A 576,716-nucleotide genomic window follows, 5' to 3' on the forward strand; every position below is an offset into this window, starting at 1 on the left:
GTGTTGATGTCTTACTCACCTGTATAAAGGATCATGAGACCAACTTCAAGATACAGACACTGACTGAAAATTGTCTGAGGACTGAGCAGAGTAAATCAAAGGTCTCAATTTAACACTCAGACCTTGTACCAACTCTCACCTGTGGGCACGACTGAACAAAGGTTGTGATCAAGGATTCAAGGTGATGAGATGAAGGCACAGTGTGGCCGGGTGAGAGGCTCTCAGATGGTGCAGCTCAAACCACTGATCGGGACAAAATCATGACCAAAACTCTGTCAGGTGTCAGACTCCTCATCTATGCTGCTTCACATATTGACCACCTCAAATCTGCACTGAAAGAAAGCTGGCCAAACATCATCAGGAACAGCTGTATAATCTTTATTTTTTATTATTTTATTAAAAAAGTATTAACATGTCATCTAATATATATTAAAGGATTGGCAGAAAAGAAATATACACCATTTTCTGATTAATTATCCTACATTATCTGTTTTAAAATCAAATTTGAGTTATAGCGAAAACTTGCAGTTTCCAAGGAAAAGCAGTGATTCATACTGTGGAAAAAATCATTTATAGCCACAAGAAAACATGAAACCCTGGATTACATGTCCCAGCAGGTCAGCCGAGGGGTGCAGCTCAATAAAATGACAGTTAGGCTGCTCTGCTTGCCACTTGAAGCCACTGTGAGCTTAACCAGAAGCAAGCGAGACAAAAAGGATGGATGACAATTCAAAGCCTCAGGACACTGCTGGAAAAAAGAGCTACATGCTGAGTCACTTATATGACTACGATAAACAGATTCTCAAGAATAAACTGATAAAAACAAATTTGTTGTAATGAAAAGAAAACTACAGTCTCTGATGTTTGTTTGTTCATAGTTTGCACCATCATTTCTATCAGTTATGATGACATTGTACTCATCTAAATAATTCCTGAGATCTCAGAATGCAGTAAAATCGCTAAAAAATTTTGTCAAACAAAAAAACACAAGCAGACAGACAGCCTAACAATGCTACTAATAATTGGAAAGGCAAATAGTTAATGCATTCAACTACGGCAAGTAGGGTAAGTCAAAGTTGAACCAGGAACTGTTTGTTAACTGTGATCGGTGTCTACAAGAGACAGTTTGGATCATAATTTAGCTGTTTGCATTCATTTTCTCTTCCAAACAAATTGTCAAATCTTGTTTAAAACCTGCCTGCCTTGGCTGCTTGTGTCTGTCTGATTTTTATCAATTTTTTAGTGTTTGAAGATCTCAGCAATTATACTTTGGCAGGTAAAATGTTATGACAAAGTCAGTAAATGACCCAAGCCATGAAAGTTAGAAGGTGCTATATGTAAGTTTTTACTACTGCTACATAGCCAATGTTAGCATAGCATTAACAGTTGTTTACTAACTAAGAGCTTCAGCCATCACTGCATTTGCAAGAGGTTAGAATACACCCTCTGGACAGCCCTACTTCTTCATCCTTTCATGTTGGACTGAGGGCAGACTGGATGCTACAGTGACTCACTATCACAAAGGTGTTTTATGAGATGGGATGGCTCAGGGCTACCTGGTTAGCATGCTGACCTCAGTAAAAGAAAAGAAGTGATTAAAATAGAAGAAAAACAAGAGTTAACATTGAGGCTGCTTTCCACCGCTGGAGACAGCTCCTGATAAGTAAAAGAATGAAGTTTGATGCTGAACGTTTCCTCTAGACTGGTATGTAAACAGCTGTTAATGCTAATGTTGGCTATGTAGCAATAGCAAAAATGTACATATAGCATCTTTAAAGTTGTAATAAAAAGTTGTCTTCTTTTACAGATAACTGTACAAAATTGTATGCATCATATGGATGTGATGCATGTATCACATGAATTTCTTTTTCAAATTACACATTCACTCTCCAAACTAAATACTAGACAGTAAATGTTATTCAAGAGGTTCTGACACATTGCAATGCCTGCAAGACAACACGTGTGGATTTGCAGTGCAGTTTTACTGACACAGGCATCAGCATCAGCATTTGGCCCATTCCCTACCTCCTCTGGATAACTATCTCAATATATAGCTATAATAATCACATAAGACATCAAATTGAACTTTTTTCTTTAAGTATGGGAGAGCCTGTATAACCTGACATCTACGTTTAGCCTCAAGGCACCTTCTGTCTCTGTGCCTGCTGCAGTGCTGCCTGTTATCTAGTTAGAGACCGAACACTATTATTTAATAGTATCATTAACACAGTTGTTCAAATGACAATAGCTCTGACTTTGAAGGTGCCAATTTCTGATATAACCAGTTTAGGGCAGTAGTTATGACTTAACAAAAGACTCCTATACAAGACATTAAATTGAGAGCACAGAAAGAAATGATGAGCATAATTAATCTCAAAGTCATCATTTCTAAACCTTGAGATGTAGTTGAAAAAGCTCTGGGCTATTCAAGTGGTTCAGATGCCCAAAACAGCCTTGAGTATATCATGATAAAAGTCTAACCTGGTATATTAATGGTGAAAAGGACTAATGACAACAATTACTATGCATGCTTTAGGATAACTGCAGCATGAGGAAGGTCGTGGTCTTTTAAAATGTGATCATACATGATCAAACAGAGTACCTGAGGATATTGTACCTTTGGCTGGAAAATAAAAAGCTGCAGCTGATTTGAAAAAAAAAAAAAAAGAATTTAAGGTGAAGATGAAATCCAATTTGCACTTTGCATTGCTCATTTCTACATAAAGATGAGCAGAATACTAGATGGTCACAGATCACATACACATTTATAAGTTTAAATAATTTGCAATATAACTCCATAAATTAAGGTCACATCATCTTAATAATAACGTTTACATCAATACAATTTATTACTGCTATTACAATATGAGGTGGTACAAATCTTTCTGTACACTTGAACCCAAATAGAAAAAAGGGTTAGTCTTGAGCCCCCCTGGAATGTCTCAGTTAATTTTTACAGTGTGATCTATTTACAGTAGCAGCTTTAATGTTTTCCTTGTTTATTTCTGTGGCATACATACTGTATATCAATAGCGAAAGTTGCCTATGAAGAGTACCATTTTAGCTTTACAGAATCTCAAAAGATGATTTTTGTTAGCTCTACGAGTAGCTCCCCAGCATATGCAAGCCAAAAAAACCAATTTACGGTGCCAGTGAGTACCTTTCTCTCTCAGCCACTGACCGGACATGCATGGCATATGTGAAACAAATCATTTTCCTTTTTTTCTGCACAGAAAACCTGCCAGCAACACACCAGTGGTATACGCAGTCAGGTAGAAGGTAGAAGCAATTGGATTCTTCCTCACCAGTAGCTCCAGGAGCTATCAGCTCCCATCCAGGCCTATGAAGGCAGAGGAGGATTGAGTTTGAAAGATGATAATAGACTCCTGAGGAAACTAATCTATTTCTTAAGAAGAAAGGAGTATGAATTCTCCTGCTCACCCCCTGCCCCCCTCTCCCAAACCTCCTCCTCCCTACCCCTCTCCTTCCACCGTGTCTCTCAGCAGTAGCATTATAGGTCAATTTTGCAATTGAAATATACCAATTAAACAGGCTCGGGGCAGCATGGTAGCTATTAACAGTGAAGAGAAGCAGGTGTCTTTTTTTCTTCCTACAATGTTGGAAAATGCACAAGAACATACAGTGCATATTTGATAGCTTACTGTAGGTTTTCTATAATGATTTGAAGCACAATCTGAAGCAAAGTTTGTATAAAAATGAGACTGTAAAAAAGTTAGATTTGTAGTCAGAAGGCATTCCTAGGATGGTATAGGAATAGGAGGCCAATTTAATTTGAGCTTGCACAAATATTGCAAATGCAGGAGATTTTTTTCAATTTCAAATCCAAAACCAAAGTTAACCTTTTAGGTTATTTGACTCTTTTCAGAGCAGTTGTAAAACAACCTGTACTGTAGAGTGCATTAAAGTGTGATATGCAGAAGCAAATTAATGCTTATATGTATCTACAGATCATATATATTATATGAAGATATACAATTAAATTAATACAAAACTTTTCCATGTTGTATATGCTGTAGTTATTTTTTTTAATCAGCTACGTAAGTTATTATTAGAGTTAATGAATGCCAGGTAACTGACTAAAAATAATCAGTTAATATTTGCAAAGCTGAACCATATATTGTCCTACAGAGGCACAGCACACAGTGTCATGTCATTTCCATTCAATTAATTCACTCCTACCGTGTTCTTCAGTGGGTGGAAGTGGTGCTCCATTACATACCGGAGCATGTTACATCCACTGGCCCTTTCATTTCTGGATAAATAAGCTTGAAATCAAGTCTTGAAAGTTTCATGCTGCAAAAAAGGCAGCTGTTACAAGGCCAGGAGCATATGTAAACAAGGCAATATCAAGACCCAGATGGCTCCTGTCAGTCTGAGGCCCCTGGATCTGCCCTCCATTTCTGAGTCCTCGACAGGTGGATGATGATGATAATGATGATGATGTTTGTGATCACCACTCACATCTGGACTCACTACGGAGAGAGCAGAAACCAACATGCCAGTCAGGAGGATGCTCGTTATCAATATAACATCATGGAAGATGTATAACTGTTATGTTAACATAAAAGGACAAGGCTGGTTTATTGTATGTTTTTCTTACTGTCCACAAATGTGTTGAACAAAAAAACAAAAATCAACAACAAAGGGTTAGCCCATCACTCAAAACATTCAGACTTCACTCTCCTGTCTGTGGCACTCAGCTCTATGCTGATTTGATCCTACTGAAGAGGCAGATCTGCAAAAATGGGTCACATATACCGTATACTGTGCAGTTTCATTTTTAAAGTAGTTAAAGAAATTTCCTTCAATGGCTGGGCACTGTAGTTTTTAGCCAACATTACTTAAACAGTGCATTTGGGACTATTTTCAGCAGTGGATTAACACACATTTTGTGCACTACTAAGTATTTATGGCAGCATATTGACTTAAACTACAGGGTCCATGGTTACTGTAATGAAGTTTTTCAGTTTTAATACTTTTAACAGTTTTGGACAACAATGGAGATCTATAGCACTGAGGATTAAGTGGGATCAATGCATTATGGGCATTGGTCTTTTATGGACTTTTTTGACAATAGAAAAATACAGAATATCGTAGGTAAATTTGAAAATGTTGACTGTTTTATATCATTATCATCATCTCTAAATTGAAAGATCATCCTATCATCAACCCCCAAATCTATGCACAGACATTTATTTATGTACCAACAGGTATCACAGAGTCTCGTTAAAGGCAGGATCATTTAACTCAAATATAAGTCATGCTTACAAACCGAATGGAAGCTAAAAGCCATTCTATCAGTTCCAAGTGCCTTAAAGATTTACACCATTCTCCAATCATTCTGAACTAACTAATATGTTTTTGGGTTTGTTAATAACTATAGCTGTATTGCCTCACACATCTTTCACAGCTGCAATACATTAGTGCACCCACTAAACCATTAAGGGAATTTGTTAATTTTCCACTACCCTATTTATAGTGAGCTGATTCAACTGTGGAGCACCTTCAGCGTCCATCTCTTCCCCCTGAGGTGTAGCGCAGAGCAGCTTGGGTGCTCCTTTGTGTCAACAACCATCAGGGTGTTTGTGTCGAGGTGTTAAAGCTGAATGCATGCACGGTCATTACAAACAATGACTGTAAAAATAGCACTAATTAACAGATGAATTTCTTTACAGGGAATATAATGTCCCATAGGTTTTTTATTTGCCACAAATTGTACTGTGCATTTTGCACATTTTGGCTTTGTTAAGGTCCCTACTTTGTTGTACAGTTAAATTTAAACAATTATGCTTAAGTGACATAATGATCATTTTGACTGTGCAGAAATCAAATCATGCTCTTCTTTATTACCATGTTGTGCTGACAATATAACTCTCTATAAATCTTAAAAGTGCATCCTTAAACTCAGTCAAACTGCTTACAAGTGCCCTTACAGGTAACATCCTTGCTGTCAGTCCATCACAGCTGGACACATTCTTTGACACACAAGATAAAGTTTGGATGAGGGTGAGGATGTATATTAAGATGACTCTTCAGGGAGGTCATTTGTTAATAATGTTTTTGCCTTCAACAGAACTTGCACTGGAGAGTGCAAGTGTAAGTGACAGCATTTAACCAAGACAAGAGACTCACCATACAGTATATGAAACAATGACTAAAAAACAGTCTATGTTTTTTTTTTTTTTTTTTTTATCTCTGACCTTCATATTATGTACATCAAACCTCCTGGTCTTGAACTGAAACACCCCCCGTTTGTCCACACCTTTGAAATTACACCTTAACAGCAACGAATATCAATTCAGCCAACTGCACCACACCAGCTGCCAACATCAATCTTGCTGTTTACATCTCTTTGGAGGCCTCAAGTGTTGAGGGGGGAAATTCAGTGTCTCTTCCTGAGTGAAATACAGCGTCCTCTTTAGCCCTGCTGATGTTACCTCAGGACACCTCAGACTCCATCCTACTTCATCCCCATAGGGAAGGAGGGAGGCTGGACCCCAATAGATGACCAGCTGCTCCAGGACCTTCCTGTTTTTCACTTAGGCTTCAGGGTCATAAGTCTGTCGTGGGCAGGATTACTCTAACCCAGACCCTTTCAGAGTATATAAAGGTTCTGTTATCAAACTTTATCTTACTAGCAGAAAAATAAGACCAGCTGCAGAGGTCATTTGTACTCTGGACTTCAATTCCACTTTTTATGGTGCAGTAGAAATAGCCTGTAATTCCTTTCCCCATAGCAGGAACTCAACAATTGCTTGTTGCTGTACTGACTAAATTTCTCTACAAGGATAATTAAAATGTAAACTAAAGTAATCTAACATAACATTATGTAAAATAATGTGAAGTGGTGTTACATCTAAGCTCATGAATGGACGCTTTTTTATAATCTTAAAGATTTTGCCAAATTTGCATCGCAAGTCTTCACAGAAATAGACGTGTTTATTACTGATTTATTCTGCCACATGTAAGGGCACATTTATGAGCTACCGTGAGAATACATGTGGCCTGAAATTAGCTATATATTGATTCTCTGCAGAGGTGTCCCCAGGACAGCTATTTGGAGGTCTACAGCTCACAGATAGTCAGTGAGTTTTGTACCCAAGAGCACTGAACTTCAGCAACTCAATCAATTCCTCTTACTGAAACCTCAAGGTTTCAAATGTCTTTCTGATGAATACATTTTGCAACACTGAAAGCACTTTTTAGCTGAAAATGCAGATGAAACAACAAGCAACTTGTTTTGACATAAAACCTCAAACAAACATTTAATTTAATCAACATCTCCATGAGTGTCACCAAAAATTGAACATTACAGGCAAAGCAGACATTATGGCAGAACAGTTGGAATGCATATAAAGTGGCCACTGACTGTGTTTACTATTATGTGATAAAAATGAGATGTAGTCTAATGTTGCATTACCAGCCTCTGCTCTTTATGTTTTTTTCATAAACTAATCACAGGTTGCTGTGTGTGGCCAACAATGCTGAGCATGATGGTCAGAAGGAATAGAGGAAGGAATGCAGCCACAGTTACAGTGCACAGTTTTGTATTAGGACACTATGAGGTTTCACATGCATGCACAGTCAGATCACTGAAGGTTGAGACTGAAGAAGAAAAAATAGGATGCAGAATTTGACAGGGCTCCACTTGCACGGATATGCATTAAAAGCAGTCTTTTAAGAATTGAAATAAATTCTAGCATGTAAGTAATAGAGGTCTCTTCATTTGGCACACGCATACTTAATTACAAGCACAGACAAATACATGTTATTTAATATCTCACATACACACACACAGTATTGACTCTGACTGTATTGGAGCTATTAATAACCATCATCACTGCTGAATCTTCTGGCTATAAGTGGGTTCTTTTTATGGATGATAATGAAGGTCCAAATGAAGGAGCATATTATCTCTCTAAAAGCATAGCAACTATATCCTCAATATAACAACCCAACAGAGCATACATCTTTCTTCTGCAACTGAAGTGTATGAGGCCGTAGCAAATTTAGTCTCCAAGAGCTAATGGCTGAAAAGAGCTATAATGGTCTGTCCTTTTTTTGGATCCACGCACAACCTATTTTGTAAATTTTCTTGAAAAGTGCTGCAGTAATGATATGTTTTAGTAAACCCTCAGCAGAGAGGTTAGGATGTTCCAAAAGGTGCTTGGTCTGGAGAGAGACATAGGTCAGAAAGAGAGGCTTACAACTGAAGTGAAATCAATACAAGCTGATTCCTGAGGACCTGGACCAACAATGATCAATACCACACTAACTGCACCAGGAAAAAACACCTAACAACTGCAGTGATGGAAAGAGCCTTTTGTGTGATTATAAGAGGGTCAGCCTTCAGAGCTTTAGAGCTTGAGTCCAAATCTTTGGGTTGTCTGTTTGAGTAAAAGGTTTATTACAAAAGTTTGTCAAACTTCATTACAGGCCCCATTTATGGCTTGCTCCAGTTTAGCAGTTTTATTACTTTAGGGAGGTATCTTACATGAAAATTGTCTTTGCCTGTCACTTTCTGGTGATTCCAGCTTGGCACTGAAAACATTGTGTTAAGTTGTAAGATTTTACAGTTAAAATTAAAACTGTACAGAGGCTGACATGACATGAGCATGATGAGAATATGAGCTGCTATTGTCTGCTCTTTTTGAAATGCTGCAAAGAAATAGTGTTAGAAGTCAGCGGTTTTAGAAGTGAAATATATCCAAGTATCAAAGTAAAAATAATCATTACAAAGAGTAGTAGGAGCTTTAATTGAATTTCTTCATGTCTTTACTGTACCTGTAAACAATATTTTACTGTAGCAAGTCCAGGTAGCACTAAATCTAAGTACAACTTTAATATACATTTCCAAAACTTAAATGATAGCTCCTTTAAAGACACTCATTTCAAGATATTGATCTCTCAGTACCACAGTTTATACAGTTAGATGTGTTGGGAAAGGCTCTGAAGAAGATAACTGATCCCCAACATATTATGGTGTACAATAAAAGCTTTCTGTAAACATACTTTAACATTAAATCTAAGTCAACATTGTCAAAGCTTTAGTGAGGAATATTTTGGGATAGTGGCAGGGGCTGAATCAATAAGCTGTATTGCATGAGGGAATCAACAAAGTAGTTCTGAGAACCAACAGCCCATTTAGCATACTTATTTGAAAGTGATTGGGTGTTACTCGTCATCTGGTAGTCAAGCAGGTGATGCATAAATAGGCCAGTAATACTGTGCATGAATGAAATGGCTGATGCCAATCAGCCAATGTGAGCACCACTTCAGTGCTCTGCCTTAACACATGTTCTGATCATATTTAATAGGCCACATAATCAAGCTGAAACAGGGCTGCTGACAATTTGGCAATACAAGATTTTTTTTTTATTTTTTATCTAGAGCGAGGGGTTGGTGACATGCGACAGAAGTTTGCATATTGTGGTTACCTGGTAAACGCCTCAACAAATCAATCATCAGGATTTCCCAATATAAGGCTTTTAACTGACAATGTTTTATTTATTTATTAGCTTGGTTCATGTTGAATGTGAAATTGCTATCTGCTTATCTAGTTAACATACAGTACCAAATGTAGCAGAGAAAAACATAAGATATTTATCTTTGAAAAATGCCATCCTGAAGGTATGGAATCGGTAGTTTACTGGGAGTATTTGGATTATAATTGCGTAAATGTACTTTATTGGAAGTTTATTTGTTGGACAATGCATTTGTAACTTTTGACAGTGTTGTTCTCATTTCTCATCAGGTCAGTCTTTCTCTGAATAAAAAAAGTGGATTCATGCCAGTTTATGTTAAAAAGAAATATCAGACAAATAGGCTTCCATTGGGGTTATTTTTGTTTTCAGAACTAATTAATCACATTGTGAAAGAGCTGGGTCCCTTCAGCTTCACTGTTGACTTCAGCCTGGGGTAGGTAGCTTCACCACCATTTAACCACATTGATTTCTGTGTTATTTGACAGTGTTATTAGACTGCTTGCTGCCAGAAATCAACCTGAGAATTGAACCTAAAAAGTCGCAGAATCTTCTTTTCAGCCTGCTGTGAAAAAGTAAGAGATTACACCAGTATTACATTAAAAGGAAGCAAAAACCGGTGGTTCAGTTTTCTAATCCTTCTTTTACTAAATGCTTCTATATATTTTGATGGTAAGAGGGTGGATAAATAATAGTCTATAATAGTCTCCAGACTGTAGTAACAAGATTTTTGAGTATATTTTAATCCTAAATAAGAATCCAATATTAATACTAGGATGGATGATAGCTTTTATCTGAAGCAAAAGTTCCTGTGGCACTGAAAGAAATCATCCCATTGTAATCTGTCTAAGGGAGTGTGAAAATGTGTGTGTGTTTGTGTGTGTAATTGCAAATGCATGTGTGAAGTGTTGCTCAAAAGCCTCCTTAGCATCATCACCAACAGCGTTGTTTGATTACACAACTGCTAAACTGTATGCAGTGGTTCATCATGGGATCGTACAAAATAAAAAACACTGCTTTTTTCATGTGCAAAAGCACATGATGCTATTCTGTCAATACAAAATTAAAACAGATGACAGAAAAAAGTGGGAAGAAAGTGTGAATGCTACAGCCTGGGGATTTATTAACATTTGGAAATTGAAATTGAACTGAAACATGTTACCAATCACAAATCACGATAAATATTGTATTGTATTCTACAAGCATCTGCTGTTGATAATAATACAGGATGCTAATCAAGCCGGTCTGGTTGCTATTGTCATTTTGTAAGTTGTTTTTAAAGCAATGAAAAAGAACAGGTTTTGAAAAAAATACTTTTTTTGTTGTGTGGACCCATAGTATATCAATACTGTATACCAACAGTGCTCAAACTCTTTCATCAAAGGTCCACTTATAAATTTTCTACATGGTCGAGGTCTGGAATGATGCCAGCACACACACACAGGAAATAAAAGTCAAGAAGTTGTTGAGCATGTAATACAAACTTCTATTTTTCAACAGCCAACCATATAAGTTAACTTAAACTACATACAGTGAACAAGACTTGGTGATTTGACTTGTATTTTGGCATGGCATCAGTTTTGGTACAGCTGCAAAATCCAGGAAAACTCTTGTGTGTTGTGTATACCAGAGAAGCACACATGAACGTATTTCTAACATTCATATCTGCTTTTGAATCTACATTTTCACTCATCTTGTCATGACTAACAAACTCATATAAAGGCCTACAAGGGAGGTGTGACAGCACGTGTGTAGTCAGCATTTATTGCATTTCCCTCACATTTTAACTGGTCCTTATTGTGGAGCTTTTAGGAGTTAGCCTGACACAGACTCCAGAATGTTGTTGTCCTCTCCGGTATCTCCATTAATCTTGTTGGTTGGGGCTCCTGAGCAGGGAGTTTATTTCTGGAACTTGTGTCTATCATTTGACACAAATAGAATTTTTTTTTTTTTGTCAAAACAGATGCTTCAGTCCCCTATCCTGTCCATCAAATCAGACAGCATAAGACAGGTGTATGCTGTTGTCATGTATCTGTAGATGTTTATGTCTTGTTTTAGCTGCCTGTGTGGTTGCAGATGATTTCCCCTGAACAAGTGCTACATCATCAGTCGCACTGAACGCTAACCGATATCTTTTTCCTGCACCATCGCTTCAGATGGCAATAAGAGCAACAGGACCCAGCAGCTCTGCTAGAAACCCTTCACTTTACAGCCCCGCAGGTGATAATGCAGAAAGCCCTGGGAAAAGGAAGGGTAAAATTATCCCTGTCACACTTTGAAACCCACATGCATGCAGACACAACACACACATTCTCACTTACGCTGACTGCACACGTATGCTGGTGCAGTGCAAGCAGCTAAGCTTCTTAAAATGAATTTTAATAATCGGCGTATATCCTAATCTACATATGGGATATAAAGCATGGCAAGTTGGATAAGTATAAATAAAAAAAAAAAGACACATGCACATTTCTGAGCCAGTTGTTTTCTCCCAGAATTGTTTTGTTTACACATAAACAAGATCAACTGAGGAGAGAAGCTAAATGAAGAGAAACCACCTGAGACCTCTTGGAGAGAAGGCTGAGTGCTCCCATTCTCAAACAGAACAATTGAATATAGCTCTGTGTTGCAGACGGCATCCCCTTTCAATTAGTTTCAGACGCCCAGAGAAAACGGAATAAATTAACTCTTTATCCACAGAAATCATATCATTTTGCACAATTTCATTCATTTACGTCGTCTGTACAATTACAGTGTTTAATGAATAGCCATTTTATGATGATTGATCCACCGTGAATGCTACTTTCTTGTCTTCTCTCTGCCTCTTTCTTGACATAATCAAGATGTGACACATCAGAATTTTTCCGCTGCCAGGTGTGTTTACTGTATAGCAGTGCCAGAGGAGGCCATAATAGTGTGCAACACTTGATTCAATGCAAGTGGATTCATTAACAGTCATTTACAGGCTAGATAAATGATACACACGGTCACACAAATGCATTCTTTACGGTATACGGCTGTAGTCTAAAGAGATAAGGCTGGTGTTATTCTACTTCTTTTTAGCTATGCTAGCAGAGTGTCTCTTGGGATGGCAGTGTGTTAGTAAGTCCACCATTTTGGTCTAGACTGGAACATCTTGACAACTATTTGATGAATTGCCATGAAATTTTGTACAGACATTTGTGGTCCTTAGAGGAAAAAGCCTAATGACTTTGGCAACAATGTGATTTTACCTGTAGCACAACCATTAGATTTATATTTGTTGCTTTTAGTGAAATGTCTTGACAACTCTTGAATGGATTGCCCTGAAAATTGTTACACACATTTCCATTCCCCGCAGGATGAATCTGTTAAATTCCAGTTTGTCCAGTATTTCAGTTTGTGGCCAAATACTTGCAAAACTAATGACATTCCCATCAGCCTCACCTGTTGTTTGTCTTTAGAGCTAATAAGCAAATGTTATCATGCTAACACACTAAACTAAGATCGTGACCAAGGACATCAGCGTGTTAAAACTGTCACTGTGATTATTTGGCAGGCTAACATTAGCATTTAGCTCACTGGAATGGACTCTTAGCCTTGTTTGTTCTTATCAGCAAAACCAACACTTTCCTCTCCTGTCTGTAACACCTGCAATCCTATTGGTTTCTACTAACGACATAAATCTTTCAAAATGGGTGACTTTTTAAAAAAGCTCAGTAATTTCAACTGGGTAGTAGAGTTTTTAACAAACACTTCCCAAACAGGACTAGATAGTGATTTATTGCGGGTTGTTTTAAGTAGTTGATTAAAACATGCTGGGTGCACAAGTGAGTTATTTATGATAACACATCAGCGTATAAAGTACAGTGTGTGCGTGTAAATATGTGTGCGCTCTTGGTAATGAAGGAACATGTCTCAGTGCGGCCCACTGATGTGTTTTTAATTATTTCTGGACAACAATGGAGCCCTGTGGCACAGAGGAATAAGCTACATCAGGATTTGGCAGCACAGACAATACTTGTTGGAGGATGAAGTCATGGGATTTGTTGGCAGTAAACAAAATATCAGATATCATCAAGCTTATCTTTAAAACCAGACTCATACTCTTGTTTATAAGAACATCACATCAAAAATGAATAAGAAGTCAAAAATGACTAACAAATTTCTAATTGTCTCCTAACTAACAAAGAGGGACAGCTCTGTCCAGAATCTCTGATGGTACATTTATTGCAATTCTTATATCCTTACTGAGAGGCAATCAGAGGACTGGCCAGGTTGGTAAACACAAACATACTGTGTTTACTGACAACACATCACATGATTGTTTGGGTAGTGATGATAAAACAAACAGATATCTATCTCTGCCTTCTGTGGCTGCTATCATGTGTAGTTACCTAACACAGTTAAATAACTACAGTATATTGAGCAAATAAACAGTGGTGTAATTACATAAAAAATCAGGGGTCAAAGCAAAATGATTAGTACAAGTTTTGCCAATAAGGTTTTTAAGTAACAAAAACAGAGACAGACAGTTTGCTCTCCCAGTATAAACACTGTCTGACAATCCCTTAATAGTCAGATCACCTTGAATCAGGTCAACCTGCCTTTTGTCTGATTTAATTTACCTCCTGTACTTAAAGCTAAAGTATTTCAAATGTCTGCTCTGACCCACAATAAAACCAGCATCCATCCTGTTTGTGCAATTATAGAGAAAAGCAGGATCAATGGAATCTAATTTAAGGCAGAAGCATTATTCTAAAACACAGAGCCTGGTGCATCTCTGCATGGAGCCAGCAGGATGATTAAGTGCCTTGGTTATATCCTGTATAGCTCTGCTGCACATGCCACAGTGAGAGTGTTCATGTCCTGGATCCCATCACCCCAGCCTCTATTACATCCTCAGAGCAGTCAATACTCAGCTCTGACCGCCAGTCAGTCACTCTCAGGTTGCACACACAGGCAGAATACAAATCAGCTTGGAAAACTCAAAGCTCTGCATCCGCTCTGTGTCCACACCTTTTCTTAGCAGGCTGCTGTTTGGACAGACCCTGCTGCAACTAATTTGGTATGTCACAAATTACATCAGTTAATTGTAAATAAGGCACAAATTTGACACATAAGCTGTAAATATAAGAATAGAGTCAAATATGGGCTAACACAGAAAACTTGTGATGAAATGTTCATTAATAGAGTGGTAGTGCTTCTGTTTCGGGTAATTGAAAATTGCAAGTCAGCGCTGTCTGAGAAAATGGACAACAACGGCCTTTATGCAGTCATCCGCTGAATGTGGATTTGAACTCGTCCAACACTCCCCATTCAGCTGATTTGGCACCATCAGACTACTGCTTCAGTGGTGGCCATTTTGACAGTGACGATGACGTCATCGCTGCTGCTCAGTGATGACTTGCAGTTTCTCAAATGTGATAATTTGTTGTTTTTCTTCTGCCAAAAAATCCAACAATATACACTTCACTCTCAGATATGACAATCTGAACACATCACTTTGGGCTATGGTAAATTGTAACAACCACTTTTCACTATTCTCTAATAGATTAATCAATAAGGAATATAGTCACAAACTAGAAGCTTGTGATGTATTAGTAACGCACCACAACTGTGGCAATACAATCTAATGGTAAAAACTAAATTAGAAAAAAAACTTCCTGGCAAGTGATAAAAAAGCAAGCTCAAAACAACCCCTTTAATATTGTATTACATGGAGTCAGTGAGTGTTAACAAAAGGAGGGGATGTGTTCAATTTTTCATGCACAGTTCCTTTTTTTCACAGAGGAAAACAAAACATAAGGGCCTGATCAAATTGACATGTGCTGGTAAAGGTCTCTGCAAACCTGCCCTTCTCCATCTCCCCCCTTCTTTTTTCTTTACCAGAAGCAGCTCACATCCTCAGAGTTAAGCCTCACTGAAGTCAACTTCATGCAACAGCAAGCTAAACACCTCTGGCACCACATAAACAGGACAAGGTCATTCAGCTATTTCGCATGTTGAGAAATATATATCTAACTATTAATGGAGGCATTAAAGGCCCTGAAAACCTATTTTCTGATTCACCCTCTTCTCTTGAGTGATTCAGTCCACATGAACACATAATATTTTGTCAAAGTTGCAGTTATGATTATTTTAGAAGTAAGACCTTCTGGATTTTGTGTTTCGTCTGAGCTCATCTCACTGGTTTCAAGTGGGTGGGGCTCAGTTGGACAAAGTTGATGTCCTGCATACCAATTAGGATTTAGCAACATTTGGATCATAACGTGATGACAGTTGTGTGATTGTTTCCTCATGTTGTGAGGCCACTGTGAAATCAAATCTGATCAAACCACATCCACACAGTCTTGATATGTCTTAATATCATCTTTCAGTTTTCAGGAACTTTAAGGGATGATCGCTCTTTGGGTACTGAGTATAAAAGCAGGATTTGTCCTGGTTAAAAAGCATTTCCTGTGTGATTAAAAATGTCAGTCAAATGTTCCAGAACAGCGTCATGTGATGATGAGGTGGGAATGCTTTTTTTGGCAAATGTTTCCTTTCCCATCTTGCTCTGTTTGTGGGGGTTGTTGACTGTGAATGAGAATCAGAGGGACGTACCGCACTCTGTTCCAGCCTTGCAGCTTTATGTACGGGTTAGCTGCTGAGCTCAGCATGATGTTAACTGCATCAGCAACCAATTGGAACGTACTGGTCCCAGTTTAGATTGTGTACACAATAAAGCACGCACGCACACACAGACAGAAAAGACTTGATTAAAAGAGAAGGATATTGCTAAGCCAAGCGGCTCACTGTTAATTCGACAGGTTTTAATGAAACACCTAGAAGAATTGTTTCACAGTTTGAGCAATCAGCTCATGTCGGCTTCATTAATAATGAAATCTTCTCTTCAAATTATACCTCAAAGGTGGATCTGTTTTAACCATACTAAAGACAATCTGCTAATTAGCATGACCAAATCACAACCAGATATTACTCTTTTCATAAAAACACAATTTGCATAATAAGGTTTTTGAATTTGCACTGTTCCCTCTCTTATTAACCTTCCATTAACCTTTGGATAAACAGAGGCAGCTCTGAGCATTATTCCCTGGGATCCCACACCAAAAGACTTGGCTCAAATTCATCAGACCAGCTGTGGAATCGCTTATGGGTGATTAGGCCACTGATAGCAGCTCGCCTCACTGAAGATGAAGATCTTGTGGAAGCTGCTCAGGAGCGAGGACATTACAGACAGCTAGAGCTCAAGCACAGATAATCTGAGGCATTCATTGATCAATTGGTGATAGGTAAACCAATACGAAAGGAAACATTCATGGTCACATCATTGTTTGGAATGAAGCAAAGCATGAAATGTATAATTATCCTGATTGAGGGCAGAGGAAAATCTAAAATGGTCTATACGTTTGGCTTGGCCCTTCCTTAGCAGTATTTATTTGGACATTTCAAAACTTAACTGACTGTAGACAAAAAACACAAAGAGGGAATCCTACTGGAACTTCAAGGACTGGACGCATCATGATCTGTTTTTTTTTTTAAAGAAGCCAATGATATGAACTATTTACAAATTTCAGTTTTCAGTTGAATAAAACATAGAACAACTGTTGGCTATCTTACAAACAAAGTTAATGTGTTAAAAATGAATCATCAGTAATTTTGATGCAGACACAACTGACCATGTCAAAGATGTAGAGAGCAAGTCCTCCACAGTAAATAACATAATCACCTGTTACTGCCTTCCAACATGATACAACACATTTTCTGATCTCAAGACCCTAGTAGCACTACAACATGGTTTGTCAATATAACCGCTATTAAAATTCCTTAGCCCCTTTTGGGACTGTCTCATCCACCAACAAGGTCGAGAGTCCCAACCTATATGACCCATGGGAGCATAGCATCGGTAGGCATACCGAACCTGAATCATTATGGTAAGAATAATAAACAGGAGGTTAAGGTGGTGGAACAGGCACAATTTTGTTGTGGTGCACCAAACTGTAATGGGCTCATTACCACTCCCTGAGGCCAGAGGACTGAAAATATTCCCTGGTACTTCAGGGCTGGTGAGAACAACTGTAATGGCCATAAGGGTAATGTTGAGCCTATTCCACATTCAAATACAAACTTTGAAGTGACGCAAAGGTGAGATTTACTGTATCCTTAAGCTGAAGTGTTTTTAAACAGTATTCATCAGTTTACAAAAGCTTTCGCTCCCAACAGATGAGAGTCATAATCCACATGACCACTAGAGGCTCTTGTGGCGTAAATGTAAACATGATTTTTCAAGCATTTTTTTCAAGCATATGAACCGTCTCAGTGGGGGAGTCGCATGTCTAACCCAACTACTAATGAGACAACCTGCATATGACAGAGACAGCCAAGTTGTTTGATACTTAAGCATGCAAAAATAACTTTAAAAAATAAAGAAGAGAAGAAGCCATGTTGGTTCCATGTGGGTTTCTTTTTATAGAAAACCACATTTCATGCTTGATTAAACAGTTTCTAAGCTACTATTACGGCAATTATATGCAAATCCTACATCTTTGAATACAAATAAGTATTTACTTGAATTGCATCTCTTGTCCTAGCACATACAACTGACTACTCTGGCAACAAGCTTGCAGACCCTTGATCACTGAGTGCATATACGACTTGCATGGAGTACCAACAGGGTCACTGTCGTTCAGTATAAGATATTGTGAAGCTGCAGTGAATGAAGTGTGAAGTCCCAAGGTCCATTTTGGTTGTCGGGGTCTTTAATAGAGCTTAAGAAACACACGTTTTCTCTGGTGGCACTTGAAAAAAAAGGAGGTTTAATGGAAAATGTAAAAATATAGTTTTGTTGATAGACGCAGAACGTATGTCGGTAGTGATTTTTAATTACTGCGTTCTACTTCTAATAGATTTTTTTGTCTCACACTTTTAATTAGTTAGTTGTATTAGTTGTATCCCTTATCCCTATTTATTTTTTGCATACTTCAAGCATTTTGTAACACTGGTTCTGACAAACAAACATTATTTTAATATGATTATATTATTACGAGTGTGCCATCATCTGTAAAGTTCCTATTTACATTCAGTTTGTGTGAAACTGTTGAAATTTATTCAATGGTTCAAATGGTCATTTTGGAGGATGTAGTTTGTGGTGCTGTTGAGTTTTGTCAATACTTAGTCTAGCCTCCTTTAAATAGATGGTGTGGAGTATTAGATTTAGATTTAGATTTTTTTTTTAATTATTACACTGGTTGTAGCTGCTGTGCGTGTACCTAATAAACCAGTAAATGACTGTTTGTTATTTACTGGACTTATGTAAGGAGAGGGTCTGGTTCTCTCTCTCTCTCTGTGTGTGTGTGTGTGTGTGTCTAATGGTTAAACCTATACCTCCAGTTCAGTCAGGCTCTCCCTGTGGTTGATTAACTTTGTGATCCATTAAGTGGCTTCATCCCCTCAGCAGGGACAAAGTGCCCTCCACCCTACCCTCCGAGGATTAGGGGAATCCCTTAGACATCATCAAAGGGACTCCAAGGTGAAGAGTGCTGCTGACTTTCTATGAAGTGTCAGTGAATTGAGCAGTAATTCTGCTGAATACGCTCAAATCCAAGGCTATGTCTTGTTGGGCCACTGGGGTTAACAGAAAACAGTTAACAGCAAAGGCATCGTTATGAAATGTTTAGAAATTACACATTAGTTTGTTGTCAGTGACTGAGGATCCATTTAGGATCCGTTCAGCATCTGACTTTTACGTTTTCATTTAGCTAGGAGGATTTGGTGCAATATGTTCTTTCAGAAGTCGACACCATTGTAAATGTCATCTTTGTGAACTTGCAGTTTCCCCAGATTAGCTCAGAATACACTGCCTGCATATACTGACACTAATTTTAGAAATCTGAGTTTTGAAAATCTCGAAGAACATATCCAAGAGGATATCACTTCTTGTCTGGAAACATTTGAAAGAACAAAATCTCCCATAGGAGCAGTGTGAAAAGCTTTTATGTGTGACAATTGACTTTAAAATTGCACTTGTTGGGGTCTCCTTGAATGCAGTGGCTGCTGTGAAATCAGTTTAAAAGAGTATGTTTTGCCATAGAAGTTATACAGTACAATCCTACATAAGGAGAAATGAACAAAAAAGAAAAAAGCATACTTTTTTCTTGGTGTTTTAAATGGTTCAGTTCTTCAGGATAAATTCTTCTAATTCTCATTTAGCCTATTTAGATAATCTAATTCTGCTGTCCTGAAGATAAAGGTACCATAGAAACAGATCAACAGAAACTGTAGCGGTCTGATAAATATTGGTGAAAGATTTGTACAGAGGAAAAAGTACTTTGATCTGTGTGATTATGAGAATACTGCAATTAACTGTAATTATGTTGATATGATTCAGTTCATAATCCAGATATTAATACCTCTACTGTATGAGGAAATGTGTGGAGATTTTGCAGGTGACACTTCTCTAACATCATGTTAAATTTTCACATCTGCAACCTCTGCATATACCCAGCCATCATGCAGAGTATATCCCAGCATGGTATAATATATAGAGGAAACCTTGGGGCAAAAATACATCTACAGTTTATAACAGGGGGGTAATATTTCACCACTAAGCATCAATGCAGAATTCTTTTAAAATATAAATACTTACTGAGGTATATAAACTACATATCAGATGATCTTTTATATCACTGATCATTTTGCATACCATCTCAGGTAATTTGTCATTTTATCAACAGACTGAGGCTCTAAACTAGAAATCAGCTGCAATCATCTCCCATATTTTCTTTCCTTCAGCAGAAAATTTTGACTGTGTATATGTTTCATTCCAACTCTGACATTTTTCTTGTGCACTCCCTGTAGAAGTAGAGTCAGAATTCATAGTGTTAGGACCATGATGCTCGAGCCGAACAGTGCTAGGAATTGTATGACGCTGCAAGGCCACAACTTTCATTTTAACTTTTCCTCAACAAGCCCAGACGAGGTGTGAATGTGGCATGAAATGAGGTATGGAAGCAGGGCCAATTGATATTTAATTAATGCTAGGCCTGACTGGAGGGCCTGGGCTCATCTGCTGCATGTCTCATCCAATATGCATGATTTACAAGCGGGCTTCTTGCCACAGCAAACTTTCCACGCAATAAGGAGCATCAATGTGAAGTGCTGTACACCGCCAGCACAGAGGGAAGCAAGTACTCAGGAGCAACACTCTGTAAATCTTGACAAATGCTATGAGGGCTATGCCAACATGCAGTATATTTAATGCATAAGATCCAAACATATCAAATACCTGGGAGCACTAAATGCAGTGAAATGTCAAAGGACCTTAGAACTTTTCGATCTTTGTATATCAGAATGAAGATTTGTCTTAAAAGGCCTTTGTAATTTCATTTGAAATATTTATAAGCAAAGCAAAGCATAAACACCTTTGCTGTTTTGGGAAGCACTGAGTTGCAGAGGACACCTTTTCTTTTTTAAACCCTCCTGTTTTATTAATGAGTATGCACTATAAAGATGAATCTGCTGCTGCTTGAACTCAAGTAAAATTTCTCGAATTCCAAGTTTGCAGGATAGCATGAATAAAGTGTTTATCCATAGTAACTCAACTACTGTTATTATTATGGACTATACAACGCACACTCTCTTTTTTCCAGAATAATTGGAGAGAGTCGCTTAGCTACAAATCCTGACAAAGTAATATCCACACACTTTCAGTGCAACACTCAAAATACAGCACAGAGATTGTACAGAGCTCCTATAAATAATGTCAAATGAGGCTTCAAATTATGACACAACTAAAAGGCTTGCATGTTTTATGATTGAGGAAATCGATATGCTAAACACTATTCATCCAAACCACTGCTGATTTGTTTTAAGGATAGATGATTCTGATCATTTCTAGCTGGACTTCTGTGCTATTATGGTGTCATTGTGTATTTCTCTACATGGAAGCATTATTCAGATCATTTTGGGCTGATGAAGTTTTACAGGATACACTGATATAAAACTGAATTTCATCTCAAATGCTCAGGACGAATCAGCTGATGATCAGCCTTCCATGTTATATTGGTGGGTGATGATGGTGATCTTGTTTCAACCACTGATAACTGGGTGGCATGATGATAATGGCTTACATGTGCACCAGGTCTGGTGGTTTGTCATTGGTGCATTTTTTCAATGTGAGCTTGTGTATATGAATAACTATTTGACTGAAAAATATTATCTCTGTACAGGCAGAATTTTTGGCTGAGCTGTGGTTGTGTGTTGGATTGCATCGGATCTTTTAACGGGGCCACTGTTTGTTTTTTAACAAAATAATGCAGAAACATGGCTGAACATATCTACAAATGCAGGCTTCATTAAGTAGAGGTGGTTGTGGGCAGTGGAGTCAGTGGAGACAGCTTATAATTCTACAGTGTTTACTGTGCTTCCAAAAATGTACACAAAGAAATGAAATGAGTTGACATCTTCATATACATTTATATTTTAATCCCTACAGAGCGTTTAAGGCAGTGCATTCCTTCTCAGGCTGCTGTCCTATATGAATTCAGCAGGTAGAGGAAAAACAGGACATCATTTCTCCTGCCTGGGCCATCTGTCAGCCCCCCAACATTGCCCACGTTACATTAAATAAATGCCTGGCTTTTCTCAGGAGTCCACAGCAGCGTTATTAAACTGCCTACCTGTGTTACGATGATAGATCTCTCCCAAACTTTGGACCCCCAGCAAGCCCAGGTTACCCATAAATGCAGAACATAAAGAGATTGCTTGTGCGGACAACCGGTGTAAGCAATGAAATCAGGCTGCACACAGCTGACTGGGTCTCTATTTAGATGAAGGCCAGTGAAGGGGATCGAATGATAAGCAGCCAGCAATGAAAGGTCTTTGATAGTAACATGTCAGGGAAAAGAGTAAAACAATAAATCCTAATGATAGTAAAATACTGTTAGTTAATAAGTTAAAAAATTAACATTGCCCCCAGTAGTAAATTAAGAATAGGAAGGGGAGAATACCTTTAGAGAGGACAAAGTCTATGTGTTGCACTTACATTTATCATGATCAAAGTTGTCGAAATTATAGAGCATCATTAACTGCGAGGAGTGGATCACTAACTGGGAAAAGTGGGCAACTGCCCTGGAGCCCCAGACCCCCCCCCCCCCCCCCCTTTTTTTTTCAGCAATAGCCATTAAATATATTTACATTCTGCAATTACCTTTATTTAAAGTGGTTTTCATCGTTAGTGGCGGAGCCCACCATTCCCAGAGCAGATTCAAATCACCTTCACAAGCACCAAAGATCACTGTTTACTCCTCTACAGCCATGTCACACCTAAAGCAAACTTAACATTTCCCACTGCTGCTGCTTCACTTTAGAAACACCCAACTAGCAAAACACAGGGCAGATTATGGGCAAAAGGCAGATTATTGACTGCTCCACTAAAATAATATACATTTTTTAAGTTGCACTGCACATGGATTCATTGGCTGCTTTTCTATTGTATTCCTGACAAAGTATCCACTCAAGCAGCGTTTTAAACTGGCACTTTGCCGTTACAACTTTAATCAAATTTCCAAAAACTAATTCATACAAAGATAACCTGGGGCCAGGTAGTATTACATGGGAATACGTATAATGAAGTATAATGAAGCTGTCATATATTGTGCACAAAAGGTGGGTGGAGATTCAACAGGGGCTCTACAACAAATTCTTGCCCTTGGGCCTCCTGAAAGCTTAATCCGGCCATGACCACTGCAAATCCATATGAAGTTTCAATTCATTTACAAGTGACAACCCAAGAAAAAAGAAATGTAAGGAGGAAACGTTACAAGGAACAAAAAATAAAATAAAACAGCACTTTACAGGCAAAGCTTAATCCACAGACTTAATGCATATTGTAAAACACACATATTGTAGCTGATTCAAAACAAACAAGAGGGTAGCTCACACACATAAAACAACATTCATACATATTCTAAGCTGCAACAAACCCACACAGTATGGACCATAGTCGATTAATTATGCAATAGCTTGCTGACAGAAACTAGAGAACCTAAATCTGCTTCTGCCTCACAGTCACAATCATGTCTGCTTGCCAATTTCCCACCAGGCCTTAGTGACAAGCCTGTGGATGGCGAGTGTGATAATGGATGGTTCTAATGGTCAAGCCTGGACCGCACATTAGGAATCCGGTCGATTCTCAGTATTGCACACAGGAAGTGCTGCCAGCAATCAATGCTAGGCTAATGTGCGAAAAGGAGTAAGTTGAATGTCAGTGTTGCTAATCAATATCTATTCATTTTCAGCAACCGCATTTCTACAAATAGGACACTTAATATTGTGCGATTGGATAATTACCATGCCCAATTAAGGATGCGTGACACTAAGCGACGGATGGTTGATGGAAAACATCTGCCACAAGGTGCTAATGGAGACACGCGCCAGACGCTGATCGACAGTCGGGAGATGGATCTTGATGTCTGCAAACTGTGGGATGCCAGCTCAACCTGCAGGAGTCAGATAATCCCCTCTCTCTACCTCCACGGCACCAGAGATAATGGATGTCCATCCTCTCAGATTCTGCCCTAACAGGAATACGCTGCTCCAAAGGGAAAATGACACAACCACTTTGCTACCACTACATTTGTTGCTAATCCTACACACTTTTCAGAGTTTTTAAACATTTCTCCTATTGCTGACTTTTTTCATATCAATAATAGATGTTGTTGTTATCCTCAAAAAAATACTCATATTTCTTACTATTACAGAAACAGAAACCATCATATAATTTCTTCCAGTTCCAGCACTACTGTAGCCTCCTTTGGTGACAGAGTCTGAGCTGACTCAAACACATTTGGGGCCAAAGCGACAGAAGGTCACTACAGATTATCTTGTAGTGGGATGGAGTGACATCTCAATCTCTTTCCTCCCAATCCAGCTGAATCCAACCCATTCCCTGCTGATAACGTCAACATATTTAATTTTTATGACTGCACACACACGCACACAGACAGACACACACACACACACACACACAGAAAGTCTAGTACTGTAGGGCCAGCATGGCATTCAAACATCTGAAATTACAAGCAGCACACTCCTGCCCTGCAGCAGATCTAACTTTCTGACAGTATGTGCAGTGAAATACATTACGTCTTCCTTTTTTTTAAAAAAAAAGATTTTTATCTGGTGAGCGTCATCTCTACATGCCATCTTTAAAGCTTCCTCTCACATTCACAGCCAACTTGACCAACAGCCTCTCTGCAACAATACTGCTGGCTAATAACATCATTCAGTGCACAAACTATACATGTACTGAGCTCACACTAGCACAGTAACAACTAGTGTACACTAACTGTTTCAACTTCGCAAGTTACATCATCTTTGACTTCACCAGTGAACACAGACAAGTTAAACAACAGGAAACTTGTCACCCGCTGAAATGTAACTGAGCCCGAGGAGACCCATTGCAATTATGACAAAGGCTAATGACCATTATATTGTCATTTTAGTGATTTCATCATTTTTGTAATCCAACTCCAGGTTGTTTACTCTCAGCTGAAATGCAATAACTGAATTAGATGCATGATAGGATGAGAATCTCTGTGACTCTGAGACGGGAAGCACTTTGGTGGACCATCAGTGCCTCACTCCCTGTGGAGAACGCTGTCACATATTTTAACTTATTGTATATCAGTCATTTTTTTCCGTATGAAGGATCCAGTTTTACTGTCCGTCAATAACAGAGGCAGAGGTGCAGATTAAAATAATATACTTGTTAACCTAGAATACAGATTCATGATATTTATTCACTTTGGGGCAATAAAGTCCATGAATGGTGGTACTAACTGATTTTTATTTCTTTTGATTCATCATAAGTAATTCACCTCATGACTCAAGATCCCTATTTGTAAACATAGTACAAGTGCAATGAAATGCTTTTTTCCCCCCTAATAGTCTCCAGCTGTATGTAAAAACCAAAGCAAACAGTCCAGTACTGTAGGCAAGAAATATAAAAACAGAAATAACAGAAATATATGAACTAACTATAGATGAAAAACGTAACAAAAAATGTGCAGCTGGGACAGAAATGCGCAACCAAGTAACTACCTAAAATAATGCAACATCTATCTATCCATATATCTATCTATTTATTTAATTCATAAATTGAAAACCAAATATAATTCAGCATAAGGAGAGGTCACCACAGTACAACTTTAAAACAAAGCTATTAACATAATTCATATTCATTTTTAAGTTTTTATCAAATACTTAGAAACCTTTCTTTAATAGACACTTCTTCAATCACATGGTGAGGCAGGTTATCACCAACAGCAGTATTTTAAATTTAAGATACTGTGCATATAATTTAACAGTCTTTCACTGTGAATTTGGATGTTACTTTCCAAACTTTCTGAGGCATTACTCATAGGGTCCATGGGAATTCTTCCATTCATTTACTGGCAGAAATGTGAAATGTGATGAAACCTCTTCAGTGTGTAGTGCACTGGGAGGCTGTATCCAGGAAATTCTTAATAAAAGCAATGTCAAGTCTGCTTTTTAAAGTAAAATTCAAAAAGTGATGGGAGAGATAATAGATGCTTTCAATATGAGTCTTAATGGAGAATTTAATTGCTCAAAACCCACCCACACCATTAACTTTGCCTTTATTTCACTCTCACTTTGCAAGAACGTGTTTGTGAGTAGCAATGAAATCAATTTCAGGCAAACTGTTGTGATCAGTGAGGCATTACTTTGATTACTCTACAGGCATTCTGGACTTGAGTGATGAAAAAAAAATTGTTTGGTTCCACTGTGTTGTGTTTGCTAAAGAAAACACATTTCAGCAATAAATACTCAGTTCTGACAGCCACAGATTCTGATAGTATTTTTCTTTTTTTTTTAACTCAGCCTAAATGTGAGTTAAAGACAGAAAATTAGCCTCTTGTGTTTGATGGAACAATTACTGGTGAGTAACTGTTCATCATTCTTTGGCAGCAAACAAGCTGAAACCATTAAACAGCTTGCAAAAGCTGACCCTATTAACAGGTTTTCAGTGCACATAAAAAGGACCCAAAGCATTTGTTTTATTACTGTGCTTTTTCCTCATATGGTTTTGGCAGAGGTGGACACATGTTGACTAATACAGCATTTTGTAATTCAGGTCTTTAGGAAAAAAAAAAAAGGATCTGCTGTTCCAAAAATGTTTTATTTCTCTCTCATTGTTAGGCACAGCCTCAACCCCTCTGAGTTAATTGAAAAGGAATAAAGAAAACCTACTGCAGAAAGCACAAAAAATCTCCTGTGTGCGCCAATTGCTTCAGTGTTGGCATGTGTGCCTCTTAGTGTGCAATCATTCATTCATTGGAGGCATTCAAATGAAAATATGAATTTTGGCCTAAGATGGAAAACATTTTCTCCTGCTCCAAGAGGAAGCACAAAGGACAGTTAAACTGTTTGCTTTAATATGACTCCTTCTCCGCTGGGCTTCTCAGCTCCGGGGTTTACTGTTTACCCAGTTGACAATATGGTGCAATATTTAGGCTGAAACCTACAATTATTCTTCATCAAAACCTAAACTGATAAAGTATTTCCAGCCCTTTCAGATTCCACAATCCTACTGCTTCCAAACAGGACAACGTGTACGTGACTATACTATGAATTTAATGTATCTCCAAGACATGCTGGCAGTTAAATTCTGCCTGGCTTGCTATCCAAAACATCTGGCAGCATAAAGACTTGTCATCTTTTAAAAACATTTAGGAGTCATTTTTCATACAACAAGTACCCAATCCATTAGAAAACTCTAATTCAAACTAAATCTTTTCAGAGTAGTTTGCAAAGCCAGCTCCTGTGCCACCTTCTGTTTTGTGTTGCAGCAGGAGAAGATTATGAGAACAACATTCAAACCAATTCCTCCAGTTCAAAGTTTCACTCAAATAAGTAGCGCTGTGTGGCTTGTATGTATGCCAAACTGAATAACAACTTCCACAGATACAGATTTCTTCCTGGGGCTTTGAGCAAATACTGGCAGTGTGAGAGAGACAGAGAGCAGAGCAGGCAACAATTGACTACATATGTGAGCTTTTCACACTTAGATTTGCACAAGTTTTGATTTGTTGAAAGGAACCTTCTACCACTGTATAAACATTTGGTTTATGTTGTTACAGCAAACTGAATTATGAAATTATACCAGAGTTTTTGCTTGAGCATGTCCTGTCAAAACATGACCCCTTCGATGTAATCTAGGGGAAATAGTGTGTAATAGTGTTGTGTGTTCATTTTCCCCTTCCTTTTACTGTTATATGTTATAGGCAATATATTTTATTTTGGCATTTTTCTCACTCTACAGGCTGTCATTCTGTTTTCAGAGTACTGTGTGAATTTGAATGCATCTATAAACAAGACAGATCTGTATTCCTGCTTTGCAAACTGTGACAACAGGAATGAGAGTGAAGCCCTGCATATATAATGGATGCATATATAAGTCATAAATCATCAATTAGTTCGACAAGATAAAAATGATGCTGATAAAGGATTGTGTTCTGCAATAATACTGATAAACTGTGTGTAATGCTTCATTTGTATTTACTGCTGTTGTTTACCACAGGAAAGAGTTTCCTGTGCACACACTAGTTTGGGGGAGTTTATTACTTTATTTGGAAAAGAGCAGAGGAAATATTATTTTGTTTTTTACTCAGTAATCTTAGGTCAAAACTTACTGATTAATGTGTATTTTAATTAATGTACAATCATTCATATATAATACACATAAATATGAAATCATGTCCGATCTGGGGTTAATTAAATTTGGAGGGGAGCTGAAGCCTACTGCATGGAATCAATTTTGAATCACAGTGCTTCATACACCACAAATCTAAACAGGTATTAAATATCATATGTGTGAAATAGATATATATTTCTTACATTTTCCATTGCAGTTGACATTTGACTCAACCTATTATTGCTCAGAGAGAAACTTGCAGGTGTAACTATAAGTTTTCCTGTTGAATTTGTGTGTGTGTGTGTTCTTGTACGTCTTGGCCATTAATTGACTGCGATTCGAGAGATGTGAGAGTGTTTGAGAGCTGCACAGTGTTGTGACATTCAATCACTCTGACGTGGAAAATGAGTCATTGTGGGACTTGAGGAGGCAAACTCAGGGAGAAAAAAAATGTGACTCCCAGAGGGGGATCACAGATCACTGACACATATCAGCTCTCTGATATCTGACTGATATGATCGTGCGGTTGCAATACTGTTGACACTTACATTTTCTGTTCCAGATGGTTATCACTGTCAATTGCTCAGTCGTCTCCTCAGCCTCTGCAGCTTGAGAAGCTGCATTTTGTTAGTTCAAATAATATTATCTGTCTTGTTTCTGAGAGAGAGTTTCTGCACATGAATCTATGTGGTTAGTACTCAGCATTTAATAGCACATACAGTAGACAGGGACTAAGAGGTCAGAACTGTTTGATTAATCACAAGAATAGGAAGAAAATGTGGGCAGCTGTCCCTGCTAGATTGGGCATGCTTGTGCACCAGACCATCTAGAGTTTAAAGTGACTGAAATAGTAAAGAGCAATATGCAGTCTGTAGCAATTTTGTAGGTGAAAACATCTCGTCAGTAGGAGAGGTCAAAGGAAATTGGCAGGAGTCGTTCAGGCTAACAGGAAGGGGTAAAGTACATGAATAAAAGTGGAGCACAACACAGAGGTGCAGGAGGCCGTTTCACTGCCACATCTTGTTGAACCTTGAAAACGTGTGGGTTGTAGCACCTACACACCCTACAGGGCTTCACTGCTGACAACTAATAAGAAGGAAATGAGGCTACAGAGGGCATGTATGCACCCAACCTGATGACCTTACATTTCTGTTGCAACATGTTGATGGTAGAGCAGGGATTTATTTTAAATAGCATCCTAAATCTATCCGGTCTAGGAACAAACTGGTGATGTAAGTGAAGGTCTGTGAGTTGTGTTTCTTGGCACACATTAGACCCTTTAATGCCAACTGAGCATCATTTAAATGCTACACCATTCTTAGCTGCTGACCAGGATCATCCCTTCATGGCCACAGACTACCCTTTTTCAAAAGGATACTTCCAGCAGGATAATGGACCGTGTAACAAAGTACTCATTATCTCTAGAAGCGTCCAAGAAACTGACAGTGACTTAAGTCTACTCCACAGGCCTTCACAGTCACCAGAGTTCAACCCAACAGAGCACCTTTGAGATGGGATGCAATGGGAGGTTTGAAGTGTGAATGCATTTCCACAAGGATTTGCGGGAACTGAGTGACACCATCGACTGAGTGTGAACTGCAATTCCTAACAAAACAACTTGTGAATTCAAGTCTGGAAAGTGCTTTTTTTCCCCTGTAAAGTGAACAGAATAAGAAGGCAAAATAAACGAGCTAACATATTGTCATCTATATAGTATGTTTACTGTTGAAAGGTGTTGTTTGTGTGTCATGGTATGGTCACATGACCTGTTTGCAAACAATTCATGTCATCATTCATTCATTCTGATTAAAACAAATGTTTGAAAAAATGATGAACAACAGTGTTCATCTAAATACTTTAATACAAATTTAATACAAATTTAAACAAATGTCCTTTTAATGTATGAGGACCACAGGCTGAACCAGTGGAATACTGGCTTAAACAAAAAACACTGATTACTAATGTATCATGCAACTTTTTTGTTTGTTTTTTAATCTACTTTGAGATATTTAAAATTTCTGGAATATGTTTGTCTTAATCTAACTGCAAATAGATCATCATTAAAAACAATGTAGAAGTAACAACTACTATCCAGCATATGACCAATATGTTGTTTATGTGCCCTATTGCACAGAAAAGAAATGATGTGTGAAACTGAGCAGAATGGAGAGTTTTATAATACATCCTTAACACCACAAAAAGCTATTTCTCTCTGATGCAGACCAAAGGCAATCAAAGGCAGATTATTTAACCTGAAGGATTGTGTACACATTTATTCATTATTCATTGAGAATCCATGTTTTTAGTGATAATGTAACTGCTGCTGCACAATAAATCACGACCATAATTTAACCTTAAAGCATAACGTCAAGCCTGTCCTCTTCATTCGTGACCATGACAAACATCAAGCTGCTGCGGTGATGTTTCCTGCCTGGATATCAGCCTTTTCCATTATTTCTCATCCATTATCACTGAAGGTCAACACAGAACATCAGTCTGAGTAGACTCAGACACCTTGTTCCTGTTGGGCGACTCAGATTTTCACCGGTTCACCTGATGTGTTTCTGTCAGCGAGTGTGTGTGTGTGTGTGTGTGTGTGTGTGTGTGTGTGTGTGTCCATGCATAGCTGTGTATAAATGTGTTTGTGGGTGTGCAAACTATTCAAAAAGAGGGTGAGCTGAGGGCTTTTGCAGTAGACATACAGTAGATAGTAGGTTTTTTTCTGCCTGGCAGGTCAGGCAGACTGAGAGGAGGGATGATGGGAGAGCGACGCGTGGGTCTGCCAAGGCCACTGATGCACATCTAAGGATGACCTTGGAGGTCTGAGGATGAAGGCTGAGTGAAATTTTCAGAGGACATGAAGAGGAAGGAGACAAAACCTGTCTGTCATATGTCACCATGCTGACAAGTGGTGTGGGTCATGCAAAGACCACTTTGACGTTGCAACAAGCTGCAATATACAATTATGTAGAAAAAAAAGGGCTGACAGTGGTAGATTCCAGTTGATTAAAGTGGTAATCAACTATAAATGCTTTTTCCAAAGTAAGACGACATTTCTGATCTTGCTGAATGATCTGACACAAAGGTAAATGATGATTCATGCTATTGTACATGAAGTGGATTTTAGAACAGTTACAACCACTTTCAAACCACTGTCAAACATAAAATGGTGCTGCATGGTAGCAGAATTGAATTTAGTCATCACTGAGGCTACACCACAAATGCTTTTTTCTGAGTCATTGTAACTGTGTGGCTCAGTGGAGGACAAAATCGATCGGCTGGTCAGTCGACCACTTTGGTCCATACTGAAATATCTTCACTGACTCCTGGATGGATTGTTCAGACACTGATGAGTCCACAGAGGATGAATCCTACTGACTTTGGTGATACCCTGACATTTCCATTTTTAGTTTTGAGTGAAATGTCTCTTCAACTACTACAACAGATCGCCATGTAATTTAGTACACACATTCTCCATCAGATGATTGTAGCCCTTTGGTGATGGCCTGACTTTTAAGCTAGTATGACCGCACAAAATGAAAATCAGGTTTACCCACAACATTCCAATACATACATGCAAATAACATATTAGACTTTGTTGGGGTCTTGAACTTACTTCCATTTAAATTTATCAAGACATAAGCATTCAACCTCCAACATTAACATGTTAGAAAATAAGGCTGAAAAATGAGTTAAAAATAAGTATTACAGCAGAGAAACTGTGGCCAGTCAAACCTTGAGAGCATCTGCTTGGTCGCACACAGACAGTGTAAGAGCCAGAGAGGATAGGAGTAGACATGCAGAAGGAAGAGGGTCAGAGTCGATTGCCTGTTGGTCCATCAGAGAGTTAGTTGTCTTAATGAAACGTTCAGCGTCTGTGCTTATTGATAGAGCAGACTTTTGGTAGCTGGGCTGTGTGTCTGACACCGAACTGATTATTAAAACAGTTCACACAACAATGTGTGTTTGCCCTTTTCATGGTTCATTAATACAATGAGATGTCCTTCCACATGCAAGCCGCAGCTCATTAAGCCGGCCATTAAATCATGCGAGGTATGAGAAAATGATTGAAAAACAGGAATGTGTCCATTGAAGATAATGACAACTTACTGGGGTTAAAAAAGCTTTGCCTAAAAATAAATAAATAAATAAAATAACACAAACACCTGGAAGGGAAATGATAAAGAAAATGCAAGGTTTCTATTATCTTACAATAAAAGTGTCATTATGTTTACTGTGGCAAATCAAAAAGCAATTGCATTTCATTTTGCTCCACGCATGGTTTGAGTTAGAGCGGGCACTGACGTTCAAAGCACGTACTCTGTGTGTATTTCATCTGAAACAGAATCCAATCTGAGCTGTGACCATATGTTAATACACAGCAGATATTAATCTGTATGCTTTCATCTGCCTGCTTTTACGCTTTACTTATGTGAAAGGGTATAATTTTTTTTATTCATAAACACGCAGCAGCAATTTTTTTGTGTACTTGAACAAGGACATTAAAAAAACCAGACAAAAAAAGAAACTAAAAAACCCCGAAGTATTTGGATAGTAGAAGGCAGTCTGGTCATACCTTATGTCTGTGATCTACAATCTATACTATTACTAATTGATTATTATTGTTTACTGTTTACTGTTTACTATTATCTATTGAAAAAAATATATATATAAATATAGATTCAGGCTGCCCAGGGTTCATGGGACCTTATTGTGGTTTGGCACAAACCTACATTAAGGTAAAATGTTAACATGCATTTGAATGCAGTGTTAAACAGTAACACTGCACAGCTTCAGACAGCAACTTTGTTTTGCTTACAATACCTCCCTAATTTTAGCTTGATCAAAACAACAAAGTCACTCACATCTATCATTTCTAATAGTTGAAAGCAGGCTGAGTTGGTAAAGGGTGCACGATTATCCATATGAGTTGGATAAGCCCACAGCAAACGGGGGAGGCATTCGTGATGAGTCACAAGAGACTGATTACATAAACTAATCCCACAGTGAAGCTAAAACCTTGAACAATCTGTGAGATGAGGAGGAGGCAGTGGGGTTAATATGTTGTTTAAGGTAGTTTAGTAATCTAGGGCATGTCAAGGTGACCTGAATTTAACATAGAAAGCAACATAAACATAGAACACATAACATGTAACCAAGGAAACATATATTCTGGCCTATTTATAGCTTTGAAGAACTGACCTTCATTTGGGAGGATATAAGTTGATTTTTGCTGTTCTGTATCTACAAACATGTACTTGTTAAGGGACTGAGACCAGACTCTTTTTGTTTCCTGAGTGTCTTGGTTTGAAGGTTTCACAGCTCTCCACAGCTTGTTAAGCAGTACAAATGTAATGAAATGTTTAACCTAGTCGCTGTGGACTGACACTGCAGCAGTGGAGCATGATCAACGAGGCCAGAGCAGCCTTTTTTTTTTTTTTTTTTTTTGCTACAAAATTTACCACTCAGCTTCCTGCAACAGTGCATCACAACATGTGAGCATATGTAAACATTTGGGTCTGAAACATTACACAGAAAGGAGGTCATATTGTATTTCATAAATAATAGACCACCCATTTCAATTAGGGCAACCAATTTGCATTGAGCCTAGTAGCACATTTCCACCAAAGGAACTTTCCCAGGGGACCAAGAACATTTTGAGGACATTTGTTGCTGGTTTATAATATTAAAAACAAAGTTAAGCTTTGTCATCTGTTTCCAAACTAGTTTTAAAAAAAGAATACTTCACAGTAAGATCATAGTGATTAATATCATCACCATAACAAACCAGTAATTTCTAGATGGAAAATTGTCAGTCACTGAATCAAAATACTGTCTATGGGAGAGAGTAGCTTTCCAAAATTGCTGATTTAAGACTATATACTCGTTATCGAATCATTTACTCCATAAGTTCTGGACCCCTCTAATGGCAGATGGTGTCTTTTTCTGGTAATCTCTAGCAGCCACCTCATCTGTCTGCGATGACAGGAGCCATTTTCCTAATGTACTCATGAATGCTTCGTGTTTCATACAGTGTCCTTGACGCTCACCTCAACTGTCTCCAGCTGCAGTGGAGGGTGATGGATTTTGGGTAGAATCCGCTGTATAGTGTGAGGATTTCCTGTTTCCAAATATGAAAAGCTTTGGTGTCCTTTTTTTGCTTGAATATTTGACAACCAGTAGGGCATACTAGTTTGTACTGAGGTGATACATCTACTTCTGTGCCTTGGACGCTGCTGCCTATACGCTGGGTCTGAAGTATGCCTGAGGTGTGCACATTCTCGCCACATATTCTTCTTTTATAAATATAAAAATAATTAATGAGTTGAAGATGGTGTATGCATGGTTTCTGTGCATACTCATCATTTATCCATCTGGCCCCAGGTTCCTGCAGCTGTCCTGTCTTCAGTCTGTTATTTGGCCTTCTGATAGTTCAACCCCTTCAGGTCCAATTATTCTCCCTCCATTTGCTCCCACCCAGTCACATTTTTCCACTCCAAATAGCTCTCCAGTGTCACTGCTGTAGATCCTCTTGTCATTCTGCTTGATAGCTCGCATGTAGACGAGGTGACTGGTGGTAGCCCCCCTTCATGTGCCTGTATCCAGCATTCAGGGTGATCTCACTGAAAGGGTTAAAGTCTATGTGGAAGACAAGGCTGCAGAAATCAGCACATTAGGTTGGTATGTGAACTGCAATGCCTTTGAAAGAGAGGCGTTTCTGTTATTTAGTCTACTCCCATTGATACAAACTGAATGGACAAAATAATAGAAACGTGTCAGTATAATGCAGTACAGTCCAACAGCACCGCAAATTACATCCTCCAAAATGATCACACAGTTGAATCAGCACCTCTCTAAAACAGTTGCAACAAAAAGTGAACATTATAACCTTCATGAAGGGAGAATGTATTGCCAGACTGTTGCATTAGACTGCATTAGTTTAAGATAGGTGTACCTAATAAACTTGCAAATGAGTGAATATATGCATGTGTATGTCCAAACTAAGGATAACTGTGTACCACTATGATGAGGTGCATGAGGACATTCTTCACTCTGGTTAAACACAAACTTCCTAAACTAATTTTTGTTTTTACAGTTTGCTTAAAAACATGAATTCTGGCAACAAAGTTTTATTAATATAAAATATCACCCTGTCCTAATCCCACTGGTGGAGAATAAGTACTGTGCTTAAGTACACACTTGAGATACCTGTGCTTTTGTTTTCATCCAACTTTATACTTCTACTCCACTACAAATGAAGTAGAACAAAGAATCACAGGTATATTACAACTTAAGTTTGTAGTTACTTTGCAAATTAATATTTTGCATACAAAACATATGATATAAAATATAATAATACCCAGTTGGATGTAAAACTAATCCAATCGCAGCCAACTCGAACATACTCATACACAAGTGGACTGGTAAAAAAAAACAAAAAACAAACAACTGTTAGTACAATAACAGTCTTCAGGGCCTATTTATTGCAGTACTTTGTCAAATTTTGACGACTTCTTACATACTATAAGTTATATTTTCTAGTTCTTCTGGAATGAGTTACATAAAGTTCTGCAAATTTCTTCCACCACTGTCTAATCCTAACTGTGCTCAGGTTCATCTGTTTCAACTTGATGTCTTACAGTGACAGCTCTGTTTTCACTAACTGGTGCTTTGGGCTTCTAGTGTTGTTTCCAATCCCCCACTGAGCTTTGCTCATGTATTGACACTCGCATGTCCCCTCAGCTCCAAGACTTTGATGTCTGACAGGAGTGTCCATGTTGGACAGTAGCTGGATGCTGCTATGCCCCTGTGGAGATCTTTCATGACCAGTATTGTTCTGCCTTGTGTTACACAGTCAGGGAGGGAGTCTGCTGTTAGTAAATGATTCATTTATGCTATGTCATTAATGCAGCACTCTTCAACCAGTGGGTGTGGATTATTTGAGGACCAATTTGGTTTTCTAATGGTGACTGGCTCCTGCTCTAGAAGACCGCAATGGTCTGGTTTTTGGGTCAATCAGCCACTGAGAATTAGTGTTGCCTGATGAACCCAAACATGTATTTTCATGGGTCGAGTCCCAAAGTCTGAACCAAAGTCGTATTTCAACAGTAGCTACATAACCACATAATATTCAGCAACAGCTACAGCAGCGGTTTAAGCCACAGCAGCTCCTCAATCAAAGACTGACATTTAAGACAACAGGAGCACTGCCACCCAGCCAAAACACAAAAGACAGCACCTCCAGTCTCCTGTGTTACGTGACTACTCGGCCGCAATTAAGGCAGATCATTTTTGATAATAAATAAATAATACATAATAATATTTTTGAAACAGATCTTTTCTTTTAATATTAAAAATAAATGACAATAAATTCTGCCTCATTAAAAATCTAAACCTGAAAATAATGAGCTCTAACCACAATACACAATGTGTTGTACTGAACTGATACTTTACATAAGACGGTGACAGTGTCATTTAGCTGTACCCAATTTACCTATTAAGTTACAGCCACTTGCTTTTCTGTTTGAACAATGTGTAAATACTCACAAGTACTTTGCAACTGACATACAGCATTTCAGGTGAACTACACTTTTTGTAAAGGTATAATAGCACAGTCGTCCTGACACACAAAAGTCTTTGATGAATCCCTTAGTTATTAATTAGTTCAGCAGGTTAATTAAATCGAGTGATAATCAGGCAACCAAGGAGTCCACCCAATAAAGTTTGCTGGTCAAAAGCTCATGAGCCTAACCGCTGTAAATGATTTTGATCCCATTATCACTGGCACAGAGGAGGGCAGGAGTCACAGCAGGTGACCTAATTTGATCTCACATTGTAATGAGGATAAAGATCTTTCTAATAGGCACAGCCAAGTATTACAAGGCCTGTTAGGAAAACTCCAAATGGCTCCCAGTGATGGGCCTATTACTGTATATGTCCAACAAAGTGGCCTTGATGTAATTCCCTATCTCTCAGATCTCTCATTTAGAGCTAGAACATACACACCACCATAAACTATGACAGAAAATTGTTTTTACTAAATGTGTGCTGATCCCTGTACCCTGGATCCCTGATGAATGCTGTTATGCCCATTATTACTTGACATTAGATAGTGGAAGAGTTCTACATACAACAGCTGTATTCACTACTGGACTGCGGGGGAGAAGCTCAGATAGCATCAAATACTCTCCTGCTGAGACACTGTTAATTAATAAGACTCATGCTAAAGGAGCCTCTCCCCTTCCCCTCATTGTGCTTACCTGCTAGAAATCGATTTGTGTCTCTCACGCTGCCACTGCGCCTGACAGATGCCTTTCTGCAGTACAATGCTCACGCTGCAAGCAATCACAGTGTCTACAGCTAAACCATACTGGGCCAGATAAGAGGCCTGGAGCTGCCTGTTGGGCTTGGAGCATGAGAGAACCTCTTATTTGTTCTCCACTGCAGGCATTGTGGACAGGTCAGAGAAATCTAAGATTTAGTAGGAACGGCAGATAAGTTTGTGTAAAACTTTTTTAAGCCATTGCCAGTGGGACAGCTCTAGGGATGCAATGTCAGTCAGTCAGTCCACCACTATAGTCCTGACTGAAATATCTAAAAAAAAATATAGGATAGATAGCCATAGGCAAAGGCACAAATGGTAACTGTGGTGAAGAGTTTTCTTCTAGTGCTACCAGCAGTTTCACAGTTGTGGTGCTGATTCCATGTCTCAACAAATATTGGACGGATTGCCATGAATTTAGCAAATATTAACATCCCAACACATTAAACTGTGAACATGACAAACTTCAAATTGTCATTGTGAGCATGTTTGTGTTCTGATGTTAACATTTAGCCTAAAGCAGCACTGTGTTTGAGTACAGCCTCACAAAGCCTTTAACATGGCTGTAGGCTTTTCTGTTATTATCTCACAACTGATTAATAAGCCACCGTGGCTAATATGGTAAAACTGGATTTATTATATTCAAAGATGAGCCTGGCAAGGTTTTTATGTGATTAAACCAGGTGTATAATTAGCTCATCAGCCTCAATCATAAAGCAGGGCTGCAGGAGTGAACTGTCTCATCCCAACTACTTGAGACCCATTGGCTTCACCTTATTTACCAAAATGACGTTGTGGATATCAAAGCTAAAATTTCTCCTCTCACTGTTATTTGGGTGTGTAAAGGTGTCTAATTACACTGAGCTCTGAATTTGTACAATAAGTGAATTAAGGGAGTTTAACCCCTCTACACTTACACAAAGCACACACAACCAGAGGCTAGAAGAGTACAGCTCTACAGACATACTATCATGGAGGCTGGAAGCTTTTATCTTGTGATATTGGACTTCTTTATGCCTGTGTTTGACCTGCAGGAGAACAACCAGCCTCACAGACTCAAGTACAGCAGAGAATTTCTCATTGAGTGCTGCATCACAGCAATGGAACCAGGTGCTGTTATACCACTGGTGACCCTGAAGGAAGGAAGGAACTGTTTGGGTGAGGAAGAAGGGAGGGAAGGGTGAAGTGCACCAGGGATTAAGGAGACAACAGCTCCCTCTGTTATATTCGCTAATGTGCAGTCTCCAAGGGAACTAACAGTAAGTGTGAAGTTTCTGTCAGAGCAAAGAAATGATGCATCTTTGCCCTCACTGAAACGTGGCTCAAAGAACTCAGATCTTGAAATTGAAGGCTAGGGGCAGGCCACAAGCTCGTATCGGGTCACTCAAAAGACTGGAAAACTACATGGACCAGATGTTTGTTTACACCTGCTGGTGTAAGACTATGGTCTGATATCAAGTTAACAGTTTCTCTATGCGCCTTTTATCTACCAAGAGAATTTCCACAATTATTTATCACAGTTGTTTATATCCACCCCAAAGCAAATGTGGCCTTCACTGGTGTGATGCAGCATTTGCAAAACATACTTCCCAATGCACCTAACCTTATTATGCTCAATGAATAAGTCAGTCATTTCAGTCATGTTTTTTCAATATGTTACCTGTTCTACTAGACATGGCAAGGTGCAGGACCTTTGTTATGGGACTATCACAGGAGCCTATGAATCCCACTGCAAAGCTCCTTTCAGCACCTCTAATCAGAACTCTGTTCATCTAGTCCCGGTCTACCAGCTGATTCTGAACAGGGGAAAAACGGAGCACAGGGATATAACGGTGTGGTCTGAGAGTCTATTCATGACTTAAATCGCCCTTTTGAAAGGGCGAACCGGAACATTTTCAAATAATCCTGTTCAGATTTGGATGAACTTACTGACATAGTATCATGTTAGATTAGTTTCAGTTAAAATATGGTCATCTCACCTAAAACCTGTACAAGCTTCTCTAATATTAAGCCTTATATGAATAAATCCCTTAAACAACTACTGAATCAGAGGAAACTAACCTTTTTCTGGGGGACAGCGCTCAAAAAAAGGAGATCCTAAAGTGCATTAAGAGGGAGATAAAACTAGCCAAAGTATTAACATAAAATTGAGAGCAAACAGAAATGGCAACTTATGTGCAGCTTGGAAATGCATCAAATCTATGGTTGCAGGGCAGAATAAAGAGAGAAATGTAGAGTGTTTTGATATGTCTACAAAAAGTTTTGAGGTCTGATGCACACAATTTTAATCATGAACTCTCTGAGTTCTGAGACAGGGTAGAGGGCTGTGAGATACTGACTGATGAAGCCACAGTATGTAAATATTTCAGCCTTATCAAGCAGAGGAAAAGTCCTGCTGTCCTGTTTACTCCACAGTGGGAGTAAACTCCTGAAATGCTGTGCTAGACAACTAAGTGTCATTTTTATGTATATCTCTCAGTCTTTTTTGGAACAGCAGAAGGTACCCAGTCACATTGCCATGGTCATTAAATGATTTATCGCCCTGTAGCTCTCACCTCCTGTGTAATGAAAATCTTTGAATGAATTGTTAAAAACAAGATTTTAGATATCACACAAGACAGATTGGACCCCCTCTAGTTTTCTTCTAAGCCAAGAGGCGGGTTTGAAGATGCTACTGCAACCCTGTTAAAACTTATTTTGAGGCATCTAGACAAGAACAAAAAAACATGCAAGACTGCTCCTCATTGATTTCTCCTCAGTTTTTAATTGTATACGACCCCAGATCCTTGCACAAAGGCTGCTGTTAAACTTTAACTTGGATTTTTACATTGTTTGTTGGTTAATTGATTTTTTGACGAACAGAGCAGAGAGTTTCGAGTAAATGGGTCTCTGTCTTGGACACTTACCAGGTGCCCTCAGGGCTAAGTCCTTTCCCTGCTTTTATTTGTTTTGTACACTAATGACTGTCAGACTTATAATGAAGACAGGTACATTTTTTAATATGTGGATGACATGACACAGTCATGGTCCAGTGGTAGAAAAATTTGTCCACTGGTGTGAAAGAGATCTCTTGCACTGACCGTTGTTAAAGGGGAGCCTGTGATTGCAGTAAAAATAGAGATTGTTTTTCTTAAGGAAGCTCAGAAGTTTTAATGTTGACAAGTGTCTGTGTTTTATACTCCTTCTATTGAGCTAGTTTTAACTGTTGCTATGATCTGTTGGTTTGTGAATGGGTATAAACTTAAATAATTAAGTCAGGGCCATACAGGTCATCTTATTGGGCTCCCACCACCTTTTATATTGTGAGTTTAATTTACTCCCACATGGCTTTTTAAACAAATGTGACCTGACCTGTGACTAGCTGTGGTTGTGATGCAGTGACCACTTACCTTTTCTATTTCCCATTATTTATCTGTTTATTGTAGTTAGTAGTCTACTGATCTCTGATGGTTCTGGTGACAAGTGACAAAACGGTGACACTGTTGTTTACCTGTGTATGTATATACGTTGTAAGGATAATTCCTGTTATGTCGACATATTATAATTATGATCCATACACATCACTGTGATATGGAGGTGCTAGTTCTCATTAGTGTTAAATGATCATTTCATTTAATTAATGAGGAAAAGTCAGATGTGTGTTTGCTGAGCCGTCTGGTGGGTGTTTAACAACTGCAAAAACACGGCCTGATGTGAGAAGAAAATGCATGAAAGCTCCTGGATGCAGGCTCTATCTGGCATGTCCTGGACTCCTGAGTTTTCTTTAGCCTGTGTTACCTAACGAGCTGAGAGGAATCAGCGCATGTTAAACGGGGTTTTTCACGTTTTTCACTCTGTGAATTCAATAATCCTCACACACACACTCACAAAAACAACCAAACAGAAAAAAAAACATATCAGCTGAGTTGTATTTTAACAAAAAAAGGCGAATCGGTCAGGTAGCCCAGCAATCTGTCTGGACAGTGCGGTGAATACAACCCTGCAACAACTGCTACACATTCAAAAATCCTTGAGATATTACTGAAGGATGAAATGCTTGCATTGTGGCTTCTTGTCACATACATCACATTTTCACACAACAGTAATTCTGCTTAATGAGGATAATCCCTTAAATCAGACTTGTATTGTCAGTATTGAGCTTATCCCATTTTATTTCCTTATCATGCTGATCTATCGTCAGCATGTTGTGCTGATAAACATCAAAGACACAAAGGAGAGGGATTATGGATAATTGCAGAGAAAGAAATCACATTAAATTATACATGGTGTTTAAGCTCTGTATCTGGCATTGAGATGGGAATATCACTCTACTCTATATACTTTTATAGACTTGCACACTTGCTATTAAAAGCAGCTAGAAATATATCACACAGTCCTGTACCTTCTATGCAGTCCAAGATTTAAAAACTCAGACTTTACTGTACAAACACTGTGAAAAAGATCAGAATACAAACCACAACACTACATTATTTAACACTCATCTCTCTCACTTTTCCTGTGATTCCATTCGCGTCGGATTAATTCCACAATGACAACTATGTTATAATAAGTTCTATTCAGCACCATTTGTGATCACATGTTTGGCGAGATGTTGTTAGCGCGATGGTTTATATCTCACCTTCATGGATTTTTTAAGGTGGCTCTGTAGTTGTATTTGGTTCTGGCTCTGTAGTTGTATTTAATATTGTATTTCTGCCTCTTCGGCTTTCTGTTTTGAAGCTTTGTGCGAAGACTGGAATAAAAAAAAAAAAGTTCATTAATACTGTATCTCCACCACAGTGATTTGGCCTCATGGTAGCCAATTTATCAGCTCTGTTGCTACAGTGAGTTGTAACAACTTTTTGAGACTCAACTGTACCTCTAGCAACAAATAAAACTACATTAATTTCATTTTTATCAAACATGCAGGAGAATGTTAATGTGTTGACTCTCAAGCATTTGGCGACAGCTCAGTGCAGCTGATGCTGATTTGCACTACTTGCTTGTCTGATCTGAACGAGTGTGATGATCACAGTGTATCTTAGACACAGTAAACTCTCTCCCTGCACTGAGAACCATGTACTGCAGCAAACCAATCTGTGTGCTATTTATCATGTCATCAAGCACCTTCTAATGACTTTACTCAATGCTTTGATTGTGAAATACTTTGTGATTAGTATCTGTGAAAGGTGCTGTATAAATAAACTTTGCTTTGCTTTAATTTAACTTGGAACATTTTTCAGGTTGCCTGTTCCTTAAAACAGCTATAAACAATATTTCTAGAGTAACTAAAAATGTGAAAATGTGACTATGTCAAAACAATATGACAGTGTGAAAGTCACTCGTAGAGATGAACCTACAGAGAATTATCACCTAAATCTGCAGCTCCCTCTTCTTTACAGAGCTTTATAATGAGTTTCAGCACATGGTTTAGCTGTCAGGTAACACGTTTACTGTTTTAGTTTTTAGGCTGCTGTTTTCAGAGAAAAACTACAGTTTAGTGACTGGATGGTGAACATAGTGGAGCATTTAGCAGCCTAAGAGCTAGACATTTCCCTCAGGAGTTGGTCGATACCAAAAACTGAGCTAAAAAGAGAGCAAACATTGGACTTGCATCCATCACTTGACAAGAAACATAGATGAACAATAATACGGTTTCATAACCGCTGGGTGTGTAAATAAGCAACAAATTAAGGTGACGAAATTTTCAAAGTTTTGTTTACCGTTTGTTTCTGTTGCCCCCTTGTGGCCAAAACAAACAAACAAACAATCAAACAAAAAACACTGCTGCAAGTTTAGGCAATTACTACACAGGTTTTAACAATAACTACAGGATTATTCTTCAGTTACAACAGAACAATCACAGGATTATTACAAACTCTGTAACTGATATTTGTGCCAACTTCAAGTGAGTTTTGTAGGTTTAGAACAAAACAAATTATCTGAATTCAATCTGCATGCAGCACCAACATTTAATAAAAGTTAAATGCTAACATTTCTTCTTCTAACTACATATGCAGACTGGTTATAATGTACATCGCAAAGACCAAGTGTTCATTCATCACTAACATTCTCATATGATCGGTCGAATGAGGATTTAACATTTGTTCATTAACTTGTCTCATACGTCAGTTAGTGTCGGAAAGTGCTTTATGTCGACTTGAGTTACAATGACGGCGGAGAATGATTCAACGGACAGTGGGTTGCTTGTTTATCTGTAACCTTTATTCACTCCTACAGACTGAAGAGGTGTTTTGGATTAAATCGCCTGTGTTGTACTTTCTGTTTAAATCACGCCAGCAGATAAAAACACTGACTGAACAATATTAGGTCATATATAAAAACATTATGGTGAACTGATTCAATTAAGACTGCTGTCAATTATCAGTATGATTTGAGGACATATTTGTGTTTCTATTCACAATATAAAATGGATTTACAGTAGTAAAGTATTCGCTGTGCTTCTAAGCTCCTTTATATTGTATAAGACTCTTTTTCAGTGAGGCAACAATAAAACATTATGCTTTTAGTCCTGCTGTATCCTTGGCTTGCAAATTTCACTAATCCATTTAATTCTACTACCACAATAATACCCAAAGAAAAACAGCCATACCAAACAGCCATAAAAAAGGAAAAAAAACAAACAAACAAGCCATTTTGTAGCAATAAAGGCAAAAATCTGCAGAATCCAGAATCCTGCAGGGCCTGACCAGAGGTCTGGTTCAGGTGGGGAATCCTGAGTGTTTGTGTGAGGGTCAGGCAGCAGGGGACAGATGCTCGACAAGAGGTCACAACAGACAGTGGGTCATAAATATGGGAGACAGGCTGATCTGGCCTACGACAAGGAAAGGGCGACTCTACTGTAATGGGTGATAAATGTCAGAGCCTCCCTACAGCCTCAGATGAGCGATTGTTAAGCAGCTTCCTGAGCCCATGCTGCTGAAGCCTCGAGACAGACTGACAAGCAGTAGAGGAAACATTTACACAGATAGAACGGCTTGTTTGGATGACCCCCACACCCACCCTCCCTGTCGCCATAGGCAAAATGAGAGAGGTGATTAATCAGATTGTTAGCATGTTTGATGGAGAGTAGAGGAGAGAAGAGAGATGAGGAATCAATGTGCTGAGAGGTGCAGAGAGTGTGAAAGGTAACAAAATGAAGAGGAAGGCTCTGCCACTGTGATTCATCAGGGGTTACTGATCCTCTGGGGAGCAATAATTTCAGTAATTTCTAAAGTAACGGGCCTTGATTGCAATAATGTCCCCATAGCAACTATTATCTTTAATGACTATTATTATGACTGTCATAAAATGAACACTGGAGCCAGTCTTATTAAAATATAGCATTATGCAACCGCACCTTTGAAGGCCTTCTCTGATCAAAAAGTAGTTTTCATTTTTAAATTCAGCAACTTTAAAAAAGATGAATGGGTAAAAGGCAAAAATTAACACATGCATTGAAAATTAAAAAGTATAAGAACATACAAATATATATTATTTATCATGGTATATGTCTAAGATGATATTTGTCTGCAGGCTTACACAACAACCAGAGAACCAATTTACACAAAACTTGGTGGAGGGGGGAGGCATGGGCCAGGGAAGAAGTCATTATATTTTGGTGCGGATCTGGTTAAAGGGGTGGATCCAGGACTCTTTAATCATATTCCTTAACATTGCAGCATTTTCATCAGTTTCTCGGGATATAATGTATGGATCTTAATGTAAAAAATCTGACATATTTATGGTGGTGAGACCTATGAGTTTGTATCGATCTACACAAGATATTGGCAGATATATGTGCCCTACTGAGTGCCATTACAATGTTATTCTTTTGGTCTGATCTGTGCTTTGTGAAACATGATTACTTTCCTCATATTATTGTCTAATTCACTGTAAATCTGTGTTATATGTCTTGAAAGAGAGGAGGCGCTTCATTCCAGATGTTGCAACTCTCCACTTTCTATCTCTATTCACTCAGCAGGTAAAGACAAACACTACTGCTATTATTACAGTTAATATAAATTAAAATAAAAAATACAAAAATACTAAATGCAGTCAGTCACATCCAGGCATTCATCAAAATTTAAACTGTTACACCCAATCCTGTACAATGTAAACACTCATTCTGACTCAAATGTTATATTCTTGCCATATAACCCTTCCTCCATAGGGCAAAATATGGGGTGCTTGGGTAATGACATGGTTAACCGCTTAATTCTTCAATTAAATTACAAGAGAATGAGACTTACTTTTGGAGACTCTGGAGACTTTCCTTTTAACCTCACCACCACCCGAACCAACGCAACCGTCCTCATCATCGCAGTCACCGCTGTAATGTCCCTCTGCGTCTCCACTGCCTGTTTCAATCTGATCCAATGACCCCAGTTTAGGAATGGACTTTCCCTGCAACAGCTGGTTGTGAAAAGCAAAAACAGAAAAATACACATTTTGTGTTAGTTACATAAGTAAATAGGTTAAAAGCAGTTTATTTGCCCACACAGTAAAAGTTGCTGTGTTTCCTGCTGCAAGAACCATTTTATTGACATTAAATGCATATCATATTCCACATTCAATATTCACAGCAGGATACAGTGAACAAGGTCCTCTAATGGCAAGGACAGTAGAGAATATGCTTTCAGAAAATGAGGTGGAAAAAAGAGGGAGGAAAATGCAAAGGAGCTGCTGATTATGCTGCTAATCAGCCACAGTCCTCTGGGTAATAGAAAACTAAGAGTGTACAATATGAGTGCATTGCAAATGTTATTCTTTTGTAAAAATTTCTGCCCAGATTTCTGCTCTCATCCTGATCTTTTCACACACTTTTAAGCTCTGTTTGATTTTTTTAAAAACTAAAATAGGAGGGCTACACTGTAGATTCCTAGGTTGGTGAATTAATGTTGAGACTCAACAACCATCCTGATCACCACCTTTTACAAATGACACTTTAATGAATCAATAGTATGAGTTACATGATGCTAACCCTTCTTGGCTGCAGTGGCCTGCGGGGCAGCTAAACTTTCTGCTTTATTGCTGTGCAGGAGAATCTCAATCAAAGACTTTGTGAACTCGATACCAGGGGAAATGCATACGCTAATTGGCTAATTTAAATTCATGGTGCGTCACTGGAAACAAGAGAGAATGCTTTGTGTTGATCAGAAAGGTAGTGTCTATGCTAATTAGTTACTGTTGTGGTTCAGTGCAGGCGAGCAAAAGTGTCAGGGCTGCTGCCATGGCTGAGCTGGGACAAACCTGTGCTGGTAATTAGCCTGTCTGGAGTCTCAGCTACTCAATAGTGACAGGTAAGACGATGGAGAATATTGAAGGTTTGGGCAATCTAATGTCTCCTTTCATGTGTGTAATTCGAGTGATTTTCTTTCCAATTATATCAAAAATCAGACTAAACCTTTCGTACATTATGTTGATTAATGAGTTTTTGTGGTGCAAAAGATTAGCCTGATCTGGGAGAAGCAAAGGACTGCTCATGACAAGTCCCGATCACTTATCCCTACCTTTGGATACAACCCATAGTAGCCATATCAGCGTTAGGCATACTAGACCTTCATCATCATGGCAGGAACAATAAACGCGTTTAAGGTTGTGTGAACAACAATCTGTTGTTCTACAGACCAAAGCCCTTATAATTTCCCTGACTACCACTTCCTCCTTTTCTCCTGTCATAATTACTACAGCTGCTGGGGGTAGCCTAACAATAAAACGTAACAATGGTTTATAATAACCTGCTTACACAGAAGACCTGCGGGCTCCAACATTTTTACAGGAGAACAATCTCACCGCTCAAGGGCTCAGTATGTGAAGTTCAAAGGCTGTCAACTCTGAACCTTGTTTGCAAATGAAACAGCATCTTTTAATAATCAGTCCACTTATGGAAGACAATTTGCAGTCTGAGCCTTAAGATTCACTTACTCATAGCTTACATAGAGGTGAAAGCTTAAGATGTACATATACATGAGCCTGTGTGTGAGAGCAAGTGGGTAAAGTGCTGCTTTCATTCACACATACACAGATTAACTCAATCACAAGTGGTCTCAAATCACAACTTTATTCTGCAAAAACTAACATGCATGAGAAGAATCACAGTAGAGCTGTGCAGAGCAGGGTCCAGGTTTTTTAATCAATTATTTAGCTGTTTTTTCTGTAAAATCATGGTTTATATTAATGATGCCAACCACCATCCTCACTCTCAACAAGTGCTGTCATTTCTTCAGTAGGAGTCAATGGGCTTAGGCATCACTCAGACTAAGTGTCACAGTCTGTAAGTACTGACAGACTGTAACATTTTTAGGGTGAACATTATCCATTAAATTGACTCAAATGAAAGCATCTCACAAAAAAATTGAATTATCACAAAAAAAAGCAGAGAGGAATAATGTGAGACCAAAATGGTCTCATCAGTTCTGTAGTCAAAGACTGGTTCTGTGCAAACACCACACATTTTCCAAGTTCAGCTGTAAATTGTGGCGTACAGACATCAGTAATTTATCTTTAGTTAAATTTCTTTCTTTTATAAATTCAAAAGAGGATCCAAGCATGTGTTTTGGTTTGCATGGTTACTGGCAGATGACATGATTTGCATCAAACAGTAGTAATTAAGTAATCAAGTCTTGTTAGCTAATATTTCACAGCAAAGGCGTTTGTTCCAAAGCTGAGGAAACATTATGTTTGACCAAATCTGTCAGTCAGTCAGTTCTTTTTCTCTTGTTGGCCAGGGGAGTAACTGCTGCACGTCTGATTGTATTGAACAGCTGTACACCTGTTTCTGACACACAGTGAAGTGAGCCTGAATGGCCTAACTGTGGTTTTGGCCTCACTTCTCTGTATGATGTGTTTGTCTTACACTGGCCGTGAGACAGGTGCTCTGATTAATTCAATGCATCTCCACAGGAGAAACCGCTCTGACCAGGCGCCCTTGGGCAGGCCTCTGGCTGTTACTGCAGTGTGTGGAGAGTTAGTGATGACCAAATAATACCAATTACTCTTTTCAAAAACAAAACTGCCCACATGCTAATAAACTGCTCTATAGTGCACCTTCCAGAAGACAGAGGTTGCTTGGTAATTGGTCATTTTCTTTTCTTTCAAAATTCTTGCACCAATTAAGCAGCTAACCCTATGAGATAATGATAAACAACAGCTTTTCTGCAAGTCCTATCGGTTAAAAATCCACAGTACACAAGCTCATGGTCAGGTGTTAGGTGCTAGGTGTTAATATTTAATAAAAATATAAAGATATGTGGAGGCATCCGTGTGGGAAGAAAGAAGATACACAAGATACTGTGAGATTATGAGTTCTGCACAAAGTTATACTAACCTCTATACTATACTGTACTTTCGAATACTGGGAATTATTCACCTGAACTAAAGAGAGAACTCGGCCTTCATTTGACACAGACTATTATTAGAGATAGGGATTTGTATCTGACTCCTCTTTATTAGTAGTTATATTTTACCTCCCATCTGCAGTGTTAATTCGCTGCAGCTGCTGCTTAATGCAAATTCAAACACTTTCCCTATCTGTTTGACATTAAATTACTTCTAATTGTAAGTAAGCATTCAAAGACAGACATCAGAGAGAACCTTTTAAAATGTATATTTAAATTATACATTTATATTGTGATTGTGCGCGTAGTATGACACAAGTGTTGCACAGTATCTACTGGATTGTGCAACCACAGGTTTGCAGCGATTCAGAAATGGCTCATCCACCTCTCAACTTAAAAAGTAAAATAAATGCACAGGCAAATGTCACATTGGTAACCATGGCAACCACTACGCAGTCAGCTAACATTTCATCAGCTGTCCTCTGGAGTTACTGCTTGATCAATGGCAGGAAACACACTCAGGAGAAAGACTGCTGAGTCTCTGCTGTTTGCTGTTAATAATGATGAAGATTTAAAAAAAAGTGTTACAGGAGATGAGAGAGGAACCAACTGGAGTGTAATGGAAATTAGAAAAGTGGATGAACAACAAACATTAACAAAAGCACTGTTACAAACAGTGACCATACAGCCCAGACTCCAGACCCAAACTATAGGAAACACAATTCAAAAAGCTATGTAAGTTTAATTATATTGTGGACAGTCTGCTTGTCTTTGTTTGCCTGGTATTTACTCATTAACACACTGTTCAGTTCACAGATGAAAGTAGTTTCACTGATGTGGTTTATAACACCTATAATATACATATGTTTTCTTTTAAATGTTCACGCATAAGATCCCCTGATCTTCAGTGTGAATTAGTGAATGTTCGCATGCTAACCCACTAAACTAAGATGATGGTCTTTGTGTTAATGTTAGTATTCTGACGTTAACATTTAACTCAAACTGTCTTCCTGTGCAGCTTCATGGTGGCTGCAGTCTTGGTATTACTATAAAAAAAAAAAAAAAAAAATCAATACATTTTGTTGTCAACATGTTTCTGTTTCCCGTCTCTAGTAACCTCCAATTCTCACCCACAAAACAAGCTTGGCCACCTGATATATTTCATAAATGTCTAAACTCACCACCCATCACAAACTTTTCCATAATAGCAGCTGCTTCCTCAGAAAATCACAACAAAGACTGTAGTTTGTGAGGCGTCTCAAAAGATTTGGCATGGGAACCGAGCCTTGGCTTAACTTTCATCTCTGCACCATAGAGACTGTATTCTGACAGGCTGCATCACAGTGTATGGTTTGGCAGTTTTGACTGTGCACGACTGGAAATGGTTGCAGAAACACTGTAAAGCCAGCATCAAAAATTTACTGGCAAAGACCTACTACGGCTCTATGATATCTTCATTACCCACTGCATAGGGAAAGCCCAAAGCATCATCAAGGACACCAGTCATCCAGCCCACACACTATTCTCACTCCTGCCATCTGGAAAATGCTACTGGAGCATTAAATCACGCACCGCCCGTTTTCAGAGACAGTTTCTTCCCACAGGTAGTCAGAATAATGAATAGGACCCACACACACACACACACACACACACACACACACACACTCACAGACACTAAAACTGTGCCTACAATGTGTACAGCTCTATATACTCTATTGCATGTTTTTATTTCTTCTTCAAGGTTGAGAACGCCACAGTGCAACAAATGTATTTATTTGTTAATACAGGTGAACTTGATACTGGCATATGCCTGTGGAGTAAACAAACACAGGTGTTACAGGTAAAACTAAAAGATTAGGGTGATTAAACTCTTCGTTATGTATTTTTGCCTGTAAGCGTATGTGTTTGATCTCTAGATACAGTCATTAAAAAAAATAACATTTTGGTCCAGCATCTCTAAAACAATGTCAGGGTAGAAAATCTCATCGCATTACTGTCTAATGCTTGAAAATTTTCACTCGGCTGTGAACTCCAATTTGTGACCTCAGACCATTAAGGTATGTACTTTAGCTGTGTCTACAGTAATGGACCAAGATGATGGTAATGTTACTCTGTATCTTGTAAATGTAAGGGCATTATGACGATATCCATCCTGCCTACACAACCATTCAGTCTACTTCTCCCACCACAGACAAATGTAGGTGTAGTCCCAAAAAAACTGTGACAAGTAGTAATATACATGTAATGATTAAAATGTACAGCGTGCATTATGTATGGGGCACATTTCCTAAAGAGGTGCTGGGTGTCGTGGCAAAATGAATCACACCTTCACAGATCCAAGAGATGAATCGAGCTGTGTGTGGATTTTTAAGCTCATTAGTATTCTCTTTGAACATATTCCACTATCTGTAAATAGAGGGTGGAGGAGAGATCTTACAATGATCATATTTGCCAGTCAGAGGAGAAAAGTGTCAGGATGTGTGCTGGTCCCAAGACACACACTGTCGTTTTCCATCTCCCTCACTGCAGCGGCAGCACTGACAGGGTGTTTATCCAGACCAAGTGCAGCAGCAGCAAAGAGGCGGCAGGTCAGTGAGTGAGAGGCCAGGGTAGAAATTAGAATGTAGTGTGAATTTTAGAATAATATTACCATTCAAATTACCCCTTTAACCCATGACTCAACATTTGTAGAGTTTCAGGAATAATGCTGGCGATATTCTCAATTTTTCTTGCTAGCAAATCCAATGACAAGACCAAATCTGACAGTGAAGTGATGCATCACAGATAGAGCTCGTAGACATACACACATAAACAATAGTGAGAAGAAATTAAAGTATATATTGTAAATACTTTTTTTTTCTTTTTTCTATTTTTAAAAATTTAAGTCTTCAGTGGGAACCAGTGGGCTTGGGGCTAAGAGACACAAACCAGCCTTATCCTTTAACAATTACTATCACATTTCAGAACCTAAGCCAAGTATTTTCAGTTATCTACACTTATATCATCATATCCTACCGTAGCCTCGCTTCATGTTATGTTATGAGTGGGTATGGTAGGAGAAAGAAAAGCAGTAATGACATAAAAACAACAAAATAAGTAACTGTGAAAACTGTGAATATGTGAGCATTTTCCACTGAACAAATCACATTTGGTGATATTACCATAAAATATTGGTTGTGAACATGAAGCAAATGTGTTCATGTTGATATAAATTGTGTTGGCATTACATTTCCCCTGAAGCCATTTTGCTGCCACAGAAAATAAATACACATTGATGTAATTCTTAGAAGAAAAGGTTGTTTACTTTAAAAGTATGTATTATTCAAATGCAATTTTCCTATATTTTCTAATATTGTAAAACTTGAATGTAGCAACTTATGACCAATTACACAAAGAGGATTATCCTGCTGTTGCTCAAACTGGATTTTAATCATGGATAACCACATGAAATCATTTAAGATAAAGCTGTTATCTACAGGTATGCAGCTTAGCTGGATTTGCCTTTGAATGTTTTTATTTACTGCTTTTACCTCATGGGTATAATGAACAACACAATGAATGTGGGTTAAAAAACAAATTATTATGCTGCAGGTTTTGAGGTTTGTCTCTAATTAAGAGCTGCTTGCACAGTCCTGACTTTACGGACTCCTTGCTGGATACCAACATGAATTCATCGAAGTCAGTGGATTTGGTGTGTTAAGTATCTCCAGAAAACATGACGATGGTTATAACCAAGGTTGTCTTTGCTCGTTAAGTGGACTTCTTTTATGATGGGATATGCACATTTAAGGACTCAACAAATAAAATGTGAATATATTCTCAGTGTTAATCCTTTGGTCTAAGAGGAAAGAGGGCATGAATAATTCAAAAGCAAAACTGCTGGTCAACCACCACATCAATGACTGGTAAATAATTCAGATCGCAGACTGGATGAGGAGCTGCTTGCCCCTGATTTTGATTGAGAGACACAGGGACAGGACCTACTTATAGATTCTTGATGGGTTTTACCACATCAAGAGGAGAGGACAGGCAAGGAGGAGAGGAGCCAACAAATAATTCATAGGAAAGAGCTGCTGATGAGCAAGATGATGAAATCTAGAGTTTGTACGCTCAGATTGCATGATGAATTTGTCAATAGCTGCATTGCTGTTTTGTGTTTTCCTGCAGTCTTGGCTGTGGAATAGTAATGATACATTTCCATTTAGTCCTGGGGAAACTGGGAGCTGTTTCCGCACTTCAGTTAGTCAAGGTCAGGGGGTGGATAAATGGAAATAGTAAAGAACGTTTCTGATATGTAGATGAAAAACATGAAAATCAACATTTGCATGGACACACCATTCTTATCCTCATAAAAATGCCCAGCCCTGGCCTCTTTAAGGGTAATAGAATTTCACTTTCATCCATATTCAAGTGTACACTTCCCTCTTTCTCTCCAGCCATTCAAACAGTCAACTTGCCACTCATGCACACATACACATGTACTTTAAGGTAAGTTTCATCATATTAATAAGGTGCCCCAATACTATAGTGATTTATAGAAGTAATATACTGTGTAGGGTACACCCAGCTGTGCACACAGTCACTCATGTGTACAATGGAATAGGTGTGTGCACTGGTATATGTAATTGATGTTTTTGCTGGTCATAAACTGAGTAGCCATTAACCCTCCCATACACACACACACACACACACACACACACACAGTTTCCATCTACCACACATAAATTCAACAAATTTAAATTTCAAAGAATCATCATTTAACACTGCCTACATTTTAAATCACAATGTTCTGAACATGACCCACATATCTACCTCAAGCCCCAGTTTCCATTTTAAATAGCACCATCGTCAGTGAATCATGCGAATGACTCCCTGTTGTGTCAAAACACACTGCATGCCTCATAACATATGTCATCAACACCTAAAAGACAGCAGAGGAATAAGATACGAGAGATGAAACTTGATGTTAAATGACAATTCAGGTCATACACACAAGCTGACACTCATGTCGCACTTCACCAGCTAATGAGATGCCAATCAGAACTATTTGCAAATCAGGCCCATTTGCAAATCAAGTCCCTGTGCGATGATAATGCAAACTAGGCTCAAGGACTGTGAACACACAAGCTGTTAAATGAATTGTACCAGATGTATAATATAAAGGTCTGCAATTCTTAGACACAGCCTTGTTTTTGTTAGAGTTCACCTTCTTTTTTTATTGACTTCTAGTATGAAAACACAAGTAATTTCTCTGCAGTAACAATACAGGTTATTTCAGTCTCTGCAGGAACCATTTTAGATGCCATGTTGATTAATTAGCCCTCTTGAACATTTCCTGCTTCAGAAAGCCTGGGTTCAGCAGTATGATACAATCTTCAACTCCTGTGTTGAAGTCACAACCTTCAACACCCTTTAAAGTCCCTCAGTCTAATATTATATATAATTAATTCTATTTTATCATGTATCAATCCACACTGGCTCCAAAAGACACAAGCCCTTGAATTTAACATTCATAACACTCTCATTGGGAATTTAGACTAGAAACAGTCCTGCATCAAAACAGTACAGAGGGCAGCGTTGGTGGGAAAGTGATGTTTAAAGTATCATAAAGGCAATGAAATATGATCCAGGGAGTCCAACTTGAGAAACAGATTAATGTTTGAAGGGTCTGACAGCTCTGAAAAGTTCAACACAGCAGAGACTATTTTATTTTTCATTGCAACAATCAGCCGACAAACAGTAGGAATGGAGCCTTCCTGTGACAAAATAATCTACCAGTAATGTGCACAATGCATGTATTTTGTGGAGTAGGCATGGGATGATTTGAAAATTTCATGTCACGATTATTATGGCCAAAATAATTGTGATAAATTATATTATCAGGTTAAAAATATGCTTTAAACTCCTCAAATGGCTCCAAAACACACTGGAATCACTTTTCATTACATTTTGGTAAGAAACAAACATTTTCACTGCATGACAGATAGGACACATCTATTTTAGTGAACATCCTTTTTAGTGAAAAACAATCAAACTATCTTTGGGTAACTATAAATCCTGAGGTCCCCCTTCAAAAGAAAAGGAAAATAAACAAAATAGGCTACGTCAAATGAGAAGATGGATTTTCTGTCAAAGTAAATAAATTCTAATTGATTTGAACTGTTCCTTATGGACTGTAGTTAAATTAGTTGAAAGGGAAAAACTAGTACACTGCAGTCAGTCCTCTGGAGACCGCAGCTCTGCTCCGGTCTGAGTCACCGGAGCTATTTGCTGTTTAACTACATCGTTATCTGGCTAACGTTAGCTTAATTCACCGGTGACCAAAACAACATCACAACATAACAAGCATTTAGATAAACGTCAAACGTTAGTGTAACTGAGCCAACACGTAACGGACAGTAACGTTAGTTAATTTTACCTTGAGTCCTTTGTTTTGGAATCAACAGTATTACCACACATCCGATTTAACTTTATTTTGGGGGGGAAACAAAGAGCAAACCGAGCCTTCAGCCATGGTGACATGCGTAGTCTTTTAAAAAGACTGAAGAGATGCAGGCTCCCCCTTGTGGCAATTCAGTAGAAATCAATACAGGACTGTATGCGGGCAAGCTATACAGCTTTTCTGTTGTTAACGATTATCGCCATTCACGATTATCCCGATGATGGAAATTCACTATGATCAACTTACTGTGAGTGTTTTTGTTGTTGTTGTTGTTGGTTTTTTTTTTCGCGAGGGGAGGTTAAAATCGTATATCGTCCCATACCTATAATGGTCAAAGGCAGTGTAGGGCTCAAGTTGGCCTAAACACAGCCTTCATCTATTTTCTTTACCCTGACATGCTAAGTGGAGGGCCAGCTATTAAAATCACACAAATCTGCTGCTCTCTGTATGTTGTGAACTTAACTGCTATTACTACCAGTGCATACATTTATCTGGTAGGACTTACACATGTCTTGTTAAGAAAAAAAGCACTCTTTAAATCTCTTTAAGTACTTCTACTGTAGCACTGAACATGCCTCTAGTTTATTTGTTTAAAGGGGATATATTGCTGGGGTGACATGTTGGCTGAATCGTTAGGGTGTAGACCATATGGGCGCACACCCTGAGCAGCTGGTCCTTGGTTCAACTCCCAAATGGCTCGACCCTTTGCTGTATGTCTTTCCCCTCATTGCCTCTCTCTCTCTATTGGGATACACTCCCAAATTTAGATGATTTTGAGCTCTTGCTCTTGATTAATGTGAATGGATTCATCATACATTGCTTTGGACAAAAGTGTCTATCACATGAATGCAATTCACTGTAACTGACAAGCAGTTGATTTAGAGGACAGCAACCATCCAACACTTATCAGTGTCAGTGGACAGAATGAGGGGATCATTTAGCATCTTGCATCGGGTGTGAATTAACAGCATCTCACAAATTCTAACTTTGCGAGTGAAAAAGGATGTTGGCATCTGTCCTAAATAGAGACAGAAGCCACTTTTTAAAATCTTATCTGTACAGCTCTGTCTACCTTTATTGAGACAGATTTGATAATACTTTGAGATACTGCCTGTTTCTAATTCACTGGAGTGACTGGGATAAAACATACACTGTGATAAATGATTTTGCAAATCAGTGCATTATGTAACTCATATGAGGCTTCCAAGTAGAACAACAAAGCACTTCCCTTTGATAATCACTTTGACCCAGTGATAGAGTGTAATTTGGCTTGAGTGCACTTGAGATGTTGCTACAATTAATTTATGGTTATTTGCATCTTGAATTCCCATAAAATCCAAACAAAGTCTTGGAACAGCTTATTGAACATAATATCTGGATGGTTACCATCATGACTACAAACAAAACAGACAAAGGTTCAGTATTTACCCCACTACACAGGCACAGTATCTTTATATTCATTCCATCTGCGTGTGATGGGGGCAGTGCTGGCACAGAGTGTGAGGATTTGGCAAACAGCACTTCTGCAGAAGGGCAAACGTTGAATTTAAACACAAGTAGATTTTAACTACAAAATCAAACTTTAGAGAGCCCTTCACAAAAACTGCTTTTTGAACACCGCTGAGGGGAGCTATCATACTTCAACCAATCACTTCTGGACAAGATTTTAAATTGTCTGCATTCAGACTCAACAAGAAAAGTAAACAGAAAAGGATGGCAGCAAAATCTTGAGGCTGGGCTGCAATTGTGATCTGGTTGGTAGCCTCTTCAAATTTTGTGTTGAATCATTGATGGATTTGGTGTCTCAACCAGCTTGCTGGACCTACAGATGTAAAATCCTTCTTTTTAAAAAAACATGTAAATGACATGAAACTTAAAAAGTTATTTTGTATAAAAATTTGTTCTATGACATTACACTATGTTAATTTCAGTAGCTACTGGAAAACTAGCAATGTTCTAAAAAAATTGACTGGTATTGTACACAAAAACTGACTCCTACCTTGCATTTTATTCCATTTCCACTGTCATTTCCTTAGAGAGTTGATCTGGATGCTATTTATACAACTAATTAGCACCACCTCTTTGTTGTGGTTTCTAACTGTGATTGATGAAGACTGTCAAAAGTGGTGGTGAAATAAGGAGAAACATTTGTGTTCTTAAGCTCCAAGAAACATTATACATACATATATATATATATATATATATATATATATATATATATATATATATATATATATATATATATATATATATATATATATATATATATAGATGTAATAATATAGATTTATGTTTGACAGCTCAACCCAGTCCCATCCATGTTTGAAATAAACACTCTTCAAAATCTATGAATCCTTTTAAGACCATGGATCATCTGCACTCAATTGTTCTTCCTCATCAACCAGATGTATGTCTCAGTAAACTGAATTTGAAAAACAAGAGCTGAGTTTGAATTGTGAGAAGTGAATGTGGAAATATGGAGAGCTGAATTTTCATTGAGGATCAAACTCAGCTTCAGAGCAAATGAATTCAACTTCATAATACTATATTCAGTTTCAACTTCGTTGGTATTCAGTTCCAAACTAATAAATTCAATTTTAAATCATGCAATTCAGATTCAGTTTTTCTGATGCAAGTATTCAAGTTGAGCAATTCAAATTCAAACATAAATTATTAAATTCAGTTTCTACTATTTCTGTTCTTATGAAATGACCAACTAATCAGTGCAACTGAACAACAGAGTCATACCACTGGAGTGGCTAAAAATACAGCGATCGTGTGTTTTCAGACATGGTTGCTAAAAGGGGAGAATCATGACAGAGACATGAACATAACAGGGAGAAAAACAAATCTTGTAAATCAGCTTTGGTTGAAAAAAATGTTGTTGTTGTTTTTTTTTTTCATTTCATGCTGTCTTTGCCGAGTAAATTCTGTAAATGCATTTACATTTAAGTGAATTCACAGCTGACTGATTTTTAAGGACAGCTGACAGCCTGTGAGTCGGTATTGGATGTTTGATTTTCATTCGTTTTCTATTCATGTATTAATAAACTACTTCTAGTTTATTTCCAAGTTAACTTGGGAGAAGTGTTCCTAAAAAAAACCATAGTCAGAACTTTTTGACAGAAATTGTGCATCTGCTCTGTCATTGCATTTGAATTGTTCCAGGGGCGGCTTCAAAAATTCAACACATTACAAAGACTACTGTGCAGGTGTTGAAAACAGAATATTATTCTAAAACTGAAGGCAAAAAAACACAGCTTAGACATACTGCTGCAAAGTACTGGTTTTGTACAAGCTGTGAATCTGAAAATCAAATGTCACGCTGTGAGTGTTTTTTTTCTCCGTTGCTTCTTCACTACAAGTCAGACCAACCTCTGTTAGTTTCTTTATGCACCAGAGACTCAACTCTCAGCTCTAAAACAAAGCAAAGCAAATGTAAGTGGAATATTTAAAGATAGAAATGGAAAGAAAAAAGAAAAAGAAAAAGACAAGACAAAAAATAAAGAACGAAAAGACACATAATCAGTAACATTTTGACCTTGAGAATTCAACTGACCATAGCTGACAGTGAGGTTTAGCTGCTTACCTGTTGTGTTAGAATTACTTCTGTAAAAACCTTTGGCAGTGTCAGGAAGCATTAAGAAAATTAAATGTACTTCTCATCTAATATTATTCCACATAGAATGTCAGTCTAGCTGGGAGGAACAGGCCTATATGTGGTAGTGTTTGTATTGTACCTTTAAAGTGGCCATAACCAATATTTTATATCAAGAATGGATCAGTGGCCTGGGTGTACTGTGAAGGAGCTTGATCCTTCTGAATCATCACATGACTCTATACTTCTCTCAGCTCTGTGGAGCATTTCAGCATCTTTCGTCTATGTTTTTGTTTTACTGTATTGGTTTACCCACCGCTTTTATCAAACTCCAGACACAGCAAGCGGCTGTATTCAGTGAAAAAAAACCTGAATGTCGTCTGTACAATACTTGCTCAGAACCAAATGCCAGATAAATAGAGTTAATGACTAGCTAGTGAACGCAGTGCAGCACTGAACACCTACAGAGACAGGTATTTCCAAAAGGAAGTGGTGGAGACCAAAAGCAGAGCAAATAAGCAAGTGAATTTGAAGTGAAGTGAATTCATCAGGTGGAAATAAGCACAACTCCAAATAAATCCTGATATTACTCTGTATCTGCTGGATGAGGAAATAATCAACTGCTTGTTAACAAGTTTGCCATACAAAAGGTGCTGATATGTCAATGTTGTGTTTACTGCTTTTTTTCCACTGCCCCCAAGTGGCCAAAACATATAGATACATGGAAGTAATCTGTGCAAAGAACACAAATGTGCTGTCATTAGAGACAGATGTTCATCTACACGTCTTGAAGCAGACGATAATGATGAAGTTAAATCTTCAAGTCCCCAACTGATTGAGACTATGGACTATGCAAGAACAAGAGGAACAGGCTGCAAGCTAATGACACTGATTAAAGTGGTATTATTTAAATGAGCAGTTAGCAGAGAGAAAGATGAACAGAAAATCTGGTCAAAAAGAGGAAAAGTAAAAAAAATAGAGGGTTTTAAAGTTACACTCACTGAAGTATTTGCTCGCAGCAGATTATAAATGATTACATAATCTGGGCTGAGCTGTTTCATAGTAGTTACAGTAAATCAGCAGATAAACAATTTCCGAGTATTCAAGCTCATAAAACAGCCTTTCTCCTGTAGGTAAAAATTCACAGAACCACAAGGACATTCGAGGAAGCACATTTAAGATGCAAACAGTAAAAGCACACAGAAAAAGACACATCCACACTGAATGTCAACAAGGCAGATCAGGAGCTCTCAGATGGTTATGATATAGATTTATGAGTTCTGACATCCCACAGATGGTGTGAATTAGTCAGGGAGGGGGTGCCAGCATGAGGTCAAGAGGGATGACCTGGCCTTCAGCCTGCCACTTGGGAAACCAAAGTACTAGACACACGGAGCTGCTGCTGCTGCTGCTGCACTGAAACAGCCCAGAGATGGCTGCAGCAGCTGTTACTGAAGCTACAGAAGAGAAAGTGCTCCCGTAAACTGCCCTAATCTCATCATCCTGAGAGATAAACAGCACTGAAAGGAGCCACAGCAGCACAAATGTGCATCAATGCAGACCGGGTGATAGAAAGGCTACATTGATTTTGACAAAGAGCAGAAAAAGAATTTTGTAAATATGAAGACACACAGAACAGATCAAATGGGTTTGTAAATGTGTAATGATTGATTTTGTTTCTCATTGCCTAGAGATGATTTTGCATTTGAGACTTGTTTTCTATTAACCTGTACTTACTGGTAATATGAAGGATGAAATAAATGATTTTTTTGTCGAGGATTATTCAAAGGTAAAGTGTAGAGGGCTTCAGCTTTGCAAGCAGTAATTTCCAATGTAATGTAATGTTCCAAAAACTAAGAATTAACAGACTGCATCTGGAGATATTTACCATATGAGTGACAGAATGAGGGATGGAAAAACAGAATTCAGTAAAAGAAGAGACTGTATAGCATACATAAGGTAAATATGTACAGAGAATGAGAGAGTCTCACCTGATTGATGTGTTTCAGTTTGTCAATGATTTGATTTATCACAGGATCTGCCTCCTTCACTTTAACTTCAGGGTTGGCACTCTGAGCTTTGATCCCATTGCCGACCACACGGAGGGTATAACTGTGAACAAAGTACAGAAGACAGAGTAGTCTAAGTATTTTCAGACATTCTCCTGCCACGCTGAAGCATGAGATGAGAAATACTAATGGTGGAAAGTAACTAAGTACATTTACTCAAGTACTATAAAAGGACAAATTCTTGAACTTGTACTTTACTTCATTTTATGACACTACATTTCAGAGGGCTATGGTGTACTTTTTACTCCACTACATTTAGAGGAGTAGTTACTACTTAATTTTCACATTCAGTTTATACATCTAAAACATTACGCATTGTTAGTAAATACAAAAACACCAGTGTCTAGTTGGAGCTGCTGGTTGTGTTTCACTTGTCTATTAGTTGTAGTTTAATTACAATGCTTGAGGGCCACAAAGGTAAAACCCTCCAATATTTCACAAACAGCAACAATTAGAGAACAAAAAAATTTAACACAGGTTTGTGTGGCTGAAAATAGTTTTTTCTTTCCTCCTCACACCCACTCAGATTTATCTTGTGATGCATTAAAGGGGCAATAAACTATCTAATACACTTAGTATGTATATGTAGATGCAGGTCTTTTTAATCATGGGTAAAAACCAGCTAAAAAGGCAGGATCACTCTTTTCCCATTGCCAGGAGACGAGTTTTCCTTTTGTTATATTTTTGTTTTTGTCTGATGTGTCATGTTCCATGCTACGAACAGAGTGAAAAACAGGGTTAGTAAACAGCAGAAGGCAACATGGAGGCCAGGGACTAGGTTACAGTGGTTCCTTTGTATATCTTTTCATTCTGTTCAGACTCAACATTGACTATTTGTGGCTGAGATGGTTCGCAGAAGTTACAGACTGAGGCAACAAGTCTTCATTGCCACCATGAAAACTACTGTTGATAGTAGGGTCCCCAACTGGTCATCATGCTGGAAAAGGGTGTCATGTCTCCATCACTGCCAATGGGAGCTGGAGCCGATAAATAGCCATAACTCCTGCAGAGTCAGTTGACTGAGGAATGAGTGTCGATTTTATCCTTTCACACTGAAGACAAAAGCCAGATGTTAGTGGGGTTTTTTGTCTAGTGTAAAAGGGGATTAACTTTATACAAGGTACTTATTCTGCTTATTTATGGACATGTCAGTATTCATTATCTAACAATGTTATATGTAAGAAAAAAAAATGTATTTTTACTTCTGATACTTTAAATGCATTTTGTTTGTGATGGAATCTACATTATAGTGATAGTACTTTTACTTATGTAAAGAAATTGAGTACTTTTTCCACTACTGCAGGCAATGTGTCAGAAAAGCAAACTCGACACTCTCACTGGCTAAAAATCCAACATATTATCTCTTCTTCTCTTCAGGCACAATACTAAAAGATGATCAATATTCTGAACTCACACAGAGGTGATGGTATAATTCATTTGTAGGCATATCCTGGGGTTAAAGTGGGATTTGTGTTGTGGAGGAAACATGATTCATCTGCACATGTGCTCTCTGCTGCAGTGCTAAGGCTGCACATTATATGAACGGTTTATCAAAACCTTCATGATATCTCCCAGAGATGAAACTATTAAACTACACAGTGAGTATAGTACACACTGCACTGTGGTATTCATTTATAATTTGTGCCTTAACATTTAAATACGCTGCATTAATCCTTCTTTTAAAGCAGTTCATTGTTGTTATAGCTTGGTAATAGGCTTCAGTTCACATCAAGGACTCCTCACTCTTTAGTTCCAGCACAGTCTGTCAGCTGTAATGACTCTGACCATGGCGGCTGGTGAATGAGCACAACTCACTCACATCTCAATCACTGGCATATCATTTAATCAAACTAGTAGATCAAGGTAAAGTCACTCATGGCTGAAAGTTCTGCTGAGTACGTGTTTGCAGCAGTTCTGACAAAGAGCAGTGCACTAAGGCGTTGACCTGATGTCACTTTAAACTTAAATTATCTGGATTGAACAATTAAAAATTAAACATAAAAAAAACAATCAGCAGCTAAAACGACTGGTGGGTGATTTGGTAGCAGCTAACACAAATTGGGTGTGCACCTCAAGCAATACAAGGTCAGAAAGAAAAAAAATATATGAATAAATAAAGTGCAGGAAGCATGGGTGCCTAATTTATTTAAAAGAAAAGGTGGGTGGCAGAATTCAAATTCAGGCCGGATGTCTGGGTCCCTGAGATGTAATTTTGATGTTAATTTCCTGCAAATTTGCACTCCTAAATGTGATTAGTTTTGGAGAAAATACAGCTGCCATTCAACCTTTTTTTACTTTTTAATCAGTGTTAGTCTGTTATCGACACAATATTTCTTATTAGGCTCTTTCTTCTCTTTTTTGTGGCCTCTGTCCTTGTCGTCTCTGCTGTGGTCAGTGTCTTTCTTCTGGCAGTCAAGTCAAATAAAATATTAAAATGAACATTTCAAATCTGTCTGCAATAGCAGCTCTTTGGTGATTTAAAGAACAGATGCTCAGACTTGTATTTATGAAAATGAATTTGTTTGGCAGATTTATAAAAAGGTTTATTGTTGGGTTCATTTGGGCTCAGATTCACTCCATCATGTGTGACTCGTGTCATTTAATTATCTTCAAAATGAATTTTAATATCAGGTGTTAAAAGAATCAATTTATTCCATGTGCCTTGATCAAAAATATGCTGGTGTGTTGACCTTTCTGCAACCAAAACTGACTAAATACGGAAATGGTTTGTTCACATGAAAGAGAGTCAGGATGTGAGAGACCAGAAAACATCATCACCGGCTGCGTGTCGGGTTTTTCAGTACCCAGCTTATGGCAGTGCCTGTCAGCAGCAAGTGATCGACCAAAATGTAAGAGTGAAAGTGAAGGCCCTGTTCGCTCGATGTGGTAAGGTGCCTGCGGCCGGAGTCTGACGAGTTGGGACTAAGCTGCACCTGAACCGTGTGTGCCAGAGCCATGATCCAGCTGCCTGCAGCTCTGTTTAATCCCTGGACACGCCTGCTGAGATTGAGATTGTATTTGTAAGAACTGAAAGTGTTGGGTCTGGCGCCACTATCAATTGTTAAGGGTCCCCCTGTTAAAAAAAAAAGGGTAAAAAATCTATAGTAAAGGGAGATTACTAGGCTCACTCGGACTTGTAGCCTTTGATAATCTCATAGGTTGCTTAAAGTTATCAGGAAATGACATCCTATGTAACAAATAGCACAAAATCCACCCCTTTGTGACCTTTACTGCAGTCTTTTTCCTCCTTTCTGTACAGTGTGATTAATAGCAGATTGAAGAGATTACATCAGAGCCATCTGTGCCCAGTTCCACCCAATGAAAATGGTTACAGCCGCACATCTGTATAAAAAAACTGCATGTATCACAGAAAAGTGTTTTATATTGTGAAGACCACTGACGTGCATGAATTTAGATGCAGTTTAATGTGAGGAACATATAAAATATCATTGGTATCCATGCACACTCACTCACTCACACACACACACATATGTGTACAAAGCTCTTCTTGCATTCAGTAAGCAATGTATTACATTATGCCACTGGGATCCATAACCTGAAACACATACAATCTCTTGTAACATGCTGCAGGGCTGGCAATGCAACACAAAGACTCTCGAGGGGTTGCAACACCAGAAAATAAGGGTCTGCTCTTTAAAAAGTAGTCATAGATAAAAAACATTGATCATAGTCATCATATATTCTTCAGGGTGAGTAAAAAGCCTACAGTAGCATCAAGCACAACCTACAAGAGGATATCAAACAGCTGAGTGATTGCCTGTGTCTCTGTGGACCAGCAGCAGGATCCTATAATCCATATCCTTCTCCCCAAAGGGACGCTTGGTTTGCATCTCATCTCTGCTCACACTGCTTTTCAGCCCTAGATTGAAAATTTCAATCATTTTATTCTTGGCTCTTATCCCTATCTCACTCAGCTATATTTGTCTGTAAGTGCAAAACCTTCACGTCTGGAACAAAGAAATCTGAGGCCCTCTTTGCCTTATTCCTTGACTTCAGGACAGAGTAGGATTGGTACGTCAAAGTAATTTACTCTGATCATAGCACAGGAGGAGCATGACTCTTCTCCTCTGACATCCTCTATCCAGTCTACTGTGATGCTGTGGTCGTGCATAAAACATAGATGCGAGCTACTGTGAAGAATTTGACCCTTTCTATTTGTAATATTTTTGTCTCAAGTGCATTTTCTTATCTGCATCCATTTGATTAGGACTGTGACGATGAGGAATGTTTGAGAGCTAGGCACAAATTTGACTGTCACACATCACACTGCAACTTTAGAAAACTCATCCAAATAGGCAAAACACAATCAAATGCAGAGATGGAAAACATCCTTATAGCATAATAAGATGTACTGCAAGTACAGATCCAAAAATGCTGCAAGTTATACTGAAGTTATAAAATGAAGTTTCCAGAGGACACTAAAAACTGATTAACACACTGAAATTGCTGCTACAGTTGTGGCTCATGGAGTTACTTATTCTATTTATTTATTGCAATACAGACTATGCTAGCCTGTACACACTACATACACTTGCTATGCACAAGGTGTAAAGCAGATATATAGAATATAAGAATCCTAAAACTAAAATAAACTTAAATCTGCGATAATCGATTTTTTGCAACTTGGGAACAAGTGGTGAAAACAACACTGACATATCAGCACCATTATGATGTAGAGAACTTGTTAGCAAACAGTTGCTTACAAGATCAGAAGCTGGAGTCATGTCCACCTATCCAATACTCACTCTCTTTTTAGCTCTGTTTTTGCTTTCTACAAACTCCCTGAGGGGTTTATCTGGCTCTCTGGCAGCTAAATGCTCAGCACCACCTAGTCGCTAACTGTGTCTGTCTGTTGTTATAGGTGCTGAGCTGGTAGTGTACAGTGGGTTTTTAGAGCTCTTTGGCTGAAAACAGCTGCGTGCTGCGGCTGAAAATGACACCATGAAAGCAGTGAGAGTGAACCAAAACAGCTGAGGCCGGACAGCTAAACAATGAGCTGAAACTTGCTGTAAGGGTCAGTAAAGCAGAGGGGAGCTGCAGAGTTAGGCAGGCTCACGAGGGGCCCCTTTCACATTGTCACACACTCATTTGATGTATTGTCATTATAAAAGTAGTGATTACAGCTCACAGTGTGTTTCTGTGTTCAGTTGTGTTTCCTATTTTTGTTGGTTGTCGAACTGGTGAAGATGTTTACTATAGGTTGTTACTATAGGTGGTTCACTGATCACAATTCACAACATCAATTAACCAGCAAGTCACAGTCTGCTCATTCTGTTTTAGATCTATTACTATGTTTCTGTTGCCCTTGAGGTACCAATAATGAGTTGCAACTGAGCATGCCTGTTAGTTATCGATAGTCAAACCATCTGTCTTTCAGTTGTGGGTTCACATGAATAATTACTGTGGTGATAAATAAGAGTGTAATTTAAACGGAAACTCTTTATTTTACATTTTCTCTGCTGTACATGCTAAGCTATTTAAAAACTGCTAAAGAAGAATAAAAGCAACAACAAGGCGAGAGCCAATTACGTTCAGTCGGTCAGTTATCTAGTTGATATGCGTGTTGTTTTTTTCTTTTTTACAAAGCTCTGTGAAAATTAAAAAGAAAAGTTGGCTGTCTAAATGCAAAAATGTATTTTTCCTGAGAGCACCTTCATCATTATGGAAAGACGAGTTCAGTGGCTCAGGAGATAAAGGAGCTCGACCATGCACACTGTTCATGGATGGCTGAGTGAGAAACAAAGCAGGCCTGCGGTTAGTAGGCTAGAAGGCAATACCTGCCTTCCAGTTGTCACTGAGGAAACAAAAGTCCCTCTGGCTCATTGCCGAGCGCAGAGAGGATCTGGGAGAGTCCGCTACTTCAAAGCAGCCTGTTCACTTAAGCTCAAAAGGACAGAAAATACTTCAGGCAAGACAACAGAACATACGCAGTTTAATGTGTAAAATCAACAAGAGGGCCATGCTTCAAACAAACATCTGTTTGGTGCAATAACCCAGAGTTAATATGGTTATAAAGAAAGCAATAGACACAGTGACACAACAATGTAATTAAATAATGCATCAAGAGTTCTATACCTACTGCAGTAAATAGGTGTATGTTTATATTCCACAATATGTACAGTAAGTCCATTGTTTTCTGATATCTGCAGGGATGTCATTTTTATTTGCACACAAATTCTGAATCAGATAAATTAATTGACTGACAAAACTTTGGCAGACAGGTTGTAATAAGATATTTTCATAACAGATTATTATAATCAGGATTACAAGGTTTGCTGTTATATGTATCTAGAACTGTGTACCTTTACTGAGAGCTGTGACAAAGAGGATAATACAACAGCAGTCAACAGCGCCTGTGGCAAAGATTTAGCTCCAAACATCACTACTGCCATGTTTGTTCCAATTACTAGGAAGCCCTGAGCCTTGAAGTTGTATTGACTTGTGCCAGTGAGACACTATGGAATTAGCCAGACAGAGCTGTTTGAACAAGGTGGCAGCTGTAATTAATATGGTTTGGTAGTTGGTCAGTGGGTAACAGGCATTTTGTGTCAGGAATCTGTACTTATAGTGGGGGTGTAGGGCTTACTGTTATGCATAGAGATTCATTGACACAAAGTTTAGCAGGACTACAAAACTCTACAAGAGGAAAATAAAAGAATGTATAAGGGCACTCTGATGGTTAACCTCTATAATTTTATATTAAATGTTTGACTTTTCTTATGTTTGTGTTGTATAGCTAAGGATATTACTTGTTTGTCTTTTAGCCAAGACACATCACTCAAAACAGCAGGATTATTTAGGCTATAATGAATGAATTAATTACATTTTTATAATTGTGTCATGTGTACATGGCCTTACAAGACATGGTTAATTCATACAAGCCAGGACCAGAGTGCTTATACATTTCCAACTACAGAGAAAGTCCAAAAATGAGAAGCAACTTAAGCATCTTCAGACCATCATTGTCTACAACAGAATTCATATCACTTACATAAACCTATCTACTGTAATACTGGAGAAATCAGAGGAAATACTAATTTAATAACTCATCCTGCCTTCTTTTCCAGGATACTGAGACAAAGCTAGTAAAATTATACACATTAAAATTAGACCACCATTCCAGTTTCTGAACATATGTACACCATGTTCATTTCAGTTTTGTTGAGCCATTTCATGGAAAATCCACTCTCTTAAATTACCATAATTTATTCAGTATCAAAGAAAATGGGACCCACTTTCCATTTCACCAAGATCACACAGCTCACACAATCAGCTTTCCTCCTGAATATTTCTGAATTGACCAACATCAATGTCCAGAGGAAGAACACCACCTCTCAGCTGTGCAGCTGAAGATCTTTGGCTTATATACAAATCAGATATAATGTATGACTCATGGCCAAACTTTTTTTTAGACATGCACACAAATCCTTCATTTTGGTTTTGATAAAAACATTTTAGTAAAACTGAGTCAGGCTCAGTAAAAACTCTGATTTTTCACTTTCTTATTTATTCTTTATTATGATCAAGTGATTCCCCACTGGGATCATTTTACATTACATTGTACTGATCTTGTTACCCACCCATGTCTCCACGAACTGCTGGAATAGGAGAAAATCTGTGAATGTCTAGAGAGCATTGCATTTGAAAGCCCAGAATCTGATTACCACGAAAAATGTGGTCCTACATGAAGGGAGAAAAAAAATTGAGTTAAGTTGATTGAGATTTCTGTTGGGAAAAGGAAATGTTACATAGTAAGTTTTACAACATAATCACAACGTTAATTAATTAGTTAATTGTTCATACTAACGTCTGTAAAATGTTTACTGTCAATTTACTGTATTTTATTTGTTTTCCCTGTAAAACCCTGTAAGTTTTTCAAAATATAACCAAAACCACAATGTTTATCTGGTCTTGTTTGCTATGACAGTCTTTAAGTAACTTCAACCTACCAGCACATGGGACACATGACAGCCTCCAGTGTTGTTGTTCTATGAACATCCACTAAACCTCCTCAACCTGGTTTTATGATATGTGCTACTGGTTTTAGGGTCATGTGTGTTCTTATAGATTTGTTACACTGATTTATCTGTCTATTTATTATTTATAGTCCAAAACAAATTTCCCATGGGGACAGATAAAGTATATATTGATCTTGATTTTGAAACGTCCTGGATTAAGAAGAACACTGCCAGTGAGTCTAATGCAGGCAGAAAAAAATTATTTAAGCAATTTAAACAAATTAGTAGAATTTAAATATACTTTGTGGGAGACAGAGTTAGACTATTTGATGTCAGTGTGTCCATATTAATCAAATATGACATTTTTTCTGTTTACTGCTTTTCACTTGATTACACCTTCTTACTTTAGGTTTATGTGGCCATTCGGTCTCTTTAGCAATGACACAACAGCTTGGGGGGGGGACTTTGTGCACTTGGTGTTTGTTTGTTTAGTCATTCATGTTTTTTACAACATGCATTGCTTGGGGAAATTACAACATGCGCTCTTTAAATGGCACAGAGCCCCAAGATCCCTGCACAAGAGGAGGAGCGCAGTGTGAGCTTGTAAAACAGACAGTATGCTAAAACTACAGGGGTCAAGTCAATATATTAATTTATTTACTCACCAATTCTCTCAGTTGCAACACTTTACCCACCAGTGCACTTTGGTGTTAACAGGTGCTGATATCAAAGTCGGTGAGAAATGTCAGCAAAGCCCCTACACTTCAAATGGTGCACGTAGGGAAAAGCAAAACTAATGAATGAGCACTGACTGCTGCATGTTTAGGTTTATTGAGCCTTCTTGCTTCTGACACTGTTGTTGTTCCGGCAGCTTCAGCTTGATAGCCATAACAAAACTATTTTGTACACATCCAAAGCAAACTGTATATAAACAGCATGCCTCCGACATTTTAAACACATTTGCATAAACAACTGCCAGCATAATGCTTGGCACTTCTCAACACTGATGCCCAAAAACAATACCTACCTCACATTCACAGAAAACCATTATGCGGGTTGTAAAGAGCGTGTTATATTGTACCGATAATTTCCTGCCGTAGCTAAGTGGCTCTGTGTGAGCTACTGCATCATGCACGCTGTTAATGCCAAATAGATATCAGAGGTCCTCAAATAGCAATGGAACTTTTATAACATCTCTTAAATATTTGAGTTTTATGGGAGGTAATAAGGACAAATGGAAAAGTTGGCTATCTAGGAGGTACAATGGCCCCATAAAAGCAGATGGTCATCGAAAGAGGGAATTTTTAAAGATGTTAATGCCCCACAAGGGCAGTAATGTTCAGGATTAAACAGATGTGGTAAGAGCAGGGCAGACAATAAAAGACTCATCACAGCTTTTATGATATCAGTGATCAACATGCTTGCATTCAAAATAACGTTCCGCTGTATTTTTTTTTTACAATGCATTAAAATACTGAATCTTTTCCATCTGCCTGAAAGTTGTATGTAATTGCAGAACACAAATAAATATCCCAGCAAAATTTCACGTACTGATTTTTTGGTCTCAGCCCAATACAGATTATCAAAATCATCACTGATGACTTTCCTCTCTGGCACAAAACTTAAGAGGCTTAGTCATCTTTGCTGTCTTCATCTACTGACCGAGCTTGTCCAAATTTCAACACCTGCTTCTTAGTGATGCAACGAAAAAATCAGTGAGGGTGATTATGAATTTATGAGGAGTTCTGTAAACATGCATAAACAAATCAACAAGCCTAGAGCAACACTCTTATTCCCAGGCTATCAAATAGTCGAGGCAGCAAGGATGTCAGGTTTAAAGTAAACACTTGAGCAATGATTGGACTTCCTCTCACAATACCACTGCTTCATAACAAGGCATCTATCCAGCCCAGCAGAGGAGCCAAAGGAGTACAAATAGATTATAATAAGGCTTGAAGAAGCGTGCTGCAGCCGGATATTAACATATAATTTGTCAGTGCTATGCTCAGCAGTGCTGCAACTCTTACTGTCTGTGAATTATCAGTCCTTTACTTCCAAAAGTATGAGCAGAGGGAAGCACACAATTTCTGCAGCAATTTAAAATACATCAGGGTGAGCACTGTGTGCACTGGCTAGAAAACCAAACCATGGCTTACTGTTATCATTCTTAACAGTTATTTTAAACATACATAGCTGAGTGAAGTATTTAGCTCATTTAAACTGGCAGCACCACAATATAAAAATATTCCAATAAAAGTAAAAATCATGCAATAAAAAGTTGTTAAAATACAGACTGATTAGCAACTAAATGTGCTCAAAGATTCAAAAGTAAAAGTACTGACTATAAAGAACTGTCACACTCCAATGTTATATTATTATGCTTTGGATAATCACATTACATGGTCGCAGTAATTTCATTTGAACTGATTCATACTCTGAATATTCTATAGAAATGCATCAAACTTGTTTTGTATGTAGAATCTAATCTGCAAATTACCTAATAACTATAGTTAAATATATGTAGTGGAGTAAAATAGCACAATATCTCTGAACACTGGACTTAGATTCACCAGTTGGCACCAGGTGTAACATGACTCCTATGAGATATTGTTGTCGCATAACTGCTGGATGTGTAAATAAGTTTGCTAATTTGTTGACAACTGTTTACTGACAAGTTGTAAACAACTTAAAAGGTGATGATATGTCAGTGTTGTGGTCACAGCTTCTGTTTGAGTGGCCAAAAAAATCTGTTATCACAGGTTTAAAGACACAAAACAGCCACAGACAGCAGTGTGGATAGAAGACACATACATGGTTTTGTTTATACTTCATAGGTCTGTGTATCTGAAGGTGTTCACACATACAATCCATACAGTCTTAGATTTTGGGTTGCATGTCACAACAGACATTTTTACTTGTTAAAATTAATTTTATTAACAACAGATCCGTTAATTGTCCCAACAGGCCATGTCAGTATATGCACGTATTGTGGTTGCATGTATGTTTACATACAGTGGGGTCTAAAAGTCTGAGACCATGCTGAAAATCACTTGTATTCTCTCTTAACTTACATAATCAGAGGGTTTGGGGATTCAGAAAATTTAAAAAAAAACAAAAAAAAAACAAGAAGTTGTAAAGTGAAATAGTTTCTGCACCATTTCTTGGTCAGCAATCAAATTTTGGGGCATTGATCTGTGTAACACCTTCCTACCATAAAAGCATACCTTCAGATGACACTGGATTGATATACTCATTAGAGGCTCATTCAAGTAACTCAAATTACAGCCAGTGCCCACCTTTTATAAATAAGACTGTGCCTCAAGTTTCCAGCAGACTGTTGTTTACTAAGTAGCGTTGTGATGGTGGAAAAAACACAGCATCAGAACTAAGTGAAAGTGTCAGAAGTCAAATTGTTATTCTGAGGGGCTTTCTCAGTGTCAAATCATGGTTAGACTAAAGGTTTCTAAAGGGGCTGAGCATGGAACTCTAAAACGTTTTGCAGAAACTGGATCAGTTGTATCCGAAGCACGATCAGTCAGACCAAAAGTGACCACACAATTAGAAGATCAATACATCAAGCTCAGTTCCCTGAGAGACAGAAAAGCAGCTTCAGATACAGAATTAGCTAAATAAAGAACGCAAGACTAAAATCTGCAAAAATACTGTTAAAAGAAGGCTGTCTTGTAGTGGTCTCAGAGGACGAGAAGCTGTCTCTAAACCACTTCTCAGGAGGAGAAACAAGGCCAAACACTGAACTAGAACTACTCGAAGACCGAAGAAGACCAAAGGACTCTCTTCCACAAACTCAGACTTTTGCACAAGTTTTGCACAAACTCACTTTTGGACTCCACAAGAGATATCCCATCAACACAGCCCAGAAAGGAAACACAAAGACAGATTTTCATACGTGAAAAAAAATGCAACTTTGGAAGAGACCCACATGATTTGTCTTATTCAGACTGTTGAAGCCTCATATTGGCTTAAGATAAACTTTAGAATTCCTTTTTTTCACAGATTGAGGACTATGCGAATTCCGCCTCCATCTCTCGCTGGGAGAGGATGTCTTCACAGGCAGAATGGAGATAAGGCATGATTACAGAGACTCTAACCAACTATTTTAAGGTACATATAGTTTGCACTGATATATCTGTGCCCAGTTTAGCACATGTGTACTGTATTATAATAAACCAGAAAAAATTCAAACCTATCCTTTAAGGAGAAATAGGTAGGTACTCCTATAAATTACATCAAACATATTAGATTAATAATAATGATGAATATAAAATAAATGTTCCGCAGGACACAGTATGTGATGCTACTGATTTGACAAACAACAGACACCACTGAGGCCCAGTTTAAATTAAACTGTGCGTCTGGCTTTTGTCCTCACTTCCCTGATTATTTTACCACATCTGGCAGGAACAAGTGGCCACATCTGCAGCTGCAGACACTGAGATCCACCGCCCTGTCACTACACCTCAGAGAGAACACTGTAGCTCCGCAGCAGTAAACAACACACTGGCAAAAGGGACCAAAATACCAACAGTCTAATCACCCCTGTGAAACTGTTTGTGGATATTTGCTCTCAACCTCGTTCTTCTTCTCACTTGGTGAAACAGAGGCTGAATGGAGCAAAGGAAAAACTGCCGCTAATGGTGAAACAGCTCATAAACTTCCTGCAGGGCCTTTGAAAGCTCCAAGGTGAATGACGGCTGCAAAACACCAGTCAGACAGATTTGAGACGAATTCAAGGCTTCTTCAGATTAAGAAGTCTGTGTGTCACCAGACTTAAACGAATGACAGTCATCATTGGAAGGCAAACAAGTGCAGCTGCAGAGAAACAGACTCGCTGGAAAGTGTGGGTGGAAATGTTCTTTTGTATATTGTATGAATTTTGTATTGGTTGTTTATCAATATGCATAATACAAAATAGAAAATAGAAAAGGAGACATGTCTAATATTTCACCCATCCTGACACCAATACAACGGACAAAATGATACAAACGCTTTGCTGTGTAACACAACAGCAGTTAAATTAACAACTCATTAAAACTGAACATTATAACCAGGAGAACACATACTGCTGTTTAACCGCTTCTCAAATTCTGAAATAGCATTTACACAGCTCCCCCTGAGTACTAACAGATATACTGTTGTACATCACATCACACTGCAGGGTTTCCTGTCGTAGTTGCTTTAGCAAATTCTAAGAATGTTTGTTTTGTTCCCCGCTTGAACGTTGCATCCTCGCATGAACACAGACAACTGTACGCCTATTAACACAGAGCGACCATCAAACCACCACCCACTCCTGCATTGCTGAAATTAAAACAGTTGAAGGAGGAAAGCAGCCCAGGAGTCTGGGTACCTTAATTGTTTAATGCAAACAAAAAGTCAGCCCCACGAACAGAAACTGAAAACATACTGTGTATCTTTTAGTACAGGGACTAACATTACACAACAAACTGTGGGTTTCTCATGATGCTGACAGGTTGTTTACAGCAGTAAAATTGTCCAAATTTCCCCTGTTCTGTCAAACATTGTTTCAAACATTGATCTGTATTCATCAATAACAGTCATCATGGCCACAATAGAGTAAGAGAGGTAAGGTAGGGTTCACCCAGACCTTTATTTGCCACAATAGATTATTACCTTTGTGAAGGCAGGGTTATCTTTATCTAAGTGTAGCTAATAAACTGGAAACTGATAGATTTAGTGTTATCTGGCTACAGTGGAAGAGCTGAGGAGTGAAAGAGATAAAATAAAGTAGTATAGTTTTACATTTTCCTTCCATGTCATATCACCAATCTTTCTGAAGAGACAGTAAAACAGCTCGGTCTAAGTCAATTTTATAGTTGACTGATCACATAGCTCTCCCTTCATTCTCTGATGGGCTTATCTGTGTTTATGTTTCCACACGGTATCTCCCCGCGCTCATCTCGCTATCGCCAGTCGCAAGAGAATAATACAGCTGCAAAACTGCACCTCTTACTGCTAGTATGACTCCTAAGACTACTGCTGTACTCCCTCCAAGGTCCACCACAATTACACCTATCTCTCAATCTCTCTCTGTTTGATGCTAAATCAGTCAATATGTTTTTTCTCTCTGGCAGGGGACGCTGGTTAACTTTCTTTTGTAATTAAGGAAATGTTCAACAAACTTGCTGTGCTCACAGCTGCAGTGCATTCATTAAAAAAAAAAACTAAACAAAAAAGGTTTAAACAACACATTTACTCATTTAAAGGGGGATGAGATGTGATGTGGTTGTACAGTAAAGAAACAAGTGAAAAAAAAACCAAAAAGTTGATGCATGGGGCTTTTGTAGTAAATTCAGTATGAGCATATTCAACAAAAAATTCAACAAACTGCTGTTTTGGATGATGTGTTCCCACCATTTTAGAAAGTAAGATTAAAGTTGCATGTTTATTCATTTGAAGAGCACAAATTGGGCTGATCCTTATTAGCACAAACTATGATATGCTTCATTGTTGACTATAGATTTTAGGGTGGAGAAGTAATTCATCTTCCAGCTGCCAGCCTTGTACAAATAGGCCTACTCTGCACACTCTGTGAAGATCATCATAATTTATCTGAGGGAGATTGTGCATTATCCCCCACCACAACTTTTCAGTTACATTACATGAACAATACCTCCTGTTTATGAGCTTGAAAACACCTACCCCTTTATAAATACCACTTCATGCCCTTGGTGTGGATTGTTTGCCAGTGGTTTGATGGGTTAATCTATTTGGTGAAATTTTTAAATAACAAGCCCTGGGGCCGACCGTGAAGTTTTGTGATTATCATCTGTCCTGTTACTGTGCTTTAACAACATGCTCTCACCGCGAGGCACGGTGATTAAGATTCAGTGCTTTCTCAAAGAGACTAATTTACCGCTGCCACAAGGTTCTTTTACGACACTGTAGTGTCAGTGCAATTTAAATGTCAAAACAATGCCTCCACTGTTATTTCACATTAGAGGGCAAAATCATTTGCGCCAGAGTGATAATTAATTCTCATTCTACACACCGAACCCTGAGCATAAAATTTATTATACCACTGTTTTTACAATATTACCTGTTTTTGATTAAATAAATAGGAGAGCCACCCTCTGATGCTCCTACACTGTTAGATGTCAAGAAAGTGTTGTTGTCTAATTAGCAATTCCTTATAATTCCCACTAAAACTTTCAGTGAATCACAGACCACAAGCTTTGCAACAGAGGAGTCACAGACACATGATCAAGCTGATTAGTTATATAGTCCCAAATCTGAAGTTTACCAATTCTACTCAATTCTTAGACACACAATAAGGAAACATTAGATTAGATTACTTAAGTAAACAGATACAAATAACAAGAGGAAACAGTAGACAACATACAGTATGAAAGACATTCCACTACAACAGTGAACAACACACTCATACTCTAGGAGAAAGTGACTGTAACTCAGAGCAGCACCTACCACTGTGTTCAATAAAATACAAATCAATTCATTAATATATAAAAGGCCAACCATGAGTGATGCACCTGAAAATGAGACCAATAAAACAGGCAATACATACAAAATTAAACCATAATATGAACAAATGTAAAACTAATACTGAAACAAAACCAATTAACCGAGTAATTGTTATTTCTATTAAATGTCAGAAAACAGTCACTACACTACATTTTCCCAGAAAGGTGACATATTCAGATCGTTTAGTTCAAAACACAGAATCAGATTACAATCAAAGACGACAAAGGAAAACAAACAAGTTGCACGTCTGAGAAGCTGACAACACCGAATGCTTGGTGCTTTCGCTTGAAAAACTGAAATGATTAATCACTTATCAAAACAGTTACTGAATAATTTCCTCTTGATTGACTAATTAATTAATTAATTATCATTTCTGCATTTAACAGAACCTTAAAAATTATGTCAAAAATGCAGTCCCTATCTAAGACAAAACAAGTTCAACATGTCATTCAAAAGTTTTATAGCTGTTGGCTAAAAGACCTTTTACATCAGTCATTCTGTGGAGCATCTTTTGCATCCATAGCCACTCACTCAACAAACAAAAAAAAGCCTTTTACGTGGAAAAACTAGAATTACTGCCTCGTGGTTTTATGTCTCTGACACACAGTCAAGTGGCAGTTTACAACCATGTCTGACCAGACTCTTTAAAATGAAGGAATTTTTAGCCATAACAGTAAACAATGCTTTAAATATGGATGATGCTGCAAAGAAGCTCCAAAATCTAAAACCCAGCAGCACAGAAGATCTGTACAATCACCTGAGTCACCAAGTCAGTATCTGACTGAACATGAAATATGGTCACAATCTAACCCTCTGGTCCTGAGTTATGGTGTTGAATAATAGCCAAAAAGTGTTTTGCAGAGCATCATGATGTCACAGAGAAGTTGACCTTTGACGTTTTTGATATAAAATGTTTTTATCCTATTAGACATTTGGATGCAATTTTGTCATAATTAGCGTAGAAAGTTTTCAGTTAAGGCCAAATGTTATTTGTGAGGTCACAGTAACCTTGACCTCTGACCTTTGACCACCAGAATTTAATCATTTCATCTTCAAGTTTATGTGAGCATTTGTGCCAAATTTGAACAAATTCCCTCAAAGCGTTACTGAGCTGTTGCGGACAACATGAAAACATAATACCTCCAGCTGCAGCTGTGGCAGGCGCCGAGAAATTTCAAGAGGAATTCATGCAGCATGAATTCAAGTGTTACAGATGTGTTGTAATGAGAATTAATCTTATTTTATAACACAAAAAAACACAGCCTCCGTGCAATTCTGTAAAACGTCAGGGTGACGAATGGAGCATGCAGCGTATTTGGGTTTGCTCATTTTTGACTGAAGCAGGTTTCCAGGCTACGCGGCGAGCAGCGGCGCTAATCTTCACAACCTCTTCACACTTCTTCAGCTTGTGTCAACAGCACTGTGAGTCAGTTAGCCATTCATATGCTGCTACAGATGGTCCCATCTCTCTTCTTCAGCCCAGCTGCTGACATGATTCATGGGGCTCTGTGTCTTGATTTAGGGTCTCTTTCATATTTCTTCTCGCCCACAGCAGAGAAGCATTTCTCTAAGATACCCCTGAGGCAATGACCCTGGTCTGCCTGGCCTGCCTCTGAGAAAAAAAAAGAGCTCTGCTGGGCAAAACTGGACTCAACACAATGCATGCACACACGTACACACGTGCCACACATAATATGAACATATATGCTGATTTGAGTTTATATAGGTAAAGGCAAAGGAGTCAAAGTCTCTTTTTCTCGCTCATAAACACAAAATGTGATGCATGGTCAACAACAAAATTATAAATCAGTATTAAGCAAACAAGCTCATTTCTTGCTACAGCCAAGGACTCCGCTGACTCATTACCAAACGAGAAAATAGACCACTTCACTTACCCTTCACTTTCCACTACTGCTATAACTTCTTATTTCTATTCCCTAAATCAATGGAATGAGCACGTCACTAGAAATTAAACCAGCAGTCACTGGTGATCGTTTCCCCACTCAATTTCAGTTTGTTGAATTTGTATAATAATAACCCTGCATGTTTCCTTTCTATCTGGAGTCAAATTTTGCCTCCAGTTTAGTCTCTATGGGCCTCAGATTGCCCTGTCAGACAGGACTATAACGAAAGACTGTGCGCACCACTTCCTTATCGCTACCAGTAAATTACTTCAGGATCAGATACAGGCTGCCAACTCACAGAAACTCCACTCACCAGACACACAGAGAGAGAAAGAGTGTAGGAGATAAAAAGAGAGAGAGGGGGAAGAAGAAAAAGTGTCAAGACATGACAAGAGGAGGAGAGAAGCCCCCATGGAGACTGATGGTTTCAGCTGCTCTCAAAGGTCATCTAATGTTATCTAAAGATCATCTTCAGTCACCAGCGCTCGCCTTTTTACACTCTGCTCAACAGCTGAAGTCAAGCACCTGTCAATCACAACTTTCATAACCTGCAGCTACAACACTGTGGCTTTCTCTTCACAATGTAATCAATCTGAAAGACAATTTCTCACTCAAGTATTAACACAAGCACTAACTTGAATGACAGGCAGAATGAAGAACAAACATCACCTGCAGGAATTTGAATATGAATTTTATCTCTTCTGTTTCACAAACTACTTAATAAGAGAATGGAGCAAAAATGCACAGATGTTTATCCTATGCACTGAATTCAACAAACAAGACAATCTGTAATTTGTCACTCAGTGGCCATTAAACAGGAAAATGATCATTGTGAAGCTCAGATAACTGGTGCTGTTATCAGTTATGCAGGGCTGCAACAAACTAACAATTACCCTCACTATCAATTAATCTTCACATTATTTTCTTGCTTAATCAATGAAATTGTTCAACCAATAAAAATAGTGACGCAAGTAGTGAAAAATGCCCAACTCAATTCAACATATTCTAAAATAACTTCTTCATGATGAGTTGTTTTGTCCAACCAATGATTCAAACAGAAAACCAAAAGATATTCACCTTTGAGAAGCTGGAACTGGTGTCACCCCCCCAAAAAAAACCTACATAAATGAATTTGCTGACTGTTAAAATAGTCACTGATTGATTAACTTATCAATTAACTGTTTCAGGTCTAACTTCATGTGTAACTACGTACAGTGTTAAAATTATACTTGGTAGAACAGTTAGCCGAGTAACTGATAAGTAAAGCAAGAGAAAATTAACAATTCTGGTAATGTCATCAATTAATTGTTAAAAAATGCCACTCCCATTCCCTGCCGTTCTAAAATGTGATGATTTCCTGATTCTCTGGGTTTTACATCATTGTTAACAAGAGGGGTCATATTAGGCTCTTGCATCTCATGATGGCTATTTTTCCACTAACACTTTCTGATTCTCTACATATGTTATCAATCAATTGTAAATATAAATAACCATTACTTTCAGCTCTGTTTCACATCCAGCTTCACTCTGGTCTGTTTGTATGAAACACTGTTCTACTTATTTGACTCATATTTCTTTAAATATCTCATGTCATAAATTATTGAAAAGTTAAGTCTGCTGTTACTGCAACAACCTAATTCCCCAGTGGAGATGAGTCAACACACATAAGTACTTGAAAATATGTACACATTTTATACATTCAAAATCACAGGACATAAATCTGTAGATTAATTTCTGCTGGACCATTAGTTTCCTGCTTCTCTTCAGTGCATCTTTTTAACCCTCTATTTTAATACATAACATGTAAATAAAACCACATAATCTCTTAAGAGTACCATGTTTTGGGCAACTAACAGATGATGCTGCTCAAAAGTTATGATGTGATTTTTGTTCAGGTGACCACTGTCATATCGGACAACTCGTCCCCATTGCTCAGGTGATATAAAATAAAAGGCCTCAGAGACTAGTCACTTTAGCAGCTTGCTGTGTGAAGGTATGATTAAACTCACGGTGAGTCATCTGGATGCAGGCGGCGGTCTTTCACATGCGTCGTGGGACACGAGTACTGTGGTTCAGACGTGCCTTGACTCCTCTCTGCAGCATTGTGGGGAGCAGCTCCAGCGTGGTGGAACCGAGCAGATGGTGAACGTATGCGGCGCTCATGCATGTCATCATCACCTTCATTAGCTGAAGGTGACATATGACATCATCTGGCCCGCGTGCATTATGGGGGCCAGAAAGAGTTGTTTGCTCCTTTTTCTTCTTTTTTATTGCTGCATGGTTCAAGGTTGTTGATGGGAGGTATTGTGAGTAATCACAATTCCTATACCCCCCACCCCCTCCCACCTCTCTCTCTCTCACACACACACACACACACACACCATCACCGTCCACCAGCTACTCCTCCTCAAGCCTCCCCCATTCCCTCCACCTCCCAGCATTAAGGTAAATAAGGGCTTCCAGCAGAGAGCCAATGAGCACGGGCCACTGAGCAGAGATGCATGTTTGTGTTGCCTTCCTCCCAGGACCCTGCTCGTTTATCTTGGCTGTCAGGTAAAGGGCAGACTCAGAGAAGGTGAAACTTTTTTCTTTCTTTCTTTTTTTTTTTTTTTTAATAAGGCCGGCTTGGTTTCCATAGAAACTGCAGGACAACATTACAGGGACAATGATAAGAGAGCAAAGTCTGGTCTCAGGGCATCCTGCAGTGTGCCACATTGTTGCTGGAGACATTTGTGTTTACGTCAGAGAAATGAAAGAGCTATTTAGATTAATTCTCAGGGAGCCTCCAGACTCAGACCTTTTACTGTGGGAGGTGAGATTAATGAGAGCATATTCACACCTAGCTTTCAGCTTAGGTCAGGAGCTAAAAGGTAGGTTTCCACTTATAAAGAGGTGCTGAGTCTTCTGTGGCTACAAACTCCCTGATAAAGGCAGAAAAGACAAATGACTGTCACGAGTTTCTCGATAAGCAAATGATACTGCATCCTGAAATACTTGAGGAATATTTTAAAGATAAGGAGCAGTTTGACTGGCTCTAACATTTCTTTGTGAAATAATAAATAATATAACACCGAACAGCGTAAAGGTTGCCTTCTAAAACTGTCAATATTCCAAATGCAAGTTACCTACGCCTTCAGAATATTCTCCAGGCTAAAAGTGCATAAAGAAGAAACAAATTGCACAGGTAATGAATACTTAATGACTACTACATTTTTCACTTTGTGGCAGTAAATGGGAAGCATGTTTAGTTAACAAATGAGTGGAAAATCAAAGGAACAGAAGGTACCACACATATTGTCAAAAGCCTGCAGCGGTGAGATAAACCAAGACAATGATACAAAGATATGAGAGTCTTTGTTTCCAGCCACACTCCTGCAAGAGAGAAATTAAGTCTCTTCTGGAGCAGAACTCAACATGGATACGGTCCACGCGTAGTCATGAAGTCAATATGAAATAAGGCGCCCTTGATAAGACTGCACGCAACTCTAATTCATGTGCAGACATGCTTAGAGCTACTGCAGCAAAGTGCTGAATTCGACATTAGGCACTGAGCTTTTATTCTGTATTCATCCCAATATCGTAATTGTCACAATAACAGATAACAGAGAAAAATACTACCAGCTCTCCATACACAAAGCAAAACCAAATAAGAAATATCACGGGCTTTACTGTAGATGTCCATTACTGAAAGTACTCTATTAGTCCATTGTTTACTGGTCTGTGCAGACGTATTCCTGCTAAGAGCTGTGAGAAACAGCTTTTGTTATCAAAATAATATTACTGTGTCCTTGTGATTAAATCATAAAGCAAGACATTTTGTCTTTTATATGATGAAACAATAGATCCCATTCACACAGAGGGTTTTCTCACCAAAGATGTGCTACCTCTGCTCCCGCTTTATGAGCATTAACTTCACATTTTTTCCAACTCTTTGTTCCCCGTTTTTCAGCGGCCTCTGATTTATATCTGAGCTAAAGAGGAAGAGTGCTCCGCAGGGACTGAGTGTGTGTGCTCGACAGTAGATGGAGGCAGGTTGATATCACACAAGGGGGGGTTGAGGGTGTGTGCTCTGACAGCTCATCAGTGGACAATAAGGCCTTGGCTGTTAATGTCCTGCTACCTGGCACACTGCAGGGTCGCAATCTGCTCCAGATGCTGGAGGCAGACGTCCAACTCGTGGTGGTGGTGGTGGCAGTGGGTGGGTGGGTGGAATGGAGGGACACGATGCTTGAGAAGCAAAAGGGAGTGGACTCACTGAAAAATGAATGGGACTAGATATACACACACATACGTGCACCACCTGCAACCAGCTAACTCTGAATTTACTGTCTCCTCTGTACAGTGGTCTCACTGGCAGTTACTGTAGCAACATCAGGGATATTATCTGAACACAAATAAATGACAACTCTCTTTTCCAGCTAGATTGAAAATTTATCTGTTCAGAGCAATCTTGCATAATTTGAAAACTGTGGGGGGGGGGGGTTGCAAAAGCAGACAGAAATGCACATGCGCACACACACACACACTATGCTCACATACAAGAGGGATTTATGAACTCAATTTAGTCAGCCAGACAGACTTCTTGATTCTGTCACTTGGGATAATCGTCAGGATGTGGTACTCTGACCGAGCCCCTGCGTCTAAACCCAGGCAGGATATAAGGTCATGTTGGAGTGGAACTCTAGCCATGCAGCACCCAGACCTCAAGTGCTCCAGTGGTTTTGTGGTTATCTGCAGTAGCCAGCTGTCGCAATACTGAGGAGCTCTTCAAGAACGTCCCCTCTCCTCTTCTTCTGCCTCTCATCTTTCTCTCCTCTCTTTCTCTCTCAATCAGCCCACCCATCTCTATCCTTCTCTTTTTTTGTCTAATTTTAGGATGTGTAAATTTATGAATTACTCTTTTGTTACTATTTCGTTTAGTGCTTACCCAAAAGAATAAGACCAAGAATGAGTCAAAACAAAACTATTGCGCTTGGTGTCGGAAGCATGATTCTTAGGACAAGACACTAAATTATCCAGTTGGTTCCCAGGCAGGAAAAGAAAAAAAACCTCAGCTATATTTGAAGTCAACTTTATGAGCTGTTGGTAGCCTTTGAGGTACTGGGGATTCTATATTACATTTATTTCAGGTTGTTTTTCTCATGGGTTGGAAGGAAACAACTCTCTTACTTTCTCGCATGAGAGTGACTAAGAGGACAGCTATGCATAATATATTTGACAGTGCATGTTTAAAAGGTTATTCCTTCCCATTCAAAATTAGGTCAGTTCATCACTGCAAACGAACGCAGGAGGAGGTGGTGAGACTTGATGTTCTGCTGTGTCTGTTTATCATTTAAATTTTGTTTTCTGTCTGTCACTGTCAGGGACAACATGGATAGGAACCACCACTCCACAGCATACATCATCAAAACTGATGCAGAGAAGCAGCCGCGTGATCAGCAATCTGGCATATTTCTGGTGTATGTGTGTGAGTGTGCCTCCGTGTATGTGTATAGATCTGTGTGTGTAACCCAAAGTGCAGAGCTCCACCTGCTGGTCAAAGAGAGCTGCAGCAGCACTAAATCAAGGCTGAAGTGCAGGCATTGGGATTTACGACCGCAATGACCAAAGTCATTTTACTGAATGCAACACAGTAGCTTTGTCAGCAGGTTTATTAATGGATCAAGGAGTGGGCATTAATATGTGCACTGAACAAAGAAAGCCAGCTGTGAGGTTATGTTTATTTGATGCTGCACATCTGGAGGGCCTCCTACTATATGTACATGTAGTATGAATTTGACATAAAGTAATTATTCTTATAACCCTCATGTTTTGTTGAAATTGGCTTCACTTTCTAATTGTTTTGAGTCCCACAGACTCCTCTGCTGTATTTGTAAAAATAATGATAATTGCAAAGAGAACTTTTATTGACCTTAAATTTTCTTTTTCTTTTTTCTGACCTTATTAAAATCCAATTGCCTTAAATTGGGTTTGCACTTTAAATGAAGGAGACAAAATATAGAAATGACCGAGCAGCATTGTTTGATCACGAAATTGGGAAATATTTCATGTTTCATTCATTATATGGGCTATGTGTCAACAATTAGATTGTTGATTAGATCCCTAAGAGGAACAATTTTTATCAAGTATCAAGCCGGTAAAACAATGTTAAGTATATTTTTTGAGCTGTCAGAGAGGGGTTAATATACATGCTATATTTATATTGGCTTCACTTCCTCATTGTATGATTCCAAACATGGGGGTTGAGACCCCTGCAAAGAGCTTCAAGTTTTTTTTCAGGAGTCAAGATGATTTAACAGCAAAGAAAACTCTTTGGCTGACAGCTCACAACTAAGAGACGTACACAGCATGTGATGAGGGGTCACAAATGGTCACTGCTTGTTTTTAAATGGGACACAAGTTGAAAAGGCTGGGTACCAGTGCAATATCTTCTAATTCAACACATGATGTTCTCTACCGGGGGACAGTATGTGATATCGCAGTGAGGCGCAGACAGCCCTCAAATGAGGAAGTATACTCCCTGTGCAGGCTGGGATAACCTAAGCTCTTGATGCTTCTTCAGTGGATTCCTATTAGCAGAGCTTAAATGCTGTCATTTCAGTTAAGCCAAGGAATATCACCTGAGCCTCACGACTAGTGGGGGGGCGGGGGGTGGAAGTGAATAGCAGAGAAATGACAGAATAGGCAAATGACGAAGCAGTCGTATGAGGAGTGGAATAAAACGGAAATGAGAGAACAGAGTAGCAAGGATCTACTTTTACAAAATCAATCCCTTCCTGTTAACTGGCCACACACTGTGAAGAGGTCCGCTCTACGACTCCAAGGCTCATATTACCATGTGATTAACCTCTTCAGGATTAACCGGGCAGCAAAAGACGCAGGGACAGGTCAAAGGTCAAAGGTCAGCGCTCAGACAGCCACTCCAGCATGAGGGGTGGCCTATTAAATGAAAGACCCCACTCAGAAGCTGCCCGCCTGTCTTCAAGCATCTTTTCAATACAAACTGCGCCATTCATCAAGCAGTACTTATCCCTCTGTGTTAAATTCCAGCAGCATGCAAGGTCAGTTGCCTTATTATCGTAAAAATAAAAAAAACAGTTGTACTCAATTAGAAAAAGGCACTCAGAAAATATAAACACACCCCAAACACCTGGTGTGTGTTGGCAGCCGTGAGACAGGCTGCAGGTGGGGATGAATTAAAGCAAGTCTACACCAGAGGAGGTAATCATGAATAAAACATTACAATCGTACTTGTTGAGGCTGTAGCTTTTTAGCACAGCTATAACTCCTGGTTGTTGTCTCCCATTGGCAGGAGGAAGGCAAAAAGAAAGGATTTTTTTTTAAATAATAAAATACATTCAAAAATAGGTTTGCTCCCTTGCACATGCTCACATGTAAGTTTTAGGATCAGGTGTCAAACTGAATTAGGAAGTAAATGTGTGGCAACTGAAAAGGAATGAGCATCTCTGTAATCTCTTCCCATGACTAATGCAATTTTGTCTTTGTCAGTCAGTTACTCCAGCAGAGAAACAGAGATAAAACAGTAGCTAGGACTAGAGCGGGTTTCATTCTTCATCCAAGTCTCGACTGCCACCATAACTGCTGTGTGTATCTGTGTGTGTGTGTGTATGTGTGCTCATAGAGAGCAGGCGGCTCATGGCAACCTGCCATTCCTTTATTGTGTGTGTGTATCCATGACAGATGTGGAAAGTATGTGGGAATGTGTTAACCTTTCTGCCCAGACAGGGACAGTGTCTCCAACCAAAGAAGATCACTGTCACTTCTACAGCTCGGGGGATGTTTCACTGTTTTATATTTTTATCTCATGCTGTCCACTGATGTAAATCACAAGAACTTTTTAATCAGTCTACACTGGAGTCAATACAGTTCCTTGTTTTATGCGAAACAGTTTTGGTTCACTTTTGTTAGTACTGTTTTCAGCCACAACAAGAAGCTGTTTTCAGCAAAACAATCTCCAAAAAGTTAATGTACACAACCATCTAAGCACCAAACAGCAGACACACAAAGTTGACAACTAGCTGCTGAACAATGTGGAGCATTTAGCACCTTACAAAAAAAAAAAAAAAAAAAAACCATCAGTTATTTCCCTCAGGAGTTGGTAGAGACCAAAAACAGAGCTAAAAGAGATTGAATATTAGACTTGCATCACTCAGATGGACATAAACACATCTCCAAATGAATGTTAATGTTGCTCCATATCTGCTTAATAACTGCTGGGTGTTTTAATAGGCAACTCTTCAGCCTAAAAGCTGATAATTGTCCTGTGTTTACAGCTTTTTCCCATTGCTCCCAGGGGGCCCGAAAATTTAATTATTGCAGGTTTAATAAAAGCTGCTCAAAACTAAATTGTTTTCTGAACATGAAAAAAACAATACCAGAGCCCTGCCAAAATAAAGTCTATGCCTTAAAATTGGGCCCATTTTGCCGTAAATCAGTGAAATCTTGATTGATGAACAAGACCGCAAATCTTAAGGGGCATTCAATGACAACTTTCAGTATTAAGACACATTTCTGTTGATAGCAAAACAGTATTGATGTGTGATACCCAGTCCCATACACAAATCCTTAGAACATGTTTTGGTATCATGAAGCAAAACAGCCAAAACTGTTTGTCCTGTTTTTGTAAACTGAAAAAATATCTATTTTCTCTTATTTGGCATCATTTCGCTTTCTGCTGTGAGTGTCAATAACTCTGTGAAAGCCTGCATATAATAGGATTAATTCAGGTAGAATTAGTTGTCATAAAAGGTAAAAACACTGTTAATAAGCCAGAATACTAATCAGAAAATTTCATATCCAACCTTTTTTTTCCCTCGCAGTATGAGAGTATAAGCGAGGCACAGACCAGGAGACAAAGAGACAAACAGAGAGAAAGAATGTGTTTGCAAAATCCCCCCTGAAGCGAGACCCCATCATGTATATTCACACAGACATTGAGATGAAAGCTGCTTGTGTTCTTCCTCTATGATCTTATCTGATTGTTCTTTATCTTTTTGTTTACCAGGGACCCAGATGAGGACATGCATTAAATCTCTCTTAAATCTCAGGCTCCTGTGTCGTGTTTTTTGCTCGTCCTTTTTTTATTAAATAAGGCAAAGCTCTGGTGCAATTCACCACTTCTCTGAGACCATGAAACAGTCCATGCCAACACATGCAAGGGGCTGTTATAAAAGGCATCTGCACATGCTTACATGTACAGTTTCACACACACACACACACACACACACACACACACAGCCACTGAACCAATCGTTTAAGGTCTCTGAGGCCTCAATAAGCTTCTGTAAATCAGCCACCATCCGGCAGTGAGTTTTATTCCCCTCTCTCTCAGTGGATGTTGGGTTATGACCCGTAGGCAGGAGGTTATTTATTGCTTTTGTCTCAGCTTGTGTTGACTCCCAGCCACTCATCTATGGTTCTAGGGTAATAGAAAGCAGCACAGGGTTGTAGATCTGCAGGAAGCCTGCTAGGCTGCAGGGACCCCGTTCGATAGTCTCCTTGGAGGCTCGTCTCCTTAGATTCTTAACATCTCTCAGTTCTTCAGCTTTCTTCCTTGACTTTTTAGTAATGACTGAATCAAAATGGAAATCTGTGTGAGTCAACATGAGGTGAATGAGTTTCTGTCAATAAGCGCGTGTGTGAATGAGGAAAAGAGGAAGGAGGGTTAAAGAGCTCAGAGAGGCCTGCAGACCATAAACATTTCCCAGAGGCTGCTGGCAGGGATGATAGACAGCCTGCAGCCTGCTGGCCTGCCTCTTTCTCCAGCACATAAGAAACATCTCTATTCTCAGAGATGGCTGCCTCTTTTGAAATGGAAACTTGAAGTGCCAGTTGGAAAATAACAAAAAGATGAAAAGCTTAAACTGTTAATGTCAGAGTAAAACTTAACCTTGATGCAGTGTCTCCACAGTAATGTCATTTTTGATGAGCGACACCCAGCGCCACATTCTTAAGAAGTCGAATCTCTCAGATTGCTCAGAAGGTTGTGAAAGACCGTCTTCCCTTTTACACCCTCCTCCTTTCTTACCTACACACAGCAGCTGTGAAACAACCTCAACAAGGCTGTCATCCTTTACAATGGACCGTCTAACCTGAACCGGCAACTCCAACCTCACCATGGTTTGAAATACGGGCCCACCTGCCATTTCTACGGCACTGACAGCAGCTGACAGTTAAGAGGAACAACCACAGACTGAGAATATATGAGAGGGTCCTTGAGTGATGACAGCACGGGTAAGATGGAGAGCTGTGATGTAATGGAGACAAGGCCGCCAACTGATACTACGAGTATGAAAGAGGCCAGTTTGTCTGCTCCACTTCACAATCATTCATATCCAAGATCTATGTAGTGGGCACTAACAGCTAATAGATTGATTCTACATTGGTGTCAGTTTGACCGTGGGGGTAGTATGTATGTGAAGGGTGTTTGTGTGTGTGTGTGTGTGTGTGTGTGTGTGTGTGTGAGTGTGTTAGACCAGGGTCAGATGGTGTACAAACAGTCTGCTCATGCCAGGATCACACAATGAGATGTTTCTAGAGCTAATTAAATTGTATGTTTATCTGCCAGCAGAATATGGGGAGGTTTTCACGAAATTAGAACCAAAGAACCAAGGTTTAGTTTAACAGTAAACCAGAAATCAGATCTCTGCCACAAACAACCTTTGTTTTTACAGCAATAACTAAGAAACTAACAGATGATATGTGTAATATAAATATAAATACACAGCTTTGAATGATAATACTTTGTGTATGACATGGTGAATAAAATTTTTCTTCTTCTTCCCTCATTTAAAAATCTAGAATCTACGAATATTCAAATAATTTTTGTTTTTAAAGTTTGACTATTTGACACAAGATTTCTTCTGTGTCACCGAAAAGTTAATTCTCAGTCTTTGCAAACAGAAGGATTCACATTGAGATTTAAGGTGAGCACAGAAAAATGTTCCCCCTTCAGCACACGAGTGTGAAAACAAACACTGTACATATATCACTCTGCACAGTGAAGCTCAAGCATCCAAGAGAAGTAGCAATAAGAAAAACATACTGTACTTTTGAGTGGAGTGCACATACCTTCAATTTTAGTATAATTTGTAGTGGTGCGAAAATACGGTGTATGTATGACTGACAGAGCTCTGAAATTAATTCTGTTCCTGCAATGCTTTGTTGATATGTAAAATAAATTTCCTTAATGCTTAAAATAGTGGATGTACAGTATGCACTTATATCTCTGAATATTTGGACATGTTTGTCTGGATGTTGTCATACAGTTATGAAACAGCAGCGTGCCATAAAATTAACAGTGAAGAATATTGACATGCAAGACTAAAAAAAAGCAACAAATGGGTGACAAATTCAAGAAAAAAAACCTGCATAGATACATAAATGTAGATGCTTTCATGCAAAGCTTGAGTCACTGAATAGTTTGATGAAAATAACTCACCACATGTCAACCTAACATTACCTAAAATGGTTTTATTCTATTTGTCACCCATCTGTATTATTAACGTCTTTAAAACAAACCTTTTCACAATGTCCGTTCCATTCCAGCAGGACAGCCCATCACCAAAGACCAGTTCACTCACACACAGCTGATCTGCCAGGCCACCGTAGTAGGTACGATAGTGACGTAGACTGTTCAGAAAGTCCCTGAGAAAGCAGCCACATGCATACACAAATGATTAACTTATTTTTCAAAGCATTTTTAGGAATTAATTGCAGTTTTATGAATTAAAATCATAAGAGGACACTTTTTTTCTATGAACACATTTGGCATCTTTCACCCTCTTACCTTCTCCTGACAGCGAGCGAGTCTCCAGACACTTTGATGGGACCTTTGAGAGGGATGGATTCTCTGCTGCTGCTGCTGTGCTGGATGCTGACTGACTGTGCAGGCTTCCTGCTCACTGGGCCACACAGTTTGTGCACCTTATTACCCAAAGAGACAGACACAAATTTAGGTCTAAACACCCCAGGAGGAAATGTGCATTTTGAGACTCTGCAAATCTTGTTAAACTGTACTGGTGCATGACAAACAGGCCTTATTTTAGCTGGGGGAGTGACAGATGTTTATACTAAGGCCATTAGTGCAGCCAAGCCTATCATCTCAGATTTCTGCGTGTACAGCATGTGCAGCTTGAGAAGCAGCAGTTACACCAGTCAACCACAAGATGGAGCTGTGGCGTCTCAAATGATACAGGAAGGATGGTGCAAGTTGAGTAACAAACATCTAAGAGCAGTTTTTTCACAGCAAATAACAATCAGAGACAGAAAGTTACATGTGAAAATAAAGACTTTATGGATGATAATGATGGATAAAGACTTCCTAGTTTGGGTAAATAAGTCTAGGCCTGAGGAATAGCTGTTGTCCTCTTCTGTCTGGCGGTTTAACTACTAAGTTCCTGACCACTTTGGAGTCACACAGATATTTTTCTGGAGAGTTTTGGCCTGCTCTGCTCTGACTGGCCTGTTGTTGTGTGTGGTATGTGCAATTTCAAGCAATTTATCTTCGGTCTCCACACCACATATCTATCTGACATGGTACTAGCAGCTTGAATAGCAGTGTAATTCAATATAAAAAGAAATCCAGGACTGAAATGGTTTATCCTTTACTCCTTCTCCTCCCACAGAGACTAAGTACAGTCTCCTCAAAGACGATCTAACCTGTGCTGAAAGGCGAGGTCCATTTTTCTGAGCTTGCCCGACAGCATCATGAAGCAGCGTGTGAACTCCCAGAAGTACTTGCTCTAAATCCTGAGGCCCCTGCATCCGTACCGACAGGCCCTCCAGTGAGCGAACAAACTCCCTCCAGTGGGCGTCAATCTCGGCCATGCTCGCCAAGCAGCCCCTCATCACATTGAGGCAGTATCCCATGCAGGGCTTGGACTGTGTTAAGCCCTGTGAAGCAAATTACAGTGATTCCAGTGAAGACTTTCATTAATTCAAATCAATAAACACACTTCAGACACACGCATCCATACCTGGCAGTGAGGACAGTAGTGCATCTTGAGCAGGGCCCGCCTGCACTCGCGGCTCAGCTGTAAGTGGTCTGTAGTATTAATGACCTCGATGCCAAGGTGCAGTGCCTGAAGAAGCAGCTTCCCAGAGACCCCGGAGCGAGAAATCTGATCAGCCAGTTGGCCGGGCGCCCCACCGAAAGGTCTCACTTCACGACTCGATGACCTCACACACTCAGCGTATCCTGGTGATATGTCGCTGAGGCCCGGGTTGATGAGGTGGTTGTAGACCAGCGGGAAGAGAGCGTCAAAGAATCGCTGCACTAAGTCGTCGACGCTGAGCTCGGACCCCAGCAGGAAGAGGCCGATGTCAGTGAAGAGTTCCCGCACAGGGCCCGCAGCCTGATCAGCCATGCTGCGGTACGACTCTTGAAGGGTGGCAATGGTGTGATTCTCCGCCTGCCTCATCAGGACCTCAAAAGTCTCTGTGGGATGAACAACAGGAGAAAGAGAGGCGATCTTACTTCAGAGTTAAGTTGTCCTTGCTGCCTGCTGAGAGTCAAAGACGCAAAGAGAAATGAAAACTGAGAAGAGAAGAGAAGAGAAGAGAAGCTGCAGCTTCCATGGATTCTTACTTTCTTTTTGGAAAGTAAGAGTCCATGGGAAGCAATTTGTTCGATAATCAAAAGTTGAGCTGACAAAGAAAAACAGAAAAGAAAGAAGTTACATTGGAGTGGGAACTGCTGTGATATAATATGAAGAGAGCTACAGTATAAATAGTGTTTTAATAAACCAACCACTTGTATCAAAGCAGTGAGAGTGCAGTGAGGGAGAGGAGAGAAAGACTCCTTGAGTTCTTGGAGTGAGAACAAGAAACAAGTGGATAAAACAGAGAAGAGAGGATGGAGGAGAAACATGAGAGGAAAGAAGGTTAAGAGACTGAAATGAGGGGAAAGAAAGGTTAAGAGGGATGAGAGGATGGATAATAGGAACTTCACATATTAATTCCTCAGAGAATAAGCAATTATAATAACATTCATACCATTTGCATACGACACACATGTGCAACTGCCATTATAAAACCATGTACGCATAACAGACTCCATGCTTTAGCTTTACAGGGATAAGATGCTCACTTTGAACCTAAAGAACACAAAAAGAGAGGGAAAGTAATAACTATATAAAGATCCAAGTCTAATTTTACAGATTAAAAGAACTAAGAACTTGAGTCTCTGAAGACGGGTCAAAAAGATGGAGGGGAGGGCGGGGGTAAAGGGAGGGTGAAGTTATAATTTGGATCATAGGAGGTCTAAATGGAGGTTGGAAAAGTATTTAATGTAAATTGCAATTGGATTTCATTTGACCATTTTGACTAAGGCACAGCATGCCAGTGCTAATATGGAGTTCTCCTGAATATATATTAATTTTCTATATTATTCACACCATTTATTTCTGTACTGTGAATGTAAAATTATCCACATTAATAATTAAGATATGTGATTATCTTAATGAATAGGTGCAAATGTGTTATGCAATGTCAACACAACATTTCAGTCACTTGATTTTCATATGTAATGTCTCCTCCATAATGAATGTGTGCAAATATCAAACTAAGTCTGCTAAGCTGTGCAGGACACGAACTGAAAATACCTCTGTCTGAAGGAAACTAATGCTCAGGCCGCTGCATCAGGAGGGAAAAGCATATCATACTGTTGCTGTTTTGTCTGCCACAGCAGTGTACCCATTGCTGTAAGCAATATCTAGCTTTGCTTGTCTGTGTGTGTGTTTCTGTGTGTGTATTTTAGGAGCAGCTGTTTAGGAAAGTGTTTGGATTGTGCAACATTATGGCATAAAAAGTCACATAGGGGGAAAAAAATGTCCTGATGTGCCAAAGATACGCTTGAGGACAGAAATGAAAACTGGTTCCCACTGGGCACCTGCAAATTCTGTTTGAAATGTAAAGTGAAGCGCATTTAAAGGAAGACTCTGACATTTTAGGACACTAAAAAAATAAAACACTATTAATGGCACAGAAGTTTAATTTGAAGTGTAATAACACTGAGTGACAGTTTTATGGCGGAGTTGTAAAGCAAAAAATAACATGTTTCTTCAATAAAACTACATCTACTGTTTGAACATTCAATAACCTTTAACAATAGACTTTGACTCGAGCCCGGTTTGCTCGCCTTAGATATTGACATGAAAGCCATTTCCAAGTGAGAAACTGGTAATTATGGTAACTCCAGTGAACATGACAATAACCCCTTACAAAACCGCTCTTTTTTTGTTTTAACAGAATAATCCCACAACATATGACGTAGCTGTTTCCCCCGTTTCCACTCTTAATGCTAAGCTAAGCTTATCATCTCCTGGTTCCAACTTTATATTTAACACACAGATATGACAGTGGTATTGATCTTCTCATCGAACTCAAGATAGCAAATAAGCGGATTCTCCAAAATGTCAGACTATTCCTTCCGCTTTCAGAAAAGCGATAGCACGATCTTGTACAGGGATGGACCCAGTAAACCATGACAGTGAACGTGCACGTATGATACCAAGGTGCTGAAACTAGGGGGCGCTCTTTTTTCTTTTCTTTACATTTCAAATCCATATACTTCACTGTGTGGAACAGTTTGAGATCACTCTGTTCAGTCATCATTCTTTGTGCAAGGTAAACTGAAGATGTAACAGCCTATAGTTTTTCAATAACAGGTGAGGATGTATAGAAAAAAATATAAAGTTGCACTGTTGCCATTAATGTGATTAATCATCTGAGTGACACCTGATCCAGGTCAGTATCAGCAGAGATATCAATCCAGTACATCCTCACACATTACAGTATAATTTCCCTGAAACATGATATGAGAATAAGCAAGCTCAACATGTTTTTATAGACATGAAGGAATAACCTCAGCACAATAGAAAATGTTCCACCAGTCTAACAAGCTTGCCTTTATCCCCTTGTCTCACTTTTTTCAGTTTTTGTCTCCGCTAATACCTGAGCCATGGCCATTCCCACATCATGTGCTTGTCATGAGGTGTGAGGCAATAGTCAGGGTGAAGGTCTGGAGCTGCCTAGGGGGGCTGAGAGTCTGTTGTGTGTTGGGGGGTAACGAGTGTGATAGGGGCTTAGACGGTCAAATGCTGTATAATATGCACCGGCGCGGAAATACTGACCGAAAGCTCCCCTGGAGAGGGCGAATGTGAGGTGGTGGGGGGTCAGAGAGGTAGCTGAATCTGATCACAGGTCTTCTGTGATTTCGCACGGACGTGATAGGTCTAACAAGATGTGAAAGTCAAGGATGCGTGTTTATGTGTGGATGAGAGAGAAAGCTGTGCCTCCCACACGGCGAGCACTCTGGTCAGAGAGCAGCGCGAAAAACAGAGAGAGAGGGGATGTGTAAAGAATGACAACAAGAAGAGTGACAGCTGTGAAAGCGCAGTGTCGATGCCGCATGTGTGTGTGACTGTGTGAATGCAACAGACAGAGGGAAGAGACTCAGACAGAGAGAGACACACAGAGAGGAAGAAATATGTGCTCATCGAGTACAGTTAGAGATTACTGCAACCCTGGGGTGTATGAAGCAGAGCAGGCCGAGTTATGAAGAGTCCCACAGGGATTACAGCACGTGCTTCGGGGGGGTTTACCACATTAGACTGTGGGGTTAATGAATCCCACCTGTCAGACCACATAACAAATATCTGTGTAGTAAACAGATTTTCTCTGATTTATCACCAGTTTCTTCTTCTGCTGCTTCCTGGGACATACATTTTGTCATTGAGGCTCAGTTTTCTCCAGTAATAGGTACATAAAGGCAAACTTAAAAAGGCATGGATAATAAGCTGATCAGCGATTCTGCTGTCTAAACAAGTCTGCTCTATTAGAGGAACACCCACGCAGAAGTTGCTAGCTGTCCAGGCAGTGTTAATGGCGTTATTTTTCACAAAAAAGAGAGTGTGAAGCTGCGTCTCTCACTTGGAGACTCAGACTAGCGGCCAGGCCTCTGGGCAAGCCTGAGGACAGAAAGAAAGAGAGAAAAAAGAAAAAGTGATGTAGGAGAGTTGTAAGGAGGAGGATGAAAAGAAGGTGCATCTTTTACATTAAAGCCTACTGTATCTGACACTGATTTCATTTTGGCCAAAAACATTTCTGCAATCACTATTTTAATATCAACAATGGATCAGATGACTATGTGTGATGTGAAAGAGCTCGTTCCTTATGACAAACCCACTGTAAAATATCACCTGGTTCCACTTTCCATCAACTACACAGAGTGTTTTAGCGTCTTTCAGCTCATTGTAACTTTGCTGTTTTGGTTTACACTCACTGCTTTCATCTATAGGAGCGGCAGGCCGCTGCAGTCTACCTGCTCAGCACCAAACGACAGACAAACAAAATCAGCAACCTGGTGAACACACTGGAGAATTTAGCTGCTAATGATACAGACAGTTCCCTTACCAGTTGGTGGAGACCAAAACAGAGCTAAGACGAGAATAAATATTGGACTGGACCAGAAACAGAAACACTACTCCAAATGAATGATCGTGTTACTTTACGTCTGGTGGATTGAGTAAATAAGCACGTGTTTGCTAATGTAAATGTTGTGTTTATAGCTTGTTTCTGCAAACTGTGGAGTCCCTTGATTCAGCCACTTTTATTTACACTTCTATTTCTTCCTTATATTTACAATGAGGATGCCATGGTTGTACTGTGGAGTGACTTTTTACACTGTTAGTGAAGATCTGGTCGGCTTCAATTAAACGCAACAGCTGAAACATGGTGGGTATACACACGTGAGTGTGTGTTGGTAGTTAGGTATTCACAGACACTCTGAGTCTTGATAACATTTTCTAACTATGTAAAAAGGCCAAAAATATTATTAAATATGATACATTTACTCTGAACAGGGTCAAGGGTAAAGATATTGTTGAATATTTTTTGCACATAACATTTTACAAGAGCAAAACAGGACTGTGAAATGTGTTTTGGAATTATTTTTACTTATTTGTTTTGTTGTTTTAAGCAGGAAAAACAGCAGAGCAATGAAAAACATTACCAGCTGTGGGCCTGACTCCGTTTTAAAATGGTTTCCCAGCAAGCTTCCTGCTCTCCCACGCAGCCAGGACAAAGAGCGATAAAACAGCATAAACACAAAACAAACAAGACAAACATTCTTGATTTATGAGGGCCAGAGAACAAGTATATAAAAAGTATGGAATTCAAAAGAAGACAGAGAAATGAAAATAAAAATTAAATGTGTACAGAGACAGGTTACACAGAATTTAAACAGATGAGATAAGAGACAGAATGATAAAAGGCTCTGTTTACAGTTTGGTCACATTTTAGAAGAAAATGGATCATTATTTAAACTATAAAAGGAGGGAGCATTTCTATAGGAACAAGGGATGTTAGCATGTGAACAGAAAAGCATCTTAACCCAATCAGCCCACATTAATAAAAATGTTTATTATTATTATCATCATCATCATTATTATTATCTATTTATTGATAAATCCATTTCTGATTAATGTTAAGGAACTTCAAGTAAGAATGTATAACTTTCAATCCATCATGTGCATCATTTAGAGTCACTTAAACAAGTCAATATAACATGCAACACATCAACCTGCTCCCTCGTCTGCTGGCATGGTAAATAAATTCTGATTATATGAACAATGAATGTTTGAAAGCTCGGGTACCACTGGCCATCATTCAGACATATTGGCTATTATATACCAATCACAAAACCCCTTCAGTTAAATTCTTCAGCAGCAAAGCTTTTCTCCATGTCTAAAAGGCTTTTACATTTGATCCCATTTTCTTCCTTTCTACCATAATTGCTGCACTTCTCATTTTCTTTAATGTAGGATGATCTGGTTAACTGTGACAGGGGTAGCTAACCGACTGATGAGTTACACTTGAGGTCAGGGCTTCTGGCAACTGGCACTAGACTAGAAAAGAAGGGATTTTTATTTCACTCAATTATCATCCCTCTCTCTCTGTATCTGATTTCTCTGGGAGCTAACAGTGATATTTTGTCAGAAAGACACAAGACCGTTATTAACAGAAAGCGTGTGACACAGTAACAGCAGCCCAACAGCAGAGGTTGAAGCCACTTGAAGATGTGAGCTGATAAGAAAGTGCTGGGTGCTGCTTTCACCACCAGAGGGAGACATTTTTTTTGTTTTAATATGCACATGCAGAAAATTGGATCAGTGTGATGATGTTGAGGAGAAAACAGTACAGCCTGTTAAAACGGACTGAACATGTGCTGCATGCTCTCTCCAGAAACAGAAACAAATGTTCCAAATGTTCTTCTTTAATCTTCTACTGGTTCTTCTTCTGTACGTTTTTTGGTCGCTTACTACTTCTGAAATCATTTTAACTTTCAAAATATTCAGATTTTTCTTCTTTTCTGTTGTTGCCATTCAAATAAAGGCTTCAGCTATTGTTTTAAATCTTCAGCTTCTGAGTTTTGCTTCTGCATGGGTCTGTTTTTCCACTATTTTCTGCCATTTTTCTACATTGCTTCTTTCAGTTCTCAGCATTCACATTTTCTTCAGGGAATGCTTTTTCTATTTCTGTACTGTGTTAAAACACACACATTCCCATTTAGTCACATCACCTGTTAAGACTCTCGCTGTTACTTACCCTGATTTGATACAGGCATCAACTAAGCACCTACAAATAGCAAAATGTAACTCAAACTACAAAGCATTCAAAGATATAAACTGATATTAAGGTCAAAACAGGTCCCTGTGCTGCCAGTGAGAGTAAAATCATTTGCCCTCTGTGACTCTTCGTGAGCATCAAATACAGTGAAAACTGAGACATGGTGTTTAAAAAAACCACACTCATTTTGCTCAACTATTTACAACTGCAAAAGTTTTAAGTGGTACCACAATTTCATCACAAGACATATAAGCTGTCGAATTTCTGCAGCAGCAGGTATTATTAATGTACTGCATCTACAGCCTCTGCTTATTTATCTCTCTATTTCTCTTTCTCTTTCTCTGTGTTTGTGTGTGTGTAGGTTAAGGTTGGAGTAAGGGCCAAGGGAATTCATTATGTCCGTGAGTGTCCTCACAACTAACATGTGTGTGTGTGTTTGTATTCATAGACATGCCATTGAGAAAAAAGATCAGTCAGCTGGGTGAGAAATGAGATGAGTCTTTGTAGTCGAGGACCCTTTTAAAACAGAAAACAGTGCAAAGGCTCCTGCTCTCTCTCTCTCTCTCACACACACACACAGAATAAGCAGAGACATGGTTGATACAGTTATTGTGTTATATTGCAGTGTATCCCTAAATATCAGCAATATCAGCTACTTTGTTTGAAGGTTTCCATGTTTCCAGGTTTAGAGCGCTCAAATGCCACCAGCTGACCTCAGCTGAGCTGCTGAGCGGCGCAGCGGTGGCTTTTACTAATGTGATTCATCCTCTGTGAATGGCTGCGACCACAACAGAGGAGCCCAGTGACATCTGATAGGCTGCAGAAAAGGCCATTCTCCATCTAGAGAGGATGAGTCAGTGGCTCTGTGGGTTCAGCTCATCCCGGAGCAAAAGACACACAATGAAAGTCAATGACTTACAGGGTGGCACTGTCAGTACAGTCAACAGAAAACTATGTCTTAATTGTGGCATATTAGAGGATGAAAGAGAGCACCCGCACGCTTTGTTGCTCAAGGATGTAGTATGATGACATTGTTTTCTGCACAAATGTTTGTGGTAACTAAAAAGAAACAGAAAGGGGGGGGGCACACTCTGATTGCTTTAAAACACAAAAGGATGTAGGGTAAAGTTTGTATCTATCCAATCTTACAGTAACTTCAGTTTATTCTAAAAATTTGTGTTCATTTATTGTTCACTTATCGTTCACGTATCGTTTTCTTCATATAAGTTCAACTGTGCATCTCTCATTTTTGCATGTTCAGCTTATCTGCTGAGAGCTGCTGCTGGCAGTTAACTGGAATTAATTATCTAGCAGGGCACGATTTGAACACTGTGTCCATTTTCCCTCAAATTATCATCAAATTACAAAGTTTCTTCTATGAAATAAATCAGGAATTACGGGCACATGCACTATCCTTTAAGTGTTTTTAGCAGCCATTTTATTTGTAATGTCAAAACTTTACTTTCACTTTGCCTCCATATAAATCACAGTTGTGCACAAACTGGCTTTAGATTTAGCTGCTAATAAATCACCTCTGTTTTAATTTACTACCTGCGTTCCTCTCAGGCTGTAAACTGGAAGCTGGTCTGGTCTGACCGAGTTATCCTAACAAACTAACAGACTCTTAAGCTGCTGGATACAGAATGTAAAAATAAACCTGCCGGTAATCTCTGCAAAGAAGCAGCGGTACACGTTTGCAATGTCAAAGCACCTATTCACCAAAATCCACTGAATTCAGGACTGTCTAGGATTTGATAAGAGTTTAAAATAATCTTATTTTAGCCTTTCTGGTGTGACAAATTTTCACACAAGGATGTTAAGTTTGTGAGGAAGAGCAGGCAGCTCCGTTATCACACAACACAACACAGAGCTCTCTGGGTTTGAGCTGAGGAAAGTGTCTTGACAGACACACCTGGCTGCGTCTGCATGAGCTGGCTGCTCGGAAAGAAAATGAACGTATGAAAAGACAGAGGAGTGACAAGAAAACAGATAAGGCAAATGAATCAGATTTTGCATTGAGACAGGAACGTGGTACACACAAACAAACATGCACACATCCTGGCAGACTGTCCCGATTTAGCCTGAGATTGAGGTGAAGCACAAAGTGTTATTCAGTGTGGATGAGTGAGCTCAGTGTACCTGCCTGCTCTGATCTACAAACAAACCACCAAATAAAACTGGGTCTTTGTGTGTGTGTGTGTGTGTGTGTGTTAAGACATGTGCAGGCATGTTTGCATGAGGACGGGGGAGAAATACATAAGAAGGGAAAGATCATGTCAAACTGTCCCATTTCAAAATGCTTCTCCACAAAAGTTTCAACCGTCTGGATTGTCGATCTGCCTTCTTTTCAACCGCAAACAGCAACCGACTGACCACACTGACCTACAGACAGCAGAGAGAGAGGGTTCCAGAGAAAAGTTGAAAAGCCCTGAGATGTTTTCTTTTTCCTTCCGTCTACAGTTTCAATAAAGGGGGCATTGTTTCAAAACTGAAAACAGTCGCCTGCTCAGAGGTGTTACAGAAGTGTGCTGTGGCTCAGGCTCTCTCAGAGAAGGGGGGGGGTTGATTTATTTAGTTAAAACTATGTATGAGAGAAGAGAGGAGAGGAGAGGAAAGGAAAAATGGCAAGAGCAATTGAAGGGAAGGGAAAGAAAGAAAAGAATGAAAGAAGCAGTGGAGAGGAGGAAAAAGCAAGGACAGCAGTGGAAAGGAAAGGGGAAAAGTAGAGGAGAAGTGAGGAAAGTAGATGAAAGACAGAAAGAACATGAGAGCAAAGGAGAGGAGGGGAGGACAGAGGAGGAAAGGAAAGGAAAGGAAAGGAAAACACACATTAAGACCATGAGTCATTTTAATCTGTTTTGCCTGGAGTCAGGCTCAGCTTACCATCAGCCTTTATCTGTGTACTTCCTCCTCCACATCAATAAACACGCCCCTCCCTACATACATTACCCACTGACAAACACACATTTATCCAGAGCAAATTCAGCCCTCCTGTCATAAATCTCTCAACACCCACCTGAACTACAACAAAAGACACTTCCCTCTGTCTGTCTGCCTGTCTGTCTCTGCATCAGCCTTTTTCCTCTCCATCTCTCTCTCTCGTTCTCAGCTGCTGCTGCTGCTGCTGCTGCTTTCTTTTACCTCCAGAAGGCTTAAATGTCAATATTTGAGGATCTGTTGCAGCTCTTCAACACTTCAAAGCGCACAGAGCTCTGCTGTGAGCATAGCCTTTAATATGCCATTCAGGAAAAGAAGCAGAGAGGGTCAATAAAATGAGGCACAAGTGCTTCTTGTAGGGAAGTGTGTGTGTGTGTGTGTGTGTGTGTGTGTGTGGTATGTAAAGGTCAAATGTCTTTTCATACATGCTGCTCATGTAGAAACACAGGTCAGGTTTAGCACACGTTAAAGATTTTTCACTGAAAACACACACATACACACACACATCGAAACTCAGACAGTCAGAGGGGAAGAGAGGGCTGCCACAGTTTTAAGAGCCAGAGTGAAAATAATAATATCATAATAAAGCTTTCATTAGCTTTCAAAGGTGGCTCTGTGTGAGGCTGTCGAAGGTTTCCTGCCGGCTGGCCTTAGGGAGCTGTTAGATGCCAGTGAAGGAGCCAACAGGGCTGTCATAAGCCTCAATAGAAGGGCTAATGCACACAGCATGCCAGTGATTACTCTGTTGAACTGGATAATTACATTACATTAAAAAAAAAAAAAAAGATTATATGGAACATTAGGTTCAGGGGTCTGAAAGTGGTAAGCTGTGTAATTTCACCCATCGACTGGCCTTCAAAAGAGGAGCCATCATGTTATTGATAGAGTTCTTATTACAATGGCCCTTATTAACTAAAGGACATGACTTGTATAAAATAGAAGCACACCAGTATTCCTGCAACACTAACCTGTTAAAGGTAGCAGACACAGGTCACAGCTCACATGCAGGTTACGGGCAATGAGTTTAGGAAGTTTTGGAGGAGACATTTTAATTTTAACATATTATAGCGCTCTGCTTCAGATACAAAACTTAAGCATTTGAAATGTGATATTCATTCATTTGGATTTTTTAGCTATTAGATATATTTGTCTTGCTTTAGTATGTTTTGAAAAATATCAACGTTAAATATTAAGCTGTTTTCCCGTTCAGAGGAGGTTGCAGATTTTAGCTCTGACTCCTTAAAACTAAGCTTAGTTTACAGTTTAATTCTGCAATAGCAGGTGGAAGTATCTTTCTGTCATCTCCCTGTAACCATGACAATAATAATCATGAACTTTATTGAGATAGCACCTTGCAAACACCAAATGAAGTTCGATGTCTAACCCCTGGTAATATGTGCCAGAAAACAGAGCTTTGTTACCCAACATCTCTCTCAGGCTAAGACGGAGATAATATCAACCTTACGAACCTTCTTAAGCTTTAAAGTTATTTTAGATTTTCAGATTAACAAGTGCTTCATGATCACTTTTAGAGCATCATAAGAAACATCATGAGGAACCTACACTTTTATTGTTGTTGTTCATTTCTAGGTCTGTGGTCTACTTCATCATGAACACAGTCATGACTAATGTAAAATGAGTGATAGTGGTTAAATTAGAAAAAAAATATAAAAACAAACTAAGACACATGCACAAATTAATTTGCATAATTGATCTGACAGTTTCCGTCGTCATCCTCCTCCTCTCCCTCTTCATGCCTCTTATATTTTCTCCTGGCTGTAATGACACTTCCCCAAATTTTCAGGTTGCATACATTTTCTTTTCTCATTATTTATGATGTGTATGTTGTTTGCCACACACTTATAAACAGCAGGTCTGATACAGAAATAATGATGGAATGAGATTCACAGTAGAGGACATGCATATTCATGAAACGTACAGGACCCATCATTGCTTCATTTTAGGTTTAATGTGAGTTTAAGAGAAGAACATCTTGTGCCTCGAGCAGCAGTTAAATCAATCAAAGTTAACTTTCTTAAACTTCCACTCATAAATTATAAACGGCACCAAGCTGAAAGCTGCAGTCTGCTCACTGCACACTAAGCTATGTTTTAATACTGGACGACTCCAAGTATAAATCATTTCTTTGTGTTGTTTAAAACACTTGTGATTGATCTATTTTTAATATACAGTACAGCTTAATGAGTTCTGCATCATCCTCAGCACCACAGACAGCATGCGTACACACCCGCTCTGCTTTGAGAAATTTAAGAGCCTTCGTAGATATGCTCTTAGGAAACCCTCATCAGATCGATTGTTATCGGGACCTCAGGTCTTATCTTCACTGAGAAGAATGTTGGCTGTTGTGGAAAAGTATTATGAAGAGGAAAAACTGAGACATGCTTTTGTGCTTTATTCCAACTCTGTGGTTTTCTGGTTATTATATTAATATGTTGCTCCTATTACTTCTTTTTAAATATAAGCTTTTAACATGTTCTGATTCACAGTCAGATTTAGACTTCAGTGAAGATTTGAAATCAGCAATATTATTTAGGCCTCTTTATTTTGGTGTCTACTGTTGACATAAAATAGGAAAGTTATGTAACTTTTTGTCATTGATTTTAAAGCAGCAATTACTATTTTCAGCACCAATTAACTTCTTGATTGTTTTTAAATTGATCAATAAATCTTTCTATAAAATGTCTGAAAACAGTAAAAATTTCCCAGAAGCCAAGGCGATACCTTTTCCTGATTCTCCTCCAAACAATCCAAAACAACAATATTCAGCTCACTATCATATCATATATCCTGGAGGCTGGAACTAAAAAATATATGACAAGTTCACTTGATAATGGACTTGAACAAATGATTGTTTTGGTTACAAAACAGTTGTCAATTAATTTCTGCCAAATAATCGATTAATTCAGACCTATTTGATTTTAGTTTACATCTTATACTTGCATATGTTTTCAACACTAATGTCATGTGTACTTATGTATCCTGTCTATGCTTAGAACTGCATTTCTTAGAACTGTTTTCTAACACAATAAAAGGAAATAAAATCACTTTATTTTTTTACTGCAGTTTCACTGTGAATGACTGAGCCTGAGAGCAGCTTATTTAGAGTCTCAGAGATTGTGGCACACGCATGTAAAAACTATCATGTAACTATGAATGTGAAAAGATGAGCGAAGACTCTGAGCCATGGAGCAAATCAGAGGAGGATTAAAAAGTTTATATCAAACAAACTTACCACCAGTACTGAAAAAGGCCATCAGACACTAGACTCCCAGCAGTAAAAACAACACTCATTTGTCACTCATGCCAGGATACAAGTGATAAGCAGGACAATTATGCCATTATATCTGCCATGTAGGGGGAGTGAGTGGGAGCAGACAGTAGGCTTGGTGTGTTGTTGCTGTGTTAGTGTGTTTAGGATTTCATCGCCCAGACGACTGTGGCCTAATCCCTGGAGACTCCTTCCTTATACTTGGGAAATACTTCCTTCCATCAGACTGACAGAAGTAGTTATTTCTCTTCTCCAAACAACTGCAGTGAAACAGAGACGCACAATCCTAAGAAACATGCCAAGAGTCCAAGTGAGCTGGGGGGGAAAGACAAAAAAACATAAAGCTTTCATAAATACTTCAGTGCATTTAAGCTGAAAACCCTTCCATTTCCTCTTAGTATCAGTTATAGAAAGTCATTTTTCTCAGCCAAATGTTCTGATTCACCAGAGAGCAGCCCTTATTTGTGTCTGGTTAACCCCTGAGCTGGACATCTAAATTATTTGAAGAATGACTGGTTTAACTTGAGGGCTACTTCCAGAAAAAGCACCTATTATGGGCCGAACCATTCACTTAACATACCACCAAATCAAAGTAACATGGTTTGTGTGGAAAGCTGTGAGTGTGAGCTCAGTCTTTGCTGTTCACTGCTAACTGTTGTACTTTTTTTTTAGCTGTACAGTCAGCTCTCCCACACAAACATCACAGGGGAATATTACCCTGCTGGACTCCACACAGCTCAACACTATGTAAATCTGTACAAGGAAAAGAACTGTGTAAATCTGTCATAAAGATACAAGTTCCTGTTTAGCAGTATGCTTTGTCATCTAATCTAGAAAATGGCCCTAAGACAACAGCCAGCAGCCATAAATCTCCATTTCAAACGGGCACACAGGAGACAAACAATGTAAAGTGCTGACAAGTGTGTGTATTTTTAGGGTTCATCTCTATGCAGTGAGTGGCTACAGCGCAGTGTGTATACTGTGTGTGTCTGTGTTTAAAAGAGACAGAAACAAAATGTAAGACAGACTAAGTCAGGGTGAATGTGTATTCATGTTGGCAAGTGTGTGTGACTGTTGATGTCCACCTCTGGGACACACGGCAGTCATCCAAGATTTGAAGAGGTGTCAACTGAACTGGGTCAACTGCAGCAATAAACCGAGCGAGCAAGTATGCACACACGCGCACACACGCACGCACGCACGCACACACACACACACACACACATACACACACTCGCAGAATGATGGAGAGTTAACAATCAGCTTCATGTATCGCACTTTAACAGCACTCAAGGGTTTTTCCTGGAATGTCAGATGAGGATGTTGGGTATTAAAGTTATTTATGGAAAAAAAACAATATAAAACTGCAGTTTGCAAGGTTTGGGTTTCTGTGGTTCAATCTAAAAGAGAAGAACACATGCTATATGCTAAAGCACAGAAACATTTGTTTGCCAAGCAGACACTTAGCGTAGCATAAAAACTGGAAACAGGGAGGAACAGCTAGCCTTGCTCTATTCAAGTTAACAAAATCCACCTACCCACCACTGTGTCATTTATATATTACTACATTGTTTTCCACAGTTATGTTGCAGTTACAAATGTAATCTACATATCTCATCTGCCCTGACAACACCACTGGATCTGTCAGGAGGAGCTGGAAAACGCTGCTGGGGAGAGGCACATCTGGACTACCTTGCTGCCGTGACCTGACTCCAGAAAAGCAGCAGAAAATGGACAGATGGACGGATGGATGGATGACAAATGTAATCACTATGAACTTTTTCTGTATTAAACCAGACCACGACGTTTCCCCAACACTAACCAAGTGCTGTAAGTGTCAATAATGCTGAAGTCACTATTAAGTAAATAGTATTTTGGCAAAAAACATGTTGTCAGTGAACATTTTACTGAAACATTCAGTATCAACATTTAGTTTAAACATTTTCTCATTATATTCATAAAAATTTATCCAATTAGCAAAACCAGCAGACACCCCAGGAAGTCACTGCTTCTTGACAAGAAATAGCCCAGTTGAAAAACTGCAAAACTTTGGCTTCTGTGTGGATTAAACAATCAAGATATAAGGTATTAATTAGTGAGCTTTAGAGGTGCTAGTAGGAGGATTTTGTCACCTTTTAACAGAGCCAGGCTAGCAGTTTTATCCTCGTTTCCAGTCTTTAAGCTAAGCTAAGATAACCAGCTGCTGGCTATAGCTTCATACTTAACAGAGACTCTTTTCATCTAACCCTCTGCCAGAAAACAAACACGCTAATTCCCCAAAATGTCGACCTATTCCTGTGAGCACTGAGAACGATCACAAGATTGGAAAAGTGTTACGCTAACTAACATGTCTGACACAGGAGCAGAAAATAGTCCAACTACGTTGCTTCTTTGCAGCAGACCGAACGCCTGGATTGTTGAAGGGTATTGACTCTGAATAATCCTGCTTCCCTCTAAATCCTTATCCTCTGACTTCAAACGCTGTGCAAAGACTTTCAATAGAATCTGGCATCCTCCCAACTTTCTCTCCATCAGTCGCTTATTCTTCTTCTGCACATTCTTTTTCACTCTCTGTCCTCCCCTGGATCAACTGTCCAGCCTTGAATCACAAAGCCAAGCCCAAATTCTGTGGGAATCTCGAGGAGAGGCCCCTGCGTTGGCTGGCACACACACACACACACACAGCCTCATACTCCTCTTGTAAGAGTGACAACAAAGACGGTATGGCTGTAGACCCAGTGGACAAAGAGTCTGCTAAATGAAAGGTCCCACACAAAGGAGCAGAGAGCAGGTTAGAGGGGATTTGAAGGCCAGCTGTGAGAATCAACCTATGAAATCTTCAAACAAATCCAACCACCACTCACTATATTCAATTTATGCAAGTATTCACTACACATTCATCTTGCAAGGTCTGGGTGTTTTTTTTGTTTGGTTTTTTTTTTTACTATTGTACTCTACCTTCTCACCTTTCATTCCATCTTTCATTCACACTCATAGCTTCTTATGCTCGACAAAAACATCTCAGAGTATTCTTTGTGGAGGGACTGATTTGCCAGTGTTATGGAAAAACAAGACTAAGAGTCCACAGCCTTGTGAGGCTCAGACGTAGGCACAGGGGTGCAAACATCAGCATACTAACATGATCACAATAAATATTTTAACATGCTGATGTTTAGCAGGTGTGATAAACACACTGTAAAGTTGGGCTTATAGGAACATCATTCTTGTTACTGGTACTTGGACACAAAGAAAGTATTGGACACATTAAAATACTGACCTAAAGATGGCGCTAGATGAAAAGTTAAGGGATCACCAAGGGAATTTCAGTTCTTTGTGAGGTGGGGGGGTGTTAGTGAATGTCTTTCCCCAAATTCCATGACAACCCATCCAAAGCACAGCAGAGATATTTTACTCAAAACCAAAAGCATCAACCTCATGGTGGTGCTAGAGGTAAAGTCAGTCAAATCATCAACATCATTCATCATCCAGGAGCGCTAAATATCTTCACAAAACTATGTGCAAATTCATCCAGATTTTGAGATATGTTCACAGGATGGGTGAAAACTCTGACCTGCTGATGGCACCACAGGAAAAGTCACAGGATCGCCTAAGTCATTAGGATTCATCCTCTGGACTCTATGAATGTCTGTACTAAAATTCATGGTGGTCCAACTAATTGTTGTTGAGGAATTTCAGTTTGGACCAAAGTGGTGGACAAAGTGACACACAGGGATCACCATCCTTATAGTCATGCCACTGGTGTGGCTAAAGGAGCTCTACAATCTACAAATATGCCACCAAGATGGTATTTTGTGGATAACCTCCAATCTTTTTACAGAGCAAGACAAAAACTGCAATTTCACAGCAACTACCAAACTGTCTGTTTGTTACACTGCTTACTACCAAAGCGGGTATCGTTTATCCCATACTTCTTATATTTAGTATCAGGTGTTTTTTCATAACCAGCAACATTTTCTGACACAATAAAACAAAAGGCAGCTTCTATATGAGACAGCCTGGTGTTTCTTGAGGGGAATGTAACATGAGGAATGTTCATTTTCAAGACAAAAGATCCTAAAATGCAGAGTCCTATAAAAAGCAGCATATTTTCCCTGAGTGAGGCGAGCAGCCAATTTGTGACCAACATAGAAACTTTACTGGAAGGGAACACTGTGTTACTGTAGTCAGTGATGCAGTGCTGTTGAGTGCTGGTCACAGCACAATATCTGTCCTTTGGTAAGAAATTACTGTTTTGAACTTGAAATTCTTGGAGAAATGTGGATTTGCAAAGGAGCACTTAGGTAAGTGTGGTGGCTCCTCCAGCACTGGTTTTAGAGCAACTTTTCTGCACAACATCCCTTGATGAGCAGCCTGGTAATCACACTGAAATATTAAAGCAGAAGAAATGTGTTTATCCAAAGCTCAGACTCATGACACAACTAGTCATCAGTGGAAAATGAGTCAAAGGAGACAATCCAAACCATCTTTTATGTTAGAGCTTACACTACACACACTACACAAAAGAACCATTGAATTTAAAACAACACACCAGACAAGGTCAAATGAATCATCAGTAGTAATGCAGTTAGATGATACTGCCATTGTAAACCAGATGGGTGCAACTTGACAAACTTCACAAGATTACAGGGAGCATCTCCAATCATAATAATTGTGTAGCAAAAACTATTATGGTTTTCATCTTTAAATATCCCCATATACACAGGTTGTGTTGATTGTTTTTATGTTTTCCATCACAAGCAATGTCTACCAAACCACTTTTATGTGTAAGGAGTAGCATAGCCTCTGGTCAGTGCTGGATTAGTCCACTGAAAAATTTGTCTTGTGTAACTGTATTCGCGGTGACTTGGTTAAACCAAAATATATTAAAGAATATACACCATTTCAAAACAGGCCTCTCCTTCTCTCTGCATTGTTACCTATTTAAAATAGGTAACAATGCAGGGCCTGCCTTAAGGCCCAGATAAATTTGCAATTAATGAATATGGAGCCTTGGGAGCCCCCCAAGAGCCTGGGGCCCTGAGGCAGTTGCCCACTTTGCCTGATTGGTAATCCAGCCTTGCCTCTGGGGGCTAGGCTAGGCTCTTACTGGGATTTCACGACATGTGTATGGTAGAAAGAAATCCAAAGCACGTCACATGATAAACTCACATTTAAACCATCTAAATAGATTCACTAGCAGCATAAACAATGAGCCTTAAAATAACAACACAAAAACAAAAACACCTTTAATATTCAGCTGCAGGCAGCTGTCTAAGATTCATTCAGTTGTGAATGTGGAAATAAAGGAAATGTTTCTGTCCACTTATCTTGAAGTATTGTTTTATGGCCTAATAAAATTCTCCTACTTCTTGAGCTAAAACAAACTGGGCACTGGAACTAGGTGAAAAATGAACAATTACAAAACTGAAAAAAGGCTGTACAGCACAGTAATCTAACCCGGTATCCACATCCTCTCTGATATCTGCTTGTGACAAATAGTTCTGGCACAAAGTCTCCTTTCCTCTTTGCTTGTTTTAATTTAACTTGCTGACTGTTTATTGTATCATGTCTCTCGTCTTTTTTTTCAATCAAATCAAAAATATTCTTTTATAGGATTCAAACACAGGATGTTGTGGTTATATGGTATGGGCGTTAGCCAACTGAGCACTGACTTTACTGGATGTAACACAACCAGAATTTATGCACTGAAATAGAAACTCTGCAACAAAAAATACAGTAAAACATCATCCATCCATCCATCCATCCATCCATCCACCCACCTCCCACCCTCATTACTTAGACCTCCTTGGCACAGCATGTGTTGTTCTAATGTGTTGTACTAATTTGACGTCTCCTCTCAGTCAAGCTGTGGGGTCACTGCCATTCAATTATGTTCCTTTTTCAATTCAGAGAGTAAAAGATGTGCAGTGGATCCTTTAAAAGCTGGTAAACAGAAACACAATTAGCATTTATGGGTGTAAATAGCAAATCCTTCGCACAGCAGGCTAGCTTTCTACTTCAGTGATAACCATTTCTCAGTGCTCTGACTGCCTTACATTCATCAGCACAACTTGTGCTTCTGACTCAGCACAAGCTCACAATTAGAAGTACTGCAAATAATTTTAAAAAAACAAAGGCTGACTGACTGTCTGTAAGCTTCCTGTGTCTCATTTTGACTAGATTCTTTTTTTCTTCCCAGGGTACAAACCAAAATGACACATTGACTGGAAGGGGGACCACAAGCCACAGAGTTAATGGTCACAACAGCTTCAATCCACAGACATTCAAGCAACAGCAGCATAAGATTTATAACAGCCACTCTCAACTTGCTCATCAAGCGGTCATGTAATATTAGAGAAGACTTTAAGATGAATTACGAGATATTTAAAAAAAAACACATTTCACTGTCTCCTGTCTATTTTTACACTTTCGTACTTTCTGATTTCTTCATTTGTTTTCATAAAGTGCTGACTGACTCTCTGCTTTTAGGTTTGGATGAGTCTGCACCATTAGGCATTACATGTTTTAAAGGAATAGCTCAACATTTTTTGAAATACACTGATCTGTTTTCTGGTCTTAGTAGTTTTAGTTCTAGTTCTTCAAGAGCTATAAGAGATTATTGAAACCACTCTGATGTCTTCGCATGTACAGAGCTAGAGCCAGGAGATTTAGATTAACAGATATCTGCCCACCAACACCTCTAAAGTTCAGAAACCAGCCCAATGGATCTCATGTGTTTAATCCTTAAATAAACAGAAATGTGGCTGTAGCATCATATTTAACAGACAGATGTAAGACTCATGAGAGCGTGTGATGTTAGTACACAAAACAAATGTAAAGTAATTAACGTTTTATCCCCACTGAGTGTGTGTAGAAATGTATGTTTTCAAAGTTGTTTCTGAATTCAGGTTCGGTTGGACAATGACTCACTGCTGCACCATCAGGGACCAGGTTATAACAAAAACCCTTCCCTCCTTACATCACACAGGGAGCAACCCTGATTATATTTTTTAAAGACCCAGAGCATCCCTCAGATCTGCAGTCAGCACAAGCCAATACACAGCTTTTCAAATAGTTCCTCAAATGAAAGCTTGTCCCAGAGGAAGGCATTCCTCTGATCTGGTGATCTCGAACCGTTTAGCTATGATTTGAGCGGCCCTTTTCAGAGTCTCTCAGGCATCTCAACAGCTGATTCATAGTGGGTTGTGTTTGAGTTTTATTTGACTCCTGCCCTACGGGACGCTGGGATTGCGCAGGTTGGTTGCCATGGATGTAAGACAAACCTGTGCGGGATGAAAAAAGATCTCCCCTGAAGCCCCGCTCAGCAGGCTGCATATTTGTGCATTGTGTGGACGACATGCAGGAACCTCACAACCAGTGAATGAAAACATGCAGTCCTGAGAGACTTACTGACAGACCAGGGGCAGGAGGGGAGGTGAGGGGAGAAAGCGTTGTGCTGGAAAGCTCAAAGGCCGTCTGCTTGACAGTATGCCATCAACTTAGTCTTTATTCTTTTATTTCTTTTTTTCCACCCCAGTTGCCCAACTATCTTTTGGCTGTGAAATGACTTGAAAGGCAGCAGTCAGGTTCATTTCAGGGAGAGATATTGAAATGTTGTGGCACATTTCTCTGAAGAAAAGAGAAAAATGTAATGAACTATTACTGCAGGATGAGCTGTGCTTTGAAGCACTGCTCATAATTAACAGCTCCAGTGTTTGTTTTTAGTTATTTGCGTTACCCATTATGCTAAAAGTACTGAATGCTTTTTCTACATAAAGGATGTCCTTGAAGATTTTTTAACCGCAGCCCATTACAAGCACAAAAACACAAGCACCAAGTCCCCCATTTTATGGGTTCGTTTTATTTCTCGGTGTCTCCTGAGTGTTTCACACTGTTATCCATCTACATTCCTCTAATTTCTTCATTCCCCTCTCCCGTCAGATGCATCACATAAAGATGCCTAATTGAAGGCTTTGCACAAAACAAATGACCACATTAGCCTGCCCCCTTTTAACTCGTCCTTCTTCCTGTCTGTGGTTGTAATGCATTATACACTCTGCTTGTTCTCCGTTGTCTCTCAAATTACAGTGCGGGCTGCCAATCATTTAGAGACTAAATCTATGGAACTTGTTTTCCTGCACACTCACAACCCACCCACCTCCTAGGAGACAAATCTTTCCTGTCAATTTTCCTCCTCTCCTCCACAAAAGTGTTTATGGTGAGCCAGAACAGTAATAACAATAAGTGCTGGGGCTGTCAGCCGATGTAAAATTTTATTTCACTATCAAGGTGATCTGTAAAGTTGTTTACTCTTTTTCACTTCTCTTACAATCAGAAAACACACGGAACAAAACCCAGTCACAGAAGATGAATAACAAACAATTCACTCATATTAATTCAGCATAATTGAACACTCCCTGGATAGGAAAGATGGATTAAATGCTTGACTTGTGTTTCTTTTATGTCTGCACATGAGCAGTGAAACAGCTCTTTTTCCCCCCGCTCTGTTAAGATCTAAGAACCTGCCAGACATTTGTGTCCCTCTGTGGTTCCCATACATATGGTGTTTTCTCCATGTGACAAAAGCTCCTAAAACCTCCATGGCCAAACAGAACAATGCCACGTGGGTGGTTCCGTGTGTGTGTGTGTGTGTGTGTGTGTGTGTGTGTGTGTGTGTGTGTGTGTGTGTGTATGTGTGTGTGTGTGTGTGTGTGTGTGTGTGTGTAAACAGATATTTTAGGCTGTGAGTCAATAAGTCTGCATCAACATTTGAACAAGTATCAGCTTTCATCTGCACAGATTTACTTCAAAAGCAAGACAAACAAAATTAAACAGGTGCAGAGGAAGAGTTAAGATTGTAGTAAACAGTTTTTTCATGTGTAACTTGGCTGAAGTTATGATAAATAGAAATCACGCTTTAAAAAACTATGTCATATTGATTCTATATGTAATCTAACCAGTCACTTTCAGGAGAACATGAGTTTGGATTGAGCATATTGACAGTTAGTGGCAGTAATGTTGCAATGATCCAACACAGTCAGTGAAGAAGATGATTTTCAACTGTTTCCTGACATTTTGGAGACTAATTAATTATTCAATAAATCAAGAAAATAAATATATTAATAAATCATGAACATTATTCTTAGTTGCAGCCCTACTTTGGTCTGCAATTAACTAAACCACAAGAATAGCTTAAGAACATTACATAATGACTTAATAAATGTTATATTCAGGGCAGTTATACTGCTGCTGTGACTCCAATATGCAACTTTAATTGCTTAACTTCTGTTGCCACTTGTATTATGCAGTCTGGATGCTAGAAGCGGTCGCCAATGTTTGTTGACTGATGAGAGCCGATGTTGACAGGGAACTCTGTTTGGTTTGGCAGGAGCGTACACTGGCTGCCATTCCACAGATGAAACTATGTGAGCACGGCTCATTTTGTGAGTATTTTCAAACAGCTACCAGCCCCTTCCGCAGCCTTATTTGACTGCTGCCCTGTGTGGACAAACCCTCAGTCCCCAGACTGTTACGAGAACTTTAAGGGGCAGAAAGAAAACTACACCTTCAGAAATGTAAAGGAGTCTAAATGCATAAAGGATGACGATGTTCAATATTTTTCTTATTGTTCGAAATCCCTACTGACAAGTGTCATCTGTGTAGTCAAAGTGCTACTGAGCCACGGGGCTCAACTGTTAGCAAAAACTATTAAAAACACATTAGTGAGCCACACTGTTGTACTGGCTGCCATGTTCTCTCACTACAATGAATGTGGGCAGTGTAGTTTATTCTGAGTCAATCCTTCACAAAATACTCACTAGAGTACCAAATGTGTATTAATCCACAGCTGAAAATAGAGGGATTAAGTTTTATTTTGTTGATTTCGTTCTCTTCCATGATATTTCACGGCAAGAAAAATATAACAACCCCAGCACTTTAACAGCTTTCATAAGGCTAGCAATGTTTGCAACTTTGGTTTAAGTTAACAGGAGATGTCAGCAGAGATGTAACTTCAAAACCTGAGCAGACACATCAAACATCTGATGAGAAGAGGGCAATGCCCCTGCAAACCGCAACTCAAACACTGTGATCATGCGAAACTCTCCTATAAATCATTTGAGTTTAGGAGGAGGATAACAGCACGTCTTTAAACTGAGAGACATCGTTAAAGTGAATTGGCTTAATGATATGTCTGAGACTGTACATTCAAGTCATAAGCTCTGTGTTTGTTGCCCACCCTTTTCAGCCGTCATATGACAGCTATCAGCTGAAGTGGGAGAAACATGCTTCTCTGGGCAGGGACAGCGCACAGACTGAGGCAAGTTGTTGCCTGCCAGTCAACTGTTGGAGGATGGAGAGGAATGGAAAACATTGAGAGACAGAGGTGACGTGGGTGCTACTCCAGAAATCTAAATATGAGGGTTTTATTTTGTCATCAGGATCCAGTGTAGCAGGGCACCTTGCACAGGAAGGGAAGGTATTAGTAAAAGGCCCCAGTACACATCTCTGACAGACATTTACCCCTACACATGGCCTCCTGAGTCTCCTACAGGAACAGCCAACCTATCTAATCTCATGATCAGACTGCAGAGGTAGATCTGGAAGGAGGACAGACCCTACTCTGTTCACTCTGAAGTGGAGCCTCACTGCACACACACACACACACACACACTGACTCATGGACTGTTTTTATAGCACCCACACAAACCCCAACTCCTCAACATATACTCAGAAGTACACACAAACATCTACACGCATACAATTATCCACATAAACATTAGTGCTCTGATCTCAGCATTACAGCACACGTTTATGAAGTTTAACCCTTGCAACAGTGATGCCTGAACACACGAGCTGGTTAACTCTTACCTTGAAAAGCAGCCACGTTGCGTGAGATGAGAAACTTCAGGCTGGTGCTGGACATTTGGATAAGGTTCTGGATGTCTCTCCGGGCTGCCACCTGGTACTTCTCCTCCATCTTTTTGGTGCAGCAGGTCAGGTTCTTGGACATGCACACCTGAAGGTCGGAACCTAAAAGGCATTGGGAATAAATGTAATGATCTTAAAAATTTTAAGATATCATGGACAGAGGCGACAAAACTTAGAAGCAGGGTGGCTCAGTGCTTCCCTTACAATAAGAAAGATTGTTTCCACCTTTTGTCGTTTCTGTGTGAGATTTGACAGCCATAGTTTGTTCCTGTCATGTATTACTGTGACAATTGTTTCTCTGAAGAATAAAAACCCGGCAATGTTTGAAAAACCCCGGGGGTCATTTAATAACACTTACTCTGTTCTGAATCTCCAGAATCTTCAAAGACTATTCTAGCCATCTGGATGAAAAAATATTGCGTCCGCTCCGACCTGTTTCTCAAGTTGCGACTGTCGTTCTTAATCCAGTTTGTGGGAAATTACATCTGTCTTTGCTCTTTTTGTTATATACAAGAAAAATATTTTGTTATTGTTAGAAAACACAAAATAATATGAAGTCACATCAGCAAGTCAAATAGAACTGATAATGTGACTCAGCACGTATAAATTAAGCAAAGACATATGTTGTTTATGGCTGCCATCTTTGTTTGGATTAGGAAACAGATTTAAAGCTGCAACAAATAATTGTTATCAATCAGTTCATCTTAATCACCATTAATCATTTGGGCAATGTTGGGTTTCTGGGTTTTCCGAACACACGCTAGGTATTTATTTTTCAGAGGAACTAATGCTTGCCTCTGTGACTACATGAGAAGCATAAACTGGGGCATGCTCTCTTTTGGTGCTCCACTTTACACATTTCAAAGACAAGTCAGGTGGATTTGACACCTTAAACTGCCCAAAGGTATGAATAACTGAGTGTGTCTAACTATCTTGAGTATTATCTGTATAGTAGACTGTCTGGCAACCGTCCAAAATGACAAGCAGCTTTTCTTCCTTTAGCAGTAATCACCAGCAGGAGACCAGGACTAGGAGCCTGCAACCATGCTGGCAGCACTGTGAGGCTACACCTAAGCACAGTGGTGCTTTGAGCTAAATGTTAACATTAACACGCTAACATGACAGCACCACCATGTAGGTGTTAAGCCTATATAATCTGTACCATGCTGACTATCTTAGTTTATCGTATTAGCTTGCTAACCTTTGCTGATTAGCACTTAACACAAAGTACAGCTGAGGCTGATGATAAGATCATTAGATCTGTAAGTATATGGTCATATACCTACCTATATGGTCAAAATTAAGTATTAGACAAAGTTGATGGTGTTAGGTGTGAAGTTGTAACAACTCATCCTGTGGGGAACATGAGTGTCTCAACCAAATTTAGTCAAACTGTCCAATAGTTGCTGAGACATTTCAGTAAATGTTTCAGCCTGTTAGTGGTGCTATAGGAAAAGTGAGGGGATCATTAAAGTCAGTGGGCTTTATCCTCTGGGAACCATGAATGTCTATGCAAAATTTCATTACAATCTATGTTGAAATATTCCAGTCTGGTCCAAAATGGTGAACCAAACAATATTTGACATCCTTTTAAAAAGTATTAGGTCATATCAAAAGCCCATTTGTGTGAAACATCAAGTTATTTCAAAGCCATAATAGTGGTAGACCCTAAACATCAGATAAAAATCCACACAATACTTTTGTTTTTCTAGCAGTACACAAGTAAAAAAAATGCTTTAGTGGAGCAAGAAACCCAAAACTTCTAGATCCTGGGAGGAGATCTGAGTCAAGGCGCTATCGCCTCACAAAGTGATGTCTCAGATTTTCCACTACGAACAAATGTAAGCAATCTGCGCGCATACGGGGCAATCAAAACATCTTAAAAGCTACCTAAAACTCTGCAAAAGCCTCTCTGACATGCCTAGGCAGAGCGTGCAGAGCTGTTGCCAGAGACGCTATCAGCTCCCTACGAGGTTCAAGAGTGAGGAGGGAGCAGAGCAGGCGATGGCACACGTGGAGGAATTCAAACTCTTCCAGATAAGACAACATGAAAGCACCCTGGGCCTCGCTTTTCTAACCTAAACGCTTTCCAGAGCTATTTCCAATTCCAACACCACAGACAACAGGTTTTTTTTTCTGGCCGAAGTGACAGACTTCTGACTTGCTGTATCCTGACCTAAACTGAAGGCTGTTTGGCACTTCTTATCAGGCAGGCAGCGTCAAACATGGAAACAGCTCTCCGTCTCGGATTCCTGGAATTTCTGGAGGTTATTTTTCACAGGCCCACACTCAATTATAGATAACTTCTAAAATCATGCTCAAGTATTGACTCTACCTTGTGCCATCTCCCATTACACTATCTGATGTAGTTCAGCAAATTAATCTGAATCCATCAAGGAAATGATTTTCATCTTTCCAGAGTCAAGATGAATTTGGACCTTTTTAGCTGCTGCCAGAGAGGTCAGAGGAGGTGCAGCTTTGAAACAGTAGCATGTGTTTTTACAGGGTCAGTAGCTAAGAATCAGGAGCTTATCATCGCTTAAACTGCATGAGGCTCCCACAGCACACAATTTATCTCGGAAAAAGTAGTTTCCAGTCTGCAGTTCTGTAAAGAAACAGCACAGAGGTTTGAAACTGCACAGGCTCATTTAAGGGGCAGGAATGGTGATGGCATTATAAGGGTTATTTAGAGGTTTAGGAGGCATTTGAGGGTTTTCTGTCAATTGGATCTGTTTCCTCACAGCAGCAGAGGAAAGGAGTGATGAAGTTTATAGGGAGCAGTTTGTGGCAGGATGGTAGTCAACACCATTAAGATTTACTTTTCCAAAAAAGAGCATGGAGAGCAGCAGCAGCAGCAAGTTGTCCACTCAATTACAGCCCACATGAAATATCCACACCCATAATTCCCCCACATGTCTTGTACAGTGGAATTACATTATGGGTGGTGTTCAGAAAGTTAGGTGAAGCCTAGTTTACCAAACTTTATACAAAATAATTCCTGTTTAACCCAGCAAGCCACATTAGGCAGCCCAAGGAGCAAGAGTTTGGTTTCTTTTTTTCGTCACGACCAACAAGTAATCTCAGCAGCTTTATTTCCTAGTTTAACATGATTAAAAATAGCACATTTTTATATTATTCCATGCACTACTGTTAATACACTGAAATAAACAATAAGTGATATTACTTTTATTGACTGTAGACTTGTACAAACACTAGGAAAATCTATCCACACATATTCCTTTTGCAAGTGCTTTAAAATGGGTTGCAAATCACAATATTTTATATATTTCAACATATATTATGAACCAAAACTTATTGTTGAGCATGAACTAGTGTAGATGTCCCAAGGTTATGTCTTACTTTTTATTCTTGCAGTAATTTAGGACACATAAAGCACTTCATCTAAATATCTTAATTTAAAAGTTACACAGAAAGATGCAATTTAAACAGCTCTAAGCTCTCCAGTTCTGCTGTCTATATTATTATCACAACTGCACACACGCCTCTAAAATGTGCTTTAAAAGGTGTGTTTTGTAACTACAAACTTAAGATGACAGAAAATGACAGGTTGAAAGCTACAGTGCACTTAAAATGAGCTCCACAGGAAGGTAGAATAATGTGTCGAGTAACTTCTCAAGCATATTTCAGTCAGTGGTTGACATGTTGATTTAAATAAAGAAAATCAAAAAAGGAAGAAGAAATGTGACATAATTTGTGTTACTGGCTGATTCATGAGAATATTACTGCAGGACTACTAAAAAACACAAGACAGTTACACACAGTGCTGCTCAGTCTACAGGATAAACTCCAACATACCTGGTCTGGGACTTACAGGCAATAATTGGCTGGGTCCAATTTGCCTGAGTTGGAAAACTTTGCGCACTTCGTCGCATTTGTTTGGGCTTCCAAAGCCTGATCCACAGCAACACACCAGGAGGAAAATGCAGTTCGTCCACAGGGCACCCATTTTAATCAAACGCCGGGGTACTTCTCCCAAACAAGAGGCAGCCTGTTTGTAAGTTACTTCTAAACCTTTAGTAGTCCAGGTCTCAGGTGAGTCTCGTCCACATTCCAGGTTTCAGGATTCAGCGTCGACCATGTGGCGTTTGTGTTTCTGTCGAGGAAACGCCGCAGATGATCATGAACACCCGGACACTGAGAGAAAGTTGCTGCGGTGCGTCTCGTTTGAAAACGGCATGTTGTCCAACTTGGTTGGACCGACGGCAGAGGCGGTACCGTAACGTTACCTGCACTCCGCGGCTGCATGTGCAGCTGAACTGCAGCCAGACAGCGCCATCTAGTGGACAGCTCTAAACTTCAATCTAAGACTTTTTGATTTATTTTTTATGGCAGTTACATACTATGTAGGCTGAATAAATCCCCAAAACGGAAATTATGTCAAAATTGGCTCACGGGTTAGCACCGTGGATTTTAGGGGATTTATTCCCGAGATGATTCATAAAGACATTAACGATGTGGGGTTTTTTTTATCGTCTTTTATGCAAATGTCAGCAAAGTATCTTAAGTGACATCTGACTACCTACATGACTTGAAAACGATTTTTTATTTTCAATTAATTAATTTTTTATGCAAATGTAAAGATACCAAATTACATTCTTTATTGAACAACTGCTGCCATTAGTAAAGGCTATTTTAACTGAAATAAGAGGTGATGCTCACGTGTCATTTAATTTTTCAGAAAGTTACGGATGTGTTGTTTCCACGTGCTGGTCTTTAATATATAATCCATGTGTTTTCTCTATGAAGTCTTCATTAAATCAACCAACTTTAACAAATGTTTGCACTTCAAATTAATGTGAGCTTGGTTCATCTTTATAAACCTTATTTATACAATTCCGCTTATTGATTTCTAACCATAACAAATGCAAACCAAACTACAGATTTCACGTGCTATAAATGCGCATAACATAATGCGTCATTGCGTTTTTGTGGCTTGAAAGTTTTAATTTTCCTGAATTAGGACTCTCGCGTGATTTAACTGCGGTCACTCAGAGCCCTGATCTAAAATGTCTGTCTGTGGAATCACTGCAGCTTGCAACACTGCTGCTGCAAACTCCATACTGATGTTACAAGATTAGAACGTGGAGCATGTAAATCGTTAGGTGACATGATTCATTTCATTTAATGGCAAAAGTGGAAAATGTGATACCACCTTTGATTGAAGAGAGGGTTATTGACCATGTCTGAGTAAACCATGTTGTTCAGTTTTGAACTTTTCCCCAGTTTCTTACAAGATGACGTTACAAAGGGAAAAACAATTTAAATCCTATTAAAAGTTTCCACTTAAAACTCAACCTTGAGAAAAACTACAGCCCAAAATATGTAGAGTGTCAAAACACCTGTATTTCTAATTTTCAGTTCATTGTGAGATTTACAAAATAAAGCATTCACAGAAAAAAAAGGTAAGAAATTTAATATTTTAGCAGCAACATTACAGTTCATTTTCAAACATACATTTTATACAGCCCAAACATTACAGGACATGTAATTGAGCACAGCAGTTCCTCTAAATATTCGGGTCAGGATCCAGGTCAGCTCCATCTCCTCGTTCCTACACAGGCCGGGACAAGTGCAATACCTCCAGGTACACAGCATTGCTACTAATCCCCACCTGCACAGGAAGGGATATCTCCACATATCCAAAACACGGTATACATCAAAGTATGTGCAAATACCCACCATATATGCAGGAAAAAAAATCTATATTGATGAAAGGCAATCTCACTTGGCAGAGCATAGTCCATCAGCGCAGTCAGTTTTGCATGGATTTGCACAGCAAACATCAGTTAAAGCTGAATGCAAACCAGCAAAACTGACCGAGTGATGATTAACAGATGAGCCTTAAATGACTATAGACATCAGATCTTAAGAGAAGATGCAGTTAGAAGTACTTCAAGTGCTTACATTGCAGTAGATGGGAGAAAAACACTACCTGCACTATAAGCACTTTAGTACTGCTGAAACTGAGGTCAGAGGATGACAAGTGGCAATTACTCCTGGTTCCTAAACAGCATTACAAGGTGTATCAGGCAATCAGATTGTGTTTGATGTGACACCCCCAAAACCAAAAATCTAAAACAGGTGGAGAGCAAGCAGGCCACCATCAGTTTTGCATAGATTTGCACAACTCATCTATTCTTGTAGTGCAACTATGCAAAACTAGCAGAGAACTGCGAGATATTTGAGCCCAATTAGGAATTAAAAATGGTCTGGTGGCGCATATCACAGCCCCTTATGCCAGAAGGAGCACTTAGGGCAGTAGGTGCTAGTCTATTTCACTATCTGCACTAGATGCACCTTAGCACAAAGACAGTTCTTCAAATGACATGTAACATCAGAGAATCTGCACATCAGTGTCAGGGTATTGCTGTAAGTGCCTCCACTGCAGTAGGTATTACATAGTACTACCTGCACTGTAAGCACTTTGACAATACACAGACTGATTACAGCATCACTGCCCTGCAGCACCACAGGAAAGATGGTCACACTGCTCCGCGTTTAGGGTCCTGCACTTCATGGTGGATCTGAAAATACAAAAACAAACACATAGGATGGCTTATTACACACAAGAAATAGGACTTTTTGGCGTTGCAACAAGTTACATACGCAGGTAGATTTGTGTGCACGTGTACTTAGGCAAATGTACTCTAGAAACATGGACTCTGCGTGTTCCAGCACAAGGACTGTGCACTGGTTGATCGATAATTACAGCAGATTGTCGCTGTGGTACAAGATGTTATGATTTATTGCAGCAGCACGAGGTCAGTGAAAACATGAATGAGCAGCGCAGCCTGCGGCCCGCGTCCCTGCGACACGGGAGCGCCTGCGCGGGGCACGGTGTTGTTTCACCCCTCCCCCACCCGTCTTTAACATGGCGCCTCGAAGTGCGCCAACCTTAGCCTAAATCACTTTAAAACCAACCACGTTAAATGCAAACGTAGCGCTGCACACTAAAAAGTTCTACCTGCGTGTGGTTTATTCAAAAAAGGAAACACCGTGAGGTGCGGTTTCGGGGCTTTTAGAAAACAAGGCTGCCGTGTCCATGCAGGAGCGGAGGCTAGCAGCAGCAGCACACAGCAGCAGTCGTGCTGCTGCTGCTAGCCTGGTGAAAACATGGCAAACCGTGTTAACGTTACTCCAGTTTACCCCCCTAAAATCTATCACGGGAGGTGGCACAGGAGCAGCCAGGCTGTTACCAATGAAACAGCTGGCTCATTTTCGTGCCTGGTTCTGTGGGTTTTTAATAAAATAAGAGTTGGGGTTTGACGACACCGATTAGCAGCTAGCCCAACAACAAACGTGCACACGTTTGAAAATACACCAACGGTGCATCTGTCCCGCTGGATTGCCCACATTTACCTGCTCTTATCTTTAACTTACGGTGTTGCCCTCATTTATAATGTGATGTTTGTGCTTGCCCCGTAAAACTACTGTGTTAAGTTCGTGCGGCTAGGCTAAGCTAGCTAAGCTAAATCGCGCGGCCTAAAACTGCCCCATGTGCTGCTGCTTTGTTCTGGGGGGCACTTTAACTCACACACCACTGCACTCGAGTCTGAGCAGCGAATTCACCAGATTTACAAACTTACTTTACAAATATCGCACTAGAGTGTTTATTTAAACTCGGGTATTGTGGTAAAGAGGCCGGATTATTTTTTAACTAGTCGCTAAAGCGCAGCAGAGAAAGCTCCGGACAAGCTTTTCAAATCTCCCTCATTCCCTCAATGGTGGAGCTGAGGGGGCTGCCATGCGCCTCACGTTACACTGTTTTCATCGCCAACATCTCATTTATGTCTTACAGTTTGGATATCCCCCCGCTAGCGTGATATCGAGAGGCGTAAAAACAAGCGTAAAACACACCGCTAAGGATTTCATTCACCAAAACAGAGATTAGAAAATAACCCGAAACCCGACTTCCTTGCCGATAAACATGCGCTCGGCAGACACTCACCAGCCGAAATCCACCATCTTCGCTCACTTGCTTGGGCTGCCGTGTAGTCTCTCACCGACAAAAAGAAGGGGAATAAATGCATAACTATCCCGAAAACTTTTCTACCGGCGGACGAAAACGAAATACAAAGTGAAATCCGAGCCGATCGTGAGTGAATTTATAACCCAGTAACGCTGGTTAAAAATGATTGCGGGGTTGGGAAAGTGGCGCGAAGGCGACCAGTTGGTAACCATGTGGGTGAATGAAGGGCGGCTCCCACTGAACGTAAATATCTAGCTACAACCCCCAACTCTCCACATTAGCATACATAAACTACGGTACTTCCGACACAGCTCCAACCACCCTCTCCCAAGGAAGGAGAGGGAGACAGACAGGGACCACTACTGTTTTTTTTTTGTTTGTTTTTTTCCTCCCTTTCGTATAAAAAATTGTATGCATGCGTACCGGGGAGCAGCCTGCTTAGTCATATTATGTTGCATTTAAGTTTTGCATTAAACTGAAAAGATTAATAATCACAAATAAACCGTTAGAGCAGGTTTTAATCTGTAATCAAAAATAATCCAATAACTTCTCTCAACATTTGTGTGCTCGTTTAAATGCAAATATAAAACGACTAATTAACCTGTTGCTGCTCCACAGCACTTTAAAACCATGTATAAAATTAATGTAAAAATAAAAATCGACCTGTAGCTCACTAAATGTGTGTACGTTTGTTTAATTTTTGTCGGTTTCCGTACAGGGAGACAAAAGAAAACATTTTTATATGCTCTTATTTCGAAGTGAAATAAGTTTTATAAATTAATTTATGCCACCTTTAAAGATGCAGCGACAAAACGATTGGTCAGTTATTCTCATTTGTATAGCCTGGGTTTCCTGTAGAGGAAATGAACAAGTATGTGCAACACATAAACTAATATAACCAAGACATAGATATAAAACTGCAAATAAATAACATCAGTGAATTCATTAAGCACCCATCATAAACCCAGAGTCTGTGGGTTGTGAACAGTAAAATAAAGCTTTATCAAAAGTATGTTTCAGAGATAATATTTTCTTTTCTTAAGTCTTTGAAAAAAAAAGGCTAAAGTGTTGAATGAAACTTTATTCTGGTAATTAATTCATAAGAGGTGAGTGATTAAACTTGATTCACTAAATTAAACTTTAGGAAAAAAAAAAGTTTTATTTTAAAATGATTTATCGAGATACAATGATGAGTGCTGGAGGTGGAATCTAAGTCTTAGTTTTGAGTAACGCTTCAAAAAAATCCACAGATGTTGTTTATACAGTTTTACAAAAACAAGCTTCAACAACTGAATGAAAACAACATTTGTTACTGAAATATATACATTTGATAATAAATAAGGACACAATATGTGAAACAGATGAAGAAGTTTTGAGAATTAATTTAAAGAATTGTTTTCAGGTAGTAAAGTCATTTTTTAACATTACTCTGTTAGTAATATTTCTGAATTTTGCCTTCAGAATATTTTACACACCAATAGCCCAAATGATGTAAAACTACAGATAATTGGTTTCTTCCATGTAATTGAAACTTGTTTAGGATGGCTAAATGTTAAGTATCATGACTGTTTATCTGTGATTTGAGTTCCTCTCTGAAATAAACCAAAATATTTGTAGCGTTTCATGCTCACAGAGAGCTCGCAGTAATTGTGCTCATGCCTTGGTTTTGCTTTCTTCTCAGATTTAAAACAAAACGTCTGGATGTTGTGGAGACTTTATGAGCAAAGACATGAGCCAACAAACCACAACAGAGGAGCATTGGAGTACTGCAACAAATTCGAGGCCCTCAGACAGGATGTAGGGCCCAGACTCAATACTCCACGCTTTTTCTGCATCTAGTTAGAAGTAAAATCTCAGTAGATCCATTTGAATGTGTGAAATTAAACAAATTGTTCAAATACTTCAGGATGAAATACAAAGTATACAAAACATGGCATCAGATGTTTGCTGAACTCTGCAAAATAGACCTCCCTGCATTTATAAAAATTACAATAATTTCTACACAGTGGAAATTTGTGCACTGTTTTGAATGAAGGCTCCCAAACCTCACTGTTTTGTTTTTTCTGCTATGTTTACAATGGTTTGCACTGAGAAGGAGTTACAGTCATTTATTACCAGACAAAATCTCTGGTCACCTTCTTTAAATTTAAGATGAACATTACCTATATCTGAAATGCGTTGCCTCACTCACCTTTATTTCTGCACCATTTTCAGTTAAAAATAGAATAAAGCCACTACTGGTGGAGAGTAACTGCAAAAATTTACTCAAGTACTGTACTAAAGTGTAGTTTTGAGGTACTTGTGCTTCCATTTTATACCACTCCATGTTTCTACTTCACTACATTTCAGAGGGAAATATTTTTACTTTTCACCCCACTGCATTTATCTGACTGCTATAATTACTAATTACTTTTCAAATTAAGATTTTACTTAAAAACACACACACACACACATAAGAAGCTTATAAAATGTGACTCACAGCTCCCTATACAGAAAAAAACGTGACTGGGGCCTTTTAGGTGTTTCTAAGAGAGATTTTACCCCTTTGAACTTCTCACACAGTTTCATCTAAATAATTGCTCTAGGCTTGAGGAGGTAAAATTATCCAGTATTTTCATTTTTTACGTTGTTGTATTAAGGTTTAGAGAAGGTCTTCCACCACTGAAAGATACTGTGTGAGTTTCCACTGCAGCTTTAAGAGCAAGTGAAAAAATATATATATATTTTTAATAATGATATTTTTGTTTGCAACACAGACATGTAAATACAGTGAAATAAATGATAAAACAAATGTTTTTGTCAAAAACACCCCATGCATTTGCATTGGAGTTTAATGATAAAGAGACGAGAGACGATCCCCTCAACCTTGAAGGTTTCCAAATCATTTCCACCTTTCGCCTGTTAAACCAGGTGGTTTAGAGTATAATCAAGGTTTGATGAAATGCAGTGAAGGTTTTTTTTTCTTTTATCATCTGTTGAAATGTGTTGAACTGTCACAAACATGTGAGTGTGATACAGTATAGTAGCTGGCCAGCAGAGGGAACTAGCAAACTAAATACTGTATAATAATAACATGATGGGTTTTTTTTTTTTAACTGTATGAAGCAACACTAACCACAACTTCCCCATCACTGGAGTTTCTGTAGTGTGTGTGGGTTTTTTTTAAAAAGTCATCTTTATGCAACCCACTGAGAAAAGATGGAGGAATTGATGCAAAGCAGCTAATCAATAGGTCTAATGTTTCAGCTTGTTTCCTGTGAAGCCTCAATGTGATACACGCTGGTGCTTCTGTAAACTCAGAGAGACACTGCAAGATTATTTTACCAGTGCTCAGTGTTCGATCTGAGCTGTAGTTCACTCTCTAACTGTCCAGAAAACTAGAAAACTTCTCAACCTAAAACCTGAATATCTATTCTTCTCCACTTCTCAGGGCACACTGTGGGAGTGGGAGCGCTCAGTCATGACCCCCAACCCCCCACACAAAGCCAGTGGTGGGCCTAGTTCCTCTGCATATGGAAGTGAGGTGGGGGGTGGGTGGACACAGGGAGGTTGTAGACTTCACATTGTCCCACAGGGTCAGATAAAAGCTTATGCCTCTCCTTATTAGACACCCCACCTCCCCCACCCCCTTCCTCTTTAAGCTCTAAGCTCCCTGCACAAATGATAGTTAAGATTTATCAGAGCAGTTATCAGTTACAAAAGCGTTTTAAGACACTTTAATATGATGGTTCATATTATTTGTGAAAAAAAGATAAAGGAAAAACCATAAAGTGTAAGATGATTTTGTTATTTCTGCACTGTAAAACCGAGCAGAGAAACGACTTCCCAGGTGAAATGCAGAACTTAAAACAACATGCTGGTAGCACTTATGATATTCAAGCCTGTACCTGAGATCCAAAACATCCCCTCTGATGTAGCAAACACTTCTGCCCCTTTTTCTCTAAAATGGCTTACCGTGTCCAAGCTCCTCCCACGATAGGGGCCATGAGCCTGGGGGTCTCTGTTTTGTTCTCCCTATAGAAGCCCGGCCAGCATTGTCTCCGCGTGACCCCGGGGTCAACTGAACTCACCTCGTCGACCACGGCCCATTCAACTGTGAAGCTTCACATAGGACAAAAAAACATCTCACAAGAGCAGGGATCACTTCAAGCAAGGGGGTGGAAAGACACATGCACATGCACACAGACAACGAACACACTCTGCACTGCTTCAGAGTCATAGGCAAATTTGTGTTATATTGTTTTTTCACAATGTAGAAAGACACCAGGGCCATGTACAAGATCTAAATTTGAATTTCAATGAATCAAATGCAGATTGGTTTATAAGACTATATAGTTCATTGAATAGTCAGGAGAGTATGTTTCCCTATTGAAAACAGTAAGAGTGGTTTAGATTGGCTAAGACACGTCGAGTCTATTAAAGAAGTCAATTATAGAAAGGAGTAATGAAGTTATCTTTGGCACATTTCCTATTAACTCTCCCTCAGATATTTTAAATACATCTCTTGCCAGAGGGGAAATTGCATTTTGCTGCAGGATAAGAATGAGGCCGTCCACGCCTGTCATCTGCAGCTCTTTATATCAGGCTACAGCCAAAAAGAAAAGTGGTACACGGTGGAGAATATACCTAATTCACACAAAAGTTTTACTGCAAATTTTGTCAAACCATTTTATATATAAAAAAAGGTCAGCTTACTTATATTTTCTGTAAAGAAGCCGTTTCCCTGTTTGATGCACAGAGCACATGTCCTGAAGATCCCCCAGTGTGGCTCCTCGTATTCAGAGGCAACAGTGTCCCTGGTGGAGAGGAAGCTCATGGAAGCTGACAGGTTGAAAATGTGCTGCATGATGTGGCTGAAGGAGCATGAAACATGTTCACCCATGGATGCTGCGTACAGCGCCACAGGAGAGACCGCGAGACAATTAAACGCTTCTAATGTGTTTTTGTGTTAAAACAATATTTTCTTTTACCATTACAGATAATGTGAGGGCAGAGTACTGCAAAGATGACGCAGCAGCTGCAAGTGAAGTTCAGGGAAAATTGTGAGAAATAACAAAAGCCTCCTTTTTTAACTTCACAGTATGTGCAAGATTATTATTATGACAGCAAAGACTCCTATTTGGAGAGAAGTTACAAAATATTCCAGCTGCAGCTAGGGATATATCAAACTGTATTTTGCATGATGTCATTTCTTTTGTCTATTCAACCTAATAAGACAGGGTAAAAAATTCATCACGGTGCTGTTAACTGCAGAATGACAGTCACTATCCCAGGAGCACCATTAGAAGTGTAATGAAGAGACATGCTCCCGTGGGCAGTGCCTAATTTTATGCCTTCAACCTCCAAAAATCATTCAGACAATTTTTTTTAGTTTTAAAATGGCTCCATATCAACTGCAGCTGAAACGTGCACCAGTGGAAATGGCTTAAAGTCCTGTGATTTCTGAGTAGGACCTTGATGGTCTTAACAACAGCCACATGCAAATAGTGGTGTTGAAACTTATTGTTGCTTGAAGTCATCATGCACTGCCTGTGTGCATGATGACATGTGCTGCTTAGTAATTTTGTACCCATGAGGAACACTGAGGAAACTCGCTGTGATTTATCAGCATTTATTCTGACTCAAACTTTCATTTCTCCATTATATTCATTTTCTGCCTGTGTGTGACCGACACTTTTACTTTTTAACCTCATTGGTTTGGGGAAGTTGGGAGAGAGAGAACATAGACACTGAAGATGAAACTACTCACATGTTGACCAATTTTTAAAAAAAGTTAAACAAGTAACAGAAACTTTCCTGTGTTGAGAAATTAAAATTTCAAGAGGGTTTTTGTAGCCCAGAGCTCTGGCTTTAGTGCAGTATATTAATTTTAAAAAATGATTATTCATGTTTAAATTGATGTTGACACTAAATAAAACCAAATAACGGAAGCTGAATTCATCAGAAAGCTTGAGTGTGGAATCCCTTGAAACTGTTTTACTTCAAATACAAGCCACAAAATCAAAAATGATTTTCATTTCACTGAACAGCTTTCAGACAAAGTTTATGAATTGGAAAGTGGCCTCAGACTTTTGGACCCCCACAGTAGATTTAAGTGCTCCCAAATTCAGTGTGTTGAAGTGCAATATCAATCTTTTTTTCCCCCCAATTTATGAAAAAATGAAATATAATACAAATTCACTATACACCAGAAGCTGCCACATTCAGTGGCAGAGACAGAGAGAAACAACTGATTTCTCTGTAAAATAGAAATGAAACAAACGGGTGTTTGCTGCGCACATCTGGAAATATCTCACAAAACAAACTGAACATGACTACTGAAAGATATTTATGACACATCAGTTTCCTCTCTGATTGTCTCTTCACTAAGAAAACAAAGTGGTTCAACAGTTTTTTGTGCACTTGGTGCAGTGTGGCCTGAACAAGAGTAGGACTGATGCTTGTCTGTCTGTCTGTCTGTCAGTGCAACACAGCTCCCAGTTAGACTCCACATTTCTTCACACGCTACAAACTTCACAGCTGTAACCATGGGAGCATTGTGTAACAGACTGCAGCCTGAGCGTGTCCACAACGGCTGGAATTTATGATTATCAACATATTAGCAAAAGACTGGCGTTAGAGCAGCAAACATTAGACTTTGTAGTAGATGTTGGTGGGACTCTGGGGCGTTATCTCCTGCACTATGTACACAGGGGGCCCATAATCGGTGCTCACACGCTCATAGTGACGGCAGACCATGCTGTCAGAAGCCCGCAGAGGAAAGACAACATCACTGCGGTCTGAGCCCATGTTGTCGCTGCTGATGCTGTCCCGCTTTGGCACGGCCAAAGTGTTGAGGGACACAGAGGCAGACTGCTGGTTCTCCGGGACACAGTGGCGGTGATGGTACCTCCAGAGCAGGACCAGCAGGACAACAATGACCAGAAGGAGGATCACACAGCCGGAGAAAACCCAGACAAACGGCCCCGGCTTAGAGCCACCACCACTGGGGTTTGTTTGTCCTGTTTCTGAGCCTGCGTCTGTCATCAGAAACAGAGAAACTGAGATGAAATGAGTAAATCAGGACATGCAACAGAGGAGATTTAAAAAACAGTTTCACTCAGTTTATGCCCTGGTACAGCCCGATCATTATGTGTTAACATGAAAACCCCCGTCAAAGCTGGACACTGGAGAATACTGTCTAATCTTTAGTGTCACACTGGAAAACAGCCTGGTGCCTTCCTCTGACAGTGAATGGGCCAGTGAGTTATGATCACCGAGGGTTTGTAAATAAGTTAGGATATGGAGGAGGTCATAAATCCAAAAAATAAAGATTTCTTGACCCTTAGTATGTCAGTGTGGGTACAATTTCTAATTCCTTTCTAAATGTTTCTGTTTGTAGATTCACACAACACCTTAAATGTAACAGGAAGGTCAAAATATTTCACCTCCTGCAACATAACAGCAACATCTCCAAGCCTCCAAGAAATTCAGATATATCCCTCTTTAAAGGCTAGCACTAGTGTTTTTGCATCTTTGTGCCCATTTACCTCAAATTAAACTTTAAATCACTGATAGGGATTTTCCAAAACATATTTTAAAAGATTTTTAATGTATTATTCCTCAATTCCACAATTGCTAAAAATTACACAGCCCTTTCTAAAATAAAAAATAGAGTAAAAAAAACAAAACCAAATGTATAGAGTATAAATTTGGCTGAGTAACACATTGGTTTTGATTTTTTCCATGGAATACATCAACAGCAAAAACATATAGTATATTAGATAATCAACAGCTTTATCCTTAATAAATATGCTTTATAGTTAACAGGTTAAAAAAAATATAATAATGGTCCCTGAACTGTAAAGTCATGTGTGTCAAAATACCAAAGATAAACCTGTATGTATTCTCCAATAATAAAATATATTTGATGTTTCTTTTACCAGTTTTGCTTTTTGTATCGTTTTCTTCCGCAGAGGTGGCCTTGGCCTTGGATTTTGGTCGTGTGGGCGGGAATCTGGTGGGAGACTCCTGGAGTGTTGAAGGTGGATCTGAAGAGCCTGGATCATAAAGCAGGACATAAATAAAATCACAGCATATGGCTAATAGGTCCACACCTCACATCTCCTTGTCATTCCTGTGTAGGTGGGGTTATGTCACGACAAAAAATGTTCCTGTTAAAACTATAATGATGTTTGTTGAAGTATTAATGTTTTCTGTTAGTCAGTCAGAATGAAAATCAAAGAAAAGCTTCTTTCTCTCTGGACTGATTATTTTCAGTCATTCGGGTACAACGCATCACAAGAGATGTGGGGAAACCATTTTCTAACCTATGAACCACAAAAAGTTGTGTTTTAAGTCACAACTGGAACTCTCAGTTTTTCTTGAATGGAAAAACTACCAGTAACGCTCTCACTCTCTACACCTACACGTGTTCAAAACATAACATAATACAAAAAGGCACACTTTTCCTTGGGGTATTTCCAAAAGAACTTTGGAAACTGTAGGAAATCAAATATAAATTTTTACGGTTGTATAATGTATAATATAAAACATTTCCAATCTAAACTCCTCATATTGTTGGATGTTAATAACAATTCAAGGCACAAACAATTTCACAGAACAAAGCAAAATAAAAAAGTAAATAGATCTGTGAATCAAAGCCTTTGTTTTTTTCCTTCCTCTCTACTCCATTAATCATCTCACGACTCCTCAGATTTATCTTGTGACCCCTTAAAGGGGCCCAAGCCCTAAATTGGGAACCACTGGACTAAACTAGTTAACTGTATATGAAGTAGTTAAAACTATCTCCACCATGAGCAGCTTCAACAATAAACTGCTGTGTATGCATTAGCAGTAATGTAATAATGTTGTGATAACTTATCAGCCACACGGAGGAAACAAGTACTTTTACTTTGATAGTTTGAGAACATTCTGCCGTTAATACTTCTGTAGTTTTACTTATGTACTTGCAATGTAGTATTTTTACATTGCTTTAGTGGTACTTTTACTTAAATAAAGGATCTGAAAATTTCTTCCACTGCTGCTTTTTAAGTCTCTCACAAGTCCAGCAGCTTTTTAAGTGCGACACTAAACTGCTGCAGTGCCTCTTAAAGTGGAGAAAGATGGCAGTTTGTAGAAAAATAGAGAGGCAAGAACAACATTTCACAAATCACATATAACACAGGTTATTATTATCCACTGTTGCATACAGTGGATAATAATAACCTGAGCAGTTTCCCAATCTTAGTAGGCTTCAACAAAGATTTACTGCATTCTATGGCCTTTGAGTAAACTATGGATAAAATAAAAATTTCATTTAAGTTTCATTTAAGTTTTAACATTTTTTTTCACTGCATTAGCATTCATTGACCACTGCTGTTAATTTAAATTTACTCACAACACATTTACCATGTTTGTATGATTAGATATTCAGCTCTAAAGGAACAATCCGTAAGTCCAAACCATGGCGTTTAATACATAACTAGCAGCTACAATGACTCCTAGATTGACTGAAAGGCCTTTTAAAATGTGGAGACATTAACACAAGATTACAACTAAATCTGAGTTATTAATGTTTTCTGCTGTTTGTTTACACCAGCAGTGTTTGTAAACACATCAGGAAAACAGCCCCATATTTCCAGTTATGATCAGTTGAGAAACACACAAAATGCTGATTTTTCATCTCTAACTCAAACTCTTGAATAATTTATATGAATAATACTTCGCATTTCTGAGGTCAAAAAAGAAATTCCATTTTGGGGGCTTTGACAGATTTAGCTTTTAAAGTTAGAGTAAGTACACAGAAACGCGGCATCTGATGATTTCTTTGATCATGTGGAGCTCAATAGCAGACCAAAATACAGCACATGTATAAACAAGTACGCTAATAAATCCTTGTTTCTTCTAATAAATTGATTAATAACACAATTATAAAACTGCATCGATAGGTTAAGAAATGAAAAACCTCAGTATGTTCCTGTGTGAATATTGTATTACAGAGCCATTTATCCTCAGGACATTAAAGTAATGGCAATGGATATGTTCTGAATCTGCTTTGTTAAATTTTAATATATGTGATAAGAGAACAAAATGATGAAAAAGGACCATTGGCTATTCTGATGTTAATATGAAAAAAAAAAGATTATTGACTGCAACAACCAGTCCAAATGATGGCATGCAAGATAATACCGATGGCCTTAAGCTGCCAGTGGTCTGAATTAGGGATTTGCGATAATTCATGATGGCAATCTCCCTTCAAGAGAATGAATAGATGATCACGATTATCTGACCAGTTAGTAATTCCAGAGAGGAGGTGATATCATTGCGTAACGTGTAATAACCAAAATCAAACTATTGTTGCTATTGTTCCTTTAGCACAGTTTGTCAGACAGCTGTGTGTCTCTTTCATTCATACACACTCAGCTTTATCTACACACACGCACACAAACATAAAGTACTTACTTTGGCCGACTCTCAGCACCAGCTTCATGGATTTACTTCTACACACCCCTCCATTAGTGTTATCCAGACCTTGCAGAACCCCTGTGGATGTGGCTGACATACAGAGGGAGGAGAGAGGAAACATTAAATTATTGTTTAAGCTTTAAGTTTGTGTTTCATGCAATCATCCCGAAACAAGATTATAAAGCGATGCATAGTTCCAAAAATGATTTCTTTGCAGGCGGTTCCAGTTGCCGAATGTTGCATCACTTGTGCGAGAAGATGCAGATGCACATAGCAGAAACTATAAAAGTATATAGATAATTACACACATAAAAACAAACGATGGAACCAGGGCTGCACCAAATTATAATCTATTATTTTCGTTCTACAAAATGTCAGCTAAAAAAACTGCTAAAAAATACCCATCACAAGTTCCCAGAGCCCAATGAGACATCTTCATACTGCTTGTTTTGTCTGACCAACAGACCAAAAACCAAAGATATTTTGGCTTTACTAAAACATGAGTCCAAGAATAACCTCATAAAACCCTCATACTTAAGAAGTTTGAGCCAGAGAATGCTGCATTTTCCCCTCAAAAATAACTTACGTGATTAATCGATTATCAAAATAGTCAGCGATTACACTCAGTTAGCAGTTTATTAGGTACATCTAGCTAAAAATGATGCAGTCTAAAACAATGATCCTACCTTAATGTTCAATGTAAACAACACAGTTCAACTGCATCTCAAACTACATCTAAGACTCAGGATATGAACTGTATTATGTTATACAGGGAGGTGTTTATTTAGTCTACCCTCACTAAATGGAGTGGACAAAATAATAGAAACAGTCAATAGAGCACCTCAAACTACAGCCTCAAAAATAAAAACATGGTTGAATCAACACCTCTCTAAAACAGTCTCAATGAAAACGGATCATTATAACGCTCATAAAGGGAGGAGCACCTAATAAACTGCCAACTGAAAGTCAATTTCTTGTTGAATCAACTAACCGATGAATCAACTAATAATTTCAGCTCTAGATGCAAAGTTGCGAATGGACAAAATGAATAAATAATAAAAAATTTATAACCAACATTAGCGATAACTTAAACACATTCAACAACATGTAAACACACACACACACACACCAAGAACTCTCATTCACCCCTGTTGCTCCCCCCACCCATACACACACATAGACTTGTTAGCAGCATTTAGGTCAGATAACAACATCTCACAGGCTACAAGCCACGTTGCCATGAAAGCTCCCATCAAATCTGCCTGATGCTGTAAAAGCCTTGTGTGATTTGGGGCATGTAAGCCCTTGGAATCACACTGGCCTGCCAGAGCGAAGTGTGCTGTCAGAGCGTGGCGAGGCGGATGAGGCTACATGGTCAGACTTGCTCTCTATCTCATGCATCACTTGCCACTAAGATGCTGGTTTAACCAACAGCGGTCCAATAACGAGGCCACATTTTTTGATTCTCACACAAACTGACAAATTGAGAGGGAGCCAAGGATGATGGCTTCCTCTCCTCCCAGGAGGGAAAAAAGGAAACAGTTGCTAGCATTGATTCAGACACTGCTCCACCTGTAGAAACCAGCAGCTTGTGTCTCCGTTCCACTGATTTTAAGATGCTGTACGTGTTTATATGCACTGAGACAAACAGGGGCGACAGCTGTGGCAGGTATTATCTATAGACTAACTCACAAGTGATATAATAGTCCTTCCCCTTGAGGAACTCCAGACCCCACAGGTTGGGACTGAACTCCTGGAACTTGAACGTGAACTTGACATCCCGGTGAGGCTTGTCACAGTTCAGTAGGGGTGTATCCGTCTTGTCGATGGTGCAGCTCTCTATCTGACTGCGGGAGACCAGGTACACTCTGTAGAACTCCTCCTTTCCCCCCGAGGAAGCGTCTGCCCGGGGACACACAATGTCCATCTTGTCCCCTATCTGAGGATACAGGACCAGACCCTGACCCGGGGTAAATCTGTGAGCGAGGGGATGAAAGAGGGGATAAAAGAGAGAATAAATGTAAGAACAAATGGCCTTTTAAACAATACAGACTCAGACATCACTATTTAATTCGTGAGTCAGTTACTCTGCTTGAGTTTGTAAATCACATAGTGCCAAAGTTTTTAAGTTTTATGATAAATCCAAAACAAAAAATGTCTAATCGACAGTAGCGTAAGAGGGTTTCAATAGGATCTTACTGTTTTGAAAGCTCTACAACCTCCTGACAACAATTTTTTCATCTGAGGAACAGGCCCAAAGCAAAGATACTCAGTTTTAAAGATGAAAAGGTTGGTTATTCAATCAGTTCAATAGACAGACAGAATTAATCTGCAACTGCTGCAATTATTTGAGTCATTTTTTTCAAGTGAAAAGATTTATATAGTTTCAGCCTCTCTTGTGTGATAATTTGCTGCTGTCCTGTGTCTTATGTGATGATAAACTGATTATCTTTGGGGCTTGCACCGATCAGACAAAACAAGAAAGCTGAAGACAACACCTTAGGCTTTAGTTATTCACAATTTTTAATCATTTAAATGATACAGAACAGAGAATAGCAGCCTTTTTTGCTTCATAAATTAATTAATCCCATTTCAAATTTGCCGTTAACTCTTTTTTTGTAGTCTGAACGATTAATCGACTAATTAGTTGAAATGAAATATCAAAACTGTATTTCTTGATTTGCAGTAAAAGGGGTGCATCCCCTCTGTTTAACTTTCAATCAATCATTTCGGTCACACTTCTTGCACAAAGCAGCAGCAGCAGAAAAGTTGCATCCACCCAGCGTGAAACTGATTCATCCACCTACTTTGCATTGGAGCTGCTCCAGTGGATGGACTCTAGAGTGGCGGCACGACACGAGCAGACGATGGCCAGAAAGATCACGGCACTGCAGCTCCATGCGCTTCTCCCCATCACGGGCAGGTACGCGGCGGCTCGGTATCATAAAACAGAGTGGAAACGGGCTAAAACGCGTCGCCCCTGCATGTCTCCGGCGGTCCCAGGTGCGCGCAGACGACACATTCCTGAGTGAGATCCCACCAAGTTGCGAGTCTTCACCCTGCAGTTGCATGAAATTGTCCACATTGTGCGTAATTGGCTAGAAAATCATTCGTGTGACGAAATCCATGTATTGAGGACAGAGATTGTGTGGAGTATTTAGTCATCAGCTGACTGACCGGTCCGCCCATATCTACAGGCTCATGCGTGTGGGGTGAGGTGGGGGGGCACCGGGGCGCAGGGGGGATGGGGGGCTGGTTGGCGCATTTTTTCCCCTTCTCTCATGTAAATTTCTTCACATCAACTGAGATAAAAATGAAGAGCCATAAAACCCTTCAATTCTTTGGTAGGAAATGTTAGAGGTTGCTTTAATGACCCCAAAATCCTTTAAAACGCCATTATTTAAAAGAACACCTAAAATTGTTATAACTTAGGTTTTTCCAAGTTTTCCCAAAAGCACTAAGGTTTAATTTCTATCATCCATCTCTGACTTAATCATTTATCACACCAACTTTTTGTTTTAATTTGCAGGGATTTTTTTCCAGTTAAAAAGGTTTTTAAGGGGATTTCTTCATCTGAGTATCAAAGGATGAACACACTGAAAAGTCCTATGAGGCAAATGTATGATTGTGGCTTATACAAATAAAATCTACAGCTGATGATAAAAGGGGATTTTATGGGAAAACACAGCCATTTGTATACAGAATGACGTTCTTGTGTTTGTAGAAACCTGCTCTTGTTTGAAGTGGTGACTATTTCCATGATCATTTTATCATACAGTCTTTATTTTTTGTAGCTACACAGCTTTACCCGCAACAGATGTTTGGATACTCACATGGATCATCCAACCATAAAAGGTTTAAGCCCAATTTTATCAGGTCTACATACAGAACAATCCTCATCTCAGTGGTCAATGGTCTTCTCAGTAAAGTAACCATTTGGGGAAGTTCAGGACAAGAGAGTACAGATTTGATTGATCAGGCTTTTTGTGGTCTCCCCCTTTTGGCGAGAAATATTGATGGTGACGAATAGAAAGACAAGTGAAAACTGTGACTCAGCGATCACCTCAGATGAACCTAAACTCTACCCAGAATTCATGTGACCAGGACATAGAGATAACCAGCTACTGCAAAAATGTTCAACTCTTCAAATAAAGCAAAACAACAAGCAGCTGAGAAATCCTCCACTGCATCCTGAGCGTGATGTTTTATTGATATGATTCAAATTTCAATATGGATCAATACATTTAAAATCATTGTTGGGTGGATGAGTTGGGGTTTTCTTCAAAATCCTGTGTATTCTGGTATTTAAGGGGCCGAGGGCTGTAATCCCCTCATTTTCAGAAAATCTCAACTAATGACAAAGTGGTTTAAAAGATTACACGGGGCTTCTGTCACAAGACTAAAGCACCACAAATGACGGCTGGACTGTACAGAGATGTCTGCCTTTCTGTTGGGAGCTGGCTGGGCTGTATGTGTTCAAAGGGCCAGCAACATCTTTCATATTTATAATTCATTGAAACCTCGAGTTTTGTTGACATGGACTACACAGAGAAAGCAGATGCAGAGATGTTTTCTCATGTAAACACAAAATTATACAAGTCTGACTTTTGGTTTTACTAAAACAAACTTCAGATACACAAACTTCAGATGTTTAGGGTTGATTTTATTTTCTTGTTGTGACATACATTTAGAGGGCAGATTCCAAACACAACACAAGAAAGAAATCAGCCTATGAATTCACCTTTTGTCTTAAACATCTAACCAACAAAAAGGCATACAGTACAAATACAAAGTGAATCTCAAAACAAATCTAAGTTCCTTGGTTTTTGGTTCTCCTGATGATGAGAACCAATGATTTTTCACTAAATGAACTGTGATTCAGATTTTTTTTAAAAAATCTTTCTCCTTTCCCTTTTTTGTCTCTAATTGCTGCAATTTCAAACACAATTATCTCTGTTGAGCCAAAATTAAATACAACATAGGGCAGATTTAAAAATCCCCCATAACTCGACATGACTAATGTTAAAACATCTGCTCTTTGTGAGGTCCATTTTCATCTTTGTGACAATGCATTTCTCGTCACATGGTTGTCAATTATGTACTTAGTTTATGAAAAATGAAAATTTAACTTAAGCTGATAAAAGAATACATACTTTTTTTTAGTTTTCCTGGTATAAGTGATGCATATATCACATGAGTGATTTTGTTAAAGCCCTTGTCCACTGAGACAACAGCAGTATAGTGTCCCCGGTGTGCGTACACTGCTCTCTACCTTCACTGATTGTGGTGTCCTGCATCTGGCATAAACATAGGGTGTGATAGGGTGCACACAACCACCTCTCTGTTTATTTTGGGGGATCAGACCTCCTCTCAGGTTTATGGACCTCCGCTGTGAAATTGCTGAGACAATCTAATTGCATATACTCAGTGGAAACTTAAAGAAGTCAGGGGCCTGCACATGCTTGAAAAGAGATGTGATCAGCTAAAATAACTGACATTTACATAAGAATCAGAGGTGTATTAAAAGCTTTTAAGTTGGCCTTTTCACTTTGCTATGACTGCAGCATCTTGAGTCTGAACAGTCAGTCCATTACTTTCCCTTTTTGCGTATGCATCATAATCCCCAGTTGCATGATGAGTCCTTCTTCCCAGCACCAGTGGTAGCAGCAGTCTCCAGTTAGTCAGGGGTTGGTTTTTTCCTCTTGGTGAGCTCTCACAGAGTGAAGCTAATGCTAACATGTTAGGTGTCTGGTATTGAACAACCCCTATCACGATTAGCATTAACCTCAACCTGGGACCAGACTTGACGGCTGTTTTATCACTCCCATGCTTACCTCAGTGCTGCTTCTCGAGCTGTTGAGAATGTCCTGCAGGGGGTGACAAATGCTCTGATTACTGGTTTGCTTTGACAGATCATTTATAGATTTTGACTCAAGAGTTTCATTCACAAGTATTCACTCCATAAGCCAACGACTGGGCGTCGTTGTGAATTTGTGGTAACCTAGATTACAACTACAGCAGCAAAAATTTTGGAGACTGGTTTACAAGAAAACTTCTTACTTAACTGAATAAAACATGAAAAAGTCCAGTTTGCTCAGGATTAGATGCTCTGCCTATATTTTAAAAACATGTATTGAGGGGAAAACCATTTATGATTGATCAGAACTATCACTGCTCTCTTAACTCTTACTTGTGAACACAACTGCCCCATAGAATGTAAATTTCCCTTGTGGATTAATAAAGTCTCTATCTATCTAACTACCTATCTATCATTAGTTAGAAAACAAAAAATACCACACTGTATACACATTTAACCCAAATTCTCTCACTTCCTCTCACATTTTCCCTTTAACAACTTCGGTTTAAACTTTGATCAGACATCATTTAGGCCTTTTCCTAAGGCTGCTCTTTTTAGACACCATTCCCTTTAACTTCAGTCTGACATGTGCGATAGCATCAGAAATCTAAAAAACATATCTATGGGTTTAAACCATGTTTGTGACCCTCTAAAGGGTCCGAGGACTTGAAGGTAAAATCTGCTACCCAGACGGGTTTTAAAAGCCTGAAGAAGTCGAGGTGTGGGGCAGCTGGTACCGTCAATACAGTTTGGTGTCTATTATCTCCCTACAGAGACGTTACGAGCAATAACAGGATGTACCAGGTGCTGCAGTCATGATGCTAATCTAAGTTGCAATGTGGTCAGGAAGTAAGTCTGTGTGTGTATGTTATAATGGTAGTTTGGTAGGTACTGACCTGTCTTCACAACAGCACTTCCTCTTTCAGCAACTGGTGGTTCTCTCCTTCTTTGCCCAATGCTTCTCTCTCTTCTGTCTTCTCTCCACCCTCTATATTTCTCTCTCTCTCTCTCTCTCTCTCCCATTCAACAGTAAACCAAAATGTGGGTTTACGTCTTTTATATGCTTGTGTGAGTCATGCAAAATCCCCTTCTAACTGAATGACTATTAAAAAAGAAAAAGAAAATCACGCAACAAACATGAAGTAAGATGCCATTTATCTTTTATGTAAATGCTGCCTACAGAAGACAAAATATATTCATTTCTTGGATTTATACCGACTGTAATGACAGCAATAAAGGTTTGACAGCAGTTTGAGATCCTGAATTTAATTTCAATTATGTTTTCAAATATGTAACATGTCAAAGATTTGACAGGAAAATAGGTCCAATGCATGGCTGCGTTTGAGCAACCTCTCTTCATTCTCATTAAAGGGTTTTTAGTGTGATATTCAGAGAGATTTAATAAATCTGGAGATAATTTAAGCAGAATGAATGAGCCACAGTGACAGCCATTATAGTTACACATTAAATTAATCTGGTAATAATACCAAATTTGATATAAAGGCCTGGTGTCTGATAATTTGAGTTCTGCCTGTGGAGACAAACCTGGCTGTCCAAAGCTTTTCTAGTGTTTCCTTTCCTCACATTTCCTACTGCTTCAATAAAAGAGAATGGATGAATAAATAAAGAGGACTTAGACACACTCACAGTTTGTGATGCCTCACTTTCCCTTTAGAAATAAGACTGAAGCTGTGTCCCAAATCCAAACTACATTTCTAATTCTATAGTAAGTATTACAGTAGTGTTTTAGCAGATAGCAGGACAAATAGAAAATGACACAATACAAATAGAAAGCAATTATTTCCCCAAGATGTAACAGTTATGTTTTTTGTTCTCCAAAATCTTTCTGGAGGTGTTTCATTACCACCCACAAATTCTTAACATTTTTCCAGTTGTGAGCAGCCTCTCCATTTCCTTTGTGTACTGCACCATGAGAGACTAGTATTCATCTACAGATCACTCAAAAAGAAATCATATTAAACCTGCATTGGTTTAGTATACTTCATTTAGTCAGTTTTCTGGTTAGAACACACCATATACTAAAACATGCTTAAAGGACTAGTGTGTAGGATTTAGGGGGAACTGTTGTCAGAAATGGAATATAATATTCAGAATTATGTTTTTCAGCCCTGTGATAGACTGGCAGCCTGTCCAGGGTGTATCCTGCCTCTTGCCCAAGCGAGCACACCCACGCAACCCTCAAAAGGATAAGCAGTATAGTTAATGGATGGAAAATTATGTTTTCTTTAGTGTATAATCACCTGAAACAAAGAATCGTTGTGTTGTTGTAAGCTTAGAACGAGCCCTTCATATTTACCTAGGGAGTGGGTCCATCATGTTTCTACAGAAGCCAAGATTGGACAAATCAAACATTGGTTTCCAATTGAGCTAAATTATGCTAATATCAGCAAGCTAACATGCTGATGTTTAACAGGTATAATGTTTACCATGTTTGTCATCTTAGCTTAGCATGCTAACATTTACCAATTAGCATTGAACACAAGACAACTAAGGCTGATGGGAATGTCTGTGCTGGATGAAAGGTGATTACAATTCATCCTTAGGAGCACATGAATGTATGTGCTCCAAATATGATGCTATTCTGTTCAAAACCACATGTATCAATGTCAGGGGGGTACTCGAGGAAACGTCAGAAGATCACCAAAAGCATTAGCATTCATCTTCTGGGGACCATGAATGTCTGTACAGAGTTTTGTGCTTATCCATTATCCATCCAAGAGATTGGATATCAAAGGATATGTGAAAACTTTGAACTGCCGGTGGCAGTGGATCTGAACCAAGTTTCATGGCAATCTTCCCCGATGGTGGAACACGTTATCTACTTGTAGACGTGATAGGAATCTCCTGAAGACTCATCTCCTCCAGTAAACATCTCGCACTTACTGTGCACTTCTTTACCTGATCCTCTTGCACTTTGCCTTATTGAACAGATTCAGTATCTGGTGCTTACTCTAAGGATTCTGTAATGAAGGCTATCCCTCACTTCTAAGACACTTTGGATTAAAATGTCTGCCAAATGGCTAAATGCAAATATTTCCTATCTGTCCTCTTTCATTGAAGCCACAGTAATGCTGAAAACAGTCTCATATTATTTTCATATTTACACCTTTACTCACGCAGATATTATGCATCCATTTCTTATCAAACCACCTGTACAGACACTTAACAGTATGACTGTGCAGGGTGACAAAATGAATTGTATTTCTGTTTGTCAGTTATGGGAGTGTCCTCAGCGGGGATTTTGAAAGAGACCCTATTCCACTAAATGACTGTGTGATCCCTGCTTACTATCCTCGTTACATATCTCAGATGCGGCTTCACTGGCCCAGAATCTCATTGCCCGCAGTGTTTGCTTGTGGTAACTGAGTAACCAAGTCATAGCGCTCTGTTTCTGAGAACACAAGGTGCCTCCCCGTCCATTCTCACTATCTATCCCCTCCCCCCCCCTCTCTCTTCTCCAACACTGAGAGTTGCACTGTGGGACTGGCTGCTCACTTTGGCTGCATTGTCTTACATCTCACTCAGTGGACTTGTCATATACATCACATTCCTGTTAGAGTGTTGAGGAGAGAACACATGAGAAGAGACAGATCGATGATGTAGTAGTTGAAGGGAAAAGGTTGAAAGTACATGAGGAGGTGGGGGAAGAAGCTGCAAAAGGGACCCCCCCCCTTCACATACTGGAAATTCACAATGTGTAATATGCCAGCTGAGGAGAGTTCACATGCAATCTTCACTTTCTTCTGTCTGGCTTTCTGGCTCTGTCTCCTCCTCTAATAGTTTACAAATTTAGGGAGGAAGTCGCTTCATATGAGTTTCTCTTTTCTTTTTAAAAATGGTTGTATTGATGAGGAGAAAACATTGTGTCATGTGAAAAAATGTGTGCACCCATGTCGCTGCAAAGAGGAACTGACATTTTTAGGTGTTAAGGGGAAAGCAGATCCTAATCTTGTTCTGAACTTCAACTGAAGCGACAAGATATAACATTTTGTCGAGAAGACATTTCATATCACTAGCTTCACCTTCACTCATAACCTCATCTACTTTCAGTTCTTTTCTGAGTTACTACCGAGGAAACCAGAAATGAACAACAGTGTGAAAGTTTTCTAATAAGAGCTAAATGATTTTGTGTGTTGTATTTATGTCTAGTCAAAAAAGGGAAAAAGATTATTACTTTCTTTTTTTCTCTGTTTCTTCTGTGCAGATATCTGCTTCAGTGTTTCCACGTGGGCAACCGGCCTGACTTCACTCTGTTTTCCTGTCATATGTGGGATATGCATGAGAGGCCCGACAGACATACAGCTGATATGATCTGATAACATTTCCAGCTCTCTATGCCGTCATCCTGTCTCGGTCTTTGTGCCCTCAAAGTGTGACATATGTGCCACCACAGGGAAAATTTCAGACATGACATAGACAGAGTTTTCAGAACACGTGTATCTTAATTTTCAAACCACTACCAACATCTGCTACAGACCAGAAAGCAGCTACAATATTAAACAGCTAAAACCTAGATAAACATTATGAGCAACAAAGAACAAAGCACACAGTTGTCTTTCATTCCTGCTCTTTCACAGGAACATGACAAGCGCATGTTTCCCCGATCGAAACCCCTGCATCTAAAATTAGCAGGTTTAAAGGAAGTGTGGGTGAGTGTCGGGGTGGAAAGACCAGCGGTGGTAAGATTCAATTCCACAAACTAATATACACACACTTCTCAAATGTCTGGTTATTGAAAATATTTGTCCACACAAACTGGTTCCATGAAAACTGATGTTTGAGCCACTTATCATAATCATAACTTAAATACTGCTTGCACAACAAAATGCCATTTTTCTTAAATAATGTATAAAGTTGAAAATTGATCAGTAACGTACAATTTATTACATATTTCGTACATATGTTTGTATTTTATACTGGCTTCACTGTCTCCAAACGAAATGAAAGAGAAATATTTTTTCTTTCCAACATGTGACATAAAACACCAAAAATGAAAGACCAAAACTCAACCTCCATATTTCCATATTTTCAGGTGCGTCTCTTTGCTCTGTCCCAGAATCTAAGAATCTAGCCCAACGTAAGCCTCCAAAATCTATTTCGTCAAGGGTCTTACATCCTGCACTTTTGACAAGGTGTCTTTTAAAGATTCTCCCTTGAGTAAGAGCAAAGTATGCTGGGAAAAGGGAAATGGGGAACCTTCCTCACGGGAAAGTTGTGATGCCACTGAGGCAGGAATTAACAGAAGTACCTCTTGTGCTGAATTCATTAGATTATGGTCCAAAGTCCTCTCCATTATGTCCTGATTTAGACAAGACTTGCAACAGGTGTCATGGTTCTCCTGCAGACTGGACTCACATGTTCTAAATCACCTATTTAATATCTGTCCAAAGCTGCCAGCAGAAACTTCAGGCTAAGCATCTGGAGGGAGGTTTTTTTTTTTTTTTTTACTTTACATTAAATTAAAGGATATTATTGCATTTGCATCATCACTATTGGCAGGAAGAATGAGAATTTTATTAAACTGGAAATGACCAGCCAGTTTGAACTTCAAAGGTATCCCCTTGGCTTTAAGTTTATGAGTCTTGAGAAAATAAAGTTTGCACTGAGAGGCTCTGCTCACAAGTTTTATTCCACTCGGGGTCCTATGATCCAATACTTTTTATTAAGAGTCACCCAGACTGTGTGCGAAGGGATTCATTCATCTGTGTATCTATGCAGTGCCATGTATTATGATTACTTTTCAAAATTTTACTTTCTTTATTTTCTTTCAGAAACTGTATCATTGCATTTCAGTTATTATTTTTGTTCTATGTCAATAGTGACAGACATCTGTATATACAGAGGGAGGAGGTGGACGCTTGAGGAGATGAGACACAGGGACCTATTTGTTGCTGGGTTTAACAGAAAAATATGGTAATGTTCCCTCAAGTTTATCCAATACAAATATTTGGCAAAAAATATATATATATAAAATATAAAACATAGTTTGCACTAGTCTGGCATGGAAATACAAAAGAAAAAGAAAGAACGAAAGAAAGAAAAATTATTTTCTTTTTATAATGATTTTAAATGGAATAAAACTTTAAATCTGAAAATGTTTTTGAAAAAAAACACAAAAATGATGGTTAAAACTGATGACTATATTTGGAGAGTTATACAACATGAATGTACTTTGAAATTATGATGAAGTTTTGTCACTTTGGTTTCATGGCAGTTGGTTGTCATGATAACAGCTGTGGTTTTCCGGCTTAATTTGATCAATTTATGGGTCTGGGAAAGACATTAGTCCAAAAATAAATGAGGACAGTGAATTGTTTGTTTTTTCTAAATTTTGTTTGTCTGTCCTTAACCATAGCATTTTAGCTGTTAAATCAAATGAGAGGCTAGCATCGAGTGACCCTCACACTGCATCTAAATGTTTGTCTAAATGTCATAAGCAAAAAATGTCTGGGATCCTCACGTCACCATAAAACATGTATAAATCGATGGTAAATATTGAGTGGCCATCTGGCGATATGGGTTCTTTACAGACAGAGTTTTTGTTGTTGATGATGATAGTTAAAACAAAAATGAACTAATTTTACAGTAAATCTGAACACATGCATAAAGTCCTCCCCTTAATTCAGTCTGGCTCCTCCCTCACACAGTACAGTGACAAGCAGCAGTATCAGTGTCAGTATAAACTGGAAACCAATCCTGTTTGAGTTCTGAAAATTGTTCTTTATCAGCATCTTAAATCATTTTATGATTAACTGATTGATAATAATATCCCTGGATCAAAGGTGGTACCAACTGTAAAATGGATAGTAACAAATAAATATATATTAAAAAAAAAATTTTGTTTGTATTTATACAGATTGAATTAGCTTCAAAATGATGATTAATAAAATGTTCAGCATAATAACTACTTAAAATTTCCCTTTTCAGGACACAGTAGACAGATGTCTGAAAAAGATACATATCAGTACTAATTAAATGTCATCATTGTGTCAGACATGATGATAAAATCCCCCAGTGACTGAAGCAGTTGCCACATTTACTATACACACACAAATCCTTTAAAGCTACTCGTGCATTTAGGGTCATGTGTCAGTCAGTCATACAAAAAAGTAGCCTTTTAAAAAAGCATCTAAATCCTGAATTCTTAGTTTACCAAATGAGCAGCACTGCCATCTACTGGTGAAGGCTGCGTATTAAATAATCAGAGACGTCATCAGTATAAAACATTCCTAAAGGGTGCGTCTTTACGTCACAACAGAACAGTCATCAAGTATTGTCAGTGAAGCCAAAGCCACATCACTTATCCCTCTGTGCCACAGAGCTCCATTGTTGTCCAGAACTATAATAAACACTGTGAATAAACAATCTGTGAGCCACACCGTTGCCCTGGATGACATGTTCCGTCATTATCATAAACATGGGCACTGTTTATTTTGACTCAATCTTACACTCACCAAATCTGTACCTGAGAGTAATATATTTTTTAAAAATTAGATCATAAAAAATCACATTAAAGTATATATTTGTGACAAATTTTCATCTTGAGGAGAGATATGAAAAGGACAGTATTAAACTGCACTGATGGTCCTGGCTGTAGATCAGCTGTAGTTCAGGAGGAACTGTGGACTGATCTTTACAGAACTGCTTCAGCTTTTCTGAAGTTCTCTAGCAGATTTATTTCAGTGTTTAGGGTGATTTCCCTGTTTCCGCTGGTGGACAGCCATCCTGACATTATCCTGTAAGGTACCTTGATAAATTTAGGAATTTACTTTTCAGCTCAATTATGGTCAGCTGTCCAGGCACAGAGGTGGCAAAGCAGCCCCAAATCTTGATGCTCCCTCCACCCTACTTCACTGTTGGGTTCATGTTTTCATGTTCACACCAGAGAGCTGTGTGTTCTTCCTGCTCTTTAACAAAGAGGTGTTGATGCTTTTTGGAGAGCAGCTGCCATGGACCTTTTGTTGTTACTCCAAGGTTGTTCTTTACTTCACTGAGCTTTTAAAGCCATCTTAGCTGGATGCTCACTTCTATGGAGAGTATCCACAGAACTAAGTCATCTCCATTTATAGAAAATTTGTCTGGTATGAAGGGATGAATATCTAAACTTGTTGAGATGACTCTGTAATCCGGCAAATCGACAATTCTTGATCTGAAATCTTCTTGGATCTCTTTTTTGTCAGGCAAGGTTCATGGTCAAGTACATACTTCTTATGAATAGTGAACTGAAAGTGTTGTCTGATTTCATGGATTAGACTCCAGGGGCCTCATTTATCAAAGAAGTTCTTCATATTTGCAAAGAAACACGTTTAAAACAAAAAACAAAAAAAAATGGTACTTATCAAAGTCGCACATGTACAACTTCACCCAGTGAACAATGAAATCTCACCTGTTTTATATCAGTCTGCTCGTGCACAGTCAGGCTTAGTTACAAAAGCCAAACATGGATAACCACATATCTCTGAAAGTCAAGTAGCCTTGATGTGTGGAAAAAAGTAAAAAACAAGAAAAATGAGTATGAATAACATCACAGACAATGAGGTTAAAGTTTTGCAACATGTTCTACAATGTTTCCACTGCTTCGACACCTCACTGGTTGCCATACAAGTGGTTACAACCACAAGTGAGGTAGAGTGTGCAAATCCCGTCTGTACTAACCACGCTAAAACACAAAGCAATTCCAAACTATGATCTAATAATGTCTTGCACAGTAAGACTAAAATCCATTCAGCTGAAATGGTTAGACCTGCTTTTGTCAAAAGATAAATAAATAGACAGAATGGGAACAGGTGATTGACAAATGATTCACTTTACAGTGGTCACATAAAAGGTTTGCAGAACACAAAATAGATATTTGGCACAGTACCACTCTGATTTTTTTTTTTTCTTTCTCTGCTTTTATATGGTTTCACCTGTCATGTGAATAGTAAATTTTTTAATGCAGACCGTTGACAACTGAGTTATTGGCAGATCTGCCACCTTGACTCACTGGTGCACTACTACAGAAATAGAACAAAATATAGGCATCATTTACTCAAAAGAAATGATCAGCTTGTTTTCCAAATAAAAATGGAAAGGAAGGAATAGTTTAAAATACAGTATATCCATTATTACATGCTCGAAAGTAGAGTTGGGGTTTGTGCATATGTAACTTTGGAATCCATTTGCCTGTGATTATGCCTGTCTACCACTGGGAATTGTTGGCATACCTAAATGTATACACATTTTCAAGCGCAAGAAGTGATTAATAAATTGAATTCTGTGCACAGAAATGAGTGTAGGGATGGTCTAAGCACAAAACTGTGCACTTGCGTGGCTGATAAATAAGGCCTGAGGTTCATTTACTCCTAACTCCATCTACATCTTGTGGATGTTACTAGTCTAAGGGCTCACATACTTTTTCCAGCCCACATAGTGTAGATTTTAATATAAAAATAGATTTTATTTTCTTTGTAACTTAGATGAAGCTCTGACCATATTTTAAGAAAAATACACCAATGCAGATTATCAAAAGGATTCACTGTGCACTGTGCATCAGTGCACTTAAAGCCTCAGAAACCCTGAACAACCAGCCACAATTGTAAGGCCTATACAATGGTAAAGCGTAGTGATTGTGGTATCTTTAGCAACACACATGCATGTCGTCTCAGTGTGGGCTTTGACCCACAGCTATAGATTGGTTGGTGGCTGCTGTAATAGCACACACTTCTAACCAAATACCATAAACCTGTGTGAGCTGGAAAGATCTGTGAAAGCAGAGAGCTGTGTTGAATCAACCAACATTAATTATCAATACACCAGTTCAGCGCCAGCAGAATCTTTATCAGCAAGAAAGTCGGCCCCTTGATAAGGATCAGACCAAGGACCTTTAGGAGCTGTTGCTCTGTCACTTTTGACTAACTTAACCGCAGTATAGAGTGTGTCCAGCTAAAGCAGAATTTGCAGAGGTATAAACCACAGCTGTGTGCTAAACTGGACGCTACTGTGTCAAAACAAGTACAGTTTCAGTTAAAATGTGGTTAGACTGGGTGTCTAAGCAGCCCCAACGCAAGCTTGTCAGACAACCTCAACATCATGCAACACGGTGGGCACATAACCTCCCCCCTAAAAACCACAACTTGTCATTCTTACACTCTGGTTGTTCTGATTTTAAACTTTAGAGATGCTGACGGGAAGATGTTTCCCTGTTTCCACTCTTAATGCTAAGCTAAGCTAACCACCTGCTTGTCAGACAACCTCTACATCATGTAACACGCGAGAGTGGCAGTTCCACACAACATATATCCACGTGAAGAAGAGAAATGACAAACAACTGCCCAAAATATATAACTTGAAATTGATTGCATACAGTGATTAAATGCAGTGTTCAAATTATGGAAGTTATAAAAAAGGCGAAAAGTTTGACAGTGTTGCCCCCATCAATTAAGGGTTAGACCTCCTTAAGTCCTGTGGATTATTCTGCATTTTGACATAAAGGCCACCAAGCCACCTGTATTATACATGTGTCGAGAGTTAAAACTGAGATTGAAAGCACTTTTAATATTTTTTCCGGTGTTAAAACCACAGGTTTTTTCACTCTGATTACACTGTCCTCCACTCTTCATTACTTCCCACAGACTTACAATAAAGCAAAGTTCAAATAGGGAAAAAAATGAAGAGATTAGGCATGTAAAAAATAAATAAATAAAGCAACTATGGTGTGTCATGGTGGTTCAGTAGTCTTAAGATGCTGGCCATGTGATTGCAACATCATCAGTTTGAGAACGGCTGGGGGATATGCAGCATTTCTTGCATTTAATTCTCCTCTGTCCCCTCATTTCCTGCCACTGCTCATCATCTACTATCTCATTAAAGCAAAAAGTGACCAATTTGGAAACTTTTAAATTAGGTTTCTAGCTAAAAGTATGTGGGACTATTTATCCTGAGGAATAAGGAAAAAGTGAGCACAATACGTTTCTTACTGATGAGAAAATTGTAAAAACAAACAAAACAAAACAAGCCTCTTAGCTATTTCCCAGTTGATACATAGAAATTGGCTTCTCATTGAAAAATATTATGGTCGAAACTAATGTTTCTGATGTTTGCAGATATGTTCATAGGAAGCAGTGTGTGTTGCAATCACACAGGAAAGAGAGGGAGGGAGAGAGAGAGAGAGAGAGAGAGAATTGCTCTTATAACAGCCACTAGGCACACCTTCTTTCTTTATCTCCTGATCTGGCTCTTCTACACACAAGACATTTAGAGGAGGTAAGAAGAAAAGTCTTTAAATTAACAAGACACAGATTCTGTAAATCCTGTTTCCTAGACTTTTAGGCCATCGTTGATTCTAGAAATATGAAATGTATGAGCTTTTAATTACAGAACCACAACTGTTATCAGTGACTTTGGCACAGGTTAGCCCTGCTACTGGTGTGGAGACCAGAGGTGTGTTCATTAACACAGGAGTGTTTGCGTGCATGCTGTTCTCATTCCAGCAGCACACAAACAGGCCTGGTCTAGATGTGCTTTCAGGCAGGGCCCTGGGGCCACAGTGGCTGCAGGAAAAAAAAATTCCTTTCTTTGTAATCATTACTGATGATAAAACACCTGACTCGAGTACTGTGAATATATGTGTATGACTGTTTTGACATTGTGGGGACTCAACTCTAATTTGGGGAGAGAGAGCTGGTCCTTGCTTGGTTGACCATTCAATTTTCCTAAGTCAGTTAGGTAGGTTTGGGGATAAGCACACAGTAGTTAATGTTAAGGTGAAGATAAGTCTCTCTCAAAAGAATGTCACTTCTCTTCACTTTCACTCTTAAGTGAAAAAAAACACTGTGTCAGGAGATACAACACGACCACAGATTACATTGCTACACTCTAAAACATGCTGGCTAAAACAAGCTGCTTCCATTCGATCTTTTAATCTAGAGGCAGAGAGAGTTCTCAGAAAACAAAAGTATCTGTATGAAAGGAAGTCTGTGGTGACATGGTGGTATGTGTGTGGACATCAACATGTCTGTCTTTTAAGCAACTAACATGTGAAATCCATATTCACATGCAATCATGCATGTTACACACTTTCCATCTTTGTAAATGACCCAACAGATTCCTATGATCTTGTGACATTTTCTCTTTCCGGTGAAACTTCAAAACAGCCAAGAAAGGTATGCATCTGTGAGATCAAATATATGTCTGCTGTTTTTCAGCCTGTCCCCAGTTAGACATCACATCAATGGCTCATATGAATGGGACACAGTTTCCTGTCCATGCAGTGAACCAGCCTCTAACTAACCCCAACAACTCCAGCAGCTCATGGCAGACAGAAGCAGTCAGGGGTATCGAAATAACAGTTACCCTGCTCATCTTCCTGGTGAGAAATCCATCATGGCTCCAGAGCCAACCTGTGCCATGAATATTATACACTACCATTGCACACAGGGCTGGAAATATTGACAGAGAGGCTGCATAACGGTATATAATACTAGTTGGAATCACATATTGCTTATTAGGGCCACTGAATGATTTAACTTTCATAAAACTCTTCTATGTGCAACAATGTTACCTTTATAATAAATTCAATTCACAGGTGAGCATAGCCCACTATGTTGCCCTTAACATTTTTAAATAAATACTTTTTTTCTTTTTTAATTTTGGGAGATACACAGGGGCTATTTTTTGGTCAGGGGCAGTTATTTAATGGAGTCTGGCCAAGTAATAGTGGTCCACAAAAAAATCACAACTTATCATTTTTAACTTTGATTCTTCAGATTTTTAAAATGACAAATAACGTGTTAACTTGTCAGCTTCTGAGGTGCTGACAGGCAGATGTTTTTACCTATAGACAAAGCCCAGCTAGCTGTTTCCCTGTTTCCAGTGTTGCATCAGTCTTCTCATCGAGAAAGCAATTATTGCTTTAAAGTCTGTCATCTGAATCTAATTACCAGCTTGTTTTCTTGGCTCCTCAAGGTGGGCGTACCTCTGAACGGGCTGGTGGTGTGGGCACTTGGATTACGAAGTCATCGTCATCTGGTGCGCAGAGGCAGCAGTGAGGAGACACGCGCTGCCAGCAGTTTCCGTGTTTATGTCCTGAACCTGGCCATAGCTGACCTGGTGCTGGTCCTCCGCACCCCTCTGATGTTGGGCTACCTCGCTCACAAATACAGCTGGCCGTTTGGCCGTGGTTTCTGCCACCTGATCATGTTCCTGCGAGGCCTGGGGTTGTACGCCTCAGCGTTCCTCCTCTGTGCTGTGGCCCTGGAGCGATGCCTGTGTCTGCTGAGGCCTGTGTGGGCTCGACTGCGAAGGCCCTCCTGGGCTGTTCCTCTGGCCTGTGGCATCTTGTGGCTGGTGGCCACAGTCCTGTCTGCCCCCTACTTCTACACTGCAGTCCTAAGGGAAAGCAATGGGACATACCACTGCCTGGAGAGTGGGCAGTTTAACATGGGGCTGTTTCTCACAGAGACGGTAGCAGGTTTCATCTTGCCCCTGCTGGTGTTCCTGGGAAGCAACCTTGCTGTATTGCTCACCATTAAGCAAGCAGTGCCCCCAACACCCACCTCCACCACCCCTTCAGTTGCACGCAAGATGACTAGGATGTACCACGTGCTTTTTTTCACCATGCTCCTCTTCCTCACCTGCTGGGTGCCCTATTTCGTTTGTCGGTTCCTGCGGGCCTTGGCCAAGGAACAGTATAAGCCAATAGTATATGGCACGTACATCTCTCTGTACCTGGTGTACATCAAGAGTGCTCTTAACCCTGTGCTGTATGTGTTTGCTGCCCGAGGCTTAGGCCGTGCTATCAAAGCTTCGGTTGTCTCCACTGTTGAACGACTTTTCAATGATGACTCTATGGAGTCCATACGAAGGAAGTCACTTAAGAACTCACAGATGTAGCTGAGATGTTTTGAGATTTTAAGTAGTTTTGATATGTTAAAAACATAAATGCCTTTCATCTATGAAAAGTGGAGAATGTCTTAAGTATTACTTTTTATTGCTTGATTCCTCCATTTGTGCAAATTGCTCATACCCCTAAAAAGTGAGCATGGTAAATAAATTAAAGACAGGTTTCAGGAGCTGAGCTGTATAAAGGAGTGTTACTGTAAAGCACTTGCCTGAGGCCAGTGTCTTCCAAATCAATCTGAAAGATACAGCAAATGGAGAAATAGGTGGATCTCATGTCTCACATTTAGAGATGTAATCCTGTTGATTGCTTTGACTGTACCTTAAAGAGATCTTAGTTGAATCATAGTTTGATTGCACTTCCTTCTGTCATTTCACCATGTAGCAAAGACATTCTGACAGGAGATTCTCTCCACTGGAGATCACTGATGTGAAAAAGTTTGATTTAAAGTCTTGGATCGATGTTGGCTGACAAACAATGTAACATAACTCAACACCTGTGATTTGTCAGGAGCAGAAAAAGTATGGCACAACAGTGAAGTGTAGAAGGACTACTTGTTTTATCAAACAGTGAACCAGGCAAGGTTTCACTATCGTCAGCCAAGAACAAGAAGATACATGGTCAGTAAAACTAAATGACTAAAGACTCCAAAAATGCAGCTTTTGTTGCAGCATGCTGAAGGCAGGGTCATAACTGGCAGAAAAGTGAATTCATGAAGCATCTTGTCTATTAGCTCATGGGAAGGAAACATTTCCTTGGTAAATAACAAACCAAAAGCAATGCATTGCAGTGTTGCAATTTCCAGGCACCAGAGTAACCTGTGACATATGGGTTCCTGTGAAAAATAACACCATTAAGCTTGCATGTGCTGTCTCAAGAGTGGTCTAAGGAACCGATACTCTGTTCATTCGAGCATTAGATTTCCACATTAAAAAAGGTCCTATTCTTCATATCTGGTGCTACTTGTTTCTACTGGATAACCCAGTGAATGTATGTCTGTAGGCTCTGAAGTACAACATGCTGAGCAGGAAGTAAATATGTTGCAGTATCATCATTACATTGCAAATGTACCATGTCCATGACTGAACTTCATATGATGGCTTAACTATTGTTGTTTATAAATGCAAAAAAAACAAACAAAAAAACTTGGTAGCACTTTATATTTTTTCTGTCTACAATTAAACATGAAAAACAAAAGTCATTTCTCCTGTCCATGTACTTATATCTGATCATATTGTCACTTTTGACAGCTGTGCTTGTAAGAATGAATTTGCCTTTAGTTTATATCTTTTTAACAGCAATATTTCTTGAATTGAAGTTCATTATTTTGGTGTTTAGGCTCAAACGATTTTAGAACTTGGGTGTCTGAACTTTCTTTGCACCAAAAACAAATATCTGCTAAGTGACCCCTGATTTATAATGTTGATATTTATCTTCATACTGAACCAATAGCAGAAACCTGGAGAACAACACACACTGCATTTTTTTACCTACTTACACAATCTTTCTTTGCTTTTCCCAAACTTAAAGAAATCCTCATGATTGACATGGTTGCGGTCTTTAATAACACAACTACTACTGAAATTTTGGAAATTTCTAACTCAACACAAAGTGGCTGCAATTTTTTAGGCTCCATTGCTTATTGCACATGTTTTGTTTCACAGCCACAAAAAGTGGAACTGAGAAACATTAACACCAAGTACTATTTCCTCATGCACCAATGCTACAGAAAATGTGTGCACACTACTTACACATGTCCATTTTTCTTGCTTTCATAACATTTTTTCAGACCTGTGTAAGGAGAGATTTGGCTAAGTTCCCTCAGAACAAGTTGCACCAGTGGTGGGTGTGAAGCCAGGGTTGAACAGCTGATCAGCGAGTTTGTGTGCATGTAAAAGAAGCACCTGGGCATCCTGGATGGGCTTTGATTGCTGCAGAATTTCTCCCAGTTTTCGTGCAGTGGCCTCTGAGTCACTGTCTGGTATCATTTTTCTCATCCAAGTCTGAGGAGAATAAAAAATTATTTAGCACTACTGTGATTTGTAAAACGTTCTCAGAAACTGAAAAGTAAACTAATATTTGACTTGCAGTTGAAAAAAAAAAATCAACCCAGACATGTCATGTTTCCTCTGTGCCTTGTGTAAGACAGATTTCATATTTTCCTTTCACAATATTACAACGAAGTTGCACCACAGATAAAATGTTTAGACCTTCCTGTTCCATTGTAAAGGAAGAGCCGACTCGGACATTTTCACCACATCTTATTCACAAAAAACTGAATATGAAAGCCTTCAATAGTAAAAACAGCAGTTGTGCAAAAGGACAGATATTGTGAAAGAGTTTTTTGTGCACCACTCACACTCACCTCTAATGTTGTCTCGTCTTTTTGTGGAAGGTGAGGTGGAAGGTCAAGAACTGATTGTTCACTTATCTGTAAGTTCTGTGTGAACGCAGACAGGAAGAAAGAGGTATAAGTAGCAATTAATCTCTTTATCTCTCCATCTATTTGTTGAGATAAATGAAAAATGTAAGTGAAAATCTCAGATTTGATACAGTTCACATGCACTATGCGAACTGAAAACAGACATTTCCTGTACCTCCACCTCAGACTTATTTTTTCAAGAACAAACCAATTATGTCAAATCAGAGTTGCCATATTTCAGCCGAATTTCACCATGATGTTCAACTGAACCAACAAGAAGTGTCCAGACTCACTTAGGTCAGACATGTTGATATTTCTGTGAGGAAATGCAGTCTACCATTTATATTTCTGGGTGACCTCAATTCTGACGTCTACTCTAACGACATGCCCCATTTAGTCAAGTAAAATCTCACAGATACCAAACTGATTTGGTCTTTGTACATTTTCTACCACAGGACATTTCTCATCCCAGTGCATTCAAAAACATGTAGCTTTACACATAATGTCTGCATTTTTGAGTGTGGACTTTGTTATTTAAATATCCTCTTAACACTTGTGTTTCCTGTCTGAAAAAAGAGAATGAATTTAAAACAATCAGCAAAGACTTATAAATAAACACTGATCTGAGGATGGTGCAATTAAGAAAAATAACTCCACATATTTAAAATCAGGGTGCACATACATATTTTGATTTGTTTTTATTTTTGTATTCTTGCGTGAGTGTTTTGTACCTCTTTAGCTTTTTCCTCCTCCTCTTCCACCTGGTCTCTCAGTGTACTGCAGGTATTCTGTAAAGAGACGGTCTGCTCCTCTGTACTCTCCAGAGCACGAACCACTGCCCTCAAGTCTTCCTGAAAACCCAGATGACACAACAAAATGTAACACACAGACACATTTCCTTACAAATATTGAAGACTATGAATATGATTATCATTTAGTCCATATAAATATATATAAATGGCTATAAAAGGCGACAACCTAGTGAAAATGCCTATATGCAGGGTCCCAAAGACAACAGTAACAATGGATATCAAATTTATTTCTTTTTCCACCCAACAGGTAAAGGGAATAAACCAACAAATGTTTGTTTTGTCTAAGACATAAAAGTAACCAGGTGGAGCGGTGGTCATCCTGAAAATATCATAGTGAAATTATCACAGTATTGGTATACTTCTGCAGTGTTTTTCACCTCCAATGTCCCCAGAGTCTTCTCTCCAACCACCAACTTCTTGGTCTCCTCCTGGTGGCGGTGAGATGTCCGCTCCAAATCTTTTTGTTTCTGTTCTGGAACTTTGAGCTGTGCACACTGAGCAAGGAACCTAAGAGAGTTTTGAAAATATAAATCAGCAAAAACACAAAACAAAACAAAGAAAGAAAGCTACTAAGACAATTTAAGTTTTTTCCTGATTAATTCTTTGAAATAAAGGTGTTAAAATCAATAGTTAGAAGATTAAGGATTGGTGATAATTTGATATTCTGAATGGCATTGTATCATAATGATTTGATCATTTATCACATCCTTTTTTAAAAAAAAAAAATCTGTGGTCCAAATCAATAATCCGTTAATCAGTTCTGTCAATTAAAAAGCATAAGTTGGGAGTTTTGTCCAGTGCCATGCACAACAGTGGAACAAAGTTCACTTCACTGAAGAGCAACATCGTTACATGAGTTGGCACGTCTTTTCATACTGTGATATGGAGTGTGTCCAAAACCACTCCCTCTTTAATAGACACTAAATACTTTACTCAGTGGTGACAAATGATTGTGTCATACAAGGGTAGGTTTGGTAACTGTAAAATGCAGAGGATGGCATTGTGGGATTGTTAGAGGACATGGACAGACAAACACAAACACACACACACACACACACACACAGTATATGTACTGTGTAACATAACAAACCTGCTCATTATCATTAATATGTGTGTAACTGGAAGGGTTAGTAAATATATACCATTAGTCATTCATGTAATTTCTCACCAATTTCTCACTTACTGCTCACCTGTTTTTCATTATGTTCAGATGTTCCTGGCTCTCTGTCTTCTCTTTCTGTCTCAAAGCAAGAGTAGCTCTGTTAAGGAAGAAAAAAGTGTCCTTACAAAGCTGAGCTTGACTATTATTTATAAGCTGTGCCTCCCAGTTTTGTCAGGGGGAAAACTGTATACCAATCTTAAATGTGCAGATACATACTATTGTGTGCAAAAGATTGGGCATCCCTGTGCAAATTACATATTTTGTTGAAGTGAAAACAGCCCCTGCAGCAAACAGAATGAGCCTTCAAATGTTAATAAAATAAAATGTAACACTGGATTAACTGAAAAAATAGAAACCATTACATAGTTAAAAAGACATTTGCAACTATGACATTTTCTAATTCATGAAATAAAAATTAACATGTATTAACATTTAAGGAAATGCTAATTTTCATGTCTGTTGGTTGTTTTCACTTTTTCAAAGTTAACCCAACTTTTGTTTACACCTCTATCTCAGAACATATACACCAAAAGAAGTAAAGAATGCTTTTCAGAGTGACAACAAGAGGCTCACAGGGAATAAAAGTGCTCAGCTGTGAAACTCACAGTATTGCCAGGTCCATTATGTTCTCCAGAGCAGTGATAGAGGACCTCGGCATCACCTTCCAGTTTTCCTGTCCTTTAACTTTCTTGGGAGCTGAAGATGGGCCTTCAGCTGTGCAGGACACAAACAGAAGCAACACAAGCAAGAGTTTGCAATTACACAAGCAAGTATGTTGCACCATCTCTGCATTATCTAACATTTTTACACTTTACACAGAAGCGAGACATCAAGCTAAAGAAGCTGCTCTAACCTTTCCTCTTCTGTGCTGGCTTTGGGTGGGTGCTCTTGCCACTGTTAACATCACTGAGCTCCTGGTCCTAAAGTAAAAATAGTCGGTAACAAGTTAACCAGAGACTGTCAGGACAATGCAGACATGATGTCAACATTTACTTTATCTTACCCGATGCTCTATTGCTTCTTGTTTTGTTATCTCTTCTGTTTTTTTCCTCTTTTTCAAGTTAGGTGCTTTTGATGCAGCCCGGTTAGACCCTCGCACGGGTTTCATATCTGCTAGCTAGTTAACGATAACGGGTAATGTACTGCAATGAGAAGTTAATATAACGTCTGGCTAAGCTAATTAGCCAACACTAGTAAAGCAACGACAAACAAGGGTTTCCTTTGACTAAAAAGTAAGACGCTAAACAGCTAATATAACGTTAAGACACAGACGTCGTACATTAAATCGCACGATAGACATGTAGTTAATACTAGTCGTCAGCTGTCGAGCTACTTTTTCGCGCTGTTGTTTTCGAACAGTTTGGTTGACAGTACGCATGCGTTAAATCGTCAAACTTTTACCCGGAGTTACGCTTTCCAGGCAGCTATTCCGTTCAGGCTAAAACCACTTTACCAATGCTAAACGCCAGATAGGGGGGGTGCCTAGTTGAAGCGAAAATCAGTTGTATTAGTTCATGAATGTATCGACAAACAAATCAAAAGCTTCCTTCCCTTTAGTAGCAAACACTTCCCTGAATGAACACAACATCAAGTCGAAAACGCTGCCTGTGAGAAAAGAAGCAGGGCACAGAATACATTTCTCAAGTGGATTGAAGCCATTTTGAGAAACTGGGAGTTTTTCTTCAGAAAGGGACTGTTAAAAATGTACAAACTAAGAAAGAAAGTGATGTCTTTATTTTAATACAATTTATGAATACAACATAAGTGTAATATATAAAACAAAACCCAGCCATGGAAATTACCTTCTGAGGTGATTTTGACTGGCAGTCTGCTCTAACCAGATTTAGAGAAATACATATTTTTTTTGGACTGGTGAATTATTAGAAAATACTTCACAGTCACCTATTTTGTGATTTTTATTCATTAGTTTGTTGTTGCTCTTGATATAGCGAAATTTTGTGTTCACTTATCTCATATCTTTTTGCAGCTGATTAGACAAAGGCATTCAAATTCAATATTGTCACAATACTTGAGTCACCATGTGAAATTGAAATACATAATATAGTTTATTAGTTTTTTGAAGCAAAAGAAAACAGTCATTTTAACACAACATAAAATTCATTAATATGTGTTTAAAAAAAAAAAAAAGTAAGAAGATTCCAAAATATGACTAGGAGCCAAAGGATTCCAAAATGTTGGTCGCCTCTTCAAAGGTGTGGTCTGGATGGGATCATATTACACTGTACTGATTTCCATCCTTTGGGTCTGTCACACCCTTCCCGGGAGGTGGAATTTGCCCATGAAGCGTCCACCATTTTTCAGGTCAAAAGGGCTGAGAACTTTCCTGATACCCAGCATGTTGCCCCTTGCTATTTGCTTAAAGGTCCAGGGATTCTGGTTGTTCTGTTCCATATCAGCTTGCTTCTTTTGAAAGGCTGCTAGCATCTCTCTGCTCATTACCTGAAATAAATAAATAGGAATAAATTGTATAGCAAAGATGCCAAAGGGGAAAAACAGTCAGAAGCACAGTATTTAGAAATTAATAACAGTTAAAGTGATGAAATATGTTACACATAAATAATTACAGATTCAGCTTTCAGGTTATTAGGTGGCAAAAGTGCAAATTTACTACAGTTAAATTGTTGTTACACATTTGTGTCCATGCATCTCATACAGCTAGGTAAACTAATGGAAGTTATAATGTATATAACATTCAGATTAAACTGTTTTAGAAAGATGTGCCAACTGAGTGTAAATGATTTACCAAGCATGTATGATTATGGAGTCATCACTGTTAGGCACTTTTTCAGATTATATTACATTTATTAAGACAGCAACTGGCCGTGTACACACTGCCTCTGTTATCTCACCTTGGCAGGGAAGGGTAGCTTCTTTGCCACTTCAGTTAAGATATGCTCAACCTCCCCCAGCTCCACCTTTCCTCCCACCTCCACGATAAGGCGACCGTAGCGGACAGGTGTCACATAGTGGTCGATGGCTCCTTTGCCCCCACCCATGCGCTGACCCAGACCTTTACGTGTGATGGGCTTATATGGGGCGTTGATGCGCCAGCGGGCAAATGTAGTCCGGGAATCCATCTTGCGGTTGATAGTTAGACGCATCATCTCCATGTGACCCCAATGGAGGTAGCCCCCTCCCAGGGCCTGAGGATCAGGAAGAGATAGAGAAAGAGGAAAATGTCATGCTCTGAATAACAACTTTCTATTGTGTGTGATGGAAAATGTTAGTTGGAAAGATAATGCTGATAATTTCCCTAAATCATAAATGCTATCATTCTTGACACAAGAGTGAATAATATTTATAATAATATTATAATATTTATAATTTATGTTGAATTGCAGATGTCACACAGAGTCATCTCCTGTTCTGCAGAAATGTAAAACTGAACTAAAAAGTTTCAATGTTCTGTACTGGAAATAAGAATAAATGTCTAAACACTCTGTACTTGTATCCTGTAAGGACTGTGACATATGTGACAGCTGGCATTACAAGTCAAGTGGTGCACAGTTACAGACGGTTTAATGTTAAAGATGAGTTAAGAAAATACTGCAGATAATATAATTTTTAAGCAAGTATCACATATTGACAGAAAATGAATGCACTCACCACAATACCATACTGTCCTGTAGTGAAGGTATTTGCTGACACAGCTGGGCCTTGGATATCCTTCAGATTCTTCATCTCTTTCCTAGCCTTTATCACGTTAGGCACCTTGTTCAAAAACTTTAATTTGGGTTTCACTGGCAGCACCACATCTTCAGAGGTAAAAACAAGTATGAGGAATCATGAACATTAATATACAGTTTCAAGCAAACATGTCTACTTGCACAAGGATTTTTTAAAAATCCAAAGAGCTCTGTATGGGATGTTTTCCCTCCATTGTATACATGCACATGATTATGATTATGCATTATATCAAATAATATATAAACAAAAATTCAGAAATTGCTTTGAAAAAAATGCAATAAATGACAGAGAAGATGATGAATGATTACCACTGTAGTCTGGAGGGATTTCATACGTCTTCAAGCCAGCAGCTAAGACTTTCAAATGGTTGTACAAAGGACCTGTGAAATAAACAGCAGCAGCCGCATGTTTGCATGATGTTTGGCAAAAATCAGGCTGATATCACATGGTCATATGTTACTGCTAATATATCACTGCTCCATTTAAACTAGTGAATTTGAACATATCAATCTTCAAGCCAAAAGCAGAGAGAGGGAGAACGATTGTAGTGATACATTAATTTATTTATTAATCAATTAATTATAAAATAATAAGTCTTAAATGTATGTGTGTTTTTTAGTTGTTACAATTTAAGCCGTATACGGTTTTACATGTCCTCGTTAGAGACTGTCGCTCTTATTCCTCCACATATAATATGGTTCAACAGTGGTCAGCTTTATCAAAAATAAAAATCTATCACTCCTTGTTCTCCTCAGTCTCTCTCTGTACTTGTCCTGCTATCATCTTGTTTTCACCAGTATGAATCTTATCACCTGTTTTGTAAACCACAGTTCTCGGATATATTTAACAGAGTGATGTACGTTTTTACTGTGTATATATGTGTGTGTGTTGCATCTTCCCAGAGATTACAAGTAAACAAATATCCTTTCACCTAACTCTGATATGTATACATGTGTCCTGTATCTGTTAAATAAACCAGTAAAGAATCATGTACATCTCACACACAAGAAATACATTCACTGTGACGTTCACGTTACCTTGCCGGTGACCGGGGGCTCCACAGACACCGGTCAACCCGCCCACAGCAGCCTTGATGAACGATATCATGATGCTAATCTTGAAAGAGCCACTATAAATACCAAACTGTCACTTCAAATGGTCGAGATAGGGGCATTTTAGTTGGTTCACTGATTAAATTGTTATGAACACCATGCTCTGCACAAGGTCGCAGCCATTGCTGCTGCGCTGCTTCCTTCAATGTTCCGCCAAAGCAAGACACACTTCCTGTATGGACGTTTTTCATAATAAAAGCCTTTTTTTTTTTTTTTTACAAGGCTTCAACATGGCAGAAACCTCTTCTGTTTACTGGATGATTGGTGTGCCAAACCAAAAGTCAAGGCTGGATTACCAGAACCCCTGGTAGTCCTGTTAAGTCCTGGACGATCATATCTCCTGGGCTGAAACAACACGTAAAGCTACAAAAAGTAAAATGAAATTTTTGAAAGGACTGAACTATGTGCGTTAGGATTTCATCTGTTGGCCCCACTTGCACTTTCCTAACAATGTAGTAAAGATAAAGTTCTTAAAACTAGAGTTAGCCATCTTATATGCTGGACCCACCTTAACTGTTGATAGTGTATTTTGATTGTTACAAATAACAAATGGTTGAGATTGTTAGGAATATAGGGTTCTTCAGCAAACATTGTTCAGTTTGCTGTTATGATAAAAGAGGGTGTTTGATGTAAATAATGTATAATCTCTCATGGGGCCTTCTTTTATCATTTGTTGTAAGATGAAATACGGTGTGTTCTGTCCATTCTGCCCTAAAACATACACATCAGCATTACTGCCCCCTGTGTTATGTCACTTCATGACACGTGTTGCTGAACCTCCTCTGGTGAGAGATGGGTGATTGAAAGGATACAGGACGATGCTTAAGAAAGAGACTGTTCTACACCATTAGTGATCTATGGATGGTCTATCCAAAGTTCTGTTTTTCCTCTTCTCTTTCTTATCTATCACTCGTTGTCACACACACAGGACACTGACCAAATGTGATGAACTTTTGGGTCTTATGTTGACACAGCTGATACAGCACCAGCCGTGCCATTCCCTTTAAAATCCATTTAAAAATTAACCATGAATACAGAAGACTTCACAGAAATGCTTGTGTGCAACGTGTTCAAATATTGCAGCACGAGTGTCAAAGTATAAGAGCCTTACGTCATTTGCCCCTTAAAAGGAAGTTGCCAGTAACAAGCTGGTGAGTTGGCTGTATCCTTCTGGTGTTTAATGGGAGACTCAAATAGTGCAGTGATCTGTCTCCATCTCCTCCATCATGATGCTGTCATTTCAGTGGTTTCGGCTGGTCCTTGTGTTTTATCCGATGAGTCTCAGAGGCGTGGAGGCTCAGTTTCCACGTTCCTGTACAACACCAGAGGCTCTGCAGACCCGAGAGTGTTGCCCCCCCTGGAATGGGTCTCCCTGTGGGTTTAGCTCAGGGCGAGGAGTCTGTGCACCTCATCCTGCAAGAGACCTCCCAAAACCAGTGGATTACAGGGTGAACTGGCCCCGAGCCTTCTATGATTCAGTGTGCACATGCTGGGGAAACTATGATGGATCTGACTGTGGTCAGTGCCTCCCAGGCTGGAGAGGACCCCAGTGTCAGCAAAGGCACCATGTGGAAAGGAAAGAGATAACGGATCTGACTGATTCTGAGAGGGAGACCTTCCTCTCAAGCCTGCACCAGGCAAAACAGAGCCTCAGCAGCCGTTACAACATCCTCACAAGCAATGACACAACAGTGGACGGGAACTACGCATTTCAAAACACAAGTGTCTATAATCTGTATGTATGGATGCACTACTACTCAGCTAAGAGCTACGCTGGTTCTGAAAATAATGCTGCACACCGGGGCCCTGCTTTTCTTTTCTGGCACAGAGTGTTCCTACTTTTTATTGAGAGGGAGATCAGGGAGCTCACTGGGAACCAAGATTTCTACATCCCATACTGGGACTGGACCAGAACCAACCACTGCAACATCTGCACCAACAAGTATTTTGGTGGAGTCAGAGAAGACGGTCGTATAGACAGCGCTTCCCTTTTCTCAAAGTGGAAGGTGAGATATCATTCTCATCCCTCTCCAGACACATGTGCTTTCTCTTCCTCCAACTCATATTTCTTCTCTCCGTAGACCATATGTCCATTTCAGGAAAGTCTTGGTATAATCTGCATCCACTCTGATGCCTCTGATCCTGCACATCTGATCCGCAACCCTGGAAAGGATCCAATCTACAAAACACTGCCAACTGCTGCTGATGTTGAAGACACAATGGCAACACCACTTTTTGACACGCCTCCATTTGACATAACTTCTAAGAACAGCTTCAGGAGCAAGCTAGAGGGTAAATTGCCTATTAAACACCTATTATTCAAATGTCTGCCACATTTCAACATCAGTAACTGGTCAAGTAAGACTTCTCAAACATAGGAAAGATGAGCAGAAATGTTGAATCTAGTTAAAATGTATTTGCACTCTGTTCTCGAAGGATTTCAGATTCCCAGTGATTCCCGACACCTGAATGCCTCTATGCACAACCTGGTCCACAGATACTTCAATGGCACAATGTCTCTGGTCCCTACTGCAGCCAATGACCCCATCTTCATGCTACACCACAGCTTCATTGACAAGTGGGTTGGGTAATTCTAATTTGTGATTAAATTCCCATTAAAGGAAAGGTTTAGATTCTCTAATGTCTATTTGAATACCATACTGGCACGACCATGTACACTGGAAGAGTTACTGCAGGCCACAAAGAGACCCCTTCACAAGGAAGTTTAAATATGATGTGGGACAAAATCCATAGTCCTTGGTCTGTGTAAAAATGCATTGTAAAGTTCATCTGTGTTAGACAAATAAAGAGACAGAGGTTTGTCCCCCAACACTTATATTGAATACTCTTTCCAGCCATTATAGAAAAGATGAATGATTACGAGACCGAAAACTGTTTCATACACAAACTGTTTCAAGACAAATTTGAAAAAATGTGAATTTATCAAGGTTCTCAGAAAAGGTAGCCAAGAGCACAACTCTAGGGGCAGTGAACTGTGAAAGTAGTAGTAGAGTCTTTGCACAGGCAAGGTCAAAAGCACAGCCAGGATCAACACAGGTAGGCAAAGAACAGAGCACTGGAAAGCTAAGACATGTGGCATGGAGCCAACCTAGCAGAGAGTGAGCAGAAACAAATATCCTAGGGAGCTAATGAGGGAGTGTGGACAGGCAGGTCAGAGTGGCAGACATATATGCACAAACAACTAGACTGAATAAATGAAAGGATAAAACAGCAGACTGGAGCTCAAAACCATGGCAGAACCTATCCTTTAACCTTTGAAAATAAACATACAATTTGGGGGTTTTAAATAGTGTTCTCTGTGCTGTATAAAACGGTGTCAGGCTCCTCGAGAGGTGGTTGCAGGACCACAGCGAGGCGACCTACCCTGAGAGCGACCAGGTCCATCCAGCCCAGAGAGCGCAGGCCTACATGGCCCCCTTCTTCCCTCTACGCACCAACAACTACTACTTGGGCAGGGACACCAAGAGCCTGGGTTACAGCTACAAGGAACATAGCCTCTCTCGCTCTGCAGCAGGTCACATCACAGCAACACAGGCTGAAGGTAGAGGTGATTGTGAAACTAATGTAAGAAGAAGTAAGACCTCATTATAGTTTCACTTTTGTTTGGTGGTGCACATGTGAAATTTATTCTTTACTGACAGAGTTTCTAGAGGAATCTTCAGCGAGTGGAGTCCAGTGGCAGTGGCCTGTTCTGGGCGTCTTTAGTATTGTACTGCTCTGTGTTAGCGTTGGGGCTGCTATCACATGCAAAGGTGAGAATTATCATCATAAGCTTGGGATGAATGTATCCATTATGGAGAGGTGTGTATTTGTCTAATCACATCATCTCTATTTAGACAAAAGACAACAAACACAGAATGCACAAACAGAGGAGAGACAGTCAGAGGTGAGACATCATTATTTAACAATACATCTGTTTTTGGTTGTTTGCACATGTGATGTGAAAATACAAGAAAACTAACTTCTGTCTCCCTCGTCTTTGTCTTTGAATGCAGTTTGATTGCAGGTCCAACTCTCTGTATGCAGTCTGGGTTAAAGAGAGGAATGAGAGCACTGACAAATCATCGTGCTCAGTTGATGCTGCCTTCTGTGGGGAAGGTGTAGAATCAGCTGTAAATGTGGGTATGGACCTTTGGAGTCAAAGAGATGGAGAGTGAAAGAGTTGCAAAGTGCAGGTGAATCAAAGCCTGCGTAGTGAATAGACCACCAATCGATGATGGATATTCTATAACAGCATCTGACTTAGATGGGCTTGATGTTATATAATCTGGTTACAACTAAAACTTAATTCACTTTTTGTCCATCTAATAGTTCATCATTCTAAGTGATTATTTAGTCCATTTGCTCAATTAACCTAGTCTCCAGTTCTTTAGGTTCATCTAATGCAGTCTAATACAACAGCCTATCTTCACAAGCATTGTAATCTTCAGTTTTTGGTCATACTCTTACTGTTTAGAGGGGTGTTGATTCAACTGCATGAGCATTTTTACAGGATGTGGTTTGTGGTGGCACTGAATTGTATTTCATTATGCTGAGAAGTATCTCTAATACTGAGTGTTTGTGCAGTTCCATAAAACTGAAATATAGTTGAGATACATATTCCTACATGCTCGCATGATGAGGCAACCTAAGCTATTCAGACATGGTCTGCTCCTCTTTACATAGAGAAAGCGTCAATTTACATGAACTTCAAATAAAAACTTAAAAAATAAAAGTTTATTATAACAGCAAGATGTGTACACTGGGTAAAGTTACTGTATCTTTCTGCTGATATACAGCTGTTTTCCATGGGAAATATCAAAATGGCACAAGACATTTTCACAAGAAAAAAATAAAATCAACTCAATCATCAGAACTCACATCCTGTCTGTCAAACATGAACTAATGAGAAAAAAAATATGTAAAAATAAAAATGTTTCACTTTTCAATTTGACTATGGAATCAAAACCATTGCATCTTTCCATCTGCTCAGACTGTATTCCACAGAGGTTTGGACAAACAGTGTTTATGTGTACACAGGTGCACTGTGGAGTTTTCTAGTAAACAAAGCTTCTGTTTACATTCTGCACTCAGAGGGAAATCATTATGATCCTAGAGCCACACAGTGGACATGTTGAGTCTAGATTCCATGGTAGAGGAGGTCATATTTGGGAATATTTTGAGGGTCTATGGGACTCTGGACGATCATCTTCCCCCGCATGGCTCCTCTGTATATGACCTCAATCAGATCCATGAAATCTTGCTTTGTCTTAAAACTGCCGACAAATTTGGTGTGATCTGGGGAGCTAAAAGAGAAAAAGTAAAACAACAGTGTGAACATGTGTGTAACTTCTTGTTGATAAGCATCCTTATGTGTTCAATGACCACCTTAGACATATATCACAGTAAACTGAAGAAATTTGCGTTTTTAAATGTTGGTTGGACATACAAGACATCTGAAGATATCACCTTTGCCTCTGCATTGTCATTTTATTGACCAAACAATTAATAGACGGATTGAGAAAATAATCAGCAGCACACCTGATAATGAAAACCGTCACTTTCATCTTTATTTTGACTCAGAAAATCGTTCAGACAGTTAGTTCACTTACCCGTAGTCCACCTTCATGTGCTGCCCGTTGAAAAAGAAAACAGTTGAGGGGATGTAGCTGATGTCAAAGTATCTGGTGTAGATGGGAGCTTTGTCCACATCAACGATGTAGATCGACGCCATGTTACTGAGGTCATGGGCAGTTTTAGACAACTAGGAGAAGAAGAGAACAGAAATGACACATTTTAGCAAAAGCAAAGGAAAAAAAGACACACACACACCGACACCGAGCAGCCTTATTTACATTAATAATCTTCCTTACAATCTCGTCGAGCTGGAGGCAAACCGAGTCTTCGTCTCTCCCAAACCGCAAAACTACGACTTTTTCTGCTACGCCTTTGATAACTTCATCTATGTCTTTTTTGCAAGATAATTTCGGCAAAAACAAACTCATTTTAGAAGCTACCAAATGATCTCTTATTTTGTTACCAGGCGGAAATGACGTTTTTGTCGCGGTACAACATTGCAAAAAATCCAACTGGAAACTGCAACCAATTAACATGATTGTAAAAAATATTATGAATATGATCGTTATTATTTATATTCGCGATTCACGATTAATAAAAGCTATAGTAAATTTATATCGGAAAAACATTTTGTTTCGGTAAGCGGGATACATTTTTAAAACCAGAGAAGCAGTGTCAGTTCACTACGACATATTATAGTGTAACACCGTGCGGCAACGTGACCTTCCTCTTATTTTTTGACAAGCATGGACGCAGAGTCCAGGGAAGTTAATGTTGATTAAAGACATTTGACAGGGTGCCGTTATTACTTGAAATGTAATGTAGCGTGTCCGTGAAAGAGAAAAGAAGCAGTGCCTCTTCGGTAACTTCTTTAGTTCCGTTTAAATTCCTTAAGACAGTGACAGTCTGTATTTACTAGTTTTAGTACTTAGCTGCTGCGTAAAGTCATTTATCGCGATGTTAAAGCTCTTCGGCATCCTGGGTTTTCATGAACTCTACAGATGCAGTCATTTTGTGGCATCCCGTGTTACCAAGAGGCAGCTCATGAGTGTTGTCCCAGTCTGTCATCACCGAGTATCCATCCCTGCTTGCCACTTCAGTACTGGGATCCCTGTAAGGAAAGATGCCCTCCAGCCTAAAGGAGAGAAGTCCGAGGAAATAGATCTGGACAAATGGAAATCTGTAATGAGATCAAAACCTGCTTCAGAAGAGAAACTACAAGTCAATGATGACGAGGACGTAAGTGATGATGATGATGATGATGAAAACCTCAAAGTACCAGAAGGTGACTCAAACGACAGTTCTTTACTGGAGGCGACCAGGGATCTGGTTGTGATGTGGCGCCAAGCTGGGAAACTTGTACCTCAGGAGATAACTGATGAGGAGGTTCAGGCGCTGGCAGCGCTCACCACCAAGTCCTCCAGGAAGAAGTACCTGAAGTACCTGGCCATCAAGGAAAACCAGAAAAGGATCCGTAAGGAGAAGCAGCAGAAGAGGAAGGCGGAGAGGGAAGCAATAATGGAGCAGAGAAGAAAGCAGGGCGGAGATGCAGAAGAAATTAAAAACTCATTTATCCTCCAGTTCTGGAACTGCTCCCTGGACAAGCTGCTGGCCTGGAGGAGTGCCCAGGCCATGATGTTTGGTCAGCCGCTCGTGTTTGACTTGAGCTATGACTCCAACATGACCAGACGGGAGATTGAGAACACAGTGTCCCAGCTGATGGAGGTGGAAGCGTGGAACCGTCGTGCCACTGACCCCTACCACCTGCACTTTTGCAACCTGCAGCCTGGTGGGACCTACAAGAAGGAGCTGCTCAGGCGGTACGGTGCAGAGACCTGGGACCGCCTGCTCATCACCAGCACTGACCGCCAGCACGTCGACGTGTTCCCCCATGAACAGCTCGTATACCTCACTGCAGACTCCCCCAATATCCTCCGCACCTTTGACCACTCCAAGGTCTACATCATTGGGGCTCTGGTAGACCGCTCCATCCAGTCAGGCCTGTCGTTGGCCAACGCCAAGCGTCTGAAACTGGCCACAGCCCGTTTACCGCTGGACGAGTACCTCCACTGGGAGATCGGAGCCAAAAATCTGACCCTGGATCAGATGATCCGCATCATGCTCACTATCAAAGAGACAGGGAAATGGGAGGAGGCGTTGCAGTTTGTGCCTAAGAGGAAGCATGATGGCCTCCACCAACAGCCGCCACAAAAACAGATTATCAGTGACAGATTCAGAGGAGTCAGCAGTCATGCTTTGAGAGAGGCTACTGACAGGCCGCTGAAATCTGGAGAGAGACACACAGAAAGGACATTTAAAAATGTGGACCAAAGTCAAAAAGAGCCCAAGTTCACCAGCAGAGACAGAATGGATGGACTCCTCATTGACAGGGGAAATAAACCAGCTGCTACCAGAGTACGCACATCATTTAAGAGTAACATGGAGAAAAGAAAAAATACAAGTCAAAGGAAGATGTGGTGGGAGGAGTGAAATCAATAAAAAACTGTAACTGGGTTAGTAAGAATGTGTATGTTTACAAGTGCTGTCTGAGGAAATGTATAAAAACTGAGCTGTGAAAAGTGGTGAATAAACTGTTGTAATAGATGCTTTTTGACTTTTTTTTTTGACCATGCAGAGTGAACAACAAACAAAAACAAGACATTTTTTAAAAAGATAGAAACTACTTTGGTCTTTATTTTGATCTGATGTACAAATGATGGACAGTATAAATATTTTTAATGATGTGCTTTCACTGTAAATTACACCATCAACATCACTTCTCCATACAGATAAAGTAAACCAAAATATCATACAGCTTGTTTTTAGAAAACTGCAAAAAGTCATGTACAATATATTACATTTCATAGTAGTGTATTCTGAGGCAAAAACCAAGTCCCCAAATCTTTTTTTAAATAATGAATTACAAAAAAACATCACCCAAATTAATATAACATGATTAAAGGATAACAAGTCAAATAATAATAACTTTGAAAATTTCAGAAAAAAATCTGCCTCAAATTTTTCTTCCTAACGCCACAAAAGTCTTTGCAAATAACTGCATGTGTGTGTGTGTGTGTGTGTGCGTGCAGATTTGACAATATCAGGGTTTCCTTTGAATGACGCAGCACAATAACAGCCTATAGTAGTACCATTAATCCCCTTCCAAAATACTGAATGTACTGTGTATTAAAATGCTTTTACAGCACACAACATACAAAATACGCTAATACAATCTTTTGTAAAATATGATAGCACCATCATACTGAGGAACTGGGGAGGCGCTCTTATTTTTTTTTATAACACAGTCACAGTGTATGTATGAAGGTGCAGTTAGCTTTCTGGAGGGTATTTCCACTACAGGCTGACCTGTCAAATATCACGCTATTGTTTGCTCTATTGTGTGCACACTGACTGATGGATATAGGAATATTTAAATAAAATTTAAATAAAACACTAGCCTAATGGTCAAGTTTGAAGCAGATACCTTAACAGTGTCTGTTCATCGTGTAACACTGGGTCATCGTCACCTCACATCCCTGCAATAATAAATAGCACTTTTCATGGTTTAAACCAGGCATCAATGGCTCTAAAATGCAAACAACATCATGATTCCTGAACAAAAACAACTCAATTTTCTCAAAAAAAAAACCAAAAAAACAGCAGGTTAACACAATTTCAAACCATTATAAAACCCTCAGGGCTGCTACGCACTGAAATGTATAGTACAGAAAATAAAGCACAAAGCAGCAGGATCCTCCGAGTACACCCCTGTTCAGACCATTTGAAATATGCTGTGCTGGTGTCAGATGTGGATGTTTTGCCGTTCTTTGACGTCTACAGCACCAGAATGTCTCCTGTGCAGCGCTCACAGCAGTTGAAAGTAATGTTCTCATAGCGTGTATACGGGTGAAATCTGCCAATGCTCTTCTTGTTGTTGAGAAAGTTTGATGGGGTGGAGTCACTGAGTGGAGGTTCAGTCTTGTTTTCTGTACAGGAAATTGGATCTAAAATCTTCAGCACCTAAGACAGAGAAGAGACAACACATTTGTAAACTTCTGGACAAACATTAGAAAACGGTCAGATTGGTACAAGGATATGGAGTTTGCACCTTCTCAGCCATCTTCTCAGCTGGTGTACTGCAGAGCTGCTCAGCTGTTGCACTGCTGCTCTTTACCACGTTGCCGCTGCTGTTTCCGCTGTTGCTGTTGGTGTTACCAAGCAGGTGGGAGTTGATAGCATCTGCCAGCTTGTGATTGGCTGCTGCCAGCTCCCTTGTGCTGAGGGGCTGTGCACTGGGGTAGTACGTCTGCTGTCTGCCCCACTGCAGAGACACCAGGAGCTGCTCCAGAGATCTGACAACAGAAAAGCAAGCAAAATGAACATATAGACTGTGTCATCATGACTGCAGGTCCTTCACTTTTAGCTCTTCATTTGTACCCGACCACTGACACACACACACACAGTACTATTCTGAAATGGAACACTGAAGTTGTGCAAGCATCAGCAGACTGGTTGTCACCATTTCATCGACACTTCAGTATCAGTGGCTTAGCTGGGAACCTCGGAACCTTATGTGTTCAAGATGTAATGTTCATACAGCTTTCTCTCAGTCGTGTATACTAAATCTCATCTATTGTTAATCAGGATGAAAAGTTTTCACAGCAGAATCCTCACTGCTGTTCCCTAAAGAGCATCTTTGCATTAGATATATTATATAGAAAGAATATGTATAGAGCCTGCACATTCATTCCCAGTAAATGATTATTATCTTAGTATAGATATCTCTAACTGATCTTATAATGTATTAAGGTGCCATATCAAGGGTTCTATATTTCTTAATGTCTAATACTAAGTACAACTTCACTGTAAAAATACTATACACATGCACTAAGTGTGAATTTTGTGAATGCAGATAAGTAATAATGGGCTGAGTAGTAATTGCTGAAAACATAAATGTTTACCAACCTCATTTCACTCCACATGAACATTCAAGTGTTGGTCAGGTGTTCCTAAGACAAAGCTACACCAGTACGAGTTGTGCTGGTCTTGTTCACTTTCAATGATGGTTATCCATCCACAACATCAACATTTGGGGCCACGTACAGCAAGAATAAATGTGTCTTTAATCTATTTTGCACGTTTTAGTAGTCTTTTTTAACAAGTCCAATGGATTGAGGACACCTAGAGAAGATTGCTTACTTTCTTAACACATAGCAATAGATGTAATTGCTAAAAGGGGAGCTATGACTCCTTATTATTTATCTGGTAGTCAGATCAACAGATATAATGGGGAAACATTAGCCTGCAGACTAAATTTAAAGTTAAGAGTTGTGAGCTGTTATAATACAGAATGTACTCAGTTTAGTAATTATGGATCAGTGGTTATGTTACCTGTGAGTGAGCACCATGTCCCTGGAGAACTCTTCTCTCTCTAACAACAGGTCCTGAATTGCTCCTTGTGCCTCTCTGGTCTGTCTCTGTAGAGCTGCCCTGGCATTCGTCAGCTCCTCTGCCATGACTCTGAAGAGCAAACAGTGAATAAAGACTTTGTTTAGCATGATCCACATAAAACTTTTTAAAACTGAGGATGACATGACAGCAGCTGGTGTTGCTTTGACATAAAAGCCCCATCTTTTTATTTTTAGTCCCAACCTTTTCTATCTGTCCCACAATTACTTTGTCCATTTCATACCTGCTGGCCAAGAACTTGCTCCTCCAAACGTCGCACTGGATACTCATTCGCTCCAGCTGCTCTGCGGTGTGTGCCAGACTCCGGCCGAGAGCCTCGTTCTCCAGGATCAGCTGGTTCTTCTCCCGTGCCAGACGCTCAAAGTGGTACTGAAGGTCATCACCCACTGACGCCACCAATAGCTTCTTTAGCTCACGGTTCACCTGGAAGAAATTAAAGATACCAAGTTCCATTCATGGCTGAAGACAAGCTTGAGGAAATAAACAATTTCTTTACAGCGGTCCGTATTAACTACCTTGTACTGTTCTAATTACCCATACTTTCTGCATGTTCAGAGACATGGAACAGCAATAAACCTGGCTGTGTAGAGCCTAGTATGTCTAATATTTAACTAAAATACACTGAAGCTGTTTCACTGAGGGCCCCACCTCTGTCTGCACACGGAGCTGATTGGAAAGGCCTTCCTTGTCCTGCAGCAGCCTGCGCTCAGAGTTCTGCAGCTTCTCCAACTGTACCCTCCAGTCCTCCACCAGAGGCAGCGGGGGAGAGCCTTGCTCCTCAGCCTGTTGCCCCGCCTCCCCTTTCCCTTCAGCAGGTCCTGTACGGCTGCTTCGGCTAATAGCAGCACGTGGGACAACGATCCTCACAGCCTCCACCTCTGTGCAGGCCTCTCGACTCACCTTGCCCAGGTGGAGCACCCCGAGAGGCTGGGGGGCAGCAGGGGGTGGCGGATGGGTAGATTTTGGGCTGTGTTTTGGGCTAGCCACCTTCAGGAGGGGAACTGCAGATGGACCTGGTGGCAGTGTATCTGTGTTTACCTCCAGAACTGCAGGAGGTTTTTCAGTTTCCATGCCATCGCCAGCACCTCGGACAGGCACGCTGGCAGAACCTGGAAGAAGTAGATAAGGCCATGTTTACACTTTAGTCTAAGTGTGTTCAATCAGTGGTGGACTGAACATTCCTACATTTCACTGAGAATAAAATGGGATCCAGTTGTACACGTGAGGGCATGCATGTGTTATGTATTGTGTTGTGTTAATCCTGATGTGGGACACACTGCACGAGCATTTCACCACGGACAAAGACTTCAAGGTTTTGTACAGATGCCAAGAGTGGCCTCAAACCCCTAAGACAAGGCAGACGTTTTATCACCGAACAGGTAAACCTGTTTATGAAATGTAAATGCTGGAGCTTTACTGAGAACAACACATACCTCTCACAGCAGTAGTCATGGTGGGGGTGGTGGCGTTGGCTGGAAAAAGGCTGTAGTGTAGGTGAAACCCGGGCGACTCTTCTTCCTGTGAAGATAAACAAAGGAGAAAGTAATTATTTTTAATATTTGAGATACTGTTGTTGTGTTGGTAACAGCGATCAAAGACGGCCGCCAGTCAAAGGTCAGGGTTAACAGCTTCGGTGCGATAACGTTAAACGATAACGGTAGCTAGCTGATAAGCTAACTTGCTAACGTTAAAAGGAAGCTTAACAACCCAAATTACGGCAACGTTAACGCTATCCGGGTAGCTGGTGGTGACATGGTGGGATTCAGACAAACTGTAAGATTACATACCGATTAAAATGCGTCCAACTCCCTCGATTGAATTGCTGTCGGCGACAGAAAGCTGTTTGTTTTGTCACCGGACACAGTTGGCCTCTAAAAGATGTTGTCAGACGATTGCATTACCCTGAGTTCAGCCTCTCAGGCAGCACTTCCTGTCAAACTCCCCTCTCTCCTTCGCTGTTCAGTACCGCGCATGGATAAAAACTACAAATACAGTTTAAACCCCTAACTCTGACGATTTCTAACATTATTTATAACATATCTATTATATGGAAACAGCAGCTCTATATAAGAAAGCCTGACAGACTAACCAAGCGAAATAATGCCCAAATTATAAAAACTGATCTACAGTCAGTCACTACGTCGTTCCGCTATTATCCTCATACCGGCGACTAAAAGTTTACACTGATTTAAGATCAGAAAATGGATGCCGTTTGAAGCCGGTGGTGTAACAGCCGAATATGACCCGACGTGAATAAGGCGGAACCTTCGTGCGCAGTTAATATTTGCTTTACGGACAAAAATACTGTAACAATAGACGTCAAAAAAGTGCCGCTCTGATGCACCCCAGTGGTGTCTGAGTTGAGGGGACAAAATGTTCAGATTAGTCGAGCGCATTTAACTTAATATTGTGTATCTCAGCTTTGATATTCACAGAATATCGGTTGAGTTTTGTTGCAGTTACCATGGGAGTACACGGACTGTGGAGGCTGCTGGAGAGCACAGGGAAACCCATCAACCCTGAGACACTCGAGGGAAAGATCCTTGCTATTGGTATCCTTGCCTGGTTGTGATCTGTCAGGTGTTGATTTGGATTCACTGGGTCATTACATTAAAGCCGTTTAGGAAACTTTGATTATTCTCTATTAAAATATTTATGTAAAACAAATGCATATTAGCAGTCAATACCAAAGCATTGGTATTGTGTCATTTAAACAGTATCGTATTGATGGTCCCCCAGCCAGCTTCCAGGAGGGACCACACCAAGCGAAACAGAATGATAAGAAAAAAACAAAACAATTAAAAATAATTTTACTACTCGCTATTGTCTATCTGTCAGATGTATTGATGTAGCTGACTGTTTTCTGTTAAGCCATCGCATTAACTTTAACCAGACGCCTCCAGACATCAGCATTTGGCTGAACCAGGCTGTGAAGGGGGTGAGGGACCGTGATGGCAACAGTGTCCAGAACACTCACCTCCTCACGCTCTTCCACCGCATCTGTAAGCTGCTCTTCTTCCGCATCCGTCCAGTCTTTGTGTTTGACGGTGACGCGCCACTGCTGAAGAAGCAGACTCTGGTAGGTTCAGTGGTTGCTTGAGGACCACGTAAACATTTTGTGTAACAAGCAGATCTAGGATTTTCCAACCAAATGGGCACGATTCCCACTTATTCTATTGGTTAACGCGGCTGTGGCCTCTCCTACAGGCTCTGAGGAGGCAGAGGAAGGAGGAGTTGAGCCAAGAGTCCCAACAGACCAACGAGAAACTCCTCAAGACGTTCCTGAAGAGACAAGCTATCAAAGCAGCACTCGGAGGCCGCAGGTGAGGGACAGTGGCCGTGTGAATCTTTCATGTCTCTCCTCTGTCTCCCTTTCTACTCATCTACTGTCTGAATAGATCTTTTCTTATACCTACAAGATACAAGATGCACTGTCTGCTCTCTTAGTGGAAATCTCAGTGGTTTTGTCTGAAGCATGCCTTTTGTTTTTTTCCCTGGAACAGTCAGGATCCTCTACCCAGCCTCTCCAGCATGACGAGAAATGAGGTGGACGACATGTATGTTCTACCAGCCCTCCCTCCTGCAGAGGAGAAGGACGAGAGCAGATCAGAGGCCTGGGAAAGGTCACTATTCAGTAGTTATTGTGGATAAGGTGGCAAGAAATTCAGTCAGAATATCTGCAGTCTGCAGAGTCTTTTAGCTATCCATGATTTTGTATTCATAATGTCACATTTTCTTTATTTATATAGTGTTGTTTCCAGGTCCTCCTTTATATAAGCAGCTCACAACTAACTCATTTCCATTAATCTGTGTTAAGACATCATTAGATGGGCCTGAACAAGCACTTAGCAAAATGTATTTCTCACATGTAATTCTGGTACTATAATCATTTTAATGTGTCCCCCTCTCCTTGCAGTTCAGAGGAGGAGGAAGAGACAGAGATGGGCAGTCATGACATGTATCAGGTAAAACTATGATATGCACAAATTGTATAGCACCACCACCAAATAACACATCTGTAAATGCTTTGTTATCGACCTGGGGCGGATATTCCAGTATAATATTAATGGTAAGATATGTGGTATTTATGTTTTCATAGTTACTTGATATCACAGGCTCGATCACAGTAAAGCGGTACAGTGAAGTGAAATCAGCAGCCTCTGTTTGGCTGTTATGTCGTCTCTACAAATGATTATTTCATAAAACTATACATGTCATTGTCTTCTGAAAGTATGAAAAAAAATCACCACATTATTACTACGTTCTTATCTTGGTTGTCTGTATCACTCAGCTTCTCTTCATATGAATGCCCTGTTTGATGATTGATATTTGAAGCCACGTTGCTCGTCATGTTTCAGGAAGATTTTTATGAAGACCCCAACTCAGTGGACATCAACTCTGAGGAGTTTGCCAGCCTGCCTCCTGAAATGAAACACGAGATACTCAAAGACATGAAAGAGTTTTCCAAAAGACGCCGTACCATGTTCCACAAACCTCCACAGGTAAAGCTCTCATTCAAACTCACGTACTCACCCGTCTGCTCCTCTTAACACAGACTCCTCTTTTTGTTAGCACTCAGGAGACTTTTCCCAGTACCAGTTGGCCGGCCTGCTGCAGAGGAACCAGCTGAACCAGCGCTTGGAGGGGGTAGAGAAAGAGATGAGCCAGAGGAGCGCCGGCGGTGCTCCACAGGTCTACCAGCAGGACGGGGATCAGCAGAGTCACAACGTGGAGTCCAATCGACTGGTGTCAGAAGACCATTCCCACTACATCCTTATTAAAGGTGAGGCAGCTTGAATAGTCACTACTCACAATTGTATTATCACACGTCATATTAATGTGCAGTAAAGCACTCCACATGTTCAGTGTGATAGTTAACTCCTCTGAATTGTATTAATGGCTTTGGTGCAATATTGAAAACTATAGAAACCAGGGGTTGACTGGAAGGTAGGTGGTAGTTGTACAGTAAAGGCTGCATGATTTGACTGCACCATTAAGAAGTAAATCTAAAAATGCTCACTTGTCTTTGTTCACACCACTGCACTTTTCTCACTCAGGCTCCACAAAGACTAAAACTGCACCTGAAAGCCAACCTGCAGCTGCGCCCTGGTCCGGCAGCTCCCTGTCAGGCTGCAAAAGACGAGCAGCGGACAGACCCGAGCCCCTGTGGCGTCCCGTTTGTGAGGGAGAGGAGGAAGCACCAGGCTCCAAACCCTCAGCATCAAATCCGCCTCGGGGAGACACATCACCGCCCTCCCCTCGTACGCTCAAGGCAATCAGTGCTGCGATGAGCGCTGGCTCAGATGAGGAGAGGGCAGAGCGGGAGGAGAAGGATGGTAGCGTGTCCCCACGTACACTGTTGGCAATCCAGCAGGCTCTGGCTGAGGAGGAGGACGGTGTAGCTGAACGCAGGACTGTAATCTGTGGTTCGTCCTCTGAACTGCAGGCAAATATTCATCATCCTGAGCCGCAAGTGGTCATCAGCAGCTCTGAGGAAGAGACAGAACCTGATGATGTGAAGCCTTTAGCTAATGAAAAATCAGATTTTAAGGGGAACTCAACAGGCCGAAGTCTGCATGTGAAAGACAGTCTGCTTGCTAGCAGTTCTGAGGATGAGATGGAGGAAGTGATTGGACAGAGAAATAAAGCTCTTCACCTTGCAGTGCTGCAACAACCTCATGAGAGAGAGATGTCAGAGTTGACAGGGGATATAAGGACAGGAAGTAGAGGTCAGACAGAGAAACAAGAAGAGCTGGAGAGAAAAGAATCGGAGCACGGGCTGATCACAAAGAACAGGGATCAGGTTCAGCCACAGGGTGCAGCTGTTTCCAGTCAAAACACATTATCCACCAATCTCTCTGCTCAGCTATTTGGTGGCAGTGCAGCACCTGAAATTCACCCTGTTCTGTCAGAGCAGAGGAGAGACAAGACTACTGAAGCTCTGCAGGAAAGGAACAGAGATGATGTTAAGACAGAGGGAAGCGAGGGAAGCGAGTCAGAAGGTAAAGACAGTCAGATCAGACTCACTCGTCATTTCTTAAGCCGGTAGATGTTAAAAAAGTGCTCTGCTATGTATTTCCTCAGAAAGTTTCATCGAGGTCTCAGAGGATGAATTAAAAGAGGAGGACACAGATGATTCATCTGTGATGATGAGAGAGAGAGGATCTCCAGCTGAAGTCCATGAAAACAGGACCGACACAGAAGAAAAACCAGAAGAAAGTCTGACTGAGGCTCCAGCTGCTGCTTTAAAATCAGAGGAAGAAGAGGACAAAGACATACAGAATGAAGAGAGCGAGCTGAAGGAAGGAACAGAGACAGAGTCAAGCTCAACTCCAGCAGTCAATGAATGGGAACACTTGGGTGTGGTTAGTATATCTGTCAGAGTATACTAAGAGTGTCTGAGTAATTTGCTTGTTTCTGTTTTATGTAATATATGATAAACTGAAATTATTGTGGTTTTGAATCGCAAGAGTTCACTATTTCATTTCAGGGGGGGCTGGAGCATAGCAAAGCAGAGAGGCAGATGGGTATTAAATTACGTGTTTGAACCAGTCAGCTGCGTTCAGCAGATTGATGTGTACGAGCCAGGGCTCATGCAATAACTGAGTGTGTCTGTGTTGTGCTGCAGGATGAGCTGGAGGCTCTGGAGAGCTCTCTACAGGTGGAGCAGAGCAACCTGAGGGAGCAGAAACAGCAGCAGGAGAGGATGGCGAACACAGTCACCGGACAGATGTACCTGGAGAGTCAGGTGAACAAAAGACAAAGATTAAACCACATCAACACATATGGACACATAAACTTATCCTTAAGAAAACATTGACTTATGAGCTTTCTAAAAAGAATCATGATTATAAAAATAAATTAAAACTATGTAAATACTCTGGCACTGGACTGAGATATGACAACCCAGAGCAGGTGTAAGACCGACTGGGGGATAAATATCTTTGTGGTGCCGCTGCCAAACATTCCCAGAACCATTACGTGCAGTGAGTATTACTTCACCATCTTTGCTGCGAGTCTGTAAGTCTGTGTATTAGCGTGTGTGCATGCGTCTGTAAACTCACTCACACTCTTAAATTTCACAGGCTGTCAGCATTTTCTCCTTCATAAAATCACTACGAATATTAAACCTCCAAAAGTGTCAGATCTTTATTAATCCCCTGCGGTTACTAGGGATTTTTTGATAATGAGCTGCTAAGAGCGAAGGAATTTCTCAGATGACTACAGAAACATGGACATAATCCTTGATGCCCGTTGACAGGAAAAGATTATTTTAAATTAATTAACTTTCCTGGAATTTTACAAACCAGAAATGTATTAAAATCTTGGCATCTAGAAATCAGAAGCTTTAAAAGAACAGGCTTTCATAATGGTGTGATACAACGACAGAATAACCACGATATACGCAAGTAAAGACACAAACCACTAGATTCTTGTCAACAGCTGTCACCTTGGATGTAATGTGGTGGTTTTTGTGCAAGAAATGACTGCTTCCTGTTTGAAACCAGGAGCTGCTGCGGCTGTTTGGCGTACCGTTCCTTGTGGCCCCGACGGAGGCCGAGGCTCAGTGCGCGGCGCTCGACCGCGCTGACCACACTCATGGGACCATCACAGACGACTCAGACGTGTGGCTGTTTGGAGGGCGACATGTATACAAAAACTTCTTCAACCAGAACAAATATGTAGAACACTACCAGTACAGTGACCTGCAGAACCAACTGGGTCAGTGCTCGCCATGGTGGTTTCAAACACTGTCAATTCATTACTTACTGTACTTTTTATTATGTTGCTACTTAATATTGTCAGTAAGGTTGAAGGGTCTGTGAAATGAAAAGTGGTGTTCCTTAATCTCTTTTTCCTTGTACATCTGCTTTTTAAAAAAAACATTTTTTCTTAATTTTTGGACAATATGTATTAAATCCGTTGACTGCCCTGTATTCTGTTGAATGCAGGAACACCATGAAATGCAAATGAAGATTTTCTTCTTACTCATGATGTTATTTTACTCTTTGTGGCCTGCTGAAATGGGAGAGTAAGGTGTTGAAATGGCGCTAAGCTAACACATCACAACAGGAATCTGATAAGCTAATATTGGACATCTGAGGGACAGGTGTTAGCATTGGTGGCGATTGATGGGGCTGTCAACAAACTGACCGCACTGACTGCACAAGGCTTCACCTCTCTCTCTCCTCCACACTCATTCTTTCCTTTTCAGCTCATGCCCATCTATACTCTCTCTCTCTCTCTCTCTCTCTCTCTCTCTCTCTCTCTCTCTCTCTCTCTCTCTCTCTCTCTCTCTCTCTCTCTCTCTCTCTCTCTCTCTCTCTCTCAGGTCTGGACAGGACTAAACTGATAAATCTGGCTTACCTGCTTGGAAGTGACTACACAGAGGGCGTGCCAGGGGTGGGATATGTGACTGGCATGGAGATACTGAATGAGTTCCCAGGGCCGGGGTTGGAGCCACTAACACAGTTCAGGTGTGTTTGTTTGTTTGGATGTAGTGAGCAAAGTGTTTCCAAACTTTCCCTCACACTTAATCCCTCCAGTCTCTATCAAACACAGAACAAATTTGTATAATAAAATCATTGTTAAAGCTAAATTATTAATCATTTTATAACAGAGACAATTGTTTCCATAATTGTAAAAAGCAAACAAAACTTTTTCTATCATCGTATGTGTTTTGGACATTACAACAACTTTTTGACAAAATAAAAATATTGCACTTTTTAATCTTGAATATCGTTTCCTCCCTCTAGTAAATGGTGGTCAGAGGCTCAGGAGAAAAAGCGTCTGACGGCTGATCCTCGGGACACGAAGGTGAAGAAGAAACTCAGGGACCTGAAACTGCAGCCTGGGTTCCCCAACCCAGCGGTGGCTCAGGCTTACCTGCATCCTGCTGTGGACCAGTCAGACGGCTCCTTCAGCTGGGGGCGCCCACAACTCGACATGATCAAAGAATATCCTTTTTGTCCATGTGGGTGGATGAGTGTTTGCGTGTGTGTCTGATCACGAACGTCAGATTTTTTTCCTGAGCCGGTCCACGTTCTGCCTGAGTCGCTTCGGATGGAGCAGTCGGAAGACGGAGGAGACTCTTCAGCCTGTGATCAAGCAGCTCAACACCCAGCAGGTAACTGAGGAAACATAAAAAAATGTTTATAGTGCAAAGTCAGCATAAAAAGGAGTAAAACCACTATGTAGTCATAATTCTGTTTGTTGTCTCTCACTGGGTTCAGACTCAGCTCCGGATCGACTCATTCTTCCGCATGGAGCAACAGGAAAAGCAGGCGATCCGCAGCCAGCGACTCCGCCGAGCGGTCACCTGCCTGAAGAGAAAGGAGAAAGAGGGAGGAGAGGAGGACAGCGAGGAGGAAACGCACTCCCCAGTCAAACCTAAGAGAGGGAAGGCAGGGAGCAAGAACCCGAAGAAAGGAGGAGGAGAGGAGAAAGAGGAGGAGATGTCTGCAGCGGGAGGAGGGTTTCTGGGGTCAGAGGTGATCTTCGAGTCTCCGCTTACATCTCTCAAGGATGTGAGCGGCACCAGCCAGGAGTCACTCTCAGGACAGACTGTCCCTCAGTCTACAAAGACTCTACCTCAGAGGGTCAGGAGCAGCAGCAGCAGCAGCTCTGGCGAGGACAGCGACGGTGGCGGTGAAGTCGCCATGGTTACAGCCCGTTCTGTCTTCGAAGGCAGCCGACGAGGCGGCAGAGGGAAGAGCACAAGAGGGAGAGGGAGAGGAAGGGGGAAGAAGCCATGAGGAAGAAACTGAACTTGACAAAGTAATTGTAACATTAATTGCAAAACATGTCACACTCCCAAATAATGTCTGATATTTTATTTGATATTTATAATGGAAAGATGAAAATGCATCGTCATTGACAGTTATGAATTAAACTTTTTCTGTATTACTGAATATGTATTTTGTAAACTATTTATGTGACTGAAAATATTTTGTACCTGTTTAGAGATTCAGTTGTGAGAGGAATTAAATATTTAGCATAAAATGTTTGAGGCGTAGTTATTTAAAGTTGAAGTATTTCCATGCACAGATGTCACTTTGGCTCAAACTTGTTATTTGTCGTGCTGATGTGTTCACAGTGAGACTGAGACAGGTGCCGCACATCCCTAAAATATCTTTCAGGCCTTATTTCATCCACTTTGTGTGTGTGCATAAACTCCTACACACTCTGCCATGAACACACACATACATAAACTTTTTTCCCTTATGAAAAAAATCTGATATTTCTGCATTAAGTTATGCTTAACCTTGTTAGTTAAATTGGTTTCTTTTCTCGCTGTCGATCTTGATTTAAATCATATTACTCCTCCTCTTCCCTCTCCAGCTCCAGCTCAGCAGACTGGCAGGGGCAGGTGTTGCTGTCGGTCAGGGTTACAGCATTAGCGGGGGGTTTAAGCATGCCCAGAGAGAGCTAGAAATGCACGGTGGTTGGACAAGAACTTAGGAAACCCTGTATTTGTGTGTAACTTGAAACCAAACTAACAGCCCTGCTAGAGACCTGGGTCCAGATTGACTTAAATCCAAAAAAGACAACGTCTGAGGCCACAAACCGAGAACGGCAGTTGGCTGCTGTGGATTTTCTGTTTTGGGCGTTCTTGCCCTCCTGCTTGGACCCCTTCGGACATGGAGACTCAACAGTCCCAGACTATGGAGGACCCCAAGACTAAAGAAGAAGGTGAGAATTTGAAGTCATACACAACAGAAAACAAATTATTTTTCTGTGTTGTTTCAGTGGCATCAGTTAGTGCTTACAGTAAGGGTTTTTTTTTTTTTTTGCATATGTTAAAAAAATCCTGTAAACCAGCTGAGTTTGACTCTAATGTCAGAGCTTGCAAGATGTGGTTCTGATGAAACGTCTATTGCCTGTAAACAGATGTGTCTCTGTTTGTTAACGACAAACGTAACAGAGATTTAGACACACAAAAGCTATAAATTGAGCTCCAGAGAACTCCCCGCCCTCACTCCACCTTTGCATTGGGGCTCTGTGGGCTGCCCTGACCTTTTCTTGAAACCAGTGTTACATAACTGAATATGTGTGTCAGATGCTCCGAGTAGCTGTTAGCACTGACACATAGCTGGAGTCCGACACACTGGCATGATGTTACAAACAAACACAACGGGATCAGAGGAGGGGAATTATGAGGATAAATACGATTCATTTATAGAGCAGGGAATCAAATGTTACTTGTAATGTGATATGAAAGAAAAACAAAATGATTACTCATCTGCTCGATGTAAGCCTGGAGGATACCACTGCCTCCTATATGTGACAGATTTTTATTCAAGCCATTATGAGACCATAGCTGGTGGGATTGTTAAACATTGGTTAACCTAAATTCCATTTACTTATTACTTGAGTGATATCTATCCACTTAGCCACCGGTTTCATGTGGTCAAGTTTTAAGATCCATCTATGAGGATATCTGCTCCCACATGATCTGATTTAGTTTCACATGGAAAAATTACATTTAAAAAGGAAAAACAGCAGATCTTTCCAGTTAAACCATTCCTGTTAATCTTAGTAATCCAAACCCCTCACTGTGAATCATTTTCACAGGAACTATTGTTGTTCCTAATTAAGCAAGTTGTTCCCCTTCGCAAATACAGATTTAATGTTTTTTTACATTTATCTTTGTCACATCTTTGTATTTCTTCACTATTTAGTTACCTGTTTTTTTTGTTTGTTTGTTTGATTGTTTTTTTTGTAATTGTAAAATCACAAGTACTGAGACAGGTATACAGGTGAGTCATATTTACCTGAACAACTGATTAGTGTTTTAACTTAGCTCTTACAATCACCACTGTGCACTGTATGACTGAGTTTTCAAGGTAAAATAAGTGAATTTAGAGGTAGAAGCAGCTGCTGCTCGTGTTCCTGCAGCATCAGTCACAAACACCTCAGAATAATATAATGTAGCAAAGAGAAAAATCTGAAAAATCTTACAGGAACAGTACTCACAACAGACTGCAGTCAACACAGGAGACTGAGCAGGAGACACAATATCAGAGCGTGTAACTGGCTCACCTGAATGGATCAACCATCGTTAATGTGATTGCTGAAACCTGTGCTATTGGATGGCGTCATAAACTGCTGTGAAAATGGTCTATTAGTCTGTTTTGTGTCATTCTAAGTTTTACGCTTTAATATCACACCTTGTAAACTTTCATCTCTGTATGAAAATGTGTTGTTCTTATAAAACCATACCTGTCTCTCCTGTGGATGCAGAGCTAGCCAAGGCCATAATGGCTCGCAGTTTCCACCCCTCTGTCATCGGCTCAGAGGCCTGGGAGGGGTATGTGTTCTCTGGTCTGGAGATCCGCATCAAAGAGTCCACAGATGTCTATGGAGCTGTACTCTGGCCCTCGGTCCGTCCAAACCTGTGCATTATCCCAAAGTTTAGCTGCTGTTTTGAGTCCTGCCAGTGAACTATTAACCTGTGTCTCCCAACAGGCAATGGTGTTGTGTCATTTCTTGGAGACCAACCGAGACAAATACAACCTGACAGACAAAAACGTGATTGAACTGGGTGCAGGGACTGGACTTGTCACCATTGTATCCAGCCTGTTAGGTACAGAAACAAAACAGCGCAGAGATCATCTTTGGTAGCTGGAACCTGCTGATTTTCAGTCCCTTCGACTTCAAATTTCAATCTTGTATGTTTTTTCTTTTTTTATCTCATTCTCTTCAATGCTCAGCTGCACTGTCTGTCTTCAGGTGCTAAGGTGACCTCCACTGACCTCCCAGATGTAATGGGGAACCTCCGGTACAATGTTATGCGCAACACCAAGGACCGATGCAAGTACATCCCTCTGGTGAGTTTTTACATTCATGTTTACATATTGTAGGGTTGACAAACGTTTGAAATATATCCAGATATATGTTGGTTTTACACTAACTCCCAATCATCGTTTCCAGGTGACTGAGCTCACCTGGGGTCAGGAGGTGGAGCAGCGTTTCCCACGTGCCACGCATTGTTTCGACTACATCCTGGCGGCTGACGTGGTTTACGCCCACCCTTACCTGGACGAGCTGATGGACACCTTTGACTACCTGTGCCAGGAAAACACACAGATCCTCTGGGCTATGCGTTTCCGTCTGGACCCAGAGAACAGCTTTGTGGATCGCTTCCGGCAGCGGTTCCACTTGGAGGAGCTGTATGACCTGAGGACGAGCCTGAGCATCAAACTGTACCGAGCCTGGAGGAAAGACAAGACGTCCAAAGACCAAGGAGAGGCTGCTGCCTGAACTGTGAAAACAGACAGAGAACTCTTTGAACTGTGAGCTGCTGAATTGGGTCAAATTTGTACATCGTTTAATGGGAATGAGTTTAACAGCCAATGCTAATTGTTATCGTATAAATGTCTTAATATCTCTTTTACATTGAGACCGTTCATCATTGTTTGATGTGCCAAGTAGTTGTGATCTGTGTTTTTGCACATTGTATTATATTATTTAAGGTATTTACTGGTGTATTTATCTTTGTCTACTTGACACATTTCAATGTAATACAGTACCATTTAACAACATGACCTCATCTGCTGCAGAGCTGTTGCTTTGCACTTCAGTGTACTTCAATAAACTGGCAACTCTGAATGTCTGGATAACTCAAGGCGTTTTTCTACAGGTGTTTAGTAATTTACCATTTTGGATTCATCATAAGGCATTCTCTGTGACTGTGACTACAACATTAGTGCTCCAAATGCTGTCACATTAGTCAAGAACCACCTCTGGTTGTCATCCATCACCAGCACCTACTCGCACTCGAGATCTTGGCTGACCGTGTTTTGGTCTGATGCCGTGGGATTTCTGATGACCTTATTGGTTTTATTTAGGAAGTCTGTTGCTGTGTGACTTCACGCCAGCCATGTGATCAAGTTTTATCGTTGTTAGAAGTGCCCATTTCACCCAGGACAAGTGACTGAACTGATACTGAACAGATTTTCAGCCACTGATGGTTCTCTTAGGATGGATCCTCTTGGGACCATTAACACCTAACGTTAACAACGGCCAGCAGAAAGCACAGCTGAGCTTTAAAGTACAAACAAAGCTGGTCAAAGTTTAGCCAGGTCTGACAATGGAGAGGTGAGCTTGACTGGTGAAGACTGAGATGTTTAAAAGGGACGCTGCACAGAGGATACACTTTTAGGATTTACTAACAATGCAGCTTTTCCTTTGGCGCCACCCTCAGGCCAGACTGTATTATTCAGTTTATCTTTCATCCAATGATTTTGTTTTCTGATGTGTAATTAAAATGAACCCACAGAGAATTATCACTCAAATCCACAGCTCACCTCAGCTTTATGTAGCTTTACAGCAAGTTTCAGCTCATCACTTGGCTGTCCAACCACACCCTCCTCACTGTTTCGGTTCACTCTCACAGCAGAGACCCAGGGTCATAACAGTTGTGGCTTCGTTTTAGTCTAAAAAGCTCTAAAACCCACTGTAGACAGAAATATACAGTTGGTGAACATAACACAGCAGCTAAACAGACAGATATTTCCCTCAGTTAATACTGGACTTAGACTCATCAGCTGGACAGAAACATGACGCCAAATGAATAATTCTGTCACCCTGTAACTGCTAGATGTATAAATAAGCAGCTGTTTCCTGACAAGTTCAATATAACTTAAAAGGTGATGATATGTGAATGTTCACTAGATACCCCAAAGCAGTCAAAAAAGGACCACTGGCATGATTATTATTATTATTACACTTATTATTTTTACACTTTTACACTTAGATACTAATATAATGTACAGCAGGCGCACATGAAGTTAAACTCACCTTTAACACCATCTTCCTTTGATCAGATGAATTCAGCAAATCCATCAAATTTAGTGTTGCCTTTGCAAAGCACAAAAATGTGTTGGAAATTATGTTTACACCTCAATAAGACGTCCTTGGTCAGCAAAAGGAGGTTGAATTAAAGATCACATCCTTTTAGGGCAGTGAGTGCTGCTTCAGTAACATGAACACCAGCGTGTCGCACACAACAGTGTTGTTATGTTTTGGAAACCCACCAGTTCGCCTGATTATCTTGGAAAGAGTAAGTTGGAGCCACCTGCTATTAACATGACCCGTTAAATCTGATACGTAATTCATGATTCCAAATCCTCCCTATGTGTTGTTTGGCTGCAGAAAGAGACGTGTGGCGAGGAGCCAGATTAAAGAGGAACAGAGGGGTTATCTAAACTGGTGGCTTAGACAAAACACCATGTATCATAGTCAAGACAAACAAGCACACAACAGCTGAAAAGCCTTGTGGAGATATCACTTAACTTCATCACTCTTTCAACAGTCTCTACATCCTTTCACTGAGAGGCTGAGCTAAGATGCCGCCTCCTATCAAGATGGAAAACTCTTATCTTTTATCCAAATAAGGCTGCTCCACATCAACAACACAGCTGTGCCATGACCTCACCACTGTGCTCTCTCTCTCTCCCACTCCCTATTAACGTGTCACACCACCAGAAGGTTCTGGATCGATTTCAAGATTTGGGATGCGAGTTGAGTTAGTGTGACGATACCTGAAACTGGGCGATAGCTCATGGTCAAACGCTGTTAAAATGTGACAGAGGGGGGTCTAATTGAGGTGTCCATTACAGTAGCCCCCTTCTTTTTTATCAGGGGGTTCATACTAGGGGGTTGCATGCCAGCCTGATCCTGTTACCTCCCATCTCTGGTGAAGCAATTGAGGCCATTGCAGGAAAAGTGAGCAACACAGACACGTTCCAGACTACACGTTTAAATAGACTGTTGGCCCGACGAGACCTCCTCTCATCTTCACTTATCTTTATTGTCCGATAAAAATGTTGCAGAAGAAGTGGCACCAACTTAAAAGAAATTAAAATCACCTTATGAGGCTTTTGGGGGTTTGGTGGCAACACACACATTCAAGGGCTCCCTGCCAAGATGCTCTCAAGTCAAACACAAATCATGTATTGGCCTTGGTTTCCCCTGTGTGTCTCTGTGACTATTTGTAGACTACCAAGTTAAACTGGTGCATTCCCAGCATAACGTGCAATATCTGGTCCTGATTTGAACCTGTGACTGTGCCCAAATGATAGGAAGTTATTTGGCCACTGTAGCTGGAAATCATTCAGTAGAGTTAGTGTAAAAGCCAGGGTTTAAAGGTTGTATTCCTTTATATTGTATCCAGAATGAGATTACAGACCACGGATGCCTCCGGAAAGCACAGAAGATCCACGTCCATGAGCAACACTGGAAGCAAAGATTCACGGCTGTTGGTATCATGGCATTCCTGTCATTCCCTCTCTGCTTTTGGCTCATTCTCCAGCTTCTTTGTTGTTGTTGTGTGTCTATGTTTGTCTATGTGTTTGACTCTACGTGCGCTCCGTTCGTGTATCTCACTTGTGTTTATTTCTCATGGGCACGACTCTAAAAATACCCCCGTGCCCTTGTGGTGACGATGGGTGTGTCCTGCAGGATGCTGAGTCTCTATAACCCCACAGTCAGAGGTCTCCAGATGCAGTTGCATTACTCCTGAGATCTTGCACTGGAAAATTAAGCGGCAGCAGGTATGTCAAAGGTCACAGGTAGGGTGCATGAACATGAAGTTTTTGCTATATTTGCAAAAGTTAAAGAGGAAGTACTTGCAGAGAGTTTTTCTGTCTTTTTTTTTTTTTTTTTTTTTTTTTTTTTTTTTACAGAACTTTTAATAATGTGTAAGGGTTTGGGAAAGTGTCATCCAAATAATCCTTTAAAAAAATCAAGTATTTACTTTCATATTTATTGTGCTCTGTTAAAATGTGATAGAAAAGAAATAACTCTAATTTATTATATATAGAGAGTGGAGAAACATAACTAAATTAAAAGAGAAAAAAATTCAAACAATCAACTATAAAAGAGAAATTAAAAAATAAACAGAAAATGTGAAACTGATCTGTTCATCTGTTTCTCCAGCAGTAAAGAGCATTTTATATGGATACTTTGTCCACATACTTTGTGGAGGAAACCAAGTGTATGAGAGGCAGAGACGAGGAGGAGGAAGAGGAGGAGGAAGAGGAGGACAGTGGAGACGAAGAAGATAAAGAGGAGGAAAAATGTAAGGCAAACAACTCAGGGTTACATTTTTGTATCAGATCTCACAGATCAGACCGGAGTGTCTGACTTTAATATCTTTCAGATGATTCACAGAACAAGGAATTAGCAGCCCAGGCGCAGCAAAAACCGGCCTGGGCTCCATGTTTCTTCTACAGAACAGATAAAGAAGTGTATTATTATGTCGGGCAGGAGATCACCATCGAGGGGGCTTTCGACTCGTATGCAGGCATGATATGGCCCGCGGTGAGTAGCACTGATTTGAAACCTTAAATCCAAACCTGTGCTTCCTGTTACACTTCTTGATACTCTGTTTTGAAGAATTTTATTTACTGATGCAAGTACAGATCAAGCAGCATCAGTAGTAGTAATTTTGATCCTAAGATCTCTGATCAAAACTGAACAGCATTTTTTGCAATACTGAAAGAAAAATACAACTTAAAATAACACATTAATATTGATTGTAATGATAATGTTGACTGCCCTCAGGCTTTGGCTCTCTCTCACTACCTTGACACTCACCGTGAGCAGCTGAATCTTGAGGACAAAGCAGTCCTGGAGCTCGGAGCAGGAACTGGCCTTGTGTCTGTTGTAGCAGCGCTCCTGGGTATGTAAGACAAGAGCACCGTGAACTAAATACCTACATGAACGGATTGCTGAACAAGCCCTCTGGGCAGAAACCCAGGGGGCCAGAGCCTTTGTATGGAGTGACTGCTAACATTACAGACAATCAAAAGACTACGTGACACAAATTGACTGCAAAGACAAGTGAAATGTTCACAAAGACATATGTATTGACCACAAAGAGATGCAAACTTACTATAATGACACAAAACAACCACAAATAATCACTGCAAAGAGTGATTAAATGACATAAAACAACTCTCAGCTTGGGTGTCTTGCCCCTCTGTACACTGGGAGGGGTGGGGGGCCTTTAAATGTCTGTGCCCAGGACAGCATAGCCTCATAGTCTGTCCATGCACACCTGAGAGGTTATATCAGGTTAAATGTTTCTCTCTTTCTGACTTCAGGTGCATGGGTGACCGCCTCAGACCTTCCAGAGGTCCTGAACAACCTGAGAGTCAACCTGAGCAGGAACACCAGGGGGCGCTGCAAACACACACCTCAGGTGGCAGCTCTGTCCTGGGACTACAACCTGGAGCGCTCCTACCCTACATCCGTCTACCGGTATGACTATGTGCTGGGAACAGACGTGGTCTACCATCACGACTTCCTGGACGAGCTCCTGGCCACCATGAAGCATTTCTGTCGGCCGGGGACGACTCTGATCTGGGCCAACAAGGTCAGAATGGAGTCTGATCTGACTTTCACTGAGAACTTTAAAAAGGCCTTTCACACGAGTTTACTGGCTGAAGATGGAGACATGAAGATCTACATGGCAACGTGCAGAGAGGAGGAGGGAGAGGGCGATAAGGAGCTGGAAATCCAAGATGTGCTGAGAGAGGAGGAGGAAAGAAAGAACAAGGAAAACGAGGAGAAGCTTGTGGAGGAAAAACACAATGAGGACAAACTTCACAGTGTCACTAAAGAAAAAAGTAAAGCTGCAACAGAGGTACCTCACATGTCAGAGGCTGAGAGAGGAGATGATAAGGAAGAGAAAAATGAGCATGAGTGTGATGAGGATGAAGAGATGGAGGAGACAGTGGATGAATATAAAGAAGACGAGCAGAATAAACCAGAGAACAATGATTCAAATTGCAGCAACACAGCCAGTGATGACAACAGTACAGGTGAGTCATCTACATGATCTCAATGAGGTTAATGGCAAGAATTAAATCTTAGATGTGAAATATAAGACACATATGGTAAGGCTGAAATGTGGTGTAGAGAGATTCATTTAGTTCATTTGTTGTTCATGTTTTGTCGACAGCTGCACAGCGGGACCGAACACCAGCCTGGGTCCCCAGGTTCTTCAACAGCTTGGATAAAGATGTCTACCATTACGTAGGACACGACATTGTCATTTATGAATCCATAGACTCCTATGGAGCAGTCATGTGGCCAGCGGTGACTATTTTATTATAAACTACAAAATGCTACAAAGCCTCATTCATCTTAACATCTCACCTCCAGTTGCGTCGCTCATTCCAGCTGTCTCTTTTTTTTCGTGCAGGCGTTGGCTCTGTGCTCCTTCCTGGACAACAACAGGGAGAAGGTGAACCTGCAGGGGAAGGAGGTGCTGGAGCTGGGAGCAGGAACAGGACTGGTGGCTGTTGTAGCCAGTCTGCTGGGTGAGCAGTCGCAAAAGTCATCATGACATGATGCACAAAAAAACACAAAACACAAAGAAATGTCCACTCAGAATTAAAATAATCATTATATTCTATTATATAATTTGCTCTTGTGTACTTTCTATTTTTCTGTCTATTCTCATTCACATTTTATAAACTTATTAGTATTTATTTTTGTGCCTCCTGTTACCCTTTGCAAAAAGAACAATTGTTAAATTCCTGTGCACACATATACAAGAGCTTATCTGTATTTTTGCATTTAACCCATTAATCACAAATAATACATTCTTCATATTATTACTCCTCATTTTCCAAACTTTATACTGTACAATCTTTCCTTTCTTTCAGGTAACTGTATTGTTCATTCACATTCTTTTATCTTTTACATTTTTGTCCATGGCTATTATGAAAAGGACAATATGAATGTGGCGATCTCCTCCATTGAAAAGTGTTGCACTTGTACTTAGACGATTGGATGATGGTGACTAGTGTCTTTGTTTCTGTGTCTTCAGGAGCTTCAGTCACAGCTACAGACCTTCCAGAGGTGTTGAGTAACCTCAGGGCCAACGTGATGAGGAACACCAGGGGGCGTTGCACACACATGCCCAAGGTGGAGGCGCTGTCCTGGGGCTATGACCTGGAGCGCACCCACCCTACATCCGTCTACCGGTACGACTACGTGCTGGCAGCAGACGTGGTCTACCATCACGACTTCCTGGACGAGCTCCTGGCCACCATGAAGCATTTCTGTCGGCCGGGGACGACTGTGATCTGGGCCAACAAGGTCAGAATGGTGAATGATGTGACTTTCACTGAGAACTTTAAAAAGGCCTTTCACACGAGTTTACTGGCTGAAGATGGAGACATGAAGATCTACATGGCAACGTGCAGAGAGTAAGAGATACAGGAAGCATGGATGGATTAGTGAACCGGCCTCCTGAGTCCCTGAGTCCAGGCCCAGTCAAAGGGCTCAGCCAAACGTAGGTAGGTGTCAGTCACATAGTAGCTCTGCTTTAAGAAAATGTTACCTGCATCACAGATGTTTTTTGTGTTTTAGCCAGCTTCTCTTCATCTCCTGCATGCAACAAAATACAGTAGTTCAGGTGTCAGTTTTAGGGTTTCAACCATCAGCAGAACTTTAGAAAATATTCACAAAAAGATGCCAAACTTAGCATGTTGTGATGAGGTGATGGGTTGAGTCACTTTATATTGTAGAAGACAGATCATTTATATGTTTTTACCTCCATGTGGCCACTGTCTTATAATCCCTCCATGAAAAAAAGGGTGGAGTTTACACATAGAAAAAGATTTAGAACATTTACTAATATTTAAGGCTATAAATCATTGCAGTAATGCAGAATGTGCCTTTTAACTTCATGTGATCCAGGCCTGATGCAATTTTAGCCTGACAAGAATGAATCTATGCTTCATGTTACTCATTATAATCACATTAGTGAATTTTTGAATTTATTTATTGACAGAAAATTAACCAGCAATGATTCTGATAATCAATGAATTATTTCAGATCTGGTTGATGGTTCCAGCTGCTTTTAATGTTCTTCTTTGTTATATATGCAAATAAATGAAATATCTTTGCATTTTTGGACTGTTGGTGGGATACATTTTAAATAGGTCACCCTGGGCGGTAGGAAAGTCTGTTGGACATTTTTCATTTTTATCTAAGTTATCTACATCACTTGTTTTTTTAAATTTTATTGTTTAATACAGCAATAAAAAACGGGACAAACCTTTCTATCTCATTTGCGGTGTTTTATAAGTGACGACCAGTGAACTCTCCTTTTCTTCCAAATCATTTTTATTCAGTGTCATTTTCCTTGTTTGTGACTTAACTCCATGTGTGACCACAAAATGGTGTGACAGTATCTCAGGTCTTTTTCCCACGTCATCGAGGAAGAATGGGTATAAAATAATACTGAGAGCATACAACCTTGTCTCATAACAATCTGTAAAATATTGGCATTTACTAGATTTTATGACTATAAATATAAACACTCAACATCCATAAGAAGCATTTCTAAAGTCTTTCCTGACACCAGCAGAGTGATAGCAACAGATATGAGAAGTCCGTTTGGTGCCAGAAATGGACGGCACAGTCCTGTGGTGAAAGTTAAGGCCATTTTCGGAGAGACTGTCATTGGCAATGCGTACTGTCGACAGCTGAGCCCTGAAACATAACGTCTGCCTGAACCGAAACCCAAAACAGGAAGGAGGAGAAAAGGGACAAAGATAAGAAGGGAAAACAGAAGATGCAAAAAAGTAGAAATGATTAACAACACAAATTCAGTCCAAAAAAACAAACAACAAACCCAACTGACTCCAGTAAACCCCTGCACGCTCCCAGGAGGCCTGTGCTGAGGCCACTGCAGAAAGTGCACACAAGTCACAGCTAAAAACAGAAACACAAGTTGTTTTCTTACCCCTGGGTAAACATGAGTTGTGACCACTAATTTGCTGTGTATGCAGACCTTGGCTTGAAAGGAGCTGCTTTTATATTCTTACACATTCACCTTCTACTTGTGAGAGGACTTAGAACATCAGGGAGAGAGGACACTGTTTATTAAAGCCGTTATAGCTACAACTGTGGTTTTGGTTCCTCAATTCAATATTGTTGTGTCTAATTTTATCATCTTTATCATGTCTGGTAAAACTTTCATTTTCATACTTCCTCTGACAATTAAACAAACTTAACATGGGAAAATCACTCTTTGGTTAAACTGATGATATTACAGACTGTGACAGGAGATCACACTTTCTTTGTGAAGTGAAAAAGGTTGAGAATCACAAATATAAAAACTGAGTTATATGTAGTCTGTATCTTTAGCCTCGGGTCCTCTTTTGCACGGCACCGTGAACACAAAGAGCCACATGTCCTCATTCGTTACATTGATTCAGGTGAGATACTTTAAAGGACCATGCCAGTGTTTTGGGAAGTTCTAGCTCCACATGCTGTGAGGTTTTGTATTTTCAGATGCGTCTTTCCAACCATTCTGTACAGTTACTGTCTCCCATTAATTTTCCTATGGCATTGAAAACAAATGGTAGACTCTTAAAACTTGCTCAAAGAGGGAACCTGTGGCGGAGTGTGGAGTTACAAAGAAGCGAGTTTACCTAAATAGCCTGTTCCTCATCTCTGCTTAAGGCCAGCAGCTCCAGGCTACATTCACACACCTGAATCACTGACTAAACTGTCAGTAATCAAGTTGCATTGTTGGTAAAGAAGGTGATATCTCTGATTATATTGTCCAATTTATGACAATGAAAATCAAATCTGCATTCATTTTGGTAAAAGTTGCATCTATGCAGAGTAAAGGACTCAAGACTTTTCAAATCAACCTGTGATTACACAAATTTTTTCGCATTTAATATTCATGATTAAACAAGAAAAAATTAATGTAAAAATCACCATTCATCTAATCTCCTTTATCAGGACAGTCTGGTTTGATTCAAGTTGGTTTTTAGCCGTGATGTAAAATAAAGAAAACCACTGGCATGGCCCTTACAAGTAAATGAAGTATCTGAAGAAAAGAAAAAAAAAAACAACAAAAAACTCATGCTTAACCCTCCCCCCCTAAATGGCTATCATTTCACTTCTGTTCATGTACACAAAATATGCTCACAAGTACATAAAATCATTCACAAACACACACTCAGACAGTGGATATTGTCAAAATCTTGTTTCAGATTAAAAATCTTTCAAATTGAAACAAATTAAAATCTGCTTCCAAATAAAACTAGTTTTTCTTACATCCTAGAAGACATGCATATATGCAAAATACATCAATTAGAATAATATTTGTATTATATACCTATTGCATCTTAATATTTTTTATGTTATGAGTGTATGTACATTATTTTATGACACTGTGTACAAATGCAACATTTTGAATGCTGCAGAGAAACATCTCTTACTACTGTGTGAACATTTTTACAATGAAATCTGATCTGAACATCCTACTGCTGCCTACGACTGCATCTATTATGTTAGTGAGGTCTGTTTGATGGTTGTCAAATGTGGCATTCAGGTTGAGTGTGAGGTGGGTGGCCAGTACCTCTGGAGGTAAGCAGAAGCCAAGAAAGTGTGTTTGTGACTTCCAGACGAGTCACTGACACACATCACACTGCCAACATGAGCTTTAAAACCCACATCTGACACCCAAAAGGCTGATAGGTGAAATGACAAGCGGCTCGAGTGCTGACTGACGCTACTGATTCTGCAGCTTCCTTTGGCCAAGACCCTCGCGCTTCCGTCTTTTATCCCATCAGAAAAGGTAAGGTACGTGTAGAAAGGCACCTCAGCACTGTTATGTAGTTCTGAGACTGTGTGCGCGAGTCATGGCCTAAAAAGACAGACACAACTAAACTCTAACTCTAACTTTATCAACCTGGCCAGACTCAAACAATCAAAAAAAGAAAGAAGAAAAAATAGAGAAAACAGATACTGAATTCTGTCCGAGCCTCCCTTTTTAATTCAGGGATCAGGCCCTCATGTGTCCGAACATCAGCAGCAAGTCCTCCTGTCTTCTCACTCCAGTATCAGTATTCTGTTGTTTTTTTGAAAGTGATTACACAGGGTCACAGTTTTTTGTTTTTAAAAGACTTGGGATGCATCCCCTGGAGTCCACACTGGCCCTTGTACAGTATTTACAAGAGAGAATGAGGTTATTAATATGATATGGAGCCCGGAAAGCTGAGGAGGGAGGGCGGAAGGGAAAGCCTCCCAAATATGCAGATGACACCAAAATAAAGGACAACACCCTAAGATAGCACTGAACTACAGCTTCAACAATCCTTGGCAAGAGTTTTGAGCATTAAAAAAACTTTTTCAACATTTTTCTGTTGGTTACATTCAGCTGAGATAGTCCCGCTACACTGTCTGCAGAGCTGAGACATTTAAAGACGACCTCTGGTTTGAATGGCTCTGCCACAGGATGAACATGACTCCCTTGCCTTTAAGGTGTCGAGTGCATCAAACTGCTTAATGCAGCGTTATCCCTCATTTTGGTGTTCACCTACATCTGAATTTGGAAAAAAAAAACAAAACAAGGAATTCTCAGGAGGCAGCTGGTTGGTCAGATGCATAGACCATGTGACCCTGAGGGACATGATATTGAAGTTACCATGTGATGGACCATGTATGGCCATGCTGCTCATGCATGCGTGTCTGTGCCTAGAAAGGTGTGTAGTCAGCGGGGTACATGACAGGAAGCCAGTTCTCACTGAAGGTGGCGCAGTGTGTCCATCGGAGGTGTCGCATAAGCTAGAGAACGAGAAACACAACATGATTTCCGGTGAACAAAGCAGACGTTCAGCTAACATTTCATTAAACATAAATATGGTTTTTAAAATGATTCTAAGAGTAAGGAGTCAAAGTATCTTGCATCAGCTGTCACTGCTCTCATACCTGGATGCAGTTCTTCATGTTCTCTTTGCTGGGCTTCTCCTCCACCATCTTTGAGGCGTATTTTAAGGCTCGGCCGTGCATCTTGTTCACCAGAGCATGTTTATATGAAAACATCAACACCTGGGCAGTGGAAAAGTCAGAAGACAAACAAAATGTATCAGCTTAACATCTACTGAATTATACTAAAGCTAGCTATATGGAAATATATGGTACATCTACTTAATTCACATTTTCAGGAGAGAAATCGCAGGAAACCTGCAGTCATTAGCAACCTATCTGCGTGGGTTGCTGTGGGAATGAGGTAGGCACTGCAAGCACTTGTGCTATCAAGTTATGGCAGCACCAGAGCTATACTGATAGAGCGCATGGATTCTGCTCACTGTTGCTTCTATGAGTGACTGCACAGACACTTTGAAATCTGACTTTCTAGCCCAGACTTTCTAAATTCAATATGGAAACAATCTGGATAGGCCATGTCTGAAGGCCTAACACACTGTCGTTGGTTTATTTTTGGTCTTTTTGATGGGTTTGAAAGAAATAAGAAAAAAATAGCACAAGCCTTACCCTTTTATGAGACATGAAAAATAAATTCACATCACAACATTAAGAACTTTTTGCTCACCTTGGAGTCAGTTAAGTCTGCCCACTTCTGCACCTCCCAAAACGTATCCGATAGGGTTTTAGCCACGTTTTGCAGGGTGTCGTCAGAACTGCTGGCCACCTCCTCCCCAGCCTCCTGCTCTGCTGCTGTTTGTCCCGTAGCAATGGCACCGGCGCCCTCCTGTGGCGCCGGGGGTAGCAGGAGCTGGTCAGCCAGAGCACAGCCCTTTCTACACAGAGCATCCAGCAGAGATGACTTCTGCTTCTCCATGTCACTGAAACACAGAGGTGAAGTTAAGGCCTCAAGGTTCTGCAGTCCAGTGATTTTTGATGAGTGTGGTGACTGCACAAGCTGTCAAATACTGACTAAACTGATCAGGAAGAGAGATGTGTCAGGACCTGGGCAGCTCACCTCAGCTAAACAATATCCTGGTAGAAATCCTGCTACTATATCTACAAGTTTATGTTCTATGCTTGATCATTTTTAAGGAAAATCTAATTGTGGATACTATTATGTGTTTTCAAAGTGTTATTTTGTGTGGCTGACCCACTTTTTCTCCTGCTCTTTTCACATCTTTACTATCAATTAAGTATGTGGTGATAAAGGATTCTAATGATATTCATATTTCTACTCTACTACGTACGTCTTGATAGAGGCGGCATCAGGCCGAGGGTCTGTCTTCATGGTGAGGTAAACAGCCAAGGCTGTCTGGTCGATGCGGGAGATGACGATGTCAGCAGCTGATACCACCTCCTTGAGACGTTTGACCCGCTCCTAAAGATTAACAAGAGAAGAAGAAATTACTGTGTGCAGACATAGTCGCGGGGCCTCCTCCATTTCCCCTCTTCTCTTACTTGTGTGCATTATTACCTTTTCTGAGTCCAGCTGGTGCAGTCTTTGTACATGCAGCGGAAGGTAATCCAAGTAGTTTTCTGTCAGTTCGTCGTAGATGGAGCTAGAGTCCAACCTGAAAAGCAAAGAGGTGACAGGACACGTGGTTGAGAGAGAACTGAGTGAAGCAAGCGACTTGCTGCTGAACAAAACAAATGAAAAACTGTACACACTTTGTCATCCACTGAATCTTCAAGTCTCGCATGGCCTCTGCAAACTCCTCTTTCATGTCTTTCTCTTTGTCTCCTTCCTTGTCCTTCTCCTTCCCTCCATTCTTTGTTTTATTGGGAGCAGGGATTAAATGATAGATGACTGGTACAATATCCTGTATGAACACAAAAAAATAGTTCAATCAAAAACCCAATAACCGATACACTGAACAAAAATCCATGAGCTCTTTTTCTACTCTGAATCACCCTCTTCCTACCAACCAACTCCTTCTGGTTATCGCTCTTTAAATCAGTTAAGAAAAATGCTTTTTAATACCCAGAGTTATATAGGTTTAAAGTAGTGCAGCTGATGCTGATATTTATAGATATAATAATTTTACTGACCACCAGAAAAGTGAACTACTCCATATCAAAATAAACACCTACTATGACTAGACTTGCATATTTCAATACAGCAATATTGACATGCTTTGACATGATTAATGCAGTTGTAACAAATCCCATCTTAAGGTAAGGAATAAGCCATTTCCAGATGGTAGGAGAGCAGTGGACGCTCTGTTGTACAGTGTTTCTAGCTCATCCAGTACCTTTTTAAACTTTCCTTGTCGTTTTGCAGAGGCCTGCCCCTGGTGGTCAGAATAACACACAGTGAGGAAGAGACAACACAAACACACCAAAAAGGATTCGCTCTTTCTTCATTTTGTAATCTTTCACCCTCACTCAGAGACTCAAGAGTCTGTCTGTCACCTACCTGTCAGGTGTAAACATGTGATACAGTGGTAAACAGAGGTGCAATGTAGCAAATCTGATTGTTTTTCCTACATATTTTCACTCAGTGCCTGAAACTAAATAAAATCAGTGGGTTATATGAGTAAGTATTTGACATGAGATTAGAAAAATTCTTGTGTGTGTATAATGCTGAAACAATGTACAGGTCTGCAGCAATGCAATGAGGAACATCATGAAAAACGTTTTTTCAATGCTGATTTGTAAATGGATGCTGAAGTTTGAATCAAAGTACTTTCCACTGGAGCCACTGAGTGAAGCAAGTTCAAGCACAAACACAAAGAAATGTTCAGGTGTGTATGGTTACACAGCTCTTTAAAGACATGAAGGTGAGCACTTGCAGCCCAAGAAGATAATAGAACAGGCTCTGCAAATTATACATTTGCCATTGTAGTGTGTATAAAAGTAAATATTTAATTTTTGGTGTTGACTCTTGTTCAAGTGTGTTGTTCAATTTATTTATGTTTTTTGACAGAACACACCCCTGTAGCCTGGCAGTAAATAGCAAATACTTACTGCTCAAGTTACCTGAAACAGTGTTATTTTCGTTTGTATAATTTATTTATACTTGTAGACTACACAGATGCACAAGTTATATAAGTGAATCTTTTCAAAACTATTTTTCCCCAATTTTAAGTTGGATAAAATACAGACAATGTGGTCCAGATGCAGTTGATGCTCAAAGTTCTCATTTCAACCAAAATATTCTCTTCTATCAGTCAGTTGTCTAGAGAATCAATAAACAACCAGATCCATTGTGTTGAGATCTGGCATCTGGATTGTTTTTCTGGATGAATGGACAAAGGCAAATGAGTGAGGAAAGAAAAAAAATGACATGCATTATAAACCAAAAGGATGGGGCAACCAATTTAAGAAGCAACAGACCACACTGATCAGCTCAGGTCTGAAAGTGAGATACACCTGAGAGAAGTTAAAAAGGAAAAAGCCACGAGCTCTTGAGCACTGGTCTTTAACCCTCATCATCAGGACATCACATACTGAATTTCAGATTTTACATTATTAACCAGGATCAGCAGGCTGGCCACGGTAAGCTGCTGTGTCATTACTCTGTGGGGTGAGGAGTCCCACAGGGTATTTTGAAATTGGCAAAATGTGAAAACCAGCACTGACGACTTTGGGTCCTGAGAAGCAGGACTGACCACTGCTCTGAAGTATAGAGATTAACAAAGAACAGAGTCACTCACTGCTTTCTTGCCATACTCGCTCTTGGGGACAACAAGAGAGCCTGAAAGATAGCACCCTGGACTCGTCCCCTTAGGGATCCTGCGAGAGGGAGAGGTGAAGGGGGAAAGATGGCAACAGTAAGAATAAAGACAGAAATATCACACATTTGATTTCATTAATGTTGAGAAATACATTTTCAAGGAGGAATTTTTGCCTAGTAAACATCACTCTTTCCCTGCCTAAACAGATCATCACTGAGTACAGCACAACCTTATTTTTGATCAATGATCCAATTTTCTTCTGTTTACCATGGATAAAATCTTCAACTCAAGGCAAATGCAATCTGTCTCCTGTAGATTATAAGAGTCTGACTGGGTCTACAGTTGCACAATCTCATGGAGGGCTGAGAATATTTACTGGGAGAAAATTAAAAATAGATTTTTTATTTCTGTGAGGCCTCTTCTGTTCTGCAATCAGAGACCGATCATACCAATCGAGACAGGCTTTACTTGGTTTCCTGGTTTGACTCACTTGTCGTCTGGCAGGGCTGTGACGTAGAAAGGCTGAGTGGCACCCGGGCACAAGGTGACAGAGTTCGCCTTCTTCTTGGACATGAGGGCAGCTCGATGCGTCTCGTAGACATCCAGACTCAGCGTGGTGGAAAGACGGTGAGAAACCACGAATGGTAGGTCCTTAAGGCGCTCCAGCTCGCTGGACTGCTCATGGCGTACCTGCAGACGCACAGTGTAGTCCCCCTTTTCCAGCTTCAGAGAATACTGGGAAGTCAAACAGACAGAGGGGAGTTGTTTCAGTTTATACAATGCACACAAGGGACTTACCCAGAGCATCTGAGAAAGAAAAAAAAAACATGTTATCTCTTCATCTCCCTGCTCTTCATGTGGCTGAGTGTACCTGGTGTGGGTAGGCGTCCCCTGAGCCCAGTAGTCTCTTGTTCTGATCAAACAGCATCCAGAGCTGACTGTCAAACTCAGACTCATACAGCAGCTCACACAGCATGGGACAGCTGGGGGTAACCTCGCCACTCTTAGGCTGAGGAGAAAACAAAAAAGGATTATAAACACACACACACACACACACACACACACACACACACACACACACACACACACACAAGGGAAAAAAAAATCACTTTCTTTCTTGTATGTTGTGCTGGCTGTACCTGGTGAAAGCTGTAGGTGAGGACAATCTCGTAGAGTTGTCTGTTATTGGGGAGAACGTCCCTCATTCCCAAGGCTTTTATCTTTGAACTTAAGGGTCTACAATCACAGCAACAACAGGAATCACACAATGAGCTGCACAGTTAGCAAACAACAAAATGTATGTGTGTGTGTGTGTGTGTGTGTGTGTGTTTGTGCACATACCTAAGGGGCTGAACCCAGGACTTGAGGGTGATAGTAGGGGATACCTCCTCGTACCTCAGAGGCGATGACACATCAAAACTCGTCACTCCCTCTGAGGCATGCTGGGTAGAAACAGATGAGAGTCAGAAGCAGAGAACTAACACTGTCTGGGATCTAGTTTAGTTTCTGGTGCATCTGCAACTCTTCTTACTATGTGCAGGGGAGAGGGAGAAGTGCTGAGTCCATGGAACGAGATGCTGTAGTCCACCGTGACGTCACCCAGGCTTGCCCACCAGCGCGCAATGCACAACTCTACTACCCTACCTGACTGGAGAGGAGACAAACACACACAGAAATTAGTCCACCCCTCTTCCATTTTCTATGCATACATCTAAGCAATGAGGTGACCTCCATTAAAGGCCTAATGGATGGCATTTGGCAGAGAACTATAAATGACAACCAGCTTTCGTTTTAGCTGACTCCAGTATATTTACAGTATGACTTATGTGCAAACTCCCAGTCAAACAAATATATATATAAATAAAATATACGTACCAGCACAGGAAAAGCCTCAGTTAATGAGCCTCTTTCCAACAGTGAAGAGAACTTGTAGAATTCATTAGCTCTGTACGCCTTCTGTTTGACCAGGTGCACTGCGTGGAGAACAAACTTTGACGAGACATCTCCCGAATGAGAGGTCAGCGTGATCTCTGCAGGAGAGACGAGAGAGAGACAGAGAGGTGAAAAATAGAACAACAGGGAGATGAGAAGATGCAGATGTGGGTGAAAAAGCAAGAAGTGAAACCAGTAATTGTGGGAGGAAGACAGGAAGTGGCAAAAAAACATTTAAGATTAGAAGGCCATATTTTGATAATGCACAGCCATCTCTTCTCAGAATAAAAGTATGAAAGTCACATCTTTGGTTTCTGACTGTGGGCTATTTGATTTTTTTCCGTGCAAATATTTTAGTTGTTGCAGTTTCCAACAATTAATCAAACTGACAGCTACACTCTCCGGCACCAAGGAAGGAGAGAGACTCTTCATTCGCTGTGAGGGATGCAGCATGCAAAACCTCCCCTCATGAATGTTCTAACGATCAGTTTTTGTTCAAACTGTTTTAGAGGTGTTGATTCAACTGTATGATCATTTTGGAGGATGTCATTTAAATTGTATTGTGTACTTTTATTTTGTTCACTCAACTTATATAAGTGAGGCCAGGCTAAATAAAATGCAATATAGGTTAGCAGCAACAGAAACCCCTCAAAATGACTGATCATCAATCAAGTCCTGTAGAGACTGTAGGGACACCAAACCCCAGTTTCATTTTGAAATCCAAAATAAATCCATCACATCAAATAAAATGAAACAGAAATGAAAGGCACTCTCTCAGGCATTACCACAAGGATACTGAAAAGTATCATATCATTACTTTGTGAATCAAAACAGAACAAAATTCAACATTTGATACCTTGAACAAACACTTAAAAGACTGAAATGGTAGTACAGGTGATACAGAGTTTCTGCAGTGTTCACCACATTAAACTGAGGACTGTAAGGAAGTTTCAATGCTACATAGAGTGCAATTCAATACTTTTTTCATGGTCATACCAGTCCCAGAATATCAGACAACCAGCAGGGAATATGAGATCTACAGTTATTTGTTATGTACATACATTTATATATCATTTGTGTCAGTACTTTACAACTGTGAATAATAATTATTCTTGGATGGATGGATGGATGAATCACTAAATTAAAAACGACCGATTAAGCCTGCAAACCACATAGAAAAGAAAATGTTTTAGCTGATGTTACCGTCTACAAGCAAGGCAAGAAAAATATATTCAAGACCTTTGTAAATTTAAGGTTTTTAATACTTTCGACAACATTTTTTCAATGCTTTTCAAGACCTGCACACACCCCGCTCAAAGTTGTCAAGAAGAGGAAGTAAACAAAGAACCTCTTTATCACACAGAGACACTGACCTGCCCAGGAGGCTCCCTGAGGAACAGTGATGAAGTGGCGTCTGATCTGGCCCGGTCTGAAGTGGACGTCTGTGAAACACACTTCATGATTGCGACTATCTGTCACTCTGAGGGAAGACAAAGAGAGACCGTCAGACACACACAAACACACACTTCCTTTACCTCTCGCTAAAATGCCAGTTTAATATTAGAACTCACTTGGCAGGGATAATAACCGTGATTGGAACTCTGAACAGTGGCCCACAGCTGGGTGCCGCTGTGTCGTACCCACACACCTAAAAACATCACAGAGGTCAGATTAACATTAATACACACAGAAACAAGAGCAGCATCTTTTCCTCCTCCTCTCTGTCTTTTCCCTACCTCTGTATAGTGCACTCCCTCTCTCAGTCCCAAGGGATCGATGCGGACATTGACATGGCGACACTGGTTCATCAGCTCTAGATGGGAGGGGCACTGGACCCATGGGGCGGCACATGTGAGCGCCAAATGCAGCTGCAAGGAGATTCGCTCAGAGTTTCCTGTGATGGATTTTAGAAGAAGGCATATGGTGTTTTAAAAAAAGAAATGAACACAAAAAAGTGAAATGCTGAAAAAATGCAGAGGTGCAAAAGTATGATCAACACCTGTGTTCTCTGGGAAGATGGGTTCAATTCCTACTCCATGATCTGAGGGTGCAAGAACTTGGCCTGGGTCCCTGAGGTAGATGCCTCTTTGTGTTCCCACGCTTACTGAGAAGCCGAGGTGGCTCGTGGGTAAAGAGGCGTGTTGAGTGAGGTAGTCTAATGCCCTGTCCACCTGAGAGGAAGACAGGGAGGACATTAGTAAAAAGAACACGATGAGACTGTTACAAGCAACAGCAAAGGAAATGTAGCACCTGCTGCTACTGCAGTCAAGTTACCTGGATTATTCCATGGCCCTGTGCAAACACCTCAATGTCATCAACCTTCAGAGCTGTGTTTTCCAGCGCTCTCCTCACAGCAGGAACAGAGGGACGGATCTCGTTCTGCTTCAGTCCTTCGTCACACAAAGAAAAAAAAATTCACATACTAGCATCAAATCTGCAGTCACTCACACTTCCATACATGGAAAATATTCCCAGGTCTAGTATCAGCCCACCAGTCCACACCTGAGAGGATAAGTGCGATGCCTCCACAGGCATTAGGGGATGACATGGATGTGCCGTTCATCAGCTGGGTGCCACGAAGAGTCCAGTTGGGTACAGATGCAATGGCGCCACCAGGGGCACTGATGCTGACCCCCAGGGCCCCATCTGTACTGGGGCCCCTGGACGACCAGGTGTACTGGTTGGGAGGCAGCTTCTCCCTCAGGGAATACTCTGCCACCATCATGTCTGGAGTCACATACGCTCCAACACCTATGAACAAAAGAGAGTGAGGGGCAGGAGAGGATGCAAATCATACAGAAACTTGTCTCCCTGGTTAAACTTTAAAATATGTGTATAAATACATGTGTTTTATCAGCGTGTGTACCTATAACACTACTGGTGGTTCCCCCCGGACAGCCGACTGTGGAGAGACAAGGGCCGTTGTTTCCAGCACTTGAAACAAATATCACATTGTGTTTCTGGACCGCCTCTGTGATCACCTCACAAATCCTCCTGGAAGACAAATTGAGGAAAATAAGTGAGCATTAGTGTGCAACACAAAAATCAACCCACACAGCATCACACCTCCTCGCTGCCACTGCACAGAACTTACCCCGAATTGGGCCAATGGGTGGCTTCCCCATAGCTATAGTTAACTAGGTCACACTTGTAGTTGATCACTTCAATCATCTTTAATAGACAGAGAGATAAAGAATGAATAGGTTAAAATACAAAGTTATAAAACAAAGGTAAACTGTTAATTTGAGCCTGGGCAATATACCGCGCGGATGAGTCCTGTGCCTGTTTCCATGGTGCTGAGGCGAGTGTCTCCAATCTTCAGAGCCAGGATTTGGGCACCGGGAGCAACGCCATTACGTTCTGGTTCCTCTGGGAAGTAACCTGCTGCAATGCTTGCCACGTGTGTCCCATGAGCCCCTTTAACAGCACATAAGTGAGTTAGACTGGAGATAAGGCAGTGGACTTTTACACATTATGCAGACTTAACTGTTACCATGAACATTTTTGGTGACTGAATCTAAGAAGTCTTCTTTTCAGAGCAGCTGAAAAACAAAGATGTATCATGTGCTGGGATGCCTTACCTCCACTGGTGACAATGCAGAGTGTGTTTCCTTCATCATAAATATTGACAGAGTAGTTAAGCATCTCAGCATTTCCTAACGTGGCGTACTCTTGTGTCTCTCTGTAAGAGCACAGCACAGTGCACTGGGACAGCTCTCCACACTCTGAAGTGTCCACTACAGCCCTAACAAGAACAAACAGTAACAAAGTGGTTACACGAGTAAATGGTGAAGAGGAAAGGTCCAAAACATCACAGCTGCAGTAGGTACCTCCATGTGATGCCGTCGTGCCAAAGCACACAGTCATATACAGGACCAGGATCACTGTATTTCTTTTCTAGTGATGCCAGGAGCTCTGACTGACTCTGCAGCTCTTCTTTCTGCAACTTCTCTATCTGGTACGTGTTGGTGCGACAGCAGAGAGAAATCCGAGTATCAGAATCAGAGTAATAGTACCATATTAGTTTGACTGACATGCAAAAGCTGATGAGTATTCAAGAACTTGAGTTTGTGGGTCTGACCTGTGAGGGTGATGGGTGAGAGAGGTCAAACTCTTCTGTCTTGCGACAGACCTCAGCAAGTGCTGCTCTGTGCGGTGGGTCCCACATCTTTTCCTTTCGCTCTTTCTAGTAGACAAAAAGTAGCAATACCTTAATAGTACTGACAAAAGCCGAAAAGCCTTCAGTTCCTTTTGTTTTATTCAAGTAATTCTGACCTTGTACACAATTCCTTTTTCATATGTTAATCATTCTAACTGTACAAAGTTTCTTTTATCTGATGTGTTAAATGTAAGATGAAAAATAATCATGAAAAATTTTCATGAGAACAGAAAATCTCTAAACTTCTGTATATGTACAAGTTTTCTAGTCATATATTATATCATCCAAGATTGTTTTGGGTGATCAGTCCCTGTGTATAGTGCATAGTGTTACAGAATCAAAACCACGACAGATCTAGAACAGTGATGATGTCCTGTCTTCCTACCTGCATTCTCTCTTTAAGAGCCTTAGGGAAGAACTCGTAGCCATTTTTAACTCCAATGCGATACTTCCCTGATGGATTGACCCAGGCAGGAGGGATCTGGAAGACATAAAAAGACACAATGTGAGACAGATATGAAGAAAAATACATGAGCCTAATGATCTTGTCAAGTGTAGTTGGCCTTAAAGAAATCATTACACATCACTAACTGACTGACTACTTTCTATGTGACCGTTGTATCACTTACTTTTTAAAAAAAATCAATCTTCAATCAAAAGGTGTCTACTGACCTTAAGTACTCTACCAGAGAGACCAGTGATTGTCCCATCTTTCGGCTCTGCCACTGTGGTCATGTTCACATCACCACTGCCTGTCGTATCGATGATATCGATGATCTTTGGCTTCCCCTCAGTTGTGACCTAAAGAAACAGAATTCATTTAGGATCATCGGGCTAAAAAATGATGCAACATACAGGTTCAGTTACTTATACGAAGCAGGGACTACCGTAGTTATCAGAGAGTTAAAAAAAATACATTAGTAATTTTGAGTCTGAACTTGAACACTCTTGAAGTGATTAATCTTCCACACACAATTGTTTACATTCATTGAGGGGGTCAGAATCAGACCTTTTAAGCACGACTGGAGGAAGGTGGCATGTAACTGAAATGTTTGACCTTAATTTATGTAATGGTGTGCCAGCTAACCTGGCTACACAGACATGTCCGTTTGAAAATGAGCAGGTTCTCATTAACTAATTTCACACTGTCTAACTATTTAACACTGGCTAACTACTTGTACTCCAATGTGACTTGGCAGTTACTAAGCAGCTTGTTCCGGCTCATTAATCGTCAATAAACCATCTATAAGTTAATGTAACTACTTTCTATCTCTGAACCCGGTCGCAACAGCCAAACCAGATTTAACCATCTGACAGGACACACTGTTCTTCCTGAGGAGACTGAAGCGGACGAATTCAGCTGTTAGCTGCCAGGCTAACATGTTAGCACGAGTGCCAACTGACTCGCTGCCGTTGTGTCAGTTAATTGTAAACTAGTCTAGCACCGAAACACTCTTTGGCAACAGGGGAAAATATTTGTTATCGACTACTTTGCGTTGATTTGGTTGTCATAACGGCCACAGAGCCCGCTGTCATAGTTGTTCGGTGTTTCAGTCGATGCTAATAAGCTAGCTAGTTGTGTACAAATTATGTGAATGAGTGGGGCCTTTAGCTTTGCTAGCTCGAAGCTAACTAACGTGAGGCAGCCGGTCGGGTTTACCTGCATGCCGGGGGCCCCGGGGTCCACGCCGGTGTCGAGGATAGCGATGAGCACTCTTCGGCCATCGTACTCCGGGAACCTGGTGAGGTAAGACGCGGCGCCGGTTTCTTTTTTGGGGAGCAGCCCGTGGAAAGGGAACGGTTCTTCGGTAGAATGAGCAGCCATGATCACAAGGGCGACAATGAAAACAAAGCAGCGAAATGGGGAAGAGAGACACACACGGTGGGAGAGACGAGGTGGAGAGCTGGTTAAAGGGGCAGTACCTGTGGTTAACCCAGCACAGCCACATTTCTCTGCAACCTTCATTCAACAGGCCTTTTGAAGAACTAAGTCGCATTTAATGTTTGAACACGCTTTTATATCAAGACATTATTTTGCTCTTCTCACCTGTGCACCATATCTCACCTGAACTCTTGAAGGCAGTGGGTGATGAAGTATTCAGGGCTTGTGTAAATAAAAATCATTCATTAACACTCACAAACCTCAGAATGAAAATTATTTAGCAAATTTCTTTTGATAAATTAGCCGAGGCAGAGCAGGTTTTGTTTTACTTGCATCTGTCAGGAGTGTAAACAAACAGTAAGATTAAATCTGGCATTGGTTTTATTTGCACTGTCTGCACTTGCACCTATCAGTGTGGCACTAAATTCACTTTAGTGTATAATTTCTCTGTGGTACCTCATCTAACAACAGCAGGGTGTCTTGCTGCAGAATTAAGTTTCCATTTCAGCTGATTTCACCCCATTGTTATTTAATTTAAACACAAATAGATCAGATAAATAGTTTAGATTGTTGTTAAATTCACAAGTTGATTAGTCTTTAGAGATTTAAAGATGTCACACAAATGAAATGAATATATATGGTTATACATGTCCTCGAAGAATACTCCTGAATAAACTGTGAGGATTTTAAATAATGTGCAGTTTGGCCGATGTAGAGTCAATCTATATCTCTGATTCCTTCTGTAAGCAGACATGCAATCACTGTTGCACTTTGGAGGCTTAAAATAAGTCAGGCTTTATTTATGTGAAACTGTCCTGACCAATATCAGGGCAAAACTAAGACATACAACTACAGGCCAGTCTGAGATATCTTTAAATATCTATTCCCTCCATCCTGTAAATCTGTGCATGTAGTTGTGGACAGGAGGATGTTGTCAAAACTCCTCTCCATCACCGACAGGTCTACGCAGTGTCCTGGTTAGTCAGAGGAGCGCATTCATCCACAGACTCCCCCCATCTCCATCAGTACTCTGCTGTTAAACTACTGTTAATTTACTCCTGACCCCCTCGCAATTTTCAGTCAGTTTACGTTTGCACATTATGGTTAATTTATTTTTGAAATTATTATTAATCTACGTTCCCATTTTTGCACTTTTGTAGTAATTCCGGCTCATTTGCACATTTTCATTTTTACATTTTCTTATTTACTTACTGTAAGTCTATTATTATTGCTATTTTTATTTACTTCCTGACTCCAAACAAAGTTCTGAGCAACTGTGACAAAGCATTTTTCCCTGCAGGGATCGATTAAGTTTCTCTAGTTCAGATCTTGTAGTCAGAGTCACTGCAAGTGCACACTAGATGGTGCTATAATACAGATAGTTATGGGATTGCTGCAGTCACACTTTGTGCTCTTTGACTAAAGTCATTGTTAGTTTGTCAGTGCTGCTGCTACAATTCATAATGTATGGATTTTGCACATGCATTCCTCCAAGATTTGATTCATGCTCTATTCATAGAGATTTAATTTGTTTTCTCCATAATACCAGGATTAACTTTGCACATGTCAATCGCCATCTGTTCAACGTAACATTCTGTCTCTCTCTACTATCCATTCACATATGTACACTTTATGTCACGGTGTGTGCTTGTAATACAAAAAAAAAAAAAAAAGCACAAGCCACAGTAGGGAGGGTTAGTTGTAAACATACGGTTATTTTAAGTGTGCCAACGCCCTCAAACCCTGCTCTGGGGTGGCTTGTGCGTAATAAAACAACAGTGAGCATCCTTTCACTAATCTGCTTAGGATCAGCATCTGCCCTCTCTTCCTCTTTCTGTCACTGGCTCTGCATTGTCATTCAGACATATGCACACACTTGCTCAGGCATCATTTGATATCATACTTATAGAACATGTGATCTAAAAAAAATCTGTGTTTTTTTTTTGTAGGGGGGGCCGTGACATAAGTTAAACAGTATGAAGAGCTTCTCTGTTTTACACTATTTAACACCCCCCCCCCCCCCACACACACACACACACACACAGACTTACATACACAGGCTTGTGGTTTACCACAGGGCGTAGCCACTTTAGCTAAACTGAAATAAATACATGTCATAAACATCTTTAAAGCTTTATTTCCCTATGTGATGTTGTGCATACCGCTAACTGTGTTCTTCTCTTGCTGTGGTAGCTTGCAGATATGACACTACTTTGGTTGGCATGTCATGATAGTGGCAACCATTCATTCTTGCATTGCAGTCTGACATTATGGTGATTTGACTGGTATTCCATCTGTGCATGCAAAGTTATAATCTGGAGGAGAGTTCTTAATCGACTTTAAATGAAGTTAGAACCCAGAGTCCTCTCCCATCTTGCTACAAGCTGCACAAACACGCGGCTGACAGGATGTGGCAAACATGGCATGTGGCAAAGGGCCTACATGATTACTGTTGCCCCCCCCAGTGCTATCACCACCAAGTCTTTTGTCAAAATAAACTTGCCTTGAGAGGTTATTATACAGCACGGGTAATACCATGGTTATAATCTAGGAAAATAGCCACAGACTTTTGGAGGAGATAGTCAAACGCACATGAACCGCGTCGTTAACTGCGTTGCTGATATGCATGCACAGGCACAATAGTAGATTAAGTAAAATTCATGCATTCAAATGGCGCCTATCCCGGCTGACAGCACTAATGCAGTAATGTAAAAATGCTCCATGGCAGCTTACATGAATATACAGATGTTCATTAGCACTAGAGTGTACTTTGAGTATCAAAAGTAAAAGTTCTCACTGTGCAGAAAAAAAGACCCTTGAGAGTGTTTAACTATTATACATGACATTATTAGTTTAATAGTAACACATCAGTGTTTAAGCAGCGTTTTACTGTGGTAAGTAGTCGAGGTGGAAGTAGTTTTAAGCATTTTCTATACAGTTTAGGTTCAGTTATTTAGTACCGCCCCTTAAAAGGGTCACAAGATAAATCTGAGTGGCTGTGAGAAGACTAATGGGTCAGGCAAGAACAATTAATCTGAGTTAATTTTTGGGACATTTTTTTAATCTTTGCTATTTTTTGAGGAATAATTTGACCTCTTTTGGCCTCATACAGTTATTTAAATGATGGGGAATGTCTCTTCAGTGGAACTGCTAACAAGTGATAAACATCTGATGATTATGTTGTGGAGTAAAAAGGACAATATTTACTTCTGAAATGTAGCATAAAATGGAAATACTCAAGTGCATTGCAAGTTTTAAAATTATATTTAGATGCAGTACTTGAGTAAATGTACTTCCCACTGCTGTGTTCAGTTTGCTATAGTGCATGGCAGGGCAGTTGCTGTGTTGAGTCTGTGATCTCTCTTCTTGAGGAGGGTCTGACAGCGTAACGGGAGAGATGAGACACGTAGCCTAATTAGATTTAGAGCTGTTCTAAAGGAGTCACAGCTAATCCCAACACCTTGGCCGACAGCAGAAACACTGCAGCTGAGAGTCTATCCGACTGTTCTTTAAGTCCCACATCTCGGCTGGGTTGGGCTTGGCCAGCTGGGTTTGTAGAGTGTTCCAGACCAGAGTCAGGCTATTTTGAGGAATGTGGTCATAGTGATCTCAGAGGTGTGGCCCAATAGGCTGAAGCGTGGGCTGGTGATGACCCTACGCCTTTCACCTGAATGGATCTTAAATCCTGTCCAGACATCCCTCCCACCGGGAAGGCCAGCACCTTGTACATTCTTCCATCTGTTAAATTTGGCTCAAGATCAGTGACAAAAACAAATAAGTCTCTCCTGTGACTGTCTTTAAGAACATTTCTCTTTTAGCTCTATAATTACCTTGGCCATGTTTCTGTTAACTTCTTTTTTTGTCTATCACCCAGATGGTCTGATAAAGTAATATCATTTCTAACTGGATCTCTGAGAGACACAGATTTGATTTCCAATCCAGAGAGTATGAACTGATCATAACATTTCGATGATCTCTCTTTCAAACAATGGATGGAGGACGATTCCTACTTTGAGCTTGTGGAAATTTGCACATTTGAGGTAACCTCTTGAAAATAGTTAACAGATGCAATCAACTTAAAGTAAGTTAACTTACTTTATATCTGTGTGTGTTTAGGGCTGAAATTTAGGTTGTTAGAAACACACACAACACATAGTTTAACAAATTGATAAACACTTGATAATGGCAGGTTGATATTTACATTTAAGCAGTTTTTTCTTTGTGTAAAAGGCCAACAGACAAATGTTAAGGCATATTATTGGACACCACTTCCTGAGTTTGCATCTGCAGCCGGTTTGATTGAGGAAACAATCAAGGGGGATCCAGTGGAGTGAGGCCCATTCTGCTGTATGTGGGGCCCACATACAGGGGGTAACACACACACTCACTGAACAGCCACAGATGATCCATTGAATCTCAGGGAGGGTGGGGGGTACAAATAAATACTGATGCACAGGAGTATGGTGACCTAGCTTCGCCAGTGCCTACACTTTTTTTTTTTTTTTTTTTTTTTTTTATCATTTAACATTATGAACTAGTTCTTGTTCTTGCCAGTGCTGCCAGCCAAAATATGAGGGGTGATTCATGCCAAGGAGAGGGAGGACCTCTGTAGCTATGTATGAGGGGTGATTAATGCCAACCATGAGCATGAAGAGTAGAAGCAGAATCATTCACAACACTATTGCTGCCATTTTAAGGGGATTTGGTCTATCATACATTTCACCGTGACTGTAGTGGATGCTACTTGACCCATGGTGTTTTGATGTATTGGAAGCTACTGCCACACTACAAATTCACAAGCATATTGCTTTAGCTGTTTAGGTGAGGAGATTCACTTTTATTTAATATCAAGTTGAACATATCCCATATTTATAAATGCTGTGGTTCTTTGATACTTGACATGACATCCTGACCTGAAAGACTACTTTCATGAGAAACAGGTATACCTGCTGTAATTCTCATCTACACAGTTGTGATGGTGGTATTAAACAAAAGAGAAGTATAAAGCATTTTGTCACTGATTGATTGTTTTTCCATTATAAATGGCTCTGGATAATCATTTACAGCATTACCACAAGGAAACAAAGAAAAACAGGTTTCTTGTTGATAAAATACACCTTAAAACCTAAACTATGACACAGCTTCTGTTTTGCATTTGCACGGCAGCAACTCATGAGAAACTTGTGCAGCTCTTGTTCATATTCTAGACAATATTATGTCCAGATAATACTTGTTTTTATGTAGTTTTCCCCAGTGTTCTTATTGGTTTGTTAAAATCAAACTGGGTAACAATTTTGTTGAACAAGCTAAGATGCAGGACAAGACATGGGTTCATATATGTGAGTCAGATAAGAAGGAGGCTTTACGGGTGTGTTGCTGTGTTGTGTTATATAATCAATGTAATTTCGCCCTTATGATTTAACTTAACTAAAATTATCATTATTATCATACAATTAGATTAAGTCAGCCTCTCGTTCAGAGAGTGGGCGGGACTTTAGTCCAGTTTCCTCAATGACACCACTTTCTCTCCTCCCTCGCTGCCTGGCACGGATCACCCTCCATACTCTTGTGTGGGCGGTGTTGTGTGGAGCCACACCTCCGCCGCTGCTGCTGCTGCTGCTGCTGCGGGACTGAAGCCGAAGCCGCTCGCTTGTTCTCAACCAGCCAGCAGCGGCAGTGGTCGGACCGGAGTATGATCGCTGTCCGGAGCGCATAGATGTGCAAAACCCCTGGAATATCCGTGCGCTGGAGAGGCCAGAACAGACCACCGTGGAGGACTGTCTTTATTTAGTCGACTAAAGGGAAAGAGCCACGGTGAAAGCATGGCGGTAGAAGAGGAAGGTCTCCGGGTTTTCCAGAGCGTTAAAATAAAAATAGGTAAGAAGAAAAATTCCCTACCCCCAGTCTGAGCGCCTCAATGGATGGCTCCATATTAACGGGCCAAGGCAGGCAGGCAGTGAGGGGCTGGAGTCTGGAGGGACCCAGATCTGTCTTGTTCTGCCTGTTATTGTAATTCAAATCACACGCTTGCCTCTAGGGCACAGACTGTAAACCGCAAACTGTAAAACTGAAAACGTAAAGGAGAGGGGAAAAAAACCGAGAGCCTTGTGTGAAATTATGGGAAATAGACAGCTGGCGTTGGGATCCAAATCATGTGTGATTGAGGTTTACATATGGAGACTTGAATGGATCTGAGCAGGCTGGCTGATGTTTAGTAGACTGTGCGACATAAAGGCTGCGATATACACAGATGTGTTTTTCTGTACACTTCAGATCAAATAAACCTTCATTACACCTTCGCTGCAGCCACCCATTCATGTTAGTGCACCCCCTTCTCTCTCGGTCCCCCCTCCTCCTCCGAACAGCTTTATGCTTGACTGTCTAGCTATTGATTGTTAGCCCAGATTTCTATATTTAGATATCTAGCTGGTCTCCAGTGGGTACCCCTGGTTAGTAGGAGACATGTGGTGCATGCATATCTTGTGAATGGAACCATGACGAGGCTGAGAACAGTTTGTAATGTAGGCTTTAGTGAAGAGGTGTTTTTTTTCCAGTGCAATTCAGAAATTATTATGCCTGTACAAGAAATGAATTCCCCTCAACATGAGTAAGTGTTGTAGTTACATAATGGTAAGTGTATATTACTGTACATAACCACATGTATCTCATGGATTTCCATAGATAGTGATAATAATGATATCAGTATGGGAAAGGTAATAATCATGTGACATAGGAAATAAAAATAAGGTCTTACTTTAAAGTTACACAGACACTCTAACCATATGTAATATCTAATAACTAATGATTGTTTTCATTATTGATTACACATTTCAGTTAAACAGTCGCAAAGCCACATTTTTAAAAACAATTCTAGTGATTTAAAATCAACAAAAGCTGTGAGTCTTCACACTACAGAAGCTGCAGTCAGAGAATTTGCTTGGAAAGACACTTAAACGTTGAATTGATTATCTGTTATATATGAATATTTTTCTGTCAGTCAGCTAATCTATTAGTCAACTAACCACAGTGTTTATTTTGTTTAAGATGCTGCTGTCTGACCTGTTTGACAACATGTTTTTTGCCTTTTTAATATGAAAACATTCAAAGCAAATGGGCATTTCCTCTGTGTGCTCAAAACTTTTATCTTGGGTCACTATGGGACATGTGGGGCGGTCCCCTTTCTTTTTCACTGACATCTGGCACCCAATTCATCCTGGCTGTGCTGTCCGGTTTGTTTTGACTCCAAACATGCGACAGAAGGGATGAGCAGAGGAAAAAAAAAAGACAACAAACAAGCTGTGGATCTGTGTGGTGATGCCAACCAGCATTAGACAGCAACACTCTAGTAGCACCCTTCTTTTTGCCTCAATCGAGCTGCTATACAAAGTTAGGCTGTGTTGTTAAGCTCCTTACCTGCTGTTAAAATTGGCTGCAGAGTCCCTGGAAAACAGCTGGAGAGAGAACCACCCTGAGTTGAGTTAATCAAATCGTCCAGCCCCAGTGAGGTAATTCGCTCAGACCTGTAACTCCAGGGAGAGATGTAATATTTAAATCACAAAGGCCTCATTAGATTGCTGCACTTTCTGAATGAATGTTCAGTCATGCAGCAGCACTGAGTTCCTGTGAATGAAAACTAAAAGACTGGAGGACATCTTTCTGTCGCAAACGTCTTTCCTAGAAACAGACCTGCTTGAAATGGTAGCAAGTACTTATGTACCCTGTGAAGTATTATACACTACTACATTGTATATTACTGATTTAATACTATTGTACTAATCTTCAAGTAGCATTTAAGTGTAAATAGCTTTTTTCAGCCTCTCAAATTTGAGGATTTTCATCAGGGTTTTTGTTTTATATTATTGTGGTGGAATATCTTTGACTGTTGGGTGGACAAAACAAAACACCCGAAGATGTGACCCTGGACTCTGGGAAACCAAGACAGACATTTTTCACTACTAAAAGATGAACAGATTAATAAATTATTATGTGGCTGTTGTTACTAATAACTTACAGCTGCTAAATAAATGTAGTGTGGGAGTTAAATATAAAATATTTGCCTCTAAAAGATAGTGGAGCAGACGCCATTGAAGTGGAAATACTCAAGTAAAGTACAAGTACCTGAAATTTGTACAATGCATGAGTAAATGTACTTTCCTACATTCCTCCACTGGCAAAATGCCACAATGTTATCATGAAAATCAGTTTACAAGCTCTCTCAGATTGTTGTGACTTGTTATTTACAGTTTACTGATGTTCATGAAGAACCTCTCTGTTGTCGTCACTTACGAGCCCAGACTCTGGGTTTCCTCAGTCCTTGTTCTTGTGTAATGTCACACAATGACGACAGCCGAGTTTACACTGTGTAGTTACCTAGCAGCAGAACAGCCGGCTCGCTGTCAGTCTGATCCCCATGGTGCTCTGCTCCCAGTAATTTCTATGTAACCCTTGCATCACATTGTTTTCATGAAAGTCTTGTCCTTTGGCATGAGGCTGCGGTTGGCCCATGACTCAGAGCTGAAAATTTGTCACATATTTGTAGCTGAGAGCGAGAGAGCGAGAAGTTATTATTGTTATGCTCTGCCAGGTGATGACTCCTCTCCATTTCCTGGAGGAACACATGAATTTCGGAAACCGAACAGGGCTACTGGGCCTGAGTCCGTACTGTCTGGGGAACACAGGAAACAGGAAACTACCCCCAATTCACTTCCTGATTGGCTGGAATAGACTACAAAAGAATTGTGTTTTTTCCTGCATGGCAACAAGCTAACACAAAGCAGATGTAGTGAGACACAGAGTGAGGGACAGAGGTGGTGTCTAACATACAGGAGCAGGCTGGGCTTCGTCTGTCAGCGCTCAGAGAGACGGGACTTCTCAGTGGCACAGCTGGAGTCGCACTAATTAACAACAACATATGTGCATTCGACCTCTCTGTCACTGCTAGAGACTTTAATCTGGAAAGATCAGTGCTCTGGTAAACACATCAGAATATTTACTGAAAACTCCTTCGAAGAAATGCATCATAATAAATCTTTAACATCTTGAACCCCAATGCCACTAAGACAGTGATTCAGACACTCATTCTGTGCAGCCAAGCTCTGCTCAGACTTAAAGTTACGCTGCAGAGTTTTTGACCACCAGCAGCACTGTGGAGCAGTGTTTTTATTACTGCAGTGCACGTCACATTATTTCACATTTCAGGCTACTCTGCCGATTTAGAGCCCTGACAAAGGCAGTGAAGAAGAATACCTCAAAGTAGCCAACATGGATGTAAACCATACATGATTTAAGATATTTTAAAAATCAGTTTTCTAAATGTTTTGTAAGGATTGAAATGGATTCAAGATGTTTGTTGCACCTCAAGGATACACATGGGTTTTGTTTGTTTACAAGAAAACTCCACAGGACACATTTATTCTTAGATTTAAAATTTTTAAAGAGCAGACAGTTTCCAAAGATACCCACAAAACATCTGTAATGTTGTTACAGCCATAAAAACATAGAGCTGGTAGTCTTGTACATTATATACTGTAGGTTAAATTAATAGTTGGAAGAAGCTGATACATAATATATAGAATACGATACTGTCATGGAATAAAATATTTTTTTCATCCTTAAACCAACAAATACTCATTCTTAGCCACCTTTTAAGTTGATTTGGCAAACATGTTACATCCAACAGATCTGTAATATCATTAACATTTATTTGGATTTGTGTGTCTGACTGCCTGGTGAATGCAAATCCAATATTCCCTCTCTTTTCACTGTGTTTTGGCATCCACATCCATGTCTTTAGCTACTAAATGCTAAAATGCTAATAACACCAGCTGGTCAGTACATCATCTGTGCTGGGTCGTTCGTGTGCTGTGGGTTATTAGAGTTTTTCTAGAGAGTGAACCAGAACAGTTAAACTGTGGGCAGAGACCCCAAAACAGTTTAGCTTAAAGCTGCTAAAAGCTCCCTAGAGCCGAAGGGGAACTGCAGAGCTGGGTGATAATTCTCTGTAGGTTTGCCGCTGTGTATGATCGGCCCATTTCACATGTCATGTAGTCATTTTGATCCTTTGTTAATGTAAAAATATTACACTGCAGCAGCTTTAAAGCTGCTAATGGGAACATAAAATGAATGCAGTAAATTCTTCTTGTTGGTGCATTTGCAAACAGTAAGACTTGGCTGCAGTGCTATTGTCTGAGTACATTTACAATTTGCTGTTAAATCCCAAGTGAAAAGAGTTTCCAGAGTTCCGTCTGTGCCTCGTACCAGGTGATGTGGCCCAGGATAAGTTGTTGGATTGGCCTGAGAATAGATCTCCACTAAACATGGCACCACCTGGCATCAGTTCTCCTCATAAGCCACTCGATCTGCGCTGCTAAGGCTTTATAGTGTTGGATCAGCACCATGCTGTAACAATACAAGCGTAATTTTGGACCTAGTGGAAGTGGTGTTCAATGCTGAGTGGACCACAGTGAAAGAAACACTAGATTACATATTGTGTAGAGGAGGTATAAAGTGTTGGGGGTCCAGGAAAGGAGTGGGCGGTTGAATGACTTAGGCCTGGGAGGGAAAAGTTGGTTTGTAGTGACGAGTCCCTCCACCCCCTCCTCCTCCTTCCCTTGACAGCTGGCCAACAGAGGTTCCCAAACTTCCTCCTGTCCAGACTGAATAGGAGACATGGAGTGACGGGGAGAGGGAGGGGAGGAATGTTTTAGAAACGCTTCATCTGTGTGGAGGACTCCCGCTCTTATTTAGGTGAAGGGTTCAGGTTCCATTTCGTTTGTTAAGAAGAAAAACAAGCTTCATATGAGGCTATGATTACATTGATTATGTTCGTAAGAAGCTGTGTGTAAGGGAAGTAGTTTGCATACCACCCCTTATGTGTATATACAGGCTTTTTATATACGGTACATATATTTTTATATATTTGTCCTAGAAGGCCAGCTCTCTGGGAAGCAGTTTGCTGTAAACATGTGTGTTGACTGTTTCGACGCAGAGTGTGTTTCGGTCCAGGCAGCTTTAGGCTGGTGGAATAATCCGGGTTGGGTACAGCGACTCTTCCTGCGCTCAGCAATGTGCCCTCCATGGGAGCACAGTACTAGGAATAGTGGAGAAGTATCGCCGTGGGCCCAGCATGCACGGTCAGCTGGGGTAAACAAAGGGCTTGAGAGCTCACCCAGAGGGCCACTCCTTCAGGATGTCCTTCAGATGCCCCACGGGGAGAAGTCGACTTGATTCCCTCCCTGGGATGACCTCTACCTGCTGACAATGACATATGCATGGAAAGTATCAAATTTTTCATTTTTATGTTGTGAAAAAGCTTCAACAGAAAGTGGTTTAGAGTAGCTAATGGCTCCACACATGCTGATTAAATCAGGTTTTGCAACAGTGTTACTCTACTCTGGCAACACCAGCAATGTCGGCTTGCCACATTACACAGGGACTTACACCCAGCTTGCTCTCCCTTTCCTGTGCTTGCAAAAGATATCATATCTTCTCACCACTGTGTATGCCGAGCCTGCTTGTGAGTGTTGTGTGTCTGCAGCAGAGAAGAGGGAGAGTTGACCTTATTTTTTACATCTGTGATTGTTTTTTTCTAAAAGTCAAAGAGTGTTCTGAGAATTATGTAAATCAATGAAAAAAAAAAAAGCTGGAGGGAACGTTGAGGTTAAACTGTCCTGACCAGGACCAACAGGCCAGAGAAAGCTGTGAAACCAGCTCTGTCCACGCAGCCGCTCCTTCAACTTCTAACCACCCTCCACCGTGACACCACCCTAATTTGAAATGAATGACCGCACCAGGTTTTTGAGCCTGGTTTCTAACATGTGAGCAGATCATGAAGCTGATTGTACCTGCACAGTGTAACCTCGCTGCATGCGCCTGTGTGTATATTTGTGATTGTGTATTTTAGTTTTACTCAAGTTTTCCATTGAGACTAACAAATCTGTGTGAACATTAGCTCCGGGCTGCACTAGACAGAGAGTGAGTTTGATCAGTAACTGAACACTGGTTTATCACAGAGGCTGTGGTGTGTGCAGCAGAGCCAGTCTTTAACTGTAAACTCCCCTCCTTTTTTTCCACGCTGTTCTTCCTCATTCTGCACCAGCAACTGTTGTGGTCTGTGTGGGGTTATTATTCCTGGGGGATAATTTTGTACAAGCAGCACTGCATTTAAAAATGTCAGGTTGGTACAGTCAGAAGTCAGATACTGCTGCTGCGACCAGCTGATAAACCAAAACAGCTGTTAAACGTGAGAAGTATCGACACTGACACAGACACAGACAGTGTGTTGATTATTAATTCCTGACATGTTCATGTGAGGAGTGTCCTTTGTGTTGCGTTTGATAATTTCTTCAGTGTTTTAAGTAGCGCTATTTTAAATTCAAATTGAGGGGGATGTTTCGAAATGATGCACACATGATTTGAATGTTATGGTTTAGCCATAAAAATATAGTGTCCTAGGCTTGAATGTGTGGCTCAGTATCTGACATAAATGGCACAAAGCAGGTTCAGTGGTTCAGCGTATGCTGTGTGTGTGATATACGCCATGTTAAACAGAGTGGGATCTTTTTTATCTGACCTTTTAGCCATTTACAGTGATACTCCACCCAAACTCTGCTGTGTCTTTAGTTGTTTTTGGCAAAACTGTGATTGTTAGGAACATAACTGTGGACAGTGGAAAAGTAGATTAAGCTGCAGTAGTGATTCTATTCAAATTTTCATTATAGAACTAATTATTTGGGGATTTTGGGGAGCTTATTATCAACTTTTAAAGGGGCACTCCAACAGTTTTACACATAAAGATCAGTTTACTTATGGGGAGTTAGAGTTAAGAGAACTGGATACGAGATGGTATCCCATTCAGTCCAATGAAAGTTGTTTACTGTTGTTTTCAGGCAGGATTCTGCAGTTTTGGGCTCACATATAGCATTAACATTAGCATTGAGACTGAAAATAACCCTGTGTTTATCCAGAGGGGGCTGCCTTAGCAGGGGCATGTGGTTTGGTACCAATAAGACGTTAAATACAATCCAGAAAGTGCAGTTTGAGTAACAGATCAACGCGTTTAAAGGTCTATAAGACGCTGTGACACTGTGCAAGAGACAGCATTCACTGTTTATTGTTTTGTTTTGTATTTGTCTGAAAGAACGGGCCTTGTTTTTGGTCATGTGACCTGCAATTCTGATGGCAGCTATTATGGCCAAACTGGGAAGTGTAGGATCCAGGGCCCGTAAGAAGGACTAAAAGTCAGGATATCTCACTGTCTCATTGCTGTGCTGATTTTGTCCAACCTTGTTTTAAACTGTCTTTCACAAGTGAAAGTGCAGGAGAAACCCTCTTCTACCCGACGAGATCAGAACACTGTTGTTGCTGTCTGTGTCTTTTGACAATTAAAGAGTAAATTAGTAATCAGATTATTACAATTATTTTGCCCTAGTTTCAGAGATAAAGCAACATTTTACTGTGGGATCTGAGGCCTGTGTGTGTGTGTTTGTTAGTGTGCACACGTGGGTGTAATGTTTTTATGTTTAGTCATTTTCAGAGAAGCACTGATGACCTACAGTTTTGTTTCAGTTCTTGTTTTGACTCTCTACTTCAAAGCATCAGAAATTGAGCATGAACAGTGGGATAATATATTGTGCTTTACAAGTTTCACTCTTCCTTTCCTTTCTCACGGTGTCTCTTTTTGACCCACACACACACACACACACACGCTGACATACACTCTCAGGGGCAACTGGGTTGTTCGCTGCTTTTAAACTACATCTTGGATCCAGTCGAAATTCCATTCTCCTCATCTCATTTCCTGTTGTAGCTTTCTCCAAAGCTAACCGCTCTCCAGTTTTCTATCTGGCTCTCTCTTTCTCTCTCTCTCTCTCTCTCTCTCTCTCTCTCTCTCTCTCTCTCTCTGCAGTCTTCCTCCTCTCTTGCCCCTGATTGAGTACACTGCCTGTAATTCTTCCTCTCCTTAAAGCCTCTGTTTCACAGGCCTGCTAGTGCGGCATATAGCCACTGAAAGCCTTCACGCCCGTATATCCTTGAAATGGGTTGGTGTCAGGGAAGATTACGAGCCGAGCTGTGACTGTTCATACAAGCGTGGCCGACTGAAACTGGAGGAAGGGGAACAAAGCTACACGTTCACCACGTCCATTACGTTGTCTCAATCACTTGTGCTTCCTCATTTCTGCCGTTCTCACCTCCCTTTCTTCACTTTCTTCTGCAGAAATGAGGCGTTTTTTTTTTACTCATGTGTCGATATGCTGCTGTTCACTCTCGCCCTCTTTGGGGTGCCCCTGTCATCGTTATTTCTCTGCAATTCTGCTCACCGCCCCCGTGTATTTCTTGCGTGCACACCACCCCAGCACTCACACACACGTGCTTGGAGTGTCTTTGCACTGCGTTGTTTTGCTCAGATACTAGGGCAAGATATTCTCCAAGGGCAGCTGCAGTGATGCTTGATGAAAAGAGAAAGCTGCTGCTTTTGCTGTTGTTTTCTATTTTCTGCTTGTTTTGAATATTTAGGGGAGAAATCGCACCCCCTCTGGAGAAAGTAAAATAATAGAGGAAAGCGAAATCAGGTTAAAGCTAATTTTGAAAGGGAAAACGAAAGCGACTTTGCAAGATGAGCACTGCTGTATGATGAAAAAGAAGATGAAAAAAAGACAAAAAGGAGAAGATAAAACAGCAACTCGTGGGCCAGGATAAAAGGAGAGTGAGAGAGAATGAAAACCAGGCTGAGACAGAGGATTACACTCTCTGGTTTTATAATAAAGTCTTTAAAGTGTTGAATGGCAGGTTACTGGAGAGGCTTATCCTCTCTGTCAGACATAAACACACAAATATGCAAAGCTGAAGCTTGTACGCTCCACCATCGCTGTTGTTGTAAACTTCCCTTAGACTGACAAACTCTCCTGTGGCTGCCTCTTATCAACTCATCCAGAAATATAAGACAACTGTCCAGCACTTCCTTCTCCCCTAAACAGGAAGCTGCAAGATGTCGCCCCTGTTTCTGTAACTGTGGTGATGACTGGGCCGATGCTTGAGGGATGTCACTTGTGGTTTTACGTCTTTTTGCCCAGTAACTACAGATTGTATATTTTGAATATTGCTGATGTCCATTTTCTAAGCATTTGAGCCTGATAAAATGCTTGATAATGATATGACAGATATGGTTTCCTGAAGGCAAACCACCTGTTTCAGTTGGTTTCAGTAATAACATACAGAAACTTCACATTTCATCATAGTGAAATGGTGGTTTGGTAATAAAGGTATTGTGACAAAGATGTGATACTGAGTGTGATAGTTCACAGATGAAAAATAAACTTCTCACCACGAGTACTGTGGTGAATGTCTCAGGGTTTTACAGCTCACTGTGTATATGTCAGTTGGTTTGTAAATCTCAGACGTTGAAGCTTCAAATCTGAAAACTTTTCATCTGAAGTTCTGCACATGAACTAAAAAAAAGAAAGAAAGAAATTTGAGGACAAGTAGATGTTCACTGTGATGGATTACCTACAGTATCAACTAGCAGGTTTCAAGTCCCTGCAGGTTGATTTTCATGCTGTTTTAGCATGAATTGAAACCTCTGCCTGCTGGAAAAATGAACCCAGAAAATGCACCCATCAATCTAATAAGGTTTAGAAAATAAAATACACTATCTGGAGGAAAATATGCGCTAACACAAGGAAGAGTCCTTGGAGTATGAACATACACTTCTTGAGAATTTTGTGGTCATTTCCTTTTTTGTAGATGTTTTCCTCTCTCCAGTAGCTCTCATTCTGGCACAGAGACGTGTTTTATGTTACTAGTTGAGTCAGTAAACACACACACACACACAGAGCTGAGAAAGCCGAGGTAATCCCATGGTGTTTTGGTTACTAGGATGACCTGGATGGCGCAATCCAATCAAGGGACCTCACAGGTCATGAATGAGAGCGGGAGGTAAACAGAGATTGGAGGGAACTCAGGAGCGTGGGGTGAATGAGGAGGATTAAAGTCAGGGAGATAAAATAAATGTTGGAGAATAAATGAGAGAGAAGTGGAGAGAGGAGGGAGGTCTAATAACAGAGGGAAGTAAAGAGATAAAGACAGAGATAAGAGAGACTTACATCATCGCTCTGCTCTCACACAAACACAGACAGAGTCTGTGAAAACAAACTGAGGAAAGTGGCGTGTGCGGCATGCATTACAGGTCAGGTGTCTTTTTAATTCGTGAATGAATGTTGGTATTATGAATTGTTGTGTAATGATCCACATAGTGTGTGAATCAGCCTCCAGAGGAGCAGTCATAACACTGTGTTCTATTACAAACCCCACAGAGGGAACTTAATCACCTCTGTTTGTCTCAGTGTGGTTTTATATTTGTCCTCTGTGTAGCATTATGGAGCACAGGTAGAGATACCTGATAGCTCCTCTTTAGTACCAGGCATTTCTCTGATTGCAGCTTTAAATAATGTATTTTAAAGACTTTCTAGTAACAACAGCACATTGTGCGGAAGAGCAGAGTAAAGGATACGTCTGGCATTTTGAGTTCCCTATTGTCAACAAATCCCATTGAAAGACCAACCATGTTTTAATCTGTAGCTTTATCAGAAGAGTTGCTGGATGGTCAAATAGCTCTGGAAACCCCCTTAATACCATTTCAGTGTCAGTTTAGGGGGCCGCGTCCAACCAATTCTGAAACCGACAATTCAGCGTTTGCACCCACTTCACACTGTGATTTGCCAGATGTGCAGAGGTGAGAAAATAACTTGTTCTCAAACTCTCACCTTTCATTCTTGACACAACAATTTCTGTCACTCAAGTGCAAGACTATGGATGTCTTCCAGGAGGGACTGTTATCCCCTTACTGAAATGATTATCATGTCCACTGCCCCCATTTCTCTATGACAGGCAGCTTTCCGCTCTGCCTTTGAGTGTGAACAACTATAAACACTTTTAATTTCTGACTTGGTTGGACAATATATGAACTAGTTCTGATTGAGCATAACATAACAGTATGCCATCTCTTGTAACTTCCTCAATATGCATTACTTGTGGACTATTTTCAGCTGCGGATTAATACACAGTTAGGGAATCAGTAAGTGTTTATGGTGGGATTTTGGTGTATGTACGATCGACTAAAAACAAACTATAATGCCCATGTTTGTTGTTGTGAGAGAACATGTCTCTGAGTGAAATCTGAATTTTTCCTGATCCGCATTGAGCTCTGTGGCATAGTGGAATAAGCCTGTACCAGGCTTTCACTATAAGGAAAACAACAAGTAGCAACTCACTGCTAGTTTGGGTATTTTCATGGAATTTGTTATCGAAAAGAAAAACACAAGATATCACCAGAGTCATCCTTTACATTGTGACTTTCCAGTGGAGGATTTTTTTTCTCACCCGGTTGGTCTCACGGCTGCCAGTGTGTAAATAACTCTCAGGTTTTATCTTAACAGTGTAATTGCATGTTTGTGAATGCTCCATGGGATGTGATTACTCATCTCCTCCCAGTGATAGCACATGATACATTTTCATTGTTGCGACACCATCTCTTTCTTCAAAAATTTTAAACTGGTTCCCTGCTAAGCTCTTGGGAAATCCTAAACAAAAAGTGGATGGATGTATTGTAGTGTTTCTGATTCATGGAAGTGGAGTGTAAATTAACTGGAAAGTCTAATGGCACTGATATAATGACAGGAAAAATGACTTTCTTAATCTGGAGGTACCTCTCTGTTTTTCTGTTGGTTATCCAGTGTCAAATGTCAAATGTCAAATGTCTCTCCGCTTCCCCCCTCCAGGGTCCAGGGCAGGGAGTGAAACACTGCAGTGTGTATAACAGCAATGTGCTGTGCCATGAAGTAGCTCAAGATTTCTACTGCACTGTACAGCTGAACTGTTTCTTAGTGCAGCAGCAGAAAGTACAGTCCTAAGCAGAGGAGCAACAAATAAGCCACAGCAATAGTTGATTTAAACAGTTACAGTTTTTCTAGAGCAGTGGCTCCCAGAGTTTGTGTTCCAAGATAAATGCAAGGGGTTACAAAATTATTACAGGGAGGAGAAAGAAAAGACTTGTCATAAATTTTGTTTCGTTTTAATGTTTTTTTTTTTTTTTTTTTTGCTCATTTCCTAGTGAAATACTGAACACTTCTCCTCAAGCCTCTAAAAGTCCTTAAAATGAAGGAATAGTAAAAAGTTGATTCATCATTTTGATTTCAGGGGGTTGAAACCAAAATAGCTGTTCCAGAGAATCAGATTTTAAAGAGAAAGTCAGTTTGTGAGCAGCAGCAGCACCCACCCACTGACTCATGCTTTTACTGTGAAGAAGTTACTCACTTTTAAAGCCAGAAATAACAGTGAAAGATTTGCCACAGCTCAGCTCGTCGGCTGCATGGCAGCATCAGATTCCCGTGCAGATAAATGCAGCATTATTGGAGCAAACAATGACAATGCTGGGTTAACACATGTGTAACTATAGACTACAGAGTCCTGTGGGTCCCCGGGGGCAAAGAGGAAGAGAATAAGAAACAGAGCACTGACCAGTGTGGATCCACGGCTTCATAAAGGAGAATATATTGCTCCTGCGGGAATGGAACACCACCTTTGTGGTTTGTGTGTTTTTGTGCAACTGTGTTTGTGTGTTTATGTGTGTGTGTGTGTGTGTATGAGTGTGCCTCGGTGGGTGGTTGGACCACATTCTTGTGAAAGGGAGTGCTATCTGTCACACATGTTTGATGAACAGATTGAGCTTCAGCAGGATTCAGGAAATGTCCTACGCAGATTTTTTCATTCACAGATATGACAGCACACACACACACACACACACACACACACACACACACACACACAGTCTCCATGACTTTAGAGGACATTACATTGACTCATATTAATTTCCTGGAGACTAACCTAAACCACAACTACTACTCACCTAAACCTAACCCTTAAACTAACCTTATTCTAACCTTAAAACATGTCTTCATCTTAATATTCAATGACTTACATTATGGGGACTTGTCTTCCTAATGAGGACAAGTCCCCATAATGTGGCTGTGTAAACAGATTTAGGTCCCCACAACATGAAGAACACCTAGAACACACACAAACAGTCCTTACATGCTGTCTCCAGTGTTGAGACGGCATGTTAGAATTGTTATGTTTGTGTGTGTTTCCGAGAGCATGGCAGTCACCCTGGCGGAGTTAAGCTCATTGTACCCGCTGCTGGATTTGGTGATGTAATGATAATGAAAGTGTGCGCTGAGGAGTGATACACCCCGCTAACTCAGCCCAAGACAACCCCCCACCCCCACCACCCACCCCTCCCCCTCCCTCCGATACATTCAAAGCTAAAACAGGTGTGATCTTACATAATGTTTTTTTATTTGAAAAAAAAAAATTGCCTGCTCTCAGCATTCTTAAATAAGTAATCACTTAAAGCAGTGCGCCTGAATAAACACATTGTTATTGCTTACTACAGCGTTCCTAAATAATAACCGCTCACTCTCTCCTTCCTGCTTTTTTCTTTGTGCAGGAGAAGCAAAAAACATCCCTCCATACCCGGGGCCAAACAGGATGAGGGACTGTTACTGCACTGTCAACCTGGACCAAGAGGAGGTCTTCAGGACCAAGATAGTCGAGAAGTCACTTTGGTACGCTGAGACCCCCTCCCCCCACTCCTTTTTTGTCTTCTCCTTTTTGTTTCTCATCCTTTCAGCACGTAAAACCATGAAAGGCAAACCAAAAGTCAAGCATGATACGACATAAAAATGATTCACCGGGTTAGAGCCTGTGTCATGGTCACAAATGGTTATAAAGAGGCTCGGACCAGCTGGCTGACTGGCCTGGAGCATAACGCCAGGGTTAAAGAATTAAAATGAAATGCCGTAAATCAGAAGAGAAAACAACGCAGTCACTGGGAGCGATAGGCCGTCAGCTTCCCACCTCACTCAAGCGTCTGGTGGCGTCTTAAGCACACGTGGCCGAGCTGTGAGGAGAAAAAATGGACAGTGCAGGAGAGAGAGAAACGGTGGAGCTGAGAGGGAGTGTATCATATCATATAATATTTTATAATATATTATTGAAAAATGTATATTTTACATGCAAAATTCTTATTTAGTATAATTTTGTGTATATACCAGTAACTATAGCTGTTAAATAAATAGAGTGGAATCAAAATTATAAAGTAGCCAGGAGAGTAATTAAGTATAAGTTCATCAAATTGCACTTTGAGTAAAAACTTTGAGTAAATGTACTTAGTTACACCACTGAGGGATTAGATGGAAATGTAAGACAAATTTAAGATTTAACCAAAACATTTTAAAAAAAATCACTTTTTTCATGCAGCAGATCCTGAATATTTTATCACAGCATCACTTAAAGATTATGGATGGCTGAATAGATTGTGATTCCCTTCCAGCCTGCAGCTCTCACCACTGCACAAAACTGAATTACATTTATTCCAGGCTCCTGTATTTGTGGGGTTGTTTATAAATGCAGTCGTGGCTCTGTCTGTCTTTCTGTCCGCTGAGTAACAGAAGAAGTCAGTAATTGTCAGCAGCAAGCCTCAGGGCTCCACTCACGAGATTCCCATTTCTGTGGTTTCTGTGGTCGTCGGGAAGGTGAGGCGGTTTTAGTGCAGCGGTTGATAGACCCTCGAGCCTGTGGTCACAAACAGGCCCGTTGTTGTAGTTCACATGATTCACGGCACGATGTAGATAAATGTGGTCTTTGTGTGAAGCGAGTAATTAATTCACTAAATCGATTGTCTTTTAGCAAGAACGATGAGCAAGAACTCTGTCTGTGATGTTTGCGTGAAGGTGAAAGTAGCTGTTTTAAAAGCCAAGACAGAGGCAGGAATAGTTTACAGATCAAGCAATCAATCAGTGAAAGAACAAGAACAACATACAACTGATTAATATTCACATGTAATTATCAGATTGTAACTAGCTGGGTGGACAGGGTGTCTCTCTACTGTGAAAAATGTTTTAATGTTCTTCTTATGACACGTCACAGATTACTTGTGGACAGAAATGAGAAAGACTTTGGAGGAAAAACATTAACATTGTTTAAAATATATATAGCCTTTTTTTCTAACAACAAATGACTTCATAGCCCTTTGGTTTCATTACTGCCTGCTTTTAATTACAGTGGAGCCCAGTGCTCATTAAGTATTGCGGGGGATGTAGAACAGTCTCGATCCATGACAGCGTTTTTCACAAAAGAGTGTAAAGAAGAAGGCACGTTGCAAAGAAGCTACCTTGTAATTATGACTTTTGGATTTCATAATTTAGAGATCACAATCTCATAATAACAAGAAAACCTGTTATAATAGTTTTCTCGTATAATGAAATCGTTTCTTGTAATTATGAGGTAATACGTCATAATTAAGAAATAAGCTCTCCTTCTTTTAAAGGTTTAGTTTTTTATTTTATAGACATTGACACAGACTTAATTTCTACAGGAGATTTTCTTTTCCTGACTTAAACCCCCTTTTTTATCCATGAGATGCCTACTTGTCATGTTTTGGTGTGTAAAACTACATTTGTGTTTTCTCTGTCTCTCTGTCAGCTGAGAAGATTATCTAATCACAGTTTTTCTCTCACTCTCAGTCCGTTCTATGGGGAGGATTTCTACTGTGAGATCCCACGTAGCTTCAGACACCTCTCCTTCTACATCTTCGACAGGGACGTGTTCAGGAGGGACTCCAGCATCGGTGAGTAAACAGCAGCTTCGTCTGTTGTAAACAGAGAGACTTTTTTGTTTCATTGTTAGGAAGGAGAAATAAACTTCAGCAGGCTTCACTGTGATTTTACATGATTTATTTACTTTATTACAGTTCACCAGTTTCTGGAGACCATTAAAGGGATAGTTCAAGATTTAGATGTTAGCGTTAAGACTAGAAACAGTGAGGAACCTGGATAACAAAATCCATCATCCTGCATCTTAGTCTCAGCTAGGTCAAGGCTAGGCTAGCTGTTTCCCCCTGTTTCAAGTCTTTGTGCTAAGCTAATTGGTTGCTTAAACAGACATCTGTGAAACATATTGTGAAAGCAAATTTCACAAAATGTCAAATTATTCCTCTCATGGCATCTAATGGCCTTAGATAAACTTTTAGCACTTGAAAGGTGTGTGTCTTGTTTGTGTACGGGCGGATGTTTTTACTGTTGTTACAGGGTGTGTCAGTTGTATATTGGTGGGTTTGTATGCGTGTGCGTGTGACCACAAACTGAAAAATCTTTCTTGGGGTGTGATTTGTATCTTCAGCACCATCACAGCTCCTGTTTGTGTGTGTGTGTGTGTGTGTGTTGGGCGTGTTTGTGGGTGTAACTCGTTAGTTTCAGGGCAGACATGACAAGGTCATTTCCAGGCCACTGACAGTGCAATTCGTGAGTATTTTTGCACCAGGTGCCCGTGCACATTAGAAAAAGACCGGCGTGTGGATTTATAGTACGTGAGCAGGCATGCAAGCCTGTGTGGGTGTTTGCCGAGCGTTTGTTGTAGCTGGCCTCTGAGCACGTAGCCTTTTTTTTTTTTCTTTTTTTGGGACGCGTAAAGTGAGTGTATGTTTTCATCTCGTTTGTCTTTGTTGTGTTAATGTGTGCGTAGGCAAGGTTGCAGTGAAGAAAGAGGACCTGCAGAAATATCACGGCAAAGACACCTGGTTCCAGCTACAACCTGTCAGCGCTGACTCAGAGGTGCAGGTCAGTACAGAGAGCAAACACACACACACACAATTACACATTTTAAAAACAAAGCACTCTCTCTTAAACCTTTCTTTGTCTTTTCTTGGAATCTCCAGTTGTTTTGTTTCTCAGCTTCTGTCACAGTGCAAGATATTGATCCTCCAGACTTTTTAATATCAACCAAAATGTGTCTAGTTATCGCCAAAAGCCGGGATTGAGTCCTTGCTCAGATCAGTAATCGTCATATTAAAACTACATAAAACTTTTTGTGTGGCTGCTCTTTTTTAGACAACATTTAAAGGAATGTATTTATCTCAGTGGTGGGGAGAACCAGGCCTTTATTTTGCCCTCTGAAGTCAAATTCAGAGCTGATTTATTTTTGGTCGAAATGCTCAGAACCATTCAAAATGAGGTCCATGTTGATGGGACAGGGGAATACATTTACCTGTTTTCTTGGTAAATTCAGTAGTATGTACATTTTCATAGTATTAATTCCATCAGTACAAGACATGAACTGATTCCATCAGTGAGGAACCTCCACTTTGCCTTTTTCTCCAGTTTTAAGCTGCTAATTGTCACTTGTGGCCACAGTATTTTATTAAAAGAAACAAGGATTCTGACAAATTATATTCCTCAAAGGACAAAAACTATTGTTTTTATTGTTGGCACTGACATTCAGGTTTTGTAAATGGACTCAAACGATGGCCAGCCCTTGTCTACGCTTCCCTTGTCTACAGTATAAGCACAGATGTACAGTGTTTGTGCGATAGTGTGTCTGCATGTTAATGTTTGAAGCAGGGCAGAACCCAAACAAACACAGCATGTGTGCACCTGAAACACCTGAGCCTGCAGGGTCAAAGTCACCTGGCTCTCTCTGTGTATACTGTAAAAATCCATTCGTTCACCTCTGTCGTGGTTCAGTTCGACATCAGCTGGTCAGAGAGTGAGTGACACAGCTTTTATGACAGGTGACTGACAGATGGTGAAGTATGTGTCGGGTCTCAGGCTATGAGAGTTATGATAGGATACACTGAGTGTTACAGAAGTTGTTGTTTTTGGGAGACAGTCCTAACTGATTGCTCAGTCACAGTGTTTCAGCTTTATTCTACTTTTGTGTGACTGTTTTCCTTGGCTGCAGGCACACGACACAGTTGGACTTCATCATTATACTTTGTTAGCATGCAGGTCACACCAGCATCAGCCATGACAGAGAAAAGGGACATTTTACTCACAGCTTTCAGGTGATTTGTCAAACTTTTTGGAGATCATCTCTTCAAATTTGGAAGTTATTCCAGATGCTTTCCACCTCTGGCTAGCATAGCTGAATCTTATAAGCCTGTCACGTGGTCACGTGTCACCTTGTCGTAACGTGATGGCATCACGTGATTCACAAAACTACCACCGGGATTAAATGTCCTTGACTGGAATACCTGAAAATAATTCGTGTTGATGCATGTCGAAGAGCGCCGGAGCACTGTTTCTTATTTCATGGGCTATTTGGGATTTTTGTGGTGATGCATATACAATAATATATATGTATTTTTAAAACCTGAAACGTTTAAACACTGATTTGGTTACCATGGCAACAGACAAAGCTTTAACGCTTTTGTTAAAACTTTAAAACATCTGGGTCAGCCCAAGATAAACATACATATGAATATTTGACCCAAGTTATGGAAAATACCCAAAAGTATCTGTGTTTTCATAACAGAGGAAACTGAAGTTATTCCTGTTAAATTATTGTTTTTAGTGATTCATTTATAATTTCTGAAATATTCCTGTAATCAGCAATGGATTTTTTTTTTTCACTTGTCCTTCACACTCATTTAATACATGTGCAGTATTTTGTACTATTCACTATTCAGCAGTCTCACTCACCCACACGCATGCACGCATAGATAGGAACGCACACACACACACACACACACACATATATACACACACACACACACACACAGTGAGAGACACAGTGAACAGTAACATCTGCAGACAGATGGGTGTGTGTAGCCCTGGAGCAGGGATCTGAAACAGAGACACATTCATCCGAGGAGCCGGGGAGAGGAAGGATGTGTGAGAGAATGACAGAAAAGAGAGAAAAGCGAGGGAGATGGATCAAATGAAGTAGGAAGATAGAGTGTCTCTCTTCTCTGTTCAATAGAGGACGCATTGTTTGGCCTGTGCGCACATGTGTAAGTGCGTGTGTTTGTTCCCTCTGCTTGAATCGGCCAGAAAGAGCAACGCCTGTGAGTTTGCATACTGATGCTGTTAATTAATGGAGCTTTTCTAGACAGCTGCACCACTACACTGTCATTATGTCATTAATCCAATCACTTCAGAGGGAAAATAACTTCAGCATGACGTTTGGGCTCATAGCTATTTTCATACAGTGTCTCCGTTGGCGGAGGGATGCCCCTTTATCAAGCTTGTGTGTTTTTATCAGAAAAGGAATTACTGTTTATCTGTGTGTTTTTGGCTCATACATACAAACTATGGATCAGTAGTTGAAAAGGTGTTTCCAACCTTATACACTATATTGAGTACATAATATACATACATGATATATATCACCATAAATTTGTGATTTTGATTTTTGGTAGTACAGGGAAAGTTATATGTTGGTTATTTAATTTAAGAACAAAGCAGCTAGAGTAAATAAAACTACGTATCTCTATGTTTGGTGAATGTTTTTTTCAGACAACTTGAAGAATTACAAGTTCCCCATGAGTGGTAAAAGATAGACTGTCACCAAGCTTAAAACAAGTTTGAAAAGCTGACATTTAAGACCGGATTAGGATGCACATTGTTGTGAGATTCAGCTCTGATCCACATACACACTAAACACATGTGGACATGTGGACAAACACATGGTTCTCATTGGATAATGACCTTCCTGCTTGTCACCGGGCACCGGGCTCTGAGGTGGACACTGGTGCTGAAATGTTCATAAATACTCTTTAGCACTTTGTGTACTGTCATTAGAAAAATATGTGATGCATAAATCGTGTGTATTTGTGTGTCTGTGTGTGTGTGTGTGTGTGTGTGTAATGCAGGGAAAAGTGCACCTGGAGCTGCGTCTGAGTGAAGTCATCACAGACAGCGGAGTCATCAGCCATAAACTAGCCACACGGTGAGGCCACACAGAAACACACACACCCACACATGGTACCACATTTCACATCCATTATGTTATTTAGACATAACAGTACTATTCACTGTGTGTGTGTGTGTGTGTATGTGTGTGTGTGTGTGTGTGTGTGTGTGTGTGTATATATATATATATATATATATATATATACATATATATATACACATATATATATATAGTAACATAGTAAGATATAGTAACATATCATAACATCCTGTCAGCTGCTGTCACTTTGTGTAATATTGTAAAAACAAAGAAAACGATGAATAATAATGAACTAAAAGGAAAACTCCATCCAATGTTGAAGGCCATGAGATGTGGTTCTATGTTTACATTCACAGTTTCCCATCAAAACACACTGTGTGTATCCTTGAAGTCTAACAGACATGTTGTATACAGTCCTCCCTTATCAGACATTTGCAATGCAAATTCTTTGGAATTTGTTTACTGTTTACATCCATATTTTCTTGCTAGCAGTCTTCCTCCTTTACCTTTGTTTGTACGTTGCTGCTGCCAACTGTGGATCAGTGGAACAGTGTGAAGCAATAAGTAGGATTGTGTGTGTTTCTAGTGCATGATACAAACAAAACACAGCCATTCTCTTGAAAACATTGCTCCGTAGTGCTGCTACTGGACAGTGAGCAAAATGTCGAGTTTATACTCGTAGAAAACTGGGAAAACAGCAAAAGTTCACATTTGGGAGGTTTATTTTCTTTCAGTTGGCTGATAAATCAGCTAATTAACCATCTCTGCTCCACAGTACTGGTGTGTTTCTGAGAGCCAGGGGAAATTATGAAATGTGTAGTGGAGGTCAATAGGTGCACAACAACAGTTCTTTTCCCCGGGGCGCCTCAGGAGGTTAATCCAGCCGTGACCTTAGATTATTTTGTCAGTTTATAAACACAGATTCACGGTGGCTTCGGTGCAGCGTGCTTTGTTCCACCTCCAGCCTCTAACTGGCAGAGAGCTGGTCGTTTAGACTCAGTCTCAGTATTCAGAACGCGTGAATCGATGTGTCGTGGACGTGGGAGCCATGAACTCATAAATCTGCTCTCACACCGTTGTGTCTCTAAGTGTGTGTGTGAGCATGTCGTTGTGTGTGTAAAATGCGATTGCGCACACATGTGATGTGTTAGTGTTTGCAGGGGATCAATGATATGCTTACAGATGGATTATTCTATGTCGTAGATATATGTGTGTGTGCTCGTTTGCTCTCCAGCTCTTCCTCCGTAACATGAAGTCTGATGATGAGCCAGCGTGGCTCCGTTCCCAGAGCACATTGTGGGTAAGGAGCTTAGAGCTTAGAGCAGGAGGTATTCTAGTCAGATTTCTCTAGAAAGACACGTGTGTGAGAGAGGGAGATGCACTGTGTCCATCACAGTCATACACCACACATCACTACACACACTTCACAGCTTTATAAGTCTTGAGTGAACAAATGTTTCATGTCAGTCAAAGTTAAGTTGGTGTGAACTGCAGCTTCACTCACAAGTGTGTTCAGTATCTTACACATCTCATATAACCTCAGACTTGATTTGCACTTCAACACGTCTGTCTAGTGTGGGAACTTGGAAGTTGTGCGTTACATCCACTTTGAAGTCGCTCTTTTCTCAAGGCAGTTTGACAGCGTTTACATAAACTATGCAGAAAAAACAAAGACATTAGAAAATGTAACTAGATGCCTTTACATGCCTAGGTATTATTCTATGCAACTTTCTGCTTCTGCTCTCTGCTACATTTTAGAGGAAAATATTGAACTCAAAAACTCTTGACTTGAAAAGAAAAGCAAAGAATCCTGCACACTGTCCAGTTGAACTCACTTTATTAAGACAACGTTTCAGTCCTCAGACCTTCATCAGACAAAATTTATACACACAAAAAACTAAATGTTGTCATAATAAAGTGAATTTAAGTGACAGACAGTTTCAGGATTCTGAGGTTTTCCAACTGTACATTAAGTTCAAACAAGCACTACTGCCAACTGCAATGGTAAAATACTACTCACACATAAATGCATTAGTAATGATAATCATTCATATATACATACATATAATAATATAATAATATATAATAAAACATCTTAAACCAGTGTTTCTGTACTTTTACTGAAGCAGTAATTTTACTTTAGAGCATTAAAATAACTGCGCTCCTGTAACATTGTCAGACTCATGATGGACATTTTTTTAAAATAAGGGATCAAAATGCAGGGAATTAGAGGTGTCTGTCTTTTTCTTTGTCAAAACCTAGTGCCTACATTACCCACAATGCAACTGGACTGCTGACAAAGCTTTGCCGTTGGAGTGACATCACCTGAGGCAAATAACTGATTTAATGCGGCTTCATACCACATCTTCACACAGTAGCTGTACTCACCAGGACCTGTAAATAGACCTGATGTGTAATACTTTGAATGTAATGTAATGTCTTTAACTTACACTTTTGGAAAATGGCGACAGACTGAAATGTAGTTGGTTGTGCAATGATATGAGTGACATCTGAGGGCAGGAAGCATTTTATAACAAAACATGTTGTTTACTTTAAGATGATATTCCCTGTTCTCATTTAACTTGATATTTCATTTCACTTCACCCATCAATGACGCTGACTCATAATCACATCCCCTTTTTGTGTCTGGTGTTTTTTTGTGGGGGGAGAGAGTTGGGTCGATGACTATGATGTAATTCATTTCCCTCTTAGATTTGAGTGAAATTGTTTTTGACAGGATACGTGGGAGCAGAAAAGAAGCACATTAACCTAATATGAGTAACGTCGACTAAAACAAATAAGTCTGCCTCTCACCACCACTGTCTGGCATGTCAGAGCTCACAGAGAGAGAGAGAGAGAGGGCTGGAGAGTAGGGCAAGCAGGGGTTATATAAACAAGCTTATTGGACAGGAAGCGCTCTGGCATTAGTGATGCTTAACCCAGCCTTCTCCTTATTCCTTATTAGGAACCTACGCGCGCGCGTGCGTGTGTGTGTGTGTGTGTGTATCAGCAGGACAGTACAAGCTGTTGCATGTGTGTCAGTTCAGTTGCGGGCAGCGCCACGATTTGCTGTGTAATTCATCATGTGGTGTGACTAGTGGTGCATCACCGTGACACACAGGAAGTGATTCGTCCCTCTGGGTGTCCTGTTCGGGTGCTAATCCCCTTACAGCATGATGTCATCGGGCAGCAGGGTTAGAGAGGGACAGACAGACCGACAGATAGATAGATAGATAGATAGATAATCGTCATAATATAAACCCATAGACTCCTATCATTTTATATTGTGAGGGCAGTGAAACTCTCGCTTTCTGTGTGGGCTGATGAGGCTAAAAGCTTCACAGTGGTGTGGGATAGGGTGTCACTGGTAACCCTTCCACATTAGTCATTTGATTAAGTGATAATATAGAGCTTAATAGAGCTTTAAAGAGTCCTCTGGGAGGATATTCAGATGGTTTTGTGCAGCCCCCTATCACTTCACATTTGGAGATCTTTTTAACCTCTTCCTGTTTTTTTAGTGTGCTACCAGTTTTTCTAAGCTAGCTGCTTCTAACTTTGTGTGGTAACTGTCTATAACATGTTTTTTTCAGCACATGACTTTTACTACTATGACCCCTGAAATCAGGTTGATAGGACGAGACGATCAGAACTGGATGAGATCACACACTGCTAAGGGTGCATTAAAATTAGCACAGCGTTAATGTGTTACAGGTGTTATTTTGTGTGTGTGTGTGTGTGTGTGTGTGTGTGTGTGTGTGTGTGTGTGTGTGTGTGTGTGTGTGCAAGTCTGTGCTTGTACAGTAGTGTGCTCCTTCATTAATGTGTGGTTTATGTGTGTTTCTGCAGAGTGCTGGAGTGCCAAGGTCTTCCAATCGTCAACGGTCAATGTGATCCCTACGCTGCTGTCTCCTTACTAGGACCTTCAAGGTCACAATCTCACCATCCACAACTTTGTTTTATTAGATTTAACTTTTGATGAACATGCGATTTTACCTCTCTCTGCCTCTCTGCCATCCACAGGTCAGATGCCAAAAAGACCAAGGTGAAGAGGAAAACCAACAACCCACAGTTTGAAGAGGTTTTTTATTTTGAGGTAAAGGCCTCCTGTATTCTATTTGTTTAGTTTAACATTCACCTGTCTGTAAGTTCCATTAATACGCTATATGGCCAAAAGTATGTGAACAGTACACCCATATGTAATTGCTGAATCTCTCATTAAATCCCATGGGCTTTTATACGCCACTGTCACATCTTTTTGGAAGTCTTTCCCTAGGATTTTGTAACTGAGCTACAGAGATACAGCCACACCAGTCTGGGAAAAACATTCCTCGTTATGCCTATTTACCTCACGCAGAAGGTAAATAAGTGCCCTCCTTAGATCTGTCACACTTCTGTCTAAAACATCATTCATCTGGAGCGTGAAGATTTCTCTAAGACTGAACTGACTGACCCAAACCGTAAAACAACAGCCCCACACCACAAGTACAAAGAATAAGAAGCATGAAGTTTACAGAGTTTGTTTTGCCTGATTGAGATTTTAAAACCATGTCACAGTTTATATTTATTTATATCCATTAGTTTATATTAATAGATATTTTTCATGCACACATACACAACATCCCTTTCACATTGCCCCCGTTAACCCTCGCTCACCAGCAGCGCTGCTCTGACATTTTTGTTTCACCCCTCCCTCTGGCCTCCAGAACACAGCAGGACAAGAGTATGATTGATTCGGACAAACCACCAAACAATCTGGCCCATTGATTTCTGTCCGACAAGATCGTCTCATTTATTCCCGACCACCACATGAACAGGACTGTGCATACCCTGTGGTGCTTTTCTGCCTGTTCCCCCCCATCCCCCCACCCTCTGTGTTGCACACAGAGCTCCATGTCCACACGCAAACACAGGCCATTCATCATGTTTCTGTCATGTGGATGTCCTTTTTTTGTTGTTTCCAGTTTTACTTTCTTATTGCGCCAGACCTTCTCGGACCTTCTGATCTCTGACAGTTCCCAGAGCTTGATCTGGGTCGAAGCTCATTTCAGTCTAATTAAACACAAAGCAAATTACTGATTTCAACAGCATAATTTGCAATTTACGATATTTAAGTTTTCCACACTACAAAATGGTATCATACTGTATGCTTTGTCAAGTCGAGTCGGTTTTATTTATATAGCTCAGTATCACCGATTAGAAATTTTATAATCTGTAAAGCAAACAACCTCCTCTGTCCCTAGTCTTTCTGACAACTTACAAAACTTAAAATTAGTTTTATCATTTATTGATCAGCCAGGTGTTTTCTCAAAAGTCTTTCTTGTCGGTAAAATGTTGTAAAATGTCCATTATAATCTCCCAGAGCCTAAGGGGACATATTCAGATTTTTTTTTTTCACGTGGCCAAGAAAAAAAACAATTTAAATGCAAGATATTGAATTTTTCCATTGTAGATGACACAAGAAAATAAAATGTGAGAAGCTGAAATCATGACTGAAATGAATGTCTCTGCTTCCACCATCCTGTTCTTCAGGATGTATTTGACCCTGCAGCTGAAATACTGACTCCTGCACGGCTTTATGCTAAATGTTTACTCTGTCTCTGTTTCTAGGTGACGCGCCCATTAAGTTACACAAAGCGGCAGTTTGATGTTGAGGAAGAGGATGTTGACAAACTGGCACTGAGGTGAGCCAGTAGCTGTCTTACGGGGGTTTTGAGGACCAGCGCCGAACCTGGCGTCGTTTAAAAGCTTCTTCTCTTGTGTTTGAACTGTTTCCCTGCGGTTTGTGCTCAGGGTGGATCTGTGGAACGCCAGCAACCTGAAGTTCGGGGATGAGTTCCTGGGAGGTGTGCGGGTTCCTCTGCGGGTCCTGGGTCAGGCTGGGGTCCACGACGCATGGTGAGAGGAATTTCACCAACACATTGTTCGTTTTCCAGTGGTAGAAAGTAATTGAGTGCATTTTCACAAGTGATATACTTAAGTTCAAATTTGAGGTACTTGTACTTTAGTTTTTCTTTTTTCTGACACTTATATTTCTACTTTACTACATTCCAGAGGTAAATATATTTTACTCCATTACTTTTGTATACCAGCTGAAGTTACAAATTACCTTTTACATGAAGAATTAGAGGATTAAACCAGTGATTTTTAGTTTGTGACCCCTCAGAAAACATCGGTGTGAGGTTTCATTTGTCTCTGAGTTGTTTGCAGTTTTACCCGAGAGAAATTTCCCCTTTTAACTTCTCACACGATTTAATTTCAATAACTGTTTGAGGCACAAAGAGGTCGCATTATTTAATATTTCACAAAAAAGAGGAAAGACCAGATAATACTTAATTTTTACAGTAGATTCAATAGATTAATTTATATTTGTAATGAAGTATTTTTACATTACTGTGTTGGTACTTTTACTTGAGTAAAGGATTTAACTACTTCTTCCACCACTGCTCCTTTCACACGTCCCCCTCTTGACGCGGGTCAGTGTACGAGCCCCTGCTGGTGCTGGGTGGTTTTATATTCATCACCGTTGTCCGTTGACATCCCGGGAGTGTGTGTTGCCATAGCAACACCAGAACCATAACAACAAGTATCAGCACTGACAGCAGGCCTTTTTTTAAAAGTTTTTATTTAACCAGGGTTGATTTTCACTGAGCATGAATGATCTTTTCTGACATCACTGACTCAACAGAGACTGTATTTGTATTTTGTCCTGGATAATGTTGGATAACAGTAAACTCTTTGCCTTCAATGACTGATAGGAGCACTGATTTGGAAATCAGAATAGAGAGAATAAAAATTGCGTTTTAGCACTATTTTAGTCTGATCAGTCTGAAAATGTAAAAAAAAAAAAATCTGTCACACATCATAAAAAATCTAATCAGTGACACGTAAGATCTTATATACTTTTTCTTCTTCAGGTACTTTCTCCAGCCGAGGGAGAACGGAGGGAAGTCAGTGAAGGTAGAAGAGCTCGGCTCTCTGCGTCTGAACATCGTTTACACCGAGGACCACGTCTTCCCCTCCGAACATTACACCCCGCTCAGAGATCTGCTGCTGCACTCTGCTAACGTAGAGGTACAACATATGTCTATGAATGCATGTCTGCTCTGCCCAGTGTTCGGATGCCGCTTGTTCACACCTCATCCTCTCTGTTCAGCCTGTGTCGGCGTCCACCGCTCACATCCTGGGGGAGGTGTGTCGAGAGAAGCAAGAAGCCGCCATTCCCCTCGTGCGGCTCTTTCTTCACTACGGCAAGATAGTGCCTTTCATCAGCGCCATCGCTCACGCTGAGGTCAACCGCACGCAGTGAGTGTCCTGACGCATCAGAAACCATCTCAACAACTACTTATACTGATTTTGAATTTATCACACCAGAGAAAGATGCATGTTTCAAATCTTTTTCCATATTTAGGAAATACTTTATTATGTTTTTGGTAGATATATAGTATAGCTTTATATTAGCAATACTAAGTGTACATTTCTTCAACATGAGTCAGCTGAATGTTGTATATTTTCAGATTTGGAATTAATTTTGCCACTAAATCAGTTTTAGATGTGGTTAGTTTTTTCTAGAGATTATTAATTAAAGTGGCTGTAGAAATGAGGTCATCAGGTTGTATGCAACATCAACCAGCTTAGCATTTTGATCTGACTGTTAAAATATACACTGCCACTGTGATATAATTCATTGGATATGAAATGACTGTCAGAACACAAGCTGTAGTTTTGATTCACACTCAAAAAACACACACTCTGCCTCCTCTTTGCAGGGATCCAAACACCATTTTCCGGGGGAACTCGCTGACTTCTAAGTGCATTGATGAGACCATGAAGCTAGCAGGAATGCACTATCTGCAAGTTACACTGAAACCCATCATAGATGAGGTATGACACCACAAAACTCCCATGCCTTTTCCTTTATTCACAGTATTTATCTTTTGGTTTTACCAAATCCCGGCTCTTTTTTAAAGATATCTTGATTTAATTCATCTCACATGCCTCCCTCTGTGGCACATCATGGAATTTTTTGGAAAATCAATTATCAATAGATATTTTAATGCTTTTTCTAAATCTTTACAGATCTGCACAGACCACAAGTCCTGTGAAATCGACCCGGTCAAACTCAAAGAGTCAGAGAACCTGGACACAAACAGGGTAAGGAGACGAGTGCACGTTTGTGTGTTTGTGTTGTGGATGCTGTCTTGTGTTATCTGACATCTAAACACTGCTTCCCCTTTTCAGGAAAACCTCCGTCAGTACGTAGACCGCATCTTCAACGTTATCACCACCTCTGGCGTTCGCTGTCCCACCGTCATGTGTGATATCTTCTTCTCTCTGCGAGAGTCTGCTGCCACCCGTTTCCAAGGTAACCCGCCCCCTGAACAACTCACAAGAGGTGGAAGAATGAAGGAAGGCGAGCTGCTAACAAGGAACAGGAAACAAACAATAAAGAACAGGATGTGCGAGATGTCCAAGGACACTTTTTTCTGCTCGCTCAGGATCGCAGAAAAGCTTATTGTGTTCTGCTATTTGTGTTAAACCTGAAACCTCTTAAGCCTCCTACACACTTATTATGGGGGATGTGTATAGAACAGAGTATGTACACCCAGTGTTATATACTGTGCTGCCTCCTGTTGGCCACCACAGGGCACTGCAGGGTACTCACAGGAGGAGCAAACTGTTATAAACTGTACAATAAATTTTAATTTTGATTTAATTAAAGTATAAAGTATTAAGTGTATTAAAAATAATACACTTTATCTGCTTTTTTTTTTTATCTCTCAGGCTTTCCTCAAGCAATAGTAATTTAAATGTTTCATATTTGAACAGGCAACTCAGTTATTGATAAAATCAGTATTTGTTTTTCTCACACTAAACAAAATATTGTGCAGGTCCCAGTAACATGCAGCATCTTAGGTATAATTTAAGCGAGTATCCCTGTCTTTCTGCTCCTTAGTTGACCAAGATGTCCGATACACAGCAGTGAGCAGTTTCATCTTCCTGCGTTTCTTTGCTCCGGCCATCCTTTCCCCCAACTTGTTCCATCTACGGCCGCACCATCCAGTGAGTTTAAAACAAAAACAAACACAACCAACATGTCAACATTCATCCAGATCTACTGGTTAGTAGACTTGGGAACAATGTTTGATGACAGGGTGAGATTTTTGAGAAAAGCTCTGTACTGCCAATGTAAACTTAACTCCTCTGGGTGCAGATAAGAGAATGTTGACAATGTTTTCATTCCTCTTTCATCAAAAGTATTTTAACTTTCTCTTGTATGTGATGGTTTATTTCCTTTTATCAAAAGAACATGCTCAGATTTTAGACCTCACCTCAAAATTATTGGCAAAACATAAAGTGAACAAGTGGAAGGCGTATGAGATTATCAACAACCCCACCCTCAGGGTTGTGTTTTAGATTGGCTGTGGGTAAAACAAACAGAAGAATGTTTGGTTTTATTCCAGAAGCCATTAGACTTGTGAACAGCCACAGTACAAGAAATGATTTAGTTTACCATGTGTGCAAACTGATAAATGCACTTTTGACTTGTTCTTTTTTTATGTAATATGTGACTTTGTGCTGTTGGATTTTGTTGGCCAGCTATAGACAGGCTGCTGTTATTTAGCCTCTTGTATTTTATCTATGAATTTTAACTCTTTTTAACTCAACTTTTTGGATTGTTTTTATGTGTGTGACTGTTTTTCAGTCTTGAAGATACCTATGCAGATATTCCTCTGAAAGTCACTGCTGCTGAAAATATCATGTTACATTTTTTTGCTTTTATGATAGGATCAAGTAGGATAGTTGATCTCCCAAGATTTGATTTATTTTGTTTTATTTCATGTCTTTTTGTGTCTATAGGATCCGGCCACATCACGAACCCTGACCCTCATCTCCAAGACGATCCAGACCCTGGGAAGTCTCGCAAAGTCTAAATCTGTGAGTTTCTCTGCTCAACATGCATTTTTTCCCTCTATTTTCATATCTTTTGACCAAACTAGACTTCATTTGAATTTCTATGTGAACTGTTAAATTAAAACTTGTTGATCTCTCTTGCTGTCACTCCTTTCAAGGCAAATTTCAAAGAGTCTTACATGGCTGCGTTTTATGACTACTTCAATGAGCAGAAATATGCGGATGCTGTGAAGAATGTGAGTGTTTGGCTTCTTTCCTTCTTAATTCAATAAATCTCAGTTTGTTGACACACAATCATATATCCTTCTTGTTTTATATGTAGATAAACTAAAATAATAAATGAGTAATGAGTAAGTAAGTCACCGCCATAATGAAATATGTGGACAAATGACATTCTTTACTTTTGCAGTTCCTGGACCTGATCTCCACCTCCGGCAAATGGGATCAGAAGAGTATTGAAACACCAATCATGCTCAAGGAGGGGTGAGGAACCAACTTATTTTTAAACCTCTATTAGTGGAAAAACCCGAAATAAAAAGAAAAGAAAAGAAAAAAGTATGTCTATAAACAGCTCTCTCAGTACCACTCCTGAGAAGTCCCACATATGTGATATTAATTCAGAGAATTTATGGAATGGTAATTTGAGATTTAGTAATAGTAAAACTTTTTACTGCTACTGCAGTCTTTTACTGCTAATTGCGCAGCTCCAATGTTTGTCTGTTTGTCCTGGCTTTTGTTTCTAGCTTTAGACAAGACACTTGAGATGACTGCTACAGTTGAACTGTCCAGAATAGTTCAACATTTTGGGAAATGATTTCTTTTTGGGGGAAAGTTAGATGAGAAGATTGATACCACTCACATCTGTATGGTAAATATAAAGCAAAAGGTCGATGAGCAGCTGCTCAGATTACACTGCATTCACATCATTTTGTTAAAACTGTGATTACGAGTGGCAAAGTGGGAAAAGACATTCACATCAGCCTCAGACTTACAATTCTGAGAGGGACATATCAGGAATTACTGATACCAACAGTCTCCACCAATCTCCTGCTTGGTGAAAAAAACTAAAGGCATGTCAACAAACAGTTGAGAATTGCTGTAAATGCGCCACTGAAATAGACCATGGCCTCAGAAAATGCTGGATTCTGATTGGTTGGAAGATGTGGCTTAACTTTTGGTAGACTATTTTCTGTTTTACAAGAGGTTTAGGCTAGTTACCAGCTGCTGGTCAGTGGACTTCTACAGAAGTGAAGGGAAAAAAATCTGAAGGTGAAAAAAAGATGTAATTTTGCAAAATCCCAAGAAACTTTCTTGAGATCTTGAGAGAGTTTTGCAAGAGTCAGAGAAAGTTACGAGAGATCTCAAGAAACTTTCACGAGATCTCAAGAAGCTTTTGCGAGATCTCGAGATCGCAAAAGTCTCGCAAGATCTCAAGAAACTTTCTCAGAATCTTGCAAAAGTACATCTTTTTTCCCTTCCATGTCCCCTCTGGGGCTCCGTAAACTTCAGACAGAGCCAGGTTAGCTGTTTCCCCCCGTTTCCAGTCTTTATGCTAAGCTAAGATAACCAGCTGTTGGCTGCAGCTTCATATTGAACAGACAAGACGTGAGAGTGGTATCAATCTTCTCATTAATCTCTCTGTCAGAAAGCAAACAAATGAATTTGTTTGTCACTAAACAAATTGTCACTAAAGTGAAGCTGGACTTTTACATCTGTGACCCTTCACAGTCCAGTTAGAGTGAGCAGTTACAGTACAGATACATCTGAGGCTGTAAACAGAGCCCTCTCTGACAACACATGGGCTGTTGTTTTGACAATATTTCTAATGAGGCTGTAAAGAAGAGGTGAGTTTCCAGTTGACAGTAGTTGTGTCAGCACCTCGCTCATCAGCATCCCCACCCTCTTTTGTTTCTGCTACCGGGCGTAGGAGTGTAAAACTCACTATAAAGAGGGTTGATGGGAAGGGGTCAAAAGGCACGAAGGGCAGGTAAGAGCTTCTCTGTTTAAAAGCTTTGCCCTTGTGACCCCCCTGTGTGTGCACCGTAACCCCCTCCAAACAAAGCTGGCCATTTTCTCTCCCACCAACATCATGCGCTACTGTAGATGCTGCTGCACTTTACTTTATATCTGGCCTGTATATAAGCAACCCACCAGGCGTCTGTTACACTGTCTGACACTGTGTGGTGGATTTTTGTCTGTCTGCGTTGACATGGCAGTAGACTGTAATGGTATAAAGTAAAGTGTTAGCCTTAAAGCCTGCTTACCTAGGAGGCGTCAATAGTGCTCATAGCCCTTCTTGCTCCTCGCCATGCCAGACATGCTTGGTGTGACAGTGACAGCAGGGGTTAGTTACTGTACAAACATTTCTGGGATTTCATATCTGCCCGCATCCTGATCCTTTATACCCCTTTGTCCAGACTGTGACCATATCACTACCATACACATTAGAGTTCCCAGCACAGCTCCAGGCGTTAAGGCAGATGTGAAACCAGCACGTTCTCGGCTGAGTAGTGTGAGAAGAGTACAAGTCTTCATGTGGGAGAGTAGTAACTTTGGTGTTTACAACCCTGGTACATCATATTCCATGTATTATATGGCCCTCAAACTCTAAAACAAAGACATCCTGGTGTTTACTCTCCTTTAAAGGACCATACCGGTGGTTTTACATTTTTTAAGAACACATACCTCACATCACTGTCAAATATTTTCCAAAGAAAAACCTTTTTGGATTGATTGCAACCATTGATGGTATTTATTTCATTACAGTGTGAAAATTAATTTACAGAGATTGGAAGAAGCTAATCCATCATAGTGGCGCTTTGCATGTATTTATTTATTTATTGCTGAGAAGCATTAATATAACCTAGACTTTAAAAATGAAGTTAATATGAGCATCCTTGCTAGAAGTTTAATGATTATTTTCATCATCAGTTAATCTGCTGATTATTTTCTGGATTAATTCAATTACACGTTTCCCAGAAAAGCCTGATGTAACATCTTCAAAAGTCTTATTTTATCCAACCAGCAGTCTAAAAACCAAAGATATTCAGTTTACAATGACACAAAACACAGAAAAGCAGCGATTCCTAACATTGGAGAAGCTGAAATCCGACATTTTTTCAGTCAAAATAGTTGCTAATTATCTCTCTGTGAAAAACAAATTGATGAACTGACATTTTTCAGCTGATTTATTGCATTATAAAAGAATCGCTGACTCCAGGGGGTCAGGGTGTCTTTGAACACATCAGCACATACTCCCCTACGACTACATAACCACATGACATGATAATATAACCTTGATGTAAAAATAAACAGGACATAAATTGTTGAGTGTGATGGATTAGCTGTCTCAGGTTTCAAGTCTCTGCAAGTTGATTTTCATAATGTATTTAAAGAAACCAGTAGCTGTGGATTTGGCAGAAGAAAAAAAAACTACAACAAAAAATCAATAGTGATTTATGCATTTTATAGGTAATGGTGTAAAATATGCAAAAACACCTTTGGTACCTTTAATCTGCTGACCTATCTCCTTTTTGAATCATAGACTTTAAAATCTATGAGTGCTGTACTGAGGTTTTTTACATGTACAGCAGCGATGAATTCAAGGAACTGCAAGCATGTAACTGGAATGATAAATGATGATTACTGACTATACAGGATGCCTTTAATCAGACTGAAATGGTGGTTACCAATTGTTTCATATCAAGTAATTAATTTATACTCTCATAACTGCATACATATAGATGTGAATAAACAATGCCGGAGAAGTTAAAATATGGTGAAATATTTAAATGTTTCTGTAAGAAACAAGCTCATCTGTCAAGGTTTTCAGTGTTGTTTCTCTCGCCCATTGTTCTTCAGATTTATGATCAAGAGAGCACAGGGGAGAAACCGGTTTGGAATGAAGAACTTCAAAAAGAGATGGTTTCGCCTCACCAACCACGAGTTTACCTACCACAAAACGAAAGGTAAGCTCTAAACATGTCTCAGGATCTTCTTACGGTTGCATTGTTTCCTCGTCTGTTCATGTCATTGTGTGAGTTTCTGTAAGAATCAGCAGGAGGGAGAGAATCTGCTGAATGTACGTTTAGCCTGAACACTCTGTACATCCAACACATATGGTGGAGATTACGTTACTGAGCAGGCAGTACGTTTGTGCTGCATCCAGACAAGCTCAGGCCAAAACATACACATAAGCCATTTCTAAAATCAATACTACATATAAATTCTAAGATGGTTTTAAAGATGTAGTATGTACACACCTGAGAGGAAATAAAATTATGTATCCTTAAATTAGTCTGAATTAATTGTGCTGTTGATGGACACTGTTTTCCCCACAATGCAATGCACAAAGGAAAGAGATGAGCTGTTAGTACAGAACTGTAGCGTGTAATGAACTGTATACTGTAAAGATACTGCATACCAGAAGTTAAAGAGGCGAAGATGCTGTGTGTGAGGTGAAAGGGTGTATGCTAGTGATACTCATATTTTTAGATTCAGTGTGACTTACACTTTCTGGAGATCCCATTATTTCAAATACTGCAAATAAACATCCATCAATGCACTTAGAAAATGTAGAAAAAAGACGCTCCTCACAGCCCTTTTTTCAGTATTGAATTGATTCAGTGATAGTTGTCTGTCCATGCAAAGGTTTATTACAAATAGAAACACCTAATATCTAATTCAGTGCATTTTTTTTTTTTTTTTAATTGTTGTCATTTCCCATGTCTGATGTGTTTCCCTTTGCCACCAGGTGAGGGAGCTCTGTGCAGCATTCCCATAGAAAACATCCTTGCTGTAGAGAGGCTGGAGGAGGAGTCTTTCAAGATGAAAAATGTAAGGATCCCCCATAGCAACCTCCATGAGGTGTTTGGAGACTTTGGTCTGAACTTCTCTTACAAGTATTTAGATCCTTCCCTCACTTATTGTCCCTTTTTCTCCCCCTCCCTCAGATGTTCCAGGTTATCCAGCCAGAGCGGGCACTCTACATCCAGGCCAACAACTGTGTGGAGGCACGCGACTGGATCGACATCCTGACCAAAGTCAGCCAGTGCAACCGCAAACGCCTGAGCACCTACCATCCTTCAGCCTACCTCAACGGCCACTGGCTCTGTTGCAAGCTCTCAGCGGACACAGCCCCCGGGTGTACGCCCTGCACTGGGTATGAGAGGTTGTTCAAATCAATCAGCACCAGGTTCTTTTACTTTGTCTCCTCTCTCTTACTCTTATTTTCCTGTGTGCCTCCATTCTCAGCGGTCTGCCCGCAAACATTCAGCTGGACGTAGATGGAGACAGAGAGACTGAGAGGATTTATTCCCTGTTCAGCACATACATGACCAAACTGATCAAGATGCAAGGTCAGACACTGACAAGAAGTGTTTGTGAGCACGGCTGCATATTTTCCATGTTTGTCCTCTGATTATTTTTACATCGTCTCTCACCCTTATTCCTGTTTTCCCCCGCAGAGGCCTGCGGCAGTAAGTCTGTGTACGACGGGCCCGAGCAGGAGGAATATTCCAGCTTTGTCATCGATGACCCCCAGGAGACCTACAAAACCCTGAAGCAGATTGTCTCAGCTGTGCAGACCTTGGAGCAGCAGCACACCAAGTACAAACGGGACAAGTTCAAGAAGACAAAGATAGGCAGCCAGTATGTGGTTTGTTGTTAAATTATGCTTGTAGATCAGATAATGTTTGTTATTAATCTACAGTCACTATACATATAATGAAATGGAGGCTGAGAACTGTGGGGGAAATGGAAGGTTTTTAAATGAACAACTTTTTTTGCCAGCAGGTGGTGCAGTGGTACAGTCCACAACAGCCTGTTTTTAAAACATGCAAAGTATGTTGGAGACTAAAAACAGCATCTTAAACATTTAAAATAACTCCAACGTTGTAACTTTACACATTGCGATGTGCTGGATTTTCTCATTAGTCCTGCTCTGTTCTCACCCATTAACCTCAAATTTACTTGAATTTATTTTTTATGCTAAGAAATAAACACTGTCTTTTTTTGTGTCCACAGGGAGCATCCGATTGGAGACAAGAGTTTTCAGTGCTATATCCGCCAGCAGTCTGAGAGCTCCACCTACTCCATCTAGCCATGGCCCTTCCCTGTATACTGTTTCTATGATGCCCAGAACCAGCATATTTCTCTTTACTGCAAAAAAAAAAATCCATCTTAACAACACTCTGAGTCAAACGTTGAGTTTTAAATCTTTACTCTTCCTTAAAAAATCATCACGGTGAGATCATTTCTCTTGTTTCCAATGCAGTGTATCCATGCTTGAAGGAATATATCTCTTTTTTTTATGACTTTTCTGGAAGCAGACGATGCTGGTTTGGAAACAAGTATCACCTGATATACTGATTTGTTCAGTTTTAAGGAAATAAGAGTTTTAGTACTCGCTGCCAAACTGAATGAGCTGTGAAGATGGACTTTTTTTGTTGCAGTGTCTCAAGGTGCATCGCTCCAAATTTGGAGAAACAGACCTCAGATCAGCAAGAAATGGAAAAAGAGGAACAGAGATACGAATGAAGAAGATAATCACACCATGCATCTACTTGGGTCTCCTTTCCGTGATGGGACGAGAGAACAAACAAAACGTTTTTCACTGGACAGTTTTTGACAGTGACCAACACGCACTTTAATCGTCTCCAAATCTATGGATGAACAAGCCTCGCAGCACACTTTCAAAAAAGCTTATTGTATCTGTTTTGATTTGTATTTGGTTATTTTAAAAGTTGTTGAAATGTTCCGTTGTATTTCACACGTCTGACAGACCAAACTCTAGAAGGAAAGAAGGACTGTATGTATGTACCAGGTTTTTCTTCTTTTTGTTTTTTTGTTTTTTTTTTTTTGCCCCCAACCTCCTCAGGAAGGCTGTGATGGTCAAGGGAACATAAGAAGGGATTGTCGGGACCAAGCGTGGCCCAGAGCAGCTTGACGTTGGCCATCAGTTTTAATCCCTATCATAACAAGCTAACAGATGTATAGGTTCAAGTTTTCACGTTTCATTTGAAGCCTTGTTCTGTTGTGGTTATGAATTGTGCCCCTGTGTAACCAGTACCTGGGTTAAAGGAAAGTTTTTCTCCTTACATTGAGTCAAACAACCCCATGGATTGCCTTTTTTGTATGCTGTTTGAAGGTATGTTAGTTTGCTTAGCATGGCTGAGTTTATGGATGTATACACTGGATGGCTGATTAGCTGAACTCGATCTATGAACTAAGAAATTAGATTATGTCCAAACGCAGTTTCTGTTGACATCAGGGCAGAAAATGTGTCATGGGCCCCTATTAACTCCAACAATTTGTGCATAAGCATAACTTTATTTAGTAAAAATGTGCTTACAATCGACGCTCTGTGGCCACTTTATTAGATATACACCTGTAAATTGTTATTTAGTGCCACAGCTCTGCAGTGAATGCTGTCTTTATAAATTTTATAATGATCAGTTTTTGTTGACATCGTCATGAATGTTTATATCAATTGATTAATGAGGATATAGTTAAAGGCTTTGTCCTTACAAACATGAGCAGCGTAGAACATTAGAAACACCTGAATGTACAGCAGCACCACTAACCATGACCTCAGTGCAAAATGTATGAATTTAATTTACAGTCTGCTTAATCTGTGACGGTGTCATAAAATTCAACATTATAGGCATTATAAAAGTGTCAGAACAGTTGTATGCAATAAAGTGGCCTCTGAGTGTATATAGTGTGTGTACAGAATTACCAAACACATTTTTAATTGATTAAATGACCACAACCTAACTGTCACATGCTGGGTCTGTGGGTCCTGGGCCTTCCCAAACCCTGGTTGACACGCACACACATCCATGGCAGATTTTTCCCAGACACTCAGTAAATACACTCAGCTAGGCTATGATTAAACATATCCTCAAACTGCATGCAGATGTAATTAAGGCATATGTTTGTTTCACTCTGTGTGAGTAGGAAAAAAAAAAATATAGCCAAACAATCCAATCAACTATCACAAAGCTGAAACTATGTGTTAGCATAGCTCATTAACAAGGATGGTTTTTAACTTCACTTCGAATTAATCCACATACTAACATTTTAACCTGTCTCGTCTCAAGTTATGATTGTGAAATGGTTTATGGTGTGTCACTGATTGTGTTGCCCAGTTGGCTGCCTAATAACGTAGTTCTGTTTTAGTGAGTTAGCGCTGTCTTACTTTGGAAAAGCTGCCCCCCCACTCCTCTGTAGTTTAAAAACCTATTTATATGCATTCCTCTGAGAAACTGCCTGCTGTGAATCTTAACTGGTCATCACCTCAGAATCTGTTGAAGGTACAGGATTTATCGTCGCTAACCAGTTGTGTTGTGTTGTTCCACGCTTCCCGAAGGCAAACGCTCTCATTGGCATCCATATTCATCAGCACCCACCTCTTGCCAAACCTGTGCATGTGAAGTATAGTTGTAGCCACAGCGATGGTATGGTAGCCTCCACAGTCATCTCTGTGTGACCAGGTGACTACAAACCACAGACAAATTTTGTATTTTTTTCCAAAACTAAAATACCTGGTTATGTAGCCTCTTGGGTGGTCACAGGATCCCAAACAGTGCCAGTCATCACTTTTCTAAAATTCTCTTTTTGAAAAACAAACAAAAAATATCATTGTTTAGATATGTTTTTTTTTATATATATAAATCTCAAAATCTATAACTGTTTTAAAAACAGACAGCAATTATTCAGATGACATCTTTTTTCTTTTTCCAATATGTTGATCTATGAACTTTGACGAAGGTTTGACTCTGTTTTCTATCTTTGTCTTGTCATACAGAAATCTTGCTGTGTGTCTGAACTGAATGAATGAGGTGTGTGGTTTTTTGTGCGTATGTTTGTGTCAGTATGTGCACGAGTGACTGACATGACGGGTTGTATTGCCAATTGAATTAACCCAGTGTTACAGGTCAAGAAAGGCAGTGTCCCACTTGTTTTTAAAAAAGAAACCACTGCCTGTAATTTTATTAGAGTGTAGAAGGACGGTGGAAACACTGTCCCTCTACTCTGGCCTGATATAGTCCTCTTGTATAGAACCACTGATTCTTTTCAAAACACTTTTGCCAATATATTCTCCCCCAAACATTTTATGTAAGTAACACAGTAATAACATTGATGAATCATTAAGAGAGCAGTGTTGCTTTAACCTCTGAACTATGATGAGTGTTTGTTTCCACTGGTTACAAACTCTCCTCAGGTCTTTTTTCTTTTTCTTTTTTCCTTTCTTTTTTTTTTTTTTTTTTTTTTTTGGCCAAGACCAAGGAGACTCGTACTTAAGTATAAACCACAAAACACTTCTGTCTCTCATCCCTAACTTTGTAATCATATTTATTATCATTTTCAGCAAAAACCTTCCCAGAAACATCAGCTCAGCCGGTGGGGGGTAATGGCAGTTACAGTAATGGCAACTCATCCGACCCTGAAGCCCACACAGGAATTACTTATGCAATAACTGTGTCTCAGCATGCAATAATATTAACAACCCCTCAGTAAGCCCATCAAATTATCACAAATTAACAACGCACATCTGCTGACCTTTTACAGTAAAATGCCTCTTCAGATAAACACATATTATAAAGGGAGAACAGTGTATTTTGTACAAATATTTTAAAAGTATTAAAATAAGCCTGTTATTTGTGTACATAAAACAGTTTGAATGAATGGTGAAAATGTGATGTTTTTTTCTCCTGAATAACTAAATGAAACCAATATTAATGCAAATGTGGCGTCTGTGTCGTTTGTTAAAAATTTATAGTCTCTAAGCGACACTGTACACACTCACACTGTAGACTTTTAGCTGAGTCCGATGATGGACTGAAGGAAAATGTTTTGATATAAGTGTGTATAGCTGTGGTGCATGTTTGTGTCAAAGTTGGGGTCCTTTTTTTTTTGTTTTTTTTTGTTTTTTTACTTTTCCTTCCATGAAAAGCCAGACATTTGCTTTAAAAAAAAAAAAGTCAGTTTCAAACAAATACCTTCTAAATGATGTCAAACCATTTCCCAGTGTGGTCTGTTGGCTTTCTCGTTTACAGTGAATCATCTGAACTTAAAATGGATGTCGTGTTAAATCAAATCACCAAAACCTGTTTTTTTAAGTGTTTATTCAGATTCTTGTCCGAGTCCTTTTAATTTTCTTTTATTTCTTCATGCATATGCTATTCTGCATGAATGATGTGGGAAAAAGATCAGTAGTAGTCCTTCAATGGAAAACCAATATGCAGAAATACTTGCACACTGGTGTATTTACAGGATTAACACAGCCATTAAAGCAAACCAAAATATAAACAGGTTTCTGCTGCAAATTTTGCAGCCGGTGCAGGATATTCATAGGATGCAGGATCACTCCATATGTAAGATAATTAAATAGCAGAGAGCTAAATAGGTATACAAGTGGCAGGTGAAGCTCTACCAAATCTGCTTAAGAGTAAAAAGTGAATATTGGACTTGCATTGCTCTGAAAAACAACTCAAGCAGGATTTTCATGTTGCTTGTAAATAGCTCAGTAACTTGGCAGCTTTTTTAGGGCTGCAACTAATATAATTATTATTATGAGTTAATCTGCAGCTTATTTTGTCTGACCGAAAGTCCAAAACCCAAAAGTATTTAGCTTACTATTTTACATCACAAGGATAGGCAGCAAATTATGCCATTTGAGAAAGTGAAACTTGAGAGTGTGTAAAATATTTTTTATCTTCTTTTTGCATAAAATGATTAAAAATGATTAATCACTTCTTAAAATAGATGCCAAGCGATCCACAGATGGATCATTGAACAGGTCTACAGGGTACAGGCCCAGGGGCCCAAAAGGTCAGGGGGCCCATTGCCAGAGCCTCTGTTTGAAGTTACTGTTAATATGTCTTATTTGAAAGTTACAGAGCTCAATCAAAAGACACACAAGATGCAAAATCAGAGACACAAAAGTAAAATGAATAGACACGAAACAACTTTAAATTGGCCAATTGAAAAATAACTTCGGGTCTGGGCGTGGTTGGAGGCCCAGGGGCTCATTTCCCATAACAGGTCTATGGGCTAATATCACTGGTTCCTGCAGAGGGGGGGTTAACCGGGTTCGGGGAATTGTTGATAGCTCCGAAGGTTAAGTGAAACACAACCGAGAAACAAAAAACAAAAAACAAAACAATATTAAAAAAAACATTTAACGTTATGCTAAAGCAAGAGAACAAGCAACGTCCATTTTGTTGCCCGTCGCTTAGCAACAGTACATTCCCCTGACCTTTGACGTTTTGACACTTGGCTGCACTTCTGCCATATTTACTGTTGTGAGTTTAGAAATATCGATACGAGTCTTTACTCAGCTAAAACTTCTCAAAACACAGTCCTTGCTCAGGTTTTGTTCTTCCATCTTATGAGTTTGTGTGTGTGAGAAAGAGAGAGCACTGCCAGAATTCCTTTGTGCTGCGGGCCTCCTGTCGCGTATTGTATTTTGTAAACCAATTTTCTGCATGAGTTCAGCCGACCACCGGCCACTCAAGCCAGCAACACGTAAAGTAAACAATGGCGGTGTGCGTGACTGTGTTAGCAGCGCTCCCTAGCTGCCCCTGTATCTGCTCTCCTCCCTGGCAGCCTCCTCCGCTCTCGCCCCCCACCTCTCTCCCTCTCTCTCTCCCTCTCTCGCTCTCTACGAAAACACTTTCGGGAAGAATAAAGTTTTTTTCCTCACACGGACCTGCACTCAGCCCAGCCTTTACCCAGAGCCAAACCGTGGCCTAGCAGGAAGAACGGCTCGACTATGTGGAGACAGAAACGGGCACTTGGGGAATCCTTGGCTTGTCTCGTATTTCTTGTGACGCTCGTCGATGCCTATCGATGTAAGTGTTTGGATTTTTGCGGTTTACACTTTGAAGCTCTCCGTTGAGAAGTAATTCACGGAATAGCCTGGTTCAGTTTCAGTGTCCCAGTTTGAAACGAGCAGACTTTTTTTTTGCAGCTTTGGGACCAAGTTGGGAAACGGTTTAATAACTTTAAACATGAGAGTTGCAAACGGAGAGCAGAAAGTTTGTGGGGGTCATGACTCCTTTCTACACCGTGAAACAATGCTTGGATACCCTGAGCTGCTTGTTACAACAACTAGGGGTCATTTCTGGGAAATAACGGTTTCGCAATGACCTTTTTTTTCAGGCCAATTCATAGAGGAGTAATTAGGTTGTCCACTTAGTCCATGCAGGCAGCAGCCACATCAGCCATCTGTCAGAGGACTAAATTCCTGCTGGGATCAGTCATGTGTTGTTATAATGTAGCTTGTATTAATCACACATGTGAGAATTATCACTCTGGTAACCTGAAATGTAATAAGTTTGTTCAGACCTTGTTGTTGCAGCATGCAAAAAACACCAAAAATGTACAATAGCATTGTACATTACATTTAATTGAGCATGTTTGTGTGACTATGTAACTTCTAGTCCTGAGCCAGAGCACAGCCTCCCAGTTCCTGAGCAGGCACAGGCGAGCCAACTCTCTTTTTGAGGAGAGCAAGAAGGGCAACCTGGAGAGGGAGTGCATTGAGGAGCTGTGCAACAAGGAGGAGGCCAGGGAGATCTTTGAGAATCAGCCGGAAACGGTAAGAGGAGCCTGCTCACCAGACCTCTGGACCTCCTCATCTCGGACTTCATTTCTGATTTTAACAGTGACTGAAATAGTGAATGAAAAGGAAAAAGCAGTGGATATCAAACTCTCACACCTCTCTAGTGCTCAAGCTTGACCTCGTCAGACGTCTCACAGTCCAAAATCCACTCCACGTTCCACTGACTATCACAGCAAATTTCCACATTTGAACAGTCAGAACAAGTGAATTTTTGCACCCTTGCTAATTAATAACAATTTACATTGGTATTGAATAGTCTTCTTTCAGTCGACCAGTCATTTCAGCTGTAGATCAGAGGCTGTATCTTTGAAACATTTCATTTTCTTTCAGTTAGATTCAGAAAAAGTAAACTTTTGATTTAGCCTGATGTTTTTCAGTGCTTTGATATGGATTTTTTTGTCTTCTTTCTTTCTTTCAAATGTGAATTTTAAAATCTTGTTGAATCTTTGTTGTGTTTCCTCAGGAATACTTCTATCCCAAATATGTTGGTAAGTTTGTAGAATTTCTATGTTTCACAATATGTTCTGATATAATCTTTATTTAGCCATTATTGCCTATCCTGACCGCTCTCTGTTGCAGTGTGTCTGGGTTCACACCGTGTTGGCATTAACAACCAGAACTCGGATTCTGCCATCCCATCGGACCTTCGCACCTGTGTGAAAGGTGAGGGCCTTAATTGTGGTTTTTCAAGGGATGATGTTTGCATTTTCTGTCAGTTAATCTCTGGTAGTTTAAACGCTAACCCTGTGTGTTTCTCCAAACCTGTGTATTGTATGGCAGAGATCAGTAACCAGTGCACACCATTTCCATGCTACAAGGAGGGGTCCGAGGGCTGCGTGGACGGCCAGGCCTCTTTTACATGCATATGTAAGCCTGGCTGGAAGGGGCCGCACTGTGAGGACGGTGAGTCCGGACACATAATTTGGGATTTAAGGTGTTTTAGTTGATACATTTAACCATGTAACCATATTTTTGTGTGATGTGTTGACTGCGCAGACATCAATGAGTGTACAGATGCTGAATTTCTGGCGGGATGTAATCAAAAATGTCACAACCTCCCAGGAAGTTTCCACTGCACATGTGAAGAGGGCTACTTCATCAGTGATGGAGTCAACTGCGTGGGTAAGACCCTCATTTCAGTTGCAGTTTATGAAGCTAAACAGCAGACATTTTAAAGTTTAATTAATTTCAGTCACACCGAAGAACAGGAAGATCCAGTTTAATGTACTTTCTGTGTGTATTAATGGCTCACGTCACATACATTATGACATCCTGCTGTTTTACTGTCCCTATGGAAGAGGAACATATAGTTCTAAGCAGCTGAGAAAACACAGATGTCTCTACACAGTGTATTTTTCTTTTTGATAACTTCCTTTTTATTTATTCATATGGACGGTGGAACCCTGCACACTAAATAACAAAAACACTCACAGCTGTTGTCCTCAGGGCCTGCACCATTTGTCATTTCTAAAACTGACCAGAGGTGACCTCTTATGTAATAGAATCTGAAAGAAAAGATGGTCCTTCCAATTTGCTGTGAAGAGACCACCAGTCTTATATCTTAACTTGTAGTTTTCTACCTGTCCTATTTTGTGTTGGCAGTTTAGTCAGTGTTTATCTTTGAGCATGGTGAATGCTTGTTGAGTTCAAAGTCTTGACAAACACGGACTGAGTCATTTTGGTAAATTTGCTTTCTCCTTTTTTTGTTTTTTGATAGACTGTGGAGATTTACAAGATCATACAGATGGTTTTGAGCATGGGTTGTCAATACAAATCCAAAATTATACATTAATGTTGAGTACTGTTTTTACTGTTTTTAGAGTTCAAGTTAACTGCAATTAATAATTCTTTTCCACTGATATGTTAATTGTATTTAAATTAAATGATCAGTTTCTTGGTCTATAAAATATCGGAAGATCATGAGAAATTACACTACACACATTTTCTGGAAGCCCAAATTGCTAATTTTCTTGGTCTGACAGTATTAAACCCATGTCCATGGGCTAAAATTACATTGGCAACCCACTGCATATGTTTTATTTCCTTTTTTAAATTACAATGCAGACCACTCATGATATAAATTCTCACAATCTAACTTTTGATTTACTGTTCTTCAGATATCAATGAATGCCTGCTGTATCCCAGTATCTGTGCAGAACCGGCTAAATGTGTAAACATGCCTGGCATTTATGAGTGCCAGTGTCCCCTGGGTTTTAAATATAACTTCACCTCCAGAACCTGCGATGGTGAGACTTCGCTTTACTATTGCTGCCTGATGACGTTAGACCAGATTTATATATGTTATGTATGTTAAATCCCACTGATGGTACTCATATCATATTAATCATATTCATATTAATTACTCGCCTTTTATCAAACAGCTACAACTAAAGATCATTTCCTGTAAATGTTTCTTCTCGCCTTGTTGCAGATGTGGACGAGTGTGAGTTGAACATGTGCGACAACACTTGTATAAACACGGTGGGCAGCTACGCGTGCTACTGCGATGGTCGTGAGGGCCTTCGTTTGGCCAAGGATGAACGATACTGTGAGAGAATCCCTGTTTGTGTGGACCTGTACGACCATAAACACTCTGAGATGCTTTACCTGGGGGAGCAGTTTGCCGGCCTACCTGTCATCTATCTGCGTTTCCGTCTGCCAGAGAACACAAAGTGAGTGTTCATCATGCATGCAGACACACATAGATTCATTATGTATAATTTCTGGTAATGTAGCTGAAATTCTGGATATATTTAAAGTAGGCCTTTGTTGCATTTGTTGTTGTTTGAGCCTCTAGAAGTTTAGGAATTTTCATACTATACTTACATAGATGGAAATTAATTACTTACGGGGAAAACCCAGTCGTACACGGATTTTAGTGGCGTGATGATTATATTATTTTTAGTGAAGACATGCAAAAGCATTTGGGTTCACTGTGTGAACTTACATATGTGCCTCCTGTCTTTGTCAGGTTTGCAGCAGAGTTTGACTTCCGTACATTTGACCCAGAGGGAGTTGTTCTGTATGCTGAGTCTTCACAGGACTCGTGGTTCATGTTGGGGCTGAGGGGTGGCCGCATTGAGGTCCAGTTCAAAAACCAGCACACATTCAAAGTCACCAGCGGAGGAAAAGCCATAAATGATGGGCAGTGGCACGTGGTGAGAAAGAACTGAAGTCCAGTTATTCACCTCATGTACTCAGCTTGCTCCTCTACGGTGGATGTAGTAGTAGTTCACTGTGCTCACTGATAAACTCATAAACTGAATTTATGAGAAATGGATTGTGTTGTGCTCTAAAAGTTTTTTAAAGTATCATGTGTAACATGCAGATCTCTGTGGATGAACTGGAGAGCAGCATCAGTGTGAAGATCAGCAAGGAAGCTGTGATGAGCATCAACAGCCCTGAGAGTCTCTTTACTTCTGTCAATGGCAAACTGGAGACCAAGGTCTACATCGCTGGTCTGCCCAACCGCACTGACAACGTCATCAAACCTGTAAGAAGGTCAAGTAATAGCCTGCACACACACCCAACAGACATGATGGATTCTTTAATCCTGTAACCACAGGAGTTAAAGAAATGAATGAAGCAAATGTGTGGGAATTTACACTGATTGACTAACACACTGCACTTAAGACCAGAAATCCATACAGCTGTGTTTCCGTCCATCTGTCAGATCAACCCTCGACTAGATGGCTGCATCCGGGGCTGGAACTTAATGAATCAGGGGGCATCTGGGGTAAAGGAGGTCATTCAGGAAAAGAAGAGTAAACATTGCTTTGTGTACGTGGAACGAGGATCTTTCTTCACTGGGGAAGGACTGGCACACTTCAACATTGACTACAGTGAGTAAGTTAAGTTATACTTTATTAATTCCTATGGGAAAATTTGGCATCTGGACTCAGTCCATCCTAGCTACTTAAGAGCATTAAGCAGCCACAGCGAAGTGCTGCAGGACCAAGTGTAGTTTTGACCATGGTCAAGAGTTGCAACCATGTGATTTAGTGAATATTTAAAGATGCTTGCAAGAGTTGAGGGAACCAAGAACCACGAGATCCTTAATTTCAGGTAAAAACTTGACAAAGTTCCTAAATTTCCAACCTGACAAAGGCAATATTTGTGTTTGCCTGTGTGTATGGATGTGTTTAACTAGGTGACTCTGGGAGCTGGAATGTGGATTTAAAGATGAATATACGTCCGTCCAGCAGCACTGGAGTCCTCTTTGCTCTTGTCTACAACAAAACAGTCCCACTGTCGGTTGCTGTGGTAACAAAGGGGGAAGAAGAAGCTGTGAGTTTGGAATTAAGCTCATATGTATCTCTGTATGTCTTCACGTTTACAAGCACAAATGCATGTGATTAAATTTGCGATTTTGTTGCCCTTTATCCTCCAGAATTTGCAAGTGTTCTTGGATGGTGTCTCTGTGGCAAGGCTGGACACACTGATGTTGTGTTACCCTGAGCGGCTGATGCTGCAGCTTAATGTCACTCCCACAGAAATCCAGATCTCAGCCAACTCCTCCACCATTACCTACATGGCGTCTGATGCCCTGCAGGAGGCACTGGAACGCCTCAACACCACCATGCAGAGCCCCGTCAGTACATATATTGGTGGGATACCAGGTTAGTTAAAGCAGCAACTACAAGTAACTGAGCACAAAAGTAAAGCTTTGAAGATAACTATGAGCAAAATGTATTAGCTGCTTATGATCACCACGACAAGGCCAATGTAGCCAATATGTGAGAGATTTCTTTGAGATTTCCTTATACCGGATAAGGAAACATTAATGAAGTATCTTTGTGGTTATGCTCTAAGAGCAAAACTGCAGGCTGCTCTCTGCTGAATCTACTGTAGTGAAAGTAGATTTACAGGTTTGTTACAAATGAAAATGGCTGAAATGGTTGAAATGGCGATATTGCATGATTTGTGTCTACAAACATGCTGGTGACTCTGAGAAGCTGTATCTAAATGGTCATACTCACTGTGACAATGTTAACATGCAGGTATAGTGTTTATCATTTTCACAGCTTGGTTCAAAATGCTGGCATTTGCAAATTAGCGCTAAACACAAAAGTACAGCTCAGAAAATGGTCATTAGTTTTGCAGGTTTGTGGTCAGAAACCAAAGTATTGGACAGTTTAATTCTTGACCAGATGATGGCGCTGCAATAAAAGTTAAGGACATGAATGTCTGTGCAGAAGTTCATAGCAATCCATCTACTAGTTGTCGAGGTACTTCAGTCTCGACCAAAGTGGTAATTCACCAACAGACATGTAATCCTTAGGGCCATGCTGCTGGCATTGCTAAACACTTGGTCCTGTAGTAACTTTACCTCCCTTTGAACAAACAACACTCAGATTTGTTGTCAAATATGTGACTAAATAAATGAATTCAGTAAAGTTAGTCTGTCCTGGTGGGGGCCAGAACATTTGAGGTTACAAAGTTTTGTTTGTCTCCAACTAGTTTTTTGGTCGTTCTCACTGACAATCTGCAACCTCTCTCTCCTTAGACAATGTCCCGTTACCTGCCACCCCTGTGACAGCGTTTTACCACGGCTGCATGGATGTCACTATCAACGGTCAGCAGCTGGACTTTGATGAGGCTCTCAGCAAACATAACAGCATTAAGTCCCATTCCTGTCCTCCTCTCTCTGCCCCCGAAAGCCACCGTGATGAATCACACCTGCAGAAAAAGTGACCTTAATTAACAGCGGCATCACATTAAAATGCCCTCAGATTAGGCAGCGTCCCACAGTGGCTGCTTCTTGGGATATTTTGGAAAGAGAGATATATAGAGGAGATGAGATAGGAGGGGGGAGGAGGATGAGAAAGACGTGACAAGAAGAGGAGATAGAAATAGACGGGTTATAGTCATTTTTGTCGACTTTCTCTGATGGGTTTATTATAAGCGTTGTCTTGTGCCTTTCATCCATGCAGTATTATTGCTCCTGTCCTGGGAGTATTTTGTTCAGTTTTTTGGTAAGTTTTCAGTTTTTTAGCAAGGCACAATGAAGCTGGCTTGCCAGTGAGTTAGTCGGAAACTGGATGGCTGGATGACATAGTTGTAGCAGTTTGTTGCAATGAATTAAATTCTTTCCGAGAAACTTTGAAAAAGAGCTGAGCTCTGTAGCACACGGACCATGTGTTGAGCAGGAGATGGTTATGTTTGTGTAGAAACATCAACAAATGGTCAAAGTTGACCAGGCTGTGAGACCACCTGCATCTTTTTCCCTGCTGTTGAATCATGGTACTGTCTCTAAATTCTCCTCAGCTCTGGCCTCACGGAGGCAGACGTCTGGAGACAACCAGCTGAAATTGTGGTGGTTGGTTGTGGAGATGAAAACCACAGAGGAGAAAGCTGAGCCTCCAGACTTTCGATCCAATTCTCTTGCATTTTCTTCTTGATTGAATCACCATCCTTTATTGGAGCTCTGCCTTCCTGAAGTGGTTTAGTAACATTAAGAAACATGGTTTATCATGTTATTGTTCCCAGATCCCACCACGGTTGTATACACCTCTGATTATGGCTGGTCCTGCAAGACTTTTACAGCTTCCATTGTTCTTCTATTTCTGTTCCCATCTTCAGGGTTCTCCTGTGTTCAGAATTCATCTTGTATATAAAACGAGCCATCTTTAATATATAACTTAAATTTAGTTGTTCAGTGTTGTTTGTTTTATGTTTGTAAAAATAAAACTGTATCAAACCACCTTAATTTGATCTTCTGCCTTCTTGCCAGAAACAAAGACAATTTTAGTACATAATACATATATATCACAGTATCTTTTATTGTTACTAATTTAAGATTTCATCTTGATTTTTCACTGTGTAATGAGGAACAAAACTATCTTTACCTTGTCTGTGATAAAACCAAGCAGCTCAACACATGACATGCTGTGGCATAATGAGAACTGATATGGGCTGAACTCCTGATTTTTTCTTTCTGTTTTGCTTTTCCAGAGTTTCAGGGGAACAAAAACAGAAAGAAAAAATTAACTGACCGTAAAGTTTGGAAGTTGTGTAATAACTGCTCTGATTGTGCCACTGAGGTCAAGGAAGAATCACTCCCTAAGTAAAAGTGATGGTACTACAATGAAAAAAAAAACTATTACAAGTAAGAGTCCTGCATTCAAATTTTATTCAAGAAAAAGAATATTATTATTATTATTATTGCACTTAAGTAGAGAACTTGAGTAAAGGTTACTTGCCACCACTTCACCCTGTATCTGCAGTGGCCAGCATAACACAGACCAAAAATATTTTTTTTAAGGAAAACAACAAAATCAGAAACATTGGTTTTGTTGTTTTTGGGATGAGGGAGAGGCACAGCTGGATTATTCAACTGGGCAAAACAGGCAAATGGCCAGGTAACACAAAGGCCTCAGGTTCATTGGAAATCAACAATGACAGGTGCTCCATCTGTCTTGTAAAGGGAATCTGTGTAAAATACTCAACTGTTACAGTTTGTGTTGTGGTTGTCTATTTAAAAGTTGTGCCATATTAAACTGCTGTCCTTTTTTCTGTGTTGAGTAATTAACACACAGAAAACCATAAATCCACCACTGGACAACTGTAAGGCTGCAACCAACAATAATTTTAATTATCAATACATCTGACAGTTATTGATTATTTAATGCTTAAATAATTCAGAAAAATGTGATGCCCATTATCATTCTCTGAAGCTCTAATTAACTTATTCAAATTGGTGATTCTGTCTGACCGACAGTCAAAACCCCCAAAATGTTAGATTCATTATCATAGAAAACTGAGACACTAGCTAATATTCACATTTGAGAAGCTGGGACCAGTGAATGTTTGGTATTTTTTGTTCTTAAAAAATGACTTAAACAATTCATTTACTGTCACTTACTTCATTACAGCTCTAAATCACTGGTTGGTTTCTGGGTGTCTTCCGGGGAATAATAAAACTGTCATGTATGACAGGGGCCCAACAACAGATTTCTTGCCCCAGGGCCCCCCTTTGCAAGTTAATGCGGCCGTGGGGAGAGAGAGAGGTGTCTTGAAGGCTGCATCATTAGAAACTCCTGCCTACACTTCTCAGAGATACTCCCCCTCCTGAAGCAGGCAGTAGAGGGAGGCGTGCAGTCTTTCTCCGCAGACTGGGGATTCAGTCCGGCCAGAGAGAGGGCTAAACACGAGAGAAGAGGAGGGTCAGAGAAAATAAAGTACAGACCGCAATGGGGACGAGCTGAACCGCAGAAAAAAAGAGGACGGTCGCTCAACTTGCCTGTGTGCTGTGATATGAACGTTATGCAGGAGAAGCACACGACCGTTTAGCTTGCAACGCTCCGCGGCAGTGCAGTGATTTAACAACATCAAAAAACGTTAAACGGCCAACGGTCGGAAGTACCTGAATACCTGCAGTGTTTCGCACTAACGTTAGCCTCGGCTCGGTGCAGACAGCGGTGACATTGAGAGACGGGGGAGATACTGAGAGACTCGTGAGGGGGGAGACAGTAGAGACGGGACAGGAGAAAGTTTCTCAAGCTTGGCGCAGACACAGCGGTTAAACAATGCGGCTGACCCCGACAAAGTCCCTTTCATCGGCAGCCCTGCTGCTAATCCTTCTGGTCGTCCGCTGGTCCGACAGCAGTAAGTAAACAATTACATGCTAGGTGGCTAGCTAGCTGGCTAAGTCCCCTTTGACATTTGTGTTGTGGCTGATGATGATTTATTAACGTCATTTTAACGGTTGATATTTCGCAACCTCTCTTCAGTGTTTTCGTTTATTTGGAAGCCACATATTGCTTAACTCCTGTGTTGTTTGACCTTCTCTTGCACCTTCTAGGTTAATTAACTCAGTGCATTCTGTCTTTTTTCTTTTTTAGTTTCATTGTCTCCTCAAGAGGCGAACCAGTTTCTGAGCAGACACAGGAGAGCTAACCAGGTTTTTGAGGAGACGAAGCAGGGACACTTGGAGAGGGAGTGTGTGGAGGAGAGGTGCTCCAAAGAGGAGGCCAGAGAAGTGTTTGAAAACGACCCGGAGACTGTGAGTGTAATCAGCAAGAAGTTACTTGCGGTACCAAAACACTGCTTAAAGTTGTATTATTCAGTCAAGGTTGCATGCAGGTGTCAGCTCCCCCTCAAAAAACACACAACATCGTACCAGGCTTCCTCTCCTGAGGCACTGCAGTACCAAAAATTATGTTTTCAGATAATAAAAACATCGTTATCATGATTAGATTATGCAGTGCAACTTTTGCCACCCTGTATTTGTCATTTACCATAAGGCTGCAAGGTCGGTTGTTTACATCATGTTCATATTGACTGCAAATTGATGACTGTAATGTGACTAATGATTCATTGTCTGGGCTGCTGGTGTTCATGCTCCAATAAGTCCAGAGCACTGACAACAATCAGTGCACATAATATTCCCATGTCAAGGACTTGGCATGTTGTCTTCTCCTTTTGTTTGTTACTGTGACAGACATTGAGTCAGTGTGACTAAGCTCTAGTTTGTGAAATACAGTATCAGTGAAGACACTGCTATCCCTAGACTGTACCTAGTACGCACAGTCAGTCAGTTGTGTCTTTGATTTCATAAAAATTGGCCCCGTTTGCTGGTGGAGAGCTGCTTGGCTCAAGTTCCTGCCAAATGTGGGAAACACCTGGGTATCTTTATCCATCTCTCCTCTCATCGTCTGAATCGTTTTGTGTGTCTACATGTGCCCTCTCTGAACACATGCAAACAAACTCCTCTGATTCTGATTGGTCTCTTTGGGAGCTGATTAGCAGTTTACTGTGCATGAAGTGTGTTTCATCCAACACACTAATGCACATTGCCTCAGTAATTGGTGTACATGCTGTTTTACATTTACCAACAAACAAAATCCACGGCACCGTGTGTGCTCAGGAACATTTACTCCAGATTAGTTTCCATTCTGCAATCACAAATGCTCAGATCAGCCTTTCCATCCATGTGAATACATAAGCCTATTGAATATGTACTACATGTGCTGAATATGCAAACCAGCTCCGGAGATATAAATAACCTGATGTGTCAGAAAACGTGGAACATGGGCTATTGGGCCAAGAGGTTTATTCATTCACTGGCTGAGAGCGCAGACTTTTAAGTCTTTTAACAGACATCTGTGTGGGGTGTGTGTGTGTTTGCTACTCAGTAAGAGAAAGTTATGGTGCAGGCTCATGCTTAAATCCCTTTTAAAATGCAAAGTGTCCAGAAATATCAGCAACAAGTTCACCCTAACATTGGTGAATATTCTTGTTTTTGTCTGATTTGTGAGTCAGAGACTCAGATGAAGTTTTAACGGTACATGGAGGGAGTGTTTGTTAGCATAGCGCTGGTGATGCTGTGCTCTTTAACAGTTTTACTCTTTAAGTTTTGACATTGTGAATTGTAGCGATGAGGGAGTGAATGAGGCAATTGATGACTCAGAAATTATTCGTAAGATTAGCCAAGTGGGGAGACATGGAAGCTGAGGGAGGGGAGGATTAAAGCGAAGCAGAGCTGGGCTCTGAGGAAAAGGTAAAGTTAGGTGAAGTCCCCTGTAGCTGAGTTTGAATCAGCTGGACGCACGTCACCGGCAGAACAGCTCTTGCGTGCCTGTAGTTTTCTTCCGTGTCGTGACAGAAAGCTGCAGTCTCATTCATAGCTGCATTATTCATTGTGAAAGAGCCCGTCTCTGACTCTGCATTTTCTTCAGCTGCAGCTTTCTGGCTCTGCAGAGAGAGGGAGACTGGGGTGCTCCTGGATACTCAATGATCATCCTTGGCAACAGAAGCCATCTCCCCCAAGTTTCTGCTCTCTCATCTGAAAGACAGTCAATACAAAAGGTGTCACGGCTGAGTCATATGCTGGGCACAAGTTTTACTAATCACCCAAAACTTGCCCTATGACTTAATTAAGCGTGACTGACCTTCACAAATCAGTAATCCCATCAAATCAGGGTTATAATCAGGCTATATTTAGATATAACAGGTGCCTGGCTTTAGCAAACTTTCATCTGATTACTCATTCTTATAGGGCACATTTTTTCACCTGAGTTTGCTGCATCTGGCTCCTACTGCAGCACAAGATCTCTCAAGTCTCTGTGCCTCCAGAGCCAGTCTTTCCATCGGTACATCTCCCCAAATTTTGACCTACATGTGGAGGAATACTGCAGCCAGGAGGAGGGAGGGATGCTACAACTGTCAGGAATGCAGAGAATTCTCAGGAGGCCCCTGGCAAAGGGCCACACCCATTAGACAGAGCACGCACACACAGATTACAGAGTAATCATACTATAATCTCTGTTTTGATATAACACACATATATGGACAACTGCCACAGTCGAAAGTAATGATTGTTTTTGATTCGCTTTTTACTGCCATGAGTATGAGAACAGAGATCAGGTATAAAACGAAACCAAATCCCAGATTATGTCAAGCATTAACAGACAACCCCCCTGCCGACTAATTATAAGCATCTGTTTAGATTATAATGTTCTGTTTAGATTTTTTGTTTATACGGCTACGTAACTTTATCCCTCTCTCCTCTCCCTGATTTAGGACTACTTCTATCCCAAGTATTTAGGTAAGTTATCATTCTGACTTAAACCCTTCATCTCTGCTACATAAAAGCCAGCTTTTCTGATTATATGTTAGTAATCTCTTCATTCTAATTTCACTTCTGTTTCTTTTCTAGCCTGTGTGGACAAGTTTGGAGACTCTGAAAAGAAGAGACAGGATCTGGTCACGTGTGTCCACAGTAGGTTTTATCCCCTCTCGTCTGTCTGTCGACTTCACGTTAGGGCTTGATAGATTCTTTGAAACCCCCTTTTTTTCTTACATTTCCTTTCATCTTCTCTCTGTCTTTTCACTGTGCAAGGATTACTACATCCAGAGACAGTTGCCTAGTTGTAGTGTGGGGCTGGGCTGCACTGCAGTATCACTGCTCTGCATCACCGTCACACTCAGGCATATGCTCTCTCTAAGGGGAAAAAGAAGGAAAGATGATGAAAAGATGCTGAAATTCTATATAACTCCAGGTTAGCTTTTGCAGCGTGACACACCCTCCTGACTGTGACTTTGAAGTAGCCTGAGTGTCCTATAAGTGCGTGAGCCCAGGTATCTATGAGTAACATTGCAGCACAGTGATGCTGCACATTGGTGAATGAGTAACACACCCCTCCAGTCGTCACACACTCACTCACTCTCTCTCTCTGGGTGGCTGCAGCAGCTCCTTCGTGAGCTGGCTCAGCGGAGGAGTGACGTGAAAAAAAAAGTCTGACGCGAGTGGAGCACAGGATTTCTGCTGCATCAGGATACCAGAGACCCGGACCAACCCGGCTTCACTGCTATTGGTTGAGGAACCGCGGGGGTGGTGGGAGGGGAGGGTGGGGGGGTTCCATGACTCAGCTGCAGCATCGTAGCACTTAAAGACACCCCAGTTTTTTTCCTTCTCCTTTTTTATCTGTCAGCACACCATCTCTCTCTCTCTCTCTCTCTCTCTCGCTCTCGCTCTCTCTCTCTCTCTCTCTCTTACCACCTCCCTATCTATCTCCATCTCTCTCTTGCTGAAAATCTCTGCCCATCTGTCCCCTGCCTCAGTGCAGTCTCCTGGTGGGTGGTATACCAGTATCAAAGCAGATCATGGCATCCCACTAATTCCATTTATGTAATATTGCAGATACATTATGGAAAGCTAAAGTTGACTTCATTGTAAGCACAGCAGGCAGAGTTTATTTTCCCACACCTTCCTGCTTCTGTTCCCTTTTTTCCTGCAGTTTGCAGACTCAAGTGTTTTCTGAATTGCTCTGCAGAAAAATTGAATCATTAAAAACATGTTTTCCATTTCTCTAAAATTTACTGTATGTGACATAAATTGTTGCTGCTCTGTAAACTTTAAAGGGTTATCCAAATAGTTGTTTTGGAAGCCCCCAATGTGTGCTTTATTAAATGGAATTAAATTTTGATGTGCTGTTAAGGGACCTCTTAGATTTTAAGTAGAGGAAACAAGTGAGGCTCCTGCAGTTACTCCTGCTCTAGGATGGACCCTAGTATATCACTAACCAGGAGCCTGGGCTGATATGGGTCACATTTATTTAAGGACTCCACTTTTTGGGTAGGGATGCAATATGTATATCAAAGTATGGACTGATACTGGACCTGAAATGATTAATCATTTAGTTTAATCAACATCAATTGACAATTAATTGTTTCATTTTTGAAGCAAAAAGTTTTTGTTTTTAATAAAACATTTCAAACAGTTTTACCCTCATTTTTAAAGCAGCTGAATCCTACTATCTAAACTTTTGTAAACAGAAAAGTCAATTTAATCATCACGTTTTTACAAATGTACAAAAAGTGAGATGACATAGTCAAACTTTACAAGTAATCGACACAGTTCAGTTAACAACAGCCTAAGAGTGCACAAATGCACTAAATAAATAATCCTCAAGTAAGTGTGCCATTCCAGGTTTACCGAAGGTAATTACTGCCTGATATAATACAATGACTCATACATTATGAAAATACAACCCAATGATGCAACTTAAATGTTTTCCAGCGCTGTAGTTTTTCTGAGAATTTACAGTCAGCTCTCTTTCAGATTGCTGGTAATGAATGTGACGAATTACTGGGCTCATCCCTTCACTGGAAGACATGCGTTAATTTGATGTTTTAAATGTCTTCATTCATGTTACTGTTAATGGTCTACGTTCAGTATCTTTTGTGCTTTCTAGATGAAATGGGTAAGTATCCATTTATTTGTTGTGGGTATCCACAGGCACTTAAAATTTAACTAATTCAGCTTTACACATCTGGAGCTTGTTCCTTATCCTAATCTAGCACCCACATGTAGTTTAGATTTATTGTCATGGAGACTCTGCTTTACATAAGCGCAACCTTTGACTTGTAGTACGGCATTGTGCCATTATCACCCAAAGAAAAATGGCTTGATTTTAGAGTTGCACCTTTGTGCTTCATAAGTTAACTTATCTCTTTCTCTTGCTCCCCTCATTTTCCCCAGGCACTGTCCTTTTCTGTCTCTCTGAACTCCAGCTAACATGCCCAGACTTGTCAAGCACTCCAAGTCCTCTGCTAGGAAAAGGAAACTGTAGTGGGAGAGAAAAGATTTACACATGCTCACTTACACTAGTTTGGAGTCAAAGAGAGAGCTCAAGCAAAAATATTTAATAGAAAAACAGGACAAACAGAAATGAACAGATTGTTGAATGTAATCCAAATATCCATTTGATCTCGTTTCTTGAGAGCTAGAGGACAGGTATGCTGGGAAGGACCGAATTAGGGCATCTCCGGCAGGAGAGCTTAGCCAGCATTAGGCTATTTATATTGAACTCCTGATATGCAGAACATAAGAGATGTCCTTCCTGTGTCTGGTATCACTATACAGTTACACTCACTGACTACATCCGACTTGTACAGACTCCATAACACTTTATTCTCTGCTCCTGTCTGTCTCTGTTTTTCTCACACTTGAAGATATTCCAGACCAGTGCTCCCCCTCTCCCTGTAATGCCAGAGGTACGGTGCGCTGTGAGGACAAAAAGGGCGACTTCCTGTGTCACTGTTTTACAGGCTGGACAGGAGCCAGGTGTGAGAAAGGTATTGTCATCATTGTGGAAAGTGAGAGAGAACTGTATATTTGGACACCGTGTGCTAGAGCTCAGCAGAGGTTGAATTTTTGCACCGTCATTTAGTGTCACATCCTGAGTCTCTGGACAGATGTCATCACTGTGACCTTGGTTCTGACAGCCAACCCCTGTCCCATCCAGTGATGGAAAGATCTGGCTCTGCATCACTTTTATTAGTCCCATATTTGTCAGATAATTTTTGTTTGTCAGTGTTTCTCATCACTGTGCATCTTGTCAGCTGGAATTAATTTGACCTTGCAAAATTATTTTTGTTTTACTTTTATCTTACAATTGCGACAGTTATTGTTGACATGCATTTTTAATATCCAACTGCTGCTGCTGCTGCTGTTATTAATGATGTGTGAATGTCAGGTCAATATGAGCAGTATGTACGGGAACTGCAGTCACAGAGTCCACAACAGGAATCCACAAGTCTCTTTAGAGGTCAAAGCTTGTTACTGTGTACAGATATGTGGAGAGACTGCATCTCCAGTGAAAAAAAAGTGAAAGTAAGAGCAAGGATTCCACTTTTAGAGAGGAAGTTTAACAAATATTAAGTGTATAAGCAGAACTGGAATAATTTATACACACACACACTGTGAGGGAGAGAGAAACATGTTTCTCTGATTTATGGCACAGCCATCATTCCACACATTTCCACTGTGACTCATCCTGCCACCTTACTGCGAGAGGAAACCAAAACAGATTCAGTTTGACTTGGTCTGAGCCTTTTCCACTTGACAACCGCACTCCTCCTAAACACTCAGCTGCAACACTCAGCCACAATGACATAGTGTGTCAGTTATTTGTAAGGCGTTTAACAAAGTACAAATTCAAAGTTAAGTTAAGTTAAATTTAAGTGAGCTTTTCAAACTATATCAAACTGACAATCCACGCCATACACTCCTATTCAGAATCTCGCAATTTAACTTTCACAATTGTTACGTTAAATACAACTAATATGAAGCACTATGGGAAGTCTTAACATGGGCCTAACAACCTAATGCTGTACACAGCCCATGATGATGTTTTTCCTGCGCTCATGTTGACTGTACTACCATCCTGTTTGCAGATGTCGATGAGTGCAGCAAGAGAAACGGAGGGTGTGATCATGAGTGCAACAACACTATGGGCAGTTACCGCTGCTCCTGTCACCAAGGCTACATGTTGGTAGGACGCCAGATGTGTAATGGTAAGCTACAAACCATAGATGCACATTGTCCAACAACTGTACTCATGTCAATACTGTGACTGCAAATAACAGTGTTTGACTGTTTCACTCAGTCTGCATTTTGAATCCACTTCAAACTGTGAATAAATTATTTTAGTTGTTCAGCTGTTGAATAAATATTTTTAATGAGTTTACAAGGATTTTTGAATGTGAGAGGTTTTGTGGTTGAGGTCTCTGTAGTAATCCAGTTGGCTGTGTTGTTCTGTCTTGTGATGTAATTATCATTGTAAAGACCATAAAGAATACATTTGTTTGTTAATAAATGAGGCAAAAACATCACAAACACATACTGAGCAAACACCATAGTTTATTTAAAGTTCCTACAAATAAGAAAAATGTGCATAAAATTAGGAGGAAGACATTTTGAAATTTCACAGCTCCTGGTACAGCCTTTAAACATCATGTCTTCGGTGTAAATATTTATTTCAGTCTGAAGCGTGACGTAGGTTCAGCCAAGTGCTGGAGCAAGCAGGTACTGTATGTATTTTATATACTGCAGGATGTGGAAAAACTGTGTGGAACAATCAACCTCTTGATCTGATTTTGAAGCTGTTTTTGGGTAAATTTAGTATTGGTGTAAATGTGATTCAAGTGGTTAATTAACCAGGACCAGAATTTACCAGCATCTGCCTGGTGGCTGGTTTTAATTTCCCACTTCTCAAATGAATCCAGTTCCAAGTGGCTGGTGTCTAATGAGGAAACCTCCTCAGATCATGTCCTTCCAGCTGTGGAGCTGGTCTTCTCTGTATTATTGAATTGCCACCAGTCTTTGATCTGTCCAGCTGACCAAATTTTTTGTCTTTCAGATGTGAATGAGTGCGAGGATGCAGGTGTGTGTGGAACAGCACGATGTGAGAATAAGGACGGCAGCTATGACTGCTTGTGTGATACTGGCTATGTCTATGACAATGAAACCAAGAGCTGTGTTGGTGAGTGTGTACATACACACACACACCGTAAAAGAGACACACACACCGTAAAAGAGACACACACACACACACACACACATAGTTTAATGAGAAGTGACTGGGAGTAGCTTCAACCTCAGCAGGACATATTGCAGCTGTGTTGTGGGGTCAGGAAAGGAATGCAAGGACATTTGGTATAAGTAGGTAACAGGTCACTGTCCTCTGATGTTCAGTCTGTCTCCATGCCTTTAGAAAAGATTATTTCAGCAGTAAAATACACAGACTGACCTTGTTATTCACCGTTGTTTGCTATGTTATGTTATTGCCAAAACAGAAGGGGAGAAGCTAAATTGCTGTTGCCAGAACTTACAAATACAGAAGACATACCATAGGTTTACAGGGCAGAGAGGTGTTTGTCATCTTAAACACACATATCATGCTTTACACATTCAATAACCTGACTGCTATCTGTGCAATCACACAAAATCCTCACATAGCCTACAAGCTCAATGACTGTAATTAAGAGCTCAAAATATAAAAATCTGATTGTATATATGTCAAACAGCTTATATCTTTAATATTCAACAGACACTTAAATACACACAGGTTTTTCAGTGATTAAGCCAATAAAAATGTTGTTTTGTTATTTAATAAGATAAAACACAGTAAGATAAAATCAGATCTATTGGAAATGTGGGAAAAGACTTACATCTAAGTCATTAATCACTGTTTTGTTCTTCCGTGGAAACCAGACTTTTCATAACCTCAGTGTCGCTCCTCAGAGAATTAACATTTATTACCGCCAACCTCCTCATGGCCATGTAAGGTTATATATGGAGCGGGGAAATACAGCTCGGTCAGCGTCAAAGACCACTCGACTCGAGTGTTGTTTGCATTCCCTGATATGTTGACAGGAAAGAAATCAGATGTTTTTTTTTTCATACATTCTTGAGGAACTGATGTTTTTTTGATCTTTCAAAGTTCATGTTTTGACTAATTCCACCACTGATATGACTTTGATAAATTCATGAACTGTCTGCTTCTCTGTAACCCTTTACACCCCTGTCGTCACTTTCATCTCTTCTTCTCTTTAATTCCCTCAACCTGCTCTGTTGCTCTGTCAGATGTGGACGAGTGTCTGGCAGGTGTTTGTGCAGAGGAGTGTCTGAACACTCCAGGGAGTTTCCGTTGCTTCTGTGATGGTCGTCAGGGCATGAAGCTGGGCCAGGACCTCAGGAGCTGTAAGGTGAAATACATCAACTGTCACATGTTAACCAGCTGTTTCAGATTTTGCCGTCTGCTGCTGTTATAAAATGTGAACTAAGAACAACTTTCATAGTCTGTTCATCATTTTGGACAGGATATCTCTGGTTCTTGAAAAATCTTTACAAGCACCACAGTAGCTCAGAAGTGCATCGTCATGATGGGTAAAGGTCTATTTTGGTGAAAACTTGTGTGAATTAATGATTTTTTATCGCTTAATCCATCTATTCATTTTCTGTTGCTAGTCTGGGACCAGGTCCCTTCGATTTAATTGACCATTTGACTAATAATTATTAGAATATATTGCTGAGAAGTACTGAAAAAGGTGACATAATAATGAATCATTCTAGTTCATACCAGTACGTGCATCAAACCGGTATTAAATTGGGTTCTTACATACAACATAGATTAAAAAACCCTGCAGAAACTCTGCAGTATGAGTCGGTCTGCAGTTTGTATACTGTCCTGATTCTCATGAGGTGGCAACATACGTTATCTCCAGGTTGTTGTTTGTCTGTTTTCTCCTCTAGCCAATAACTCCCTGCTTGTCACCGTCTCTGAAGAGGAACTCTCGTTCTCTTTACCTGGGACGCATGTTTAGTGGCGTGCCAGTGGTGAGACTGCGTTTCCGCAGGAGGATTCAAACTGGGTGAGAAGATATATATTGCTGTCTTTGATGCTCAGCTCTTTCAACGGTCATCTCCTGACAAATATGTCGTACCTCCTCTACATTTATACCATAGTTTCACTGAGTAGAAAGACAGTGAACCTTCCTTAATTTAACTTAAAGATCAGCAGAGTTGTGAATAGTGTACAATTTTTTATTTAATTAACAGTGTAACTTGTTTGGAAGGTTGAAGTATACTCTGGCAACAAATCATCCCAGTGGGAGGGAAAACACTGAACTTGAAACACATTCTCGACCCATCTGCACGTTTGTTGACTTTGAAATGTATTGGAAGATAAAATAATTCACTTTTTACAAGCAACAAGCTTCTGCATAACTTTTTTATGGGACTTTTTTTCCCACCTACTTACTGCTACTGCTTCAGGCAAATCCCGTTTCAGGTTCAGTTTCTATTATTGTTTTTCATGAGAGCGTTTTGTAGTACAGTGAGAGCGCGTTGAACAGTTCATCAGTGTAAGTCATACCCTTATAATACATTGGTTAGAGGTCATAAAGGTAAGCTTGTTTTTTTACTGCACATAGTCCTAAAAATAATTTCTGTTATTACCAGCCACTCCATCAGAGTGAGTAGCAGATAAAATTATTTTGATAACTAAAAGGAATTTCTTGTTTCTCATCCTCCATCTCTTTTCCTCTTCCCTTTATTATTTTAACTCACTTGTTCAAACACACATGCTCGTACCCTTCCATACCTGCTCCCCACCTCAGCTTTTCAGCAGAATTTGACTTCCGCACTTTCGATCCCGAGGGGGTGATCTTCTTTGCTGGAGGTCATCTAAACAGCTCTTGGATTGTGCTCGCAATGCATCATGGGAAGCTGGAGCTGCAGCTGAAGTACGGCACAGTCAGCAGGGTCACCAGCAGCGGACCCATTGTCAGCGACGGCCAGTGGAGGAAGGTCAGTGGTTTCTGTCAGAGGTCATCACAGAAAGTAATACACTGTCTGCAGTAGCTTCATTAGCTGATTGAAAGCTTCTCGAATGTCTTATTTTCTTGTTAGATCTCTGTGGAGGAGCAGGGCCGGAGTCTAGTGATTAAGATTGACAGGGAGGCCGTCATGAAGATCGCAGTGAACGGTGATCTGTTTACACTGAAGAAAGGCATGCATGAACTCAACCTCACCGTAGGAGGTGTCCCTTTCAGAGAGGACGGCCTCGTCAATCAGGTGTTGATTTGCTCGTGCTTGTGTATTCTCCTGAACAATGAACCCCGAGGAGATGTTGTTTACACATTTTATTTTGTAGGTGAACCCCCGTCTGGATGGCTGTATGAAGGAGTGGCGGTGGCTGACGGGGGAAGACACCTCCATACAAGAAACCATTCGGTCCAATGACAACATGCAGTGTTTCAGCACAGAGGATCCTGGAGCATATTACCCCGGCACAGGCTTCGCTCTTTTCAACATTAGCTATGGTACAGTGTGTGTGCATGTGTGTGTTACGCATAGCATTTCGGGATCTTGCATAACTGAGCCAAATTGCTTCTTCCTGAAGCAGTTAGCCAATGTTTAATTTGTTTGGATGGCTGTGAGTTGGCTTCCATCATCGACTACACTTTTGTCAACAGTTTGCCTAATTCTTGTTTGTCGATGAAGTTCATGACTCACTGTTCTTTCTCCCTCTTATCCTCACATCAGAATCACAGAACCTGAGCGTCCGGTTGACCCTGCGTCCAGTTTCTGCTATCGGAGTGCTGTTTGCACTGGTTCACCAGGACAGAGTCCCTCTCTCCATCACTCTGGCTGATTATCATCCCGGCATTGATGAATGGCGAGATGTGAGCGCTTTTAAAAGCTGTCTATCTGTGTGTAATCAGTTTGTTACCCTACGTTTGATTTAAAAACTGACCTTTTGTGTGTGTCCTCAGTTTGTTCTGGTATCTGTAGGTGACACCATCATTGCCAGCTCTCCCGCTCCACTGTGTGATGGTGAGAGTCATGAAATCCAGGTGATGATCTCAGGAAACCAAACCCTGCTGCTGGTCGATGGTCAGTCTGGACGAAGTGAAGATGCAGAAGTTCCTACTAACCTCCTGTCTCAGTCCAGCACCTTCATAGGAGGCCTCCCTGGTGAGGACACACATGTTTATATGCACATTTTGCGGGATGTTATTCTGCTCAGTCTCTAAACGCTCTCAGTCACAGCTTCCTCTGCTCTGTGCTTGACTGGTGTGCAGTCATCTAACATCTGACACGTGTCAACAATAAATTACCTCACCCAGTGGATGATGAGAAGGGGATATTATGCAAATTTCCTACCATTTACCATTTATGAGTGGCTGACTTTGTTTACTGACTTGTGGCTGAGTAAATAATTTGGCCATAAACAGCTCCAACATTCCCCAAACTGGAAAGAAAAACACAAGAAGTTTTTTTTCACAAATTGTTAAACAATGCCATGATGAGAATAGTCATGTGAATTTGATTAAAGATCCAAGTGTTGGTTAAAGTGTTTGCTGAGTCTGATAAATTCAGCACTGAGTAATACTGTTTGCATACTCGTGGTTAGGTCACAGTCAGGGCACCTACACAGTCCATCATCTTCTGTTGGTTCACATGCTGTCATTTCTTCCCCCACAGACGATGTTCCTCTGGTGTCCACGCTGGTGTCAGCGCCCTACAGCGGCTGTATGGAGGTCAGTGTGAATGGACAGTCTCTGGACTTGGACCAGGCCATCCATAAACACAATGACATCCGCTCACACTCCTGCCCCCTGCTGGACTCTCACCAGTGACCAGCGTTTCAGTCTGCCAAAACTGATCCATAAGCAGCTGATTGAGGCAATGGGAATGATTTCCAATATATTTATAAAAGCTTTGACCAGTGGGGAAATGTTTTTAGATTGGAATGTGTTTAAAAAAAAAAAAAAAGAAACAGACCAGGTATTGTGGTGCAGGTGGAGCGTTAGCCCAGGATCACCCTGTCCTTTTACTGTGATGACACTGCTGCCTAGAGATGTGTGTAGGGATTTTCACAGTGTTGTATTTCAGTAGGTTAGTTAGTCAGCCAGTGGGCAACATCCCCTGTACTAGGCAGAAGATATGGGAATAAATGCTGCACAACATTGCCTCAAACACTGCCCATGTATCACAGCCTTGTAAGCCCACAAGAACACATAGGGCCTTATCCGGATTTATATTAAATGGCTGGTCCTGGGTCGGCATGCTACGCCTGGCATCCTGTGCTTAAATGCAGATCTGACTGGAACTTTGTAGGCAGAGTGACTCTTCACTGCAGCAACTCAGCTGATAGAGCTGTGGTCATGTTGCTTACATCCAGTTCACCTGAGTCCCACGTTCACAAAGCTTGAAATTATCAAGTGTTAATATAGAATCCAATGAAATGGGAAAAAAAATGGGGACCAGATAAATAGTCCTACATCAGGCAAGAAAATGTGCAAACAGGTGCTCAGATCTTCATGGTGTATAACGATTTAAGGGTTGACGGGGGACTAAATCAATATTATTTGCCCTGAATGAGCTGAATCCCCTCCATCACCGCAGCATGGAGGCGTGGTATTAGGCACAACTTTGTGTTCTGTAGTAAACCTTGCACATTGTTGCAGGTAGAAATGGACTGCGGTGTAAAGCCATTTTCTTGATTTACGCTTGATTGAAGCAGCACTCCATGTCTGCCTGCAACCTTAAAAATCTACCATGTGCCTACAAAGAACAACCAACCCCAACTTCTCAACAGCTTCCCTCTAAACAGGTGAACCATTTTACAAAGGTGCAGTACTGTAACACACAAACAGAGCTAACGCTTTTCTTGCTGAAATATACTTATTGCAGTTAATACACTATGCATTTCCACCTGTGCATTTTGGAGTATTATGGTCTGTTAAAGGACTGCCTAACACCCTGATTCTCAATAATCCTCAATCTAACATCGTCACAAAGGCCCCTTCTTTCCCTCAGAGTCACCCACTAACAGTGAATACCTGCCATATACAATATGAGGATAATCGATTAGTCACAGAAGCACAGGGAGACAGGAAGGGGCCCACTCCATGAAGGAGAGAGAGAGCACTGCATCAATCGCACCACACAAGCTACTGAGAGTAAAAAGAGTGCGCTGTAAAATACTGAATATGTAAATAATGTGACTGTACAATGCTTTATAGAAGACAGAAAACAAACACTACCTTATGCTCACCAATGTTTTCTGCACATTTAAGTTGATCCAAAGTGAAACACTTATCAGAGTCTCTTAATTCATCTGCTTCCTAAAAAAATAAGTCTTGAGTGACAAATCCATTTTCTTGAAATGGGAATTGGGATACTGAGAGCAATAGCCAGGACAGTACTGTAAATCTGTAGGGACTCAGTTTTTCATTTCACTTCATAGGTGCTGAGCAAATCAAAACACACACACACACAAAAGAAAAAAAAAAGAATGTTGGAGGAGCATTGTGATTGAGAATGCCAAAAGGGCTCCAGTGTTATTTTACTTCCCTCTGTAATGTTTCATTTTCTAGTTTTCTGATGAATGAATGCCAGAATATAGAGCTTGATGTGTTATTTTTTTGTTTTGTTTTTTATCATGTGTTGTATATTGAACTTCTCTTTAGTTTTTATTTTTCACTTTAACTGCCAGTATGTGTACAATGCTGAGAGAAGTCTGCCTTTTGAGTTTTAACTTCCCTCAACAGTGAAAATCCTATTTAAAAACAAAAATAAAAGCAGTTGTATGAACATCATAGAGTAAAATTGTATTTTCAAAACATGCATTTGTATGCTGTGTGGTTATGTTAAAGATAAACTTTTCATGTCCTGCTACATGTGTGACACGTTGTTATTATCTACAATATTAACTCATGGTCTACTTACTCTACTGTAATGTTGTAAAACACTATAATGTTAATCTGACAAGTACTGTAGTGGTAGTGCTCCGGCATCTTCAGCACTACAAAGCAGGCGTCTTATCAGTCTGAGATGTTTAATCAGATGGTCATCAGATATACAATATACGTATTTATTGTAGTAACCCCATAGAGTTGAGCAAGACTTGTTTTATTGGTTATGAATTCAGTTTTGCTTCAAGGTGAAACAATACAGCAAAAACACATAATAAACGTATCTGGTGATAATTTTAAATGAATACATTTAAAAGGTTAAGATAAACATTTTTAGGAAATTTGTGTTCTTGCCAAAAGATGTTAAGACTGATACCACTCACAAATCAGTACTAACCCTAACCCTAAAGATTTTTACTAACCCTAAACCTTTTACTAACCCTAACCCTAACCCTAAACCATTTTACTAACCGTAACCCTAAACCATTTTACTAACCCTAACCCTAACCCTAAAGATTTTTACTAACCCTAACCCTAACCCTAAACCATTTTACTAACCCTAACCCTAAAGATTTTTACTAACCCTAACCCTAACCCTAAAGATTTTTACTAACCCTAACCCTTTTTACTAACCCTAACCCTAACCCTAAACCATTTTACTAACCCTAACCCTAAAGATTTTTACTAACCCTAACCCTAACCCTAAACCATTTTACTAACCGTAACCCTAACCCTTTTTACTAACCCTAACCCTAAACCATTTTACTAACTGTAACCCTAAACCTTTTTACTAACCCTAACCCTAAACCATTTTACTAACCCTAACCCTAAACCTTTTTACTAACCCTAACCCTAACCCTTATGACTAACCCTAACCCTAAACCTTTTTACTAACCCTAACCTTTAGCTTTAGAGGTGCTAGTAAGTGGATTTGGTTCGATTTTATGCTAAGCTAAGCTAACTGGTTGCTGGTTTCTTATTATACAAACACGAGAGTGGTGTTGATCTTCTCATCTGAAATTTGGCAGGGAAACAAATAAGTGTATTTTCAAAAATGTCAAACTCTTCCTTGTGAGATTCTGATAATGCCCTTAATCCACATGTATTTGTATGCGTCAGTAAATGTATGGATTTTTCATTGGTGTGTCTTTAGTACATAATGTATTTCATAGCAAAAGCAGCAGCAGCTACAGAATCCCATCCCACAGCAGTTGACATGCATTATTAATAGTATATACTGTACAGTGTATTAACTTTAAAGTGCGCATTAAATGATTCACACAAACATAAGCAACAGCAACACCAGCATCATTTACTCTCCAGTTCACATTTCAAGAAAGCCCTTTTTCTTGTACAGTAGTTAGTATAGTGAGACAATACACAGTACACCTGTAACCCAGTCATAACAGAAAGAGCTGTCAAACTTATAAACGTATTTATATATAATATGTATGCATCTGAATATTTTGGGAAATATGCTTACTTGCATTCTTATGTAACTTCATATTTACCTAAGATGACTGTTCTCAATCTTCTCATTTAACTTTGGGCATGGAGGCAACTAAGCATGTTTCCTTTACAAAATACACATGAAATAACTTAATCATGTCTATATAATCACACTACAGAGCAATAAAACTGTGTTTTGCTCCAGTTCAAATCCATCAGACACATGAAACACAGCATTTAAATCAGCAATTGTGAATCTCACTTTAGTGTTTTCCGTCCACAAGATTACATATGAAATGTCTTGTGCTACATTAAGTCTGACCAGATCAATATGTTCTTTCTCCATCGTGCCCCCATATGTTTGTATGAGGGCTCAGCAGGCATAAGGGGGAGGTTTCTCAAAGGGGCTGTAGGAGGATCCGTAGAGGGCAGGAGCGTTGGGAGTCAGCATGTAGCTTCCTGGTTCCTGGGTGGCCCCCTGAGGCTGTGGCTGGGTGGGAGCCTGAGACGGCTGCTGGTTCTCCTCAGACAGGCAAGAGGTGGAGGAAGGGCCTCCCTCGGGGATCAGCTGGGGCGTAGCAGGTGCCTGGTAGTTGCTGTTATGCTGTGGGAGAGGAGAAAGGGAGCGGGAGGTTAGTTGTGGTATGTGGATGTAGAGCCAAAAGATACCTGAAATTATTGCTGACATTTTTATGTGAGGTGTGGTTTGGTTTTCTGGTAGCAGCCACTGAATTATCAACAAAGATTAGACATCAACAATAAATCTGTGAGACCTTTCAAACAAAAGTTATAAATCTTGGTTTAGTTTATGGCACCTGTTCATAAAACATCAAGCACACATTCCAGCTTTCAGCAGGTTCCTGGACGATCACCATCACAAAAAAAGATTTCTATTTAACGTGAAATAAGACCAGTAGAAGAGTCTACAGCTGTGTAAGTGGCTCTGTGAGGCTGATGGGAATGCCTTTAATTTTGTATGTGTTTGGTCATAAAATAAAGTATTGGATAAATTACAATTTGGTCCTGATGATGGTGCAAGAGGAAAACTTAAAAATGTTTTTAAGTCCAGTAATGTAACTCAAAACCACAAACGTCAACCTCATGGTGGAGCTAGGGGGAAAGTTTGGGATTCATCAAAGCTAGCAGGATTCATTCTCTGGGCACTGTGTGAATATCTGCACCAAATTTATGAAAGTATGAAAAAACAGAAATAAGTAGAAATGTAATATTAAGATTGATGGTGCACAGTTTTAGTCAAGTATTTCAGATATCCACCTCAGTAGTTTTGCGTGGCAGCAATGCAGGCGAATAGTTTTCTTTTCTGGTCAAGTGCTGTAATATTAAAGTGAAACAGCTGTGCTAGAGCAGCAAAAATGAATCTGATCCAGTGCTGCTTATCTGGTTGCCAAACTAATACACTGGAATGAAAAGCAGGCCTTTGTCACAGCTGACATTTTGGCCTTTTAGGTTAAGCAGAGTGTAATTAATAACATTAGCAATATCTCTGTTCTGTTTAAGTGGCCCAATAAGTCATTCCAGTGAAACCACACATATAAATTATAGCAGCTAAATGGAACATCTGTGAGTTTCTTACATTTTTCACTGAATTGTTCTTTTTTTGTTTTGTTCCTGGCTCCTACCTGCATGGGTATTGGATAGTTGGGGTAGGCAGGCAGAGTCTGTCCTGAGGGACAGAAGCCAGCATAGGTGAGCATGTGCTGGGTCGGGTTGTACAGGATATGGGGCGGCGGCGCCGGGCTGGGAACCGTCGGAGGAGTCGGCTTCTGCTGCAGGAAACAGCAAAAAACAAAACAAAACAAAAAAAGGGATAAGATGGTAAATCATCAAAGAACAAGAATTAACACAATAAGATCGGAGATTTTCACATCTTTGAAAGTGATTTTCAGACTGCTGTTCATGCCAGAGAAACTGCATTTTATTGAGTTTTTAGTTCTTTCATGTGCGAGCAGTAAAATTTTGAAAATGCAGTAAGGCAGTGAAACATATTTGCACACACATAAATCAGTGTTATAAAAAGTATAATTCTATAAAGTAAAGACGTAATCCAGTTCTCTCTTTTTGGGCTGGTAACTCACCATGTCCTTGTACGCTCCGAGGATGGCGGCAGTGATGATGCCCAGGAACAAGCCGATGACGTTGAGCACCACTGAGGCCCACAGCAGACGGTACAGGTGGATCGCATCCCAGCAGCTGCTGACACCAGTGAACTCATAGTACTGAGTGTGGTACTCTGTGCTGGAGGAGGAACAGAGCGCTTCATTTTTACTCAGAAACTTGGAGGTCACTTGATAAACGTGTCTCAATGCTCGTACTCAGTAAAGAACTTTTTTGCTCTTAAGTTGGTGCTTTAGACCATGAACACTCGTAGCTCACCTCTCACAGTTGTACAGGTAGCAGCAGTAGCAGGTGTTGCTCCTCAGTTTCAGCTTGCACGCTTTGTCGAATGAACGACACGTCACCTGCAGTATCAGTAAGGTTTGATGAGTTGAGAATTCTCGGAGCTTCGATCATTTGTAATTAAAGTCGATATCGGTCAAATGAGCAGAAGCTGGACGAACAGTTTGGGTGTTTGCATGTTAGCATGTCATATCCAGAACTTTTATTTGCTTGTAAATTGGTTTGGTGACATGCAGTTGTTGCTTTCAGTAAATTTGTGCAGTAACATTATCTGACCACTAGATGGCAGTACACACCTCTGTGTATGTACTGTATGTTGCTCTACTGCTTCCACTTTAAAATACTCCTGTTGGATTCAAGTCAGGGACACACTTGACCAGGTCATAGCTTTCACTTTTTTGCTCTTGTTATCTCCTCATTCAGTTAATTTCATTCATTTGGGTACACAAACATTTACAGTGCCATCTACAAACGTCATTTCTCCTACACCTTTTGCAGCTGTCTGATCAGTCACTGAAACACCTTTTCCTGCAGATGATCTATCTTTGTGCTGAGCCAGAAGCACCTACCCATCTGTTTTTCAATAGAAGGTTGCGTAAAATAAACATATATGTTGTGTGTGGTGTCATTTTTCGAGGACAGCCACTGCACCTTCTGTTATTGGTAGTGTGTCTCTTCTTAAACCTCCAAATCACTGCTGCAATGGTGTCAGCTCATGTTCAGTAGCCTACTGATGTTCTTGTACCCTCTCCCATCTTTATGGAGTCTCACAGTGTGTCTAATGTTGAATTAGACATACTCTCCACTTCCACTTAAAGATAATACAATTATTGTAAGATAACATAATCATTGAAACATATTGCGCAGCAGTGTAACTCAGTTTTGTTGTGTATTTTTGTGTATTCACCTCTGTGTAGTAGCTGTCGTAGGCGTAGCCTGCTCCACTGGCGTAGAAGTCACACATGTCTTCCTGCAGGGGTCTTGTGTCCTGTGTGTGTGTTAGGAAATCAGAAAGACAGATGTATTTTTTAGAATAAATCTCTATGATCTAAAGGTTTCGATTTCACACTTAATACGTTTCTTATTGTGTAATGTTAATGTGGATTTGAACCCTGTGTTCATCCTCCTCCTGTTTCTCTGTCACTGCAGCCGTGAAGGTTTTTACAACACGAGCCTGCTGCTCTGAAAACTGCCTCCACTGCACCGGACCGCAAAAACCTCCAGCACTAAACCTCGCTGGACTTCATATAATGTGAAAGGTAATAAAATCGTTTTCATTGTCCTAAGCTTGAAGGTGCAATAAATATGACTTTTACTGTCCCGTGAGCACAAAAGAAATATATCTGCAGGGGTTTGATAGCACCCATTGATCGATATCAGTGACTCGGTGCCAGGTGCTGAGAGGTCCAGCTTTTTAACTCTCGCCTGATCCACACTCATTAAGATGCTCATTAAAATTCATTGGGCAGAGGTGACAAACTGAGGTGTTCACCTTCATGTATCCAAACATCTAAGATATCCAGTGAGGAAATACAATGACCTTTTTAACCTCTCTGCATATCAGTTCATTCCCATATAAACAAAAGCACAAAACTTATTTAGTCTGGGAGTTTTACTTTGGGAGAGACAAACGACGTGTTGATTGACTGACTTCTTCCTATGAAACAAAACAATCAAATGCAAACATTATGTACCAGTGAAGATATTTGTAGTGGAAAAGGAGAGAGAATTTTTTTTTTTGTGGAGTTGCAATTTATGCGCCACAATAAGTTCTATGTTAATTTAAAAAAATGTGTCACTCCATAAAATAGCCTGAGATTTACAGTGTAATTTTGTTGTATGAATAAGGTAGTAATACAGTAGTTCAGAGTGGTACTTAAATGTAGGACCAGTGGAAGGAAAATACATAGAGGGAGAAACAACTGGTCATTTTAAAGGAAAGGAGAAATCAGTTATTTTGTAAATACTCATACTTACTACATTACAAAAAAAAAAAAAAAAAAAACATTTTTGAACATTAAAGATTCTTCATGTTTGATCCACCGAAATCTACGTGTTATATAACTACATTACTTAAAACCAGAGAACAGTCAATAGATGAAACTACGCTGTGCTTTACACATTTACAATACACATTAAAAATAAGGTATGAGGGCTGTAATATAACATGTGGCTGTTTTATTCTTAACAAAAAAAACGCATTATTTCCCAAACTTCAATTCTGTTTCCCAGTGTAACTAAATTAAACTTTATACAGGTGTTACCAGATACTGTAAATGTACTCATCAAATTCCAACAGACAACTGCAAGGATGTCTCCTGGAAAATTAATACTTAGATCAATTTCTTAGATTTTTTTTTTTTAAGTATATCCCATCTTTGCTTGTTGCATACTTTCTGTATATTTGATGGTGTCATAATATTAGAGTTTACAGTGACTTAGATAAAGGTGGGTAACTTTTGGGCGCAATTAATCAGCCCTGTAGTGCTGAACGTTTCCTCAGCTCCTCAGGTGACCCTGCAGCTCTCTGCGGGTCAGACACTGAGATGAGCTGGCCTGGTTTACCTGAGCAGTGTCCATTCTGTCTGATTGCATCTACAAAGTTCCTGATCCTGCTACGGTATCTGTGCCAGTCTCTGCCAACCTCAGCATGTGTGGTTAAATTAGAAAGGTGTGTGAATGTGTGTCAGGGTTTGACCAGACAAAAAACAAAATGGTGGTCTTAGTGGAGGCATATAATGGGATACTCACAATGAACTCTGAAGCGATGATCCCATCCACAATGGCACAGAAGAAAGACGCGATGACTCCGATACTGATGAAGATGATGGCTGCCATGAGCTTCAGAGAGAGGAGGAAGAGGGAAAAAAAGAGGACAACTATCATCAGAATAAGTAAGACATTTATGAGATGAAGTTGAAAAATAAATCATAGAAAAATTAATCAGGGAATAAATTCACAAATAAATTGGGAATCTGATGTAGAAGTCCTTGCAGCCAACATTAATATCCACAAAATCAAAATTCAAGTCAACTTTAATGTAAGCTCAGTGTCTGTGCTGGTGTGTGTCCTCGTCTGGAGGACGATAAAGGAAATGTACGGCCTCTCGTTCTGCCAACACAGAGGTGCTTTGTGGGTAATTTATGGGCAAAGAGGCAATGTACAGGACAGAGGGGTGGCCTTTTGTACCAACAAGGTCAATCTAATTCTCCCAATCTGATACATACACACACACAGACACACACACAAGAAGACCTTGACAGAACAATCTCACACATTCAAACAGTTCTGTAAATTAAGCCAAAGAATTTGATCACTGATTAATAAACCAAAATCTAAACGACACTGCTTCTTCTATAAAGTGCCTACTGTAAGACATGATGCACGCACACACACACACACACACACACACACGCTGCAGGAGACCCAGCTGGCTGATCACAGATGTCTGATCATAAACTTTTATCACTGAGCATCGTTTCCTGTCTGTTCAATTGCTCCTCCAGGACCAGAAACCTCCTGCACTGAAACAACAGAGAATTAAACACACACGTTCTTTCATCAAATTAATGACAGCTGAATTCCATCTTTTTCCACTGTTAATTTTCCTACTGTTACAAGTCAAAATAATACTAAAAAAATCATTATTTTCTGAATAAGTATTGATTTGACCGATGTGATCTGAGCAGGATGAATTGTTAAAAGCCCTGCACACCTGCAGGAGCACACTAATAATAAGGATTAAGTTGTGTTCAAGTAAATGTCAGTCACAGTCCTGAGAAAAGGATAAAACTTAAATAATAAGCTTTTTGATGCTAGGTTGTGGCTAATCATAGATAAACGTGCCTGTTCAATATAGTGGTGTAAACATTCAAAACAGGTTTATTCACAAGTCCAGTCCATTCTCAAGTCCATTTTTTGTTAACCTGGTGACAAAGTATTATTTCTGAAATGTTTATCTGTACATGTGAGAGTAACACGAGGCGTGGTGAAAGGGATATTAAACCAAGGGAATTTTAAAATGAATTTCCCTCAGTAAAGTGAAATAAGAGCCAAACTGAGATTTTTTTTCTCTCTGACTGGGTTTTATCTGCCACTGGTCCAGACTCTCCACTTCATTAGCGGTTTAAATGACTCCGCTTTTATGGGCTGTGAGCGGGAGATGAGGCCAGCAGCAGAGACAATAGAGCCTGACAACTGCATTACTTCACATTACCTTAGCACCAGCTGCCGGCACATAAAACACCTCGACACACACTCTGTCCCACCCGCCCAGCCCCCCAAAACCTCCCCTGATACAGCCGAAGCAGAGAGAAATCAAATACAGCAAAAGATTAAAGGCACATGGACTCACTGTGGATACTGTTCTGCTCTCAGGAGTCGAGTCAGTTTCTGGAAGAAATGTTGCACTTTTTTAACATGTAAAAATACAAAAACAGTCTGTGATGATCCTGTATCTCTGTTTGTTCTGCAGGTAGCTGATTAGCCTGATCTGAAACACCTGTGGCACCCACTGTGTTCAAGGTTACAGAAGCTCTGGCTACAGTCTGACCCCCCCCCCCCCCCCCCCCCCCTCTCTCTCTGCTCGTCTCCACAAACACCTGGTTTAATCATGTTGTCTTAGTTTATCTCTACATTTTGTCTTGCACCTCACCTCACATCCAAATCCCTCACTCATACACGCCAAACACTACTGACTTTCCTGACACCCTGTGTTCTTAATATTTGGCACTTTACTTAGTTTCAGTTTAGTTTTACTTAGTTTAGTTTCATTTGGTTTATTAAATTATTGTCTCCCTTGTTGTGGCCACTTGAACCAGGTCGTAACAAATGTTCATTTTTGGCCTGTGACTTCTCACAAAAAAGGCGTCAAATGAAATTTTCCTTCTAAACTTCTCAGATCTTTCGTTTCAATAGCTGGCAGAACTTTGTTTTTCCTTTTTCTCCCATTAAGCACCACCCCAGGGTTAGGAGCCACTGGACTAAAGTACCTAACTTAGCTCCACCTCATGTTTTACCAGCTACGACAGTAAAACATTTCTTGAATGTTGCTGCTGCATCTGCATCATCTCGAGTCATGAAAACGAGGCCACGAGAGCGGGCTGAACAGCTGAACAATCAGCTGCAGGTCCAGAACCAGGCGGTAAAGTCTCTGTGAGTTCAACAGTAAGAGCAAACCCTTTCACATTGTTTTCACACTGTGAGGAGACGTTACTAGATCAGCTTCAAGTGGAGGATCTTAATAAAGCTTTCGGCACTAAAATACAAGATTAAAAAGAAGAAAACACGAGTGACAAAGGGATAAAGACACAAAAAGGAATTTTACAGCCTCGGTAAAGAGACCTATCAGGTTATGTAACTGAAGTCGCTGACCACTGCAAGGTCTTCTCCTGCTCAGCGGTCTAGTGAACAATCATGACCACAGCCGAACCATCCCATGACCTGCTGGGTAAAATACGGCCTTTTACAAGTTGACTGTTCTGCTCTCCGGGCTGCAAGGTGACCAAGAGGACGGCGGCCTGTGAGATACAGGCGGTAACTACAGAGGAGGCTGCCAGAGCAAAGAACATGAGCCACATGAAGCATTTAGTCATAAAGAAATCTTTACAGTTCATCAGGGCACTGAAGCCTGTTATAGGAGTGGCAGGGAGGGAGTTTTTCTTTTCTTTTACAGACAGAGTTTCATGCTCCATGATCCTTTTAAACCTTTTGGAGGACAAGATAAGACAAAATGAAGAGCGCTTGGATAAAGCTTTATCTAAGAAATGTCAGTGGAGCATGAATGTGCGCTTTACCTGCAACAAGCCTCTGATTCGTAAAGATCTCACTGCAAGATTAGTAATTGGAGTAGAAAACATTAAAAAGAGACTATAGAAGCTCATTTTGATCCTGCTGCTCTCCCAGTGCTCTCCACGGTGGTGTAGTGGTTAGCACTGTCTGACTGACCGGGTCTGAGCCCCGGTTCATCCGGAGCTTTTCAGTGTGGAGTTTGCATGTTCTCCCTGTGCCTGCGTGAGTTCTCTCCGAGTACACCGGCTTCCTCCCACAGTCCAAAGACATGCTTAGGTTAACTGGTAATTCTAAATTGCCCGTAGGTGTGAATGTGAGCATAAATGGTTGTTTGTCTCTATGTGTTGGCCCTGTGATGGACTGGCAATGTGTACAGGGTGTACCCCGCCTCTCGCCCAGTGTCAGCTGGGACTGGTTCCAGCCCCCAGTGACCCTTAACGGATGAGCAGTATAGATAATGAATGAATGCTCTCCCAATGTCTGCGTTTATGACAAATTTCAGACTGACAACCGGCCTGTTTTTCAAGGTGAGTGAAACCACAAACAGAACCTCACAGCAAAATCTAAAAAGCCAAACTTTTAATCTAAAACAAACAAAAAAAAAAAAATACCCAAATAGATGAAACACAGGTATTTTGTATATTTTGTATTTGGTGATTAAACCAGATTGAAGTGATTCATTAAAATGTATGTAGGACTAAATATGAATTACTGGGCTTTTCACAGGATGAACAGTAAGCGATCCCACATCTCTCTAACCATGTGTTTTTGTTGTTGTAAAGCGCTCACTTAAATTATCAAGTAATCTTCACATATTTACTGAAGAAAACCCAGTTCAAATCTTTTTGATCAGTGTGAGTTTATCTTTATTTTCTGTCTTGTTAATATGTCTGCGTCGTCCACCTCAACAGAGGGGAGGGATTTAAGTTCATTTGTTTCCAGTCAGGAGTCAAACAGGAAACTTCTCTGTCTGGCAGCAGATGAACTTGTCACTCTGACCGTAAACAGTTCAAACAACAACAAACCCTCCATCAGCTGCTTTATGAGGTCAGAGGAGGAAAAGGCTGCGAGATCCAGGAAGTAAGAGAAGCGCCGGAGCTCTCAGATGTCTGTGGCATTGAGGTACGGTTAGTTGTTCTTTAATGAGCGGCCTCGCTCTGCCAGGCCAGCGCTCATGTTACAGCACAAAGCCTCAGACACATGGGAGGAAGACGACACCTGTGTGAGAACGAACGTCGTGCCACATGTGCCTCATAAGAGACACTGTAGACCAGCTGTAGTGTGGCAACAATCACGCCATTAAAGTTTAACACACGGAGCTGGGAGCGATGCCAGAGAGGCAGACAGATGCAGTCAGGGGTGGTTTACCAACCCGGGTAAAGTGGGCAGCTGCCCAGGAGCCCTGAGAGGAGCCATCCAGGTTTGTTCTACTCTTCTTCTGTCTACATGGTTTGATTAATCGCAAATATGACAGAAATTTGCACCACAGAAGCACAACATCAACTGTCAGGTCCTCCATCCTCCTTCTTGTTACACCCTTGGATGCTAGAGGGCAAAAGATCCAGTCATGGATTCAGCAGGTAGTAAATATCTACAGCGAGGACTGCAAAAAATAAAGTTTTTAAACTTACAATCTGTCTCTACCTTGTTTGAATCATGCTTTATACTGAACAATACATACACACACATATACACACACTGTGTCTTTCCACATGTGTGAACAGGTATCTGTGTAGGCCGGATTAGATACAGTACACTGTAGCGTAACGTAAGACAAAGTGATCTGACCAGGCACACGACACCCTGGACGACACATGAAAAATTAACACACACACTGATATACCACAGTCATGGAGACAGGCACAGGGCTACTTTTTCATTAGCTGGGCAGGTAGAAATTCATTAAGGTGGGTTGTTATAAGGTTTTATATTATCAGGTGAGTTCATTATGTCATTATGTCAGACGTCCACTGCACATAAATGACCATAAATCCACTTGTGAAGGAAAAAAAAACCTTATACCTGCAGACATTTTTAAGTTTTCTTCATTATTGTTAATACTTAGGCATACACCAACAAAACACATAATCCTGTAAACAGAATTATTTGTCTACAGGACTTTTCTGACAATAAACTGAGAGGAACAAATAAAAAGTGAGATGCTTGTAGGATAAAACCCAACAAAATTAGAGGTGTACACCAAAATAATCAGGACAAATTCAGAGGTGAAAAACAAGGACTCACACTCTGCTGAAGTTTCTGTGTCACTGGTGTCCTCTTCAAGGCACTTAACACAGTTAGCTTCATGTTGGGTTTGATAGACTGTGAATGTGATACTGACAATACTACTTGAATTACCCAGAAGACTCAGAGTTTCATCTTCTGGTTGCCACTGTCGTCCCACACTGGTAAGGTTTGGCTTTAAGCGCTGACTGGAGGTCAGCTCAGCAGCCCCGGCCTACCTCTGAGTGTCTCTACTCTGGAGTCATTGACGTGATTATTTTTTGAACCCTGTGAGGTATTTTCATATTATACCTGTGTCCCTGTCTGAAGTAAAGGAGCCCTGTCAGCGACTGACCAATACTAATGAAATTTCCCCTCTTGTCATTGAAATCCAGAGCCAATCACGTTCCCTCCTCCTGACCACAAATCCAGTCACGTACACTGACCCGGGCACAAGGACCAAGAACACATTACGCCGCCATCGTGTAATCGGATTTGCTTCTTGCTCATAATAGAGCAATTTCCTGTAAAACTGTTTAGTGAATTTGCAAAGTCTGTAACATAATCCTCTAATTTATGGTGTATATATGTCCTGTTTTCCAGGAACAATGCCTCATTTTTAGAAGATGAATATTACAAAGCTCGAAAAGCTGACAGAAGTCACCTTGAGAGAGAATAAACAAAAGGCTAAAATAGTGTGAATGTGACATTGCACCGTTTGAACTGTCACTGTAAACAAAGACCAACAGGCATGATGAATGCATTTCCTGACTCCTTAAACATTTGCTAATCTGTTTTTGGCCACTTGTGTGCAGTAGTACAAGCTGGGAACACAACACTTACAAATGATCACCTTAAAAAACTTGCTATGCTGAACTTGTGTGTACACACATTTTACGCTTGGCTGAGGTGGAAAAGTTGGTGTATCGGTAAAAACAAAATGCCACAGTACAGATCGCATTATGAACATAACTCATGAAGCACGTGACTTAAACTTCTACTGAAGAGATGAAAATAGCAGCGGATGAAAGCGTCAGATCTGCATGCATTAGCACCACAGATGTGCAGGCCCAGCTGGTAACCGACAAGATATTTGGAGTCCAAGTAAGAAAACCCTCAGGAAATTAGAAATACTGACCTGCAGATATCACACTGTACTTGGGAAACATTAATTTCAAGAAATCTTCACCTCTTTACCCACAGGAATTGACTTATACATCTACATTAACCAGAGTGCCTGCAGTGATTCAGGCAGGTCTACACATCTGTCATCTATGCTGTGCTATCCTGTGAAAGCTACAGGGTTTCAGTGAAGGTGAGACATGAGAGGCAGAGGAGCAGACTCACCATGGGTCTGCGGTTCTCCACCAGGTATATGCCAACAATGCCCAGAAACGCTCCGAAACTCATCTGGTGCAAAGAGATCAAAGAGAGAAACGAGGAGAAACATTAGGCTTCAGGGTTCGAGTGTTTCAGGGGTTACTGGCTTTTTCAGTGTCAGGAGAAACAGGTTTAAGGGATCGTGGAGGTGAGACGTGCCACTCACAGTGATGCCGGGGTAATATCCAGCGACAGGCACATTGTCGGTGCGAGTGGCAGAGATGAGACCCACTGCCAGCACCACCAGAGCCAGAGCCAGCAGAGACACGGTCACCCACAGAGCCGTTTTCCTCCGACGCAGGTACTGATCTGAGGGAGGAGGACATGCAGTGAGAGGAGGACGTCTTTACCCTTATTACCACGACTTCCCCTTTTTCTAAACCCTGAATTACCTGAGTCTAATCTGACAAAAATATCCAAATCTAAATCTCTAACCTGCTTTTAACTGAAAACAGAAATATTCAAATCATTTACTTAAGTAAAAATATCAATAACAACAAGACAGAAATAAATCAGATTTACTGTAATAACCAGGCACCAAAAAGTACAAGTAGCCTTTAAGTATTTGAGTAAATCTACTCTCCAGGAGATGAGCTGTGGGAGAAGATTTTAGTATTAGCGCTTAAACACAATTTGTTTTTTTCTCTCATTGAAAAGAAGAAGCCTGTCTTACAGACTTTTTCCAACCATTTGCTCACAGATGTGTACATAAATAAATGTTTCTCATGCACTGAATTTAACATTAAATTAAGTCTAACTGGAGGTTTATAAGCTGAAATTAATAAAGGATCCTGGGTCTCTCAATTCAGCAAAAAATTAGTCACTCACCTGTAATTCTAAATGTTAATAAATCATTGATAAAATATTATACAGTAACCCACCAAGTCTGCAGCTGTAAAAACTAACTGGATATTTAGTTCACATCCTACAGTTTGTTGGAGGAGTCTCCCTGAATAAAAAGACAAAGTGTCCTGTTGGAGGAGGATGTTGTTCTTATTAACGGATTATAAAGACAGAAATCGTTTTTTAACCATTAATAAATCAATTAATTACAGCATATAAACGCTTTATGAATGGTACCTTATGGAAAAGCGCAGCTTTTTAAAGAATCCTTGTTGCTGGTATTAAAGTAGCTGCTGTCACTTTGATCCCTCTGCAGAGTCTGGTTTAAAGACCTCAGCATGAAACTAAATGTTACCTGCTGGATCCAGTATTTCTGTCGCTGCTTGCTGAGTTGTCTGCTGGGATTCAGGCTGCTGCATTTCGACCGAATATGGATGAATCCGATTCAGTTCTTAAATGAGGGAGGAAAAAATTCAACCAGGCAGATGGTTCAGCGTTTCTTCAGCGTTTCTGATCGAGGTGGAGTTTTTTAGTTTTGGTCGCCGTTGATTCAAAACTGTGTCCTCATCCTCCACGGAGCGCGACCACAGGCGACAAAGCTGCAAGTAAGATTAAGTAAGATTTTTGTTTCTTATGATGCGAACATTTTTTGGATGAATAACAGAGCACAGCTGACTCTGAGCTCCGACAGGTTCAACTTTACCTGAAACCTGAGAGAGAGAGAGAGAGAGAGAGAGAGACAGAGAGGGAGAGACCTCAGTGATAAATTATTAAAATATTTGTCTTACATAAGTTTAAAGTCGCTTAGATTTTGGCCTGAAGTTCTTACACTATGCGGCTAATCTCTTTCCTACTGTACACATTAAACACTGGTTTACACTGAGCGGGTTTTTGATGTCTGTATCTCTGGTCATGATGTTGCAGCGCTGATGTGGAAGATAACAGCAGCAACATGAGTTGACAGCGCCCTCCATCGGCCAACGCTTGATAAACGAGTTCAACCTGTTTCTCACTCTGTTAAGAATTGACTGTTCACAGTGTGTAGATGTGAACTGATGGTTAGATGGGGCTGCAAATAACGTTTTTTTTTTCCATTATCAATCCAATCTGCTGATCAATTTCTTGATTTATAGATTATTTTGTTTATAAAATATCAGAAAAATGCCTTTTGAAATTACCACAGCTCATGGAGATGTGTTCAGGTGTTTTGTTTTATTTGACCTGCTCTCCAAAATCCAAAGATGTTCAGTTTATTCAGTAAAGAAATGGAGATAATCCTCGTGATTTCCAGGCTGGAACCAGGAAATGTTTTGTAATTTTGCTTCAAAATGTGACTAAAATCAATAAAGTTACTGATTAAATTTTCTGTTAATCAGCCAGTTGATTAACTAATCTTGGCTGTAGGTGGAGGGACTGGATTTGTTGATGTGTCAGTCACACACAGAGCATGGTGAGTTTAATGACGAATATTTATTCAAATTCAGAAATATCTCTGCGGCAGGTGGATACGAGCTTATTCACACTTCTGACACTGGACACACTGGAGGAGCATAAAGTGGAGATGCAGACAAAAACGTGTAGCACATGTGTTCACAGGTACGAGTGTGTCATGTCATCTAAATGTATCTGTCATGTAAAATGAGTTTGAAAGAGTTTCTAAACACATGAGACTCAGGGCCAGTGAAGGATGGCAGCCAAACACAACCAGAGATCTTCACTATCTGGGCTTCTTGTCATGTTAGGAAATAGAAATGATCGTTTTTACTTACAGTTCATTCACACTGACACACACACAATTATTGATCATTCATACCTGGAAAAACCAACAAAAAATCAGTAGTAGTACAGTGTAAGAAACAGATATAATGTTAGACAAAAATGTGCCACACAGTATCAGCACATGTAAACTCAACATTTTACAGTAAAAAAAGGACCAAGAGCTGTTAAAGCATTAAGTAACTGTAAGTCTTTGGCTAGCGTTGTAGCAAAAACACAGAAAAAAGTGCATTATCATTACCTATTGGAGCAGCAAAAAGAGTTAATCATCATCAATAAGAATCATTTCCCTTGAGATCCACCACCAACCTGACATCTTGTACAAAAAGTGCTCAAAAATAAAGTTCAGCTCACAGTTCAGTTCACGGACTGAAGCCTCTCACGACACGGTGCAGGTGGAGGACTTGGGCGGCTGCTCCAGGATGGACTCGCGTCGCAGGTCATTGGGCAAAGTGCCGTCCGGGCCCCAGACTGTGAGCTCGCTGTAGATCCCCATCTCGATCATCTCCTCCTGCCAGGGGATGGAGATGTTCCCCGAGGCGAACTCGCTGAAAAAATCCTTGTCCTTGTCTTCCAGCTGCACGCCTTTAACGGTGGAGAAGGCCCCGACGTCGTCAATGTTCTTGGCATAAACTGTCTTAGAGTCTGGCACGAAAGGTGGCGGAAGGATCCCTGTGGAGACGCAGCACAGGAAGATGTTTATGTCAAGCAAAAAACATCATCTTTTTGTGTTTGACCTCTGTGCGTGTTTTAGTTGCTGCTTTTTGTGGAGCTGAACTTGTATTATTTAAAGTTTTCTCTTGTGCTGGGTTTTTGAATCTCAGTTAAATGTGTCTTTTATATTGTCTTAATGCCTTTTGTGTTTCATGTAAAGCACTTTGTGTTGACTTGTTGAAAGGTGCTGTACAAATAAACCTTGACTTTATCAGCTGTGAAGGAAGCGATTACCCAGAAACACTTAATAGTTCACTGGCAGTTAAAGTCTGCTCTTTGCACAGAGCCTTCATCAGGATATTTTACAGAGTAGATAAAAGCACATCCTAAATATACTCTACAAGATGGTCGAATCTGAGTGTTTGTCGGTTATATGACTAGAATCCAGCCTCTAAAGAAGCTCTGGTTAAGATATTTTCACATGGCAACTGCTGAAAGTAGATACTGAGGATTAAATATGTGTCATGCCCAGTAGCAACACTGTAAAATATATTTTAAAAGTCCTACATAATAATATTGGAATAATTACAAAAACAACAGCAGAAAGCATTTAAAACTGAAAACTATAGAAACAGATGTGTGCATGTACACAAGCAGTGACTGGTAAGGACTTGTTTCTGTCTGAAACAGACCTGCGTTCAGTTTCCTCCAGTTGATCTCACTGAAGAAGGGGTGCGTCCTGAGCTCGTCACACGATCCGTTCTTGAAGCCGAGCCTCTTGTCGACCTCTTTGCACAGCAGACCCTCACAGATGGACCGGGCGTTCTCGCTGAACTTCTCTGGATACATCACCGGATCGTTCAGGATCCGCTTCTTCACCACCTTGTTCTCCACCTCCAAACAGAACGAGCGTCTCATTTAAAACTTGCACACATCACATTAGTCCAACAGTCTGTGAATGCACCAGAGATGAAAGCTCTTATTTATTATTTATCTGCAGGACATGCAGCTGAATCCAGGCCATTCAGGTTTATATTCATACTCAATCATTCAAAAACACTCTACAGTACTGCTTTAAATCCTTGATGAAATAAATATCTATAGTGATGTGCACAGATAACAACACTAACGTGTAAACATGTGATAAAATCCTCAGGTTTAAAGTTAAATGAGGGGTTCATGTTTCACAGCAGTATCAGCATCAAGCCACAGGTAGGTGATGTTGAGTTATAAAATCTTAAAAGACTGTTACTGGATTTATCACACAGGTTTTATAATGCAGCCAAAAGAACCAACAAAAACATGTTAACAACACATAATGAAATCTGTGTTTACCTTCTCTCCTCGGGTCCTGAAGGGTCCCTTGGCAGCCAGAAACTCATACAGAGTGACCCCCAGAGTGAAGTAGTCGACAGAGTAGTCGTACTCCTCTCCTTTCAGCAGCTCTGGAGCCATGAAGCCTGCAGGTGAGAGAAAACAAGTCATGACTTCTCTGTTAAAGACAAAAAGGATCAGTTTCCACTTTAAACTGCTCAACAGCTCAAATTTCACCACAGCTGCTATTAAAACATACATTTACTCAAGTTCTGTACCTGCAGTTCATGTGGTACACACTGTATTTCAGAAGGAAATACTGTACTTCTTCTTACTCCTATAAAGGTTTGCAGCTGCAGCTTTTCTTACTTTCATTTTACTTTACTTGTTTTCTAAGCACTGCCAGTGTGTGTGTGTATGTGTGTGTGTGTGTGTGTGTGTGTAAGTCTGGTGACAAATCGACAAATTGTTTCTTTCTCAAATCTAAAAACATTTAATGTGTTTTTTTTTTTTTTTTAAATGTGCAGGATGAAAGTCTAAGCACCGCAATGTTGTCTTAATAAAGTGAGTTCAAGTGATGGACAGTGTGTTTCAAAAACATTTCATGTATAAAATATCAGAATTTCACTTAAAAAAAAAAATCAGTGTGTGCTGTGTGTATCACTGTAGAATGAAAACTCTTAACTTTTAGATGACAACTACAACATCAAAACACCACTGATATGATACTGTATTAACAACTGAACACTGAATGACTTTAAATACTTCCACAACTCAAACATAATTACTTTTTATTATAGTTTATCTAAATTTAATATGAAACACAAAAGCCTGCTGTCAAGACTCTGACTTAACCCTAACCATAAGGCAATGTTGACTGTGCTCATACTATCTATTAATGTTGATATGCATGAGCCTGGATTCTACTTTAGGGCAGATATTCAGTCTCTTCAGTCACTGTGCTCTGTTATAAAGTGGCAGCATAGTTTCACTCCAGTCATTCAGGTAACACTGGTTAGAGGTGACGGCAGCGCAGAGTATAAATGATATGACATGGGACATGGTAACTGTTGTATATTAATTACAGAGTGATGAGGAAAAACACTGTAGAGCTGTGGGGCTTGTTCACAGATCCTGCTGCTGCCACCAGGCAAATGTCAGTTTGGCGATTGTTTTGTCGACTGTACCTGGAGTCCCAGCGTAGCCCTTGATTTTGAGCTGATCCTCGGCGAGCTCCACGGCCAGACCAAGGTCAGAGATACGAACGTTACCTGCGAGAACAAACACCAGGGCAACGTCAAGAGCTGCACACGTCACAGATACTAATGTTGACCTGCACTCTGCGTCTCTGACTCGTTAACTGTGGCTGAGCGATAACTCAGAGATGTCCTTGTGTTTGGTGTGAAGTGTGTGTGGGTGGTTCAGTGTGTGTGTTTTGACCTCAGGAGGCCAAGAGACATGTTTTTAAAGTCAAGGTGAGGGGCTATAATTTCATTACAGTGTAGGAAAGTGGTATATCTTCTTGTAGGCTGAGGGGGGTTAAGTTTAATTGTGTAAAGGAATAGTTCAACATTTTAGGAAAGGTGCTTATTCATTTCCTTTTATGTCTGAATTGTAGACATGAGGCTGGAGCCAGGAAATTGTTAGGTTAGCACAAAGACTGGAAGCAGCCTGGCCTTTTCCAATACTCTACAAAAGCACTCAGTAAAACCACATCTTTTCAGTCATTTTTATTCTTTCAATTTTGCCTGAATTTAACAAACAAGATACAAAACGTTAATTAGTGAGATTTTGAGATGCTTCCAGTATTTCTGCTATCGTTAAGCTAAGTTAATCTTCTCCTGGCTCCAGAGTGGTACCAATCTTCTCATCTGATTCTCAACAAGGAAATGTCAAATTAATGCTTTAGTTAAATGTTCTAATGGTCTAAACATCAGACAGTATCACACAATTGTCTATTAAACTCCCAAATTAACCAAAAATCTATCTTAACAGTCTGTAACAGATTTACAGACTGACTGTGAGAAACCTGGGCAGAGCTCTAAAAACTCAGTTTGTCTTTCTTGTACACGAGTGTCTGACCTTGATTGTCCAGCAGCACATTCTCTGGTTTGAGGTCTCTGTAGATGATCCTCTTCTGGTGGAGGTGCTCCAGGCCCTGGATGATCTGAGCAGTGTAGTAACAGGATCGTGGCTCATCAAACCCTGGGTTGTTCTCATCCACGTTATAAATGTGATACCTGGGGGCGAGAGAGAGAGGACTCAGAAAATAAATCAAAATAAATGATTTGAACACATCACATGTGGTTTTGGGATACTGTATTGATGTTGGGATATTATCAATCAAGACAGTAATCAGCAGATAAATCAATAATAAATAATAATAAATGATATAATCGTTAGTTGCAGGCCTACATACAGTCCATAAAGGTTCATACAACAAATAAACACTATATGTAGACATTTATGATAGAGCATTCAAAACAATCTGAAAGAGAGAAAAGGGCAGATCTAGATTTCAATGCAGGGTATATCAAAGGGAAAGATTGGAATATGAGGTTAAAATAAAGTTTAAAAATACTATTAGTAGGAGATGTTGTGGTCGGGATGTCAGGAAGTGAGAGTGAATGAGGCCTCACCTCAGGTCTCCGCCGTTCATGATGGTCATGACCAGACACAGCTCTGTTTTCGACTGGAAGGCGTACGCCAAAGAGACAATGAACCTGCTGTGAACTCGAGCGAGGATCCTCTTCTCCACCATTGCCCCCTACGGGACAGGAAGGGACAGCAGATATGAGAGGATATTTACAGTGTTACCCAAGGCTACCAACATCTTCATTTTCATTTCCTCAATATTGAAGGTCAAAGAGTTAAAGAACAGCAGGCTTTGACTTGTGCATTGAAACAGGTGTGCTGTACAGAGATAGATCAGACACTTGAGAGATTGTACTGTACTGTAAAGCGAGTTGGACAGAAAGCATATTTGACATAGTAAACTTATAAAATCCAGATAATTCTAGCAATATTTTGAGAGGACACTTTTTTGTTTCTGTTCTGGGGACTGAGCTGAAGATTAGGAAATCCACTGCTCCATTTCCAAACATGGCAGGATCGGCACTTTATAAGGAGATCAAATTGTTCTAATGCTGAGGGCACTAATCATATAAGCCAAAGGTGCCGAACCAACTGCAATGTGTAACAGCCTTGAGTAAATGTCTATTCTACACCTGCGTTTTCACTCTTTCCCAATGGGAAAGGACTTGTCATGATTTGCTTACTTACCCCATAGCCTTTTCTCTTCTTCAGCCTCTTCTTGTTGAGCTTCTTGCAGGCGTACAGTTTCCCTGTGGCCTTCATCTGACAGGCAGACACCTCCCCAAAACCCCCTTTCCCCAACACACGAAAATCCAAGAACCAATCCTCTCCCATTGGCTGCATCTCCAGCCACTTCCACTGAAGAAATCTTTTCAGATACATGCTCTCCAGGAAGAAAGTGTACGGCACTTCCTTGAAAAAATCCATCACACTGTTCATGGTCTCATTGAGAAGATCATCCCCTGCCTCTTGGTGTTTCTCTTTGACCTTTGTGATGCCGTTCTCTGGTAGGAAGGGGCAGAAATACTTGGCGCCTGGCTCCATGTACCGGGACAGCATCTTGCTCACTTTCTGCACACGATCCTCGTCCTCAGCCATGTTGTACTCCTCAATGTCCTTCCACAGGCGGCAGGGAGCTTTGTACTCATTGTTGGAGTCTAGGAACTCCTGGAAGAGACGTTTGCCGATGGGTTGCTCCACACAAACGGTGTGGAAGCCCAGGTCTAAAGTCTCCCGCAGACCCTCGCACACTGTGATGTGAGGCAGCTTCAGGTGGGAGTGGTACTTCTTGTCTCGACCGGACGCGGCGTTGGCAGTGCCATCAACGCTCCCACGGGCTGAGATGTAGGCAGAGTTGGCCACCACTGTCGTCAGGCCGCCAATATCCATGGTGACACAGTGGAAAAGTGAGGCGGAGGGGCTTAGAAATGTGTGAGACGCAGTGAAAGCAACAGAGAAAAGGTGCTACAGGGATATCAGTGGATGTGGAGAAGGAGATGTGATGGGGATTTCTTCTTCCTCCAGTGATTCAGGAGCAGAGAGTATCATACATATGACCATCTGCTCGCTGCAGACAGCCACAGAGAGCTCGGCATCTCCGTCAATGAGTCCCTTCTCTTCCTCTTACACACATGCAGACACACATGCAGATCTACCTGACTCATCACCTTTCCACAAAGGGATTTATGTAACTCTGTTAAGGCTTTATCCTCTGTTGACCCATGTGGACGCTGCAGACACAGACGAGGGAAAGAGTGAAACAAAAACACATGATGGGAAGATGGAGAATGAAAGTGAGAGGGCTGGAGGGAGAGGACGGGTAGATGTGGTATGCATGGAGTGGGCTGGTAATGACAGGAATGTGGTGAAGCAGAGAGAGAGAAAGTGGCACAACAGCCACTGTCAGAGAGAAGAAGAATAGTTTTTAGCTCGGGTAGTAACATGACTGAATGATGATGAAATAGCACACACAGTCAAGTTCCTCTCCTAATGAACTGTAATAAGTTTGGTCTAAATGTCAATCTGTCCGATACTTTTATGATCACACCTTTGTGTTTACGTACAGCTTCACAGAGCTGCTAGCATGGCTCCAGACATGTATTGTTGGCCATATGGTTTAAAGGAATCCTTACAAAAAGATACAGAGGGATATGATATACTGTATATGTAAAGATATATGATACATATAAAGATAAAAAGCTGTGTCTGGGGTCATCCTCCTCTTTGACATCTAATATTTACAATATAATAAAAGTAAACAGTCCCCAAAAGTGGAAAATGAAGTGGTCTGTCCTACTGCAATGACAGTCAATCAGTGTCAGTGGACGCACTGAACAACACTGACGTCCCTTCAGCCATATTATTTGAAGATTTGCTGCTTTTTTCCATTTTAATCTCTGCAGATTTGATATCTTTTGGTCTTCGACACAAGAAGAAAACTGTCAGACAAAACAAGATGTCACCCTCTGTTCTTGAGGAACTTGATGGGCAATTATATTTTTTGCTTTTCATGGGTTAACATTGAGCAAATCTGTTGCAGATTGCACATTGTTGCAGTATACTCCCTTCTTCTATATTAAGAAAAGTACAATGTTTCAAGGCCAGTCTGGCTCTTCAGCATAAACAGATTCAAACAGACTCTGTGCGTCTGCTGGGCTGCTCAAGGTGATCCCGAGGTTTCTCCAAGGACTAAATAAGTGTTTAGTGAAGAGGGAAGTTCACTTGTTCCAATGACAGCCCACCTCGGCTTCCCTACCCGCTGCGTGCCCGCGTTATCACGGCCTTATAAATACTGAACAAGAGATAACACATACATCACACTCTGGAGCGACATCCAGGGAGTGAGTTTTAGCTTTTTACTGTGAAGGAGAATGAGACAGGGGACAAGACATAGAGCACACACCTGAGAGGGCCTCAAAATCTCTGAGGAGGGACAGGAGAGAGGATAAAACAAATACTACTGTTTGTATCTTCACTGAGGGAAAGAGGAGGAGAAGTAAAAAGCAGAGTTGAGTAGAGGAGAGAAAAGGTTTGCTGTGGATCCTGGTCAGCGCAGAGCTTCATCATGGCCACCCTCAAGGAGAAGAGGACCTGTGGGCAGCGATGTGAAGACTTTGGCCGTTTTGTCTGGAACTCTGACAACGGGACGTTTATGGGCAGAACACCAGAGAAATGGGGTAGGAATAAAATAATAGCTTCATGATCTTGTACAACATTAAATAAACCTTGGGAATATACAGAGCAGAACAGAAACATAATACAGCCTGATGGCTCTGTGTTAACTACAAAGATTATTTAAATTGTTATGAGGCTGTAGAGAAGTTGAATCGATATATGAGTCAAGAAAAATGAAAGACTGAACTTTGGTGTACTAGAAAAAGGGGTTTATATTATTTTGGCTACATCTGGAACAACTGAGATTGACCTTTACAACATCCAGTTTTCAATAGGCTCAAATGAAAGTTTGTTCTGTCTTAAAACAATACGCAGATGCTTCCTGACATGATTCACCATTCACAGATTGTAAAATTCAGTTTAAATAAAATAGTAATTTTCCAAAGTGAGTCTTTTTAGACCAGACAGTGTTTCCTTGCTGAGCTTCATTTTTTCTCTTTCTTTTTTTTCTTCATATATTTTGTGTATAAAATGTAAATATGCAAAGTAACTTGTAACTAAATGGTAAATACATGTGGTAAGTGTACCTAGTTAAGTCCCAGCACTGCATGTAGTATTGAAACCGACTTGATAAATTCTGACCCTGTCCTTTGAGCCAGTTGACTCTAGAGGAATATCAAAATTATTTCCTGAAACAGAATCACAAATTCAAAGTCTATAAAATAAATGTTAGTGTGTATGTGCTAACACACACACAAATCATGTACGTGTTCCACTCTGTGTGACTTTTCCTGTCCTTTTAATATCACCACAGTGAAGTGTATGTTTGCAGCATGTGAGCAGGGAGAGATAAGCCCGCTGTCGTAAGATAAGCTTTGGTTTTGTATTGTTTGATCTTACAATCAGATTAAATTCAGCTCATAATCACAGAGGACACCATGACCTCCGCAAATATACAAACACCAAGTTGTAACCCCAAGTTGTAACTCTGCTCTGTGTCATGACTGTTTTCACTTTAAATAATTTAATATCAATCTGTCTCCTCTACAGTGTACATCAGTCTGTATTATGTGGCCTTCTACGTGGTGATGACAGCCCTCTTTTCTTTGGCAATCTATGTGCTCATGTACACACTGAATCCGTACGCGCCTGACTACCAAGACCGGTTAAAATCTCCAGGTAAAACAACAACAACAACAGCAACAAAGATTTAAAACAATAATAAACTAAACCTGCTTCTCAACCAGCTCTCTGTTTGCTTGTTCAGGGGTGATGGTGTGGCCTGACACCTACGGAGAGGAGGTTATTGAAATCACCTACAACACATCAAACAAGGCCAGCTGGATGAAGATGTCCAACATCCTTCACAAGTTCCTAGGACGTTAGTATTTATGTAGTTTACAATAATCAAACATTTAACATGGTAAAAAAAAAAAAAAAGACATGTAAATCTTTCTCTCTCTCTCTCTCCTTCAGCCTACAACGACACCAAGCAGAGTGAATGTAACTACTATAACTGCACCAAGGGAAAGTACTTCATCCAGAAAACCTTCTCTGCTCCTCACCACACAAAGTGGGCATGTCCCTTCAAGCAAAGCATGCTGGGACCCTGCTCAGGACTTGAGGACCCCACGTTTGGCTACAACTGCACCATGCCTTGTGTTGTCATTAAGATGAACAGGGTACGTTTTACTATTAGACATCCCTCTGAGGACTTTGGAAAAACTTGGATTTAGCAGTACATGAACAAAAAAAGAAATCACATATGGTGATCATGACTCAAGGTAAATGTTCTGTTTTGTTTCTGCAGATCATTGACTTTCTGCCTTCTAACAGCACCAACCTTCCCCCATACGTCAACTGCACTATACTGGTAAGCAACGACTACATATATGTGGTTTTAACAGCATGCATTAGAGAAAATGAGTCTGAAGTTTTACACACGATTTAATGGGGCACTCCAGTGATCCAGGACATCAGCAGGCATTGTGAGAGATAAATTAAAGAAAGAATGATCACAATCGATGCGGCAGAGACAGAGATATGCGGACTTAATGCCAGTATGGGTCAAGCTACAAAAACGCTGAAGCTGACATTTGGCAGAATCTCTCTGCCTGGTAAACATGTGTGTCTATCAGCCCCAGTCTGTAACACAAAACTGCATCTCTCCAAGCTACGCATTAGATATTACACGGCTGTTTGTGACAAGTAAACTGCTTTTTTAATGTGTAAAATCAGTAGAGTGCCTCTTTAAATATGATAAGATTTTTTGTCTATATTTCTTTTAAGGAGGGACACGACAACGTGGCAAAGATTGAGTATTTTCCTGACAATGGAATTATGGATCTCTCTTACTTCCCTTATTATGGAATACTGGCACAGGTAAGCAAGACAACAACATGACCACTGAGTCTGAATCAAGACACCGTGTGTTTCTGGCATTAAAAGCAAGGTTGGACTATCAGCTGGGTAAAGCAGACAATGGTCCCACACTCAATGTGCGTCACTTGGGTTGATGTGTCATGACTAATTAAAGCCTTAAGGCAGCTTCTGCATTATTACCTGTCAGTGTCAAGGGGCCCTGTGTCAAGAAAACTGTATGGTGCTGACAAGCCTGGATTACAATCTTAAGGTTCTACAGGACGTACTTCATGGATATTCCTAAATAAATCAGTATTAAATTAACTTAGAACCAAACTGAGTTAAAGAACATGATGCACTAATCCGACCCTGGGTGCATATTCCTAAATAAACTAAATATTCCAGAATACGTCTCCCAAACAATTTCTTTAACTTTTATCGACATGATATCCCAGAAGAATAAACAATAAGTCTGCATTGTCTCCTTCCTCCTCTTCCTCAGCCCACTTACGTCAACCCGTTGGTGGCTGTTCGGTTCAGCCTGGTCGGAGAGAGGCAAGCCAAGATCCAGTGCAGAGTGGTCTCCAAGAAGATCAGCTACGAAAACTTCCATGACCCCTACGAGGGAAAAGTCATCTTCTACCTCAAAGCGTTGAAATGAGAAACAGAGCAGAAGATACTCAGATATATCCCATAATCATATCACCTGTCAGTAACAAAGACAGAGCAGGTGATCAACAGTGATTCTGTTTATTTAACAAACTACTTTTATTCAACTTCATTAAACAGTATAGGCCCACTTAAATCTCTGTGCTGTGTGGTGCTTTTATCAACGTGATTTGTTAAGCTTTGCTGACTCGTGAACTCCTTTGTATTCTGATTTTGAGATTCCGCCCTGAAATAAACGTGTGTAAGTAACATGTGAGGAAAATTTATGTTGAGCAATTATGACTGACAAACTCAACTAGATTTTGAGGTGAATTGAATAGGTTGAATAGGTGAATAGGTTAAGAAACAATAGCAATGTCTCTCAATAAAATAAATAAAAAACATTCCAATTTCAGTTTGGTCTCATAAAAGTATTTTACAAAGCTCAAGCTTCATGATTTATTCTTAGTTTGTAGAGAAAAAACAAAACTATCACTTGTGAAATATGAAGCAGTATACCTGTAAAAATCTACACGAGTACAGTCTGTGGAGTATTTATACCCTCACTAATAGGATGATGATGATAAGGTTTCTCATATATCTGCTGACTGCAGCAGTTTGTGGGTTATCAGCTTACACAGTACAGGTGTTCACAGTAGTAAACACACACACACACACACACACACACACACACACACACACTATTAGATTTTTATGTCAAGGAAACCCTGTCTAAGAAGCCAAATGCCATTTCCTAGAAAAAGATGATCGTGCTGGATGATGAGCTAACTCGTGTTTGATCACATGGATTCACTCATATGGACCCTGGCTTGTGTTTTATATTTGGATTGCAGGGGGTGTGAAGAGGGAGGACTAATGCAAATTCCTTTTTTCTTTTGAATTCTGAATACTTCAAGTTCTTAGGGGTTTTTCAATGAAACAATCTGAATAAGAAAAGTGATTCTTCATGTCCACACTAAAACCACAACCTGTGATGAGGAGACGATGCTTCATTTTTAAGGGGTTACAAGCCAAAACATCTCAGACATGTCCCTCTCTGATGTGGATTTTGTGCAATAAAGTTTTTTTTGTGTGTTGACAGAGCCTATAAATGATGTCTGTATGTATATATTTATACTGCAGCTGAGCTCCCCAGTTAGACAATTAATTACTGCATTCCAAGAACAGAGTAAATATAAAACCAAGTAAATACTTCTTTATCATCATGTTTTTTTTAATAAATAAATGAATTACTGCAACAATTTAAAAATGAACATTTGATGAAAACAGCATTTCTTTGTGCCTGTGAGTGTCGGTCATGGCCACCAACATACGCTATGTAAACTCAAATATCCTCTCTGTTAACCTACTGCAGGAAAATACTCAAAATATACAGTAACGTGTCACTCACAGTTACACTGCACATTATGAATTATAAGATGAGGACATTTACAGTATGATATGCCACAGAAGTGCTCTCTCACAGTGAGATTACACTCCTCAAAGTCTTTCGTCTGGTGCAGAGAAGTGTTGTGCAGGCACAGAAGTTTGACATTCAGTGGTAACTAGTGCAGGACTTCTCTTTAAATGTAAGTGAATAAATTCAGGGTATTTTTAGTTGTTTTTGCGAGCTGCTGCGTAATATTGTATTTCATTATTTACATTCCTTAAGATATGTAATGTACTGTGGTTTTTGTTACAAGAAAAAGGAGAATTATTGTAGTTTTTAGGTAATACTGGAATGTATTATCACACCTAAATACACAGTAGCACAATGATCATGAGAAACTACACGCATCATCTATTAAAAACAGCAGATAGTAGGTTTGAACTTCAATCCAAGGCTGAATCTGCCATTTATAACAACCTAAAATTGAATAAGATAAATGTCAGATGTAGTAGTGTCAAATAAAGGAAAGATGGAGTCCATGTTAAATGATATAAAAGTGCTTTTCTATTAGGAAAGAATAGAAAAATGTACTTGAATTGATTTGAAACCTCAGATTTGGTCCATGTGATTGCTACAAGGAACTTGAGGTTCAAAGTGCAGACATGAATGAGGAAACGATGACAGAAATAGTGAAGAGGAATTTTTTTTTTTCCTTTTTTCTCTTTTAGGTGCGTGCGCCCTTTAAAGAGAAAGTGCATTAAAAGCATCAGAGCTGGAGGGATATCAAGTCTTTTGTGCTTCTCCACCTGTAAAGCAGATGTGCTTCCCATCAAAGAGTTCACAGATCCTGTCCAGCCTTCAGAGTGGAGTTAAGTAATATAACCTAAAATATCTCTGTATTATCAAATATGACCTTGTACAGTATCTATACCTACTGTATTTGTAACACTACTCCAGGCCCATGCTTGGAGAAAATGTCCTTTATAACAATCTAATGAAGGCATTCAACAGGAATCTCAAGTCAAAATGTAGCTGATGATGATTTCCTCTTCTAACAGAGTTTGTTAATTCAAGAAGAAGAAGAGAAGGAACATTTGGTCCCACAGGCCACGTCACAAACAAATAAAATGTAACCTCTGCTCCTCGTGATGCTGCTGTCAGCTGTGTAAGAGTTAACTGTGCGTGAGAACCTTTTGGCCCTGAGGTCGGTCTGGTCATCACAGGACTGTCTTGTGTTCGGCCCGGGGAACCCATCGGTGTGTGGTAACTCTCCAAAGCACCGGAGCCAGCAGCAAACTGAGAGTGGTGACACTGAGAACCAGCAGGTACACCTGAGCAGAGAGAGACAAGTAAAACATAAAGACTGAGAGGATACAGTTAATGAACAATATTATTAATTATACAATCACTGACATCTATGCTGTACCAAGACTCTGCAATATTATGTGGACTATAGTTAGCGCATGTTTTCTCTAACAGTGCTTTTGTTAAATCTTAACATTTATCATGATGTTTAGACTTAAACGACAAACTTGATTACAATGACTCCTTGAGGAGCTAGATGGACTTAACAAAACATTAAAAAGGATTCAAATAATCCTTACAATTATTTAATCAAACAAAAATGACAAAGATTCTCTGGTGTAAGCATTTCAGATGTGAAGATTTGCTGTTTTTGTGTGTTAAATTAATTTAAATGAAATATTTTGGGGTTTTGGGTTGTTAGTCAGACAATACAAGGCACTCAGGACAAGCATTTTTCACAAATGTTTGGCAATTTATACATTAAACAACTAACAGATTAATCGATGATGAAAATAATTATTAGTTGCCGCCTTACTTTATCTATAGAACACTCTCAAAACCCAGGTCACAAAATGCTTCAAACACTCTTCACACATTTCACACAAGACATTAACTAGAAACACATAAAAATGGACTGGATATTACAAGTCATGACTGACCTCTCTAGAGATAATTCCAGCTCGACGCGCACGGCTGCCCAAGACGAAGGAGAATTCACTGACCTGAGCGAGGCCGGCCGAGACAACCCACCGTATGTGTCGAGAGCCTGGAGGTAAGATGGCCGACAGCACCAGCACGGCCATGACAAACTGGAAGGGAACGAGGAGTAAAATGGAGAGAGGATGCACTGAGAGCGTCAAAGGTGAAAGATGAGAAGGAAAAGAGCAAAAGTGCGCTACCTTCATGATGACGAGCGAAAGCGTTAGCACCAGCAGGATGGTGAGTTCGTACAGCACAAATGTCGGGAACACATGAAAACCTGCAGCATCACAAAAACACACATGATGAGCTGGTGAAGTCACGCTGTAAATGGTACAAATGTGTAACGTGATGACAAAGTTGAGATCTGTCATAAATGCTTGGATCATGTTGAATCTGACCAATAGAGGCAAAGAAGATGATGGCGAGGAAATCTCTGATTGGCTCGATGCATCCAATGACTTCTGATGTGACCATGTGACCCTGTGTGGACAGCAAAGCTCCAGCCAAGAAACAGCCCAGCTCCATAGAAACATCCAGAAACTCTGTTATCTAGAGAGAAGAATCAACACAAACAAGCTTCTTCAGCAGGGGGGCAAAAAAGATTGGATTGGTAGTGAAATATGAGATGTTTGTAAAAAAGAATTCAAGATCTCTAAAGGAAAAAACATACCGTCAGCATGAAAAACACAAAAGCTGCCATCCCCAGCACCAGGATCTCCTTGTTGCCTTTGCTCTCAGCATGCAGTTTCTTGTAGTACGGGCCAATCAGGAATGATTTAAGTAACAAACACAGCAGCAGCACAGCAGCCAGAGACGCCAGGACCTGGGCCAGGAGGTACAGTACGCGGAGACTCCCAAACAAGAAGCTGTGGTGCACAGAGGGGAGAACGGATTTACAAAGCTGTGTGTGAGAGTGTGTGTGTGTGTGTGTGTGTGTGTTTTGAGGGGAGAGGACACACGCAAGATCAAAAAGGCGAATTGACCTGTCCAAGTCTCCACTCTGTGCTTGGATCAGCGTTGGCATGACAGCGATGAAGAGGCCGAGCTGAACATCTTGCATCACCAACATCCCAAGAAGAACACTGCTGTAGTCCAGGTCACCTGTTTCACACACACACACACCATTGTGAGGACAGTCATTGACACAATGCATCTCCCTGCCACTTCCCTAATCAGCAGCTGAACACACTTGTGCCGTTCTTTCTACAATGCCAATGAGGCATTGTTTGGTTCCTACAATAGACTGGGTTTAGGTCTGGAGACTGTGTTGATTTTCCATCATTTGAAGCCACCATCTAGCTCTTCTCCACTTATGTTCTGGGTCCCTATCTTGCTGTAGAATGAACCCCTGACCAACCAGTCTGTCCTCCTTTGTTACTTGCCTTTTTCATGTACGTACAATACTACATCTGGCAGTACAGGTTTGTCTTAAAAACGCCTCAGAGGGTGTAGTAACATAGTTTGTCAGTTTGTTAGCCTTCTCTTTTATAAATAATTGACACAGTGTGGGGCACCTGTAGGAATTGTTTCCATTGGCTTTCAAGACTTAAATTACTCCCATTGCTGCAGAGAAGCTGTCAGTAAGTCAATTTCTCAGTAATGTGTGTTCATAATGTGTGCATACAGACACACTGGCATACCTTCCTTGTCCCCCCTGCTTCCTCCTGCTAGGAAGCGGGACACCAGTGGAGTGCTGGACAGGGAGAGGCAAGTGGAGATGAAGACAGTCTGGGTGGGTCGAATGCGCAAGACTTGTCCCCACAGCAAACCGGCCCCCACCATCAGCAGACTCAGATAGCACGACCCCTGAACTGATGTCTTCCACACCTACACACAGACACAATGCGACCATAATGCATGAGACAATAGGCCCCTGGGCCTAAACAGTGAACTCTAAATTCAAATCTCTTATTTACCTTTCGAAGCCGCTCAGGTGAAAACTCCAACCCCACCACAAAGAGTGTGAAGAACACACCCAGCTCCCCGAGAGTCTCCACCTGGACCATAGACTGGAAACCACAGATACTGATATCAACAACTAGCACAAAAGTAAATTAAAACTGTCTTTTACGTCTGATCTGACATGGCTGACACACAGACACTGCACTTACACACACATACATACACACCTTGATGCTGTTGAGGCCAGACGGACCAAGCAGGACCCCACAGATGATATATCCAAACATTGGAGGGAGACCGACTAGGGTGCAAATCCAGCCACAAGGTAGAGACAACATCACCACCGATACCAAGTCCTGCACATACACATATTAATGAAAACTTTGTAAGGTTTAATGGTATTGAACAACTGTTATCTACCCCACTCCAACCATTTCTAAGTATTAAATCAAATAAGTATGACTTTCCATAACGTCTCTAGCCTGTATAAAACAGGAATAACTGACCTTGATGAAGTGATGGTCTGCTCTTGGCATCGTGGAGTCTCGCGGTTTAGTCAGAACATACTGGTTGTTCTGTGAGTCAATGAGCATGCTCAGTCCCAGGTCATCCTCCACTTCCTTCTGCCTGGACTTGTTCTTCCTCTTCCCTCCATTCTCCTCATCTTCCTCCACTCTCAATACTGCCTCCACATTCACTCCTTTCATCTACACAACAAATTGACATTTGATGCTTTGCTGATCAAGTGTGTGCACCTACAATCTTGGAATTTCTTACAGCTGGACTTGGATATACATTGTTATTTATGTGTGATGCAAATATTCTCTTGCATGACTCAAACTTTTGTGCTGGATCTAGCATCCTGACTATTGGACATTTCCAAATAAATATGAATGCCGTTGTTTGCGGACCTGTTTGTTGTTGTCAAAGGCGTGCTCCTCGATCTCCTCCTCTAGCCGGTCTGCTGCCTTTCTGACATCTTCCAGGATTTCATCCAGCATGGACAGAGTCTTGTTCTGAGCTAAAGCACTCTTAACAGCTTCCTGCTGGTGCTTCTCAGCAGCCACCAACTCCACGTACTCCTGCTCCTCCTGTAGGTGGAGAACAATGACCAACAGACAAGTGTGTATTACCAAGTGGCTATACAGGCATAGACAATGAATGATTTTGATAATCAATCAGTTTTATTTATTTATTTTGTTTGGCATTTTATAGACTATTTTAAAAATTTACCTAAACAATTATTTAATAGATTAATGACTTATGACGGTAACAGTTAAATTCAGTCCTACTTATGTTGTCAAAAACACTGATCAAAAATAATAATGAATTATGATCTCATGGCATCACCATGTGTTCCTTGCATCTGTAGAGATGTGTTTCTGTGTACAATCTGAAAATATTGATGGGCATTTTACTCTTCTTCACATCAGACACTCTTACTTCACTCAGACTGACGTCTCAGTCTCTCTCTCTCCGGTGTTCTGATGTCGAATCCATGAAACACCGCTTAACCTACAATGCCCACACCTTTATGGCTGCCTCCCTGAGAGCCTCTAGCCTCTGTCTGCTGCTCTCCTTCATGTTGACCACGTCCCTGTAGTCTCCCTGCAGCGCCCTCTGCAGGCTGTGCACCGCCTGGAACACCAGGTGCTCGCTCTCATTTAGCTCCTTCTGGAAAACCTCCAGAGTGTGAACCTGAATTCCAACAGACAGACACACCAGTCATTGAACTGTGACATATCTGACATCCTCTTTTACTGACCCTGTATATGCCCCTGTCTTTATTCTTAAACACTTGATGGGAGCAGTTTACATGTCCAGACAAGATCCTGCTGACACAGGTTTTAAGAGTCATGACTCTGTGAGGATATGCTGCTTTTTCTGTTTTATATAATTGTAAAAAGAAAAGACATTTTACACTATTTTCTGACATTTTATCAACCTCAAGATTAATTTAAAACTAACTGATTGCTTAATGCACAATGATAATAATCACTAATGTAACTCTAATCCAGGTTTTTGTGAAAACTGAACTGTAAGTATGAAATATAAACTTGTATTGTAGTTGAGTTATTGTGCAAACACCACCCTGAAGAGCTGCAGACCTTATGAGTCACACACTATGTCCTGTACCTGATGGTCTATAAAAAAATATACAGTCACCAACACATGACACACTTCTGCTTCAAACTAAGGGCCTTTGCTTCATCCGGTATTTACTCTCAGCATGGTACCTGGAAATGCCTCTCAGGGTCTGACAGAGCCCGGTCTCTTCCAACAGCATCTGCAGCGGCGGCCAGCTTCTTGACAACCACATTCTTCTGACGCAGGAGACCCACCAGCCGCTTGCAGTTGCTGGCCACCCAGCTGTGGCCCTGCGTGGCCCCTTTGCTCCGGTAAAGCTTGATGGCATGCTGGGCCACCTGGTCCTTCTGCAGGACGCCAAGTGCCCCTGCCAGGCCAAGGCACAGCAGCCAACATACAAGCTGCATCCAAACCTCAACTGCTGTCTACACCAGAGTGTGGAGATTGATCAAGAGAAAAAGACCTGGGAATGGCAAAAAAAGATTACAGTGAAGGGCATGGTGTTTACAACAATCAACGGAAAAAACAAAGGGGGAGTTTAAAGTGTGGTAATATTTTATGTTTTTCTTGCGGCAAACAAATCCAATGAATATTCAAGAACAAGTACTATATTGCCGGTCAAACCCTTTAAGGTACAGACAGTGACAGTATTTGTCCTAAGGTGTTTCCTTCCACCAAAGGCTTCATATGATGTACTGCAGTCAATCTCTTTTTATGTGGGCCGCAATGTGCTTTGGCTTTCTTGTGCCATCACAATAGAGGGTTTTGTCTTTAGGCTGGGTGTGGTTACAGTTAAACAACAGCTGAGTGTACACACCTGTGGCCAGTCATAGTGGCTGCTGTGAGTGGCTAATAGCACCATTTAGAGCTGTGTTAAGTGCACTTGACTTGACTGAGCACGTCACGTGTATAAATTCCTGTAGTGCTTGCTATTCTGCCCACACCTACTGTGACGCTGCATTTCTGTCTAACTCAGAAGTCTAAGAACTGTGCTAATTAAAGAAACTGCTTTACTGTCAGCAGCATGGCCCATTCTCCCCTGACACCATGTGCTTGCTTCACATTAATCTTTTACTACAACAGCATAATGACTGAATGCATTAAACTTGCACCCAAGCCGGTCCGCACCTTTGTGAGCATGAGTCAAGCTGAGTGACGTTAACTTTCCAAACTCCTCCTGTGTCCTCCTTCTTACGACTGGACTGCAGCCACTCTGCTACTGTTGCTAGAAATCAATAGCACCACTGTTCGGTGCTTGGCTGCTGAAAAGAACAAGCATATATACACACCCAGAAATGACCTCAGTTCCTTAAATTTTGAGGGGTATTAGATTTGATAAAAACATATTTCAACCTTTTAAATTAGAGAATAGACACAATTAATCTAAATATAAAAATACTACATACAATTTAAACATTTCTCCTGACATTTTCTTTTACTTCTTTTCACCTCAACAGACTGCTCTGTGGCCACAGGACTGTGTTGTACAGGCACAAATATCTGCACCAGTGGCAGAGGAAATATTCAAATCATTTACTACCAAGTAAAAGTCCTGCATCCTAAATTTACTCAAGTAAAACGACAGAGGTATTAGTTTCAAAATGTAGTATCAAAAGGAAAAGTACTCTATATGCAAAATGGCCTCTGTCAGTGTATTATCATTGATGCATTAACACGTTATGTTTGTAAAAACATAATCTGAATGGTCACTATAGTTGTCACAGAAAGTAGAGCTGCAATGATTGATCGAATAGTCAATTAGTCGATTGAAAGGTGATTAATCAGTAACTATTTTGATAAGTGGCTGTTAAAGTCATTCATCTGAGAACTGGGGGATGTGGACTGACATTTGTTAGATTAATTGATTAGTCAATTAAAATAAAATCAAGTAGCAACTATTTTGATTATGTAATTTTTAAAGCAAAAATATCAAACACTTCTTGTTTCTGCCTTTTCAAATGTGATGTTTAATAATTTTCTTTAATACACATAACTGTAAACTAAATATCACTGGATTGTGGACTGTTGGTCAGACAAAACAAGACACCTGAAGATGTAAGTTTGGTCTGTGGGAAATTAATATCTTAATAATTTATATGTAATGTAATATATTTCTCTCTGAAATGTAGTAGAGTGCGAGTGTAAAGTGGCATTAAACGACAATACACAAGTACAAAAATACAAACTGTAGTTAAGTACAATATTTTAAGTAGAATAAATTTACTCTTCCTCCCATGTAAATGAAATGTAAACCGACAAAAACTGCAATGAAAACCAAAGAAATCCTGACAGCCAAGAGTAACATCACATAAAGCTGAACACACACACACACCATGACACACCCGGAAATAATCAACTTGATCAATATCCCAGGCACAGATAACTCAATTCTTTTCACTGATCGCATCAATGCAAATAGATAAATAAAAGGAAAAAAGGCTGCAGCTACCTGCGAAATGTGAGCACTGTCCTGGCTCTCCACTTCACTCCACGACTGAAGGAGAGGCAGAAGACGGGAACAATCATGTTGTTGTGCCGCAGCAGCACCACCACCGCCGATACCCCTCCTCCCCTGCCACATAGCTGAAGTCGATGCAGGCGTTCACCGGTTCACTTGGCGACTAAACTTCGTGTTTACTCCGACCTCCAGTAACATTATCCGTGCTAGCGGAGGGGAGGCTAGCTTTACTGCGCCCAGGTAAGCACGACCGTTGAAGGTTGAAATCTCCCGTTGGAGATCAGTTTCAATGTGCGTATGTGTGTATAAAGTTCAACCGGTTTTCCTCTCCCCGGAGCTGGAAGTAAAGCGAAGTTTTAGTCCTCAAATTCCTCCGAGCTGTCACACACACTCCCTGCCATGATAACACAGGCTAACACAACTTCGCTAACGTTAGCAAAGAAACAACTCAGCCGCCGTGTCCGTTAACAGTCTCTCACCGAGACGTGTCTTCATGAAACGTTAACTCAAAAAGGAGTTAAAGCTGAGCAACTGTCGCTTTGTTTTTTCTGAATATAATCGCGTCGATGTAATTTAGATCCATCTTCAGATTACTTCCTAAACATGTTTATCAGATTTGATATGGGAGTTGTAGTTTTCGGATGTAATGTTTTTCCACTCGGCTGTGTCAAGTGCATTTAAATACTGACCGCTGTTCATAAGTTAATTTTACTTTAACGCATATTAACAGTTGTCTAACATCATATGGTTTCTTTTAAAAGACAGCAGCGCAGTTTAAACTAGTTCAACACTGAGTTTTCTAGCTCTAAATCTGTACTTATCGTGTGTTGACCTGAAGTAAGTTAAACTGGACCCTTTTAACGTAAAGAGTTCCCGGTGAGAGGCATGTTCATTGATAATAAAATAAGTATTTTGCCGAAACAGCTGTCAACTAATGCTGAAAGGTATTTAGCTAAGTATATCCTCAGCACGGGGCCTGTGAGAGTGCAGCGTCATGGAACTTCAACTCCCATGAACACAGCGACCTTACTGTAGCGCATTCTTTTCGCGCATGCGCAACACGCGTAATTGGATATCAAGTTGGGCAAAACAGCGGGTGATAAAATGGTAGGTAAGATTAAAAATGGGAAACCGGGACAGTTCTTTAGCGCCGTTAAACAAGTCTGACAAGCGATAACGGCTCTCTTTAACGTTACTGGGACGCACCGATACCGGGGAGTCGGAGTGTCCTCAGCCAAGTGTCGCATTGTCAGGGTGATGTGTGTCGGGACTGTGAGGGAGATGGAAGGTCAGTTGTTGGTATTTTGAGAGACCCGGACACTTGCAGCACGTACCTTTCCCTTTTTGGTAGCTCGCCTACGCTGCTGCTGCTGCTGCTGCCCCGGGTCAGGAGAGAGAGCCTGCAGGATCATAACGCTCCCCCCCTCCTCCTCCTCCCCACCCACCTCCTTCCCAGGAAAACTGGGTCGCCCAAACACTGGCCTGTCACCGGTACTGCTGTTTGATCATCGGGTGGGTCAGGTTTGCAGCTCTGCAAAAGACGTGCAATCCTCCCGATGAGCGTCTAGATTAAATTTACAGGACGAGGTATTTTTGTCAACTAACGGAACCTTGTGGAAGTGACAGTGTTTTCGTTTCCCTTAACGCACTTCTACTAATAGATATGCTGTTGCACGCATGGTATGAATCTTACTTTTTTAAATTAACAGATCTTCTAGTTACGGCACGTGTAATTTAAGTATAATCCACCTCCAGCTATTTTCGTATTCAGATAAATTACAGGAACTATAGTTTACAGCCAGGAAATTAAATCCTCGCTCTCTCATTCAAATGTTCTGTTTGTGAAGAGGTTGATGTGCAGCCTCAGCTCCTCATGCATGTCTCTGCATCCTATTTCCCCATGGCTGGATTACCAATAGGGCAAAGTGGGCACTTGTTCTAGGGCCCATGAACCTGACAGGGTCTTGAAGGCCCCATGGTTGTCTGTGATGAGCAAATTCCTTTTATGGTGATTTGATTTTTTGCAAATTTGTTTGGTAAAATGCACCACTAATGCACAACAGCAGCACTTTGTCTTTTAAAAGTGTTTTGCATCAAAATCTTTTTATTTATTAGGGGCCCACAGATTGTTTTTTTTTTTCTCTGACAGGTTATTCATGTATTTACCTGCATGCTTTCTTTCTTTATCACAGCACAAGTTGAAGTCATCGCAGAAGGACAAGGTTCGGCAGTTCATGTCCTTCACACAGGCCGGGGAGAGGACAGCTGTGTACTGCCTGACGCAGAATGACTGGAAACTAGAAGTCGCCACAGACAACTACTTCCAAAACCCAGACCTCTACTACAAAGAATCCATGAAAACCTCAGTGGATCGCAAGAAGCTGGAGCAGCTCTATAACAGATACAAAGGCAGGTGTTTCAAAACTTGCATTAATATTGGTGCAGTCTGCTTTATTCTAAGTGTCTATGTATTTATTTTGCAGATCCCCAGGATGAGAATAAGATTGGTATAGATGGGATCCAGCAGTTCTGTGATGACTTGATGCTGGACCCAGCTAGCATGAGCATACTAGTGGTGGCATGGAAGTTCAGGGCGGCCACACAGTGTGAGTTCAGCAGGAAAGAGTTCCTGGATGGCATGGCTGAGCTGGGGTGAGCAACACTGTACAACAACAGCTGTAGTGTTTATTATGGTGTGTACATGAAACAGTAAGAAGCTGTAAAAGTTATGTGTTGTTTGTTTCTATAAGCAAAATATATTGAATCTCCAATTGCATTTTCTATTAAATGTGAGTCCTACAAAAGTTTAAAATGTGTTACATACACACTTTCATGGTCAGAAACCTCAGATTTTGTGGGGTGATTTTCTACCTGCAGTTCACTATAACTCACAATAACGGGATATTTGAAGTCTGATTTAATTTTTGTTCTCAATGTCTCCTCCAGCTGTGACAGTCCTGAAAAACTCAAGGCGATCCTCCCCAGACTAGAACAGGAGTTGAAAGACACAGGGAAATTCAAAGACTTCTACCAGTTTACCTTTAATTTTGCAAAGAACCCCGGCCAGAAAGGTTTAGGTAAGCCGAAGAACTGACCATGTAGGAGAAACTTTTGTTTTTTGTAGATTTTCATTAAAAACATCCTACTCTTTTCAAAGGTTTGTACTTGTTTTAATCAAAAATACAAAATATCTTAAAAATTCTTTACTTTCTACTGTAGACCTAGAGATGGCTGTGGCTTACTGGAATCTAGTTCTCACAGGTCGCTTCAAGTTCTTGGATCTCTGGAACCGGTTCCTGCTGGTGAGTGTGGAAAAATCCATACACAAACCTTATCCCCAGAAATTGTCCCAGAGTTCAAGCAACAATTAAAAGTTCTGATAACTTTCATGAAGATAGTGTATATTATAACGTTACACTTAACCTGTTACTGTGCTGCATTCAGGAGCATCACAAGCGGTCAATTCCCAAGGACACATGGAACCTCCTCCTGGACTTTGGCAATATGATCGCAGACGACATGTCAAACTATGACGAGGAAGGTGAGCTTATTAAAGACTTCAGGATAAAGTCAATCTGTGATGAAAGCGTGTGAAATCAGTGGTCACTTCAAAACTTATTTAAACATCTGACACTGATTAACTCAATCAAAGTAAGTTCTTATAATCTGCATAAATGTAATTCATATGTTAAATTTATACCAAATTCACTCATTCAGTCTGGATGTAATTGTATCACAAATGTCTGAGGTATTTGTCAAGTAAGTGACTGTAATCAAATGAAATGCTCTGCAGTGAAATGCTTTATTCAAGCTGTCGTAGTGAAACAATAACTTACTTCTGTATTCTCATAAACAAGTGTGTCATTTTCTCTGGGGATGTGGGGAGTTTTCAAAGTCTTGTTTTTGTCTCCTTAACTTGTACATTGTCAGTTTGATTCATTCACTAGAGCACCACTAAACCATGTCCTGTTCTCCAGCTAATCTGAGTTGACCAGAATATTGCTGCTCTCAGTATCTAAGCCTTACAAGCAGTAGTGACTGTGTTGTAGGCTTTTTTCTTTTCTTTTCTTTTTTGCCCTGGACTTTTTTTGTCTTTCTTAAAATGTATATTCTTACGGTATACTTGGAGGTAGAACCACAGTAGAATAACATCTACTGTGGCTCAACTCCAGGCTAGCAGGGAGCACCTGTGAATCATTTGGCATGTGGACATTGTTTTGATGAATAATGTAATTGATTTCACTAATATCCTGTTTTCTTTCCTCAGGCGCATGGCCTGTCCTCATAGATGACTTTGTGGAGTTTGCTCGGCCAATTGTGACAGGGAGTAAACGCAACATGACATAGTGTTAGTCCCAGCTTCATGCAGCGGATGGAATTTGCATTTCTTCCAGTTTTATTTTTTCTTTCTCTCTCTCTCTCTTTTTTTTTTTGAATGAGAATTTTTATACAAATGAGCCAAAAAGAGACTATTTCTCAATAAGCCTGTCTGCAGCTTGTCGTTAAGATTGTTCTTCCAACTGCATAAGATGCCTTTGGACGGGGGGAGTGACCTGGAAAACCAGTTCACTGAGGAAAGCAGGAGGGAAATCAGCAGGAGAGAGATGATGGGTTTTTTGTTGTTGCTGTTTGCTGGCAAGGACAGACTTTGTAATTGCAATATGGAAATAATGGGTACCCTAAAACTCAAAGTCACTCATGGGCAAATCACCAATGGGTGCGGCTTCGAACTGCTGCTGTGGACTTGGCTCACTAACCTGCACCCTTGGCACAATGAGGAGGGACAGTGAAGAGTGAGCTTTCAGCACACGCAGAGGATTAAGTTATAGATGCAGTAGGATGTGGCCTCTTAACCTTTGTCAATTGTGAATGGAACGGTGTGTTTAAAATCTGCATGTTTTTGTCAGCTAGTGTGAAACAGTGCCATGATGGATGCTGTGGAGGAAACAAAAGTAATTTACATTATTTTCACTGAGATTGCGAATGTGTAGCTCTAACAATCACACTGAGAGTGGAGAAAATGTGTGCTTGGCTTGTTATTGTATGTTTGAATGAGTGTGTGTATGTATTTGGTGAGGGTGAGAGTTAAACATATTGCCTCTTTTACAATACAATGCTAAATATTTTCATTTTGGTTTTATTAATATAAGAAGTTATATGGAGTGACAGTGGAAAAAGGTTCAGATCCACATTTTGTATTCAGACTGGGAATTGGACAGAGCAGCATGCTTTTTGAGCTCAGCACCAGCAGAATCGCTATTGTTACAGTTGTAAAATACTGTACTCCTAGAAATAAGAATAGATTCAGTTTTAGAAAGAACAAAAATGTATATCTGAGAAAACAGGTAATGACATTTATAACCATGAGTATAACATATGAAGCATTTACAGTAGGATCCTCTTTTTTTTAATGCTCTTGCATTGCATTTGTTGGTTTTAGTTTCTTTAGTTTTGCAGTGTGTAAACTGCTGTACACAAAGAGAAACTGACTGGCACGTTGACTGTTTTTTATTATCCAGATGACTTGCCAACTCTGCAAACTGCACTGATTTACACTTTTTTCTGTTGTTGTTTTTTTTTTAAATATTAGGCAGCACAGTATACAACTACAGAGCTACTGAGTTTACGTGACAGTAGGTTTCACTTACACACTAGACCTTTTAAAACGTCTACAGCCCAGCCAAGAGTAATTTAACGGTTTGTTTACACTGCTTGAAGTTTTTAGTTTGTTGCCTTTCATTTATTAGCAGCTGTAGGGCAATGGTGGCATGTTGTTTAATTAAGTACCATAAAACTACTACAGAGAAAAAAAACATGTCACTTTAAGAACACTGCTAGACACCGCCATCTATGGGTGACTGTGCAGTATGGTATTTTTCAGCGTAATATAGTCCAGCTAGATGTGGTCACAGGTACATGAGAACGCCTGACCAAATCCAGCTGTGGTGACAGATGTGATAAGCAGATTTGAGTCTCTAAACCCATAGTAACCCATAGGTCAGTGCAGCAGTGCTTTCCCTCCATACATAATTTAGTGTTGCTCTTAAAGTGTAACTGATCACACTAAGCAACTCTAAATGCGTCCCCTTCCTCGGCTGAAGAGTGTGACAGAAGGTAGAGCTCAGGTACCAGTTGGTTGCTTCCTGTACTTGCATCAGTATTAGCCATGCGATATGTTCTAAAAAGCAACAAGCTACACTGATGATGTTCTGCCAATTGTTGTTGTCGCCTTGAAAAATCTTTGCCGTGGGAATAATTCACTTTTATTAGGTATTATTAGGTCGACAAACTTTAAGTTCTCATATTTATGTAAACGTAAGTCAGTCATAAACTATGGTGTTGTCCATGAATGTGGACTCTTAAGGAGTTGAGGCAAATCAGGATGGAAGTTGATTTCTGTCCCAGATTGAATGCAGACAAGAGGCAAAGGAATAGGCTTTGTGACGACTGTAAAACAGTCAGCATAGGAGCTGGTAAATGTGTTATGTTGTTCATCTTTGTAACTAAACAAGCTAGATATGTGTTGGTTCAGTGAAATATATGAACTGTCAGTACTGTTAAAGTTGTGTGCAAACCTATCATGGTCAAGACAGACAGATGGAGTGAAAGCTTTTCCCAGTTGATTGTTGTTGACTTTACGATGTCGTCTGTGGGTCAGGAGCAAGAAAAATATGACGTTTCAGTATTTGGTATGCTAATATGGTACATTTGAGACATTTTTATTTGTCAAATGTGTGGTCAACTGTTTCTAGTCACAGATCATTCTTAGAAAAACAGTATTATTTTTGCCAGCAAGGAAACAGACTATTATGTTTTGTCACTGAAGCATACCATACATTGTTTTCTTTAAGAAAGTTGTCAATAAAGCATGTTGTTTTTAACAGTCTTGTAAAATATGCACTTCTGGTTACCAAGTACATCAGTTAGTTCTGACAACAAATGTTTTGTGTTTTGTCTTGTTTCAGCTTGACACATGTAGTTAGAAGACAATAAAATAGGTGTAATGTGTTATATTTAGAAAATACAAACATTTATATTAATATTTTTATGTAATCAGTATGAATCACAACATGGCAAATGTTTGTGAAATATAAGACCTGGTCCTTTTTTCTGACATTTTTTCAGCAACTTATTTTGTTAGTTTTTTCATTTACAGCTTACTTTTGAATAATTGATTTGTTTTGGATAACAGTATTTTCTAAAAGGTATACCACTGAAAGTTCAGAATGATACTACTGAGTTTGTGTTACTGTAATAATCTTTGTGCTTTAGTTGTTCATATTAACTGATTTCTGAAATATGCAAACTAAATTTTAAAAAAAACAAAAAAAAACAAAAGAGAGAGAGAACCACTGCCCTTCAGCATGTGTTTGAGAGTGAGAATGTAAAATGTCAGCTTGGTAACAGTTGTCTCTTATCAGGTTGCATTCCTGCTGCATATCATCATCATTATTAGCTCTTCTGGTAATGCCTTGTGTCTACTGTTACTTTGTTCAGGGCTACATTCACCAACAGAAAACGGACAGGTTGAAGGTGTATAAAGGGGTCGGGAATAACAGATTCATGTAATTTGCACGACCCAAAAGGGGTAAAATTGTGGCAGTGGGTGAAGATGAGGATTAAACAAAGCCAGCGGGAGGGGAACTCTTGGATACAGTGCGCATACGTAACTGGAGAGTAGATTAGCTGGTGGCAAGGCAGAAGATGATTCATAAAAAAGTTTAAAATAGTGAGGATTAGAGAGGCTCATGGAGTGGGTGGGAGGCATCAGTTGGGATGATGCTCCATTCGTACCCTCCTCCCATGGGGCGGGCAGGATGTCAACAAGGTCCAGCACCAGCTGACAAGCTTGCACTCCAGCCCAGCAGCGCATTAGCATCTCTTCCAGTGTGTCCAGCCCCCATTTACCCCTCCACACCCAGCCATCCAGCTTTTAGGCGTTGGGGCCATGGGGATTGCCTTTTTAGGAGACACCTGACCACAGCTGAACTCACCACCGCCTCAACACAAAGAAGCTGTGGCTGATAACATGATGCTTTTGTGTATGAGATGAGACACTAGAGGAGAGCTCAGAGGGTGGGAAGGTGGGAGAGGTCTGTGATAGCTCCACATCAAAGTCTTAACAACACTGTGAGAGCTGGAGAGTCTGTTTGAAGTTCTTCAGGATGCTTTGGGGCAAGAGAGTTTGTACTGTTTTCACTGTTCTGTGACGGTCTACAAATCTAAAAATCCCAAGAGAGGAGGCAGTTTAATTCAAGAGAAGATCCTTTGGGTGAGCCAGCGTGAGCAGAGCCCAGCAACATGGAGAAATTCAAGGCAGCCATGGTTCTGGGTGCTGTCGGGGATGCCTTGGGCTACAGGAAGGGTCGCTGGGAAGGCTGCACCTCAGGCAAGAAGATCCAGGAGGAACTGGCCTCTCTGGGGGGACTGGGGGCCCTGAAGCTGGACCCTGAAAACTGGCCCCTGAGTGATGCGACGCTGATGCACATGACCACAGCAGAAGCACTTATAACAGGTATGTTTAGGATGGATTTCATGAAGAATGTCAGTTTTTATGAGGCAGATTAGAGAGCAGAAATCATAGCGAAATTACAAACTAATCTGCTTCTTTCTTCAATTTTACATTGTTTAATATTAAATCAAAATTTTACACATCATACTTCTACTCTAATTCTACACGTAAACCCCAAAACTTTCTTTATCTGTCTAGCAATTTATAAACACAACCTAATATGTCCCTAAAATAGAGACACACATGCTTTTAATCTTTCTCCATTTAGAGTGACTGGAATAGCTTCTTCTATACAGTCAGTGGAAGCTGCTAATCACTTATTGGCAGACCAAACCTGAATGACAAAACCTGCTGACGTACCCATAATCCATCTGTGCCACAGGACATCAAAGAGAAAATCTTAGTAGACACCTTACTATGAATGCCCTCACCCAAATGCCATCTCATGCCATCAAGAGCTGCCAGAATAGAAAAGTCTAAAATAGACTACTTTGGAAAAGCTGATCCTCAGCTCCCCTTTACTGAACAATGGTGGGTCAGACTCCTTCATAATCTGCCGGTGTCATTTGTGGCTGTAGATGTGGCTCAAAGCCAATGACAGTGGTCGCGAAAAATGGTGATGACATCTTTTGAGATTAGGAGGCCCTATTTAGCCACAATACAGCATGCCTGCACGCAAACACTCACACACAGGCCAGACAAAAATGTATGGAGTGGAACGAATGCTGTTAATGTAAACACTGACATGGCTCTGCCAATCAAACCAACACGCAGGAATACGGTATATAAAAACAAATGTTACAGTAGAATAAAAACTAATTGGCATACTTAGTCCTTATGAGTCACTGAAGGGGTTTATCCAGTGTATTACATTATCATCATACATTACTGTTTTCTCAACTTTACACACATTCATTGACAACCTCAGGTCCATCCTGCCTTATCCTCCGTGTAACAGAACCTGAACCACCGTCCAGTGAAAGTCCCTGTCTTTCATCAAAGCCCTAGACCGCTAAATTAGGGGATGCTTCTTTGTCAACACAGGCTCTCTCTCTCTCACACATACAGTATACACGTAAACAAATTCTAGCAGGATGGCTGTGGGCTCCCAGTTGACCTCATGGTGTGCGGCTGTGACTCCACTTGCTCCGCAGGCATGCTGGTCCTAATCTGTGGTGTGGCGGGCTGAGGCTAAACATAGCCCACCACCAGTGCCACTCAACTCGCCTTGCATGCCAATTATGAATGACTCTCAGTCACCGTGTGTCTGTATGTGTGTGTGTCCAGATTACTGGTGTCTGGAGGACTTATACCGGGAGCTGGTGCGTCTCTACGTTGAAGCCATGGTGTCTCTCCAGGGCAGAGCCCCTGATCCTGCCACAGTGGAGGGCTGTGTTCATCTCAAACCTCACAACTTCCTGCTTGCCTGGCATACACCCTTCAATGAAAAAGGTCATTGTAGATTTTAGATATATATTTTTTAAAGTTTATGAGTCCAACATAACTGCAGTATATCAAAATGTGTGTCTGGATGTGTGCTACAATCCTTACAGGATCTGGATTTGGGGCAGCTGCCAAGGCCATGTGTGTGGGTATGAGATACTGGCAGCCTGAGAGACTGGACAACCTGGTGGAGGTCAGCATTGAGATTGGCAGAATGACACACAACCACCCCACAGGTGACAATGTTGGTGGTTTCTAACAAATCCTGAGAAAGCTTGCAGCTACAGGCAGATTACTGTGCTGCTCTTTAAACTCTTTACTGATAAAGTGTCTCCAATTGCATTTTACCTACAAGAACATTGATTTAATTGGTGCATTAGAGATGTCAGTAGACAGAATTGGCATAGTGACTTGTGGGGTCACTTTTCACTTCAGGTTTCCTCGGCTCCCTGACAACGGCACTGTTTGCATCCTATGCGATCCAGGGGAAACCCCTTGTGACTTGGGGCCACGAGCTCATGAAGGTCATCCCTCGGGCTGAGGAGTACTGCAGGAAGACCATACGACACATGGCAGGTTAGATTGTATTTCTGTCACTGTTAGTGTTTATTGTTTGTTAGGATCCCCATTAGCTATAACAAATTAACAGCTAGTCTTCCTGGGGTCCATGGTTGCAAGAGGCACATCACGTTAGAGCTTGGTTGATAATAACACAAAGAATACTATATATGATTTATTTATATATATATTATAGTAATTTTCTGTTTGGTGTGAATGCATGTATCTGTGAGAGCATGACTGTCAGTTGATGCCAGTAAAGTGTGTGATTGTACGTTCCTATGCAGAGTATCAGGAAAACTGGTTCTATTTCGAGGCCAAGTGGCAGTTTTACCTTGAAGAGAGAGAGATAGACAAGGAAGGACAGAACAAACCTTTGTTCGCTGATCGCTATGATGCTGAGGAGACAGACAAGGTAAGTCTTGTGTCAAAAAATATACCACGGCACCATGGTATGCTCACCTACAGATTTATATTCCAACAGTGCACCCCTGTTTCTCTGTTTCCCTGTCCATACAGATGTATAAACGTTGGAGCTCAGAGGGCCGTGCAGGCCGCAGAGGTCACGATTCCCCCATGATAGCCTACGACGCCCTTCTGGCTGCAGGGAGTGACTGGAATGAGCTGTGCAAACGAGCCATGTTCCACGGAGGTGAGAACTACTGCATTTTTCATCTGTGAGTCGTTTTTAAAACATACTTTTAACACATGCTGTACTCACTGTGGACTTCTGTGGAAACACTCTGTTGTTTAAGGTGAGAGTGAAGCCACAGGCCTGATCGCAGGCTGTCTCTATGGCCTCATGCACGGCATGAACCAGGTTCCCCCGGGTCTATTCCAGGATCTGGACAAAAGAGAGCGCCTGGAGGAGCTGGGAGAGGCGCTCTACAAGGCAGCATCTGCAGAGAGATGCATTGACAAGTAATCCCGATCTTCACTGGCCTGCATCCTACTGGCTGTCAGCGGAACTGCACATGACTCTAAAACTGCCTCCCTATGTCCCACACTACCCTCTAGTCCTCCTTGGTAGCATCTTAATAGTCTTAAGTGGCTTCCTGTCCTCTCACCTATTGCTTTCTGCTAGATCATCTCTCTGATCCTGCATCTGGAATCAGTTTCAGTATGACTTTAAGGCCCAGTGAATGCTCCAGTGACTTCTCTCTCTTGAATTTAAATGGCAGAACTGTGGGGAAATGAAAACTCTTTAAACATTTAGTTAATTTTAAGAATTGTACAGTAGTTAACAACCAGAAGGTGATTTCCACCTCTGATCTTCTCCTTCTCTAAAGCTAACCTGCATTAACATTAAACACAATGTTATGCTGTACCATGGAGTAATTCGTCAAAATCTGCATAAAGTTTTGTGCAAATATTGTCTACTGTGGGTTTTGACAAAGGTCTCAACAGTAAGCTCAGCATACCTGATTTCCCGCTATCTAAAAACATTAACTGAATCTAAAGCACCTGATAAATGAACAGCTTTCACTCTCAACTTATCTACCTTTATCTTAGCAGTGCATGAGAGATTAAATTATGAAATGCTTTTAACTTAAAATGCATAACAGTATTGAGTTGTAGAATAGTATTTATGTTTTCTTATACTATATATTACTATTTGCACTGTGATGCTATTATTAGGTACAGTGTACTATACTGTGAAAGCACCATTACATGGTGAATATTAATATGACAATTAAAATTGACTGATATATATCATGCATGAAGTGCCTGTCTCTTTATCTTAACTGCATCATTTATTTTGATGGATAGCTTCAGATCAGACTTCCTCTTCTTGTTGCACAACCGTCCTCTACAATCCCCTGAACTAATCACCTGTAACAAATCCGCACTGCCAGAACAACACACTTCAAGTCTGAACATTTTATCTTCTCTAGTATACTTTGCTGCAGGGGTGGGATAGCGACTGGTACATCCAGTTCAAGTAAAAGTAGTGTTTGTTGACTCAAATATCACAAATAAGTGAGAGTAAAACTTTGAGTAACAGTGACTATTCACTGTGAAAGGCCAAATTCACTATGCTCCAAAAACTAACCCCTGTCTAGTTCAGTGTTGCTCATTTGTCAGGCTGACTTACATGGGTTAAAAGACATTTAAAGTCAACCTTAATCGAACACCCTCCCATTTACGTTGAAACAGGTGTGCTTCAGCAAGAGTTATCCCAGAGTTATCTTGTTCGAGATTGTGTTATCAGTTTCAGAGAAAGAAACTTGGCTGCAGATGGCTACAGGGTTTAAGTTTTATATGTCCTCTATTCTCCATAGACCAGATTCTTGGAACACCAGCATCAGCCCTGATGCCAGTATGTTGAGGAAGTTGGTTAGAGATCGCAACTGCCGTCCAGTGCTCCGAGGGATTCTTGAGAGTCTCCTGCATTACATAACACATGATCTGCCAAAGTGGTCCATCGGAAACAGAAACCTGGAGAAACTAGGGACTGATAATGTAGCAGAAAGACATAAAGATTGTCCTGATCAGAGAACTGAGACGTCAATGAAACAAGCAAGTTGCACTATGGTTCAGCTTCCTGAGGAGCACCAAATGATGCAGGAGAAAACTGTTGAGACCACTACCAAGATTCTCAAAAACAGTTTTTCAGATCCACGAAAAGACAGATTGCTAAACAGAGGCAGAGAAGACCAAAGAGCAGGAGACTTAATACCCCGCCGCCTTACCACATTCCAGCTTCTTCAATCCAAATTCATAAGGTCTACACCCAAACCTCCCATCACTCACCAAAGGGAAGTAGGAACTCTGTCCCCTAGCAGAGGAGTGACGGGTAAGGTTAACCACAGCCAAAATAGTGAGCATGACATGCACAAGGACAGAGCTAAGATAGAACAAGGACTGAAGAGAGGAGGCAGTGTGAAGGATATAGTGGCCAAGTTTTCCATGGCTGAGCAGAAAGAAAGGGGACTGAATATGTCAAAGAAACAGCCAGTCAAACCAAGACTCATTGGAAAAGGGATCCTCTTATCTTCCTTGATGGAGAAGTTTGAGACCATGGCCACTGTATGCAAGGGAAGCGACTTGAAATGTTCACATGAAAAATCTTCGGGAGGAGTGAAGATGGCAAGTAGTACAAAAGAGAAGGTTATGTGTCATGAAAGAGGACAACAACACACGGTAGACCAACCTGTTTGCAAACACAGGCTAATAAAAAGTAAATCTGTTGGACAGCAGTTGAAAAGCAATCAAATTACAGATGTGCAAGATCAAAGACGGGAGCAGGCAGGAGATGTTTTAACAAAAGTAAACTCAAACCTGGAAGAAAAACATAATTTAAAAGCAGAGCCAATTGGGCAAATAGGGGAGCAGCCTTCAGATCAAAAGGATGACGATCATTGTTCATTTAAACATATGAATGATCAAGCTAATGATGACAATGATTATATTAACTGGACGTCAGGAAAATACGGTGAAATTCAGACCACAGTTGATCAAACTCAGCATATCACCAACAGGTTAAAATATGGCTGTCTAGAGCTGCTCTGTTTAACTTCTGTCACAGAGTGGTCGCTACCAGAACCTTACAGGCTTTTTCCACAAGTCGAGGCTCTGTTGAACTGGCAATTAGCAACAATCATGACCTGCTCTACTGTGTGGTCCACATGTGTAGATTCCTCTCCTAAACAATATCTGCAAGAGACCAAAGATGAGACTTCAGAAAAGATACCAAATGTGAAGAGAAACAGTCCTCATGGAGCTCCACAGTACTATCACAGCACCTCAACCAAAGGTGAACCCTCCACTACAGTAACTGAAGACAGTGTAAAACCCAAAATGGAGGGTCTTTCTACAGAAAAAGGCCATGACCCTATGGAGAGCAGAGCAGTGGAGGAGCCAAATCCCCCCAGAGCCATTCAAAGAATGTTGCCCAAGTACATCATCCCACGTGTTTACAGACTTGATTATCAACAAGGTCCCAATCAAGCTAATTCCTCCTCTAAATCAGTCCCAGACCAAGAAACTACAACTCCTTTGGTTGCAGTTCCACCATCACAGTCTGCTCTGGACACTGCGTTAATGATGACAGAAAATTTTCAAGACAGTGATACATGCCTTGCTAATGACGTTACCCTTCATGCACTAACAAAGAAGAAACCAGCAGTGGCCAAACCACAAGAAGACAAGGAGGCCAAGGAGATAAAGGAAGAAGTAATACTAGTAGACATAAAAGATACTAAAATGCAGCAAAGATTTAGACTTTCTGAAGACACTGAGAATAAGGCTGTGTTCACTGTAACATTACCTGATATTCAACCTGAGAGAGAAAAGCAAACACAGAGGCCAAAGTATACAACAATCAACTACGGGGATCCCTCAGTCAAACAAACATATAAGCCCAAAATCATACGTTTTACTGACACCTTTACTTTTTAGGTTGGTGCTGATGGATGCACAATCTCACAACTAGAATGAGTGTTTGCTGGTCAAGCACTATTTCCTTTCACACACACACTGTGGAACGTGAATCAAGACCTCAGTTACTCTCAATGTACCTTTGTACATAGGCAACTACCATGGGTGCAGCAACAAAAACATGGTGGAGGCAACAAGTTACTTTGGTGCACATGTGATCATCCACAAACTGGTACACAGTAAGATAAATACAGGAAAAACCCACTGACTCTTATCTTGAGTGTATTTGTCAAATCACTGTTGATTTCAAAGATAAGTTTTCATGTTTCATTTTTGTATTAAATGCCATTCACTGTATTTGCATGGAAAATCATACAATGGCTCTGATGTGTAAGAATTAGAAAAAAGATAACTGATAGTCCACTTCAGCATTTTGTAGTAACACTGATGACCTCCAAATGACCCACAGCAGTAGACTAGCTGGCCAAGAGTTTGTCAAGGTTGAACTGTTGCCAACAGAACTGCCAACATGATTTTTTCCCCACTACAAAAACCAGTATGCACGAATGAATCATCATTTTTTCTGCTTGCAAGGTCTGAAAGGGTTCAAGCCTGTAATCAGTAGGCTGCCAAAAATGGGCGATAAACAAACACTGCACCAACATTTACACTGCATAATATGATATGACAACTGGGCAATAGAAGAGCATTTCATTTTGAAGCTGAAGTATGATTTAATTCAGTAAATCTGTCATAATTCAATTGTCACATGCACACTGCTCAAGTTTAACTCTATGCTATATATATATATTCTTTCCCTGTGAGTATTACAATAGAACACAGTATTATATTTTATTGATTGTAGCTTGTTCATTTTTTTTTCAAATAAACTTATCAAAACTAAAATAACACCCTCTTACTGCCACCTGATTTATTCATTATTGGCACAGTGGAATATGGTCATTTTAGTAGAAATGCTAAGCATGTATTGAGCTCAGTTATAGTATATAGATACATACTACTAATAATACTACTACTGACTGCTGTGTATGTAAATTACCTGGTCAGATACAGTACATGGTCATAATGGTCACAAGGTTCCACCACATGAATGAAGACATGCTTACACACAGATGACCTTGTCTACCTGTGGAACGGAGCTGTGGAACCTGTGGAACACACACTTAACACAGAATTGCAGTGAGTCTAAAAAGCATGCAGTGACGATTGCTGAGAACAGATAAATGGTCACTCAGCAGTGCCAGACATGTCAGTGGTTGGATGTTGGACGTTCGTCCAACTCGCAGTTACATCCCCGCCCGCTCACCAGCAGGATTACACAACTGCAGAAATAAAAATCTGCATTTGGACTTAACTCTGGCATTTTCACAAGAGGATAAGAGATCAGGGCCAACGTGATCCATCATCTGTCCATCCCGAGGCTTATCCTGATGAGGAGTATGATGTTGTTAAGGAGTTGTCCATGTGTGTATGTGGGGCAGAAATGCTTAAATCAAATTTAAAGTAATTTTATTTAGGTTTAGGGCTTAGCACGACTTTCTTCAAATGTAGTGAATTTCTAGATAGTCACGTTCCTTTCTACACACACACACACACACACACACACACATTGAATTAGGGTATTTGTGGTGTTTATGGCTGGCTCTTAAATCTGGGCCATATCAAACAATAACAGTTTTTCAGCTTGAGTAATTTTACAGGTCAAGTGTCCTTTACGTACGCAACTTACACAAACCACATTTCTATCCCTTCTCTAGCTGTTTTTTTTTTTTTTTTTTTAAAAAAAGAAACTACTACAACAAAAAGGCACTAGAAGAGTGTTATTTTTGTAACAGTCTGACTCCTGTCTGGAGCTGAATGACAGCGATGGGACACAGTGTCTGCAGCTCTGCTCCAGATTCTCTCATTAGCTCATAATCAAATTGAAATCTGGTGACTTGATGTAAGGCTGGCTTCATTTGCTTTGATACTCATCACCTTTTCCCGTAAGAGCAAAGTTTTCCACTTAACTTGTTCAAGACTTTTAAGTAATTTCAGTCTATGCTGTATACATGTTTTATTAGCTCATTAAAAAAACATCATATGTTCCCTCATGGATGTGAGTGTCATTCATTTATTTTCAAAAGCCATACACATTTATTATTATTTAGTTAGCTTTTTTATGTGTTATATGTGATTTCAATGATTACAATGACTGTGGGGCCTTAAATCACCCATGCAGCAGATGCTTTTGAACCCAGGTACATTTGAATGGACCAATGCTCAACGCTCTGCCCAGCAGAGAGAGGTGAACAGATGTCTGCACTCACCTGTGCAACGTGGCTGTGCGGAAGAGGGTGTGGTTATTTACCATTTTTGCTGCCTTCAGGTGTTATTGGACATACTAACACCGTAAAGTGCAAAAGGAATTAGAGACTTCTATGATCAGGAAGTTGCTATATCTGTGTCAACAGATGATATTAATGTGATATTCTATATACCAAATGAATATTGGGTGCTTTTGCCTATTTTTCCCTCAGTGCTGCAGATGTTTATTGCAAAACAGGGGTTGCTATGCTTTTTCATATAGTCAATATATGAATAAGTGATAAATAAGTGTATCTCTGAACACTAAAACTAGATGTTACAAAACTAATTATTATGCAGGGTCTTTTATCCCCTCTGTGCCCCTGCTCTGTTCCTTTTTAAATGCAGATATACACAGTCTCATTGCTTTGTGCATTGTTTATTGTTGTAAGTGAAATTTATGTTATAGTATGTTTATGTATATTATAGTTATTTATTTATATTTTTAAGCTCATAGTCATTGAACCGTTCTATCTTTGTGATCAACAGGATCTTTATTTCTCTCCTATTTACTGTGGGTGTGTATCTGTTGAGCTGGTTGGCAGCCTGCATACAATTGCCTTACAGGGATAAATAAAGTAATACTGAATTGGACTGAATTATAAACAGGTCATAATAGAATAGTAGATATCCCATGGCAAAGATAACTGGTTAAGTTTATGGTAATGGCTTATGGTTCAGGTTAATGTGAGAGGAGAGGTTTTACCAGCTTTAACACTTCATAAAAACACCATGAGCAAAGACTAAACTGAAGCTCAACTTTTCCCCACATATGCATGTCAGCATACAGAGAAGAAAAAAAACCCCATAGACCTCATAGACCACAGTGGAACATAGACCAGGCAATAAGCATGCATGCAAACAGTAAAAAACAGAACAACTCTAGTCTATTAACACTCAGTCTTCAGGGTAATAGTGCAGCAACAATTTGGCACAGCAACTGCTACATACCTTACCGTTAATTACTGTAAATAAATGACTAGTATCTTATTCTATACCATCTATACGATAAGCCATCACTGTTCACATAGTGAATGTAGGCCTATGGTATTGATATAGAGGCGGTTTAAGCTGACCTGGGTGTTTAAGTTCATGGGGGGGGCTTTTGGTGTTATCCTAAAATTACTTAAAACCACAGCAGCTCTGCTTTTTTTTTCTATCCAAAGCTTCGTGAATGCAACAGAAGTCCCATGCGAGCTGTGAAGTGGGACGTTACGGGAGTTACTTGAAAGCAGCATTAGGTCTGATTGACGTGTGTGTCCCGGGGCAAACGTCACGAGTCTGAAATCCTCCATGGAGCAGTCCGGACAGGAGGAGTGGAAGAGATTTAAATCATTGGGGTTACACAAAGAAAAAAAAGTCTGGCTGGTCGTAATGTTTGAACATTATAGCTACAGTTAGTTGCACTCCGAGGAGACGAAGGGGACCAGCAGCAGCAGGTGCATGTGGATGGCGATTAAAAAAAACCTCAAGGCAAATTCCACTCTCTCCATACGGCTTGAACATCAGCGGATCGATAAAATATTTGGAGAATTGGACTAAAACTTGTTTCCGTTTCGGGGGAAAAAAGCTTAAGGATTCTTTTCACGGCTTTCCCTCTTCGAGAATAGCACGTTAATCCCAGGAGGAGAAAAAGGCAGCAGCGTCTCGTCTCCTCACGCAAACATGGAGAAAGTGAACGCTAACTTACCTCAACTTTAAACTGTGACTCCGACCTGTTTGTTGGTAAACTTGTGCTTTGTTTTGGGAGAACAACAACACGGGGGGTACATGGTGAGACTGTAGCACGGATTTCCAGGATATCACCGGGGCAGAAGAGGCGATGGAGAAGAACAACAAGGCGACAAACCACCGGACCCGCTCCGCCGTCGACGGTAGAGCTAAAGACAGGGTGGACAGGTAACGTTAGCTAACATAACGTTTAACTCTCATTAACGGTTAACTCCACCTGCTAAACACTTAAAACCATATTTTATCTATGTTGAAAGTTCAACTGTAATTGAGTAACTTACCTCATAAGTAAACTCTGAGCAGGCAGTTACTTTTATTCCTCATTTCGTGGAAAATGTGAACAGTAACGTTAGCTAACTAACTACATTTAAACCGTTACGACCAACTAACGGCTACGCATTGTCGTTATTTCTACAACTTGCGATAACTGCTGGAGGTTATTAGTAGTTTTTTTTATCACATATATTATCATTTGCATTCTATTGTGAATTTTGCATGGCTGTATTAATACCACAGGGGGCCATTGGGTAAAAAAATGTTGCATGCCCCCCTTTGACTCCCAGTTATACATGGCAGTTTTATTATTGCCTCAGGCACCTAAACCAACCAGTCCAGCAGTGCTCTAGAGCTGAGATGACTGGTTCATTCATGTATTTATAGCTGACAGAAAATTAATGACAACAATTTTCATACTTAAGGAATGGTTTCATACTTAAAGTCTTTTTAAAGCAAAAATGTTTTTAAAAATTCCCTTGTCCCAGCTTCTCAGTTTGAATATTTTCCAGTTTTCTATGATGGCTAACTAAACGTCTTTGGGTTTTTTGACTGATGGTCAAACAAAACGAAGCAATTTGAATATGTCAAACCTGCAGTGCCCATCCTGGCAATGAGAGTGATTACACACACCTATAACGTGAGCTTGTGACAAATGTCTCAGGAATGTTTTTTTTTTTTTTTAACTGAATGATATAATCTTCATGAGGGTTGGATTTATTGCAGGACAGTTGTACTAGAATGTAGTAGTTTTTATGTAGGTGTATTGCTTAAACTGGCAACTGAGTGTATTTTGAATTTCAGTGGAATTGCAGATGTGTGAAATCAGTACTTAACGTTTCAGTATGTGGTAAAGGGTTATTTTCGGTGAAAAGGAGAGCTGTTTCACTGTTCAAACAGACAGTGATAACCCTAACCAACACCTGAAATCAGCTGCCACATTCGCAGACTCCACACTGAAATATCCAATGTGTGCCCTTGCTTTTATTTTGTCAACAGTGCAAAACCCCAATGAGGAACATAATCTTTGCTTAATGATACTTTCATGTTCACTGTGTGTTTGCACAGCCACACCAGGCACACCAAGTCTGGACTGTTTCTGGTACATAGTGAGGGAGGGTTTTTCAAAACAGACCTAGGATACTGTCACATTTCTGGTCTGTGGATGTATTTCTTCTTTAGGGTTGACATTGCTCTCATGAAAGGGTTAAGCCACCGGAAGATTATCTTGTTACCTAAGGCATTAGGTTGAGCCACCCACACCCACAATTTCTTCATCTACAACCAGATTGTAGATACAGTTTATGTGGCCAGACATGCTACAAAGCGATTTATCCTTAGATGTGTTTCATTAGTTGTTAACAGTTTCTTCTCTCATGCTTTTTGGCCCAGGGTGGATCCATATGGCTTTGAGCGCTCAGAGGACTTTGATTATGAGTCCTATGAGGAGCTCATGTCTGAGTATCTAGTTGTGCTCACTCGACGGACCATCAAGTGGTCCAAACTACTAAAGGGCAAAGGCAAGGTGCAGAAGAATGTTAAATGTAAGTGAGAAGACTGAACATGCACATATCCTCAAAGAGTGAGACTTGCATAAAATAACAATGTTACCCTCCCTCTCTCTCAGTAAAACGTTACGTGCGTAAGGGGATTCCCAATGAGCACAGGGCTCTGATCTGGATGGCAGCCAGCGGGGCTCAAGACCAGTTAGAGAAGAACCCAGGATACTACCAGTCCCTTCTCGGAGCCCAGCACGACCCCAAACTGGCAGAGACCATCTGCACAGGTCAGGCTGTGAACTGGCATCGCCTCATGTCCTCTGTTATAAATTGCATTTAAACCTCTAACTAACTAACTAACTATCAGGGGAAAAAATAACTGTCTCTAATCTAAAGATGGTCATGAACCTACAAAATAAATTAGACAACTAAAGTGAATCTTTTTAAAAGTTTGATATGGTATATTTGGAAAAAAAATTGGAATTGGCACTATGAAGTTTTGTTTTGCACTGATACAGCCATTATGTTGCTTTCTGCTTGTGAAACAATAAAAGCCAGAGATAAAAACAGCAGAGAAACTGCACTCAGAGTAAAATAACTGATTGCGTTTGAGCACCAGGTCAGGGAATTTTTTCTCGATGAGTGCCCCTGAGGCTTCAGTTTGCTGATTCGGCTCAACGGTTGCTGATAAATGCTGACTATAGCCAGCGGTGCCAGACATGCTGCAAAAACTACAGGCAACAGTCAGCTACAGTGATGCCCAACAGTTTGGTGTTTCAGAGCCTGTGCACTTTACAGAATAGTTTGGTGCTAAGTATGACTTACAGTACATTATGTATGGATTTGTGAGTCAGGGAGACTGCTCCTCAACCAGAAGTTTCCATGTGTGAGATACTGACAGGGCATCTAGGACAAAAATGGCAGAGCATTGAAAGAACTCAAGGGTTGGAGATGCATTATTTCTTTCAGGAAAGCCAATGAGAGATAGGTACAAAAAGAAAAGTGAACAGTGGAAATAGTTTTTATTTTAACATCTTTGTAAAATTATCACAACAAACAGTTAATCCTTACTGAAAAAAGAACCGTTCTCCATGAAACTTGCACAGCAGCTCCTTTTAGTGCTACAGTACTTTCTATTGTTGACCTGAACAGGGTGGAGTCCCCACAGCTTCTCCTGTGATGTTAGATTTGTTGCCAAAAACAACTATAAAAGTTCTGATATTCAGGTTAGCGTTTAGACATGTAATCTTAACATAAGACTGCAAAGTTTCTCTGTTCTGCTGCTTCTCTTTCACCCGCTCTCATGTTTGTGTACATACACAAACACACTCTCACACACTTTTTATTTGTTTATTTATTTATTTTTAGACTTGAACAGAACATTTCCAGACAACATCCTGTTCCGTAAGACATCCAGCCCATGTCTGCAGAAAGCTTTGAACAATGTGCTGCTGGCGTATGGTCACCACAACCAAGCGGTGGGCTACTGCCAGGTAACGCTGAACTGCAGAGCATAAAGGGATTTTTGCAGGATTCTGTTCTTACTGTGACTATACTCAGTATTATCAGGGACCTTGTGCGATGATTCTTTGCTGATAATATGGGTCAGAACAACACAGTGCTTCACAGTATTGCTGTAGATTATGGGACAAAAATTATTCGAAAAAGCCCTCAAATCCTTATAGGCAAAATGAAGTAGATAATGCAAACTTAATTTGAGTGTATGTGTAAAAACTTACTAAAGCGTTCATATAAGTGAATTTCTACAGCATTATCAATACTTACCATTAACCTCAGTGAGCTCCCCCACACTTATGTTTATGCATCCAAAGAAAGTATGTGTGTGACAGTGTCAGTTCAGTGTAACCTTATGTTAATTATCTCATTCACCAGACCGTATGCAGCTTGTTTTGCAATTCAAACAGGCAGCAGAGCTGTGTTGATGGTCTCTAATGTAGTATATCTAGACCCCATTCATCTCTAATCATACTCAGGTAGCCTTTTTTCTCTCTCCTTATTTCACATCCAGTGTAAACTTAGCGGTCTCTCCCCTGGATGCTTTGTTGTAGAGCTCTATGTGCTCTCTTCATGTGCAACCTGTGTGTGTGTCCCTTTGTCCTCAGGGGATGAACTTCATAGCTGGGTATCTACTTATCATCACAAAGGATGAAGAGAAATCCTTCTGGCTGATGGATGCACTACTCAGCAGAATTTTACCAGGTGTGTGTTTTCCATTGCTCTAGCCTCTTGACAGGTGCATGTGTGTAGGTGCTCTGGGCTAAGATTAATCTCGTAAGAGGTCACATGGTCTTTATCTGACCGTGGCTTAAGACCTACACTCACTCAAACAAGGGAGTGTTAATTTAAATTAGGAAAAATTTGGTAGCAGCAGGAGTAATTTCATTTAATTGGGTTTTTCATTTAAGCAGTTCTTCCAGCTTTTGTGTATGGGGGCGTTTTTGTATATATGTGCTTGCAGTGTGTATAACTCACAACAGTGCGTGCGTGCGTGTGTGTGTGTGTGTTGATACAGACTACTACAGTCCAGCCATGCTGGGGCTGAAGACGGACCAGGAGGTGTTAGGGGAGCTTGTGAAAATGAAAATCCCCAGAGTCTGGCAGACCATGGTGGATCATAATGTCATGTGGACCCTGGTGGTCTCCCGATGGTTCATCTGTCTCTACATAGACATCTTGCCAGTAGAGGTGACGTCACTAACATTGATCAAAATGTCTTTATTCACGATACCAATATTATTCTAAATGTAAATGTTACATAGCCTCTAATCTCTCACAATAAAAGTACTGTCAAAAACACCATTCACTGTAGTAAACAATTCATTAAATCAGTGCTGCTGCTGCTTAGTGGATTCCTCCTTTTCTTCTCTTTTAAAACAGTCAGTCTACCACATACAACAGTCTTAGTTGCTGCCTCTGTTGGCCTGGGGAGGGTGTGGACTGCTAGTTCTCCAAACACACTTGGAGCTTCACTGGGAGGATGTAACACAAGATGTTCATGCTATTTCACCCCTTACACTCAGGCTCCATGACCAATCAGTAGCAGTTGCTCGGACATGACTTCTCACTAATTTCAGATTCAGATTTTCAGATTGATTCAGCCCAAAAACTTGGACACTAACAGCAACAGCTCCTCTTAAAACAAGCACCTGAGTTACACATTTTAAAGTAGCTGGTGATTTAAATTTCAGTTTTCAGTCATTCAGATATCACCATAACTCCAACAATGACCAAGAGGATTTCAGTAGTTCACTTACACTAGCTAATGGTAATGTCACTCTTTGTACAATATCTACAGCTGGTTGTTAAACATAATCTTGCACTTGATGTTTAAACCACAGGTCAAACTTCATCACGACTTGTTGGGATTCACTTCCTCATTGCTGTTTTTCTGCAGACAGTTTTGCGGATTTGGGATTGCCTGTTCTACGAGGGCTCGAAAATCTTGTTCCGCGTGGCTCTGACACTGATCCACCACAACCAGGCTCTGATTCAACAGGCCCAGTCACTGCCAGACGTCTGCCAAAACTTCAAGCAGATCACTCATGGACCATTTGTTGACGAATGCCACACTTTCATGCAGGTAAAAGAAGAACCGATACATGAAATGATGAACATCCCTTGTAATGTGCTTTTGTTAATCCCATAATCCTGCTGTTTCTTGGCTTTCCTAGAAAATCTTCACTGAACCAGGAAGTCTCCCCATGGCAACGTTGACTAAGCTGCGGGCAACATGTCGATCTCGCATAATCGCAGAAGAGTCATGACCCAAACTGACCCACCTGTTGTTCAAACTGAATACACATTCCACTGGGAGGAACTGCTCGTTTGCACTTTTTTTTAAAAAACTGACTTCAAGTCACAATACCTACTCCATGTAATTTTTGTCTTAATCACACATTGAGACAGCCATATAACCTAAATGTAAATGAATGATCATGTGAGAATATTTTTAGTTATGTGCTGTATGGGCTGACGATTCCATTTGAAATCAACATATGTTATTTTAAGTGACTTTTTTTTTGTTAAAATGTGGATTTATGCACTTTACTCCAATGAAGAAACAATGAAGTCAAGAATTTGGCAGCAAACGCCAAGATCAGATAAATTATGTGTTGCACATTGTAAACACAGCCAAGAGGAACCTGCCTACTGTATTTCACACTGTCGTCTCAGTAATGAATGTTATAAAGACTAATAACTAATTTTGTTGACCATATACGATAAACTATGCTGGCGGAACATGCCTTGTTAATCCAATGTCAATTATATTGATTTCATGACAGAAACAACTTTAAACAATTCAGTATATGATGCAGTTGATTTAAATGCACTATGGTGAAGCAATATAAGCACAACTGAAAGGGCTCTGCTCTCTTTTTCTAACAGTGGTGTGTACAGTTCATGCTGTGTTTGGGTTTTGGGGCCCTTTAAAACTGCCGTAGTACTCATATCAGATTTTGTTGCACTGGACAGAAATAACCTTGGTGTTGATCCCAGTTCTGAGTACTCTATGTAATGTACACCTGGATGAACAGCTCTGAGTAAACAGCCATATTTATTTCACACAAAACTAGATTTAAAGAAAACATAAAAATGTCCTGCTGCGTGAAAAAAACTGTCCAGGATTTTTAAGATTTTTATTAACTTTCAGTAAGATGCATAATAGAAAACGAGATCACATCATTTTCTATAAAAATAAAAGATAAAATCACTACAATTCATATTAACATCTCTTTTAACATGGGAGAGGGTGGCGGGAAAAGCGAGAATAGAAACCCATGCACCTGTTCACTTGTCCTGTTAAATGAATTTTAGTAATAGAGTCGCACTCGCATGGCTGGACTGCACGCTGTTTACACAAAGCAGCAATCCACATTTTTACCATCATTGTTACCAGTTAGTTACCTTACTGTGCCTCAGTGCACTGACAGGCACAGTTCAGGCTTTTATCGATCTCCACTGTGGAGGAATATGATTGAAAAAGACACATTCAGAGTTTTCCCTTCTCTTAGAGTCACTGGGATTATCTTGTGCTCATGATGTTATAAAAAAATACTTGTTTACTTTGACTGTTGACCAAGAGTGGACAAGCCACAGGAACTTAAACTTTATCCAGTTAGTTTGTCTCTCCCTCTTTAACTGCATGGGATATTGTTTTTTTTTTATATATAAATAATTACATAGCTAAAAACAACAAACAGCAGTTCAAGCAAATTCAACAAGAGTAGATCCAAACAGCTGATGGTGAACTTATTAAAGCAAAACGCAAACTGCCTCCATCCTTGATGATGTGGAGACTCAGTCCTCTGAAGCTTCATTAAGATGCACACCATCAAAACTTAGCAGGTATTTGGCTTCTCATCATCATTCCACAGATAAAAGTGAAGGGAAAATAAAAATATCCAGAGGTCACATAGGAAACATGCACTCACCACAGAGAAACAACTGCTTCCATTCACTCATACTCACGTCCACTCGCTCATTTACTCACTAAAGGTTCATCTCTCTGCTGATCAGTCTGTCAGGTTTAAGTTAATGAGGGGTCTATTCAGATGGTCTGGTATCCAGCGTGGCTCCTCTTCCTGCCTATTAGGTACGCAATGAGCACAATCAGCACCAGGCCGGCAAGAGCTGCCCCAACAATGATGGGGATGAGCATCTGGTCTTGGTCCATCTGACACTCCTCCGCTGGAGACAGAAAGGGTGAGAATTGAATGTTATATTACAAAGTCAGTAAATGCCCCATCCAACTGCAGCTTCAACAGATGGATTACTGAGGGGTGGTTCTGAACTGGTGATTTTACTGATGAAAGCCTGCTTGGGCCTCGTTCCAGACCACTCAATCTCTCTCTACTCTCGTCTCTGCTATTCACATAGTTCTGGTTTTGTGCTCATTAATGGTTGTTTCCTCGTTAGTTGGAAACGCCCGAGCCAATCAGATGTTTGTCATTGGGAGCTCTTCCTGTGCCAGAGCCATGAAAACAGTGACAGAAAATTGCCACAAAATTGGCAACAAGTGCAGATGAGCTTGATGCTGCTAAACAAGTTGTTGTAAGTTGGCCAGTGGCAACTCCCAATGAAAAATCTGACACTGCCAGCTAAATATGAAGCTATAGCCAGCAGCAGCCGAGCTTAGCTCAAAGTAAAGACTGGAAACAGGAGGAAACAACAAGCCTTACTCTTTCCAGAGTGATAAAATAAACCTTACAGGGCCTCTAAAGCTCACTGACTAACATGTTGTATAGCTTCTGTGTTTTGTATCTTTGATGTTTTCATCCCAAAATGGTTCCTACATCATCTTCAATTACTTTCCAGACCCAGTACTCTAACATTGAAGAGCCATTCAATTCTCCAGTTTGAGACATAAATCAAGACATTGATCTTTTTTCTCAAATTCACAAACTTTCAAGGCTTCCATGGGCATCTATCCTTGGCAAAAAATCTATTAAGCACATTTCCCAAAATGCCAAACTATCCCTTTAAATGTGCATATTTCTACAGTTAACTGCTCCTAACCAACCACTAACTTCAGTGAAATGCTAATTCAGTCTGATTATCTCAGGCTGCTTTCTCAGGCTTTCATAGGCTACCTACTCCAAACAAACTGCACCATCATTAACAAAATGGAGGCCAGAGGACAGCGATAACATTGGAATAAAATAGCTAAGAAAAAACATCAGCTATACCTGTAGCAAACTGGCTGGTGGTGACTCCAAAAGGTTGGACCTGCAGTCTGAATGTGTTGAGAGAGAAGGTTGGTTCCACAACTAAAGTTTGCTCTGCGTTGCACATGTAAGAGCGGCCCAGCGTGCTGCGCAGGTAGTTCAGACTGGTGTTACTGGCTGAGAAGGGAGCTGTGGAGAGAAGCAGATCAGTATTTGTCTTTAAATTAAACAGGTAAAGGAAAAAAAGTGTTTATCTTATCACAGTATATCATATCACATACCAGTCATATCGGACCAATTAGCGAACAGAGCTATCCCACTCAGGTGGTACTTGCTGGATGTGGAGTTCTATGGATGGGAGTGAGAGCTGAATGAACACTTATATCCACACAAACTGACCATGATGCTAAAGTCACAAAAAAGAGCTGAAAAAAGATTAATTTACCAGAGTGAAGGTGAAGCTGAGTCTGGTGGTTTGCTCCTGTGTCAAAACCAAGGTAGCTCTGCTGGCTTCACATGATCCTGATGATATTGTCAGGTTGGGGGTCAGGTTTACTAAATCTTGGACAGTCTGGCAAAGTAGAGAAAAACTTTGTTTAAACTATTTGTATTTATGACAAATTCAACACTTATTTTACTGGCCATGAAGCCCCACATTACCTTATTCTGAGATTTAGAGACATAGGAGACGTTAAACTGGAGTCCCATCTGGGCCAAGAGACAAACTGTGCCATTGCTGTTTTTTACAGAGTAGTCACCCCGCTCAGGTGTTCCAGGAGGGGTTGGTGCTGGTGGAGCTGTTGTTGTAGTAGAAGCAGCAGTGGTAGGAGGAGCTGTAGTACCAGCCCTGTCCGCCATACATACACTTTCTGTGACAAGAAAAATAATAAATAACAATAATATAATCAATCATTAAAAAGCAGGTGAAACTTAGTAGAAACCCACCCATTCAGGAACACAAACACAACCAAGAGTCGTACCTGTGGGACTCAGGTCATTTCCGGGCATGTACGCCTCTAGCCTCATGTCAGAGAAAGTGACAGTTGCTCCACCAACTCTGTAAGTGGTGGGGCTCACACAGCGGTAGGTGGTGTTGATTGACGCCCAGATCCCAACTGAAGCCGACACCACAGTGACCACATCTAGGACACAATTAAACATACGCCAAATTAGTTATGTCTATAACCTTTGTATGCAAGCCCATTCGCTGTTTATTTGTTGATAACTGGTTTAAACACTATAATGAAATATTAAACATTTTCTTTACTTTCTTTACATATCTGAATTGGATGTGAATGTTATTATCTATACAAGCACAAGTTGTGGTGTTCTCACCAGAGCTGTTGGCCTCAGGGAAGATTGATGCGTCGCTGAGGTTGTACTGCAGCGTCAGGTTAGCGATGCTGTACAGACTCCCATTGGTTGAAAAGCTCAGCCCCAGTGTGTGGCCGGGTCCAAACACCGCCACCAGCCACGGTGAGCCGCCGTCTGTGCCACAGGAGCTCCTGCCTGTGTCGACTGTGGCGGAGTCAGGCAGAGCGACCTGCACTGTACTCTGAGGAAAGATGAACGATACGACTGGTGTTCACAAGGAGATACAGCGCTGGTGAAAAGCTGAGGGGAATATGGCACTGTTGGAAACCAGAATACTGCTGTACATACTGTGCTGTTGGAGGTGTTGTATGTGATGGAGAATGATGCAGAGAGCTCAGCCTTAATGCAAGTGGAGTTCCCCTCTTTCACCTCAAAAGTAACAGCCTCAATACAGCCTATAAGAGAGAACATCATGATTATGGAGGCACAGCACTGAAATAATACAGAAAAACATGTCGATAAAAGTAAATATCTTACAAACAAACTCAATCAAACTGAAAATATACTGGAAAAATACTTATTTTGAGCTGTCTTCCTGTCATATTCTGGACAAACACGTAGCAGTTACACTTGAGTGTTAATTTGTGTGCCTTAATTCACAATACTTAAATCATCCCACAATCTTGACCAGAAGATGAGAGGTCAGTTTGCTTTACTGTACTGATAATAGAGGACACACTTAAACATATTGAATATGTGTTTATTATCTGTTTTTTTATTTGACTTTCTTGGTTGGATAAGGGTTACAAAATGAGTACAAATGGTAACAGTAACATGACCAGTGTTACATGATGCCATGTCATGCATACACACTAAAGCAGTTCACACAAGCCACCACCAGAGGTCGACAGAGAGCAAACAGTGAGGGATAAAAAAACACAAACCTCCCTCAGACATTTTGACGTGAAAGCAGGAAAACCACATTGGTAATTAATAACATTGATGACAGCTGTGTTGCATTCAAGTAAGCCAGTTGCAGGGCATTATACTGTACAGGCTTGCTCACTTGAGAGGCTTCCTGGGACACTTAATGGCACTTAAAGCCCACAGAGTCAGTTCCCACACTTGTTAGATATACCGACTGTGGCTCCTGTGAGCAGATTCACCAAGTAGCATTGACCAACTCAGCCAACCTGGCAACTTTCACACTTGCATTGTAGGCTATTAATACCTTTATGGCCTGGAAACTGCCAACTCACTGTTGTGCGTGTGTGTGATAGTGGCTGTGCTGTGCTCCAACATACTGTGTGGAAACTACAGTGGCTATTAAGGACTCATGTACTTATCAACCCCACAGCTCATATCCTTAAAATCCTTAAAAACTCTCACCCATTCTATAACACAGTGATGTAATGCAGGAGTTTCACCACTTGTGAAACATTTCCCCAGAATGTCTATAAAGAAGGTGAGGCAATTTGGTTCAGATGTGTGACGATTATTCCTCTTTGGTTGACTTTCCATCAGCACAGACACACATTTTCAACATACTTCTGTTTCCTGCTCAGACCTACATAATGAAGTACTTAATAACTGTTTGAGAACATTAAAATAAAAACTACTTGCGATTAAAAAATAATAATTCAGTGCTGACAGGTTTCCAAAATCACATGCCACTAACAATAGTTTACTGTTAGGAGGGATTTTTGGAATTGAAAAGATGTTTATACTGCTGAGAGACAGCTTCATCTCACATCTGGCTTGTAGGCGGTGTTATCTGTTGGGTCTGTTGTTGGGTCTCTCTCTATTAGTAACTATTTTAAAGAGTACAGTCTAGACCTGCTCTTTATGAAAAGTGCCTTGAGATGACTTTTGTTGTGATTTGGTGCTATATAAATAAATAAATAAATAAATCTGCTCGCCACATTACTGGTATTAATTTCATAACTCAGTTATTACATAGCCTACTGACTGAGCTCTTCCCACTTTCACAGTACTCTCACTTCCCTGCCCTCTCTTCCCTTCATCTTCAGCTTTCTGCATTAATGTAGTCCAGTGATACTAATGGAGAGAGCGCTGCTGCTCTGTCAATCACACACCATCTCCTCCCTTGCTACCTTGCTGAAATTTGACCCCAATGTCACCTCTCCCTGTAAACACACAGCAGACAGTTTACACAACACTGCAATGTGATCATGAGGTAAAAGCGGCTGTGTGTACAAAGCATGAAGCTGCAGATAGCAGTGTTAGACAGTTGGTGTGGAGAGAGCTAAGAAAAAAACACAAAGAAAAAAGAATAGTATCTCCTTATGTTGAGAGGAAATGCTGGTGCTGGCAGGCTTAAACTCTAAGGTCACCAGGGTCTTGAGCAGAGGTTCTCACATGTTCATTAGTGGAAGACAAAAGACCTACAGTAATTCACTTATATACAGGTTGGGAAAAAAGTATACTGAAACTACTGAAACTACAACTATATTGGCCTGTTTTCCTGTGTCAGCAGCCAGGCGCCTGTGTGTGTTCAGGATAAACCAGCCATAAACTAGCACTGTCAGTACAGAAAGCCACTGCTGGGCTGTGTGCAACACAAAGCCATCGTTGCAGTCATGTGAAGCTCTCAAATGACACAACAATGAGGCCAATCTGCTGGTCCAAAACATTAACAAAACCTGGGCCTTACATTAGAATAGAATAGAATCAAATCGAATAAAGTCCAGGGACCTCTCAGCTTTGTTTTGACCTAACTCTCTGAGGACTGCTGACCTTTGGATTTTGGAGGGACATATCTACGTTTCCACCAGTAGTAAACCTACACCAGGAAGTCCCTTCTTATGTTCATAAATCAAGTAAAGCCATGAGTGACTATAACCAATTAATCTGCCAATTACTGCTCGATTAATCAATCAATCAGGGCCACAAGTAACAATTACTTCAATTATTATCTGTCAATTATTCTTCACAAATTATTGAATAGTTATTTGGATGGTAAAATAATTGTGAAAAACGTCCATCCCAATTTCAAGGTTACGTCTTCAAATGTCCAAAGCCTTAATCTTAATCAAGTAACTAATTAATAAAACTGTCAAATAAATTTGGTGGAGCTAAAAGTACAACATTTCCCTCAAAATTTTAGTGGAGTAGGAGTATCACATTTATACTTGAATATAGCACTGTGAGCTTTACTAGAGCTAAGACAATTAGTTGATTAATCGATTACTTGATCGTAACTCTTTTGATAATCATAGTAGTTCCACACATTTATCAACCAAAAATGGTAACAAACTTGTTTCAGCTGGTCAAATGACAATTGTAGCTTTCCACTGTCACAATTCGCCATAAACTAAATAGATATTTCCGTTTTCGATTAATCGACTACTTGTTTAGGTCGTCAACAACCGTTTGTCTATGTTAGCATGGATAACATTCGACTAACCAACGACAGATTTACTGACGTCGATTGGTCCAACGGTTGGTGCAGGACGGCGATGAGCACCTTTAAACCGCAGAACACTCACCTAAAACCGTTAACCAGGCGATGATGAGCGAGGCCAAAGCGTGACAGAGTTTCATCCTTCAGGTTAAACGACACCACGAAGCAGAATTCACTTTTTTGTCCTTCTGTTAAGACCGATGGTGGCGGGGGAAAAAACCCGGAGCAGTGTTGTTGTCGTCGCTGCTTCGGGCGCAGGTGGGTCTACGGTGCGGCGCAGCACAAACTGCACTTGACTTGACGGACCGTTAGCAAAAAATGAAGCGTCGCTGTTGTAGCTTACGTTTCTCTGCTGTCTGGAGATAGAGAATAACAGTTATTTAGTATTCAGGAAGCATGTCCCACTGGGAAAAAACGCTCTCTAAACGCGGTTAAGAGTCGGTCATAACCACACTGACTGAGTAAGCCATGTCTTGTCATGTGAACTGGTAGCATTTAGAGCTACCCAGTCACGTGAGACCGCCCCCCCTCCCCCTCTGTCTTTATCTGTGAGCTCTATTCAAGGCCGTCAACCCTGCTCCATAATAAAAAACAAAATGTCACGAATAAACAGCAGCGTATTACACATCACTATTTTATCCCGTGTAACTACTTTAAAAATATTTGCTGTTAAATATGACTTTTTACAGACTTGCATCATTGTAGGTGAGGTGTCATGAACAGGGTGTAAGCAGACACCTTATGAGAAAAATAGTGCACTTCCAGGAATAACGTTATAATGAAAACGACCTCTCGTGTTTCCGGGGAACTCACACAAGTGTCATGTCAGGGTTGATGAATTAAAAGCAATTACAATGTAATGAGCTGGGAGGGGAATACATCAAAACCAAATGCTGAATCACATTCATTGGCGTCGGTGGGCTGGTTGGCCTTATCTTCACACTGAATACCAAGTATATAGTATTAAATACAGTAGTTGTCGGGTAAAATAGTGAAGCCATGAAGGGGTGAGTGCACACATGGACACAACATTCCTTTATTATTATAAAATGTACGATCTGGAGCACAACATATAGTTTGCCATAAGGGCATGAAGCATGTGAGAGTACACACACACACACACACACACACACACACTCATACACCCCCTGTGCTGTGCAGGCTTGCAAGTGCATGTGTTGCGGGTAGTCAGCTGACACCTTCATCAATTCACGAGGGTGTGCAAAACCCTAGAAGGAACGCAGAGGCTGCTTTAATGCTGCTGTCCGAGACTTATCAGCACCCTGCTACATTCTCCCTGCATACTTCAACCACTCTTTTAACAAAAGACATGCAGGTTCCTTGTCTTATGATGCCAGACAACTAGAGTATCTCTTGATGAGATGTTTGCTGAAGACCTATTTTTTAAACATACACTAGATGTACATCCCCTGCTGTGATAACGAAACTATCACCCTTTCATTTTCAGTTCCATCTTTTGGTAACTGGAGGTATTTAAATCCTTTCTATCAAAGTGATGGTTGTAATTTATTGAAAATAGCATAATGTGCATGGGACGAGAACAGACTTCCTTCCTCCACTTCCTTGTTGCATCATTTGAGGCTGAGTGATACAGTGTGGGAAAGACCAAACTTTCCCAAACTGCCTTTATTTCACTATTAATAACTTGTTATGCTTTTTTTTTCTTGCTAAGGCTGAATTAGAGTTGTGAGCGTGAAGACCTACATGGTTAGCTCAAGCTGAGAGAGGCAAATCCTTCACAATGTGTACAACTAAAAAAAATATGACAAATTAAAAAACAAAACTACCTCTAGCTGGTTATCTACAAATAATTAATTGAATCATTAAATATCCATTTATTCAGGTTCACTTTTCTCACTCGTACATAGAATACAATCTGATCTACAAAAACGTCAGCACATGACATTGGACATTTGGACATTTTGGTCAAAACATACAAGATAACCCAAAGACATACCCAAGTGGCTTGCCTGCGTTTCGATTAGCGTCCATGTTACACGCAACAACCCCACCCCACCTCCCCGGCCCTAAACACATCTGAATCAGCCCCCTCTGGACCACTTCATCCATCCCAGAGTCTCTTCTCTTTGTCCTCAGCAGCTGTTTCTCTGCCAAACCAAGCGACCAACCAATCAGGTTCACACACTCAGCAGTTTATGCAGCCATTATAAAGAGAACACCTTGAACAAAAAAAAAAAAAAAATAAAAACAAAACAAAAAAATCTTAAAACTCAAGACAAACCAACTATAGTAGAAAATAAGTGATTTTTAGAACGACGTGATGGAGGAAAAAAAAAAATCCCAATCCCAAACAAAAACAAAAACAGGAAAGTGCTAGTTATTTTTCAGTTGAGTTTTGCATTAGCAGATCTGTAAGTCACATAAACCAACCATCAACAACCCGGGCCACTCCTCCAGCCCTATTTCAGAGTCCCACTAAAGATATTGCAGAGTGGGGTAACGGTACAGCCAAGTCTCTCTCGTCTCTCTGGAGCTCTGTGTGATCTGGATGCTGTGTCCAGGACTGTGGATGAGGGGAAAGGTGGGCACCAGAGGAGAGTCGGGTGGCTGAAGGGCTGCAATGCTGTTTTTTGTTTTTTTTTTTTGGAGGGGGGGAGGGGGGTGGGGTGCAGCCATTTGCTTGCTGTGAGAAAAGCATAGCGGTGACAGTGGTAACCCCCTCAGGCAACATAGTGGTACTGATTTGGAGTCTCCTTGTCACGTTCCATGTAGTCTCTGTCTATGAGCGACTCGATGCGCTTCTTCAGATCGCCCGGCTGCAGAGAGGAAAGCAAAGTGATGAGCTTTCTATGTGTGTGCTAAAAAGAAAAATCTAAATCATGAGAATAAAAAGCTTAAGATACGTCACCTTGACTGGGAACTTTAGCTGGTTGTAGAGCTCTGATACCAGTAGGTTGTGACTGAGGGTCTTCCTCATTTTCATGATGCGCACCACAGCTGCATCAATCTGATACTGCCTGTCTTGAAACACGCGCTCTGTGGTGCTCACCTGCTCCTCTACCTGTCAAGAAAGTGTTTTTAAAAATGGTTAAAAGCAAGCCCTGGTTGAGGAAGAGTGTGCGCACAAAGGAAGAAATGCGCTCGTATTTTTACCGTTTCCTTCATTTGAATCTGGTTGATCTTGATGCGGAACAGTTTGTGTTTGAAATCGTTGTTGAAATTGAAACGGTCTCCATCCTCCACATCTTTCCCTCGAGGGTTCTTGTTGAGGACCCGTGCTTTTCCGCAGGCCAGAGACTGCAGCGTACGCCTGAGCTCTCCCTCCTCTGCGGAGGATAAGAGAGATTGATAGTGTCACACTGCAGGTACCACAGCAGGTTTGTGGGTCTCCCACAAAAGAATAGTTGTACTACATGTTTTTAAGATGTGTGGTGTAACCTATGCCGGTGGCAGCGCGAATCTCTTCCACGCTGAATTCCTCTCCCTCATTAAACATCAGCAGCACCAGGGTCTGGAACAGGGAGACCTGCAGCTCCTTCTTACCCTGCAGGATAAAATGGTCATTGTCAGTGCAGTTCAGATCTTTTCTCAAGCTGTCTCTCTTCTCTCCAGATGTACCGAGTCTTCACCTCTTTAAACTCTGCCTTTAGTACAGCGTGGCCCAGTGTTGGCTGCCACTGCAGCTTCCTCCCACTGTGCTTCCCCAGGTAGAACAGCTTGAACACCTCCTGGAGTTTTACCATCTACCAAAACATAAAAAAAAAGATTCAACTTGTACCAAGATTGTTGGTTGTAGCAATCTGCGCATAAAGAACAGCACCCAAACACAGATAAACCTCACCTCTGGGGGCAGGTGGACCTCCATGGGTGTGTATGAAGGCCAGTAGCCCATAGTGAGGATGTTAACAGTAAGTTCTATGTTGCTGGGCTCACTCTGGTTCTGCATATACTGAGTAGAAAATATCACATCAATTATGCATGAAAAATGCATAATTTAATGACACAGTGCAGCAAAATACATATATGTTTGTAACTTTATGTTACCTGTTTGAACTGGATCATGATGTCTTTAGACAGCTCCATGTCTTTGAACATCCCCTCAAGCTTACTGGTAAATGCTGCTCCGCATTCTGCAGGAAGTCAAAACCACTGATTTCACAGCGGACGTATTCTCACACCAACACATATGCATCCATTACAGACTATATTATACCATATGTACATAGATTTCACTTCAGTGCTTCAGCTGCTTGTACTGTAGCAATTATATCCAATAAACTGCATGTAAACCTATTTTCTAACTCACAGAAACTTAAATGACTCGGAGAAGGATTTTGATGACAACTTGCTAATTCAAGATATATTGGACTAGAGATTCACCGTGTTTGAGCTTGGAGAGCATGGACTTCTCAGCATCAACTGAAGCACTCTTTCCAACCAGCAGACGCTTGGCCAAGTCCTTCTTGTAGAAAGCTTCAAACACATCTTTTCCTGGAGGGATGAGACAGAGATCAAGAGGTCTCATCAGACTGTAATACGCTTCATAACGATTAGTAACGCTAATTGACTGAGAAAGCAAACACTCAGACATATGCATCCACCACACACAGAGCTGTAAACAGTAACTGACCGTGTATAAAACGGAAGATTATCATTATCTTGTCCAGGATTCTCTCCAGCTCCTCCTCTGTAGCCTCCTTGTTCCCTGCTCTTAACTTAGAATCCACATATTTAGCTGTATGGGAAACAATAAAGCTGTTACCACAAGCTGGAATTAATAACAAAAACACAATAAAATGTGCTATGTAAAATTATTTACGGTTGTGTACCAATGAGTTCAGCGGGTTTGTTGGGCCTCTTGTTGATAAAGGTCTCAAAGGCCTCCTTCATGGCGTTGATGAATCCCTCGTTCCGGGTAAAGCAGCTCTGTGCCACATTGTCCATCTTGTCCTTAAAGTCCAGTAGCTCCTGCACCATGTCCTTGTCTTTCTCCGGAGTACATACAATCTCTCCACCAAAGGACTAAGACCAGAGATGGATTACAATATTATACAATATTACAAATGTTTATATGCATTTCTCAGACATAAAAGGACTTAGCACATGCTGTCTTAATGTGTATACCTTGATGTAATCCCTCCAGAACTGCAGCAGTGTGAGAAGTCCTCCCTTCACCTTGCTGAAGAGCTGGTAGAGGAGGGCTAGCTCAGTCACACGGTTCTCATCCAGGAGAGTGCTAAGACCTGCAACAGAAACATTACACATTATTGCACATGTACATATATATTTCATATACTGAAAAACTTAAATTAACTACGACTATGTTTTTTTAATAACCAAATCAAATCCACAAATTGAAAAATAAAACAGTGTACAGTACAGCTTTACAAGGAGGGTAGATAACCTCTTTTGCTTTGGTCACATACTGTACTTTACTTAAACTTTTAATCACAACTATTTCACAGTGAGCCACAAAATACATAAAGTCTCCCACACAGACGTACCCTTTTGTAGTATTGCAGTCATATGTTCTCCTAAAAGTTGTTTCTCAACGCAGCTAATAAGTGGTTTCCTGTGAAATAATGAGGAGAAAAAAAGAGGGAAAAAATGAGAATGCGCATCTAAAAGCTAGAACAGATGCAGAGATATTCAAAGTCCATACTTTGATCTTGTAACCCTGTTTCTGCACAGCATATTTTCCACTTAAAATCTTGCTATTAATCAGTAATTTGTTGAAAGGAAATGAAAACTGGAGTAACAACTGAAGCTCTGGGGTCATGTGTTTACAGAAACTAGAAAAAAAACTAAAAATCCTGAAAATTAAGTCTGGAGTTGTGGCCTTGCATGCTAATTGTTGCACAATGTTCAGTTTTACACAATTAATGCTCCCAAGTTTTCAATTATATGGAGGATTTAAAAAACAAACTCAAATGTTGATGGAAAAATTTGAAACTCAGTAAACTGGATAACCCCTTTTTCTGCAGTCAGTTGACACCATGGTGTACAATTTTGCCTACTGCTTTGAAAGTTAGGACCATTTGAATATCACTGCATAAAAAAAATACATGCAAATATACCATTCTGTCCATGTGCACCGCATTTACTTTGAGTGTCTCCTCAAAATTCAATTTATATAATTGCTGAATAAGTTCATTTTATCTCTAAAGTTGGAAAGAAATGGAAATAAACGGTTCTGTTTAGTTTATAAAGGTTGGTATGCACAAGAGATATAATGTCTATGTATGACATGATTTTTTTTTTCTTACAAAAACACAATAAAAAAATTTAAAAAAATTACTGAGTGCTCTGGTCGAGGTAGCTCACGATACGATCATTCTCCTCCTCTAACCGACGAGCCACATGGTGCAGATACTCAGGCACCTGAACACACACAAACACACATATTCAACATACTTTCTGTAGCCTTAGCATTCTGTATAATATCAGTTTATTGATTAATGATTAAGAGTCTTGCTCACATCTCTCTCCTGCATGAGTCGCTGTCCCTCCGCTGCATACAGACGATTGGTCTCAGTCAAAAATCTCTCCTCGAAGGAATCTTTGTAAACCTGAACAGACATTAAGAGGTCAAAACAATGACACACATGCAGTCCATCTACTGATTAGTTATGGTGAACAGGTGATCAGGTACCTGCAGGTCTGAGAGCATGCCCAGTAAGCTCCTGAGCAGACTACGATCAACTGTCTCCCCGTTCCTCTCCAGCTCTATCTGCTCCAAAATGCCGTCGACTGTGCGCTTCTGAACCGCACTGTCACTCACAATGTGGGTACGAAACAGCTCCAACCCAGTGTCCCTGCAACATATACATAACATTAGCCCCTTAAGTTCGCAATAACAAACAGAGTCATTTGAAAAAGCTGTGATTTTACCAGATGGAGGGGAGCAGTGAGTTCTGAAGCACGTAGGTACGATCGAGGAAGAGAAAGATACTTCGGATCATTATCTATAAAGAAAAAAACAACAACAGTCTAAACATGTGATTTAAATTAGCAGAATAAAACTGAACTAAATGAAGTGACAAGCATCAAACCTTACAGTTTGCCTGCAGTGGTCCTGCCAACAGCGATTCATTCGCTTCAGGAAAGAAAGATTGTCCAAAGACTCTGTGAGCTCAACGTTAAGGAAAAAATCTTTTACTCATTATAACCAAATGCTGAATGACCATACTTCACAGGAAACCTGCATGCACACCTTGGACTCACTTACTGGATCAAAAAGAGATGGTGTTCAAGCTTATCTGTACTGAGCATGACAAGGTTCTTATAAGAAATAAAAATGCATATTTCAAGGCCACAAAGCATTGAGTCAACTAGAAGACATTAGACATGATTAAATAAATTAAAGCTCTTATTACTGTATTGCCCATAAATTGAGATCATTTTGTTAATCAGTGACTTCCCGTTTTGTTATAAAGCAGCTGTTCTACAACACGTCAAACGTCTTTGAATTATCCACTGGTCACAGCCACTTCTCATTTAAACCCCATTGTGTGTAATGTGTAAATATGGACCACAACTTGCAAACTTGTTATATATTGACCCCTTGTGAGAAAAGACTGCAACAACACCTGAGCTGTGCGAGTAGAGCCCTGACTTCCCTAGGCTAAGATTAAAATTTACTGGAACTCCAAACACAATCAATTTTGGAATTAGTGTCAAAATTGCAGGTTTGTGATTTTTTTTAAAAACGAGCACTGCATTTGGTTTGAGCAGGTTTCAGGTTCTACGCATATCTTACCCAATGTAATTGTTTACAAAAAAGGATATTCTCTAAACTGGTGGATCTGGGCCTGCACGTGATCTTCACAGACCTGTCGTAGTTGCTTGTACAACGTTGGGGAGACTTTATACGAACACAGGTTCTCCACCGCCTTCATGTGATTCAGAAGAAGCATGGAGACAAGAGCACAAGAGAAACAGACTGTTCACAATTCTATAGCTACAGCAACAGCAGAACGAAGACCTATAAAATGATTTCTTGATTTCAAAAGGACCAGACAGGACCACTACAAGTTTATCTTAACCCTGTGCTGAGATTAACCTCTAGCAAACTCAAGTCTGAATTGTACGATCTGCAGAAAGATCATGTGTTACAACATGTTCGGTTGTTTTGCACACATTTCTATAATCCAACACAGTTACACACTTATGTGGGCCTGGAGAAAAGGCTGACAGCAAACCTGATAGAGCTCCTCCAGGTTGTACTTGATAGAGGTGCTGTTCTGAATGGCGCCCACTGCATCTCGTAGTTTCAGCCATGTGTCCTCAGTGTAGTTCTCTGCTAGTTTTGGCCTGTCTGTTACAAAAAGCCAGCAGTAATGTTAATTTATAGGTCCTGCACAGACTACAAACAAGCTAACAGGAGCCCATTAATGCAAATTTAACAATACTAGTATTTGGATAAAACATATTTTAACATGTTTAACACAAATACGATAAGTTGCACATTTGGTAACAATCAGAGCCATTGACCGGGCCTCTGTCAAATGTTAGAAGTAAAAAAAGATATGTTTTCACTTGTAGTTAAAAAAAAAAAAACCTTCTCAGTAACTCCACACCAATTGCTGCACAAGGCAGAATCATTATTGGAGGAACCTACAAAGAACTAAGCAGGAGCACCTCCTACACCACACACTTTGGACCCTTTTTCTCTATTGTTTCTAATTGATATGAGTCAGTACAGGTCATGGTAATCAGTACAACCTGCACTGATCTAACTGGTTAGATAGAAATATCTGAGGTGTGACAAGGTTTGACCACACCACAAAAGGTGTTTATGCCAAAACATGAGTAATAAATGAAAACAAAACCTGTCAGAATGTGTAAGCTCCTCCTTTTTTAAACTTTTATTTCTCTCACCCAACCTGTAGGTGGAGGGCACTTGCATCGGACATATGTGCAAAATCCAGATGTTGTGAGAGGCTTTTAAAATCATCACTGCTCATAAAAATCAGTGCATAAAGCAAACTAACAAAAGCACTTGGGAATGCAAATCATGCACTATTTCAACAATAAGCCCTATATAAAGCAGCACACTAACCAGAGCAGTCAGGTCATCAAATTGTACTTTATACCTGCTGTCAAAAACTTACACAACCAATATCTTTTTCCTGTATGATCTAAAAGTTAAGTTACACACTCTTATGTTACGATATCGTAGAAGTGATCGATCAGTAACAATACCTTTGAAATTTTTGATCACTAACTTCTTTGAAGCGCCACTTTTGCCTGAGGCCACGGCAGAGGTCCTGGCCATCCCGTTGGTGTTGTGCTCCGTTATAGCAGAGAAGCTGGCTCTCTTGTCCTGTCGGGTGTCCTCTGCCATTATCAGATTAGCGCTTTGGCTTAACGCTGTATGGTCCAAGTGTTTTTGCTAAGTTACTGCTGGATTGTTCAGTCGCCGGTTTATTTATTGTCACCGACACAGCCTCTTCGTTGATTCAGTTGTCTTTGGTTGACAGCTCAGACAGTCGCAGTCTATTTCAAACACATTCACAAACAAACACTGACTAACGTAAGGTTAATTAATCAGAAAACATAACTACGGCCAGCTAAATAAACAAGCTAACAGTGTGTTATTTGAAACTGCAGCACACTTTAGCTACCAGTTTTCGTCCTCTCCACAACACTTTAGCTTCACAGGCTAGTCCATGCCAGTCTCGACTACTTACAGATTTTAAAGGGTTCAATTATTGTGTTTTGCGACAGCAAACAAAAACATAACAGCGACATATTTAGCGTTGATACAGCAGACCCATGTTTTGGTGGCTTTCTTTAGCACATAGCTAGCTAGCACAACAAAATGGCTTTTCTCAGACAGTTCAGTTGGACAGGTGCATCTTGGGTGAAAAGCGGCCGAGTCGCGTTCAGGGACAGTTTGGATATACAACGTCTGTAACAGTTTTTCTCTCTAGCATGACGGAATTAACCTCCTAGGACCCCAACTGACCCCCAGAATACATGTTGTTTCCTTGTTTACCTGGACATCGAGAAACCAAGCAGTGCTCTACAGATGAAATGATTAATCAATTAGTCAAATGACAGAAAATTAACCTATACCAAGTTTGATCATTCAAAGTTCCAGTTTTCTATGTAAGTAAACTCAACAGGGAATACTGGGAATAATGGGCATTTTCACTATTCTCTGACATTTTGAAGATGAAATAACCAACTAGTTAATAAAATAATCATCAGATGTTTTGATCATGAAAATCCTGCTATGGTGGCATAACATTAATAGGACTTAATAGCCAATTTTTTGGCAGATATCACAGCTAGCAGTTTTTTGGATCTGTTTTCAACAGATCACCTCAAGTTCTGAAATATTTTAAGGATGTCTTGCAAAGCTTTCCACAGATTTTCAATGATGTTCAGTTTCACTTTCTTGACTACCCATGCAATGAATGTCTGTTTGCTGCAGGAAGTATTTACCTATTTTCACCTCCACAGAAATAAACAAAATATGTAATCAGCCCAGGGGTGTCCAAACTGTAGCTACTTTTGTATCACATATTCTCTTTTAAATCTAGAAAAGACCAAGTGCATGATATTCTCCACCTCCACCAGTGACTCTGATTATCCTCCCATTTAAATTTTAAATGGTAATCACATAGATCTTGCTGCTGTACTTGATTATGAGGATATTCTGTTCTGCCACGCTGCCCCATCACTTTTTGGTAGCTAAATCCTGTTTCTAATAATGGATTATGCTTTATCAGTAATGTGAAATTGCATATTCATCATTGTTCTCTGTATCACAAGGTTGGATTGATATCCCAGCAGATGAAAGGAAACAACCTTCTCATGATATTAATTTATAAATCTCTATTGTTAAAGCTTTCAAACTACATCATATCTCTTTTTACATTTAACTCCTATAACTATAGCACACAATACAACAGCTACATAACCTTAGACATTCCTCATTTGCCAACTAATTTTGGTAGAATTTTTTTAAATATAGTTTTTATAAAGTATGCCCTCAAACTAGAGTCCTTCATAGTCCTTGGAGATTTTAAAACTTTGTATTTTGATGTTTTTCCTTACTTGTTTTTATTACATGTGTCTTAGTTGTGTTATTTATGTTTGCTGATTATCTTCACTCTCAATCTTAACGTGACTACCTGATCAAATAAGGATTAAACAAAACATAATATAGATTAAAATGTCTTACTAAGACATTTTGAAATGTGTTGATAAATCGTCAACAACTTCCCCCCTGACAGACAGTCTTGAACGCAGCCCTGAATCACCTGCAGCCAGCAGGAGTTCAGTGCAAATGGGCGGTGTTTCATACAGACGAGGAAGGACCCAACCAACGCTGCCATTCAAGCCATATTTTCTGCCTGTCGGTGCAGTGCCGACCCCAGCAGCATGGATATATCAGTGTTAAGGTGTAAATATATGTCGTGGCTGCTGTTTTTGGAGTAGTGAGGCTCGCCTGTTTGTGGTGATCCGGCCTGCCGTCCCGAGCGCTGTCCTCAGCGGTAGGTATGCTAACAGCTCCCGGAGAAACTCGGCAGGGAGCTGGTGCGCAGAGCATCATCTCAAGGGAGGGGAGGCCGGTTGAAAATTGGGCGTTTTTTTCCTTCGGACAGACACCACACTAGTGTTGTAATGTAACAATATGGCTTGGTTATACATATTATCAATTAGCCCTCCTTTAGCCTCACTGAAAATATAGCTTAGCGTAAGTTAGCATGCTAGCATTGGCATCACTGGAGAACAGCCTCTACAAGCTAACGTTAGCCAGCTCAGCTAGCTGGCCCAGAAGCTACCTAATCAATTGAAACCCGACCACGACTTCACCACATGAATAATAAACAACTAATGTAAACCACCAAACAGCCACTTTTAACCGGCGTTTGATTTTGTTTAGCCTCTACCATTAGCCTCCAATGGTTTGGTAAGCTAGCTAGCGTGAACGTCATTAGCTACTAACCATTTAAAGCAGCGTTTTATGCCGAGTAATAGTTTCCAGAATTGTTGAAAATTAACCTGGTAACCCTTTAATCCAAGTCCCTCTATTTAGCATTAATTCCCAGTATATAAACAGCTGTTAACTGTTTCATAACATGCTATTATGTAGCAAATAGTAGGACATGTTAAGTATTTACCAATGATTATAACTTTTTCAATGGAGTCATATTTTATAAAAGTACAACTACATTGTCATTCGTTATGAGTTATTCAGCAGCCTTTTCTAATGGGTGCCCACAGGAGGAGTTATAGTTATTTACAAATGTATAAAAACACTTAATTGTATTTATAATTACATTATAGTGTGTAGTTTATTATACGCTATTTATAAATGTCAGATAGGGGGACTAAAGTTAAGTGTTACCATTAGACCTTGCCAGACTCTGCATGAATACTTATTAGGAAAGAGGACCAATCAACAAACAAAATACTATGCTAAATATGTAAGCAAAGTGTACTGATTTTTTTTTTTTTTTTTTTTTTTCATTTTTGGTAATTAGTTGATTTGTTTGAGGTCTGAAAATAGTAAGAAATGTTAATCACAATTTCCCAGAGTCCAAGATGATGCTTTGCCCAGCCAACACTCCAAAACCTTAACATATTGGGAATGTTTTAAGCTCACAGTCAAGTGAGCTGCTATTCAGAGGTAAATCAGTCAGAAACAAGCAAAAGTCTGAGCTTCCTAAAAGCAGAATAGAGTTTGTTGTGAATGAAGGACACACCCATACGTCAGTATATCCTATATCGCCAGTGAATTAATAATGTATCACAAGAAAATGTTTTGCAGTATACTCTCATTGATTATTTCAATTTGTCTGCAGTTTTGTTGATGCCTGTCTGTTTTGTATCATCTAGTGTAGATGCCTTGCCCGAGATGAGTGTGAAGGCTTTTGAGCTGGTCCCCGCTGTGGAGCGCGATCTCCTCATGGGCGACAAAGCTCGCATCAACATCGAGTGCATTGAATGCTGTGGAAAGCACTTGTACGTGGGCACCAATGACTGCTTCATCCATCATTTTCTGCTCGATGAGGTCACTTCCTCCAAAGGGAAACTGAGTTACTCGGCTCAGAAGCTGCTGCACAAATACTTGGGCCTCAAGAAACCTGTTGCTGAGCTGCGGGCTGCTTCAGCTTTGGAGCGTCTGATAGTGCTTTGTGATGGAATAGTGTTCCTCGTCGACATGGTGACATTGGAGACTGTGCCCTCGGCGGCAGGGGGTGGAGCCAAGATCAGAGGTGTGACAGCTTTCTGCATTAATGAGAACCCAGTGAATGGTGATCCATTCTGTGTGGAAATGGGCGTGCTCTCCTCCAAGCGGCGGACAGTGCAGATTTACATGGTGTATGAGGACAGAGTGCAGCTGGTCAAAGAGTTGACCACTCCTGAGCAGCCCTGTGCCGTCAGTCTTGATGGATACTTCTTGTGCCTGGCCCTCGCTACACAATACATGATCCTGAACTACAACACAGGAGCCTCCCAAGACCTCTTTCCTTACAACAGTGAGGAGAGGAGGCCCATTGTGAAGAGGATTGGCAGAGAAGAGTTCCTCTTAGCAGCACCTGGTGGTCTGGGTAAGTCAGTACAAAAACAAGGTATCAGCAGGTCTTTAAAGTCTCACAAAGGCCTTAAAAGGTATTAAAAATCTAAAATTATATCTTCAAAGGTCTTAAATATTCTGTCCTACCTGCCACGGTTAGTATCATAGCAGATGTTATCTTATTTGATTAATGATTTCTTAATTGGTTTATCCAGCCATAAGTTTTTTGCTTAGCATCTAGACGCAGGTCAAATTAATTGACTGATTATATTAATACTAATATATATATATATATATATATATATATGTGTCAATATTATATATTGACAAAAATATGATTTACACTAAATGTCAGTGAATTTATGGATTTATTTAGTGTCTCTACCAGTTTTCCATAGTTCTCCGATTTGTATGGTTATTAAACTTATTATTAATTTAATTAATTTGAATTTAATTTAATTTATTATTTAATTTTTTAGTAAGTTATTAAATTTCTATTCTAATTCTATATGGCATTAAAACAGCTAAGTGTTAAATAAGTGTTTAATGTGGTGAACCCTGCAGAAAATTAAAAAAAAAAAAACACTGATTGTTTTTCTCGAATTTGATTGTGTATGCATTTATTTTTTAAAACTGTTTTATATATTATGTATTATTTCTTAGATCATTGTACAGTATATCATGTAGTTCCTGAATTGTCAAAACAGGTTAACTAATGTAACTAATCTGAAGATTTTGGGAAAGTTATGAGTATATCTTGACAGTTTCCTGCTTATAAATTGTCTAAAATTGTCTCTCCACATCCATCCCTCCTCCAGGAATGTTTGCCAATGCAGAGGGGGTATCTCAGAGGGCTCCAGTCAACTGGTCAGAGAGTGTGATTGGTGCCGCTGTGTGTTTTCCGTACGTGGTGGCCTTAGATGAGAGCTTCATCACCATCCACAGCATGTTGGACCAACAGCTGAAACAGACCCTGTCATTCAGGGATGGACACATTCTGCAAGACTTTGAAGGTATCATCATATAATACTAACAGAGATCAGAAGGAAGTGTGATGATCCAGTTAATGAACAGGCATTTTTGACATTATTTAACAGGTGTATTGGTCACGAAGGTCAGCAAGTTCCCTTAATAATAAAAACTTGTGTCAAATTATGTGAGAGGAAGATGAAGACATGATCAGATTAGGTTTTTTACCCATATAGACTATCTGGCAATCAAAAATTCCATTGGCTTGTGTTTCCCTGAAAACATCACATTTCCTCACAGTCAGAGAAAGTAAAAGTTGGTCACACAGCTCAGTTATGACACCTTACAGCTCTGCAGGACTCCTGCTGGGCTGCTGACAGCACCGTCAGTTAGTCACTAGAGCTGAGAGTATTAGGGCGGCCAACAGAAATGAGTCTCTCTGCCCTGCCTCACGCTGTCTGGTGCTGCCGTGGCCTTCGTTTCCATCACTGTCTCTACCTCCATCACTCTTTAGTTTTATGGCTCGGTCATTTAAAGACAAGCTTCGGTTGTAAAGTTTACAGCCTGCCATGCTATTGCTTCTGCATTGCTTTGTGAACTGTGAGACCGCTGAAAAAACTGTAATGAGTCAACTGACATTTTTGTGAGTTGACTTGGGACCTTTAAAATGGATGCATCAACTCATTGACTTTTAGGGGGCAGTGTGAGTTTAAAGCAGCACTCCACTTATTTAGCATTTCACACTCATAACATTTCTCAGCTCTTGATGGGCAGTTTAAAAGTAAAAATCAAAAGTTATTGTCTTATGTTCATTTATTCTTTCTAACTCCACACCCCCAGATTCATTTTCAGACGTAGGCAACCAACGCTAACACAAGTGACATTGTTTTAGGACATTTATCAGACTTCATGCAGCTATGTCTAGAGCCATGCAAACTGATTTTGATGTATAAAATCAGTAGAGACCCCCTTTAATTTGTCCATCTCATATAGATTATTGGACAGGGAGAGAAACTATGTGTCTTTTACTCTCAAGTGCTTCCTTAGTGGAAAACAGGCCTCTGTTATTAAATAGTCTAGGGATGTAAATAATCATTGCCTTGGATTTCTGGTCTGAGAAATAAAAACCTTTTAGCAGAAAGAGGATCAAAGCTGTATAACGCTGTACACCACGGTCTCGACTTGGGATCTGACGCCTTGGCAGTCTTTTCCTATTACAGAGCATTTTTCAATTCATTGTTAGAAAAAAAAATGACAGAGCTTTAAAAAACGAAGCAACCGACAGATGTTAAGCTCTGTCTGGATAGAGATGGAAGTGCAACACACACTGTTATAGTTGATGCTTAGAAACCAAGCTCTGAACTGAGGCTGGAAACTATCAGAGGTTTTTGACGTGCTGTTTGTTACCTCTGATTTGCCTGCAGTCATTCAAAAATAATGGATGGATACACATGAAGCTTTTTAAAGGCTAAGACACGGATTAGAATTAAGCTGACTCAGGCCACCAGTGATATCACTGCGTATTTCTGGCTGTTTGGGAGTGCTGAGGTTCTGACCTGTGAGTGTTGTGTGTTTTAGGGAAGGTCATTCTGGCGTCCACCAAGGCAGTGTATGTCCTGGTGCCCCTGCCGCTGGAGAGACAGATACAAGATTTACTGGCCAGCCACAGAGTGGAGGAGGCGCTCATTCTCACAGAGGGAGCACAGAGAAATATTCCCAAAGACAAGTTCCAGGTAACAAACATTTTTTTTATTGCTGAAGTATATTTAAAAGACTGCTTTGTGTATGTGAGTCATGGGTCATACAATGACTAAGATCTTTACCATTGATCTGAGCTAAATCACATAACTGAGTAGTTATCTAAGCTGATAAACTCTTTCTGCACGTACAGATTTTGCACAAAAGAATCCTCCAGCAGGCAGGTTTCATACAATTCGGTCAACTTCAGTTTCTAGAAGCAAAGGAACACTTCAGGTAAGAGTCTGAGTCAGTGTTTGATCATTTTCCAGCTTTAGTTAAACAGCTTTGTTTGGTCATGAGATAAAACTCTCTAGTCATACCATTCAGGGCCAAGGTTTAAAGTCTTAACACTGCCTCTACTGATTTTGTGCTACGCACCTCTTGATTATTATAAATGACATAATGATCATTATTATATTTTGCAGGAAGGGCCAGCTGGATGTTCGGGAGCTGATATCTCTCTACCCACTTCTGCTGCCAGCTTCCTCTTCATTCACACGCTGCCACCCTCCTCTCCACGAGTTTGCAGATCTTAACCACCTAGCACAGGGTGATCAAGAAAAAGTGCTACGATGCAAGAAGTTCCTCATCAGTTATTTGGGAGAGGTAAAAGGAAATAAAAAACTGATTTGATTTACGCACAATTTTGCAGTAAGTTTTCACATCAGACTACAGAATGTATTCCAACATGTTTTTCTTTTATCTCCGCACACAGGTACGAAGCACAGAGGTGGCAAATGGCTGTAGAGAGGACGTGGACACGGCGCTGTTAAAACTGTATGCAGAACAGGATCATGAGAGCCTTCTAGACCTGCTAGCTTCAGACAATGCCTGCCTGTTGGCAGACAGCGTCCCATGGCTAGAAAAATATCACAAGTGTGTATACTTTCATTTTTGTCTTTGTTCTGCTCCTTTTTGAGAATAAGTAAATACAACTGATGACATGAAAGTCACTGCATTTTAACATAGAAGTTTTATAGTCTCAGCAGACTTCACATCTGTAGAAGCACTGTTTTTGGAATGGGCACCAAAGCACAGTTGAAGTGAAACAACACCCACACATTTTGAAACTGCGGCTGCACTCTGAACTTAAATGTCGTCTTTTAATGTGGATGTGTGTGTTTGGTTCGACAGCTCTATAGAGAATGATCAGAGTAAATTACTAGTCTTGATTTGGTCATGTCATGCTTAAAACTGTGGTAATTAGAGGAAAAATTAACACTCTTGTGGATACTGTCGAGATCAGTATAATTTTCACTAATTATTGTGGTCACATAAATTTGCAAATTCCTACAGGGCTGGTGAGGCTTTGTTGGGTAAATACTTTTTCTTGCTCGTTGCTGTTTAATTAGCACCCGGGTGAAGCTTAAATACTGTGTCCAGTTTAGTCACTTCAGTTTAATTACTTTGTACAGAAATAGAATCTTGAGGGATCAGCTTTGCTTCACTCAGTCTTCTCTCCCCCTCTCTTAGATATTTTGCACTTGGACTGCTCTATCATTATAATGGTCAGGATTCAGCAGCACTTCAGGTATGTGTGCCAAAAAATTGCTCATTATCAGCTTTCATAGAAGAATCAGCACCAGCATAATTTTTAGGAATTTAACCTATTTCCTCTTCATGTTTCTGACAGTTGTGGATTCGTGTGGTCGATGGAGATCTGCAGGACTCCACAAGATCTGACCTATATGAGTACATTGTGGACTTTCTGTGCTCCTGCTTCAACCTGGACCTTGTGTGGAAATATGCAGACTGGGCCTTGCGGAAGGATCCCACTGTAGGTTACTAATACATTAAATGGTGCTGCCAGTCGAAGATTATCAGTGATTATCAGTCAACATGGTGTAAAGTTAATTTTTAAACTGGTTTAACAACAATGTTAACTAGTTGCATGTTTACCTTCTGCCTAAACTTCACTTCAGGGACAATGCCCACTGAGTGACAGGAAAAAATAAGAGGTCTAATTTCCAGCAGCAGTCCTTGCTCAGATGATAAAAAGCACTGTAAACAAATCAAAATTTTATGACAAAATGACAGTAAGAAGCATCATTTTGTAATGGTCAAAACAAGTAACAATTTTGATTGGACGCTGGATGATTGGTAAACATATGAAACAAGGTAGTTAAAAAGAAGAGATGTGATCTGTCACTTTCCGCATGCTCACAAGTGATTTATTCAGTTCCTTATTAAGTAAAAAATACTAGTTCAAGTTCATGTGTGGCTTAACAAGAAAAAGCAGAATCAACATGTATTTTGTAGTCTATTGTTGTGAGACCGTGGGTCGTCATGTGTCTTGTGTTCTGCATGCTTTCTCCTTCATTGCATTTCTGTGATATTGTGAAGTGGCAGAACAACAGTAGCAACCTTGCCTGTCTTTTTTTCTTTGTAGACAGGTGTCCACATCTTTACCAGGAGGCCTGTCTGTAAGGGTCAGACACAACTGAACCCTGATGATGTCATCACTTATCTGGGAAAGCATGACCAGGCACTGCTTCTCTATTTGGAGCACCTGGTGCTAGAGCGACGGATACAGGTACAATGAAAGGATGAAGATATCGGCTGCTAATGAGAAATGTGACTGAGTGGCTTTGTGGTGAGAGAGGCACTGGCTGGTCTTAGTGTCAACAAGCGCTGAATCTGCTCAAGTGTCCTCAAGAAAATCTCAAAATCTGTGCTAGCCCTAGAGGTGTCTTGTAGCTTATACAAACACTCCCCCCACCTTCAGGGTAGCAAGCATCATTAGAGGAATTTCCCTACAGTATCAGTTCTCTAAAGTGCTGAACTGCATTATTAGCATGGATACATTTACATGGACTGCAGCAGTCTCACTATTGACCACATTCTAAATTCAAAAGTAGTTTGATGAAGCAGGTCATATGAGCCATGGTGCCTCAGTGGTTAGCACTGTCACTTGACTTCCTCTCACAACCCTGACCTGTGAGCTAGTGAATGAGGTTGAGTTTTGAAGGGTATTTACAGTACATCCTCAATTTCTGCCTCACTCCTCCTAGGAGTCATGAGTTTAAGTACTTGAGAAAATGGATGGATCAATACAGTTTTTGGAACTTAATGTAACCTAGAGATTTTTACTTAGGAAAATATAGCTCTCTTTTAAACTGAGATCAAATCTTTCTTTTTTAAGTTCTGTTATTATGTTGTTTTGCTTTAATGATCCTTCACATCAAGGTAATTAGAAAAATGCTGCTTGAATAAATGTATAAATACTCTTTTTATGTTAACTGTTTTTGGAGGAGTTTTTTCATCCAAGCACATTCCTAGAGAAAAGTTAATTGAATTCAGAATGTTTTCTTTCATGTTTGTGGACACAGAAGGAGAAGTTTCACACACATCTGGCTGTGTTGTACCTGGAGAGAGTCTTATTGCTGCTGTCACAGTTGCCAACAGATGAAGAGAAGCTAACCAGAGCTAGAGAGAGGCTCCAAGCCCTGCTCAGGGAGTCCAATCTATACCGTGTACAGTTTCTTTTAGGTGAGACATGTCTGAAGATGAATGTTTTATCTTTCTGTTTTTGTGTAAACTTGTATGAATGCTTTATTTTAATCAGCTTTATTTTATGAATCCTTGTCGTTGTTCTCAAGACTTCATGACTTTGTTCCAGAATGGCTGGGTAGATCAACTTGCAGGCTTTGACCATTAATGTATCATTCTTTTGCTCTATATAGGTAAGATGGAAAACTCTGAACAACTGCTGCTAGAGCGCGCAACACTACATGGAAAGCTGGAGGAGCATGATAAAGCACTGCACATACTGGTGCACAAGCTCAGAGACTTCCCGTCCGCTGAGGCCTTCTGTATATGGGCCTCCTCTAGTCGGGATTCTGCTTACCGACAGCAGCTGTTTCACCTGCTCCTGGGGGTTTACCTAGATGGGAACCCTCCTGGAAAATCCCAGACGGCAGCAGGAGGTGGCAGCGGAGACCTGGAGATGGCAGCAGTAGACCTTTTGAACAGGCATGGCGAGGTGTTTGACGCAGTCCGTGTTCTTCGCATGCTCCCTGAAGGCTGGTCACTGCAGCTGCTGCGGCCCTTTCTGGGTCGAGCTGTCAGGGCCAGCATGCATGCCTGCCGCACTTCCCAGATTGCTCTGGGGCTAGCCCACTCTGAAAACCTTCAGCTGCTGCACGACAGGGTGAGAAATGCATAACATAAAGCAAAAATGAGTTAAGAAAATAAATGCATACTTCTTCCTCTGTTGTTTAAGAGGCGAGGCTCATCATTTATCAGATCATGAACTTTTTTAGTTCTGTGACCAAGCTTGTTATATGAAGGGTTAACAGCAATAATTATGATAATAATAACAACAGACAGTGCTAATACAAAGCTACATTTCTCTCAGTACTTCTCCAATAGTTGAAGCAATCCTGAATAAATGAAGTAAATAACGAGCAACTGAAACAGCTGCAAAGATTAAGCATTTAATTGCTCCGTCAGTCAACACAAAATTAATCTGCAACTGTTTTTGTTATTGATTGATGATCTTAGTAATTTTTCCAAACAAAATGCCAAACATTTGCGATTTCCAGTTTCTTATATGTGGGAGTTGATGCTTTCTATCATCATATATAGTAAACTGAACATATTTGGATTTGGATATTTTGGACTGTTGGTGGAATAAATGGTCCCTGATTGTCTGATGGGATTTTAACCGTGTATTACTGCTTTAACTCGATAGATTTCTTCTGTCGTGTGGTTTTTTTTTTTCCTCCAGTTGAAAGAGCGCAAGAAACCCATCTTTGTGTCTGAGAAGAAGGGATGCCACCTGTGCCACAACACCTTCAGTGAGCCCAGTGTGGTGTGTCTGCCGGGTGGAGTGCCTGTCCATACTCACTGCATCGCCCAGAGAGTAAGAGACTCTCCTACAAAGAGACAGTTAACTAATAGCAGTAACCATACGTGAGACTTGACCCTTCAAGCTGTCACGTGATTTGTGATTGGAGGCACCAAACTAAAGCAGAACGTGCTGAGATTTTGTACTGAGGGGGTAAAAAAAAGCACAGAACACACATTGCCATAGTAGAATCTGCTATGGAGCTAATGAGAAACACAAACAAAGCTGTGCGAGTGTGTGTGTGTGCGTGTGTGTGTGCGAGCGTGTGTTCGTGCGTGTGCGTGCGTGCATGCGCACATGCGTGTGTGTGTGTGTGTGTGTGAGGGAGGGAGAAACAGACGATTTCTGCTATTTATTCCTGTGCTGCGATTATACCACACTTTCAGATTGCAAATTTTTATAAAAGAAAAACAGTTGAGTCACTGTGCCCTTTAATCCATTTAAACTGAGAATTAATAAAAGACAGGCTCTTGTCCTTTTATTGTGGGTTCAGTGCTGTGCCTGTCCTTGTCTTGGCTCAAACAATGTTTGAATTCTGTTGCAAATATTTCCATAGCATGAATAGTATTACCACTCTCATGGTTCTGGTTTAATGAACTGATATGGGTAATGTATTAATATTGTCCTACCTTGCTCATTGCAGTGTTAGGCTTTAATGTGAAAGACTTATCAGTGCTGATAGAAAAAAGAGTCTTTATTGTCTCTTAGCTCTGGTCTCACTGCTGCTTTATTTTCCCCCTCAGCCGTAATGTTATAGTATTTCAGTTAGTGACTTAACAGCGGCAATTTGATCCAAGCGGATTAGATTTTAAATGTCCTGTTATTGGGGTTGTCGTTTGTGGTGCAAGAATGGCGCAAAACACTACATCACACCACATTGCTCCACTAATCACCAATAAGTGTAACCGGAGAAGGAATAATCAGATCAGATCAATTGACCTTTTAAAACACTCTTTACTGATAATATGCCGGTATACACATGTGAAACATGAAAGCAAATGTTATGGCTCCGTTAACTATCAACAACTAATGTGAAATCAAAACTCAGAGGTTTTGTCTGATTTTGAGTAAGTAATAAATAAATTTAGGGGAGTCTTCACTGCCCGCCTGGCATCATGGATTCATCTTGTTTGTTTGGCTAGGGTACACACAGTGATTTATATAAAGTTAATTTGAATCCCAAATAAACATTGTCAATTTTCACTAGAATACCATTATTATGAATTCAATTATAATTTCTCTGTTACTGCTGTCAGTGAGTAATTAAGTTATTTTTTCACAGCTTGGATATTACCAATTTTTGTTTAAGCTGTAAAAAAGTATTTGACCACAAGGTGGCAGTAATGTGTAAACTTTTTAAAACATGCAATTAGCCACAGGTGGTCAGTGCATCATGGAGATTACTTTATGGTATTCTTTACTCTTTTGTTCTACTCTCTTCTTTTCAAGAATGTGGAAAAACAATATGAATCTGTTTGGAAGAAATCCTCAATGCTTTGACAGCTAGTAGAACTGTGCTATTGAAATATTTTCCTTGAAATTATGAAAAATGACAAACTCAGACATATTGTGACAGTGTACAGCTTTGGTGTGAAGCTTCCAGATGAAGTGCTTCATGTGTACAAAGATGCATTTCCTCCACATTCCTTATGAAAGTAATGAGGAATCCTGGTCTCATAATGCATGATATTTTCACTGCGTATAAGCCCTTTTTAATGTTTGGAAATTGTGAAAAGACAAAACCTTTATCATCCTCGACTTTGATGGCCCAAGAACACGCGGTTTGATACATCTCAGCTTTCATAACTGCCTCTCCCAGCGTGCTGGAGTTACGGCTTTAACCTTTTAGTCTGACACTTCTCGCAGAAACAGAAGTCGGCCCCAGTCTATCATAATGAAACCCTAAAATTCTTTACAGACTTGTCATCACAGAGCACTGCTTTGTGCTTTCCAAATGTTGTGTTAGGTGTCAGATAACAATAAAGTGCAGCTTGGACCTCGTAAATATTTCTCCCAGACAGACATAACTAATGGCTGGAGTGTAATGTGTTTGTGTAGCTAAACTGCGTGAACAGTCAGAATCAGGGACATATTCCTAAATGTCTGCTGGAGGTGACGCTTTGCTAAAAACAGTCTTAACTATGTCAAACTATTTCACTTTGAAAAACTGTGTTATCTAAGATGGCAGAAGACACACGAACATAACAGAGGAATGAGAGTAAACCCTGAACGTGATTATGTAAAGCTGCTGTGTGTGGAATACACTGGTTAATCAGTTAGTTTTCATATTTAATACTTGTCTCTTGTCCTAGAAATGTGCCACAGTCTCTCACCCAAAATGTCCATCCAGATTTACAGTTAAAAGAAAAAAGGAATGCTCTCAGTTTTCCTCCTCTAAGATCAGAAAATGTAGAAATTACTTATCCTTTATACACTACAAACTCTCCACAAGATTTTCATCCAAATCAGTTTTGATAAAGAGAAACTGGTCAGGTTTCTCTAATCAAGCCTCCAAGGACTGTTACTTTGTTTATTTTGAACTTTTCATTCAGCTGTCCAACCAACCAAAACACATCACTGTTGTTGGTTTTGCTTGTTTCTCTGGTGCCTGTACTGTTGATGCTAGCCTTCTGTAACTGCAACCCATTTCTGTAGGGGACTTTGTGCAAACATGGGACTATTTTTCTAACATGGAGATCTGAATATTGTAGATAGTGTAGGTTGACCCGCTTTCCATGAGAGAAAGTCACAGCTTATGCACAGCATCTTTCTGTCTGAACAATTTAAGTGTAGCTTGCTTAAAAGTCCTCCTAACAATGACTTCAAGTAATAATAATAAAAAAAATACAGTACAGTTGTGTGAAAAAAAATGCTATTGTATTTTATAAATATATGTATACTGGTATGTATATACTGCATTTGTACTTGTTTGTTGCTTTCTTAATCAATGCCAATGTGGATGGAGTGTACAAACTGTAAATCCGTCCCATTTTAATAAACATGAAACTGTATATCAACTCATTGAGTCTCAATTGCACATCTCACACCTAAAAGTAATTCTCATGTATGTTTTCAGATGATTATTGTCAGAGGGACTGTCGTGTCTTAAAATCTAACTTTAAGACCTTAATTGTTTTAGTTCATATTGTGCTCCTTTGTTTAAAACATGTTTCAGATCATGTATCTTTTTGGTGTGTGTCATGTAATTGATACTCAGAAAACCTTGGGTTGTACTAATTCATCATAGGAAAGCTAAGACTGAAACCAGCGATTATTTTCACTATCAACACTTCCAACAGTTATTCTCTTATAACTGATTGACCATTCAGTGTATGGTGCTGGTACTAGTAAATATTTGGCATTCTGCTTAAAATGACTGGAAGGATTCATCAGTTACATAAATTGCTGCCAATTAATTTTCTCTCAAATGACTGATTTATCATTTCAGTTCCGTTATGTTTCTGGGTGTCTGGGGAAATAATAAAATGTATAATGGGGTTAGTCTGAGACCTTTAAATTTAACACTGAAAATAGATTTTCCTTATTATACTTACTTAAGTAAGAATTTAAATGCATTACTTGTAATAGAGTGTTTTTACAGTATGATATTAGTACTTTTACTTGAGAAAATGTTCTGAATACTTCATTTACCACTGTAATGCTGTCAACAACTTCAGTAAATAACGCTAAATCTCGCGTAACGTCAGCAGCGTGATCTCGCTCCGAGGAGGTTGCCGTGGAAACTGGGGTCGAAAATCAGGCAGGGGTAATGTCAAACGTTTGGTAATTTCTTGGTGGAAGTGCTCCTTTGCTCCTGGTGGTGTTTTAACCCCATCTAGCGCCATCTACGGATGGTACTTCTGTCTACCAAATAGACAGAAGTACCATCCAATGAAAGAAAAAAAAACATGGGCTTGAGGAAAAATAGAAAAACCAGAGTAAAACCACAGTAATAGAGAAGACATGGTTGACACGGAGGAGATCCAAGTGAGGTAAAGTACACTGATGGGAGGTTTAGAGCTGTTTCTGACTGTTGGCAACTTTTACAGTGTTTTACAAGTTATGATTTATTTTTGTATATAATATGTGTGGGACAACGTAGTCAGGGTGGGAATATTGATTAATAATAATTACCAAACACAGACGACCACAAAATTACCGCTTAGAGACAAAATGACTACAAACGACGTCCTGTTTGTAATCATTTTGTCCCTCTCTCTTTAGTCTGTGAAAGGACTATTACATGTATGTATCCAAAGGCCCATTGTCCCATAATCTGTCTGTGGCTTTGGCTGTATGGAGTTAAAACTAGCAACTACTTGTTGATTTTGGTTGGAGATTGTTTCATGGTTTTGGTTCAAGAGCCTGTTGCTGTAGCTCCCGTTATAGTTTGTCCCGTTTGAGTTTATTTCATTACCGCTAAACATTTATTTGCTCGGCCTTTCCTTACATTTCTTGTTTTTCTTATTGTTTTATTTTATTTTTTGCATTCTCTAGATTCTCTAGCATTCATACCTTATTTTCTATATATTAAAATATTTTAAGTTGTTCATTAGTCATTCATTTACCACATTAAATAATGAATAAACAATATATGGCCATGGACCAGGTTTTTAAATGTGACTCTTGATCCCTTAACTTTTTTTGTGTGTTTTCTTCCCCCTAGTTTTCCATATGACAATTCTGGTGAGGATCCAACAAAAACTGCCTCAGATGTTCAAGATGAGATAAGCAGAGAAGACACTCAAAACAGCTGCATGAAGAGACTGGGCTGGCAAGTCATTTTGATTGTGATTCTTGTGGTGCTCTTTATCAGTGTGACCGGAGTCCTTGTTATTCAGATAAATAAACACCCAAGTGTACCAGCAGAATCACAGCATACAGCAAAGGAGATACTCACTGCATGGAACATCAGTGCACTGCTGGAAATAGAGAACAGTCAGCTGAAGCAACTTCTGAACTCCACTTATCAAAACTTCACCTCTCTGAGAAGTGAGTATGGCCAGCTGAAGCTGCTCATGAACGCCACTCTGTACAACTTCACTTTGTTGTCAGCTAAAAAAACACAGATGAGCATGCTCTTGAAGAGCATATTGCAAGAGAAGACACAGTTGCAAGTGGAGAACGAAGAGCTAAATATGCTCCTGAATTCAACCCTGGAAAACTGCAACCTCATCAAAGAGGAGAATGGACAACTGAACCAGCTTCTGAACGATTCGCTGAAAATCATCACTTTGGCATCTGAGGAAAATAAACGCCTGCGCCAACTGTTAATCAATGAACGGGAAACCAACACGCAGCTGAAAACAGTAAATCAACACCAGCGTTCAATCCTGTTCTCTGATCGTCTGTCCTTCCTCTGGGGATTCTGCAACAAGAGCACGCTGCAGTGTTCACGATGCCCACGCGGCTGGGTCGAGCACGCCTCTCGCTGCTTCTTCCTGTCCCAAGAAATACAGAAGTGGGAAATTGCTCGCCGTGACTGCCTTGATAGGGGTGGTGACTTGGCTGTTGTTTTGAATGCTGAAGACCAGGCATTCTTGACCAATTTAACTTTTCAGTTCGTACAGGCTCACCCTCAAGTAAACTTCCACTCAGCGTGGATCGGGTTGCAGGATATGGTGAAGGAGGGCACCCATTTCTGGATCAACGGCAAACCACTCAAGTCAGGTGTCATTTACTGGAAGCAACTGGAGCCAAACAATGCCCTTGCCTCTTGGGACAAACACAACACAGGACAGGACTGTGTTGCCATTGTGCCACCGAGACGCATTGGGCAGAAGGGTTGGTTAAACTCCTGGGATGACATTGTTTGCGGTGGCAAACGGCACTACCTGTGTGAGACCACAGCTCTCAATGTGATCTGACTGACAGAGCTGGGATGTAGCAGTCTTCTTTCAATCCCCGTCTCCTGATGTATGTTGGACTATGCCTTCTTTCTTGCAAAATGTGATTTATGACTGAATGTATTGTGCTATACAAATAAAAGTCAGTTTTGGGATACAAACATTGACTCATCAGGTAACTCTACTACTAACACTTTTAACTGGGGAAATTCCAGACTCCTGTCTATGGTGCTTAAGTAGTCTTAAATAACACTGTGAAGCCAGCAAGCTTTTTCAACTGTTTGGCTTCAAGTAATCAACTTTCTTTTTAACTTAAATTTTATTGCTTTATATCTTATGTTTACAGAACAAACACAAGCAAATGTAATGATATAACTTAAGATGTCTCTGTCACTGTATACGTGTTTTTATGTTTTCCTGTGTGCATTCTTGCACAGTGTATATCTCACAGCAACTCTATCTTTGGGGGTGTTTTTATAGATATAATTGATTTTTTAAAAATACAGCCATTAGACTGACCACCCGTCTAACTATCTGTGTATATTCCTTTTTTGTTGTTGTTGCTTGTATGGCTGTTCTTTGTCTAATATTGTGATGCATCATATTATCTTTACTAAAGATTGATAGACGCACAGAGAAACGACTCCCCCTGCTGACGGTTCACTGTAACTGCAGGCCAGCCCACTCGCTCAGCTCGACACAACAACACAAACGCCATCTTTAGCTTAACTACCGAAGCAGCAGAGTTGTGAGACGAAACTAGGTCAGGCGCTGGGAACACGAAAAGACTCTTGAAAATCTCGCTCCATAAGCTCGTAGTCGGTGTCTGCCAACCTCCCGACACACCGTTCTGTCCTATGGTCCAATGTGTTTGATCGGTCGGCCAGCTCGAACGCAGTTTTCTTGTGTCGGTCCCGGTTGACGTTGAGTGATCGCCTTTTCTGATAAAACATCCGACGAAGGCGAAAGCCAGGTAAGAAGATGGCTGGGTTTATAACTCATGAGAATATACATTACGTGACTAGATAGTCAAATTTTCAGTCGCAGCTTCAGATTAATTAGTATTCACTTGTTTGCTAAGAAGTTAGCAAGATGAGGCGCTCGGTTCGGCTAAGCTAACTCCGGTCTTGGTTCGATGGGTTTGTGTTGAAAACTAACCACTAAACGTTGCCAACGTTGTGTCATTTATGTGCCAAAAATGTGCAGTTGAAGGCAGTTTTTGCGAGCAGGAGCGAACTTTGTTTTGATCAGACGGTGGCGTTGGTTGAGGCAGAGGGAGGCGTGTCCTCCTTACTCTCAGGTGGTCAGAGGAAAGCACTGAAAACACAGTTGAGGGGAAAAGATTTGCCTTTTGGGGCAATTTTACTGGTTATTCACAAGTCTGTCAGGTAGGTCTTGGCAACACGCTGAATAGACACCATTGTAATCAGGGGGCCACCTTCCTAAATATATCACAGTAATTGTTTTGCATGCATGACAATGGGAAATCAAACATTGCACGCTGACTTGCAAATAAATGTGCACTGATTAACCCTGATCCTGTCATTATCCAATAATACTGATAAAAGATCACTGTAAAATTCACAGTGAAGCAAATTACTAGTGATACTGCTTAAGTATTGATGTTGCTTAGTAAAAGTTAGTGGGAGTGGTCCATATAAATAAAATGATAAATAGTGTGATATGGCTTTTTTTTTTTTTTTTTTTTAGAAAATCAACAGAGAAACTGTGTATAAAAAAATGTATTTAATCAGATAAATCCCTTTGAGGTTAGGTGACACCTGGCCAGGATGACAGCGCTTCAAGTTTCAGATTAAACAATAACAAGATCCGGCACAGAAATAACAATATCAGTACAAAAAAAGGTGCCAATGCATGAAGGCTTAAATAATCTGAGAACAGGCAGGGTTACAAATCATTTTTCACTATTAAAGCTAAAATGAACTGAAAACTGAAACTGTTAGTGAAGGAATAAATTGCCATAGAGTTTACAGTCTGAGACACTGAACCTCATGTCTCACACATATGAGTAGTTGCGATTTTACCTAAATGCTGTTAAATAAATAAATTTACTAATTTTTGCTATTTCTTATTTATATTATGTGTTAATGAGAAATGTTGGTGCTCTGCAGCCACATATCATTTCACAGATACATAATCAGTATGTGACCGCATGAGTCAGCCCATCAGACATGGACTGCTGTCTTAATGGGATAACATTTAGTCTGCCAAGCATGTCAGGTCTTGTGATGAAGAAACCCTGCAGTAACAGTGCTGTTAATCAGGAGCATCTTTCCCGCTGTAAAGTTCACTTGTCCCAACCATCTGGATTTTGTTTACTCCCCTTCTGTTTACCCAGGATGAAACGAGTTCTCCAAGGGAATGAGCAGGAGGACGGGGGTGGCACCAGTGCCGGGTCTCAGGAGACTCTTAAACGGCCCTGCAAGCAAAGGAGGGAGAACGATTTGGAGGAGGAGGGCACCCGCTGGGAGTGTCTGCCTCAGGAGATCCTGCTCCACATCTTCCAGTACCTGCCTCTACTGGACAGGGCTTACGCTTCTCAGGTAGCCAAGTAATCATGTCCCATCAGTTGCTCAGTCGCTACACTATAATATTTGACAGTAAGCAGTATTTATTGTATTTATTTATTGTAGCAGCTTGCAGTTCATTCTGATGGTCAGATGGTGGTTTGTAAGAACTCACTGATTATTACTGTTAGTTAGGGTAGCAAGTGGAATGCTGTTTTATTTAAAACAGCTGAAATAACAAGAGGGTGCACTTTAAATTTTTTAAAATATTGTTGCAATAAGACTTTATACCACTTGGGGCAGCACTGAGCACAGTGTTGCATGAACATGCAGAGCTGTAGGAGATAATAATAATAATACACCTGTGTAAACTTTGTTAATCTTACTTTACATATACTTAACATTGACATTTATTTACAATAATGGGCAGGTTCAGATTTTGTCGATCCTGCTTGTACTTTGACTGCTACCCTCATACATAGTACGTAAAATCAGGAAAGGACAAATGTAAAGTAAATAGCTCTCCGAATTCAGAAAGGCTACAAACAGTAAAAAAAAAGGATGGCTTCAAGAACAATCGTAAAGTGAAACTGCAAACACCCATACAAGATCAAATGGATAAATATAGCAGAACCAACAGTTTTTGTGCTTTTGGTCTTGTATATGTTACGTATTCATTTACACCTGGGCAACTAGTGTGCATCGTGAAGTAAAATTAAATTTTTAATAACGTTTTTATCACTTTTTTACTTTACGTCATTTCACACTCTCAGCTGACTCAGAAAACGTGTGTAATGATATATATGTGTGAAGGCAGGCTGTCACAACAGCTGTTCTGATTTTTCTCTGGATTTTTGTGCAAAAAGTGACACATTCTTTACACGTGTATTGACAATACATCTGGCTTCTTTGGTTTGTCTGATTTCTTTGGTACCACATTATTAACAAAACCCACAGTTGGGCTCTTAACAATGAACCAGGGAGGGATAAACACACAAACATACACTCACACCTGGAGTTGTTCTGTGCCAACAAATCTCATACTCTTGACATTTGTGCCAGGGTGAAGGCCACTTGCCTGGGGGTAAATTAAAGGTTTCTGCTCTCTCCTGTGAATCACACTTTGACAGCTTACGGAGGAATTTAAAAAGTGCTTTTGGCCAAAAGCCCTTTTATGGAAAATAATGATAATTACAAATAAGACTCCGTATAAAAGAGTACTCAGTCTGCTACCAGCGAGTTAGTTTTGTTGCTGATGTTAGCCACATGAAAAATGTATACCTCTTTTCATTTTACTATATAGTTTTATCTTGTTAAGTCAGTTTTGAATAACCCTAAGCTTAACCAAAGAAGGAATGTTTCTGAGAGAGACAGGTCACGTGGCTCAGATCTTGATTTTACTGTTGTTGCCACAGGTGTGTCGAGGCTGGAACCAGGCTTTTCACATGCCAGAGCTGTGGCGGTGCTTTGAGTTCGAGTTAAACCAGCCGGCCAGCTCCTACCTGAAGGCCACACACCCAGACCTCATCAAGCAGATAATCAAAAGGCACTCCAACCACCTGCAGTATGTCAGCTTCAAGGTATAAACTGATAGCAAGGATGAGAGGAAGTGGTGAGGTGTGTGATGAAGTGAATTCTTACGTCCTGTTCAAATTAAAGTGTCAAAAGGTTTTCATTTTCTCTCTCCATACTGGGTTTAGGTGGACAGCAGCAGAGAGTCCGCAGAGGCAGCGTGTGACATCCTCTCTCAGCTCGTGAATTGTTCTTTGAAAACACTGGGGCTCATCTCCACAGCCAGGCCCAGTTTCATGGAGCTGCCCAAAGTGAGCTGCGGCAAGATAATTATTTCTGTGCATCTTTATCCACAGGCAAAGTTTAGACCTATTCACCAATTCACCAGATTAAAGCTGTGATGCAGCTGGTCTGAGTAATGCCTGTGAGAGGGTCTGTCATTTAAAATCTCTAAAGTTGTCAGCTAAAATCACAGCACTCAGCCGTTTTCTGTGACAGTCAATCTTGAAGACAATCCATTAACAAAGTGGTATGGCTGCACATTTGCATCTGCACGTTTGTTTTTTAATTCATGCATATAATATAAAAGTAGGAGTGCTTGTGAGCACGTTCTGTTCTTTTTATATCCTGTACTTTGCAAGCACCTGCACAGAGATGCATATACACTCATACAAAGGTTGACATGATAGACGTTTCTGCCAACCACAGAGGGCAGTAATGGAAAAGTGTAGTGGAATTAAATGGCGGCCTCTGGTTCCGTCTGCATGTCAGATTGTTTGATGTCTTTGGAAAGTAAAACTAGCAATTTAAGGCTGCCTGAGAAGACTGACTGTGTTTACTGAAGAAAAAGGATGACTAAATGTTTCTGTCTCCCACCAGTCTCACTTCATCTCAGCGCTGACAGTGGTTTTTGTCAACTCCAAATCCCTGTCCTCCCTGAAGATTGACGACACGCCAGTGGACGACCCCTCCCTCAAAGTCCTGGTGGCCAATAACAGTGACACACTCAAACTGCTGAAAATGAGCAGTTGCCCTCACGTTTCACCTGCAGGTACTGGACCATAGAGGGAATGGTAGATACCAGGAATGTTAATGATTAATAATGACCAACTGTTTACAGTTTGAGTGATCAAGAGCAATTATAGCTGATACTATGCAGAGTTGATGCAAACCTGTGACGTATGTAAATATTTCTTCTTCTTTCTTTCTCTCAATTGCAGGTATCCTATGTGTGGCTGATCAGTGCCACGGCCTGAGAGAACTGGCTCTCAACTACCATTTGCTGAGTGACGAACTTCTCATTGCCCTGTCCTCGGAGAAGCACGTTCACCTTGAGCACCTACGCATTGACGTGGTTAGCGAAAACCCCGGCCAGCAGTTCCACACCATCAAGAAGAGCAGCTGGGACGCCATGGTACGCCACTCTCCCAAATTCAATCTGGTCATGTATTTCTTCCTCTACGAGGACGAGTTTGGCCCCTTCTTCCGCGATGAAATCCCCGTCACGCACTTGTACTTTGGCCGTTCCGTCAGCAAAGACGTGCTAGGCCGCGTCGGGCTCACCTGCCCGCGTCTGGTCGAGCTGGTGGTGTGCGCCAACGGGCTGCGGCCGCTGGATGAGGAGCTGATCCGCATCGCCCAACGCTGCACGCAGCTGTCTGCCATCGGCTTGGGAGAGTGCGAAGTGTCCTGCAGCGCCTTTGTGGAGTTTGTCAAGATGTGCGGGGACAGACTGACGCAGCTATCCATCATGGAGGAAGTACTGGTCCCAGATCACCGCTATGGGCTGGATGATATCCACTGGGAGGTGTCAAAGCATTTGGGTCGTGTCTGGTTCCCAGACATGATGCCAACCTGGTAGAGATCTGGAAGAAGGTGTAGGTTTGTATGAGTTTACGAGTGTGTGTGTGATGTGTGAGAGTGCCCTCCTGATTTTTGAGAAAGCTCCCTTCCCAGACATCACATGCACCGGCCCGAAGACATGAAGAAATAACATCTCTTTGACTTTTGATCTGATAAAATGTATGTTCATTGATTTCAACTCTACCATTCAGTTTCATGTGTAAAATTTTTATATTTATGTGTATATTTATGCCTAAATTTGTTTGTTTAGTTGTCAAATATAACATTTAGCACCTTGTTCTCTGAGCCATCGCTCATGGGCTATGAAACCCTGCAGATTGGTTATGTGTAGTGTTTCAGGGAGTATTCAGGGGTGACACTTTACCAGGGGAATTAACAGGAATGTCTGGGAATAACTGGGAATGAGTGGGGAAAGTTGGGGAGTTATTCAATTTACACAGCTTTTATTTGCTGCATGCGCAGACTGATCCGTAGATATTTTTACAATATGATGAGCGGGCATCAAGTATTAATCAGAAACCTAACAGTAATGAGTTTTATTTCAGTTCAATAACTTGATATACTGATATATTCAACAGATTGTCGTCATCACACTACAAAATATGTTTTAGGTCCAGCATTGCAGTAGTTTAGAAAACAGGTGTCTTCATGTGTGATGGGAAAATGCTCAGTACATTAGATGGGGATAATCACCATTTATAAGCTAATATATTTTATTGATATCCAGTTAAAATCATCCAAATTCACAACCTTGACTCTCATGGAAGGGTTTTGAATTTTCCTTTTTTGTTTCTGACATTTCACACACAACCTGGGTAATGATATGTTTTGACTGTACAAGACACATTTCATTTTAAAGGAACAGTCACCCTTCACAGTGTGTGCCAAGCTTGTTTGATCTCGTGACTGCGGTCAGGTAGGCAATAGCACATAAAGATTCCATGTTGAATCCATATGTCTTTGTTTGATTTTGGACTCCATGTGTCTGTCATCATCTGTTATCGCGTCCCTACATAATGTCATCAAATGTGTTTCTGAGTCACTGCACCAAGTGTGCAAGTGTCTTTCTCCGTCCTTGGATTTGGATTTGACATGGACGGCGCTAAAGACAGCTCCATCTCCCTTTTTATAAGAACAGCTATTTGTGAAGGTGGTGCTCTGTAGTGACTTTGGCCATAATCATGTTTGTTTGTATATGCTGTATATATCTATACATGTGTATATATCTATCTATATATATATATAAGAGTGATGTTTGAGCATATTTTTGTGTGTAATGTACAGTAGCTATATTTCTGTAATGCCTGACACATGTTCCTATTGTAATTGTACTTGTAAATATCAAAGTGTTAAATTGCAAAACAAAATTTGGGGATGGGGGGTGGGGGTGGGGGGTAAAATGTAGGCATCATATATCTGTACATTTAGTGAATCCTACTGATGCACTTTTACTCTAACGAAGGACTCCGCAGTGTCATTGGGGCATGAAATGAAACACAATCTGCAGCCTATTGGTGGTACATTTTGGCAGTGGTCAGTAAATCTGTCAGTGAATCACCCTTGGTAGTTAACTTGCTTTTTATAGAGTTGTTTTCTATTCTATAAAAACAAAGTTAGTTCTGAAAAAGTAAATTTGCAGGTGGTATTGTTGAATTATTAACAGTTGGAAAGCTTCTGGGAAAAAAAACAGACCTGCTCAATCACTGCACAATCAGTCACTGTGCCAATAGTCTATACAGTCTATAGCCTACCTAAAAAGATATATAATCTGGCTTAGCATTTCAAAAATATATATATATATATTGGATTGTAAAAAGAGCAGAGAAAAGGCCGATATTTTCAATCATGGTCAGTTGAAAAACACACAAGATCTAAAAAACATTTTTCTGTTTGTGAATTGATCTTAGATGTAAATGTTTAATAATAATTAAGGATTGAGGATTTACACGCGAGCACAGGGCTGCACAATTACAACCAGTGCTATCATACAGAAACACCTGGCTGGCCTATAATAAGAACAGTTCTTTTGGCAACTTAAATTGATGGTGGTACTTTATATTTAGTATATAATATATTTAGCTGTTGCATAAAAAGATTAAGTGCCACATCATCCAGAAACTCCAGAGCTCATTTGGATGTGGCAGCTGCTGTAATATAATTGATAAAAATGTGAAAATTATGATTTTTTAATGAGGTAATTGTGCAGGCCTGAAGAGATGAGATGGTGTGGCAGCTGAATATTGATGTAACTGAATGTTTGGAAGAATGTGTAAGAATGAAATATTTATGTCTTGCTATTGTTTTGTTGCAATAGAGTGAAAGAATAATATTTGGAACGTGTCTTAAGGTGGACTTATCAAGGATGTTGCCTGTGTACTTTGTTTCAACCCTTGGACCATGCAAGGAAAGAGACCTGTAAATCATTATGTTCAGTTTAAATGGATACTTGTTTTACAGAGTTGATTTTTATGTGTTGTGTATTTTGTTTGAAAACGTTAATCAAAAGGAAAAAAATCACTTCACATTAATGTCTCTTCAGTTGTTCCCCTTTAATAGGAATCCATGATCATGTCTTAACTTTTTCTCTTTCTGAAGGTCAATAAGGCCTGGAAATTGACTTTTTTCTTTCACTGGCTTACAGTACGTTTTATTGTGTATTTATAAAGACATGCCATCTGCTGTTTATTATTAAATGCATTTGTATTCAGTGCTTACAGATGATTATTGTAATATTCAACTATAGGCCTAGTTTGGCCTAGTTTTTTATAGAGTGTACAGTGGCAGTGTGTTGTTTTTATTTTAGCTAAACAAGGCTGCATTGTACTGAGATTTATTGGAAGGTAATTTCTTGTACTTTCCCCAAAGATATGTAATATTTAAGTTCATAGCCATATTAAAAAAAATGCCTGTTTGAAGACAACACTGTTGCTTTAATTCATTGTCTCATTGTCTTTTGCATAGTTAGTTACATAGTTTAATTGTTTCAAGACAATATAGGTCTGAAGAGAGCTGAGCTGAGTTGGACCTGTCGTCTCCTCAAAGGTGCTTTAAGTTTAGTAACAAAGCATTTAGTAAAACAGTCACGTAAATGGTTTTAGGGAGTGGAAAACAACAAATTAGGCATCAGAAATTAATTATGTTTGGACACCCTCAGTAATATGGTTCATGGTAAACCTTAATTAATTTAGATCAGCGTGTTTGTACAGGAGCATAATACCTTGTGCTAAAAAAAGAGACTCTTTCAATCAGCGAGACTATTAATCTACTCTACAGCCATAAAGCAACCGTGTGAGGTTGAGCTAATTACTGACAACAGCATGTTAACATGGAATAATGTTTATCTTGTTCACCAGTTGTTCATCAGTTTTGCAGGTATGTGGTCATACCTGCAAAAGTGATACCTGACCTCTTGATGGCACTAGATGAGAAGTCATAGGATCACCATGACATGAATGTTTAATGTTTAATTTAAAGGCAAACCACCCAACAGTTGCCAAGATATTTCACTCAACCTCATGGTGACAGAGGAGGAAAAGTCAGTGCATCACCAGAGTCAGGAGGAGTCAAGTAGATGATTTGTGTGCATAAATTTGGCTTTACATAAATTTAATTGTATTGCAGCTTGGTGTCTCTGCACTTCTCAAAACCTTTTCTCTTAAGTCTGCTGTGCAACATACAGTCTATGATCCACACCCAGTTTTTTTAAAGCTGTAATATCATCAGGATTTCTGGCAAAACATTCTCGAACTGACTCAGACTTAATGTAATTGTCAGTTTGAAGGTACCCCAAGACTAAATCAATGTTTTGAATATGCAAGAAAGAAACAAATCAATAACAGAGTCTGGACTTGACAAGGAAAACTTTACTGCCTAAAACAGTGAGTGCATTAACATTAGAATCACGGTTAGAGTCTTATCAAGGTTTTTCACCATATTCAGGATATAGAGTTGGAACATGATGCACCTGGCTCCCTGTTCACATGATCATAACAGTATTCAGCCTCTCATTGTCTGCCTGCAGGTGTATCTTGATCCTACCCTTACTGACACACTTCCTTGTAACTTGAGTTTGCCAACACAGAAATCTGAATGTGGTCAAGTAGACTCTCTGCCTTGAGAATGATGCCCTGATAAAATTCCTTATAAAACTGAAAATTAAAACTTCCATTTTGGTCATATTTGTTTGTATTAATGTTTTTATAATTCTCATATTCCCCTTCATAATTCATTTGCACCTCCTCCTAAGCTTTTATCCTCTTTCACTTGAGGGATCACAAATACAATTTTATTAGTCAAGCACTGTACAAAATGTCTTGGGTAACAGATAGATCATATTTGTTTACAGTGAATAATGGGCTAAATATAACTTGTGTTATTTAGTAGAAAAGTACACCTCCACTAAAGATGCAACCCATCTTGATTTTACCATGTAAGCCAGTTGAAATGGTTCAATTGAGTTTCAAACATTCCTGCAAGGAAACTGGATCATTACAGAGAAAGGAAATAAAGTGCAACATAGTACAACTAAATGTTATTTATACACCACTTACCCCTAAGCAGAGCGCTATCCAAGGAGGTGTATAAACAACTGTAAACACAAGGACATAAAAAGAGACACAGGCAAGAGAGGATGCATTCAAATAATAGCTCCATTAAGTGAAATCAGATAAAAGACATAACTTCAGGGCTGTGTCCTGTTCCACACAAAGCTAATTACAATTTCAGGTCTCAGGATTTAAAAGGACAATAAGTGATATTTCTTCAACAGGAGGCATGTTGGTCGCACTTCAGCTATGGACAGAGAGCTGATGAAGTCAAATTGCTGGTGTTACTCAGACTCACATTGTTCCACCATCAGTCTAAACACAGAAGATATTAATTCAGTTGTTTTAAAAGCGTAAGGCTGTATATCTGTGTAGTACTTTGGAGTCAGCTGTCACACAGCACTGAAATCATGGGATGTGTTGTTAGACACTTTGAAGGAGATAGTGCATATTTACGTACTTTATACTTGGAAGGAAGAAAGTTTCACCCCTTCCACACACAGGTGTTTTTACTTGTGACTAATTAGACCTTATCTTAGCACTGTGATGACATACAGTACGATGTGCAGTCCGTGCTCCACTGACATCTCCCTTTATTGGATATTGGATTTACAGGATTGTTGCATTAGTGTGATGCAGTATGTCAGGTAATTACTTAACCAGATTAAACGCTGCTCAGGTGTGTCTGACATCTCCCTGATTGCCCTGTTAGTATGATTAGTTACAGCTGTTCAGTTGTGTTAAATATGTGAACTTTGGTGAATGAATTAACTTTGTGTTTTTAAGTTTTGTCAAACTGACTGACACACCATATGAAAAACACATAACCACACATAAACATATACTGTACACTGTATAATCAAATCAGATGTCTGTTTTGCAATTAATAAAACACAGCAGAAATATTTGTTTTGCACATATTGATGAACTATACCCAGAATTAATTGATATGTTACCACATGAATTATAACTGTAGCCCAGAGGGCAGGAGTAACAGAGCATCAGAGGCCATTGCCAGTTTATTAAACAAAATTAAGTTTAAATTATTAAAGTATTAATAAATTTAAGGATTAAATTATTTTATGAAGAAATACAAAGTAATAAATTCGAAAAATAAAGACAGTATAATGGAGTTTCAAATCAGGAATCTTTGTATATTATTTATCTTTGCCTATATGTAAGAATAGGTGACTTTGTTTTGGATATTGGTGAGAGACATACAGCACACTGACACTAATGTTATTAATGTATTTTCCACGGATGCCCATGATGAGACTCGTTAAAACCCAGACCAGGGACAGTCTGGTTTGGTGGAGCAGATGAGTGTGGATGATGATGTGACCCTTCCACGGACACTCCCCCGTGTGTGGGTGGACTGCAGCCGCCCCCTGCCAGCTCAGGCGCGGCTCCGCTGGGAGAGGACGACTCCGCCGTTCCCCTGAAAACTTTGGTAGCTCTGTGAGAGGCCTCAGCGCAACAGTTTGTACCAGTTTACAAGCCTGGGGTCTAAAACTGTCCTGCTAAGAGGTGATGCTGGGGGTGGCAGGAATGACGGGCAGGTAAGATTTTTTTCACTGGTTAGCTCGAATAGAAGCAACATGCACAACTTCAGGTGAACGGCCAGTTAGCTTTGGAGGCCAGCAAGCTAAAGCTAACGGTACATTAGCTTGCCAACGTAACCACTGGGGTAAAGTTAGCTAACCGCTATCCGAGAACAGATTCCTTCAGTTTTAACGTACTTACAAAAATATCACTATCGATATATATTTAGATCCAGGGCAACAGTTTAAAGGTTGTTTCACAGTTGACACGTTATCGCTAGTTTATCAACATTAGCGGAATAACGTTAGTTTAATTTCCCACATCGGAGCGGACTGTTTGATTAGCATGCTAGGTAGCTCAAACTTCCATTTTCATTAGTTATAAACATTATGTGGATTTTCCCGTTAACCTCCTCTGAACTTAAATGACCTTAATGTGCTTCAGGCTTCAGGTATATCCACATATCCATCATCAGTACGTTATTTAAAGACTGCAACTAATGCATGGTATGCCATTAAAACTAATTTTAAATTAGGCTTGGTTGGGTTATCTAAGTTCAGTCTGCAGCTTTATGTTAAACATGTTTTATGTTCAACAGGAAACCTCAGTCAGAATTTGCCTTGAACTTAGAAAATTGTAGGTTGTGGCATAGTATTTAATTGTATGTTGTTAAGATAATGTTTGAGTCTGGTTGTTAGTGCGTTTAGGTGTCATTGTGTGTGATTATTCGTTTTGTCTGTGAAATGTCAGAAAATAGTAAAAAGTGCCCCCTATAATTTCCTAAAACCCAAGATTATGTGTTCAGATTGCTTGCTTTGTTCATTTATTATTAAGTTTACAATCAGATATAACAAGGAAAAGCAGCAAATCATCACATTTGAGAGGGTTTGACCCGCAGGAACAGGGGATGGAGGACAAAAACAAAATGATAATTGATTAATATAATAGTTGATGATGAATTTACTGCCAGTTAAGACAAAAACGATTAATTGATCAACTGCTGTAGCTCTAGTGTTGATGTGTAGTTGGATGTGAGTGTGTGTGTGTGGAAAGGCTGCACAGTCTCTCAGCTAGGTTCCTCTATTCTGATACCAAATTAGGTGATGGCTATGCAGTGAGCAAGAGTGTTATTGAGTTCCCCTGCTGATTCACATATTCTTTCCATTCTCTGTGCTGACAGCTGGTGAAACAAGCTCAGCAGTTAATGTAGGAGAAATGTGAGAAATGATAAACATTGGTCCAGCCTTGCATCCCAGTTGTTTGTCACAGGGACTCTTGGGGATGTAATGTACTAATATGTATTTTCTTGTCTCTTGCAACAGCATTGCTAATGCTCTGGCCAATGCAGCCTGCGATCGATGTAAGAGTGGCTTTGCTCCGACTGAGAAAATTGTCAATAGTAATGGAGAGCTGTACCATGAGCACTGCTTTGTGTGTGCCCAGTGCTTCCAGCAGTTTCCAGAGGGACTCTTCTATGAGGTAGTGTGCTCAGATATACTAGTCACCATGATTCATGCCACAAAACGCCACAACAGTGAGCCATACTTTCTGCATGTGTGTTGATGATTTCTCTGGTACTCTTTTATATTCGAAAGTGTTTTTGAATGATTTTCCTCAGTGAATGTATCTCCACCTTCTTCCCCTCACAGTTTGAAGGAAGAAAATATTGTGAACATGACTTCCAGATGCTCTTTGCCCCGTGCTGTCATCAGTGTGGTGAGTATTACAGGCCTCATTCATTTAGGACCAGTCCAGATCTAGTATTTGCCAGATCTAGTGTGGCGAAAGACCAGCAACCACAAACAAATAGTAAATAAAGAATAAAGTATCTTGTATTCACATATTTTCAGACTATGTGTAGATCTAATTGAGACAGACTGCACTGGTACCAGAATGCATCTCATGTGTGATTAGGCTCAGCTCCCCTGCTTACATTTGATTTTGTTTGTAGGAACTGAAGCAAGACAGATACAAAATGACGTGCACTAAGCTATGCAGCTAGAGAAGGGGTTCCTTTTGTTATTTTGGGATCACATGGGGACAAATTTGAAACTGTTCCCTCATTCTTGCTTGGAATAAGCAAATCGCTTGCCTTGACGTAAGCTCATTATCATGGTGGCTCCTTTGTGCATTAAGACATATCTGGACTAGCTCAGTGTCTGTTTAACAGACCTTTCATACTTTGCAAGCTGTGTGTATACCAAAGCATTCAATGTTCAAAGAGCCACTGCACTGTAGCACATATATGAATATAGGCATCCCCGTCCTCTGTATGTTGTTTGAAAGATCCAGTCCAAGTGTGTCCTTAATTCTATTAACACTATAATTTAGAGCCTCCCACTTGTGTTTAGATCACCCAAGATGCATTTTAGTGCCACGTAAGATTAATTTAAATCCTCCCTGAATGTATCCGGGGAGACACAGTCATGCTCTGATTAAATTAAATAGACAATTAAAATGCGTTCAACAATCAAGTGTCACTTTGAGAACACTATAGAAAGTACTGTAGTGAATTGTAGTAACTCTAGGACTCTATAATGGAGTGCTCATTATGAACTACTGTACCATACGAGGAAAAAGCTTCCAGTCCCAGCAAATATTGGAAAAGTCAAACTTAAATTTGCTCCAAGCTGACCTCTCACTTATGGTTTCCCTCAGGGGAGTTCATCATTGGTCGTGTCATTAAGGCCATGAACAATAGTTGGCACCCCGACTGCTTCTGCTGTGACATTTGCCAGGCTGTGCTCGCAGACGTGGGGTTTGTCAAAAACGCTGGCAGGCAAGTATCCCATCTTATTACTGCCTTAATATAACACTGTGACAGGCTGTAAAACAGGTGGTTACACACACATCAAGCTGGTGACTCACTCACTTCTCCTTTCTTAACAAATAATGGAATTTTGAGTGGCTGTGGCTGAGGCTGCAGACACTGCCACGACACCTCTAAATTTTTGTTCTCCTCTATTTACCTCAGGCATCTTTGTCGCCCGTGCCATAACCGTGAGAAGGCTCGTGGCCTGGGGAAGTATATCTGCCAGAAGTGCCATGCAATCATTGAAGAGCAGCCGCTCATCTTTAAGAATGATCCCTATCACCCAGACCACTTCAACTGCAACAACTGTGGGTCAGTCTTGCCACTCCACCCCAATATTAAGTACAGAAAACAGCACTCTTAGCTTCAGAGTATATTTTAGGTCCACATTAAATACGAGCTATGACTGTAATCTCAAAGCCTGCATTCCTCTTTTTTAAAAATGCGTTTAAATGTTTCTCTGTCCGCAGGAAGGAACTGACAGCAGATGCCCGGGAACTGAAGGGAGAGCTCTTCTGTTTGCCCTGCCACGACAAGATGGGTGTACCAATCTGTGGTGCCTGCCGGAGACCCATTGAGGGGCGTGTTGTCAATGCTATGGGCAAGCAATGGCATGTTGAGGTTTGTGAACAAGAGATGAGGCTATATATCAAAACACCAGATACAATGTTACATTCTTTTTTTTTTTTTTTTTCATTTTTTAAAAACTTACATAACACATGTTACTGTTTTATTCTTTTTGCAGGCTAGTTGAATCTAGAGTTTGCTCCTCCTAATGAAAACTACGCCTTTAGGGGTTTACTTTGGGAATCAAGCTTACCCGCGTTCATGATTTGGTGTTTGTTTGGAAAGAAGTACTTTTTTTTCAGTCATTGGATAAAATCCCAGAGTCCAAAATCCCAGAGAGAGTTGCATAAAATGAGCCATTAAACACAAAAACCAATGAAGTAATTAATTCAGTAGCAAGTAACAAAATCATGTGGTGTTAATTCATGCAATACTTAAACAAATTTAACAAGTGTTTTATTAAAACGTCTTCTGCACATTGCAAGTTGGCCTACAGGGCGTAGGCTTCAGAGAGACCCCTGACACGTTAACAATAGTGCACAAATGTCAGGTTAACCATCTTTTTATAGATGATATTTTATATAACGCTGCCTTTGCACCAAAGCAGAATAAAAATCCATAATAAATTTCACATTTACTAATCATTACCTATGCACAAGAAAATTAAAATTCATTAAATAAACCACTTTAGAACCAAAACACTGTAAATGAGCTAATTTGAGGCAGTAGGAGAGATGCAAGCTCTTTTAAAAAAAAGATTATCTCTCCTGAGGCAGAGCACAGTGGATCAAGACAGCATTCATCTGTCTGGAGGCTGCTGAATTTTACATGGTTGAAAAAGCTCAAGACTATAAACAGTGTATAGAAGTCAGTTTAATGCTAAAGACGATCATTAGCTGGAATTAATTTGTAACCAACTACTTCATGAATTTTTATCTGGCACTAGAAACATAGCAGCAGTTTCTCCATAGCCCTAGTGGGTTAAATGTGATTAAAAACTAAACAAAAACAACACAAAAGGCTCATTATAATAATATTTCTCCATAAGATAACGTATCCATGTCAGGCTATTATAAAAAAAGATGCTCCTTTTTGCGTGCTGGCACCTGCTCCTTCAGTTAATTTCACATGCCTTCTTTAGGAGTTTTCATCTGTTTCCCTCAACAACATTTGTTTTTGTTTACAGCATTTTGTTTGCGCCAAGTGTGAGAAGCCTTTCCTCGGTCATCGCCATTATGAGAGAAAGGGTTTGGCTTACTGTGAGACTCATTATAACCAGGTGAGGTAAAAAAAAAAGAGCCAAGTATAATATGGCTTTCGAGGACAACAGACATCATACTGTTAGTGAAATCTCAAAAAAAGACACAGCACTACACCAAATAGATGAATTTGTGTTTGCTGTGTGAACACCTAATCTCCTTGTTTCTCTGTTATTAAGCTCTTCGGTGATGTGTGCTATCACTGCAACCGTGTGATTGAAGGTGATGGTGAGTATCAGTGTCTAAAAACACATATTCAGCGCAGTGTTTTTAGTCATTTGCACTGAATTGAAGATGTAACAGTTGAATGTTTATAATTTTCTTTTCTGTGCTCTCCTCAGTCGTGTCTGCTCTCAACAAAGCCTGGTGCGTCAGTTGTTTCTCATGCTCCACCTGCAACACAAAACTCACTCTCAAGTAAGTGATGGTGCTCGTTAGCAGCTTCTTTTACTAACTAATCGTGTATAATACTGCCAGCTGGTTGTTGTCGTCCTCTCACTTTTCTCTAATACTCCTACTTTACATGTTTACAGTCTTAACACTCGTCTAAGTGTATTTCACTATCCTCCAACTCCTCTTCCCTCTTTGCCCCCCCCCCTCTATTTTCTTCTTTTACATGCTTCACTTGCTGCGTCTGTGGTAACTCAGAGATAAGTTTGTTGAAATTGACCTGAGGCCAGTGTGCAAGCACTGCTATGAGCGCATGCCTGAGGAGCTGAAACGCCGCCTGGCTCGACGTGAGCGCGAAGCCAAAGACCGCAAGAAAAAGCCTGCTGTGTGTCTGTAGAGTTACTATTCTTTACAACTCTGCTCCAACCGTCGGTTGGTGCCATCTCAACCCTCCTCTTTTTCTGTGGTGTTATTTGTTTACTCCTCTGACAGTACTGCATGATGTCATTATTTCCTTTTTTTTCTAAAGTAAAACCAAGACCCTGCAGTTGTTTTGTGTTTGTGGTATTTGTGTTAAACCTGAAGTATACATTTGTGCACTACTGGTCAAATGTATTAGAACAACAACTTTCCAGGTCATATTTAAATTTCCATAATTCAGTATCTCAGTGTTTAATTCAATTCAATTTTATTTGTTTGTTTTATTTGTTTTATATAGCGCCATATCACAACAAAAGTCATCTCAAGGCACTTTTCATATGGAGAAGGTCTTGACCATACTCTTTAAAGTAGGTATTTACAGAGAGAGACCCAACAAATCCCACCATGAGCAAGCACTAGGCGACAGTGGCCAGGAAAAATTTCCTTTTAAGAGACAGAAACCCTCGAGCAATGGAAATGAAACATTGTCTGGAAGGTTCAGCCCAACACTGTTGTGGAAGGTCCCTTAAATGTGTTGCTTTGCTTTCACCTTCTGTGGAGTTCATCCCAGACCAGTTTCATGGGGTTTAAGTCTGGAGACTATCCTGGTCTCCCATTATTTGAAGCCACTATCTAGTTCTCTTTATGCCTCTGTGCTGGCGTCAGCCATGGCTGGAGGCATTATGTTTTCGGGTTGTCACCATTTCGCCTGTCCCATTCTTGTGTGTGCAATATCTCAGTAAAGCCTTGAAGACATTTCTTCATTGGTGGTCAGACTGGACTGGTTTTTACATACAACCCCAAAGCTGTAATTCTAGTCCTCTGCTGTTTTGGTTCATTGTCTTGCTGTAGGATGAACCCCTGACCGACCAGTCTTTCCTTTGTTACTTGCCTTTTTCCTCACCATTCTGATATAATAATAATAATAATAATAATAATAATAATAATAATAATAATAATGCAATATACAGTACTACTTCTACAGCACAGGTTTGTCCTAATAATGTATAGGGAGGTTTAGTAACACAGATTGTTCCAACACTGCCTCTGTACACACAGAGGGTTTGTAAGTGATTAACTTTCAAGGCTTCATTCACCTCCATTGCTGCAGGAGAGCTTCAAGTTAACTAATTTCTTAATCCCTGTTTTCTGAGTTTTTGGTAACCTAAACCTTTTTTGGGGGGGTGTTTACTGCATACCCTTGTTCCATGTGAGGTTATGCCCTGGAGCTAGAACTCTGAAAAAAATTGAGATGTTCTAAAACCTTTGACCGGCAGTGTATTAAACATGACTTTGGCTCAATTTATGCCTATGAGAAGTTAAAGCTTATATCAAGACTTTTTTCTTATTTGAATGAGATGAGTAATTGCTGCCTTGCAGTAAAGGGCAAAGCTGCAGGATAATTTCAACGGTGATGGTGCATTACCTCCTAAAAGTATGGCTCTCATGCTAATATAATTTAAAGTGAGGAGATGATGACTTCAAATCAATTTTAACCTGCAGTGATAATAATATTTAGATGATAAATTCTGCAGGTGGGTGGGAGATATGAAAAGGTTAATGTAGGCAAGAGACAAGTCATTAGATTACATATTTTGTATTTACATGCTCTTTCTTTCCTTCTTTGCAGAAACAAGTTTGTTGAGTTTGACATGAAGCCAGTGTGTAAAAAGTGTTACGAGAAGTTTCCTCTGGAGCTCAAGAAAAGGCTCAAGAAGCTGGCAGAGTCACTGGGGCGCAAGTGAGCTGCTTCAAGCCAAACAACCTGGGAGTGCTGTTTTCCTGCTACGTAAAATATCCAGGAAAACTGCTGCTTTACAACACAAGAGCCTGGCATTATACTAGTGCATCAATATTCAAAATGTCAATCAGGGATACATTTAAAAGATATAAATATACCACTGTGGTCTTGACATAAACGTGCCTGTTGGCAGATTTTTTTTGCTGTTTTTTTTATACATATATTTTTTTTAAATACATTCCTAAATTGTCCAAATTTGTTATTCTCTCCTAGCCATGAAATGTGGTGTCCAAGTTTATTAAGATTATTATTACTATGAGCATAGTTGCTAACTGCTATGTCTAAAACTTTTTTGAATTTGAAAAGACTGTATTGGAATTATACTTGTACCTTAAATATATTAACTGTGTGTCTTAATATGCAAATAATGGTTCAAATATAACTTTCATATAGTTATAATACCAGTTATGCCTTATTGTAACTATCTCAATTAGACAAAATATCTATTGATAGCAGAATTTTATCAGACTTTTCACCTTTAAGCCTTCATACCTCAGTATGAGTAATTACAAAGCAACCACTGTGTTCTGTAGGACTGTGTAATGATGTCCTTCTCCTGCTAATATATATAAAAAGGAGCTAATAATAATGAGCGAACACTGGGATCAAGGTTCAACTGCAAACCGTGAAGTTTTAATGAATCCACACCTGGATATCTTTACTCTAATACATGTTAAATTTCTGTTAGAAGCTACTATATAATGTGTAGAACTGTTCACTTCTGGTGCTTCATGTTGCTTTTCTCTCAGCCTTGTGCGACAGATAAATATTCCACAAGTAGATATTTTATTTAGAATTATGCCATGACTGTTCATTTGTCCAACTGGCCCCTTAATCCCAGTGTTTTGAAACCACAAATTGGGAGAGAAAATGAGATTAGAAGGCACTATTATGATTGGAAAGACTACATAATCAGTCTTTTAAAGTAACCTATATGTACTGTATGCTTTCAATGTGAATGATGGTGTAATGTTACCGCTTGTACTGTAAATGCCTGGGGTTCATCAGGCTGATATTTTTAGCCAAATTAACATTTCCAACTTTCTGGGGGAGACAGTTCAAAGGAATCCAGATGAAATGAACCTTCTGCTGATTATTTAGAGAACACTTTGATGTTAAAATATCATTAATGAGTCAGCATGTCGCTTGAGGTGTTTGTAGGCAAACATTTAGGAAAAAAAAGAGAAGTGACATACAACAGAAAAAAAGAATTTGCTTGGATGAGCATTTTTATTATGGAACACTTGCCAGCACATTTAATTTGTCAGTGTTTACATTTTCTTGATTTGCATGACATGGAGAATAACATTTTATTGCAGCAAATACAGTCATTGGTTTTTCTGCTGAATGATCAATAAAGTTTTCCTGAACACATTACACCAAATATACCCTGTTAATGGCTTTCCGGGTTCTGAATAGATACAAGCTTATTATGCCTGTATCATACTGTCCAGAGTTTCATGAGAATAAACAAATCACACACCTTAAAAACATCCACAGATTCCACAATAAAAGTCACAGTAAAAACTTACAGTAGATGCAAAAGTAAAAAATTAAAAAAATAGTGTTAAAACTACAATCATGTTGCAGTTTTGGGCATATTATTCCTCACTGTGAACTTTAGTATACAGTAAATCATTACAGGAGCACCCATGAGTTTGGATAAATATCCTCTCATGCATGTTAGGTATGATTAAGTGTCTGAAAATAGAGACTCTAGAGCTTATTTTCCAGAGTCTTAATGTCATGTGATAAGTAATAATGTAACTTTATAAATTTTAATGGAACTGAAAATGGTTGTAAATGGTAAAGCAACAGTTGCTGTGCGTGTGTTCTTGAGGTGATGTGTTTCATAGCTTTTTATCTTCCTCCTCCACCCAGGTAACACCGCAGCTGTCACTGTTAACATGATGTACAGGATAGTTATTTGACACATTCACAGGAGATAAAATATCTGAATTTCTAGGCAGTGTTTTGCCAGCATTTATAACCCGTCCATGTTTATTAAACTGCTGCTACTCATGCTTAATCATTACTGAAATGATGCATTCCCAATTATGATATAAAGCATGAAGTAATACATGATTTATCACAAGCCCCTGTTGCCAAACTCTGTATGTGATTACTTCACACTTAATTCTTACAACACTTGAAATGTATTGAAATGCATTTAAAAAGCCTCAAACAGTACCTGACTTTTCTCTTCATGCAACTGCTGTATGTAGTTTGTTGGTCAGTTTCCAACAAAGCTACACATTTCATCATGTCTTAAGCTTGAAATTAAAATTGTCTTTATGTCTTCTCAAATACAGATGACAGAACCCAAATGCCTTAAAAAGAATAATTTAATGTTAGGAAATTAAAGCGGTGGAGTGAGATAAGACTATCCAGTTCAGCTGGGCGACTCATCACAAATTATATTTGAATTGCATTTCATTGTGGTATCAAGGCTCAGTGGCTTGACACACCTTTGTACTTTGCACTAATCAGCAGTTGACACAGGGAGTGGTGAGTTGAAATCCCTCGAAGGGATTTTAGAGAGGTGTAAGATGGAGTGAAGGAGGGAACAAAGAAGAAAGCATGTAGACACTGGTGCAGTGGTTCAGCAGTGACAGAGAAACACTGGCATTAGCAGATTGAGAAGTAAAGCACAGTGGTACTGTTTGTACTGCCTGAGCCAGCACTTTAGGGATTCTGGTGTTATCAGGCTGAACTATCTCATAGGCACCACCTTCTTAATGAGAAAGAGGTCAGAGGAAAATGGCCTGCCATATTCAAGCTAATAGAATAGTGGAATGTTTTCACACTGAATGGGTTTACAGATAATTTCGTGACAAACTGTAGTACCTTGTGTTCAAACTGTGAACTATTTAAAATTAAGTGTTGAGCAATTACATAAGGTGTGTGGACTGGCAGGGAAAGACTGGGAGTATGGGCTAACAGCTAGACTGTCTCTGTCCAAAGCTAAAAAACACTAAGCCTCTAAAGCTGAATGAAACAGAAATACAATAATGTCAAGTTGTGGTTTTAGTTTCAGCGGCCATGTGCACTGATATGTGTTAATTAGTGACCTTTAATGTATCAGTAGGTATATATTTATACTTTAGACAGAGCCAGACTTGCTGTTTTCATCCTCTTACAGTCAGACATGCTAAGATAAGATAATTACCTGCTGGCTCATACATACATACATATTTAGCATAGAGATATGAGAGTGTAACAATGCTATATTATTAATGTCAAATGCGTCATATGTAGATCATAATTATCGGGATATCATACTTACTGGAAACAGCCTGGATTCTTACATACAGCTATTAACCAGACTGGGATTAGGCGAGTAATGATTGGCAACATGTGCGTTAAATCTCCAAAGCTGGTTCAGAGGATGAGAAGGTGACAGTTGCATGGTCTTGTATTGTGGTCGGAGATGTGCTGGTAAACCCAGGAAGTGCAGTTTGAAAGTTGCCCATTCACCGAAGGTCATACCTAGGAGATCTTTAAGCTTATCTGTATCACCAAAGAGCAGTGCCAAACCATTGAGGTAATTGCTTTTCACTTTATCAATATACTTGCTGAAATCCATCCCAGGGTAATTCATCCTCTTAAACTAGGGAAAAAAAAATAAATAAATAAATTCTACAAACACACAGGCATAATGATAGGATTAGAACTTGTAAACTTGTAAAGTTTCTTACCTCGTTGCATATATCCTGTGTACTCATTTTGATGATAGTTGTGAGAGGCAGAGGAGCTAGGTCCCTCATCCAACCTGAATCTCTCAGCCTGGATGTCCCTCTGATCTGAGCCAGCTCCTTTCTAATTGAATGATCCAGGTTTACCGTCACCATTTCAAAGGTCTTTAAGTCCTTTACTGTGAATTCGAAATCTTTGAGAAATTTTTCAAACATCTCAGGATCTCCATCCTGCTCGAGGAGGTCCTCAATCTGCGCACTCATCACATACAGCTCTGCCCTGGACTTGCTGAAGACTTCCCACAAGGTCTTGGAATCATCAATGTTGGTCACACTCTGACCATCAATATCTGCTCTTTGTTGAGCATCTTCAACACACTGAATGATCCAGCTGAGTCGGCAGGGCCACTGATTGGCTAACACCACCCATGCTGCAACTTTTCCTGGTTGTAGCTTTTTTCCCAAGCCCTTCATGATTATCGCAGTCACTCGAATGGAGTTGATCACCCTCCTCATAGAAGTAGCATCGTCTACCATGTACTTGTTTATATTTTTTTCATTGCTGGTCAGGATACTCTTGATCAGCGACTCTACTTCCTCATCTTTTACATCCACTTCATTTTCTTTTACATCCAGTGCTGTTGATGTTTTATTGATCAGTGCATTTGACTCTTCCAGTTCAATATCTACTTCAGTTTCATCTGAGGAAGATGTCTTTTTGGGTTTCCCAGTTCTATGTTCATCTTGCCTCATGCTTTCACCCTCAGGGAATACTGAATTGCTTGTGAGGCTGTAAAACAAACTTCGCTTTAAATCATCGCACAGTGGTGGGACTGTAAAGGCCAGAGTCACAATGCGGTTCAACAGTGCATAAGCTCTATCCTCTTTGCTGAAGCAGCCGTCTGCAAAGTTCACTTTCTGCATAAGAACATCTGGATTTACTGCCAGAATGGAAATAAATGGACTCTCCTCATCAGAGAGAAGGATGTTGATGGCATCCAGAACTGCAACAATTTTCTTGGGCGTGCACCGGTCCAGACTGGTGATCTTCAGCACCACTCGAATCCTTCTCCTCTCAAAAGTTTCCATAAACTGGATGAAGCGAGTCAGGAACCACATTTCCTTTCTCACCTCGTTCATGAAGCCCAGTTGGCTGCTGACCCGTTCGTTGTCCATGCCTTTCTTAATGTTCATTTCCTGGCTGAAGATGAAGTTCTTACCCATCATAAAGGTAAACCTCAATACGCTCGCTGCAGGAACTCCTAATGCAGCGATGATCAGACCCTCCAGCACGGCAACCTGGCCATTTCTTTTATCTACCTCCTCGTCTGGTTTAATCTCAGGTTTGGGAAAGCCAAATGTCAAAACAAATACCAGGATGACAAGCGGTACAAAAAGAATGGACAGGACGAGAAACCACAGAGGACAACAGCAAATCTTCTTGGACCTCCAACTGTCAGGAACATCCTCCACTATCTGAATTAAAAAAACAAACAAACAAAAAAACATCTTTTTAGCCATGGCAGTAGCTGGTTCATGGTTGGTTTGTTGGTTAATCAACCACTTTGGTCTGAAATATGAAATACAACTGAAATATCTTGACAATTATCAGATAGGTTGGCATGAATTTTGTATTTTGAGATTCATGGTGCCCAGACAATGAATCCTAATGACTTTGTTGATCCCTTGACCTTTCATCTAGCACCATCAGCAGGTTAAATTTATCACTTATCCAGTAACAGGTATTGGCACCAAATTTTGTACAGATGTTCAAGATCACCATAGGATTAAATTCAATATTTCAAGTTAGCAATATTCAAGTTAGCAAATGTTAACATATTAGTTTACAAGCTAACCAAGGAGAGATAGGTATGGTGAACATCTGCCCAACTGCTACACCTCAGTATGTGTAGAAAATATAATTGTGAGCATTGTTAGCATGATGGTGTTAGCATTTAACTGTGGCTGTAGATTCTGTGATAAAACTGTTTAAAAAACTTAAGACAATTCACAAACCCTCCTCTTAACTTCCTCCTCTTCATCATGTTGAGCCACACGGTAGAGTACAAGGTGTAATTTCCCAAAGTTCATCTGCATGGCCTGAAACAGTCGTATGGCTAGCCCAGCCCAAAGCAGGTCACTGCCTGCAAAATGCCAGGCACTAAAATGCACGTGAATGAACCTGACGTTAGGGTACTGCTGATTCTTCCAAATGGGTCTGTAGAAGAGCAGTCGGCCCATGAGCGCTAGAAAGCCTGAAAACGAAGGCTTAGCTGAATGAGGCTTTTCTTTGTGATCCTCCTCAATCCTCACAGCCTCCTTGTCCATGCACACTGAGGAGACACAAACATTTGAAAAGTATGTGCATGTCAGACATGCAAAACAACATGATGTAAAGAGGAAAAATAATCGAAGGTGTTTCGGCTGCTGCGTATAATAGCAATAAGTTGGGGAATTTTACTTATTTGGCTCTAACCAACTGAATAAATACCCTGAAGCATGGCACTAAACCCATTAGACTGGCTCCTCTGCAGAAATGTCACGCACAATAAAAAAATCATTATGATGTGACCATCAAGCTGGACCCAGCATGTAGAATACTGTCTGCCACAATCAAAAAACCAAAATCAAAAACCATGTGACAACCATGGACTGCTAGACCTTCAGGGTGACACAAAGAAACAACCTTAAACTTTTCTATTGGAGACCCTTGCTAGAGCTGCACATGTTCCACTTAGCCTGTTCAATATCACAAATATATAACATGAAAACTTGTATTTTCTTGTTTGAGTCTTCACATATTTCACACACAAGGTGACTATGTTCTGTGAAGCTGTTTGTCATTCATGATGTTACAATATGATTATAATTTTACAGACGCTTAAAACGTTTTGCTTACATCAGTACTGGGAGTTTGAGCACAGTAGTATGTACAGTCTCTAAAAAGGGGAAGGAAATTACTTGTAATCACCGTTATTTATTATACATCCCATATGACATTAATATGTGTGGGACATTTGTATGGTGCTTGATGGGAGCACAGGTCATCTGGAACATATCGTCAAAAACATCAAGGTCTGTGTACTTAGGGACACAGGAATCCTCCAGAGGCCTCCACAGCAGAAGCACAGCACCCAGTTTTCAACCAGTTGGCTATGAAGCAGTGGATTCACATACCAGCTTGTAACTCAGCTGCTTACTTACTGTAGTGAAGAATCACATATTATATTTTGGGAAGGTTATAACATTGTCTGATGTAATATTGTGTGTGAACAGGTGTACTTTCTACAGTCATCAAACCATATATTCACACACTCTAATCATGTTTTAAGTGAATTTTATACAGTGATTACTGAAACTGCTTAAATACCTTCCATTTGTCTGAGGATCATGTTAATTCGATCCTGACATGAAGAGTAGAGTCCTACAGTTGCAGGTGATGAAACTTTTGTCAGGGTCTTGGACAGGGCATATGCATAAATATCATCTGAAAGCAGAATGGAAAGGAACAGCATGGTTAACTCATTTAGATTGTTTCCAAGGTGTGGCAAAATTAGTGCACATTAAAACTGAGAAAACAGGATCTTTAGGAGAGATGCTCACAGGATTGATTATTATTGACAACATTCTCATTTAATTGCACAGTTAATTACATTACAGGTGTAAAGTCAGGCATGTTAACAGCATGAAGTTTTTTCACAGATTTCACAGATTCAATGAACATTTTCGCTTTCTGTAAAATGGGAGCTCTTGAAATATTCTGCATTCTCTTTATTCAGCATCCATTATTCAATACTCTGTACAGTATTTTCTGTACAGGCTACAACTGTCACAGTTCTTTCAGTTGCTTGCTTTGCATTTCCAATAACTCTCACGTCATTTCAGATCATGCCCCTCCCTCCTGCAGTAACCCCGCTCCTTCCACCTTTTCCTGTCACCTGATTCACCACACCCACCTGTGCATCTGTTTCCTATTCCGTCATCAGCCCCAGAGTATATATACCAGCTCACTTTTACCTGCCCTCTGCCGAACTGTTTATTCTTCCTCTTTTACTGTTTGCATACTACCTGTTTTTGACCCTGCCTCTTGTTTGTCTTTGTCTACCCGTTGACCTGGTGTTGTTCCCTGTCTCTTGCTAATCTCCGCTCTCTTGCTGGCTTTGCCCCACGTTATTCCCGTCTTACCTGACCTCCTCTGTGTCTCTGTGAATAGCATGTACTACTTGAACCTGGTGTTTCTGAGTTGTGCACAGGAATTCAGTGTTTTACTGAGCTAGGTTAGAATATTTAATGTATCTTAAACATGTTATTGAAGTTATTGAAATCCATCCATCCATTATCTTATCCTTAAGAACGGCAGGTGGGCTGGAGCCAATCCCAGGTGGCACTGGGCAAGAGGGCCAACATATTCAGACAAACAATCATTCACACTCACATTGACACCTACAAGAGATTTAGAGTGACCATGCATGCATGTCTTTGGGTTGTGGGTGGAGCCAGACTACTGATAGAGAACTCACCCAGGCACAGGGAGAGCAGGGCTCAAACCCAGAACCTTCTTGCTGCAAGGCTAACCACTCCAATTATCGAAATCATTAAAAGTTATTTTGATAATTTTGCTAAATGAAGACTCACTGGACCCTACACACAACTGTATGGTGTTGTCCAAGCTTTTTAGAACAGCAATTCACTGTGGTCTAACGCTAAATTTAATACAACACATAGGAGCCTCTGGTATGGATCTGTTCCTGTTTAGGTCATCATGTCAGAAAGGAGAACTCAGTAGATTGTTTGTTTCAGGAAGGTTAAGTAGACAATGTGTGTGTCTACAGGAGTGAAAACAACAAATGAGAATGTGAATTAACCAGTCCAAATTCAATAACATTAAAAATTTCATTTTGTACTGTCAGACTGCTCTGTGTTTGCAGGTGATCTGGTGATCATCCCCTTGATTTCTGGCACCTGTTGGCTGGTCTTAAAAAAAAAACAAAACAAAAAAAAAAAAACAACCTGTGTCAGGCTCCACCCACTCTCTCTCTCACAATGCAGGCTCAGCAACATTGCTACCAACCACCACTTGTTTACCTTGTTTGTAATAAACTCTGCTTTGCAGATCACAGATATTGTTTGACTCTGCTTCTCTTGAGCCAGGGTTGTAACAGTACTGACATAAATACCACAAAGGTTGTTGCAGAAACACTGAAATCTTTTCCAAATCTTAATAGGTGCACAGCCAACATGCAGATTGAAAAGCGCAAACACTGCCTCCATGGTGTGCTGAATGTTAATTGAGTAATGAAAACCACAAGAACAAAACTGCAATCCAGAGGGGGTCACACAGCATTCAAAGGAACAAAGAAATCAGATTGTAGAGGGAAAAAGTGATGAGTTCTGCAGTGACTGGAAGAAATGAAGACAAAAGCAATGATGACAATAATAATAGAATAAACATAGTCAGTATTTACTACAGTATTTATATGATATGGTCCAGAGGGACACTATTTCAGTCAAGCAGGGCAAAGGAACAGAGACTGGAACCACTTGTAGTCACTTTGTGCACATTCCTAATTTAGACCTTTAATATGCATTTACATTCAGTTCATGGAAATGTTCACAGAGACTGTCTGTGAGCTTCTCATTAACAATGTGAAACTGAAAGTGAAAATAGAGCCCTTCTGAGGAGGAGGAGGAGGAGAGAAAGTAGTTCCACGTAATGTGTAATTACCGGCAGATAACTTACCTTTTGTTGGATTAGACATGATGACTGTGCGGTGGGGATGTGCAGCTTTCACAGAAAATACCTTTTGACCTGTGAAGAATGAGAAACAGGAGAGATCTCAGTGCAGGCGGTGCAGTGGAGAGGTGTGTGCTGCTGCTGTGTGCGAGTGTGTGTGCTTTCTATTAAGCTACAGGTCCCTCCTCGCACAGAGGCAAGGAAGAGATGTGAGGATGGAAGAAGCAAAATCACCAAATGAGACATCCATGATGTCTACCTCTGTTTATTTATTATCAATCCTCTGTATGGTGTAGAAACACTTTAGAAACAGAATGAGAGAAAAATACAAGACTCCTGATGCACAATTTTGTGTATTGCTCTAGATTTTGGCGCAGTGAGAGAGAGTGAGTGAGAAAACTTATGAGGAGATCAACACTAGCGGTTGTTTCTGTGCAACAGTCAAAGAGCTGTCTTACATTAAACCTAGTGTTCATTCCTACAGTTTCAGTGTAAAACCATCCACAGCCTTAATAAAATCTGGAGCTACCAGGTAGTCTCTGAGCCAACAGCCAGGTTTACTTCTTGAGATAATGAACATTTTCCCTTCATTATTTGTGCGATTTGTGCAGTTCAGGCTGTTGTTGTTGCTGTGTAATGAATATCACAAATCACAAAGAAGAAAATCACAAAGGCTCTGTATTTGATATGTGTTTAGAGTCTCAGTTTGGCAGTCAATGACAGCTTATAAAGGAGCAGACTGGTGACTTTGGATGGAAATAATTGCGTGAACTGAACTGAACTGAACTGTTATGCAATTTTCCAGGGAAAACAATTAAACAGGCATACACAATTCTTTTTTTCCTGATAATGTGTGTCTGATCAATAATACTGTTTAATTCTATACTGATGCAGTGTGCCAGGAGTGAGGCTCTGCCTGTTTACATTCCCAATACAGGTTTTTGCTTTAATGTAGCACATCTGGTGTATATCCACTGTCCAGTATATTTTCATACATGCTGATGTTACAAATTTAATAACCAGAATGAGCCAATTTTCTTAACTTGTGCAGCAGCAAACAGCAGGCTAACATGAGTGTTTTTTTTATGCTAATGTTAACAGGGCTCCACAGGTCATTTCAAGGATGTGTGTCTGTATTGTCACTGTATTTTCATGGGTTTCCAGTAGCTGCTTTAGTGAAAATGTAAAAAAGTGTTTGTGCACGTGCATCCACAAAACAGGGAACCCGTCTATGTGAGCCATGAACTGACAGAAATGACAAAAAATCTGTTCTTGAAAAATCTGAAGGACAGACATGAGGCAGGAATTACAACATTGATAAACACTGAACAAACGTTTCACTGTGTCCTTTTAGTACCAATGCAGCAGCAGCAGCAGCTTGGCTCCATTTGGAGCCAGCCATATGTGAATGGCAAAGGAAAATACAAATCACTTCATTTTGTTCAGTGCAGTTTCAAAGAGTTGTAATTTATTATTATAAAGGTTGTTGTACTTGGTGTCAGAGTAGCTTTTCTTACGATTTTGACTTGTGAAATAAACAAACACCATTCATTTAGTACAACAAGAAAAGTAGAGGATAATTTAATTAATGCAAGTGAATATGCAATGTCATTATACTGACTTAGCTCCTATTGGTACTGTAGTCACAGCAACATATTTGGACAAGCTACACCTCTCATAATCTAGCATTAAATAACATTAACATAATCTAAATGCTGTAAAAACTCCATAATAGTCTGATAGATGTAAAGTCCTAGAAACTGTCCAAGTAAAGGTAAAGATGCACTGATGGACTACTCATGGACATCTGTCCGTCCCGTGTTGATCTGAGTATATTAAATAGAATTTCCCATTTATAAGTCTATAGCACAGGCCTTTCTCTTTTGTTCTCTGCTTTTCATTACACATGTTTGCATCTCTGCAGCTGGTCAACTGTGCAAATTCAGTGATTAAGCTGATTTGATTGCAATAAATTAAAAATAAATCTGTGTTTTGCTCTTACAGTTGCTGATATGAGCCCTTATCACATGATGCCTGGCTGTTTTTCTAGCAAACTTTTAATCAGGGAGTAACTTACAGTACGTCAGGTCTGAGCAGACAACGCTGCTTTCAGCCACTAGTAAGTGGAGCTCCAATACAAAAACCTACTCATCTGGACACTGACAGTTGATTCAGTACACTCAGTTTAAGTTGAGGATTTGGTGTTAAAGATATATTTACACCTACAGCTCAGTGGAAAGCACCATGTGTGGGATGAAAGTCCTTGAGAATGCTGACATTGCAAAAACTGACATTCACGACCAACAGTGACTGGCAGGCGTTTAAGTGGATTGCTTTTAAACATTAATGTTCATAGAAATGTCAACAGTTTTGCTGTGTCAATGATTACCTTGCATTACCTAGTCCCTCTCCCCCATTCTCGTTCTCTCTGTTCTTGCCCCCACATGCCTAATAGATTCACTGACAGACTAAAAAGAAAACAGAGCTACTGGCAGACTTTTACTCATCTGTGATAAAGTTTATGTTTAAATTTTATGGTACAATCTCTGATCAGTGTGCATAAAGCTATAACCGAAAAACTTGTGTAATTATGCTCTAAACTCCCGTAAAATTAAGACTGATGTGTTATTTCTGGGTAGGTGTGTTACGGATCAAACAAGCTTACCTGGTTGTGTTCCAAATGTCACTCCTGATCTTTAATTTGACACATGTTGAATCGCTACCTTTAAGTTATCCAGAAAACCGAAAGGACCATGCACCAGCAAGGTGTGTTAAAACTTATACCACTAAGACTCTAGAGCCGTAAAACTTTACAACACTGATAAAAGGGGAAAAAGGGCACCTGATAACCACAAGCCATGTCTGTTGGCCGGATCCTTTCCAGGAAGTGAGGTCACGTACAAGATGAAATTATTTCTGTGGAGATGGAGCTGTACATTTCCTCCATTCTCCTTTTCCAATCCGTTATCCCCACACTCCTGCTCCCAATCTTCTCTCTATTCACAGAATCTGAGTGAAGTGGTTTAGTTCCTGAAAGCATTACGAGGTAGAAAAATCCCCATTCTTGCAATAGCTTCTGGCATTAACTGTCCAACTTTTTCAGTCCATGGAAAAATGGAACAAATGAGTGATTTCATGTTGGAGCCTTGGGTCTGCATGATTCATGAACTAAATTCTTAGCTTGGAGTCCTCCAGGTTAAGAATGGCTGGATTGCTCTGCTTGGCCTGAACCAACATGCAGAGCAGTTAGGATGCCAAAGCAGCGGCACCAAAGCCTTTTTTTGCCCGGAGCAGGATTTGTTATGACATAACTGGTTAGTCAAGCTTTGAAAAACAAGCTAGAAGCATAATTTCCTTTGGCATATTTACTACGTGTTTTTTGCATTAGCCTACTTTTACCATCTGGTGTCGCAGTATAGATCACAACACAAGTCCTTTGCAAATTACCACTAATATTGAGAAGTAAATCATGCAGATGACTTTTAAAAAAATACATTTATTTCCAGTGTTGCATTTAAAGTTCATACACAGCTCATTTTTCATGTGCATCATGGCTTGAATGAAAAGATTTTTTGTATGTGATGATATGTAGCCAATGTTTATGACACAATAAATGACATAAGTAACTACACTGCATGCAAACAAACATGCACAAAAGTGCCTTTGGTGTCAACACTATACAACCTCACACATCAGCATTTGAGAGCAAAATTCTCAATTTTTAGGTGAGCTGCTGAAATGAAGTTTAATTAGTGCGCTTCTGATTAAGATTTAAAGTGCTTGGCCTGAGGGTGACTAATTCTGTCTTTAATCCGAGTACCTGATTGTTCAACTACTTTAATTAACTTGATTGTCATAGAGAGAGTGAGGGTGTGTGCATATGTGTGTGAGGTTCTCAGTTATTGCTTGGCCAGAGGTCTTTTGCAAATCAATACTGAATGAATTGGATTGTATCTCCCCTTCTATGAACCCTCACCACACCTCACCCTTTCACCACATAAACCTCGCAATTAAGGTTAATGAATTCACCTTCTTGATTAATCCAAGACAAGTATCAGACACAGATAAATTATATTTCAGGATTGGGCAGACTTGAGTGAATTTTTTGTTGTTGTTGTTGCTAAAGGCGATGGGAAATTAAACTAATATTGTATTGTGTTGGGTTCAGGGGATGACAACTGTTTTCTGTCAGGAGCTGGTTGAAAATGTGAAATCATTTGAGCCAACTGTGATGCATGAACAAGTCAGATGATGTGAGATATTTTCTTTTAAAAAGTCATCTAACACACCAACAGAGGGTGCTAAAGCATTGTGCATGAAAAGAGGACAATGACATTTGATCAGCAGCCCCTCATCACACTTCTCTGCTCTATTTGATATGTAGGAGCAGACCCATCGGTGGAGGAGGCATTTACTGAAAATGGGGTGCGGTTGAGGGCTTAAGATCTGCGAGAACTTCTCTAGGATGGGCTGATGATCATTTAATGTAAAGCAGTAACTGTAATGCATGGGGTTCACACACACACACACACACACACACACACACACACACACACACACCCAGAGAGAGAGGGAGAGTAATATCTATCTGCCTTTATTCCTTATCCATTATTCCTAAGGGCAGACAAGCTTCAGTATTGACACGTACCCTGACACCAGTTTGGCCCTGGCCCATCTTGCCTGGCCTAATTGGCCTCAAGACCTCTTGTTGGTGTGATCTATTGATCAGTCTCACTGCAGATGCTGCTAAGTCACAGGGAGAGGACAGAGAAAAAGCCAGATATACTGAAAGTAAGCACTGCCAAATCTGGGCATGATGTCTTAAGCTTTGCTGCTCCCTCGGCAGAGCCGTGCGGCAAGCAAAGATGATGATAGGGTCCTCACCCCGAGGTGCAGGGGTCCAGATCCTTGCCACAAGCTGATTCACACACACAGATTGTCCTTTATTGTTACCGAGGGGATGATGGCGCCAACAAATGGAGGTTTCTGAATGCTGTGACCTCCAGAGATCTATAGACACTGTCTGCTTTAACAATCCCACCAGAGACAGCGAGATGAAAACTCCTCCACACTCTCAAGATTCACTTTTTGTTTGATACCTCTGCGGCGAATATTAGAAGGGGGAAAAAAAAGAGGCAGCTATAAGAATGCCACCAAAGAGCTCTTCAGGGGCAGGGGTGAGTGAAATGGTATGCATGCTGATCTTGTATCTATCAGCGCAAACATCCTATACTTGATTATTTTTGCCTGCACCTTCAACCTCCTCTCCATTCACATTCCGATCCCAGATCACATCATCTCATTCTCATCTATTTCCATTTCTTCTCCTCACCCTCTCCCTTCTCAAAGCAGTACAGCCATTTCAGTGTGAATAGTGTCTATGCTCATCTGCCTCTTAATCCTCCACCCTCGCTCCGTACAGCCTTCCTTCAAATCTCAGGGAAAAACTCATGAGAGAAACATGCGTATGTTTATGGGGCCTGGCACACAATATGTCCTGTGCTACCTCGTAAAAGGTAATACATTCTCCTTTATGGATGCAAAAATTTCCTATTCTCTACTGTGTGTGAGAGCTGCATTCCCATATGGTATTACATTTATGATGCATGACAAGGCTCACAATTCTCCATCTCCTGTGCAGCACACTCTGAGTAACCAGAGCTGTCCAAAAGTCATGGCTGTGACAACGGGGATCATTACACATTTTTCTTTCTGTGTGGTTGCCTCTCTGTATTCCTTTCCATGCCTCCATGAAATCTGTCTTTATCCCGTAGTGTGAGAGTCGAGCTACCAGGTGCAGACAGAGTTCTTCTCTGGGTGGTGGTGTTGGAATGAGTGTCCACTCCTGGACCTTTTCACCGACGCGCAAACTTACACGCATGTGTGCACACATTCACACCAACCCACTGATCCTGCCTCCTGTTTTATTGTCAATATCAGTCGGCTCAGTGGCTGTAGGGGTTGACGGCTGTTGACAGCGGCTGGATTGTGGAGGTAAAGATGATGGCAGCTCTCGCAGAGATAGAATAGCTGTATCTTGAGACCTCTTGGAGGGTGTTATTAGGCTGTTATGAAATCTGCTCCCTATCAGACCTTCACTGAAGCAAGGGGGTAGGGGGTGGGGGGTGTAGCAGATGCAGTGCAAAGTACAAGTGTTGACTCTCTCCCTTACTCCTACAGCTTTCTCTTATCTACCTCTCTACTTCCTTCTCTCACATGTTTCTCTTTTGTATCGCACCACCTGTACCTGTATTTTTCAGTCAACACAGCCTGCAGTGTCCCTGCGTACTTGCACAGAGGAATTGCTTTATCATATGAGGAGGGGCACTAATCTTGTTTGTTTTATATTTCATGAACATACACACCTTAAGGCACACAGCATGCACTGCATCATGACACTAGAGCCTGCTGTCAGGTTGCTCCGAAGCTCCTGACAAGACACCTGAACACACACACTGATTGTTGCAGCATTAGTGAGAGAACTACTGCAAAAAAACAAACAAACAAACAAAAAACTCTGTAATGTCTCAGCTGTAAGTGCACAAAAAAATAAGCAAAAAAGTGAATGTCCACACATGTACTATACATAGTGTAGCGAGGGAGCTTGAACATGTGCTAGAAGCTTTAGTTTGAACTTTACACATCTGTGTGTATCCATCAGGTCAGTGACATCAAACAAAAAAATTAGTTATATGGGCAAAATTGATCTGTTGAGTGTATCCACAGCACAGAGGAGCAAAAGTGAACGTTCAGTCTATTACACTTTTGCGGCTTCTATTTGATGATGTTTAACTTAACAACACACTGTTGTTTAGTATATTTTAACCTTTTTTCTCAGGTTGTTGTCACATCCCTGGATATTTTTTCCTGCCATGCAGGTGGTGCAGCTCCAGAGAGTTGGTTTCTTGTCATGTCCCACCTCAAGTTTTAGATCATGCTTTCTGTGTTTTCATATTTGTTGCAGTATTTCCTGTTTTATTTTGGTGTCTCTGACCTTTCCCACTAGTTTCAGATCCCCTCTTCCTGTCCTTGTGTGTTTCCCGCTCCTGTGATTGCCCTGATTTGTTGCACCTGTGTCTAATTGTTTTCCCCTCTCTTAGTGTATTTAGTCTGTGTGTTTGCTCCCTGCCTTGTGTGCCAGTTTGTCTTTAATCCTTGTGATAAGTGTACCAGCATTTCCTAGTCTTATTCTTCCAGTGTTTTTGCCTTATTAGTTTCCTGACTTCAAGTTTGCCTTACACTCTGGATTTGTTTGCCTTCTGCCTGCCTGTATGCCAAACCAAAGACTTTGAGTTATTGCCTTGTGGCTCTTCGTTGTGACATCCCCTGATTTGTTTTTTCTCCAGCATCACCATCAAAATATCCTGTTAGCATTTAGCTCAAAGCCACACCTATGCCTATGTACACCATCACAGAGCTACTAGTATGATGTTAGTTTGTTTTCCATGGACATGTGTAAAGATGAAGCTTCTCAAACCACTTAAAGAAGCAGTGATGCCTCGGACAGGATTCAAATCCAAAATCGATGTACAGACAGCAACAACACAACTCGAAACAAATGTTCAGTCAAAGTGTATCCTATTGTGGTGTTGTTCATAACGTTGATGTATTGTCTGCTTATTTTTCTATATTTTCCCACATTGCAATAAAATGTACAGAACAATGTCAACATGTGGTTAGTATCATGATTGAAATTGACCAGATGGGGCCTGCGGTGTGTATGTGACAAAGGTGTATTTTGAAATAAAAGAATAAATGGTGGCATTATTACAGCCTCTGCAGAGCCTGTAATGTTTATAACGAAGAGTAATTTGCTGTGAAAAGGTTGTCAGGTTGCAATTATACTCATTAGAATTTTATAAAGGAATAGAGTAATCTGATTCTACTTGAATAGGCAAAATGCAGCTTAAATACATGTTGTTAGAGAAATGAGGATCATTGAAAGATTACTATCCAGGTGCCATGCACATAATAAGGTGTAGATGAGACCTGGAATACCAGTGACATGTGGGAGTGACGCAGTTACGTGTGTTATTCTTGCGATAAAAATAAGATGCATCCACCATACACACATATAAACCTGCATATGGAAATTTGTCTGTTGCAGAAGATGTAATAATACTGTTTCCTTGTTCAGCACAAAGGTTGTGTCTGCTTTCTTTTAACTGTTGCATCTTTTATAAAGTATTCAGATGTCAGGTCTGTTTACATGGTGCACATATACAACAACTATTCAAACGTCCAGGCTGGAGAAAGGCAATAGGTGGACATAGAAATCTTCACCGTGAATGTGAATCTGATTTGTGAGACAAGAATCATTTAGAGTGACTCTGAGAGCTCATTCTAAACTCTCTCTGTCAGCTGTGAGAGAGCCCGCTCTAATCCATTGTCACTGGGTGGATTAATTTGCATAATTCCACTATTGTGCAGTCCCAGATCTTTTTTCCCGTCTCCTCCTTCACACGCACAAAGAAGAAGAAAAAGAAGAAGAAGAAAAAAAAAAAGCAGACTCCCAAACCTCTGCTACTTGTTGCTTTGGAAACAGGGGTGGAAAAGCAAAGAGTAGCACAGTAGGGCAAGAATGAGAGAACTGGCAGAGGAGAAAGGACTCAGTAGTGCAAGGATGTAGAGATGAAGAGGGCGTGAGGGTGGAGATGTGATGGGGGAGCGGTGAAAAGGAGGACAAATGAGTGGAGGACAAGGGAAAGAAAAGAAGGAAGACAGATAGAGAGAAGAGAGGAAACTACAGTTCAGTGAATGGAATACAGAGCAATTTTCTGTTACTTAAAAAGTCATTTATCTATGTCGACAGTCTATTAGTCATGTATTCGAGTGTGACCCCCGCACACAGACACACACACACACACACACTTCCCTCTATCACACCCGCAGTGTGTGCGTGTGTACATGTGTTGTTACTGTTTGCGTGTTGTTGTGCGTCTGTGTGTGTGATGAGGCTGGATTGCTTATCCTCCAGGGATGCGATTTTGCAGGGAAGAAAGGCAGTGCTAAATTGCACAGATAAGATCAATATGTAGTTAAGGGGTGGAGCTGTGCCTTTCAGAATGAACACTGTAATATTGCATTAGCCCTACGCAGTGTTAAATGCATTATTCTTAGAAATGTGACATGGAGAACTTACCTGTCAAAGAACAAGGACAATCATTTACTGCGCAGTGGTTTTTTTTTTCCTCAAGGCTGGATCCAAGAAAGGTAAGTTTGGATGAGACTGTCTTCTCAGGAAAAACAACCAATGCCTAAAAATGCCTTATGTTTATATGAAAGTGACAAAGCAGTGTAGGAGCAGCAGCAATTATGACTCTGGGAGCAAAGGAGGAAGTCATGTGATGTTAGGAGGTTGTGAGTGGATGGTTGAACACATCCCTGATTACTGTTTGTTTCCTGTTTCCTATCAACAGTCAACACTGGTTTCTACTAACCATGACCACGATTGTTCCCTAAACTTCACCTAAACCATAACCATAGTGGTGTCAGATCAGAAAATATGTTTTATCTTTGCACCAATTGTTTGTTACCGTTTTGGACGGCATTGACAAGTGGTTTCGTCCTATCGATGAGAGTCCTGCCATTAATAACAACTCCATAGGATGCCTGTTCAAGCAGCTTATTATGACTCATAGGGAGGTTTTATTATTAAGTGACATTAGTTATTAGGAACAGCATCAGTCTTTTTAGTAGAATGCAATAAACATGTTTGTTTTTTAATTCTGTGGCCCCTCTTCACTGTGAAGAAATAGCCAAGACTGAGAGGTATTATATTATTTTGCTCATGGAGCCTACAACTGTGGCAGCAGCTTCTGTGCCAAGGATAAAAAACAGAATACTGGCTGATCCACTCTTTTCCACAGAGAATAAAGTAAGGCTAATCTGGTGAAGATAGGTCCACCATCTCATATGAACCCTCTGGGATGAGGATCCTTGAGAGTCTGAGTGGCAGATGTGATATTGGTGTGGTATGTGTCAGTCTGTCTCTGTCTCAGTGGAGGCGAGTCCAATTTTATTTATCGTAGTCACAGCATTGATAAATTACTTTCAAGAAAAAAATCAGTAGCGATGTGTGTTTCCAGAAATTAAGTCCTGTTACTCTGGATAATCAACAGGTGTCACTTAACTACGAACAGTTTTCATTGCTGTGAGCACCACAAAGTAAATTCCATTTACTTCAATTGTATTGTAGCGGAAATAAGTACCTTAGGGACAGATATCTCAAAACCTGGACAAGTAAACCCAAAACCAGCTGCATGTCTAATGCTACAAGAGCTAAGTCAGAAAATGTAGCAAAGCAACCCTGTAAAATGGATTCAGATTCAGTGAGACTAACCAGGAATGAGTATCTCTTGCCCTCAGCTGAGAGACCACACACTGTTAACCCTGCTGACATGGGATGAAAACCCTGCAGAGTCGTGTCCTCTGTCTGCCCTGCTGCCTGTCTCTCTCAGGTCTCCCACTGTCTTAATAAGCAAAACAGCATGTCCTGCTATAATCACCATGATATATTAAACATAATCATGTGTGCTAATGAGGTCATAATTAAGATAATTCATGCATTAATTTGCAAATATTTTTCTGTCACCACTCAGCTCTGAACAGTCCAACAGGCCGATAGCATCTATAACTGTGGCCTCAATATCACAAGTACCCGTGGAACCTAAAACAATCCAGTGAGAGCTGCCTTTGTTAAGATTGCAGCTTTGGTTAGAGACATTGTGTGGGTTTTGGTTTGTGTTGTTTTTGCCACAGTTTGCATTACTTTTAAAAGTGTCCCTGTTATCACCATCCCCTTGTGATCACCATGTTAACAGAGAATGATGCAGACGCAACCAGTGAAGCTGTTGAGTTGCTGAAGTAGTTGTTTGATAACATGTTAAATATCATTAGAAGGTAAATGTGTTTATAGTATTGTGTCTAAGGAAATACCTTCTAAATATATTGGCAGAACTACAACAAACAAGACCAAAAGTGCAGTTGTATAGCATATGTAGCAAGGGTCAGCCAAGGATAATTTCAATCAGACACTTATGTTCAAGTAATTAACACTTATCTTTGAGGAAACGCTATATTATTCCAAGCAGAAATAAGGATACTGCTGGGAGAACTAATTAAAAAACACTTAAATTAACATTAAATCTCAGATCAACAATACCAAGGTAAAGGCGATGGGGTGAGATGTGACAGGTGAGATGTGTGCATTGGCATAAAGGCATCAGCAGAGAATTAGTAGAAGGTGTCAGGTTATAATGGACGTGGTGCAGCTGGAAGGAAATGACAGTATGTTACCAGTCAGCTTGTAGCCACGCAGCTGGTGAATGAAGCAGCTGATGCCAATCAGTGAATGCAAGCACCACTGCTCTGCCTGAACTAACACTACGCTCCATCAGCTCTAAAAGGGGAGAGCTTGAGAAACATGCAGGAGATTACAGATGATGTCTTCTTTTTACGTTCCTGTCTGATAATAAAACAGACAGAAACATCATTTATTGGGACGATTGGACAGACTACAATCAATATTTTCACATTAACAATGGATCAAATTGTGTATGAGAGGGACTGCTGAAGCCCAACTCTGCAGTTCTTATTTCACTTCTGCAGAGTATTTCCATATCTTTGACCTCATTTTAGTGGCTTTGGGTAAATGGCCCACAACTTAGATTTCAGGTCACCTCTATCATTGCTCTCATCAATACTGTTTCCAGTGGCAGCAGGGAGGTGTTTTCAGTAAAAAAGCTGAAAAAGTTAACGACTACCTGGTGAACATACAGGAGCATTTGGTTTGAAAATTGAACAACTGTATCAGTCTAATGAGGTAAATTCAGAAAAGTTTGCACTTATTTTAGGAAAAAGAACAAGTAGGAAAGTCATGTGTGATATGTCCTCTCAGAAGATTTTACTAATGTTTATTCATCCAAAAATGTGACCATGCATACTTACTAGTTCTTCAGCAATGCTCCACATTCAAATACTAATCCTCACAAGCTGTCCGGTACAGTGACAGCCTTGAACTGTCGGCCAAAGCTGGAACAAGATTGGGTCTCAGTGCGGGCCTTGCCTCAGGGAGATGGAGAGAAGCTAAACCAGAAAATCTATTTCTCATAATTATGAATAAAAATTAATGTCCATAATTCACTGAGCAGAGAGCTGGAAGACGCTGGGAAAAAGTTGGTGAATGATTTGCAGAGATGTCGATTGAAACTATTGATTAGGTGATAACATATGTCTCATTACTACTCTGTCTAGTATAAGATGCATACATAAAGCTGACAATAAAATCTAGGCTTTAAGAGAGGGAACAAAGTGTAGTCACTTGTGGTGTTCAGTTTGTTTGCAGTTGGTCCACAACTGTATCCTTCAAAACATCGCATTGACAATCCAGCCATAACTGAATCCCCTTAGAGCAGAAGCTGTAATCAGATTTTTCAGACACTCTATCAAAAATCTCATCTCATCACATAATCAAAAGTTTGCATTTGGAGTGTGTGCAGCAAAACCCCAGCCCTGCATGTTTATTCATGTGAGCTCTGAGCCAAACCGAGTGGACCATCCATCAACGCACTCTGGACAGAAGTCACTTTCCTCTTCCTGTTTCTTCTCCTCTCGCTGTTCCACACCTCCTCCCTCCACCGGAGAGCGGAGCGTGTTTGCTGATGCGTGAACGCGGGTAGCTGTGGACGGGGAGCTTGTGGAAAACAAATGTCGTCCCCGGGTTCTGGTCGTCTCTTGTCATGGATCATCAAGAGGAGTTCATTGTTATTACTTCCACTGTTACACTCAATGATGGAACAACAGATAGGGGGGTTGCTGGTTGTGATTGGTATTTAAGACACATCATGTTAAGAACACCCGCTAGTTGATAATTGTCACAACGCGGCAGAGGGATACAATCAAGCCATGTGACGTGCTGCGTGCATACACCGACACAGGCGCATTCAGCCTCTATTATGCAGGCACAGGCGCACAGACATCAACACACATACAGATGTAAGGACACTGTAATGGCCCAGTGTGTGGTTTAAATTCTCTTTGATGCTGCGGATACCCCCCGCTGTTCACCATATTACACTGCACACATCAAACAAGTTGTTCTGGGAAGAAAAAAGGACATGATGACAAGACTGTGGCTCACTATTCAACTCATCCTGACGCTGGGCTTTTTATTTTAAAAAAGAAAAAAAATGTTTCCTCCACCTTTTTCTATTCTCTGACTCCCTTATTCTTTCATTCTGTTGCTCTGCTGTGTTTTCTCCTTTCTGTGCTCTTTCCTCGCAATATCAAACACTTCTTCTGCCTCATCCTTCTACTTTTTCTTGCCTTTCTTCTCTATGTAACTCTTGCAACTGTTTTCCTCACCCCTCTGCAAAAAAAGCCCTTCTATAAATTTTCACACTATACTGTTTTTGCTGCGTCCATCTCTGGCCTGTATTTTTCTTGTAAACTGCCATCCCCTTGCATTCTCTCTTTTTTTTTTTCGAGTCACCTGGAGCTTGTCGCAGCATGCCACCCCATCACAGCTGACCATCCAGACAATAACAGCATGAGTCACAGTTCACAGATGATAATGACCCTGCCCAGCTGCTCTGGAACCAGTGGACACACTGAGCTCCTCTAACCTACGAGCTGGCCGGTGTGTCCGTGTGCCCATGCATGCCTATAACGATGTATGTGTAAATGTGTTTGTACAAATTCCTTGTGTGCAGGAGAAAAGAAGCGAGGGGGAAAAAAGCAACACATCCCTAGCCCTTGTGTTGATATGTGTTATGTGTGCAAATTCAACTGTGTGTGCAGTGAATTTACTGAACTGGAGATTTGTATGGAGATGTCTGTGCATGAGTCTATTGGTATGGATAGCATAGTGTGATCTTGAGCGTGATCTGTGCTCACCACCTCCCGCCCGACCCCCTCCCATCCCATAATTCCACTGGTGCCTCAAAAGCCCCTCTAACCTTTCTCCTGCACATCCATCTGTCAATCATGTTCATTGCAGCATAGCAATGTAGGGACACTTGGTTCAGTGTTAATTGAACCCTCACAGTTTACATTGGAATAAACCAACATTCCTTATCTTTTATTCCTGAGGTAACCCCTGGCAGAGCCATTATTAATCACAGCACACAGCTCAGGGATATCTATTGGCTGATAAAACATTTGGAAAAATGAGGTTGTAGCTGCAGATGTATTGGCTAAAAATGTACATATATTTATTAGTTTAAATTTTCAATTCTTAATGAAATCTGCTTGTTGTGATGATTCAGTGGAATGAGCTTCCTTAAAATGGTGTGAAAGACTTTGCATAAAACACATTTTCACATACTGAAAGGTCACGCCTATTTAAGGCACAGTTGTAGGCGTTGCATACAGTATAGCATCATAACACAAATTACACAACAAAAATGTTTTTTAATAGTGTTAATAGAGATGGTCACAGAGCAGCTTGACTTGTGCGCACTTCTAGGTGCAGAGGAAAACATGTTTCAGTCCTTAAATCCCTGGATATTTAGGGAATCAGGCACATGATGTTTTGGTTAACAGCTTGTACCTCTAGTCATCCTGTTGAACTTGTTCTCTATCACTCGAAGGGTGTCAGTTTGCTTCAAAAGAAGTGCTTGTCAGACCATGTAACAGCATCTGAACATCCTTTCACAACACCTTTTCAACTCGGGGGAATGTTAGGGTACCTGGGGAAAAGGTTTTTGGAACAGTTCCAACACCAGTACCACTACAAACACAGTGACTTGACACAGCAATTAGCCATGTGTGCTGATAAGGGGGTAGGGTATGCAGGATCTGAATCTCTTTCACACAACTACATCACTTTTATTGTGTGCCAAGACAAATGGAGAGACTGTCTGAAAGTGTAGGCCATTGATTCATTGTGTTGAGAAATGAAACACAGAAGACAAGGAGGCAGCTGGATTCAGCAAGGAGCAAGGAGCTGTGGCAGCTGACTTTGGAAACCATTACAAACAGATATTAACGCTTTGTCTTTAAACGTGTGCGGACTTGTTGTACGAACTGGTTCATTTCAAGCATACTGAACAAATGTCCGCAGAGAGCGTCTTTGAAAAGGGAAAAAGGCCCAATGATGAAACAACAGAAAAGCTTAAGACTGTCAAGAAAAACAAAGCTGCATTTAGTGGGAAATAAGAGGAGTCCTACTTTAAATACGGCCTTATCACAACAGGTGATTCACATGCTTCTTTACACAAGTAGCAACAGGTTATCAAATGAGGCAATGAAGCCTTCAGAACTGCTTCGACACAAAGAGACAAAGCACCCTGCATTAAAAGACAAGCCTGAACCCAAGTTCAGCGAAGAAAAAAACGTGAAGAAGGACAGAAGCAAGTCGTCAGGGCCACAGCAACAAGTGTAGCTGCACTGAGAACACCGTACTTCGTTGCTAACCGCGTTGCTAGAAGAAGCCTTTAACTGTTGCTGAAGAGCTGATGCTGCCTGCTGCCACGTTATGGTGAGATGTATTTAAAATGCTCTTTACGTGTGTTTCTTTTTATCTCGAATGTATATTCTGGTAATCAACCCCCCCGGCGACGGTTGGTCCGTGAAAAAATCATCTTGCATGAAACCGGTCCGTGGTGCAGCAAAGATTGGGGACCACCGCTGTATAGGCACTGTTTATAGGGTCCTAATTCCTCATAGTAGTTTCTGCATGAGTTTACAGATGTCAGATGTACAAAATGTCATAAAAGTCAGTTCTGCTCAAATCAGGTTTGGACTGAATGCCCATTAGACCCATGCAGCCTCATGTTCTCGGTGTACTTTATGCTCGTCAAATTATTCTTGACATCTTTATTTCTGCCTTTATTAAATATTTAATCACTTAAATTTTGTATTTTTGAACAGTGCTCTCGCAAATCAAGTCTTTGCTTGATAGATGATGTTCCCTTTGTCAAACTGGATCATTTCAAGATGAGCCCTGCTGGAGAAATTCTCTTGAGTGATCCACATTTCCAGAGAAATTCGTTGATGTCAAAAATTGTGCGCAGTTTGGTTTTAAAGATGAGGGATAAAGATTTATTACTTTCAAGCAGAGAATTGCACAACCTTGCATCATGTGTGTTGCCACACAGAACTGAAAATGAATGTAAAACACAGAAATCATAAAGGATCTGTCTGATTGCACGGTGACAGGAGTGTGTTTCTTGGAACATCTCTCTGCCTCACTCCATGCTCTCTAAACGAAATGACGGTACAACAGTGCAATGCTGGAGACAAAATGTCATGTCAGTAATTGTCCCCAGCTGCTTATCCGCTCCAGACCCCGGATAGACTTGCAGTATTTCCTACTCTCTCCCTCTCTCAATCAATTCACTGAGAGAAGGTTAAAATCTCTTCTCACAAGCCACCATTTTCCACCTTGCGGGAGAGCCTTGGATAGAGATCAGACTGCAATCAATTAACTGTCTGTGTCATTACAGGATTAGCTCTACCTACAGCATGGTCACATACAACTGGAAGCTTGCCCAATAATGGGCAGGTAATAGAGCAAGTGACTGCATGTCCCCTGGGGAAGATTAGTGCTCCCTGTCCCATATTAAGTACAAGACTGGGGAGTAACAAATGGCATGTAACAGAAATTGAGTTTGCTGAAAAACAAATGTATCCGTAACTCAACCATTTTTGAATATTGTCATATAATGAGTTGGATATATTGGCCCATCACTTTTCTTCGGACCAAAATATGTTGATGACTATTTGATGATTTGCTGTAAAATTTTATATAGAAATTCATAGTACACAGAGAATGAATCTTAATCACTTTGGTGATCCTTTGGCTTTTTCCCTAAAGCCACCATGAGGCTGACATTTGGTGCCACGAATCAGGTCAAAGTTTTATTTCGTCGAGCAATTTGGCTTATGACCGCACACCTGCAAAACTAAAGCTATTCCTGTCAGACTCAGCTATACTTTGTGTTAAATGCTAATTAAGAAATGTTTCCATGCTAACAGGCTAAACTAATTTGGTAAGCATGGTAAACATTACACCTGCTTAACACCTGCACGGTATCATGCTAATGACAGCATTAGCTCAAAGCCTCACAGAGCTGCTTAGCCTCAGTCTTGTTCAGTAACCTGTGATGGATTGAACTGTGACACCTCCCACTGCTGGATAAGTAAAGCTGTCTAGGATGTAATAGCGGACAAATGTCAGAGTGCGTATACTGCATGTTTTCAAGAAATGGACTCATGCAAATGTACTGATGTAATGTAATGACAGATACACGCACGCACGCACACACACACAGACAGATGAAGACAAACACACGCCTTCACATTAAGGACTATACCATGTTAAAAGTAGTTCATAGGGAGAAGTGTTTGTCCTACTCTGTCTCTGGGCTTGAATAGGCCTCATTCCTCTCAATAGTTCCTCATTATGCAGCATGCTGGTCTTTGAGTTTGATTGATTGTTCCTAAAACATGCATGACCCTTGTGAATTATTGTGAGAGAACATCCAATAAATTGTTTTAGATGGCTTATTACAACAACGTTACTGGCCTGGCATATTAAATTATTTGCAATCCTGTAAATCACAGAGGCGATTTGAAAATAACCCATTAAAGGCATCATGGTGACATTTCTCCACCCTTCGTACAACACAACCATCTCTGTCGCAGCTCTTTTTAATCACAAGGAATTTTGTCATCAATCACATTCCATTAGGGCCTTTAATAAGATACAGACAGAATCTGAGGAGATGAATCTGGAGGAATCTGCAGGGTTGGGAGGGGAGTTTTATGAATATCATCAGGTTAACAGTGATTAATGTTACTCAGTTATAAAGACATGGCTGTAAACTTCTTAACTTTCAACTGTTTTTTTCCCAAAATACAATAATAGAATTTATTGTAACAGGTAAGTGTAATGAAAGTAAACAAAGTCGATAAAAATTACATTAAAATACAATACAATCATATTTTTACACAATATTGCATTTTCAAAGATCAGTACCCATCTGTAGTGAGGACAAACAGTGGGTTATTAAATTCACTCTGTGAGCTGACCAAAATATCAAAAAGAAAACAAAGAAAGAAACATCTCTAGTTAAGGGCTTAATTTTATCCAATTTCAACAGAATTATTGCTTTCATTCATCATTCAGCTTGTAGATACAATACCCATCTGCACTGAAAAGTTTAGTTTAGGCTGAGTATAGATTTTGATATGAACACACCATTGGTCTTTGCAAATGGACATAGAGTTGGCCATGCGTTTGAGTTGTGTGACCCTCTGTCACCCTGCCTGCGTCCCATGGGTGCAGTGAGGAGACAGCAGGGGGAGGAGAGGAGGAGGAGGTGGAGGCGGAGGGGACAGTGGAGAAGGAAAGCAGAGGGGGCAGTCACCCTGCCGCCTCCGACCTTCAGGTCCCAAAGGGACACAAGTCAAACTTCGAATAACGAATAAAGTTGAAGGACTGTGTGACTTGGGCAGCAGAGCAGCCACAGGGATTTCCAGCAACAGAGTTAAGTGGGAGTTTATAAGTGGCCACTTCACGGAAGTTCTTAGGAAGCACTTCATCGTGTTGCCTCAGATTTGGCTTCATCTAATTTTAAACTGATGGCTGAGGGCCAGATGTGGATAAGTTCCTGCTAAACAAGAGTTGTCTATGGCATTAGCTTTGGTTGACTGGCAACTTGTTATGTGAACACTGAATAAATACGGCTGCAGTGAGACTGTTTTCAAAGGCTGTCAGTTTTGAAGGTCCACAGATCCACACAGTTTCACACTTTGCCCAGCTCAGTCCTTGAAATCAAATGATTTTTATGACCGAAGGCACAGGGTCAAGTATCGCTTTGCACTCAGGTTTCAACATCTGATTTATTTGAACCACAATTTCATTTGATTTGAGCTCATTTATTCACATTAAGATTCAAGTGTTGTAGTGAATGTGGCTCCTGCAAGCATCGACATGAAAAGAGCCATAGATGAAGGGAGCGGAGCCATGGAGAGAGTTGTGTACATTCACCACCTACCTGCACCCACTGCGTTTGATCCAAACCCCACGCCTTTGAAGTGTGTGTGCCTTTGTGCTGGGCCAAATAGGGGTGCATGTGAAAAACCTTGCATGCAAGTGATGTCATCATTTACCCACAAGCGTGCACACACACACACACACACACACACACCCCAATGTGGACAGACTTACATTCATGTGCATGTGCATCCACACAAAATCACACCCACACAGATGGGAAGCTAAACTGGAAAATGTTTCTATCACCCACAGATAGGTGATATCTTAAATGATAATGCAGATGTTTATTTTATCAGATTTCAAGCTGGGAAAGGGAGAAAAAATTCTGAAAACATCCTGCTCAAGTACAAATAATATGACTTTGCCTAACGTTTCTCCTCAAAGTGGCTACAGTCATTATTTTAACAGCAGATCATGTGTGAAAGTTCATTCATAATGTTGATGATAGTGTAGCCCTGATGAACCCACTGTACGGTACCTGCAGAGGCAGATAGACAAAGTTAGTGAATAGCTGGTGAACACAGTGGAACATCTACCTGCTGAAGAACCAGATATTTCCCTCAGGAGTTAATGAAAAACGTAATACAGCTAAAATGAGAATTCATCAGGTGGCCAGAAACATGGCTCCAAATGTGTTTTGAGACTGCTGGATGTGTAAATAAGCAAATATTTGCTAACAAGCTCACTTTATCATTTTGATTTAGTGATAATACATCAGTTTTGTGCTCACAGCTTGTTGCTGCTGCCCCAAAGTGGCCATAAAATCATTGTATGTTTAAGTAATAATAGCAGAAAATAAATAAGTAAAATGAAAAGTAGTTTATTTCCAAGAGAACTCAGCACATAAAAATTAATCAAATGACTAATGGGGAAAAATCTGCTGTTAGTACTGGTAAGATTACACTGCAGAGGAGAGGTGTTGAGATTGCTAATGAGATCAGTGCCAGGTGAGTTGATTGGCACAGCTGGTGCTTGTTGACCAATCACACTCTCCCTTTATATGCAGTAACATGCTGAACCTCGGATGACCAGACACACCAGAGACAGGGATGGCCATGCCGGCCAGACGAATATTGTTTGTGAGGAACTGGAAGTATTGTTTGTTGGGCTGTATTGTTAGATTAAAAGAGTGGCTGGTGTATCCTTGCTGGAGAAGCAATGCAACCAGAGGCGTACAATAAAGAGTGATATATATGTTGAAAGTGTGTGTGAGCAGCTGACACAATAAACGTCACTGCTCCTAGTCTTACAAAAACAACACAGATACAGCAACTTTTTTGTGGCAAAGAAAATGCTAAGTCTTGACAACAGTAGCTTTAAAATCACACAAAGTCTGGCTTCCCTTGTATTTTGTAAAAGAAACGGGGCTGGCAGGTGGATCTGTAATGATGTTTTTCAGTACTTTTAAGTTCCTGTGACAGGAAAAGTGTTTTCTAAAGTGTTTGTTTCATAACTGACACTTGGATGCTGGCTGATCGTTGCTATAAATTAAGAAAATACAAATACACTTGGTGGCTTATAAAGAAGTTAAAAAGATTTAAGGGGTTTTGTTTGCCACTACATCCCTGTCTGTGACCAGCTGTTACTGAATAAATCAGTATGAAGCGTGCTGAATTCCAATTAGGAGATCTAAATTTTCCAAAATAAGACGCTATTTGTTCTGCAGGCTAGAGAAAGTTTCACTCAGGAAGAGTAACTGACAAAAAAGACACCAATATAGTTAGATCTGAACCTCTCATAAAATGTTACTGTGAAAGAAAAAGCACCACTGGCAGATGACTGCAGACACTTTTTCGTTTTGATCTCTTTTGATCTGAAGCCCCTATCGGTCTGAATTGTCAGAAATGTGTTTTGCATGCTTGATTGCTTGTGTAAACATATAAGTCTGTTTTATGTAACTGTATGCAAGAGCATTCGACTGTGGGGGTGAAAAAAGCAATTTAATCATAACCCCCACAGTGGAAAGCTTCCTGTTGTGCAGTTAACTGTCAGATGACAGAGTGCGAAAGGAAAAAACAACAAGGGAGATGCTGAGCTATAGAGAAGAACAGGAAACAAGAGGAGTGGAGGAGCTGTCAGTCACACTCTGGGTTCTTAGGGTTTAATATCTCTTTCTCATGCACACATCTAAACCTCCTCCTCATCTGCTGTCAGTGAATGCCAGCTAGATGTCACTTTAACTCTGGATTCCCAGCTCATGACAGAGGAACTGAAGGTCAAATCACTAACAGTGGGCTCAGTTTAATGGGACTGAACATAAACCCCCGGTAGTCTTAAAATACACTGAGCTGAGTCGTTTCGGGGGATTGATCACGTTTATCAGTGTCTGCTGCACATCCTGCAGACCCCCTTTTATTCATTATGTATAATATAGAGGAAGATAAGCTTTATGAAAATTTACTCCTGGTTGACACTGTGGTATAAATAGGCAGTGTGGGTGAGATATGACAGACGTGCTGCTCTACACTTTATCAAGTAATGAATAATACAGGGAAGCAGAAAACAAACTTCAAACTGATGGAAACCTGAAATATGTCTTTACACTGTTTTGCTTCAACTATTACTGTGTGCTCTGGACCTCCGAGTCATTTATTTTGGCTATAACTAAAGGCACAAAGTCCTTGAAGGATATTCTTATAAATTATACTTTAATACAGCTAATTTTCTCACCCTGATTCCTAGAAATCAATTTTATACAAGTTAATTGTTTTGACAAAAATATTTTTAAGGGAATGTGATTTGCTGCCTTGATTATGTTCAGTGGAAATACTTTTTCAAATGAAGGATGTGGGAGGCACTTGGTGAATGGTTGCTGTACAAAGCGCTGCGCTTTGACCCTGGAACTCAGGGTTAACATCCTGAATGTGGTGTGTGGTTAGAGTTAGGCAACATTTAGGACTTTGGTTAAGGTTAAAATGAAGTTTTGTCAACATATTAATTAAACTTGTGCTTCAAGTCACTTTTGACTTTTTCAGTATTTAAAACAACCATGATCTTGACCTTAACCAAATGTTGTGAGTTCCCAAACATGCCCATAAATACCTCTAATCATGCTTGAGTTGCTATGAGTGGATATTGTATTGCAAGAACGATAATGGAGGGAAAACACATTAAAATATGTTGCTAATGAATGTTTTGCAGATATGTTTTGTATGAACATTTTGAAACTTTGCAGATGCATTCATTAAAAGCATTTCCTCATTATGCTGATAAAGGATATAATCTGTGAAATGTATTTGGTGTTGCAAATTAGTATTGCATAAACACAATTTCTAGGAGACAGGCCTGTTTTTGACACTTGAAAAGGCAGAAATAAGAAATAAATCAAACAAGGCAAGAAACATGAGCACTTAGCCAATCATTCAGGATTTATACAAACTCCTAGACTAGCCAGACTTATTTAGAATAGAAAGTGAAGGCAAGGGTAAAATTATCACTCATGCTGTTCTCTGTAAACATTCATCACAGTCACAGACTCTCTGGCTGAACTTTGGCTTACTGTACTTATCACAGCAGTTTATTTCTGTACAATGAAGGATTATTACCGCTATTTTGGGTTTAGTTTCAGTTTTACCTAAATAATCTGGCTATACTGTTGGCTTGTTTACAACCTATATTGCATTTTTGATGTTCTCAAATCCCAGTAATGGCTTTTCATACCACGTAATCATATGTAACAGAACAAGACAAGACTCAAGCTGTAATAAATTGGACTGATCCTTAAAAGACGGTAGTAAAATCTGTTGTCACATGAAAAATGAACCCTCTCCTTAATCCCATCTCTCCCACCTGTGTGGCTTTCCTCCTGTCTCCACTATGACCATCAAATACAGCAACAGCAATAATGATTATTTCATTCTTTTAGTTGCTGCATCTACTTCAATACATTCATTTTTCAGCAGTTCCAATTTCACTTTAGATTGGTGTTTTAGTTTGATCAAAGAACGCCATTGGAGTCAGTGTCATAAAAATTATTCTTGTTGAGCGAGAACATTACATAATCATGATCATGCCCATCAGCCAATTTTTATTGCTCCAGTCATTTATTAACTCACCATGATGCATTGATCTCTGATTTGGGCCTATTATGACCGATGACAAAATGAAACCAGTAATGGATTTTTGATTTAGACTAGAAGCTCACTGAGGACAAGCAGTATATCTGACATGACAGGGAGATATCTGTTTTCATCTGGGTGAGAGTGTGTGTGTGTTGTTGTGTGTGTGTCCTGTTTTTGATTTGGAGTGGGTGGGTGAGTGTGTTTGTGACTAAGGTCACACTTTGTGAGATATCAGAAAAGCAATATTCCTTCAAGTTGAGCACTATGTGTTGGAGAGAAGGAGACCGCAGCAGGAAGAAAGGGATTGTGGGATGTGGCACTGATAGTGATCTGTTGTTCACTGGGACTGTGTGTGTGTGTGTGTGTGTGTGTTTGTGTATAGGTGTGTGTGCATATTGTATTTTTGCAGTACTGTGTGGTCATACTGTAGTAGCAGCATCTGAACCAGCTGTGATGTGAATGCATCTTAAGCATTTAACTGACAGGATTTAACATTGGGGGTGCACATTATATGAATATGAAACTAACGCTAACAACTCCAATTATAGTCATCATCAAGATTTAATTTGATATGTATCATTTGATTTGTTTGATGCACGGTCACTGCAACATCTGGTTTATCAAACCCTTTCATCTGAAAAGGTCAATGATATTTGACAACTCTGCCAAATCTCAAATTATATTCATGTTTTAATAAGAGTCATGTTTGAAAGTAAAGGTCCCTGGTGTCTTTATTATGCTAAATATTTTAGGCTTTTGATAGAAGTTTGGGATAAAATAAGTACCTCCTTATAAGATTAGACCTTTTGTTGTCACGGTTACAACAGTAAAAATACGGTAAAGGACCTCCTCTTTTGCGCCTGTCAATATCACACAAGACCAAAAAAGCTTGTCTAATAATAAAAAGCAACTATGGGCTATCATAAGCTGCAGCACACACAATCTAAGAGGCCTTTTCACATTTGGAATGGACAGACTACTTTGGACTAATCCAAGAAGATCCAGAAGATTATCCAGTTTTACAGTTTAACATGATGCACTATTTCACATTTTCCACACAGTTTAATACATTTGATAATCCAACTGAGTAAATACCTCTTCTCTTGAAGTTAAATATAGGTGTCTGCTGTATGCTCTGCTGAGCTTAGTTTTGTTGTGTTATCTGGATGATTCCCGTTTTCATGTTTGGTAATCCTCTGAGAATAATGCCTGATTATTTTGTAAAGAGAATGCCTTATTTCCACTTTCTACATTTACTTCGCAACTGTCACAGCAACAGATAAAACAGTCGCTGCTATGATAACTTTCCTGACTTGTAAAATCCTGTCTGTGTGTATTACAAACCATTGTGCAGAGTTTTGTAGTCTGGTAAGCCTTTAAAATGTGTTAATTATTCAAATGGGACTTCCTGAATCATATTTCATTGTCTCACTGGTAACTTAAAGAACACTCTCCCACCAACGCAGGCCTCCTGTGTTGTTTTAATACACGGCTATTTTCAGTTTGAATCCCCACTAACTGAATGACACAAACGCCACTCTCCCACACAAAATTCTGAACTGCTTTGCTGCAAAAAGGGCATGCTACTTCCACTGACAATGAAAGTTGGACATAAATTACATGTGGTAGAGTAGTCTAATATTAACATAATTTCAAGAGGTACTGGGCTGGTACTCTCACAGTGCCAGTTTAAAGAAGCATTTCGTCAAACAGAGTCTGAAATGCAAATGAAGGCTGAATTCGTGAAATGTAGTTCCAAGGAAAAAGTTGATATGCGAATTGAATGCAGTGAGTATGTGGAGGGCTTCATGTATTTGACAGATGTGCAGATTACAGTTAAAAGAACCTGAGATGTAGCGATTAAACATAATTGCAGTCAGATTTTATCACTATATTTGTGACACTATAACTTGCAGGAATCACTGTGACTTGTCTGAGAAAGATAGCATGCAAATCTGATGTAAGGATGAACTAACACAACTTGTATAGGCTCCACTTTATCTTGGAAACAAGACCCCAGAGCAGCTTCTCTGGCTTACTCAGAGATGTCAGTCAAACCGCTGCACCCCTGAGTGCCAGTAATTCTGAGTATCCAGTAATTCACTGGAAGGCTGTGTTGAGTGCAAATGTTTGGTAAGTATATATTTTTCTCTGCATTATTTCCTGAACATACCAGGTGATTACATTCATCATCCAAAGGATAATTCCAGTTATTTGAAGCTAGTGACTTATTTTCCATCTTTTTTCCCTTTATTATGATTGATTGCATTCAAAATGTTCTCACGTTACTGTACAGGTTGTCAAACTCTTCAGCTGCAGGCTGCTTTTCAGCACACACACACACAAACACACACACACATGAATAATAAGGGCACCAGTCAGGAAAAAAGCAAAATCAATTCAACAAGACACACACATTTTATTTGTTTTTTAAAGGGCCTGAAAACTTATTTTCTGTGAATGATGAGGTCAGTTTTAGTTATTTCACATGAGAGATTTCTCCATTTATTTATTTTTTGTCCATGTTCTCATGGGTTTGGAGTGGGCAGGGCTCTGTTGAAAAAGTCTCTTTCTTTCTTCTCAGCCCTGTGATATATATATATATATATATATATATATATATATATATATAAGTCAAACTCCAGTTTCACATCATATCTGCTGCCTCATATGTCGCCTGTATGCCCATTTAACAGTGTGTCTTTGTTCTTGCTGCTCTGTAACAAGTGTCATGCTGGCACGGCCAAATGGAGCATGGCCACTGTTATGTCACATACCTTCATGCACCGATGGACATTTAGCCACATTTGAATCAAAATCTGATGACGGGTAGTGTGATTTTGCCACTGTCAATGGAAATCAAACCACACACCCAGTCCTGATGGAGGTTTTGATTTAATTGATTGGAATTCTTGATACAGAATACATACAGATATTTTTTTTTTGCTCGTATATGTTAATCTTAATCTCTAAAAACCTGTAAATCACTCATTATTGTCTTTTTAGTCCCTGTATGTTTGAAGACAAAATGTTCACCTTGCACAGTCTAAATGTTATCTGGGCACAGGTCTTGTTGATAGATTGTGCCATATGAAGTGTTGTTTCTCTGATTATGACAAGAGTGGTGTAGTGGTGCAAAGGTTAGTACAGTACTGTCACCTCACAGCAAGGGGACTGAGCCTTTTCTGTGTAGAGTTTGCTTGTTCTCCATGTGCCTGTGGGGGTTCTCTCCGGGTACTCTGGTTTTCTCACACAATCCAAAGACATGCAGGTGAGGTTAACCGGTAACTCTAAATTGCCCGTAGACATAAATGTGAGTGTGAATGGTTGTTTGTCTCTATATGTCAGCCCTGTGATAGACTGGCGACCTGTTCAGGGTGTACCCTGCCTCCTGCCCAATGTCAGCTGGGATTGGCTCCAACCCCCTGTGACCCTCAAAGGTCCTCAAAGTAGTATAGCTGATGGATGGATGGATGGATGATTATGACAGCTGAGGCATGTTCATGATGAAAAACAACTCAGTTAATGCTGGAAACCAGCAAACCAAAACTTAAATGTCATCACAAACAAATCTAGTACAACTTCAGTGCAGCTATAGTTGCCTTATCCATGCTGACAAATCTAAGTTTTTTTTTTTTTTTTTTTTCCATTTATAGTGACCTTCATTTTAGTTAAACTTGATGTTAAGATGGATTTTCTTTTTAGATTTTTGGAAAGAATTACTGGCTTTAAAACACTTTGCTGGCACATAATTATCATTATAAAGGGTCAAATCTTTATCTCTTTATATTCATGTTGAACTCAACACAACAGTCCAGTTATTGACCAAGCCGCTGTATACCACCTGAGTTGCTGCTGACCCGTTTTCACATTGGCTGGTTCCTTTTGCATCTAATGTCCTCCCTTTTAAAATGTTACACAAAAGTGCTCATTCTTTTAGTTTTATTTTCAAATGTTATTTGGGCCTTGTTTTCAGCTGTGCCTTTGAAATTTTCTGGTGCTGCTTAGCAACAGGCACACACCTGCTGCTTCCTTCAGCTTTCCAACTGATGAGCCAATGCTTTTTACAGCTCAAATACTGCAGGCCTTCCCACACATGCTAAATGCCACACATCTAATCATAACAGCTTTGGTAGCTCTTTCATGATGATAATTTTTTTTTTTACCCATGGTAAAGATGTATTTGCTGCAGTTGTGAATGTTGTTGTGAAAACTAGCTTGAAATGCATTAATTCTTTAGGTCTGTATGCTAAAAACGTTTGCAGATTAAAAGATTAATTTTCCTTTTAGATTTTCAGAGGGTGTTACTATTTGGTTTTAAAAGGCCTTGCTGGGAGAGTGATGGTCTTTAAAAAGGTCAAACCTTGATATTTCCATGTTTTAGTAACAGCAACTCTTATAACTGCAACTACTCCTGCTTTAGTACGCACCATTCACTTTTGCAGAACTATAAAGGCACTGCCTGCACGGCCTGCCAGTGGCACTAGGATGAACCTTTCTCTTCAAGTCTAACTGTGCTGGCCGTACAGCCAAATCGCCATTATGGGCAAAGCACTGGCAGAGTGAGAGGCCTTCAAAGAGTGGGACATCTGTACAAAGCAACAATTTGAGCTTCAGAAGTGGCTACAAACAAGGCCACCAGCCACGATGTACTTTTTGACTAGATGTGAATGGACTGGATGGGATGGGGCCAGTCACTCTGATCAAAATGAGGGTTGTAATGGTGGCTGAAGGTGCACTCTTAAAAAATAGAACTCAGAAAGGGTTCATTTAAGAATAACAAGGGCAAACCAGAAAATAAATAACATTAGGTGATTTAAGAATACTGATGATGAATGGCACAGGGATCTTTGCATACAGAGGCACATTCTTTAAATTTGTATTGCTCACTATAGAATATAAAAGAGCAAAATACTCAATACAGGTATTGCTGAATGCTGAACCTCAAAGTAACCAGGTTGAAAAACAATATTTTATTGTCCATCCTGGTTGAAAGTTCAATTCAATTAAATTTTATTTATATAGTGCCGAATCACAACAAAAGTCATCTCAAGGCACTTTTCGTATAGAGCAGGTCTAGACCATGCTCTTTAAAATATGGTATTTACAGAGAGAGACCCAACAAATCCCACCATGAGCAGCACTAGGCGACAGTAGCAAGGAAAAACTTCCTTTTAAGAGGCAGAAACCTCGAGCAGAACCGGACTCAGTGTGGACGGCCGGTTTGGTTGAGAAAGAGAAGCAGTTGGCAGATGTGCTTTTACTGTAGTTTCAGATCGTAAGTACTTTACTGTCACATCACATCAGAGACTTTGGAGAGAGCTCATTGTATGTGGAGTCTAACTATTTTTAATATAAATGTATCAATACAGTGGTTTCACTAGTATGCTAACTGATTAGTTACATTACATTATATAGAAGCAGCATGTCATCAGCATTATTTTATTTCTAACTACAATATGATCCATGTACAGTGTATCTTAATGCTCTTTATACTCAGTAGGGTAGAAGGTAGGTAGGTTAGGTTCTCTCCTTGTTTGCAGTGCCACCACTGCAACAAGCAGTCTGCAGATGGGAAACTGGTTATTTTTATATTGCTCTTTGATTGATCGCTGATTAATTAAACATACACAGGCCTGTCTTTGTGAAGTCCTTAGAGACATACTTTATGATGATATACTTGCAGGCTATCATCATTATCTCACTGTCAGACATTGTCTGACATTTTTTAATAGTCAGACACCTTTTTTTTTTCTTTTCTCCACTGTACATTAGTGCATTTTCTCTGGGAAAGGCAGCCCCATTTACAGTTTTGAAAGATCCATAGGGGTCATTGTCATTTTAGGTTTGAGTGACTAAAGTCAGTTACAACTGCTGAGCCAGAATTTTACACTCTAGCTGTCCATCTGGGTTTGACTAGTCAGCAGTTTTTGGAGATGACAAAATTCACCAGCAACTCAGCACAGGGGACTGAATGTTTTTGTACTTAATTTTTCTTTTCTGTTATACTGTTAATGTAGATCACAGACTAACACACACACCACTTAGAATTTGTAGCAGATGTTGCTCATAGCTTTGCTCATATAGAAAGACTAAAACAATATATCTTAGACCCAGTTTTAGCAATGAAGGTCCAACAAGTCACTCAGCTCTGTTACTGTTCCCACAGCTTGCAAAACAAATGAGGCCACACCTGTACTCTAAAGTCCAAACCTTGATCCACCCACAAAAGCAATTAGAAACCGATCTCTAATCGTCCTTTCATGTCTCAACTGTTGGAAAAAGTGGTTGGTAGCCAACTCACAGCCCATCTGTCCACTCCTTTTGATGTTTGAGTTCAGATGTAAACACTCTGCTGAAATTGCACTCACCAGAGTAGTAAATGATTTGTTAATTGCTGTAGATTCTCATCTAACATCTGTCCTACATTTGACACTGAGGACCGCCAGGTCCCCTTAGAACTTCTTGAGAACTCTGTTGTTTGCGAGAGGCTGGTACTTGCTCTATCTGGCAGAACGAAGGATGGTGTGTCAATAGATAGTATAGGTATAATGTATGATCCTGAGAGCAGCACCACATGTGTTATGTGATATGTAGCAATATGCTCAAGTCTTCTATACAGATTCTGAGAGCAGTCTGTGAGATTATAACATCTTGAATCAACCTCTTCATGTACCTTTCTCCAACCAGTGACAAATACACACAGACATATCATGTATACTAAAGTTTTTACTTTAGCTACTAATAAATTATAGTGCAGATTTTTAAGTTCTCCTTTTGACCTACAGAGCTTTAAATGGATTGGCAGCTGTCTCATTACCATATCTTAATCAAGAAAATGTAGTCTATACAGTCTCTTGATGATATCTACCTTGAACTGTCTCTCAGCAAGTGAAACTTTAAGCCATGCTATCAGCATTGCTCTAGGCATGGCAGTGTTATTCTGTCAATCCACTGCTTTGGCCCAGACTGAAATATCTCAACTAATATGGGATGGATTACCATCAAATTTTGTCCACACATTGATAGTTACCAGATGAGGAGCCCTAACAACTTTGGTAATTCTCTGACTTTTAGCACCAACATGAGGTTGACACTTGTGGTTTTGTGGAGTGAAATGTCTCAAAAACTATCAGTTGCATTGCCATGAAGCTTGCTACACACATTCAAGCCCCCTCGGGATAAAGTGTACTCACTTTGGTGATCCCCTGACTTTAACCACCATCATCTGATTAAACTTAAATTGTGTCCAATAACTACGTGTATGACAAAATACTTATAAAACTAAAGGCATCATTATGGACATGTTGGCATGCTGAAATTAGCACTTAGCTCAAAGCACAGCATCATTGTACCACTACCATGGCTATGGTGGTCTTTTAGTTCAAGGCAGGTAGGTTGTCTTTTTCTCACTGTAAATGACATGAGGACAAGTCAAAGACACATATGACTGAAGTTAGAAAAGTTTATTTCTAAAAGTATTACTGACATTAAGGGATTCAGGGAGAAACGTGACAAGGAGGGAGTGTATTTTTTGGCATTATTTTCAATCAAAGTTATATTGACCCTTAGAGAAGTTCAATAAAGAACTGCTGGTTATGAGTAAAGCTGAACCAGGCCTCAGAGAGTCTAAAGAATTGCACATAAAGTAGATTTATCGCCGCATCTTTCTGGTTCCCACAGGTTTTCACTTCCCTCTGAGAAACATTTTTCTAAAAATAGAAACTTAATTAAGGCTATCATTACAGCTTCAATTTAACCATACAAAATACTTCAACAAATTACACTGCATTCATTTGGCAGATGCCTTGGTCCAAAGCGACTCGCAATAAGAATTCAACCTACAGGCAAAAGAATATTTACTACAATAAATCAAGTACAAGAAATCCATCTTCTTAAAAACAAACTGGCATTTAAAAATGCACAAGTTCTGCTGTGAATAGATTATTGTGCTGTTTTTTGTCCGAGCCTCATTCTCTGGTGCAGAACTGCAACTGAATCTTTATTGCAGGGATATAACTGGAGGCAATACTCAAGACGTTAGCAAGTGCATAATCACCATAGTTACCAATCCACCTCACCAGTAGGTGTCGATCACAAAACAGCATGTCATATGGAGGGGGTTAGAGGCACTTAGCATCCACCACCAAGTATAACAGTACATATCACACATGAAGTAGGTAAACTGCAACCCTCATGTCTGAGTGGGGGTGTGTGTGTGTGTGCTAATGATCATTCTGAGAACTGTATTTCTGGAGGTTCAAGAGCTAAATTGCATTTCATTGTACAAGTGACGGTCCCTCTTGTTCCACAATGCCCACGCAAGCACCAAACCAGCACACTCTAGCTAAATGCCCACACCATGTATCATGGACACCGATCATAATCTCCTGTAACTCTGATATTTGAGTCACCGAAGTCATAAAATTCATTACAAGGATAATGTTGGAATACAAACTTAAATCATCTTAAAAATTATTAGGTGGGGAAAAGGTGATGACAGTAAAGTGCAGAGTGACAAAAGCACGATCTATTCCAACCAAGAAAAATATCATCAATTAAAGTCAATAGAAACCATGAAAAGTCAAAGACTGCATGTCTCTTAGTACTCCAGACTCAGCAGCAGTGAGCTCAATGCTGCCACTGATACACAAGAAAGAAAAACAACTTTTTATCAGATGTTTTTGCTGCAGGATAGCTTTCTACTGGTAAAAACTAAAAAACATTTGATAACTCATCCTGCACTTGGGATGTATACATACATTAATCCAATTAAATTATATAAACCACACACTTGATCTTGTTAACTCATGGGTTGTTGTAGCTAAGGTTACCATGGGTCAAACGCATGTGTTTGGATATCAGATGTCGAAAACTTTGTTTACCAAAAACATGAGGGCAGTCTAATTTATTCCTTTCCCCCTCCTTCTACTGTCTCTCTCTACAGCTACAAACTAATCTCAGATTTGCAAAATCAGTATTTCAAATTGCTTTCGAAAACTTTTTTTCAAAAGACTTTTATATATCCTTATGCATGTGTGTGTGCGTGTATATTATATATGAAATACATATGGCATGTTACATATATTCTTACTGTTACTTGTAAAGCACTTCTATGGTATGGATATATATATATATATATATATATATATATATATATATAAAATAACAATGTGACAGACTTCAAAACAACAGAGTTTAGAGTTTAAGAGTTTAACAACTATGACACACACACACACACTTCTTCCACCAAACAAAACAACACCAAAAAACAAAACAAAACATAGGCCTCTGAAATCTTGTAGGCTACTCATTGCAGAGAGACTGTATTGAATCCTATTATAGGTATTATTGCGTCCACCCCACCCTAGTGTGTCCCTTTGCCTTACACTATAAAGATTGACATTCATATTTCAAAACTTAAAATAAATCAGTTGAAGTGTAAATCCTTCCTTTAGTTTTTGGTTTGGCTCTGAGTAGACAAGCAGTGCATCAATGAGGAGAGCCACAGACCATTCTGTTTACAGAAGGCATTCCCTTTCACTTCATTTTAATGCACAAGGTGTTTGTGTGAAATATGACCGGGGTGGGCGTGTGTGAGTGTGTTTGTGTATGTGCGTGTTTCTGTGTGTGTTATAACTGAGGGGAAGCAAGAGGAGAGGCAGAAGATGAACATGCTTTATGGCAGTAGTAAAATTCTCCATGGTCCGTCTGCTAGGGAAGAGCCAAGGGCAGAATGTTTATGGCTCCCAAACATTATAAACTACCTCTGTGCATTTACCTCAAGCTGCTGTGTTTGGCCAGCCATGTCCCTCCGCAGCAGAACGGGCGTCGGAATGGCGTGACTCTTCATGAATACTAACCATACCTCTGTTTCACTATCATTAAATGTATCTTTACTATTTCCAGCCTCACCTCGTCTGCTGGTAAAGTCAGGAGCACTGAGGTGTGATTTCATGCAGTGAATATCAACTGGTACACCGTCTACACAGCCATATTGGATGAATGCATGCATGTCCTCCTCTGTTATTACAGTTTATGCAGTACAAACTGAAAAAACACAACCAATATCTCAGTGAGTTAGATCCTTCTGGAGCAAAACAGCAAAAATACACAAGTACCCATTAAAAACATCTTTGCTTCTGCAATACAAGTGGACAGGTTAGTGATGCCTTTGGCTGTCTCCATCAGTCATGTAACATTTGCCCTGCAGGGCCGTTGAGAGCACAAATTTATTCAGTTCAACTGTTTTGCTACATTAGCATGTGATAAATTAGATATTATGAGACTACACCCTCAGAACTAAAACCTGTTGTGGCAGGTGAAAACAGACAACAAATGTCAGTCTCCACATGTACACCCAGCAGCCACAACACAATCGGCAACATCATACAATTAACTATCTGTGGCTGTGAATTATATTAAGCTTCCATATGTTTCCCAAATTCAAACTATGATATGTTTTTTTTGGTCTGCAGCTTGTAGAGTTAGCAGCACCAGCTCTTGGTAACAAGAAAAGGACCTTTCTTCATAGTGTGTGGAGTACATCATGCACGCCTAAGTCCTGGTGCACAGAGGCACTCCATCTGAATCTTAACACCATTTTACACTCAGACTCTGAAAGCTGCTGTCAGGGGATACAAGATTTATTTGCCTGTAATTGCCTAATTTTGCCTTTCCTGCAGGCTCAGAGGGAGCCGCAGCCCACCGATAGACAGCCTAACCTTGCCTACTGAGGAACAGTCCAAGGATGTAATACTGTCAGCTTCACATAGTCCTCGCTGGTGATTTATCATCGCTGCCTTCCTCCCCTCTCTCCCACCCGCACTTCTCCTCACCTTCTGCTTGAACAAACACTTAGTGAGTTGTTATGGCTCCGCTCATTGAAGGTAAACTCCGCCGAGTGTTTGTGTTGCAACGCAAAGGAGGAATCTGTTGATAGAGGTAACTTAGAACTGAGACAAGAGGGGAGATGTGTCGAATGACTGCAACACACCCCGGACGGGTTGTTTGTCAGGATCAATAGCCCAGTCTGAACAAGCAAGCAAAGGAAGTGTCTGTGTTATGCCAGGGTGGATTCAGGTCAATGACAAAGGTTCACTGATTATGAGTGTTTACTCTTGAGAATGGCAGCTGAGGTGGGAAGATCAGGACGCTTTGACAACATGACAGCCTCATTTTTTTTCTATACTGTTTTCATTGTGTGATTACTTACTTTTGCAGGTGTCAAATTTGAAATTGTATGGATATGTACCAGTAGCTCAGTCAGACATTCAACAACACATAAATACCTCGGTTCTGACAAGGTAGGACAATGCTGTTGTCCTACTTAAAGTAGCTTGGTGAGGAATTCAGCCTTTCTTTAAGTCTCTTTTAATGGAATTTGTACCAGGGACATGTTAAAATAACATATCGACCAGACAGTAGACTGCAACGTGATCACATAGCGATGATGTATAAGCTGAGGTACATGATGCGTGAAGCCTATAGCCTATTTTCCACAGTGCATGTGGCAGAGTATGCTCAATTTTACTGCTTATCTACAGTCACTCACTGGCTTTAGCTGGGACAAGACTGGGCTTACTCTGTACACTGCTTATGCAGTTTTAAGACATCTTCAGGCTTATGGCTTAAGTGTAAAATTATTACAAACAATTCAGTTTCATATTTGGCCTATGAATAACATTTTCTTTAAAGTTAGTGAGAGCCTAATACAGGATGCATCATTTTTCATTTTTGAGTCATGTTTTGGAGACATTTTCTTGTAAAGAGACAAAGCTTAAAAATAAATGTATTCATAGTCCCAGTGTAAAGTGTGTTTGTACAGTATTTTAAACCAGGTCATGTAGTCATGTATAGCATGGTCAGCGTGACATGACCGTGCTTTCAGTGGCATAACTGGTATCTTACAGTTTATGGCTTTCAGCAAAATTATGCATAATTGCAGAAATTCATTCCCCATAACAAATAACCTACAATACAAACTGTGATAGGAAAGCCATGGCAGGAGCATGATTATTAATCACAGGATAATGTACAGCAAGCTGGTTATTATCATTAAATAAATCCTGACAGGCTGAATCTGAATCTGATTGCATAACCAGAAGCACCTGGTCCTCCTGTCACATTATCCTCCTTAGAACATACTTACAAAATAAATTAATCAAAGATATCAGTTTTTAAATGATTATATTACAAGCTACAGTAATTTAAAAGCATTCATCAAAACAGGACTGAAGTTCTCGATGGCAGAATGACACAGCAGATCTTGCTCACAACACTATTGTCCCAATTTGTCACAGCAGGAAAAGCACAGGTGTAACTCTGATGATATTAATGATGGCTCTGCCTCCCAGTAAACCATACCTTGTACAGTAGCAAGTATCTGAAGCTAACACACCAAAACAGTATGCAGCAATTATTAAAGTTAGTAATTCCACCTGTGTTTTACAAACCACACTGTCCACTGTGAGAATTCAGAGACTTGGTGGTTTTAGTATTACTGATAATCTGTCTTCTCTGGACTGTGCAGGTGTGTACAGACTGACATCCCCCCTCATTCTCCTGTTACTTTTGTTGAACCATGTCAACTATGTCTCCTAGAAATTATGTTTATATACAACTAAACTGCAGCAGGATATGTTGTTGATACTGAACAAGTCAGTACAATGTTCACAGACAATGTATTTGTTTTCCACCAAAATATTTAATATCCATAGTGACTATAGCATTATTATACTTTTATATGGTTATGTTTAATAACTCACAGCACTTGGTTATAGTTTGAAAATTTTGGTCTAGTTTGATACAGAAAAACACCCACCATTCACCTCCTGGTGAGTCTGCTGCAATTAATAAATGTGGAACTTTGTTCATTAAAAAACAAAACAAACAAACAAAAAAGGAACATAATTCAGCTAGCTATGACATTTCCCACAATAAGCATTTACTACTGCAGTTTAATTTGATATAAATGTAATTCCTAGGTGACAGGGTGACCTGGCAACTTATCATTCCTGGCACACCACAACCAACCAAATTCATTTCAAGGCAATAAGATGATTCACTTGTAGATGTGTGGTAAAGTTGAACAGTGCTTAAGCGTTCAAATATGATGAACTCTGACACACTTTTGAAAACCATTATGACAGTGCTGTCATTTGATTGAGGGAGAGATGATCATATTCGTTTTGCTATGCCATGCAGTTTTATATAACCCTGTTCTGTGGAATGACAAATAGTATCCAATTTTCCATGTATGAAATTTGTCACACAATAGCCACAGCATGCTAAGTACTATAGAGCCATGTTGTTATATGCTTGTTATGTGTTGTTTCATTTCCTTTTATTTGTAATTTCCGGTTTTTGATAAGTGCTGTATGAACAAATATTATAAACAGATTCCAACACCACCTGTTTCATAAGGACACACAAGTACAAGTACACTTTCTTTTGTAACCCAGCACTCATTAATTCATCAGCATTGTTGACCTCATGTAAATTGCAGCATAGAATAGGGCAGCCAACTTTAACCAGAACAGAGGTCTAATTAGCCAGAATAGCTGAAAAAAATCTGTGAGGGTCAGGAGGGTCTTTAATCCAGTCTGTATATACTGCATATCCGTGACTTTTTTCCCTGTCAGATGCAGGGTCTGGTCCCTTGTATTTCACAGTGTGAAATGTCGGTTGAGTCTCCTTGTCTTACACAAGCCACCCTCTGTGATGCAGAAGGGACTGAAACACCCTCAGATCGCCATTGAGAAGCACAGCATATAATTTCTATTATCCACCTCCCCCCTTGAATATTAATCCTATTCAACGGGTGCTTTGGATATGAAACACTTTGTTCTGTGAAACAACGCTCTACTCAACCTTTATTAATACATTTTGATATTATAAATAACTGCTGATGGAGGTGAGAAATCATGCTCTAATTGTTGACACTTCTCCTTTATGGGAGGGTCCTGGCTCCCCAAGCTGCCACCTCAATTTGACCTCTCAATTTACCATTACTTTGATAATGGCTTCATTCATCAGTTTGAATTGGCTAGGTTAATTTTTTCCCTCACAGAACTAAATGGCAAGATTATCTTAGCAAATTACAACTGATGAATGACCCATTATGAAAATCAAGCATCTAGGGCAATGATCATGGGCCACTTTGCCTGCTCACGTTCTTGTTTCGTAGTCAGTTACTGAGCTGACCTTGTATCTGACACCAGCATTAGCCTGAAAACAGTTACATTACTGGTCAAGTAATGTGATTACATTTAATGCATTTTACCACACTTCATCAGGTGTTTGTATTAGTAAAGAAATATCATTTTTGTGTTGTTTTACATTTGCAAATTGCAAAATTTAACTTCTCTCATGGTGATATTTAATACTACTGTAACTGTACTTTACTATATTATCATTAATTTAAACCTCAAATTACACGTACAATTTCTTGAATGTGTACAATAGTGCTTATAAATGATAGGGGACTTAAAGTAAAGTGTTGCCACATTCATTTATCCTGTGCAGATTTAATGGAAAGTAATATAGTAGTTAAGCTTTATTTCAAAAGGTAAAACAATAACCAAATGATATTAACCTAAAATTGTGAAAATCATGGTACCCCCCTTGTTACTAAGTACAACAAATGACTTTCCTGCTACTCTCCTCCATCTTTTTAACCCTTGTAAATATTCATTAATTGTTCGTTTATTATCGCAATTTGTATTGTGGTTCATTATTTTTTCCACTTTTTTGCAAGCTGACCTTCAGTACACTGACTAAATGGCTTACACCAGCTTTTAATTAGAGTGACTTATCTGGAAGTGTAACAACAGAACACTATCTTTATCATTATTATTACTAATGAATTTTCCCATACTTGTAATTATAGGTAATTTCTATACTGGATAATGTCCCACAAATTGTTAAAGAAACATTACAAGATTCACCAAATAGGTCTAATGAAATCTGTTAAAAATGTCTCATGCTTGTCAAGACTGGACTTGGTTTTGAGCTTTTGGACAGTGGCTTGAACAGAGCAGATGAAACGCCCACAGGACTCTTGTATTGTAACTATGGTGATAAGACCCTCATGAAAGCATCCTAAAATCTTGTGCATCCCTCCTCATCACAGCTCTGTATTAATGATTTAGGAGCAGGTCTGCACTGAAGAGTGCAGCCTGGAGGAAAAGACATTTTTTAAAACTAAAGTTCATTATTTTGCTCAAAGAAGTTTGAGTCTTATGCCTTTGCATTTAGCAGTGAAAGATATCATGGTCTAAGTATAACTCTAAAATAATAATAAAATAAAATTAAAAAAACTAGCTTCCACAACTCTTGCTTGCCCGCTGGGTGCATCCAATTAAAATGCCTGTATTTTCTATACTTTGAGTTATTGGCACGAATATACATCAAAAACAAGTTTTGTTTTTCAAAGGTTGAAGCCAGATAATTTCTGGCATTGGATGGATAGTATATACAGTACAGTATGCATTAAGTGCACCTGCTGTGTTCACAGTATCACAGGCAGTGCCACATTTGTCTTTCTGGGCTTTTCACATAGTGCTTGATCTTTACAGCTTTGTTTTAGTTCACCTGCTTAATACACAGAAGACAAAATGGCCAGACAATCTCAAACAAAATACAAGCTGTCAATCATTACCACCCGCTGCCTGTCTCTGATACCTGCACAAAGTCTAGGACCTGTCTGCACACAGTCTGTTTTGTCTTTGTTTGTCTGTCTTTCCATATTGGTCTGTTTTTCTTTGTCTCTCCCTCAGGATAGAAAGCTGTAGTGCCAAAGAAGGCAGGGTGTATTGATCAGGGACTGTAGATGTTAAAAATAATTAAACAGAAACAGTAGGCATCTATGTAATACCAACAATAAAATAGACTTTCCATAATTTAATTCACTTAAAATTAAATGGCAATAAAATGGTAATTAAACACAGATAAAATCAGATCAGGATGCATCTGTTGTATTTTCCCCTTGCATAACAGCACAATTTTAAGACCCTTGCATAACAGCGCAATTTTAAGAAGATACCCATAATTGATTTCATAGAAGATTTAAAGAACATTTTTACATTTATTGTCTTTAATCTTTATGGCTCTTCTCCAAATTGCAATACAATATGAGTGCTACACTTCCATGAAGTCTGGCAATAATAGTATAATCCTATAATAGTTGCATATGGATAGGTATTTTTATACATTAGTTTGTAATGTCTAAATACTTTCAGTGCCCACATACACAAAGTTTGTGTTTGTACATGATTGCTTTGTTCAAAGCCACCAGACTCTATTGACAATTATTTTACCCTGCTGAATCTTCTGCTGCCTTAATCGGTTAGTTTGTTTGCATTGTTGTGTGGTACTTTTGCTAGTAGTAGTAATACTTCCTCCATTACTGGAAGTCCCAAAGTAACATAAACAAAGTAAATGATTGAAGCAGTAGTAGATCAGCTACTCAGTGTTCTGTGAGGTAAAATGGCTGTTTTTGCCAATGGAGGCTGGCAGCCAAAAACCATTTAAGCTATTTATGGTTAAACAAACAGGATCTTACTCTTTAACAAAAAGGTCTATCTCTGTAGGAATTCTATCCATAAATCTGTCAGACACTTGCAATAACAATATGAACCTGTTAAGTGACAAAACAAGCACTTTTATGGACTTTCTTTGACATGGACAAAGTTTGTTTGTTTACAACGAAGCAGCTGTTTGGCAGTACTGGGTACACCAGTACTGCCAAACTTTATCGATCATTTACACCCCAGAAACATGGGAAAGTAAGGCGTGCAGATAACTCAATACAAATCAATTTGATAACATAATAATTTGACCTCTCTGGGTGGTCCTGCCAAATGGACAGAATTGGCTTAATTCCTAGGGTGCAATTAACTATTTGCATTATGCAATCATGCAGTTACATTCACATAAAACTAAGTTGATTTAGCCAATACATTTCATAGAAAAAGTAATGCCAGTGAGATTCCATTTATGAACTAATACAGTTACTAAGTTTTTATTTATCTCAAACTGACACCTCAATCGATCTTTTTACTGCCACAGACCCCCTCCTCTCCCAGCCGCAGGCTTGAAAGGTTCAAGATGGCAGATTTCTCCTTTTAGAAAACAGAATTCATGTTATGTCAGTTGTACTCTACGCCACTGTTGACAACTTTTCACTGCAGCCAATGCCCATAGAAATTTCTCTTCCAGCAAAGAAATGGTGTTGCCAAATATACAGCTTTTATTTATTCCTTTTCACAAACACACTCAAATGAACTAATTTTGGAGTCAAAAGGCGAATGACACCATCTGATTGGTGTAAAGTCAGTGTCAGGCTGCAGTTACACCTCAGCTGAAGCCTCGAGTAAAACTGCCATAAGTAAGTCTTGAGTTGGATGTAAGTTAGATGAAGACAGGTGCATGATTTTGAAGTGTTTTTTCATCCTCCCTCTAATCTCTTTGGTTAACATATTTTTGCTGTCATGCATAATTTGTCATCTGTCAAAACACCACTGTGTCTGAAAAGGGATAATAGTTATCTGTCATGAGCCTAACCAGATCTGTCTAGTTAACAATCACACAGTGTTCACTTCTGTCTCATGTCACACACTTGTATTGTCTGTGGTCTCTAAATGCCTCCTCTCCTCCTCCCTGCTTGAGCATTTTAACTAGAAACAAATCACAGTGATATAGCCTCCCATAGTTAATTATGAATGTCTGGCTGTTTGTGCCTTCTGTGCGTTCATCTGGTAAATAAACATCGCTCCTCAGAGTGTCTGTTCTTTAAATCTGGGTGAGTGCTGTCACAGAAGGAGTTGGGCTTGGATTAATGCTGTCAGGAAGTAACCTTTCATCAGCTGGCAATCGTGGTAGAGAGCACCACCAGTTAGATGGGGGGCGTGAAGATCGTGAACAAGGGTGTGTAGGAGAGGATGTATCACACATTACAACAATCATTATCATTCCTACAACAGCAAAGAAGCTGATGTGCTGAGGAGAGTTTAAAGTAGATTTACAGTACACAAGGAGAAGCAGAAAAACTGTGTATATTGGTTACTGAATGTTAATGTACATCTGTTCATTGTTTTAAAAGTAACTGTACAGTTTTCAAATTCAGGCAAGTACTTATATATATAAGTACATATATATATGTATTTACCAAACAGCTTGCTGGCCTTCAAAAGAGATATAATTTAACAGTGGAGAGTAGCTTTGTAAAGCTACCGTAGCCAGTCTCCTGGATTCAAGAGATTTGAATGAATGGTTTCTTTCAGGTTACATCCTCCCCCCCTGCTGGTTATGATGAGAAAATGATCTTAACTCATGATGTCGTCTTCCCTCAGGTGTATCTGATCTGGTCTGATTGAGAGGGAGTTTATAAAGAGGGGGCAGGGACTCTGTTTCTCTCTTCCACCTGCCAGCCACTGCAGCAGCAGCAGTCTGTGCTTGTGCCTGAAAGCTTTAGTGTTTTCTTTTGTTCTTTCTTTTGGTTTTCTGATGGGTCTGGTAGTCCTGTTTTCGCGGCTTTATTTCTGTTAGGTTAGTTTTGATGGTTTGGTTATAGGGTTAGAGGGAAGACACCAGATCCTACGGCCCATTGTGGGCTGGTCTGAGTGGTTTCCCTTCTTTTTGTTCATTTTGGCCGGCCCATCAGCCTTTTGTTTGTTGTGTATTTGGTTATTTTCCCTTTGGGTTTGGGAATAACTTGAATATTGCTGCAACTGCTTGACTCTGTTTGGTTATGTTTGACACAAGCAAAAACATAACCATTCGCAAAACCTAACCGAACGAAAACACAAGTAATGAATGAAGTTTCGTTAATTAATTGGTCTGGACCACGGGAATGACTACTAGTCCCAGCATAAGTGTGAGACAGAAACTCTCAGTACAAACTTCCTTTCCTATGCAGTACCTGCAGTGGAATGAGTTACCAAACTTGTTTTGGAAAGCAGTATTGTTCTGTCTCCTCAAACCACCTGAAGACCTACCTTGTGAGAGTACTTACTCACCTAATACTCTCTCTCTACATCTCACTCTGTAGCACCTTTTCAAAAAAAAGAAAAATTTGCTAGGCTCTTATGTGTTGCTTTGTGCACCTACAGGCACTTGTCAGGTGGAATGTGAACGGAGTGTTGCGACTTATTCACAAAAAATTCTCCCTGATGATTGTACCTCACTTTCGGTTTGCTTTGAAGCGCTTGCCAAATGAATAAATGTGAATGAATCTAAATGTATAAAATGGGCAAATTCATTTAAAGTGAACCAAACAGGCTGCATCTGAAAGCACCCTTACCGAATGCACAAGCTCAGCCAATCTATAGCATCATGCTGAACGCTCCTCACCACTGTATTTAAAATACACACCATCAGGAGTGAACTCCATTTGAACTTAATTAGCATTAATGTTTGCAATTAAACAAGGTGCTGCCACCACTGAGCAAACTAATTTACAGGCGAGTACACAACTGAACAAGCACTGTTTGTAATTTGCATTCAAACGCTGACCACCCGCCTACTGTCCCAAATGAGTGTGTAACCACAGTTTACTACTGATGGCTCACAATGGAAATCTGCAACACCATGGGGGATGTGAATCTGTGTAGGAGTCAATGCAGTTGACTTTCAAGTTTTTACTGTGACTTTTACCTCAAATCAACTGCTGAGCTCTTCGTATCACCTACGTATTTAATCACCATATCCCTCACAGGTGGGATCTAATTGGGGCATGGCCAGGTGTTAATCGTTAACTTACAAATGTGAGGAAGGGAGAGCAAGACTCTCTTTGAGACTGGATATGAGTGTAGGAATTGTAACTATTGAGGTAAATTTGAAAGTTGACTTACATATTTTTGACTTCAGTATTTCTTATGCTATAGTCCTGTCAGCCACAGTAGCTCCAAGGAACTTTTTAAAATGTAGACTTAATCAAAAATAGTAGTAAATGACCTGTTACTTGCTTGTACTTGCATCATGATGTGTTGACACGCCTCGTTCATTTTTGGAGTCAAAATCTAATATTTGACAAAGTTTCAACAGCACTGACTACTTTATATTTATACCTAAGTGTGGACCTGTAGTCTCCCCCTTCTGGCAGTGAGAGTAATTACACAAACACTGTTGATGCATTGTGACATGTGCAATTACTTTTTTTTTTTTTTTTTAAGACTGTAATCCTCTGAACATGGTTTCTTTTTTTTTTATATCCGGAGCATCAAATACTTTTCTTGGATGTCTCCTAGGTTTTACTGCCATAGGCTCCATCAAACTCAAAGTTGCTGCATCTCTATTGCTATGGCTCCTCCCCTCCTCAGCTGTGGCAAACCAGTCATTGCACCAGAATGTTGGCACAGACACCAAACTCTGGTATACTGCAAAACACAGATTTACCTGGCACGTATTTAATTGCTTTTGTAATTTCCTGAGTGAGTGAGTTTTTCATAAAGCTGAACCAGGACTGCTTAACTACATTACATGTTCACAATTTTGAAATTTCCTTTTGGTTTTAGTGTTTGAGTCAATATGATTTAGTACCTATTTCTGTCAGAATGTGGGTTATGAGTCATAAAACACCTCCTCACATAAATTACTGTAAGGTATCTTGTTACAAGCCACAGTTGTACTCAACTACCCAAAGTACTCTTTCTCTTAATGGTCAAAAAAATAATTGAGCCTTTTGAAGGAATGCTTCTTGCCCCAAAAGTTGAACACCAGCCCTGTCTCTTATTTATTTTAAAAAAGGTGTGTTCAGTCACTCCGGGATTGAGTCAAATCCTTCAATACATATTACCTCACACCCTGAATGAAATATGACATGCATCTGTTGGACAGGAAGAAGTGTTGTGTGATTGGGCACAGCATGTCTCTCCTCACTGGCCATGGAGCTAGGCTATTCAAAGTGGTTATAATGACAGCTCAAACAGGGCGTCTTGTCTGGGAATAAAGATAAGGCAGAGAGAGCGTGTGTGAGTGTATGTCAGGGTATAAGGAGGGGGTTACAGGGGAGCAGGCAGGAAGGCGAGGAGGAAAGACAGATGGACATAGAGGAGAGAGACAGATGGAGGGAGAGAAGAAGAGAGAGAGATCACAATATCAGGGAAATGGCCATTACTGCTCACTGCAGAATAATTTAAAGTATGGCACTCATCAAAATGTATTTATTGCCCTTTCTCTCTTTCATTAAACTTTCCTCTCATTCTTACGTCCGTTCTTCATGTCTGTCTGGTTCGTAACCAAGGAGATTTTCTTTTATTACAAGAACTCTTTTTAAAGCAGTGTCATACAAACAATATAAATGCTATTCAAAAAGCATTGTGCATAACAGCCATTTCAACAACAGAAAAACACATTTGCAGAAGCGTCTGACACAGCACTGAATGAGAACACTGTGAGCTTAAAGACGTTTACATTTGCAAATGGTCCATAATTGATCCAAATCCATGTGTTTGGTGGTCTGCGGTGTGCTTACGTGACACTGAACCTTAAGCTGAAGTTCTGTGTTAAGCTGGATGGATGTGAGCAAAAAGACAAACCATGAGATCAGATGAGCAGATGGGTGAAGCAGCAGAAAGGCTGAGAGCAGGTCAGGTTAAAAAAAAAAAAAGAAAAAATAATAAAAATTGGTGTTGTGCTGCTGTTCTTTTTGGTGCTCTCTCAAAATATGAGACAAACATACAGTAATATGGGCCATAAAAGGGCACTAAATGTTCACCATATGGTAAAACATACACCCACAATAAGTATCTGGACTGCACCTATAGACAATGAATCAGAATGATGTTTAAGTTGGATGAAAAAATATATGGCTTGATATAAAAATCTATTACACTGATGAAAGCAGCACAGCGATATAATGAAAATAAAATGACATCCTTTTACAACACACCCATTTGGATTCGTTCTTCCCAGTAATGTGCGAAAGAGGCCAATGCAAACTCCAAGATGACACTCTCGTTACAATCTGGCACCAGATCCATTTATGCACATTGCTAATGAAAGTTGTGCACCCCCTGGAGCGTTGGCACAATCCTGTGGTAATCTATGCAAATCTGTGAGGAAAGAGGTGTCTATGATTGCATTCTGGCTGCATATCACAGTGAGGGATCACTTCACAGCCAGTACAGAGAGGAGGAATAATTCAGTTGACCAAGAGCTCTTTCACTTCACATATGACATCAACTGATCCTTAATAAAAACAAGAACAATGACAACAAATACTTTATTATAAGTAACAGGCAGTGGATTTTTCTTAGTTTCCTAATTATTGCCATGGATTAAAATGCCAGATGGCTTAAATTCATACTGCATTTGAGATTTTGTGTAGTAATGTGGTATATTAGATGGTGATGTCGATGTGAAGATGATGAAGAGAAGATCTCCGCTGACACTGACTTACTTGTATATAGAAGTTTATTACAAAGTAGTTCAGCATCGGACAAGCACTGCAGTAGCCTGTGAGAGGATCCGAGCCAATATGGATCTCTCTCCCTAACAGCTCTAAACACCAGTATATATACATTGGTTGTTTACATGGTTCATAGGAAACATCTGGACCTTAGTCAATACCTTCACTATTGAGAGGAAAAAGATAAGGGGAGAGGAAACCCTCACCCTTAACCTCTACTAGTCTGGGGGTCACATTCTTAACTCTTATCCTAAACATGAGCCCCAAAGGTTAACTCAGACATAGGAAACTCGTAAAAAGTGCATACATCTGGAAACCCTTAGACATTTCAGAAAGACAAAAACATACATAAACATCCTGTATACCACAGTAACATGACTTGAATAAAACAGCACTGAAGATATATGCACTTTCGACCAAAACACACTTTTACACAGCAGTAAACAGTTTTTTTTTTTCTTATGTATCCTGATAAAGAACGCTGTGATTAAAAATAGTCTGTGAAACACCGTACACCCTACCACACATCCCCCTCCACAACCAAGTGTTGGAGATCCATTGAACACTGATTTAGAGCTACAGCAGCCATCTGTATGACTAAATAATCCAAATTAAATCTAATATTCTTCCTGACAGCTGACTTACTCTAAATAAATCATATTTGCAATGTGAGTAGGCTACATAGAAAAATTACTAGCGGCTCTTCTATAATCCTTGTATTCGCTTTGTATTCTGGAACCAAGTGTCTTGACTGGCCAGGACTTCATCCTTCACTGGGCAGAGAGTTACACTGTGGTGGAAAAACTCCTGCTGGTCTCATGCGAGGAGAACCTTTGTGAGGCCTGGTGCTGTTTGGTCAGGGCAGAGGCTGGGGCTGGACCTATAGGTGGATATTATAATTCATGCAGCTTTGCACACTGGCCAGGGATAAGCTCACCTCAAGGTCAGAGAGCTGTGAGTGGAATACTCATTGGGAAGTCTGAGCTTATTTTCACATCTCTGCAGATCCTCCTCCATCTCCTCGTTAAATGAGGAAAGATTCTACGATGTGTGGCAGAGACAGTGTGTTAGAGCACTTGCCAAGGATAAAAACTCTAGCAATAGAAATTCTATCACTGTTTTAGTCGTGCTGTTTATCTTTTTCAGATAAAATATGGTAAATTGTTGGACAAAACCACAATAACTTTTCCTATTGAATACAACCACTTCTTGTGTTTAACTGCAAGTGAAGGTATGTAGCAGATTTACCAGTGATGTATACAAAGCTGTTACTATCTTTTAGTAATCTTTATGCAAATTTCATGTTGTGCAGAAACATGATTTCTGCACATTTCTCTGGCCAGTAAAAGTGCAAGTGTGGGAGTTTATCCTACGTGTGTATATATATATTCAAAAGATATCACCACGCATGCATAATGTGCATACTGTAAACCCGCCACACCCATGCTTATACACAAAAGTAAAAAAAATAATTCTTGACTATACGCACACACACACAAGCACACAAATGGAAGGAGATCCCAGGGAACATTGACAAGTGTGCTTACCATAGCCTGAGGTAAAACAGAACACAGAAACAAAACAGAAACCGGCTGCTCTCTAGATATCCATGACAATAACAAATTGATGGAGTTTACTTCTCATATATTATTTATATTGTTTGATAGGGTTCTAGGCGATCTACATGGTAGAGAAATTCTGGAGAGAATACAGAACATCTTGGATGTTTGTATGAAAGGAGCTGCTTCCTCCAAGGCTTGTTGGATATATGTTTTCGTCTGTCACATTTAAATGTGGGAGAGATGCTTGTTCTTGTCCTATCCGGAGCTACAGACAACTCAACCAGACAGACAAACATTATGATGCACTGAATCACTGTCAGTCAATGGAATAAAAAGCTGTGGCAAATGTATATTTTCTTGAAACTAAATGTATCTGCAGTGTTTGTATTGCACCTGGTTAATTTCAGAAGTGTACTCTAATATTTGCATTATGCTGAAAGAAGATGTGAGTTTATACATCCAATAATATTCTACCTGCAAGGGAGAGGACTGTGACTGATTCATTCAAATGTGGTATTTGTTTCAGGGTCCTGGCTAAGAAGCAAAATTCAGTTAGTAATGAAAAAAATTAAATAGCAATGCCACTGGAAATACTGTTTTTGAGATTAATTTTACATAACTACAATTTGTGGTATAGTTGCTGTGATCCAGCTAAATGATGCAAGTATATTGCAGCAGCATACTGTTTATTTAAACAATTGACACCAGGAGTCCTAGATGTTATGCCATGAAAAGGTTTCCCATCAATTTGCAAACAGAAAAACAAACTTTATATGTAGAGCACTTCTCAAAGAAGTCACAAAGTGATATACAGGAATAGGCCTATGACTGTCCATCCTGTGGGTGGTACTGCGGGAGTATGGGGTACCGAGCCACTGATGCGAGCCATCTGGGCCTTGTACAACCAAGGTGAGAGCTGTGTACACATTCTTGGCTCAAAGTCAAACATGTTCCTGGTGGGTGTTGGATTGCTCCAAGGCTGTCCCTTGTCTCCAGTCCTGTTCGTGGTATTCCTGGACAGGATGTGTGTCCAGTTTGGGAACCTCAGAATTGCTTCTCTGCTTTTTGGAGATGATGTGGTTTTGTTGGCCTCATCAGACCGTGACCTTCAGCACACAGTGGGGTGGTTTTCAGCTGAGTGTGAAGCAGTGGGGATGAGGGTCCGCACCTCCAAATCTGAGGCCATGGTTCTCAGATGGAAAATTGTTCCATCCTGGTTAGGATGCCTCCTAGGAGACTCCCTTTGGAGATCTTCCAGGGCATGCCCAATTGGGAGGAGACCCCCAGGGTAGACCCAGGATGCATTAGAGAGAGTGTCTCTTTTCTGGCCTGGGAATGCCTTGGAATCCCCCAGGAGGAGTTGGAAAATGTTGCCGGGGAGAGGGACGTCTGCAATGCCCTGCTTAGCCTGTTGCCACTGCAACCCGATTCTGGAATAAGTGGGAGGAACTGAACTGCTTCTTTATATTGACCAATTGGATAACGGAGCCCTCCCTGACAATATGCGATGATTGGCCAGGGTCGAATTTAAAGTGTTGCCAGTCTCCCGATGAAAATGCAGCAAGAATTCATGGCACTATGACTACCTCATCTGACATGTATTTGTGTAGTGTGATCCCAGCATAAACTTTGACCTGATGATGGCACTAGATGAAAATAGCCAATGTTATTACATCGTCTTCCTCTGGGGACCATGAATATTTGTATTAGATTTCATAGTGATGCATCCAGCAGCTGCCAAAATATTTGTCTGAACCAAAGTGGTGCACTGACTGACAGTGCATTACCCTAGAGCCATGCTGTCAGCATTGCCAAAAATCAAGGAAAATAAATCAAATCAATCAAGAGGAAGCCCAAGAAAATGAGTAAGGTGGCATGCGTACTGATTTACCACACCCTGCACATCTATTCTAAGCTGCTGTGACAACTATATACAAATGTTGGAATCAATTTTGAATACGGTGCATTTCATACAAGAAACATGAAGGAAAAATTTGCACAGAACACAGATCTATTCTTTTTTTTGGTCGTCTCTCATTAACATGTCTGATTTGTGTTGAACACAATAACATACAATATGTTACTCAGGCATAAAAGGTTAATCCTATTTTTGGTTTAGGAAATTTCACTGTTATGCCTTACAGCAGCTGGCAGGCGTGTGTACATTCTGTGAGTGGGTTACATCAAAGATGGAGGTGAATACATGTGAACAAGGAACGTTTTTGTTCAGACATTTTCTGTGCTCTGCATGAGTGATGTAAAATGTGTTGGTCCACTGTGTTTCTGGCAAGTCTTTGTGTAATTATTAGCAGCAGGAAAGTGCTTTAGAGATTCTTTGGTTCGAGGGTATCAGATCTCGACTACTTGCAGGGATATCAGGAAAGTGTGTGTGTGTGTGTGTGTGTGTGTGTGAAGGAGGGAGAGTGAGGAAGACCACCTGCTGTTGTTATAGCTACTTATTTTCCTTAAGGAAGTAATTTGGCCTTAATCCAGTGCCTTAATATCTTGCCCCACTGATTATTTGTAATTCCCCTCCTACAATTTTCCTTCGGAGAGGTGGCTGATGTTTATAAAGCCTGAACTAGGAGAGTGAAATAATGAAGCTTCTGGTCAGTTTTTTTTTTTTTTTTTTGTGTGGAGTCTAAGTATTTATTTTGAAAGTTCAATTTTGGGAAATAGATGAGGCACAGCATCTTTTACCTCCTTCTCAGGATTAAATCTCCTTGCTTTGCTTTTTAAATGTGTGTATATGGTCCTCTTTCAAGAGCTTTGTTTGAGGAGGCTATTGTGGTGATCATTTCATGTCATAATTCTGCTAGTTTGGTCTCAATGTATTATCTTTTTTAATTGAGGGTCTAAGGAGAGTGTCATGTTGTACAGACGGCAAAGACCTCTGAAACACTTGTAATTTTGGGCTATATAATTAAAATTGGATTGATCTGCAAAATTGCAATTGATCTGCAAAAGAATAGATGATGTTTCACAGTGGGGTTTGATCTCAGCCTATCTGCAAGGCTGCAGAGTTGACCGCTGAGCAACTGCATTGCCCAGATAATTGACTTTGTACCAGCCCATACAGAGGAAAAGCACAAAAGGCTGTGATCTGTTGGAACAAAGTTTCTAGCGGAGAGTAGTGGTAGGTGTGGTGCATGAAGCTTATGAGCTCACACACAAATGACATGCAGTGAGTTGTTAATGAGTTGTTAATAGATGAACAAAAAGTATTTGATTAATGCAAAAACAATAGAATGGGTGGCTGGTTACAACCACTGTGACAAAAACAAATCAAACAAAACTGCAACTTAATCACTGAACATTTTACACAACTCTAAAAAGCATAATATCAATGTATCAAAACACAAAACTTGAAAGAAAGATTTTAATGGTGTTATATCTAAGTTTTTGCTAGGCTACATAGCCAACATTAGCATTAACATGTGTTTACTTATCAGTCTAGTGCGTAATGAGTTCAGCATCAAACTTCATTCCTTTACTTGCCAGGAGCTGCTTCCAGCGGTGGAAACTCGTTTTGCTTCTATTTCCATCACTTTTCTTCTACTTAAGTTAGCAGGCTAACCAGCAAGCCCCGTCACGTCCGGTCACATAATAACGCATTACAATAGTGAGTCACTGTAGTGCCCAGTCTGGCCTCAGTCCAACACCAGAGGATGAAGAAGTAGTGCTGTCCAACCTTTTTGTCTTGTAACCTATCCTAACCTAACATTGGCTATGTTACAAAAACTTACATAGAGCACATTTTTAAACACTGAACTAAATCACAGATCCATCTCAAATTTGTCTTGTTTGTAAATAAATCATCCACCTACAGTCAAAATATCTACTTTTACTTGAGTGTTTAAAGATTCATTTGCATCAGTGACATGTTCTTAAAATGCTTTGAAACATAATATTTTGATAGGAAACAGCAAATGGGACATCTGAAAATGAGTTTTTTTTCTTTCCTCCTCTTAACTCCATATGACATGAGTCACTCTGTTATTTGCACATGAATGACTGTCCAGATGGCTAACATTCACTAGTGCTATGGCATAGTAAAGTCTGCAGTGGTTCCCATTTCTCTTTTGAGAGGGATACATTCTTTTATTCTTTGTTTGCAATTAAATTCTAATATGATCATATGTATCTCATACACAGTAATAGAAATAAGCACAAACATCTTAAAGCAATTATTTCAGGTCAATAAATTCTCTCAGACTTGCTGATGGACAAAGTTAGTAACAGAAGAGATAAACAGAACCAAAGAAAAATGACAGTTCTTAAATTTATACTGTGACTAGAGCTCTGCATCATACATGGGCTGTCTACATACTAACTTTCTTAATCGAATCATCTTAAACAAATTAACACTCTGAATCTCATCCTGTACATTGTATATCAATTTATACATATACGTTGACATCTGTTAAATTCTCACATTGCTGTTGCATAGCAGCAGGGGTAATAATGATCAAGACTGCTGTGAGAACACCCAGCATGTGAAGTAATGAAATAATGAATAACGTCAGTTTTCACCACAAAGTTTCTCAAAGGATTTAATTCATCAACGTATGATTTGACTTTATTGACTGTGTTTGAGAGCACACCAATTGTGGTTTCTTTGGGCACCATTTGTACACAATATTGACAGATCTAATGTAAGGGAAACCTCAGGAGCAACTGTTTAATAGGGTGCAAGTGAGGTGGCTTCCATCGTAATTATAATTCTTTTTGTTGATGTAATAATCAATAACCATTCTGAGCCATAATGATCTTTAGCAATTCATTATTTAACACTTACACTTAGGGTGTAAAAGATATATAGGTCCTCAGAATCTGGGATGTGGCCACTTGGCACCAGTGGATCTTCAGACTCCTACATCATGTTCCTACAGTACATATTTTCTCATTGGCTTATGCAACATTCGTATTGTTCCCTTGTTTGTGATTATGAGTCCGGAGTCTGGAAGATTGTTCATATCAGTGTCATACTTTCATATTTACTCTAAGTTGAAGATATTTGGAATTTCTGACAACTAAGACATCTGGTGAAAAGAACAACAGTGTGTTTAAGTGTCAACAAACCTGTGGCAAATTGCACAACACTACTCTGTTACCATAGTTTTTCATGAACAGAACAAATACAGTATGTATTGCATTGCAGAGTGATTGGCTCCATCTATTTGTAAGTTTTTGCTAACAGTATGTAGAAATCTTACCAGGCTAGAGGAAAGTCAGTGTAGCGTCCAGTCTGCCCTCAGTCTGACATGAGAGGATGAAGTAGCGCTGCCCAGAAGGTGTATTCTAACCTCTTGTCTTGTAAATGCAACAATGGTTGAAGCTTTTTGTAAGTACTGCTAATGGTCTCAATGTAGCAAGAGCAAAAACTTACATATAGTCTTTATGTCAATCTGCAGCAACCTTCACAGCTGTGCTGATCTAATCCATGCCATTTTCATAGTCATTTTTGTGTAAAATGAATTCTGGTTCTGGCAAAGGGAGATGATGTCCTCCATTCTTAATCCCACCCACAAATCTGTGATTGGCTCAGTTGTTTTTCAAACTAGGAAACTGCAATCAATGAGCACAACACCAGACCAATATGAATTATTCAGAAGTTTGGCCAAGGCTACTTCTGTATTAATATTAAAGAATGTCATTTATTCATTCCATAGAGGAGATTTAATGGTTTTACTTCAATAGAATAAGAAATTTCTGAAAATTTCTGTTGAATGTGCCATGAAGGCATTCAGTTGCATTAATTCTTAGTTTGTTGCCATGTATATATCAAAAGCTAAAATTGGACCCAAACAGAAACCTTTGGCACATTTTGCTTTGCTTTTTCTCTGTAAGCAACACTGAGATTTCATCCCCTCCCACTACAACCATACCTCTTGTTGTCTGATTACACACTATGTCCACTCTCCTCAACCACTAAATTCACTGAGGATATTATCCCTGGCCTCTTACTCTTTCATCATTCAGTTTTGATTTATACAGTGCAGGATGTACCATAAATACATGTCAGCTACTGAATGGATGACAAATTTCACTGCAAAGTGAAATGTCGGATTGTATAGACAGACAACACATAGATGTAAATGTGCATGGGCTGTAATAAATTATGTATCTATGCAGTGTGTGTACAGAGTATGAACAGAGTTGATATGGGTTAGACCTGCTCTTCAGCATTGATCCCAAAGAAGAAAGTGACCTTTCATGTCCACTAGGGGACAGAATGTCTCCTGCAGAGGTTTGCTCTATTGAACTGATGCTCATCGAGTCTCTCTTGTGACCCTCTTGCAATAAGGACTTTCCCATAAGCCCAAAGGACTGACTGTTTAGAAAATTCATCATAGATATGCATTACCAAGAGATTAAAAAATACTTTGTATTATAGCCATGGCATTATTTTACAAGTGCACAGACTCCCATTGTTAAAAATCCAGAGGAAACAAAGAATAATTCACTAGTTCTCACATTGTTTTCACTCATTTATGCTTTTGCTGTACTTGCATCCTTAACAACAGGAGATATCTATATTTCTAGCTGCACTTTGTACTTTTAGAGGGCTTGAGTTAAAAGTCAATTCAAATTTAAACAGTTAAGTAGATAACACAAAGAGTATGAGGTGAAACTCTGTCTTTTGTTCTCAGTCTGAATAATGACTTTATCTCTGGCGGTAATGCAGAGACTGCATCCCATCTGCAGACTCTGGCCTGGCTCTGACTGCATAGGAGATTTTTTTCAGAAGGGAACTCTCCTTATTATGGGACTATAGGTATGGCTATAGGAATATAAAGCACACAGTGTATTTCTTGGAGAAAAATGATATTGCACTGTATATTAATACCACATACCTCTTTCCTCTCATTTGAGCAGTCTAGGTGCACGCTTCTCTAATCTTGGTTTATATCTATACACAATTTTTAAAAATGTGTGCGTACACAATTTCCTAATGTTAAAGAATATGCACAAAGAAAAAGATTAGTCAGTATCTAACTTTGAGTCAGTAACTGACTCAGCTACTTGTCTTAGATAGTAGACATCAGCACCAAGCAGGTTCAAGTACAATGCACTTGTCTTGTCTTGCTGCTACCCTTTATGCAAGTTTGAATTTAACTCAAGTTATCACACATTGCAACATACATACTAACACGATACAAGACAGACCAGAATAATGCTCACCTTTTTAGCTGCTTAAAAGTAGTGGTAATATTTTTGTTTGCTTTTTGTTTCCAGATACCTGACAATACTAGCTTTGTGAAAAAAGAAAATAAACAAACAAAGCGGTGACATTGGTTGTTTCCTCAAACACTTAAACAAAAGTAGGAGTAGTGAAACGTTGCAATGCCACAACTCCAGTTAGGCAATGTGTTGTGTTGGATAGTTGGATCAGTTAAATTTGTTTGACACCTGAGACTTTTGTACCAGTATTCACCTGGACTTCCTTCTCAGGTGGCATGTTAAAAACAAATTTGTCATGTTTTTATGTGGTGGAGACACAATCCCACAAACATCTCCAAAATCCTTTACATAGTAAGGAGTGAATGAATAAATAAAACCGAGTATCTGTGCATTGTCTGTGTCATGAACACAAAATCAGTGTGTTCCCCTGCTTTGCAAACCTGCTTCTAATTCCTTCATCAGCCCTCGTGTTCTCCTGCATCACCTGTTGCCTGTTGTCTCATTATCCTCTGTATATTTAAGCCCCTGTCCTGACTGTCACTGTTGTAATTTTAGACTTTCTGTTGCCTTGACAGAAATTTTATGGTAAAGCATTTTGCCTGCATGCCCTCAGCCAGTTTCCAGGTGTCTACAATTGGGACTTGCTACCAAACTGACATGAATTCACTGTCACTGTATTAATTAGACTAATGTCTTTTGATAAAAATATAATAAACTCAACAAGTCTCTTGACAAAGAGCAAAAGATGTATTAATTGAATTATACTGAAGGTAACATAATGGGATGCAATATCAAAGGATTATCTGTTGCCATTCAAGTCTTTCTCAGAAATGGCTGACAATGATAGTAAATGACAATCTGCTCAGAAGTAAATTGTATTAACATGCACATTAGTAGAGCATTCAGTATATCTGCATATTCAAACTTCAAGTGTATACCATTTGTAGTAATCATGACAAATACGTCTAATGACTATGAGAAGTCTGATATTTACTAACTGGCACATGCTGACAGCATAACTGTTTGTTTTGCAAACGTAACACTATGCACTGGCCTACAGAGGCCCTTATGGACAAAGCACATACATCACATTATTTGTTGATAAAATCTTTCTGAGGGACTACAGGTGGAAGGAATGAAAATGGATGAAGGCTATTTTCAGTTTTTAAGCAGCAGCACAGCAGCAGCCTCTTTTGTGCTAGAGCTACATACAATTACACTGACTATGAATAAAATGCATTTTGGCAAAATCATTTTGTTTTGTCGCTGTCATGTTTTCCAGTGAAGTCATTTGTAGTTTCTGGACCGCTCACAAAGTGTCACAGGTAGGTGAATCAAACATGCCTGCCAAATGTGTGGCTTTGATCTGTAGTAGATTCACTTGATTAATTTATTATAATATGCTGACTGAACGTGTGTGTGTGTGTGTGTGTGTGTGATGGACACATTTACAAGCTTCTCTCTCTGCCTCCCTCTACATACATCTCATGCTATCTCTATAAATTGTGTAGAGCTTGTCAGAGGGGATGCTGGGATTAGGGAGGCTTTAGCATCAGATCTGACAAAGGTAATACTGGTAATTAGCATTTACTAAAAGAGTATGAGAAAAGATGGACATGATCAAAGCCTGTGCCAAACAATTTTATGCCAATGATTGAGCAAGTCAACAAAGCAAATTTCTTTTTTGTAATTTCTTTGCAGTTGTCTAAAATGTGCTCATGTACTGTCAAGTGTTGATTTTTGACAGAACAAACCTACAGTCATCATATAAGATGCCACAAATGAGGTGAAAAAAATTAAACCTTTTTGATAACATCTGATATTTTTCTTCAGTGGAAAACAATTTTATGAAGTGTTATAATTCATACTTAACCCAATTTATGCAACAAAGGTGTGGACTTTGACTGATATTTTCATTATTAGAAACATTACAGGCGATGGCTAATTTAGAGAGATTATAAAATCTTTGCAAAGCAGGAGAGTAATCAAAATGAATTTCATATTTAACTAAATGAGGTAAGCCATTAGTCTTCATTATTGTCTCATTTTGTTACATTAACTGAAAACAATGGCAGGAATGGATAGATGTGTGTGTGTGTGTGTGTGTGTGTATGGTAACAGATATTTTCACAGTGGCCTAACTGACCCATGTTAGATGAAAAACTGAGATTTGTTTGAAATGTACATTCATTAAAAGAAAAACAGGAAAAAAGCATGTCTAAAGACAAGAGCAAAGAGAATCTTATGATGCAGCTCACGTTCTGTATTTCTAAGTTTTTTTTCCCATCAGATGAGATGTGTGTTTCAAAGCATTTGTGGCAAAATTACATCGAGCTAATTGTATGGCCTGAACCTTCATTTATTAATCCTGTGTTTAGAGGTGTGATTCAAACAACACCACTTTGATTTTCAAGGCCACGTTTCCAGGGCCATTTATGTTGATTTGTCGCACAAGTGCTGCAATTAAGGGACACCCGTCATTGGCAGGTTGACTTACATCCACTTAACCGCAGTATCTGCTCTTCTGTCGCCCCTCTGTTGCTTTAGATTTGTCAAAGCAAGGCCATCAGTGCCAGGGAGAAGGAAAAGGATGAGGGGGAACAGGACCTGTGAATTAAAGGTGTAATCATCAGTATCCAGGAGCGCTGTCTCACCCTGTACTGCTGCAGTGCCTTCTCACTATTGAATTTTGTTTGTACAGCAGGCCATTGTTCGCCAGGTGGCCACCCTCGTGTCTTTCTGACCGCGAGTGACATGAAATAGCATCTCTCTGGTTTTACATGGACAAACAAGGTTCTTGCTTGTGTTGTGGGAAATTCCAAAATCTATTCCTTTTTTTTGTTTGTTTGTTTAAAGCCTGGATTTGTCAGATGAAAGCAAGTCTCACAACCTACAGAGGTTCTGTTGTGCTCTGTCATCTGGTTGAATGCCTTTGACTAAATGGTAAGCTTAAAGGATGAAAAACATGGGAAGATAAGTAAGAAGGGAACAACAAAACTTCTTAAAACTGTCAAATACATAGAGAAAAAATAGACACAATGTCATTTCAGATTGCATAAACAATGTTAAATAAATAAATTTGGAGATCACAGTCCAAGTCCTCATGAGTAGATGGTGTCTATGTAAATACCTCTGTATTGCTGTTTAACATTTCCCTTACTAATGCAACACTGGAAGCCTCGTCAGCCCCTGTTGGGCAGTCTGCTGAGGTCAGCATCCACAACACGACAGGTCCTGCTGCCCATCTCCTTTTGGGGCACAGCATTACCATATAAACTTTGTTAATGACCTTGTCATTTACACAACTTAATTACCAGAGTTGTGTCCCCTGAACATCTTCCCATATGAATTATACATCAGGAAGGTGGCTACAGACAAGGAGCCAGAGGGGTTTAGTGAAGGCACTGTATGTCAGCTTAATCCTTCAGCTTGAGGAAGCCTCATGTATCCATATAAGCAAAATAAATAAACAGCCAGTTGGAGCGACAGTGTTAAGGAGTGTGTGGGGCATCTGTTTATAATAAATTCAAAAAGCAGCTTGGGATAATGGAAAGTTGCTGTACTTGCATTATTGTTTTGGCAGATTGGTCAACCTAATTTTGGTAATTATTATTATTGGCACTACACTATTATTATTGGATGCTGATCTGGTGGGGTGTGTGTGTGTGTGTGTGTGTGTTTATTACAAAAATTGGATGTGGAGTGGTAAGTCAAGGCATCACTATGCCTCAAATGGAAAAGGAGCCAATCTCAGCTGACACTGGGCAAGAGACACGGTACACCCTGAACAGGTTTCCAGTCTATTATTAGAACATGCACAACTCCACACAGAAAAGTCCTAGCTAAACTGGCATTCGAACCAACAACCCTCTTGCTGTAAGGCAACAGTGCTAACCACTACAAATGCCAACACTTTGTATGAACGAATTCCCTTGATGCATATTGAATTCTTGAAGTCTTGCTGATCAATTGACCAACATTTTTTTTTCTCTAACAGCCATTATTAAAGAGACATGCCAACAACATATTTTGTGCTTTTATGTAATTTGGAAAAGGTCTTTATCTCTTCATCACTTTGCGTAATAAACATACAATGACATACACACACACACACACACACACAGCAGTATGGATTAAAATTTCCTGTGTTATGCTCCAAATCGTGGGTGTGAGATAAAATGACATCAGTTGGGAAATAATTAATATTTTCTTGATAGAAAATAAAGGTTTATATGTTAATGATATTTTGCTATCTGAAAACTTTTTAGGCAGAACTAATTTTTAACACTACATGAAAGCCATCATTGCTGAGAGGATGTTCTTTGCTGTGACGTTGAGCCCCTCTGACAGACTGCAGATATGGACATTATGTGGTGGCATCTCTGTCCCAGCAAATACAAAAAAAAAAAGTCCCCTTCATCGTGATTTTCATTTGTTGTTGACTCGACTAAGTCAACATTTGTTTTAACACCATTTCATTGCTTTCAAAAAACAAGACCCCTTCAACAAGGAGAGAGATTGAGCTGTCACTTTCTCTACAGTCTAATAATAGTCAGCTATCAATAAAACAGCTGAGCATAGTGCACTTTGCAGTTTATATCCAAGAGTGCTGTCAGTTTTAAACAAAAGGTCTCATGTTTTTGTATGAATAATGAAATGACCTGATTTTAATGGTTTTAAGTAATGAGGGGGGAAAAGCTGGAACCAATATGTTCTTTAATGAGCTATAACTAAACAGTAATCCCTGGAAAGAATTAAAAGGTTTTGTGTTTTATTCAGTAATCACAAGACACTCACTGTCACCCCCCATCTCTCTCTCTCTTTCTTTCACTCACACACACACACACACACACACTATAATGAAATGAAATAAAAATAACACAATAACAGCCTTAATTTTTCAAAGTTACATTCATCCAAACTTGCAGGGATATTGAGAATTTTCTACCCATCACTTTTGAAATTCATGTAGTTACTAACTGCTCAAAAACTCCTAATCACCTCTCATCATGGCCATTGTCTGATTTCTGCTCCCTGCCGTGTCCATATCTCAACATGGTGTTGCTGACAAGAGTGCAAAGTTTCACAGTAACAGAGTAAAGATGGTTACATTTCCCTTATAATGCTCATGCAAAGCTGCTGTATTTCTTCCTCTGGCTCTGCTCCTAACTCTCCAAGAGCTCACTGCACATCCCAAGGTGACAATTAGAATAATCACATACTGCACCTGGAGGGTGATCTACAGATAAACTTGACTCTATATGCTTTGTATGGCCCAACTCATCACGTGGGAACTAAGCACAATTGTAAATCTCCTGCAGAAAGCTAACAAGTGTCACAGAGCTTTGAAGCCAGTAGCTGAGATGACTCAGTAAACAATGCATCATCATTACATACAGTGCCAGCATGTTCAGTATAGCCTAGAGTTCATAATGAAGTGTGGTAATGATATTCATGTTCAGGCAGAGATTGGCTAAATTTGACTTGCATCCCTTGCTGTCTGGTTTTCACCACTAAAAACAGAATCCTTTGACCTACAATTGTTTATTGGTGCATAGTGTGACAGTGGGACAACACTTTCTTAGCCTAAGAATTATAGATAATGATGATGTGTATATTTTGTTTTCTTGTTGTGAATTTCTTTGTGTGTGGGGAAATGAAGTATCAAAGTCTCTCCTGTCTGAAGCACCAGTCAAGAGCCACTGTTCTTCAGTGCTATTGTTAGTCTGCATAAAAACACATCACTATAACAATGTATGGGCTTAACCATGACAGTGTGACCATGTTATGGGCTGAGGAATACTTAGTGAAGATAGGACACTATCTTCAACAATGACAACATCAGCTGTTTATACAAGTGTCCCCCAAACAACACACAGTACAGTATGCTTCCATTGATAAACAGTCCATTTTGGCATTTAATTTGGAGGACCTGTCGGAAGGTAGGCAGGTCACACAGTTAAGTTATACAGCCATTCTTTTATTGTAGGCTCACCCTCACAAATTAATAATGAATGAATGAATAAATACATAGAAAAACAAACAAACATCCTCATACTGCAAAATAAATAAATAAATAAATAAAATAAAATAAAATGTGGGAAAATAGTGGGAATGTCATTATTTTTGCAGGTATTTGGTTATAAACCAAAGTTTTGGATACCAGTGGTGCTAGATAAAGAGGATCACTGTGATTCATCCTCTGGGGAATATGAATATCTGCATCAAATTTTCCGCTAATCAATCTTATGTATAGAGAAACATTTCACAAAAAGGTCAGCCTTGTGGCGCTTGAGGAAAAGCCAGGGGAGTCATGCAGAGACATCATCTGGGGAGCATGAATGTGTATAAAAAAATCTCATGGCAATCCATCAAATACTTGATGAGATATTTCTGTGATGGACCCATGGATTGAGTCTGCCACACAGAGCCACAGTACCAGCAGTCAGTTGACACTGTGGCCCAGTGGTTATCAGTGAGCCTGAAGATTGTAGTATTGCCTTTGTAAAGCTTTGTTATCTAGAAGCAAGAAGAGCACTAATCTTATTCTAATTATTTTGATCTTGTTTTAGGCATGTACTTTTTGAATTTAGATTGTCCTTATTACTTAATTCAATAAATCCAATCGAGTGAAAATCACTTATTACACTGGTAGCTGAATTAGCTTGTTTGAAGCAAACCCATATCTAAATGTTTTCAAATCAATTCTATTGGGCATTTTTTGCTTTGCTTTGCTGTTTGCTTACAGTCTCATTTTGCATATCAGTTGGATCTGCAGTAAACTCATCAAAATTCCACAAATGTAAAACCCTTTAAACTTGTCTGAGAGAATTTGACAGTGCTCCTGTGGATTTCAATGAAAGGTTGACTATTCACCAGATGCACAGACCTTACTGGTGAAAAGGTCATTCCACTCTAAATAGTCAATGTTTCTGGAGCCATTCCCATGATAGAACTGCTGATAACTCTCTAAAATGAAATCTATCTGAGCCTGTGATGCATCGCTGTTTCACAGCCAATGGCGTTAATTCATTACAGAAGAACCAGGCAGAGATTACAGCTTTGTATTCCTTGACAATGTCATGCAGGCCTGCACCATCCAGATAATTATGAGTTGAGAGCTGCGGCCTCAGAATGAGAAAGCTCTCTGAGCTCATCTCATTCTTCTGAATGGGCCTCTGTCAGATACTGACAATGAGTGACCTTGTGCTTGGAAAATCGCACTGAATTAACTATGGAGCAGATATCACTTATACACCCCGGCTGCATTCCTCTTGAGGGGCCTAGAGTCATCTTTCAAAAATGAATCAACTCAACTGCCTAAATTACGTCCCCCCTCCTGCCACACAACAGAGACATGCTAATTTTTTTTGCACCATATCCTTTGGCTGTGTCTTTTAGAAACTAAAATGAATGTGACTGTCATCATTGTGGATAATTGATTCTTAAACTGTGACACTTATTAGTCATTAGACATAAGAAGGCAGCATTCATTCTAAATTCTGATAACGGAAATTTTATATGGCTTTACAAGAAGGGCCTTATTCCTGCTGCCAGTTCCTGATTCATTTAATATACAACATATTTCTGTTTTTGTGATGTAGAATAAGTCCTGTCAGCTGTGAATAGGGAAAAACAACAACACAAAAACAGTACTCTTGTTGAATATAAATAAGTTGGAATGATAAAACCCTGCCAGCAGAGTTCTCATAACTTGCACCGTCCTGTCAAACAACAGCGTGGGTGTAATCAGCACTTATCTTCTGAGATTTAGTTACTTTCTGACATGATTTCATTTGTCTGCAAACCATCTCTGTAACCATGTCAAACAAAAGATGAACTAGCTGTTGATTATCACTTTGTATAATGATTACATATGTGGGCTGCAAATATTCTGTATAATTTCACCTGTATATGGTTCCCTGCAGTTTACAGGATCACCAAAATTACAAAATAAAAGGTTTTCAGGTGTCGTCCACTGAAACCTGAGCTGCCGTTCCAGTACCAGGAATTTAGGTTAATGACAAATGACATATTGCCTTTGCAGGGTCAGTGTCCTGGTGACTCAGGAATAAGCCACAGGCCTTGCCTGTCAATATTTTCACAAGGAACCATTTCCTACTAAAGGCAAAACAGGGAGCCAATACCACCAGGGGTAATTTGGAAAATTTATTTGGGTTGAATTGCCATGCATCTTGCAACACCTGAATGTTGCTTTTGTTCTCCATAGCTGTTTGTCACCTGTTAAATCCACTTTGCTCCAGCTGATTGTGATTGTATTTCTTGCCTAGACACAGAGAGGAAAAAAAAACAACCAAAAAACTATTTTTTTTTTTTTTTTCCTTCCGTTGCTTGTTCTGCAATTAGTGCAGTCCACCTACTGCTTGCTGGCTGTGCACCCTTGCATTGTACGGCTGGCTAATTGAAGTTGTTGACTGAAGCCTGCATGCCCTTGCTGCCTTTCTTGCGAGAGGGAGTACAAGTACAAATTGAGATGTTATTACTGCTCAATTGAATGCTCAATAAGAGCTGTGGTCATTCATTTGTTAGTTCATTTGTTTATTAGTTTGTCCAGCTGTGTGTGTGATGTTTTTGAAGGTTTCTCAGTTAGTGAAGAATTTACTCCACACAGCAGCAGATTTGAATAGTGTTTGTTTTTGTGGAGTATGGTTTTATTAACACTTGTAGAGGTGCTCTATGCATAATTACAATCTTTGGTATGTGTGCACACCTGACTGTGTATTGCACAGAATCTCCTTCACAGGTTAAGAATTTGCATTCATTAGGCATGTTTTGATTAAATAAAAAAGAACAAAACTGTTGTTGCAGATAATAAAAATATCCTTCTGATATTTATGACCACTCACAACAAGCACATACAGTATAATTTGTAACAGGATGGTTGATTAATTTAAAATACAACAATGGCCCATTGTTTCTTGTGTGTGTATTTCTGCAGAAATTTTAGACGAAAGACCAGTTAACTGAGAACAGTGTGTCAAATTGGGGACAGAAGCTGTGTCCCCAATTGGGGAAAAATTAAATTCCTGGGTCAGTGAGCAAAGTTAGGATAAGGGTTAGGGTTAGGCGAGTAGTGGTTATGGTTGGGGTATGTCTGCAAGAAAATGAAAAGTATATGTAATGTGTCCCCAAAAGTGACTGAGGTCAGTGTGTGTGTGTGTGTGTGTGTGTGTGTGTGTACATGTGCTTTATACAGTGACGGAGCACAACAGAAGCACCCTTATAACATTGCCAGTTTTATTATATGTAAATTTATCAACTTAATAGTATGTCATGGTCGATAAGCCTCACAAATAAGGATTTAAGGGCTATTATAGTACATTAGACTAAACAGGTGTACCCAGTAAAATGGTAACTAACATAATACTCAGTACAGTTAGTGGCTTAACTTAAGTAGAGGCTCTTTTCCGTCTAGACTTAATTGACTAAACCGTAGCCACAGGAAAGAGTTAAAAGAAGATGAGCCCATTCTCATTTTTGAGTGCTTTTTTTTTTTATCTTGGAAAGGCATTGCAGATGTTCATTCAAGTTTTGGCTCAAAAACAGTGTCTCTGTAACAGGATTGCCTTTTCCTTAGCAATTAATGTTTCTTTTTCTCTCTGATTTTTTTTTTTTTTGGTTGAAGTTTGTTTGTGGCCCCATTCTCATTTGAGCTATGGTGCCTGTCATTCCTGAAAATAGTTACTTTTGAAATAAAATAGAAAAACAAACAAAAACCGGGCTTGCTGCCACTGTGAATGTAAAGCACATATTTTTCTGACACGCTAAATGTTGCATGAGAAATATTAATGTGCTAACTTTCATTTGTGAACATGTCGATTTGCTAATGCTAGAGTGCTGCTACCTATCACACAGGTCCAGTACACAATGATACATTCACTAGTTCACTTCAGATTTGCATGTCAACATGATGATGCAGCTGAGCCAAGGGGAAAGCTTAGAAAACAAATGCAACCGAATTTCCAGTTTTTTGAAACTTTGATTTGACAATGGGTCAGAGAATCTGAGAACTGTGAAGGTATCACTCAGTTTCCCTTCAGCCAAATCTTCTGTTCTTGCTTGGCCACAAGATTTACACTTAATCGTAGTTCAGATATTATGTGACCTTCCCTGTTAAATACACTCCCTCATGGTGAACTTGATAATTACTGAACTGTGTCAGCTTTGTGTGTTTCAACGTAACGATCTGAGCATTTGAAAAGCTGAAAAGCAGAGTGCAGCTGTGTGCCCACTTGAGACCAAATCATGTATCCAGATTCAACAGGTAAGCAGCAGACTCACATCGCTCACTTCCTGTCATCTCTGCATCTGTGGCCCATCCACCCCCAGCCCTGCTGTCTGGCATGGTAATACATATGACTGCCTGGAGCACACTCCTACACTTGAGATGAAACCATCTCATCAGATATCATGTATGGTAATCCAGATTCAATGGTTAAGCATCCTCACACAGATTCAACAGACAAGAAACAGCCTTACATTATAGGATTTAGACAAAAGCACCACTCACACACTTTGTGCTCCGTGATCTAATTTTACCTGCTTTCAACAGGAAAAATTCATTCAGTTCTGTCACTGCCACAGCCGGCACCACCCCCACACCTCTCTTTTGTTTCTGAGAGGCAGAAGTCAGGTAACCAGTCAGCATTAGTTGCATTACAGCATTTTTAATTCAAATTGGTTTTACAGAATTGCTAAAATTGACAGGATGCAATGAGGCCTGAGCTTATAACATGGACCAGTGTTTCTCAGCTCTCTGATGGTTCTGTTTCATTACATTTCTCTCTCTCTCTCTCTCTCTCTCTCTCACACACAGAATCTAATTATTTTGTTGTTGTAGCTTAAGAACTGAACTGACATTCATCATGTTACTGTTACAATACTGAAAACACACAGTTTTTATAATAAGATACCATTATGTCTGTTGCATGGTATGAAGCAATATAAAACAGTGTATTTATACAGACAAGCTGATTTTTACCACTGGTTGCTCAAAACAAAACAGTTTTGTTTTAGCCATGCAATTGTTCCACAGGTCCGGACTGATAAACAACAAACAAGTACATTAATTAACAGATAAATAAATGAAAGGTTTGCATTCCCCTTTGGAAACAGCAGCAAATTATGGTTATCTGTGAGTTCAATAAAATCAGAGTTACAGTATATCCCCCACATAATTATGACGTCTTAACCAAATAGCATTTGTAGTCTACTTAGTTGTGAATTTAAAGCCCAAAATCTCGAGATAAAGTAGATGTGTATGTTTTTATTGTACTTTCAATATGCTCTACAAACTGAATGTGAATTTGTCTGTGATTATTCATACCTGTCCCATGGTACTCAGGTGTTAACATCTGCTCCGTAAAGCTAAAAAATGGTTGCACTCAATGGAATACATCAAGACAGGGCTGCTATCGTCTAGACAGCCCCCTCACTTCCTCACTTTCTGCTTTGTTGACTGCTTAACCAAACAGCTGATGTGAAATCAAGTAGTGTATTCTTGTCAAAGCAGTGCTGCTAAATTGCCATGCCGAGCCTGGGAGACTTAAGTAGCTAGATGTATTTAGGTTGGATGGTTAACACTCACTATAAAAAATCTTTTTAAATGACTACTCACAAATGTTAACAAATAACTAGTTGTTTATAGAATAGTTGTTTTTTGTACCCTGTTCTCTATTTCCCATCTGTGTGGCATATATGTCTAGTGCATTAACATTCAGCATCAATAAATGAACACACAACTCAACTCAGCTTGTTATCAAAGTCAATTATTAGGTTCAGGATGTCAGCCTGCCTTCTGTAAACTAAGACGTTCAATGCAATTGAGCACTGAGGGGATTTCATAAAGCCAGAACAAAGGCCAAGCAAGGAGTTCTTGTCTGAATGAAAAATGGGATTGCTTTGTGTTTGTCCCTAGGCTTGTGTACCAATAACTTCAAAACATGAGAGATACGGTAAATATAGCCGCTCCCCAAACTGCATTTTTTAGTAACCAAAGAGGGAAAACCCACAATAAAAAACACAGGCGCAAACATGATGTTTTATTCATTCATTAAAGCCATCAGCAGCTTAGTGTTGAGACAACATCAAAGATGGACAGAAACATATGAAACATATGAAACAGAATCTAAACAAGTTGTGTTTCGTGGTGGCTTGGTAGAAATGTTGTTATTTATCCAACCAGTCATTTTAGAGCAGTCTGTGTTGTGAGTGACAGCTTTCTGTCTGTTGTTCTCTTAAAACTGACAGCCAACACCAGCAAAACTGTGTGAGCCTCAGTAGCCGTGAACAGAGCCTTGCAGGAAACACACCCTACTGTGGCTGCAAACATTACACCAGGTTTCTCACCCCCAGTGTTGAAGCTCCATGCTGCTCTTGCTTTGAAGTTTTAGATTAACAGCACTTGTTTCCTGAATAAGAAATGCTTTATGCTTGCACATGAATAAAAATAAAGCATTGTATGGATTGTGCATCCTTTTAGTTGACTAATCACTGTTATTTCTGAAGAGGGTGATTAAAGGAAAACCTTAAAATTATCTGTCATGTTGGTGAGGTGAATCTCAAGTGAAACCTTCTTCTAACACCAGAAAACTGAAAATTTGACAGTGTGTTTTTCTAAGTGTTCAGCATACTGAGGGCAAACCTACCTTGGCCTGTTCAGATCAGTGAGGCCTCATAAGTGTTTAATATCAGGGCAGCTGCTTAAATTAGCTTTATATACAGTAGCAGTAATGAAAAGGGAAGTGGAGTTGAAATAAATTATACTGTACAAACAGAGTCTGTAGAACATTTTTAAAGGTCTTGTTAACGCCAGCAGAGCTTTTGATCTACATAAGCATTATGGAACAATGTTTTTTAGAGTGGCTCCCCATTGCGTTTGTTTGTGTGCACACACACATGCATGCAGACAATGTGAATGCACATACCTATTGCTATTTTTGTGATTATCCACTGATCAACTGTTGGTGACAGTATCATGGAAAGACATGTAGCAATGCGCCAGCAAAGAAAAGAAGAGAAGCTCTGCAAGCTAGCAGTCATAGATGTTAACAATGCATGATTTAAAATGTTAGTGTTTTTTTTGAACGGGAAAATGCATTTGGCACATTTGTTGAACCCTAAATTTCATTTTAGCTAGAAACACTAAATGGGCACCTTTAATTGAGTTTTAAGCTTCATGCCAGGTGACAGAAGGCTATACATCAAAGTTGACATAGCACATTGCAGAAAGCTAGGCAGATATGCTGTAACAGTGGAAGAGAACAGCAACCCCTTGACATTATTCTTAGGACCAGTAACACATTTATTATTCAAGCCTGATAAGTGGCACTCTGGTAGCTTGCTCTTTACTTTCCAAAGAGCACGGCACTTATACAATTTTTTAAAAATGTAAAAAACAGCTGAAACAATTGTGTCGTATAAAATGGCTTGATATTGTGTGTGTACAGAGGCAAGAGATAAATTGGACAACATTAACATTGCATTATGGATGCTCTGTCCTTTGTAATAACATCAATAAAAGGAAATCAGACAAGGAAATTGGTGCCTTATTGCTTCACATCTACATAAAGAGAACCACATAGATGCTAATATAATATTAGTTATATGGCATTACTCTTGGAAGTGATTACTATATGATGTACAGTACATTTATTATGCAAACTATATGCATACAGTAATATTCTATAGACTTGTGTAAAAGAGCAGTTGGTGTGTTTATGTGGGTGGTTTGAAAGTGCCTCCACTCTCCATCTGTATCATAGACATTAACATTATGCTTTATGCACTTTTTGGCTTTTAGTGTGAGGTAGAAGAAGAGAGCTTTAGGGAACGCAGGTTAATTTAGTTTCCTTACAAAATGTGAGCGCCTTAGTCTTTAACATTTAATCCAAAGGGAGGTATTTTTCAAGAAGCCAAAAGGGTGTGTGAAGGGTAATAAATCCCCAGCTTGACTCTCCAGAGCCTTGCAGAGGTTTCAGCACATGCTAAAAACCTGGGCCCTGGGCTATATTGTGAGCGAAATAGTGGGTATACTACTCACCTGAATAATGCACAAGGTTAAAAGGTCATGATGGAATTTCCATTTCTATAAAATTTAAGAGAGAGGCAAGGTGGGAAAGAGGTCCAATGCAATTTCATTCATAACACTTCAGAACCATCCTAATTACTTGATGTATTAATAACTGCCCTTGCTGCTGTAACTCAAGGCCTCCACTGCATTTCCATCTTTAAAATTCAACCTATTAAAAACTTGATGAATTACTCATTGTTTTTCCATGTAGACCTAGATGATCTCTATGGGAATCATAGTGTTTCAAACTTGAAAGAAAAATGTCTTTCAGGCTAGTAGCCACAAAGACATTTCTTCCCCTAATGCTTCTGTTTTGTGACTTTTAAAAAAACATATCTCTTGCTCCAGAAAAGTCACCAAGGTCATGGACAAAAAGATTTAAGCCTGTTTTTTTCTTTTTCTGAAGAATTTTTGAATTGAGTTTATGTAAGAATTGTTCACCTAAGCAGACATTTAAATCTGTCTCTGTGGATAAATATTTCAATTAGAAAATAAAAACATTCACCACAGCCTCCAGTCAAACCCATGCAAACCCAATATAAACTGATGAGAGATTACGCTACATACAGCATATAAACACCCACTATGCATAGTGTTACACAGCATTATCAAGACTGCTCCAGGTGAGTAATATCCCTTTAGTATATTTGAAATATACCTCAGGCGCATATTAACTTAAATAATCTAAGTGAATACTATCTTCCACCTCCATGCCTGTGTCTCTGTAGGCCATTCAAAGAGTAGGCCAGCCAAGGACATGGAAAACACGGCACAAGGGAGACGTTCTACATGTTCTTTCAAGCTTTGAATGATAGTTGTGACATAGGCAATATGAATATCTGGTAGAAGGACATTTCCACCATCTGAACGCTTTTCAGACTCTCTCTCCAGAGTCCTTTGTTGTTGTTGCGTAAGATGCAATGCCAGGAAAGGTGCTGCTGTCTGGATAGGATCAATAATTTTAATGACACCTTTGCTGTGGATTCACTGCTTTGACTGACTGACTAAAATTTGGTCCACATATGAACATAGGAAACTGCTATATTTACTTAACATAGAGATCAAAAGTCCAGGGATATGCAGCTGATAAAAGATATTAATCATTCAAATGATCTAATTTCTACTTAACAGGTTTTCTCACTAAGCCTCCGATACTGTTTTTCAGCACATGCAGATGCAAATCAGACATTTTCTGAAGTTTATTATGTTATTAGGGCACACAGACTGACCTTGATGTTTCCTTGGAACATTTAACCAACCCCAAGGTGGCTATTATTGTGATGAATATTCGGCACTGCTGACAGCACCATGGCTTATTTATTTACCCAGCGAGAGGTAGCTCGCTACCTCGCCATGACCTCATGCTGTGTCTTCCTCCCTCATTTGTCAGCTTGCACCTCCTCTGGTGGCCAAGCAGCTCCAACAAAGTGAGGGGCGTGAACACAACATGCAGCTGAGCAAAGGAAACTGAAATTCGAACAAAACAAACAAACAAACAAACAGGTAAAGCTGATGCAGCAAATTACTCTCACACACCTTAATCTTGTTCTGTTTTTCATGCTTGCCAGCCTGTGGTGTTGAAAGATTTAGGTCCTCATGTCTGGATTTCCCTGAGTGAAAAACAACTTAAAAATAGCAGACTGCTAAGATACAAGCTTTCCTCAAGGGAGTCTTGGTGTGAGCAATTAAGTTGTAATACTGCATGTTGTTTATGTTCATGCTATTACTATATAAAGTGATTTTTGGAAACAATTTATTTCTATAGTCCCCTGATGGTACTCAGATTGAAAAGATAAAAGGTATGATCTCACCACAGCCCATATCCAAAGCCTACTTTTCACGCAATTTTGAATGTTCCCTGAAACAATGACACATTCAAGTCCCCCAGTAACAAAAGAAATGTCAGTTCTTGACTTTTCAAATAAGGTGTGATCCTGCAATTTATTTAATGTTCTTATTATCTAACATAAAACAATAGTGTGACAACTTAACACCTCACTTTCAAGCAAAAATAAATCTTCAGAGTGAAAATTGTATGCCAGCAATATAGCATCTATCACATACAGAATACACAGTTTTAATGACGTACTGGCACACTTTGTCAAAGGATCAAAAAATGTGGCACAGCTTCAGAGAACATAACACTGATGGTTCACAGTAACATCTTTTTCTGCAGCCATCAGTATGGTTTGTCCTCAGAAGATGCGCTACATTTTTTTGATCTTTTGACAAAGTTTGCCATTACTTAATTAAGCAGAGAAGTTCCTTTTTGGTCTTTTCTGTCTTTCTTCCCAATCTTTGAAGCTCTTCACTTCTCTATTTTTATTTATATTCATTATAAATAACTCCTGGATGAAGGCTGATGTATTAACAGATTCTTGACAAATACTGTATGTTAACAAACACTAAAATGTTCTTGTATCTCTGTGTGTTACAAACTGTTTTATCCTGTGTCAATATAGTGCTCATAAATGCCAAATAGGGGTTTTAGAATAATTTTTTACCAGATATAGTGATCCTGTCTACTGTACATTGTTTTCAGCATTATGAAGATATTATTGCTAATCACATATCTGGCAAGTTCCAAATTCTTGAAACTGACTATCAAAAGGTTCAGAACAACCTATTTCAGGCAAACAGCCTACAATATTCACTCTTGTAATAAAATATATATTTGTAGCAACTAAAGCACCAATAAACCTTCTTCAGGTTATGCCTAGGCACTCAAAGCACCTCATGGTCTTGGTTAGATATTGAAAAAGTCAACATCAACTTGAAGTGTAAAGCAGGAAATGTTTATTAACTTTATAAACTTTATTAATATTTAATGGAAACCACAATCTTTTCCTAATCTTAACCAGTACTTTCATTGCACCAAACCACCTCAGATGGGATACAGGATGCAAACCCTGGTCACTTGCGGCTGACGTTCAGGCCATTTCAAATCCTGCCATGCACCCAGACCACCTTTTTGTAACTAATGCGAAGGAAAAACATAACACTTCCTTTCTTGGGAATACCGCTGAGTATGAATTGAGCATATTCTTGTAATTTTGGCCACAGAACTTTCTTTCCTAACTTGCTTATCTGTGTCTGTTCAGACTTTAACAGCAGAATAAACCATAGAGGGTCATGTACACAATGAGGTACTCTTGCAAAAAGAAGTGTAGCATTAAAAAAAATTAAAACAAAAAACCCCAAAAACAAACAAACAAAAAAATCAAATGCCCCTTGCTTCAGTAATTTAAACGTCAGCACCAGAATCATTACATTGCCATCAACATCACACCTGAACTTCTAGTGTTAAAAAAAATGTTTTTAAAACTGCACTGATGCACAAATATAATTACTACACTACAGGAACACAGAAAAGTCAAACTACAGAGTCTAAATATAGAACTGCATCCAATCAAGTGTTTCGGGGGTAAGAGATACAAAGCACCTATGCTGTAAATACTTGCACAAAATATACAGTACATCTCAGGACAAGAGGCTTTGAAGACATCTGCCTTTGCTGTGACCTCTTCATGATAAGAGAAAACACGGGTACAGTGTTGGCCCAGCCTGGTAAACACTTATTTCAAATAGATAAAGTCTAATACATCATGAGAGACTTTTGACCACTTTAGCTTTTAAACTTGCTTTGTACTACCCCTCAGAGAAAATAAATGTAGCTTTATGCTCTGAGAACATATAGTGCTGTGCTTGTTTAAGTTCTTCAGTTCAGATACAGATTCTTTAAACTGAACCCTTTTGCTGCTCCTTACACACAGCTCATTTTGGCCACTGACCTCTTCAATTTGTGGAGCATTTTCATCACGCACAAAAGAAACCTCAGCCCTATTCTGCACGCCGGAGACAACCCTAAATCTTAATGCTGGTCGGAAATGTTGAAGTTGGAGTCTGCATTCACATGAAAGAGAGAAAGATCTGAAGGATGCCATAAGCTGGGCTCTAGGGCCTGAACAGAGAGACCCTGAAGACATGCTGGGAATATTAGAGAATGATTGATACACACAGCTGGGGAACAGAGGAGTGCAAAGGAATGTTGAGAAGTTTTTATCTTTCTCAGCTTCTTTGAAATATGGTTTACAATCCTCTGCTCATCCCCCTTTCCTCCAAGAACCTATAGATTATAACACAGGACTGGCAAATGTCTCCCCTAATTCCCATGAAAAGCTACATGATATGCGCACACATCCACTGTGCTCTGAAACCTCACATCGCAACTCAGACAGACATGCCATCTTTTTCATAAACTTTCTCTCTCTATGTGTCTCTAATTAAATCAGTATCCTCACAAAGCGCAGAAACTTTACAAAAAAGTTAATTTGTCTTATCGAGCTTACATGATTACTGAGACATCCCCATACGTCCATTACATTCTCTCATGACACTTTCTTTTCAATTTATCTGGTATCTGCATGGAAATTAAATTAATGAATATATCTCATGACAAATCTGAAGGACCAAGCTGGCAGGCTGAAGGCATAACAGGTGGATTTAAGTAAAAGGTGGGGAGTTTTCTAAATGAAATGCACAAAAAAATCTAACCAACATAAAACAATTTGTCTATCAGGTCTCATAACCAAGTAATTAACCAAAACAAAAATCCAAAAATCTTCTGTTCAGGCTTTACAAGATGTTTGGCAGCATTAACCAGCTCTTAGCATTGGTAACTCAAAGGAGAGAGCAGTTAGTGCAAGACATTAAACACTGCAGACAAAGATGAAGAAGAAACAGTAGCATTCATTTGAAGGCGCGTTTGTGTCCATCTGGCGACTGTAAGTCCGATACTGACTCTCATCCTGGTTCTGGTTTGCTCTCAGCCAACTCCTGAGGAAATTATCTGGCTCTTTAGCTGCTAAATGTTCCACTGTGTTCACCAGCTAGTCCCTAAATTTGTCTGCTTGTCGTTTGGTGGTTGGAAGCTAGCTTGCATTGCATTTAGAGCTTTTCCATTAAAAAAAAGCTGAAAACAATGAAGGCAGCAGTCTTGGTGAAATGCATATTACATCTGTAATATAAAATATTCACACCACATTGTATCAGTGTTGTAATTAGTTGGTTATGTTTAATTGGTTAGTTGTGTGTACTTCATTGTCCAATCCCTATTTATACAGCACAGTTATGGTGCTGCTTTGCATAACTGCCTTTTATTTATATATAGATGGAGGACATTACTTCCATATTTATCTTTATATTTTTTATTTGTTGCAGTAACAACTGTCTAATTTATTGCACTGTACCTTTTAGACTGCACAGTCTGCACCGTTTTACTGTTTACTTTCCTAATCCAAGTGCCTTCCATTTATTATATATAGAAAGAGGACTCTACTTCTTATTTATTTTTATTTCAAATGGTCTCTCGGATTCATCAAACATAATTTTATTGTATGCCTACAGTGACAAATGTCTAATCGTATCTTCAGCAAAATCAAAACAGTAATACTGCATGCTGGAAAACCAACACAAAGATGCAAAAAGCTCTATAGTGTTGAAGGGAAATGTCACGTGATAAGTCTCTGTGGGTTCATCACTATAAGTGACACCACTGACATACACCTATTGTGATTTGATCCGATAGTGTAGCAGCAATAATTAAAGTTGAAAAATGGATAAGGTGAAAAAATGCTTTACAGTGAATCAATGACAACAGTTACTGATGAATATGGTAAAGCATTAATAACAGATCTGTGCCAGGCTTGGCAGGCTGTTTAACCGACCTTTGTAACCTTGAGTTGATCTCCTCTCACTGAGGTACTCATTCATGATCAATAAGCAATCAGGGAACTTGTCTCTGCATGCTTTGACCATCGAAAGTGTTTATGAAGCAAGCAATCACGTTTGCAAATCACTGTTTTATTTGCTGTCATATAACCTTATCTTCACCCATATCAAGCTATCAGGCTGCTGGTGTAATATCCATTCACTCATGCAGTAATTGACCTTACAGCACATTATGCATTTTCTCTGAGATGAGGGGAGGTTCATTGTGTTCATTATTTTTGCTTTAACACATGATGCATCTGTTTTTCACCAGTCTGAGGTGTTGTTTGTAGACAGACAGAAGGTTGAGACTAGTGTTACAGCGCCACACTTAAAACAGGTCTTTCATGAACATATTTTCACCAAGTCAGCAGCAGAATCTCAGAGGACACAGTGCAACAAAGACCTGTCAGGCAATCTTATAATGATGAACCCCACCATAGATATCTTAATATTTGGCATTCACATAAGAATTCAGCAGCAGATGACATTCTGCTCTAATCTTGCTGCTGCAGTGCAGGATTCGTAGTTTGCTAAATCAAAAAGTGTTTGAGCTGAAACCAGGCTCAAAATGTCATGTTCCTGCAATGGAGACTTAATAAGGTGACTCAGTGATCTTCTAGGCTTTTCTATAGATAGCTTTTACGAGTTCCCAAAACTTCTATGTATTATGGCATTCCCTTGAATTCTGTATCAGTTACGGTGTGGTTTAAAAACATCAATAGCCAATGAAAACCAACTGGAACACCAGTGATTTGGCTGATTTTCTGAAAATGTATGAATTTATATAATTATTTTTGCATGTATGTTATTAGCCTATTAGTGTATAAATGCTGTATACTAGTACCTTATAGTGTACTCATTTCTTGATAACAAGAAACCTTACTGTCATGGTTGCTATTAGAAAATATTAAAATACAAACAATGTGTATGTTGAATGTCTTTTTAGAGGATATCTGGCCGACATACAGAGCGAAAGCAAAAATAAAAAAATATGGGGAAAAGCAGTCCAAAAGCAAACCAGCCAACTCACACACTAAATCTGTTTAAATATTAACTAGACAAAGCACAGGCAGCTCCTTTATTAAGTCTGCTAATTGATTCTTCTTTATAAGTTTAAACTCCAAGCCAGCAATGATCAGTATTTCCTCCTTTAAACCCTTTGAAAGCTGGAGGTCCATATGGCCAGTGAATGGTGACACCTTTTTGTCTAAATCAGCTCTGACCTGCATGACAGATGAAACATTTTTAGGAATTCTGTTCTGAATCTGAATCTGAATTCTCCTGGAATAGCACAGTGCACAGTGTATGTGCATATGTGTAAAAACAAGCATACTATATGGAGGAAGCATTTAGACAAACATCACAACTGTGACATTTCAGTATGGTGGTGACCAGACTTAAAAAATCATTTTCAGCTGATGTAAGGTTGTTTGTAGAACATTCAAAGGCGTTTTGAGGTCCCCAACTGAACTTATTCTGTTTTATGATTTTGAGTTTTCCTCTCAGTCAAAATGACCTAAATATTCTGTTTATTCATGTGTATACAGCAAAACATATGAATGCGGTGAGCTTATTCTGCATATTCCTGATCTAATATCTGTAATGTTTTGTGAGTAAGATGAACTTTCACTTTACTTTTATCTTTACATTCACTAAGTTCAAAATAAGAATTATTTTTTAGTTTGATTTTGATTTATAAATTGCAGAGGAGAACTATATAGCTTTTAAGAGAGTGGAAGTTTCTGTTTTGTAACAAATTCCCAATCACAGCTGCTTCAAACCCCAGATGAAGACACAACACTGTCCCACCACTTCAAAATCTGTCATCATTAAATAACAAATTGAAGGATGTAGTTCAGATTTCTTGCCATATATTTTCTCAATTGGTATGACCCCCTTCTCATTTTTTGATAACAGTTCAGTGTGACTTGCTCCATTTATCAGAAACTCTTTACCAAGCTGCAGAAACTCAATAAATTATTCTGTCAGATTGCAACATTTGAATTGCAGCTCTTTCTTCTCTCCCCTTCAGACTTCCACTTTCACTGCTGAGATTTCATTCTCGCTACTCATTCTCTCACCCTTCTCTTACTTTCTCTCACATTCACTCATTTTCCTGGCACACACAAACTGCTATTTCTCAAGGTAGGTAGCAGGTAATATCCAAGGGTGCTTTAACATAGTTTGATAGTTTGTGTGGCCAATAGAGAAGGCAGGAATGCTCCAACATCAAAAAACCTTAGTAAATCGTAGGTAGAGTCAGTCACGATGCCTAATGCCATTTCAAATCGAGCCGGGTGGCAACTTATTGGCAAACACATTACTTTAAGTTTCTTTTTCTCAATCAATTCACTGGAAAGCTAAAAACCAATCTGGAGCACGGCAGCTCCCACGAGGCCTGATTGATGAGTCTGAGTGGGAATGTGCATATCCAAGCAAGGTTTGGTTTATGTGTCCTCAAATTCCATTGGGTGGAAAATGTGGATTGAGTGAGGCCGTCATGGATTTGGCATCGCTAACTTTGGGGCAGATTGCGGCGAGTGGATTGATGCTCACTGGAGGGGATGTGACAGTTCATCTGAAGGAAGAATGGGAGTGAGAAGGGAAAACAAACAGGCAGATCTATATAGAGATTGACAGCGCCATGAGGCCGACAGTGTGCAAGAGTATACAGAATAGCAGAAATGGAAAATAAAGTAACCTAGACAGAATAATTGGAATCTGGTGCAGTTGCTAAATTAGTAATTAAATTCACTAATAAACATTTCCTGATGTACTCAATATCTGTCAGCTAAAACAGATATTTCCTGCTGCAGCTGAAGTTCTGCCTACTTTCAGTCATGTTGTTTGTGTCTGTCCTTTTCAGTCCAGATAGACTCCTAATGAGGTCAAAGCTCAGTTACAGTGCTTGTGCTTTATTTGTCTTTCATATTAAGGTGCTCATAAGAAAGTCCACAGGAATAAAGTCCCAGTCAGAAATCAATCCTGCAATTAAACCACAAGGCATAAACACTGAAGGGTTTTTCTTTATTGCCTCAGTTTCCTACTTGCTAGTGCTCCAGAGGCCAGTTTGTAGATAACTGGTGAAAAACTATCTTTGGCAAAAGTGAAATTACAAATAACATGAATGCAACAGGGAATTCTTTGTTTTTAGGCATATACAGTTGATATTGCACAAAACATTATGGTGATATAAGCTTGAATCCGTTGTAATAGCAGTGATGAAAAGCACAGGTTTGTAGTAATTGTTTATTGAGTATATACTAGGTAGGTGCAGTGTATCTCCTCTCTTGGATTTGAGCCATGCCCCTGTTGGAACCTTGCTGCTCTAGAAACCTTGCAGATTACCTGTGTTAACCGGGACCAGTGCCTCTGTTCGTACATCAGTATCTGAGCTTACAGCTGGCCCATGTCTTAGCAGTCAGCCTACGGTGTCAGTGATGCTGCTACAGCACTCACTGCAGCCAGTGAAATCCTGCCAAGTATCACGGGTGGCTGGCAGACTGGCAGATGTGGGCACAGAGAAAAAGGAACATGTCTGCTTGTGCTAACTACAGTATCTATCCAAGCGGTGTAGGTATAATAGAGGAGCAGAGTAAGGTTTGCTGAGCCACTTATAGAAGACAAATGGAGCTGGACAGGAACATTATTTTATGTGCTAACAATTTAGAACCTGTAGAAAAGGGGAGAAAAGTGTTTCAGGCTCAATGGAACTCAGACATGTAGCTTAATTAAGATGTTAACGATAAACTGACATTGAACTTCTCCAAATCTAATTCCTGAATGATGTGTCCAAACACACCCATTGTTATGAAAATTGTTATGCAAAAGCTTGAGTACTAAAATTTAAATTCAAGAGAGACTTTTAGAGAGCTTATTTATGGTATTATTAATGAAATGTAACTCATTTTGTTGTACTAATGTGGATATTTATTGTTTGGTTTAGTTTCTGCTGATGTAGTTTTGGTTTTGAGACTTTTAATATCTTGGACACCATGTTGATAATTAGTGCTCTCAGTCTCTTGGACTGGTAACATTTCTAGATCCATAGTAAAATTAAACCAAAAATCAAATCAACAGACCTGCTGTGACCTCTTAATAATAGCTGGGACATGATTCCCATTCATGACCAATTCTTGAAGTGTTGAAGCTGCAGTTAGATACAATCAGACCATCTCTTATTTTTGTTAACGTACTACCATATTGTACATTTTCTACTTGAAATAATAGGATTGTAATTTTTTGTTTTAACTACATATAATTCCTGAATCATTTTCTTATTTTGGCAAAGAAATTGTTTGATGTTTGAAGATTTGTATATTTGCTCATATATTATATCTTGTGAACAAATATCTAGCTGTCTAGATTCCTTGGCTTGGTGTGGTATCTGCCTCAGGTTTTGTCATCAGCGTGAGGTTGCCAAACAACCAACAAAAGGGAAGTAGTAGTAGTTTATATACTCTGTTCAACAAATTAAACAAATAAGATAGTGGGCTTTAGATGTGCTGGTAAGTACACTGTCTTACCTGTGGACACAGCAAAGGCTAGATGCTTCCCCTTGTTTTTTAATGCTAAGCTAACTTAGCATTAGCTAGCTAACTGCTAGTTTCATATTCAGCATATAGACGTAACAGTGGTATTGATGTGCTCGTCTATTTCTTGTCAAAAAACGCAAATAAGTTTATTTCCCAAAATACAGATACTTTCTTAAATGATAAGATAATCATTTGTACCAGTGGTAGCAAAATCTACAAGCGTTGACCAGTATGTGTATTTCATTATATTATTATTTCAAACGATACCCTGCTGTAACTATAAAATTTCCCACGATGACCATAATACATGCTATATCATCTTCATTTTTCTCTGTGTTATACTGTATAGTGCAACAATAACCACTGTATAGTGAATCATTTAAATAAATAATAAAAAAAAACTAAATACAATTGCGGGCAGGTGAGCTGGAGGTGGAGGTGGAGGGGGCAGGGGTGATGACTGCACTAATCAGTAGTCTTCCCTCAGGGATCAGTCTGCAGAGGCAAGGACTTCTGAATGAGAGAAAGCCAGAGAAAAAGAGGGCAGACTGGAGGGGGAGGAGAGGGAGAGAAGAAAGAACTAATACAATACATTAAAAAAAGACCAAAAAAGAAATCCTGCATGAAAACCTAAATAATGAAATGATAGTGCTGGCGAGGGACAGGGACAGGTACTGAGACAGAGCAAGACAGCCAAATAGAAAGACAAAGAAGAAGTGTGGAGGCACAATTCATGTACTGCATCTTAAGTGAGAAGTGAGAGCATGAGGACTGAATAATGAAACAAAGATTAGGTATTAGGTATGCCAGGTAGGTCTTTGTTGGAGAGCTCTTGGAAATATTTAAAAAGGTTAGTGTATGAATAAACATAGCTTATCAAGGTCCTTTTACGCAGGGAAAAGAAAGAGATCTTAATGAATAATAAAGAGCAGATGTGACAGGAGAGCCAGCCTTGTGCTCTGTAGCCACCCACCCTCCCCCACCCTCCGTAATGCAGTAATGGAATGTTTCCTACAGGACTTTTACCACAAAGGACAAAGGCATAATCATTAAAATGGGGGAGCAGGGAGGAGTCAATATTGCAAAGAGCTGTTGTTATTCATTGTGCACGCTACAGATGGACTGTATATTAGGAGCATGGTGTTCCCATTAGAGAATCCACTGACACATGTTCACACAGCGCTATTCAAGTGCTCCCAAGGTCTCTGTTACAGTTCTGTCACACATGTAGGACATTGAAACAGTGAGAGGAACAAAGATAGGGATATAAAGGAGTCTCTGCTGACACTCAGAAGTGGTTCTTGCATAATTCTTTTATGAGCCATAGTTCGTATAATGAAATAGATTGTGACGTGCATGTTAATTGTTCACTGTTGCGCTGTACAGTAAAACAAAAGGAATTTCCTCAGTGGCAATCTGATTCTGGAGAACAATGCATGTGATACAGTGACTTAGACTTTACTGTCTGCAATTGTTAGTTGATGTCTTGTAGCCTGGTTGTTCACATGTGTTAAGCCAGGGGCATTCAAATTTGTGGGTTATTCTTATTTTGCTAGAATTGCTGGAAAACAAAATGAAATGAAATATGCCTTACAAAATTAAAATGGTTAAATGGTTTTCAAAACTATAAATATATAGTCACAGTGGGTCCGATTAAAGGCAGAAGTGTGGCTTAAATATGGCAAAATGCAGTCAATATAGTCAAAATAATTTGCATGTTTTGCCATATCCAAAATAAGAAGAAAATATGACACACAAAAGGAACAATAAAAATGACACTGCCTGTTAAGATGTTATACATATCTATTTCCTGTTGCTTACTCAACTTTCAGCAAATACTTTACTCTCACAGTGAAGATAAAACTACTCACCTCTGAAATGGGGGTGAACAGCAAGACTGCAATAATAGAGAATATTGTTTGAATTAATTTTTTGACCAGGTTACATTTGGATCAGGGATTATGCCTTCAACACATTCAGAAAATGTTAAATGTACCATCAAAGCCAACCAGTTGACATTATATGGCCTGCCTCTTGAGATGCAGCAAAGTGCCACAGCTAAAGCCATCTGAAGCAATAGAGGATGCCAGGTTTAAAGTCATCTGTTGGTTCTGTGCAGTCTATGAATCACTTGCAGCCTGGAGGGCAATCTTTCTGTATATGTGGTTGTTTATCCATCACAACACCTAGTGCCAGAGGTGCCCTTGATGGTCTTCAGTGCTCATACAGTATTTCCTCAGCCCCTTGCCTGGTTGGAGTGTTAACCTCGCACAACAGGAAAGGACTGAAGAAGGTGTAATGATAAACTGTGATGTTAAAAACACAGGCAATGACTTCTGATTTGGGGGTGGATGGATTTCATGATGGTGGAGAAAATTCTACATATTTCTTTAAAATTATGATAGGCCAAAAACAATGGGTACCAATGTAAAATACAGTACTGATGAATAAGGAGATGTTCTGTAGACTATAGTCAAATTTATTTGATGTCTTTTTTAGGTGCAGTGTGAGGCCGGCGAGTGAGCATCCTTCCCAAGCTCTCAGTGTTGTGTGCCCCCATCACTCTCTGTCACGAATCTCATTCCCTCCTGCACCCATTTGGATTTCATGCAAATTTCTGTTATTCGACGTCAAGAAAGGTGCGTTCTCTAAGCGACTGGGTCAGGCAGGGGGAATCACATTAACTGACTCAGATCTGCCACAGTGGCTTATATAACTCTCGCTGTCACCGTTTATCAATTTGCAATGCTCCAAATTTTACTGAAGCCAGAATTTTTTTCAGACTCTATCACTGCTTGTATTCAAGTTGGATGGAAGGCCATCCTGTTTTTGCATAGCAGATTCAAACTTAATGTTAATTCAAGTGTTATAAAGTATATTGCATTTAGGACCTTTCGACCAGGATACACCACTTCAGCAGCCTTCCATGTCTGATATTCAAGTTGTCCAGTTATAGATCAGCACATACTGGCCATGTTCCCTTTTCTATTTGGCTGCTAAAAGAGCTGTACTACAGTCTCTGCTCCACAGGGAAAACTTCAAACAGTTGGCTTTGTTACCTTTCAAATAAAAAGAATCAGATGGTGTCTGTGCAGAAACAAGCTGTAAACACAACATACTCTATTGCAGACATTGCAGACTCGTAAGAAGACAATCATTTTCTTAAAGCAGATATAGAGTAATTTTAGTCATTTGTGGCTACCCAATGAATTTAAGTTCAATATTCACTCTCTTTTTAGGTTTTATTTTGGTCTCTGCCAACTTCAGTGAAAAACTTCTTGCTCTTGCTAAGTACTCCATTATGTTAACCAGCAACTTTGTGTCTCTGGTGTTTCATACCTGGGTTAGGGTTAGGGTTAGTGTACAGTTGGTTTTGCAGACTCAGTATGGGTAGAATTTTTGCACTGAAAACGTCTACCTAATGAATCTGCACACAGGGATGATGAAATTGGTGAGAGTGAACCAAAATAGTCTGCTAGGTCTGCACTGACTTTGCAATAAAATACCATTTGGCTCGTAGACATTTCAGTAGGTACTGGATATGATGCTAACAGGGAGCTAACGGTCACTGTGCTGCAGCATTTGAATGGGCGTGGTTTCAGCGCCTGCAGCGGACACACCCCCAGTGTCCCAGAGCAGAGAAAGCTCCTTATTTTACAATGATTTTGAAACCTAATTTTATATATTTGCTTTTTTTTTTAACCATTCAAATTTCACTGGGTGATAAAAAGCATTTTTTCAGAATTCTACTCTTACTGCTTTACATAGTCTGTGTAAAGCAAATTTTGTCTCTAAACTCATGATTTGTGTGAGAAAATAGTTCCTGAGAACATGTATAAAGTCTTTAAACTGTGTGTTACTGCATTGTGGCTATTTCACAGTTTTCCACCTGTTTCATTCTCAGGATTTTATGGGCAGGTCTGAAACGTTGGCTCGATGATGAACTGGAACCACCACTCAGCATAACCCCGCCCCTAACACTGTAACCGTTATAAAGGGCAGTGCTGCATTAGCATCAGCGCTCCTCCTGCTCATCTGTAAGCTTTTTGTACGTTTAGCTAGCTATGTCATTGTCGCGCAAATGCATCTTTCCTAGATGCCAGAGTTTGCAGAACAGCCCAGTCTTGGCTAATTTACATTTTCAAAGGCATCAAGAGGAGGTGGGTTTAGCAACTGTTTCACTCCAGTTAGTTTTACAAGGTTTCATTAGAGACATCGGGAATCCACCGGTAAACTGCTGTCACTGTCGCCCCCCCCTCCACCCCCCCGGACTTTGCTCACTGTCTGTGAGCTGCTAGTATCTGCTTTACAGGTCGTGTTGCTAACAGTGCTAGCAGGATGCTAACAGGGAGCTAACAGTCACTGTGCTGCACTGTTCGAGTGGGCATGGTTTCAGCGCCAGCAGCGGACACGCCCCCAGCGTCTCAGTCTCAGAGCAGAGAGAGCTCCTAATTTTATAATGATTTTGAAACCAAATTTTATATATTTGGTGATTTATTTTTTTAACCATTCAAATTTCACTGGGTGGTAAAAAGCACATTTTTTTTTTTAGTATTACTGCTTTACATGGACCTTAAAGTCATACACATGACACTTGCAAAGGGTTGTGCAGACATCAAGGAGATTGATGTTAGTTTTACTAAAACTATTTTAGGTGAGACAGAGGGTATAAAACTGTAGAAAGGAAGTGAGGACTACATCTAATCTAGAGTTGATTTAACCACAAACAAAATGTCAGCTGGGTAAATTATATTCAAATTAGAATCTGTTTTATTATAACAGTTGTAGATATTAGAGATAACATATTGTGTGTTGATGGCTATATTTTGCAGTGTTTCTCACGGTTATTGAACACAGAAACCACAGAGTGGATAAAGAGTGATTTGTTAAGCATTCTGAGTCAGTGCGTCACTGTGGGGAAGTCAGTGAAGTGTGATGGAGCCAGGTTTTGGTACAGTAGGCGTGCCAGTAATAGTGTCTTTTTAATTGTGCTCCTGTGTGTAAGCAGGTGAGGGGGAGGTTTGTGCGTGTCTTTGAGTGTGTGAGTGCATTACACTTTGATGAAGTGTGGGTGTGTGGGCACATGTTTATGTGCTTTCGAGTTGTCAATGCAGATTTACAGAAACTAGTGATGTGATATGTGGAAAGCCCATTTTTATGCTCAGTGCAAAATGAAATGTGCTTGATGTTGCACACAGTTTATGTCCTATGCCAAGATGAGAATTTTCTTCTGTAGGACAAGGATGAATAACCATTTCATGGGTGACCTTGCAGAAAATTCTCAAAGGATGCTACTGTGGTATGATTTTAAGAGATAGCACACATCTTTAAGTGTTTTACTGCCACGAGTTTTCCCCACTCTCCTTATTTACAATCAAAACAGGCTAAATTAATTCTTGAAGAATGAAAGATTAAAAATGCCTGAAGCAGAATTTGCAGTGGGACAGCAAATGTATTACACACAAAAACAAGCTTGCATACACAGAGACAGCCCAAAGACGTACTCATCATTCTAAACTGTAAATGAAATGATACCTTCCTTGAAAACAGAGTCAACCAAAAAAGAAAAACAAACAAGCAAAAAACCAATAAACCACCACATCACTTATAAAACACTGGAATCACATTATGTATTATTCAGGCTCAATTTAAAGTGGTTTTTTTTTGCAGTTTACTGTGCTTGTATATCTTTTCATTATCTGGCTTTACTAAACCTAACAACTGCAGTCTGGCAGTTAAGTTAGGTTTAGTTAAGTCTCGTTAAGTCAACACAGGATTTCCCGAATGCGTTCATGTGAAAGAGGTGGAATTGTTAGTTAAAGGCAGTAGTTGTCAGAACCATGAGTTGAAATAACGCTGATAGCTGCATGCCGGTTCGTTTCTAGCGACGTCCAGAAATTATAATTGACAAGGTGAAATGTGAACAATATGATCACATGACTAGAATAGAAACGCTATATATAACTTCCAGTTATTAAAGTTAGGCCGCAGATTTGTCGTAAGTAAATTTAACAATGGTTTTTTTTCTTACTGAGTGAGTTTTTGCTCTTTAGTTTGATGGTGATTTATTATTGTTATTGTGAATATGTGATGCAGATAAAAAGTTACAGTAATGTCAGACTGTTTCTGCTGCCAAAGCGGAGAGGAGGGAGTCTATGTCTGATGAGGTCAATCTTACTGAAAGGTTCATTTATGATCGTGGGAAATATTCAACAATATGTGGATAAAAGCATTTTTTAAAATCAAAATGAAGACATAATAGTAATTATGTGATAATTTAAGTGTGATTAACTTTACCTGCGTTTGTTAGGTCTGTTGTAGACATATGGACAGACTAGAACAGCAAAATGGTTCCACTGATCCACATCGATCTTTATTTGTCACTTTATTGTAAATTCTTTTGTACATGTTGGGATCCTGTTGCAGTGATCTCAGCCCTTGTAATATAAATACTTGTGTATGTGTGTAGCATATGAGTCTTAGGTAGTTCCTGATCCAAAAAAACAGTGTGCAGAAAATGTGTTGTAAATGGATATTGCTTCCAAATATATATTGGGATACTATTTTGAAAAACAACTTTGACTGAAAAAATTACATTTCTCCCATTTTGAGATCAGGAGATAAGCAGCTAAAACAAGAGCCGTTATAAATATTAGCGCTGCATTAGCATCAGTGCTTCTCTCGGTTGACTACGTGTTATCATAAATTTTGCTAGCTAGTTATCCAAATGCATTTTCCCTGAATGTGATAGTTTGTAGTGGCTTAAACATGGAGTAGGGCTCTAGCAGGGAACTAATAGGATGCAAACTGTCTCAGTGTTGCACAGAGTAAGTGTAATTTCAGTGCCTGCAGTGGACACGCCCCCAGCATGTCAGAACAGAGAACTCCTTATTCTGTCATGATTTTGATACCTTAGTTTATATATTTGCCATTTTCTTTAACCATTCAAATTTAGCTGGGTGGTTAATAGCACGTGTTTCTGTAGAGTGACTGACTCAGAACATATAAGTATTACTGCTTTACATGGACTTTAATTTCCATTAAATCGTGGTCAGAACTAGCTGATGATTTATACAATATATATTGTTTTATTTTTGATATCAAATAATGCAATTCTTGGGCATCAGAATTCTGCTTGCATTGTTTGTCAATAGGTAAACAGAAAGGAATTCATAAAGCTGGGTGAACAGTTTTTAAAATCCAGACAAATTTTGCAACTGGGAGAAAGAGAGGAATTTTCTGATTGCTCTCAATATCAACAACCGAAAATAAAGCTGCACTCTGCTTCACAATAGTAAACTTTTTCCAGCAGAGATAACATTGTTTAGTGCTGTCTCACAAATAGACACTGCCTCTTTCTCCCCCTCTCTCTGTCTCTCTCTCTCTCACACACACACACACACACATGCACACACACATTCTTTATCACTGACACGTTTTACCTTTCCACATCTCTTACTCTGTTCAGTTTTGGCTGCATGTCCTCTCTCCCTCCCTCTGCAGCTGTCCCTCAAACCCACAGGCAGCTTCACCCCAGCTAATGTTATTTCTGATGTCCTCTCTTTGCTCCTCACATCATTAGTTGAATGGGGATGTAGGGATGTCCAGATGCATGCAAACATCAGACACATTTGTAATTAAATTTGCATGATTCTGACTGGGAAGATAATTTGCCTATTTTTTCACTTTGGTTACACAATTAACACTTGCTCAAAGCTTGGTAGTAATATCTCACTGTTGCTGTCCTTACCTGCAGTTTAAAGGTCCCATATTGCTGAAAGTGAGATTTCCATATTTTTCTAAAATTACAAAGCAGATCTAGGTACTATAAAAACACAGTTAAAACACAAAGCATCCACAGAGAAATACATACAGCCTGTATTCAGAAACTGTGCCTCTAAACAAGCTGTTAAGACGTAAGTAACTTTGTGATGTCACAACTGTACAGTCACTGCCCTAAGCCATGCCCATCTAGCCTCATGTCCAATATTTTTTTGTTGTTGTTTAAACAACTTCAAGGGTTACGGGTTACAAGAGAAGGGTTACACACGTGTTGGGTCAGATATATGCAACACAGTTATACCTTCCAGCTGATCAGAACTGAGAGTTCACTGCATCGGGGCTCGTTATTTCCCACGTGAGATTCAGATGTTACCTTATGTGTGAGAAGTGACTTTATTCTGTATTGAAAACAATCAAGTTAAACAGATTGTCCCTGGTAACAACTGCAACAGCATTGGTGACTGATCACATGGTTGCTGGGTGAGCAATTTGGTGCTAATTAGCAGAATTTTGCACCTAGACTTTAAACAAATTCAGGAAAATCTGTAGCTACAACCCTTCCTGCCACACAGATTTTCAGTATCTTTTATTTGGTGTGTTAACATAAGTGATAATCTGTGTGGCTAAAGAGTAAGAAAAGGTTTGGAGCTGGAAACTGCTCAGAATTTACAATGATTTAACAGTGAGTGTGAGTAAGAGTGGGGGTGGGGGTATGTATTATTAATGTGGAAACTGAATAAAACTCTTTTTGTAGTTCTTAAAAAATACAAATTATTGTTTTTTTTCCTCTGCTTGGCATGGCAATGCTTCAGTTGCACAAACCTACACTGAATATGTATTAGATATCATTTACTTTGATGAAATGTCTAATGTAAACTGCTGCAAACCAGAATCCTCAGCCATTACTGGGCACAAATAGTCTTGTCAGTGACATCCTGACTGAAGAGAACAAAATGCTTATTTCTTTTGTATATCTTTCTTCATGTCTCACGTTCCTTACATGTAACACACATCTTACGAAAGAATATACCTATGCAGTGGTGTCATATATCAATAAAACACCCTAGCATCAATGTGATGTAAACAGTGTTTGTTTAGTATTCAGTGTTCTGAATGTATAACTTCTCTTTTCCCTCATAATACTTAATTTGACTAAATTCGCTCCCTCCCTTTAGCTGCATTTTACTGTGAAAACGCTCCATTAAGTCCCACCTTAATCTCATGACAAAAAATACATTTTTGAAGAGAGAAGTTGCCAGTGAGCTCACTGTCTCAACTAACCATGTAAAGTGTTCAGATATAGAACTATGATATAAAATCCATTGAGTTTTCATTGCCTCAACTTAACTCACTGATCAAATATATCAAAAGAAGAAAACTGTGAGGCCATGTCAAAAATACAGAAACAAACAATGGTCATCAACAAAATTTGCTGTTGTATCTGTTACAATATTGTGTGAAATAACATTTAAAGGGGAAACAATCAGTAGTTCAGAAAATATACAGCACTGCAAAGACTTAATATAGTAACAGGTTAAATGACTCTTTTAGAGTCAGCACCTCCATCAGGAGAGAGCTGTGGGAACTGTGGCCATATGGTGATAATAGGTCATACTCGACAGAGGTCCAGAGAGAGCAGCTGAACAAACCTACGCTGGCAGGTAAAATTAAAAACACCCTGTCAGAACGCAAACAAAATTAACTGCCTGCTTTAATCCCAAGGGACGCTACCTTGCAGGTGCATATCTGTTTTTTGTTTTGGCCTCTAGCCCTGGTCTGGAAGAGGAGCCAAGCATAAGGTAAATGAAGTGGAGAACATGGTCAGGCCCTGTGGGTGGCAGGCATGGGGCAGAGGGGTGCCAGCCTGCCAGTCCCCTCCTTGGACAGAGAGGGTTAGGGGGCAATGGAGACAGTGTCTGAGCTGGCTGAAACAGTCCTAGACATCGAACAGCGTGAGGTCTTACAAGGCTCATTAGGGAAGAGGCTGCAAGTCCTTTTGGCCCCCTCTTTATTGTGTTAAGTAGACATGCATGTTTTTGTTCCCAGGGTGAACTATACAGCTCATCAGGATATGAAATGTTAGAAACATAACGGGGAGTGGAGACACACACACACACACACACACACCCAAGCAACTCAATCCAGTATGATAGCTTCATTGCTACCTTTATGGTGCTCAGAATGTCCTGGAGCAGTGTTGTTTCACCTTGTTTTTTTTAATCATCATTTTGGTGTAGTTGATTGTGTTACATGATAAGTTGTATACAATATTTTGCTTGTATTACTCTTTGTGCATTCTTGCACAAATATTGTAGTCATTGCCAAAATAATGACAAATTTTCAATAATTGTCAGAAGGAAAAATTCTACATCTTGTACATGTTTGCATTTTATAAAGTGGGATAAGACATGATTTGACTGTTGCATAACAAACCAACAGTAATACGTCTAATTATGTACAGGAGTAGATCACATAATGAAAACAACTCTCCTACAAAGGTGCTTCATATTAAGTTGGATGCTAATTACGGGCATTTGTCAGCTATGAAAGAACACTGCTATCAGATTATCTTTGCCACCAAACCAGGAGAAACAAAGCAAAATCATTTAATATTACAGGGCACCTCAGCATTTCAGCAACAAATGGCAAATACAGAGAAGCAGCACTTAGAAGAAGCAGCTGAAACAAGAGCTAATACGGATATGATAGACATATAAAAGGGGTTGAAAAATTCTGCTAACTGGCATCTAGGCAAATATGACCCACATCTGTAGCTGTGGTGATGTAAGTATTTGAAAGTTGAAGTTCTTTTTCATGAATAGTTTACAATATTTTGTTGTTGTCTTGTCTGTGTAAGTCAAAGTTTCTGAGATTCTTTAGACAAGAGACAGAAGAGAATTATTACACATTCATACCAAGCAAGGAACTTTCTTCTTCTGTTTACAGCCACAGTTCAGCTTGAGTTGGCAAATGGGAACAATGGCAACCAATACATGCTTTATCATCCTATAATTCTGCATTTTTTCATGTTTATCTACTAAAAATATTTTAAATATTTTTGTACTTGGGGTGAATACCAGAGATGGTAAATTCAGTTGTAGGCTAGTTTATGTAACTTTTGTTGACAAGCCTTGGCTTGCTTGTAAATGGACAGGGGAATTTAAACATAGGAGTGAAATGTGCAAAAAGGATGATCCACTGTATGGATCAGGCCAAATAACATTAGCTGTAGGGGAAATTAACCCCACATTTAGACTAGATGAACATCTGGAGTTTATGGTGAGTAGTAGTAGTAAGTGCTTTCGATGTCTTGCTGAGTAAATCAGTGAGTGATTCATTGATTTTCCTGCCTTTAAGCATTATCCACTGTGGCTCCATTTTCTCTCAAAATTGCAACTCCTGTCCTCTATATTTTTTTATTTTGTCCAAGCTTTTATTGTACGCCAACCTGTGATTTAGGGAGAGCTTCAATTAAAACCTACCAGCGCCCTGTGTACCTGCAAAACTCTGCATGAGAACTCAGCTTTTCTATACTTTTTCTCAGAATTTAGTCAGTGAAAGGACACGGATAATATTTAAGTGTCAGTTTGAAGAGTGGGTTAAAGGCAAAGTGAATAGGTTTTTTTTCTGTTTTACTTGGCTTTTGCGTAACTATAACAAAAGGCTTCCTGCCCAAACTTCCATTATCACAATCTTCCCTGTGGAGAGTGTCGTCAGTCTGAGAAAGTGGCTTCTAATTTTTAGACATATTGGCATTTTCAAGCTGCTGATTGCTGATTGCTTTCACACAGAGAGATTGTTTTATAATAACACATTCCTTTTGTATCACAGCTCTACTCTACATTTGTGGCTGTGGCTGACAGGAATATTCGGCAGATTCTCTGAAAACCTTGTCATTGTTCACTCACAAATAATAATTATCTTAACTAATAAAACAATATCAGGCTTCTTTTATTGTGATGAAAACAGACTTGTGCATTTGTTATTAGACAGGGTGCTGCTTTCTATTAAACCAATCAATTATACTGATCAGCTTCATAAAGATATGTCATTAGTTTAGGGCTCAGCTGAATGTGCTGCTAGCAGTCAGAAAATCAGAGATCCACCACCATGCAAATAGCTGTGGTCAGTGTATGAAAAAATGCACTACACGCCAGTCAATTAGTGTTTAGCAGACCTGTCAACAAGGGACACTTGCTACAGGTCCTTAGCTGTGACAGTGGCACGGTTTTAGGGATGGCAGTCTGTTGGTTGGTCTCTGTGTCTGATGAGTGATCCATCTGTTTAGTCCAGTATGAAATATATCAACAACATTTAGATAGATTTCAATGATTTTTTGCACAGATAGCCATGGTAGTACTGGTTCAAAATCAACAAGTATTGGCTACTGGTATTTTTTACATTTGATAGGAAAGAAGATTGATGCTATTGTTTTTCCTTGATTTATCATTAAATATATACTTGCAGATAGATAGATAGATAGATTTTTAGTATGTTGTTGACAAAGGCAGAAAGAGCTAATGTGTTTTTCACATTTAATTATTTTACCAGCAGAATATAATCATATTTGCAGTAACGCCCTGGGGACATTATAAATTTGGTCCTGGTATACTGGGAAAGAGCTAATTCTGGTTAAAATATCAACATTTTGCAGCGTATTAAATTAATTTGCTATTTAATAGAAAATCAAAATACTGGCTGCTTCCTCTTGAGTATAATTTCCCATTTGTGAAAATTAAATGGAAATTTGGAACAAAGATATGGGAGATCGCTAATGGTCAAGTGTCTGCTAATAAGCTCTCTTTCCCATGTAAACAAATATCTTGTATCATTTAAAATGCCTCTCTTTAAACTGGTAAATGGACTGTAGAAAAACAGTTCAATCAATCTTCATTTTACTATGTGATGTGTTGGTTTTTTCATATAAAGTATGTATACAACTAAGGACGTTGTTTGAGTTTCCAGTATTTTAGAGTATTTTGGACATATTGCTAACTCAAATGTCCTCTAGCAAATAATTAGTGTACTTCCATGAACATCTAAATACACAAAACAACAATGGTTTATTTCAGTGTGCATGTTATACACGGACCCTCCCTGCTCGTGTGACTCCTGATGGGTGTGCCATCATGGGGTCATTTCCCCTTTTTCCAATGAATTATGGGCTGTTAATTTCTATTTGAAACCTACAGTCCAATTAACAGGTTCCAAACTACATCAACAGTGGCGATAACCACTGTTTTATTAATAGAACATGCCTTTCGTAGAGTCTGCACACAAAGCCGAGGCAAAGATGGATGTCTTGGCTTTAATTAACCAGAATTATTTACTGACTAGGGCTGGCTTATGGGAGCATCACTCATGTAATGGATATATTAGCAAAAGACTGAAGGGATTAGCTTCTGCGGAATTAACAGACTGGGCAGTTCATCATGTGGAATGAAGGAACTATACAATATTTATACTGTATTTACAAACTAATGCCATTCTGTATTCTGTATGTACATACATGCTTTTGTATGTATATGTACATGGGATATTGGTTATGTTTTTCCAGCAAAAAGGACTTATATCATCACAAGATGGATAACAGAATAATGTAATTTGTTGTTCATTATGAAGCCAAGTGCATTTTCCCTAAATCCTAAATCAGTCATATATACTATGCTATTCACTGGAGTTGCACATCCAGTGGGACTAAACGTCTGTTACATTAATGTGGCTTTCAAAACTTTCTCACAATTCATGTCTTCTTTTTATCACATCACAAACCTTTGATGATGGAACAGGAACCCAAGCCACACCTGAGACCTTACTCTTTCACTTGCCAATTTAACAGCAGTATAATAAGTTCCAGTCATGTCCTCTGATCTGCAACTTATCTAGGGCCTCCCCTCGTCTGTGTATGCCTCTCACTATTGCAACTGTTTGGCCTTCAATCCCAGCAATAGACCAGTACATAAACTTCCAGCTGTGTACAGTATGGGTTCCTTCACATTGTATGTGTTTTCATAGGAATATAGAGTATGCATTTGACAAACTATGAATATTTTCAGTGTATTGGTTTTCATATGGAATATACAATACTTCCCCCTCTATGTACCTTTTACTATATCTCCATGGTTAATATGTTCAACACATCTTTTGAAAAATCTTCTCATAAAAGTTTGCACTCTGTTTGAAAGTAATATCACATATTGAAGCAAAGTTACTGATGACCCTGGTTCAGAGAGTTGGCATCACCTTACACAACCACTATATGCTGGCTGTTTGTTGGTATGTCCTCACATGTTTGGACTTTCCACTAGTTCAAGGTTACTCACCAAATTACCAGTCAGTATGGGTTTTTCTTTCCTCACCTGATCATGGTCCTTTGAGCCACCTAGAGCACATGGGTGCAGACAGAATCTTTACTTAAAATGGAGGTAATTTTGAGGGATATTAGCCCTGGTTTGACTTTAACTAAACCTCCCCCTAGTTTTTTTGTTGTAATAAAAAACTCAATACCCCCTGAGGAAGTGCGCAAACACAGTGCTACATACAGATTTGACTTGAATAAATGTATGCATTTACTCTCTCTCTCTCTCTCTCTCTCTCTCTCTCACACACACACACAAACACAGGTGAGCACAGACAGGCAATCCTGAAAATAATGTCCTCCTGAATCACCTGTTTTCTCAAATGTAAAGATAAATAGAGTCAGGATTGAGTTCTGATTGATAGTTTTGTTCATCTGAAACAAAAACAATCAATACTGTCAACAATATGTGTGAATGCAATCAATGGTCTGACATACAGCAAAGAAAGCAGAAGAGCAGTCATCCTCACTTTATGCTTACTTAGATCAGCCTCTGCCCCCAGTGCTGGTGGCCCTCAGTTATGTGGTCTGGTGTGGTCATATTTTAACTTGTGGTAAATGTCAGATGTTGTTGCTATGATTCATGTGAAATGCGAACGGCTAGAAATGGTAAACAGAAAATGGCAAAATCAGCAGGAGATTGGTCTGTGTTTGCAGTTGTGCCGCTGGTCACCACTGGATCTTGCTTGGCGTTTATTTAACATGACACATTTCAACAGCACCTGGGGAGCAAGGTCATGGCTGCACACTAACACAAACACACAGACACACACACACATGCATGTGTGCAGGCACAGACAATCTCAGAATCACTCATTTCATATTGGACATCCCCGCTGCTTTCTGAAAGAAAGCCACTTCTTTTCAAATCCTGAAGGGCGACATATTTTTAATTATTGACATTCAGGTGAGGATTAGCATTTCATGCTGTCTGACCCTGCAAGACATGAGTGGCAGTGGACTGGGAAGGGAGGAGGACAGGAGGCTGGGGGGCTGGCGATTTTCAGGGACAAAGAGCTCACTGAGGAGGCAGAGGAATGGGCTGGGGAGGTGGAGGTACAGTGATTCACATGCAGTGCAGGAGGCCTCTCTGTATCACCCCCCACCCCTCCCCCAAATCCCAGGAGGGCATGGGGGAATTGATGAAACGAGCAGGAAGGCCTAATTAAAGGCTCTCAGCTCAAACGCATTGATGTATTACATCTATTATGCCACAGTTCGATAGGTCTGCCAGGCCGGGGCTGCTGCGGCTACTGAGTCCCGCCAAACAAACTGAATAAATAATAGCAGCTGAGAGGAGGAGAGAGAGAAAGAAAGAGAGCGAGAGAGAGAGGGAGGGAGAGAGAGAGAAAGAGAGGGAAGGGGAGATTAGTTCAACAGGCAAAGTTGTGATGAAGCCTGCTATAGCCATAGGCATGTCAAAGCCTCCAAGATTTATATTATGTCTGTCTGCTCCATTTACAATCTATACAGCAGGAGTTACAAACACTGAATGAAAGAAATTAAAAAAGTATTGAGAGCCAAAGTCATTGACTGTTGATTTAGAGATTTGATTTAAAAAATTACTGCATGTTTAATTTACTTAGAATGGCTATTGTTTACAAGGAGTGTTGGAAAAATGAAATGCCACTGGTAATTATGGCTAATTAATGGAAAAAGCATTAAAACATTCAGCAGAAATGTAATGTTAATACAATATGAAAAAAATGAAGACAGCCCCTGTTTGCTAACAAGGTCAGTTTATATTTGCACTTCATGCCTTGTTGATTTAAATGTCGCCTTGACTAGCTGACACATGGTTGGCTTTGAGATCAAAAATCAGACCCCCCCCCAACAACTCAGCTGCTTATGGATATTTGTTAGTTTGTCACTTAGGGTACATGGAGTGAGTGGAGGGGATAATGGGGTTGAGAGATGCACTTTTGCTCATGAGGGAACTTTGAATGTTCTTTGATCTGGTGTGTGCAGGAGAAAAATGTAGATAGATAGAATAAAGAGAAAGGCTGAGGGGTGCAGTAACGAGCACACTGGAAAACAGTGTATGAAATTATGTAAAAATTTTAATGTAGTTGTATAGGGGGGATGGAAATGAAACTGGTATGATAAAGATAAAAAGGGACTTCACATGGTAGCTCTAAAGATATTCCCATTTACGCAGTAGCCTTGTGCTTTTTCATTCCACTCTTCACCAAACTCAGTATTGTTATCAAGTAATTTACAAGAATTAATTCAGTCAGTCATTGCAAAATCTGGTTTTTGTACTATGTTATCATATTATGTTCTTTACATTTTAAGAATTAAATAAAATTTAATTCAATAAATTTAATTAAATTAAAAATTTAATTAAATAAAATTTAATTCTTAATATACAACACATGAGCAACGCACATTTCCATTTTTGTAACATGATGGAGCAGGATTTTAACTTTCAACTTTAACTTTATTGGTCCCTCAAGAGAAATTTGTCTTGCAATCAGGTGAAGCAAAGAGTGCACATGGATTTGAATGTGAGACACATAAAACATAATAAAACGATTCTTTCTAATTGGTTTTCTTTTTCTTAATCATGTCTCCTGAAAATTTAAACTACATGTAAATATATCATCAGTATTATTGTAAGATACATCTTTCTGACCTATACACGATCTTCTTGAGTAGCAGCTCTGTCTCCTGGGAATTACACAACAAATGTTATTTAGTAGTAATATGAGTGTTGTTTTGGGAAAACATGACTGAGAACTGGGAAATGTTTATATTTAATTTTTTGAGTGCAGTGCTATGTTTTTGTGTAGCATGTAAGGCATAGGGAGGTGTTCACGGTGGATGTTTGGTGTACATAAGCACAGAGTACAGGGTACAGAGGCACAGGGCTGTGCAAGGTTAAGGCAGCAAATGCTTAGGGAAATTTTGTGACTTCAGTTGAATGTTAATAAAGTAAACACATCATGTCTTGTGCAATCAGGTGAAGCAAAGAGTGCACATGGACTTGAATGTGAGACACATAAAACATAATAAAACACACATATGCTTAAACCTACCATATGAGTTCACATAAAATACAGTGTGCATAAAAGTGACACCATTAACATAAACCTGGAGAACATCCAGCTATCACCATCCAGCTCGATCATCAGTGTGTATTTCTTCTCACTGTGTGCTCTAGCAACAGTTTCCTCATTGTAGATTGTGACAAGAATGGCATAGGCAGTTGATACGGAACAAAATTTGATTGTTTTGTGTGTGAAAAATTACAAAAAAGAAACAATTAATTCTTGACTCTATATTATTATTAGATCCAAATCTCCCAAATGGTACATGAAGATCTTTCCATCCAGTAGTGATATTTGGCATGGTGAGCCCTTAATGCTCAGATGAAGACAGTAAGCCCAGGAAACATGGAGGACATGAGGTGGATTCTGTCAGTGTAAATCCAGCAGCCAACTACATAGAGAGAGGGATATAAAAAGCAGGACAGCGACAAATTCAGCAGGAATGCTTTTTGGTCCTGGCAAAGTGACGGAAAAATTCTGTGTGTGTTTGTCTCTTCATGTGTCTGTGTGTGTGTGTGTGTGTGTTGTTTTGACAGTGTGTAAATATATGTCTTTGCTTGGAGAGCACACGGAGGAGCAGATTTGTGAGACAAGCTCGAGCAGTTGCCTTCACAGCAGTGGTGAGATTGGTAGCAAGTGGTTTCTGAGCCAGTGTGACTGATGGCGTCTGTTAGCAGCGACGGCCGTGGAGAGGACGTCTTGTACTGGCGGCAGGGGGAGGCTGAAGCTTCCGGAAACAATGCTGCCCTGGGAGAGTCTGCTGAAATGACAGGACAAGCAGGGCCAGTGTTTCCATTCACAGTCCTCTCAACCCTCTGACACTTGTCTCGCTTCCACCTCTCACTTATTATGATGGCCTTTAACACTCCTCGCCTTCCATGCCTCCCTTCTTCTATCACCTCCTTAACATACTGTATCGCTACCACCATAGCTGAGATGCCTTTGTCACAAACAGACGACTGTCTTTACAGTCCATTCCTGCCAACAAGTTTCTCTTTTCCTCATTGGCAAGGTTTATAACATCAGTCCTAGTTCACATAGATAGCAGTTGTCAAATAAGAAACAATGTAAATTATATTTTTGTGGTCTTTCTTTATCAAAGATATTCTATTAGGTCAAATTTGAATCCTATCCACAGTCTTCTTTCTAATTGGTTTTCTTTTTCTTAATCATGTCTCCTGAAAATTTAAACTACATGTAAATATATCATCAGTATTATTGTAAGATACATCTTTCTGACCTATACACGATCTTCTCGAGTAGCAGCTCTGTCTCCTGGGAATTATACAACAAATGTTATTTAGTAGTAGTATGAGTGGTGTTTTGGGAAAACATGAATGAGAACTGGGAAATGTTTATATTTAAAATGTTTATATTTAATTTTTTGAGTGCAGTGCTATGTTTTTGTGTAGCATGTAAGGCATAGGGAGGTGTTCACGGTGGATGTTTGGTGTACATAAGCGCAGAGTACAGGGTACAGACGCACAGGGCTGTGCAAGGTTAAGGCAACAAATGCTTAGGGAAATTTTGTGACTTCAGTTGAATGTTAATAAAGTAAACACATCATGTCTTGTGCTTCAAGACACTTTTGACTTTCAATATTTAACTAGGATGACATGTTCCTAACCTCAACCAAGCCCTGTAAGTGCCTGAGCACAACATTAACAAAAGTTTTTTAATGTTGTGAATGGATACTGGGTTGGAAGAGCAGATAGTATTAATTTAAGACAGTTTTGTCATTATGTTTGTATAAAATGTAATTCCCTTGGTATCACAATTCTCTTAAAACTTATTTGCTGTTGCAAATTGCTTGAAATGACAGGGTTGCAGAGTGGAGGTCATATATCATTTCAGTCAGACAAACTGTATATAATCAGTAGAAAAACATGTCCTTATAATTTTTAATTACTTGTAACCACAATATTATTTTGTTAATATTACGTATAAACCTAAAACTTCTCAGATAAGCTTACGTTGTGTGTAAAGCTCAAAATAAACAAAACTAAAAGTGAACTAAACTAAAACATGCAGAAAAAAGTGTAGCCACTTTTTACCAGTGAAAGCCTGCTGAGACAACTAAAGAGTAAAATAATGTAAAATTTCCTTCTTCCCTTCATTGCCGTCAGCAATACAGACAACTCTGTCAGTCTTTCTTCAACTTGTGTAATGTCCCTCACTTGAGGTGTGCATCACCACATGTTTACCTGTCAAATCATTTTTGAGCAATCCTGATGAAGCGGAAGAGTGGCAGTTATGGAAAACATCAAAACTGTTTCCCATTGGGAAGCCAGTGCAGCTGGTGCCATAATACAACACATGGCACATCCCCGCCTGCTAAAGATTTGCTTCAGTGGAGTATCTGACATCTCCACAACTATTTCCTTAATTGATGTAGTTAAGTATGCACCCTCAGTCTCTGAATTGTAAATACCTGCTGTAATGTAGTGTAAAATTATTATTCCAGCATCAAGAAACAGCCATAATTTGCAGCTGTCAGTTCCGCTGCATATTAATTTCTCAAACGTTCTGTTGTTTAGCAGCAGTTAAATGGAGAGTATTGTGCTGTTTTGTCATTATACACTGCTCATTATCACGCAGGTAAGTTGTCTGAATCTAGTATCACTTCCTAACTTTTCATTGTTAAATTACCCTTCAGTATTCTTTATTATTAATCTGTTTAAACTGAGTATATTGGATGTGTTATAAATCTTTTCACATAGGCCTTTTAAATTTTTAAATACCAGCGTCCAGACATGTTCACTGCACATTTAAAATGCTTTAGTGTCAAGTCTTGAAATAACTATGTGGACTTTTTTATTCAATGTCAGTTTATTGATAGTATTTTAACCTTCAAAACAGCAGCCTCCTGTTACAGACATCGGGTCTGGGAAGGGAATGATGGAGAGGGGGGACTATTAAAAATAGGTTAAGCTTGTCTCTGCACTATTTCTAACAGGCTCAGTTCGTTCCCCCCGGGTTCTCAGTGATTTGGAGTGTGACCCTGACCCTTTGCTTCCACACAAAGATGGACAGACACACACACATATACAAACACACACACACATACACACAATCCTACCATACCAACCGTGGACTGTTGCACAATGCCAACCAAGTGCGGACCACTATTTCTAGTCATTTTTATCTAACGTCTTCTTTAATAATACAGGCGCTTTTGTAACTTTCTTGTAATAATTGTCAAGAGGGGATGATGTCTTACCATCAAGGGGGAAACCTCTATAGCCTGCAGTGGAGATGTCTGTGGTAAACATAGACCAGGAGATGAATGTATACAAAGGCTTTCCTGATGACTTTCAAAAACGGATCATTTAACTATATCATTTGTAACATTTAAACATCTTGCTTTGAGAGATATTCTGAAAATAATCATATAGTGTTGCACTCTATTAGCACAAGAGTGGCCAAAGGCACAGCTATTTAGAGGAAAACCATTTAAGTATGCAATTGATAACTACATATAGTGTATGCAGAATATATTGGTGGCTATTGGTGTTGTGGCTACTTTCATGCTAGTGTTTTATTATAGTTACAAAAATCGTTCAATATTTTAAAAAAAAAAACAACAACAAACTTTCTTGTCTCTTAATGTTTCAGTTAAACCTCAGCCACTTATATTTTTACATCCCATAACCTGCCACTTATATTTCTTGGGAGGGGGAGCACACATCAGCACTATTAGATTTGATGCTCCAGGTACTGAAAACAGGCAGGATTTGAACCACACACCGCAGTGGTCATGTGGTGTAAAACTACAGGAGGTTAACATTATACTGCAACATGAAAGTACAACTTAAACACACACACACAAACACACAAATTTCTTCACCCGAAGATTGCTGTGCACTTTGCTGGAACTAAATCACAGTGAATGTACTTGTCGGTTTCACTGGCCCTTCACATGATCTGTGTGGCTGCTTGTGTCACACTGTAAAGCACCAGGCTGAACGTGATTTAGTCTTGCAGACACATTAAAGACGTTCAAGGGAAAGACAGGTATCACCGTTCTGATCATACTGATGTGACTTAGCTCTGTGTGTCCTCCTCATGCATGCGATCAAATAACAAACTGAAGAAAAAGTGAAATATTTGTTTGAAATAGTGACATCAAATCAAGGCTCTCTATCTATTCTTTATAGTTATATGATGTATTAATGCATGAATGGAAAACAAATGGAAGGATAATCGTATGGTAACTTCAACACACCAGCCCTGAAAGTATGTTTTCTCTCTTTTCCTGACATTCCCTCAGGCAATAATAAAACACAAATGTTTAGAATATAGATCTGTGGCACCGCAGTGACCCTTTTGGCAGCTAATTCTTCAATCTAATAAGAATAACATATTAGGTTTTAATCCAACCATAGTTTCATCAGTTATGTCAACAAGAGCGGCAAGGATGAAAAGGAGCTTTCTTTTCTGAGGAACACAGGCAAGCACCATTACTGATCACATCTAAGTGAATCTTGGCAGAGAAAACCTTTTACTGCCACCAGACTCCACTCACCATGGGCAATGTATCACCCTCATTTAATATAAAAAAGGACCATTTAGGGGAAATGTTCCCTTTTAAAAGATGGTCCACTGCACCTTCAGCTGGGAGATCTAAGCACTCATCTGTGTATGGAAGAAACTTCTTCACACATACTTTACTTGTACCCAAAATAAACAAATATTCCAATGTGGGCAGAGGTGATGACACATTACACATTACAACAAATGACACATGACAGGAAAATAAAACTCTTCAAGGAGGAGGAGGAAAAGAAAATATTGTGGTAGTGCTGGATGAAGTGAGGATTTTTTCCCCCAATAGACAGAGCTAACACCTTTTATTTTATTATTCTTTGGTACATGTAGAGGAACCTATTTGCTACAGTTGTAATGATTTTAACATTGTGTAGCCTACTTTCTTCTTTGTCCCAAGAAACAAGAGGATATTCATATTCTAACACCAGCAAGACAATTTAGGAGGCATTCATTGAAACTGTTTTCCTTTTTACTGGAATGGGTCAGTTTTTCATACTCATGAGTGCCTCGGGAGTTAAAACTTTTATAACCATTCTCAAACCAAACCATATTCAAGTGTCAGAACAAGGCTAACACTAAAATTAGCAGTCACTTCAACAACACAGTTTGTTTTTCTTCTGAACTGACAAAACAAAACTGCCATACTGATGTTTCTTTTTATATAAATAGAAATCTTAACAGTGAGCATGTCCAGATGTCTACAATTGTTGTGCTTTTTACAGTTTCAGGAATGTCTTGTCTTGTGTTATGGTTGAGAAATTGACATTTCCATTTAATTAACTCCAGTGCAATGACACAGCATACTCTAATCGTAATCATTAATATTCACCTGAAACAATAATTCTAGAACAATTGTTTTTTTTTTTTTTTTAAAAAGCCAAAAAAAAAAACATTATCAGCCTTGTAGAGGTAGTATTTGTTGCAGAATTGTTGTACTGCAATACATGTGTATTTGAGGTCTTTGAGGGCTTCAGAATTTTAGACCAGTTCAGAAACTGATCCACAGAAAACTCATCCACCCTGACTTGCATAAATTAACTTGTGAAAAAGGAGACTGATCTGAAAGAGACCTGAGGACAGTCAGATGAAATTCAAAAAGGCCCAAGGGTAATTCAACCGAATCCAAAATGTGGCTGACTTGAACAGAACCAAGTAGAGAGAGAACACCAACACTGGCAGCAGTGTGATGCAATATGTCATTTTTTCTGCACTTCACAATTCATCTGTCTGTTATGCATAAAAAAATAGTGGGTAACCTCAGATCTATTCCGGTATTAGACATATTGATGCACAGACCCAACAATGATGGCAATAAGACGAGGCCTTACCTGACCCAGCCCGAGCTGTGTTGGGTCTCAGTCACAAGGTACTGAGTGTAATCTATACTGCAGGTGGTCTTTTGTAGCCTGGCAAATCATCCTTTGTCTGCCTTGTTTGATAGTGACATGCTAACCACATAAACTACAACAATAACACAGACATGTGATTCACCTACTGATATTCAGAGTGAATATACACATAAAAGGTTTTCTGAATTATGTCTTTAATAGTCCTTCACAGGCAACCCTTTGATTTATTGAGCATATTAGTGCTGCTATAACATTATCAGTGAGGTTAGAGTATTTATTTCATCTATCAACCCACAATGAACATCTGATGAGACTAAAAATTAGTACTGTAAATTAGCTACACACCAGTAAATTAGCTGCATACTGACCTTTTCATGGGCTGGTGCACACAAACCCCCAGATGCAGCTGAAATACATCCTCCCTCAGACAGCAGCCTATAACATGGATCTGTGCGTGTGGAGGATTTCCAGGATCAGGTGTAATTGGCTTCAACTGGGGTAACAACATGGTGACTAATGTACAGTTGCTGGGACATACAACAGCAGTGGTTGATAGAATACAACAGAATGTAGAGGTTAATGAAATCCACATCACTGTTCATCAAAAACAAGGAAATAAACAAGAAAGACAGAAAGATGGTGTTTAAAATGTTTGTCACGTCTCTCTTCCAAATGCTAAACAGAAGATGGAAATTACGTTTGTGAGTTGAACAATGAACATCAGTCATGATCAATAACAATCAGTTCATGCAATAGAAGCAGGCCTACAAGGGAAAGCCTGACATTTTAAATTTAAATGTTATTCTCCTATACAAAGGAATTGTAACTTGAAAAAATGTATCTACACTTATCCTTGAGCTAGGTGAATGGCTCAAATTGTTAATGGATTCTACACTACTAGCCTTCCAGCAAGCAAGGTAGCCTGTGGTATGCATTTGTTTGAATGAGAAATGCTCATATTTAAAGGGCTAACAGAAGAATCTTCTTAATAGTGTTCCCACAGTAACAGTTAAATAAATGGAGTGGTGTTTGCGAGCTAGTTCACGCAGTCAACTCCACTGCTCTGTTCCACTCATGTGATATGCCTCACTTTTCAGGCAGTCTATAGCTGCAAAAATTTCCCATAGCTCCCTATGCCTGTCAGTGCCACTGCTGCCCTGCATCCATATTGCTGCCTTTTGTTTCAGCTCCACCACCACCCCAGCATCCACCTGCAGGTTCAGGGATGGGGGTTTAAGATATTTGCTCAAGTTGGGGTCTAGATGCCAAACTCTAACTTGTGGTTTGCTGCTGTAATAAAAATTCAAATATGACTTGTCTGACTGAACCTGGTTTAAGGGTGTTTTTACCAAAATGTTATGGCTATGATGAGGAGAAGCATATGCTATATCTGAACCTGAAATCACCAACAGAGTCAAATAAGACAAATCTTGCATCTTATTGGAACTGACACCATTGATGTATTCCCTATTCAGATGATTCAAATCCAGTAAAAATATTACTCTACTCTGACACCAACAGCATGGTAAAAAAGGGTGTAGTCAGAATCAAAAGATCTGGAAGATTTTAGTGTTGCAAGAGCTTCCAACTGTTTCAATACAGGCTTGTCCAATAATTACAGGAAAAAAGTTGTGTTGCATCAACACATATTTGTGTTTTTGTGCCAGGGTGATCAAAATGGCAAAGGCACACTTACAAATCAATTAAGACTGAGTGAAATTCTACCAGCAGAAAAGACAGAGAACAGCTCAGTAGACTGAAAGGGAGAGACAGATGGGAAACAAACAGGCTCTCTATCAGTGTTGCTCTGCAGAGTGTAACATGCTCTTTGTGTGTGTGCATGTGTGTGTGTGTGTGTTTTGGCATGTGTGTCCAGCACATGGGCACGGTCCCTGCATCATAATGTAATTTGCTGCCAAATCTTTTACACCCACTGATAGTCTGGTGAATTTGTGGAGAAAACTGTTGATAACAAATACTGTATGTGAACTACAAGTACCCTGGTTTGGATCTAGTTTTGGGATTACTTGACTTTTTTTGCATGTAATCAACATATCCTGATTATAGAAACCCAGGTAAGGTCTCAGCCTGGGTCTGGGAAACTGAATATGCTAGTTGCCCTCTTTTAAACACAGAACACTGTGGCCTGAGAATACCACATTCAGGTTTCTCATCAATTTTTGCAATCTACAAAGGCACTTGAGTCATTTCATGGCCAAAAATCACCCAGTCTGATGAGAAACTAAATAACTTGGAGCTACGTTGTGACATATGGCTGCAATGACCAGGATGGATTCATTGTCACTTATTTTTTCATCTTCCTTTACTGGTAATAAGATCCAGTGGGTAGTGTCTAGGTAGCCTCAACAAACAGTAGATTGATTTTCAATTGCTGAGATAACTTTAAATGTACAGTGCATTAAAATAATTCTGCAGTGTATATTAAATATGCACTAGAGTAAGGTACTAGCTTTTTCGTACAGTCTCAAGAGTTAATTTTATTCTAGAATTATTGTTTGTTGTTTTTGTATACCTCCTTTAGTGTTCTCATCTTGCTCATTGTGATTTATGTGACTTGGCTGCTGTAACACCACAGGCCCCCAAAGGGATTAATAAAGTACTGTTATCTGTCTATGTCAAGGAGTCATAATACTATAATGATGTATACAGGGATATGAAAACCCAGGTTACTTAAATATCACATACCACATATGATCAAAAGCAGGATAAGACTTATCACTGGGATACAAGTCTGTATTTTAAAAAAATGATATTTAAAATATGACTGGAACTCAATATTTCACTAATATACTGTATAATTCACCTAATACATCTGAATTTAATTGCAACAGATAGAAGAAGTTGACCTTTTATGCTCTCAGTGTTTGAAAATGACAAAATTATTTTACTTCTATCCTTGTACCTGTCCACCACTGTGTGTTCCAAAATCACAAACTATACTCCTACATTTTGTACTGCAGGTTTGGCTCCCCTGTTGTGTTTGGCTCTCAGTGTTTTACAAAATCCAATAAAAACAGTTTATGGATACATACTGCTGCATTTCAAGTTTTCACAGGCAAATGATGATGAGAATTATTTACAATTTGAAGCTTGCTGCTGCTTGTAGGATATTAACCTTAATGTATCATTCTCAACTTAATTGATAGATTAATAGTATACTACAAAATGGGACAATTCTGGGGAAATATTTTTTCTTTTAAAATGAAATTTGGTTCATTAAATGTTTTTGTTACATGTATAACTGGGCTTAAATGCCGTAATACAAGCTAATATTTTATCACATTAAAGGTACACCTACACAATTTTGAATAAACAAGGGCCACTGAGTATAAAGTGACATAATGTGTTCAATTAAGTGACCTTAATGTAGCTCTTGATGAGCAAACTTGCTTGCTTGCCTTTGAATATTGTTGGTTTGCCATGGCTGACAAGACTCTTTAGTTTTGTGTGAAGAACATTACCCTTACATTAGCTGATGTGTGTGATGGCCCTCATTTCTAGAGACAGGGGCCAGAAGGATTTGTTCCAACCTTAAAATAGAATTGGTAAGCTTCTGTCTCTGTTGTGGAAAGGAGCGGCAGATTCATTGGGGGGGGAGACAGATATTTTCCAGGGAGTGAAGTGTTGACATGGGAATTGACAAGAGTGCTCCTTCTTACCTCTCCAGTTTAAGATACACATGAATAAGATATCAAAGCACAGTCTGGATCTGAAGGGTTTGGGTCTGGTTTGGTGATTTTAAAATGGATAAATATTATTTGCAGATGATGTTATTCTTTCGGCACAAAAGAACTTTGATTACTCTTGAGCACTGGAGTGGTTTGTAGCTGACTGTGTCATGGTCTTGATGTATGTAAGCTGTCCCAATTAGAATACCATGGTTTTATTCCAGAAAAAAGTGGATAGCTCAGGCGAGGTGAGGAGAAGACCAGTTGGTATCTTATGCACTGGTAATGATGAAAATTATTAAAAGGGTAACCTTTCTAGTACTGACTGTGGTAATAAAGGTTTTATTTCAGGCCATTCTGTTAAAGAAATAGTTGAATTATGAAGCAAAGTTTTCAATTTATTGGTCAACCTTTGTGCCAGCCCTTGGCTATAGTGACATCCTTTAGGTACTGACTGAAATAAAGGGCTTGTAGATACAAGCAGCTGAAAATAGGTTTTTGGTGTCACAGTCTGATAAAGCGAGAACCGCGGTGACTCAGTGAAGAGAGTATGGTGCTTGAATTAAGAGGAACAAGACTGAGGCACCTACTGTAGTAGGGATGCCCCTGGTCAATTCCCTGTGGAGGTCTTCCAGGCCTCACCACATGGGAAGACCTTTGAAAAACCTCTCTGCCTCTCTACAGCTCACTACCTTCATTATTTCAATTCCAGTCTCTGTTGGTTGAGGTTCAGAATCGCTTGGTTTAAAACAGATGTGTTGCAGCTCTGGATGACACTGGAAACAGTAGTGGCAGTGATATCTGTGCAAGGACATAGCTGAATTTCCCGCGATTGGAAATTTCCCCAAATGTTTTCAATGACTTCTGTTTTGGAACATCACTCCACAGCATCTGGAATGACACAGTGGAATCCCTACACATATCACACTTCCACTCAAAGTGAATTAGCTTGCAAAACTATTGGCTGATGCCATTTCCTACTGTGCAATTTTGTTCTGAAAGATCAGTGCTGTAGCTGGGACTGACTGATAAGTGACTTGACAGACAAAAATGAGTAGCTAGTAAACTTGTTTTTGAAAGTTATTGTAACTTGTTTCCACTATGCTTCCATTATTGTGACCTATGTGTTGTTCTCCATTTTACTCTGTCAAGCCAATGGCAGAAAGGGAGATTTCCCATTAAAAGGATTTGCTCAAATTAGTATGCATTCATCAACACTGCTGGAGCAATTAATAAATCATACCAGCTTATGCCAAAACACCCCTCAATATATTCCTTTAAGTAAGAGTGTCAAATGATAACTGAGAAATTAAGTAATAAAATGCAGACTGATGCTTTCTTTCATCATATATAAACTTTCATTCATGGACAGATTGGAACATTTTGCTTCCTCTGGTGCACACAACAAATCAAAATGGACAGTTAGCAATTGGGGCATAAGGCACCATGCCATAAAAAGATCATTGTTCACGGTTGCATTCACAACATGATTTGTTTCTTTTGAATGCAATATTTACTTGCTAAATGTGAACCAAACTGTTTCAGACAATTCTGAGAGTGTTAAGGAAAGGACAGAGAGGAAACAGGAGGCAAATGGTTTGGCATGCATTTTCTGAGCTTAACAAGCTTCCTTGAAACAACCTTCATGCCAAAGTTATGCTCACTCAACTTCAGTTATGGATGGCTGGCTGCTGACTTCCGTAAAACACATTTGTATATTTGATCGGGGATATATTGTCATGCTCCTGACCAGCAGTATTTATAGCTGGCATTCTCTGCTGTCAGGGAAAGGTTGCTGAGATAGACAATGCGTTGGAGGGTTCAGACAAGCCTTACATGGGGAACGAGTCAAGATATTGACCCCTATTACAAAGCTCCAGTGAAGTACTGTATATGTGCAGCACACACACACACACACACTACAACAGCTATGGTCTGTGGTATATCTGCTCCTTAATCCAAATTTAGGTGTTCTATTTAGTCTTTGCTGAGACTTGTCTATTGACGTGCATTCTCAGTTTATCCTTTATCGTAAATTTTTTAAGCAAGTATCCAAGTTCTCATTAAACCGTTTTAACTGTCTCCTCAATACGACATCCTCACAACCTCTTTCCAATAATGGCTGTTCTGGGATGTACATTACAGCTACAATCTGCCTATCTGTTGTGTAAGGGCTCTCTGAGGTATTGAAATGTGTGTCTGAGCCTTGTCCAGGGGCTGCTGATGAAAATGCATGAGGGTGGCTTTGCCCTTCACTTATCAAACTTAGTACATTAGACTGTGTGCTGAATCACAGGGGTGCTAACTCAAGTGTTTATCAACTTTGGATTTAGTGCACCCATAGGAAGACATGGTTTGGCTTTGTCCTACTGAAAGCACCTTTTCTGGTTAAGAGAGTGCCATGACAACTTGTATTTAGTTAGTAGGGTTTTGGTATATTGAATTTACAGCAGTAACTGTGTTCTCTAAATAATCATTGCTTATTAAATGCAGAACTGAGGAGGAAATGATTTTTAACTAAAATATTTGTATATCAGTGAATGTTAAGACATCTTTTCTCCTTTTCTCCAGATACTTCTATAATTCTTTGAGAGGGACGACATAATTCGAATACATCATACCATCACGATAATGATCTCCAATTAGCTCGAGTCCATTCAGGGAATTAAATGGTGAAAGGGGACAAAGATCAGCCTGTCCTTACGAGTGTGAAGCAGTCAAACCACAGTGCTAAGCGCTCTGATGTCTTTGAAGTAAGTTCAAAAGGCAAGGACTGTGATTCAAAACTCTTTCCAGACGACTCCTCTAATGAGCCCTAAAATTATGGTACCCTGTCTTATGTGAGTTTGACCTTTGGAGGTCAAAATGTCTTTTCATTTTGTTGGTCCAATAATGGTGCCATTCGAGACAAATTGTTCTTCTCATGTAATCAAATGGTTCACCAAATTTTGGAGTCTGGAATCACAGCTTTTTGTTCATTTGCTGGAAAAAAAAATAGGCTCACAAAAGGCTGCACCTGCTGAAAGTATATATTTTATCATAAAAAAATGGTCAGTAATTAAATTAAAAACCCATTTAATCAAAACTCCTTTCAGGTTTATAATCACTGAAGTGCTATTAATTGTAAGCTTGTGTTTATACTAGATTATAATGATGTGAAGATAATCTTTTGTTGCATGAATTTCTGTGGACGGACTGGGAATAGAAACAATTCAATTTAATTTCAGACTAGATAAAACTGGTGTTTACTGTAGTAGCATACTGCATTGGAGTTGAATAGCTTGTTATTTATGCAGTCTTTAGGGGAAATAGCAACAGCAGCACAAGAAAATAAAGTGATGGAGAACTTGGAGAACAGAAATGTCAGTTGACTGGAATTAATTTCCCCAGCTGCAGGCATTCAAAGAGCAGGATTACAAGCACACTGATTAGCATCAACAATTTAAATTGTCATATTTAAACACAACAATGATAGAGATAAGTAGCTAATACTTTCCAGCGGTTAGAGATATAGTAGGAGTAGTTAAATTTTTTTTTTAAGAGGAAAACAAGTCACTAATTTTTGATCACTGGAATGCCCTATCATCATGATCTTTATGCTGATTCAAATGTAAATTGACATGACAACACTTGTTCTGCTTTTTTAAAAAATGGTTATAATCAATATTCTATAATAATAATAACAACAGACTACATATAATGTGAAAGAGGTCACTCACAGTGATGACCTCACAGACACACTATACCCAACTGCACTTCTATACAAATAAACTGCAATAGTAAATAGTAGAAAATGTAAATTTGACTGGATTATGTCTTCTATTATTGTAAGGTGGATATGTTTGTTAATTTATGTATTTGGCAAATTGCAACTGTGTCAATACTGAACATACCAGTAAAATGTTCCCAGTTTTCTGCAAGAATATCTGATCTTGCAAAACACCCCTCAGTATCCACTTGTTGTGATTACAGTATTATTAAACTTTGTTATGGTTGTGTTTAGGCACTCACAGCACTTGGTTAAGGTTAGGCAAAGATTGTGACCATCCGCTCCAATCATATCCTGGTCAAATACCGCTAATAAATGTAGTGCTTCAGTCATTCATCCAAAAGGAAAAAAAAAGACTCTGAATGCAATCCAGCCGACGTTTATGTTTCCTACAAAACATATGTATTTGAGGAGAGAGACAAGATCAGAATTCATGTATCAGAATTGATGCCTTTGTGAAGGGTAATTTTCAGACTTGTGTTCACAAAAATATTTTAACTTATTTCCCTCTTAGTTTTTAATTCAGTTTAAAATTTTTGATTTATTCATAGTTTTGGCATACAACCAGTTCATTTCACTGCTTACCCTGCTACTGCTATGCAGAAAACAAACAACTGATCTTGACATACAGATGCCCAGGGTTAATGTGCAGCTCAAACATGATCCTCATGATTAAATCACCATATCTGAGGTAGATAATAACTGCCTTACTTACAAATGGTCATAAAAACAAATAAATATTGTTATTAGTTAATACGGAAGGTTTTTAACTGGAGGCAATAACAACTTTCCTGGTATACTCCCTACCCACTCACACACAAAGGCATCCCTGTAGTGCAGCTGAATGAAAAAAAAAAAAAAGCTAAATCTAATCAGTGTTGTGCTGTATATAACTAGAATAGATGAGAAGGGACAAAGGGATTGCTGAAGACTGGGAAAACCCACCCAGAACATCACAACCACTTAATGAAGTCCTTGGCTGCTAAACAATTAATACGAGCCTACACTTTATTAAATATGCAATAAAGACTATTATGGCTAAGTGTGGAAATAACAGCCATTCTAGCAAGCATTAAAATGTCTAGCTCCATTTGAGGCTCATTTATGGAACCTCTCCCATTAAGGATACATTAATACTGCAGGCACAGTTGAAGGGCATTGGAAAGTACTCTTCTAAATATTAAAGATGGCTGTCACTGGAAAAATATGTTGTCAGCAGGCTGAAGAATTAGGGCTATGTAAATTTCATCACATCCCCTCACTTAATGACAAAGCAGAGATCAAAATGTCATGAAGGACAAAAAAGCTCTCCATATCTGATTTAAACAAAGTCAGACACAAGATGATTATTTAATGACTGCCTGCGTTCCAAGAAACACACAGACACACACACAGAGGAAGGACCTCACACACACCAGTGGGATTTGGTGTTTAACAAGGTAGAATCTCGTGTATAACCAAATGTGACACACTTTGCATGAGATCACACAGTTTTAGAGAACAGCCAGCACATGTTCACTCCTTATTTAATGTACTTGGCTGTAATTGTGAAATATCATGATAGATGCAGAGCTGGTTAGTATAATCAAAAGCTACGACCTCATTAATTAATCCTCAACATTTTACTTCATCCACTTATTTACAGTCAACTGGAACAAGCATAACAGTCACTGATACTGTGATATTCAAACAAGTGAAAACAAGCTCAGTGCTGGTTAAAGGCCTGCCATGTGGGAGTGAAATGCATGAATAATGCAGTGTTGTTGTCATTAGGTTATGATCAGGTCAGATTCAAAAAAAGATCAAAAGTAGAGCACTTTTTTCCCTAATGGTCTTTCAAACCAAATCTATATGTTGCCCTATGCAAAAATAATGTGCGTGAGAAGTTTTATATTAAACCAACTAAACCAACATGCTTTGTTCACCCATCTAACCACACTACTTGCTGGTTTAATACTAAACATAAATATGTGGTGGGTTGTTTAAAGCTGTTTCACAAGACCTGTCTAACTTAAATGATGAGTGGCATCAATTTTACACCTTCTACATACCTTTAGAACAACAGTATGATAAGATAAAGTGTTCCAGGATGTCAGATGTGATCTGTACACCGATACAGTGAATGGTGTGTTATATATATATTGCTGCTCACATGCTGCATCTTACATAACCGAGTAATGGCCATGCCAACATTTTCCTCTGAAGAGAATATATTAATACCTTATGAATAAAATTATGAACGTCGATTTTTGGGTGTCCCATAAATTAAAAAGTTATGTTTTAAGTTAAGTTTTTGGATTGCTGTGGATGTAGACATCAAAAGAATGTGGACATCAAAAGTTTTTTTTTTTTTTTTTTTTTTTTTTTAATTTGTGGGTGCCAACTCTTTTCAAGTTCACCAATACTCTCTTCCTTTGGTCTGACATTATCGTTAAAATGTAACATGGGCAGTAATCATCATTATAAGAACATCATGTTCACTGCAGCCCTACTCATGGAAATATATCATGGGGACTGCAATAAGTAATGACTGCAAAATGTAATTGAATTTGATCATATTCATCTTCATCACATTAGACTTAGCCCAGAGAAGGAGGAAATGTGGAACCCATCTTTCAGTGTCGACTAAAATTTCTCAAAAAAGCTGGGGTCCGGTTTCACCTTGGTGACATTTGAAACTTAAGACCCTCAGTGGAAATCCCTGGTCTGGAATTATGATTTTTAAATAAGAGCATCACACTTGGAACTATATGATTTTGTAACCTGAAAATCAGCAGATGAAATTAATAATGGATAACAATGATATGATGTCTCCGGTTTGTAACAAAGGTCAAAACACTCAAAGCATTAGCCATGGTTTGCTGGGGTGTCTTTTTAGATCAGTGCATACAGAATAGTGTAAGTCTAAGGTTAATCCCGTTAACAGTGTGCAAAATGCAGCTCTCATTTTTTGAGCTTGTCCTTATCTTAGTGCTATTCACTGCTCACTTTATAATTTTAAAAAAGGAAAGGTAAGCTAAGAAAGCCTTTAAATACAGTAAAAATGATAATGATAATAAATACACAAAGCAGTAGCTTGTGGGTTGTTAGTCCCAGGCATGTTTGAGAAAAGAAGGGGTACAGATGAAGCATACACATTTGTTAAACATAGTTAACCTAAAATGCAAAACATCAGTAAGACCGTATGCTCTCTAACACCTTCTGTGTTACCAGCTAAATGCATGTAAACTCAGGTGCTCTGGATGTTACAAAACAATATTATGGTGAAAGAAGTTCATCAAACACAAATCTTTTTCAGTGTGTACTGAAATCTGCCTTCAGAATCACAGTGGGAGAGGGAAAGGCAGTAGAACTGGGCTTCTGAGAGCCTGAAAATATTCCTGGTCAAAGAAGAACAAAGAAATCAGGTTAAACACTTAATGGCTGTGAGGCTATGTAAATTTGAGGTAATCAGTGGGAGATAAAGCGGATTACCAACTTAGTAGTATGCCCCCTTCAGATCATAAAAATATCATCATAGGCAATGTTAGCTCAGAATCCATGAGGCTTCCATCAAAATTCAGTTTCCATCATTTCTGCATGTGCCAAAAACAGATCATTGATCATTAGAAAAGCCCTGCTTTTTTCTAGCGGCATGAGAATCTAAAAAGAACTTTGCATTAATAATTAGTGGGAATTGAGCAACATAACATTTTCATTCAGTCAATGTCAGAAAGCTTGGGATGGTCTCTGCAAGATAAATCATCCCTGACTGTGCTGCTTTCATGAGAGGCCTTAAACTGAATAGTTTTCTCCTCTTTATTCCGTCTACTGTAGATTGTCCACCTACATGCAGAGCTCCTCCAGTGGGCTGTGGGAGTTTGAACTTTGGCTGCCCCTCTTGACAAGGGCAAGGCAAAGTCTCTCTGATGCTGATGAGCTTAGAAAAAACATGCAATTTTACTCAATGGCTTAGATCAACCTCTTGAAATCTGATAAGATGGAGAGAAGTCAAGAAGTCAATGTCAGTTTATTTTAGGAAGTGGTACTGCATTCTTTGGACAGCAAAACTACGGCTGCTATGTTTGTATGGCCAAGCCTTTTCACCTCAGTGAACTGACATCTCTGAGGCTGAGTTGACTCTATCAAATATATGTTAATGTAACAATAGCTTGTTCCAATACAAGCTGCTGTCTTATTCAAATAAGATGTTAAATCACACATTGGCACCACTCTTCTATCTTACATTAAAACGCTCTTCACTGGCTCACTTATTGCAACACACTGAAAAATACACTGATAAATGTAACCATGCAGCTCCCACTTGTTAAAAACAAGGTATATGCAGGGCATGCTTAAGCCTGTGGATTTTAAGTGTCACAGTGATTGGCTAAATTTGACAAACAGCAAATAAACAACGCAGTATACACCTTGTTAAAGTGACTGCTGAGATCATATACTAACACCACAGCCTTTAAAAAAATACAAAGAATAAAATTACAATTACGTGGCACTCTGCTGTGTTTGGTTAAACATGAAAAACCTGATTACCTTGTTTGGAATGCTCAAATATAACAATGACTAAATATAAAAAGTGACCTTTACACATAAACTTCAAACAAATACAAGTGCTTTAATCATACAGAACTTCTATCAGACAGTTGAAGAAATGCTCAGTTCACTTGGTTTCAGACAAAAAGGAATGAACTAACTCTTAATGAGTGTGGGAAGAGAGAGAACAGTTACTCTTGGAGGCAACTTAACTGAAAAATCTCCCCTTCAAGTGTGAAAAAGAGAGATGTGAACACATCTTTTGAAGTAACCCCACAAATATGAACATAGAACTACATGTAGCCTCAATGTCAGCTGGGATGGACTCCAGCCCCCCATGACCCTTATAAATAAGCAGTATAGACAATGAATGAATGAATGCTTTGTGAGCTCTGAGGAAGGTGATGGTGCAAAATAAATCCACCCTGTTCTATGCAGCGCTTTGCTCTTATGTTAATTTCCTTCGTGGTGTGCCACAAGGCTCAATTTCAAGTCCATTATTTTTTGCTACTTAATTCTTTTGTTACATACTCACTCCATGACATATTGTTAATATATTCATTTTCATGCAGATGATGCCCACCTGTATGTGCAAGTAACACTTGAAGACATTATCATTATCTTTTTAGTTGCACTCAAAAAATGCCTGCACATCAGCTATGGATATTCTAAAGTATTATCACAGTATATTATTCTTCTGCATTCCAGAAAACAATTAAGTGAAAAAAATACATGTGAACTTTGAAAAGTACTTTACATAAAACTTTTACTATCATACAGGAGAAGCTAACGTTATTGCTGCTACACACAAATTAATTTACGGAATACTGGACCAAATCACAGGCAACTGCAGGACAGACTGATCACGTCAACATGCATGTGTACAAAGTATTGCTCTAAGCTCTTTGGACTTTTATTTGGTATAATTCTTTTGAGAATAAAACCTCAGATCACATAACACTATGACAGGATTTTATGTTTTTGTGAAAAAAGCCAGATTTCATCAAGAAATAAGACAAATCTCTCCAGCATGACAACCTGAAAAATATACATCCCCGTCCTTTCTTCCACCAGAAAAGCCAGCCAGTGTGTCACAGCTCCAGCAAGGACAGATAAGGTTAGAGAGAGGACTGCAATGCCAGATGATCACCCCCTCTTAATCTCAAGGGACAAGGGTTTGAAATCGAAAGAGAAATTACATCCCTGAGAAGGATGCTAAATACCTGCCTCACTAGGATGAAGTCTGATACAGATGGGACTGATCACCATAAGTTCAAATGTGAAAAACTCTAGAGTTGCAAACTCTTTTCAGTGAGCATGCAAAGTGGAGCAGAGAAGGCAGAGAAGATAGAATGTTTCTGTAATGACTGATGATTTAAAGATGTATTTAAATTAATTTTATATATGCTCTGATAACCATAAGCATATTTTTTTTAGAGCTTTGTGTACTCCCATCTCCCTGATGCAATGTATGCAATTCTGTGCCTGTGCTGCATGTTCTGCATGTAAAGCAAATTCAGAGATTTGTCTCTAAACACATCATTTATGTCAGAACATAGTTCCTGAAAACAGGTGAAAAAGACTTTAAACTGTTTGTTAGACTGTTGAGTTAGACTGTTTCACAGTTTTTCATCAGTTTCATTTTCAGGATTTTATGGGTGGGTCTGAAACAGTGGCTCAATGACGCACTGAAACCACCACTGAGAATAACCCCACCCCTGAAACTACAGCCATTAGAAATATTAGCGCTGCATTAGCATCAGTGCTTCTCCCAGTCGACTGCATGTTATAAATTTTGCTAGCTAGCTGTGCCCTCATCCCTCAAATGAATATTGTCTGAATGCTATAGTTTGCAGAACAGCTTGGTCATTGCCTTATTTACATTTTCAAAGGCATTAAGAGGAGGTGGATTAATTTAATGGTGAGCTACACTGATGGAGAGCTGAGCAATACCACAAACACTTGTCTCTGCAGTGACCGTTGCATTCCGGTTAGTTTTATAAACTTTCATCTGAGCAAATGGGAATTCACAGATAATCCGCTGTCACTTTGGATAAGGCCATTTGATCAACGATCAAAAGGTAATTTCTTCACATTCCAAATCAATAAGAAACTGTCCTCATGCTCTGAACTTGATTCCGGTTCTGGTGGCTCAAACATGTACGGAATAGCATGCTAACTGTCACTGTGCTACACCAAGTGGGCGTGGTTTCAGCTCCTTCAGTGGACACGCCCCCAGCATCTCAGAACAGAGAGAACTCCTTATTTTGTCGTGATTTTGAAACCTAACTTTATATATTTGCCAATGTTTTTTTTTTAACCATTGGTGATTAATAGCACATTTTTCTGTGGTGTGACTGACTCAGAATGCATAAGTATTATTGCTTTACATGGACTGTCCAGGGATTTAATTTAAAAAAAAAAAAAAACTTTTATTAGAAGGTGCAAAGACAATGCTGAAATTGTTATGTCAAATCTTGTCATGGCTGGTTCAGTTCTTGTGTGTACCTTAGATTTCAATCAGCCACAGCTGCTCTGTGTCACCTTGATTACTACCCAGGTGCTGCTAATTGCTTTGGAGCTTTTAAGGCAGTGACTTCAGCCACCCTTTTTTTCAGTTTGTCAGTTTGTCTTGTTGAGCTGACAAGAGAATGATAGCCTGAAATTTTAAATGAGTCATGTGAAGATCCTACCATAGTCTACTAGTCTCTAGCCTGCTTTCCTCAGTTATCCCCCAGTCTTCTCCAGCAGCTTGCCCCCAGCTGGTGTTGAGTAGACTCAAGCTTGCACTCTTAAGTTGCCTGCAGTCTTTCCCAGCAGTGTGCCCACTCCTAGTCTTCACCCTGCTGCTGCCCCCCTTCTCCTGTTTAGCTCCAGTTACTCATTTCCAAGAAAGTGACTCTGCACCTGCAACTGAGTCCAGGCTCTGAGAAGCCCCTTTAAAAGCTACATGAAAGCACACAAATGTTACCTCATTCATGTAAATGAGAAATATAAAATATTAGAAATGTTTCAGAATAATGCAATAGAACACTTCAACAGAAGCACAAGCTACAACCTCTAAAATAAAGAAGTTGTATCAATACTTCTCAAACAATTTTGACAAAAAGTCAACATCTAAACCCCCATGAAGGCAGGATTTACTGCAGAGCTGCTGTATATGAGGCAGCATTACTTTTTAGTGAGGTGCACCTAATAATATACTGACAACTTGGCAGTTGAGTGTATATTAATCATAACTGCAGTCATAATAGTTTATTGTAATAAATGCAATAAGACATTAAGGTCAAATATTAGCGACTTCTTAATGAATGTTAATTGGCTTGGATGACCCGAGAACTTGCCCCGGAATGAAGGGATCAAACATTGCCGTGGTTCAAAAATGCCCAGGCAAAAGTATCTTTAACATCAAACCTGGAACGCCCAGCTCATTGTCTTTTTTCCCCCAGCATTTTTGCAATATTATAACAGTGGAGAGATAAAGGATATAAGTGTGCATGTGTTGTAAACTTTAAAGAAGTCACCAACAAATCACACAACTGAACCAGAGTTAGCTTTTTTTTTGTCTGCTCTGTTTTAAGTGTGAAAAAAAAGTGTAAGTTACAAAGTGATTTGGTGCCTTTAGTTGAATCATATGTGATTTGTTCAACAGTCTCTGTTAAGAGTGCTGTTCGAAACCAGTTTATCAATGAAGGGAACATACCATCACCACAGTTTTACCTTTGCAACTGTCACATAATAGTGTAATCTGTCCAAAGGTGGAGAAAGTAATATGGTCACATATCTCAGGAGGTTTCAAAATACTGTTCCTCTGAAATCCCAGAATTGGACTGATTTCATGGCGCGTCACCCCAGATATACCAACGGAGCGTGAAATTGAGTCACTCAATGTGAAAAACGAAGGAGAAAAAAATCTTTTCTCTTCCCATTTCTCTGCAGAGAAGAGCAGAGACCTTTTTTTTTTGCCAGTGTGCTGGCACTGCTTTGGTCTTTCATTTCCAAAGCAACCAAGTGAAACAAACCTGTACATTCTAGACAAAAACAGCCATTGCACACATAAGAAAATGGATGACGTTTTGCAACTAATCAGCGGGTACATAGAAGTGAGAAATATTGGTGTTCGTGACACGTGCAGAAAAGATGTCAGTTGATAAATTTGATAACGCTGGTGAGTTTGTTGCAACAGGTGTGATCCAAACAGCAATTTTACTGAATGTTTTTTTGATGAACCAGATGTTGTCATTTTCCCGCAAAAGCATATACGACACCAGAGGATTTTACTCTGCTGTTCTCTTACCTCCCACTGTTGCATCCTCTTTCACTTTTCGTGCCCAGTACATGTGGGAGTGAGTCCCATGAGGACCATTCGTGTGTGTGTGTGTGTGTGTTACATCCAGTGGCAGAAACAGTTCTGCTACACCACCAAAGCTTTGATATCCCCCCTTACTTTAAACTCTGACATGGGCACAAAGTTAGAGGTATTTTGTGAGGCACTAGTTCACATCTGCTTGAAGTCCACAGTCACAGTTAAGTGGAGTGATTTTCTTTCTTTTATTTTTCTTTCTTTTTTTTATGTTAGTAATATTTTTAGGTGAGAACACATCTTAGTATTGAGGATTGAGATGGGTTGAAGTTTTTCTTAGACACAGACATGTTGCATGTAACCACTGTAGCAGTATTTTGACATGTGGAGGGTCCTTAGCAAGCTGTGTTTGGAGTCACTTGCACCTGTAACACAGTTATAGGGACAAATGACTGATTTTTAATTTGACTAAATAAAGTGAAAATTAGTCAGATTTGAATTATTATGGATTATTTCTTCATGAGATTCATATTTGGATTTGTAATCCAGCATTTGAAAGTTCGTTCAGTCTGACGACTTTTTAGGGAACAATGGGGGGGGGGGGGGGGGGGGGGGGGGGGGAGGGAATCAGTCCAATTTAAAAAAAAAAAAAAAAAAAAAAAAAAAAAAATATATATATATATATATATATATATATTAAGTCGGTTAATTACAGGCCTGCTGATGTAAATTCTTCGTTAAATAAGAGAGATGATTAAAAGTTTTTATCTAATTTAAAACAAAACTGTACCAGAGTTGCTGAAATGATGGAAAGCAGTTCACAGACTAAGGAAGAGAAAAAAGCTGGCTCTAAGGACACTCATCTTACCATCCATTGTCCCTCAGCCTCAGAGAAAACAGATGGTGTTGGTAGTTTTGAAGCTGAAAAGATGGCAAAAAACAGAAGGACAAATACATTAGTGAACATAAAGTAGAGGAACACTAATAATTGTTTTTGTGTGCATATTTTGGTATACTTTCTAAAAAGATGTGACAAAGTCTGATCCTTTATTTTTCAGGGCATAAAACACTGGCTTAATTAACAAAATTTTAAAAAATCAGCGAGTACAGATCAGGCAATAAATGGCTCCACAAAGACAAAGAGGCAAAATAAAATAAGGAATGCTTTCTCTAGTGCAGTCTAGTGTAGTTTGAGGAGCATAATTTCCTGGGTTGAACCCTGGCCCTGGATTGTAAGATTAATGTGTTTTGCACAGCAAATATTGGGGCTCAAATGGGTGCAATGTTGTGCTAAACAAACAACTCTATTGGCAGGAAAAATGTTGATACCAGATGTTAATAGAAAATCTTGGATTTCATTCAGTCAATATTTTTGAAAATCTAGTGTGATGTTTTAATAATATCGGTATATGGAATCCATATGGTTAAGAAAATAAACAAGTGCTGAGTTCAAACAACTAAAATGCTTGAATGAGGTTTAGGTTAAGATCATCTTTTATAATTTAAAAAAGGCACACTGTGTGGTTGTGTAAACCAAATTGTAACGTTTACTACAATAAAATTAACACTAGTTCTGAAAGAGGCCTAGGGTTGAACAAATGATCAATTTTCTAAGGAGAAGTTGAATTAAGTTGTCACAGTCAGAATTACACTTGCTGGAGGGAATGTTCAGTATGGCAAGCCAAGGTCTGGGTCTGAACCTCTGAATGTATTGAGTATTTAGAGTTCAAGTGTTTTGTGTTGCGCATCTTTCAGGCCACATGAGTGCAGGACACGCTAATATGACGTGCCTATACTGAATGGCAGTAAGACAATGTGCATCATTATCCTCCCAAAATATTGAGTGGCAGGTTGCCTAATGCTGATAACTCATGAAAGCGAGGGCTGTAATATCCACAGACTATGAACTTTGTCTACTGTGACTCTGGTACATGAATAAATCTGGCAAGCCCTGAAGCCTCCTGTTGGCCTTTTCAGCCCGCTGGCCACAGTTTCACATGCGGAAGTATTGAGGGACAGACAGTATGTATGATCGTTGGAGCAGCAGCTGAGTTGACTGTATGGGTTTACATGGGTTTGTAGGACCGAAGAGTCTCATTTCTCTTCCTGTCATAACTAAAAAGTAGGGCTGCTTTACTGTTTTTACACATTTTACTAATTGCTGACAAATATTCAGTAGTTCTGTCAATCATTTTGGAAATGCGAGCAGGTTCTATGTCTTTTAGTCTTCGATTCTGATGGTGTTCTTTTTTAGATTTGGATCACAGATTGTGCCTTGAAGACTTTCTCTCTCTGTAAGATGCTGCTGCACAAAATGCTTGTCTCCCCCTCTGTGACAACAGGAAAAGTCAAACCTCGCAGATGAGGCGGAACAGTGAAAGCACATGCCACTACTCTGGAGAAGGGACAATAGGGTGTCATTTGGTTCCCTTGAGCAGCATCAAGTCATCTCTGTCATCAGGAAGTACTCTTGGAAGTACATTCATCACCGCTGCCATCTCTCACCTGAGAGATGCTGTCTGCACAATACAATCTGTGTGCAATCCTAGCAGTGGTGTTCTTGGCACATAGAAAAGAGCCAGTGAGGATTAACTGTGGAGACCAAGCTGGGACTGCGCGGGCAGTATTTGATCAGTGTGCCATCAGATAAAAGTGATCCTTGACTGTCATTTCATCAGCTGAAGTAAGGTGTATGAGGAGTGCCATCACTACTGCCCTTTTCATATTTACAACCCCCATCAGGTTTAATATGCTCATCCTTGTTGACTGAGCACATAGAAGCAGATTTTAGTCTGTAGAATTACCTGACCTACTGAAAAGCGCATTTGTGCAGTTACAGTGCTGAACTGCTGAAACTTGTGAAAAATAACTTTAAGGTTGGACAACTAAAACCGATTCCTGTCCCATCCTGAAGCTTGGTTTTGCCAAAATCCCAGTGAAATACTACAATATTCATAACCCATAGAATTTGATGTCAGGCTTTACTATGAACAACTAATCAAAAGTCTAGGTGTAAACTTTTTGTGTGTTGGTCAGTGCATTGTATTAAACTTTCACACATGCTCAACTTTATTCTTAGCAATGGTGGGCAGAAGTTGTCAACAGTGTCTAGTTAATGTTTATCAAAAAAATTGAGTGCTAGAGAATCACAAAAGAATTTTGCCTACTAACCATTCTGTCTTATTGCCTGTGAGAAACGAAGCTCCTTAACATCGTAGGAGTGTGGTAACAGCACACTGAAACCTTTCTGTAAAACACCCATCTCCCTGTTTGCTGTGGTGACCCTTGGAAAAGCTACACACAGATGGCCACACTGACAACTTGGCATCTTGTGGCTGAGATGGAAAAAATAAACATGGAAAAACATGAACATTTCATTACTGTGTCATTTGGCAAAGGGATGATGATGATGATGATGATGATTAAAAAGATAAATGTCCCCATGACTGGTTTGTTTTATGGGGCATGGATAGTTTAGTTCAGGGGTGTCGATTATTGGCAGAACAACCATACACATTTCTTTATTAGCATCTGCTAGGCTGAAACGATTACTTACGACTCATTGAACAATGGAAAGCGTGCTTCATTGATGAATATAATACTTAAATGTATTAAGTTTACATGATATTACGGTGACAAACCATAACTCTGCTGGCTCAAATGGTTAATGTTACCGCTGTGTGTTTGATGGGGGGCAATCCAAATTGTCCTGAAAATATGCTCTTACACAGCAAAATAAATGTCATTACCATGCTGTCAAGGATAAATATTGCATTTACAACACATGCATACATGCTTTGCACCTTAACAGCATTCACAGTTTGGTTTATGACAGACAGATGGTGTAAATGGAACATTTAGATTTACGTAAGCAGAGCGATGAAAAGCACTTGACCATGAACTTCATCTTTTGCCAGTGTATTAACTTGACTTTAAACATTATACACAGTCTGCCACTGTTTCATAATAACTATACTGTATAGAAGTTGAGATCCAGTGACAGAGTTGAACATAATGAGATTCGCCTTCTGGATTTATTATAGCTGACATGAGTCTCCTCTCTGGGTGGACACAGTTTGGTGACCTCCAGTTATAAATCCACTTTAAACCTCAAAGTACTGCACATACATTTTCAACAGGGCAGTTCTGCCTTATTCTCAGACATTCACAAGTAATTGGATACCACAAAAAAAAAAAAGAAAAAAAAAAAAGACATGAAACATCTTCTGATGTCATATGTCTTCAAATTGGTGATTTGTTGTCTGGGCTCGTCTTTCCCCTGTTCTGACTCTTCTTGACCTGATACCTTTTTCACATGTTTGTGACTGACACTGTTTTTAAACCCTGTGAGAACATATTAATTCTACTTTAATTTCTCTCTATAGCCATTTTTTAAGACTGCATTGATTTTTTTTTTTTAATAAAAAAAAAAGTTGTGACTGAATATTATTGATTTTACATGGCTTGCAATTGTGTAGTTATTGAAATGACACACATTTGTCAGGAAAATGGAAGAGTGAATGAAGACAACAGAAAATATAGTACTCCATCACTATTGTCTCTTGAGAAAACACTTGTAATCAAATCAGGCTAAAATTAAACTATCTGTAGTAGTAGATTGAACGACCTTTTGACATCTTATCAAAGATTCTTCATCAGTTCTAGTGGTTGGAAGGAGTCCCAGGCATTTAATGAAGTAAACAACTGATTCACACAACTGTTTTCAAGTTTGTCGATGCATGATTGAAAGTTGTTTATTAAAACAAGCCTGACAATAACAATTGATTGTGCTGAGGTTCTCATGTCCTTCCTTGTGGTGCCTTGTGTCATAATCATGTCTTGATCACTGTTTATTAAAAATAAAATGGCCTGTTCACCTAAACAAGACACTGGTTTTGTGAGGATGTGCAGCTACCCCAGTGCTGTGGTGGTGAGAGAAATTTTGTTTGCACTGCTTATCTTTTGGAAAAAGTGAAAATCTTCTTTTTTTTTTTTTCAATGAGAACTGACCTTTTTAATGCATGATTTGAAAACTGACAGGTATTTTATAGGTTTCTGTACTTTTATCTAAATATCTAAAAACATAAACATGTGGGACACAATGAATGAAATAAATAAAAATAGCCCAGATGGTAAGTAAATAATCTGATGACTCATCCTATAATATTCTGTTTGACAGTTTGTTTGACATTGTGTGCCTTGACTTATATTTATTTATTAGTCTATTTATTTTTATTTTTGCCAAACTGCTTGTGCTGTTTAACACAGTGGCAGTGGTGCCATTCTGGACATGAATTATTCATAATAAAATACAGTATTTTGTCTTCTCTTTCCAGCTGTCAGTATGTGCTAGTTATAATCTGGTTCTAATAATATCATACTTTTCTGTGTATGTGTGTGACTTTGCTAGTATTTGGATGATGGGACTCCTGCATTGATTCAAAATAAATGATTAACAGATTTCTACAATGCCAATGATGACACTTAGGAAAAAAAAAATGCCTACCCCTCTTTTATTCTCTCACAGCTTTCCTAATGAGGGGGGAAACAACTTCAAGGCATAAACAATACACACACACACACACACACACACACACACAAAAAAAAAGTCCTAAAGAAATAACCAATACATGGCAAAACCATATTGGCTCAGACGTATCTAAAAATCATTGTGAGTGGCTCTAATCAGTGATTAGCCTTTAGGTAAAAACCCCTGATTTTTGTGAGAGCCTTATCAGATGAGGAGAGCTCTTATCTGTGTGACTCTATTGATCGCTCTTTGCTCTAACAGAGGTGTATATGGAACGGCACTCAGGAGCAGGAAGGAGGTGCTTGTATCTACAGTACCCATACAAATGTGTCATCTGTGAAGCACTGATGGTTATCAGTTTTCTATCTCATGCATTTGTTATACATTACCATTACCATACATTACCTACCGGACTTAAAGATTACACTGAATATGTAAAAAGAGACAAAGAAGAGTAAGAAATTCAGTGTTGTAAGTTTGTTCGTTTGAAGACACTTTGCAGAATGACTCAACTTTTGTGACTTATATCGTCATGCTTAATAAAGAAAATGCCCATCTTTTTCTGAATTGCAGATGACACATTCATTCTGTGAGTTTTAATCTTATAAGCGTATTACAGAGTATATGCCCGAAGCAATTATGTGTGATGAGAAAAAGATGTCTGTGTTGTGTCTTGTTACATTACAAATCTAATTCTTCACACAAATCATTTACATGTGACCTTAATGCAACCTGTGTATCTTTCAAGTGTCGCTATCCGAGATTTACTGTCACCTCATGCCACGAGATGTTGCTAAACTTATTACATCCCCCCACTTTACAGACAAGTTTTTAATTTGTAGGTGTCACAGAAGACAGGTGTTTTGCTGGGAGAAAGAGAGAACCATGCAAAGTTAAGCATTAGGAAAGAGTTTGTTAATGATAACTTTGCTGCAGGAGGCATATACAGAGGGGGAAAAAAAGCCAGAATTATAATAGCAGCTCTTGGGACTGACATTTCTGGCAATGACTCTCTGTATTCTGAAAATACAGAACATCACATAGTACATCATACATCGCCGGGGGAGCAGGGTGTTTTTGAGCTGAAGGGCCAACTCATGCTCAAAAAGAAGTGGTTAATGGCAGGGTAGAGTAAATAACATTTTCAAACTTCTTTTTATTGTAGTTTTATAAGTCATTTTCATGCGTGCAATATTGATGTACCGAAATAATCTTTAATTCTGTAAATAAGAGAACTAGTTTTAATGACTCTTCACCTCAAGTTCCCCAACCATTTAAATCCATATAAATTCATTCTTACTCAGAGCTGTGAAGATGTTTTTTTTTCTTTTCTTAAAATGAGCCCACTTCACAAGAATATTTTTCAAATGCAGTTGCTTAGTAAAGCCTTGTGTGAACTCCTTCCACTTCATTCACTCCATCACTCAAGGAGTAGACTGGAAGAAAGCAAGATGTTCACAAAGGCTCTTGCCCCTCTTCTTCTCTTGCTTAAATATTGTAAAGATACCTTATGTTGATCAAGAGCAACCTTGCAGTTCTCACAATCCAGTAGAGGTTAACTCAGCCTCTTTAGGAATTCAGTGTGGATCAGCCTGTGTCACAGTTGTATAATATAGACCAGGATTAGGGAGTTAAAATAACGAGCAGGAAAAAAAGCAGATGGGAGGTGGGAAGGAAACTTTTCCGCTCAATTTAAGAGATACTTTTGAGGGAAAACTTTAAGAAGACAATTATACCTTGACGTTGCTGAATTGTTTATCAGAATGTGAGATTTTGAATGCAGCAGAGCAGATCAAAACAATAATTTCCTCAGTCACGCTACACTTGACATGACAATGCAGAAAGCCATAATCATTTCAGTCCTTAGCCACCATAATTAATAATAGTCCCTCTAAAACACACGCTTAGGAGTACTCTGCCCCACAGGGGACAGGCATATGTAATTATTCTTCTTAATTAGTGGTCTGAAAGTGTATCTGATTAGTTGTAAGACGGGTCTTTGACTAATTCAATTTGGACTGCAGTCTGCCGCAGTTTGAATGCATCAGGCCATTGACTGAACATAACAATTCCTGCTGTGCCTCAAAAGATAAAACACTCGGGCCGTGTCTTACCTGTGAGATGCAAATTCTGTGATCAGACTGAGGGCCATGTTTGTAACACAGTTGGTCAGCTAAATTTTCTATTTTATTATTTCTCCAATACAGCGTCAGGTATTAGCTTATTTCATGAGAATCGCCTCTCAGAGCTTGATTCATACCTCTGCGGGCCACCTACAGTGACACAATATGTTATTATTCTTTAACTGATCCTATCCTTTGATTTGAATTAATCCAAGTAAACCAAGGGGCACTTAATCAATTTGAAAGTTTTAATATTTATCAGTTTCAGCTATAAATGGCACTGTGATTAGAACGGTATGGGCTGAAAATGATAAAATAAGATATACTATGCCTTAGTGGTATTTTATTCCCATATGTCCTCTTAAAAGTTAATTTTTGAAATTCTAAATTCTTCTTTAGTATCATTGTAAATACAGAGGATGACTGACAGTAATGGACTAGTTCCTTGCTGCTACTGGAATCATGGATATGGTGGATTTTTTCCAAACTTTGTATCAAAACTGGACTGTCAATATCAACAAGTCCTCCATTTCAAGCAAATTATTTCTATCTGTCTTGGTTAAGGCACTGTGAACTGTAAATGGACTGTATGCAAAATTAAGTCAAAGACAAGAGTACAAGAGCCATGAACTCTCTTAAGAAGCAAAGGGTGAAACCTGGTGTGAGTTTGTCGGTGGACCTGTCACCTGGACCCACATCTACAGGCAGGACAGTGTGATAAAACAGCAGGGCTCAGGAGACAGACAGACAGGAAACTGACATTGTTTTTTTGGCTGGGAGCACAGGGTCAAGCATCAACAAACTGCAATGACTGCTACAGCATGTCAGGAGGGGTGTTAAATACACAAAGCAGGGAGGGGGAAAGTCCACCCCACGGAGAATTCTAATCAATGGACTCAGATGGGCTGCTCACTGTTAAAAAGCTGTGGTGCAAAAAGCAGATGCTAGAACACAGGTTTTCCTCTAATCTTCTCACTGTGCATGTTATCAGAGCACAATTCTTAATGTAAACCACAGTCATCATGAAATCATGCATACTTGAAAACGTTAATGTTGACATCCTGCCAGCTCCCACAGTAAACCACAAATTGGAATTTACAGCCCCATAAATAAACCACAGCACAGAGGGCAGATGATGTTAAATTAGTGTGGGAGAGGACTGCACATCGGGTCAGCATTTTGCAGTTGTTCTAGGAGACCTTGCTGTTGAATGTAAGACAAAAGTGATATCAGGTGGAAAGCTAAACAGAGTGCTGCAGAGATAATTTAGATAGACAACAATACTCTGCCACTTGGAGAATCATGAAACATACAACAGCAGTTCTTGTTAGACAAATTCCACCACAGGTGGATTTTTCTTTTCTTGTCAAACTGGTCAACATACCATTAAAAGAGGCTGGTAGGCAATATCATATCATATATGGTGCAAATCTATGATACACATCTCTAATTTATCTGAGCAAGAGGAAGATGTGGGAATAACTCCTAATAATACTTTCACAAATTTGCACTGCAATGCTTGAGACACCTCGTTCTGCCAGTTTCATGCAGTGATGGTTATGCTAAAAAAAGTCTAGGTGAGAATAAAATATAAATATAATATATAAAATATGTGTGTGTGTGTACAATAAATATAAATTGGGAGCAGTCTGTGTGTGTGTGTGGGTGTGGAACAAGTCGACCCTCTTTGAGTCAAACTGAATTTCACAACTCAAAGTAAGATACCTGCCAATACTTTATTTGTTCAGGTGTGAAAAATGCAGCTTCATTCAAGCAGATACGATAGCTTAAGGGCCTCACACTCGACATGATATCAATATGCTTATAATATCCTCCTCTTCCTTACGGTCAACGGTGTTCATTTAATGAACGAGACTCCCTGGTAATCAGCATAAATCTTTGGCTTCTGTTATCATCCTCACATTTCCCAAAGCATTGTTAATTTTGGCTTACGTAATCAGCAATACCAGATAAGGCATATTATTTGGATGCTGTTCAAACTTAGAAGCTGCTTTCATTTACCTTTGTGAATATCTGTGACCACTGGAGTGTTGGGCCTCTATTAACAATGAATAAACAAAAATGAAAAGAGACAATGAGGAAAGGCTTTTTCATGAAAGGTGATATCAGCAGAGGCAAGGTTCATGAGAGTGCTTGACTGTAATGGAGATAGACTGCAGATAGCTTCAGGGGGCTTTGATTTTTATTGAAGCCATTGTGACACTCCAATATCACCTCTTCTTAGATATGAATTATTGCACCTTTTGAGAGAAACTGGAAGAGAAACATTTAAAATCTAGATGACAGCTTTAGCAACTGCAACCAGTTGTTTATATCCACATGTTGTAGGAGTCTTTGACTTAAATTCTCTAATTTTTGTGCTTTTCCACCCCTAGCAAACCCCTGTCACTGTTAATTAATTAGATGGTTGGCGGAGGGCCAGTCATGCTCATTTGCCCTGTGATCTTCCAGACGGACACCATTTAGAGCCAAACGCCCTTATACCCTCTATTCATTTATGTGCTGAAATTCAGCCGTACCTCAGCTGCTCCACACGGTCACAGGGGCCAGAGGTTATGGACTCGATGATGGGTTAAGCTTGCCATCTTTCAGCAAGGCATGTTAGGATTGGACAGGCAGGGAAAAAAGCCTGTGGAATGAATGTTGGAATAGGCCATGTGACTGTGTGGAAAGCATCACAAGGTCAAGTGTTGTTGCCTGCACTGTCCTTGTCAACACCTTTTGGTGGTGGTGGGGGGGTGTAAAAAAAAAGGTTGTTTTATATGCTGTCATGTTTGCTCCTATTGATCGTATTTCTTTTCAGTAAGCTGCGCACAGAGTGATAAATATGTAATTTAGTATTTAGCATGTCTGTTGACAAGAGATAGATACATGTGTCAGTCATGTGTCAATCAGGCAGTGACCAGTAGCATAATAACTGAGGTCAACAACTGGGGATATCTAATAAGCAGCCCACATTTCTACAGCAATGCTGTTGGAGCAATACTGAAAGCCAAAACAAGATTCTGATTAAAAAAAAAATAATAATAATAATAAACCTGCAATATGCTGAGACAGATATAAGCAACACATACCATACAAAAATATAATGGACTGTTTTGCAGATGAAGAAAAATATCTAAATTATCTTTGTCATCTGCAGTAACCATGAGCTTTGACATGTTGGGTTCAGAGGCCATGAAGATGTTGTGCTGAAGGCACTTATCAGGATATTGGACTACATTTCTTTAGGCTTCTTTGAATGTTTGCCAAAGCTTTATCAGTTAACCTCAGCTCCTCTTCTTAAGGGTACAATGTGTTACGCAAGACAGAACATTTTTTTCTGTCTATGAATATTTCAGGCTGTGAACTGAATCTCAACTCTCTGCTCTGCAAAGAGTGGAGTAGAACAAGAATTAAAAACAGTTGAGTGTCAGTGAAGTTATCTTTTAAAATAGCCTCAGGGATTATGCAAATATTTTGACAATCAATCTCATTCATTATTGTATCTTTAGACAGGGATCTAAATGTGCTAAAGAAACAAAGTTAGATGCTACTCTGTATTAGTGCTCATATTTTACAGAGAAACCATATTGAAATGATATCAACTCTGCATTTGCTTGTGCCTGATTCATCAAGCTTGTCTAAAGCTTATCTGTTTTTCCCTTTCATGTCACCATTTTATATTTCAATCTACTCTGTGATATGGCCACCACAAAATTTGTAATATTCTTTACATCAGAGTATAAAGGCTTGACCTCATACTGTACATATCCAATTAATTGTAATGGGTCAGGAAGATTGCTTGCCATTTCCATAAAAGAAATGAAAGCGCACTGGGATTTTACTATTCCACCTTTTAAGGTTTAATGTTTGTAATGCTCACTCAGTGTGACCTTGGCTTTTCCTTGGCTTTTTGTGGCCAACTTGGAGAGAGGAAACACAAAGAATGAAGTACTATGGAGTCACACACTCTTTATCTTTCACTCATCTGTCACTGACTGTTTCTCCTCCACCTCACTGGCAAGGCAAAACACGGCCTGTGGTTCTCCGCTCCCTCGACAGGGGCCCTCACTGACCCCCCAGCAGTAATTTTAGACTTCATGTCGGCTGTGCCAGAGAGCCAGCCCCAGCTAATTCAAGGTCACTCTACTTTTTATTATTTTATTTTGGAGAATAGAAGCCAACCTGTTCTCAGGCACTGTGCCATGTTAGAAACAGCTGTACCATCGCATTATATTTCTGTAATCATTTTGCCAGTGTCTGTAGGAGTCTGTTATCCATATGTCTATTTCTCTGATCTTGTTCAATAGAATATTTGAGGGTAAATTTCACAAGGCATGCTTGTTTTAGAAGATGATTATTATTATGCTGAAAGTCCCCATTGTATTTAAAATGTGTGTAAATAAAATCCTGTAATGAGCAGAAAGCAGGAGGACTGAAGCTCCTTGTGGCAAATGGCTGCCTCAAAGGGGGATGAGACAGACATGCATGACACATGAGAATTACAGCAGTTGGAAACCATTTGCTCACGTGCTGATGAGTGAGCTACAAGTCACTGTTATTGGACTGAACAACAAAGTAAGAACAGGTCTGACTGCCAGCAGGTGGTCGGGCTTGCAACAGCGGTGCCAGTTATCATACTCAAGTATGTGGTCATGTTCGACATTTACAGTAAATGTTGGAGAGATGTCAGATGCCTCTCATTGTCATGCCATGTCAGGAAAGTTAAAGCGTGACCGTGAAATGTGTTTGGACAGCTTTGGTGTTACTAACCATTCCAGGGGACATCATCTTTCCACAGACAGTGTGGTCAGAGGGGTCTTTTTGTAAGGACTGACATCTACATAGAAAAACAATCAGTGGTTTAGAGCGACAGGTCACTTTTTTACACTAACACTTGCCACTGGCCACTGCAAAGCTCCTGGTCATGATCCAATGGAGCAAAGCAACAAGCACTTTACAACAAAATAAAATTCTGTTGACTGCAATGAAAGAATTACACTCCCGCAGAACTACTTCAATTAAAACTAAAATTACAATTTTTCTTTTACCTATTGGTACCATATATTTTATATGTGACATTTATAGAAGATTAATCCTGTTTAACAGCTTATGATGTTTATTTTCTGCTAACACTGTTAGCAGAACAACATTTTTATTAACTTATTCTCTTGTGGGACTGTACAACAGACTGTTTCATTCATTTATTTAAAATAAAAATGTTGTTTTTGAAGGGCTGATGCGGGCTCACAGCTCTTGTAAAGCTGAGTACTGTTAAACTTCACTCACAACTTTTCGAGATCGATTTCCTCCTCCTCACTTCCACAGGATCACATCATTAGATTTGCCTGGTTAGGTGACACCTACATGTCTGACGGGTGATGGATGTTTTATATATAGAGACCAAATGAAAATCCCCTCGCCCCTCCCCCACGTCTACACACCTCCCCTTCACATACACACAGCGCACATTTCTGATGTTCCTCTTATCATCTTCTATCAGAGAGGCAAGATAACCTCAGAGCCAATGACAAACTTTGACAAATGGCTTGTCTCCAAGCACCTGCGAGAAGATGGAACTGACAGACTCCTTCACCTTTCCTCTTCCTCCAAGCCCTGGGCTATGCCAAGCGGGCATAAGTGATATACTGTAGGACATGGCTGGGTGTAAGTCATGCTCCTTCCGTTTCCTCCAGATTGTGAGGGTCTCCATCTATCATTGTCAGTCACCCCTCTCTCTATGCCTCTGTCTGTCTCACATGCTCTGTATGTCCTATGAGCCTTGTCTCTTTACTCATTCACCCAAAGGTCACTCTTCCATTCTTCCATCCCCAATGTTTCCTCCCTCCGCCACTGGAGCAGTCTGCAGATATCTATAGCACTGTACAGATGGCTGGTAATCTGGCCTGGGGTCATTATGAATCCTAGCCAGGGCCCTGACCGACGGCTACTCTCGCCTTCTGTCAGTCCATCTCCACAAACGTGGCCTAAAATGAGCCATTCATCTAAATTTCCAGACATTTGGCTTTTCTTGGCAAATATAGCTCAGCTATTCTGCCTAGAGAATCTAAATCCATACGCTTTATTTTAAGCAGACAAAGATAGATAGATGGATATGCGCTTGAGTTGTGGATAAACTGCAAAGACACACACACACACACACACACACACACACACAGACAGATCAGTGATTACCCCACAAAGTACCATTTTGTGAGATAGTTTATCATAAGGTCCCAGTAGAGCAGTGCAATACTGAAACACTGGACATTAAATATTTTACATGCCACCTGGCAAAACTGCTTTTTAAAAAAAATATTATTCTTGATATATGGAGTAATAAGACGTACCACCAAGCCAAAAGTAACATCTAGAGACGTGAATAATTTAATTTAATTTTAAAAATGTCATCTGGGAATCATATAATTCCAAGCTCATGATTTGAGCCCTCACCTTTGCTGCCTGTCGCATCTCTGTTTTTATGGTGTATCTGCTTTTCATAATCTCAACACCCTCCATGCATCATTCACAGTGTTGCCTCCTGTTTTCCCTCTTCCCCTCATTATCCTGCTATATGCCATGTCTGTCCGCCAACCTCTGTCTCTGTATTTAATGTAGTCACCTGACGGCCTGCCATAGTCTCCGCCCTCCTTCCTCTCAGTGTTCATCAGCGTGTGACATCACTGACCTTCACTGGACATTGTTTCCATTAGTTTGACAAATCTGGTGCATCACAGCAGCTTTGTTGACATGCAGGTGCAGAATCACCAATGAATGGATTCCTCATAATGAAAATGCCAGAGGAAGTGACGGTGTTTGTTAGGGGTCGGCAATTAGGTTCAGTCAAGGGCCACTATTCTCAGCACTTTTTAGAGAGACTGACACAATTTTACAGGTGCATTTGTGTATCGGCTGCTTTTACTTTCATATGGCACTAATTTGCATAGGAAAGAACATTTTTGTAGGAACCATTAGGTATCTCAATTTACTGTATATGTAATGGCAATATATGTTCATAGATTGTTATACAGGAGGTAGAGTGATTTTACACAGCAGAAAAAATATACCTTATGCCCTAACCCAATTTTTAACCAAAACCACAATTTCCCTGACTTTAACCAAGTATTTTGAGTTGCTTCAACATAACAAAAATAAATAACAATATCCATAGATACCCATAAAAACAAATAAAGAAAAGTTGAGTGAATGATTTTCAGCCATAAAGAGGATATAAATGTTTTGCAGATACATTCAATGTTTCATCATTATATTGATAAGAAACATAAACTAATTGGGATTATATTCCTAAATGTATTAATTTAGTTGTATATGAATGTATTTAATAGTAGACACAGTTGAGTTGGTATGTATGTGTTCTGGTGTGTGTGCGTGCAGAGAAATGCATTGGTAAATCTCTGGAGGCAGTCATGTCATTCCCAATGTGGATGACAGAGACTGAATGACTGCCCAGGGAGATGGTTTAGCCTCATGACCAGATGACCCAGTGTTAAGACACTTGAATTTGTATTTCTCTGTATGTATTTGTGCATGCATGCAGCAACACTTTTAATGGGACTATGAGATTACATTTTATTTAGTGCCTCATAGTTTGCTGCTGTTGCAAAATCACACATTTACTCTTGTCTTGGCTCTGAGTAATTTTCTATTCTATTAGTTTTCTCTAAATGTCCAGAAATCTAATTCAGATGTTTTTAACTGCTAATGCAGAGCTATGCTGAGGACAAGGTTTGGTGAAATACAAATTTGGCTCTCTGTGTTCCACAGTGTGAGCTCCTGATCTTACTTAAACCACAGATTCATTCTTACAGTGGTAACTCAGCTGAAGTAAAGAAGGCTCTGGGCCTTTCAAAAATTGTGGTATGTGTTTGTTTGGGTGTGTGTCAGAGAGAGTGTGAAAGAATGAGTGAAACTGATTTTTACAGTTCTTTTTTCTTTGAGTCTTCAGGGCACTGCGTTTTTAAGGTTCATATCTCCCAAGTGTCTCACAATATGTCCTTCTTTTTTAAATCAGTGAGGAAGCCTTTCTCATGATCAGTCCACAAACCGCAAAGGGCAAGGTTGTGACTTCTGTATCCCATTGCCTATCCTTCCTCCAAGCATGCACTTGATCTTAACACAGAAAGACAGTGCAAACAGCTTCCCTCAGATCTGAGCCAGGATGTGCAAGCAAGCTTGCCCTTCCTCTGCTGTTACCAACCATGGAACTTGATATATATATATTTTTTTTTTGGTGTGTACTCAGACCATAGCCTCCACAACATATTGCAAATCTACTCTTGGGTTTCTTGAAGGACAAGGCACATTTGCTCTTTCACAATAGATATGCTTCTCAAAACAGCAGTCAGTGGAACAACAGTGAAGTATGCCCTTTCCATGACAGAACCCTCATCCATCATGAGGACAAGCATCCCAAGTTTATTTCCACTCCACTTCGTAGATTTACGTGAGAAGATTGCACCTTGGAGTGAGTGTACACCCTCTGATAAACCTTTACGAAATCTATGGAGTTTTTATTGTTTCAAATTTATAGCCACTAGCTGTCAGCCAGTGATCCATTTCATTCAAACTATACAGCTCTATTGACAGATTTGACCATATGACAGTGACTAAACATTTTCATATTTTTTGACAAGTATTCAGTTGTTCACAGTGTAATCATAAAATGTGTGAACTTAAAATGATTTTTTAAAAAGCTCTAATTAATGATCTTCATTAAGAGAATGAATAGAATTGAATGCCCTTTATTGTCATTATATATTACGTCTTTATTGTCATTATACTAAAAGTACAACGAGAATGCCGCTTTAAATTGTGCTATGCCCACGACTTTCATATCAGGCTTTGGATCAGCACAAAACAGCTACACATAATGTGTCAGTGTTAATAAGAAAACACAATTGCTTCATCCCATTTTGGACCATTTAGTGGTGATTCGCTGCCTTTTTTCGCTTTAATAAATAACTGTCTTGTTTCACTGAAACAAAACTTGCCACACAGCCTTTCATTAAGAGATAAAGATAATTTTGTTTCATTTTTTTCAGTCCGACAGAGCTGGTGGTGGAGTGAAAGTGAGTGTGGGTGCATATGTCTGTATTCTCCTCTGCACTGGCCATGATAGCAGTAAAATACAGAATGATGTTATTTTACAAAGACGTGGTGAAACTGTGAAACTGTGAGGCATCCATAGGTACACACGCGCGCACACACACACACCGCTATCGTCACCATCACACCTGATTTTTGTATACTTTATAGCCTTGCAGGGACTGTGTTTACCTATTCAGAGTGTGTGTTGCTGATAGATGACAACAGCCAAGCTGAGAATGGTGATGAGGTTTTGTTCATGGCATAATGCAGAGCCAGGTATCAGCAAATACAAGGGACCTGTCATTATCTAAAACACCACATTTCCCCTGGGGTGCTCTGAAAGATACAGCACACTTGCAGACATGCTTTTATCTCTCGCTCTGTCTCTCTCTTTCTCTTTCACCGTCTCTCTCCCTCTCTCACTCAAATGCTCCCACATTACACACAATAATTCATTTTGCAGAAACAGTGATGCATTATTTGTAAAGTTATGCTGTGTTCTGTACTGAATGAACAGTGCATTTCACATCTCCAGGGACCTTGTTTGTTATCTGTGTATGTTGTTAGAGCTACGCGCTCGTAAGGCTATTATAAACTCAAAGGGTGTGCGCGTGTGCGAGTGTGAGTGTGTATTTCTGTGTGCATGCTCGTGTATCTAGACATACATACCTGCTATAAGGGATAATTTCCATTCAGTCTTCTCAGTCATTTCAGCAGGAAGGTAAGCACACTGCTCAATAATGATTTACTATGTGGAGTTTTGGCTAAAATATGGACTGTTGTCTTGACATGAGAGCTGAAAAATAGCTCCCACTGAGAATGTTTAAAAACAAAATCTGGCATGTCACATTAGGGGGATTGTTAAAGGTTCACAGACCAGCCATTTTCTGTGTTGTCTGTAATATGGTTCTATTTAGGATGCTGTTTTTCTCCCCCCCTGCATCCCCTTCCCCTCTCTCCCTCTGTGATCCATATCATTGTTCCCCGGAGAGGGAAGAAAGGTGACAAACAAACCTATTCATCATCAGCAGGTTCTCCTGGCTAAACTGTTATCCGAGCTGAACTCTCTAAACTTTTCCCAGTGGCCTATTGTTTACGGCTGCATCCTCTAAATTTACACCCACCGTTTGTTTTATGAAGTGTCCATGGAGGGTAAGAAAGGTAGATAGAGGCCTGATGTCAGCATATTTCCCTGTCCTGCATCTATACTGTGATGTATGGTTGAACAGAGCCTCTGTTAGGGCCCTCCTTCTCCATTTTTTACATGGTGCTATTGTTTTATACCACCTAGTTTTAGAAATACAGCATCATCATATTACTAAGCTCTCTGAGGAAGGCTTATTGTAAATGATTGGAGGTTATTCACAGGACCAAAAGGGAGGGAGTGGAGTTGGAAGATTCCGAGGAGGGAGTAGAGGAGTGAGAGAAGAAATCCAGGAGCCTAACACTATATTGCCTTCACAGATAAACAGTGGCATTATATGGACTCCGCCTATTGTTAAATTTCTGCATTCAGCATAATGAACCCAAGCTGCTGTGTAATGGCCTCGATTTAGGGTGAGTTCATTATCTGTAATTGTTCCTTTTATTTGTTGAGCTTTTGTTTCTTAGACACACTAAAAGCAAATACAGATCATTTTGAATTGTTTGTATTCCGCTAACATTCAACTCACAGCGCGACATCAGCATTAGCAGCCCATGGTTGTTTACTGAAAAGTCATGCAGGGATGTTGCAGAGTCTAAATTTTAGTCAATAAACCTAGGCACACTGACAACTGAGCAGACTCGTCTGTTTTTAGCTTACACTCAAACAATACACATTAGCACCAAAGCCATTGTCTGTGAGTCCTTTTTAATCAAAGTCCGAATTGTCACTGTGACAAATTGAATTAATTCCAATTTTGCTCCCTCTGAGTGACAAGATTCCATTATGCTCATGGGCAGGCTGTCTGCAAATTGTATTATGACCTGATGTCTCCATGTGTATTTCCAAAGCACCCTTTGAACAATGGTATAACTGAATGATTTAAACAATGTGCTGTATTATTAATATTATCTTCACTATTCCAAAAAACTCTTAAAGGTTTAATTGTTCTGCATTTACTATATCATCATGTATTGTACTGTGTATAGAATTAGAATTAGAGAATTATCAAAGATATTTGTGCAGTGGGTTATTATTGAGTCCTCACACTTAAATTACTTAATATCAAATAACTATACTTGAAAATCAGAGCAAGAAATGATAAAGACAATGTCTTGAGATGACCTTTATGTGTGAAGTTGGATAAAAGTGGGTGGAGGTGTATCATAGATCTGTGTAGTATTTGAAGAAGATTTGGATCAACTTTTCAAGTCCTTATATTTTTCTTCTCTCTATTATCCAGCTGCCTTTTTCATAAATATAGTGCTGGATCAATGAATGACCTTAACAAGCAGAAAATCGTTGGGCAGAGACTCTTGAAGAATTAAAGAATTCTGTCTTTGTGTCTTTTTTTTTGTCTCTTTCCATCTGTCTTTCATTTGTTCTTTCTTTCCATCAAACCAATGATGCACTTCATACCTCTGGAGTATCCGGCCACACAAGCTCAACTATCTAAAAAGATCCATCATTGTAAATCTGCCAGCTGTTGCACAATAAGTGCTCTTGGTACCTGTTTATGACATCTCTCCAGATGTCTTTCAGACACAGCAGGCATGCAGCACATTCCCAAATCTTCAACATCTTAGTTACAACAAATGAAATAATTATTTAAGTATGTACTTTTCAGTTTATTTCAATTAAAAAAACATTTGCTTTTTTTTAAATTTTGCTCAGGAGGTAGAGCAGTTGCCCAGATTGCCTCTAATGTGTCATCAGTGTGCGAATGTACGTGTCTGTATTAGAAAGCACTTACATTGTATAGAACAAGTGCGTGTGTGAATGGGTGAATGTGATCTGTAGCGTGAAGCACTTTGAGTGGTCGAAAAGACTAGAAAAAGCATTATATAAGTTCAGTCCACTTACCATTTACTTTATTTACGAAACCCTAAAACATGTTTGCATTGGTAACATAGTGGGTTGTCATCCTGCTTCCTCATGCTGTGAGGCTCTTAACTGTAGTGATGCAGTGCCTGTCTTTGAAAAGACTGTTCTGCATACACAATTGCTTTGCTGGACATATACCTTGTGGCAAGCCTTCTGCTGATGTAGTAGTATTGCAGACAGATGCAGGGGTTACTCTACTCAAACAGGGTCAACATCTCCCCTGTGGTGCTTTAGTGTCCAGCCACCAACTGGGAACAAAGAGGGAGGAAGAAGAATACACTGTGCATTTGTGTGTGTGTGTGTGTGTGTGCACGCACGCACGCACGCAACAAATCAAGGGAACACAGGAAGCTTCGTTGACATGACTTTCTTGCAATTACTGCTCAAAACACAGGGGTTTACTACTCATACAGTATTTGCAGTTATTAAGTTTACATACATGTAACAACACAGAATTTTATATACAGTCAGGAAATATGTGCATATCCCTCATGTGTATGAGTGGTAGAGTGCCAGTTGGTGTTGTAGGACCCTGACCTTTTGCTGACAGGGTAAGAGAAAAAAACGTGTAGTCCCCAGCTGCTACGACACAGCAATGCCTAAAAGGCCTACGTGAGGGCTATTCAGCCTGTGGAAACCAGTAGGGGGCAGGGCAAGGGGGTCCAGATGTGTGAACACCCTAGAGCGATGCATCAACCATGGCCTTGGATGACATGACCTACCCTTGGGGCAGGACACTAGCTTGGTACAGTATACTGATGTACAGCGAGTGTACTGGTGGCTTTGGATATGTGTGTGTATGTGTGTGTGGTTCATGGCTAGCTGAGCAGTCACATACTAGACAACTCAGATACACTGCAGAAGCTTGATAGCAAAAAGGATTTCTCAAAAGCAGCTCATCTGAAAACCTTGAACTTGAATTTGAGATGAGACAGAAAATCACACAAGTGTGGTTTCGAGACAAAAGTTAGTTCATCAGCATGAAATACTGTGGAGGTGAGTGAGTGCCCATTTGACTATTTTGAGTCTACTGTACCTTATGAACTACAGAACACACGATGCCATTAGAGAAGGAGATTGCTTTTTAAGTGCTATCAGCACAGAGTACACTGTTTAATCTGAGGAGATTTATGGAAGGCAATCACCCAAGTAAAAATTGTAGATGCCATTTATCAGGCAGAATGGAAATTACAGCCATAATTTTCACAACCGGACACAGATGAGACCTTATAACCACATAAACCCCCCTCGAGGTCCCTGGGCTCGTTTTTAATGTTCCTTCTCTGTGTTAGTGTGACCTGGAGGACTGACTGGCTGACTAGCTATCCACATCCCCCCCTTAGGTCTGCTCATTACACAGCCCTCCCTTCAAAGTGTCACAACGTGAGAGGGACTAGTTTATGAACAGGAAGAAAGGCTGTCTGGGCTGCTGTGATTGAATCAGAAGAAAGATGGCATGGCTGATCATTTTTCCTCTCCCTATTTTTTCTTCCCCCTTTTTTAAACAATTGACAAATGTTGAATATTTGTTAAGTCTATGCCATAATGCCTCCCTGGTGTGCCATCCAGGAGGTTAAGAATAGAGGATGAAAGGTTACCTCTGAAGCACCAGTTCTAGTACTAAGTATCTGCATATTTTAAGTGTTTTGGGGAGATAAAGATAACAGAGAGTGAGGAAGATGGGTTTGGGGTGTGGTTGGGACCAATACCTCTCTCCCCACCTTCCTGAAAGCCTTGGTGCCTTTGAGCCTCCTCCCTGATGAATAACCATGTCACACAAAAATGGATGTTTCAAGTAAAAGCACCCTGAAAATACAGTTTAGAACAGCACAGCAGATGAAATAGGCTGTAAAATGGACCATCCATCATATTGTCTAACAAAAAGTGACACATGGGGAAGGGGTTTAAGGCACTTTTCATTAGGCTTCTGCAGCACTGGCTATCCAGATCACAAGACTAAATAATGACCTCTGCACCAAAAGTGTTTTCCAACGAATAGGAGACAGAAGACATACTGTACTCCATACTCCCTCTGTCTTACTCTCTCTCTTCTCTCTCACCCTATCTCTCTCCCTGCAGGAAATAAAATGCCATCTATTTTCTCTCTGCCTGTCTGCCTGTTCTTTATATAAATCCCTGCTCTCTGGCCGAAGACAGTGAATGATATAGATTGTTCTTGGAAATGTACAGAAGCATAGCCCTGGAAGAGAATTTCCACAATAAGTGTCCTTGACTTGAAATCTATTGAGACTGGTTGGTTCAGAAGATAAAATTATTTTAGGGGGTCTGGCAAAGTTCCTATGAAAGGAATGCATCTGATACATCCTCCAGTATACTGCAGGCATCCAAGCTGATGAATGTGTTGATTTGCATGTGCGCTGCTGATATATAATTATGATGAAGTGACAGAGGATTAACCGCCATATGCAGAATCTTTTAAACAAGCTGGGTGTGAATGAATTGCAGTTTTTCGTTCACTGAGTAACTTCACCACCTGTCTTGTTTACAGACTTTAGACATATATGTGCTGTTAAAACACCATTTATGGATAAACCTCACTTGATGGCTTAAACAGCTCTTTCTCTTTTAACACTTAAGATGTTAAGTAAATAATTAAGGATAGCCTTTTACATTGCTTGCATGAACTATACAAACAGGCATAATTAGTTTTGATTAAAATTTATCTAAGCTCTACCTTTTGTTTTTGAAGCTCATTCATTTTGAATTTCACTGTAAAAAATTACATATTTTAAAAATATAATTGGGAACTGTACATTTTAGGAAGCCCCTTGCCAGCACTGCTGAGTAGTTTTCAAGCTTGGGTAATTTGTCTGGACTTTTGTAAACGCTCTCAAAATGCACAGGCAAGTGACAGATTAAAGGCAAAACCAACATAAAGTGTCTTAGTAAAGTGTTGGGCCATGCTGCCAGAGCAGCTTCAGTGTGCCTTGGCATTGATTCTACAAGTATCTGGAGCTCTACTAAAGGAATGTAACAGTTCTTCCAAAAGATTTTAGATGTTCAGTTAGGTTGCGATCTGGTGATTGTGAAGAGCAAGTCTATGACTGGCATCATGTTCATACTCATCAAAACCCACTCAGTGACCCCTCTTGTCCTGTGGATGGGGGCACTGTCATCCTGTTCCTTCACACATTTTCCATGTTTTTGCTTTGATTTTTCAAAATATATATGTTTTAGACTTTTTGCTGTTTGTTTCATTCAACAAGGAGGAATACCAAATAAAGTAGATGAGAGCACTGAAGCAATATCATGTCTAGAAAACATTCATCATAATTAGGAAAAAAAAAAAAGGTTTTCATGGGAGTCAGTGACTAAGATGTCAGTGTGGTAGCCTTTGTCTGCCTTAGTTAAAAGGCTTTCAGGCACTTTCATTACTTTAAAAGTATCATACAGTGCAGTCAGCAAAATTATGATTATTAAACTGAATATTTATTCTGATATTAACCCTGGTAACATTTAAAAATGTGTCATTTATTTTTTTTCCACTGCAAGGTCATAAAACTTTCATTTCTGTGAAACAAGAACTTGTGGTTGTCAAAGACCAATGGAAGATTCTTTAGTCATTGATTTATGAAATAGAATAGACTAATTACATACTGGATAAATGAACCATGGAAGAAGCGGAACATTTGCATTTAGCTATGAAAAGAGAAAAGAGACAGTGTGTGTGTGTGTGTATGTGTTTGAGTGTGCGTCTGTGGGAGTGCGAGGGAATATGCATGCTACTTCTTGCATCCTCTTTGTCTCACCCTGATCCATTTCAGGTCCATTGTATTGTCAGTTTGATTTATGTGGCGCCACACTTGCATCTCCCTACAATGTCAACCCTATGAAAAATATATGCAGCTGTTCATATAATGTGTGATGATATCAACGCTCTGATGAATGCTTTCAGTTCGATCTCCCTAAATAAGATGACTCCCATCCAACCCATAGAGCCAGCCATTAGCAAGCCACTCGGCATGACTGGAATGTTAATAGGATTAGCATTAGCATTTCATTCAGGTCTCCTACCTGTCTAGCATTAATGCTTTGATCTGTTCACACAGAGAATAGATACTAGGCCTGTAACAAGGGCTAACACATGTCTTTGCTCTTTTTGGTACTAAGTATAACAAGAAAGGAGGACAGGTGGAAATGTGTACAGTTAGGATTAATTCATGTGTATTAGAATATAATCGTGATGTGGGTGAATAAGGGCTGAATAAAGGTTCAGTGGTGGTTGACTGAAGGACAATTTTCTCCTCTGGATGCCTTCATAGAAGGAGACACACACACACACACACACATACACATACACAGCTACAGCTACATTTGCACTTTCCCTTCAAAGCAGTTAGCAGCTTAACATGGCAATGAGAAGTTGGCTTTGAAGTCAGGTGAACATTCACATGGCCTCTGTGGAAGAGCACACTCACACAGATGAACATCAGCTGCTGTAAAGCCTAACATTCATTTCATGTTTAAACATATTCAATGCACCTTTAAAGCAGAGAATAGAACGCATTTGCAGGTCTGCAGCATCCTAATTTGAATAACAGAGGAATACTTTCATCCATGTGCAGACCATCTATGCTGCTCTGACCAGTGGCTGAGAAGATACATCAGTCATGAGATTTACTGCAGCCGTCTGCCAATCTACTTAGCTGAAGAGAAGTTGAATCTATGGAAGTGGCTCCCAGGGGTTGTTAAGACAAACAGCTCAGAGATGTTGAAACTTGTGCACATTGTCTCTTGTCAGGCATTTTGCAAGTGTCGGGTGGTCTCCCTGGCACTTGTCTAAACAGGGCGATGTGAGCAGTTCCAAGGTGAGTTTTTAGGTCACTTGTCAGTTGGAATGACAGTGGAGAAGGAGATGGGGCCACACCAGAGGAGGCTAGTTGACTGTGTGTACAGAGGGCAACTTATGTTAAATGACAGCTAGTCACCCTCTCAGCCTCAACAGCTTGCCTCAGCTGATGAGAGCAGGGGAAAAAAAAGAAGAAGAAAAAAGGGAAAACCTGAAGGATCTGATACGGATACAGATAATGTGTTAACTTAATATAAAAGTAATGGTCCAGAAACTCTATGGGTTAATGCTGATCATGGGATGTAATCACATTAGATTTAAATTGGACTAGATTAATTTGTGCAAAATCAAAAATGAGAGGACTAGCTATTTAATGGATAACTGTGGTGATATTCTATATTTTTCTCTCTATCAGCAAAAGACCAAGACCAACAATGAATTGCTGCCACTAACAATAATTACCTGTGGAGCAGGTCTGATATAGCTTGTTCCTCTATGCCATAGACCTCCATTATTTTCTAAAAACTATTAAAAACACATTAATGAGCCACACTATTAAACTGTCTGACATGTTCCTCATACGCATATAATCCTGGATACACCCTCCTGCTGCAACACCAAATTCATAACCAAATAGTCCCTAACAAATTTGTTCCTGTTTGAGTAGTATGCTAAAAACTACAGTGCCCAGTTGTTTTAGAAAATTATTCAACCTTTGTAAAAGTGAAAGTATATATTTTTGACTCACTCAAGATTCATGTATTCAGTAAAAACAAATTGGTTTGAGGCTGAAAGCAATAGACAGTGTGGCCAAGTCATAAAGTATTAAGATGGGATTTGTTGACAATAAAAAAATATTGAATATCATCAGCCTTAACCTTTAAGCAGATAACTGAATTGATTGTGGTAGAAATTGATTTTTTTTATTATTACAAAGGCCTACAGCTTGGTTCATTTTGTCGAGTAAAAATCCACATATCATTTAAGTGCCGTAACTATTAGTAATTTGAAGAAAAGGAATTCTCCATGAAAAAGCAGAGGTTAAGTTGTGTTACCACCTCCATCGTTCTTGCTCTTGCCTCTCTCACCTTTTACTCGTGCCATGCACTCGAATGCATACTGTACATCTATTCACACCCACACTCCATATATTACATTGCACACAATCACTATCTCGCTCTCTCTTTTGTCGCTCCATCTCCCACACGGAGAGTACATCTCTTCTTCCTCTCTCCCTGATCTCATGCCTGCTGATGAGGGTTAGAGAGGACTGTGGAGGGGTAGGGGAGGTGGGATGATTTGACCTGCAGGTGTTTCCCTGTGAGCACAAAGACCTCTCCACAGGTCAATAATGCACACACTAATGGCTGTGAAGTGACTGGCCAGGAATGAGAAATAGCCCTCATCAGTTAGGGTAATGGTGTCCCTGGGCCCTCTCAGCCCATTCAAGGGGAATACTGTCAGATCTGTGAGCTTTCTGTGTGTACCTGCTCATGTTAATTACAGACAGTGGCAGACAATCTCGTGTTTCATCGGGCCAATCCCTTGGTCGTATATCATCCTTATGAGGGTTGCAGCAGAGGGTGAGAATTAATAAAATAGGAAGAAACTCTTTAAAGTGAAATGTGTTGAAAAGCAAAATCACCTCCTGTGTGACTTATTCACTGAGCCACTGTAACATAGCATGTGTGTGGCGAGTTGGTCTTTTTGTCTCAAGCTTGATGCTTGATGGTTAGGATGCATAAAATAGAAATTAAAAGATGAGCAAAACACTAGTCATTCCATGTCCTCAAATATTTAGTCTTTATAGTAAGTCAATACATTAAACTCAACATCCACACACTGGATTCCATAGTAGTGTTGTAATTCTCCAGCCAGCAAACAGTTTGTCCATGAAGATAAAAAGAACAATAAGTTACAACTGAAGGACACTGAGAAAGCTGCTATCCCAGTACTGCTGACTTGAGCAACAGAGCCATAACTCAGTTCTGGCTCATTGTGCTGAGACAGAGTAGAAACCAATCAAACATCCAATACTCTTTACTTGTTACTTTGATCATCATATTAATAATGGCTGAAAAGTAAAAGCTTCAGAAAATTCTGACGTCAGCTTGATGTTCTAACGATAAGATTTGGCACTGGTTTAATTTCAAGAGATTTTTAACATCTGAAGATCCCTATGGTCATGACCGCACTTAGTAAATGGAATAGCCAAGGTAATGATTTCAACAAAATGGCTCACCTCCTTCACCTCCAGTTTGACACTGAGAGTTGCCAACAGGCAGGACAGCTTGATATTATTCTAAAAATGGCATCACAGGTTGTGCATCCTTGTGTCTTTGTACATGCAAGACTGTGTATTTAAATGTGTGTGCATGTGTGTGTTGGTACAGCAGGGAGTAGTGTGCATGTGAACCATCAGATTGCTATTTTTGGTGACAGAGACAGATGCCTTGTTTACGCAAATCAACATCACACAGAAAGAAGAGGGATTTGGATTATATATTGTACTGTATATTTCTACTATATATATCTATATTTATATATCTATACAGTATAAAGATGGATAGATATAGAAAGATACACATATATTGGTGTGTGTGTGTGTGTGTGTGTGTATGTGTATATATATATATATGAAATGTGTGTGTAGAATTTGGTCCACATGCAGCCCTGAGCACAGTTGGAGATTGAGTGGCTTGGTGAGTCAGATAATTGAATGAGTCAGCCGTGACGAGGCAAGCACATGGGTTGAAGGCATAAGAAGAATCTTTACTTTGCATAAAAGGAAAGACAGGAAATGGACATAAAAGCAGGGGTGTTGTTCATGTAACAATGTTATAACAGTGAAACATTGTTTTGCAGTTGTGTCTGTACTCTCTGACTGTTGAGTGAACCTTCAGGGCTATGGTATGATTGTTTTTCATGCTAACTATGAGCATCTTTGTCATCAATACCATTAAATAGCAACAGACGAAAGAACAGTTGCTGGTACTTTAAATCTCTGGTAAACATACTATATCACTCATTGAAAGGATTAGTATTAGTGTATGAAAGTTAATGGATTACAGTTTTAGAAGGTCAAGGGGAATCTCAAGCACAGTGTAGACAGAATGTTATGCTCATATACTGATAGTCGTAAAACAAATTAGGATTCGGATCAATACATTAATTTCTTTGGTTTAATTGCACTTATTTAATTTGCATGACTTTAAGTAGATTTTGCCCCTTTAATTATGCCTACCCCTAAACATTCAATATGCACTTGAATTTAATTAGTGGGGAACAGTTAATTTTGTAACTGCACATCCGCTTTACCACCAAAATTACATATTCAGATCAGATGCCCTTTGGGATTAAAGAACGATTAGTCAGTTGGTCTTCCCCTACTGCTGGCAACCCGCTGACAAACAAAATGACATGAGTACACGAGTTGAAGAATAACCATACTATAATGCTGCTGTTCCTCCTAGTTTTTCATTTTGAAATGCATCACCAAATACACACTCTTGTCTATTCACCCTCCACATGTCATCCACAGTTTTCCTCATTTTTATCAGTGTGATTTGGGTGTGCATGCAGGCACAGTGGAACTGCAGGGACCTTTTCCCAGAAAGGCACAACAAAGTGATGAGAAATTCAAAACCACATGATGGAAGTGCTTCAATTACTAGTCTGTTTACCTGTATGAAAATGTGAGGGAGAGAGGTCAATTTCAAATCAAACAAATAAAATATTAACCAAGAACATCCAAGAGTAAGAAACTGCTTTTGGCACTCTCTTTGATGCCTGCTGAGTCAAAGCTGCTGAGAGAGTTGTTTTTTCAGGACTTGATAACCCAGTTTGGGAAGACAAAGTCAAGGAAGGAGAACTTGTCGATTCAAGGACCATTGTGTATACCTCTACATTTCCAGTATTGTTTGGTGTTCTGTATAGTGTACGGTGTACTGTGTATGCTGTACATTTCAAAGGATCGCTGATGTCTATGTTGTGTCCTGAGTATAATTTCTTGATGCAAAAGAAACCTGCTGTCTGACTTGATGGATGACACATTTCATTATCAGAGTCTTGGCCATGTTGTTAGATCACCAGATGGCATAGTCAGGTGGTGCATTGGGCATATGTTGTATCATGACATTGCTGTAGATTTCTTGTCATTTAATAGTCATTTACCAAATGAAATTAATTGGACATCGTTGCATCCATAGCTCAGATGAATCAGTACACCAGTTAGGGAATTAGCTGGTGAACATATGTGTTTTCATTAGGAAATTTTGCAGATCAAAACAAAGCTAAAGGTAGATGGATGAATATTATATAATGAGATGAATATTGGACTTACAGTTATCAGGTGGGCACAAACATGACTCCAAATGTCTACCTATAATGCTACATGTTTTTGATGTAATTATTTTTTGACATAAGTTAAATCTTTATGAATGTAGTAGTACATGTAACTTTCTTTGCAGACCTACAATTTTACTGTAGTTATTACTACATAATAAAATGTATCTTCATGGATTAGAATATACATATTGTATATGTGTATGTGTGGGGGATGTATCAAGCCCTTGAGCTTAACTATCTAACATGCAAAATAACCAAAAAGGAAGAAGGCCAAAGAGTGGCCAGCATTAGATGATGACTTCAGGAAAATAAAGCCCTAAGAATTATTACAAAAACAATGCAACACATCCAAAATAGCTGGCAGAAACATACAGTGTTACAGTTTATATTACAATCCTCAGTGAGGTAACCAGTGCTGTCCATACTACATTAGGCTAGCACTCATGTTACAGAGCCAGCTGAGACGCAACACAGCCCATCTCAGTTTCTAAAGATGGGTTTCCTGTTATTGAGAAGTTTCATACAATATTGGAAGCAATGAATGAAGTTCACAATGGCACTTGCTGCTGGTGAAGTGCACATGTCAATGGTGAGTAATTGCCACAAGGGATGTACAGAAACTGTCATCATCATCCTGAAATTTGTCATCCATTGATACAAGTTCAAGCTCGTACTTTTCTGTTTAATTAGTACATGGTCGGGCGGAAGCAGCATTCATTGTACTGAGCATAGTGGCGTCCAACAAAAGAAACAAAGGAAGAAGATACTGTGTGTATATGTGCACACACACCTTCAGGTAAAAAGAGACAATGAAGGAAAGAGAATCAGACAGAAAGCAGACTGATAAGATTCAGGTTCAAGGTGAGCACCAAGACACTGTATTACTACAACAACACTTGCATAACAATATTGTTGGCAGCATGTTGTGTGTTGTATTGAAGTTCATTATTTCACACTTTGTCTGGGGTGAGGAAAAAAGTTTGTAGAACTTGGCCAGCAGCCAACCTCCATATCGCTAGTTGTTGTCCTGAGGTCTCACACACACACACACACACACACACACACACGTTGATCATGGTCACTTCTGGGGACATTACATAGATTTGCACTCAGTTCCCGGAGACTTACCCTAACCATAACCTTAACCACTGACCCAAAAATCTGCTTTTTCCTAGACACAGCTTTTGTCCCCAGGTGGACATCCCCAGATAACTGGTCTTTAGTATGAAATCTGTCCCAAAAAGTAGCCAGTGGCAGACACACACACACACACACACACTCTTGCTCTCTCTCATTCACTCACTTGCTCCCCACTCACCCCATCACCACACACCCCCTAAGTCTGGGTGAGGATGTCACCCTTATTTGATGGAAAAAGGTTTCCAGACATTACCTGAAGTTACTCCATTTTCACAGCAGTTTGATTGATTAAGATGGAACCATTACAAGGAGTGATGGAAGATTTGATGACCTGACATAATAGTTAATGTAGTCTCCTTCACTTGTAAAATGGATAACTGTGAACAGCGTGACTTTGAGCGCAGTGTGAGCCATTTCCCTGAGGAACTCTATGCTAAAATATTTCCTAAACCAAGGAGAAAGGGTTTCATTATCAGACGCACAACATGATCTTGTAAGTTATGCCACTTGTCCTAAGAAATACTTCTCAAAGTCAGTTTCTCTGTTTACATTCCTTCTCTATGAATGATTACACTTTCATTATTTCATACAAAACCAACACAATATGATCCATTCTGGTGTGTCTAATCCACATTTGAGTTTATTAGAAATACAGTCGTTTTCCTCCAGCTCAAAAGCAGTCCAATAATAGGGAATGATCAGTCAGACATGCCCCAGCATTTTTAGAGTGATACATCCATGAAATTGGATCTGCTTCTCACACTTTCATCCCAAACCATTATTAATATTCTATATCATCCACACACTTCCTGTGCTGCATACCATACTGTTTAGTGGCCTTGGAGGAAACATTTGGCTTTTGATTAACCATGCAATTAAAGTGTGTTTTACCCTACAATAATAAGAATGTTCTAAAAAAAAAAATATAACAGTTTCAAAGACAGTCTTAAAGGCAGGAATTCTCCCTCTGAAAGCATAAACAGGTCCATAAAATTCAGTACGGTCCATTGGTATTCATGTACGTCAGTGTCTGTCTCTGAGGAGACGCTGCCTTCTGCATGTAGTCTTTGCTGCTATTGTCATATTTTCACTCTTTTTTAAAAATGTCTCAGCCATTTGTTAGTTTGGACACTGAATGAAACCACGTGTGCTGGCTTGAAGCATGATCCCTTGACAAGCTTTTATTGTTGTTAGTTAGCAGCCTTTAAGCTGTTACTGATTCCTGCATAAACTATTACAACCTAATTTTAGGTAGTTATTAAAAAGAATAAAAAAAACTATTAAGTCATCTCACACCTTTTGCCTCTTTTTGGATGATTCAGGCATACTATTTTGTTGGTATTTTGTTCAAAGCAGGTACATTATAAACATTTCATGAACAATTCAGTAATACAAATATCATTTTCATCTATCTGTATTAAATATTATTTGACAATGACACACAAGAGTTTCTTGCGGTTTTATATTTAAGAAATACTGTGGTTAGGAAATTTTTGCACACTCACAAATAAGGCACTTCAAGGCCAAAAACAAGGCAGCCAAAATCATTTAAAACACATGAGGAGCAGGGCTTTGCTCAGGCTCAAAGACAACCACCACTACAAACCAATGAAGATTTACAAACCAGAATTGAGTGTTATATAAATATGTTTAGCCAGACTCTAGCCAACTCTAGAAAACACCATCTTTAAATGAACTGCTCCAACTAATTTCATAAGTTAGTTACCGAAAATAATAGCAAGAGGTAATGACTCACCTACTGTGACATTGTGACCACTGACCTACCATTTTGAACTTTCAGAGACTCCTGTGAATTAGTTCTATAATAGGAAATACCTTTCACACCCTTCACAGAGTGGTATCATGGACAGAACCACTAAGTTCATGGACAGAACCACTAAGTTAATGTAACTTCTCTTCTGAGAGTTGTCATTCAATTTTGCCTGCCTCATCACCTATAACTCTGCAGACCTTTTTAGTGTCTTTCAGCTCATTGTTTTGGTTTTGATAGGCTTCACTGCGCACATACTGTAGGACTGTATTCAATGGTTTAAAAGCGAGAAAATCAATTTGAATGTAGTGAAAGTGGAAATAGTTATGCTGCGGCTTGAACCACAGTTGACAGTGACTACCATACTGATCTTTTACACACTTTAATAGTAGTGTCGCAGATTTTTTTCAGAATTTCAGGAAAATAAATTGCTGTACCTACAGTCCAGAGTATCCACCATTTTGGTACCCAGCTAATAAAAAAAATGTTAATAAATTACCGAATGAAAGTGAATGAGGCTTAATAAAGAGAGTGTCTAAGTAATAAAAATGTGTGTTCCCATAATGAATAGACATGAAAGGCCCCAGTCTCCCATCACCATCCCTATTATTTACTTGGTGACTGAAGAGACCAGGCAGCCAATTACAGGGCCCGTCAAACTGTCAATCATTGTGAAGCAATTCATAGAAATCAAACAGTAAACTGTCACAGCGACATTATCAGGTGCTGAGGAAAGAGAAAAGAGGATGCTCAAGCACCAATTAAAGGAACAGGATGTGTTGCTAAGGAGGAATACAATCAGTGTTGACTCTGAAAATTGAGGAAGATGGAGGGGAAACTAACCTATAACCCTATGACATTTTCCACACATGTTGGCTGCTTATCTCTCACTCCCTACTTTATTCAGAAATCGTGCAATGAAGTAGGTTAATGTGAAATAATGTCACCACCTGTTTTACTCTGTACAAGAAGATATACCACCTGGTGCCAGCCAATGGCAGAATGCAACTGCAACAGCTTTCTTTTAAAGCTGCTGTTTATGATTATCTGTGTATTCTTGAGAATTGAACAGTACATTTTTGAGTTGCTGTGGTGTAAGCAATGCCATCCATCAAAATACAAGGATGGGGACCACACAGGACAAGGCAACTTGTCCTGTCCTGGTTTGGTCAAAGACTATAGGTCAAAGATGACATTTATGGAGAGACAACAGATAAATAATACATGTTGAATTACTAAGAAGGCTGTCTGAACTTGGCAGCAAGAAGTTTGGAAAGGAGAATAAAATCCTTCACAATATCCTTCACCTCTATTTTGATTTTTATACCTCTTCTACCTGTATTCAACAGGTCCAGCACAAGCCTCTGCTTGGCTTTGTCTCTGTCTCTCATCTAGTCTTCCAATTGTTTTTGTTTGCAAGTAGACTGATCCATCTGTTTTCCCATGTGCTGTTCCCCTCACACCTGCAGCTCAATGATTGATCATCTCTTGTGTTTTCTCTTTGTGGTCACAGATACTATCAAATCTACCTGTCTGACTCTGATCAATGAGCATTCTCTATGAATATACTAGTCTATTTATGCCCCTATCAGATCCTCAGTCTTTATAAATCTGCTAATCTCATATCCATCTGTTGGGTGCTGTCTGCTCTTGGATTCTTCAGGAATGTTACAAATCCATTTAAAGGTTGGCAGGTGCGCTTATAATTGCAATCACGGCTGTTTGTTTGCTGTTATTCACACATGTAGGAATTATTTAGATTGTCAGTCCATGTGGCTTGCTGCTCTAATTTACAACTGTCCTGATCATCCTTAAAATCAGACTCATTTTTTTCCCCTTGAATCACGATTGCTTGTGTGTTTCTGACTGACAGCTGAGTCGTGTACTTTAAAAGATAAAGTAGCTAAGGATCAAAGGCTGTGCTCTTTGAAACAGCTGTGCAGCAATAGTAAATCTCTCGCTCTATGTGTAAAAGAGACAATGAGTGAGAGCAAGAGTGGTGAAAAAAAAGATTGATATGGGAACATGTTCTCACTTGGAGGGGGGCTGTATGCATGGTATGTGTATGATTTCATGTGTGTGTTTGAGTAGGTGAGTGTATGTCCTAGTACTGCTCTGGCGTCACAGTTTCCTCCAGTGAATGTACCCTGTTTACTTTGTTCTTCTCTCCATCTTCCCCGTGCTGCGTTGGCTGCCTCTCAACTGGCGACTTTCCAAAAAGAACAGCTTCCAATATTAGTGTACTTGAATGCACGCAGACACACATGCACACACACACACACACACACACACACACCATATACACATGCTTTGAAAATGATCCTTAGACAACATTACTAAGTCTGGTAAAAGTGAAATTGGCTTGGACACAGCCATCTCGAAATTGTGGCTCTGCCAATGAAAGTTTTACCATTCCTTTCCAAACTTTTTTGAATAAACTGAAATAAATACAGCACTGTCCTGATTTTGTGAGAAGTACTCAAATGTACTGCAAGATCTTTTAATGCAAGGACAAACCTGCCACCGGTTGTATAATAAGTTCACCAGTTGTGGTACACTGTTCTGAGAGAGAGTCCAGAGTATTTTTTGAAACCATTCCACTCCTACTAATAGAAGCAGGGCTACAGTTTGCAGTCTTATTTCTTGTTCCTGTTGCTGCACAATAGGCAGAAATGTAGAAATATGTTGCCCAAATTAACCACAACTAACTGGGTTTACACATTTGCTGCAGGATTTATGGCCACACCTAGATGACAAACATGTCAGAAATGTGTATCTTCTGTCTGTTGCAGACAGTAATGGATACTCCCCCAAGTGTTCTGGCCACTGGACTTACAGAGTCATCTTTGCTGCAGAGGTTATTTCAGAGCAGGACTGAAGTATACTGGCTTGGTCTTGCAGCAGAAGTGTCATGATTGTTGAGGCAGCCACACTTACTTCTATTTTCTGGTCTCTCCCTGTGTTTTCCCTGGTGTATTTCCCACATGCAAGTCTGCGTTCACCTGTCACAGCTGCATCTAATTAACTACCATCCCGAGTGTATTTATGCCTTGTTTATGGCCAGACATGGAAAGTTGGAAGTGGGAGACATGTCAATACCACACTCTGTGCATTCCTGCTACTAGGCGGGAAAGACATGGAAGCCCAGGATAGTTTTTACTTGGCTTCTCATGAACACCAGAAATTTAGGCAGAGATATTACTCGACCCATTTAAATGAAGACTCAATCAAACAAAACACAGAGGTGTCTTTAAAAGTCTGTCAATGATGCCTCACCACATTGTTCAGTCAGCAGCTTGCTTCAACAGCAATAAAGTGTTTCAAGCTGGCTTTTTAATTGCATGTTTAAACTTTTTCCCTAAACTGGCTTATGACCGAGAACCTGTTTGGGAAGCATAATGTTATTCATGTGGTGTATGTGTCCAGCCAGTCTGACCTTTGACATCACAGGCATATGGATACGCAACCTGTGAGCATGGATAGGGGCATCTGTATGAAGAATCTTACCTTTCCATTTAATATTCATGAGCCTGTGAAGATAGGTTGGTAGGTTGATGTAAAAGGTAAGCACAACAATGCAGTTTATGTGTACATACCCATGTATGACCTACATATAAGTCTCGTCTGCATTTTTCCCAAAGCTAAACCTTAACTCTGAGGCTAAATTACAATGTGCTTCTACTATGTCCAAAGCACTTCTCTTGCTGAAACAATAAGGGAAACTGCCACCACAAGTTTAGACAAACTAGTGTCCAATCCATTAATGCAGACCATCTTTTCCTCTTGCACAATCCATGCCAAAACCTCCCTCGGTCCCTGTGCAATAGTCTCTCCAGTGTGCTCTTGGGGGGGAAAAATGCAGTTTGCAGACTTCTCATTGTTAAGTCACCACTGATATAATGAACTGTGAGGCCCTGTTGTAGCAAAATATCCTGCTTTCTTCAGATTCTTTGGAATTCTTCCCCTGCATTTGGTATACTGAACACGCAGTACAGCTTTTGAGAAACAATTGCACGAGGGGATTATATAACATTTGTTAAGGGTATTAATCATTTTCTTTAAACCCCCGTTGTGCATGGCATTGATGGGAACCCTGTCTTTTGCCAAGTAATAAGTGATGGCCTCTGTACTCTCCTTCTGCCTCTGGGAGTTTCACAGACACAGGGATACATTAAACAGTGTCTTTTCTGCTGGTTTGGGGAGTAATGAAAGGATGCTGGGTGGAGAAGTGAGACAGTAGTTTTCTTAGTCTTTATATACCTAAATGTCTAATGTTGAGTGATCATGTGTATAAATATCTGTCCTATGAGACTGCAAGTGTTTCCAGTTCCATTTTGGCCAATTATCTTTGTTCTTGAAACTACTGCATAACATGTTCTTTTTCCTTACTGCAGTTTTAACATAGACTATTGGATGTGGCTGAGTCACATCAGCCTATATTCAGGTCTGAACAGCATCTTCAGAGTATTCACTTCCAGTAGATTTGAGGATTTGCCTGTTCTCATAGAGGTAGGGTTTCAATGTGTAACCTTCAATTGGTCTCACACTGTTTCCCTCTAATAGATCTTGCAGCTACCTCCTATTGTGACACCAGCACGGCAAGAAATGGCCATGAACCTGATGACGCATGAGCTGGCCAGCCTTCAAGGACCCCATCACACCAGAGATGAAAAGGCAGATGGGGCGCATTCAACACAGTCTGACTGACTATGCACAATGAACACACAACACTCAACTGCCCCCATAGGAGGAAAGGGAGGGGTTGCACCAAACATACATAACAGTTCCTCAGAGCTAAGCATGGATAAATGTGTCAACTTGGTCTTTAGCTTTCAATACCAGTCATTCATGCTGAACTAAAGAGGTGGAGGCAAGTTACCTGTCATTCCACTCTGATATAGCACTTCCATTAACCACAGTTTATAGTTCCACACTATGCACCCAAACTAATCTACCAGTGTAGACAGGTGGGACTTAGTGGCAACCAGTGTAGCTCTAACTCCTACCTGTCTGGTACACTGGTAACAGCCATGCCAGGATAGCCATCTGTCACACCAGAAAATCACCCATATTGTCACCAAGGCAGCAGGACATTTGAAATGTTAAAAGGGATCTATGCAAGATTCAGCCCCATGTTTACACTGTAAAAAACCACCACACCTGAACCTTTACTTAGCTAATGGGGACAACACCCAGTGGCACACCAGCATAAACCTCAAGAACACCTGCACTGCCTGAGCTGAACATGGCTCCCTGAAGAATTTGGGGCTTTGAATGAACCTTTAAAAAAATCACTTGATGTTCTACGGTCTACTAAATAAGGGGTTCAGGGAAAAATGTAACACTTTACAATGTCCAAACAGCTTCTGTGGACTGGCAGAGTGCATAGATCACTCACTTGCTTGGTCAAAGTCACAACCAGCAATAAGGCTCTCTACAAAGAGAACAAATTAAGGGAAATCTCTTCAATCGTCTAAAATGGCTCATAAGAGGGAGAGAGAGAAAGGCATGAGCACCACAGGAGGCTACCACTGGAGGTGAGATGGGTGAAGAGTCAATTCACTCAAGGCAGAAACCATTTCAGGAGAGGGTGGCTGAACAATGGGCTCTCACCAAAACTAAAAATGACAGAAGGAAATCTCTGATATGTATGCCTTAAGATGGAAAGCAACATGTCTCTATCAGCAGAGGCTGGATAAAAGACAAGACTGAAGTGATGAGACAGGATAGTGGCCTGAGCCTCTTTTCGCCAGAATATCTGCACTGACTCATATCTGATTCTAAAAGCAATCTTTTTTACTTACTCTTTCATATGATGTTTATACTTTACATTTGAAATACCATATATGGTGATAACACAAATCTGCTCGATCCACCTGTTTCTGCTCTAAATGGACTGAAAGATAACCTTTGACATAGGTTTTTAGTTTTTTATTCAGCCTATTTCAAATCTTTATTCATAAAATGATCCCTAACCTAATAAACACATAAAGTAATTATACATAATAAGACAATACCTGTAATAGACAAATAGATAGATATATACATAGGTTTTTTTAATCCTTAAGTAAAAAAAATACGGATTTGCAATAAACCACCTGGCTCCAATTATATTGGACATGAAACATTGACAACCTAAGATATAGGTGGTATAGTGGAACTTTATCACCACTGCACCTTAAGCTGAAATGAATGAAATCCTTTGGTTGTTGCCTGAGGGCCTGAAAAACAATCTGGACCTCAGAGGTGACAGCCCATGGATAAATAATGTAAATACTAGGAGACAACCTTTTATTGAAGTTTTTTGTGTGAGGGGACTATGAATGACTATGGTGAGCATCCCTGTGCCAAGGGCCTCGAGTGACATTTGTCAGTGAGACTGCCTAACATTCTAAGTTAGGCATATAACCTTTAAGAAATGATCTATATGATCAATCATGTATCATCAAGACTTTCCAACACACAACCACTCAACCACAATACAGTATTGTGTACATGAATGTTACAGTCTTCCATTATGCTGTCAGAAAGTTGCTGTGTACATATCAGCTCTATTTGTCTGATCCTTACAGACATACAGTATTTTACACTATAACTGTAACTCTCATCCACTCATAATGATCAGTGAGATAAAGGTGAAGAATTCCCTAATTTAATGGCTGCAGATGTAACTTTTGTTCAATGTAAATAAGTGTTTACAAATTAGGTAACAGTGATAGACGCTGGATATTTCAATTTGAAAAAGACAAACATGAGCACCCAGTTTCACAAAATGTGTTTTTAGAGATTCACAAATACCAATGCATAAGTAAACGATACAAAGTACCAGACTTAGAACAGTTGTGATTGTGATAGATGCTTGATTTCACAGTAAGTAACATCAGTTACCAAACTCACTTTGTTTGAGGCCTGTGGGTGTCCACTGACTGCTTGTAACTCACATTTTTAAGAGAGATTTATGGCAGAATAGCTACGCCTACAGCACAAATAGCCACTATGGACACCAGACTTGGCAAGTTGGACCTTACTTAAACTCTTTTTGATGAAGTCAGAGGAAAGGTAAGCCACTTTGAGGGGTGAAAAATAATTTGTTGCAACTATATAATATGAAAACATAACAAACATGCTTTACAGCAATATGTAATGTTGAAGTATGATGCAGTGTGCAAAATACAGCATTTCTATCTATGAATCATATTATCATTAGTTTCAAAATTAGACTGGGATTCATGATGGTCATTAAAAGTTTTGCTTAATAAAAATCTACAACTGTAAATTAAGAAGAAACATGAAGCAAACCTATACTAGTAAAGGTTAAAAAAAAGTGAAAAAAAACTAACCATAATTTAAACAGTGCTGTGTTCATACAGTGCATGAATACAAAGTGACATTAAAATGTATCTCCTAACCACACACATAACTTAAGAGCGTCCTGCTAAGTTATAGTTCACTTCATTGTGACTTAGCATGATTACTTGATATTTTGACAGTGGGCCACAGAATGCTGTAACCATTAACTGTGGCTTCATTAAAATAAACATTGCTATGCTGATTTATGTTAATGAACTCTAAATGTTATCAATGAGCTTGCACAAATGGGAGATTTATCAAGCAAACAGTTGACACGCAAATGTTTTCCCGTCTGTCCAGAGGGCTGATAAATACAGCATTTACATATAATAATTTTACATATGATGCATCTACATACATACATTATAAAAACAGGAACATCATGATGAATGCGTTCTGTTGATCTTATAATTAATCTCCATGATTAACTTTAATCATAAGAGAAATTATGACCTTAATTTATCATGAACATTCAAAACTGGCTCCAACACTAACACAGAACCTGCTGTACTGGTTTTATTAAGTCCTTTTAATATTTAGTCTCATCAGTGGGAAATAGCTGAACAATATAATTCTAGTCTAATCAACATGTATTCTCTCCCCCTTTTCCCTAGATGTTCCCCAACAAAAGGCACAGGTTCAAACAAGAGAGGACGTACCATTCTACAGCAGTTTATTACCACCAAAGATCCCATTCATACATCAATTCTGAGAGTCACCTTCAATACTTCAAAAAAGCCTTGAGTGAAAATAATTCTGTGCACAATTGAAAAAAAATATCTCAGGGAACACTAAAGAATAACAAATGAAGCATCTATCTTGATAAATTGACTCTGAAGTCAATTCTTCTTCAAGTAATTATACTAGAACACTTATTATTATAATGGCTTGTTGAATAGGGATCTGGCTTAGCTGAGGAGCTAACACTGATTCAAATGAGTCCTGTTAAACAGCTGTTTTTCATTTCTTTAGTCTGAGGCAGTCCTAATGCCTGGTCACATGTGGCTATTCTGCTTACTTTTTCCCATAATATAACACATCGAGAAATGACAAATCAAGTTTATTCAGGTGTGCATAGAACATCAATGTGACTGATTCTTCAACACTGGCATGCAGGCTAAATAACTCATACACTTAATCTTCAGGCTGTATTATTATTTCTTTGAATGCAGCAGGTTTTGATTCCTACTCCAAAATGATACACTTTACTGTGGAGATGTGTGGGCACTCCAAGTTAAACATCTCAAGTGTAACCATACCATGTCACACTGCGTGATAATGTCAGTTGGTCTTTTGAGAAAGTTATGCAATCTGAACAGAAGTGAATTAAAGAAATAAATAAGTATAGAAACAGATAAAATGGTATCATTTACAGTCACCATGACTTATCTGCCTGCATGTGTTAAATTTTATTAATGCCAGCAGTGTTCAGGCATGTGTGGGAAGCATTCTGTCTTGGAACATCAGTGCACAGGCCTCAAACTACAAGGACAGGAACAAAATTAACTATCATTGGATGGGAGTAAGACACTTGATGAAAATGTCTGGTGAATAACTTTGGCTACCTCCGACTAATAGCTAGCATTTAGTGACAACAGCTGGTAGCAAATGAAGCTAGTGATGTTTCTCATCTTTATCTTAATATGAAATATAGTGCTCTAATTAAAGCATGGTATTAGTATAGTTATTCATTGTGTTTAAATATTTTCAGGGACAAAGCTGCTACAAAAAGTGAAAGTGTCTCCAGGACACTATATCAAGGAGACAGAGAGAGAGCAATGGAAAATCATTCAGGTGCCAGAGTATGGACAAAATGATTTAAGGTCTTGACCACTGGTAGCTTTTTGGAGCCCCAAGAAAAAGGAAAAGTAAGTTCCAACTTCTCAGACATTCTCTGACAGTGAGGGATTTTGCTTAGGGTATAGGCTAGTAGCTAACCTGTATTGCTTTGAAATAAACTGCCTCTACCTGGAAACAAAAATACAGTTAAGAAAGAGCTTTGGGCTAAAAAAAAAAAAAAAAAAAAAAAAAAACTGAATGTACCAAGTTCCACCTCTACTAACTTTTCCTGAAGAAAAATTTCAACTCTTTTCCTCTTTTCCTCATAGATGCCTTTATCTTCCCCAGTGACCCTGACAAGTATGTTTAGGTATAAGTAATGGATGGGTGGAAATGATTAATACATTCTGACATATGATAAGCTCCATGTTCTCCCCCTCTCTATGGTGTCTATTTAGGTTTTGTAAGTTTTCCTCTTACATCTATACTAGCTCGACTATTAAATTAAGTTGTCAAACACTGTGTTGCCTTGTAATGAGACCCATGTAACACTCGTTGCACTCTTGTTCTCTGTGCCCTCCATGACACTTAGCATTTGCTCATGAAAAATGTCTGATCTTGCCCTAACTTGCTTGCAAAAGTACTAAAATAAAGGCATAAGATCCTATTTTTAACTGATTATACCATCTAAGGACTTTTGGTTTAACAGTGATAATGGAGAACTGGATACTTGTGCAATACTAGCTCACTTGAGAGAGAGTGGTAGTATAACACAACATTGTGGGTGTTTTTGCTCTTTTCCAGAAGTTTAATTAGCAAGATTTATTATCTATTGTTGACACAACTGTGACACAAAAACCTGAGTGAGAAATTTGACAAAGATTATGCAGAGAAAATACAGTCGTTCCTTAATATACTGTGGATGAATTCCATAAGCAATGAATAAATAAATACTGTCCCATCTTGCTAGTAAGCCTGAGGAGGGGTTTCTGTTTTATTTCCACTTACAGCCATGATCTCTCATGCCTCTAGTGAAACATCAGAGAGGCTTTGAATTGTAGCTGACCATAAACTATGCTTGGTGTGTAGGCACAAGAGAGGTGCTGCCTTCCTTAGAGAGACAATATGTTTGACAGCCTGGGACTCTGACTTGAACTGGATAATGCCAATGATATGAACTCCATATGTTTCATTAAATACCCTCTACAACCAACAGAGACTCATTTAGAAATTCAAAGTCAGTAAATTTGACAGTGTCATTATAACCCATTTTTGCCTGCACTAGAAAAATGCTGATGTGAGTTACTTTGTGAAGCCACGCTGGCAGCTTTTGATGGGTTACAAGGACACAAGTATAAAAAAGGTAAATAAGCTGAAGTCATACCAAATAGATACCTGATTATATAATACCTAATCATTCCTAAATAATAATAGATACCTAATGGAGGTGTATTGTGTCTTACTGACACTGATTAGACAATTACAATATGGTGGTGGAATCTGATTAAATTAAATGTGTATCATCAGACAATGTTATGTTTAACTGCAAACAAGGTCCTGGTACTGCTGTACTCGCTGCTGGTCTCATCAGATTTCAGCAAATTCAATATACTATACTGCTTGTATCATGAAAAGAATGCTGCATCATTGTGACATACCAAAACTCAAATGTCTTGTAGTACCATTAAATAAGAATAAATAAACTGTACGTTGTGGAGTTTCTCAAACCTAGAGGGATGTGTGTTCTACTGCACAAAGACTTGCTGAAGAAGTTTACTCTGGAAACAAGTACAACAATGGCAGGAGAACTTTCGAATGATGGATAGGCTGCGCAGACTTTTTCCATAAACTGACACTTTTCAGAAACAATGTGCCTTCTTCAATACAATATAAATGATCTGTATGATGCCATAATGAGAGAGCTCTGGAGCACCAGAGGCCAAATTGTTTGGATTAAATATAATCTTAAATAGGTCAACCGCCACCTCCTAGGTCAGATTTAATCAGTCAATACTCAACTTTTAGAAAAAAAAAATAAAAGCATTATGCAATTTTAAAATTTTAATTCCTGCTCATCAGGCTCTGCTCAATTATTTGCCTTTATCAATATTGTCTGTCTAAGTTATATTGCATCAGCTTATTTGAATTTCATAACCAAACACTAATATTCTCCCTCATAAGATCGTCTGAATATTATGTAAAATGCTCCAGGGATCACATTGCAGTGTAAGTTGCTTTCCTTGAAATGGCAGAACGCTTGGAAGGTGCTAATTTTTCTCTCCCCAGAGGTGAAGAGGCCAGTAATCCTTTACCTTCATTATAGAGGAGATGTAATGATGAACTCTTTGTCTTAGAGGCAAGTCATTTAGCCTCCTCTTACCCCAGCCGTGCAGTTTGTCACCGTATAGTCACGGGATGGCAATGCCAGAGGAGAGCTAGAGGGATGAATGTCATATGAAAGTCAATGGACAGAAAGGAATTAAGATGGCAGTTGAAGACAAATTTTCTACAGTGGAGCTTGTGATTAGAAGGCATTTTAAAGCACATGACCACTGGGGACTAAATCACATGAAAAATATGGAGGAAGATGATGAAGATAAAGTGGCATAGAGCAGAAGAGAAAAGAACAAGAGAAAATTGCACAGGCAAAAGTCTTAGCTCATAATGACATAAATATATGGAAATTCAGCTTGAACACTACCAATGCAAAAGAAAAAACTAAAGCACTGTTTTTGTTTTGCATTGTGATATTATGATTCTTTATCTGATTCTTTGGCCTCTGGTTTGGTGGAGGTGGTGTTAAATGGTATGGACAGACTTAAGTGATACCCACAATATAGGTAAAGGTATAGCCCTGTTCCAGGACTGTGTATGATACTGAACAGCAATAACTAGTTATAGAATAGATGATTGGACAGGTGGGAATTATTATGTGATCTTATTATGTGATTATGGAATTGTCCAACATTTTTCTTACCATGAATTTATATGAAAGGTTATCAGTAACAGTATCTTTAGCTGATCAACACTGCTCTGCAGCCAAGTTTCCACCCAAATGTAACAAAGTGAATGTTAAGCAAGTAGGCAAATGAAAATGCAAATGAATGCATGTCTCCACCCACTACTGTTATGCAAAAATTAGAAATCAACACATTCAGATAAACATTTGGTGGGACTACTTCTCCACTTGAGTACCACTGAACCATTGCAGAAATAAAACATAGTAACTGCACCAAACTAGTTTTGATCCAAAATTGAACAGAATCAAATGAACAAGTTTTTATTGTGTGATTTCTCTTCTAGGGGATTGGAAACATTTCATGATTGCACAGAGCAGAAGAAAAAACAAGGGAAGAGAAAAATATAGCTCAGAGTGTATGCTGTATTTTAAAACCTTGTTCACATTCTACCTTTTTTAGTGACCAGAGGCTCTTTGTCATTTGGATTGTACATCTAAACATTTTGAGATTTTGAGAAGGGTAGTATCAGCAACAAGCAATTATCAGTGCACTCAGTCAGCGAGAGTAGATGTGAGAGAATGAACACATTAATCATTGTTATCATGGCTGGTACTAGTATCAGTCCACTACAGTATGTGGGTTGCATTAATGTGAGTGGGACTGTGCATGCATGTGTAAAAAGGGCTACAAAAATGTATTAAATGACCAGGTCCGCGAGAGAAGAGTAGGTGCATCTTTGTAGGTGTGCATTAGCAGGTTATTTCTTTTATCACCAAACTGTGTGTGTGAGAAGAAAGGAGAAAGAGAGGGAGAGAGTGTGCAGAGAGGTCATATTGAGAAGCAAACTGCTGAATTATTTACCATGATAATGATGATGCAAGAGGATGAGTTGGAAAACACTGTGGAAGAAAACACTCTTGCTGAGGACCTCGGCCCACTCAACTCACATCCTGAAACATGAGACAACTGGAATAGAATCAGTGGTAACCTGAAAGAGTTAAGGAGAAGCCCGAGGCTGTGCTTTAGAGAGCAACCAAAGTGTTGTCAGAAGTCATTCCAAGCAGGCAGGATGCTTTGATATTTAATGTTTATCATCAATCTTTCCTAAGAATTTTTTAAATAAAATTTTAATTTTCCTGGGATGACAGGAATGTGGTCATTTATCAGAACTTGTGCAATTAAATTACATAATTCAGCTTTTTTGATCAAAATGTCACCAAACCTTATAAAATAATAGATTATCTCTTCTAAATTAAAGCAAAAACAAATAGATACATAAATAATTTAGTGTCAGATGTTGTGCTTCTCATCAATTACTTACCACCAACACCATGATAACCTTTGTAGGTCTTATTTTCAAGAGCATATTCAAGCATTTCTGACTATTGAGCGCTAACACGTCATGTTGGGATACACTTGAGAGGGGTTGAGTCTGTAGCATCTCTTGAGTTTCGGTTTGCATATTTTATAACCTCTATCATAAAATAAAAATGATGAGGGGCAGTGACATAATTAGAAAAACACTGATATAGCTGTTGTGTGGTGCCTTCTAATTAACTTATTAATGAGAAACAATGGAGAACAAAACCATGGTAGAGTTGCAGGTAACATTAGTTTCAGACAAACATGCAAATCTCAGAGTAATGTTCCTACACAATGACAAAGAGAAACATACAACAAACATCATGTTTATTCATGCACAAAGAAAGACAGAACATTGTAGAGGAAATGTGTTTTTTTCTCAGCTTAATCATTGAAAGAAATGAATGCTCACGCTAAAGACAGTCACTCATTGAAAGTTCATAAAAATGCATAAAAATCACAAAAATAAAAACCAAAAACATCCAGACAAACAGAAAAAGAACACTATAACCATATAATATAAGCCAATATTAGGTTTATATTACATGAAATAAAAGCTCAATCAAAGCTTAATCAGATCCTGTATATCATAGAAAGAAATGCACAGGTATAAATAACACAGTTACAGTTTTTGTTTAAAGTAACATCTGTACTTTTTCTGCTACGACTGTCATGCTGGAGCCACGAATTCAGATATTCCTAGTGTTTCTGTGTTTTTTCCCTCATCTTCCCTTGTGTCTCCTCTCCCTTTGTTCGTGTGTGTGTGTGTTTTTTGGGGTGTGGCCTGGAAGATTGGCACCAGATCCATCTCCTCACCTGTGATGCATCTGCAATCAACACAACTACAAGAACCCCGGCTCTCCTTTTACCCTTCATCAGATTGTTCTGTTACACATGTGGTTGTTCTGTGTTATGTCGTATATGTTCTCCAGTGCTTTGACATAATTGACAATAAGTCCTGTGTTTCCCTGCCTCCACCATAACCACCAGTCAGTTCGCTCAGCTGGATCTCCACTCACCTGCAAGCTGCCAGCCAGTCTGTGCCATTCACTTGCCTGTGCCCTGCCTCGTTGCCCCTCTTCAACCCTCCACCAAATTCTATTAAACCACCTAACTTTAGCCACCCACTGCCTGCCTCTGTGCCTGCTCTTAGGTCCATGCACAGACCAAACCATAACAATGGTAAGTCAAAATGTGTGCTGCAAAAAAGACCCACTCAGGCTTCATAGAATGTTAGCATCAAATGTTCCTTTCAGTGCTGGAAAGACTTTAAATCAACAAAATATTCTTTGAAAACCTCCCACACAAATAATATGGGCTGTTTTCATTTAGGTCAACATTGTGGTATAAAATAGTGTTTTTGAAGCTTTATCGCAAAATAGTGGTCATTCACCAGGTTTTATACATTCCAAGAAACAAGAAAATAACTGGGGCACCCCACTCAATCAGATTTGAGACACAGAGACCATAAGATGTTACAGTGTAGATCAGTAAATCAAAATGTAAAGTAGAGCCCACGCATTTTCAAAAAAAAAAAAAAAAGAAACATCAGAATATTTTAATTATACATGTAGATAAGGATTATTCATGCCTTCAGGCTGCAGCTGTCATGCCAAATCCATCATCTGAAAGGTGTCAGTAAGACAAACAAAATCCTGTCAAAACCAGAAAAAAATAAAGATTATGTTGATTCCACACTGTATGCAGTGACTGCTTCTATAACTCACATAATGTATGGATGAAACAAAATATGACATTTGTAATAGTAACTTTAACTTCTCTGACTCTGGTTTCGGGAAGGTAATGATCCCAAGATGCACAGAACCCTTTTGAAAAACAAGAATAACACAGAGAGAAACACATACTTCTGAATCATTTATGTCTGAATGTGGATTGCTCAATTTGAGTAATTGCATTAAAAACTGACTTTGAATCACATAATTATAATTCCTATTGTTTAACTTGAATAGTGCATTGAAAAACTGAATCTGAATAGCATAATTCAAAATGTTTTGGAAGTGAATTCCAGTAAATTTGAAGCTGAACGTAACAATGAATTCATTTACTCTAAAACTGTATTTGGTCCTCACTCAAAATTCAACTCTCTATACTTCCACATTCAGTTTCTAGTGACCCATATTTCTGCCCATAAAGAGCTGAGCAAAAGTGTGAAAAAGTACAAACAGATAAAATAAAATAAATATGAGCAATTCAAGCAAAGTAAGTATCACAAGCAACACAGAGGAGGCGAACAATTCATAGAAAGACTGTTAGCATAAAAAATCTGTTGGTGACATAATTTATATTGAATAACTCACACAGTGGTATGATCTTGCAGCCCTGATGACAAAAGCTCACCATGGCCTAGGATACTATTTCAACATTTATTGTGTCATTAAAATTTATTTGCTCAGGGGAAGGTCACTCCTTTTTAAAATTCTGCAGCAGGGGTCATGAAAAACTCTTACTTAAGATAGGGTCATTAAAATTTTATCAGTTCTCAATTCCTACAGGTACCACAAACATTTTATTAACAACCCCATACCGTTAGATGTTTTATATATCACAAATAGCAGCAAATAGCTTAAGGAATGCGATACTGTGACGTATCTGATTCAAGCCATACGCACTGTATCTGTAGTGAAGGGAGACTCCTGATTTCTGTAAGTCGTTTATATACATGAGCCCGGTGCTGAGCTGTGCCTCGATAACGAGCCTGTCCTCACCAGAAAAAAATGAGAGCATTGCTCGTTCATCCAGATGCTTAAAATGACAAGCAACCTTTTGCAGTCCTGTGAATAATGACTCTCCACAAAGATGGAGGTAACATGACATTGTTACACTGCTAAATTCCTAAAGAGAAGGCCGGGGTGGATGGTTGGGTGCACAAGATGTGTGGCTTTGACTCTAGAGACCATGGTTTGTGTCTTGTCCAATAAAGCACGTACAGTCAATGTCGATTTTAATTTACCATAAACATGATTTTTCTCTAACCTTGACCAAGTAATTTTATTTGCTAACTTTGCAGCGCTGGTAGGCAGTGCACAGCGGATTTATCAGAGCTCCTGTGGCTGAAAATGATGCTGAAGAGTGGACATAAAGTAAAACTGCAGTTCTTAAAACCAAAACAATGAGCCGATAGATGCTAAAACGCTCTGTACTGCTGAGGGGGACTGTAGAGTCCAGTGATAATTCTCTGTGGGTTTATTACTAAGATTGAACCCTTTCACATTACACAAAGGAATTTGATTCGTCATTATCTTAAAATATTGACCAGAGCAGCTTAAACCAATCCTCAACCATATAACCTTTAAGTCATTTTTGCAAGTTACTTAGGTTGTACTACAATAACTCACCACTTCTTCTTGTTTAGGTATAAGGACTCACTATAGCAGATGATATGAATGAATGAAAAATGATCTATATCTACATTTGCATAATAATATTACATCTGTCTGTATTTGCCTGTACACTCGTACTTGATTGTGTATACTTTTGTGTATATAAATACTGAGGTTTGCAGTCAGTTACAGGAAGATAGTGTGTGTCACAATATTGATTTTGGAAGATAAGATAGAAAAATCCAAAGCACAAGTGTTAAGTTGTTGATCAGAGTAAATAATAACTGTCTGCTTGATATGCACAAGTGAGGCTTGAGCTCACTTTTGTATGTTTTTGCTCAAGTCTAATTGGGTTAATTAATCTCGCTGCAGATCCAGAGCATAATAAGATTAAACATTATCAATGGTAGTGGACTTTTCCAGCCCATCAGATTTACACTCCAGTCCCACAGGATCTGTTTATTTTCAATTAGGTCTGAAAATGAGGAATGTTCTGGCAGAGTGCGGGGGAGGAACAGCACCTCTCTGAAAGTCTGCCATGGCCTGCTGCTCATGTTCACACTCATCTTCTGTGGCAACTCCTACTTCCTAAGCCTAACACACAAATACAACAACACACACACAGGCAAACAATTTTACTCTTGTTGAAAATAGGGCTACCATGTGACAGTTTTGTATAATGTATTGACTAATGTTTGGCAGGAGATTGTGTATTTACAAATAAACACTGACTACATATACTGTACCCTTTCTTTTTAAGACCAATACCATTTAGATATATACAACACAGATGCATGGTCAGTGATGCAAGTAAACATACAAGTATTTGAGGAGAGAGTCTAAACACAAGGAACATAAACTGTAGATGATACAGCTGAAAGGGCAAAGTCTATAGATCTCATAAATATTTATAACTTGAATAGAGATCAACACTACTCCAGAAACTGTAGTACGCTATTGGTTGAACACGCAAGCCACAAGCCAGCTCACCACTCAGAGCTAAACCCACAGCATTAGCAATAAGGTTACTATTTACATATAACATTAATAAATCAGCCTCATTATCAGATTTTTTATGTGTGGCGCTTCACATGAAAACTGATGTAACACCTGGGATATTTGGGGGTTGTGATCAAATGTTGGATTAATCTATGAGATCTGTAAAAAGCACCAACATTTTTCAATGTGGCATCACCTTACTTTTATCATCACACAGTTTTGCTCCTCTAGTTGTGGACAAATGCAACACTCAGTCAATGTGCTTCTGACTGAACTGGAAATAAATTAGCCACCAAAATCAGTTTCAGGGTGTATTTGAGAAATAGGCCATGCAGTTGCTGAGTCATGCCTCCTTTTATATATCTATCACACCAAGGTTGGCGTAATACTTGTTCCCGAGGTTCAGAAGTTACCATATTTTACAGATGGGTCTGGATATGGCCAGACTTGATCAGTTCTCAGTGATTGATTTCCAAACCTAAGTCTTGTTGCAGAAACTAAACTTTGAGAAATGTAGTCTGGCTTCACAAGGCCATGTATGATAGTAACTTAGCAACCTAACAAATTCATCTCATAATGATTATTCAGTATTATAGTGAAGCCAGTTTACTTTGTAGCCACTTGCTGCTGTGGAGTTCACTGTTTTGCATTACATATTTTGAAACACCATGTCTGACATCATGTCAGTATTGTGGGCAATTTATAAGGAATATGCAAAACAGAGAGACAATTCCAATCATTTAAACATAATTATGAAAACAAACTACAAAACAGAGCTTAATGGATGTGAGTCACTGGAGGGTGTTTCAGACACCCTTTGGTGGCAGAGCTGTGAGGCAGTTTCAGTTCAGTTCAGTTTCAATTAAATGTTTTTTGCTGAAGCAAAACATGAAAATAGTTCATGAGTAAATGGAAAATAATGTAAAAAATAGAAAGTAAGTATAAAAAATAACCTTGATAAAGTCTGAAACATTATGAATGTCACTGCTCTTGAAACATGCCTATATTTATCTGAGTGATTTGGACTATTTCTTTACTTGGGAAAAATATCTGTGTTGAGCTTGAATTAGCTCACCTAGCATTGCCAGAATATATCCATGTGCGTGAATCTGTACATGCATATGCAACCGAATCCAAGGGAAGGAGGAAATCACTGAAAGCGTGATGCCTGGCCTTGCTCTCCTTCTATTGATTTGCTCCCTAGATGAGGACAAGGTGAAGGACACAGTCATCAAATGGATATGAGGAGGCTGGAAGGAAGAGGTAGAAGAGATGATGAGAGTTGGGGTGGAGGTGGAGGGCAGAGAGGAGAGGTCTGCAGGAGACTGACAAAAAGTGGATTTGAGTGAAAAGTATTGAAATATTGAAAGAAGAAACACATAGAGAAACATTCAGTTTGAACTGAAGGGTTGACAGCACACACTCAATTGTGTAAATCACAGATGTAGAGACAGTCTTTCCAGATTTAAATAATAACGTTTCCTAACCACTTCTTTACTCAAATTTCAAAACATCTTGTTTCACACACTCATCGACCTCTGTGTCTACACCAACAAAAGTGTGTTTTATTGATGGTAAAAGCTCATCTCTACACTCCAGAGTGTCAGGGCATCAATGAAAATACATCACAGAGAGGAAGCAGTCAACTTCAGCCTCCACACTGACAATAAATCTGAGGTTGAGAGGGCCTTGTAGGATATGTGAAAAAACTTGTTCTCGCTGATGAGAAAGGTACGTGACGCAAAAGGACACTCCATCTAAAATGGGCTTCTGTCAACACAGAAATGGAGGGGATGGAGCAGAGAGAGAAGGGGGGAAAAGGGAGACGAACAGTGGCTATGTGAAGGACGGCAGATGAGCAGTTGTCTCCACAGCAGATTCATATTCTCCAAGCCTGTCAACAAGACACTTGGAGAATACTGTTGATTCCAAATGACAGGATTAAATCGGCAGGGAGGTGGACAATTGAGAAACAGAGTATGGTGTTAAAAGGAGAAAATTGAAAGAAAATAGCTGTTGTAGGAGAAATAACAGCTGCTTCTTGCAGACTGAGACAGAACGAGCAAACGCACTGGAAATCAGATGGAAGATTAATTTCTGTTGGCCTTGAGCTTTGCAGGCACTACCAGACTCATCTGACCTTTGCATGTCTCACCGCTTACCTGTTATGATTGTGGTAGCCATTTGTAGACTCTTCTGTGGTCATTTTTTGTTGCTCTGCATCAGAAAATGGGATAAAATGTGTTCAGTGTAAACCAAAAACTGAAAATCCATTATTTTATCCAGCCAGTCCATCAGTCTGGTTGCACCCAGTTTTGTCACCATCTACTCATAATCTTCAACAATAGCCTGCAATATGCTTGCTGACAACAGAACATGTTTTCACAAGTTTTTGTTTAACACAGTGACACTCTAGTCTGGGTCAGGCAAATTGTATGGGGACACGCTCATCCCTGCAACCCACTCCAGCCTGTTTCCAGTCTCTTCCTCCAGACAACCATACAGCAGCTGCCTCCTTTTATCCTGTGTACCGCTAACTGAAAGGAGCGGAACTATAAGTGATAGACAGCGTGCAGAATTCCTTGCTTCTGATCAGCCTATAGAGTTTTGGTTCTGTGCACCTGTCACTAAAACCTGGTGGTATACAAGATCTCTTTTGAACCTTACCTTGTACACCACGGAAATCATTTGAAAAACACAATAGGCTTTTGCACTGAAAAGCAGCCTTGCCCCACCCCCCCCTCTTTTAGTCTGTACAGCTTGTAAACACAACTTAAAGTGTTGTCTGCTCATTGTTTTACTTCACTGCTCCTACTCCTAGGTTTTGTGTACAGTGCACTACATGAGATATTAAGTTACATTTTAATATCCAGGTACATAATTTACTATGTATGAGTGAGTTAATATGTAACTTTTCATACTTGTGGCACTTTTTAAATGAATAATAGATTACAGTATATAATAGTTATATAGAAGACTGTTTTTAGAGGTGTAATTGGTTTTTAAATGTGCAATTTAAAGTCACATCTTAGTGCTTTGCATTTT

At 39.7% G+C, this 576,716-nt stretch overlaps 30 protein-coding genes and 4 long non-coding RNA genes across 53 annotated transcripts; 17 read left to right on the plus strand and 17 right to left on the minus strand.

Annotated features, from left to right (window-relative positions):
• Window positions 1-362: 362 nt before the first annotated feature.
• gpc5a (glypican 5a) lies at window positions 363-119,397 on the minus strand. 2 transcript variants are annotated; one of them, XR_007814199.1, is made up of 10 exons: window positions 118,975-119,397; window positions 115,099-115,260; window positions 91,352-91,812; window positions 91,035-91,268; window positions 90,163-90,299; window positions 89,895-90,020; window positions 60,872-60,992; window positions 45,754-45,916; window positions 4,201-4,493; window positions 363-3,340 (listed from the first exon to the last, which is right to left on the minus strand). XR_007814199.1 is itself a non-coding variant. In XM_018683831.2 (9 exons), exons 1-9 carry the CDS (start codon window positions 119,123-119,125, stop codon window positions 4,333-4,335), a joined length of 1,716 nt encoding a protein of 571 aa, XP_018539347.1. In that variant the 5' UTR covers window positions 119,126-119,397; the 3' UTR covers window positions 363-4,332. The 2 variants fall into 2 exon arrangements, 1 of the variants encoding a protein (XP_018539347.1); XM_018683831.2 differs by having other exon boundaries at window positions 363-4,493.
• A 9,730-nt stretch (window positions 119,398-129,127) lies between these two features.
• LOC108888043 (ephrin-B2a) lies at window positions 129,128-136,690 on the minus strand. The gene is made up of 5 exons (XM_018683840.2): window positions 136,402-136,690; window positions 135,287-135,570; window positions 133,592-133,684; window positions 131,071-131,187; window positions 129,128-130,167 (listed from the first exon to the last, which is right to left on the minus strand). Exons 1-5 carry the CDS (start codon window positions 136,506-136,508, stop codon window positions 129,779-129,781), a joined length of 990 nt encoding a protein of 329 aa, XP_018539356.1. The 5' UTR covers window positions 136,509-136,690; the 3' UTR covers window positions 129,128-129,778.
• A 1,550-nt stretch (window positions 136,691-138,240) lies between these two features.
• Window positions 138,241-140,464, minus strand: LOC127142865 (uncharacterized). Its single transcript, XR_007813956.1, has 2 exons — window positions 140,348-140,464; window positions 138,241-139,461 (listed from the first exon to the last, which is right to left on the minus strand). It is a non-coding gene; the product is annotated as an uncharacterized LOC127142865 (long non-coding RNA).
• Window positions 140,465-150,637: 10,173 nt separating this feature from the next.
• On the plus strand, window positions 150,638-154,552 carry LOC108888029 (C3a anaphylatoxin chemotactic receptor). Its single transcript, XM_018683829.2, has 3 exons — window positions 150,638-150,716; window positions 151,658-151,821; window positions 152,418-154,552. The coding sequence occupies exons 2-3, from the start codon at window positions 151,684-151,686 to the stop codon at window positions 153,342-153,344; spliced, it is 1,065 nt and encodes a 354-aa protein (XP_018539345.1). The 5' UTR covers window positions 150,638-150,716; window positions 151,658-151,683; the 3' UTR covers window positions 153,345-154,552.
• cenpq (centromere protein Q) lies at window positions 154,493-159,112 on the minus strand. Its single transcript, XM_018683830.2, has 8 exons — window positions 158,751-159,112; window positions 158,601-158,667; window positions 158,353-158,461; window positions 157,776-157,844; window positions 156,963-157,092; window positions 156,505-156,624; window positions 155,717-155,791; window positions 154,493-155,354 (listed from the first exon to the last, which is right to left on the minus strand). Exons 1-8 carry the CDS (start codon window positions 158,853-158,855, stop codon window positions 155,163-155,165), a joined length of 867 nt encoding a protein of 288 aa, XP_018539346.1. The 5' UTR covers window positions 158,856-159,112; the 3' UTR covers window positions 154,493-155,162.
• A 347-nt stretch (window positions 159,113-159,459) lies between these two features.
• Window positions 159,460-162,728, minus strand: mrpl16 (mitochondrial ribosomal protein L16). Its single transcript, XM_018683828.2, has 5 exons — window positions 162,493-162,728; window positions 161,764-161,835; window positions 161,375-161,523; window positions 160,618-160,911; window positions 159,460-160,207 (listed from the first exon to the last, which is right to left on the minus strand). Exons 1-5 carry the CDS (start codon window positions 162,560-162,562, stop codon window positions 160,016-160,018), a joined length of 777 nt encoding a protein of 258 aa, XP_018539344.1. The 5' UTR covers window positions 162,563-162,728; the 3' UTR covers window positions 159,460-160,015.
• A 973-nt stretch (window positions 162,729-163,701) lies between these two features.
• Window positions 163,702-167,521, plus strand: LOC108888021 (tyrosinase). Of its 2 annotated transcripts, none has more exons than XM_051074172.1 (7): window positions 163,702-164,573; window positions 164,649-164,859; window positions 165,004-165,145; window positions 165,909-166,135; window positions 166,230-166,340; window positions 166,425-166,474; window positions 166,584-167,521. In XM_051074172.1, exons 1-7 carry the CDS (start codon window positions 163,794-163,796, stop codon window positions 166,743-166,745), a joined length of 1,683 nt encoding a protein of 560 aa, XP_050930129.1. In that variant the 5' UTR covers window positions 163,702-163,793; the 3' UTR covers window positions 166,746-167,521. The 2 variants fall into 2 exon arrangements, with proteins under 2 accessions (XP_050930129.1, XP_018539338.1); XM_018683822.2 differs by having other exon boundaries at window positions 163,703-164,573; window positions 165,909-166,129.
• txnl4b (thioredoxin-like 4B) lies at window positions 167,285-168,643 on the minus strand. 2 transcript variants are annotated; one of them, XM_018683826.2, is made up of 3 exons: window positions 168,423-168,643; window positions 168,180-168,331; window positions 167,285-167,873 (listed from the first exon to the last, which is right to left on the minus strand). In XM_018683826.2, exons 1-3 carry the CDS (start codon window positions 168,570-168,572, stop codon window positions 167,708-167,710), a joined length of 468 nt encoding a protein of 155 aa, XP_018539342.1. In that variant the 5' UTR covers window positions 168,573-168,643; the 3' UTR covers window positions 167,285-167,707. The 2 variants fall into 2 exon arrangements, with proteins under 2 accessions (XP_018539342.1, XP_018539343.1); XM_018683827.2 differs by having other exon boundaries at window positions 168,441-168,641.
• A 205-nt stretch (window positions 168,644-168,848) lies between these two features.
• Window positions 168,849-170,748, plus strand: trmt10c (tRNA methyltransferase 10C, mitochondrial RNase P subunit). The gene has a single exon (XM_018683823.2). It carries the CDS (start codon window positions 169,102-169,104, stop codon window positions 170,632-170,634), a length of 1,533 nt encoding a protein of 510 aa, XP_018539339.1. The 5' UTR covers window positions 168,849-169,101; the 3' UTR covers window positions 170,635-170,748.
• A 57-nt stretch (window positions 170,749-170,805) lies between these two features.
• Window positions 170,806-175,547, minus strand: blzf1 (basic leucine zipper nuclear factor 1). The gene is made up of 7 exons (XM_018683824.2): window positions 175,401-175,547; window positions 175,047-175,131; window positions 174,262-174,722; window positions 173,837-174,036; window positions 173,536-173,664; window positions 172,253-172,496; window positions 170,806-172,164 (listed from the first exon to the last, which is right to left on the minus strand). Exons 2-7 carry the CDS (start codon window positions 175,063-175,065, stop codon window positions 171,979-171,981), a joined length of 1,239 nt encoding a protein of 412 aa, XP_018539340.1. The 5' UTR covers window positions 175,066-175,131; window positions 175,401-175,547; the 3' UTR covers window positions 170,806-171,978.
• A 381-nt stretch (window positions 175,548-175,928) lies between these two features.
• On the plus strand, window positions 175,929-183,615 carry ercc5 (excision repair cross-complementation group 5). Its single transcript, XM_018683821.2, has 15 exons — window positions 175,929-176,165; window positions 176,517-176,692; window positions 176,821-176,936; window positions 177,117-177,236; window positions 177,530-177,578; window positions 177,972-178,115; window positions 178,186-178,396; window positions 178,671-179,615; window positions 179,698-179,978; window positions 180,242-180,361; window positions 181,122-181,335; window positions 181,946-182,090; window positions 182,370-182,570; window positions 182,656-182,740; window positions 182,847-183,615. The coding sequence occupies exons 1-15, from the start codon at window positions 176,078-176,080 to the stop codon at window positions 183,366-183,368; spliced, it is 3,417 nt and encodes a 1,138-aa protein (XP_018539337.1). The 5' UTR covers window positions 175,929-176,077; the 3' UTR covers window positions 183,369-183,615.
• On the minus strand, window positions 177,486-178,286 carry LOC127143068 (uncharacterized). The gene is made up of 2 exons (XR_007814239.1): window positions 178,147-178,286; window positions 177,486-178,035 (listed from the first exon to the last, which is right to left on the minus strand). It is a non-coding gene; the product is annotated as an uncharacterized LOC127143068 (long non-coding RNA).
• LOC127143066 (uncharacterized) lies at window positions 180,210-182,966 on the minus strand. Of its 2 annotated transcripts, XR_007814233.1 has the most exons (5): window positions 182,838-182,966; window positions 182,500-182,744; window positions 181,981-182,162; window positions 181,147-181,244; window positions 180,210-180,349 (listed from the first exon to the last, which is right to left on the minus strand). It is a non-coding gene; the product is annotated as an uncharacterized LOC127143066 (long non-coding RNA). The 2 variants fall into 2 exon arrangements; XR_007814234.1 differs by lacking the exon at window positions 180,210-180,349 and having other exon boundaries at window positions 181,113-181,244.
• A 381-nt stretch (window positions 183,616-183,996) lies between the features above and the next one.
• mettl21e (methyltransferase like 21e) lies at window positions 183,997-187,224 on the plus strand. The gene is made up of 5 exons (XM_018683825.2): window positions 183,997-184,305; window positions 185,857-185,996; window positions 186,082-186,199; window positions 186,346-186,443; window positions 186,547-187,224. The coding sequence occupies exons 1-5, from the start codon at window positions 184,254-184,256 to the stop codon at window positions 186,874-186,876; spliced, it is 738 nt and encodes a 245-aa protein (XP_018539341.1). The 5' UTR covers window positions 183,997-184,253; the 3' UTR covers window positions 186,877-187,224.
• On the minus strand, window positions 186,741-189,455 carry LOC108888026 (uncharacterized). The gene is made up of 3 exons (XR_001961729.2): window positions 188,416-189,455; window positions 187,923-188,071; window positions 186,741-186,877 (listed from the first exon to the last, which is right to left on the minus strand). It is a non-coding gene; the product is annotated as an uncharacterized LOC108888026 (long non-coding RNA).
• A 289-nt stretch (window positions 189,456-189,744) lies between these two features.
• On the plus strand, window positions 189,745-194,704 carry LOC108888033 (uncharacterized). Of its 3 annotated transcripts, XM_051074157.1 has the most exons (9): window positions 189,745-189,874; window positions 190,078-190,169; window positions 190,555-190,696; window positions 190,778-190,938; window positions 191,182-191,299; window positions 191,724-192,443; window positions 192,584-192,720; window positions 192,827-192,944; window positions 193,457-194,704. In XM_051074157.1, the coding sequence occupies exons 3-9, from the start codon at window positions 190,573-190,575 to the stop codon at window positions 193,840-193,842; spliced, it is 1,764 nt and encodes a 587-aa protein (XP_050930114.1). In that variant the 5' UTR covers window positions 189,745-189,874; window positions 190,078-190,169; window positions 190,555-190,572; the 3' UTR covers window positions 193,843-194,704. The 3 variants fall into 3 exon arrangements, with proteins under 3 accessions (XP_050930114.1, XP_018539350.2, XP_050930123.1); XM_018683834.2 differs by lacking the exon at window positions 189,745-189,874 and having other exon boundaries at window positions 190,064-190,169; window positions 190,558-190,696; XM_051074166.1 differs by lacking the exons at window positions 189,745-189,874; window positions 190,078-190,169 and having other exon boundaries at window positions 190,557-190,696; window positions 190,885-190,938.
• A 38-nt stretch (window positions 194,705-194,742) lies between these two features.
• tpp2 (tripeptidyl peptidase 2) lies at window positions 194,743-210,151 on the minus strand. Of its 2 annotated transcripts, XM_018683819.2 has the most exons (29): window positions 209,792-210,151; window positions 208,804-208,932; window positions 208,517-208,612; window positions 208,054-208,158; window positions 207,803-207,927; window positions 207,554-207,717; window positions 207,235-207,389; window positions 207,067-207,143; window positions 206,839-206,966; window positions 206,475-206,723; window positions 206,247-206,362; window positions 205,972-206,143; window positions 205,709-205,866; window positions 205,544-205,620; window positions 205,346-205,452; window positions 203,916-204,070; window positions 203,572-203,688; window positions 203,382-203,482; window positions 203,180-203,276; window positions 202,912-203,049; window positions 202,531-202,775; window positions 202,020-202,098; window positions 200,616-200,654; window positions 200,032-200,183; window positions 199,838-199,934; window positions 199,611-199,741; window positions 198,989-199,241; window positions 198,367-198,486; window positions 194,743-198,222 (listed from the first exon to the last, which is right to left on the minus strand). In XM_018683819.2, the coding sequence occupies exons 1-29, from the start codon at window positions 210,095-210,097 to the stop codon at window positions 198,133-198,135; spliced, it is 3,978 nt and encodes a 1,325-aa protein (XP_018539335.1). In that variant the 5' UTR covers window positions 210,098-210,151; the 3' UTR covers window positions 194,743-198,132. The 2 variants fall into 2 exon arrangements, with proteins under 2 accessions (XP_018539335.1, XP_018539336.1); XM_018683820.2 differs by lacking the exon at window positions 200,616-200,654 and having other exon boundaries at window positions 209,792-210,148.
• Window positions 210,152-215,090: 4,939 nt separating this feature from the next.
• On the plus strand, window positions 215,091-255,457 carry rasa3 (RAS p21 protein activator 3). Its single transcript, XM_018683817.2, has 24 exons — window positions 215,091-215,890; window positions 229,515-229,632; window positions 231,592-231,695; window positions 232,589-232,683; window positions 235,716-235,792; window positions 239,642-239,722; window positions 239,816-239,888; window positions 241,403-241,476; window positions 241,586-241,690; window positions 242,710-242,866; window positions 242,949-243,097; window positions 243,562-243,676; window positions 243,872-243,946; window positions 244,034-244,157; window positions 244,749-244,855; window positions 245,654-245,731; window positions 245,866-245,943; window positions 246,117-246,190; window positions 249,569-249,675; window positions 250,461-250,543; window positions 250,660-250,868; window positions 250,961-251,064; window positions 251,173-251,356; window positions 251,732-255,457. The coding sequence occupies exons 1-24, from the start codon at window positions 215,836-215,838 to the stop codon at window positions 251,805-251,807; spliced, it is 2,502 nt and encodes an 833-aa protein (XP_018539333.1). The 5' UTR covers window positions 215,091-215,835; the 3' UTR covers window positions 251,808-255,457.
• A 1,880-nt stretch (window positions 255,458-257,337) lies between these two features.
• Window positions 257,338-265,047, plus strand: pros1 (protein S). Of its 2 annotated transcripts, XM_018683816.2 has the most exons (14): window positions 257,346-257,565; window positions 258,157-258,314; window positions 258,802-258,826; window positions 258,918-259,001; window positions 259,119-259,241; window positions 259,335-259,460; window positions 260,456-260,584; window positions 260,770-261,010; window positions 261,310-261,496; window positions 261,667-261,831; window positions 262,012-262,180; window positions 262,489-262,625; window positions 262,729-262,957; window positions 263,845-265,047. In XM_018683816.2, exons 1-14 carry the CDS (start codon window positions 257,487-257,489, stop codon window positions 264,030-264,032), a joined length of 2,040 nt encoding a protein of 679 aa, XP_018539332.1. In that variant the 5' UTR covers window positions 257,346-257,486; the 3' UTR covers window positions 264,033-265,047. The 2 variants fall into 2 exon arrangements, with proteins under 2 accessions (XP_050930153.1, XP_018539332.1); XM_051074196.1 differs by lacking the exons at window positions 262,729-262,957; window positions 263,845-265,047 and having other exon boundaries at window positions 257,338-257,565; window positions 262,012-262,184.
• Window positions 265,048-266,381: 1,334 nt separating this feature from the next.
• gas6 (growth arrest-specific 6) lies at window positions 266,382-281,814 on the plus strand. The gene is made up of 15 exons (XM_018683815.2): window positions 266,382-266,945; window positions 267,182-267,342; window positions 269,862-269,886; window positions 269,998-270,060; window positions 272,796-272,918; window positions 274,020-274,139; window positions 274,985-275,107; window positions 276,211-276,332; window positions 276,880-276,998; window positions 277,746-277,935; window positions 278,038-278,202; window positions 278,282-278,450; window positions 278,674-278,813; window positions 278,904-279,105; window positions 279,616-281,814. Exons 1-15 carry the CDS (start codon window positions 266,867-266,869, stop codon window positions 279,768-279,770), a joined length of 1,956 nt encoding a protein of 651 aa, XP_018539331.1. The 5' UTR covers window positions 266,382-266,866; the 3' UTR covers window positions 279,771-281,814.
• Window positions 281,815-283,118: 1,304 nt separating this feature from the next.
• Window positions 283,119-296,505, minus strand: LOC108888011 (transmembrane protein 255B). The gene is made up of 9 exons (XM_018683805.2): window positions 296,290-296,505; window positions 295,258-295,400; window positions 295,059-295,121; window positions 288,450-288,539; window positions 286,606-286,686; window positions 285,675-285,760; window positions 285,377-285,536; window positions 284,921-285,064; window positions 283,119-283,884 (listed from the first exon to the last, which is right to left on the minus strand). Exons 1-9 carry the CDS (start codon window positions 296,351-296,353, stop codon window positions 283,654-283,656), a joined length of 1,062 nt encoding a protein of 353 aa, XP_018539321.1. The 5' UTR covers window positions 296,354-296,505; the 3' UTR covers window positions 283,119-283,653.
• Window positions 296,506-297,389: 884 nt separating this feature from the next.
• grk1a (G protein-coupled receptor kinase 1 a) lies at window positions 297,390-304,292 on the minus strand. Its single transcript, XM_018683799.2, has 7 exons — window positions 302,961-304,292; window positions 302,318-302,445; window positions 301,761-301,918; window positions 300,866-300,949; window positions 299,700-299,824; window positions 299,057-299,258; window positions 297,390-298,382 (listed from the first exon to the last, which is right to left on the minus strand). The coding sequence occupies exons 1-7, from the start codon at window positions 303,660-303,662 to the stop codon at window positions 298,090-298,092; spliced, it is 1,692 nt and encodes a 563-aa protein (XP_018539315.1). The 5' UTR covers window positions 303,663-304,292; the 3' UTR covers window positions 297,390-298,089.
• Window positions 304,293-304,618: 326 nt separating this feature from the next.
• Window positions 304,619-309,082, plus strand: LOC108888014 (ATPase H+/K+ transporting subunit beta). Its single transcript, XM_018683807.2, has 7 exons — window positions 304,619-305,449; window positions 306,438-306,566; window positions 306,655-306,768; window positions 306,864-307,069; window positions 307,198-307,260; window positions 307,677-307,769; window positions 308,251-309,082. Exons 1-7 carry the CDS (start codon window positions 305,338-305,340, stop codon window positions 308,407-308,409), a joined length of 876 nt encoding a protein of 291 aa, XP_018539323.1. The 5' UTR covers window positions 304,619-305,337; the 3' UTR covers window positions 308,410-309,082.
• Window positions 309,083-309,606: 524 nt separating this feature from the next.
• Window positions 309,607-318,382, minus strand: tmco3 (transmembrane and coiled-coil domains 3). 3 transcript variants are annotated; one of them, XM_018683798.2, is made up of 15 exons: window positions 318,233-318,382; window positions 316,912-317,045; window positions 315,933-316,246; window positions 315,226-315,393; window positions 314,607-314,786; window positions 314,202-314,402; window positions 313,923-314,051; window positions 313,710-313,802; window positions 313,434-313,620; window positions 312,777-312,894; window positions 312,464-312,659; window positions 312,192-312,342; window positions 311,991-312,070; window positions 311,751-311,900; window positions 309,607-311,117 (listed from the first exon to the last, which is right to left on the minus strand). In XM_018683798.2, exons 3-15 carry the CDS (start codon window positions 316,188-316,190, stop codon window positions 311,004-311,006), a joined length of 2,025 nt encoding a protein of 674 aa, XP_018539314.1. In that variant the 5' UTR covers window positions 316,191-316,246; window positions 316,912-317,045; window positions 318,233-318,382; the 3' UTR covers window positions 309,607-311,003. The 3 variants fall into 3 exon arrangements, with proteins under 3 accessions (XP_018539314.1, XP_018539311.1, XP_018539312.1); XM_018683795.2 differs by having other exon boundaries at window positions 312,464-312,894; XM_018683796.2 differs by having other exon boundaries at window positions 312,464-312,894; window positions 316,912-317,042; window positions 318,233-318,372.
• Window positions 318,346-325,122, plus strand: dcun1d2b (DCN1, defective in cullin neddylation 1, domain containing 2b). 4 transcript variants are annotated; one of them, XM_051074214.1, is made up of 9 exons: window positions 318,385-318,481; window positions 319,593-319,828; window positions 320,434-320,650; window positions 320,725-320,893; window positions 321,188-321,318; window positions 321,461-321,543; window positions 321,686-321,782; window positions 322,509-324,227; window positions 324,291-325,122. In XM_051074214.1, the coding sequence occupies exons 3-8, from the start codon at window positions 320,476-320,478 to the stop codon at window positions 322,586-322,588; spliced, it is 735 nt and encodes a 244-aa protein (XP_050930171.1). In that variant the 5' UTR covers window positions 318,385-318,481; window positions 319,593-319,828; window positions 320,434-320,475; the 3' UTR covers window positions 322,589-324,227; window positions 324,291-325,122. The 4 variants fall into 4 exon arrangements, with proteins under 4 accessions (XP_050930164.1, XP_050930171.1, XP_050930178.1 ...); XM_051074221.1 differs by having other exon boundaries at window positions 319,593-319,753; XM_051074207.1 differs by lacking the exon at window positions 319,593-319,828 and having other exon boundaries at window positions 318,346-318,481.
• Window positions 325,123-325,274: 152 nt separating this feature from the next.
• adprhl1 (ADP-ribosylhydrolase like 1) lies at window positions 325,275-330,474 on the plus strand. The gene is made up of 7 exons (XM_018683794.2): window positions 325,275-326,756; window positions 328,041-328,205; window positions 328,307-328,432; window positions 328,632-328,772; window positions 329,042-329,169; window positions 329,274-329,406; window positions 329,510-330,474. The coding sequence occupies exons 1-7, from the start codon at window positions 326,543-326,545 to the stop codon at window positions 329,677-329,679; spliced, it is 1,077 nt and encodes a 358-aa protein (XP_018539310.1). The 5' UTR covers window positions 325,275-326,542; the 3' UTR covers window positions 329,680-330,474.
• Window positions 330,475-336,655: 6,181 nt separating this feature from the next.
• Window positions 336,656-343,427, plus strand: grtp1a (growth hormone regulated TBC protein 1a). Its single transcript, XM_018683806.2, has 8 exons — window positions 336,656-337,400; window positions 338,898-339,049; window positions 339,133-339,291; window positions 340,373-340,497; window positions 341,128-341,224; window positions 341,538-341,710; window positions 342,420-342,605; window positions 342,697-343,427. Exons 1-8 carry the CDS (start codon window positions 337,324-337,326, stop codon window positions 342,787-342,789), a joined length of 1,062 nt encoding a protein of 353 aa, XP_018539322.1. The 5' UTR covers window positions 336,656-337,323; the 3' UTR covers window positions 342,790-343,427.
• A 221-nt stretch (window positions 343,428-343,648) lies between these two features.
• lamp1a (lysosomal associated membrane protein 1a) lies at window positions 343,649-350,933 on the minus strand. The gene is made up of 9 exons (XM_018683803.2): window positions 350,514-350,933; window positions 347,353-347,459; window positions 347,026-347,245; window positions 346,671-346,832; window positions 346,351-346,559; window positions 346,136-346,261; window positions 345,972-346,038; window positions 345,712-345,879; window positions 343,649-344,713 (listed from the first exon to the last, which is right to left on the minus strand). The coding sequence occupies exons 1-9, from the start codon at window positions 350,566-350,568 to the stop codon at window positions 344,574-344,576; spliced, it is 1,254 nt and encodes a 417-aa protein (XP_018539319.1). The 5' UTR covers window positions 350,569-350,933; the 3' UTR covers window positions 343,649-344,573.
• Window positions 350,934-352,269: 1,336 nt separating this feature from the next.
• cul4a (cullin 4A) lies at window positions 352,270-360,253 on the minus strand. Of its 2 annotated transcripts, XM_051074238.1 has the most exons (21): window positions 360,103-360,250; window positions 359,615-359,908; window positions 358,612-358,727; window positions 358,198-358,302; window positions 357,468-357,536; window positions 357,302-357,375; window positions 357,063-357,225; window positions 356,890-356,979; window positions 356,709-356,791; window positions 355,915-355,982; window positions 355,535-355,653; window positions 355,240-355,432; window positions 355,041-355,145; window positions 354,791-354,901; window positions 354,455-354,540; window positions 354,252-354,359; window positions 354,040-354,153; window positions 353,849-353,954; window positions 353,564-353,736; window positions 353,319-353,471; window positions 352,270-353,226 (listed from the first exon to the last, which is right to left on the minus strand). In XM_051074238.1, exons 2-21 carry the CDS (start codon window positions 359,754-359,756, stop codon window positions 353,131-353,133), a joined length of 2,274 nt encoding a protein of 757 aa, XP_050930195.1. In that variant the 5' UTR covers window positions 359,757-359,908; window positions 360,103-360,250; the 3' UTR covers window positions 352,270-353,130. The 2 variants fall into 2 exon arrangements, with proteins under 2 accessions (XP_050930195.1, XP_050930194.1); XM_051074237.1 differs by having other exon boundaries at window positions 359,615-360,253.
• A 1,381-nt stretch (window positions 360,254-361,634) lies between these two features.
• Window positions 361,635-374,516, plus strand: tgfbrap1 (transforming growth factor, beta receptor associated protein 1). 3 transcript variants are annotated; one of them, XM_018683791.2, is made up of 13 exons: window positions 361,635-361,921; window positions 363,266-363,981; window positions 364,766-364,960; window positions 366,495-366,649; window positions 366,808-366,890; window positions 367,082-367,262; window positions 367,372-367,532; window positions 368,130-368,187; window positions 368,290-368,433; window positions 369,046-369,189; window positions 369,986-370,145; window positions 370,340-370,806; window positions 371,386-374,516. In XM_018683791.2, exons 2-13 carry the CDS (start codon window positions 363,285-363,287, stop codon window positions 371,572-371,574), a joined length of 2,634 nt encoding a protein of 877 aa, XP_018539307.1. In that variant the 5' UTR covers window positions 361,635-361,921; window positions 363,266-363,284; the 3' UTR covers window positions 371,575-374,516. The 3 variants fall into 3 exon arrangements, with proteins under 3 accessions (XP_018539307.1, XP_018539306.1, XP_018539305.1); XM_018683790.2 differs by having other exon boundaries at window positions 361,635-361,917; window positions 363,271-363,981; XM_018683789.2 differs by having other exon boundaries at window positions 361,655-361,917.
• A 720-nt stretch (window positions 374,517-375,236) lies between these two features.
• On the plus strand, window positions 375,237-377,531 carry LOC108888039 (low affinity immunoglobulin epsilon Fc receptor). Its single transcript, XM_018683839.2, has 2 exons — window positions 375,237-375,497; window positions 376,172-377,531. The coding sequence occupies exons 1-2, from the start codon at window positions 375,469-375,471 to the stop codon at window positions 377,370-377,372; spliced, it is 1,230 nt and encodes a 409-aa protein (XP_018539355.1). The 5' UTR covers window positions 375,237-375,468; the 3' UTR covers window positions 377,373-377,531.
• A 365-nt stretch (window positions 377,532-377,896) lies between these two features.
• Window positions 377,897-386,174, plus strand: LOC108888004 (F-box/LRR-repeat protein 3). The gene is made up of 6 exons (XM_018683787.2): window positions 377,897-378,324; window positions 379,711-379,915; window positions 381,295-381,459; window positions 381,580-381,702; window positions 382,271-382,442; window positions 382,612-386,174. The coding sequence occupies exons 2-6, from the start codon at window positions 379,712-379,714 to the stop codon at window positions 383,250-383,252; spliced, it is 1,305 nt and encodes a 434-aa protein (XP_018539303.1). The 5' UTR covers window positions 377,897-378,324; window position 379,711; the 3' UTR covers window positions 383,253-386,174.
• A 2,950-nt stretch (window positions 386,175-389,124) lies between these two features.
• Window positions 389,125-397,973, plus strand: lims1 (LIM and senescent cell antigen-like domains 1). 2 transcript variants are annotated; one of them, XM_018683785.2, is made up of 11 exons: window positions 389,125-389,357; window positions 390,663-390,819; window positions 390,990-391,056; window positions 391,999-392,119; window positions 392,315-392,464; window positions 392,623-392,773; window positions 393,906-393,998; window positions 394,158-394,206; window positions 394,320-394,395; window positions 394,627-394,800; window positions 396,419-397,973. In XM_018683785.2, the coding sequence occupies exons 1-10, from the start codon at window positions 389,329-389,331 to the stop codon at window positions 394,763-394,765; spliced, it is 1,032 nt and encodes a 343-aa protein (XP_018539301.1). In that variant the 5' UTR covers window positions 389,125-389,328; the 3' UTR covers window positions 394,766-394,800; window positions 396,419-397,973. The 2 variants fall into 2 exon arrangements, with proteins under 2 accessions (XP_018539301.1, XP_018539302.1); XM_018683786.2 differs by lacking the exon at window positions 394,627-394,800 and having other exon boundaries at window positions 389,135-389,357.
• nkpd1 (NTPase, KAP family P-loop domain containing 1) lies at window positions 397,801-409,191 on the minus strand. 3 transcript variants are annotated; one of them, XM_051074266.1, is made up of 7 exons: window positions 408,861-409,191; window positions 406,025-406,093; window positions 403,655-403,771; window positions 402,301-402,617; window positions 400,288-401,760; window positions 399,876-400,199; window positions 397,801-398,488 (listed from the first exon to the last, which is right to left on the minus strand). In XM_051074266.1, exons 2-6 carry the CDS (start codon window positions 406,041-406,043, stop codon window positions 399,894-399,896), a joined length of 2,232 nt encoding a protein of 743 aa, XP_050930223.1. In that variant the 5' UTR covers window positions 406,044-406,093; window positions 408,861-409,191; the 3' UTR covers window positions 397,801-398,488; window positions 399,876-399,893. The 3 variants fall into 3 exon arrangements, with proteins under 3 accessions (XP_050930223.1, XP_018539299.1, XP_018539300.1); XM_018683783.2 differs by lacking the exon at window positions 408,861-409,191 and adding an exon at window positions 408,684-408,849; XM_018683784.2 differs by lacking the exons at window positions 399,876-400,199; window positions 408,861-409,191 and adding an exon at window positions 408,684-408,850.
• Between the last annotated feature and the right edge of the window lie 167,525 nt (window positions 409,192-576,716).

The sequence above is a fragment of the Lates calcarifer genome, linkage group LG2 (genome assembly GCF_001640805.2).
Source record: "Lates calcarifer isolate ASB-BC8 linkage group LG2, TLL_Latcal_v3, whole genome shotgun sequence".
NCBI lineage: Eukaryota > Metazoa > Chordata > Actinopteri > Centropomidae > Lates > Lates calcarifer.

Coding starts and splice junctions, on each gene's coding strand:
- LOC108888004 (XM_018683787.2), top strand. CDS start 379,712: ATGAAACGAGTTCTCCAAGGGAATGAGCAGGAGGACGGGGGTGGCACC. Junction 379,916..381,294: donor ACAGGGCTTACGCTTCTCAG/GTAGCCAAGTAA, acceptor TTGTTGCCACAG/GTGTGTCGAGGCTGGAACCA. Junction 382,443..382,611: donor CCCTCACGTTTCACCTGCAG/GTACTGGACCAT, acceptor TCTCAATTGCAG/GTATCCTATGTGTGGCTGAT.
- LOC108888029 (XM_018683829.2), top strand. CDS start 151,684: ATGGCTCATATGAATGGGACACAGTTTCCTGTCCATGCAGTGAACCAG. Junction 151,822..152,417: donor TTACCCTGCTCATCTTCCTG/GTGAGAAATCCA, acceptor TGGCTCCTCAAG/GTGGGCGTACCTCTGAACGG.
- grtp1a (XM_018683806.2), top strand. CDS start 337,324: ATGGAGAAGAACAACAAGGCGACAAACCACCGGACCCGCTCCGCCGTC. Junction 337,401..338,897: donor GCTAAAGACAGGGTGGACAG/GTAACGTTAGCT, acceptor TTTTTGGCCCAG/GGTGGATCCATATGGCTTTG. Junction 339,292..340,372: donor GGCAGAGACCATCTGCACAG/GTCAGGCTGTGA, acceptor ATTTATTTTTAG/ACTTGAACAGAACATTTCCA.
- LOC108888033 (XM_051074157.1), top strand. CDS start 190,573: ATGGATACTTTGTCCACATACTTTGTGGAGGAAACCAAGTGTATGAGA. Junction 192,444..192,583: donor CAGTGATGACAACAGTACAG/GTGAGTCATCTA, acceptor TTTTGTCGACAG/CTGCACAGCGGGACCGAACA. Junction 192,945..193,456: donor TGTTGTAGCCAGTCTGCTGG/GTGAGCAGTCGC, acceptor CTGTGTCTTCAG/GAGCTTCAGTCACAGCTACA.
- lims1 (XM_018683785.2), top strand. CDS start 389,329: ATGCTGGGGGTGGCAGGAATGACGGGCAG. Junction 392,465..392,622: donor TTCAACTGCAACAACTGTGG/GTCAGTCTTGCC, acceptor CTCTGTCCGCAG/GAAGGAACTGACAGCAGATG. Junction 394,396..394,626: donor AACACAAAACTCACTCTCAA/GTAAGTGATGGT, acceptor GTGGTAACTCAG/AGATAAGTTTGTTGAAATTG.
- gpc5a (XM_018683831.2), bottom strand. CDS start 119,125: ATGGGTGCCCTGTGGACGAACTGCATTTTCCTCCTGGTGTGTTGCTGT. Junction 91,813..115,098: donor CAACGTGGCTGCTTTTCAAG/GTAAGAGTTAAC, acceptor TTCATCCCACAG/AGACTTTTGAGGTCCTGATG. Junction 90,021..90,162: donor TCGCTCGCTGTCAGGAGAAG/GTAAGAGGGTGA, acceptor CTGCTTTCTCAG/GGACTTTCTGAACAGTCTAC.
- pros1 (XM_018683816.2), top strand. CDS start 257,487: ATGTGGAGACAGAAACGGGCACTTGGGGAATCCTTGGCTTGTCTCGTA. Junction 259,461..260,455: donor TGATGGAGTCAACTGCGTGG/GTAAGACCCTCA, acceptor ACTGTTCTTCAG/ATATCAATGAATGCCTGCTG. Junction 261,832..262,011: donor CTGACAACGTCATCAAACCT/GTAAGAAGGTCA, acceptor TCCATCTGTCAG/ATCAACCCTCGACTAGATGG.
- cul4a (XM_051074237.1), bottom strand. CDS start 359,756: ATGGCAGAGGACACCCGACAGGACAAGAGAGCCAGCTTCTCTGCTATA. Junction 354,154..354,251: donor AGGTCCACCTGCCCCCAGAG/GTGAGGTTTATC, acceptor ATGTTTTGGTAG/ATGGTAAAACTCCAGGAGGT. Junction 353,955..354,039: donor TAAAGGCAGAGTTTAAAGAG/GTGAAGACTCGG, acceptor TTTATCCTGCAG/GGTAAGAAGGAGCTGCAGGT.
- LOC108888043 (XM_018683840.2), bottom strand. CDS start 136,508: ATGGGGAGAAGCGCATGGAGCTGCAGTGCCGTGATCTTTCTGGCCATC. Junction 135,571..136,401: donor TGGAGCAGCTCCAATGCAAA/GTAGGTGGATGA, acceptor CCTCGCTCACAG/ATTTACCCCGGGTCAGGGTC. Junction 131,188..133,591: donor GGTGCTGAGAGTCGGCCAAA/GTAAGTACTTTA, acceptor TTTATGATCCAG/GCTCTTCAGATCCACCTTCA.
- nkpd1 (XM_051074266.1), bottom strand. Junction 402,618..403,654: donor GATCCTCAGACAAATGGAAG/GTATTTAAGCAG, acceptor GTGTCTCCTCAG/TGTGCATGGACAAGGAGGCT. Junction 400,200..400,287: donor CACAGGATATATGCAACGAG/GTAAGAAACTTT, acceptor TTTTTTCCCTAG/TTTAAGAGGATGAATTACCC.
- dcun1d2b (XM_051074205.1), top strand. Junction 321,319..321,460: donor CCCCGGCCAGAAAGGTTTAG/GTAAGCCGAAGA, acceptor TTTCTACTGTAG/ACCTAGAGATGGCTGTGGCT. Junction 321,544..321,685: donor TCTGGAACCGGTTCCTGCTG/GTGAGTGTGGAA, acceptor TGCTGCATTCAG/GAGCATCACAAGCGGTCAAT.
- trmt10c (XM_018683823.2), top strand. CDS start 169,102: ATGTTAAAGCTCTTCGGCATCCTGGGTTTTCATGAACTCTACAGATGC.
- txnl4b (XM_018683826.2), bottom strand. CDS start 168,572: ATGAGTTTGTTTTTGCCGAAATTATCTTGCAAAAAAGACATAGATGAA. Junction 168,332..168,422: donor TTGTAAGGAAGATTATTAAT/GTAAATAAGGCT, acceptor TTCTTCTCCTAG/TTGTCTAAAACTGCCCATGA. Junction 167,874..168,179: donor CACATGAAGGTGGACTACGG/GTAAGTGAACTA, acceptor TTTCTCTTTTAG/CTCCCCAGATCACACCAAAT.
- cenpq (XM_018683830.2), bottom strand. CDS start 158,855: ATGAAACCCGTGCGAGGGTCTAACCGGGCTGCATCAAAAGCACCTAAC. Junction 158,462..158,600: donor GCCAGCACAGAAGAGGAAAG/GTTAGAGCAGCT, acceptor TGTCCTGCACAG/CTGAAGGCCCATCTTCAGCT. Junction 156,625..156,962: donor AGACTCTGGGGACATTGGAG/GTGAAAAACACT, acceptor CTGGGTTTTCAG/GAAGACTTGAGGGCAGTGGT.
- rasa3 (XM_018683817.2), top strand. CDS start 215,836: ATGGCGGTAGAAGAGGAAGGTCTCCGGGTTTTCCAGAGCGTTAAAATA. Junction 242,867..242,948: donor TGCACTCTGCTAACGTAGAG/GTACAACATATG, acceptor CTCTCTGTTCAG/CCTGTGTCGGCGTCCACCGC. Junction 243,098..243,561: donor GCTGAGGTCAACCGCACGCA/GTGAGTGTCCTG, acceptor TCCTCTTTGCAG/GGATCCAAACACCATTTTCC.
- mettl21e (XM_018683825.2), top strand. CDS start 184,254: ATGGAGACTCAACAGTCCCAGACTATGGAGGACCCCAAGACTAAAGAA. Junction 185,997..186,081: donor GAGCTGTACTCTGGCCCTCG/GTCCGTCCAAAC, acceptor GTCTCCCAACAG/GCAATGGTGTTGTGTCATTT. Junction 186,200..186,345: donor CATTGTATCCAGCCTGTTAG/GTACAGAAACAA, acceptor GTCTGTCTTCAG/GTGCTAAGGTGACCTCCACT.
- tpp2 (XM_018683819.2), bottom strand. CDS start 210,097: ATGAAGGTTGCAGAGAAATGTGGCTGTGCTGGGTTAACCACAGGTACT. Junction 206,724..206,838: donor AACCACCAGTAGTGTTATAG/GTACACACGCTG, acceptor TTTTGTTCATAG/GTGTTGGAGCGTATGTGACT. Junction 199,242..199,610: donor GATGCCGCCTCTATCAAGAC/GTACGTAGTAGA, acceptor TCTGTGTTTCAG/TGACATGGAGAAGCAGAAGT.
- tgfbrap1 (XM_018683791.2), top strand. CDS start 363,285: ATGAGTGTGAAGGCTTTTGAGCTGGTCCCCGCTGTGGAGCGCGATCTC. Junction 363,982..364,765: donor AGCAGCACCTGGTGGTCTGG/GTAAGTCAGTAC, acceptor TCCCTCCTCCAG/GAATGTTTGCCAATGCAGAG. Junction 364,961..366,494: donor CATTCTGCAAGACTTTGAAG/GTATCATCATAT, acceptor TGTGTGTTTTAG/GGAAGGTCATTCTGGCGTCC.
- LOC108888021 (XM_051074172.1), top strand. CDS start 163,794: ATGATGCTGTCATTTCAGTGGTTTCGGCTGGTCCTTGTGTTTTATCCG. Junction 164,574..164,648: donor CCCTTTTCTCAAAGTGGAAG/GTGAGATATCAT, acceptor TTCTCTCCGTAG/ACCATATGTCCATTTCAGGA. Junction 165,146..165,908: donor CACCACAGCTTCATTGACAA/GTGGGTTGGGTA, acceptor AAACGGTGTCAG/GCTCCTCGAGAGGTGGTTGC.
- blzf1 (XM_018683824.2), bottom strand. Junction 174,037..174,261: donor AGCTCCGTGTGCAGACAGAG/GTGGGGCCCTCA, acceptor AATTTCTTCCAG/GTGAACCGTGAGCTAAAGAA. Junction 172,497..173,535: donor GACATGGTGCTCACTCACAG/GTAACATAACCA, acceptor TTCTGTTGTCAG/ATCTCTGGAGCAGCTCCTGG.
- LOC108888039 (XM_018683839.2), top strand. CDS start 375,469: ATGGTTGACACGGAGGAGATCCAAGTGAG. Junction 375,498..376,171: donor ACGGAGGAGATCCAAGTGAG/GTAAAGTACACT, acceptor TCTTCCCCCTAG/TTTTCCATATGACAATTCTG.
- ercc5 (XM_018683821.2), top strand. CDS start 176,078: ATGGGAGTACACGGACTGTGGAGGCTGCTGGAGAGCACAGGGAAACCC. Junction 176,937..177,116: donor GCAGCACTCGGAGGCCGCAG/GTGAGGGACAGT, acceptor TCCCTGGAACAG/TCAGGATCCTCTACCCAGCC. Junction 182,091..182,369: donor GAGCCACTAACACAGTTCAG/GTGTGTTTGTTT, acceptor TCCTCCCTCTAG/TAAATGGTGGTCAGAGGCTC.
- LOC108888011 (XM_018683805.2), bottom strand. CDS start 296,353: ATGCAGCAGCCTGAATCCCAGCAGACAACTCAGCAAGCAGCGACAGAA. Junction 285,537..285,674: donor TACCTGTACAACTGTGAGAG/GTGAGCTACGAG, acceptor TTCCTCCTCCAG/CACAGAGTACCACACTCAGT. Junction 283,885..284,920: donor ACTATCCAATACCCATGCAG/GTAGGAGCCAGG, acceptor CCTCTCCCACAG/CATAACAGCAACTACCAGGC.
- lamp1a (XM_018683803.2), bottom strand. CDS start 350,568: ATGAAACTCTGTCACGCTTTGGCCTCGCTCATCATCGCCTGGTTAACG. Junction 347,460..350,513: donor CGCCTGGTTAACGGTTTTAG/GTGAGTGTTCTG, acceptor TCTCTCTTATAG/GCTGTATTGAGGCTGTTACT. Junction 346,833..347,025: donor CCCTGAGGCCAACAGCTCTG/GTGAGAACACCA, acceptor ATTGTGTCCTAG/ATGTGGTCACTGTGGTGTCG.
- gas6 (XM_018683815.2), top strand. CDS start 266,867: ATGCGGCTGACCCCGACAAAGTCCCTTTCATCGGCAGCCCTGCTGCTA. Junction 266,946..267,181: donor CGTCCGCTGGTCCGACAGCA/GTAAGTAAACAA, acceptor TTTCTTTTTTAG/TTTCATTGTCTCCTCAAGAG. Junction 278,451..278,673: donor TCTTTTCAACATTAGCTATG/GTACAGTGTGTG, acceptor TCCTCACATCAG/AATCACAGAACCTGAGCGTC.
- grk1a (XM_018683799.2), bottom strand. CDS start 303,662: ATGGATATTGGCGGCCTGACGACAGTGGTGGCCAACTCTGCCTACATC. Junction 300,950..301,760: donor TGTGCTGCTGGACAATCAAG/GTCAGACACTCG, acceptor TTGTTCTCGCAG/GTAACGTTCGTATCTCTGAC. Junction 299,825..300,865: donor GGGCTACGCTGGGACTCCAG/GTACAGTCGACA, acceptor TCTCACCTGCAG/GCTTCATGGCTCCAGAGCTG.
- adprhl1 (XM_018683794.2), top strand. CDS start 326,543: ATGGAGAAATTCAAGGCAGCCATGGTTCTGGGTGCTGTCGGGGATGCC. Junction 329,170..329,273: donor ATGCTGAGGAGACAGACAAG/GTAAGTCTTGTG, acceptor CTGTCCATACAG/ATGTATAAACGTTGGAGCTC. Junction 329,407..329,509: donor ACGAGCCATGTTCCACGGAG/GTGAGAACTACT, acceptor CTGTTGTTTAAG/GTGAGAGTGAAGCCACAGGC.
- tmco3 (XM_018683795.2), bottom strand. CDS start 316,190: ATGCAGCTTGTATGTTGGCTGCTGTGCCTTGGCCTGGCAGGGGCACTT. Junction 315,394..315,932: donor ACCCTGAGAGGCATTTCCAG/GTACCATGCTGA, acceptor GTTGGAATTCAG/GTTCACACTCTGGAGGTTTT. Junction 312,343..312,463: donor TTGTGTTTTTCATGCTGACG/GTATGTTTTTTC, acceptor TCTTCTCTCTAG/ATAACAGAGTTTCTGGATGT.
- LOC108888014 (XM_018683807.2), top strand. CDS start 305,338: ATGGCCACCCTCAAGGAGAAGAGGACCTGTGGGCAGCGATGTGAAGAC. Junction 305,450..306,437: donor CAGAACACCAGAGAAATGGG/GTAGGAATAAAA, acceptor TCTCCTCTACAG/TGTACATCAGTCTGTATTAT. Junction 307,261..307,676: donor ACGTCAACTGCACTATACTG/GTAAGCAACGAC, acceptor ATTTCTTTTAAG/GAGGGACACGACAACGTGGC.
- mrpl16 (XM_018683828.2), bottom strand. CDS start 162,562: ATGATATCGTTCATCAAGGCTGCTGTGGGCGGGTTGACCGGTGTCTGT. Junction 161,524..161,763: donor AATCCCTCCAGACTACAGTG/GTAATCATTCAT, acceptor TTACCTCTGAAG/ATGTGGTGCTGCCAGTGAAA. Junction 160,208..160,617: donor AGCTACCCTTCCCTGCCAAG/GTGAGATAACAG, acceptor TATTTATTTCAG/GTAATGAGCAGAGAGATGCT.